The 536,490-nt window shown below is 37.9% G+C and overlaps 12 protein-coding genes, 1 long non-coding RNA gene, 2 other non-coding genes and 1 pseudogene across 33 annotated transcripts; 7 read left to right on the top strand and 9 right to left on the bottom strand.

Moving 5' to 3' along the window:
* Positions 1-3,689: 3,689 nt before the first annotated feature.
* On the top strand, positions 3,690-7,944 carry LOC114158868 (F-box only protein 30-like). The gene is made up of 3 exons (XM_028040764.1): positions 3,690-3,827; positions 5,736-6,986; positions 7,150-7,944. The coding sequence occupies exons 2-3, from the start codon at positions 5,775-5,777 to the stop codon at positions 7,354-7,356; spliced, it is 1,419 nt and encodes a 472-aa protein (XP_027896565.1). The 5' UTR covers positions 3,690-3,827; positions 5,736-5,774; the 3' UTR covers positions 7,357-7,944.
* A 383-nt stretch (positions 7,945-8,327) lies between these two features.
* On the top strand, positions 8,328-13,765 carry LOC114158867 (F-box only protein 30-like). The gene is made up of 3 exons (XM_028040763.1): positions 8,328-8,493; positions 10,858-12,919; positions 13,024-13,765. The coding sequence occupies exons 2-3, from the start codon at positions 10,901-10,903 to the stop codon at positions 13,216-13,218; spliced, it is 2,214 nt and encodes a 737-aa protein (XP_027896564.1). The 5' UTR covers positions 8,328-8,493; positions 10,858-10,900; the 3' UTR covers positions 13,219-13,765.
* Positions 13,766-15,602: 1,837 nt separating this feature from the next.
* LOC114158302 (hydroperoxide isomerase ALOXE3-like) lies at positions 15,603-19,776 on the bottom strand. Of its 2 annotated transcripts, none has more exons than XM_028039664.1 (15): positions 19,645-19,776; positions 19,270-19,430; positions 18,880-19,084; positions 18,694-18,775; positions 18,515-18,628; positions 18,318-18,418; positions 18,033-18,205; positions 17,634-17,777; positions 17,236-17,439; positions 17,057-17,143; positions 16,804-16,970; positions 16,620-16,741; positions 16,452-16,552; positions 15,908-16,078; positions 15,603-15,826 (listed from the first exon to the last, which is right to left on the bottom strand). In XM_028039664.1, exons 2-15 carry the CDS (start codon positions 19,414-19,416, stop codon positions 15,647-15,649), a joined length of 1,998 nt encoding a protein of 665 aa, XP_027895465.1. In that variant the 5' UTR covers positions 19,417-19,430; positions 19,645-19,776; the 3' UTR covers positions 15,603-15,646. The 2 variants fall into 2 exon arrangements, with proteins under 2 accessions (XP_027895465.1, XP_027895466.1); XM_028039665.1 differs by having other exon boundaries at positions 19,650-19,757.
* A 5,899-nt stretch (positions 19,777-25,675) lies between these two features.
* On the bottom strand, positions 25,676-32,240 carry LOC114158292 (hydroperoxide isomerase ALOXE3-like; annotated as a pseudogene).
* A 1,505-nt stretch (positions 32,241-33,745) lies between these two features.
* On the top strand, positions 33,746-41,659 carry epm2a (EPM2A glucan phosphatase, laforin). Its single transcript, XM_028039529.1, has 5 exons — positions 33,746-34,320; positions 34,985-35,159; positions 39,015-39,259; positions 40,031-40,276; positions 40,950-41,659. The coding sequence occupies exons 1-5, from the start codon at positions 34,074-34,076 to the stop codon at positions 41,168-41,170; spliced, it is 1,134 nt and encodes a 377-aa protein (XP_027895330.1). The 5' UTR covers positions 33,746-34,073; the 3' UTR covers positions 41,171-41,659.
* A 35,242-nt stretch (positions 41,660-76,901) lies between these two features.
* Positions 76,902-258,137, bottom strand: utrn (utrophin). 9 transcript variants are annotated; one of them, XM_028040704.1, is made up of 79 exons: positions 257,722-258,137; positions 255,816-255,980; positions 239,348-239,409; positions 238,479-238,571; positions 237,254-237,331; positions 235,813-235,905; positions 235,127-235,299; positions 234,407-234,522; positions 233,265-233,431; positions 228,655-228,885; positions 226,816-226,997; positions 226,360-226,510; positions 225,994-226,113; positions 225,704-225,805; positions 225,279-225,386; positions 224,269-224,448; positions 223,898-224,046; positions 223,684-223,807; positions 223,500-223,587; positions 222,483-222,727; positions 222,227-222,395; positions 220,420-220,547; positions 218,458-218,595; positions 218,256-218,369; positions 217,605-217,760; positions 216,964-217,134; positions 216,669-216,860; positions 216,078-216,212; positions 214,064-214,213; positions 212,337-212,498; positions 211,468-211,599; positions 211,120-211,293; positions 210,663-210,818; positions 210,202-210,372; positions 209,664-209,843; positions 208,990-209,118; positions 208,253-208,423; positions 208,097-208,153; positions 207,730-207,885; positions 207,094-207,231; positions 206,892-206,981; positions 206,140-206,310; positions 205,784-205,956; positions 204,339-204,489; positions 203,304-203,479; positions 202,893-203,028; positions 201,892-202,041; positions 201,646-201,798; positions 201,459-201,560; positions 201,171-201,291; positions 199,956-200,173; positions 198,838-198,955; positions 198,547-198,752; positions 197,276-197,424; positions 196,979-197,168; positions 151,128-151,300; positions 148,501-148,657; positions 141,370-141,499; positions 138,425-138,696; positions 136,332-136,478; positions 132,705-132,783; positions 130,599-130,659; positions 123,569-123,630; positions 122,085-122,159; positions 119,132-119,333; positions 116,918-117,003; positions 115,382-115,539; positions 112,780-112,946; positions 110,071-110,182; positions 104,999-105,135; positions 101,514-101,552; positions 100,941-101,006; positions 96,244-96,309; positions 87,400-87,561; positions 86,385-86,622; positions 82,959-83,034; positions 82,674-82,757; positions 80,653-80,678; positions 76,902-78,058 (listed from the first exon to the last, which is right to left on the bottom strand). In XM_028040704.1, the coding sequence occupies exons 2-79, from the start codon at positions 255,886-255,888 to the stop codon at positions 78,050-78,052; spliced, it is 10,602 nt and encodes a 3,533-aa protein (XP_027896505.1). In that variant the 5' UTR covers positions 255,889-255,980; positions 257,722-258,137; the 3' UTR covers positions 76,902-78,049. The 9 variants fall into 9 exon arrangements, with proteins under 9 accessions (XP_027896505.1, XP_027896503.1, XP_027896504.1 ...); XM_028040702.1 differs by lacking the exons at positions 255,816-255,980; positions 257,722-258,137 and adding an exon at positions 246,456-246,593; XM_028040703.1 differs by lacking the exons at positions 255,816-255,980; positions 257,722-258,137 and adding an exon at positions 246,456-246,588 and having other exon boundaries at positions 138,425-138,693.
* trnad-guc (transfer RNA aspartic acid (anticodon GUC)) lies at positions 221,623-221,694 on the bottom strand. The gene has a single exon. It is a non-coding gene; the product is annotated as a tRNA-Asp (tRNA).
* Positions 258,138-260,345: 2,208 nt separating the features above from the next.
* On the bottom strand, positions 260,346-260,428 carry trnal-uaa (transfer RNA leucine (anticodon UAA)). The gene has a single exon. It is a non-coding gene; the product is annotated as a tRNA-Leu (tRNA).
* Positions 260,429-264,546: 4,118 nt separating this feature from the next.
* LOC114159107 (syntaxin-11-like) lies at positions 264,547-267,341 on the bottom strand. The gene is made up of 2 exons (XM_028041204.1): positions 267,138-267,341; positions 264,547-266,224 (listed from the first exon to the last, which is right to left on the bottom strand). The coding sequence occupies exon 2, from the start codon at positions 266,126-266,128 to the stop codon at positions 265,232-265,234; it is 897 nt and encodes a 298-aa protein (XP_027897005.1). The 5' UTR covers positions 266,129-266,224; positions 267,138-267,341; the 3' UTR covers positions 264,547-265,231.
* A 4,821-nt stretch (positions 267,342-272,162) lies between these two features.
* Positions 272,163-300,783, top strand: mthfd1l (methylenetetrahydrofolate dehydrogenase (NADP+ dependent) 1 like). Its single transcript, XM_028040768.1, has 27 exons — positions 272,163-272,533; positions 273,864-273,948; positions 274,175-274,225; positions 274,319-274,372; positions 274,750-274,874; positions 275,508-275,608; positions 276,514-276,650; positions 276,864-276,975; positions 277,548-277,615; positions 277,720-277,817; positions 277,990-278,163; positions 278,307-278,443; positions 278,752-278,798; positions 279,240-279,347; positions 279,492-279,566; positions 279,981-280,083; positions 281,516-281,592; positions 283,413-283,553; positions 284,489-284,557; positions 287,283-287,394; positions 290,299-290,438; positions 290,598-290,639; positions 291,916-292,019; positions 292,163-292,340; positions 292,936-293,043; positions 293,142-293,294; positions 299,075-300,783. The coding sequence occupies exons 1-27, from the start codon at positions 272,298-272,300 to the stop codon at positions 299,162-299,164; spliced, it is 2,925 nt and encodes a 974-aa protein (XP_027896569.1). The 5' UTR covers positions 272,163-272,297; the 3' UTR covers positions 299,165-300,783.
* Positions 300,784-305,020: 4,237 nt separating this feature from the next.
* Positions 305,021-353,264, top strand: akap12b (A kinase (PRKA) anchor protein 12b). 2 transcript variants are annotated; one of them, XM_028040861.1, is made up of 4 exons: positions 305,021-305,321; positions 328,415-328,490; positions 345,512-349,558; positions 351,212-353,264. In XM_028040861.1, the coding sequence occupies exons 1-3, from the start codon at positions 305,193-305,195 to the stop codon at positions 349,552-349,554; spliced, it is 4,248 nt and encodes a 1,415-aa protein (XP_027896662.1). In that variant the 5' UTR covers positions 305,021-305,192; the 3' UTR covers positions 349,555-349,558; positions 351,212-353,264. The 2 variants fall into 2 exon arrangements, with proteins under 2 accessions (XP_027896662.1, XP_027896663.1); XM_028040862.1 differs by lacking the exons at positions 305,021-305,321; positions 328,415-328,490 and adding an exon at positions 342,133-342,398.
* Positions 353,265-353,366: 102 nt separating this feature from the next.
* Positions 353,367-362,635, bottom strand: zbtb2b (zinc finger and BTB domain containing 2b). The gene is made up of 3 exons (XM_028040863.1): positions 361,641-362,635; positions 357,898-358,078; positions 353,367-357,120 (listed from the first exon to the last, which is right to left on the bottom strand). Exons 2-3 carry the CDS (start codon positions 358,068-358,070, stop codon positions 355,716-355,718), a joined length of 1,578 nt encoding a protein of 525 aa, XP_027896664.1. The 5' UTR covers positions 358,071-358,078; positions 361,641-362,635; the 3' UTR covers positions 353,367-355,715.
* Positions 362,636-363,913: 1,278 nt separating this feature from the next.
* Positions 363,914-366,235, bottom strand: LOC114158917 (uncharacterized). The gene is made up of 3 exons (XR_003598499.1): positions 365,661-366,235; positions 365,312-365,412; positions 363,914-364,250 (listed from the first exon to the last, which is right to left on the bottom strand). It is a non-coding gene; the product is annotated as an uncharacterized LOC114158917 (long non-coding RNA).
* dcph1 (damage control phosphatase 1) lies at positions 365,303-370,656 on the top strand. Its single transcript, XM_028040840.1, has 5 exons — positions 365,303-365,383; positions 366,244-366,349; positions 366,425-366,666; positions 367,537-367,702; positions 368,202-370,656. Exons 1-5 carry the CDS (start codon positions 365,325-365,327, stop codon positions 368,979-368,981), a joined length of 1,353 nt encoding a protein of 450 aa, XP_027896641.1. The 5' UTR covers positions 365,303-365,324; the 3' UTR covers positions 368,982-370,656.
* A 3,837-nt stretch (positions 370,657-374,493) lies between these two features.
* Positions 374,494-390,062, top strand: esr1 (estrogen receptor 1). The gene is made up of 10 exons (XM_028040644.1): positions 374,494-374,819; positions 375,501-375,926; positions 376,691-376,941; positions 379,875-379,991; positions 380,359-380,537; positions 380,628-380,781; positions 384,736-384,874; positions 385,871-386,004; positions 386,882-387,065; positions 388,152-390,062. The coding sequence occupies exons 1-10, from the start codon at positions 374,809-374,811 to the stop codon at positions 388,438-388,440; spliced, it is 1,884 nt and encodes a 627-aa protein (XP_027896445.1). The 5' UTR covers positions 374,494-374,808; the 3' UTR covers positions 388,441-390,062.
* Positions 390,063-390,127: 65 nt separating this feature from the next.
* Positions 390,128-535,596, bottom strand: syne1a (spectrin repeat containing, nuclear envelope 1a). 9 transcript variants are annotated; one of them, XM_028040635.1, is made up of 148 exons: positions 535,321-535,596; positions 518,785-518,846; positions 513,038-513,133; positions 512,341-512,424; positions 509,775-509,795; positions 509,409-509,501; positions 507,723-507,901; positions 507,421-507,617; positions 506,734-506,846; positions 505,916-505,954; positions 504,781-504,888; positions 504,299-504,436; positions 503,190-503,354; positions 502,880-502,992; positions 502,548-502,716; positions 502,298-502,394; positions 499,940-500,145; positions 499,354-499,518; positions 498,292-498,444; positions 497,958-498,101; positions 497,597-497,767; positions 495,820-495,978; positions 495,398-495,562; positions 494,209-494,343; positions 493,794-493,955; positions 493,496-493,704; positions 493,305-493,413; positions 493,055-493,219; positions 492,804-492,971; positions 492,187-492,351; positions 490,991-491,131; positions 490,728-490,888; positions 490,305-490,461; positions 488,738-488,965; positions 488,560-488,655; positions 488,238-488,425; positions 487,266-487,389; positions 486,198-486,364; positions 485,930-486,083; positions 485,145-485,800; positions 484,628-484,807; positions 484,385-484,538; positions 483,233-483,391; positions 482,444-482,626; positions 482,251-482,352; positions 481,456-481,659; positions 480,178-480,385; positions 479,473-479,585; positions 478,573-478,778; positions 478,335-478,496; positions 477,965-478,244; positions 477,613-477,785; positions 475,949-476,258; positions 475,701-475,865; positions 473,898-474,257; positions 472,466-472,602; positions 467,282-467,459; positions 465,267-465,449; positions 463,648-463,791; positions 462,332-462,487; positions 460,272-460,436; positions 459,951-460,123; positions 459,704-459,857; positions 459,460-459,603; positions 459,104-459,268; positions 458,079-458,396; positions 456,930-457,085; positions 454,851-455,021; positions 450,964-451,290; positions 449,642-449,794; positions 449,366-449,533; positions 448,857-449,033; positions 446,922-447,068; positions 446,620-446,745; positions 446,354-446,530; positions 444,597-444,862; positions 444,285-444,441; positions 443,212-443,610; positions 441,517-443,118; positions 441,045-441,382; positions 440,777-440,921; positions 440,452-440,670; positions 438,840-439,120; positions 438,009-438,174; positions 437,712-437,867; positions 437,473-437,625; positions 436,890-437,072; positions 435,718-435,855; positions 435,261-435,446; positions 433,902-434,024; positions 433,625-433,807; positions 432,389-432,532; positions 430,282-430,512; positions 427,925-428,068; positions 426,290-426,403; positions 425,071-425,232; positions 424,567-424,761; positions 424,297-424,470; positions 422,335-422,526; positions 421,701-421,832; positions 421,497-421,597; positions 421,016-421,166; positions 420,257-420,385; positions 419,964-420,137; positions 419,635-419,850; positions 419,452-419,553; positions 419,252-419,371; positions 418,977-419,177; positions 418,722-418,895; positions 418,491-418,622; positions 417,609-417,805; positions 417,054-417,186; positions 416,769-416,951; positions 416,501-416,650; positions 416,232-416,408; positions 415,985-416,140; positions 415,748-415,903; positions 415,485-415,655; positions 415,273-415,406; positions 414,988-415,192; positions 413,521-413,703; positions 413,264-413,410; positions 413,001-413,155; positions 411,994-412,141; positions 411,665-411,759; positions 411,348-411,582; positions 410,944-411,138; positions 409,542-409,667; positions 408,420-408,575; positions 406,572-406,730; positions 405,688-405,854; positions 403,319-403,481; positions 402,245-402,432; positions 402,000-402,150; positions 400,782-400,964; positions 400,505-400,642; positions 400,198-400,389; positions 399,185-399,503; positions 398,278-398,346; positions 397,722-397,855; positions 396,793-396,919; positions 396,503-396,714; positions 396,054-396,260; positions 395,808-395,936; positions 395,071-395,322; positions 394,895-394,984; positions 394,303-394,361; positions 390,128-391,480 (listed from the first exon to the last, which is right to left on the bottom strand). In XM_028040635.1, exons 1-148 carry the CDS (start codon positions 535,385-535,387, stop codon positions 391,204-391,206), a joined length of 26,568 nt encoding a protein of 8,855 aa, XP_027896436.1. In that variant the 5' UTR covers positions 535,388-535,596; the 3' UTR covers positions 390,128-391,203. The 9 variants fall into 9 exon arrangements, with proteins under 9 accessions (XP_027896436.1, XP_027896437.1, XP_027896435.1 ...); XM_028040636.1 differs by lacking the exon at positions 535,321-535,596 and adding an exon at positions 522,295-522,742 and having other exon boundaries at positions 502,548-502,689; XM_028040634.1 differs by lacking the exon at positions 535,321-535,596 and adding an exon at positions 522,295-522,376.
* Positions 535,597-536,490: the final 894 nt, after the last annotated feature.

Genomic DNA, 536,490 nt, shown 5'->3' with positions numbered 1-536,490 from the left:
GCTACTTTAAGCAGTCTAAATCTGACTTTCACAGACGGGCTGCTTAATTACAATGCTGTACTATTCAATAAAGTGAATTCAGATTCTTGAAATCAAAAGACAACATGAAATGTTAGGAGTTGCTCCATCCATTTGGATCCCAAGCAACAACCAACAAATCAAAACTCTTTGCTTCATTTTTACTAAGTTTACATTTCATGGATGACCAAAAGTGCCAAAATTCCATAGATACTTACACAACAAATTAGTACTCAAGTTCATGAGTAACTGTTGAAAATGATATAAAAAAATATGAACAAAAATTGTGCAAACGTAAAGTGCCAGTTTATTTAAAAGCACAATTTGCAATAATTGTGCTTTTAACCAAGATTAAGACTATTTAATCTCAGTTAATTACTCTTAATCTTCAATTGATTATCCATCAAACTAAGTAAGTAGTGTTAACATTACTCCAGTCAATGTGGTCTAAAGTGGATTTGATGTTATTTACCCAGTCAGGAGTTAGTCTGTTTAATGAGCCAGTCTTTTTCACTGCCGCACAGACGTTGTAAATATCAATGTAGTTATTTTGATTTCTTATTTTTTTATTGGGGTTACCCTTAAATTAACAGATCAAGTAAGGGATAAAAGTACAGAATATATTTACAGAAATGTATGAAGTAACGTTTTTTGGTCATATCAACAGACATTTCCTATATGGAGAAAATAGCTACGTGCATCACTCTGGTGTGAATTGGCACATTCTCCCACACAACGTGTAGTAAAAATCTTTAATGTGTTGACACTCCAGCATTAAGCGCTCTGATAATCAGTTCTGTCTATAGATTTTCAACTCCAAATAAGTCCAGTGATTAATTACGCCATTTTAGCAGTTTTACTTCTTATTTCTCTCAAATCAATTAAGAGTGTCCTTGGCCATGCGTTTGGGACAATTGTCTTGCCAAGCTTGTTTCATCAGATTTTTATCAAGATTGTCATGGTATATTTTTTTGCTTTCCTTCATTCAAATGAACCTTGCCTGTACTTTAAGCCGCACCACACCCCACACCATGATGGTCCCACCTGCAAACTTTACTTTTGGCATGGAGATTCTGGGGTGATGTGTGGATCTCTTCTTCCTTCCAGGTGACATTTTAGTGTTCCCACTTTGACCTCATCTATATTCTCCCAACATTTCACTGGCTTGTCCAAATCTTCTAAGCAAACTTTAATCAAGCTAAAATATGGCTTTTCTATAGACTCTATAGCAATAGAGTCTTGAGCAGTGAGTATAGACACAACCAGTGAAATTCCTCAGTTCCTTCTCATGTGACATTTAGCATCTGCTTGAGAGTCATAGATGTTGATGAGAACTTCTCTGTTCATCTTAAATGTGAGTTGTATTTGATATAACAGATCATGTGAAGCAACCTTGGTTTGCAATGGCATTCTCCTATATCTATAAATCTTAGTAAGCTTTGCAAGAAACATTTTTTTACTGAAAAACATTCAAATATGAGATACTGTTAAAACAGTCGACTCCAAAGTAGCAAATGAGTTGGTAAATAGTTTAACTTTCCCCTCCTTGGGGACACAAACCCGATACATGAAGGGCTGTGTCGTGACTCACACCAGGCGGTATAAATCACAAATAAACTTAAGAAGTCTGTGTGACACTGTTGCCCAAGGCTTTTTGAGTGATCATCTGTTACAGAACCTGAATAAAAGTGACATGTATGAGAAGGAAAGACTGTTTGGATGCTGTAGACACTCTTCAGGCCAAAGGGCTATGGCTAAGCTTGGTCTATTCTCATAATGGAGTGTGCGTGGGTTGACTGCAAGGCAAATGACTTAAGCACTATAGGCCTATATAATCATCATCATGATGAATTATTGGTAGTGGACATACTTATTAGCCTTAAAGAAATTTTATGAACTAGATGTATTATTCAGTATGTTTGTTATTTATTTTGCAAGTTTACTTACGAATATAACAGAGAATTTGATTGTTTTAAAGACATTGTTTTTCTTCTTACAACTATTTCTATGACTTATGTCAAGAAACTCACTCAGAAACTGTATTTGTGTTTCTAAATAAACTGCAAGGTTTGAGACAGTGTAGCTGCATTAACAAAACCATAAAAGGTTTTAAGTGTCATGATTTATTGAGGTTGAAGTGGACCCACATGCACAAGCACAAGAAGATACTGGTTTAAACTGTTTTGCAGCTGTCAGTCTGCTCATTATATTGTTTGGAGCTGTGTATCTCTGCATCTTCACTTGTGCTTATGATATCCGAATTACCCTGAGAAGAAGTTTGCTGAATATTTAATGTCTGGTGAAAATACTGTCAAACTGGGTTTTTGACATAGACATTTTAAGTAAACAAAACGCAAATAAGTTAATGTGAAAATGAACACTGAACTGTGATCAATAAAATATGAATCACAAAGTTACAAGCTGCGAAAAACATAGCATTTGTGTAAATTAACCATGTTCTAGCCACAAGTTCAAAGCCTTGCAGACATGAAAACCAGTATGATAAACATTTTTTTACTTTCAAATTCAAATATTCCAAAACGTACTGAGCTGAGTATTTCCAAACCAGATGATATTTCTCTTCGGGCCTCACTACTTTTTATTTTATGATATATATTCATGTATTTTGCTGACTTGGCAAAAGTCATTTGAGATTCTGGCTGCATTGCTTTTGGCATATTAGATAATATATTTTAGTAGAATAATTATTCTAATGTTTATGTATAACACCTTTTAGATGTGACATAATGGCAATCATAGTGGTCCCACACGATGGTTTTGTTTCAATTCTTGATAACAAGTGTGGTCATCAGTGCCGTTGATGTGCCCATGAGTCAACTCCTCCTGCTCCTGGGGGTTTTATGTTGTGTAGGTGACCCCAGACTTGAAATGTGGCATCTCCCACTGTCAACATTAATGAGCAGGCGTCTGTTCAAACCTTTGTCCTCAAGAGAGAAAATAAATCACGTGCTACACTGCCATCTCCTGTTGCAACCAGGCTATTACATGTTAGATTCATAATCCGTGTTGGGCAGTTCAGAGGTTTTTTATTGACTTTTGCATTAACAAAAAAATTCCCTGTACCTTCATGCCATTTCTTACCATTTAACTAAAAATACTAACAAAGCTTCTATGAGTTAATTATACTTGTTTTTTCCCCCACATATGTAAATAACTTAAAAAATAAATGATAAAGAAAATTGTAGCTATTATGTAAGCCCATTTTCTCCACTCTGATAAAAACAACTAAACTTGTCTGTCTCATAATTATTCTTACAATTATGATCATTACGCATTGATTTGGAAGCAGACACCGAAAAACGTTCAGAGCAGGGTTACTTGACAAAGTAACCCTATATATATATATATATATATGTGTGTGTGTGTGTGTATGTATGTATGTATGTATGTATGTATGTATGTATAGATAGATAGATAGATAGATAGATAGATTACATTATATATTATATTATATTATATTATTAGTAAATTATATTATTATATATTACAGATTGAATGAAATAAATATATATAATGACAAAAATAAAAGAAAGTTAACATAAGATTCTGGAATAATAAATTCGATGCTACGTTATCCAAGTTTCTTTTCACCGTCGAGTAATATCTCAGGCATTGCAACAGTTACACTGTTCAATAAAGTTTCCGACAGGAAAAAAAAAAGTGGTGGCGATTGTGGCTAGGCTAGCTAAACATGTTTCCAGAGGCAACTATGCTAACACACGGGTTTACCCCATATATGTAGACACAAACAAGTCGTATCATGCATTTTCCAGTGAACATGACTTGAGGTAAGGAAAACCAGCAGTGCTTACATTTTTTTTTGCAAAAAAAACGGCCTTTGTTTTGGAATGCTTAACTTCCGCCCGAGCTAGTTGTTTTTAGCACACAATAGCATAGCTCAATTTCTTGAACAAAAAAAAAGAATTGTTGTTGCACAAATATCTATATCAAAAGTATTTTATTGCTGAAGAAGTTATTGAAGAGGTGATGTTGCAGTGTACTTTTTGTGTTGACATATGCAGCCGGGTAATCTTAAATTCTCCATTTACATGATTCTACACACTTGCAGAAATACAAATCCTTGTAGAAATATATTGTTTCAGACTGAAGTCAACCGAGTTCCTCAGCCTCCCATTAAAAAAATTATTTTAATTATTTGAATTGGACACTAGTTATGTACACTTAAACTTCAAAATTATTGATATATGCAAACTGAAAAATCTAAAACTCTCATATATCTCTTATCTAAATGAGTTCAATCAATGAGTTAAAAAAAACTGAAAAAACTAAAATTCATATATTACTAAGTGTTTTTGACTTCTGAAATATCACTGACTACTGGTCACAATTTTGTGATTTTAATTGTGATTTATCAGTTTTCTTTATATGCTAAACACTGTATGTTTTCATTGGTATCTTTGTTGATGTGCTCCAAGTTTGAGGTTGGATGGCTTCCTTGCCATCAGTCTATTCTTTGGCGCCCTCTAGGGTCTCTATCAGATTCAACTACTGGGCCACTCCAAATGGGGTAATACTACTATCAGTTTAAACAAACATGTTAGTAAGATATAAAAAGTTTGCCTTAAACCTAAATATACCTATGGTATAAGTAGTTAGAGCCCAACTGTATAAATTAAAACTCTGAAACTTAAGACATGTTGGTGCGCAGTGACAGATTCCACCATAGTCGGATGTACAAATCCAAAATCCAATATAGAAGCTATGTTTTAATTTTGACCATAACTAATTATGGTCAAAACATTAAAAAATGTTATGCTTACTACTGATTACCTTTGTGCTGACTAACATATGGTAGTTTGCTATGATGAACACTGTCAATATCGTCGAAGTCAGTTCATCTAGATAAGAGACGCACACTTTCTTACAAATTGCGACTGCCGATTGGTCAGTTGCTGACAAATACCCTGAAATGATTGGGGGAGGATTGCTCCACGTCTGCATGCGGGGGGAGCCGGCTTCATGTTAATCGTTTCCTGGAAGTGATAATACGCATAGTTCAAATCCTCTTGTGGGATTTTTTTTTTCTTTTTTTACTCAGTATATAATAATTTATTTTTATTTTGTGTCTTTTGATGAAAATGCTGCAACAACTACATATAAGTAATGTTAAATCAGATGAAAAATAAATTAAATTAATATTTTCTGGGGGTGCTATGACTTTTCCTGGGGGAGCTATAGCACCCTTACGCCGCTACTACGTAGGTTTCTTTCTGTTAAACACCCTAGATAAGGTGCCACCCATATAACATTTTGGTAATCTATTTTGTTAGACCAAATTTTCACTGAGAGTAGCTGATAGTTGGACCCTGTTTTGTTTTATGTATTTCTTTTATTTGGCACAACCTAACTGCCCCTTTCTCCTCCACAGTTTGTGCAAACCTTTTAAGTTTTTTGTTAAGAAAAAAACTCTATATTTCTACATTTACAGAGACTCTGTTTATTGTGGTTGTTGGGTTATTCTACCCTCAATAGTGGAGGGATGTAACACTGCGCAACAGAGATTTAAGCTGTGACACAGCAAACACCATTAGCCATGTAATATCTTGTGGTTGTGGTTAAAAAGTAACATTTTAATTGTTTTGCATTTGTTGCCTAAGAGTTGATTTATTTAACTATCTTCAATGCATTTCTATCTTTGTGTGTCTTCATATTAAACATTTTATTTATTTTCACAGAGGCACCCGACGAACCATTCCACCCCCTTAATTCTGAAGATGGAGAACCATATTCACTGTATCTCCTGTGTTAACCGGAGGTGCATGGCACAGTCTGAACCAGGAGTTTCTTGTGAGATTATCACATGCCCTTTAATGTGTGGGGCTATGTTTCATTCCTGCAAAGGTAATGAGCACCAACTTTTGTGCCCACTTATGAAGGTTCCATGTCTTAATAGCAACTATGGCTGCCCAGCTATTCTGATCCGTAACAAAATCCCTGCACACATGGATGTTTGTCCGGCTGGGGTTGTCTCCTGCCCAGAGAGATGGAACTTGCACCCAACAGAAATCTTGGATTTGAAACCTGGTAGGAAATTAGGAAGTATCTTGGATGAGATAAGGAGCCATAAAGACCTTGCACTTGCTCTGGAGGACCGTCAGGCACTCCTTGAGACCATAGAGGAGATGGGGATGGAAAGCTTAACTTACAAAGATTCTGTTATTGAAGAAGCGATTCTGTTAGCTTTAGGATTGTCTGCTTCTGAGGCATCAACTGTGTCTTCCTCACTTCAATTGCAGTCTGCTCCAAAAGGATCCACAACAGAGGAAGTTGTTAGTGGAATCAAAGATTTAAAAAAAAGAGATATAAAGGAGAACTGTTCTAGTCTGAGCTGTTTGAATGAAAGTGGTGCTCCTGAAAATATTGGTGTATTAAGTAAAAATTTAACCAATGGATCATTTATGGAAACAGAAGCCATTAATATTTCAAAAGAACCTGTGACCCTTCAAATAATATCACACACTTATCCCCCCATATGCGGTCAGTCATTTCGCCGCGACCAATATCCTTCCCATTATCTAAATATCCATTGTGACTTTCACCCCAACTTTCGTGACCGCATAGAGTCCCACTGTCCTCTGGCATTGTATGGATGTAGGTTTTCCCAGCAGAGGCTGTGGCCATCCACCCACATGGCCAAGGTGATTTATCATAAGCACCTTAAGTCGTTTATAATCCTGCCTTCTATCAATGCGGAACCTGCAAAGGACTCCCAGTCAGACCGGTTTAGTGGGCTCCCCATTGAGATACTGTGGCACATAGCTAGATTCCTGGACAGTTTTAGCCTCTGCCAGCTGTCCTTGGTGTCGAGGACTATGAGGCAAGTGTGTGCCAGTCTCCTCCCTTCAAGGGGGATAGTAGAGCTGCAGTGGGAGCGAGGACATTTTCCTGGTCATCCTCACACTATGAGATGGCAGGTCAAAAGTAAAGTGAGTAAAAAAAACAATAACTTGTGTATCTGTGTGTTTTAAACAATCACTGTTATATAACATGCACCATGGAATTAATTGTGGATGTACCTCTAACAGCTGCAAATTTGTTTTTTTTTTATTTTTGTGTATTAGTAAACTCACTTATCTTTTACTGTTGCAGGTGTGGAAATTCAGCCCTGCCTTCAGTCCTGTGTACTCGTGGCATTTTGTTGATGTTCCCAGCATGTCGGATCACATGAAGAAGTGTCCTTTTTTCAACAGAGCTGAGCTGAAGACTGAGCCAGTACCCCTTACCGCAATGTGCACCGAACAAGACAGACTCTCAATCCTGCATTGTTATCAAACCCTGCGTAGCCTCATTGCTTGATCAAGCAAAGCTGATCTTCATGAGATTCACTGTGGAATTATGGGAATGTTGCTAATAAAAATGTCCTTTCTTGCACTAAATCAAAATGGAACTTTTATTATTCAGAAACCCTTGCGCTAAAATGATGTACTAGTCAGGTTTGCAATTTTGAGTCAGAAGAGAGGAGTAGACATCATGGATTTGTGCTACAAATATAAGTTTTGCATGAATGGCAGCCTGGGGAAGCCCCTCCAACCCCACACTAATTTCTCATGGATTTTTCATGTAATGGCCATGGCCTTGATATGTAACTACACTTTTTAAGTGAGGTTTAGGTCTCGTCTATCAGATCTGAGTTTCTCTGTAGTCTGCTTTTTCTGGTGTTCTTCAGGGATCCATTTTGGGTGCGGTTTTTATCTACATCCCACCGTTATGGCATCAATTTCAAAATATATAAAAATTTTGATTTATAAACTAATAGTACTCAGACTGACGTTCAGCTGAAACTCTTCCATTCCTTTTCATGAAGCCCCACAGTTTGACTAAATGATTACTTACAGTATGAATGGACTTTTGTCAACTCATACATTAAAAGAATGTGGGATAGCATTTGATTCAAATTTGTTTAATTGTACAACACTTTTTTAAAATCTTGACCTTAAAGGCGTGATCTATGCTTTTACTACTTCATATCAACTGGTTTGTTGTGCAGCCTGCCTTTCACAAATGCAATTAGCCATATTCTGACACAAATAATGAACATTAATCTTATTTTTTTTTCCCTGTCTCCTATACTGTTTATTTCACTTAGAACATTTCCTCTTTGATTTTCTACTCATCTGATCTAGAACACTAGACTAAAGCAATTCATCTGTATAAACTACATTATTGTTTCTTTCAGCAGTATTGAAATGTGTTTTCCTTTTTCTCCCACTCGATTATATTGCAACGGCATAAACTTCACATTTTGTTAAATAAAGTTTTGAAGAGGGGTGAAAAAAAAAAAACGGTGGAGACGATGACTGACTGAGAGTGGCTAGCTATCTTTAGCAGTTTCTTCCCGGTGGCAACTACAGTTAACAGACAGGTTTAGACGCATTAATGTGGAAACAATCAAAGACGTCATAACACGCCTTTTCCTGTCAATACGACACACAGGTGAGAAACATCTGGAACCTCTAAAACATTATTTTACGAAAAGTTGTTTTTGTTGTGAACTGCTCAACTTCCGTCCGAGCTAGCTGTTTTTAGCCAACATTAGCAACACTCACTCCGAGCTTTAGCTAGCCTTCTATTGTTATCTTTAGAAGTTGATATTGTAGAAAAATGACAGACGACAACAGGAGAGTTTTTATTAGGTTGATGGATAAAAATATGTAGATTACCGAAACAAAATGTTGCTGTAAACTTTGCTACAGAGCTGTTAGTTGCAACTGAACTTTTCCTGTTGACATGAAGTAGCTCCAATCTGTTATTGTCTCAGTTGTTATAAGTAAATTCGCTTTAAAAATGCTTTATTTACTCGATAGCCATCCTAAGATAAGATAAGATACGATTTTTGATAACTGTTAGAATACTTAATTTATAAAAGCTTTATTTAAATGTATGGTAATACTTTGGAATGTCCTCAAGAAATAGACAAGCTTTTAATTTTCTCTAGATAGCTGAGCAGTTATTGCTTTAAATTTAACATTTTCCCGTCTTCTGCTTTTCATATGTTTTAATGAAAATTGATGCATTTATAACATCACTCTGTGATCACAAGTTGTTTTTCAAGCCCTTACTAACTTTGCTACTTAAAAGTTTTTAGTTGTTGCAATGTCAGATTTATAGAAAATTAATTTGCAGCTTTAAAGTAAAGCAATGTACAACAACAGATTTATGATCAAACTGCAGTTTTAGGACAACTTGCAGATTGAAAGGCTCCAATCCAATCTCAGTTATTTTGGCCAAAATAGAAATTGCAATGCTAAGAATCTTTGAGACAGGAATTTCCTTTATTGTGCTTATTTTTTGCTGTTTGTCTTTTGGTCAGTAGCATAGTTTTTTTGATTGGATTCTAAATTAAAATGCAATTTTGATTAACTGCACAGCACTGCCTTTAAATTTCAAAGGACTTCTTTAATTTAGATCTTTTTGAACCTTTGTCTACTTTTAGCTAAATTTATTTTTTGTTTTGCACATGCACTTGGTTGCTTGGCTTAGCTTGGGTTGAACAGGCATATTCTTGATAAAAATTTAATTTTATGTAAACTGACTGAAACTCTTGAAAAGGGATTTAAACCCCTTTTGTTGTACAGCCTGAGGTGCAGAGGCATTCTTCTTTCTTAATTTTTGTTGCTTGTTTATGTTTTCAGTCTTGCACATAAAATAAATGCTAATGTTCACATTTAAATGGCTCTTAACAAAATCACCTAAAAAATTCTCACCAAAAATCCCATTGCATAGACGAAGTTCCTGAAACCTAAACATTGATCTCTTGCTACAGTGATTTGAAACAATGAGGCATGGATGAGTAGAGTCAGTAGCAGTGACATCTGCTGGTTGCTATTGTAATAGCAGTCGTACAAGCCTGAAACAAATCACTAAAACGCAGTTTGTCTACTTAATACCAGTACATCTAAAACAATGTAAATATTATAGAAATGTCATGTTTTTGGTCCTTCATTTCAACAATTGAAACTCATATATTCATTACAGGCAGAATTACATATTTTAACCCTTTATTTCTAGCCATTTTTATGATTGACTTGTGAATGAAAATCCAAACTTTGGTTGCTCAGACATTTCTCAGAATATTACAGAAGAGCAATAAAAATAAACCAAATTGTCAGCCTTTTGAAAAGAGAGTTTATTTGAATACACTCAATACTTGATTGGGCTTCCTTTTGCATGAATTATTGCATCAAAGCAGCTTAATATGGAGGCAATCATCCTGTGGATTTGTTCAGCTGTAATGAAAGCCCTGTAGCTGGTGCGCCTTTTCTTACTACACTTTTTCCTTCTATTGCAATTTCTATGAATAGGCTTGGATGTAGCATTCTGTAAACAACCAACTTTGTTAGCAATGACCTATTGAGGACTACTCTCCTTGTGGAACATGTACATGACATCTACCAAGTCAAAATGGATTGAGTAAACCATTTTATACAGATATGCTTTTGTTGTAACTTGTAATACTATAACTTTCAGAGATGCTATATTTTGGGTTTTCATTAAGCTACTACATTAAGCTACTACATAATCATCAAAATTATACAGATTTATATATGATTAGTATAGGAGTGTGTAATGAATCTATACTTATGTAAATAATCGTTACACACTGTGTATGTATACTGATATTTATATACAGTAGATTCAGTACACTATTTTCTGATAGCAGCTGAATAGTGTTTGTCATTCCCTGTATTTTTGTAGCATTTTTGTCTTTGTGTATCTTTAAAACCCATTGACATAATGTAAATACATAATTTAAGTAATTTGTACCTGACTCTTATTTCTCATGATATTCTCCTACAGAGGGGCCCATATAAACCACTCCACCACCTCAGTGGCTCTTAAAATGGAGCACCACCATGTTCACTGTATCTCCTGTGTTAACCAAAGGTGCATGGTCAAACCTGAACCAGGAGTTTCTTGTGATCTAATCGCATGTCCATTGGTGTGTGGGGCTGTGTTTCACTCCTGCAAAGTTGATGAGCACCAACTTTTGTGCCCACTTACGAGGATTCCATGCCTTAATAGCGGCTACGGCTGCCCAGCCATGCTGATCCGTAACCAGATGTCTGCACACCTGGATGTTTGTCCAGCAGGAGCTGTCTCCTGCACAATGGAGTGGAACAGGTGGCCTGTTAGCTGCTTGAACTACACCTCTTACGAGAGCCTAATTAGTCTGTTGGAAGAGATGGAGCAGCTGGACATGGCGCTTGCACTTCAGGACCAACAAACACTCCTTGATTCAATGAAGATGATTGCCAAGACTCCATCTCCACAAGAAGATCCACTCACTAGAAAGGAGATTAAAGCGAAACATTTAGCTTTACAGTCGTCTGCTCCTGAAATCTCAACCTCGCAATTATCCTCCTCGCATCAATCCCAGTCAGCCCCCAAAGCTTCAGCAAAGGAGAAAATTCTCAGTGGGATTAATGGATTGAAAGAGGAACAGCTCAGTAAGCTGTATGAGGCCACAGTTGAGACTGCAAGAAGCTTAGCTGCTGCTCTAGACTTTGTTAGCAATGCCAGCTGTGGGGAAAGTAGCTCAGTAGGTGAAAATGTAGGAGATGTCTTGTTACAAAGCAGTTTGGACAATAATAGAAGCATTCAGAATGGACTGGAAGACATAACCCCTCAACATGCTGATGGTTTGCACAACAGTAACATAAATTGGAACAGTTCTAGTCTGAACCGCTTAGATGAAAATGGAGCTTTTGAAGGAATCGGTATGCAGAACAAAACCACAGCCAATGGACCATTGGTGGAGGCAACAAATGGTGATACTTCACAAGAACCTGCGACTCCACAAATGATATCCCCAGTGCATGTGAGCCAGGGTGTGGCACAGTGGGCTGACCATGTAGTTCTGGACAATAAAGGACTAGTTCTTTCAGGAAATCTTGGACCTGAGAGGATGCTGCCCCTGAACCTCTTCTATAAGGGCCAGGTTCAATATCCTCTAACTAATGGACAATTAGGTGCTAAACCAGACAAGTCACCATATAGGCTCCAGGTAGAAATGGAAGACAAAGGAGTTGATACTTCAGACTTGGAGCATGATGATGATCCTATGGGTCTTGGGGAGATTGATGCGATCCCACCAGCTCTACTCTTCTGTTTGGAAGAGTCCAGGGAGTGTAGAAGGATTTCTGATACAGTCTACATTGATGGTTACCGTGTTGACCTTGGCACGCAGACTTTCACATTTCCTACAGCAGTCTTGGTGACTAATACAAGAGTGGGTGACATGGCCTCTGTTTCAGCCTGTGACCATGCAGCACCACAGCTCGCCTACCCCAGCCCTCTTCGCACCCTTCGCCTTGGCCAGGTCCTCGAAGCTCTGGATTCGGAGGCGGTCCCATATAATCGTTACCTCCCACCTAACCCCCAACACCAGCACACCTTTCCTTTCTTATGTGGTCAGTCATTCAGGCGGGACCAGTTTTCGTCACATTTCAGAAACATCCACGGGGAGATTCACGCTTGGCTCAGTGGCTGGATAGAGCAACGGTGCCCTCTTGCATATTATGGCTGTACATTTTCCCAGCGGAGATTTTACCCATCTACCCGAGGAGCAAAGGTGGTTCACGATAGGCATCTTAAGGCATTTGGGGTTCAGCCCTGCACCAGACTGCAACTGCCAACAGACTCCCAGTCAGACCGGTTTAGTGGGCTCCCTATTGAGATACTGTGGCACATAGCTGGATTCCTGGATAGTTTTAGCCTGTGCCAGCTGTCCCTGGTGTCAAGGACAATGAGGGAAGTGTGTGCCAGTCTCCTCCAGACCAGGGGCATTGTAGAGCTACAGTGGGAGCGAACAGATTGTTCTAGTGGGCTCCATAATGTGTCATGGCAGGTCAAAAATAAGGTGAGTTCAGAACTTATATATCATTGTTCAATGAGTGTGAATACTTTTGCGAAACAAAAAACGAAATCTTCTTATGATCATTCAAATATATTTTACTGTTGCAGGTGTGGAGATTCAGCACTGCTTTCACTCCTGTATCCTCGTGGGGTTTTACTGAGGTTCCCAGCATGTCGGTTCACCTTAAGAAGTGTCCTTTCAATGTAGTAGAGCAGAAGACAGAACCGATACCTCTTCCTGCCATGTGTACCGCACGAGATGGACTGTCACTCCGCCGCGTCCTACGTCATGTCAACACTTGACCAAACCAGGCTGAGCTGCATGAGATTCACTGTAGCTTTATGTGAATGTGGCTAATGAAGTAAAATGGATTCCGATTAGTTTTGATTATAAATAAACCTTAATGGGAAAATATGATTTCAGATCTGTTAATGATTTGTATGTGGAATGAGAAAGTTAGCATTCACAATTGCTTTGCATGGATTTGTGCTGAAAGTGCACCTTTATTCTGCTAAGAAAACATTTTTTGACAAAGATAATTGTGCACAATAGATTTATATTCTCCTGAAGATTAAATATTATTCTGCCTTTTTACTTGTAGCTATGGAAAACAATATGATAAAACTCCATTATTTCTGAATATTATAAACCTTGCCGGCACTTTATATTTTAATTCCTTCCAAACTGAACAGTGTACCTTGTCTGAAGAGCTTCTGATCGCTACTAAGGGTCAAGTTCAGTGTGTATGTTATGTTTAGTTTTATTTGAAGTTTGGATCACAGTTTGACATCACAGAGTGACTAATGTACCTGATTGCTGCAGTTTAATAAAGTGTTTACTGACTTTTTATTTTTCTCTAAGGCGTCTTTTAATAGTTCATTTCCATATTTATGTAAGATGTTTGGATAGAAAGCAAGTCTTGCCAAATCCAGGAAACCTAATCCAAATTTAGACTGAAATTACCCTTACATAGCTGAGTAATATTACAATAACATATTGTAATATATACTTACTCAGTTTAACAGTTTCATTGTGCAACAACTGTTTCAAGGGCAGAATAAACTGTCAAACCCCATCAGTGGTGAGAGAATGGGAATGGGTTAAAAGTGACAACTGTTACAAATTTCACTTTATGTGATTTCTGCCCATACAAGCATTAAAACGTGAATAGGCGACTGGAATTCGGCCATTATGAAATCTGGCTTCACTATTACTGGATATAGCTCACAAGCAAAATAGCATTTTAAAAGTTTTTTCTGGGTTTTTGTGCTAACTTAGAATTGATTCATTTGAAGCTTGCATAAATACATGGGTCAAACATGGACTGAATTATTTATCAAGTTTGCTATTGAGTTTTTACATTTTCAAAGAAAAATAAAGGTTGCATTTATATCTATAAAGATTGCACCAAGGGTGCTGTTCATTCAAGAACTCCTACTATATTGTTTCTGCCTTTTAGACTTTTTAGTGTCCAAATTAAATTGTACATATGTAGACTAAAGTTTAGACTGAGTGCGGAAGAATTTACCAGCACTCATTAACAAGGATTACCTTCAAACTGATTTTGTATTTTTGGCCATTCCATTATTCCACTCCCACCTTTACATAGCTTTCTTAGAAACAAACATTTAATATAACTGGGAGCCAATGAAAGTATTGAAATATGTTTCACCTTCTAATTAGCAATGCCGGTGTATTTGAGCTTATAATGATCAGTCTGCCTATTTAAAGGGTGACAAGTAGTCACTGCAGTGTTGTGACATGGTGTGTACGGTACTTTACAGACATTGACAGGAAGCAAAGAAGAGAGTCATCCTTGCAGATTAGAAAGGCAATTACAGACAAGCATGTTGAAGGTAAAGGCTATTAGACCATCTTCCGCTTGTTGCTCATATTCAAAAGGTCCATGGCAATGTAGCCAACCTCCCTGGGATAATACTAATGGTAACCAAAAAACTCAGAACCTCCAAAGAAAGTAAAGGTGAACTCCAAGATCAAAGTACAAAGTCAGATCACATTAGTCACCGTTTCAGCCTAAGTGGACTTTATAGGAGACTACCAGAGGAAAGTAAAATAAAAAGACTGGAATTTGCCACAATGCATATTAAAACTACAAAGCTTCTGGGAGAATGTCCTTCAGACATGAGAAATCAGGAGCTTTTTGGCAAGTTGCATCAGCTTTGTGTTCAGACACAAAATGAAGCATACAAAAACAGTTAATACTGCAATACATGGAAGAGGGTCCGTTATGTTCTGGGGCTGTTGTGTTACATCTGGGACAGGGCACCTTGAATCTGTGCAAGGTATGGTGAAGTCTCAAGATTAAAGCATTCTGGAGAAAGTGTCAAGAAGCTTCACAGGTCAACAATTTGTGTGCACAAATCCTGAATGTACCTTCTAATTAATGCAATTTTTCCTAAATAAAATCCCAGTGTTTAACACTTGGCACATTTAGTTGTAATGTACAAACTATTAAATGACTCAAGTCATTCACCTCATCTATTCTGAATAGACCTAGATGCTTTTTGCCCTTGCTAGAAATTTAACAGCCAATTAAATTTTTGTTTGAACAGCTGTTTGACACCCTACAATGTCAATATACTGCACAGCAAAGATAATACTTTTCAATAAGCATTGTAGAGCCCTGTGTCCAGGGGAATTGTACATTCAAGACTGAACGCAAAGCTTTTCACACATGCCTTTATTTTTTTTAAACATAATGAACAATCTCTAAATGGTCACACTGTTTTCTACTACATCAGGGTTCAGATATGTGTAGGGTATTTCCAGTTGAGAATTTCTTGCTGCAATTTCTTCCCTCATGTAGTACAAGTCAACTTGCAAGGCCTTGATAATCTCCTTCGGGCGAGGCTCGTCAAAGTGCTCCTCTGGAAATTCACCCAGGAGAACCTGCATGTGCCAGACATTTGAGATTTGAAAACTGAACTTTTAAAAAAATAAATATAAATAAGTCTGTCTTGATTTTCTTACCACATCAGTGTACTTTTCTGAAAGAATCCTAGCAGCTGACATAATCTTCACCGAGTCTTCAACATCTGGGAGAGTCTCCAGAACAGTCTGCATGCTGGACTGCCCCTTTGTGGCTGGAGGAGGTTTGCACAGCAGGAGGGAGCCATTGGGTACCCAGGAGTTGTAGTCATACTAGAATAAAATGTACAAGAAAATCTAGGGTGTTGGAATCTTATTCAAATATTGCCCCAGACATTTGCCAAATTTAATTAGAGCTTACAGTTAACGCTTCAAAAATGTTAACATAAAACCAAATTAAATACATTTTAATAAAGATTTACTACTGAAGACTGTCCATGCTTTTGCATAGGATGCGGACACGATACTGGGTGGGGGGGGAGGGAAATCCTGCAATCATTGCTCCATTGTGTAAGGTGATCAGCCTGTGGCTCTCCTGAGGTATTCCACTGATTTGATTTACTTAATCACATTTAAGCAACATCAAGGCTATGAAAATTATGTTAAAATTTACAGTCAATTCAGAAAATGGCTAACATTTGCCCACCTGTCCATTGTTAACAGCAGCATGCTGTGCCGACACTCTGAAGATCACCATGGTGATGAACTTTGCCACTTCCTCAATGGTATTGAAGCATGATGGAAAACCTGTTGCAGAGTCACTGTCCATTATTCTGCAGCAGTAGCAGCATTTGAACTGAAAACTGATCTTTACCTGAATGTTTATTCTCCAAGAAGCCATGTGTGAATATCTCATTGATCCATTCCTGCAGCTCAATGTCTTTAATCACATCACTATCAGAAGAATAGTAGTACTCCACCATAGCCTTGGCAAAACTGGCAAGAAAAAAAAAATAAAGGACAATTGCATTCAACAATAAGCTGCCAAGTTTAATTACCCATTGAGGTAGTTCCACAGCTTCAACGCATCATCTCTGTAGTAAAAGTTTGGGATCAACTCCAGTCCTCTTTCAGTGATGTTTTCAGGCAGACAGAGGGAGCTGTAGGTCATTTGAGACAGATCTCGTCTCATAAGCTCCGTCAGCCCCTCCACTCCAAGTGAGCTCTGTTATAAAAATAAAATTCCATTGTTCTTAAATTAAAGCCAAAAGAGTTTCATGAAAGGCTTCACTAAAATTTTTCCAGTCATACCTCACTCAACGCTCCTCCAGGTGAAAGTAGCAGTTTGCGGACCAAGATGTTTACGTGTAGAGTGTAACGAAAGTGTGGGATCAGCAGCTGTATAGACAAGACAAACCAAAGATAAAATTGAAGGTCAAGTAGCCTAAAGAAAATATTGCTTGCACAAGCTTTACAATGTCAGCCAATACCTTATAAAGGGGATGAATGGTTGGGAGACAGCGGAATGTAGCAACAGTGAAGACTTCTGCTAGGTAGTGAGTGTGCATGAGATGATAGAGCGTCTGGTGTTGAATCAGGTCTGAACTCCTAAAAAACAGTTTGGCCAGAAGCCAATCTGTTTCAAGGTCACTTGGCAGAAAGATGGGGTTTTGCTCAGAGGGTTGTTGGTACAGCTGCATAGAATTGGGATAAAGAAAAAGTTCAAAAACATAAACTCAATTTGCCTAATATCCCCAATTAATGTCACTTTTGTACCGTTGGATCCCATTTTGTCTCAAATGAGCATTTTGTGTCATTTTCATATTCACATGCCAAGTGACTAATTAGGTTTATCAATGGGACATGAACATGTTTTTCAGTAAATTACCTGTATAGCAATAGGCAGCAGTTTTCCTTCAGGGTTCTTGTAAAACAAGCACAAACCAGCAGCAACATACAGAGGATTTCCATCTTTCTGTCTGGTTGGTATTCCATCCATTATCTTCTGGTCACATAGAAATATATTGCCTTCCTGTGTGGGGGAAACAAGTTGGATTCAGTACATTACAACCTCACCATTCTATTCTGAGAATATGAATAGAGAAAAAGTAGAACTGATATTTTAAATATTGTTCCTTAAAGACAAAACTGAAGTGCATCAGTATCATGTCCCCTTTAAAAGTCCAGATCTAAAGTAGTGGAAAAATACAAGTACATTTCTAGCTGAGCACCTAAAATATAAATAAAATCCTTCACCTCCATTAATCATCATTTCATATATGCTCACCTCCATTTCCTTTTCCAGAGTGGTTCCAGTTTCCAGAAAAGGCCTCACCATCTCATCAGTCACTGGAAAGTTTGGGGGAAGTTTGGAGCAGCATTTTATCACATTGGGGTTTGTTCCATTTAAAAACTGGAATCCAAAAAAGTCATCTTCCTTCCAGTGCTCTGAAACATACTCTGGAATAATAAAAGTTGGAAACCAAACAGCAAAATTCAGATTTTCTGAAACACTCCTGGGAAAAAAAAAAAGGCAACCAAATATTTAAACTAGTAAGAAGGCTTCAACCACCTGACATGTTTGTCTTTTTGTACTGGAAGATATTTTTTATGTCTTCAATTCGTTTCCATTTACCAGGTTCAGTCAGTCCCTCCATTTCCAGTCCAAGAGTTCTGAAGAATAGAGTACAAAGCAGAAGTCAGTGAACACATACCAACTTTAAGGTATTGGGAGCACGAATAAGGGGTAACCTGGAATAATTGACTCACATTATTTTGTGTGTGTGTTCCAATTCGGACATGGAGAAACGAACTTCTGCAAGAAGCTCAAATACATCTTTGAAGTGACTGACGTGCAGCAACCCATCATCAATGAATGCCCATCTAAAAATAAAAATTAAGTTTATTTGCTCAGATGCAATTCCAGAGAAACCTGACTGGAAACTTACTGGTAAGAGCTCTTTTTATACTCCAGTTCTTTTTTTCTGTGGTTAAGCAGCAGAGGATGTTGCTCTTCCATAAATGTTACTCCTTAGGCACACACACAAAAAAACTTACACTAGTGAAGATTAATATACCCAATAATCAGCCTGGTAAAACCTACAGGGTGTAATATTGTACTTTAACAGTCAGACCTTTTCCTCCTCTGAGCTCCACAAATTCCCCCCTGGAAATCCATCTATAACAAGGGAAAACAATTTCTTCATCCTCTGGAGTCGTCACTTCTATTTTGGAGCAGTACCACTCATCTTCTGGGAAGAGTAGAAAGGGATCCTTCTCAACCTTGACAAGCAGAAGTTTCCCCAGAGATGAACTAGTTTTGACTTTGTAAGCACGAGTCTGAAAGTTACCACACAAAATATGAACGTCAACATGCCGTCCTACATAGCCATATCAGAGTGATGAATGTTTAACAAGTGTATCCATGTTTGTTATGACAAAATTCTTGAGACTAAATACATTCAGTTTTACATTGTATGCCAACCTTATTGCTTTTTTTAATGTTTAAATATACAGCAGCTTGCCTTTCCAGCTATAAAGTCAATCCCCAAATTGTTCAACTCGGTGCGCGGACTCTGCCCTTCTGTCCCCAACAAGATGACGTAGATGTGATCCATTGTGCCTGCATGCTTCATGGCACCTGTCGTCACCTTGAGCTTGTATTCAGCCATAGTCTGAATACACACTGCAGCAGGAGAAAAATCAAGACATTTCAATTGGGGAAAACAAAAACAAGTCTCCTCTGTGAGAGAAAGAAATGGCCAAGCAGTCATTATTGCACACAAACGTTACAGCTGCAGATGTGATAGTTAACGGTCTTTAAGCTACAGCACACAAAAAGTTCATTTCAAATTCTCAACATAAGACTGATGTCAACAGTTAAATTGGCTTTCATTTACCTTACCAGTGACGGTATAACCAACTAACAAAGTTAGCAGACAGCTGGAACAAACTTCAAGGAATGAAAGAAGCCAGATCGCTGAACAGAAGCAGGTGGAGGTGATGCAGCTTAAAAAGAAGAAAATGGCAATCATGAAAGCTGAAACAGGTGTGCTGTTAATTAGTGGCAGTCAGTAGGTTACGGTAATTTAGAGCTTAAGGCAGAGTGAAGTGTGAAAGCAAAATAGGAAAGCATCGAACTTTAGAAAGATGGATATTTGGAAATGTTGATTGGGAAAAATATAAAATAATAAATGATGAAGAGATGCAAAAAGTTAATATAGATTTGGATGTTGATATGGTAAATTCTTCTATTTGTGAGGCCATTTTAGGGGCTGCTCGAGAAACAATCCAAAGGAAAAAAGGAATATATAAGAAGAAAATTGTTCCATGGTGGACGAAGGAATGTGATGGTGCAATTAAATATCGAAATAAAGCTTTTAGATTGTTAAAGAGAAATCAGAATTTTCAGAATTTTATTGAATATAAAAGGTCACAAGCTCTGGTTAAACGAACGGTGAAAAATGCAAAAAAGGTTTATTGGAGTAATTTTTGTGATTCTGTAGGTAGGGAAACAAAGATTTCAAAAGTCTGGGGAATGATAAAGAGAATGAATGGAATTAGAAGGGAATATGGATATCCAGTTTTGAAAGATGGAAATGATATTGCTGTGACTGAGGAGGAGAAAGCAAATATGTTAGTTAAAAAATTTGTTAAAGTTCATAGTTGTAATAATTTAAGCGCAGAAGAAAACCGCAGAAGAAATTGTACAATTAATGAAAATGTAAATTTATTAGAAGAAAATGTAAGAAATAATGATTTATTGAATAGTCCCTTTTCTTTATTTGAATTAAACAATGCCTTAGGAAAATCAAAAAATTCATCTCCAGGAAAAGATAATATTTCTTATATTATGGTTAATAAGCTTAGCAATTCATCTAAGAAGGTTTTATTGGAATTCTATAATAAGATATGGGAAGTGGGTATTTTACCTCTGGCATGGAAAGAAGCAATCATAGTTCCAATCTTAAAACCAGGTAAAGATCAGTCAAATCCAGCAAGTTACAGACCCATTGCTTTAACTTCTCATATTTGTAAAATAATGGAGAGAATGGTAAATGAAAGATTGAGCTATTTTGTTGAAAAGAGGGGATATTTATCAAAATGTCAAAGTGGATTTAGAAAAGGGAGAAGCACTATGGATCCTTTATTATGTTTAGAACATGAAATCAGAAAAGGGCAAGTTAACAAGGAGAGTGTAGTGGCTGTTTTCTTTGATATAGAGAAAGCTTATGATATGATGTGGAAAGATGGATTTTTAATTAAATTGAAAAAAATGGGAATTAATGGATCAATGTTTTATTGGATAAAAGATTTTTTACAAGATAGATCAATACAAGTAAGAATAGGACAACAATTGTCAGAAAAGGTTTTTGTTGAGAATGGTACACCTCAGGGAAGTATAGTGAGTCCCTTGTTTTTTCTATTATGATTAATGATATGTTTGACAATTTGGAAAGTGGAATGGGGTGTTCTTTATTTGCTGATGATGGAGCAATATGGAAGAGGGGGAAAAATTTAAAGTTTATTGTTAAAAAGATACAAGAAGCAATTAGTATTATAGAAGACTGGTCATTTAAATGGGGATTTAAAATTTCTATAGACAAAACAAAGACTTTATTTTTTACAAGGAAGAAAGCATCTGAAAATTTAAAACTGCAACTATATAATCATGAATTAGAAAGGGTAAGGAAATTTAAGTTTTTGGGTTTATGGTTGGATGAAAAACTTACTTGGAAAAATCATATTCAAAAAGTAGTGAATAAATGTAAGAGAGTTTTAAATGTAATGAGGTGTTTGGTGGGAAGTGAATGGGGTGCTGAGAGGAAGGCATTGAAATCAATATATACTGGGTTAATAAGGTCTGTATTTGATTATGGAAGTATTGTATTTGGGTCAGCATCAGAAACACTATTAAAAAAATTAGATAGTATTCAGTATCAAGCCTTGAGGTTATGTACAGGAGCAGTTAGAACAATTCCAACGTCAGCTTTGCTAATAGAAATGGGAGAGATGCCACTTAATCTCAGAAGATTACAGTTAAAGTCCAATTATTGGTGTAATTTAAAGGGCCATGATGGAAATCATCCATGTCAAGACATTTTAAAATCTAGTTGGGAAAAAGAAAAGAAGAAATTAAATTCTTTTGGATGGGAGATAGAAAATGTTATAAAAGATTTTGGTTTATCTGATATAAACATTAGTCAAACAGTTCCTCTTTCACCAGTTTATCCGTCTCTATTTCATAATAATGTTGTTGATTTAACTTTGTTGGAGAAAAGGAAAGGAGAAAACATTTCAGATCCATATTTGGTTCAATCATATTTAGACAGTAAGTACTATGGATATGTCCAAGTTTTTACAGATGCGTCTAAAAACTCAAATAGCAGTAATGGGGTATCTTTCATTGTTCCAGAATTCAAAGTTAAAAAATGTAAAAGAATTACTGATGGAGTATCAGTTTATACTGGAGAGATGATGGGAATTATTTTTGCTTTAGGATGGATTGAGGAAGTCCGTCCATTAAGAAGCATAGTATGCTCTGATTCAAGTTCTTCTTTATATTCATTAAAAAATAATCATGCTAATAGTAGACCGGATCTTTTATTAGAAATTCAGTTAATAACATATAGAATTCAAGCAATGGGGTTATTAGTTATATTTACATGGATACCATCACATATAGGAATAAGAGGGAATGAGTTGGCTGATAAATATGCGAAACTAGCTTCAAAATATAGTGATATTGATATATTAGTTCCATTTAGTAGAGAAGAAATCAAATCTATTATTAAACAAAAGGTTAAGGAAAGATGGCAGAGACAGTGGGAGGAAGATAGAACTGGTAGATGGATGTACAGTATTCAAAGAAAAGTTGGTGCAATGAGGAGAACGGGACGAAATAGAAAAGAGGAAACAGTTATATCTAGGTTGCGTTTTGGACATACAAGGTTAAACAGTAATTTATTTAAAATAGGAAAGCATCGAACTGGAAGTTGTGATTTTTGTGGTCAAGAAGAGACAGTAAAACATGTTTTGTTGTTCTGTACCAAATATTCTGTTGAGAGAAGGAAATTAGTTTGCCGGTTACAAGAAAATAAATTACAGTTAAATTTACAAGATATTTTGGGAAAAATTTCTAATTCTAAAGATATAAGTTATTTAATTAATTATCTTAAGAAAACAAAATTGATAGAAAAGATTTAAGTGTTGTTATTTTATTATTATTATTATTTTTTTTATTTTTTATTTTTTTATTTTATTGTTTTGTTTTGTTTTGAGGGGGGTGTATATAGTTAGCGTCCCGATCCACACTCCATTCCAGTAGATGGCGGTAATGCACATCTAAAAGTTGTTTGCCAACCGCCATAAAAAAGGAAAAGAAGAAGAAGAAGAAGAAGAAGAAGAAGAAGTGTGAAAGCACTTTGCTCAGAAAATGTAGATATGACATGAGACCTGCAAAAACTTACAGGTAAATGAAATAACCAAAATGTCTTTTAAACGTTTTTTTATACAGAAATTCAAATGACCATTAAACTGGAATTCACAAATACTTCACTTCCACAGGGGAATAATGTGCTCTAAGATTATCTGATTTTATTTGTAGGTAGGCCTGTCGCGATAAACGATAAATCGATTAATCGTACGATAAATTAAAACTATCGACGTCATTTCAATTATCGCCATTATCGTCTCTTCCGGCCTTTTCTCTTTCTGTTGATGACTGAATGAAAAAAGGCTCAACTCCGGTGCTCTCCACTGACCCTCCCTTCCTCATTTCCTTAGTGTAAAGCCCAGCAGCACAGGACACTATCTTACAGCTGTCGGCCGATTGTCGGCCCATTTTTAAAACCTGACAGACCAAACATTAGCCGACAGAAATCCTAGGTATAACTGTTCGATCGGGTTCGTTCCTGCCGTGTGGTGTCCAACAATGGGCACAAAATAATGGCTACTAGTAAAGTGAACTAATTTTAAAACCAGACATTAATCAATGCTTTACTACAATCTACCTGCAATGCATGTGGCTAGTGTCAGCGTAAAGTCCTGACTGAATGAAAATCATTATAACCTATTTACGTCACGTTAACGAAGAACAGCTGAAAAGTTACCGGGTTTATCAACTGCAGTAGCAATTTCGCTCCAACTCCTCTTGTCATTTCTATATTCTTTGCATGTTGAATAAACATTAATGTTGTTTCCACATATCATCTCCAATGTCCGCTGGACTTCGGGTTGCGCCGTGTCAGCTGTTTGGGATTCCCCTCCGTAATTTCCCCTCAGAAAACACAGAGGAGAATCCGCGCTTTCTGATTGGCTGCCTGTCACATTCAACAGGTGTAGTTAAAGCTCCCAGTCGGGAAAACCCCTGATTTAGATCGGAGCGGCAACGATGATCTACCATAACACACCACACAATCTTAGAAAGACCAACGTTTTAAGATTGTTATAAGGGGATAAATAGGAGCAAAAAATCATGTAGTGTGAACTATTGCATCAGGTAGTGGATGTGCCCATCTTCTCTATTTAAATCTAATTATTACTGAAGGGCAACATAATATACAGACTTCATAATCTGCCCTCTTTTGGTTGAATGCACGATTTATTTCCACTTTGGCTTTATGTTGTTTAGTTTTTATCAAGTACATTTTTTATTAATGGAGACTGAGAATCCATTTTGTTTTTGGTTGTTTTGTTTATTTTGTTTATCAGTTCCAGTGTTAAATATTCTCTTGAAAATAAAGTGTATCAATCTTTGGCAGGAAATCACATCATTATTACATCATTTCCATTAAATCAGTGTAAAAAGGTCTTCAGACAATATTATCGTTTATCGCAATAATTTTTTGAGACAATTAATCGCTCAGCAAAATTTGCTATCGTGACAGGCCTATTTGTAGGTCATATGAACAAAATAGATGGGTAAAAAAAGCCTCTCCATTGCAAACATGGTGATAGAGAAACCATTCTTTGCTAAATTGCCAGTTTAATATGTAACTTTTTATCTTGAAATGATGTATGCAGTTTAGCATGCATGTTTATTACTAGCTTGAATGTTTTACTCCAATATTGCTAGACAATTCTATAAATAAAAGATTAAAATCTGCATTTAGTCACCAGTTAGCCAAATATGAAGTGATAAAAATTCTGCATCACAAAGACCCAAATAATTTGAATATGCTGACTAGAAAAAAATGCACTGAAACAGTTTTTTTATCACTTTTTTTCAGATTGATTTATTATAATCAACCGTTTAGAAATAGGCTATTTAAATCATGATCCCCCAAAGAAAACACAAATTTCAGAATATCTTCTCCCTTAGCCACATTTTCTAGAATTCACCTTGATACATAAATGTAACAATTTATCCAGGAAGCTTGAAAGTAGAAGAAACAATTTGCAGAGAAATTAAAGCTACAACATTGATTTGTATTTTCAGTAAATTTGTTGTGCAGAAGCCTGGTTTCACTCAGTGCATGGGCACTTGAAGCGAACTTGATAGTCCTTGCAGGAGTCCAAAAGGAATTACTTTCTGTCATTCTGTAATTATAAACCTGGGTTAAAAAAATTTAATTGTGGGGGTCTCCCAATGGTTCCTTCTTGGGCCACTTTTAATTAACTCCAATATGTAATTCTGTATCATAGAAACATAAATGGCAAAGGGAATATTGCTCACAAATTTATTTTCATGAAATAAATTACATCATTTCATGTGTAATTTTTCACAGTAGGCTGCAGTGAACTAGATCTTTGAGAAAGCAGGTCCCTTAAATACCAGCTTCTTATTTGTGAACTTTATTTGGACTTACATAATCTGCTACGAACACCCATAATAAAACTAACATACTTAATGGGTTTTTTTCTGTTGTGACAAGAGATTGTAGAAGAGTGAAGTTGTCACCGATTTGAAAAAAAAAATCTAGAAGAGGGTTTAGATTTTCAACATTTTATTGAATTTTCTGTTGATTGAGTACAAAGACAAAGCTGTAGAGATCTCATAATCAGGAGTAAAAACAAAATCTTCACAGTTTTTTCAACCCAGTTATTCTGCCTTTGGCAGATAGAGCCAAAGCCGAGATTTGCTCCCAGGATTACAGAACTTCAAAGCAACACAGAGAATGTTTGCAGTTAAGAAATTAAAAACGAATGTAATTCAAAAATGCAATCACTAGAAAATTAAATAAGATACAATATATGCAATTATCTGAAAGAGTTGTAAAATTTTCAGGAGAAGCCAGCTGAAAAAAAGAAAAGAAGTATCTGCTGGCCTTGTTTCCTAAATGGTCACACTGTTGTCTATAACAGCAGGGTTCAGATATGGGTAGGGTATTTTAAGCTGAGAATTTCTTGCTGTAATTTCTTCACTCAAGTAAGACAACTCAGCTTGAAATTCTTTAATCATCTGCTTCAGGGCAGGTTCATCAAAATGTTCCTCAGGGTATGTACCCAAGGGAACCTGCAGTCAGAAAAAAGCCATTAAGTAAGGCAACTAGCTCATACACCAGTTCATTTGGAGAATAGTTTTAGAATTATAATGATTCTAGTCTGAACAGACATAAAACTCACCACATCAGTGTACTTATCTGAGAGAGTCCAAACAGCTGACACAATCTTTACTGTGTCTCCAACATTTGGGAGAACCTCCAGAAGCGTCTGCATGCTGGACTGCCCCTTGGTGGTGGGAGGAGGTTCACATAACAAGAGGGAGCCATTGGGAATCCAAGAGTTGTAGTCAAACTAGAAGAAAAAGTTTTACTTTTTCATTAGCTCTTCATTAGTTAAAAACACAAATAAAATGATAGAAGTTGCAAATGGTTGATCTTTGATTTAGTAAGGATATTTTATTATTATTTTACAATCAGAAGATCATTTTATTTCCTAAACATTTCAGTCGTGTAGATCGTGTTTGCCCACCTGTCCATCATTAAGAGCAGCATGTTGTGCTGACACTCTGAAGATCACCATGGTGATGAACTTGGTCACTTCAGCCACGGCGTTAAAGAACGATGGACGACCTATTACATAATTTGTACATAGTTTTAACTCCAACTAAATTAACAATGAAAACAACATGTTACAGACCGTATTTGGCAAAAGGAAGATTTTTATTGTACCTCATTATTTTGAAAAATGATGGAACTATAAAGAAATATTGATCAAGACCAATATTATAGGTTAGTCTGGCACTCACCTGACAGTTTGTTTTTCAGGAAGCCATGTGTGAATATCTCATTGATCCATTCTTGCAGCTCAGAGTCTTTGCACACATTGCCGTCAGAGTTATAGTAATATTCCACCACAGACTTCACAAAACTAGTAAAAAGTAGAAAAAAGTACAAATTCATCTTTTCTTTAGTGTGCATCTGACTGTCAAATTTAGCAGTATATTTTTGGCAATAAAACGCCCTGCAAAAGTATTCACATGCATAATTTTATCACATAACAACCACAAACTGCATTGTATTTTATTGGAATTTTATTTCAACCCAATTGTGAAAACAAAGTGCAAATAAATTCATAAAATATGGAAAGTATTGCCCTGCGACAGACTGGCGACCTGTCCAGGGTGTACCCCGCCTCTCGCCTGGAACGTAGCTGGAGATAGGCACCAGCAACCCTCCCGACCCCATTAGGGACAAAGGGTGAACAGAAAATGGATGGATGGATGGATGGAAAGTATTTATATTCAGGCCCTTCCACCCTTATTTTGACAACCCAAAATAAAGTACCAAGTATCGTTATAAGTCAGCTACTATATTTAGCAAATAAAAATGTCCACTCTTCAAGAATAAAATTTGAGCATAGATGCAGCGCTTTTGTGAAGAGGTTTATCAGGAAAAGTTAGCGAATAAATAGCATGAAATTGTCCCAGTTAGTTTGCCACAAAATATGCAGGGGACACCACAGAAAAAAAATGTGTACAGCATGGTCCTCATGTTAACATGTGGTCGTGGCAGCATTATCCTGTGGGACAGTTTTTACTAAGCAGGTACAGGAAAGCTTTTCAGAGTTAATCAGTTGACAGAGAAACTGTTGGTCGTACAACCTAGAAGTGAACCTGACGAAGAAGGGACATCTAGAGGAAGGCGCTCTGACTGGACGAGAACAAATCAGAGTACAGGAAACTAATAATTTATAATAAAGTTTGGCACTGCAACCTAATAAAATATGTACAATTTCAGGGTGTATGAACATGCTTGAAATGTTCTGTGTAATATCTCATTCTTATATTTCTCTAAACCAATCACTTTTGCATTGCAGACAAAATATGTTTTTGCTAAAAATGTACAATAGCTTAACAAATCATTACCTGCTGATATAATTCCAGACCTTCAAAGCATCATCTCTGTAGTAGAAGTTGGAATGGTCTCCAGTCCTCGAGCAGCAATATTCTCTGGCAGACAGAGGGAGCTGTAGGTCATCTGAGACAGCGCTCTTCTCATGAGCTCTGTCAGCCCCTCCTCTCCAAGAGAGCTCTATTAACCATAACGTCTGGCATAGTTAAATTATTCAAAATCACTTTAATCTTGTAAGTCTTCAACAACAAAACATGTCTTCTCATTGCCAAAATAGGAGTGTGGTGTTAGAAATGCATGTTAAATTGCAGTACCTCACTTAAAGCTCCACCAGGTCCAAGAAGAGTTTTACGGCCTACTATATTTATGTGTAGAGTGTGGCAGAAGTGTGGGATCAGTAGCTGTATAAATAAAGCCAAAATATATTTTAAAAAACTAAGTCAAACTAAAAACATTGCTCTGTCAGCTGTATTATGTCGGTTGATACCTTATAGAGGGGATGAATAGTTGGGAAGCAGCGGAGAGTAGCAACAGCAAAGACTTCTGCCAGATAGTGAACGCTCATGAGATGATGGACGGCCTGGTATTCAATCTGGTCTGAGCTCCTAAAAAACAGCTTGGCCAGAAGCCAATCTGTTTCCAGGTCACTTGGCAGAAAGATGGGGTTCTGCTCAGAGGGTTGTTGATGCAGCTGAAATGAAAGATTTTATGAAGGCTTTAAAAAGTAGATTATTGCCTGAAGTTGATGTCATTCAGGAACCTCTTGATTGACTAAACACATCTGAATTGATTGGTTGTGCTAAGATGAGTGACATGATGCTGGTCTCCCGTCACTATAACTTTTGTTCCTTCATGCGACAAAGTTTAGTTACCAAAAAATAAGATAATGGTCATAATGAGATATTCAAATCAGCTAACTGCATTCTGTTCACAATCTCATTACAGAGCTGGCTTTCCCATCAGGTCATTACCTGTATTGCAATTGGAATCAGTTTTCTCTCAGGGTTCATGTAGAACAAACACAAACCGGCTGTCGCGTACATAGGATTTCCATCCTTTATTCTGGCTGGAATTCCATCCATTATCTTCTGGTCACACAGGAATATATTGCCTTTCTATGTAGGACAAAGAACTATGCTAGAATAAGGCAAACCTTTGGAGAAATTGATTAAATGCTGTGGATAATTAAAGATAAATGTCAGTCCATGAATAGTCTTTCGAACCTCCATTGCCTTTTCCAGTGTGGTTCCAGTTTCCAGAAAAGGTCTCACCATCTCATCAGTCACTGGAAAGTTTAGGGGAAGTTTGGAGCAGCGCTTTATCACATTGGGGTTTGTTCCATTCAAAAACTGGAATCCAAAAAAGTCATCTTCCTTCCAGTGCTGTGAAACATACTCTGGAAAAAAATACCAGTACAAATAAATGACATTATTTTATCTTATAGCAAAATAATAAAAAAAGAAAAAGTCTTGGTAGCCCCTTGTTACATCATCTTTGAGTGATTTTCTAAATGTCCAAATTAGTACATGTACAAAAGAATGATTAGTCTTTTGATCTCTGTTAGCTGTGCTCTGCACATATGTATGTATGTAGATTTTCTATTCTTGGGCATATATATTGCATTAGTCATAGTGAATCTGATTCATCTTTATAAAAAAAGGTGGACTGGACATACAAAATAAAGTTTGTATGTCTCACTAGGATTTTCTTAGTAATTGCAAATTTACATTGTTTGCAAGCAAGCACTTCAGTGTAACGGATGAATTAATCTTCTTGTTTAAAGATATCAGACAGAAGAAATGTACAAACCATCAAAAACCATGTCATTTTTACTGAAATGTTGTGATCTACCTGATAGTGTTGTCTTTTTGGACCAGAAGATATTTTTCATGTCATCAATGTCTTTCCATTTTTTGTGGGATCCAGCCAGCCCTTTAAATTTCAGGTCAGAGCTGCTAAAACAAATGTGCGTAAAACAGTGCAGACATATCGGTTTAAAAACAGAAGAAGACTGTGATAATGATGATGTTGTAATATTTGACTCACATCATTCTTATTGTATATTGAACCTGTTCTGATTTGGACAAAGAGAAGCGAAGTTCTGCAGGGAGTTCAGATATGTCTTTAAAGTGACAGGAATGTGGCAACTTCTCATCAGTAATCTCCCACCTGAGACAGAAAAACAAGTTTTAAAGATTGTTCAGACTAGCTCCTGTGACACAATGTAATGGAAACTTACTTGTATAAACTCTTTTTAAGTTCTAGTTCTTTTTTTCGAAGATCAGTCAGCAGGGAATGTTCCTCCTCAAAAACTGTCATGGCTTCCAGATTTAAAAACAATTACATTCAAATTAATCATTACCCATGTATGAATAGATTAGCATCAGTTATTTAATATTTATTTGGTGGCACTACTGTACTTTCCCAGTACATAGATTATTTTTGGAACCTGTAGCTTTTGGAAGTTTAATGGAATTAACTTTTTACTTTCTTTGAACATGCCAGCTACTTTTAGAGTACATACTTGCTACTTACCTATAACTTCCTAGCACCTAGAAAAACTTTTATAAAACTTGCTGATTAATATCCCTGAACTAACCTGATACTTTCCCAGAATGAACCAGGTGCTCCTCTGAAGCTTTTCAGACTTTGTTTTCTAGAAACTTTTCCAAAACTCATTTTGTGGAACTTTCATAAAACTTTATCATTACTTTCCTGGAATTTATCTACCTCTTTTGCTGAACTTAGACAACACATCTCATCTATTTTTTTTAAATATAGAACATGCCTCAAAGAATCCTGCAAAAGTTTACAGAAAAATAACCAACACTTTGCATTATAGCTCCTAAAAATGCTTTTAAGTTCTGGAAAGTATCCTTTTCAGGTAAAGTACAAGTTCTATTATGTAGTGGTATCATTTAAAATGGGTTACATTTGAATCAGACCTTTTCCTCCTCTGAGCTCCACAAGTTCACCTCTGGAAATCCATCTATAGCAGGGGAAAACAATCGTGTCCCCTTCCGGAGCCGTCACTACGATTTTGGAGCAGTACCACTCGTTTTCTGGGAAGATGAAAAGAGGATCTTTTTCCACCTTTATGAACAGAAGTTTCCCCAGAGATGAGGCAGGTTTGACTGTGTATGTCCTTGTCTGAGAAAAAAAGAAAAAAATTCAATGTATTGACCCAATGCAGGTAAACTAAAGTATTACATTTATTGTGAGGAAAATAGTATTCGAGCCTCTGCTGTGAAGACATTTTTTTTTTATGTGTGAGGTAATTTGCTTTTGTTTTCGTGTACATGTGGATTACTTTTGTTCCCAACAGCTGGTGTAAATGTCTTGTTTGTAGAAACATTATTAGAACTATATTTCCTGAGAAAATCATTATTGTGATCAATACTTATTTTACTAACTATACTTATCTTTGTCACTAACATTTAAAGGATGTTCTAAGTATTATGTGCTGGATTTCTTTCTGGGTGTGTATGTGACATTCTATTCTATTATATATAAACTAAAACATGACTGTAAGTGAGGAAGATGAGAAAATCAGGGGATTAAATGCTTATTTTCTTCACTCTGTTCTGTAATAGTTCACACCCCTAAAAAGTATCAGTTTCCAATTATATTAACCTATTAAAGAAAGGTGTATAAAATGACAAATGTACAAAGAAAGGAAAACACAAGAGTCACAAGACCAGTCAATCATTGTTTGAAAACCTGATTAACCTGTTTAAAAATCATAAACCATGCTTAACAGAATGCAACTTGCCTTCCCAGCTTTAAAGTCGATCCCAGAATTGTCCAACTTTGTGCGCTCACTTTGCCCTTCTGACCCAAACAAGATGACATAGATGTTGTCTGTTGTCCCTGCATGTTTCATGTTCCCAGTTGTCACTTCCAGTTTGTATTCAGCCATTGTTTTTTTTGAGGCAGCTGTCCAGAAGAAAAAAGAAAACTGTGAACTCAAACGTCTAAATGAAAGTATACTGCTCAAAAAAATAAAGGGAACACTTTAAGTGTTATACACCTGTTTAAGTGTTCCCTTTATTTTTTTGAGCAGTGTATATTAAGTTTCTAAATCTGACTGATAATTCTCAAAAAACCCATGAAGTCTCAATAAACACATACCTGTCTCGCTTAAATCAGCCTCAAGACTAATTCAAAATGTGACTCTTCAACTTTACCTTAAATACATCATGGAGGAATGTGAAAGAGGCGTGTTCTACTAGCAAAGTAACATGTTTAGTAAAGTTTACCTGGTGGTAGCCAGACTGCTTCATATCCATTCATAGCTATAGGCTGTGTAGTTGGTCTCAAAGGGAAAATGAATCTTGCAGGTTTCTTGCCAAATTTTTGTCGAAAACCAGATTTATCACTTTAAAATGTTCAAAAGTCAATTCTGTGGTGATGAATGAAGGGCTGCTTGATTTATCATCACCACAGCAGAAATAAAGTTAGTGTTTCGACCCAAACTGGCTCTTTGTCAAGACCAAAGTTTGAGCAACACTGAACACGCCCCTACAAACAATTCAACCAAAAGACAAGTATTGGGCAGGTTGGATTTTTATTCCAGTTGAGATTAGAGACTTAAAGCCCATCATCACGAAAAGGAAAAAAAAAACAGCACATTTTTAACACAGAAATTTTATGTTTTGACCATATAATTGCCTGCACAATTTTTGTAAAGATTTGAGATGCCAACAGAAGTAATAGTCTGCATGCTGAGATCCAGTCACATGTTTTGATATATTGTGGGGGTGCACACAGCTGTACGGGCTGCATTAATGGTGAAATGAAGTGGCAGCTATTCTGAGGTGTAGAGTAATAGGTACCTTCCATGCATTGTTCTTTTAATGCTTAAACTTACACAAAAATGTAAAGAAAAACACTTTAGAGCCAAGGAAATAGTGTTCCTCAAAAGCTTCTTCTAACTATGAGTGCTTTATTTATTTAAAGTTGGCATTTATTAAAAATGTACTGTAGGCTTGCTTTCTGGAGAGCAAAGCTGGAACAGAGTCATGCTGATTAGGATCTACAGAGTCTGATGAATGGCAAAGCAGAAAAAGACAAGAAAGACATTTCAAACTCTCAAGATAAATATATGAGGTTTAAAAAAAACAAAAAACTTGACGTACAGACTGAGGAATACATAGTATGCAAGAGACTCATTTCTTTATAACCTAAATAGTAGAGATCAAAATTGTTAAATCTGAAATAAGTTATTTTCCATTCTTTAACACAGTCTCGCTGCAATACACATTAGTAGCTAACTTAAAATACATCTAATTATATAACTCGAAAAACACAGTCTTGCCTATTATTTTTTTGTTTTGTTTTGTTTAACCAGATATTTTAGATTAGTGTTTCCTAACCCTGGCCCTACTGCCCTGCATGTTTTTGATGGTTCCCTGCTTTTACACACCTGAGTGATTGCAGTTCAGTAAAAGGCTATTAATCAGGTATCAATTGAAGGAGGTTTTATAAGTAATAGATCCACAAGATCTGTCTTGAATTCCTGCTTATTTGAACACTTTCTTCTTAAAAGAGGACTGAAATTAATTCCTTCAATTTACTACTTGGATTAATAATATTTCAGTCCTGTTCTAAGTAATTGTGATTTCAGCTAAAATAATAGAAAGAAAAAAGCTTTAGAAGAGTGAAAAGTCTGGTCCTCGGGCCTTAAAGAACCTTTGGACGCCTCTGCGATGCTTGTTGAAGCCGTCGATGTGCAGAAGCTTTCTTTGTTTATTTCTGTTTTCTCTCCGAGCTCGACTTACAATGTGGCCCACGATTGGTTCCTCGGGATTCTGAGAGAGTGAACCGTCTGCATCTATACCATATCTTTGATGCCAAACGTACCATCACAGGGCCTGACTATTTTAGGATCGCGGTCCACAGTCAGCCTGAGTCCCTCACGGATTTACAGAACAGCTACTGTATACTGTATCACTCCTGTTAGTGCCACACTAAGCGCTTTCAAACTGAAGACATGGTTTAGAGACGTTTAGCTGCAGCTGTTGTTCATAAATATGTTGTTCAGATTCGGTGTCATTCTGACTCCGGAGTCCTCGGACGTGGAGGTTTTAGTTCTGGGTTCGCGTGAGGAAATGGGTCACTGGGACCCGAACAGGGCGGTTCGGATGAAGGCTTCGCAGAAGCTGCCGTCATCAGATGAACCGTGTCTGTGGACCGGAGAAGTGGAGCTGGCCGAGCCGTTCAAAGACTCTCTGTGGTTCAAGTTTATCAGAAAGGCCCGGGACACCATTATCTGGGAAGGTACGCAACGATTTACATAGATGCAGCAACACGACACACCGAAAGGACCGAAACCAATGTCATATTATCTTAGCATAGAGAGAAAATAAGTACTGTACGTCGCCATGTCTGCACAAGTGGTGCATGTGATGTAATACATACTTACAGCCACATGATGGCAGCAAAGTGTCTTGGATAATTTCAAAATGTATTATTTAACACACACGAATTAACTATTATCTTTTTTCCTATTAAAGCTAAAATAACGTTTCCAAGCACAGCTGAAAATATTAATATTCTTAGATAAAGGAATTAATTTATGTATTTCATTTATTCCGTGAACCTGTGTGTTTATTTATTGAGGAGTTGTTCAAAACGTCTTTCAATTTTTGGCTTCATGACTCAGTTGTCAGAAAAATAAGAAGTGTTTGTGGTTGGTTTCAAGACTTCCAATTGTTTTAGTCAAATAAATTTGTGTAAGCTTTGACTTTTTTACAAATAAAAACCTGCAGAAATGCATCAAAACTCATACTGCGTCCAATTATTGGACATTTGTGTTTCTTTTCAATGGAATAGGTCGACAGAGTGACTGGTGTTTGATTGGATGCACTATCAGAGAGTTGAAATATAAATGTCCTTTAATATAAAAATAAAAAAAAAAAACTGTGGTCTTGTTTGTCCATAGGTAGCGGACCAAGTCATGACAGGCATTGTTTATATGATGAGAAAAATGTGGTGAAGGGAGTGTACTGCCACCCGATTGGTCACTGGATAGAGGAAACAGGACACACTGATGAGATGAGGCACACCACCAATTTCTACTTTAAGGTTGCAGGTCAGAAGGCCATACATTTCTCCAGGTAACTGTATAATTTGAAAGACAGCACCTATGAAAAGTACTCACCCCCAGTGGTTGTTTTACCCTTTTTATTACTTCATAAATCATGAAGAACAACATTTTTAACAAAAAGGTACAAAAAATGTAAATGAAAACTGACTTTTGCAAAATAATGACAAAATATTTTACATAAAATAAGGGATTACAAATTGGTATTTAGTAGTTGTACCTTTGGCTGCAATCACAGAATGGAATCTGTGTAGCTATAGTTAGGCTTTCACATCTGGACAATGCAGTTTTACTAAATTCTTCTTTGGAAAACTGCTCAAATTCTTGTCAGATGGCCTGGTGATCGACTGTCCACAGCCCTTTTCATTTCACATCAGACTGAAGAATTTTCTTCCACTTGACCATTGAGTCATGCCTTTTTTTTTCAAACACTAGTCAAGCCTTGATATGAGTTTTCTTCAACAGTAGTTTTCTCATTGCCACTCTCCCATAAAGCGTTGACTGGTGAAGAACCCAGGCAACTGTTTACTTCAGCGCCTCTCCCATCTCTGACGCTGAAGCTTGTAACTCCTTCGGCACAGTCGTGAGTGACCTGGTGGCTTCTCTCACTAGTCTCCTTCTTGTATGGTCACTTGTGAAGATTTCGGCAAATATTTTGATCTAGGTAGATTGTGTCATATTCCTTCAATTTCTTGTCTGAATTTAACTGAACTCCAGTTCTTAGATGTTTTGTGTCTATTCCCCGACTTGTACTTTTCAACAATATTTTCTCTGATTGGCTTGGATTGTTTTGTCTTCATGATGTAACAATAGTCAGGAATACTGATTAACCAGTGAATATACCCTCTGAACACATGCTAGAACCACTTGAGACACACTCACTGCACTCATTGTGAGACTACTAGCACAATGGACCTGTGTTAAATTATGTCAGTCACTCTAAGAGGGGGGGTGAATATTTATGCAATCACTTATTTTTGTAAATTGTCTTTATTTAATGTCATTATTTAGTAGAAATTAGCTTTCACTTTGACATTGCAAGGTTTTTTTGTAAATTTATTTAGTCAAAAAAGCCAAAATTGGTTGATCATGATTGATTTGTAAGTGCAATAAAAAGAGTAAAACATCGAAGGAGCTGAGTACATTTTATAGACACCGAATGCTTAACATAATTCTTTGTATTTGACAACTTTAGTAAATGAATTTTAACAATTAGCTGCAGCATCCATATCTGACGTTTTGAAGAAAAAAATTAAAAGCAGATTTATTGTAAGGAAATATTACATCTTGGGATGTAAGTTAATTAACAATTCTTTGTAATATCTTCTTGTTGGATGATTTTTTTTTCTGTCATGTTTAGTTATTTGCATGTTCTTTTCATCATTCAACTTCCAAAATGCCAAGTTTTTGCCAAGTTCTGTTTTGTGCAGAAATCCAGCTTTTCTGCACAAAACTAAATCCGATTCTCTGGGGCTGGAGGTGCTTTATTTTCTTTTAGAGTATAAAAAATGAAGCATAGACAAACAGAAGGAAATGAGAGGAGGCAGAATATCCTGACTTGGAGCTGTCCTGATATGTAGATACTATTGTTGTGTGTGCCTTTAACATTTGGCCTCTAGAAATCTAAACAGTGACTGTTTCTTGAACAGCCTGGAGGATTGCATCAGGCCGATCTTTCTGCTTAAACACACTTTTTGACATTTGCTGTCTTTCTTTAAAAAAAGGTTTTGAATAAATATATATTCGGCCTCTAAGTTGAATTTCTTCTGTCAAAAAGTTCTTCCTTGGTACCTTACGACACCACAACTGTCTATATTCTTGATGGGAGAGGCAGAAAAAGAAATCTCTGTTCTATTTCCAGTCTTTCCTGCACACTGTAGACTCTCAACATGAATAGTTGCACTGAAGTTGAGCTCTGCTCAAGGTTTACTTGTAGGGAGAGCTTTACCATGGATGGATACTAAACAAAACCTGGCTTGTCTGAATGCAACAATATTCAACATTCATAATATTAACCATTTTTGTTTTCTTTTTTTATTTTACTTTTGTCTTTTAATAACATGCCTATAAAAAGTATTCATACACTACAAACTTTTTCAAATTTTGACATGCTACTGCCACTGACCTATGTGTTAACATGCAGTAATTTGATAAACATAAACATGTGCATAACTGTAAAGCTAAAGGACAGTTATCTGTAGTTTTGGATTTTTTTACTAATCAAATTCTGAAGTTCTCTGTATTTGCAAATAGCATCCTTTCTCAAATACCGCAAAGTAAAATCTAATCCAACCAATGCCTTTATCCGGCATACTAATATTATTTCTTCAGCACAGGATTCTTCTCTTTACCTTAGATTTGTAAAAGAAAATGTTCAAAAACAAACTGAGTTGGTTTAATCATTATTTTGCTCTTATGTACAAGGAAATAGTTCAAAGCAGTGGTTTCTTGTTTAGATTTTTGTTATTGTGGACATGTAAGATGCATTTGTACTTATTTGCTGATGCTGGCATCTATCTATTATGTTTCTTCAAAATCCACATATTAAAACATAATTATTACAGGACTGGCGTTAAGTCTAGGTGCAACTCTGCTTGCATTCAAAACTGTTGCTTTATTCAACAGACAAAAATATGTATTAGTGAAAACAGTCTCTGTAATAATTTCACATGAAATATATTATTTACTGTAGATTAGCAAATAGTGACTATCTGTACTGTGCTCCTTCACCACCATGTTTTTTTTCCACTGCTGTTCTGTCCTTTGATTCCCCTGCCATCCCTTGATCTATGAGAAGACATGAACTTTGGTTGACTGCTGCAGGATCAGTGGGAGTGACAGACAGTAAATGTCATGTTCTGAGCAACAAGTGAAGCTGGGGTTAGCTTTGATTAAAAAAAAAATAGAAAGAACTGCTTTGTATGATCATAAAAATCTTTATCTTAGACTATTGTGAACCAAATCACTCATACACGTCAAGTCTTTGTAGAGCACAGAGTCAGTGCCATGCTATTGCAGGCACAAGAAGATCCCTAAAGCTGTGAGTACTTTACTTGCATAAGAATGAGCTGGGCTTGCTTGTGCCATCGGGTTTTAATTTGTGCCTAAAAGACCTTACAAGTCTTATGTCAAGGGCCGGTGTTCAGGAGGAAGAACGGTGAATTTGTAACTCGCCTATTAATTGCTTTCTAATTTAGTCTCTCCAACTGTGCATCCATACAGCCCCAAGAATCATGCACACACTCTCTCTGTGGTAAGTCAGCAATATATTCAAAGAGCTTTTCTTATTTCATAACTAACTTGTTGTTCTCATAAGTAGAAAAAGAAGAGGCCTATTGATTATGTGGAATTTAGTTTCTTTTTACTTCTGGGAATAAAGCTAAATAAAAAAAAACGGTTGTTTTGTGAGATTATTTTTTGAAAGAATAACCCCCCAAAACACCAATTCACCTGATGAGAACATCCCGAGACCAAAGTGCTACAATGAGACACCACATATTAACAGTGTCTGTCCTGTCTTTCACGTGTCACCTCCTCTGCTTGTTGACTTTGTGCATACTAATGGTCACTCAAGAGAGTCTGTCCCAGACTATGCGGACCAGGGGGGAAAAAAATAGGGATGCGAGTCAAGAAATCATCAGAACTGTGACGGAGAACAAGAGAATGTTGAGAGACAGAAAATAAAGGCGAAGCCTGCAGCTCATTAGCAGTTTGAGTTTTCTAATTTGTTTTCATAATAGCTGTAAAAGTACAAGTCATAATTGCTAACAGAAGACTTGGCTTAGCTTAACAATATATTTCTGTTATTTTCTCACATTAAAATTGAATTGACAAGAATTATAAATCTGTCCTTGTCTGTTGATCCTAGAGTTCTGCCACGTGTCTGGCTGGGAAGCTGCCCTCGACAGGTGGAGCACGTGACCATAAAGATGAAGCACGAACTGGGCATCACTGCTGTGATGAACTTTCAGACGGAGTGGGACGTAGTGAACAACTCCAGTGGATGCAGACGTAACCACGAGGAAGCCATGAGCCCTGATGCCTTGATGCATTTGTACAAAGACTGTGGCATTGTGTATGTGTGGCTACCAACACCTGACATGAGCACAGAGGGTAAGAAGTGGGTTTACATATTGGTTATGTTTGTATTTTAGAAGGGAAAAGTGACCAGCCACAAAGAAGAGCCTGCTACAAAATGCAAAGAAGATTGAAATAATCTTTTTCAGCCACTCTTTACATACAGTTTTGTACAACCAGGGCAAAACAAAGCGTCTTACAAAACATAAAACAGGAGGCAATAGAAAACAAACAAAAAAAATCTAAATCAGTTTGGTAGCTTTTTTTGGAAAAAAGGTCAACTGGAATAAAAGTGAAAGAGTTCCCCCAAACGGTATGACATCCTCAACTCCCATTGAAGCTGCCCTGATAGTTTGGAGAAAAGAGGATTCAACTATTAGAGCACAGTATAGATTTGTATTTGTTTTTTAAGTGACTCAAAGATAAGATAAATAAAAAACATCTGAAGTCTCAGTTTAGGTAGTTATGATCAGACTCTGAGCCTTATATCTACATATTTTGATAACGTGCACCTATTTATTACAATACATAACTATTATAAATATATGTGGCTGTTCCTCTAATGAAACTGCATAAAGTTGTCTTTACCTTACTTATTTGTTTATAATATATACTTTTTTCTCAGGAGAGGATTGAAAGGAAAAGCATGTGAAAAAAGATTGCAACTACTGATGAATTATTGTGTTTCAAAAACATTCTTCAATGTTGAATATGTATATTTTATTCAACAAGAATTAGCAACATTAATCATATAAAAGTGGATCTGAGAGAATGACTAATTCATGATATCTGTGTTTTTCTTTGTAGGCCGGATCAGGATGCTTCCCCAGGCTGTATTCCTGCTCCATGGACTCCTGGAAAATGGCCACACCGTCTACGTTCACTGCAATGCCGGAGTCGGCAGGTCCACGGCGGCTGTATGCGGCCTTCTCATCTACATCCTTGGCTGGAGCCTCAGGAGGGTGCAGTACTTTGTCACCTCAAGGAGGCCAGCAGTCTACATAGACGAAGAAGCTTTAGTCCAGGCTCAGCAGGACTTCATCCAGAAGTTTGGTCAGCTGCGATCATCCATCTCTTACCCAGAAACATGACAGCATGTTAGCGTCCTTATCAGAATGGACAATAGACCAGGCATCATTCCTATAAAATGATCTAGAAGGTGAAAATAAGACATAGTAAATGTAGAAACTGCTCTACCAAAATCTAATGAATGCAAATGACCCACTTCAGTTGAGTGACTTTCAGGATGTGGTTGATTTCTGAGTCTTTAGAGAGAGTCGTGCAGGCTGCCAGAAGGGATGTTACAAGCAATTAATCTTACTGTGTTAGCTTTTACCTTTTGAAGGCTTGCCCCACACACAACTACAAAGTATGGATCCTGTTTGTAATTTTCAGCATATGCATCAGGGGGTGGCTTGGAAAGAACTTTACGTTAGGCCCTTTTGCTTGCAATCAATAAACAGTCGACATTTGGAAAAGGCGTTAAACTGAAATGAATAAAAGCAACATGTAGAAAGTCAAATTACAAAATATAGTAAAGAGTTGACCTTAATCCATGTAGGAAGCCAAAAAAACACACATTCTGTTCTCTCTTCCTTGCCAACATTTCCTCTAACATATTTTGTTCTTCTGTAGATAATTGTGTGCATTAATTGCTGTGTATTATTCTAGCTAATCTGCCTTTCAATTTCATAAGAAAGAAAAAGTTGCTTTCTTTGTTTTGCAGAAGAAGATTGTAGAGCCATATGGCGGTGCTACTCCTTGCTACTCCTTGCCAGAGACACATCTATCCTCAAATCCAATAAATCAAGAAGGACTTTACCCTTTTCCCAGAGGTATTTGCCTTCCAGACATCAAGGAGTACAGTTATCTCTCACAGTCCTTATTTGCAGCATTTCCTCCTTCATGCTTCTGTCAGAAGCCATCCTCAGAAAAACAACAACATAATTTTCAGGTCATGTTGATATAGTATAATCCATTAATACAGCAAGTTTTCCTCTTTGAACACCACAATCTCTCACTTGACTTTTTGAAGTCAAGCTTTTTTTTTATCCTTCTCTGATTAAAAAAATGTGTTACTTTGAATGCTAAGAAACTTTTTCCTGAAGCAAAAATCTTTACTGTTAACTTTTCAATGACTTACTGAGCTAGATGTCATTTGGGATGTGTGGGTGGACAGAGCTGTGTTCCTATGTTACCCAGGTGAATCAGTCAAGTTTTATTCTAATGTGTGACATAAAGAGAAACTCATATGAAATAAACAAAAATAATGATGAAGAATTGTGGATTTTTACCAGTCTGGTTCACCCTCTACTACAATTTCCACATTAGTTAAGGTGCCATGTTCATCAGTTTGAACAACATATGTTGTGCATGTAAGAGCACAAGGATGTCCAGTCATTTTAAAGAAAGTAATTAAACATTTCTTATATATCATCCATGTTTCTTAACAGCATTCCTAATAAGTAAAAATGCTATTCCTAATGGCTCGTTAGTGACACCAACAAGACCTTTGCAAACAATTTATTTGAAAAACAAACTCAATGTTAGGTAATTCATGTATTAATCCATCATCCATACCTTCGTATCATTGCTCAAGGCTAATTGAGTTTATAAAAAGGGGTGAAAGATATAGAAGTTGACATATGGACGTCTAAAAATGTATTTTTAAGATATACTAACTCCTGATATTTTCCCATGTGACAGAAAACATTGGGACAAGAATCAGTTCAGCTTAAATCAGTTGAAAACATCAGTTATATTTACTTCTTTAAAAAAATGTGTTATCCTACAGTAAGATTCGAGACCATTAATGAAAATGGTCTCAGATCTTTATATATATATCTATTATATAGATATATATATATTATTTTGTCATAGAAAATATAATTTTTTGTAAACCTAACTGACCTAAAACAAAAAGATTTGAACAGATGACGAGTGATAGTATTGATTGTACATGATTTAAGGAGATTTAGAATCCTGGTACACTTTATAGAGGTGCTGTATAAAACTCAAGGTGTATTTTAGATTCCTTATGACAGAGGTGGTCAACTCCAGTCTTCAAGAGCCTATGTCCTGCATATTAAGATGTGTCCCTGTTCCTGCACAGCTGAATTTCCCATTCAGAACATCATTGAGTTCTACACAGACATCTTATTCAATCATTCATTTGATAGCCACCCTTGCTTTATGACTATGCTAAGACTCAGGTGATGACTCAGCTTTGTGCAAAAATCTCTTCTATATAAAGCAAGAAAACCTTTAAATGACACTATCCAAGCCACTTTAAGGGAAAACTTTATAATGTCATGGATAGCTAGATCCCACTGTGAATCGTCTTCTACCCAGAATGAATTAAGTATGTTGTTTTATTTGGCGTGTACTTTTTGACACTTGGAAGTATTGTTGCCTCACAACAATGGGTCCTTGGTTCGAATCCAGCCTGGACCTCAGCATGTTATTCCAGCTTCCTCCTACCACATATTTAGTTAACCATAAGTCGCCTACTGATCTGCATATCTGTGTATGAATGTGTGCACATTTGGGAGCGCAAATGGACGTGCCTACAGTGTAAAGCAGTCTGAGCGGTCAGTATGACAGCAAAAAGTATACCATTTATATTTTATCTCAACCACACTATTTTCCACAGTTTACAGATACAGGGTAGATGTTTTTCATTTACTTGTTTTATTATTCTTGTGAGTTTAAAGATAATCCAAAAGAAAGATTTTTTTTTTTTTACTTTGCTTCCAGGCATAGCTCCAGACATCTTGGCAGGTGCTGACACTATTCGGATAATTGTGTCTGATCTTCTAGAACCAATAGTGACAAGACTTATAGGCATGAATGTCTCAAAAGATGCTAACAGCAGCATTTTCCCTCGAGGTTTGTTTGTCAGACAAAATTTTTTGAAGGAATAAAATACAAAGAATTATTGGAGGGTCAAACAAAGTCTGGTTGGCCTTGTAATGTGAGGAAGCTAACCTCTCACATTTGATTGACGTAAAAGGATTTGAAAGCTATGACTCAAATTACTGAGTCACAGTGGGGGCAAGTGGAGGGATTATCTAAACATCTGTACTTCTGATCTGCCAGCCAACTGAACTTTATGTTATTTGCAGTCTGGGTGATTTACAAAAACGGCAATAGATTGCACCCCACTGATAATCAATAAAATACTGCCTTTGTCCCTGGAGGACTAGGCTAATGAATGCAGCCTTCAACATTTCTCATACAATCAATGAACATATGCTGAATATTGTTTTATTGTAATGCATACACTATGCACCAAATTAATTTCCTGAACAGCGGGTGAAATTCTCCATTTGTTTGGTAAGAGGGGAAGAGGCTTAATTTCATTTGGGTGTGGTTCAATTGAAGTCAATATTTCTAGTGTTGCTACATTAACTTTTATAATTCAGTGAAGGTTATTTTTCTCTATTTAACAACAATATTAATTTAGTCAGCATAATCACTGCTCTCACAGTTCTGAACCCTTTATCAGAGAACAAAAATGGCAAGGCATAAACACTCAATATGGTTTTTCAAGGTTTTTCACTTCATTAACTAAAGTCAGGTATGCAACACCAGATTTCTACTAATGACACCTGGTGTCAGATTTATTCTCTTCAGATGAATGGGTGTATTTAAAATTCATGACTGGGTGGCTAGACTGCTGCCTAGTTAGAATTTAAAAAGCTTTGGCTGATAAATGTAGCCTTGCGTATGAGTTTCAACAAGACTAATTTTGTCGCACACAGATTGTTTATGTTCTCATTACATCCAGGTGTAAGTTATGGTACCAGATTGTTGTTCTCTGTTTGAGGGCTGCAAAGAAATTCTTTAATTTCAACACACAACTCCACACAGTACAAATGATTACATATGGTTGTTGTTATTGCATTCATTATTGCCATCATTTGTAAGAACTGCACCGAATCTCGGCACATCACTGTTCAAGGAAGATGAGAAATGGATGAAGTAAGTCATTTGCTTTGACAGGTTCACACAATGTCTAATCCCTGTGTGACTGTACTGACTGGCTGCCTGTAAAATCCATTCTTGCTGTCAGTGCCCCTGTTGTCTCTATCCTCTGCATATCCATTGCCATTGATCAGTGTCAGCAGGACAGACTGATGGGGATACAAAGCTGGTGTGTCATGCTGAATGAGAAAAATACTGGTGCATGATGGTCTAAGGAGTGTGAGTTTTTTAAATTATTTTTATAGAAACAATAAATTGCAAAGCAGTATGGATTTTAAAGTTGATAAATGAAGTAGTCATCAAAGAGTGAAACTTTTTATTTATTTCAAATTTCTTGATAATTTTAAATAAAGCTTTTGATAATTACAACATTTCACAAAAGAGTCCAATCTGGACTCTGAATTTTCACTTTTTACATATGTGTTTTTACAGAAAATAAGATGTTGAAGAATTTGGTTTGCAGGTGTAGCATGTTGCAGTAGCTTACAGTACATAGCTTATTGATAGCTATGCTAAGATCTGTAGACATTAAATAATTGACATTCTGTCAAAAAAGTGGGGGTATATTCAAAAATGTATTTACATGTGCTCCATATCCTAATATGCTAATTTACTATGTTGCCAAAACATGTTTGCTAGCAACAACTTGGTGCTTTGACATGTCAGTCAAGATGTGCTACATTTGCTAGCATAGTTTTTTTTTTATCATGTAACAGTTGCTTGGACTAACTTAGTTTTCCTCTCCCTTTGTTCACTAGCAAAAGCAAGTGAAGCCACAAAACGTGCAAAGGTAGCAAGCAAATCTATGATTACCTGAAACATTGCAGTTAATATGTACAGTAACTGCATATTTTACATGTTAAAACATGTAAATAAAGTGTACTGGAATTATAACAATTCCAGTACACTGTATTCCTAAATCATCATGTAGATCAAATTAAATGATCAATAAAAAAGTTTCATCATTTAATAGTATAAATTATTGTTCACAATAATAAAATAATATCTTTTTTTAGCTAAGCATAACTCATACTAATTTCACATATTGAGAGTTCATGTTTTGACTTTCTTTTATGAATGCATGACTTCTGCAGTGTTATGCTGTCTTTTAATCAAACTAAAAGGGTTTCTGCTAGAATATTAAATAGGAAGGCTGTAAATTACCTTTGGACTCAGTGATTTATGAACCATGCATTTCTTGTAAGAGGAGGAAACATGGAACTTCCCTATCCATATCCGCTTCACTGAGATTATGTCAAAATAAGACATTAATAATTTGAACTGTTGGTTCTATTTTGTCCTCCATTAATCAGTCTCTATATTGCTTGTCTCTGGTTTTCTCAAATGGAAAGGCATTTTGACAGTTTGATAAATCAATTGTTTTGTTGTTTTCATTCTTCAGATTAGGTCCAACAGGCTTTTTCAGTTCATTTTTATGACATGTTGCAGCACAAATGAGGGCTGTTTTGGGTTTTCTGATATAATAATAAACTGAAACAAGCCCTTAAAAGTATATGTTGCTCTGTGAAAGAGGCTTTTACCCACGTAATTAAGGTGGCCAGCCCTCCAAGAAAGAAAATAGATGTTGTGTGTTCATGCATGAATGGTGGGAACACCTACTGGTTTATTTCCCCGCAACCTAATTTGGGAATGCCAGATGCCAAAACTGACAGCTCAGTTAACACAGTAATAGTAAAATCAATGAGTGTTAAATGGTCCAAATGACATAAATCGACATTATTATAACATAGTAATTTGAAAAAAAAAAAAAGAAGTTGTACCCTGGATATAATAAACACAGAAACAGCATCTGAAAAGTAGATCAAAACTAACAAGAAATGAATACTGGTTTTCAAACACTTCTGTTTGTATTTTTGTTTTATTTTTATATAGTTATTATCACATTTTAAGAGTAGAAACAAGGTTCTAAATGCAATAAATTACCAAAACTTCCAGGACATAAAAAAAATTGTAAGTACTAAAATGTAAAATTTTGTTTCTTCAGCACAACATGAACAAACAAACAAAAATCTGAATGAAGAAAACTAAAAGATTTAGGGATTCCTGCATAATGCTGATCAGCAGTGTTTAGTTAAAGTGATGTTTTGGGTAGTTCATGTGCAGTGAAAGCTATAAAATATTAATGAGGGGGATTTAAATAAAGAAAAGAGAATGCTTATTATTAAAAACTAAGCAACATGTATTGTGCAAATGCAATGTGGTTGAAATGGAACAAAACGCGTTTTCTAATTCATTAAAAATGAGTATACAAGATGCAAGCATAAGCTGTCGATCAGCAGGTTAGTTGCGTTATGAGAGTTCTCAGTTTTGTCCTATTTTATATGGACTTCATGCCAACACACACAACTACAGAGTCCTTGTAGATTCAAAGACATCCAGGCTGCAATAAACAATAACAAATCATATCTATTAATTTTAACCCCTCTTTGAAGGACGTAGTTGGATAATTCACTCCCAAAAGCTGATGGTGTGAATCCTATCATTTACATGGTGTTAGTGATAATGGCTCACCCCACACAAAGGGAAGTAAATTTACCCATCAGCTAATGGATTGTTATTGGATGTAATGTCATTTTCTCCCTTTCAACCTTACCCCACATGAACTGATGGATAATCGGAACACTGTAATTTCTCTGTCTGTGTTTGGCAACAGCAGCCCTTTATTGGAAACAAAAATGCTTCTCTGAGCTTTTTCTTCCCAAATCAAAGTATGCAGTTATGCTTGTTAAGCAGAGTCAGGAAATGAAAAGAAGGAAAATATTTGCTGCTGTCAATACTATTAAAAGTTCATTCGCTGTGTCGATTGCGCCATTGGATGATGAATGTAAACATCATTAGTAGATCAGTCCTGAGTTTAGGAATGCAGAGACATATGGCTGCCACGGTGCAAGACCATAACTCTCATACATCACCAATGACAACAGGTAATAATCAGAGTATCAGATAAAACTGGTTTTCTCATCCTATGAGTTATCCAAAGTGATAATAGAACTTATCAAGTTAGATGTAAAATATTCGTTTGTTTTGCTTCTTGATTTTCTTGATGAAAGATGTGTGAATTTCATCTATGTAACATGTTTTGCCAAAGTAATGGATGGATAATTCTGTTTCTGGACAGAATTAAAGGTCTAAAAAAGACCTCTGGGAGGACTGAATACATGCACACCACCCCTTTTAGAATGAATTTGTAAAACAGCTTAATTTTTTTCTACTTCACAATTACACACTTCTTTGTGTCAATATTGCATCTGAACAAATACATTATAGTTTGTGTTTATAATGTGACAAAATGTGGAAAAGTCTCTTAAAGTCAATTTAAGGGACTTTAAATTGACTTGTTAATAATAATCTGCATTTTTTTAATGCTCAAGAAGGGTTTGCCTACAGAGACCTTACTTTACATTGTTGACGATTTCCTTGAATTACTATACCTTCCCTGTATTACTGTTTTTCTTCAGAACATCTGGGCCCCACAGCAGACAGATGGAAAGTAGATGAGCCCTGTCTTCAGTTTGAGGATTGAGCCAGGTGTTCTAGGCTTGATTCAGGAATGTAGTGGTACCACAAAATCCCAAAAGGAATTAGTAAAGGTGCTTAAGGAGCTTTAGCGGCTGCTTCCTGAGCTTCACTGTAATGCCAACCCCTAAGGCAATATTCAAAAAAAAGAATTTTGGTCCAGTTTATATCTAGCTAATCTAATAGGAAACTTGAAGAATTTATCCCAACATTTAAATTATGTGCACGCGATAAATTCTATATTATGATTCTGCAAATATAAGAATAAGAAGAAAAACATATGGCTTTCCAACATTTCTTTGTATCTGCAAAAGAGAGCACTTCATTTAATATAAATTTCTGAATCTGAGTATAAAAATTATCGCTGTCTCATTTCTTATGGTCTCACTTTCTGTCTCTCTCTGTCTTACTCTTTCACACACACGCCCACAAACACACAGACACAGGCCTATGCAATTTCACCTAAATCCCATCCTAAATTATACTGTAACTCCAGGGGAGCTGCGAAACTGCCAAGTTGTTCGGAGGGCAGGAGGGGATTGTGGGTAATTTCATGTCACATCTTCTGCAAAGTGATGTCTCCTTGGACAGATAATGGCCTAAGGAATACAGCGTCAGAAAAAAAGACACATCAAAACTTCTGCTTAAAAACACACCAACAGATGTGGTTGTATTCAGACAATTCGGAGAGGGAATTGTCATTTCGAAATGGAGTTTGAAAAGATATTTGAGAACTGCTCATTTCACAAAGCAACCGTAGCTCAAAGCTTTTGCTAATAGATGCATTTGTCCATGAATTAGTCTAATATTTTATCATGTTTTTCTGAACTCATTTTTTACCTTGAGAGGGGAACTAGTTTTATTCTGTTAGTGTTTTCTTTCATTTAATTTGATCAGACGTGGAGAAAATTATGCAGAAGGTTAAACCTGTCTATCTGAGGTTATTGGTAGTACTATAATTGTGCAGATATGACTAGGAGTATTAAAAAAATGGAAATGTATTCAAATATAGTTATAAAAGATTATTTGCATATTTTTATGAATACAAAATGTATTTTTTTTTGTAAAATGATTAATAAGATAAAAGAATTCCTGGATTCCAGCACCAACTTTTATTACAAAACTTGTTAGCGGCAGCCAAAAAGCTGCAAGGGGGTAGAGGTTTATCTTCAACAACACTAAGAATAGATTCAGAGCTATAATTAAATGGTTTAGAGAAAAATATAGTCCAATTAAAAATCTGCAGAAAGACTATTTAATCTGACTGAGATTGAACGGTTCCCCCAAAAAGATGTGGAAACCTAGAAGACACACAACTAAAGACTTGCAGTTTTAATTGCAACAGAAAGTCGTTGGACAAAGTAATTACATAAGGGGTGACCAATAAAGGACGACATACTTTTCAGATTTTTCTTTACTTAAAATAATTGAAAAGTCCTCTATCGTTTTTCTTCTTCATTAGAATTATGCATTACTTTGTCCAGGTATGTCACATAAAATCCCAATAAAATACGTCAAAGTTTAACGTAATAAAATATAAAAAGGTTCAAGAAATATAAAACCTTCGCAAGGCACCTTAAAGATGAGTACGTACAGCAATAAAAACATTAATCACTGTCAATGTTAAAGATTTTGTCGCGTTATTAATAAAATTCAAGGACAATGAAACAATCCAAAGTAGTTTTGTCATTACAAAAACGTCTGTCTGTCTGTCTGTCTGTCTGCCTATAGGCATTTTAAGGCCATTTTGAACCTGTGCAAATCTTTCACATTTGGCACCAGTACATTTATTCTCTCATCAGCTTTCACAGATAATCCACCCCAGCTTTCCTTCATGTGTTGCCAGAACATTTTGTCACTTTAATTGGCAGCTATCACTTGCGAACCAGAGCTCCACTGTTCCCTTGTGTATACCTTTGCCTGTGCTTGTGCAGTATCCCTGTCTGCATGTTCACCTACCTTCCTGTTATGCTCACCTTCAGCCCTTTTTGCTCCCAAATCATTTTCTATTCTGCTCATGCCCAGAGCGGTCCCTCAGAAAGCCTTGTCTACCTCTCACTCCTGGCTGGCTCAGACACTGGATCAGGTTCTTCCCACTTCTCCCTGAGAAAAACTTTTCACTCTGCCCTGCCCATCTTTAGCTTCCTCAGCTTAGTGCTCTGACAGTCATCATTCACTATATGAGAGTGAATTACTGCAATAAAGCCTTAAGTGTGTAAACTTTTTTGTTTTTTAAGTGCGTAAACTACTTGTTGGAGCTATACGGTTTTGGGCCTCTCTGGGAATCATCACCCCAAAATAAACGTGATGTATGCACCGCCATGAAACAGCAACAGTTCCATTACTGTGAGTCCAATAAATCACCTCTGTTGCTGTCTCCTGGCCAAAAAGCAGTTTGATTAAATATTTAGTGCATTGATCTCCAGGTATCAGGAATAAAATGGGAAAAAATATTGGGCTACAATATAAGACTTCATATATCTCAATTCAACAAAAAGGCAAAACATGTTTGTGATCCTTCCAGTAGGAAACAACATTTAGTCATTAAATTGTTAGTTTTCCACTTATCAGTTTGAATTCTGAGTTCTTGCCCCCACAACACTCCAACACACCTGTTGCTCAGTCAATGTGTACATGCCAGCCATACAAGTCTTTATTTCAGAGTTAAATTTTTGGAACATTATATAAACTCTGTAGTGCTGGAAACTTGCTTAGTTCTGGAAGTGGCTCTAGAAAAAAAATCCTATTGGCGATAAATTTGGAGAGTGAAAAATGCTCTCCACTGACTGAATAAGAAATCCAGGCATTAAAAAAAATCACCTGAATGTAAAAGAACAGAACATATCTCTGTATATTCTGCAAAAGATATATACTTCTGTTCTCTTACTTTCTGCTTCCGCTCCTTGAAATCAGGTCTGAGCTGACCTGAGCTTTCACTGTAATTAACAGCCACCTCGGAGACTCACTTTGTGCAGTGATTTTGCTACTTCAGCACTAACGTTGTCCTGATGCACTCATCTCATTAACCTGCTTGTCACCACCTGTCAGTGCCAAATATTTTGGTCTTCCCACTCCAATAACGGAGTTTCGTGACCTATTAGGAACCTTTCTAATGGAAATAGTCAACTGTGATCGACGTTAGGAAACAAACCATATTGAAACTCTCATGTCACAATCTTGAGTCATGTCAGTGGCAAGGGGAATTTTATATAATAAATTCCCCTTTATTATGTGTGAAAGCCTGAAATTCACAATGAATTGGGAGTAGACACCAGCTTCAAGGCCACACATTCCTGACTATAATGAACTCTTAGCCCAAGTTTCATCAGCCTTGTGAGTCATCACACAGTCCTGTACAAAAAAATATCCTGCAGGCAAGACAGAAAAGTGAATGAATTCAACAAATTAATGGAAGCTCTTCAATTCTTGAGGGAACACCGGAGCTGCTGGAGGTCGTGACAGTTTGCCCTAATCAGGCAGAAAGACAAAAAGAGTATGGAAAAGATTTTTTTTCTTTAAGGGCTCATTCAAATGTATTTGCACAATCTCTAATCATAGCTGCAGGGAATGAAAATATTTATGTACAATGTATTTGTAAGTACCTTAAGCTTAAATGAGGTTATTTTAAAGCTCTTTTGTGCAGATCACATGAAATATTTAGTTGAAAATGGCAACTTTGTTAAGTTCAAGGTGCCTGCAGCAGCTTTTCATATTTTTATTATTTTAATTTTAAAAAGTGTTGTGAATACAAACTGTGTAGTGTGCCACAGCTCATTTTATTAGAGGACAATATGTGTGACCTAATGTTGCTTTTAAGTTGCACTACTATTTTGCATATTTTTTGCATATGTCCAGTCTGAATACTTCAACTTGATGATTCTACAAGTCTAGAATATAATAACTTTATCTTTATAATTGTATCACTGGAGAAAAAGCGCATTACTTTCTTGCCTGCATGTCTCTGCTCCATCGTCTCTTAAGAGCTTCTCCTTAAAACAAATAACTTTACAATGGGTAAAGTGTGATGTGACAAGAATCCTAAAATGAATAATCAACATTCATGAAGTGCAGCTAAAGAGACGTATGAAATCATCTGTTTGAAAAGATAAAGGACACGCAAAGATAAACGAATCACAAGCAAAGCTGCATAAAATAGATTAGATCTAAGAAGAGCGACAATAGCAAAAGAATATTTCAAAAAACGGATTTAGGAAAAACAGAGAACTGGAATTGAGATTCAACATTGTTTCAACCTTAATGTGAGACTGACTTTATCTGTTTGTTCTATGGTTTAAATAGTAGAGCATCCATGAGGTCAACATTTTGTGGCTTGAATTCAGTGAAATAGGAAAAAAGTTGACTTTGAGAGGCAGGGAGAGTAAGGACAAATGAGTGATGGGGAGCAAATGAGGTAACAAAGAACGTGAGAAGAGAGGCAATTTGGTCAAATTGTGATTGCTTTTGAATGTTAAACAGCTTCATCACTCATTTTTGAGTGACTACTAATTCCATACAACAGAAAACAGTATTCACATAGTTTGCAGTATGTGTGTGTTGGATGTGTTTGTGTATCTGTTCCCTAAGTTGCAGGGAACCTCGCCACCTGAGGGCGAGGTCTGGACAGTCGCAATAGTATCCAATCATCTAATCCTCCTGTGATAATATAAGGAGTATCCCTGGAAAATATGAAGCGCATCACCTCCAACTGAAAACATTTAACATTTTTCTGTCTTGAATTTCCTCTGATTATGTTCCAGGGCTGAAATTTAAACATTTTTATTAGAAATGGAAACTGAGCCCACAACACACTGCATTTCAGTCTAAAATAAAATATCTCCTTCAGTTGAACTGCCTCCGCATTTCCATGTCCAGAAAATATTGCCTGGGTATCACTTATGTTTTTATAGTGGTGACAATCTCTGTTGCAATCTTTAAACACTGATTGCAAAAGTGCCCTTGCAATTCACTATGCACTTACTACCATTTCCTCTCTCATAACCCAAAGCTGATGGAATAAATTTTGATGTGATATTATATAACACGGGCGCCTAAGTTCAGTCCTCAAGAGCCACTATCCTTTCAGATTCATCCCTTCTCCAACACACATGAATCCACGGCTTGTTACCGGCTCTCTGCTCATGAGGAAATTCAGCCATTTGATTCTGGTGTGTTGGAGAAAGTAGGAACCTAAAAGTGACTCTCCAGGACTGGATGCAAGACTTTGTCACATCTGCTCTCAACCACCGGTAATTAGTTTCTGAAACTGTTCACAAGGCAAACTATTTTATAGTTAGGTTTAATCAAATATACAGAAAATCCAATGTACTGGGGAGGTTGTGGCTTGACCCATCTCTATTTGAGAATATGGCAGGTTTACTGGTTAGAGATTTGTTGCAGATGTATTTTTCTAAAATGCAGTTTACTCAGCAGTTTTTGACTGTAACTTGCAAGCTGGCAGAAATATCAAATCTTCCCACATCACTCAGTTTTTCCACAGATATTTATGTTTCTTTAAACTTTAATTTAGTTAATCTTTGAGGGGGGTTTTCTGTCTTGACACTTTTTTTTTGTCAGGAACCTGAAACCTTTTAAGTTTTTTCTAACATTTGACAGGAAGGAGGTTTTGAGACTTTATTAGCCATCTGACTGTACCAACCATGTTAACATATCAATATCGTTAATAATTAAGCAAGGTAGATGGAGAAAGAAATGTCTTCCACACTGCCAGCTTCTGAATACAGATATGTTTTGCAAGCAACAATGGCCTGGTTTATTGAATCTTTTTGACTGATGAGCATCAGTGTTCCGGTAAACCTGGTCAGTTATTGCACTTCCTGGATAATGTTCCTTTTCTCTCTTCTTTTATGATCCATTCCACCTGTCTCATTGTGTTACCAGGCGTCCCAGGGTGAGATGACCAAGCTCTCTTTGATTGCATCAGGTTTTATATCTGTGGGGTGCTTGTTTTCCTCAACAGAACACAATCGGTGGGAGACGTGGGACATTGAGAGTGTCGAGAAAATAACCATCTGTCCCATTAGTTACACACACAAGCAAACATTTCCCAGAATGACCACCTCATACTTGAGAAATAGAGAGAAATAGAGAATTTCTCAAATCCTTTTATTAAATTAGGTGTGTGCAGAATAAAAGGGAGGAAAAAAGACACAACAGGCACCGGGACCAAGGTGGTGTGAATTAAAAAAAGAATGGAGGTGATGTGTCTTAGTCTTTGTAGCAGAGCAGCTGGTGACTTATGGAGTGTCATCATTCTGATGATTTTTCACAGAAAAACCTATAAATGTCCCAGTGCTTGTATAGTGCTTCCTGTGCACACTGTGGATGTGTTATATGCTTAGTACTACATATGTAAATATAACTGTCCTATTTCCACACACTTCCAAGAGAAATTAGTTATGTCTGACTCATTTAATTACTCCCATGCATCAGACTATCTGTATTAGCACAATAAAGGCAGCACAACAAAGGTGTTGATTTGTAAGCACCAATTTATGCAAAGATTAGTTTTGCGATCTTGCATAAGCACTGAACATTTTCTCAAGATATTTTCCATGCACAAGAACACAAAGAAACGAGAATAAATCATACAAGTGATGATGTGATCTCATGGCATAAATTGTCTCCAAATTGGCTGGAGGAATTCAGCAGCATATGACCCTGACAGGAATAACATTTTACCTTTTAGTAAATTGATCTCATGCTTAAAACCCTTCAGCAGAAATTCAAAGATAAAAGTTCAGATTCTGGTATAATAAATCAAAGCACAGACTCGGACATAAAAAAAGTGAATAACTAAAGTAATGTCTATGAATGAATTAAAAGTATTATATTATGTAAAAGAGTATGTATTGATGTATTTATGAAAACACCCATAGATAAATTGGACCTTGTGAGGCAGATTTTAGTATAAACTAATATTAAAACATTTTAGCAGCACAAAGTGGATCTAATAATTCCACACAACAGTGAAAAATGAACGTGTCATTTCACTTCAGTTCCCATTGACATCAGATATCCTGTAAAAATCAACTATTCTTCTACATGGGAAGAATAAATAAAAAATAAAAAAACACCACAATAACCTCATCTGTTCTGAGAATCATTATTTTATCAAAGCACCTTTTTATTTAATTTCAGTATTCAGTCTTGTGGAGCTCTTCTAACTTGCAAAACATTTCCATAAATCAAATCAATCTAAGATAAAGTTCAGCTGTGCAATTCAGGTTATTTGTATGGAGCCACTTCACAGCTAAACGCATCTCAACGCCCTTTACCAAAACAAACAGATCCAATTTATGTACTAAAATACAATAAAACAAGTAAAAATATAAAAACTTATTTAAAAAAAAAAAATCTACAAAAACAAGCATTGCAAATATACCACAGCAGAATGCAGACAGTTGCCAATAAATTTGGTAAATGTTTAATTACAAAAACTGAACATTTTCCCAAAGTTTATAAAAAGACAAGACAGAAACTGGTTTGGGAGACTTCCATGACAGAAAGGGCTGCCTGTCTTCTTCTTATGTGTGGTTTAAGTAGTAAAGATGCAAAAATGTCTGATATGAAGGACAACATGCCCATAGTGAAACATGGTGGTGGACCGTGGAAGTATCATCAAATATATAAACAAGCAACAAAATTACCTTTATATTTCAGTTTCTGTTTATAAATTTTAACCAAAGATTGAAATTGAACATGTTCAGGAAGAACTAAGTCCTGATGTGTAAGGAATTTCAACATATTTTATTACATTGTAATACATGTTTATTTTACAATGTGCTCTTTAAGCATTTTTCGAAACCTACTTTGAAGAAAAATAAATTCTTTTATACTATATTTAATTTAAAGTAGGAATATTACTCATGTGCCAACGTTCTAGCTTATTAGCATTTTAAAATATGAACCAGCATTTACCTCATCATCTGTAAATCTCTTCTCTCAAAAACCTTTTGCACCGATGCCAGTTCGTATCATTATCACCCTTCCACCTTTTTTGATTTCGTTCCAGGGCCTTATTTTACTAAGGGTGTGTACTGTAACACTTTGTTCCCTTGGAAACGATCCACGGAGGGCAACGTTTTGCATCCAGAGGTTTTACAGTTTGAGCTTTCACAGCAGGTTCCTTTCTAATTGCTGCACCCGGTATGCAGCTGCTATCTGTTTTTCAGAGTTGGATCCTGCAAGACGTTAACCGTCTAAGCTGTGATTGCAGGAGTCAGCTGCAGCAGCCATGATTTGCGGCACATTCTGCATCTCCTGATAGCAGCTACAATTGTCCCCCAACACAATTGGATGTTTCGTCATCAACAGATATAGTCTGTCTGTATTACGTCTGTTGATTGTGTGCAAGTGCAGCTGAAAACTCTTAACTTCTACATCTGGCAGCACTGTTGTGCTCAGCTTAACAATAAATCTATTTGTGCCCACATTTGGTACAATGACAGAGAAGCCATTATGTTGGAGAAGACAACAGACAGTTTAGGTCCAACATAGTGCAGCAGACACTACTGCTTGCCATACATTCATTTACTGTTGGCACATAGATACAATAAAACTCCTCCAGGAACAAATTGATTTTCTATTTTCTGCAAAGGTTCCCCTGCTCTTATTTGTATACTCCCAGCTGCACTGCTAGTTGTTCTTTCCCCCAAATTCACAGAAGCAGCCTCTTCTTCGGTTTTGTTTTCTTTCAGTCTCCTCACATTATCCACACCTGCAGATCACTGTTGTCACCTCCACTTATAAACACATCGGCCGGATATCAGACGCTTTAGAAAGTTTGGATTAGATGGCTCTTAATGGAGTATTGAGATATTTCTCTTTTCAACTTTTAGAGTTTTTCAAAAACCATTTTTTAATAAGCAATACTAAAGCATATTTTTACTTGTTCCTTATTTTCAAATGTGCATTTTTGTTATTCCTGCATTCAGAAAAACATACTAAATAATAGTTCAAACATACATCATGTTCAACCATATAATAGTATATATTTGTTTTTATTTTTAATCTTGAGTCTTGCTTAGAAACACAGTCTTCTTTGTTCTCACGATTCTGTTCTAATTTCCAGAAAATGAGCAGAAACTGCTTTAAGAAAGGAAATTAGTTTTAAGTGTCTCCCTGGGAAGTGTTTTTGTTTTCATAATGGGATGAAACGGTGGATAGACAGACTAATTTTAGTTATTTTAATGGTCCAAGGAAAAAAAGGTACAAATTAAAAGGGATTGGACTTAAATGTATTGAAGAGCTTAGAATAAGCCTGCAGTTTGATCCCACACATGGCCAACAAAGCAGCTGTTCTCTTATCATGTTTACCAGAAAATATGAAAAATAGCATGTGATTTTTGTCAGCTACAATGATACCTATTCCTCAGAATTCATTTTAAAACGGTGCAAGGTGCAGCTGATTTTCTGCAGTTTTAGTGAATAGAAATTTAAGTACAGTGGATTATACAACTGTGGCCCCATAGCGGCCCTCTGTTCCAGGGCAGCAGCTCTGCTCCCAACCCGAGGCCCTGAGCAGGATCTCTTTATTCCGCTTGGATCCTCTTCTTTTCACCAGCTGCTGCCCTACTTGCTTTTCCTACTCTGCAAGTGAAATTCCCTCTAAGAGCTGAGAGAGCCTGTGCCACTTGCATGAGAGGGCCATTTGAGTCCATTCCACCTTGAATAATTGTGCAGGTCAAAGCTCAGAGTGGAGGCGCACAGTCTAAAAAATGGCCTTACATGTGGGTTTGAATTCAAATTCAAGCATCGGGGTAAATTGGTTCATTTGGAAATGCCGTGTGTGGCAGATAGAGTCTCGGTCTGGATATAAATGACATACATTGATTTTTCCTTCTTGCAAAGTATTGTTTTGCTCAGCCAGAGAATAAGCTGTCTGGTTAGTATTCAGTTCAAGCATCTTGTGCAGTAATTGAACCAGTTACACCAAAGTGTCCCATTTTACATTACTCATGCAGACAGGTAACTCATTACAGTCATAAGGGGAAAGATTGTTGAAAAAAGAGGAACATGAAGAGCTGGGATAAGTCTATGTTCTGCGACTTGCAGAAATATTTTTGTGAAATTGCAACCTGTAGTGTACTTTCAAGTGATTTCATGTAATAGGCCAACATGAAGTAGTTTATAATTGTCAAGTGAGAAGAATTTCTTAAAGTCCTGAAAAGTGTGACTTGGATTTATATTCATCAAAACTTACTAAACAGGGCAATAGCCTTTTGTTTCACTTATGGTTAGAAAATAGAAAATGTCACCCATTTTTTTCTTGCAAAATAGCTCAGACTCAGTCAGAAGAGCATTCCTGAACATCAATTTGCACTTTGACTTGGCCATAGTAACACATGAATATGTTTTGATTTATATTTGATTTATACCACTCAGATGAAGAAGGAATGTTTATTTTTGCCAGAAATTGTTCAAATTCAGCAAAAGGGTAGATCTGAAATATTTTTAAGCTGGTTGTCATTTAAGCAGCTCTTTTCCCATATAAATTAGCCAAAAAAAAGTTGAGTGACAAAATAAGGATTGAGCTCTGTGCTCATTTATTGACCTTCTGTGTCAATTTGTGAAGAATCCCCAGTCAGCTGAGCTCTTGTGGAGTAGAAAGTTCATTATTCTGGCCTTATCAACTTCATATATGCAATTATAGAGACAAAAAGCTGCTCCCTCTGGTACCAAACAGATACTGCACTTGTTTTCCCCAGGTCAGAGTTGATACCAGCTCTCTTCCCATCTCAGTCTATTTCTACTCATCAGAAGAAGACTAACTCTTTTCCTCTTGTTCCTCTGACATCTTACAGACTTTTAGAAGTGACTCCAGTGGACCTGATGGCACCTCCATATTTTTTAGCTTGCCAGCTTTGCACAGGCCCACGTGTGCATCTTGTGGAATTTGATGTGTAATGGAAGTAGAGCAAGAAAAGGGCACTGTTTGGTGAAATTCAATTTCTAGGATGGTAATAAATGACCTTTAGGAAAAATGTATTTTTTCAGTCTGGAGGGAGACAAGCTATTCATCAATTCAGTCACAATAATGCAACGTTAAATTCTGAGTTTATCTTTACTATCACAGAAAAATGAGTTTGCAATAAGTAGATATTTCTAAGTACACTGGACACTGCTCTCCTGCTATATACACAAAGCTACTTTGCTGTTTACAGCAAATAGATTATATGGATTATTTACACAGTTGGATTCTTTTAGTTATTTTTCTGTTAATCATGATGACTTCCAGATTGCAGCTAATAAAAACCCCGCAAAAGTAATCGAGCAGTGCTATAATGGAGATGGTCGCCAAACTCATAATTTGCTCAGGGCTTCTTACAACCTTGAGCTGTCTCTGCCTGTAAATTGTACATTCTGCAAAAGTCTATGGAAAACCAGGATCTCTAAAAACAGAGTGGGTGGGGAAAGTGAGCAACACTGGCACTTCTTTCATGAGTGGCCCTGGGCCAGTCCCGCCTTCTGCCGCCTACCAGCCAATCAAAATTCAGGAAATCATCTAAAGTCTGGGTTGAAATAAAGTGCATTATAGTCATACATACATATGTGCAGATAGCTCCCATTGACCTCACAGGGAAAAACAGCAATAGAAAACTAGATCAGAACAGATCTGACATGATCCACAGATTCTTTCCATCACGTTTCTTGGTTCTTTCCCTGTGTTCTGTTCTGTGCATTAGTTTAGTTTAGTTGCTGTTGTTGGTATTTGTCTTTAAACTTTTTTGGTTATTCATATCCATCGGGTTTTCATTTGTTCAGCCTTTCTTGAGTTTCCTGCTCAGATTCTCCCCCAGCTGTTCTGTTGATTATACTCTTCTGGTGTCCATGTTACTCAAAATTAAAGAAACCAGGCATGTCTGAAAACTTTTACACAGCACAATATCCGGTTAGTAAAGCAGCCTGTTGTGGATATGTTGTGTGTCTCTCCTTTTTACTTTATTTATTTATGTTTTGTTGACTAGAATACACCAGGAGCCACTAAAAATAGTCATTTATTGGTCTCTGGCTCAGCAGAAGTGAAATATTATTTGAGCATCTAATTTTTTTTATTTTATGAACTAAAATATATATCTCTGCACCAAGTCTCAAAAGTCACCACCCTGCACAGCCTAGCAGCAATAATTTGCCCCGAAAATTATCCACCAGTGGCAAACTGCTCTGAAGTTAACTTATAACTCATTAAAATGTTTCACCTCACTGCAGCTCTGTTTATCACTGCCTCTTTTGTCACTTTGGCAAACTTTATCAGGTGCTCTCTAGGAGGTTTGGTTCCTCCTGAATAATTACTGAGAAGATTGCTTCGGCACAGTATGGATCAGAGAGTGTGAAAGCATCCGTAACATGATTCACACAGTGAGTGGAAGTGACTTTTTATAGAGTTGGAGCGGGAAATAGGACAAAACAGTGGAATGAGAATACTTCAAAGCTCAGGTGAGTCCAGTTCCTGAATAAAAGGTTTGCTTCTGTTCATAATATCATTAACAGCAATTGTTTTTTTTTTGCATTATGCATTTCTCAGCAGAAATACAAAACAGATCAGAGGGGGTGACATAGTGATGATGGGAAAGATCTGGCCTTATCCTGCAAAATCTCATTAAATTTTCCAACAGGGCATCAGGAGTCTATTTGTGATTGTTAATTGTGTGGGTTGTGGCATTTGAATGCAGCACTCGGAGCTGCTGGGGCTTTTAGGAATGCTTTTACTGTTCACCATAATGCCTGAAATGATTACCCTGGCAGCTTTCATTCCCATTTCGACATTTCTGAAGCTACAATTAAAAAGAAAACCATCCTGTTATATTATTAGTAGTAATTGTCTGGAGACGGGAGGTGGATGACTCAGAGGTAATGAATGCACTTAAAAGTATGTTTGTTCCATTCCATTAGCGTCTCTGAGTGTTGTAAAAAAAAAATATATATATATATATATCAAAACTTCCTCATATCAACAAGTTCTTGTTACTTATGCATACCATTTAATAAAACCAATCTGGGTGAGGAGAACAACTTCTGGCAATTCTAAATAATTTCCTTCTGTGGTCCCACGTGAAATACATCTATAATGCTTTGCTTACTTTTTTCTGTAATAGTTAATTATATCAAAGTGCAGAAAACAGCTCTCTGATAGAAGCAGAGCTTGGAGCAATTCACATCAGTGTAAACAATACATGTTTTCTATTTGCACAAAATTACCCACAACCTGTCTCCCAAAGTGTTTTTCTTTTAAGAATTTTAAAAGAGTTTGTGTTTTCTGTTTGTGTTTTCTGTCATATTGGACATATTGCTTTTGTCTAAACTTTTTCCCATAACAAATTCTCATTATTTCATAACAAAATTAGGAGGGAAGTCTACAATAACAAATTCTGAATATGTTTAGGAGGAATGGCTAATCTTTATAAGTCGGTTCTTTAATAGGCTGTTTAATCCCTTCTCAAAGGTGACCTGAGACAGACATAAATATCTGTCATTGTTAAAAGTTGAACTGAATTGCAACAAATACTGTTTCTTTCTGGGCAGCCTGCTTCTGAGGGATTTGGACATTTAGTGGATATCAGTTTAAAAAGTAATATTCTGAGGTCTAACTCTAAATTAGGATGCATCATATGACATTTAAAATGAAAACTAACGGAAAAGCAAAGTGTTGCTCTAAATCCAGCATACATTGTTGGCTATAAAAAGATTTTAAAAGCACCAGGATACAGTTTAGAAGCCATATTGGTTTTTAGTGGAAGGCCATGACAGAAACTTAATGAAGACTGTATTTTAAATTTTGAGGTGAATATTCTGGAATCCTGTAAAAACAGTGTGTTTAGTGAAGGTCATCGTTCCATGAGAATCTCATGCTGCCCCGTACCTGAATATTTGTGCAAAGGCTAATTCTAAAAAGGTAACAAAAGACTTGACAAAACTATGACAAGAGAATGCAAAATTCAATGAGAGGTTAACTGATAAAAATCCACAGAAAAACACGATAATGTGCTTCCAAAAGTACACAAAAAAAACAACAAAAAAACCCCCAGAAACGTTTGCAAATGCAGTTGCATTCCTCACTTTATGTAACAGAAAACAGAAAAAAAAAATGCAACAGCACAATATCAGGAAATTATTTGGTGCAAACAGTCTCTCAGTGTTTGGCTTTGTTCTTTGCCTTCCTTTAATTTCTGATTCTCTAAAGTCTATTTAATCATTAGGATAATTGGATTTTAAGAGATGTTGGCCAGTTGAAATTCATGGCAAACCCGTAATACACTCCCTTCTGTTTTGGCAGGGAATCGGTTTCCTCTTTCCATCAACTTTCATGTGAGGACATTTTCCAAATAATCAGCTCAAACAGCATTTATTTGTGAAAGTTTCTTGATCTTCCGAAGGTTAGCTTTCCTCTGCTCAGTTCCTGTAGGCTGCCATCTGCCACTGTAATCACATAAACTGTGAAAATAGGTACCTGGAAAATGCGTATATCTCAGGGCATTCCCTTGCTTATCTTTGGTTTGGGAATGATGGGCATCTGCTTGGAGGCTTGAAATCATTTCAAACTACTGCACTAAGGTGTGAGATCACATGTATGAGAACTCAGTTCTTGTCAGGAAGCAGTAAGGCATGTTTCCTTCAGAGCAAGCCCATAAACTAGTTTAAAATGTGTTCAAGAATAACTGGCGTATAAATTTATTGGATTAATTTGCATGCAATGAGCAACACAGTTAGTGGATCTTCTGCGTTTTACTTCAGTTAATCAATGCTGCATCCAGATGGCTGACATGTAACATCAAGCCCTTCTCTTCCCCCAAGTAGTAACCATATTTGCCAGTGGAATCACAATTTTCAGACATTATCTCTAAGCGGCGCCGTGATTAAGACCCCCATTTCCCTGGCCTGAATCCTCTGAAGCTGAATGCCAATATGGAGCACAATACAGAAATAAGTAAATCGAGGATAACTGCAGTGATGCCAGCAAAGGAAGAATGCAGCTTAGATCGATTTCTCTATGAAAAAGCCGCTTGATATAAGGAGAGAGTGGGACCTCCACCTTGCAGAGAAATTGCTCATTGAGGGGAAGAGGATAGAGGATCCAACAGAGACGCATACAAAACAGCCAATCAGTGGCCATGATGCATTTTAGCCTCGTTGCATTGCAACAAATTGAACTGTTTAGGCAGGCTGGTGGTGTGGGGACTATTCTCAATTTCCAAAGAGTTTACTGCTTGGATAAAAACAGTATAGGCATCTCATTATGTTGCATCTTTGAGACAACAGTATGAAATCAAAGCAGGTTCCATATATGTCTCGTTTCTCCTTGAGTTATGTGTGTAGCCGAATTACCAAAGATGTTTTTCCTTCTGAAAAATGCTGCAAGGATTTCACATCATTCTTTAGTTTTACCATCACATTTATTCAAATCAGATATGCAATGAAAAGTGTGTCTGAAAAACTCCCATACTAAATCACGAGCTCTGTCCTGAGTAAAAAGTGCTCTGGGAGAGGAATGTTGGTATTCTGGTGCCATTGCATACCTTCCTTATTGACTGGATTTGTTTGTTTGTTTGTTTTGCACTCGGACATACTAAAGTTTGGTTTCAGGGCCAAACAGAAGTGCAACACCAGAATACAACCTACAGGTTGTTGTGCAGCATCACAGGCTGCCACTCCCTGCGGGGGATCTATCTGAGGTCTGTAATTTTATGAATCTTTTCATATTATCAAGTTGCAACCAAAAACATCTGGGAATGTCATCGACAATTTAAGAGATTGATCTTCAGAAAATTGTCAAATGGAAAGGCAGAGATACATGGTATTCAAGGTGTGGACGGGAAAACTTTCGCACAAATCTGGTCTTCATAGAAGGGTGTCAAGAGGATATAATTCTTCAAATCAACCAGATGAAATCCAGTTTGTAGTTTGCCACAAGGCATTTAAAATCATCGGTATCATGGTGTAGGGAAGCTTTTCTTCAGCAAGGGCAGAAAAGGTGATCAGAGTTGATAAGGAGATAGATGGAGCCAAAAGCAGGGCAAATCCGGTAAATAAATAAAAAACAAGAAAAACTCTGTAGGTTGAGGCTACAAACAGACTTGAGACTGAGGAAGATGAGTCACCTTCCAGCGGGAAAACAGCAGTGAACACAGACCTAGAGCTACAAAGTATATTCATATGTTAAAATAGTTCAGACAAGAATTTATTTTGAAATCAGCCTCAAGACTTGAAAAGTGCCGTTCACAGATGTTCTACATCAATGGGTGGGATCTTCTGGATTTTATATTAATGCTTAATGTAAGCTGAAACATTTTCAGTTTTTATTTTGATTTGATTATGTGCTACTTTGTCTCGATGTATCATAAAAAATAAAATACAACACACAGAAGTTCACGGCCAAAACATCTTCCAAAAGTTTGACGGGTGTGAATACTTTTGCGAGTTAGCCCTCTTAACTATGACTTCAGTGGATCCACCAAAAATGCAAATGCAGAAGCAAAACTGAGGCAATGGGTTCATCAGCCAACCAGGACGAGGCTGACAGCTAATCTTAGGAGAGCAAAGAAAAGGCCATTCAATATCTCTGTGTCTCGAGTCTTTCCTGTGTGTAAATATGAAGATCAGAAATGGATTTGGTTGCAGTGGTGTCCTGCAGACCCCACAGGTCTCGCTCAGCGTTGAGAACATCAAAACTCAAATAAGCCGGGAAAAATACAGATATTCTCACAACAATCTTCACATTTCTAAGTAAAAAGCAGCAGTCGCAGTAAGTAATAATTCCCTTTAATCTTACACGCAGAACATCATTCTTGGAGATTAGTTCATTTCAAATCCTTCTAAGGTCAACAACAATGTAAAAACTGTAGCTAGGTGGGGAGCAAGTCAAACTCGAGTTTTCAGAATACAAAAGAGATCATTCCTGCATGGCTCTATTGGATTGTTATTCATTTTAAAAATTAGTCTGGCTCTGCATCAGATAATTACATGGTGCACGTCCCAAGTTTAATATGAAAGTCTGCCAAGAAACAGGATCTCTTCTAAATTAGCACTGATTTCATTTTGTAGGCAGAGAACACTGTGTTAATTCAGCAGAGTCTCATCTTCTTTGTGATTAGACAAGCACAATGTAATATTATTGTGATGAACAGTCCTCAAATTGCTCTATATATCTCCCACACAAACAATAACTGTATTTCTGATTTTGAAAGGTGCAAATAATAAATAAGAACACACACACACAAACAGCCATCCGCGTTCCACACTGGGCAACTAATTAGCTTGCGGGTACATTCTGCTGAGAAACAATGAAACACGTGGAGAGCGAACACAGGAGTGTGTGGCAATAATTCATCCGATCCCGACGAATTGAACAGCAGGAGTCTGAGCCCGGCCACATTACCAGGAAACAGCTGCCGACATAAGCATCAAAATTACATGGTGGGTTCCCAGCATCCCGGCTCCTTTTCCTCCTCGCGTTGGTTGGTCTCATGCCACTCGACAGGCTAGTGGGAAATCAAAAATAGCACCCAAAGGAGTGTGTAGTTGTTCATACTGTGGTGCATATTAGGACAATCCACACGACAAACACAAGAAGCAAACATCACCTGAAAAGGTCCTACGCGTAAAGTCAGAGGGAACGAAAAGCTATTTGTCAATTTTGAAGTACTTTGGCAGCAGGGAGACTAGAGATGTAACATACGTACAGGAAATTCGTGCAGGAGTGAACATGCTTACACACACACATAAATACAAGTGTGTGTGTGTGTGTGTGTGTGCTAGATTGTTAAAGACATTTGTTGCTGTCCGCTAGCTGATGTTTCGCTGGAATATCAAGTTTTTTTTCCTCCTGCAACGCCAGGAAAGAAGTCAAGAGCATATTGAACAGAATACAAAACAGCCTGACATCGTTACACAGTAAACCCTTCGTCCCAACGAAGGCCGCCTCTTTTGTCCCAGCATATCAGCTGTCACCATGGCAGCCTGCTCTGATCAGTGGACGGATTAGTGTGGATCAGTGTTAGCAGCTGGTCTGATTGAATTCACCTGGGCGTTCTGATACAAGCTGTTGTCTTTGGTAAACAGTCTTATTTTTAGTGTTGGAGACAGATAATCCTGTACATGGGGAAGGGATTAGCCTGAGTCAATAGTGACCCCACACCCTGAGCATGTCATGGCGGCAATGAGCTTCCTGTGTGTAACTGATGAGTTTTAACCTCAAAGTAATACGGGAGATTCAGGACAGGATGATAAAACCGTGGAATACTGTGTAACAAATTAGTTGGTTACAGTGCTTAACCCATTTTCAACCTTTACATTTAAATTTTAACTTTTCTTTTTTTTCCACATATTTCTAGATTTGTGTCCCGTTAACTATTTATTCATCTCTTCTAACCCACAGCATAAGTAGGAAAATGTGTCTCCCATAACAGGCCTTCAAACTGATGAACATTAGGAGCACAGCTTTCACCTTAGTACCTTTAGGGATGAAGGCATCATCACATGAAATGTTTCAATGCACTCGGAGTGAGAGATCAAAAGCACAAAAAAGTTTAAAACTAAGGTTGCACTCAGACCAATTCTGCTTGTTGGTCCGCTTTAATCGAACTGTAGTTCGATTGTCTAGAAAGTTTCGTTTTTTTGGGAGGGTGTGACCGCGCAATCAAACTCTTAATATGGACCAAAAAAGCGAACTGTGGTCCACCTACAAACTGATGTCTTGATTCAGTTAAAGTGAACACTGGTGCAGTTTGAATGCATATTTGTGTCTTCTATGCAAGAAGACTGGAGACTGCTCCAAAAGCAGGAAGCGAAATATAATGCAGGGCATTTTGGGTACAGCATTGTAAAAATATTAAAACTCTGCTGTAATGTTTGTCTTCTGTTACCAACTTCTTAAGTTGCAGGAAAAGTTAAACCTTTATGTTTACCTGCACAGCTGAATAATCACATTGATTATTATAAATGATACTATATATATTATTATAAATCAATATTTTATCAGACATACTTTTCTATCTGCCTTGTTGAAAGTTTAACTTAAGTAAATTCTTTGGACTTTGTACTACTTTAGATTAAATTAGCATTGAGCTAAGATGGACTGGTGAAAGAGAAGCCCTAATCAGAGATCATAATAATTTAGAAAGCACGTCATCATGTTGTATTAGATTGCAAGAAAAGAAAAACGAAAAGCAATTGGATCATTGAATTTATTTTGGATTATTTGAAAAGCTTCCTGAATTCAAAATAAGATCTGACATTAAAAAAAAAAACAGCTTTTAATGCAGATGAAAGGTCAGATCTGAGGTGTATTTGTGCTCTACAATATTTGTAGTAACTATCAGTTCTTCAGCTATATCTGCCATCCCAGTTCAAACCCTGGAGGTGACCAGAGCTTCCCTGCAACTTTTGGTGAACTTTAGTTTCTCATTCAATTTCAAATGAATGTCATACGTGTGATTTGAAAGTCAGAAAAGAAAGCTATAAGCTTTGGGCTTTTCCACGCATGGATATTAAAGGTTTTAAATGGATGCATGACATTTAAAAGAAAACAGCTTTGCCTAAACATACGCACTTGCACATATAGAAAATATGATCCAGACTTTTCTCTTTCTAGCTCACTTTCTGCCTCTGACTCTCTGTCACATTGTCTCATGCTCATGAATAATTTTGTTCCCTTCCTGCTTTGCAATTAGTGTTTCTTCCACAGACCATAATAACTAACAATTGACCTTTAATCGACAATGCTTGTTGGAGCGTGCACTCTACATGTCCATTAGTTTCAAGTCAGAGCGCAAATGGATATTAGGAGTTTGAATCCACCAAATATTAGTCATGATCCAAAAATACACACAGTGTAACTTTCTGGATAGATGATTAACCTTTACGCTCATTTACCCTTTGATTTGTTTCTTTATTGCTTAATTAAATTTTAATTACAAAGCTCTAATCAAGTTTTTTTGTTGTTTTTTTTTTTTGCGTGCACTGAGAATATATGTTTAAACTTCCTCCTGAAGTGCAAATTTAATCCAGCTGCAGGTATTTTTTTCATCTCCAGGGATTTATCCTGAAATATTTTTCCACACCATTTGAAATTACTGCTGTCTGTCAAAACATATTAAAGTAGCAATTATATAAGGCTGTCTGCTTAATTTGAGAATATTGAACCACAGAGAGTTTAGCAATAACAGTGACACAAACACAGGAGAAATAAAGAGATAAATGGGTTTTTTTCCCCTAATCAACTAAATCTAGTAAAAGGCCCGGAGCTGCACCCTCGTGCTACATATGAATGGATAAATTGTTGTTTTGTCATGAAAACATTTGGTCAAAAAAGCTAGTTGAAAGCGTCTCTGCGTTTGATGCAGAATCAAGACAAATCAAAGAAAACTAATACTGAATTTTAAAAATGTAGTTGTTTAGCATGATCAAGAAGATTATCTTGGAGCAGATCGAGGAATGCCATAATCTGGGATGGCATTCCATAAGTTCCACGATATGATATCCCAGTTTGCTTTATTGGATGTTCACAAATTTCAGATTGATATTATATATTGTGCATTATTCTTTCAGGAGAAGTTATCAGAATACATGCTGTGGTAATAATTTGACAGTCATGATCAGCAACAATAATCAGGAAGGTTTTGGCATTTAAAACGAAGCGTGCCAAAAGAACATCCTCCACAAGGTCACACCACCAGCAACAGCCTGAGCAGTTCAGAGAAGACAGGATGGATCCATGCTTGAAAACACAAAGAAAGTTTTGATTGTTAGTTGAATTTTATGGATCAGGCAGTTTTTTTCCAATCTGTTACTGTCCAACTTTGGTGAGTCTATGTGAATTACAGACTCTTTTTTTATATAAGACCCCTAATCTTACCAAAACCTTATATGCTCTTCACTTTACTTTTTCTTGATAGAAATAGAGGTTATTAACAGATTCTAAAAGAGAGGTACAATGTAAGTTTTAATATGAAAGATTATATTTTGATTTACAAGCAAAAAAATAAAGTTTCTGGTGACTAGGAAGAGATTTCCATCTACACAAATGCAACTGAGCTACTTGTTCTTCACACCGCCTAAGGCAGATGTATTGTGCCTTAATTTAAATGCTCTTATTATATAATAAGAATATATTTGCATTTTTCAACTAAAGTAATAAAACTACTTCACTTGTAGATAAAAATATCTAAGGGTATGATCAATAAAAGCCTGAGAAAATGGTTCCCTCTATAAAGTGCTCTTCAGATGGATGAGTAATAGTGATTCTTCCCTTTTAGTCTGTATTCATTGAAACCCAAAATTATTTATAAAAGCATAAAAGGCTAAAAACCAAGTGCTTCAATAAGGAATAAACTACAATTCGCAATAAAATTATGGAAATTGTCATATCACAGTTTTAACTTTCCGACAGTTAGCCTACTTTTCACCAAGCGCTCATGTGTTAAATGGGTCTTCAAACGTCTACAGAGGCAAACAGGAAGTTTCACAGAGCAGGTGTTGTTTTTAAATATTAATAAAGACAGAACCAAAGTTGGAACTTGCAAATCTCCAGGAGCATAACTTATAAACTCTCACCTCGACCATTTTCACTCCCACATGTGCCAGCTCTCACATCAGTGTTCCTACCGGGGGGCCGTTTGTAAGATCATTAACGCAGAGCCTTGTTGGCGATTGTTGGACAGTAAAAATGCTTTTGCCATGTTTAGCTGTTCTTCTTTTACTCTGTACCTTATCAGCAGAAATATTTGCCAAGTTTGGCAACTGCTCTTCAGGTGAAACTGAGCTTCTGTTCACCTGCTGATTTGGGAACAACAAGGTGCCGTGCTGTGTCAGCCCAAACCTGCTTGCTTTATAGGATAACCTACTTTCTGGTGGGAGTCTGTTGCACAAAAAAGCCTGATTATGCTCCGGTTCTTATTCCAGCTGCAACAACTGAAATGGGTTAAAAGGAAGAAAAGAAAGGGCTTTAAGCAGGATTGGTTTCAGTTCAATGTAAATTGAGACAAGAGGCCAAAGACATAGTGGGACACCAACTCTGGCAAAACATAAATTCAATAATAAAAATATATAAAAAATATATGTGAGGAGGGAAGAAGGAGGTAGCTGAACATTTTATTTGGAACGCCACGAAAAATGTTTTAGTTCCACAGTAAAATGAAGTATTGACGCAGTTTTGCTTTAAACAAAATTATTTGTCCTAGTTCCTTTGAAGTGCAAATGTACCAAGAACTATTTCTAATCCATATCCGGTTGAGCTTACAGAACTGAACAACCTGCACTATTTTGGTCCTATAATATTTTTTGTGAAGTGGATTAAAGATTCTACACTTCCCTAAACACAGACACTGTTTCACAAAAAGCAGAATAAACTGTGGAGGATTTAGATTATTATTATTATTATTATTATTATTATTTTGCAGTTTAAGTCAAAAAGTTTCTGTTTGTTGTAAACAATTTATAGAGTATGTTAATAAAAAGCACTTTTACATGAATAGTAAAATTAATGTGAAAGTGAATTTACATGAATTCAAAATAAACAATATTTATATAGACAATATAAATTTTGTTTATATTCTTCATAAACAATTGCTTTTAAACAATTACAAACAACTTTTTATAATTGTTCATTATAAAGGACACCGAGCCTTAAATTGACATCCCTGTTTTATATGATTCCTTGGTTCAACACAGCTGAATCAAATGGATGAAGACATGCTAACAGCCTCTTGCACAACCCGAAGACATGATGAGGAAAGAATGTGGCCATTTGAGGTAATAATGCTGTTGGAGCAGGTGTGGTCACCTGTGCCTTTGTACGTTGGTATGTGAAATAAAAGTTGCCTTAGAAAAGGGAGAAAATAATTCACATGCAGGAACAAAGAGAAGAAAGTAAAGAAGTGGAGATCATTCAGAGAATCAAGAGAATCAGCACTTTAGAATCAAGACAGGCGAAAGCATTTTAAAAATAGATTACTGAGTTTACTCAAAGAGAGATGACTGAAATCCTTCTCTAAATTTCACTCCGCCTCATTTGCATAAAGTTCCTCACAGACTATTTGTAGACATCCTGAGTTAGAGAAGACTAGGAATTCACTTATAAACTAATTACACGTTCAGATTTAGACTGGCTGAATCAGAAGTGGCTCCAACCGGCTGTCATCTCGACAATTTGGCGTTCCCACGTTGTAGGATAATTGCTAGATTCCCTTGTTCTCTTCAGAGCATGTCAGCCCCTTTTACAAAATTATTCGCTGGCACCTTTTGGGGATCCTGGAGTTGTTATCGGCTCATCTGACACTTGGCAACTCCCTCTACTCACATCAGCCTGTCTGCAGAATCTGACACGCTTTTTAAAGGCCTGTCTGTGGGCTGAGTTTTGATCGTCATTTGTCAGAAGAAATATGCCCCCCCCCCCCCCCCAACTCAAAAACTGCAGCATGGGAGAAACAAAGACATTTCTTCAGTAAAGTAGTTTTATCTCTATTAGACTTTTAAAGATTAACATTTACATCAGTGATAAAACATGGACAGCCTTTTTTCTACTGTTTACTACTATGTCCTCTTCTTCGTGAACACTCTTGCTAATAATATTCCCACTAGCATCTCTGCTCATGAAAAAAGTTTCTGTCGTTGCCCAGCATGGCTCCCAGCTCTGGCAGCTCCTTACTTCCTATGCTGATAATACCAGCTATAATTTCTTTGTTGCTGGTTAATTGTGTTCTCATCAACATGTTGGTGATGTGACGATGGGCTCCGAGTGCCAAAATCACCAGCAGCAAGTTTTAAATATTTTAGTTTGTTTCTCTTTTACAATCCGAGTAACAGCTACGCAGTGGAAAAACATCAAACCCTTCCTGTCAGCCACAGAGGCATGATTAGCATAAGAGTGGACAGGAAAAAAAAAGCCATCAGGGAGAATTTGTCCCTGCTGTTCAACTCAAACACAGCGTGTGCATTGTCAGTTCTTTATAGAAAGCAAAACCCCTGCTCAAAAATGTCCTAAATCTGGTAGAAACCTTTTGCATGTCCAGAACAAACATCCATTCTGCTTCTGGTTTACTTTGTTTATTGCTGGTGTAATTGGTTTTCTACTGGTGTGGTTGCAGCTCAGCTCTTATGGCCATAAGCAAAAAGAAGTCAAAGACCAGCAGGGAGCTAATGGCTCATGCTGCAAGAAACAAAAAAACGATGCCGATACACTGACTAATCCCATCTACACCTCCCATTTTAGGCCAACCAGTTTTGATCAGTGTTGCCTCATTAGTCCCTGGCTTAGACAGCACTTCATGAATGAGTCGCCGCATAAAAGGAGCTGGGACATTAGGTAGTCATGGAAGGATTTCAGCATAAATTTGATTTATGAACAGAAAAAACATAAAATAGAAAAAAATCATACAAACTTTTGAGAACACAACCTGGAGTTGTTGTTATCGGTGCGCATATATAAATCGAGGTGCCATGCTGATGGAATAATTCAAAAGAAAAATGAGCAGAAACAAACTTCAGAGAGAGAAAACATTTTTCTCTTTTTAAAGAGATAAGTATACAGTGCTATGAAACATTTGTCCCCCACAGGCTTCTTCCATTTTTGCTTTCTTGACATCCTTAAAGGTGAGAGATCTTTATTATTTATTCATTTATTTCAGAAATGCAAAAAAAAAACAAACAAGAGAAGCAAACAAGCAATAAATACATAAACATAAAGTAAAACAGAATAAATAGCCAAACAAAAAAGTCATGTCAACATAAAATGTCCTAAAGGGAGAAGGAATATTATACTATATACAGTATAATAAAAATAGCAAAAAGTGAACAAATGATCTGTGAAAACACCTGGTGATGGCTACAGTCCTTCATTCTCTGTGGATATCGTTCACAAAGAAAATCAAAGATAACCTGAAATAAAAATTGCGGTTTTCCAATATTTCAACTTAAGAAAAAAAAAACGATTAAGAAGGAAAGATATACAAAACCAATTTTGACTTATCTGACAACAGAACAAAAAGAAAGAAGCCTGTTAGAAGGCAGACACTTTTTCACATCTCTTTACCTCTAGAAGTTTAAAATATTGATTTATTCTCTTTCCTTTTTCTAAAGTCTACAAAGGGAAACTGATGATTCAGTACATAAGCCCAAATATTCCAAAATGCGTCCAATGTGCATCCAGTTAGCTACTTAACGTTAATTGTCAAAGGGAGACCTAACGTGCAGCCAGTGCTAGCAGCCCATGTGCACTCAGCATATCTGAAGTGCACTGGGGACGATAAACTTCAGCAGATAAGCACAGCAAAGGAACTGTTAAAGCTGGGAGATTCATTAGAAGATGAGCTGAACTCGAGTTTGCAAAAGCTGGAGCATTTACATAAAGAACCTCAGTGTCAGCATAACAGATATTCAGCTGCTGACGTAAGATTATATTAATTATCTGCATCTGTGGCCATATATGCTGCCTGGATTTCTCCCCGGGGTCAGGCCTGTATAGTATCTACCACAGGTCCTGCAGAGCACTGTCCCGCCTTAACATCTGTTACGGATCCCTGCCTTGTGCCAGGGGCACACAGACATCCACACCGTCAGCACCAGGTCTGTCTCCGCCTGCCAAGCGTCTGATCAAAGAGGACAGCTGTCGAGCGGATCTGCATGCCAGCCAGTGCTGCTGTATGAATGAAAAACAGGGATACAGAGTGGAGAGGATAAAAATTGAAGCTTCCTCCACCATCAACAGCACTGTTCATTCCAGCAAAATGGCTCTGTTGATTGGTGGACGGCTGAAGCCGCCCGGCCAAGCTCCAGAGGTGTAATCAGTCTGGCTTCTTTTTTTTTTTTTCGATCAGTAAAGAGGATGTACAGACCAAGTTTAATAGAGGAGAGTTTTAAAACTTTTTCAGCATCTTTAATGGTCAAGTCAAAATCTCAAAGCACTCTTAAAGAGCAGTCCACAGTAATTGGACTTTGTAAAGATGTGTACAAAAGTCGTAAAAGAGGTTGTTACAGAGACGTGAACAATGAGCCGTAGTGATTAGTTTTTTTTCACCATTATCGTTTCACCTATGGAACCATAAATGTTGGAATGGGTGAAATATCTGCAGGTCCAGAGCAGCTTGGCTTGGGGGAAAAGATTGCCCCGCTCTCAAAAAAAGAGATTAAATCCACCCACTGTTCCCTGAAGAAATGTTTTGGAAAATATTGCTCTACAACACAGATGTGTGTAGAAGATACTGAAGTTAGTTTCTGAGTTTGCACTATTTGTGTTCTTCATGATCTGATGCAGATAAGTTCAACGTTAGATGAGCAGCTTCTTTCTTGTAGACATTTTTTTTAACTTATGAAGATTAACCACACATTCATTGCTGTTTTCTCTTGTCTTTTTTCATTTCAACGAGAGTCTAGGATTAGCTTTTAAAAGTATGTTTATATCCCAGTAAAAAAAAAAATCCTGGTGGTAAAAATGGATAAATGAAAACTCTGTGGCTGTGTATGAATGCATTGATCCTTGGTGTGGGCCTGTGAAGGACTGCTAACCTCTTCAGAATGTGACCCGCCTCCTGCCTGTGATTGATGGAAACGCCTCCTGCCTCCCTGGCGACCCTGAAAAGAACTGAACGGGTTTCAAGAATGGATGGATGGATGCAAATGTCGATTCAAGGACTCTTGAATATATGGACACACAGCGGGGTTTCCTACGAGGTAAGATTAGCCGTTCCCTTGTCATTGTAAAGTTTCCGTTATCAACTCTTGACTGTATCAACCAGAGTAAAGATGTAAGACATTCACTGGAACTTGAGTGCGAGTTCACAGAATTAGAGATGAGCTGGATTAAAGTATTGTGTTCACTTGTTAATGCAATCTGGTCCTAAGTGCTATGTGACCCTAACAAGCTGAGGCAGAGATTCTGCCTCAGCTGACTTCTGATTAACTTCTCATTAATATTAATACGAGTACAGCTCTAATTAATATGTCATCTGACAGGAAGATAAATACCTGCCCTCCCTTGCGTACTTTGCTTTGCAACTTTCAAACTTATTTTGCTCTGCATACAAGTAGATTTTTGCAGCGTACCACAGAGCTGGAAGACAAAGAGTAATTAAAGCACCTCAGGGAGACCTGAGGATATGAGCACTTTGTCTGTACGGAGTCAGGGTACATACAGTTCCCCCAGATCCAATTAGGGTGCATTACCACATGGCTACTTCTGAATTATTAAAACACGTTATCAAATTATTGGACCATAGTGGAAACTAGGACACTAAAGGAATATGAAATACTTTTATTTTTTCTCGAAAATGGATATGGGGGGAAAAGATGCGGTGGGAATTCACTGATAGAGCAGAAATCACAGTGTCTTCTGAGGGATAGATAAGATGGGGTTGTGTAACCTGAAAGACACAAAACGCTACACCAAGGAACAAGCAGTTAGACGAGGTCAAAACCTATCTGAATTTGACAGAGTGTAATAATTGCAGATTTTTACCTTGCAGAAAGTTTCCCATGGAGGTATAATTTGGTCTGACAGATTGCTTACTGGGGCTGATTTTACTGTGTAATACAGGAGGCAAGGTCAGATTTTGATTTACAGCTACAGGCAGGAGGCACCACACCTAAGCAGACTTGGGGCGAAAAGAAATCATGCAATAATTAAAAAAGGTGGAGTACAAGTCTGGATTTTAGAGAGGTTATTTCTATCCGGGGCTCTGTGGAGTCAACTGTAGTCAGCATCTTGCCTGCAGCAGAAAGCTCTCTTGATTTGTTTGAGGGAAAAATAATGTTCTGCTAAACTTCAGCTAATGTCTGGTCAGTGCCTTACAAGTAAAACTATTTTAAGACCTTAACATGCTCTAAACGTCTTAAGACATTTTGAGAAACACAATATATATACGTTTTCATAATATGCTTTGTTTCTAAGCATTCTTCATGTCAAAATGGTACTTTCCAGGCCTAAATTCCCTGACTGCTGTAAGTATCAGCAAACCTTTTAAAGCATAAATGCAAAAATTCTCTTAAGTGTGCAGAATATGTTTCTACAATAAGGCTTTAAATATTGAACTTGTAAAAGCTGCTGCCAACAAAGCCACTCTCTATAAGAACACTCAGAACATTAGTAAAATAAAAATAAATACATATGTAGGAATAGATATAGGAGCTAAAATGATAAATATTTTTTTTTTATCTCAATCTGACTAAAAACAATGCCCAGGAGACCTACTAGTAAAATCAGGGACAAAAATTAAGTCTCTTCAATTCTATGCTTTCTAAAAACAGAACTGAGATGCAGAAAGTACAAAGAAAATAGAGAACTAAATATCAAGCCCTGCAGGATCCCATATGACAATATGGGAATCTATTTCCAGAAGAATATTGATAGATGGAAGAATCATTCAGACACTGGGGCTGGGAACAAAGTCTGGAAAACCAGGATTTTTCTGAACTCTTCTTCATACTCACTGCTGGAAAATACCCACACATTTCCTAAAAAAAGTTGCAAAACATGTCAAAAAATATCACTCTGAACGATGGAAACCCGAGGTGAAGAAAGGATTTTTCATAAATTACATCTTCAAAACCAGAAAATTCAATCAAATCGATAAAAATCAACTTATTGGCCAGCCTTAAAGCAACATAATAAATGCAAGTGTGCCAAACGCATTTTTTTAAAAAAAATCATGAAATTGACTACATGGACTCTACAACAGCGTGTCTTAGGAAATCGTAGGAAATCCCACCGCCCAATCCAGCCCTGCTGCAGCTTGGAGGTACCAACTTGCTGACAAACACTGAAGAGTGTGTGGTGGATGGGGAAGGACAGCTGAAGTAATCTCTGAACCACAGCCAGACCGACTCAAATGGTACAAGGTGAAAAAGCTAATTATTCTTTCATCACTCATTCTGAATGATCCATTTTCTCAGGTGCAGCTCAGCAGGCTCTCTACAAACATGTAATAATGATGGACCCCTCTCCCGGCGTGGTCAATTCCCTTGATAAATACTAATGACTCCAGCTGGATGGCTTCTGCGAAGATGCCAGCAATGAGACAAATATCCCCAAAACCAAATTTATCAGCGAAGCTTATTTTGTTTCATGTTTACAATATTAATCAATGATCAGACAGCTAAATTAAAAGGCAAAAAATTGAGAAAAAGAACTGAAGAACTGAAGAAGAGGGGCATTTATTATAAAAATTTTATTTAGAATAAAACAATGTAGCCATATTACATGTAGTGTTGTCGATCTATTTTACATACCTCAGGAGAAGCGACACAGTTCTGCCATGATAAGATTCATCATGATTATAATCGTTAAAAATCATCACTAACACCAGTTGACAGCTGGAGGTGGTTATAGTAGTGTTGGTCAGTCTCACAAGTTTTACAGAACGGCATAGATCACAGCGACATGACGCAGTGAGGAAAACCCAACAAAAGATGAAGGGATGATGCTCATCATGGGGACGAGCTTCTGCAGGCCCCACACCCACAGATTTTTTAAATTTTTTTTTAAAACTTGGTTACTCCTCGTCGCGGTGTACACCAATACAGTAAGCTAAAGCTTAGAACGCTAAACCAGGTTGTCCATGTTTGAAAATGATCACAACTGCTTTCAACAACCACAAAAACAAAACTGTGTCTACGAGTCTGAGGTAGCAAGGCAGTCATGGCTTTACTCTGATTTATTAACATATATCTCCAAAACAAAGTCTATTCTACGTAATGGTGACGGGCCTCTTACAAACCAAGATTAAAATCTATATATTTTTTTCCATCTTTATGCACAATCCCAGAATAATTCAAGAGCAGCTCCACACTTGGAATGACAAACTCTTATAGGCACAGAAAGGGTAGAGTTGAGACAAAGTCTGCCGGCATTTTAACGCTTTTAAAGAGGAACTTGACATCAAACATGCTACAGGACAGATTTTAAAAGTGACTTTACAATTCCTAAATTATCCTGTCAGCCACCGAGTGTCTTCTTTAATCGTTCCCACCCCCTTAAATGCTACTTTCATGGACCAATACAAAGGAGCTAAATGTTACACAGCAGTGGAATGACACGAAATGTAACAGTTTGATTCCCAGTGAAGGCAAAATCCGATCACAAATTCCAAACCAATCTTTTGTAAGAAACCATATTTTGCTATACAGTACATCTGGAAATCTAAAGAAAAAATAAACTGACACAAGTTCAATCAAGTTCAGGTACAATCTACAGTTGCATAGTACAAGACGAGATGGTAAAACAAGTTCAGTTGTCTGCTCCTGTGTGTCTTTGGGATTTTGGGGCAGGGAATCGTATCTGATTGGGAATGATACTGGTCTTCACATGGCCTGAAAAACACAAACAGAAAACATTAATACATCATTTTGAAAAACAAAAAACAAAAAACATTTTAAAACCAACAGAGAAGCAAATCTTGTTGCAACACTGAACTTTGCTCGTCTTCAGAGTTCATCTGAAGATGAGTGAACCAACTAAAAGGTGTTTTTTGTTAATTTGAGAGCACTGCTACATTTCCCCACATCAGAACATTACAGTCGGAGAAAAAAAAAATCATAAGTTTGAAGATAGCAATCTAAGTTTGAGAGCTGGAAAATTGACTTAAGTGGCTAAATCCAGTTACTGTCCATTAGGAACGCAGTAAGGTGGAGGTGGTGGGCGTGTATGGAACCACAACTGCCAGCTTAGAAATTGGACTTTAACCTATAAATGACTGGGTTGTGCACAAGCCAACAGACTGCATGAGAAACTGTCCAAGGACAAAAAGAATAAGGCTTAGCGAAAGTGTGAACATGAAAAATTCATGATGAGTGGGTGTTATATCAGTAAGACTAACCAATGAAACTGAACTGTGATTAAAATAATACACCAGACCCCAGAAGGAATTATATAATTCTGATTTAATTTGGCTCATATGGATTAGTATTATTAGGTTATTGCTGGGATATTCAGTGGTGAGTCACCATGATACCACTAACCTGGTCTTAATGCAGTTAGATAAGGGGTGGTGTTGGATGGATAAGGCCATGTGGACTTTGTAGCTACAGTATCTTGTGTGAAGGGAGGTCAAATATCACAGATTTCCAACCAGTATATGGAAATATCCACACACATCGTCTAAGTTCTAGCTGTCCAACACAGATCAAATGAAAGATAGGGTTGGACTATATTAGAAAATAATGTGATTCTTTTATTCATTGCTTTGATTAATCCGCTCTTCTCTTTTTTTAATCGGCCATTTCAATGCTTTCAACTATCTAAAGGTGTGTCTTGTTAACACACTTGGAATAAGAGGCAGTAAATATTAGATTCAAACTATAGAATCTTACAATCATCTACATCTAGTACATGGATATTCAATCAAGCAAAAATAGTAGGACCATATTTGTGCTTTTCTAATATATTTTCAGGAATAGATATTTAATCTGTGTTGAAGTAGAAAAAATAATAATCATGATGCAATAATCAGATATTCATCAAATGGCTTTACCTTCTGTTGCTTCTGACACCAGTGGAAAACCACAGACGGTGCTGGTTTGTGAAGGTTTATTTTTATCCCTTTATAAATTGGGACTGCTGGGAGTTTATGAGTCATAAAGGTGAAATGTGCACTCACTTTTAATGCAAATGGAAGTAGCTCTCTGTTGCTGAGTGCATGGTGCATTCTGTCGAGCAGCAGAAAAAAAACGAAATCTGAATTATCTGGGCCTGATCAACAGGTCAAGCAAAAAATGAGCAATTTTGAAAACTGAATGAGTTATTGCTGCAATCCGAGCGACAGAATAAATTAGATCTGCTATTTGGTTGATTTAATAATGCTTTTGTGACAAACTTGTAACAGTGTAACATCGTATATGACTAATACATGATTATAATAATGTTTAGTTAACTTTGTGATGATCAACTTTCAGTGCTGGTATCTTCTTGGTTATTAAACTGTAAAGAAAAGCACAAAATATTTTGCTGGAGTTTTTTCCCTTTCTAATCATTTCCATGCTATGCGACTATTCTGTGAATCCTACACATTTTTTATGCCAATCCTTTAACATTTTCTAGACTTCAAACTCCAGAACTCTCAATACATATTTACCCAAACTGGAAAACACACACACACACACATGTGTTTACACACACACACATATAAATAAATGTTCAGCAGGCATTTATGGAGGCTATTCTAGAGTGGTCACACTATAAATATAGAACCTCCAAAAACAGCAGACTGGAAGGAAGGACAAAAGAGTGGATGGATAAAGGAGTAATAATTACAGTACATTACATTACAGTATTTTATTTTCCATAGTTATCCAGATCTAGAAAATATCAGTTCCACATTCTCCCGGACTGTTTATAAATACTAAAAACGAAAATATCTGCACAAAACTTCACAGACAGCATGACCAAACCACCTGAAATGTTCAATGAAGAAAAAGGAACAAAGACCAAATTAAACCAAATTAACACCATGTAAAATTGTGAACTTGTCAGTAGTACCTTTATTTGAAGTTAATAAGAAACTGTCAGAAAGTTGGGATGCTGCAGAGTTCAAGACAGGGGTGAATAATTACAGTGGGAAGAGGTCAGTGGCAAAAGCTTTTACTGTACTTCTGTCTTAAAACGCGCCCTGGCCTCAAACCGGAGAGGATGAGGGGGCCGACAAATGGAACTCCCCAGAGATCCATTAGTCAGCTCTTTCTCCCAAACCTTCTGATATGCAAGGAAGTGAAGGCTTTGAGGAGGGCAATGCTTTTGTGGCAGCAACTGTAATCACTTCTAAAATGTGCTTCACCCATCCAACTTCACCCATCTTTACTAATTACTGATACACGAACCAGACAATAGAACAAAAACCAAAGCGCAAGCTACTCATACTATGCAGATTAATTTACAGCTCTGGTGTCGGGATGGAGGAAAACTGTCTCACCTGTGGTCTTGAGGAGAGGCTTGAGGCTGTGGGAGAGAAAACAAAACAGCAGTTTAACGCTTTGAATTATCAGTTCATCTGTTTGCATTCGTCTAGCGGTAAATCATCAGCCCGCGGGTGCATTCCTCATTTTGTTGCACACATCCAACTCATTCCCCGCTGCCTCGGAGCTGAGCAGGAACTGAAGCCTAATATCACTGGAGCGCATGCGAGATTAGAATGGATTTTTAACTAATGCCCTCATCTTGGTTCCAACTCCGAAAATTGAATGCAATCTAAATGCGGCGAGCTTCGTTTAAATATTTGAGCATTTTTATAATCACTCTTAATTAACGTTCACAAAAGTGAATATTGTTTCAACTTGGGTAACAAGGGTTTTACTTTATTACAGCATACCAAATAGGGTATTTAAATGATGATAAAAGATGCACTTTAAATTAAAGGACGTAAGGTTTTATATCACTAGGATACAGAATAATAAATTAGAATATCATCAAAAAGATTATTTCTCAGTCTATTCATTCAAAAGGATCATTTCACAGACTACTTAAACATCAAATTTGACAACATGCATGTAGGCAGGTGATGGTGAGTTTATGATGCAATGAGTGAATAAAGACAAACAGTGAAGGATCATCACAGTGGAGAGGAATGGATAGAAAATGCTGACAAATCAGGAAGATTGTGTGAAAAAACATTTTTACAGGTCTCTTCTCTTCGTAGCAGAGCTTTCTTTAATTGTTTTGGCATGTTTGACCTGTTTTTTTAACTTTAAAATCAATATTATATGGAAAATAACCAACACATTTATCTAGATAAAACCAAACTGAGTGAGTGTTGCGAAAACATCTGTAAATCTGGTCAAATGTGTCACTCTGATCACTGATTGAGCAGTGAATCTTTCCCAGATTGAAAAGTGAAGCTCAACAGGTCAAAGGTCGAGTGCTGCAACAATACCACAGCTCTGGCCAACAGTGAACCAAAAAGCTGAGTGTGGTACTTTAAACTAAATCCTCCTTTCACTCAGAAAAGCCATAGAGGGTAAAGTTCAGTTGTGCATCAGCAATCGTACTCAAACCCTGAAGTATTTCTTTTCAAAATCTTAACTTCTCTCCTCTCAAATAGTTACATTTCAACTGTTTAATACACTTTCTAAAAGCAAAACTGGACACAAGTTTAATTTTAGGTCTCACTAGTGGTAAAACAGACTCCAGATTTTGCAGTTATCCGCTGAGGATATGTGACAAGATCCTACAGTCAAGTGAATAAGAAATTCACACCAAATCAGGGCTGTGGGAATTTAAACCGATGTCTGTTCAGTGGTCATTTAGATGTTGCTCCAATGTTACAGTAACAGTGGATAAAATCTGACAATAACATGTTAGGTCAGAAGATTATGTCTATTTGAAAAAAAAAAAAAAACAAGGAATAAATGCCTCAAAATCAAATGCTGTTGGATTTGTTTACAGGTAACTGACTCGTAGCAGAGCAAAGCCATGGACCTCTGATATAACTTTAACTTTTCTTAAAAGATAGAGTCCTGAGCACTGTTTGATGTTCAACGTTTGAACATGAACACTTGCTGAGAGCTGCAACAGCCTGACAGATTATCTGTGAAGAGCGCGAGCTGATATAACCGCAGTGTGTTTGGCCAGCAGCATTTCAAAGGTGGGAATTAACTAATCCATAAAATCCAGAAAATCCAATCATGTTGTAAAGAAGATTTGCTGTTCCCAATATTTATGGGACACATTTGATCATTTATGAAAACACTAGTAAACGTTTTACTAGTCAAACAACATACCAGTAATTGAGAGTTATAAAAAAAACAGATAAATCATGAAGCAACTAAGTATATGCTGATTTGTTTTTAGAGAATGGCTAATTGAGGTCAGTCACAATGTGCTTAGGAAAAGAATAAAAACCAAACAGAGGGAGCTCTCCAACTAAAAAAAAACGACGGTGACTTTTGACAAACATGCAGATGCTGGGGGGAGGTGGAGGAGGACTGGGAAACTTACGACTGCATGCAGGAAAGGAGTTGTTAATCTGCTCCATTACATCTGCCAGGTCAGAGCTGCTGTTTTGGGGGGGAAGCAGCTCTTCTGGACACACACAGGCACAGAGAGGTGTGTTTACAGTAAAAGGATACACTTCGCTATCCTACCGCAACAATCATTTTCCTAGTCTTTCAGAGCAACGAGTGATCGATTTTCAGAGGTAGATTCTCATATTTAAGACAGACACGCAGACGCGCATGTGTGTGTGTGTTTTAAGTGCAATACATCAAGGCTGAACTGTCTCACCTGAGTTTTCCATAAGTGGTCCTCTATCTTGCACAGTGGGGGATGATGCTCCGTTTACTCTCGAGTCTACCTCCGGCTGATAGAGGAGGAGAAAAAGGAAAAAAATTCAGATATCCAAACAAAACACCCTGCTTGGCAAACGCAAAAGCAGGGGTGCACATGTGGGGGGCACAATGAGGCTGTTAGGACTTTTGAATTATGTAAACATTTCTCAAAGTCCCCACTAAAAGTTTCCCACAGAATAAAAACTCCAGCGAGACTCATTCAAGGACCTCAAAGGATTTTTTTTTTCTCCGCGGGCGACAGACAAATTCCTAAAATCCAATATAAATGATTGAAATGAAAGTTATGAAACTCTGCCAAAAGATATAGCAAATGTTATTGCGCCCACATAGAAAGAAACAGTATAAAAGTTTAATGAGTCTCCATTAATGTTGTTACATTTTTGCTCCAAGCACACAAAGTAACTCAGACAGTAAACACAGATAACCTGTCACAATCAGACAGACTGTGCTGACTTTTAATTGCTTTTTTAACAGGGCAATTACAGTAGGAGACTCACAAAATCACCTTTAATAAAAGAATTTCACCATTAGCTATCTTAATTGCTATCACTGATAAGGATCAGTGGTGTTAAATCAATGAAAAAAAGTTATTTTTCCAAGATTGGAGCACAACATTACAACATTCATTATCAGAATCTCACATTTTCTTTGGAGTTTCTGCCTGAAACTAGAGAAACTTTTACTTCCTCCTCATCTCTAATAACCATCATCTTCTTTATTTGCTGTCGCCTAAGCATGATCGAAGCCAACAGCCCTGGAAACAGCCACAGAGTCCAACCGTTATCTTAAGGCTTGTCTTAAAATAACTGAGGTCAGAGGTTTGGTTGACCCTAAGGGGTGTAGATTTAAAGCGAGCAATCAGGCGGGCTGGCTTTTTCAAAATTCATCCTTGAGTTTGGCATTAAACTTCTGCAGCTCATAGAATGACTCACCGACACCTTGTTAGGTCTCCAGAGACTCAAATTTCAAATAATACCAGTTTATATGTAATGAAATGATGGACGCAATATGTTCACACTGGTACTTGTGTATGCTGCATTATGTTTGTATTTGTTTTTCAGAGACGGTGTCAGTGTCACTTCACTTCAGAATTTGCTGAAAAATTCAATCCTTAAGAAAAATTCTTTCAAAAAAGCCAGATTTTGTCTAGTGTTTGATCTACTTCACTTGAACTGTTTTGGTTTTTGTTGCTTGTACTTCAGTTTATTTACAACAGAGCAGTGACACACACACAAAACAATAGAGTAAAAAGCTGCCAATGCAAGCTAAACAACAGCGGAAGGGTGGCATGGTGTGCATAAGAAATGTGGTTGCCATGACAATGACAGTCAAGATGTTATTAATATAAATAAATCTTTGGCTTTTGTGACAAAACTTACAAATCAGTAGGAAAAAGAAATCATCTGGATGGTTAAAACTTGTATTTATTTTTTTTTTATTGAGGGCCTGGAGTAACAAATTATGTTCAACATTATCAGTGCTGAATTTTCACTCAGCTAATATTACTTAAAAAGGTTTAGGTGGAGTTTATTCTAGACTTTGATGCTTTAAAAGGCTCTATTTTGCTCCCTCGCTCAGCAAAAATGGTCTTAATTCATATTCATATTCCCAGAACATTTTAGAGTAAAAGTAATCGATTGATACAGGAACTGCTCAGAGATTTCAAGATGCTATTAAAGTGAAACTTCTTTTGATTCAGTTTTGTACCCAACAAAATTGATTCACCCACATTTCAGTCTTTTACATTTTATGGATTACTATTTCATTGTTGTAACTGGTCAAAGACTCAATGCAATCGTCTGGACTTCTCTAGTTAACCTTTCAATCAATTTGGCAATACATAATTCTGAAAACTGAATTTGACTGCAGCGAATTAAAATTAGGATTGAAGTGAACTCCATGTAATTGGACCTGAATATGATGGAGTGGTTGGATTATACTGGAATGAGCTGGTCTAATATAATTTTGAATTTATAGGAATCCATATAACAGAATATCAATTGGAAGTGCAATCGAAATAGGATTTGCTATGAATCATGCTTCATATTCACTGGACACTTTATTAGGTACAGCTTGCTAGTATGGGATCCACATAGACTTTTAGAACTGCCTTAATTCCTAAGAGACATTCAACAAGGTTTCGGAAACATTCCTCAGAGATTGTGGTCCTGATTGAGCAATCTGCACCTTAACATATATTGCCACCATGTTTCCGGCTTTGCACCAATCAGAAAGTCTGTTTGTCTGCTTGTTTTCTCAGTTGGGATTGTTTTTTTTTCTTTTTTCTTTAGCTGCAGCACTGCCCTTTAGTGTGCTTTGCACAAGCAATCTAACCTCCGTGAGCTATTAGGTCAGCAGACCCAAAACAAATCTGTAGGGTATTGATGGAAAGGTGGGGGAATCAATGGTGGAGGCAGGAAGGCAGCGATATGATTTAGATCTAATGTATCAGCTTATTGTTAGTTTTTATAAACAACAGGTCAAGAATAAAAAGATGTAGCAAGGAAGTGCAACATTAACTACAAGTTTGGATTATTAAATTATTACATGCTGCTGTTTTATTAAATGTTTTGCTTCCTCTAATAAATTAATGTGCTGTTCTGAGATGCTTCCATCAGCTGGTGTTTGTGTGATTCTAAACAGTGATTACTGTCCTGCTGCTCCTCCACAAAAAGCCTAATGAATTAATAGTAAATACAGCTAACAGGGGAAAATAACCTTTTAATTATAGTTTTGTAGGAGTGGAGTCAAAGGAGACTTCATAGGAGCAAAAATAATTTCTCTGGAGAAATCAGTTTTACTTTTGCCTATGCGGAGCTTCTTTATACTGGAAAAGACTGATATTCAACAAAATTTGCTTTGTCAGATGAAATAAGATTCTTTTAGAATAAATTTATCTTTACGTTTTTGTGGATTTCGTAGAAACCTCACATTTGAATTGATGCTTCACGGTAGCAGTTCTCACTTTTTCTTGTCCGGATAAATAATTTTCAAGACAGATAACTGATCAGAGGTGATATATTTGCTCAATTCTTCTGCAGTCCATTCTTGTTCTTGCAGCAAAATTTCACTCTGTTGATATTTTAATACTTTGGCCAGTAAGTGACTGATGTGTAGTGAAAAAAAATAAATGCAGTGCATAGTTCTCAAATAGTACCACCTTTTTGGGAGGAATATAAAAACATACGATACTTGTAAAGCTAAATAATACTCCATGTGTTTGTGAAAACGCAGATTCAAGCATTTTGAGCTGCAGAAAGAAGTCAGGAGAATACAAATGTCATACATAGCTTTTCTCCTGACATGTAACTTTTGAATTTTGGTGATAAATATTTCAAAGGAGTTGAAAGACTTCAGTAACCTGGTGCAGTAGCTGTCGCAGGCGGTGGAGCTGCGACTCCAGCTGTTTGTTGTGTTCCTCCAGGATGTGCATGCGCGCCTCCAGCCGGCCTTTGTGTTGCCGCAGCAGCTTGGCTTCGGCCAGAAGATCAGCCTCGTCAGGATGAGTGGACTGGCCCTCTGACTCCCAGGGCGTTCCAGCTGGGGCGCTTCGTTGGCCATGCTGTTCTTTTAGCAGTTCGTACTCCCTCTGCAGTGTCCTGAGATAGTTGGAAATGCTAGAATAAATCCATTACGAACACCTGGAAGACTGAATAACTCTCATCACCTCCTCAAGATTACCACCTGTCACTCTTGTTAGTCTTCATTAACTCATAAATATTACAAATTAAATAAAAAGCTCAGCAACCGTGGTTTGAACCTTCACAGTGGGATGCGGCACAAAAGTCCTTCATTAACGTTTTCCTCTGCTTTCTGCTACCTCAGTTAATTCCTACTGATGTGGGTAAACAAACGCAAAGGACCTGCCAGGCCAAATCTCTCACCTCCCTCCATCCTTTCTTTCTTTCCTTCTCAATGCAGAACCATAAGCTGCAGTGCTTTACTTAAGTTGGCATTTATGAGCCTGGCAGTAAAGCTCCCACAGATCTCCCACAGAGCCAGTGTATGTGTGTAATCAGTGTTAAATCACTCCAGCCGAGCTCCTGGCTCTGCAAAAAGCATTTCCACAACAATAGACTTTGCAGTCATTCTTCTTACCATTTACAAATCAAACTTTGTGTGCAAGAGCCAATAGAGTTACAGGAAGTGTACACTTGGAGTCTCCTTTGCTTTACGCAGCAACAGTGAACAGATTACAATAACAGTGTAAAGAAAATGAAGCCTCTTTACCTTTACTTTCATGTTGTAAAATATCAGCATCCGTAAAACTTGATTTTTGCAAAGTTTAACAGAATTATTTTTTCTCAATCTGAACAATCAGGCATGATAAACAATTTAAATTAGAATATCCTTTTTTTGATGTGCTTAAAAGTCACCTCTGTTCCTCCTCCAGGCGGGCGATGATCCGCTCCAACTCGCCTCTCTCCTCCCTCTCAACAGCCTGAAGTATCTGGGCGGGGCTCTGCGGCTGGCTGGACGGGGAGCCCTCTCCACCCAGCGTCTGGCAGTACTGGATGATCAGAGCATGTTCATCATCCCTGTGAGAAGGGCAGAGTGTTAGGCGAGCAACGACCCCAAACATCCCGTCTGTGTCAGTGATCATTAGTTTAGGTTGAGGAGCATAAAGTTTTATTTTTTATAAGCTCTTTAAAATTTTATGACATAAAAAATGTTATGCAGAATTAAAGAATTAAGGCAGGAACTTAAATGAAAACATAAATTACTCTATTATGAAAAGACTTTTAAAGGAAAACGACAATGGGAACATTTTTGAAATAATTAGAAATGCACAGAGGTCGGCTAATGACATCTTTTTTTAATTTTTATTTGACCACCCATGATTGGCAAACACCAGATGTTGATCTCTACAATTGGATCTTTTTGCCAATCAGTGAATGCTAACAATGCATGTAGTTGATTTTTTTTTTTTTGATTGGACACAATGTAAAATGTATCTTCATGTAAATACACTGCTCAAAAAAAATAAAGGGAACACTTAAACAGGTGTTTAACACTTAAAGTGTTCCCTTTATTTTTTTGAGCAGTATAGATTTAATCATTTGTTTTGTAAATTGCATTATAATTAATTTGTTGTGAATCAGCATCATATAAATAAAACTAAAAAATTTAATTCACACAGGTTCTACTGACATCCAAATTAAGTATGTTATGTAGTGTTTTTATCTGCATAGTATTGATATCCTTTTACTCATAATTTTTGGTTAACATGTTTGATTTCTTAACATGCAAAGACCTAAAGTTGTGGAATGGATCATATAGAAAGAGGAATGATTTCATTTTCTTAGCTATTTTACTTTACTCAGTATGCATTATCTCAGTGCCTTTATTCATTTTAGCAAAATAAAAAAATGAAAGAAAATCAAAATTGTTTATCCACAGCCCTTAGTGAATATTGGTGCTAAAAGAAAAGGGCTGTGAATCCATTATTTTTATTTTAATACAAAAACATTAAGTCAATTAACCCAAAGAAAAAGTGTTACTCTTTTTCAGAAGTTATTGACCTAAACTTTTGGAAAAACATTGTTTTCCTCTTTCTGGCACACTTTTCTTACTTTGGTGTGTAGAAACAACTGGTGGAACGGACTATGATATAGAACATGAAGGAAATTATTCAAGTGCAAACATCTTCGCATTTTTCATCAAACTTTGAGGGAGCTAGTATCCTGAATTTTAGAAGTGTATCATTAGAAACAAGGTTCCTGTCACCATTTCATTTAAAACATAACTATTTATGAATTTATAAGTGGATGGTGACCTGCATGGTGGTCAGCTACCTACAAGCAGGAAGGTCCTGGGTTCAGGTTTTGCCGACGAGTTCATGTTTTTCTATGGATACGTTAATCCACAACACAAAAACATGCATGTTTTTTTGGGATCCTAATTTGCTCTTAGGTGTGTGTGCTTCAGCAACTGTTCTTCTCATTTGTCTAGTTTGTTGACCTTATGATTTAACCAGCCCAAAATGAACCACAAATCGCACCTATTCCTACATATTTTTCAGTTTCCAGACTCAAATTAGCAATTTTCACACTGTGCTACCAAGACAATAGCAGCAACTGTTGCAAACACCCTCATAAAATGATGTGGTGTGATGTTAAAGATCTTCAGCTATAGCATATCTGGTACAATGAAAGCTCCATAATCCCTAGTGGGACAAGTGCCAGTCTGAGCTATCTGATTATTACAGAAATAAAAGGAGAAATCGGCGACGGAGAGAGAATGGCAGAAGCAGAGCTCAGCAGGCAGATTAAAAGATATGAGGAAAGAGGAGAAATGGCTGCTGTCTGGTATCTGTATAAGTATTTATCTGTCATCTCAATGATAATGAGAAGAGGTGGCAGGTCTTCCTAGAGCCCAGCCATCACCTTTATTCTGAGGTATATCAAACACTGACAACCACACTTCAGGAAAAAGGGAAGAACGCTGACTTTTTAAATGATTTATTCACTGCTAAACTGACTTATTTTGAGAGGCAGTTTGACAGCTTGAAAATAAAGAAGAAATAAAGTTTGGCAGAGAAAGTTCAGTTGTGCTGCAGCTGCACATAAAGCTTTTTCTGAAGTGTGCTTCAACTGTCATCTTGCCATCTTAATAACGAAGAAAGTATATTTTTGTCTCATACATACACACAGTCGTGAAAGAAATTAGGACACACCATTACATATTCAGATCTTGCAAAGAAAATGTTAAGATATACATGTTGCTGATCTTAGCAATGAGATACTGTGAAGAAACTAAGGTGGGTTGTCTGGTGGTGAGGCTGGCCAGGTCCTTCTGCAGCAAAGCATCCCCAAACCATGACACTTCCACCTCCATGCTAAGAAGTTGGTTTTCCCTGGAATGGCGTATTTAGTTAAATAATTAAAATAAAAAATATTGCTGCTCATCGGTTCAATAGACACTATTTAAATAAATTCTGGGCTTTGTTCATGTTTTTAATTGGTAAACCTTTACAAGACCGTTATGGTTTTTCTAAAGAGAAAATGTTACATTCTTGTCCACTTTGCATATGTTAAACTTGTGCAGTATCTTTCTGATTGTAATGTGTTTTTGTAATGTTGTAAATCTATGAAAATAAATCTAATCTGAACTGTACAGGCAGTAAAGTTTCTTCAGTTTTTATTATTTCTCTAAACATCGGAAAACTTTCCAAACATGCTTTTATTGAGGCGTCTCATCCATGATGCATTACAATTCTTATTGGTTTAAAATTAATATTTAAAAAATATATATATATATATATTTGAAAAACAAACTTCTTTTACAGTTTTAGTCACTGCTTGAGTTATTGTAATTACACTGTGGTCATTAAATCATTGGGAGAAATTAGAGAAGTACTAAATCATTAATTAGAGAAGTACTAAAATGTAGGACAGCCCAGACCTTGGTAATAATTTATCAATGCACAGTAAAACAAAACAAAGTAAGTTAATCTAGACAATACAATAAACTTTCTATTGACTTTTGCCTCATATCACAAATAAAGCAGATAAGATTTAATTTTCTGGCCTATAAGATGGCATACTTGTCCTCGTTAACACATCCTTGTGTTAGAATAATCACTTTTTCTATGATTCAAGGCAATAATTTTAGATCAACACATAATAATAAACAAGTGTTATATTACTCTGACATTTATGAACTAAAAATATGAACACCAGGCACGTATTCTGGTTCATTGGTAATGTGTAAATTAATAAAGGCTGCTCGGAAGAGGAAATTGTTCATTTGAAATGTTTTACCATTTGACATCTTTGAATTTCAGCCAAGAGTTTAAAGTACATATTCAGAATATAAGTACTGCAGTTTACCTAATAAAAGAGATTATAAATATTCTCCCTTATAAAAGGCAGTAATTGCAGTTTTCCATGACCCTAAATTGAACTCAGAGAATCATAAATAAAGCTAATGAGAGCTACTCAAAAAGATATTTTGCCTCTTCTCACATAAAAGGACACAAAGAAGATGTTCGTCTAAAGTGAAGGGAGTTTTTGATTACTCTGCAGTTTCATGCTTTTCAAAGAACCCAGAGTTATATTCCTAACATTAAGATCTACAGAGAGAAAACAGAGCACCTCTTTGTACTGCATTTTCAGATTGCGGTTGCACAAGAACTGGTCCTAAACTAAGTAAAACCTAACTAAAAAGACTGATATTACAATTAATACCACAAAATACAGCAGATATTTTTAGTCTACATTGCCCAAACCTTATCATACTCAGCTTTTCTTCATGAAACAGTAAAGCTTCGTATGTATTAACATTTAGTAAGCTGCTTTTTAACAGCTCCCACAGTGTCGATAAATACCAATCAATATTTTTATTTTAGAATTAAGATCTCAGTATCTGGAGTGTTGTTTTTCTTTTTTTGCTTGTTTGTTTTTTTGGGGTTTTTTTTTTTTACATTTTCTGTCTTTTTAGGATCTCTAACCTCCACAATGTTTCAGAAAATTCTTTCTGGCATTTTAAAGTTCCACAAAAATGACAAATAAATAAAACTGAGATTGCAAGTTGAATTCCGCACATCTCCTGCTGCAACAGACAGAAATACAAACACACATGCACATTTCCCTCTGGAATATTCCTATGCTGTGACAGGACACACTGGGATGATGAAAAAAGGCTCCAGTTGAGAAACCTAAAATATGGCAGTAATGCTATATTCTGGGGACGAGAGACGGGGGTCCTGCACATACTGAGAGGCTAATTATGCATGTTTCTAGGGCCCGGCAGGCGAATCTGGAGGCAAACAGGAGGGGAATCATTACCAGTGAAAATGGGAACTATGGGGGGTAGAACTCCCTGCTATGAGATCCTGGGAGGAAGAGGAGAGGCCAGGGGTAGAAGCAGAACAAAAATAAGGTGGTAGAGCAGAGGAATTAAATGTAAATAATAGCTGTGGTAGATTGTGAATTTGAGTGTTAGTCCTGTTGAGGTTGAGTGCCTGCAGAGACTTTTTACTCAACAATAGAATCACATATCACAAAGCAAGCAGCCCCTCTTGGGCTGAATACAGCTGATGTATGAGCTGCACAAGCTAAGCCCAAGAGAGAAAGAGTGAGATATAAAGACATGGAGGAATGGAAAAAAATAAGACATGTATTAAGATGATGAAAGAAACGTGGAGGGTGATGAGATATGCTAAAAAAAAATTTCTTCATGTTTGATTCTAAATGGAGAGCCATATGCAAAATACTTAAAAACCATATTCAGTCCGAGTACCCAAAGAGTAAACCTAATTAGAATGCAATCAACAATAATGAAGGTGCATTGAAGAGAAAGAAAGATGGCAGAGTGAGATTAAAGCTGGCCTCAAAACCAATGTTTGGAGAAATTAAACAGAGAAGAACAAGAACAAAGAGCAACACACAAGAGAAGAAAAAAGAATCAGGTTGACGATTGTAAGTAAGCATTAACCAAAGCAATAATGACTAAACAGAGCTTTATCTGGAGGTCACAGAAAATACTAATTTACTAATTATGAATTCTCTTTTAGATAAAAAGCAATGCAAAACAAAAACAACACACTCGCTGAACCCAAACACACTCACAAGCCAATTATTGATATCACTGTAAAACCGTCAGCGAGTCCAGGACAGTGTTTGCAGGATTTGAACAATCAGAAAATGAGCCAAAACTCAAACATCCATGTAATTGGCAAACGCAATCATCCCTGTGAAACCGTGCCGATTTCCATAAACAGAAATCCTGCTACCTTCAGCAGTCCTGTCAAGCGTGGGCAAAATTTCTGTGGCATGTGTGACCTCACCAACCGACAGAGTGATCATGCAAATACGCCATCAAACCTGAGTTGGATAAGCTTTAAAACCTAAATTGTACAAAAATACATAAAAACTAAGAAAGGGGAGCGAAAAAGGTAAAATTTTAACAACTTTTTCAGCCAACAGAAGACTAGGGATGATCTTTAACTTCATAAGAAACCCCTAACCCGCATGTAGTAAAAAAGTTATTTAAAGAAAATCTAAAATAAAATCTTCTGCAAAGATACATTTGCCACTTATTTGACAGACTTTTGACTGCACTTGTTAAATGAAAAGAGACTAAAGCTCTAAAACAGCTTACTCGATGCAAAATCTTTGCATTAAAAGCAGAGAGATACATGCCTTTCAAACAGATGTAGTATGAAATACTCCATATTTTACAGACAAGCGTTGCCTTTAGGAACCTGCTGATGCCTTGTGGAGCAGTGATTGTGACTAAATGTTTCTGCTACCCAATTATCAGAAAACTACATATGAACAGCAATGTTCTGACTCCAAAATGATACAGCTCTTGATGCAATAATTGGTATGCCTGGTAAAGAGGTTTTCAAAGGCCTTTCAGATTGTTGTTATGGAAACTTCAAGATGCCAATCTTTGCCTATGCTCTCTCCTCTGTTGAATGGCAAAATAAACTGGAGTCCTCCCTTATTAGTCATGAGCCAGTTTTACGTTTTCTTTTTACTTTTTAATTATTGTCCTGCCTGAAGATACTGACTCAGGTGAGTATCTGTTATCTTATAATTATTTCCTGACTTGTGAAGATTAGGAAATTTCCATAGGAAGATTTTATAATATAACTCCAGGGAAATAGAGGGTCACAGATTACTAATTAACAATTTTAAGATACTTTGATCACCTAAAATAAAACATTAATTGAAAAACATTTAATAAAAAAAACATGATAAATTTGTTAAAAATTCAGATATATAATGAATGTACTCAACATGTTACATTTTCAAACATAGTTCAGATTGAGATTATGCTACTGCAACAATGCATTTATTTAAAGTTTTCACACATTTCTACGAGGTAATATCTATGAAGGGAGCTTTCTCCTTCCTGATCTGACATGTACATCTTTGTAGTAGCTAACATTAATCCTTCACAAGAGACACCTTAAGTATCTTAAAGCACCTTTTTAAATTTGTAATGCAAGGCAATATTTTTATAAGCAACAACGGCAGCAACAATGCCTCACATATCCTAATAGTGACATTAGTGGCCTTGATAAAATAATTGTAAGAGGCGAACCAAGGGAAGAAGTCCAGTTGCCAGTGAACAACAATAAGGTGATAAACAATTATTGCTGGAATTTTTACTCATGCCACTTTGACTGTGAACTCTGACTTCTGAAGACAAATTTAATGTTTCAGATTATTCTAATGTTGAATCATCTTCATAACCTTACAGGGCTTGCCTCAAAAATATGTTAAAGCTAACATAATAAATAAGGGGAACAAAAGTGCTTTATCATTTTAATGTTCAAATCTAGGAATAATTGTGCTTTGTTTTTTGCACATCTCTAAGAGTCAATAGGAGAACAGCCACATCCATTAATGGTGTTTTAAATACACTTTCTTACTGCTATTACCCTTCATCAAACCTTCATCTTCCTCACCTCATTAATGCTCTACTGTGTTCTGTCGTTTGTCGCTTTTCCTTTTTATGAGAAGGGATTGTTAATGGCTTCGGCTTCTGAAAATGCCACACTACACAGCACAAAAGGGAGCAGTGGTAATGTGTCTGTGCCACATTACCAAACTTACAAAACAAGAATATAAATCCCTCTCAGTTTCCATTGACACCTGCACACCAAAAATGTTACTTGCTTTTCTCTCTCTGCCCATCGATCCACTGAAGAACAATGAGTGGACAGCTATTAGAAGTCTTCAGAGCACTTTCTATTGCAAAGAAACTATTCCCTCTAGGATGTGATCCACATGATGCATCAGCAAGGGATGCAATCTAGAAAACAATAAAGCCAAATGTTTCATTTTATCCTTACTGAGGATTCTCACAGGTCTCAAACATTTTCCCAAGTGCCTTTCTGCAAATATTTCCTCTTTTAAACAGTTTCCGTTGTAGAAATCCCAATTCTATTCACCGTCTTTTAACATATAATGATGTAAAACTTTCAGCTCTCCAGATGGACACTTTTGTGAGTTTGATGTAAGCTGTTAGCTACATAAAACTGCCTTTTCCATTCAAAAAAATCTTTAACCCAAAATAAAAAGAGCTCCACTATTAACGTAGGACAATCTACAAAAATGTCTGCCTGTGAGCCAATTTCCACAAACATGTTTACATCAATAATCAGGAACTTAGTGCTTCAACATTACTTGTATAAAAAAAAATGTGTATTTTGATATAACTACAAATGCATATTTGAGAAACTAGATTTCAAGAGATAAATACAATTTTAAATATATATGTTTACATATTTGAATTTGACTGCTAAAACTTTAATAAAACACAGATGTTTAATTATTAGTTTCATGGATTTGTAAAGCTTTTATTCCGTTTGATTTTTGCTCTTTTAAACCCATCTTTGTCTCTTTTGAAGAACACATTTAGTGTTGATGACTTGGGCTGCAGACTTAAAAGAAAATCATGTAGTAGTGACAATATTGGCAAATATTCGAATAATAATAAAAGATAAGAAAATTAGTACTTTGGGCTGTAGGACTAAAAACTTTGAAAAAACACAACAAATCTCTACATGTTACAACAACATAACATAATTATCATGCTTCCAAAACATGTCATATTAAAAATGTGTAATTTTTGAATGAATTTAAACAAGCTCACATTTGTGTTATTGTTTCTAAGATACATTTGCTTAAAAAGTCTGAACATTGACATGATGTATTGCAGTATTTAGCATACTTCTTACACTATCACATAGTGTTTACAATCTGAAAGCGTTATAACTAATTTCCTCGCTCATACACTCAGTGCTCAGCCCTGCATGCAGAGCTCACCGTGGAGACAACTCGACTTAATCTTGTTGTTTTTGTGGCTAAATCATGAGCTTTCAAGCTCTTCAAATATGCCCAAATGATTTCCCATTTTTAAGAAGTTAATTTAATGCCTCCACTGTAGAGGCTAACTGTCATTCAGGAATGTACATGGCAATTTTTCATAATAGAGAACATCATTTATGTTTAGCATTAGAGTAGAGGGTACCAAGTACAATTTTTAGCATTCATTTGAAATTAAAACAAAAATGGTCTTGCAGGCTAAATACAATTAATTTAAACTCAATGAGAACTCTGATTGAAATATTATGTATGAGATGCAATTTAGAAAAAAAAAAAAACTTTAACACCCCACTTTACAGTTAGTGGAAATTATATTTTGTAGTAACAAGTCCAACAGTGAAATTAGTTGAAAATGACTTATGCATGATGACTTACATGCTTCCTGTAGCTGAGCTGCTGTCTGTGGGCAGAGATCCATTGGAGCGCTCCATCTGAGCCAACCTGAGGAAAAAAAAAAAACCCCAAACCACAGTTAAAAACCAAAGCATTCAAAGGCTGTTAGGAGATCATTAAAATACAGAACATCACTGTCGACAAACGAGGACATCAAGACCTCAGTGGGACACCAGTTAAAATGTAAAACGTGCAGTCAAGTCAGTGGGAACACAAACTGACAGAGAAATATAAAAAGATTTTCTCAGCTTGTGCATGCACATTTTATGTGTATGGTTTCATAAATGGAGACACAAACAGTGAGCAGCATGTGTGGATGATTATGCATGGCAGAGATGTGGCTGTGGGGAGGGAAGATAGATTTGGTAAAAACATTTATGTTTTCATAATCATAAATCCACTCAAAAGCAGTTATGTTAATGAAGTCAATTCACAGAGCTTGCATGCAAAATAACTCTACAAAACACAGTGATCAGGGGTAAAGTAATTCATGTATAATCCTCAGTGATTAAAATAAACTATGAAAGAATATGCATAGGAGGGATAAATCTCAGATCTTACCAGTATGTTCAAGCTACCGTAGCAGTGTAACAGCAGTGACTATATGTCATCTGAATTTATCATTCCCAGGGCTCAAATGTGTCTTTGTTAATGGCAGTACAGCCAACGAAGGTTAATGGTGTGTAGCCAATTAAAGGTTTCAGACCAGATAAAGCACTGCTGCATCAGATGACTCTTCATGATTAAAGTTCTGCCTGTAAGTACACCCCGACTTTTATTTTAACACAAATAATCCTTGCCCGCTTCAGGGGTTAACAGATTTGGACAGATAAGAAACTCATCTAACTTATCTGAGGGGTCATGGTTTACCGATTTAACTTTTCAATATGTTGAACTTACAGATAACACAGTGTCCAGGAAGCTGAACATTAGTTTGGCTACGATTCTAATAGTGACGGGCGGGGGGGGTGTGGGCGTGTGTGTGTGTGCGTGTTGGTTACTGCAAGCTTCTTTGAAGCTGGCATCTGAAGGCTGCTCTGATCACAGCAGAAAAAACTGAATGCCATCAGTCAAAGACACGGATTAAGTTGGAGGTCGGCATACAACAGATTTTTTAAATTATTTGACATTTAAAAAGATGCAAACAAAGGAGAAGAAAGTAATGTTGATGTCTGTTTGGATAAATCATGAAGACACCAACAATACATTCCACCAAATTATTGGTACTAAAGAAGAATTTATATCTAGTTGCTTTCTTGTCATACTTGAATATTTCAGATAAAACAAATTTTAATATCAGACAAAGATAGTTCAAGTTTTTGTGGACTGATGAGACAAAGGTATTTTGTAAGGTATATCAGGTGAACTTAAGTTATACAGCAGGAAAATTACTTCAGGTACACAGGGAAGTCCACCTCTCACCTGCTCACAAAGACTAAGTCCTAGTTAAAGTCTAGACTTGCCAATGTGCCAATATTGTAAATAGTTGACTATTAGTTTTAGGGGGAAATTACTCTTCAAAGAGAGATGCATTAGTTTAGATAACTTTGTCTGTTTAAAAAATGAAAACATGGTATTTTAAATATTCTACATTACATAAAAGTTGTAAGTGAGGTAAAAGTCAAACCAGGAGGAATCTGTAAAGGAGCAAATACCTTTTTATGACAATGTTTATTAATGGACATGTTTAACTGTTTGGCTAATAAGCCTGCCACATGAAAAAGGACAAGTGCAAAACTGGAATAAGACCTGGCAGAATTACTTGTTGAATGAGTTACAGGAGCAGGGCCACTGGATTCAGTTACTTGTTTTAAAAAATGAGTGATTAAAACAAATACTTAAAGAAAAAACTGCTAATAGCAGAAGTCACAAAGGGCAAATTGTAGACCCCTTGGAGCCTATTAAAATACAACATTAATGTTATGTAACAACATTTAATAACAAATATTTGAAAAATACTGAAACCCACTGAAACTTCTCATAACTCAGCATGGTTTCCATCTCAATATGCACCAAAACTGTTTTCTGCATCTCAAAGATTCAATCCAGCAAAGATAAAAAAAAAGAGAGTCATCTAAAGGCTAAATTGGATATGAATTAGTTTGAAAACAACCAATAATGAATCCAGCAAATATATTATTCTAAAATAATAGCAATAAGTATGTTTTAGGGAACAATGGCTCCACGAAGTTAAGGTGTGATTAGCTGCTCAGCTGCTCTTTGATGGAAAACTGAAGTGTTTAAATCAGAATTCAAAGACAATTTTAGCACATAAATCAAAGTAAAAAGGTAATTTTTATCTCCAGATTAGAAGCAATTTGCTTGGCTTTGTTGTCTCTGCTCACTAAATTCTTGAGTTTCAAAACAAAAAACATCCATTTTTGATTTTTGTCACCAAGCTTTCCATCTTCCTTGTTGAGCCCTAAGATTGGTTTAGATAAAATCTTAAGACAAATAAAGAGCTAAATTGTATTCCAAAATCTTTCATTTGTATTCTACTGTTTACTGAAGCTAAAAAAAAAATATGAATATGTTTTTCAGCGCATGTTAAGAGATGTTTGTTGATGTTTCTTTTCTCCACTATGTCTTTTTTCTTGCCATTTTTCCATAATTACCAGATTTCTGGACTACACAACCTACCAACAGATACTTGGAATGTGAATCTCTACAGCTGCCTACAGATGTCAGGAGTCTTTTGGCTGAATTTTATTTATGCTTTCCTTGCCCAATCTGTGAGTTTAGGTGATAATTAGGTATGAATAGGCCTGTCACGATAGCAAATTTTGCTGAGCGATTAATTGTCTCAAAAAATTATTGCGATAAACGATAATATTGTCTGAAGACCTTTTTACACTGATTTAATGGAAATGATGTAATAATGATGTGATTTCCTGCCAAAGATTGATACACTTTATTTTCAAGAGAATATTTAACACTGGAACTGATAAACAAAATAAACAAAACAACCAAAAACAAAATGGATTCTCAGTCTCCATTAATAAAAAATGTACTTGATAAAAACTAAACAACATAAAGCCAAAGTGGAAATAAATCGTGCATTCAACCAAAAGAGGGCAGATTATGAAGTCTGTATATTATGTTGCCCTTCAGTAATAATTAGATTTAAATAGAGAAGATGGGCACATCCACTACCTGATGCAATAGTTCACACTACATGATTTTTTGCTCCTATTTATCCCCTTATAACAATCTTAAAACGTTGGTCTTTCTAAGATTGTGTGGTGTGTTATGGTAGATCATCGTTGCCGCTCCGATCCAAATCAGGGGTTTTCCCGACTGGGAGCTTTAACTATACCTGTTGAATGTGACAGGCAGCCAATCAGAAAGCACGGATTCTCCTCTGTGTTTTCTGAGGGGAAATTACGGAGGGGAATCCCAAACAGCTGACACGGCGCAACCCGAAGTCCAGCGGACATTGGAGATGATATGTGGAAACAACATTAATGTTTATTCAACATGCAAAGAATATAGAAATGACAAGAGGAGGAGTTGGAGCGAAATTGTTACTGCAGTTGATAAACCCGGTAACTTTTCAGCTGTTCTTCGTTAACGTGACGTAAATAGGTTATAATGATTTTCATTCAGTCAGGACTGACACTAGCCACATGCATTGCAGGTAGATTGTAGTAAAGCATTGATTAATGTCTGGTTTTAAAATTAGTTAACTGAACTTGTAACCATTATTTTGTGCCCATTGTTGGACACCACACGGCAGGAACGAACCCGATCGAACCGTTATACCTAGGATTTCTGTCGGCTAATGTTTGGTCTGTCAGGTTTTAAAAATGGGCCGACAATCGGCCGACAGCTGTAAGATCGTGTCCTGTGCTGCTGGGCTTTACACTAAGGAAATGAGGAAGGGAGGGTCAGTGGAGAGCACCGGAGTTGAGCCTTTTTTCATTCAGTCATCAACAGAAAGAGAAAAGGCCGGAAGAGACGATAATGGCGATAATTGAAATGACGTTGATAGTTTTAATTTATCGTACGATTAATCGATTTATCGTTTATCGCGACAGGCCTAGGTATGAATACTTTTTCATGTCTGCCCTTAGTCAATATCCATATCCTACTTTATAGCTTGTATTTAAACTACAGATTGAATGGCAGTGCAACCAAAATAGGAACAAGTATCTTTCAAAGATAACTGAGTAGAACACCACATTTCAACAGTTTCCAGTGCAACATTAATAGTTCTAAGAGCGGGTGGATGCAAAGATTTGGGTACCTTGTCAAAAATTACAGAAAAAAACAGACCTAATTTCCAAAAGGCAAAAAATTGAATATGAATGCCTTCAATATTTCAGTGAGCATAATTCATAAAGCTTAGGATTTCACATATTTTGCCTTTTCCTAACTATGACTGCCACTGCCCTAACAACTTATTTAAAGACCAAAGCCTTGTCTCTTGACACATCAAAATTCTTTTGATGTGTCAAGCAGTTTCTGTTTTCTTCTCTTGTGCCTTAAAGTTGTACAAAAACCTCTACGCTGTTCCTTCCTAATATATTCAAAATGTTTCATCTTTAAATTTGAGACATTTGGTGATTAGTTTATCATCTATTGGCATTTTCCACAGCCTTACAAATCGTGTGAGTATTTGCATGGCCCCCTGTGCCACTGGAATTGATGAGATGTTGACAGGAGATTGCAGAGCATACCTGCTGGCATACTGCTCTATCCTGGAGTGGGTGTCGTCGTGAGAGAGCTGAGGTGTCTGGGACAGCCTGGAAAATGAATGGAGTAATGGAGATGGATGAGATTCGGCGTGCTCACACGGCCTCGTTAAAACAGAAACTCACGAGCACATGCACACACACAAGCATTCACACACTCACAACCTAATGGCCCCACACAGCTTCACCTAGAAACAAATCAGATGATCGTACAGAGAGAGAAATATGAGAGTGGGATGATCTACGGAGCATTTGGATGCTTTTTGACAGGCTGGCGGGGATGAGACACTGTATTCTAGGTGGTTGCTTTAACGAGAAGAGGAAAGTGAGAAAACGGCGCAAGTTTTTTTCGTCCCCTGTTTTCAGTCAGATGTTCAACCAGTGGATCAGGCAGAAAAGCAGGCGGTCAAGCAACATGCAGTGAAAACTTAGGTGATTTGAGGATTTCGGTGGTGGGGGATGAGGTGCTGAGTGAGGAGTGAAAGGACCAAAGGGAGGTGTTGTTTAAAGGCATTCCAGTCTGGAGACGGGGTGTAGTTACTGGTGGCTCATACTCACTCATACTGCTCCGGACACATGCTGATGAGAGTGACGGGACTGTAAGAGAAACCGAGGGAATGAGGGAGAGGGAGTAAAGGCACCACAAAACAGTTTTAGGGTCAAAATCACTCAGTGGGTCTGAGAAAGAAAACACAGCAGATGGAGGAAGAAGAGAAGGAGGAAAAAAAAAACTCCTCTCGATATATGTGCATCTAGTTGCTGAGCAGCTGGGCTCAGCATATGGGGAAGAGATGTTATACAATCAAGAATATATGTACACACCACAAAAAACACTTCAAACTCTTTCATATGAGAAAAGACATCAATAAAAAAAAAACATTTGAGCTTTTGCACATTTACAATAATGTACAAAAATCCAGAATTGAAGAATGCTTGTGTAAAAATAGGAAAAAACCTGTCTTTAGACATTCACCTTTCCAGTCTCTCATAACTTCTTCTACTTTAATACAGGGATATAAACTCAGAAGATAAAAAAAAAATTCAATAAAACATGTTTTCCTCTCCCAGAGGAAGCCAACTGGTGGTTTATTTTATTTTATGTTTAGTGTTTTTCCCTCTGCAGTAGCACAAGCAATATTCAGTAAAAATGAGCAGTGATTTGTTTATTTGCAAGTTGAATTCAGGATATCAGAAGATAGAGCAGAAAGCAGAGAAATGGGAGTGAGGAAAATATTGAGATTGGAAGAAGGCAGCTTCTGAAGAAGGCAGCACAGAAACTCTGTGTGCTCATGTCTTAAGATCAGGACATCGAGTTGGCCTTTCGAAAGTATGAGTACTTTGACAGGAACAATTTGCTTTCACTTGAAGATGCTTGAAATGCGTTATGTGGCATCTTTCTTCACTTTTACATTGAAGGAAAGGTTCACAATGAAGGCAGGAGTTTTTGCTGTCATTATGGAGTCTGCTAAACATCTGAACAGAACAGGTTTGCAGTCAAACAGATGAATGAATATAATCAGAATGAGGGACACTAAGATTTTTATTCAAGATCAAAAATGTTTTGTTTAGTAAGAAACTTTAAGTCAAAAATTTAAAGCTTTCTAAGAGGAGTGTGTGGATAATAACTCCATCGCCTTGGCAGCACTTAGGAAGCTCTTTGGTTGTCGTTTTCCTCCAGCTACTTTTGAAAAAATATGAAAATGCTGACTTTGAAAAAGCAAAAAACTACTAAAAGAGCCCATGTCTTTTTTCATCACCTTATGCATTTGTCATATCTGCACAACATGTGCTTTCCTGTTTTGTCTCAGGGTTTTTTTTTCCTTCAAGGTGAATGCCCTGAACAGCTTCCAAAAGAATCAATTTGGTCCATCGTGATGTGGTAGTCATTTTGTCACTGTTGGCACTGTTTTTTTTTTCTGCGTTCTCTCTCCCTCGTTTTTTGTCAGCGGTAAAAAAACCATCTGTGCATGCTGACACCTCAACCTGTCGGATTGAGAGAGACAGCTAGAGGGCTGGAACGAAAATTCAGCAAATATATGAACCAGTCGCTTACTGACAGATACATCTTTAAATGAATTCCTCTTAAGAGGAACTAAAAGCAATGAAAGCAAATAACAGCAAATATAATGAGAAAATTTAAATGTAATATCCCTACTCTTTATTTTGCTAAGCCATGTTTGCTAGTGTTAACTTATTGAAAGCAACAAATGCTGAAAGTAAAAAAAGGAAATTAAATTAAAGTCATAACCTGGGAAGATGAACCACAAAATATCCACTTACCTGAATATCAAAAAGAGCGTCTGTTGTGAGATAGATTAATAATCTGCAAAATGTTTTCATAGGGTTTAAATGTTTATGAATTTTCAAGCAAATCTAAGAATTAAATTTACTGTTTAACTCAAGCTGTGTTATGTAAATTACAACTTAGGTTTTATCAAACAGATTTTAAAATTAAATATGAAATAAAATAACTACTTTCTGTGCAGCAGTAGTGCCGCTATTGAGAACATTAATACTTTCAACCAGCAATTTATAAATTAATCTTCAAACCCATCAACGCCTTTGCAAACGTCTGAATCATGTCATGAAGGGTGAATAGTAAAAAGGTTAAAAAAAAACCCCAAAAAAACAAACAAAAAAAACAGCTTGGTTCTTTCAAATTATCAAATATAGCTGTGACAAATCCAAAATCCCATCTGGTGTGACATGAAGCAAAAAACAGTAGAGAGGTGAGAGTAGGTGGTGTTTTGCTCTCTCTCGGGAAGAAAAACAGAGTGGGTGGAATAAAAAAAAACCCAGAGAAAGTAAAGAAGAGAGAGGCTAGGAGTTTTAGGGAGGGTAATTATTCAAAACCTAATCTTGTTTTCTCTTCTGACACTACATCAATACAAACATTTGAAAATTCTTGTAACTCTTGTCACAATACAAGGAATATACAAGTTTAGAGTAACTGAAAATATCAAGCCTATTTTTATTGAAACGATCTAGTGTAGCTTACAACAATAACAGTAAAGGACTATGATTTCAAAGGTAGGATTACGTACAGTGAGGTTATTTCCTTTTCAGACAGTCTAAATATAAGATTACTGTGTTCACAGTCTTGATAGTGTAGTGTTCACTTGAGACCAAATGTAGTGAAAGAAACTGTAAAATGATCAATAAATCCACTCTCCACTCCCTTCTGCTGCTTTTTAAAAAAAGATCCCTTTCAAAAATATGTTTTCCCCTTTAAGGACATTTATCAAGGAAAAAGCTCGGTAGGAGTCATTTCACTGTGCTGAGGGTTAGGAAGTGAACCAAGTAAGGTGGGAGGTGAGGAGGAGGACGAATAAGGATGGTAAGTGCAATCCATCTAAGTGGTAACTGTGGGCAACTTTAAGTTATGAGACCGCTTTTGTACATCTACATGTGAGTCATCCTGGGAGCCGAGATGCAGCTGAACATGTTGCAAAACTAACAAAGGAACAGTGAAAAATAAACAGGAGGAGGGAACACATAATGGCATTTCCCACAATGATACTGAGCGACTAAAGAGAAAAATCATTTGAGTTCTGTAGCAAAGATGGATAAAATGAGATGAGATGAGATGTGCAGTCCGGGCATTTGCCTAATATGGCTCAAGTTAAACAGTTTTCCAGAAGGATTTACAAAGCTTGGCAGAAAAGAAATAAAGCTACCAATATTGTGGTGGATGTAGCAGAAATATTATCTACTTCAGAACCATATATCCACAATACAACACTGTTTTTTTGTTCTGCAGACCTGCTACTTTTGGGGGATTTTGTCTTTTTAACATGGAGTGCATGTTATTCCATCTTGTCTAACACTGAATTTGCCATGTTTTGACATTATCAGCACATCACAAACATCTTATAGGGTGAAAGACTTTAGAGCTATTCTAAAGTCTTATAAGCCGATTGGATAAAAAGTCCAATCGGCTTATAATTATCAGTGATTGGGTAACAGGAGGAACCTCATCTCTATATTCACTTCATGTTTAGCAATTTATACTCAAGCTAAACTGAAACATCAGAGTCACTTACGTCTCCATGTTGTCTCCCTCTAAGACTGTCTGGACTGGCAGGTAACCCAGCCGCGGATGCTTGGCAAAGTACTTTTTCGATCGGAATTTGTTCTTCAGCACTTTGGTGAAATCTCTCATGTCCTCGCCTGATGTTGTCTGTAACAGGGAATAAAGAATGCAGAGTGTTTCTTGTATGGATAAAGCATTTCCACAGTCTCTTGTGAACATGTAATCAAGATCAGCATTTCTGTGGAAGTAAATTAGTCTGTTAATTAGACAGCAAGCAAAGGTGTTTCTCCTGCAGAAGCAATTTCAGCCACGCAAGCAAACAACAAATTAGCACAACAGCCTGACCAGAGGGAGAGTAAAATCCCTTTCCAAGGGATTTATACAAACACACAGACATTCACACACATCCAGGCCAAAAATAAAAAAACAGCTTCAACAGATGACGGATATGTGTAACAGGCTTGTTAAAGCTCACATGGCTTACAGGCTAATCCACACAACTTAAGACGGTAGCTTGAACAAATCACCAGCACGTACAGAGCAGCTGCACGAAAAAAGCCAGTGCTTCATTAAATCTCTCCTGTGACTTTGCCGACATGCCATCTTAGATATTGGAAGCCTAATAGGCCCATATTCTTATCAACTTATACACTGTCTAGCTAAAGTGTTGACATGCCTTGAACATTTTCACAATTTGTCACATAACCACAAACTTAAATTAAATTTTTATTTTATTTTATCTATGTAATTGTGAAGTAGAAGAAAAAAGATAAATGTTTTTTTTTATCAAAAAAATCTGAAAAGGATTGCACTCTTGTGTGTTCAACCTCTTTTGCTCTGATAACCCCAACTTAAATAAGTGTAACCAAGTGGAAAATAAAGTCCATTTGTTTGCTTGGTTGTAATTCAAATACAGAGGTTCTGTGAGGACAGAAGCAGGCCATAGGAACTCTGCAACTCGGGTTGAAGAAACTAGCATGCATACATGTCACAAATCTGGACTTTAAGACAGAATAGCAAGAAGAAAACCATAAATATCTCCATTACCAATTTGCCATAAGCCACATAAGAGGCGTGTAAGAAGATGCTCTCGTCATACAAGGCCAACATCAAATTTTTGGTCCATATGGAAAATGCCATGTGTGCAGGAAAACCAAGACTACCCATTACCTTGAATAAACTACATCAATTATAAAAGATTTACATATAATTGAAGAAAACATGTCAAAGACTGGACTAGTACTGAGCCTGGGGAGGAGGTTTACCTTCCAGAAGAGCAACACTCTAAACAAACAGCCAGAAGTACAAAAACAGGATATACGAAAAAATTCAGCCATCCAAAGCTGGCAGACACAACCCCAAAAAATGTGCAGCCCAAGATTGTTTAATAAAGAATCAATAAAAGAAAGCTGAAACCAAATGCATAAATGCAAAATGTATTTGCCTTCCTCCGAATGTATTGGCCTAAGTAATTTTTTGTCAAAAGATGATTGAGGCAAGAAAAAAATCACTTTTGGGAGAAAATGACTGATGCCACTATTTTAGGAATGTGATGATTTAAACCCATGCATCATCATTCTCTCCCCTTTAAACATTACCTAATACTTTGTCTTTGTCTGTCACAAAAATCCTAGTATATTACTGTTTGTGGTTTTCAATGTCACAAAAAAATGGAGAAATTTAAGGACTTTGAATAGTTCTGAAAAGAACTGTAAGTGAAAAATGCAGCACAAGAGCTGCAAAGAGAGCCCAGCGGAAATAAATCAACAAGTCAGAGTAATATAGTGGGTGTTATAATCCCTAATATGTTCCCCATGGGAATTTGTTTGCAACACTTCAACAAATATAAATCCTCCAAAATGACAGCAGACATATTAGCTGTAGAATTTGAACTACAACAACACAGCCCCTTAGGAAAGGTAAAAGCTTAAAGTGAGAGACAAAACAAATTAAAACTAGGACATTTTCTCCAGCACAAAATTTATAAACTAATGAAAGGCAATATTACAGCTATAAAATAAACAATAGGACAAATATGAGGATAAATGGTATTCAGCAGCTGCACAGAATCCAGCTAAAGTCAATTTAACAGTCCAAGTTTGTCAGACACGGTGTATGATTCAATGGAAACGTGAGAAGCTTGACATGAACAAATGTGATTATATATTATATTGACATTTTCAGGGTAAAATACAGTAAAAATATCACAACTGTTTAATAAAGTTGTGGTGAATTGTGACATTTGAAATGAAGAAGTGAGTTGATTCTGTTTTTGCGCGCTCTCATAGAAATTACATTTTTCAGTCCAACGTGTTTTTCCCCAGTCTCCATCACCTAAAGGATCAATAAATCTGGGTCAAGCTTGATGAGCGAGCTTCATGTTCAACTTTCACAGCTTCTAATCGAAAGTAAACACCTTTCAAGGTTCCTCTGCTTTTGTTCCTACAACCAACCCAACATCGATCTGTGTGTGTTAGGACGTTATTTCAGCTGCAAAACAATTTTGTGAAAACAGGCCTTTATATAAGATCCTTTTAGATGTTATATTTTCTTGGTTTCCAATCATACATATCGTTGTATTTTCTCTTTGCCTTCTTAAATACGTTTCACTCTTTAAGTGCAGACTTTGTAAACTACATAAACAAAACTTGCTTGCTAAAATATAGAGAGCACAAACCAGCTGCTTTTCACTATTTGAATACATTTGGTTCCATTCATTGTTTCATAATTAATTTTGAAAGTTGTTTATGCTGAAAAGCCTTCAGCCAGCCTCCTGCAGTCAAAACAGTTTCAGAAGGTGAAAAGTTGTGGCTGCTTACTAGCAAGCAAATAGAATAAAAATCAGCATTGTTGCTGTTAGGTTCAGATACCCCATTAGTCTGTGATCTTTCTGGATAATTTTTTTCTCAGGCATTGTCCAGCATGCTATCCCAGATATCGCTTTCCTCCCAAACGGACCACATCTGTGCCGCACAGATGGCACAATGTGCCATCATTTCATTCTTATCAGCAAAGTTCTGCCAAACAAAGTCAATCTTTTACAGCTGCGCTGGTTGTTCAGCGCCACGCTCAGAGTCGGTTTGAGATCTGTCCTTGCTCTGCTTCTAACAGTGTAGCTGGTCTCTGCAGATAGTCACAGGGCATTTGCAAAGACATGGCAGAAAATTTGAGAGAAGTCAAGAACACAATTTTCTTCCCCCAAGCAAAGAAACTCATCATATGCAACTGAAAGACAACAATTATTACAATACCCACTCAGAATTTAAGCTACATTGCTGACAAATGCAGAAAAGTGAAGGGTAAATCTTATTTGTATATTGCATTCATTTTTCCTTCAAACTGAGCTGATAGCTACTAAACTCATGAGCAATAAATTAATCACGTAACTACAAACAGATAATGTAAAAACAATTTCGATAATTTGACACTGTGTGCCTGCTAAATATGAATAATTTTCCTTTTTCTCCTGTCAGTATCCTTGCCATTAAAGCTGCTCCATCAAAGTCATCATTAATCAAATTTGGAGATTTAAAAGAAAATGTGGAATACTGATTGATGTATTATGAATGCAGACTTCAGTTACTGAAATAATCTGGGTGATTTTGAAAAGCAGTGACCTGTAAAAGTAATGTAAAATTTGAAAATGAGAATGTTTTATTTCTAGTTTCTCACACAAACCGTACTCACTTTGCTGCACTGAAGTAAAATTCTTGAATATTAAACAATATTCCTCTACTCTGAATGTTTGCTGTAGGGACAAGCTGAAACATGTCAGCATGTATTAATAACAAGAAGTGACTTATTTGCTGCTTACATGGCAGCAAATAAGTATGAAAACTAGAAAAAACTAGTGAGAGTTTTAACACACACTTTCCAAGTTTAAACATCGAAGGAAAGTTCAGCAGATACAGAAAAATAGCACATCCAAATGGCTCAAGAATAAAGAAAGAAAAAAATAAAATCACGAAATAAAGGTTTTGGCGTGGCTTAGTCAAAAAGTCCAAACTCACATCTGGTTGAGATGCAGTCAAACATTCATACTTGAAAACTCTCAAATGTGATTGAAATAAATCAAATCTGGAAAGAATAATAGGAAAAAAATTTGGACACAATGACAGAGACTCTTTCCCAGTTATCCCAAATATTTAATCAGTCAGTACCTCCAAGGGTGGCACAAGTTGTTAGTAGGTTTAGAGGAAGCGTGAAAAAACTGGCAAATATATTTGCTCCCAAGAATTTTGATTTTAAAAAGTGAGCAAAACAATTTTTCATAGGAAAATCCTACAAATTTCTATAGGTATGGATATCCAAATCAAACACTTTTTTATTGGTCTATTTAAAAATAATTAAAGATTATTTGTTTCAGGACGAACCACAGAATGATATTGGAAATAAATAATCTAAATTAGTGCAAGAGGAGAAACAAGCCAATTGGGCTTTGTTGAGAAAAGAATGCCTTTCTTTCCTACAAGACAATGTCCCAATGCAGAAGTGAGAAGTATAACAAGAAATTGGTTTCCCTGTCTGCACAAAACACTTCCAACACCTTTGGGATGAACCGGAACGCTGACTGTGAGCCAACAGCTTTTGTGTTTTCCCACTATGGCTGAGGCTGTTTTGTGGTTGGAGGAAAACACTTCCAGCCAAGTTCTAAAAACATTTTCACAGACTTCCCACTGGACTGAACATTGTTTCAGCCAAAGCAGAAAGCTTTGAGAGGAGTGGATACTTAATAAAAACTTAAACTTGTCAAAGAGGAAACTTAATCATGGCAAGGAAATGAGGTAACAGCAAGTGTTGAATATTACATGAATTACCATTGGATATGGCTAAAAATGTGGTGATAATTCAGGAGTCTCTTTATGTAATAAGAGGATTAATATTCATTGGTTGAAAGACTGCGTCTAATTTGACATTAAGATGGGCGAGTAGGTTATCAGACACTAAAAAGTGTGAATTTGACTGGATTCATTTAATGGTTAATTGGAGTGTGTGAGTGTGTGGGAAGGAGATATGACATAAGCTAGCGAGGAAAGCGTGCAGACACATATGAGTCAGGCTAAGTGTGTGTTGCTTTCTCACCGGCGTGCAGTATTCAACCATGGGGTAGTTGAGCTTGTGGCCCTTGGCAGTACGCCCAGAAAAGAAGCAGCTCTGACACACGTCGTAGTTGAAATGCTTCAAACTGCGATACCTACGTAGAAACGGAGAGAAGTGGGGGGAAAAGTGAGGAAAGTTGGGTTAGGATGTACTGTCATGAAATGTCACTTTAACATCCTCTGGGTCTGTTGTTCTGCGAGCGCACAAGTGAGCAGATACTCTTGCCCTACAACACGACTCGTCATCTGGAGAGCTGTCGATCCCCACTGTCACTCCGTCAACCACATGTTCGTAGACGCACAAAAACTATATGCAGACAGAATGACAGACTGCTGGATTTCCACACAAACAACAATCTGACAACAGCTTTGGGGTTGCTGTCGTCAGCAGCAGCTGTAGCAAGTGTGCCATTTAGCAGCTAAATTGAGACAGGAGCCATTCAGACATAATAGCTTAAGTCTTTTATCTTTCTCCCCTCTCCAGCTTCCCCAAGGTTAGCTGACTGATGAGCTACAAAAGAGAGCTATATATCAAAGGATGCAACAGTGCACACAACTGCGCCAAGTCAAATACACCATTACATCCTGACAGGAAGCATATTACTATGAGGAGAGGGCGTTAAGTCACCTTCATTCAGGAGGTGATGAGGTGGCCCTGAATTAATTAGTTTAGATACCCAACAATTCTGGCTAATTATGAAATCAACGTTCACTGCTCTTTTAAGAGGAAACCCACAAACATTTGAGAAGTACTTCAGAAAATTACATGTTGCATTACTTTAACACAAGTTTGAGGTGGGTAACAGTGGTGGTAACAGTAGATTCATTCCTACAGGACTACCATGGCACCTGCTTCACTCCAAGGTGAGATTAATTAAATGAAGAAAGCATCACCACAGATTAGGAGTAGTTTAAGCTACCATCTGAAGCAATCCAAACCAAACTAATGCCATTACTGGTGATTATAGTGACACACTGGAGGCCAAATGCTCCTTCGCTTGACTTTCAACCATCAGAGTTTCTATCTAACAATAACATAGAGGAAACACTGGAAAGTGAAAGTCAGTATTCATGTGTCCTTGATAAGAAGCATCATTTCAACAGGACCAATAAAGTACAATAATTTTGTACAAAAGTACCTGAAGAGATCTTTCTTTATGAACAAGAAAAAATATATATAAATTTTTGACTTTGACATTCTGCCTATAGGTGCTGTCTATATCAAAGTGGATGAAAATGTTATGATAATGAATGTAAGTATGAAAATTTAAATAATTGGACAACCTAGCTAATTACTGATTTCTATCAAACTTTTATCCTCACATTTCTTATTCATCAATTTATTTTTACAACTTAATCTCAAACGTGGTGATTATATTAGCTTGTTGCTTAATATTCAAATGTTTTTTATGGAGAATGTGAGAATGTATAAACTATTTTTAATTAACAAAGTGTAATTTATTTTTTTAAATTTAGTTTAATCAAAAACAACTGCAATTTTGTTTTTCAATAATGTAGTCTTTACCTCAAGAATATATATGTTTTCATTATTTTATAGTCAAATTTGTTTGGCATAAATTTATCATATTAGGCAATATTTGGAAAGAAAAAAGCAAATATAAGTAATATTAAAGACATGAGATGCATTTATCAAATACAGACATGATGGATGACGCACATTCTAATGCCCTAGGATAAGTTAGTTTCTGCAATTGACTAAGTCATTTTGAAGTATTCTTTAAAAGTCCTTTAATAAGTAATCATTGCCTTAAAGCAACCTGATAAAACAGAATTATAGATGTGCAATAAAACTTTTTGTCCTGCAAAGGAAATACAAACATTTAATATAAACTAATTTAGAGTTCACTCTTCCTAAATCCAGTTACAGAAAATATTTCATCCAATCTGAATAAGTTAATACACACATAATGACACATTTTACTTAATCTCATTAAAAAAGTTGCAGCCTTCAAAAAGAACCTAATTTTCTTGGTGTGATGTCTTCAGACCTCACAAAACGCCTGCTATGCATTTTCCTTCCTTTTTCATTTTTGCTATCTGCCTTTCCTGCCCACCAACGCTCGCGCTCATCGATCAATGACAGAACTTGGAAGATGTGTGCTTCATCAAATGTCTGGATGTGTTTCTCTTTCTGCTTGCAAAGCAATGGATCTCCAGAGGACAATTCAGCCACTCTGCGCGACTTCAGGCATGACGAAACTCTTTCCCTTTTGGCTAGATCGAGCAGACTTGGATTTCTTCCATCAGCTCACCAAAATGGTTGATCTTTATTTACCAGTGTGAGAGTAATTTATCAGACAAGCTGAAACCTTTGCAGCTATGGAAACATTCGGAGGCTTGTTAAGAGTTTTAAAGGCTCCATGTAAACTTTGAGGAAACAGAAATGTTTTATTTGTTTGTTGGTGGACGCTGTTTATTTTTTTAGGCATGTGTGCGTGCTTCATTACAAACCTACTGGTGGTATTTACTCAGTAGTATATCAGCTGCTGACATTTAGATAAATGTCTGCCCTCCGGAGCAGATCTGCCCTTTTTGTTCAAGAGTGAACAACCCACAAGAATGTCATATGATGGGTACGAGACCTCATTACAAGCTGCAGACTTAATCACCTGTCACACAATTTTGCTTTACAATTTTACACAAATGAACATGAGAATGTGAGTGTTTTTACCTGAAGCCCACAATAGGACACTCTTTGCAGATGTTACACTTGGCCTGATGTTTGGCCGTCTCTGCAGCAGCCACCCTGTGCAGGACGGGAAGCCAGACCATAGACTGAGGCTCCAGCCGCATCCAGTCCACAAACTGCCGAGGCTCCAGCTCCACCTTGTTGTTTACCTGTTCATAAAAACGACATGTGGCAAGGAATAAGGAGCTGGAAACCCATAAAGCAAAAGTTTATCAACCATATGAGGTTTATGGTTTCTATAAAATTTCGACAAAGCGAGGTGATGAACTGTAACGGCACTTTGCAGCATGATACAATCAAGTACATCTAGTAAATGCTGTAACCCTGTACTAACCTCCTAATAAACATGCAGACAAATTTAAGATGACCATATATATATTAGAATGAAAAATCACAGTCCCTGCTATGGCTGAGTCTTCAACAAGACTGAATAAGTTTTATGAGCTTCTAATTGTTCTTACAATAAACATTGATTGATGTTAACATCCCCATACTAATCCTGTAGCTGCGTTTTTAGTAATGATGGCCTGATCATTAAAAATCCCCAACCACCTGCTCTTAAACGCATTACCAACCTTGACCTGTTTAAAGAATCAGGATTTCTTTTTCTATTGTCTGTTTATAAATGCTTTAAACTGAAATTTAAATCATGTCTTTTGCCTACTGGCAAGCACTCCCTGTCACAGCAGTGTCAGCAAAATATTTTTAACAGGATGTAATAATGAGCCTATTAGACAATATAGCAGCTTTGACATGGTTGCCATTACCTCTACAAAAATCAAAGACAACCTTTCCATCATCCCTGACTCACATAAAGGGCAGCGAAGGAGGCAAAGGGCAGAATACACCGGTAATAAGAGGAGTGACTTATCAAAAAGCAACAGGATGTTCCTGTTCGCTTGATCCATCTAAAAAGCTCATTGTGTGACAGTCTACACAGCATCTTGGCTTTATTAGCGTATACGTCTACAAATACATTCATGCTATTACACAAAGCTAAAGAAGTCCTAAGATTAATATACTAAATAAATATTCAAACAGAGAATGGAGATAGTCAATTTAAAAATGCTTCATAACATAAACAACTATATAGTTGTTTATATAGTTGTACATACACCACTCTCTTTCCATTTCTCTATCCTTTATTATTAATGCTGCTACTAAAAATAACTTGTGTGAAATAAAATTTTCTATTAGTTATTGTAGATATAAACAAGACAATTTGACATTTAATAACATACATTTATGAAATCTTATATAAAATAGTCTGGGATGAAGATTCTAAGATGAATAGAGTTAATGTCCGTTAAGGATTGTTAGAAATTGCCTGGAAGAAAACATGTGCAACCTGTGGATGAATATTACGGTGTCATTGGTTCTGGTTACGTGAAGGAGACTTTTGCCCTCGGATTAAGAGAGAAGATTACCTCAGATATATTCTTCAGCTGGCTGACATCTCAGATTGTCATTAAACTCGTCACCCTTTCTCTGACCTTTGCCAGCACAATCTAACCATCTCTCCCATCACATACATTAGTCTCATCTTTGCTTTCTGTCTTTCCGCCCTGGCATCTAACTGCAGAATTATAGCACTTACAGATTAATTACTGCCTGGCTGAAAGGATGACCGGGCAGAAGGATGGATGGGAAAAATGAAGTAGCGCGACAAAAGGACGGAGACGGAGGCTAAATTTATGCCATGTGACTCCTTCATCACAGAGCTATTAAAGCAAATGGTCTTGGGGTTTCTGCAGAGTCGGTCACTGACCAGACAAACTGGAGCACAAAGCCAGCACTGTGTTTATGCAGGAGGTTTACTGGGAGATAGTATGTTATTTATCTGGTTTTGCCTGCCAAAACATTGTTGGACGTTTGAATGATTAATGAGGAGCTGAACTACAGCTGACACAGAGATTCATGACCAAACCTGGGAGCAATTTGTTTGTGTACATGTGCATGTTTGTGTACTGAAGCGTGCTCACCCCATCTATGTCCATGTGTTTGAAAGCATCAACAAGAAGATGTGGGAGAGGATTTCTTTGCAAGCTGAAATCTGCTTCACTGATATTTTTGGAGTTTCAGTGCAGGGAATCAGAAACATTTATGAGGCTCATTTAATGTCTGTCTCTTTTTTTATAATGGTCAGAGCACGGGCCAGGGAAGAAATAGTAATCACAATCAAACAGTAAATCCCTGAGGAAGAGCAACATCATTAAACCACAGTAAAGTCTAAAATTAAACCTGCGCTATATACTGACAGGCTATTGTAAAACTCAAAAGGACAGTCAGCAAATAGTTTGTGTCAATGCAGCATCTATTTTTGATTGTAGAGCAAATGACTTGAAAACAAAGTTGTTAAAAAAGATCAGCAACATGGTGCAACTAAAGAAAAAAAATATATTTTCATGTCCTTGTTTATTGTTTTGGACAAAACAAAAGTTGGATTTGTATTCACAATTATGTGCTACTTTGTGTCAAAAAATCTCAACAAGACATAAAAAATAAGTTCAAAGGAGAGAGCACTTTTGAAAGTCGCTTTATGCATTTGGAAGCCATGTATGTTTCTATCTGTGTGTTATCTTACATGCTGGAAGCAGCTACGGACGCTCGGTTCGATGTTGGACCCCCCAAATGCGGCCACCTCCCCCAGCTGCCTGGGGATCTGGATGGCTTCGTGGAGCAGCAGACCGAGCTGCCTCTGGTCACATGTGTCACCGGCTGACGCTACCTGGCTGAAGAGATCTGTGGAAGAGTGCAGCGGAGCAAGAACAAAAAGAATGGAAATAAAATTAGGATGAGGGAGTGAGGGAAAAGTCACAGAATGTGGGTGATTTTGAGAAGGAATACGCAGGTATAAATAGATACAAAGGGAGAAAGAGCGATGGTATAGATCCAAGTGGGAGGAAATGTGCTGTACAGTGTGTGTGCATGCAGGTAGGAGTTGGTGGGGAGGACACAGAAAGCACCAGAGGAACAGAATCACTTTTAATCTCTCCAACTCGGTTTTTCGGTACCAAGCTGTTCCCCCTGCTAATCTCTCCTTCCCTACTTCCAAATCTCCTGCTTCCATGGAGACTGACAGAGCTTCATTGGATGAGGATGGCTACCTGCTGACACTTGTCACATGTTGACATTTTTGTTTCTGATAATGTTATGAAACACCACAGTTATTACACAAAATGAGCAAACGGGGGTTATCCAGAGAAAAGGAGGACAGTGTTACAGCTCTTTCTGCTCCATTTGCAGCTGCCTTTGATCTCCATGTGCAGCTCGGCTCTGATGCCAGCTTCCACTAAGCATGTGCGCACATTTCCACACTTGCAATTATGTGCATTTATGACCTACTTGTCCCCTTTATTTTTATTAGCTCTTAAGACAACTGACCAATCAACGCCCACAGCTATAATAGAAGCTTTCTGATGCACAATTAGATATGACATTCAGAACTAGCACCAAGAGTGTCAAATGGCAGAACACCTGGTTAGGGATCTGTGCAAGGCTGTGCGAGTAAATGCATGGGATTGACAGTAAATGAAACTCCAAAGTAAGGGAGGAAGAACGCAATCAACCGTGCTTTATACCCTCCTCAAGCTAATAGGAACTGCCAGTGGAACGAATAGGCTCAGGGATGGAGTTCATGCCATGGCAAGAGAAAGGAAGAGGAAAAGGAAGAACAAGAGAGAAGCAAGGGTAAGAAAGATGGAACAATAAAGAAAGAGGAACTGTAAGACAGATGAACAATGGAGCAGGCTGTGACAGGGAAAGAAGACAGACGGAGAAAGATACGGCAGCAGAGACAAAGAGCAGGAAGCCAGACTGACAAGTCTTCTCCCAGTGCAGCAAGCCAATGCTCACGCCGTCTAATCCTCAAAAAGAAATCAGAAAGCAGAATTAAATCAAGAACAGGGGGAACGCAGGAGGTCTCTCATCCAATTAGACAAACCATTCTCCGACGCGTTTTCCCCCCTCGTCTCTGTGCTTGATTAATACTACTAGGATTACAGCTGTAGTGAAGCAGCGTGGGCGCAGACTGATATGCGTAGGGGAGCAGGGACAGCAGTGTGTGTTTTGGAGCATGTGTATTCCTGTAAATACGCGTCACCCACTCGTTTTCACTCACATTTATACTTCTCTTCCAAGTGCCCCTTGGAGAGAGACAGCAAGCCGATCTTCATGGAGAGAACGCGGATCTTCCCACTGCGACCGCTGCAGACAGAGAATTCAACACAAGACCATGAGGGCTTTGTTAGTTTTATTTTTAGAGCAAGCTTCTCTGTTTCAACAATGTTCAATGGATGGATTAGTAGTAGCAGGAAATCGTTAGGTGCTTGTTTGTGTGCATATTTGATTCTAATTCCTTTTTCTGTTTGCCCCCAAACGGCGTTTATGCCAGAAACGATGCTGGCTTACAGCATGTAGACACACCTGTTTATACAGTGATGGTTTGTTCATGCCAATTTGAATGTGAATGTCAGCTCTCAATAGATTTGTGAAACAGCTTACTCTGCTGCCAAACCGATGCTGTCAGTTGTTTATTCAAAATATTGACAATATCACAACATTCAGCACTGTGCACAATCTAAGTGTGCTCCCTGAATACAAACATCTACTTGAGAAAGTATTCATAATCCTAGAACTTTTTCCACATTTTGTCATGTTGCAACCTCAACATTAAATATATTTCAGGTTTTTTCTTTACAATTGTAAAGTGGATAGAAACCTATTAATGGTTTAATAAGAGTTTTGTGTCCTTTCATTGCATTTATAACTGCAAGTGTTATGATGTCCCTTCCATCTCTAAGACCATTTAGAGATTAAGTTTTCAGCTATTCTTTTATGTAAAATATCTTAAGCTCAGCCATATTAAATTGTAAGCATCTATGAATATTTCAACTCTAACCAGCTTTACTGTCCCTGGTGAAAAAACCCCATCCCCACAGCATAATGATGCCACCACCATGTTTTACTTAGGAGTCGTTTGAATCACACAAGCTCAGTATAAAAGAAGAAGCTTGACTGCAAGACTGATTACTTCAGCATAACCATGACAGAAATATCAGTCCTATCAATAAGTCGACAGCAAGTTGAAGGTCATATAAACACAGGTTTATATTTCATACTCTGTGCCAGATGCAACACTGATGATACCATCTCCAGACATCCTGTCACACACAGGCAGCCAGCTTTTTTATACGTTATGCCTGAAATGCCTTGACAGGTCACATAAAAAAATAATACAAATAAATAAAAAGCAGGTTACTAGCATCGATTTGTTTATTACTACAGCCGGATGATGAATTACAACAAGAAGAAATTAACAGAAATCAGACAGTGTTACTGACATTTGTGGCTGGGAAAAAATGAGAAAAATCTGATGTCTGCTGCAGCAAGAGTCACACAGCAAGGATTTCATAGAGAATTTTTGACAACAATTTTTATTTTTTATTTAATTTTTTTCAGGTTGTCTGTGGTCAAGTGTTGAATTGCCTGACAGTTTCTGTCACACTAAGCAACCTCAGAACACCAATTAAGGCTCACAACCAGAAGCTTTTGCTCCAAGACAAAACATTTTGTCCTCAGCGTCTAGTAATCTCACAGATTTAATTTAGCTTTAGTGATGCCTAGTGTTAGTTTCTATATTCTGGGAGTCTGGGTGTAGCTGCCCCACAGCCCAAAATTTACATTTGGGTCTAATCTGACCAAACCACCTTTTCCATCTTTAGTGTGTTAGCCACATAGCTTGTAGCAAACTCCAAATGGAGTTTTTACAGCTTTGTTTTAAGGCCATTTATCTTTTAGTCAATATTCTACAAAAGGGCAGATTTTTTGAGTGCTCAAGAAATGATTAAGCTGTCAACCTGTCAATGCAGTTGTGCCATCCTCTTCCTGTTTCCAGATAATAGCTATCGAGATGCTAAAAGCTTGAAATCACTTAATAACAAAACCCTGCTTTAAAATACTCTCTATTGAGTTCTTTCATCTTCATCATGTTGTTTGTTCTTCAAGATCCTCTAACAAACTTTTAATCCTTCCCAAATTAGCTGTATTTTCCCTGCAAATTAAGCAATTCAATTCATACTTGATTTTATTTGAGGGTATTTAAATAAAGGGGTGTGAAATAAATGTACACTTTTGAGATTGTTCTATGCAAAAAAGAAAAAAGTTTCAAAATCATGTATTCATCTCCTCGCACTTCTTAATTGCACTACTTTTTGTTAGTTTATTAAATAAAATCTTGATAAAATTATTGTAATTTGTGTTTGCAAGTGTAACAAACTAAATTTTAAGGTGTATAAATACTTTTACAAGACAAATCAACAGATTTAATACGTACGTGTCATAAACGTTGAGCAGCCAGTTGAGGCACATGTCAACGCAGAGAGGCACGTTGACCAGGTCTTTGTGCTCCTGCTCCAGGCCGTCGTAGATGGACGTCAGGCAGTTGATGACATCTGGGACGGAGAGCAGGTGGCTGTTGTTGGTGAGTTTGTGTTGCTCAAAGGTGTTCTGGGCAACACTGAGATCCAGCAGGTCCACTGCAGAAGAGAAAAGATCAGAGTGAAGAGAGGTGGGGGGAGCAAAATGGATAAAGAATGGGGATCAGGAGAAGTTAGTGAAAGTCAAGGGGATGGGAGAGGAAGAAGGTTAACAATGACAAAGAGAGGGGAGAAAGGAAGATTTGGAGAGGAAAACAGAACCATTAGTAACGTTTCTCTGACTAACTCACTGAGCTTTCAGCAGCAGCCCAGATTACAAGAATTACGACAAATCCAAACAGAAAAGAATAAGAAACTGGAAATGGCATTCACTATTTATAGACAAAAAAACTCAAAATTTCAAGGACATTTCAGCTGAAGTAGTCCAAAATGACAAGGAGCAGATAAATCAGAGCAATGATACCTATATTAATATGAAAGGAATCTAAAGCATAGACAAATGGGGCAGTTAATGTAGCAGTCAGACTTTTAATTTAATTTGTTGGCTCCTTCGTCACAGACAAAAATAAGACCGTTATTGTTAAATCAATCATAGTTCTGATATTCTCCTTCTCAATTTTGGGTTTTATAAGTAAGAAAGGGCAAATAGAATATCTAACAGGCAGAGCACTAAATCCAAAGCTGCATGATCTCACACCTGCACCAAAATTGTAACAAAATTAGAGTTGCCTGAAAAAATTTAATCAAAAATATCTGATAATTATCTGCACCACAACTAAACAACAACAAAACCATGTGAAAGTATTCACTGAAGGGCAAAGAATCAAACATGGCAATTTTCAAGATCAGCAAATTGTTTAAAAATGAAGTCAGAACAACAAAAGAGTTGTAAAGAAGAATTTAAAAGACATTGCTTTTAGAGATGAATGTTGTTCATTCAGGCTGCTTCTTTTAAGAAAGGATAGGGACCTTTAGAGCAAAGTTGCTCTGTTTTGTCCTTTCGTCATTCCAACCCTGAGCAACAACATAGATTAGAAAACATTAGCAATCTGTTGGAAGTTCTTGAGTGAAGATAGACAGAAGAACAGAAACTCTGCTATTAGTAGTGGGTCATTTCTGTTTCCAATAACTGAAGAAACTGCATTTAAGGGGGATAGATCAGGGGAACACCACTATTTTGGTCATTTTGTATTTCTTCCTTTTTTGCCAAGAAGTGAATGAGGTAATCAATACCACACTTTAAGTTTATCCATCTGGTCAGCATCAAACAAGCTCTGCCAGTCGGTCCGTTTCACACAAAGACTCAAATGAAAGAACAGCTGGGCTCTCTCTGCCCATTAGGTTTCAAGTTTGTTAATTAATATATTATATCTTATTTATCTTGGCGAGTCAGACAGCAAATTAGCAGAGTTACAAAGAACTTTAGGTTCAAGTTGAGGGCAAACCTGTCTACTCAGGTTTCTGAGCAATCCACTAAATTTATTTGTTTTTCAAGCTCAACTTAACAGATATCAATCTATTTCTAATGGAAAGATGGACATACTTTTCCAGATTATGTAAGAATATTGTCTACTAGATCATATAGTTAACAGAAAGCCTTATTTTTTGTCACGCATGGACTCTTTTATTGCTATAAAAAAAAGTCCATGCATTCTAAACTGTCTATTAACAGTTTAGTGTCTGCAAGAGTATGAATAAGAATCATGACCTACAGGGCTTATAATCTTCAGGGAAAACTCAAATTCTGATTTTGTTTTTATTGTTTGGCAACCAATAAAAAAATATTCACTGTTTTGCACAAATTTTTTGAAACATTTTTACCTGAGTGCCTCATTGTTATAAGTGTGTTATAAATGCGTTTCTCAATTTTTACCCAATTAACCATTTATTCGTATTTGTTTAAAATATAAATGTTTGCCATTTTCTTTACACCACTCTAGCTTACAAACACACAGTTAGTGATCCTTCTGCAGTAAAGGCTTTTTTCACTTCACTGCAAAGTGTTTTCTCTAATCTAATGAACACCACAGAACTGCAGAAGCCTGAATCAAAATGAGTCAAACTGATTTATTCTTACTGCAAAACTATTAGATTAGAGAAGCAAATCAAAGATGGCAAACAAAAACACCTGAATCATTAGAACTGATTAAAAAACAGCAACAAGCCCCAGAAACAGTAAACCATGGTGCATTTGTGACATTTTTAGATCTTTTCTGCGTTCATACTCACTCTCAAACATGCAACAAACAGCGGGATGTAAATGAGAAAGCCCCTCTAATAGTGTTCTATTGCCATAATAATGTCAACATCTGGATAATAGTCATCATTTGTCACCATTATTACACTGTGCTGATTTCAAGTAGCTGCTGCCATGCTGGGTGAAACCTCAGAGGAGAAAATCTGCATGCAACGGCAGAGGGGGTGTTGGCGTGTGTGTGTGTGTAGGTAGGTAGGTAGGTAGGCGTGAGAGCCACATGGGACTGTATGTAATAGCCGCCTTAATCAAAGCTTCCATTACAAAGCAGAAAATATGAGCTCTAACATTATGAAAAAAATAAAAAATCCACCTGTGCACACTAAATGAGGCTGTATTCAACAAGCTTAACACCAGGAACAGCTGTGGCTGTGTCGACAAGATCTCCCACCCACAGACACACGTAGAAATATATAAATATATTCATGCAGCAAAAGGTAATTTAGAGCAAGGTATGCCTGGCACCTATGCTGCACTGCCACAGCACCTGGCAAAGTTTCAAATCATTACCTTTTCCCAAAAGAGGAAAAAAAAATATCAGAAAGAGCAGACTCTGGCTGTGGACATTAAGGTGAGGATGTGTGCATCTTACTCACAGCAAAGAGCCTTTTGTAGTCTGCGAATCTTCATAGCTGTCCGGTACGCTGAGAATCTCACATTATTTAAGTCCGCTGCAGGCAGAGGGGAAAAGACAGGAAGATGAAAGGTGAATCGACAATGGGGAGAAATAAAACCAACGTGGGGAGATCAGAAAAACACAGAGCAACACAAAGCTGCCTGCAGGGCATCACAAGCAGGATCCATGTCTTCACTCAAATCTTACTTGTCTGCAGCAGAAACCAAGATGAAAATGTAAAATGTGTGTAATTAGGTCGGTCAGTTTCCATCCCCAAGGATGGACGCAGCTATTTGTCGAGCTGCTGCCCTACAGAAAATGTTCCCAAAGTTTCCGAGGTTATTACCAATCAGGCTGCTCATTAATGAACAGTTGTAATGGCCCTCCCTCAGGGACTCAGACATCCATTAGTATATTGACAGTGAGTGCAAAGGAGGCAAGCTATCAGCAACTGTCTAAAGTTAAACCCAGATGCTAAGTTAAACACAATGTTTACACACCTCAGGGGCAAATTCCTAATTTATGAAGCAAGTTAAAAGCAATTAAATCCCCCACAGTACTTGTTTTCCTTAAATCTTGAAGTATAATATTTTACCAAGTCCAAAAGCAGAGTTACTTTCCTGAAGGAGATATTCCCAGCATGTCATGAAATTTACAGTAAGCATGTAAAGCTCATCTGCATTTTATCAGCATCACTGGCTACAAAGTCCTTAAACATACTAGTTTGACACAAAAAACAAACGATTATTCTATCTATCCTACTTTTGTGACATAAAGTATTGTCTTTCACAAACAGCAATCATAAATTTAATAAGTTATTGCACCTGAAAGGTTGATAAGAAAAAAAAACATGTAGTTTTCACACATTTTAGAAATTAAATTTTTTAGAGATATCGAGGCAAGTCATCATAACGCGAACAAGGAACAAAATAAATCTATTATATTATTGATCTGTTATTTATTTTAAAAGAATATAAACTTAGGTCGATTTTGTGTCTCCAGACAAATTTAATTTAGGAGGTAAAATGGTTAAAGTGGCTTTATACATCATAAAGCCTGCAGATGCCGATCTAGACGAGTAAATCACAGCTAAATGCCACTTAGAAGTAAAACACATACATTGCACTTGAGATTAAGGGCTTTGCAATAAATCTACTTTATAGTTTAAGTCCATGTTTTCTGGTCCCAAATGATTTATTTAAAGAAAAAATGTAAATAAATTGTATTTAAGTAATTCAATTGCCCATATCCAACTATGAGAGTAAATGTTTATATGTTAAGTGCAAAAATACAACAATTATCAAACTGAACAGGTAATTATGTTAAACAATCATAATTTTAATCATGACAAAAAAAATAATTGCAATTTTTTTTTCATTCATTAGACGTTCCTTAACCTTGCAGGATTCTGATAAACGCATAACTTGAAGTCACATGAATCACTTTTGCAGGTGTGTTTTGTACCTAGAGATTGGTAGAGCTCCGTCATCTTTGGATGATCCCAGCAAGTCGTTTGTGTCTGGTGACTGAAAAATAAAACATCAAGAGAAAACATTTAGACTGAAGAACAAAAATGTCACAAACGCAAAGTAAAAAAATAAAACTGCAAAGATGACCAGAAATATTTCTGGGATGCCAGCTGATAAAAAAAATATGACAAAACTGAAAAGGAGCAACAATAAATTGCCTAGAACTAAGCAACATTTAGCTTGATTGACTCAAACTGGTCAACACAGTCTGCTGGCAGCCTTTTGGAAAATCCAAAATTAAGGTAGGGTTTATAGGTCAAGAAAAGATTAATTTGCAATATTACTGCTAAAATGGATTAATCCACATTTTCGTGACAGTTTTCCTTCTTTTAATATTCACAGTGTCCTTAACCTCAGTATTGTTTAGCATCTCTGTTACTGAAACATAAAGTGCAGCTGTGGGTATTAAGTAGTTTAAGTCCATGTACGTATACATGTATGTACTCTATACACATAGAAACTGCTATGCTAGCAATGCTAATTGGCAATCTAAGATGCTAAACTTTAACTATTTTGTCTTTGCTTTAAAATATTAGTCAATCTTGTTCTCAGTGTAAATATTTAATGTCCAATCAGGGTCAGGATGACTACAAAATAGTTCAAATGTTTAGATCTTCTAACACATTTTTAAAAGTAGATTGAATTAGGGTAAAATCAAAGTTGGCAAATCAAAGCTTCGATGAAAGAATCCTTACATAAACTAATGGGAACATGGCCTTTCAACACACACTGTGCATCATAATTTAGTTTTTCCCAACACTGGTGACAGTTTTATTGTAAACTTTCTTTCTATCGTCTCTAAATCGGGGCCAGGGACTAAAGAGCTGTTTCTGAATCCAATATAGAAAACATAAAGTACTGAACAACACAACAACACACAAACACTCCCAAATCACACAGAGTGAATCACTCTCATCACCACAGGGCGTCTTTTTAAACACCACAGGACATAGAAATAAGGAGAACAAGTCCCGAGTCCCTAGTCACTTCTCCACTTCAGTCCCAAACAAACAAAAAGAAAGGAAAAAAAGCACAAGAAGATCAACACTGCATAAATAAATAAAATAAGATGCATGTCAAAGTCGATCAAACTCAGCCGCCTTGACATGCACAGGACCACAAAAAAGAAAAAAAAAAAGAAAAACTCTGACTCAAGCTGCAAATGCAAGTGAAGTGCATCTATTTGAGGTGTGCAGGCTGTGGTGTAAACCTATTTTTTTTAAAAAAGCACTTGACTGTCAGGAGACGCACTCGGATCCAAGCAGAATGTTTGGAGAAGTTTTCCACAAGACAGTTTTTGAAATGCAGAAGATCCCCTGTGGATTCTGCAATGGCTCGCTCTGTGCTGACTGTCAGCAGGAAGTAAAGTCAAACCGCTGCAGTGGATGGCATAATCTCTCCAAGTACACAGATGTTCATCACTATTCAGCAGCTGCGCAGACTGATAACCTTTTTCACAAATGAGCAGCCATCGCTAATGCGCGACTCGCCCCTCGCTGTTGGGTAACAGAGTTTGCCTAAACTGTCAATAAGCCTAAATGAAAGCAGCGAAGGAGATTTGTTACCATTCGCTCCACACAAACACAAGAACTTTGGGAAAGATTACCCACTACTCACACAAAAACTGGTCCAAAATTATTTTTAGAAAATGTTTAACAGTTGCAAACAATTTCCTCAAGCAAAAACATCCAACACAGCTCACAGCTCACAAAAGCCATAATGAGAGCAAACAAATTGCTAACTGTTTTATTGAAACACCCGCCCTTTCTGCAGTGCCGACTGTCAAATTATGTTTGTAGTTTTGACTGGAACAAAAGCTATCTCACAAAGCTGCTTAATTTAGGATCACAGGACCACACACATTTAAAAGAGAAAACTTAAAGAGCAGTGAACAAAATCAGATATTATGGTCTGGAAGCCTTTTATACATCAAAATTTAAATGACATGTCATATTTAAATGGTATGGGTCATTTTTCCATGATTAGGAGTTGTGTTCATGTTGATCTTATTATCAGCAAACTACAGTTGAAGGCATCAAGGCTAATTTATTAGCCTTAATATATTAGAAATGCACCATGAAATCAGCCGCTGACAGAAATCCGATGATTTGTAACTTGACCTGCCATGACAGCTGATTGGCTGTTCAGAAACTCAAAAGGCAGATCCTACTGCACAGGTAAATGGTATTGAAGGTCAAAGTTGGCCATTTTCACTATCAAAGGCATCTGCCAACGCAGAGCAATTTATTAATGTTCCCAAATCATCAAAAGGGCAAACGGACCCAGAGCTTACTGACAAGAAGGTTTAAAAAGGTTGCTCTATTTTCACTTTCAACCTCTGTTTGCTACAAAACATCATAAATTTGAAGCCTTTGAAAATATTATCTATAGATTCTAAGAAAGCCATTAGCTCAAACTTTAGCATGACAGTAGATGACCAACGGATGATCTCTAAAGTCTTGTGTTGTAGATATTTTTAGCTGCAACACTTTTCTGTTGTTTATTTCTTAGTTTTTAAAGCACACTGTTCAATCTAAACTGAAACGTGAAAAAGCAACCAAACACCATGAAACTGCTTCAGAAAGCATGACAGCATGAAAGATCAGACCAATTTGAGATATCAGAAAAAAAAACAACCTTGAAAGTAAAGTTTAAGCAAGTTTTCTTCAAAAACTGTAGTTTAAAACTTACCGTAAATGTGGCTTTTTATGTAATAAGATCTAATAAACATCTTCAACTACTTATTAACAGGAGATATTAAAGCGTTCTCTGTCACCAACACTAATACCAAAAATTTAGTGAAACAGTTGGTCAGATTACCGTCACTTCTGAGGTACAAATGCAGAGACTTGAGGCATTAAGGTGGATCAAAGTTGATCTAGCTTCATTTGGTGACTCTGACAATTTAAAAAGCCTCTTCTTGACTGTTTTTACCCATATGCACCGTCAAATCATGAGATCTTTCTTCTTTTACGCAACAATTCATGCACACTCACACTAACTTTGAAGTGAACCTTTCTTCCCAGGCAGTTTGGCATCTTCCCTTTTTTGAGCCACACCAGAGAGAACACACAACATCATTTGGCCTGAAGTTAAAAAACATCAGCAATCCTTACAGCTTCACTGGATTGAAACATCTGTGATCACAGACTTTTGTTAACTCGAAAGTGATAAATCTGTCTTCTAAATTGCAATATATCCAAAGCTTTTACCTCTAATCCCTGTCTAGTGACTAGCTACAGACACAAATGCAGCACATGTCAGTCCTCCCCTTTTACCTTACTGAAGTCTATTTTCTTCATGACTGTGACTTCATTCTCTTTTTGAGAACATGTTACCTTAATTTCCTGCTGTTTCTGGTTTTATTGCTTTGGGAAGACAAGCTGGGGAGGATGACGTGTATGTATCCACCAGACTGCAGGGTGGGGAAGAAATAACCTTTAACTCGAAAATTTTATAAGATTTCTGTCTGGCTGAACGGGGAAAGCAGTTGAAGCAATTTGACAAAAGTGACCCTCTCAGACTAACAGATCGCCTGCTGTGACAATTCAGCTTATTAAGAATAATTGCTTTTTCCCTTTGACATTTTATGTGCGACTTTCCCATCCCTCGCTGCAGTTTCATTAAAGGTTAAAGTGATTTTCATTACTAATTTCATCCCTGCTGTTCCATAACTAACAATATACGTCCCGCTACTCCAGTTTTACACTCGTGTATTTCCTCTGGGAAACAGGGAATGTAAACGAAAGAAAGCCTTCTAGGAAAGCATCCACATTCTTTGTGCTTTCAGAGATCAAAGCACCAATCTGAACAGTGGCAGAACAGTAACATGGCTGGTGGGAGTTCGTCATTGTCACACGCTCAGAGAGGGACATGAATAATCATGAGTGGGCAGATGAATGACTCCACACGTGTCTGGAAATCCAAAGAAATGAAATTAGTGAAGGATTGGAGTGAGCCAGAGGAAGATTTCGGGACTATTCTTTTTCATTCACTGACAGCTCCTCCCAGTGCTTATCAGAAAGAGTCAGTGACAGGTGATAAGTGCCTTCATTCTCCACCTGATGTCTTGTGCCTTTTCTCTAGCCAACATCTCTTCACCCTGCTCTTTTCTGTACTTTTTTGCTCCTGTACCACAGCTTCATTTTGCCACCGAACTTGGAGCGCTGACAGAGTAGTTTTCCGATTAAAAGTTAAGCTAACCACACTAAGACGGCATTGCACTCAAGTTATTCAGAGTAACATCTGATTTCATCTCATCATTTGAACTCTACATCACAGGGAGGCAAAAAATAAGGGTAATTTTAATCAGGGGGGCCTTTGTAACAGAAGAAAAGGTGCACATCAGGAAAGGAGGAGGAATGTGGGGGAAATAAATGTGTCAAACAGTGATGTGAGTATCCTGAGAATGCCTCAGCACTGAATGCAGCCTGTGATTAGTCCTGGGGATGAATTCAGAGTTCATCGCAGGCAGCTAATTAAGTGGGTTTTCAAAACTGAGTGCTGGCTTTCATGTTCTGCGCATGAAGGAGAAGGAAATTACACCGAAAGCAATCTACATGTTTGTTGCAATAGGAGAAATTGGGTTTCCGAGTGCCTTTTGAACTCTTCCACATTTTGTCACAGTACAACTATAAACCTGAAAGTATTTTGTTGAGACTTTATCGGACAGGCTAACACAAAGCAGTGCATAATTAGGAAACAAAGAAGCACAAGGTTTTCAAGACACTTCATAACTAAAAATCTGTAAAGTCTCTTATGCTTTTGTATTCAGGCCTCCTATGTAGAACCACCCTTTGCTGCAGTTACAGAGGGACAAAAGCCCCCTGATACAGAAGTTACAAACCCTAAAATGCTGCAAGCATTTTAGGGTTTGTAACTTTGTCTCAGCCAGCTTTGAACATCCACAGACTGAAACTTCTGTCCAATCTTCTTTTCCAAAGAGTTCAAGTTCCCTCAGATCAGATTGAAATGACAATGCTTTGATCTCAGCTATTCTAGAGTGACTGGCTGTATGGATAAGGTCATTGTTCTACTGTAAAGTGAATCTCAACCACTGTCTGAAGTCATCTGCAGTCAAAAAAAAGACAACTGCCTTTCTAGAATGTTATTTATAAAAATATAGAAAAACATGTATCATTTCATGCATGGCTTTTGGGATCTGAATACTAATGGGGTGCACTGTAAGGTGCCATGCTCCTGTCTCACTGTGGGTGTCTGTTTACTGACTTGAAGCCTTACTGGAGTTCATCTGCATCTTCATGTTTATCTAACCAAGCATGAATGTTTGCATCACTGCTCTATGTGCATTTGTATGCAAGGTTTTGTTTTGCTTGAACTGAGTTGCCCACACGTGTCTTGTTTGTGCACACGTGTTCTGTCAGTGTGACAGATGTAGGTTCACTGGCTGGGCGCATCTGTTATCACAGGCAGTTTTTTTCTTTCTGTTTTGTTTTTTGTTCCAAACGTATAAACTGGTCCTGCGAGCCCTGTCGGGCTTTAATCTCTTATCGCCTCCAGCATCAAGCTGCTGCAGACACAAACACAAACAGGTGTCAGCCAATTTTTAGGACTCTATCCTATTTTGAAGTTTCTGAATGGGAAAAAAAAATCATCCATTCCTAAGGAAGAAAAACATTTTCTGATCTACAAAGAATCTAACAATGTGTTATTACAAAACTATTATATGCCTTAGAATTTAGCAAATAAAAGTATTGCGTCACTCCAGCACCTTCTGATTGCTGAAGCTTTTCTTAAAGGTAGCATGACATGTAAGTTGTGGTTTAAAGCAGGTGTCTAAAACTTTGATGTGAAGTTTTCTCTTCGAGTCAGCCAGCCAAAAATCAAGTAGAGTTCGGATTCAGTTGTAAAGTAGTTTGGTGGCACAAGTCCTATCCCCAGATAATGAAACTTCAACATCTTTAAGCCTGACATTTCCAGAGGAGCAGAAAGAACTGCAACTGTGAGAGAGTATCTGCACCCATTTGAGCAGGAATGTAAGATTTGTTCGGAATGGCAAAGATTGTGATGGGGAGCAAAATATTAAACTGAAAGCATTAGGGTTATTGTTACACTCAAAAAAGCTATAGTAAAATACAATTATTATGAAATTCTTAAACTGAATCAGCAATGTCAAGGTGAAACAACTGAACTTTAACATATCCAGGAGCATATTCCTAAATAAAAAGTCCCTAACAACAAGACAAATAAAATGTGTACACGTGTCATGCTAAGAACACGGTCATAGGTACCCTTGCCCCATCAAACTCCCTACTTTCTTTGTCTTTTCCAGGTAGGAAAAGGAGCCATTTTTCACATGACACTTTGTACCAATCATGCTTCGATGTGTGGCTGGATTGGGGGTTTTTTGGACCTATTTTGACACCTGACAACATCAGGGAATCTCTTATACTTTCCTCATTGACCATTCTGTGGAAGTGTGGATTTGAGCATTCAAGTCACGGTTTCATCAGGGCCCATAATTTATTGTAGCAAACTGGTTTGAAAGCCTATCAGAGCTGCGATCATCAGGGATGAAACGAGCACAATCAGAGTTCAAAATGGCATTTTTAAATTATTACTTATTAATGTGAGAACTTAGCGAATACTGTGATTATTGTGGTTAAAAAGCAAGCAAGTTTTACTCCTATAACAATCACCAAATAAATGTCCATCTTACGTATATAACAGTCAAAAATCTTCAAGACAATATAACACAGTTGTTAATGCTTATTGCCAACATAAGCTGCCAAACATATTTTAAAATGTCATGTCATAACTTTATCTCTACTTGTAAAAAGCACAGTGCGACATCGTCTCGTCTCTGAAATAAAACTGAATAGCAACAAATTTCTGCATCTCTAGAAAATGCCCAAGCTGATGAGTAATGACAGTTTCTACTTCATATTTTACTGGGACATGCATACATTTTAAACATGCACTGAATTAATTTTTTCCATACATACTTGATGTAGTAGGGAACCTTGTTCTGAGAGACTGCACGTTGCCAGGGGAGCTGTACAGATGCTGCAAAGAAAAATTAAAAAAAGACGAGGAGATTAAATTCAAGAAGCAACTCAAATTGAAAAACCATCCTAGTAAACACTGCATACTCTATAGTAATCATTTCAGTGTTGAAGCCTGACTTTAAATGAGCTCCACATTATCATAATGACGCAGAAACACATTTTAATATCTGTTGCGGTGCTAAATCCGGTTAAACAGCAGCGCTCAAGAAGTTCTGTGGAGCAATAAGCAGGAGAAATTTGGTGTGATTTATCGCCATACCACTTTCCCTCCTCCGCGACACAGCTTCACTCTCAGATAGAGAGATGAAAAGACAGTAAGAGAAAGAGATTAAGCAAGATTGGGAGATATACGAGATGAATAGAGCAAGATAAGAAAGCGGTACTTTATTGATCCCCGAGGGAATATTAAGCTACTAGTGTAATGAGAGCGAATGTGTGATGGAGGAGATAGTGTCATAGTGTCACGAAGATGAAAGACGACTGGTATTTTGTCTGGTCTACTTGCTGAGCTCTCAGCAGCACTTGCTCAGTAAATTTGTGTCTGGCGGTGACGCAGCAGGGTGACTGAACACCTGCTCTGGATCACACGCAGAGCATTTAGTCTCCGTGCCTGACAGCCAGTGAAGAGTATCAGGTGGAACTCAAAGAACTCTGATGGATGGAAGATCATGAAAAATGAAGGAAGAAGGAGAGAGGAGAGGAAAAGAAAGGCTGCTTTGTTTAATATTTCCACATCTGTCTTCCATTGTGGAGGTTTGTCTCCAACTTTCTGTACAGACCTAATGACCACTTGAAAGAAGGAGTACAAGGAGGGAGTCAGTAAAGATGTCATTAAGCATTGCATTATTAAAAAGTGAAGTGTTAGATCTGCAGACTGTGAGAGAGAGTATCAGAGACTATCTAGTAAATCTGGAAAAAGAAAAACAAATTTACCTTTTATTGCACACAACTTTGAGTTCAAGTATATTTATTTTAAGGGTAAAAAAAAAATCACTCAAGGATTTTATTTTATACGAGACTCACAATTACAAAATGTTCTGTTCAAACTGTAACTATTGCTATGTACCTGGCTCCCAAGTCCCTTGGTGAGAAAATGGCCCACAGCATCACAGGAGCAATGCCATACTAAACAGTAATCATAAGCTCCTTCTTCTACATGTTGATCTTTTGTTTAATAATTAAGACAATTGTAAATATTTTCACTGATAACTGATGTCTAATTTATTTGGTTACTTATTCCATTTGAAAATAATTTTTAAAAAACCCGAAAGATATATTTTTTTTCTTTAGCCACAATGACAACCACTAGACTGAATAGCTTAATGCATATAAATACTTTCTGTCAGAAACTGTTATACTGCGTAAATGTTTACATTCTTAAGTATTTTTCCCAGAAGACAAATCAGTGGAGTTAAAGTGCATCTGACCAAAGCACAAAGTCCTTTAAAGTCTCAGTGCAGCTCAGGAAAATCTACATCTTTACACTTGTAAAGAAATATTTCTGTCTTGTGCTTCCCTCATACCAAGCTGGCATAAAGATAGAAATAAATGGCTATCGGGGCATGCCGTGGTGGCGTAGGGGTTAGCGCGACCCATATTTGGAGGCCTTGAGTCCTCGACGCGGCCGTCGCGGGTTCGACGATATTTGCCGCATGTCTTCCCCCCTCTCCTTCCCTGTTTCCTGTCAGCCCACTATCATTTAAGGGACACTAGAGCCCACAAAAGACCCCCTGGAGGGGTGAAAAAAAAAAGAAAAAGAAAGAAATCGCTGTTATGGAGAAACCGCATGCGCCATACTGGTATGTTAACTAGTTTTTTTCCTTTCGATAGTTTATAAGGGAAACTTAATTTAAACTTCCTACACACACCGACCTAAACACTCAAGTTAATTCGGAAAAAATATTTCTTGTTTTTACAAGCGGTGACATTAATGGTTTTGTATAAAACATAAAATAAAAATAATTGCAGAAGGAAGTCTGTAAAGATAAGACAGCCCAAGGCACCCCATGTTTACTACTCCCTTTAAAGTGTAGTTTTACTCACTGGAGAGGAAATGCTGAGAGGAGGGGCCAAAGTCCCTGTGAGCTTCCTGAAGGAGTTTCAGTCTGTCCTCCACCGCTACCTTTAAAAGGATGAAACATAAACAGACAGTGAGCTGAAAATCATAAAAACACAACTTTACAGTTAACTGGACTTTATGCCATGGTTGGAGTGCAGTATATATAATTATAGAGCAATTAAAGCAGAAAGGGATTTTCTGTAAAAATCCCCAACTCAAAAAAAAATTTCTCTAATAGAAGTACAAAAAGTATTTATTGTACAATTTTTAAATAATTCAGGAATTTAAAAATACACCATCCACATTTTATAAAAAATCTATTCCAAATTGCTCACTAAGAAACAAGAATAAGCAACACACTGGTGATTCACAAGCTCTTGTCTCTTACCAAAAAAGAATCTTACTTTTTGTTCCAGCTCAGTCTGCAAGTGGGCAGAAACTACTGAGCAATCAGAAGACTATAAAATAAAGTTTTCTGCTGTCTTTCAGGGGAAAAAAACATATGTAGGTCTGTGTGAAGGCTGACCCAAGCAAAAAAAAAATGTTGTCAGGCATCAATCAGTCAAGACAGTGCATCTTCGCCAAACCTGCAATTCCTTTGGGGCTGCTTCAAATTGACAATGGCATGGCCAGCTACGTATGACGAGAGCTTGTCAAGATCAACAAACAAGCAGAGCTCTGCCACGGCCACAAACTACCCCGATCATTTTGTGAAGGCAGGAAAGGCACAGCATGAATGATCACACAAGAATCAGACCACAGTGCAAAACCTCCAGTCGTAACAAAAATGAAGTCTACTAAGAAATAAGTAATAAAAACAAATCATTATTTTATTGAGACATTTTTACATGTTTTCAAATATCTAAGAGGGTATTTCAAAGTTTTTTATTTATTCTGGGCATTTAATTATTTTAAGACTTTAAACTTCTTGGACTCAATTTGATGGATGAGTCAAACTAATGGATTGCTAAATAATGAACAGAGATTTTTATTTTTTTAAAAACAGTTTGAGATACATTAAATCTTTATTTTATTTGTGAAAACATAAAATCTATCATTTTTAGTGCTTTTTTTCCCCTGGCCAAATAAGATCGAGTCATAAAAACCACTTCAGATAGACTGGTCAAAAAGAGACTGAACACTTATTATAGACAAATGGCAATTTATTACCGTAATTGTTTTCTAAAACCATAAAAACCGTTCTGGTCTTATTCTAAGATTTTTCTTTTATCGCTTCTAACAAACCGCATATATTGTTTCTCACAAATTATATATATGGTTTTTTTTTGTTTTGTTTTTTTACCAAATATTGCTTTTGTGATATTAGCCTTTGAATGCAGTCCCAAACTAGCTTTATTGCATATTTTAGGTCCCTTACATCAGTTTGATTCTAGAAGAAGGAAAAATAAGTGATATCTCCTTTCTAAAATAAGGAAAACTATTACCGAGTTAGAACTAGGCAAGGCTGGAAGCGACTATATATGGATAAAAGCCAATTGTGCAGAGTTTATTAAACTGGGAAGGACATCATGATATTAGAGAACAATGAATATTTGTAGTTGGCCTTGTGAGCCCATTCAGTATTGGCAATCTTCAGAAACCTCCATCAAGCTACTGCAAACCATAAGGACCCTCCAGAACCATTCAATCAAATTAGAAATGCTACCTCAAAACAAAGGTTTTGGAAAGAAAAAGTTTTTAAAGGTTAAGCTTACCAAGAAACATTAAGCACAGACATTCAAGATCCCCGATACATTTTTACTCATCAAGCAACATAAATAATGTTGCAAAATCCCCCCAAACTGCCTCTGGACTTAACGCAGTCAAGTTTGTTGATTCATGTTGTATAAATACCAAATCTGTTTGTAGAAGTATATTACTGCCATTTAACTCTCAAAAAGGAAACATCATTAAGTTGTGATTTTGTTTTACAGTGTTGCATTGAAATTAGCATAATGTGATGATGGACAAGAAAGGGCCGTACAGAAATTCATGATGTAACTCATTTTGTGAGCCTTTTTAGAAACAACAGCATCAATAAAAAAAATTGCATACCTGAATTTGTTTTTTCTATCCTTAATGCCTTTAATTTACATCATACTAAATCGATATTTATTGTACGTGCTAAATTCAAATGATTTATTTCGACTTAAATTAACATCAGCTTCACATTTGATGCACAAATATTGTTTAACATCAATCCAGTGCAATAACACCTACAATTCTGGTGACCACACAACACAAAGATGTAAAAATCTGAATATGAAAATTATTATCAAGATACTAAATAAAAGTTTGTTAATGCTACAGTCAATCACAACTTCAAAACAAAATGTTTCTGTAAGAACAGTCAACCTTCATATCAAGGGAGTAAAATGTGAAGCTTCATGCTCAATCACATCCGTCAATCATAAAAAACTCCTTTAAGAGCCTTGTATTGACATCTCAGTCAGCGCACCTGAGGCCCACTGTACATGACTGTCTGTTTGTTTTGTCTCATTTCTGTGAGTGGCAGCACAGTGAGCCTTGCACAGACATGATGACAGCCAGCTCACAGATGTCCACACTGTGATCCTGATAATGGGCACAAAAAAGGCCGGAAGTTATGTCTCTTGTTTTTTTCAGCTGCTAATGACTTTTTGCTTACTGTACCACAGAGAAACAGATGGTGCGAGTCTGCATATGAAACCAAATCATCAGGCCGCGCAGTCGGACCGGGCTTATTAGTGAAGCTGCTGCCTTCCTGCAGGCTGAAACAAAACAAGACCAAAAAGAGCCAGTCTAATAAAAATGCTGTCATTGTCCGCCTCAGTGTGTGACTTATGATCACTTTAATGGCAAAAAAAGACCATTAATGGGAGCCTGTGCAGTGCATGGAAATATCACATTACTACTATTTAGTCCAGCTTGACAGTTTTCCCCCTGAGGCAGAGTCACACTTAAACAGAATAACTTGAACAGCTTTTTTTCCCCCAAGATGGCTTTTTCTCTGAGTTCTTGCTGCATCTTTGATACATTTATTCGGCCACGTCTTTGACTAATTTATCTAATCCGAGCCTGCTGTGGGGCAACACTGTCTTTGAAATCAGTTTCTGTAAAAATAGAGCCATAACTGGAAACCAAAGGAATCACCACAACATTTTAACCTGTGTTCTGAGGGATTATTCCCAATGTAAGCCCCATTTACTAAAATTTCTGCAAGAATGTCTTACATTGCTCATAAAAAACTACAGTATTTCAATCTCTAATTCCCAACAAACCCCCTTGCCTTCTCACATGATGACTAGTAGTGAAATGGATTTCCCTTCAGGGCTAGACACGTTCCAGTCTGAGAAAGCTCAGCAGGCACCACAGCGGATCAGACCAAGACAATCAAGCTTGCAGAGAACCAGAGATGTGACTGGTGTGCTGCGAGAACAACATGCACTGATGTGCAGAGACAAAAGTGCTGCACAAACGACACAAAGTCAAATTGTTGCAAAGCATGAAATGGAGAAAAAGATAACACAGGCAGACAGCAGGACACACTCAAATACATCGCAGAGAGAAAAACTGAAGACACAATTATGAAAGAAAAGCAAAAATAGAAACAAAATAAGTATTTAAAATACCTGCAGACTCTTCCATCTCATGTCGAGTTGGTCCAGTTGTCTGGAGGCAGTAGAAGACAGCTGGATGTCCAGCGGTGTGAGCTCAGCAGCAAGTTCATTGACTACCCGGACATCCTGACGGAGGGGGGCGATCTCCTCCCTGAAGGCCTGCAGGCAGAACCAGGTACCATAATTATTGTTTAATCTCACCACAGTGGTTGTCAATCTCACATTTATGTCTGTGAAACTGCACAGCATTCTGGAAAAGACTAAACACCCCCTTTGTCGTCATAAAAATGAGCATAATGAAAGAACAACAAAACTCTCAAACCTCTGAGGTGTACGATAGAACAGAGAAAATGTTTATCTGACTAAAATTGACTTTTTCCCTTGCCATGCTCACTGCTGTCATTTTTCTTCTTGTTAAGAAATTATTTTCAGTCTCTGAGAAGAGACATCATTGAATTGATGAATGGTGCAAACTAATGACTGAATCATTGAACGGAAGGCAAAAGCAAATAGAGGGGAACTTTGTTATTTAGACAGAAAAAGGAACACAGCCTGTAAAAATTCAGATAAAACTGTAGCACCCTTCACTCTGACTGACACCACTGATAAAAATATGTAAAAATCCAGAAAACAGATTTATTTCTATTGTGGTAGCAAGAGATATACATCTCTTGCATATATATGCAAGAGATATATATGCATATATATGTTTCTATAAAATCTGCTTTTACGTTTAACAGAATAATATTTGATGCTGGCTGTAGACAAAGCACTTAGGATTGAAGTGAATGACAGAGATGTTTTTTGTAAAAATTAGCTCTTTAAGCACAAGCAAACATTGTATATTATGATCTGTGAGCAACATAGTTCTTTCACTCCCTCATGTGTTGGCTGGTGGCAGAGAGCAGAGGGCAGCCTTGTTTAATGATCGGGTAATGAGATCCAACAGCGCTGGATAACGGGAGTTAAAGTATGTTGAATGCTCCCTTTGAGAATAAACTTCACAGATAATTATTACAAAAAAACTCCATCAAAAGACCCACAAGATTCAAAAGACAAAGCCACCTTGTTTCATTTAGTGAGGAAGCAAAAAAGCTGAACATGTACCAGTGTTACTACGACAACCTGCTTTTTATCTAGTTTTCTCTTTTTAGTTTAATGATTATAGGTTAGGGTTAGCATTTTTATGTAGAAGATTTTTTAAAATTTCCTCTAAAATTCAGTGATTGTAAAGAGGTAAACAGAGAAGGTTTTCTCTCCCAGCTGCTATTTCTGCTTAAGGTATTGTGAATAAAAGCACTGTCCCTAAACATTTCCCACAAAAGGTCCTTTATATCAAGTACTCTAAGACATTTCCCTGGGTAATTGGAAACGATACAAGCCTATGATGTTGTAGATCTTTCCCCATAGTTACCATTATAATATGGTTTTCTAAATGTTCTTCTCTTATTCTACTCCAGACCTTCCAGGATTGCCTGTTACTGTAAATCTTAATCTTAGTCTCAGCATGAGGTCAAAGCAGCTCCTTCCCAATTAACTGGCTGGGCATGTAGAAAGGGTCTAATGGTTCTTATCAAAACATAGAGACGTCAAAATGCCATTCTTTCCAGTAGGTTCTTCAACTGTGAGCCTTGGGGATTTTTTTCATCCCCGCCATCCCGCTCTCTGTGCATGCTACAAAATAAACCCAGATCTGTCTTTCAGCTTTGAAGAGTTGCTAGGAGGAACTGGCCTCTTTGTCAAGTGATATTTAAACTCCAGGTAAAAAGGAAGGCATGGATTATGAGTTAAAAACCTCCAGATGATTTGATTAACTCAAAAAAGAAAAGTATAAACAAGAACAAATTATTGTGGTACTTTGCTAGAGGTAGTCAAATTATTTCACTAATGTCTCTTAGTGTGAAATATCCTATTTTAAAGGAAATACATTTTTTAAACAAAGAGGTGGATTCTTGCAGTATTTCATACATTATTCAAAATCAAGCTGCTATTGAATGATTCATTGAAAAACATAACCATTCACATTTTTGCATGTCATCCTGTAAGTTTACCTGACAATGTCTTCCAAACCATAAATAAGAAACCGCAGAGGTCAACAAACTCACTGATGTCTGATCGATGTGGTCCTGAAGAGAGTCGATGAGCAGGTCGCCCACCGGCTGCCAGGTAGCTTTGGTCTCCTCTGCTCGTGTCAAATGCAGATCGAGTTGGTCCATGGAGCTCTGCAGGTCCTGGAGTCGCTCCAAAGCTTGCTCCACCTGAGCCTGCCAGCCTCCCACGTGCCCCTTCAGCCGCTCCCACCGCTCCCTCACCTCCCCAGTCTGCTTGCGGATGGCTCGGGCCAGTCCTCGGGCCTTCTCCTCTGGGGTGAGTTCTGCTGAAATGTCAGAAAAAAATATGCATTCAATGAAAAAAAAATACATATTTTCTAATGTTTTTAGCTTATTGAAACTTTCTACTTGGTAATGAGAGTGACATTTTTAACAACTACGCTTTTTAATTTTCAAAACACGTACAGCACTTTTAACTAATGTTATTTCAGTCTGATTTAAATGGAAAATAAATGCAGGAAGCCATGTTTTTCTAAATTTTGGACAATTCTGGAAAAGGGCTTTTGCTCAAAAGTGACAGTGTGCATTGATAAATATTTTAAATAACACAAAGTCACCCATTTGCCGCCTGAGGATGATTTTCCATTGCCCTCCTGCCAGGAGGTACAGGCTAAGCAACCTAAATATTTTAAATACATTTTAAAAAACATGAAGGTTATTTAAAAAAAAGGCACACATAACATTTCCAGGGATCTAGATAATCAAATTTCATATAGCCACATAATTTACAGCAATATCACAATTTAGATTCACTGCTTTAAGAGGTAAAGGGCAGAGATGTCTTCTGTCCAATCCTGGGTTATAAATGCTCTAAAAAAGCTTTTCTTGTCAAACTAAAATGAGCTTTTTTACCTGTGGTTTATATTACATGTCTTCTTTTTATAACCAGAGACGATGCATGTAAAAGCACAAAAATCTCTTCCTGCATTCAGTTTTTTCTACATTTTTTACTAAGTTGCAACACAAAAGTAACACTACAAAAAAAAAAAACTCTAGTTGTTAAAAATTAAATCCCAAAAAATGGGCTACAGTTTAAAAAGACAAAGTTTATCAGCTGCCTCTTGTTTGAACATTACTTTTTGCTGCAGGTTCAAACATAAAAATGACTAAATAGCCAACTCAAAACCTGAACTTAAACTGCAACAGCACCTGGCATAATAAGGCCGCAACCACCCTTGAATTTTAATAGTGGAGCGTGTAATGTGAAATTGGTGTGTCCTCTCTGGCAGGTTTGAGAAAATATCACCAGAAAGAATTTGAATGCTGAAAAATAAGTAGCAAAAAAAATCTGAAGAAACGGCAGAGAACGGGAGCAGAAGGCAGCCATAATGAAAGTAACCAGAAGAAAATAAAAAAGAGAGAAAGAAGGAAAGAGGGATAGAGCAAGCAGGAAAGGTGAGTGGATAGGGTAATTGCTAAAGATCAGATGATGCCACCACGGAGGAAAAAGCTGGCAGAAGTGATAACTGCTCCCTAACTACCGTTTTAACTGCTGAGAAAGATGAGCAGCTTTTATGATGTCTAAGGTCTCATCTCCTGTGTGGTGACTGAAAAATCATTCTTCACCTGTTGCAACTCAGTAATCTTTCACTTTTTTTTTCCTCAGCCAGATCCATACATGCACACAAGTTTGAAAAATAGAAGCCAAGTCCTCCAGATAGAGTGGAATAACAAAAAATCTAGCATTAAGCTTAGTGAGAAAAAAATAGTTTTAAGCAATTTGCTTAACTAATCAGAAATCACAGAAAGCAGACACATTGGATTGGCTTTAGTTTTTCTTTTTTTAAATAAATAAGTAACAGTTTCAGATGAAATGTGCTGATGAGTTGAAAGAGCTGATGTGTTTTTTATTTCTGACTTTCCAGACATTCATTGTCGATTTACTGAGAGTTGAAAAAAAGGTATCAAAAAGTAGACAAGTCTTAAAAAAGGAAAAAAGAAAGAAAAGAGCAACGGTTGCTTTGTGTAAAAATGTTCCACAAACTAAATGTAACACGCACCGTCATAAGATTTATGTCCAAAATAACTTCTTTCATTATTATTGACTGCAACATCTCAAAAATTTATGGGAAAGTCATTCCTAGGAGGGTTTGAAATGAAATACACAAAAGGATAATAAATCTATCCATCACCGTTTGTCATGGACAAACATGCATCTATCAGATCAATACAGTCATGCCAGTTTAAACAAACAAAAATCTTTCCAGATTCAATCATGAAGAGATAAAAAAAGATCTAATGTGATTGTATTTTCGTTACAGAATATATAATCCCTTATCTATCTTATGTCAGGGGAATGCGGCTCTCTCAAAGTCAAAATTATCTGATGTGAGATAAGGGTAGCACTTCCTATTACAGGTTGGTAATTAGATAGGGTGACTGCTCTGAAATAAAACTACAATATTTGGACAAGAAAGGAAGGAAGGACCAAATGAAGTAAAACTGGGATGACATAGTGGAGGAAGGACATAGAAGTGCACGAAGAGGATAGAAGGAACAAAGGACACATGGAACATAAGGAAGGAAAAAAGGAAACAAAGAATAAAGGACAGAAGGAAAAGGACAACATTTAACAATGCAGTAAGGAAATAACTTCTGGGAATAGAAATGTTTTTCCATAATCTTATTTTCATTGTCCATATTTATCCAGACATCATAGTTATAGCATTTAATATGAAATATGCCATTATTACAAACTCGTTACAACTCCATACTGCCAAGTAGTAATACTGTATTAATATTATTTCTATCAGTAGTGATTATTGCCCAGTTATTAACCTTTTCATTATCAAAGTATCATCACAGTGTAAGCATCTGATTACTGAACTGTTTTAGACTGTGGCATCATAATAAGCCATTTATATCTACCCAAACTGAGGAAGCCAAAAATGACAAAAACATTGAGAATCAGGTGTCTTTAAATAAAACAGGCAGCTAACCTGTCTTTGGCTGCAGATTTTTCCGCGGCTCTCCAGGTCCCTCAATGGGTTGGTCAGCGAGAAACATCCTGGCCTGGTCCAAAGTGCTGATTACCAAATGCTCGCGCTCCTTCAGTTCAGAGCAAAGAGTCTGCAGGAGAAACAAAGAGTCATGAAGAAAGAGACTTCAGTACCTAAAAAGAAATTGAGTTTATGCCAAAAAAAAAAACAACCCAGCAATCGTGGGAAATTATTTGCTAAAACAAACCAGACATTTCCAAAAATAATGGTGTATTTTCTCTGCAATTTGTAGCAATTTTGATTTATATTTTCTGATTGTGTTTGTGTCTGTAAACTCCAAATGAACCTGCTGAAGGAGCAGATTACTGCTTACACTTATCTTATGTTGACAGTTTTTTATCCTTTAACTAAAAAATAATTAATTAACTTTTTTTTTCAAATTACAGCTACAGTAATTTGAAAAAACGAGAGGAGGAATGCAGCTACGTCAGGATTGTAGCAGCTCTTGGGACAAGTACGCAGAGACCACCCAGATATTTTCCAGAGGTCTGTACAATTGGATAAGTGATGCACAGAAAAATAAAGCAGTGAACTTGAATGAATTATTACCACAAAATCCAGAGGTAATGTCACTTAGCTTGATCTCTGTCGCACAGATGTACTGAATCTCTGACAAGTTCCCCCAATGCAACGTTCTAGCCTATACCATTCTACAGAGTTTCCTAGGATACAATTGCTCTTAAATATCCATCTACTATAAATATTTACATATTTATATCTCCATGTCTATCACACTTACACTGTATGTGACATGGTGGGCCTTCATTGCTTACTGAAGTGTAAGATTGCTTTCTCAAGAGCCTGTGTAGTTGAAGACACTGAAGCAAGTTCTTTAAATTGGATGATTCACTTTGATAAAGTGGTACACTCATTAAAACAACAAAGGCTGCAAAAATTGGACGCCAAAAATCATTTGGCCAGTCAACACTGAGCAATGACCAGATTACAACACACTGAATTTACACTGATGACACAATCTATGTGAAGCTGTAAATGCAGGTTGTTGTTTTTTTTTTTAAACTTTTAAAACAACAAAAATCATCTTGTGGAGAAAATTTCTCCTAAATTTAAGCTCACACCACCCTAACATCAATTTCACACAGAATCCTGCGGTTCGTTATGCTGAAAGAGAGCATCACGCTCAACAAAAATTAGATCATCTCTGCTAATAAATGGTTTGCTCCATGCCAATGACTTCCCACAAATTTACATGCCAGATTTAATATGCAGGCTACTCAGAAAGTGAGCAAAAAAAAAGACAGAGAGCAAGGAGGAGAGAGAGGACGAGCAGAAGAGGTGTAGACAGATGAGCTGTGAAGTGGAAACACTCTACACTTTTTGAGTAAGTTGTTTTTATCTAATATTCACAACACAATTACAAATCCAATCTCAGTCTTTGTTGAAAACAATACTAAACAGTGTTATTTTCTTAATATAGCTTTACGGACGTAAACACTTCGTAATGAGTTGGAATAAAGAGGAAAATATATTTCCTCAAGTCAATTACCAAGTAGGAAAATGCTGATTATTTTCCCCGGTGTTATTTTTAGAGTGTTTCTCCACCATTAGTACAGTGGTTCCCAAAGTGTGGGGCACGCCCCCTAGGGGCGGCGCCGTTCCAATGCAGAGGGTGCAGGAAGCGGTATGGATGAAAGAAAAACTGTAAAGATGGTTTATAGTGCGAGTTGATGCAACCTGAAGTGTGAAATAAACTTCAGTGGAGTTTGAAAACAAAATATGTGTATAGGTTTATGTCTAGTTGAACGATGTGTGTGCCCAGTTGATTTTTTTTTCTTTTTCAGGGGGGATTTTATTGTAATCCACAGGGGGGGCCCAGAAAATCTTTGGGAACCACGGCATTAGTATCAGAATAGCAGCAGAAGTGAACTGTAGACGGGCTAAAACTAATGGCACCTCTGAGGCATATGAATTCACTCTGTATTGCATGAACAGAATTCATTGCATGAACATTGTTTTGATAAATCAGACCTTTTAATTTGATATGTATTGATATAAATATGACACAAGCAAATCTTAATTAAAAAATTAAGTAAAAGCAAAACTATTGTTCCATGCAAGCCCATATCATTTATGAATGAAGAGACCAAGGCTTTGACGTTAAATATACCTTTTTTTGTTCAAAAACACCACAATGTGGTGTAGACCTCTATGATCTGTAAAGAGCAGAGGAATAGATGACTCTTATAATGTGCTGTAATGCTATTGAGAGACATCTTGTCAGTAGAAGTCACGCTGACCTTGGTTGTGTCTGTGTGTATTCCTGCAGGTGAGATATTTTGCGTGTGCCAACGTTTGTGTACAGGTCATTGGAAGCATTCTTCCTGAATGTCGCTGCAAACGCTTATCTCCATGTGCTCTGTGCTGTGGCGCCAATGAGATAACATCACCACACAGCTCCTTTCAGAGCTCTGCCAAACATCCCTCTTCCTCCTCTCAAAATCCCACTATCTCAGCCCCCATGCTATACACCAAACAACTACACCTCTTTCCAGAAAAAAACAACTTTAAAATAACCGTATCTTAACTTCAGGGCAGGAAATTACATAAATTCAAGCAGGCTCTGCAACAGAGGTTCGCTCGCATCCAAATAAATTACAAGACGCCGATGACTTCCCATTTAGAGGAGGCAAATGTTTGAGCTTGTGTTGTCTGGGCCAAATTACCTTTTGAATCCATGTACAGTTTCAGAAGGAGGGAGCCTCAGAGTTATTCAGCCTGAAAATGTAATAGCTTCCTTCTCCTTGCATTTACTGCTACCTAGAAAAAGGTGGTTGTTGTTTTAAACAAGATATTTTTTTTCTTTCTTACATGTCGGATAGAACAACCACTTCCAGGCTTGGTTCTTGTAAACAGAAAACCTTTCCATTGCATAAATGGATAGAATATTAAAGGAGAACAAACTTCAAATTCCAGTAGTTAAAAATTTGACAAAAATTGATGTTCAAACAGAGACAACTATGAGTCTGATAAGGACTCTTCCTCTGATGATCCCAAAAACACATCAAATTGGCTATGGATGAGGCATAAAAGCAATAAATTGCTGGTATTCCCCAGCCTCAACCATGCTTAACCATTTAAAATGAGGTATTGATAAAAATCCTGCCTGCGTGTTGATGGGAACTGAAATGTATGATTTACAAAATCCAAAGAATTTTTTATCCAAATTAGCAGAAGCGTATGTAAAACTGTGACCCTATTCTCCTAATTTTGTGCATTTGATTAAAACTGCATTAAACTCTTGTTTTTAAAAATAAATTTTTTCAGTTCTCAAAAAAAAACAGCTTAAAATTTATTTTGCATCATGCTACTAATGAACACTTCTGACCTAAACCATGTATTTACAACTTTTTAGGAGCTGTCAAATTATGGTTTTAATAAATGCAACACAAAACACATTCAAGCTGAGGAAAACTAACAATAAAAAAACAAAACAATAAAAGCCCGATATGCTGTTTTATGGTTCCCATTATCCAAAAAGCTCCAGATTGTCACAAAGCAACAGCTTTTCTATAACAACTGAAAGTAAAAGTTAGAAATCTGTCTGATCAAATCAAAATAGCTACAAGGGCAGAACATCACTGAACAACACTAATTTGTGAAGCTTTAATGTTGGAGTCTTTTTATGCAGCTGTTCACAAAACCACATTATGGGGAACAACATGGATTTATTGTTGTTCATGCACCAGGCAGGTTTGACTGGCATATTAAATACCATAATATTGTCGCCCTGCAGAAGTAAAACAAATCTGAAAAAATGTATAAAGTGAAAACAATTAAAAGTTAACCAAAAACAGACAACTTTGAGTCTGATAAGGACTCTTCCTTTCCAAGAGAGAATAAATTCACTCTAATCCATTTCAAGCTCCTGTAATTCAGTCGGTTAAAGTGCAAATGGTCCAATCAGTCATAGAGACACAATGATTAAGATATGCTCTGCAGCTATGTTTTTTAGAACTTACTTGCTTAAAGCAGGGTCTTTTAAACTACAGAAGCATATACTAACGCAGTAATGAGAAGATTATAAACATTAACTCGGCTCACATTTTCATTTCTTTCCTTATTTACTCAGAAACATCCAGAGTTTTTTCTCAAACAATTAAAATGTAAGTTTTCTACCATCACAAACAAGCAGCCAACTGTTGCAGAAGGAGCAGTGATTTAAAAAAAGAAGAAGCAGTTTTCAGAAATTTAACAGGTTGGAGTGAGGAGTTTATTTAACTGTCTGAGTTTTTTTTAGATAACTGAATTTGCAATATTTTAATGGGATTTTAGCAAACAGACAATCCTTAGACAATTACTACAAAAGACCACAGAAATAATTCATGTAAGACAGGAAAACAATCACCGCTCCATCCCGCTCACATATTTGAAAGATAATATAATGCCAAAAACATGACAAACTTGATTGTAATAACAGTGTTTTGAGTCAGATTGGGCTGAATACAAATACAAAGGTGGAAAATGCATCTGCTCTTTACCTCACTTCCACATCATTTTCCATTTTCCTTTCATCTAACAGTGCTTCTGTCTGATGTTCCCGTTCTACTCTCGGTCTAAATCGGTGCTCCCTCAGATTTTTCCTTCCTCTGATTCCTTAATAACAGCAATATCCGTCTCTCTCTGCTGGACTAAGTGGCTTAGCCCTTCTCTTTTATCTCCCCCAACCTTCCAGAATAAAAAAAGAAGAGGAAATAGGTTTTTTTCCCCACTTAGCCCTTCTAAGCCATCCTTACCTTGCTGATACTGATTTCCATACATCAATGCAGACTAACCCGTTCATCTGACTGAGCAGTTGGAGTGAAAAACTGTGTTTGTGAGTACAGTTGCTTTGTGAGTCTGTGCCTGTCAGTGTAGGCAAGTAATAGAGCATGACTTGCTCAAAGCCTCGGCTCTTTGTTCTACTCATCCTTCTAAGGGTCAGCGAGACCTCAGGCCAGCCTATTAGGAAAACAGAGGAGAAAGCAAGGGGGAAATATAAACTCCAAAGTGTGAAAATGAAACTTTCCTCAACCTCCCTCCTCAGGTTATTCCAATTTGTGCATCCTCAAAGGTGAGAACTGGAGAAGAACGCGTAAATAGTAGAGGAATGTAACAAAAAGGAAAAGAGAAATGAGGAGGGCAAAGAAAAGGGGCAAAAAGAAAAAAAAAAACCTGGGGCAAAAAGGAGTGAATGAAATGAAACCCATAAAAATATGAGGGAAGAAAAGAGATCCATAAAGATTGTACTGTGTGGTCAGTAATTTTTAGTTTGGGTAAACTACCTTACTGAGTCACTGAAAAGTATAAGATGCTCATACCCAGCATCTGTTAGCTCATAACCAATCAATTATGCAAAAATGCATAAAAAGACCAGTATTTCTTTGGCCGACTGTCATGCAGCGTAGTCAAAAATACATCACTGAATTTAGAGATTATTTTATGAGTGGTCTGCTCTACTTTATATCAATGATTCCCAGTTAAATCATCAGTAGACTACACTTAGCAGGCGCTACAGCAGTCAAATAATTAATCATCTGCTGTTGCAAGAGCAAACTGTCTCAATAGGGTAACCTCTATCTATCTTGATAGTTTGCATTAAGAATAAGAAGGACATTAGGAAACTGATGTACTATCAATTTGGTTTTATCTTTTATTGTTTGAAATTAGCTTCAGAAATTGTAATATTCATGAAAAGTATTCATAAGGTGGCTTTTATTTTACTTTTTTTCTACTTTTATTTGTCTACAGATTCTTAAAAAAAAGAAATATGAATCAGCAGTAGCAGTAGAAGCAAAGAGATCCGGGATAAATTCAATCAATAAGAGTTGATCAATATATTTGATTTATATTTGATGTGTGACGTTTATTTATGTTTCATAACTGGTTGGCTTACACAACTTAAACTGTGTTAAAATGTGCTAGACAAACAAACTTGGATAAACAGTAGCTGGAGGGTAAAAAATGTTGTCAAAGCAATTATTTTGCAAGAACTTTTTTAAAACTTGGTGTTTAGAATAAATAATTCAGTGCAGAACATCAATAGTGGGTGGAGGACGTAGAAGGGTCAGAAAATTACATGCGCTGACAGTTTATAAACATAAATGATTTATAATGGTGCCAACAATAATTCTAGGAATTCAAAAGGTTAAATAAGTGGGTGAACTGTAATAATTTTGATTTTTTTTTTAGATGTAAATGTATGATTTTCAGTGTGATATTACTGTAACTGTAAGTGTTCCCAAAATGAGATTCTCCCCACTCACTTTTAAAGATCTTTAAAAAAACATTACATGAATTTATGCAATATAATCTCAGTGAAATATTGACTGCAGTTGTCCAGAAGTAAACTTTGGAGATTTTTTAAAGATCTTTTGGAGTCACCAATAAGAGAGATAGAAGGACAAACTTATATATTCCTCCAACATTGTCTGTTATATTCTAGGACGTTTAATGCGTTAAATTATTGTGGGTAACAAATAAGTGATTATTCATTGTGACACTGACAATTTCATAAAAATTATATCTTAATGTGACTTTATTTTCTACTAAACAAATATATTCATATTTAAGACTAAATGTTTGTTTGTTTTTTCAGATGCTTTTTACAGATGTCTACCAAGTGACCAAAGACTGTGTAGGGTGCTGCATACGCTAATAAAATAACCTATGCAGACCAATTTAGACAGCCAATGTCTTTATTTCCAGGCACAAAATGATCTGAGCATGTTATTGACAGCACACAAGCACCTCTAATTTCCCCTGGAGAATGGCAATGGTGGGTAATATTGCTTTTCTTTTACAGAAGCTAGTTAGGACTCACTCAATACTGGGTTTGCCCCCAGAGGACATGTGACCATTAAAAATTTAGAGCCCAATAGCTGGAAATAAGATGAGGGTTTAAACTGACAGAAATGCCCCTTCAGTGTGTAGAACATGAGCTTTACATTAAGAGTCCTTTTGGATCAATTAGTGTTGAGTGAATGTTAATAGATAAATGTGTATAGAAAACAAATATATACAGATAAAGAGAGATCCTGCACAGTGCAACGGGGACATATTGCGAGTACTTACCGTGCAGTGGTTCTGCTGCTGCAGCAAAGTGGGCACATCTCCTCCGACAGGCATCTGCTTGGCCAGCTCCTCATCCTTCGTGCAGATCCACCGCCAAAGCTCCTCAAGGAGACCCAGAAGACGTGACCAGCGCTCCGCACTTGCCTCCAGGTGGGCTCTGCCATCAAACACCACATGATTTAGTTGTGATACTGTTTTCTCTTTGATACTATTCTTGGTTTCTCATCCTGTCAATTGTTTTCTGTTGTTGATCTATTTTTGAATCATCTTTTCATATGATTCAACAGTAAAAAAAAAACAAAAAAAAAAACGTTTTTGGCCAGATTTAAATCTTAAATACAGTGGCTTAAAATAATTTTAATGAAATAAATAAGTAGCTTCACTTAGTGTAAAAAATGTAAGCTTCAACTCTGCACAGATTTATAGTATACATTTGTGTCTGTTTTTGTTGATGCCTGTTTAGATTTAACACCTAGATTTACATTTTGCAAACTTCAGTAGGTGATTTACACCTGTTTATTGAATAAAAGCTTCTGGGTGTACCAAGTAAACAGGAGCCCACTTTAGTTAGCAGCTATCTGTGTACAAAGGAGAATCCATGTAATACATGCTGGGAAGCAATTCTTCTTTTTCTCCTCCCCTTTGAGGGTAATGTGTCTGAACACTAAGCAGAGAACTCCTATTGCTACCCAACGAGCTACCTTTAATTACAAATGTACTGCAGTTAAGCCGTAATGGGCTGTATGTTATACACAAACAGGCACTGTATGCCCCTCTCCTATGCATGAAGGCGAGTGACTATAGCTTTATGCAACAGGTCCAATTAGTCTCATGTTTCTGAACTAAGCCCAGTCTAAATTCAGAATCACCTCCAGCAGGTTTTATTTTTCTCTTTAGTCATCCTAACATTTCCTCCCTGCAACTGTGGCTCTGCTGTGCTGCTTCTTTCGTTTCCCACTCCTCCATTTGGACTTTGAATGTCTCCATCTGGCTCCTGTCATCTCCACTTCTCCCTCACTTTCTTCAGCATCAACACTTGTGCACATTAATGAACTGTTTTATTTATGCCAAACTTGTGGCTGGCACAGAGTTATTTGCATTTATACAGCTTCCTAAAAGACTTTCTGGTCTTTTAGGAAGGTTTTTGTATTTTACATAGGTACATACTGCACAGATTTGTTTAGGTTTTTTAAAAGAAGAAAAAAAAGCTTTTTCTGTTTAAGTTTGACATTTAAAAACATGAAACGGACAAGGTTGGCTTAACTACACCTACAAGAACAAAGAGTGGCATATTTTATTCAGGGTTTTCCTTGGAAGGTAATAAAAGCCATACTTCTATCCATCCTTGAGCCACACTGGCGTGCGTAATCACAGCAGCTCATGCAAAGTGATTTATTTACACCTTGAAAAGTATTTATTCCTGCTGAACATTTTCAAGTTCTGTCATGCTGAAAAACCCAATTACAGTGAGTTTTATTTGGATTATATATGAAAGACCAAAACAAAGTATCACAGACAAAATTGTGCATTATTTTAAATATTTTTAGGCTCAAGGTAACTATAAAGTAGTCACTGGTCGTATCTGTTAACAAAACTATTATTTCGCTCAGAAATACTGCCTTTAGTAGTAGAAAAAATTTTTTTCTAAGAAGTCCAAAACCTCTTTAGCGGTTTGTTATATAAAAGACGGTGCTCTGATATTAGACCAAAGACCAACTTTTGCTGAGAGTACTGTGGAAACCCGATGTTCACAGATGCTCTCTACCCAGACTGAGCAACTTTAAAAGAAGAACAAACAAACATTCACTGGATATGCCAGGCTGGTAGAGACATACCACAACCACATAGCAATGGTAACTGCAGTGAAAAGCGTTTTTACAAAGTACTGATTTGGAGGACAAATGCTACATGCTAGTTATTTCCTGTTTTCATTTTTAAAATATTTTGAAAATCATGGATTTTTTTCTTTCCACTTCACAATTATGTGTTTCCTTCAAATACAAGTTCAAGTTCAAGAAAATACCTCTGCAAGGCACTGTAGGTGAAAAAATAGAAAACAAAGCTAAGTGCTCTAAACCTTATGGATCACGAGTCTCACAAAACATCTGAACCAATAACAGCTGGTTCAGAAGTCTGACAGTGAAAATTGTCAACAGAGGAAACGTTTACAGAAATTTGTGTTATTAATTATGTTTCTGTGATATTCTATAATAGTTTAAATGAAAATAGTATCATGAATATGCTTTCTGCAAAATAACTTTGGATGCTAAACAAGAAGCCAAGCAACAGGTTAACTAACCCTGTTTCCCAGTGTACTGTTTATTTAGAGGTTGCTAGGCACAATATCACACAAGGAGTCAAAGAAAAATTAATTCTCTGAAACTATTTGGCTATCAGTACACTGCAAGTGCTTGTTGCCTTGGTGTTTAGTTACAAAATTCTCATTTTAACTCATTTTGTCACTGGCATGATTTACTGGTCAGCTGACCAATGAATCAAAGTCAGATAGCTCTATGATTTTGCATCTTTTGGAGCTAGCTGTAGGAATTTGGCTACACAGTCCTTTCTGTGTGGACATTACATTTTCTTCTACTACCTTAATGAGTGTTGGACAGTTTTCTAATTACCGGATGTTGGCTGATTTGGCCTTGAGGTCACTCCAGCGTTGGTTCATGTCATCTAGCCTATGTTGGAGAAACACGGCTTCCTCTGAGTTGCCCAGAGCTTTGACCATCTTCGATTTGTTTCCATCCACACTCTTGTAGATGTCATTGTGGGCATCAATTTCTGCCTGGATGTCCTACAAAACAGAAAAAAAGATTTTCTCAATTAAAAAATTAATAATTAAGCAGAAAGGTTTCTTCGTTTTACCCCACATTGGATTCTGCAGCTACCTCTAGACTGTCAAAGCCAATAATATTGGATTTTCATGCACAGATTAGCCTCGAATGAGTTTATGGGACACTGCACACATTTTCAGAGGGAAGAAAAGTTTCACAAGGGACTCTGAGTTCAAGAAGTTTAACATTTACTCTTTTACTGCACTGGCAAGTCAACCCAGATCAGAAGCAAGTTTGTATAGAAGGTTTGGCTGCATGCTGATGTTTGATCAGGTTTTGTAACATAATGGTTACTATTCAGGTTGTGCATGTGCAACATACAATCACAATCAACAGCATGTGCTAAACAGAGCGGATCTGTTACACAACCAGAACTCAAAGAGCGTTTGTGTGAAAATGCTGAACAACAAGGGAGGCTGACGTAGGCAGAGGATTCTGTCAAACGTTTTATTTTTAGATGTGTAAAACTGCTCCATTTTCCTTTCTCTCTCTCAGTCCTCTCAGCTGGGACTCCCTTCAGCTCGTTCAACTCTGCTCAATCCAACTGAAGATAAAGACTCCAAAAACAGTGTGGATGACAGTAAAACTGCCTGGAGCACTGAAGCAGATTTGCAACTGGGACAAAATTAGTGTAGATAGAGGGAGTAGCAACGAGACATATGGTCTCATAACATTGGAGAACTATAATACTAATAATGGACAATAAGTGGGAAATTACCAATCATTAGCTGATACTTGTAAGTCATTTGCACTGAGCCGTTATTCGTGGATGTATTTAAAAAATACCATTTCTCAGGTTCAAAACAAGTAAACTACAATTTTCCAAATGCTAATATACTTGCCAAACAGTTTTCATTTTAAATGAATAAAACACCGTTAGATGAACAGATGTCTTCTTATGTTAATAATTAATCCCTTCTCACAGGACCAAAGCTATAAACTATTTTAAAAGTGAACCCCAATTCAATTCAATGTGCACGCCCAGATAAGGACAAAACAACTGGTAAAAGCATCCAAGGCGTTGACATGGCAACGATTGATTGCAGAACCTGATCCAAACAGACATCTGAGAGACTAAAACACCTGATCCTCGAGTCTCTATCACAGCACCAAAGAGATGCTGTGAAATACGAAGGCCTCAACATAAGTATGGGGTTTATAAAGTTGTGATTACCTGGGCTGCACTGTCACACATCACAGATATGCTGCTCTACAAGAACAAAATCATGGAAAAATAACTTCAAAAAGCTTAAATTGTTTTTTTTAAGTAAAAAGTCCAGAAATACCTCCAACAAAACTAACAACCTGGCATTGAATCGAACATGCAGTAATTTACTGATTATCAATAGACACTTAACCAAGGCTGAGCAAATCCTACTGCTGTGATCTACAAAGGCAATAACCTAGAAAAAGCACTGCTCTAAAAGGTCAAGGAAAGAGCAATGAGACACCAGGGGTGAAGATGCGTAGACAAAGACCTTAAGAATGAGTGATGGAAAGCTAGATGGACACAGTTAAAGTAAAAGACAGAAAAACACCCTCCAACTAAGCCAGCTGGCTACGTTTCAAGTCATTACCCAAGTGCTTCCCTTTCCTTTTTCTTTTGCACTTCAGTTTTCACATAAAAATAAAAAAAAATAAAAAGACGACTATACACACACACAACCACACAAATAAATTCAAGACTCAAGACAGAATGCAGACTGTGAGGGCATACAGAGGCAGACATATTAATTTACAAAGCAGCCTTTAAATTTCATTTCTCCCAGTGAATGACTACTAAGAGGCAGCAGTTTATGTATGTCAATGTGCTTCCTGAGGGGCTCGCAATGTAGTGACAGATCATTTTCTCTCCACACGCAGAGGCAAAAAAAAACATTTATGCGCCACGGGTCATCAAGTCAGCAACAACTGGCCTCTGTTTACTACTACAGTATATGAATGTTATCAGTGAGTTACTGACTAGCATATAGAGTTTTAAGTCCCCACAAATCAGATCAGTACAAGGAAAGCATTTTACTTGCATGTGAAAGTGTTACAGGCAAAAGGATGTAGTGGTAGCAATCTGGCAAGATATCAGAGCTTTTTGTAAAAAAATAAAATAAAACAAATCTTGACTTTAAACAAGTTCCACATGCAAAAACATGTACTTAAAAGAAAAACATAAAGCATTAAAACCAAAGCTATGAAACTAGATTTAACCCAAGGTTTAAGCATACAAATATAAAAGTGACACTCTAGAAACTAAACATTAAATGACATCAAAAGTTTGAGCATACCCCACCATAACATTGGCACTAAATAAGTGAATAAATTACAGGTCTAATTTTTATTAAAATTAGAAGTCCAATAAAGACAGTTAGAGCATCATAACAATGACAATGCCGCAAATATACAGAAGAAATATCTGTTTTGGTAATTCACGTGAATGCTACTTAAACACAAAACTCAAGTGAAATAAAAAATTGTTATTTATTGATGTGTACCTGTTCAAACTTTCCAAGCAGCTCATGCAAACTGAAGTTCAAGCCAATCATTCTTGAGAGTGTGCTGTGGCCCCTCCCACTCACTGAAGTCTCTACATCGTCTCAGTCAAAGTGGCCGCAGAATATTAAAGACCAAGAACAATCTGGCAAGTTCTCCAGTTGTTATTATCAAAGTACAATCCTCCAAGGTCAGGAATAAGATCATTAGTAATTCCAAGATCTGAACAAACTTGGATCCCGTGAGAAATAAAGTTTGTGTTTATAAAAAGCTTCAGCATAAGAGGGTCTAACCCAGGTCGCAGTCCAGAAACAGGCGACTTACACACTTGGCAGCACTCGTGTACATGTGCTTGCCCAATCCCAACCCATGGCAGTAGTAGCATCCTCCTCTGGCGGGCATACAGCTGAGTGGAGAGGGTTAGAGTTGCCCTGCAGTCATGCTGGGATTTGGACTTCAAGACGACTGGTGCCACTTGAGGTTTAATAAAGTCACAGCTGGAGGCTGACACTTGACTTCCTGTGGCCACGAATGAGGCGCTGAAACTGAAGGGGGAAATCCAAGAAATCTTGGGTGGAGGTCTGCAGGGAGGAGATAACAACTCGTCTCTTGAGGAACAAGTCGGCTTCTGTGAACCTGTGCGGTTTTTGGGACTGGCATTTCTCCTTCCACCCTGTTATGCCTCCCTGCCTCCACTTCCCTTCTGGGCATGAAGGAAGCTGTTTACACCATGTCCAGCAGTCCAATCCAGGGCAGGGCCGGGGCAGTTGTCCTCAATTACCAAGATAAAAAGCACTTCATCCCTGCCAGCTACACAACCGCAAGCACTTCAAGAAGAGAGTCATTGGTACAAAGAAGCACATGGTCTGCTTTTTTTCTTTCCCTCAATGTAGGTAGTGAAGTCTCAGGCAGCTACCTCAGCGTCTCTCTCACTAGCTGCCCGTCAGGTTTCAAACTCCAGTCTGGTCTCGCTCCATCACACCCTCCTAATCACTACCATGGCTGGGCCACTTAGTCAAAGAATGCCTTCTTCTTTTTGTTGGAGACACATGTTCACAGCGAGCTGCTTCAAGGCTCTGCGTCACAATCCGGTACAAGGACTCCAACTTTCTGGCTTCTGGAGGCTGAGATTTGCTGATTATCTCGATGACTGTAGAAAAAAAAGTTAAAATAGAAGTAGCTGAGCTGTTCTTTCATTCCCCTGCGATGAAGAAACTTCCTTAGAATCAACCTAATTCAGGGTCAAGCAAACTTCCAAGTTGGCATCCTGAAACCTCTTCCCTTCTCTGTTGCTCTTGATCTCACTGGTCACTAGCCCCAGTCTATCACACAGCTGTTTATTATTTTAATCAGTATCCTCCCTTCCCCCTCCTCTCTCTACCTCTCTCTCCCCTAAACCAATTCAACACACGGCGCACACCCACTTCCTGAGGCCTACACAGGCAGAGAGCATGGCAAAAGAGGGAGAATTTCAGAGAAAAAAAAAAACTAAGTCAAGGTACAATAAGCAGAAATCATTCAGTGTGAGAAAAAAGGTAGAAATGGCCAAAGAGTGAAGCAGAAGACTGCATGGTTGGAAAACCTGAGAGCGAAATGTAAAGGACATTAAAGAAACATGAGGGAATTTGCCATGAGAAATATTTTACCTTTTGAGCTGAGAAGTAGTGGCAACATGTAAGGGAGAAAAGGGAATAATGAAAATAAGGTATTTGCAGTTAGGTGTCAGCATGGGGCTGCTTCAAAAAAAAAAGGTAGCCCTGCACAAAACAGGAAAACTTCATGACAAATTTGAAATCTCCGGCTTATGCAGAGCTATGACCTTCCTACACGAATGAACTCCAAGAAAGCTGTTCAAGCTATTTTTCTGAGTGTTTGTCATTTCAATCATTTTTTTTGGAGCAGAGGTGACATTATTGCAACTCTGTAAAAAGGCAGTGGATATAAACAAGTTCTTATGTTTAAAATACTTAAAGGATTACCAAGTTAATATTTTTAATTTTGATCCCAGTCTCATATTCCAAGAAAGAAAAAGGTACCTATTTCAGGTTGAGATACATGTCTGTCGTTTACACTTTAATTTCAAAAACTTCTCTCTGATCCTGAAACAATCTAACTTTAATTATCCAATAAAGAGTCTTCTCAGCATAAAGTGCTAATTTTTCTAACCTGGTAACTTAATTTCTTGACTGATTCGTCACAAGTCAAGGTGAATGTAGTTGAAAATTGTCTAGCCAAAAGCTAAAATATTAGGGCCTTTCCCAAATTATCCTAAAATCATCTGTGTGTTTTTATAAATTACCAATATCTTTCATTAGCAGCTATTTCAATCTTAACACTTAAAACTTAAATACAAGAAATATTTCTGAACAGCACATTGGAAACCAAAAGTCATATCTTCAACAGCATGAAAATTAAAATATGTAAAAATTTAGAAATCACGTGTGCCCTAAATGGCTCTGCTAGAATGCATCATGTATTAAAACTGATTGAACTCAGTAGACCTGTATGCAGACGTGAACTTGAGTGTGAGCCTGTGCTGGCATTTTAAACAGTAGGAAACATGTGGTGTGCATCAAAGACATCCGACAGATGGCTGTCAACGGATGGAACAAAAACACCACAATATAACCTTGCATATTCATAAGCTGAACACTTTGAAGTGTGCTTAGCTAATTAAAAATATTTACACACTTGAGGCTCTTTAATAGCATTTTTTGATGCATGGTGACAAATTTGGTTTGAAAGATGTCTTTTTTCTGCAGGACATATAATCAAGCTGTCCTGAATTGACACATTTTACAAATATAACATTCAACAAGCAGAACAAGTTGCAATTAAAAGAAAAAAAATAACTGATGAGAATGCTTGACAATTTTATATCAAAAGATTTTTTTTTTAAAAAGCAGAAAAAGTATGCAAACCAGTTAATGTATGCAGCCTAGGGCAAGGTATGTGAGGGTTAATGGTGAGCAGTTTCACTGAGCTAAGAGGATTAGACCATTATAAGGGTACTGCTTCCAATTCCCAAAGCAAAAGAAGCAAGAGGTGAAGTAAAACTGACTTAATGACCAGTGAGAGAGAAAGTGAGAAGTGACATCCTACAAAGAGACTTAAAAAAGTGGGAACAACATCAAAAAAAAAATATAGAAGAAATGTAATAAACTAAATTGAAAGAGAAAGAAACAAGACCTTAAAAAAAAGGTGGAAGTAAAAGAACAGTTACTTTCTAATTTTTGTCTTTGCTTTACAACATACAAAATAAGGTGGGATTTTAGCAAAAATGCTCTCCGTAAGGAAAACAAGATTATATAAATGGTACAAGAATCAAAGACTGCCCCATGCATTTATTGCTGCGAAGTCTACCTTAATCACAGAGAGCTAAAATTTAAAGCCTGGTTAAGTCACATGCCAAATAAAACTAGTAATTGAAGAATTTAACAGCTTGTGAAAATGTAAAAAACATGCAACCCCCCAGCCCCCAGTAATTACTGTTCAGCACTGAGAATAGTTGAGTCCACATGTATGTGCTTTCAAACATGCAGAACATTTGAGCAATTTGGCGAATGGACCTTAAAGCAGCTCCAAATTTATTTATTTTTTTTACTTAAACAGTAGCATCAGATTCAGATTCATTTTATTCATATCCCAATTTGGGCAATTAATATTGCAGCAAATACAGAAGGCTAAAAGACAAAGTATCAAAGATAAAAAAAAATAAAGTAAATAAAGATAAATATACTATAAGCACATAAAATACAGATCAACACATAAAGGGAAGAATACAGCAGTGTATTTCATTATTGGCCAACAGTTGCTACACTATATCAGGTGCAAGTCCCCCTACCTAGTCCTGCATTAAAAAGAGATATTGCTGTAGGAACAAAGAGTGCTTGTACCTGTTACTTCTTATACAAGGAAGTCTGAGCCTGATGGCATAAGATGCTATGTGCATCTAAGCAATTTTATAATTAGAACAATTTAATACAGTTATAATTTACAAAACTATGGCACAAACTGTTCCTGGAACATGATGTTGCAGGAATAGTGTGTTGAAAGAATGTGTTTATTAAAATATAAATCCTTCAAACCACATAAAGGGCTGATAGTGTTCCAGTAGTGGCTCTTCATACAGGAAGGTCAATGCCTTTAAAACAGACTTTTTAGTCCCTTATGCACAAGAACCCAGAATGAACTTCACAACAATTCAATCTTGTCAACAAAGTATCAGTCACCTGGAAGAATGACAAATACACAAAAGGAGGAAGATAAATTCAGCAAACATAACAGATTGGCTAAAATGGTGGAGCTCTCATTCTCTCTATTTTCTAAGAAATGGCTCATGAGTCATTCAGTTAAAAGGGATGGAAATTGTTCCTGGCCTTCATGATGCCGAGCTGACATCGAACAAAGTATGTCCACATGACGTTGATGAAAGTCTCCGTTTTTGAGCATGTGACTAAATGTGGAGGTTAGATTTATCTAAACGATAAGGTCACGTAATTAAAGAAAGCGATATGAAGCATACAGATGTCAGAAAAAAAAAATTAAAGCACATCACAAAAGGTTAACCTACACTCAATTTACAGCTGATCTCCACTGATATGACAGAGCTGCTGTTACAAAGAACAGGAATTAAATGTCAAACAGACCCATAATAATTTATTCAACAGATTTCATAAATAAAAGACAATTCATGCACCTGCAATCAAAAGCAAGGAATACCAGGATTCATTTGCAAACTTCTAAAGAGGAAAGTGGAAATTGATTACAAGCCTTTGTGTGTGGTTGTTCTGTAAACAACGATTGATTTTGGGGAAGCTTTTTAGTGTCTGTACAAGGCTGCAGGAAGATGACCTTAAGATGGAGGCAGAGCGTACAAGATAAACAAAATGGCTTAAAGGTGGCGTCTGCTTGTAGTTCAGGTCAGGAATTGCAACATATCTATGTAACCTTACCAACAAGCACTTCTTATCTGGTTAGCACTGAACAATAAAAGTCCTAGTATGTCATGCAAAATTCCACATTTTGCATAGCCATGAATATATAATGCTGCCCTATGAATAAATAATCCCTTCATTTACACCAATATTAGACAAACTAACAGGAGAAAAAACACAATGCAGCCACTAGAGAGGGACAATATGTTGTCTTTGCAATATCAATGTGTGCAGCAACTATAACAATCCTATCTACTGTAAGTGACATTCATTTACACTCACATAGATGCTGCAAGTTAGCTCTGTTTTTAAATAAACAATAATTGTACCCAATACCAAAATAATATTTCAGAATTTGCAAAAGATAAAACTATATCTAACATTTGTTCATTGTCCTTTTTTTAACTTCGCTGCATAGATCTGTCTAAAATACATTATTCTACTTTTAGTTGGGTATCACAAGTCTCAGCTGGTAAATTATTTGGCCTAGCTGCTGAATTAGTCTTATTTTGTTAACTTGTTAGTTGTACTTTTTAAAACAGGAAAACTAAAAACTCCCTTTTAATTTTATTTGTGTATTTCACAACTGTAAGTATTTACAAACAGCCAAATTTGTCTTTCTTGTGGTAAGGTGAAAGTATTGCTGCGATCATTAAGACAGCTGAAGGGCAGTGTGCAGCGACAGGTGGGAGAATGGAGGAAAATGTTTTACCCTATGCTTCATACAGAAAAATAAAACCTAGGTTACTCTGGCACCTTGTCCAGCATAAATTACAACGTTAATCCAAGGGAACCATAATTGAAATTTGAATCAGGAATTTTTTAAAAACTTGCAATACCCTGAAACCAGTAACTGGATCGTGTTAAAGTGTGTGCTGCTTAAGATTATTTTTAATTACTGATAAAAATGGCTGACTATGTAAGAATAAAAAAGATTTTTTAAAAAGCATCTACTTCTTAAAAGTTCATATTTTTAATATTTATAGAATCACAAAATGATTTAAGCATTTGGCAGCAAAGCTTCTGAAGCAAAAAAATAAAAAATACTGTAATTGAATTTTAAAGACTATCGACTTGCTGAACTGCCTGAATTGTAAAGCAAGGCCCTGCTGAGACATCTCATCACTGTGCTCATCACTGTGCTCATCACTGTGCTCATCACTAATGCTCAAAGGCTCTTGCGCCCTTAGTTTTTCATTTTATTAAAATTTTCCTCCCAACTGGACATTTTCACCAATTCTTCTGAAATTTGCTCAGTATCTTAAGGCTCTTTGTCATTCAGCAGATAGCTGTGGTGGTGGTCTGTACTTGTAGTAGATCTCATTAAACCTAATGTGATTGTTAATAAAGCTGTTGTAAAGGTAACTAATTTAAAACAGACTGCAGACACCTGCTGAGTTCGGGAACAAGCTCTTTAGAGGTTAGGTGACTAAACCAATTACATTAATGTAATAACTTCTAATTAAATACATGTCCACTGTATTAAAAAAGGAAGAATAGAATTGTTCTGCAGAATTATGACATGTAGACAATTATTTTAATTTAAAGCTAATGAAAGGGGGTATTTGAATATGATAATTCACAAATAAGTAACAATGAGCTAAATATAATGACTGTTAAACCAGATTTATAAAATAAAATTTTAAAAACTATGGTATACAAAATGCAAAATGCAGAAGGAAAAAAATATACAATAGAAAACACAACGTGTATCCAGGGTAAAGAGTGTAAATCCTCACCAAACCAGAAAAAAACATTTTCAAGTTTTTGATAACAGCCCTAAGGGTCATACAGTGCTGCTCGTGAATCTATACATAATCTAAAAACATCATAAAAAACTATTTAAAGTATAACCCCTAGAACAATTTTGAAAAGTTGATGTACAAAAGATGGGAAGTTGGGTTTTTGTGCTTTATATCAAGTTAGAATGTTATTTCCTCATCAAAAACATACCTGAAATGTTGCTTTGATTCTTTCACGCATGATTGAGGAATCCTTGAATCCTTTCATAACAACTGAAGGTAATAATTACATGATTGTGCTATAAAATGACACAATGTGTCAAAAAAAATACATAATCCCACCCTTTATGTCCACCATTACTTCCACATCTAGATTAAACATTATTGTTTTCCTCAAAGAGTAAGCTACTGGAAACCTAAAGTAGCACTTAAGAGGAACAAAAGGTTGACCTTCAAATCCTCTGACACCATGAACTCCTATAAACTGGCTGTCTCTTCACATTTTGTTTACAGTTAGCTTTTACAGAAGTGTGAGACATGCTGTTAAGCTCTGCTGTGACATTCACTTCAGCTCTCTGACTGAAACAATTTATTCAGGGTTCACATCGTTCAGCGGAGGGAAAGACTTTCTGAACCGAGTGGCCCCGCTGCTAGCAGTCCGCTCTGAGAGCGCTCAGACAAAATAATCTTGACAGTTTCTGTGCGCCCCTAAATAACTTTTCCATTGATCCAACAGAGGATCCAACTGAGATCTCAAGATGATGCCTGGGAATTAGAGCTTCATTACAGTTACAAATCTATACGTAATAGGCTTCTTGTTGATTGAATACCATTAGAATTGATGACTGCATCCCTTATTCTGCTTCTCCCTGTGTCAGATTTCATCTTATGAGAATATGCTTCAAACTGCCAGTAAAACTAAATACGAGGAAAAAGGAGCACAGATGTCCTAATAGGTGACACACATTTCCATTTATCAAGAATTAAAGCCTACAGGGCTGCACACAACAGCCAGTTCCTTTCCAGGTCCCTGTGGACCTGCCACTGGGTGGGACAACAGCGCTTCAGTTCAGAGGAAAGATAAGACCCAACACACACAAACCCGCCCATGTTCTCCTACAAAACAACTCTGATTTTCCAAGAGAATAAAACACGTTCCAGATACTCTAATTTAATACTGAAAAAGCAGAAAAATCACACATTAGCCTAGATTAGTGAAAGGAAATCCTACGGCACAGTTCATCTAAAAGCCGTACCATGGGAGTTCCTCATCAATGAGATTTTAACGTGTGAACTCTTTACTGAAATTACATAAATTCAATCTTTAACTCAATCTGGAGGACACCAAGGCGTTCCCCAGCCAGAAGGGATAAAACATCCCTGCCACAGGTTTTAGATTTCCACCTTGTTGGTGGTATCCTGATCAGACACCTGAATCAAGGAAGATTGCTTTTTTCAATAAGAGGAAGCAGCATCTCAACTAAAACCTCTCTCTTCCCTGCTTAAGCCTGAAGCCATTCACTCCACACAGAAATCTCATACCAGTCACATGTAACCAGAATTTCTTTTTCAGTCGTGATCTATATTTCATAAACACAGGCAAGGATTGCAGTATATACAGACCAGTAAACTCAGAGCTTTGCCTGTTGGCTGAGCTGTGTTCGCCACAATAGACTGGAGCAGCACCCACATTCCTGCAGACAGGATCCCAATCTGTCAATCCACCAAGACATCTGAACCCCTCTGCTTTAGTCAGATGCTGATCCAGAGGGAACAGGTCGAGAATCATTGCTTCAGACTTGTAAGAGACAGTTCTCTTCCTCACACAATCATGAGTTTTTGAACAAACCAACTACAAGTTGGGGATTCACAGAAATAGTGGCTGGTGACTGGAATTATTGCTTTTTGCCCATTTAATGCTGTTTGCCCATCCCTACTTGGAGTTTCCAGATTGTTGGAAACTCTAAAATCTTTTCTGACTTTTATCCAAGTGCTACCAAGTAGTGCTAGCGGTTACAAAGGAAGGACAAAAATGTTTGTATCACTTTGAGGTGTTAGAACTACTTAATGCAGCAATTATAGTAATTAAATGCTAGATGGGAAATTAAAAATAATGCTATTTGGGGAATGTATCCACATACTTCAAGATACCAGTGTTTTTCCAAAGCAATGGACATATAAAAGGTTCACTAAATAAGACAAACAGCCTCTTTAATGGAGTTCTTAAATTTTGTGGCTCAGCATTAAACAGACCATTCACTTCCAATTCTTTGCTCTGGTAACTTTACTCTATATTTGTATAACATATTTAGCTCCAAAGAACCATGAATTATTCTTTGTAAAGCACTTCAATACCCATGCAAGGAGAAAATAAGCTCAGTGTACATGTTGGAACAGCTGTAATAATGGCAGGAGGCACCAAAGAGGAAGCAATGACACTGACAAAGTGGGCAACTAAGTGTTTGATGGGTTCTTTTTATTACAATGCAGCTTTCTACTTATGTGCTTCTGTGTTTCTTCAACACCTCAGATTCTCCGAGCTTAGAAATCATAAAAACCATTCTTCCATTTTCTTACTCATATTCATCTTCCGCCTCTGCTCCTGTTGGTAATATATTATTCTATTGCTTGATTTTCTTTTTTTTTTGCCTCCTCCACTTCCCAGTTGGTTTATAGCCCGGAGAAACTGAGTGAGATATCCAACCACCACAAGTCGTCCTTTCCCCTCAGCTCCTATTACCACAACAACTGCCTGATGGTTGGCTTATTACTTCCTTTAATGTTTACTGTAGGCAAGCCTCTCTATTCCCTTCTTGTTTTTTCTGTCTTGCTTTACTCAATTACTTTAGCCATCAGTCAAACATGACATTGACCGACTTCTCTGTCTTAATTTGTTTGTCTTCTTTACCTTAGTTGTCCTCCCCCTTATATATGCTCACTCTTTCTTTCTCTCTGCATTTATGCAACAGTCTTGACTTTTTAGCACATATAGCAATTTTATACCATAAGTTAGAAATGACTTGCTGCTGCTGCTCACCTCACCCTGCTCATTTAATGGTGTGTAATCTCCAGCGCCCAGACTTAGATTAGATTTGACTCAGTGTCATCACAGCAGGAGGATAAATTTCAGTGCATGTCTGGAGTTTATTTTTTCTCCCCCGCTGAGGTTCCATAAGTTTTTGTGAAAGTCATCAGTGTGCAGCACTTCTCACACTTGCCTACATTGATGGTTGCTCAGAGCATATATAAATATCCAACTCATTTCAGTTTCTTTTAAAATAGGGAAACACAAAACAGCTATTTTATGCTAAAATGAAAATAAAAGAATCAAAAGAATCAACATGTCCCGTGTTTTGTTTCCTCTCTTCTTAAATCGAAACAGTAATATTCTCAAATCATCATCATAAAAATGCTACAGTGAACCGAAAGACCTTTGGCCAATGCCTTTTTCCGTAGCTCCAATCTTCATTATTCCCTGCTGACTTCCACACAGGCAGAAAATTGTCAGGTTTCTCACCACGGAATCACATCCAACTCAGGAAAAATACACCTAAAGTTATTGTGGTAAAATCACCAAACTTGCCTGAAATGCTCCCCTCCACAGGAAGCATTATTTTTCTGTCTTTTTTTAGCATGTACACCTCTGCTGGAGTCTTAGAGCTGTAAACCAACTAACATTGACTGCCTCGGGGGTTTGCTGTCATTGCAGGTATTCAGGAGTTTTTTTATTTCTGTCAAAAAGCCTTTTTTTCCACACGGCCCATTCAAAATAGAAGTAGGAGCAAGAACTCCCAAAGTTTTTTACAAGCAGCCCAATTATTGAGATAAGTTCTGGTTAGTTGACAAAATAATAGTTTCCTGTTCCTGCTGACATGGAGGACAATCATCATAAATATTAAGCAGATAAATCTACAGAGCTGTGGCAAAGTACTTTTCCTTTATATATTTTTTTTCTTTTTTTGTTACGTTGACGCATTTAAATAATTCACAACAAGTTTTATCAGTTTTGGAGCATGAATAGCATCTCAATTCAATTTAAGGCCAGATTTTTACCAAGATAATTTGAAAGTCTTTTTTTAAGGCCCTTAGAGAAATGTTGGACCTTTATTTAACTGTGTAACCAAATAAGCATGAGCTCAGTGTCACAAACTAACGCCCAGTTTTTGTCCTTCAAAATTTACAGCTCAATTAATTCCAGTAAGTTATTCAGATACTGAAGCAGCAAAGCAGATTGTAAATTCTCTCATGGATGGCATTTTTGGCCCTTTACTTTTGAATCATCAACACTGACCTTTAGTGAGGCTAGAGGGGCCTGCAGCACCTCTTAGTTTCTTTTTGACCTCCTGAACGGGTTGTTGATGCACTACTCTAGTGGTTTTGGTAGACCAGCTACTACTTTTTTTCCATTTATGGAAAAACGTTCTCGCTTTGGTTCACTGGAATTACAAACACTTAGAAATGTCTTTCACCTTTTCCAGACAAACAGATGTCTGCTCTTTAAGTTCTATAGACAGGAGTGTTATAATATCTTGCTTTTGAAATCTTTTTCCCCGCTTTAGTCTTATATGCTTTATATATTTACTCTGGCTATGATTAAAATTATTTGCTTGATGATGTAATACGTAAAATAAACAACAACAAACAAACATGGAAGCAAACATTGCATTTACATTGGATAATCAACAAGATGAGAAGAATATTGACCAACGAAGGTGATCTTACTCATCTCCTACAATCTAGATCCTAAAAAAAAATGGGCTCAAAGCCATTCTTTTATTGTTAATTTTGGGTGGAATCAGCTTGAAGGATTATGAACTCATGATGTGAAAATAAAATTACTTATGAGATTCTTGCTGCACCTCAGGTTTTTATTAAGGCAGTTACTTGGATCAAATGGTTTCCCTCTTGGTGTGGTATTTTATGTCACACTGTTTCACAGGAGCACGAGTAAATTGAAAGTCATTTATCACTGCTACTCTTTGATCTCGTCTTATCAACTATTCCATCATTCTTTCCAATGACATTCCACACAGACACTCAGTCAGCACACAGTTTATCATTTAGCAATGGGACAGGAGACAATGCAATAAAATTTGATGCCCCTTGTTACTGTGGTTGCTGGCTCAGTCTAGGACAAACCGTGTCCCAGTCAACACAGGATGGGTCAGTATGCAGGCTCAAATCGCTTTAAGACTATATTCATTTAAATAATTCACCAGTAATGATATAAATGCATCTCTTATGCAATAATTCCTGTAGTTTGTTGAAAATGTTAGTCATTTACAGCAATTTAAGACATAAAACTGATTTTAATGAGCTAATATTTTTACATTTTTAGTCCTACTTCTCTAAGAAAGCCTTTCTGTTGGACCTGTTTTCTATGCAGCTGATGTCAGAGTGCGTAGTGAGATCACCGACTCCATTCTTCATCTCTTTTTCATTACAGAAGGTCTTTTAGGAAATTGTTATTTACATGCAAATTACCCTCACCTATGAAGAGAGCCTTTAGCTTTCACCCTGACAGCTAACAATACCACACACAGCAAACTGATTATACGAGATACATTATATACACACAATCAATTTATAATGTGTGATGGGTTATGGAGTATGGTATTTTGTTTCAAATATTTAAGATACGACCTATGAAAAAACTTAAAGAAAAAAAACACAGTGAATGGGCAAATTATCTGTAAATTATTTGGAGTTAAATTCCACAGAGAAATTCATTATGATATTAAACTACAAATACTGAACTACAAATAGGTGGGGCTCAATGGAAAACTTGGAAAAGAATATATTACATCGTGATATAAAAATTTGGAAAGGGTAGCATAAAAACATGGCATGACTGTGATAGATTAATATGTTGACTGTATGTGAAATAGTGCAGAAAATTCACAACAAAACTTGCACTATCAGCAGATACCATATTTGTTCAAGAGCAGAGTATAAAATGGGTCTTTAAATCTTGTTCAAGTACATATTATAACTCTGGGGGTTACATAATGTTTGACAGGACCAATTATAGAGAAATTGCTTCCTGTCTTTAGTTCAAAAAACACAACTGATGTTACATGAATCATATCCCCAAATTACAAAGTTGCCCCAAGAACTCACTCGACCATTTTCATCAGTCAACAGAAAAAAGTTTTTTGTTATATCTGCTGGCAAGAGAGGAAGACAACCTCACTGAGGAAACTAGGGCAACATGCATTCTGCTTTCAGTCACATGTATGACATGCAAAGGCAGAGGGGCCAGAGGTTGGTGGGGAGGGAGATCTAAAGATCAGAAAGACTGTGTGTGGCCTAAAAAGACTGACATCCTTTTTTTTTTGGTTTGATTCTCTCAGAGGGAAATCGGTTTGAGAATGTGCCAAGATACACACATCCTCCAGTGTGATCTGCCGGCTCGTTTTCTCTAACCCCAGACTTTTTGACTGATCAAATGGAGGCATGCTCTCAAAACCAGCATTGTGCAACATATCAAGATTCTTTAGCGTTCAGAAAAGTCAATTACTATAATTAGATGAGGAGACAAACAAAAAGCGTGATGATGAAACGTGTGTTCACAGGGGAATAGTTGTGAATACATAAGAGTATGCGTGGATAAATGTGTGAGATCTGGAATGATTGGCACAAGTGCTCCACTTTAGGGCTGTAGGATGTGCATGTGCCTTTTTGAAAAAGTTAATGAACAAACAACAGCTGCTTCCACTGCTGTGGATTAGAGACAGGAGTAGTGGGAGGAAAATGAAAAGATAAAGAGGGAAAAAGGAACACAGCTCATGTTGGTCTGGGCCTCTGTACGACACCGGTGGTTAAAGAACAGAGACTGAGACAGGCCAGCAAAGGCTACAACAGCACAAAAGGAGGCAAACATGTTATGTAAGTATGTGCCTTTGAAGCCTGAGAGCAAGGCAAATAAACATGTTAATCAAGTTCCCGTTCCACATAGAGATGTGCGACAATCTTTTACTTTGGGGACGTCTCAAAATTACTGAATGCCAGATGGTCTCATTCGGAGTTGAGACCCAAGGAACAATTTCACCTAAAATACAACTGTTCTCAGAAAATCCTGTTGCTCCAGAGCAATAAGGAAGAAAGGGAAATGTCAAATATAACAAATTTCTTTGCCTCTGCAACTAAAATGCTACAACTAAACTGCCTAAAACTCAGCTTAGTTAAAGACCTTACATGTACTGTATATGACGTCTCATATAACACAATGTCCAATCATTATATGTGCACAAAGTCACATTCTAATCATTAGTTAAACCAAGATAAATATCTCTCCAATAAACAGTAGAACAAGGTGGATGGGAAGTCCCAGGTTTCCCCGCAGAACATTGTCCAAAGCATCAAACAGCCTCTCCTGCTACTCTTACCAACAACTTCATCTAAGAGATCTTGCCGCCATCTTCCACCCCTTTTAGGTCCAGTTCAGATGTCAATATGCCCTTACAGGTGTCATCATCAGGGTTTTGATTTATCTGCAGATATGCAGGCATGTATGCAATAAAAGGCAATGCATATATCCTAATGTATTCACATGTCCTAGCCTTTAATTTCCCCCATTCTAATTCGACCATTGTCTGTTGCTTGGGCCTCTTAATATGTGACCACAGCAGAGTGGGAACACCTTGACATTGAGCAGTTTTGGAGATATGATCTAATTATGTGCACATCATACTTAAACCCTCATCTTACTCAACAAAATATGTGTTGCTTGCCTATTTTTTATTTTTATTTTAAAAGACAAAACCTTAATTTGCTCCTCAATATATCCAACCAAAGTCATGAAGAAATAATCTGTGCTATTCACATCATCTGTGCAGTCATGTCATTGTGCCTAATCAGCGTACATCCACACTTGGTACTATTAGTCATCACTTTCGTCAGTAACCTTGGTCTATCTCCGAAAAGAAGGGAACAAACATCTTATCAACACACAAGCTCAGAGTTGTGCAGATTATCCTCATTTCCAGGCCTTTTAAAAGCCAAAGTCTGTTCACTTAGGACATTTAGTGTGTTGGCTTGCAAAACATGACTCCTCTTTGTAAAGCCTGATTAATGAGGTGACCTTTATTAATAACTACAATCAGTGTAAAATTATTGAAACATGAAATGTCAGCAACTCTTTCAAGTGATTTTATGCTCTCCAGTCTATTTTAATCAAACACTTTTTGTACATTCAATGCAATACAGCAAGCATCAACATTATTAACGCTCCATCAATAAACACAATAACACGAGTTTCCGCTCACTTTCTCTCTCCGGAATGCTCATATGTATTTATTATCTCAGAAGACAAAAAGGCACAGAAGACAGTATAGAAGAAATCACTTAAGCTTCTGAATGAAACAGGCAATGGATGGGATTGAAAGAACTTAAAAGGTGATGAAATTAAAACACTTTGGCACAATTTTGTTTTGATTAAGAATGACTCAATGTGACAGTTGCTCATGGCAAAGATGCAACTGTGACTAAGCTTCGGATTCCGACTGTAACGTCATACTAAGGTGTATTTTCGTCTCCTGAAGGGAAGGCTATAACAAATCCTCAGAAATATTTATTGTCATAGAAACACAAGGGGCAGTTGCTAAACAGCCGGTTTCTGAATTTATCAGGCCTGTATAAGAAGTTTCAAGAATAGTTTATGCTACACTAAATAATCCTACAAGATGTATAAAGCCAAGGCAGCCTTAATATGAAGCATTTCTGTTAGTGGAAAATTGGTTTATGGCATCTCCTTTGAGCTGTGACTAACCTTTTTTTTAAGGGTTAAGGAGAAAGCTTCTGGAGGTAAGTGGAGAAAAGGTACTCTTTACCATTTTACAATCAGATGCTAGTTTTAAGACCTTCCTATTCTTAAACAGGACTAGTAAAGCTTCTAGTGGGATGTTTAGCTTCTCGTCAAGAGTAGGCCTGTCACGATAACAAATTTTGCTGGGCGATTAATTATCTAAACAATTATTACGATAAACAATAATATTGTTTGAAGACCTTTTTACACTGATTTAATGGAAATGACGCAACAATGCATGCGATTTCCTGCCAAAGATAGAAACACTTTATTTTCAAAAGAATGCTTAACTCTGGAACTGAAGAACAAAAGAAACAAAACAATCAAAAATAAAATGGATTCTCAGTCTCCATTAACAAAAAATTTACTAGAATAAAAACTAAACAACATAAAGCCAAAGTGGAAATAAATACTGCATTCAACCAAAAGAGTGCAGAAAATGAAGTCTGTATTTCATATTGCCCTTCAGTAATAATTAGATTTAAATAGAAACGATGGGCACATGCAATAGTTCACACTACACGATTTTCCCCTTATGACAATCTTAGAACCTTGGCCGTTCTAAGATTGTCGCTTGCGATTTCATAACCGATTGTCCTGTAGTGTGTTGTGTGTTACAGTAGATTATCGCTCCGATCTAACTGGGAGCGTTAACGCAGCCCATTGAATGTGACAGGTAGCAAATCAGAAAGCGTGGATTCCCCTCCGTGCTTTCAGAGGGGAAAGCATGGAGGGGAATCCCTAACAGCTGACACAGCGCAACCCAAAGTCCAGCGGTCATTGGAGATGATATGTGGAAACAACATTAATGTTTATTCAACATTTCGTTGAACATTTTCAAAGAATATAGAAATGACAAGGGGAGCGAAATTGCTACCGCAGTTGATAAACCCGGTAACTTTTCAGCTGTTCTTCATTAACGTGACATAAATAGGTTCTAATGATTTTCATTCAGGCAGGACTTTACGCTGACACTAGCCACATGCATTGCAGGTAGATTGTAGTAAAGCATTGATTAATGCCTGGTTTTAAAATTAGTTAACTGGACTTGTAGCCATTATTTTGTGCCCAGCAGGATCGAACCCGATCGAACAGTTATACCTAGGATTTCTGTCGGCTAATGTGTGGGCTCTCAGGTTTTGAAAATGGGCCGACAATCGGCTGACAACTCTAAGATCGTGTAGTGTGCGCTGGGCTTTACACTAAAAATGAGGAAGGGAGGAGTCAGTGGAGAGCACCGGAGTTGAGCCTTTTTTCATTCAGTGTCATTAACAGAAAGAAAAAAAGGCCAGGAGAAACAATAAAGCCGATAATTAAAATGAGGTCAATAGTTTTAATTTATTGTGCGATTAATTGTTTATCGCGACAGGCCTATTCAAGAGGATAGTTTATGACTTTTTATTTAAAAAGATGCAGATGAAGTGAGGAAGAAGTGAAGAAACAATAAATCTGCAGAAAAACTACCCCCCCCCTCCTCCTTCTGGTAGCTCTTATGCTAAGCTAAGTACAGCTTCACTAAACTGTACCTGGGCTAGTAGGTAACTACTTGGTGAAATACTGCCACCTTCTGGCAGTGTTGTTAGAAGCACATTCCTATCAGGAGTCCATGGAAAAACAGTCAGCTATTTATCAAATCCATAGCTGCATATAGTACTTAAATCTGCACACAATGGGCGTGCCGTGGTGGCGTAGCGGTTAGCGCGACCCGTATTTGGAGGCCTTGAGTCCTCGACGCGGCCGTCGCGGGTTCGACTCCCGGACCCGACGACATTTGCCACATGTCTTCCCCCCTCTCCTTCCCCGTTTCCTGTCAGCCTACTATCATATAAGGGACACTAGAGCCCACAAAAGACCCCTGGAGGGGTAAAAAAAAAAAAATCTGCACACAAGGTACTGTATGTGTAATAAACAGCAAAGATCACAATGTGATAAAAAGCATTGTAATGATGTAATGTGATGACATTAGGAAGCGAACATAATTCCTGTTCAAATTAATGCATCTTTAAGCACAATTCAAATTCATTTTAAACAGCAGCTTCTCCTAGTTGCATGTTAAGCTCAATGGCTCATAAGATGGAATGCCTCCTAACGATTCTCTGCTTTAATCCAGTGATGAGTCTAGATCTAGGTTGGCGCACAAAGTGGACCCGATGAGGGTTGAAGAAAGTTAGCCTTCAAACTTCAGTAAAAGAAAAGCGTTTTTAATTCAGGAGGACAGAGCATTAAAGCACAGTAGCCTTCAACATACGCTTCAATAGGAGAAAAGAATAAAGAATCTGAGGAGAGCATGGCAATAAGGAGACAAGGAAGAGACAGAAGCAGCTGTAATTGTGTTGTAAAGGCAAAAAATAGGACAGCATACACAAGGAGCATTATCAATGAGAGGAAAAGTGTCGATGGAAAAGTTTTCAAAAACTTCTATTCAAATGCCCTAGATAAATTTGAATTAAGAACCACAGAAGATACAGTACAATTTTACTATATTTTTACCAACTGAATTTTATCCTTAAATCAAAGTTCTCAGTTAATTTCGCTTAATTTGTTGAATTAAGTGTTTCATACCATTAGTTGTTTTGTAAAAACTATTAGAAACCATTTTTCTATCGTTATAAATACTGTTGTCAGTTTTTCTCTTAATAACTTAGTAGTCTATTTTTTGGCTTCATCATCCACACAATCTTTAGTACTCATATTCAATTACATAAATATTGAAAAATGAAAGCCTATTCCTAATTACAAACAAAGCAATGTTGAATCCAGAAGGTGTAAGAAAACAATCTGACATCTCTGTTGTTGGGAAAACATATAGACTCACTTTAAAATGAGAAATGTTATCCAATAGTCTAATTTAAAGTATATGTTTTCACAATCTGTATAAAAAAAGGCAGAGGCAGGGAGTAAAATTGGATTTTCTTATAACTAGTGATTGCAAGTTTCAGATTTGTTATAGCTTCAGCTGCTTTCTGAGATGATGATTCAGACGATCAGATAAAACCTGATAAACGTAGAAAAGAAAGAGCTGATATCAGCCAAGGCACAGTTTTAGTGATGACATGCATGGATGTAGCCACACATACACACATTTTTCTTCTTTTTAATCTGTAAAGTGGTGCCTTTGATCTGTTTGGATGAGAAAACATTGAAAAGCAGCAGGAGTGGGAGATGAAAGGCCTGTCCAATTACGGGGAACTAAAGCGATTCCTAAAATTAGCATTCGTTCATAAACACTTGTACACATTAGTTTGAATTATGGGAAAGGTTCATACACTCACAGTTCTCTGGACTTAAAAAAAAAACTAGAAATGTGCATGAACACAAAATCAGTTAATCATTCAAACAGAGAAAAAGTTTGATATCATTACAGCAAAGAGTTTAGATTAAAGACAACATTAATAGGCATATCTGCTAAGCCCTGAGGCAATATTTCTTCTTTGACTTAAGGATCCAGAAAAATTAACACTTTAGCTGTTAAATGTCTAATAATTTAACACCAATTTAAACTGATTGGTGCACCAAAAAACAAAACTACCTTCAAATACATCTGACCCCTTCATCGTTTATAAGTTATAATCCTCAAACTACAATATTCCAATTACGATCATATCTTCTGGGTTAGGCTTCATTCTAACAAGCAATCATTTACAAGAAGCTCTGACGAATTAAACACAAAGCTAAAGGGCAGCAGTAATTTCTACAAGAAAACATCATCCATTTGTTCTGAATGACATTTTACAGCATTGTATGTGCTCAACTTCCGGTTGTTGGAATGGAATAATTTTCATGCCCAATTTAAACAGATTGTTCTTTGTTTGAATGGCAATGGATTACTCGTTAGCTTGTCATCAATTTCACGCTTTCTGCTAAGAGCTTGTCTAATCAAGAGGCTTTTCCTATTATTATACTGTGCTGATGCTTTATATAGAGCCCAGAGCTGACTCTTAAGTGGCAACACAGTCACCACTGTCTTTGATCAACATGCTGTTAACATCAGTCCTGAGGTGAGCTTATAAATAGCCAAACCAGCCTGTTGGGTATGACCAATCATTGTAATAAAACACGCAACAAGACTTTATAGTGGAGTTTGCCTGTCTATGTGGCTCATTAATGATATCAGTTATTTGAACTTGTAAAGCTGTTGGTAATTACCCATGCAAATATAGTGATGAACCATGATCATCGTATTAGACTGGGGCAAATACTGATGTTCACTTCACCACTCACAGTTACACAGCTGACGGTCAGTTTAGCTTTCCCTGCAGATTGAAAACAAGTTTATGTAGAATCTACATAAAAATACATGTAACTCAACCTATTTAACTACATATGCTCAATAAAAAAATTAAAATTGACTTTTTCTGCTAATGGTAATGTTTTCAGACAAAAATCTATTGCTTTTACATCTAAAGAAATCATAACTGTAATACTATAAAACACCATAAATAATAAGAGCTTTATAAAAACTATTTTAGCAAAACATTAAATAAACATTACCATGATGATATAGCTGCATAAAATGCTGTAATTTGATACTTTTGAATTTAATGTAACAATAAACATGGTGGAAAACTGAAAGCAACCACTATCCCTGCAGTAAAATGTGGCGGAATCTTTGTTTGGGGATGCAGGTTTTTTGTTTTTTTCTGTTTTTGTGAGGATTTTTTTTTTTTTTTTTGCAAGGTTTTTTTTTTGTAAGGATGGAGCACCTGGTTGGAGTTGATGGACTGATGAATGGAGCTAAACAAAGGGAAATCCTGGAAGAAAATCTATTAGAAGCTGCAAAAGATTAGAGATTGAAGTGGAAGTTCACCTTCCTGCAAAACAGCAACCCCAAGAATCAAGCCACAGCTACAATAAAATGTTTATACATGTGTTAGAATGGCCAACATTACAGTCTAAACCCATATCCTTTTGACAATCTGTGGCCCGATTTAAAGTTGAATCCTCACAGGCATCTCCCAAACCATCTGACAGAGTTTGAGCTATTTTATGAAGGCTAATGAGCAAAAAAAAAATCCCCTCTCTAGATCGTGGCTCTGCAATAAGTAGAAGGGCTGAATACAAATGCATGCTGCATTTATAAGATAATTTGTAAAGTATGACAACCATAAATCCTTTTCCTTCAATTTCACAAATATGTGCTACTTTGCATTGGTCTATCACTCAAAATCCCACCAGAATCCGTAGCAGTTGTTGGTCGTAAATTGACAAAGTATGAAAAGTTTGTCACACTTTGTTATGCAAATATGTAATGTTATGCAAGTACATAACATTTGCATTTTATGTACTTACTGAATACAGTTTAGTATTAAATAAAAATAGCCTGCCTGACTTCTGAGTAAATGTCAAACTCAGGGCCTCAGAACAACTTCAGACCTCAAATTAATGCAGAAAAAAAGAATCCCTGAATTAAATAACCTTCCAGGTCAAAAATCCTTTGTATTACTGATGAGATGTTTAATGGAGAACATAGTAAGAGAAAAAAAAGGCCTTTTCAAGACACATCAGTTGTAAGTGGCAGTAATAGCCATCAGGGTCATGTAAAAGACAGAAAGCATTTTTTAATTCAAGCACAATTTGCATCTGGTTGGAGCTTGTGAATATGAGTGGTGTCAGCAGCTGCTCACCTTCTGATACTCAATTAAACCTTTCTCTAACCCCAAGTACTTTAGCAAATGCATTAGGCGAAAGGACATGCAGAGCCAGTCTCACAATTTTTATAAAATGTGTTTGATGTCTTCAGATTGCAAGTAAAAACTGTGAAATAATCGGTTAATGAAGCAGTAACAGTTTGAACAAAGCTTCAAAAGTTATTTTATATAACATATAAGCTGAAAGGTAAAGAGGAACGCATAAAGTGGAGGAGAACTGAGTCATGTGAAGTGATTACTCATCTGTGGGAGGTTACCACAATTTGCAACTGTTGAGCAAATACAAGTGTTAATCCACTTCACAGTGGAGAGATTTTATGGCATAATGCTACATGAATGTTTAGCATCTGAACAGGATTTTAATCCAGTTTACCCTTTCTGCACGCATTTCTCTCACACATCTGATTCTGACAGACTAGATTCAAAAAGAAATATAAAGCACTTCCCGTCTTTAATGAAGCCTGAACTGCTGACTTGTCCTTGCTGATGAAAGCAGACCCGGTAATTGAACCCAGTATGAGGCTCAAAATAATGAAATAATAACCTGCTTTGAAGAATCCAGGACATCCTGGTGATAGTTGCTTACCATCACAAATCTTTCCAAACGCTCACGCTGGAAATCTGCCGTGGCCTTGGCAAAGCCCGACTCAGCTGAATGCAGACAGGGCAAGGCGAGACGGCGCGTGGGCGAAAATTAAAAACTAATAACTGAGTTACTATCGATGTCACGGCCATCTTTGCTTTACAGCTGATCGAGAGGAAGGGGATTATGCCTGTGTAACTACATTTGAGAAGCAACTCTCTGCACTTATTTTTTCCATTATTCTCAACCAAACACCATGACTGTCATCAACACCACTTTGCGTCTAGCGGCAGGACGTGATTTACGCCCTGCGCTTTTCTCCGATAGTCCACTTAACCCTGACTGGGAGAGCTGTGATGAAGTAATTGGCTTGACTTAAAGCCCAATCTCTAAATCACGTTCTGAGTAAACTTTAGAGCCGCATTTCTAACTCGCTGGACATTCGTTTTCTCCGCTCGGCTTCTTTTCCCTGACAGAGCACTCTTTAGACACATTAAGATGCTCCGAGGCATTAAAATTGACGCAAACACCAACAGGAGCTCCTCGCAGAGAGCTCCTGATCTTTCACTTACACAAAACAAACAGCGAAGTGCGTCTCGCGATGAGCAAATATACTAAACGCAATGGCCCAGAGTAATAGTCAGTGCTACAGAGCGTCTGGGCTGGAAAAAACTGTATTGATTTGGAATCAAAAGGAGACGCACTAAAAGCTTCAGGACTGCTGCACAGATGCTCCTCGTTCTTCGCTTGTATTCCGTTCTTTATAAACTGCTTCCCTTAAAGAGCAAAGGTAGGTCAGATTAGAAAGATGCCTTTCAACCTGCAGATACGTTTTGGACCAGTTCTTTTTTATCACAGACTGAAGGGAGAAAAATGAAGTGTAAACAACAAATGAGGGTAAAGACAAAAAACTTTGCAAATAAACAGGTGAACAGTTTTTATTCTTCTTTGCCATATCTCTCTGACAAACTGTATTCTCAAACTCGGGTGTGAAATAATTTATGCACATAAATAACTCATTGTTTGTGCAATAACTACTGTCGGCTGGTTGTTGACAGTGTATTACAACAGGCAATATAAACTACTGGTTAAATACTGTATGAGTTCAAACAACAGAGTAAAAATCTTACCCTATAAGAGATATATTTAAAACTCTCACCGTAAAATGTGGTAAAATTATTTTTATGAAAATTTTATATAGCTTTACAATAATTTATTTATTTTTTTTACGTTTGGAGCTAGAACTTAAGTTTAACTTTGATAAATGTCAAAGACCCTTTTTGTAGAGGAATACACTTTTAAACTGTGAGCCAGAGTGAAACTAAATTACCTGAAACAAAAGAAAGGAACTTGGCAAATGCCCTCAAAAGCCACAGTGAATTTCTGAAATCATCCAAAATTCAAATTTAAATAATGCCAAAGTCTTTTTATTTTTAAATTGTGGATAATTTTACATAAATATATACACACACATTTTGAGACTCAAAAAATTATCCACTAGCCATATTTAAATTTGAATTTCAATTGACTTCTGTCACGTGTTTTGTATGCATTTGCAGCCATTTGCCACCTGTTTCAGTTGAAGTTGTTTGATTTTTAAAAAAGTGATACAATTAACTTTTATTATTTTTATTACTTTAGTTTATTTAGTTAATAATAATATAAAAACTTTTTTTATTAATATAATTTTTTTATAAATGTAATACATTTGTCAGAATAGCAGAGTGTAAATTTAGCAAATGCACATTAGCACTTAATTAATGACAAAGGCCTCAGTTAAACTTTTGTTTTTCAATTGTGTGATCAATTAAAAAAAAAAAAAAAAAAAGATTTACCAAAAACAAAATGAAGCAATAGCGTTGGACAAGTTCACTGTTATATTTTTTTTTCTTTAATTTAAATTATGGTAAATTAAGTGTAAAATTGCTAGACGTTTTCCAATTTCATGGCTAATTATTGCAGAAATGTGCCTGAATCAGAGAGCAGACATTTTGCAAGTGTTTGTGGAAGACCCATTGAATCTAAAAAATTTTTTTATTAATGCTAAGAGCCCTAATTGGACAAACACATTTTAAACTTTGTGAAACACAAATCTCCACTCTTGTGAATCTCCACTCGAACTGGGAAAAACTATTATTCAAATTAATTTATGAACATATTTTTAAAGGTTGTGTGATTCATTAATTTAATCATTTTTATCCAAATCAAAGAGAGGAAATTGAGCAAAGTTCATAAATTAGAGAGAAACCGTTCATTTAATCCAAGTTTAAAACCACTAAACCCAGCAGATTTTATAACCACAGAATAAACTATTGATAAAAGCAAACATGTAGGACATAAAAACTGAGAAAGCAACATGATTGTCACTTGACTTTTCCCCCAGCATTAATGAATATGTTCGATACTCAAGGCAAAAAGGAAACAAAATTGTTGCACAACAACTTCAAAGATACTCCTGAAGGTAAAAGCCAGTCAGACTTCAATGAAACAAATCCTTGTTCGACTGTAATGAAACAGCAAAGTTAGAAGAAAAAAATGAGTGTGAAGCTTGTTATTTGTAAGGTTTTCCAGGTTGGTGTATTGAGGGGAGATATATCCTCACTTTATTAGTTTTATAGGAACAACAAGTGAGTTTGCAGTTGGTAAAATGCAAAAGTGATACAAGCAAAATGATTGATCAGTTTGTTAGTAAAAACTAAAGTTTCTCAAGGCAAACTTTCTTGCAAGAACATATTGTCACCATTACAAATCAGTGTTCCTTAGAGATCAAAACAGCTTTCCTTAGGCTATGTTTTTTGTTTGTGCCGGCTGTGTTGTGGAGGGTTTTTCACTCTTTCCAAACTAACATCCATGAAATATAAAGCAAATGTGCAATTTCTGCCTGAATAAATTTAATTTTACCACAACAGTCCAAAGAATACTCTTCATCTGAGAGACAGCATCATGAATATGGCATTTCCTTTAAAAAGCAGATAATTTAATGTAACATGAGCTGCTAAAAGCAAATCTCTAAATACCACTGTAGTGGAAAGCCATTAAGCAGCGTGAAGTAATGAATATTTCAAATTTTTAAAAAGGAAACTGCTACTTTTGTCACTCAAGCACCAACAAGAAACTCGGTACACACAGGTTTCAAGTAGAGATAGAGAAAACAAACCATCAAGGCCATGTCTTAACTGTGCAACAAGCAACAGATTAGATCAGCACCTCAACACTTTAATACATTTATCCAGGGTTCCTGCACATCTTTATTTAAGAATTAAAAACTTACAAAGGCAACAGTCCAGGGATCTTATGTCTTTAAGTCAGTTTTGACAAAATTTATCACAAAATTAGAAACTAACAACTGAGTTACTATTGATGTCGCAGACGTCTTTGCTAAGAACAAGGAAGAAAAGAAAGATGGGACACAAAGAAAGGCATAAGAGTAACAAGGAGGGAAACAAAAACAAATAAGAAAGGAAGTAAAAGCACAAAAAGAAGGAAAGAAAGAGGGATATGATAAAAGTAGAGTTTAGGGAATGAAGGCAGGTGAGGAAGAAAAGGACATTATAGAAGGGAGTATACAACTTTGGATAGTGGGAAATTAGGAAGGGAAGGGAAGAGAATAATGGGGAAGAAAACAAAATGAGAAGGGTGGAAGGAAGGAAATCATTTCTGTTCAATCATTTTCCTAATTTTCAATCTAATCCGTCTTGTGACAGAGCAGCAATAAAAGCACAGCTGTAGTGTGTGCATACATAAACACCCTGCATGTGTGAGCATGTGGTTTGTTTTCTTTAATTGAGGTGAACTGAGCAATTAGGTGATGAGGGGCACATCTATGGAACGGTTAGAGCCTTAAATTGATTTTCTATCAGCTGTAGGCTCAGGCCCGTCAGCACAGATGTAGAAACAGAAGCAGAACATAACCAAGTCTTACAACACCAATAGTCGTCCCACCAAAGTAAATCACAGCATTCAAAAGAAATATTTAGAGAAAAATAAAGAAACAGTTTATCTACACAGATAAAATGGGCACCATCTTTTCTGATTGCTATGTATGGCGATTGGAGAAAAGCAGTAAGTGAAACTCGAATAAAAAACAGAGGAAAACAGATTTATACCACAGACACAGCCTGAAGCCATCTTCCATTACCCCAACTATTTGTCCCTTCGATTCTGTCCCTCTATACATGTGGCTTCCAGAAGCAATTTAGTCACACAGCACATAATTCCAATATCTTTTATACTACTGGGAAAAACACGATTCTGGTGGCTGGAAGACATCCAATCAAACTTACAGCTATTTCATATGATAAAAATGGCACTGAGGCAGCAATGAAGCCCAGGAGAGCTTTGGCTGGACGTTACTACTCAGAAAGAAATTATATCTTAATACCAAGCACATTACAACTACTTACAATTACTGCTGAGAACACTGTGTTCAATCATCTAAGGAGATAAGCAAAAAAACAATTCATCCTAATTTCAAATGGCTGCATGCTGTCTGGGCTCTAAAATTAAGACAATAAAACACGAATTAAAATAGGAAAAGAAGATTGTTTTATTAAAGCGAAGCCATTGCAGTGCTCCTTGCTGAGGCCTGGAATAATAAAGACAAAGCAGATCATTAATTTTTTGTATATTCTTACATATATTTCTTTAGTATAATGTATTTACATAGCCTTAAAAAAGTATCCATAAAATGTTTATGTTTTGCTACATTAAAACCACAATCTTTTATTGGTATTTTATGTGATAAGATTGTGACAACGTAGCACATAATAGTGAAGTATAAGATAAGTCATATTTCTCAAACTTTTTACAAATAAACATTTAAATTTTGGTTCAATTATTCTGAATCTTTACTTTCTAGAACAACCTCTTATTGAAGTGACAGCTACAGGTGTGTTGGTGCCTGCATGTTTCTGAAAGGTCAAAGTTCTTCTGGGAAGGTAAAACTTCATCTCAGCTTCGTTTGAAGCCACATGAATCCTCTTATTTCAATGAGAACAAAGATCGTAAAAGTTCAATGATGCATCCAAATGACAACTACAATGCCTTTGTGTCAAAAAGATTCAGCTGAGGTAAGGTTGGACTCTGCAGACAGACATACGTATTTTATAAATCATGTCACTGGCAGAAGACATGAGGCAGACAGAATGTTAAAGTTTTCCATTGTTTAGGAGCCATCTTACCAACACATACTGAAAATGACTTTGGAGAAAAATTGCTGAGCTAAAAAGTAATGTACTTGAGCATGAGGCAGAAGAACACACCATAAAAGAACAAATACGGAACAAGTGCCAATGAATGCAAGGCTCAAAATGGAACAAGAAAAAAAAAAAAAAACACATTTTAGCGAAGCGAACAGCCACTGAGACCAGCAGATATGACAAAATATATGGTATCAGCGAGATTCCTGAGGCGTGTGCGTTCAGATAGTTGACAAGCTAAAAATTGTCACCCTGTCAGAACGATGTTTATCCTCATCTTCAGACGGTAAACTCTCCATGCTGTCAAGACAGATTAAAAAAGCCAAAACCAGTATTTTCACTGTAAATACAACAGTGTGCAGTACCAAAGCCAAAGGGTTTGTGGTGAGTGCAACAAGTTTCACTTTTTGCTGAACAGAATATAAACAGAAACAGAAATATCACATTAATATAACATCCAAAACTAAATACTAAAAATACCTGTAAATAGATTTTTTTTTATCTTTATTTGTTTATGTTTCTGCTGCTTGCATTAAACTGTCTGTAATTATGCTTAATTGTGTGGAATCTATCAGTATTTGCAGTCAGGTACTGTGCTCTCCACAATTACAGGGACCATTGGCAAAGATGTGAACAAAAGCCTGAAAATAAATTGTTCTAATGGAGATTTGGACCAAAGACATTCCCTCCTGCACAAGTAAGTTCCTACAATCATCCTGCTCACTGTGTGTGGCAGCAAAAAATACAGACCAAGAACTGCAAAATATATGGCCAATATAGTCATTGTAATGTCAATGTATACAATATTCATAGTTTAAGTATTGGGATTGCAATATTTTTGTTGGCTAATACATTCCAAAAGTCACAAAATCACACTTTGCATATCACAAAATATATATTTTTATCCAGTTGAGATAAAACAGGTTTATCACAATTGATTTTTTTTTTTTTTTTGCAAAAACTTACAAAACATTTTTAAGAAAATATTGTTATGACTCCAGATATCAGTAACTTTAAGTGCCAACTTTCTTGTACCCATGTCTTGATTTATGAGGATCAACACACATCTGACCTACCTGAATGGCATGTTTGCTTACCTTTCCCATATTGAAGTATGACTATGAGAAATGTATCAAGTAATTATGTATACCAAAAGGTAACAAGAAATCATATTGAACTATAATTTAATGTATTATAAAGCGTTTCATAGGGCAATGAGGACTAACATGTATTTCTCCAAGGTGGGATTTGTTCCCCCCACTGAATTAATGTACTCAAATTAAAGGATGCGTTTTTCAAAAAAAAAAAATAATAATAATCACAGTGAAATGGTGGTAAAAGGATAAAGGGTTAATTTATTTTATGATGTTGTAAACATCTTTACTAAAACTACCAATATTTTTGTCAATTATAGAGGATGATAAACATTGTACATAAGGGTCATATCACCTTCTTCACATCTCCTTGCAGTGTAGTAATTTTGTGCTGGTATTGACAGAAACTTTGTTCATCCCAAACTAACCCTGAATCTGCAGTAGAAAGTTTCCCCTAGTTTTACATTTCAGCAAATATTTGCAACATTTTTAATGACACAACTAAAAACGTAACAGGAATATTAATTAATAAAACCAAGACATAGCATCTGCAAAAAAAAAACTGAGCAACATGTTTAAAGGTTTATAATAATTCATGTATTCAGGAGCAATTAAAGAAGCATGTGCGAGCATGTGTGCGTTTCCTCAGTGAGCTGATTATTCATCTTTACCAGATGTCCAACCTTTAGCATTGGAGGGCAAGGCCAGCCACAGGGTAGGCGTCATGCAAACAGGTAATTCTTCGAGAGGAGCGGCACCAACAGTAGTCATGTCAAAGGGAAGGTCAGACGGAGGAAGGGGAAAGAGAAAGAGCATCCAGCGCCCTCATCGATTGTCCTGTCAATCATTCAGTTGCCATAGCACCGTCTGGGGAGGCAAGGCCTAAAATGAGCTACAAATAGATAAAATGATGCACAATGGGAGGAGGACAGAGGGGAATTACAGTAATAATTCTCAGCTGGAGGGGAAAAGATGTTTGTGTGCATTTTTCAAAGCATGTATACCGGTAATTAATAGTCAGCGTATCAAAATGTATTTCTAATCAGATATAAAAAAATCTTTAAACACCAGGGCAAACAGATTGCACGAACATAACTTGAAGAAAATGTTGCCACAAACGAATGATTAACCTTAATCTGATTTTCTGTTCTAAAAGCTTCAACAGCTGAATCGTTAGCATATTGACCACCTGCAGCTAAAGCCAATTTCTCAAAACAATAAATGAAAGACCTTCAGCTCAAAGTGAATGAATGTAATACTTTGTACACATATTGCTCTCACTTCAATAGAACAAGTTTATTTAGAGCGACAAGGCGGTTCAAAGTGCTTTATGTCTAAAAATACTGTACATCCATCAGCTATGAAAAATGTAACATGCCCAGTCAAATATCATCATCAAAATTCCAAAGCAAATACAAATCAAATATGTTGATCAATGTTCCAGTTGCTACTAATCAAAGGCAACTCTAAACAGGTGTGCTTCTAGTTTTGATTTAAAGAGACTATGTGTTTCAGCTGTTTTGCAGTTTTCTGAAAATTTTGTTCCAGATCTGTGGTGAATAAAAGCTTAGTGCTGCTTCTCTATGTTCTGGTTCTGGGGATGCAAAGCATGCCAGAACCAGAACACCTGAGAGGTCTGGAAGGTTGATACAATGACAACAGATCTTGTATTTCAGTGATTTATAAACTAGCAAAAGTATTTTAAAGTCTGTTCTCTGCACTACAAGGAGTAAGTTTAAGGGCTTTAGTACAGGGGATGATGTGCTCTGTCTTCCAGGTTTTAGTGAGAACATGAGCAGCAGTGTTCTGGATCAGCTGCAGCTGTTTGAAGCAAACCTGTTACAATAATCGATGTAACTAAAGATAACCATATGGATGAGTTTCTCTAGATCTGGCTGTGATATTAATCCTCTAAGTCTGGAAAAGTATTTGCTGAGTGGCACCAATATGCCTGGAACATCATGAAAACTTGATTGGATCACCAATGTGTTTACAATAAAGCCCAGACCAGCAACATGGACTCCACTGAAACCCTGAAGGTGGTCTGTGGTATCTGGTAGCAAGATGTTAGCAACAAATCACTCAAGTCCTCTAAGGGAGTTTTCACACCTGATGACATAGACTCAGTTCGACTGGGGACCAAATAGAAACATTTGTTATATTTCAGTGGATTTTGTTTGCTTTCACACTCCACTATGTCAACCGATCCAAACCATTGATACATCCACCAAATTTTATAAATCCTGACCGCTACAGACCACAGGAGCTTCAGTTTTGAAAATGCCCTTAGACAAACTCACTAAAAACATCACCAAATGTCCACATGCTTAATATGTCAAACCATTTAGCAGCTGCCATGACAAAGAGATTAAACTGTGTTATTCATTTCCCCTGTATGGAGTCGCACTGTTTTGCCTGATCAGTGTACCTCTCTACTGTCTCATGAATACAGGGTTCTTTAAGGGCAGTCTCATAGTGATTATCTAATTACCATGATTAGCGACGTCTAATTGGAACTTTAAAATTAAAAAATTAGCTCTGGCACTAACTGTCCTAACCTACTTCGTTGTCTCAGGGAAGAGGAAATGAGGAGAGGGACTGAAAGGAAAAAAATGAAAGCGTGCTTGCAAGTCTTGCAAAGAAAATTCATTTGGTTTGGGGGTATATCATTTGGCCACTTACCTTCATAAACAAACACACACAGAGCATGAGACTGAGGGATAGCAGTAAGTCTGACCCTAATGCCCCTCTTCTACCCTTTCAGTCTGAACCCACTTCACTAATTAACAATTGCTTTAATCCCTCCGTAACTCTGCAGACAATTGCACAATTTACGTACGGGGTTTGACTGCGAATGTGTGTCGCATCCTGAGGAATTCAACACCTTTCTCCAGATTAGAAGAGTTACCCTCCGCCAAGCGTCGCCCACAGCGACCAAAGGTAATTGCTTTTTAATTAAGCCTCCGGCACTAATCCCGACGATATTTAGCAGGCACGAACTGGCACGAACACCCATACATTTACACACAAACACAGAGGAAGGAGACGGAGACAAAAGGGGAAGTCGTTCATCAAGGGTGGATGTTTGTGGGTTTTGTTGATTTTGCTCTTCTGTTCTCAATGGGAGGTGAGGAAGAAGGCAGGGAAAATGAAGCTACACATGTGCTGAAGCAGTAAATGAATTTCTTACCCCATAGCCTACCTGAAAAAAAACCTTGGATGGAAAATGCATATAAGGCAGTGTGAGTATATATATGTCTCCATGGAGTAAAATGGAAAAAAGCAGTCATCCATCTTTCTTTCCATTTTCCCAGTGCCCAATCCCTGCTCCCTCTCATCATTTTCAACTCTTTCATGTTTCATATTATGTTTACATCTGTCTGTCATCACTTCAACTTTCCCCTAAAAACTCGGTAGTTGCTTCCTGCACTGTCATAAATTATTTTTTGGTATATTTTTTTTCTTCTCCGTGAAGCTTAAACCATTTCCAGTGGGATGAGGAGTTGAGAAGCCTCTTTTGTTAAAGACACTTGCATGATAACTATGAAACACACTAAACCAATAAACACCCACATGTGAGCACTGTTGGAAATCTAATTCGATTCTGTGTCGCCTCTTCTAACTGCGAGTTTGCTTTAAAGTTTGTGGTCCAATGTGCGACGGTGCAACCAAGAAGACGTCAAGGCTTACGTTGAACTGTCATTCACAGCTCACATGGAAACCTTCCTGTCATTCCTGATCCTTCTCTAAACTTTCTCGAACGTCTTATGGAGCTGATGACAGATTTTTAAGCCATGTTACGTAAAAAGAACATTTTTAATTTAATGCTTGCTTTTAGATCCACAGAGAAGGTTGCACAGGGACAAACCAAGAAGATTTTAGTCTGAACATTGTACTTCTGTGACATAATCTCTGCCTGCAAGATGAAAAAATAAATGAAACAGAAGATGTTTGCATTACAGTAAATTGCTAAATGTCTTGAAAATCTGATGAAATGAATTATGTCTTTGGATCAATAGTGATTTCACATGAAAGTATTGAGAAACAACATACTGTGTGTATAATATCAATCATTAAAGACTGCTTGATCGCAAAATTTGGTTCATCACATCTATATTTAGGTAGTTGGATGGACTCTCGCTGACCTAAACATCTACACCTAAGCTAGATATTGAAAGTGTGGTGGAGATGCTGCAGATGATGAAAAGAGCAGACTGAGAAAAATCCAGGATCTCATTACTGCAACATTCAACAATAAGATCAAAATCAAATGCTATCCTGATATTGTCCAAGATCTATTTTCACATTAGGTTGTGCAGAGATTTGTGGTCTCAAATTAGTCATCCTTCCTTGTGTTGGAGGTACAGTAGAGAAAGGACTTGTTTTTAAACCATCTGATTACTTGTCATAATATTGAGACACTAATTGTTTTTGCCGACAAATCCTTTTTCACGGCTCTTTGTTCAAGTTGCCTAGAGGATGAAAGTTATGAATATTCGTTGGTTTTGTTGAGAAATTTTGTCAAATTCAAGTATCAAATTGCAGGTAGGAGTTAATTATGTTGTGATTATCAAACCTCCAGGAGAAAAATGAAAGTAACATTTTTTGGCAGCAGCAAAAAATATCTGAAAAACTAGAACAACATGTCTTGCCTGTAGTCAGATTTACTAAATACCCCATGCCTACAATCCTAATTGTAGTTTTGACTTATGGTACTTTGTCTTTCTGAACTATAACTTATGTGCACATTTTCACAAACAAACCAAAAAAAAACCATGTAGCATCATGTTGCAAAGTAGTTCTGCTGACAACCTTTCATGTTCTTTCCTCGTTTTTCCTCAGTTGTATTTCTATATCAGCATTTGACTCTGGCATGTTTTTCCTCCCCTGGAGATTACAGTCTATATATAGCACGATTTATGTTTAATCTCCCTGTGATATAACAGCAAAAGCCATTTCCAGTTGCTTTGTTTTTGTCGAACCAAAAGATTTACCTCTGAGGAGCATACCAGGCTGTGTTGCTGTTGATGCCATTCCTCCTGTGTACCTTCTCAAGCTCTTGTTTTTCCAGACCTCTCATCATTTTTTCAGTCCTCTTCTCTGTTTGTTGTGTACACAGAGGGGTCCTGCTATCTCAGACCTCCCGTTGTCTTAATTTAGACCAATGTTGGACAAGAGAGAGAGCTGTTCTTTGTAGAAAAATCTGGAAGTCAATGGAATTTAGTTCAGAAATTCCTTCCCCCGATTATACTGGTAAATGCAACAGTATTTCAGGAAGTGTAGAAGATGCACACACACTCAAATCTGCACAAAGACAAATTATATACGTATGGGGTTTAGTAGATCTTAATGTTATTCAATAAAATCGTCTTTCCAAGGTTTAAGACGAGATGTTGTATGTGATAAATAATTCAACAGCACAGATTGACCCGTTTCTTTGGAGTGGCATCAAGGCTAAATGACTAAACAGCAGCATATGTTGTCATCCAGGGAATAAAGACAAAAGTGGGTAGAAGTTTTTGTTAGAGGGAAGAACAGAGAGCAGAACATTAACAATTAAAGAGATGATGACAGCAGCATAAACAGAAAGAAGATCATGGGAGAGTAAGAAGGTGCTACAAAAGGAGATGTTGTGGAAATTGATAGTGCTGAGAGGAAAGATGACAGGGGAGGAAGAAAGGATAAAAAGGAAAGTTTCTTCAACCTTATCAACTGAAAAAGGTTTGCAGAGGCAATCAACGTTTCAAAAAGACTGAAATGGGAAAACATTCATAAAGAGAACCTATACTGAAACAGACATTTGCTCATTTGCAGAGAAGAGATTTTGAGGAGTAATAAATCATTAAAAATGTGCCCCTGTTTCTTCCACAAAAACAGATGAAGAACAAAATTATTTGGGTTGGGTTTACCACAGAAATAAGACACCAAATTTGCTGGGATGTAGGAAGAACAGCAATTATCTTCCAGCAAGTGTTCCACTTCTATTCAAAGAATTAATTATCCTTGACAGGAGTAGGGAAAATGTCCAGCGGTGGAAGAGAACCACAAAGGAGAAAGAATCAGTGTTGACGCTTATAAGGTAAACAGGCAGAAAATAAGGGGGAAGAGAGCGAGAGAAGATAGAGGTAATGGGACACATTGAGAGGAGGATTAATCAATGCAATTTCTTAGTAAAGTCTTTTGAATACCAATTTGGATAAATCTCTTCTGGCCTGAGTTTTTCAATCGAGTGAACCAGAGTTTGTGTGTCTGTGTTTGTATAGGGATTACATGCCGTAATCTCCTCTCCAGTAGGAGAATGTGATGTTTGTCAGCGCCACAAATGTGCAGATACACTCAGTGAAAGGAAACAGAAAAATGAACTGTGAGCCAGCTCTGTGGCAGAGTACTCGCCATAGATATTGGCAAAAGAGAGGGACATTAGATTCAGAGCTAAGACCTTGTCCCTGCAGATTGATTGTCAATCTAAGAACTGAAGGAGCAAGGAAAAATATTGAGCACAACATTTTATCTCTGCCCACTTAAGTCACTCGCTGGATTGCCCCTAACTGTTTTGGGTGAAGAGGGAATGAGAGTGCAGGTTGAATTCAAGGAAAATTTAAGAACAGACCCTTCCAGTAAGCCCTTCACTGTCTTGAGTTCAGCGAGTCTCTCTCGTTTTATTCTGCATGACCGAAACTAAGAAAAACACACAGATGGGGCTGATGTAATGATCAAGTGTTATTTAGACTTTATTTAGTCTGAGAGACATTCACATGCCCATCCTGCATCACTTTAAAGTCATGCTGCTGAGGAAGTGCGGGCCACAACATAGATCACAATGTCCTATTATATTCAACTTTTAGTACCGACAAAAAAGAAGGGAATGAACCTCAGACACTAAAATGGAAACAAATCTCCAATGATCATCTCAGTACCCAAGAAAAAGGCAATCAGTTGTATTTGCAAAACTCTGTTAGCAGTTTTATTTTCATATATTGAAAATTGTCTGTTTTTAATGCACAAATACACATTTTGTACATTTTTAGAAATATTATCAAGCTCAGTCAAACATTCCTATGGATTGGAGTGTGTTGTTTTTGACAACAGCACACTATATTATGTTGTAATTTTGCCCTTATTGTACAGTTTATTATCCTTAATTTTGTTTTAAGATAAGAGTTCTAATACTCTTATCTTGTTCCCACTGTTGGACAATCAAGGGTATCTATTCTATGTTTGTATGTCATAAGAACAGGTCACCAGAGGAAATTATATAAATTACAACTAACATAGTCCTCACCTATCTGCCTACAACACATATGCCTGGTTATTTTATTTTGTTCATCACGAGGGGGAGTTGCAGACATTTCCACTTGCTATTATGAGCACATGATGATAAACTACACAGACATTATAAGGTTAGGCTGTCTAAAAGCCACTAATGGAAGAATGTGCACAAAATCCACTGCTGAAGACAATGCACACAACCTCTGGCTCAATAAATGGGTTTACTAGACATGGGAGAACCTAATATGATATAGACACAGACAAGAGATTGGCAGGAAACTTATATCGGGTGCTGATACAAGATAAGATTTTGTGTTGTATTCCCGTCATTTCGTCACAATATTCCACTCAGTATTAGCAGTAAAAGCTATTTTGTGTGATTTAAGTACCATTTCACGTCACAGCTTCTGCCGATAAGAAGTCAGTCAGTTGTGAATAGCATAAAAATGTTGATTGGAATTGAAACCTTATTCTCATTTTCTTTTACTGTCTTTCTAGATTCTAAATGCCATCTAAACGAGTTTAAATGACCTCAGTTTCCACGTTATTCCACTGCCTGTGACTCAATTGGTAAGTGTGCATGATTATGTGCTCCAAACGTTTGCATTGAGTGTGCGTGTGCCTGCAGACTAAAGAATTTAAGGAAGCATGAAGGAAAATATTCCTGATTTGAGTGTGAGCCAAGATACCAGAGGGGAAAGTAGAGGTTATCAGCCTGCACCCGAGGCTCTAACTGCTAATGCTAACACTTGCTAATAACCCCAAGGATCCTCACAGAGCTGAAGGACAGAAGGGTCAGAAAGCTGGGCTTTATGCCCGTGCCTGAGTCATATATCAGGGGGCAGCAGTGAGCCAAGAGCAAAGGTGCACAGACTGTGGAGCCCAAAGGCCAGAGCTTGTGTCACAGAAACAGCAGGAACCAGCAAGGATGAATGCATAGTACCTCTAATTTAGGGCTGCTTTTAAAGTGGGCTTTGTTTAAAGACACACATGCACACACAGTTGGAAGCAACACAACAGTAATGAGAGTAGGAGGACACCCCTCTGGAGAGAAGCAGGCCTTTCAGCCAATTCTCAGCCATTGATTCAACACAGAGAGACAGAACTGAGCCACCAGGACTCACTATAAACGAAACCGGCATGCCACTCAGCAGCTTTATTCACCAATAGAGTAGATCTGCTGCAGGCTTGCAAGTGGTCCAAAGGAGAGGAGCCGGGAAAACAAGAAGTCCAGGGGTAAACTTGTAGAATGATTTTATAAGGATTTAATAAAGGAAAATCACAAATCAGAGATTACATAAGTATGTGGTTTAAAAAAATGGACAAACTCAATCCACAAGGGCGGGAAATAATCATGTGTGCGGTTTAAGCATCAGCACTATCCCAAAACAGAATAAATGGCCAGACCCAGGGGGTGCACCCTGTGAGCCCCATGCAAATCCATCATCAGGAAGTTCTTTTCTTGGCTGGCAGCCAGTAAGGGCACCCCAGGGAGGTGTGACCAGCCTGGCATTACACCAGCCCCCCTCCCGAGGGGAAGGCCAAACAATGCTGAAGTGACGGATGCAACTCAGAGGAGGGTAATTGGGTGCAAAGTGAGTAATGCCTTCTACCAGCACGAATACAACCCAGGTAGGTCTGACTCTAAAGGGTGCTGAACGGAGGCCAGATGAGCAAGTCCAGAGTTTAATTAGTACTTATTGTGCTTTCACACCTAGCAAAGTGTGCAAACAAGCTCTCACTCACATATTGGCATAAACAAACAAAGAGGAAATGTTTTTAAAAAGCAGTCGACAAATCAGTAATGCTGAAAGATGGCAAGTAATCCTCAGCTCTGCTGTTTTCCTTCTTTGCACAGCAATGCCAAATCTCAACATCTGGATGTCCTTAATCCGAGAGCAAGTTGTTGATGTGCAGAGAGAGCAAGGACAACCAACGACCAGTGATGATCAACAGCGACACAAAACAAGATCAAGCACTGCACACATCACTGGTCATTTTCTCTACGGTAAAATCAATACAGCTGACAAAGGGCAGAGACGGAGTCAACTGATTCACGCTCCGCTGGGTTTTCACAATAAATCTGTGTTGCTTAGATGCGTGTCACCTCAGAAGTGACTTAAAATTAAAAAGAAAAACAAACATCAGTCATTCCACTGCTGCCATTAGCTTCTTCAAATAATACGATGCGTGGGACAAAAACAGTACCAATTTTTTTGTTTTTGTTTTTTCTTACAAATCATTGCATTCACAGGAGGAACGGACAGACATACATTTAACCGCATGCATATATTTTAAATTCAAGAAAAAATGTTAATTAATAAATTAATAAGATGACATAAAACAAAAACAATTTTTAATGTCAGGCAGCGCAAAAAAAATTTAAGAGGAACCGAAGAAGGTAAACTTTACCATCAGCTTATAATTTGTGAGTCCAAATTAAACGCATGTATAAAACAATATGGTGTATTGTCTCAAAAATGCAAGGATTTAAAAAAGAAAAAAAAAAACAGAATCAAAACCAAATTTAAGAGTCTTAAATCAAACTCAATAAAACCTGCATAAACTTTGGAAATATTCACCAAGAAAGTAAAAAACGATATCCATGAAACTCAAAGCTAAACTTAAATTTCATCTGAAGTTATAAAAGCAGAGATTTTGTTCTCCAGCTGGGTCTCTCTACGTACCTTGCAGAGTTTCTGGTAGCGCGGTGAGGAGATGGCCATCCTCTGAAGCCTGTGTAAGAAGACCACCACTTTCTGGAGGGAGGTCCGGACCATGGCCATCATCTTAAGACTGCTACAAGTCTGCAGCAGCCTGCTCCTGGTCCGCATGCTAGCACTGCCCAACCCCACTCATATTGTTCTCCCTCTCCCTCTCCCCAGCCAAGCGACCAGACCCCAGCCAAGCTGACGTGATGCGTGCACGCACACAAAAACGCATGTACTCAGAGAGAGAAAGAAACAGTCACAAATGTGAACTCAGCTCAGAGAGATACCACGCTTCATCACGCACATACACACTCACAAAAAGACAGTAAGAGATTCCTTTCTTGCCTTTCTTTCTCTCTCTTTATAAACACTAACACATCGCTCAGCACACGCACGATGGAGGCAAACCGGACAAGACGAGACACTCACTTTCTCCTCCACGCGGACATTCACACGCGCACCCCGACCGCGGAACCAGAAGAGAGAATTATACAAATCACTTGTGACGGCACCCTGCCGAGTCAGACGAGAATGACGGCAAGGAGGAGTGAAATGAAGACGGAGAGAAGAGGCAGAGGAGCAGAAAGTCCCGGCACGCCAGGATAGGATGGGAGGAGAGGAGAGAGATGAGGAAAAGGCACGAGTTGCACCGGACAACGAGAGCGAGCGCTCACATGAGGCTCACTTTTTAACTGCCTCTGATTTGGAGAGAGGAAGAGAGTGAGAGGAACACACAGAGAGAGAGAGAAACAGAGACATGAAACGCAGCAGCATAAAGGAAGGCGAACAATGACTCTGCCATGAAGAGAGGATGACATTACGAAAGGCAATGAACAGATCAATAACCAAGAGACAAGAAGATTAAAGTGAAAGAGGAGAGATGGAGCGAGAATAAATGACATGCAAACACACAATAGAGTTCCAAAGCAGGAGGGGGCTGCTTCAGACATCCAGCTTTCCTGGAAGTATTGGTTCCTTTCATTTCCTTTGTTGGCAGTCATACGACACACACGTTCACGAAAACTCCAGTTGGAGTCATGAGTACAGAGCTGAAGATCTGAAAATGTGTATGCCAAATGAACAACTCAAAAAACAAGATAATTCAGAATACATTCTGATAACTCCACCTGTTCTAATCAGCAAACAGCAGTTCAAAAACTGAGTGACTGACTTTTGATCCTAAAAATGTACAAAAACTAATGTTTTCCACTTTTTTTTTTAAATCAAACATCAAGCAACATAGTATTAGTTTTTTCAGTTAAACAGATTAAAGTTTTTGAGATAATTATGGATTTTCTTCATTTTTTGTTGGATTATAAACCACCATCAATAAGACCCTGCAGCACATTTCATGAACTTGTTCTATGACTTCACAATTTCAGTTTTTCTTTTTAGAAATTCGGATTGTTTTCCTTATCAAACAAAATTGAAAACCTGATCTCCGTGTCTCTACTTTACAGTTTGAATGTCATGCTTTGTGTTGCCAAGACAGTAATAAATAAAAAAAACAAATAATAATAATCCTCACAAGGCTTTTAATTCACTGGCTAAGGATACAAGCTGCTCTTTTTCAACATTGAAAAACCTAAAAACTTTAATCCAATCTGAACTGGAAAACAAATATAAAAATTTAAATAGAACTAGTAAAGACCAACATTATTGTTGTGAACGGCTATTTATAGTCTGTGAGCTTTGGTTTATGATGCCTCGAATGAGCGATTGCAGAAATACAGTTTTGAGTCAAAACACAGCAAATGAACGTACACAGCCACAATATCAATACATTCTGAGACTGTTTGTCCACATAATTGAAAATAAAGAGCGTATTGAAGCAGGAAAATAGTTGTCAAGTAACTTGTCTTGAACGTTTACATACTGTTGTGTGCTTAGACAAAGTTTAGTCGGGAATATACATGGCAATAAATTAATTAGTTGGAGAAAATCAGAAGTGACGGGATAAAAGATGGGTGAATTAACAGCGAGGAAAGACTTTAAATTATAATTTATTCAGCTGGAAGTCTCCAAGTAGTGGAGAGATGATATGAAAAAACACAAAGACAAAAATAGCAAAGCTGAAGCATACATACAGTACATGTGAAAATAACTTAATTAAGCAGACAAAGAGTCCTCATTTGCACAATAATAAGGAAGCATGACTTTGCAATATTATTGTTATGAATGTGGGGATAATAATATCAATTCCCATTAACCCACATTTCCGTCTTCTGTTTTTCCATCATCACAACATCCTCTCCAATCTATACCAACTTTGATTATTATTGGAGATTTAGATCTACATCAGGTCAGAGTATATATAGCATCTAAAATATTACAGCACACTGAATATTGCATCAAACCAGTCTTTTGCAATATTGCACGTATTAATACTGCAATGCAGCAAATTGTTCAGTTCCAGTTTCTATGAGCCTAATTGATTTTTGTTTTGAAGAATAAGTGGGGGAAAAAAACTCTCCTTCTCTCTTTCAACAAGAGAACAAGAACAACTTATTTGAAGTGAGGATGAGCAGACCTGACAGACTCTTCAACATAATTACAACTCCTGCATTATAAAACAAGCACAAACTGACTGTCACAGACAATTGCTGGATTATGTTATGTAAAGCACTTTATTCCCTGGAAGGTCTGTATTCAAATAATAGAAATAAAGACTTGTGCACTCGCACACTGAAAGGCTAGACGATAAGCTCGCAGATGAGCTCTGTTTAACAAGGTTAACCCACAAAAGCATCTGTTTTAGTCATTCCAAACATCACTGACTTGGCTGCTTCACAAGAAATTACAAGAGAGGACCAAATATATTCCAAGTTCTGTCGAAATAATACTGGCCCAACCAGGTTATAGATAGACATTTCAAGAAGACTATGGTTCATCTGGTCGATGAACAAACAGTTCAGTCACCCATAACAACACCCCCAGCCAAACACATAGATGTCAAACTTGATAAAAGTCATCTCTTCAAGCTGTGTACCCGTTTGCACTTTTCTGCCCGAGGCTATGATTGCAATACCTTCAACGACGCCTGTATACGAGCACCATGATGGAGTTTACAGCACATGCCAGCTCTGGATAATGAAAAATCACATGAGCTAGGGTTTATGATACCATTTATTTTCAGATAATTACTTAATGTGCCAACATGTGATGGATAGTTGCAAGAAATTGTTGTTTTTCCTGATAAGACTCAAATTACAGAGTTAGATGTATTTTGTCCCCAACAATCCAAGTTTTACACTTTACATTAAATATGTACAAGAGACTGCTCCAACCTCCAATCTGTTTGAGCAATGTGACATCTACTGTTCACAGATCATGTAGCTTAAATATCCCCAGCTATCCTCGGAGAGATGAGCAGAAAGCAGCTAAAACACTAGTCATAAAATCTTATGATGCTCAAGGTAAAATTCTGGGTTTATAAAGAAGGAAAACATCGGTTTTGTAAATTCTGACTCCAAATTAGCTCAAATCCCTCTATAAGTTACATGTATTAACACAAAGCATATATATATATATATATATATATATATATATATATATATATATATACGATAAGACTTTCTCTAAACTAATCCATTGTCAAAGGATATTTTAACTTTCTTGAACTACCGTAGCTAACCATTTGATGCAAACCAAGGTTGACCTGTACAAACTTAAGCCAGAGTAAAATATCAATAGTTATTTAAAAAATGAGGACTGCAGCATTTACAAAGGCATTCATAAGTGATTTAATATCACAATCCAACTGTAAATACTGTGAAACTGGTAAAATGCAATCTATTAGTTTAGGGCTATTGTGACAAGTCAACATAATCAATAGATTGTGGAATAATAAAAATAAAAAACAGATGAAAATAAATTTTACAGTTTTTAAAGAGTTCTTTATTTCAATATGGCGTCAAGTCAATTATACCTCAATTCAAGCTTTCTATTTCAAAAAAGTCTGGACTCAATAGTCCACAATGAAACCAAGAAAAGAGATTTGCAATAAATCCAGAAAACAAATGCTACTGCATTCAGTGCTTTTCTGTGCATGTTTAAATTGAAAACAGTCGTCACAATGCAAGTGAAAGTCAAGAATTAGAGTTAAATAAACATTAAATCATAGCAGAGCCTTTAACTCAGAGTTGGCGCACCGAGACTGAAGTTTAACATCCGTCTACATTTCATTAACCCAGCTTCAATGGGTGAGAACCATCCATCAAAGTTGACAGCGTCTGCTAATGAAACAAAAAGAGCCTGTGGGTTTTAATCAACTCTATAATACCCACTAACTGCTGTGTGCCAAGGTTTTCCTTAAGTTTAACCTTCAATTCAGTTGCTTTATTGAGAAGCTTTGCACAAATACTGACCCTTGAACATAACTGTAGCAAATCAGTTGGAAATTATTCCAATTTTTGAAATAATAATCTACTAGAATCGAGTCAGCACAGATATCAGTGTAATGGGGTATGATTGGTAACTTTTGTGTCATGCTATTGATGCGTGCAAAATAGAACCTGGGCTTAATACAAAGGAAAATCAGATCAGTGAGGTGATTTGTCATTCAGTGCTTCAAAAGAGCGACAATATTTTGACACAATTGAACAATTTTGCATTATTTTTAGTTCTAAAAAGGAGTGTGATACTAAGTTTATCCACAGTGCCAAATAAAATGCAATATAAAGCCCCAAGGAGTTGAGAAAAAAAAGAATCCTCTTTTCCAGAGCAATATATCAAATATAGAAGGATGTAGAAAGGTTTGTAGCTATTATAAATGCGGAGGCAGGTAACAGGGACTCTGAGGTTATACTGATACATAAAGCATAAGATGATGGGTGTCAAATGATCCCAAAGGGAAGGTCTGGGTAAATGACAAAGCAAATGAAAGAAGGAGAAAATACACACAATCTGAATACCTAAGCGGCACAGAACAAGAGGATCAATGAGCCACATTCAATGCATACAAGCGTTCACACGCCCTCTGCATGCCCTCTCATTCACACACTTTTAACCAGCAGCAAACACACAGGTGTGCTCATCCACACACACTACAGCATCAGTTCAGCTAGTGAGGGGTACGTTAATGAAGGGTGACACTGAGATAATAGGCTAGCACCTGTGCATGAATTAGACACACACACTGGTTTCCTTTTCCATTTCCAGCCCTACCTCCAGTTGTCGCCTCAGCTCCTTCACATTGGCAGAATCCTGGGACACGTCTTCCCTGTGGGAGGCGTCGGACAGGACGGTGACTGTTGTCTCAGACTCCTGCAGCCACCTGAGGAAGGACTCCAGCTCCTTTAGAGACACCTGGACTTCCTTCAGCTCGCTGTCCAACTGAGCACGATGGTCATTTGCCCTGCAAACCAACACAAACTAGTCAAATATGCAACAATGTGAGACAGAAGCCCAAATTAACAATAAAACCTGCATATAAACATACAGAGAAGCAAATGGGTGATTTACCTCTTGCTCAGGCTGTTCCAGGCCACATTCTGTTTCTCTGTGACCTCTTTGATTCTCCTGGTGTCATCGGAAGAATACTCTCGTAAAAGATGATTGGAAAGCTCATTGAAGGCTGCGACTTGGTCACGGCCCAGGGCTTGGGAAAACTCCTGAAAAACATAATGCAAAATACACTGTATGAGATTCACTAATTATTGAAAAGCCATCTGAAAGGACTTTCAGATGACTGCTCTCAGTTGGCTTAATTGTTTGCAATCTTTTAGAAAGTTTCTGCACATATTTAGATTTCTAGTGTTCTCAGTTGAACTGACTGAAAATTTACAGACTGGTGCACAAAAACATGGGCTGAGATACTGGTGGGTAGATCGAACGGCCAACAGACTAACAATAAATAAATGATGAGACGACAAACGAATGGCTCCATGGATTGAAAGATGCATTAATAAATACACTGCATCTTTTATCCAAAAGGCAGCAACACATTGATTGGAGCAATATACTTTAGAAAGTCAGATATTTATGTTGACATTAAGACAAGGAATGAAGACTGGGAATATTCTCCATGCTTTCCTCATACATGTTTATCCATGATATATTATTAATAGTAATATAATAATATATACTAATATATTATAAAAAAATTTAATAACATTTTCCAGAAAATGAAAAAAACATTTTTGTATTTTTATGTAACTTTCTTCCTTTCCTGAACTGCTTTGGCTAAATCTCAAAGCCAAATAAAACTTTAACTTACCGTAGTTGTTCTGTTCCTCAGTTTTCTGACTGCTTGTTCAACCAGTCAGATTATATAAGACCTTAATTTAGAATTAGGAAATAAGTCATGTCTATATGACCAAAGGGCTTCTGTTCTTTCGACTTTAAATAGACAATTACTCATCCTGGCCACATTAGCCAGGAGGGGTAAGCTTTCAAAAAGCAAGCTGTATTATCTTAAACTTAGACGCCCCCTAGTGTTTAGTTCTCAAAACGTCTGAGTCAGGACTCATTTAAAGAAACTCAGTTAAGATTATGTAGGTGTATGAATGTTATTAAGGATCAAAGTGAAACTTCAGAGGAGGGATTTATTCCTTCCCAGCTTACACTGCTGTTCAAAAGCCATCTAATAAGAGTCAAGTTTTGCTCCTGTCCATTGGGAAAAATACCCTGGAGTAGATGTCTAGTCTACCGTACTGACAAGGACGAGGCTTCAAAGTAAATGACCTCAGGAATTACAGACATAATGGGTTAGAGAAGCGGAAATCTGCCCTAACCTTGGAGTCCTCGAGTTGTTTAGTCAAGGGATCTTTGGCCCGCTGCAGAAGGTTGTGGAAGAGTCCTTCGTTATGAGCAAAAAGGGTTTTCACCTCCTTCCTTTTTTCCTCCCACTGATTGCTGTGGACAGTCATGTCTTCCAGCTGCTGTAGTCGGGCTTCAATGCCATGTTGAGTGCTGTCCCACTGGCTGCGCACTTTTTCCACTACAGTCAGGCAAACAAAAAAAGTGATGCTGACAAACTGATCTACAAGCCTAATGTGTTAAATGCATTTTGAAACCACACGTACATTTTTCAGAAATGGAGGTGCGGACATCAACGTTCGAGGTTTTGTTTTTAATGTTCTGTGCCAAGGTGAAGATATCTTCCAGCTCAGAGTGACGCTGCTCCAGGTCACTTTTTGTCACCTGGAAGAGGACAAAACAAAGACATGAGAGTTTTGACTCATTCAGTTAAGGTATCTGACATGAATAGATAAAATATAAGGATTTACTGTGCTTTGTTTTCCACATTTTGTCACAATACAACCACAAACTCTCACAAATACAAGCTCTTGTATTTTATTGCTAAAAAAGTTCATAATTTAAGGAATTTATACATAGCCTTAAGGTTTTCTACATGATGTAAATAGCATTGTGCCATGCATTTGTATTTACCTTCCTTCACTCTGATAACCTTTAATCAAACCTGTACATTCAGCAATTATTTAAACAATCAAGTTAGGCAAGGAGACCAATAATTCTGCTATATGTTTTATTGATCTATCATTTGAAGAATGTATGTAACTAAATAAGGGGTATAAATATTTTTTGCAATGCAGTGTACTTTTTAATTTAACTCAACACTCAATGTCCCCCTTAAATAAATACTGAGATGATGCACTGACTTTTAAAAACATTATATATACAGTTTTTTCAATACAAACATCATCATCTGTAAATTTGGAAAACCATCTTTTTTTTGCAGTTCAAATTATAAAACCTAATTTCTAAGATATTATTTAGTTATTTCAGCAGATTTCCTTATCTTAAACCAAAAAACTTGGAGAGTTTGTCACCAGATTTAATTATTCCCACAACATTGTCTAGTTCAAGGCCCCATTAACAAAGCAACACAGAGTGTGAAGATGTCATGCTACATCTACTGCAAATGGTAGAATATGAATACAATTAGAGGCAACACAATCTGTTTAATGAGCATTAGCGAAGACGAGAGCATAGCCACTGAATGAGAAAAACATGAGCTGACTTTTTATTGTCTTCTCAACTCAATGAGTTCTCTTTTAAATCAAGTCATAATTTTTAATGACCACATGTGTTTCAAAGATTTAATGGTAAATGATAATAAATTTAAAAAAAACAGCCAACATTATCTGCATATTAACTGCATCATCCTCTGTTCACTCACCTGAAGGCGTCCTATAGTCATCCTGATCTCTTTTGTGTCTCCTACAGTGACAATGTTAGATTTAAGCATCTGAGTGATGAGAAGAAGCCAGTCAGCCATTTCTGTGGCACGTTTGTTCAAATCAGTGGGGGCCACAGTATCTGCCGAGTACGGGGCCCGAAGATGGGAGTCCTCAGTCGCCAAGCTGGCCATGTGAACAGCCGGGGGCACCGAAGACACTGAACAAGTGCAAAGAAGGGTCAAAGAGAAAAATGCTGTGCAATACTAAAAGGGCTGGTTGCAAAATAAGAAATGAAAAGAATATTTTCAATATTCTATTGATGTTTTAAAATAGCTTCAAGAAAAGTTTAATAATGAATCAGGATGAATGAGACTTCAAACATGGTTTTCATAATGTTGCTTGCATATGATTATCCCCATAGCAATGTTCTTGATAAAACAAGTCTACAAGAAAATGCTAATTTAATCCTAAAACTGCTGGTTTAGGGACACATTTATTACTATTAATGACTACCAAAAATTTCATTAATTTTCTTTGTCTAATTAAAGGCATATCGAACTTTGCTGAGGTCATTTTCCAACAGCAACAAATCAGTCCCAGACTTCAAAGTACCAGCACCATGTTTGAGTGGCAGTATGAAGTTCTTTTCTGAAATGCTGAATAAGTTTGAAGCCAATGAAACAAGCTTTCCATAAAAGCTTCATTCTTTTCTTTTTTACATTAGTCCACAGATTATTTTCCCAAAAGTCAAAGGGATCATTAAGACGTAATAGCATAGTCACTTTTGTTATTATTACTCAGTCGACATGCTGATGCCTTTTTGCAATAATTTTGGAGGCTACAGGAAGTTTTACCACTAGTGCAAGTTTTATTCATTTGAAGATAATGAATCTTATTTCTAAAGCTCAAACACCTTGCTTTTTTTTAAGCCATTCTAGATCAATAAATGCCAGTGATGTTTTTTATCTTTCTGTAAATTAATTTCTATGTGAAAATTATGTGTTCAGACAGGCAGATTCAATGTCAGCGATTTTTTGATTTTGCAGGTCTGTACCTAAAGAGTCTGGCATGAGATCATTAAAGCTAACCTTAAAAAAATGGTTAATCAGAAAAATTGGTTAATCTAAATCAATTGTGAGTTTTTATATAACAATTTCCTCTTATCTGATATGTTTCATTAGAAACAGAAAAACTCATTCCCTGTTGTTTCTTACCAAGCTGTTGGTGCTGGACAACATGTTGCTGATGTGTCCATGGAGAGACAGGAACCTGAAGAGATTGCCTTAAATGGCCATCCAGGGCTTTCCAGTCAGCAGCCAGCTGCTCTACTTTACCCTGAGAACACAAACGGCGAAAAGGCTACAAACGTTAAAATTAATGTTTCAGCACAGAAATTAGAATAAATGACCTCTTGGTAGAATTGTGACACTTTAATAGAGCAATATGGTGTAATTAAATACAATATGTCCTTTATCAAAGCATCTTATTATAGAATCAGGGACCTTTTCCTGAGGCAACAGCTGCTGATGTTTCTGCAGCTCGATAGAATGAGCCAATAAGTCCTCCAGGTCCTTCTTCCTGTCTTTCATTGAGACCTCGAGAGCCTGCAAATGAATAAAAACTAAAACTAAAACTGCTGTCTGAATATTCATGCATGCTGCCTCTTGTGATACGATCTTGAAAAACTACCTGAGCCTGGACAGGATTTAGTCCTCTAGTCACAATTGTCTGGTTTGTGATAATGACCCAGTCCGTCAGCTTGGCCATCCTGTCCTGAAACAGAGTGTGACTCTGCAGGTTTGTCTCCACCTCCCCCACCTTATCCAGCAAGTCATGGGTCACCTGTCAAGAAAAAAATATTATAGGCAAGATCAGATGAAAGAAAAAAAAAAGTCTGAAGAGTGAATCCAAGTTCACTTGTAACTTTAATTTCACCTTGCTCCATTTGAGATTGATGGCTCTGAGTTTTCCAACATGATGGTCTCTGCTTTGAGTGCTCACACTGGGACTGGCCAAGATCTGGGGAGCGTGTTTGTTTAGCCAACCAAGGCGTTCATTCTGAGCATCCATTTCCACAGCAAGAGCCTGCAAAAAACAGGAGAACTCATCCTTCATTTCAACAAAAACTATAGGTTAGGTAGAAGAAGGAAAAAAACAAGAAGTCTGGGAAATCCAAATGCAATGATGTGCAAGGTAGTTTCAATCACTGTAGCTTTCAGTGTCTCCTGAAAAAAAAATGTTTGGCTTGAAAATGTTTGCTCTCCAGAGAGAAGAAAAATAAATGAAAACGGTGTCGCTAGTTCTTTCAAAACTGTTTTGCTGAAGAAGAGAAATAGGATCTATATCGGTTTGTTTTGAGTTAGAGGAAAAATATTACATGGAAAATGCTAAATAATCTAGGTAAACATAGTCACTGTCTTGCAGCGGATATATATCCTTTGAACCTCTAAACATTTTATCAACTTTTGACCAAAAACTTTAGTGCATTTTATTGGGGTTTAATAGACTAAAATAAAGCAGCACAAAATTGTGAAGTGGATGTAAGGAATACTGAGCTTTAAAACTGATTTGACGATTTCCAGAACTAAATTTAGCTTCAAATCACCTGCAAAGTTTTGGGGATTTTCTTTTCCATCTTTACACATGCATAGACATACCTCAAATCTAGTCAACTTTCCAAACACAGTAATTAAATCTTACATGTATGTATCATTCTTGAACATGCATTTCCAAGTTTTGTCCCAGATTTTCAATTGAATTTAGATTTATGATCAACGTTTGGAAACTCTGCCACATTCGCCAGTTTCTCTTTATTTAGCTCCATCCACCTTCACATCCGCTCATCATTATTTCAAAATAGTTTTGGGTTGCAAAGCCACAAAATTTTAAAAAGTCTCCAAGGTGTGTGGATGCTTTCTGGATGTAAATAATGGTACCTTAAGCTCTTTCAGGTTTTCGTCAGTGGCTGAGACTGGCAGGGAGCTAGCAGCGTTTTCCGCCTGGTCCAGCCACACAGCTAGATGCTCATATCTTCTCACCAGCTCTAACAGGGCTGGATCCTCTCCAGTCAGCCTACACATACACACACACAAGCAAGCATGCAGTACATTACTATTCACCCATAATAGGATCTACAATTCCTCCAGGTTGCATGATTTATCAAAAAAAACAAAAAACAATGCCAACAGTGATAGCGTTGACCTGGAAAAGACTGAAACAGTTACCTCATAATGAACCCTGAGCATGAAGCTGGATTTTGTTGCACATTAAAGTCTCGATGTTGAGTGATTTGTAAAAGTCACTACATCCTGTTTATATTGCACTTCACCCTTCTTTTCTGTACATACCTGCGCTGTCTGTCTAAGACCTGACGTTTGACGGCTCTCCAGCGCTGCACCAGAGTTTCTAGCTTCTCTTCCAGTAGAGGGCCATCTGGAGATGAAAGCTGCCCAGTTATTTGCTCCCCAGTGCGAGTCAGTCCAGTAAGGATTGGCTGATGACTGGAAAGTCCTTCTTCCAGCTCCTTAGAAAAGAAACAGATGAAGAGAATGGAGTTTCATTGAAACAGAGTAATTGTATGAAGCTCATACTAAATCCTGAGTTCAAGTACATCTTTCAAAGTAAATCTGTTATCGACATGTTGGCATGATTTGAAGCAAGTTCAGATTTGAGCTGCCAAATCCCCACCTTCCACCTGGACAGATTTAAAGATCCAAGATAGACCCATAAAGTAAGGTGAGTGATTGTACAGTGAGTCAGCTGTTAAGATATTTCACTTCCTTTCCTCCTGATCCTCCTTCTCATCATCAGTAACTTAAAATATATAAAGAATCCAGAAGGATTGAGCACAGCTCAAGTGCTGCAAATCTCACTGATAAAGGCAGTAGAGGTGGAGGTGCCGCCAGCGATAACGCTGCAGCTTTAGACGATTTAATTTCTAACAGAAATGAAAATAGCACTTAAGTGATCAAACAAAGCCAAATTAAAGGTCCTTTCTCATCTTATTCTTGGCTTTTCTCATTTCTGCTCTGCATAATAAACAGACAAAGTGATTTTATGAAGTTCAGGGTGGAATTTGGTTTTTCCCTTAGGGAAAGAAATGCAATTATCCTCTGTTTAATATAAAATATCAAGTTGGCTTTCTCTCAAACATATTATATCGCCATTCTGGGAATTTAATTGTCCTGCTTTGAACTTATAAAGTTGCTCATAGTGTATACTGCACTTCTCGTGTAAACGTTTAGATATTATCAAAGCATTCTTTATTAAAAATAATAAATATACAAAGACAATTAAAAAGTCTGTTTCCTGGATGGAAGAAATTCTCCACATTTGAAAAATATATAGAACAAGTCATAAACCTCACAGGGCCCCTCACTGACCTCCTGGTGTTGCCGTGCATATCCAAGGTCAAGCTGTCCATCAGGGCCGACGCTTTTGGACAGCAGGATCTCAGTTTCAGTCAGCCATTGACTCAGATCCTTCAAGTCACAGTGAAACCGGCCCCACTCCTCAATGGCACGGTCAAAACTCCTATACGCCAAAACAAGAGACAGACATAGTCATGCCTTGTTATCCTCAGTATTAGGAGTAGCACAGCATTAGCAAGATGGACTCCCGTGGAATTAAAGTAAAAATTACAACAGTTTTGTGCAAATTTAAGCCCAAAAGAACAAGAATGAAAATTCAACAAAATTATTCTGGTAATACTCCCGGTTTGTACAATCCATGTTTTCCCCCCAGCTTACTACAATTAATCTCCAGAAGGCGTCTTTGCGTTGATTCTGTTCAGAAAGTTTCTTTAAGCGACTCATTTATTAGTGTCTCTTAAAACAATGGAACAGAAGCACATAAGTATGTTAATAACATGGTGGTTTCAGCACATATAATTATATTATATAGAAGTAGACAGTCCCTCACTAAAAAACAAAACAAAAAAATTAAAAATAAAAAACACTTGTCTACACAAAAGGTTAAATTTAAGACTTTAGCTGGTGGGAAAAAGTGAGAATTATTTCATTTTCTGATTAATATTTTATGCTTTTCAATTATCACCCCTACACTTTGTTAGCTTTTCAGGTTTTACAGCTTCCCATGAGTCTGTAAAATTATTATGCCCTCCAAGAATTAAATCCTGTTCACCCATCGGAAAACAGATTATTTGATTTCTATTAAAAAAATTTATTACACTCAAGAAGCCCTGAAACCAACAAAAAGCTCACTGCAGTGTTGCTAAATGTTGAAATATAGACCAGAAGGACAATTACTGAAAAAACAGAAAACCCTGAGGTTTATCACACTGCTCATCTTGCAGCATCTCTTTGAACAGAGCAGAAGAGATGAGAGAGAGAAGTTGAGGAAATTAGTTTTTGATGAGCCGTTTTTCAAAATAAGCTCCATTCTTCTGATTAACAGCAATGCCCAGAGGTTTTGTGCACGCTTCAGTGTTTGCATGCAATCTGAACATTTTCTCCCTAGCTTACTTGTGTCTTTGCACCCACTACACTCTGCAAACAAAGACTGCTTATGTTCAAAAAATTATGTCAGTGGTTAATGTCATCCACTGTCTGCCTGTTTACTTGTGGGAATGAAAACATGAATAGGCATGATGACATTGCTTATTCCCAAGCAACTGGTGCGTTATGAATGAAGGTCAGTGAGTGTGTGGTGGATCGTATTCCGCTATATTTATCTGTGGACAGCTGGTCTTCCAGGTCCCTGCAGATTTCAACAGAAGCCCTGAGGCAGCGATTCACACACATCTGGAAAATCAACTCCCTTTGTTTTTCTTCAATATATTTTTGTCAATATGTGAAGTTTAACATACCCTTTGCGCTGATTGTGCATGCGATTGAGGCGGTCCCATTCTGCGTTGAGCTGTGTTAGGTTGTCTCCTATTTGAACCACTTCATCCGGGGAAGCATCTCGCATCGCTTCAGGCTGTCGCTCATGGATTCCATGTATCTGCTCGCCCAGGTGCTCCAAATTATCTTTAATAGTCTGGAGCAAAAATATACAAGAATACATGAGGAAACAATGAAAACATTTAGCAAATACAGTAGATTATCACTCAACACCAGTCAAGTCCAGTTTAAAGTCTTCCATGCAGGTGATTTGGATTTTATGAAACAGACCAACACAAATTTGCTGATGTAGGTGGATGTATTTAGGAATAAAGCCTACCTTTAGTGTGTCTTCCTGACTTGAAAAGTCTTCATAAAGCCCCCCATTAAGCTCTGAGGAGTTCAGGAGCAGCTCATTGTCAGCCATGGCGAGAAGAACTTTGTTGATCTCCAACAGGTAGTCAGAAGGAGTGAGTGTCTGAGCTCTGCTGTGACCTGTTGCAGACATCTCCTGGATTGGAGAGGAGTAGAAGTAATCAGCATGTCATTGTAATTAGGAGTAAAACAACATCCAGAGGCAACTTTTAATATGGGCGGTTTCCCAGGATGGCATAGAAAAAGGCACTCAGATGAATCTGAATTTTCTCAGTGGAGAGTTTGCGCCCTCATTTCGTTATAATCCAAAGGATAATACTTGTAAAAGAGATGAATCGCTTGATTAGTAAAGCCAAGTTAAAGCTAACTCAATCCGAAAATGCTCTACCGTGCAACCTGGAGATAAAAAGCATGGTGTGAGATAATGTTCAGCACTTGGTGCTGAACATTATCTCACACTAGTATGTGAGTGTGAGATTTTCCACACTAGTATGGAAAATGTGGATCATTTTCCATACTAGAGATGAACAGGGAAAATGTTATTCCATTGTTGGGATCAGCAGCCACTTTTGCAGATGACTGCTGGCGAAAATACAGCACAACTCCAACAACCTAGTTTCCACATTTTGCTGCAAAAGCAGCAACATTTTGTACCTTGACAAGTGATTAGCTCAGGCCTGTTGTAAACATCTATAGGATTGTATCCATGCCACTTACCTCAGCAGTAAACTCTGATGTCTGATCTCCAAAGATGAGGGAAGATGATGACACCTCAGAGATTGTAATCTGCCTATTTTTAAGAAAGTCCTAAAACGGGAAGAAACAAGCAAGATAAACTGTGCGCAGACATTTTTAATTAAATGGCAAAATAAATTTTACATGACTAGAATTAAAGACATGAAGTGTTTATTTGCCTCACCCTTTGAGCAGAATACTGGCTCTGCAACCTAAGCAGCATTACTCTCAACTCTTCCTTCTGAGGCTCATCTGAAGTTTGCTGCAGCAGCTCTTCTCCTCTTCTCAGCAAGTCCTCAACGCTGGCCTTCTCCTCGTCCATCTGGTGTAGGGAAAACAAAGATAGAGCTCAAATGATTTAATTTAGTTTTTGTTTTTCTTGGGTTGCTGTGTATGTATCCACTTAGACAGGCAGTACAGGGTGTAGACTGGAAAACAAACAACTTCCTGAATAGGACAATGACCTCGTGTCAGATTGGTCTGATTTTATTTTCCCAGCCGGTGTGTTTACGGTCATAAAACTTGATAGCACAGATTGATTCCAAACTTGTTAAACCTTGAAGTTCCCAATCAAAGCTGTCCTTATCAGCTTTACTGCATATAGCCTGAAGTGCAGGTTATTTTTTATTGCACATCTCACAAAAATAATAGAGAGAATGACTGAGGTCAACATTCCTTTCTGCTCAAGATCCACAAGAAAACTAGAGGAGCTAAAGAACCAGACAGAGGGAAATACTGTGTCACTATTATGGTAAAGGTTATTAAACCCCTTTGCTTACAAAGATTTAAAAATGAAATCATTCCTATTAACCTTGAGTACCTTATCATCATCAAGGATGTTTACTTGGTCCTGCTCCTCATGCAGAGTCCTCAATTTGTCCTGCAGCTCTGCCTGAAGGTCCTTTATCTCAGTTGGGAACACAGTCTGAGCAAGAGGAGTCTGACTTTCTTCTTGGCTCTCCTGACTGTGAGTAACCTGATTAAAAGAAACAAAAACAAACCCGAGGGCAAGTCAGTCTGAGCTTCAAACATAGGCACAATTATCTGACCGCATCCTCAAAAAGAGAAGCCGTGTCGCGTTAAACGCTTCTGCTAATTTTTAGTATGCATGGAATAAATTATAAGAAATTAGCCAATGATTCAGATTCAAAACATTAAAGCCAAGCTGTAATTAAAGACGTATGTACCTCCTGAGGTATCTGTTGATTTTTTTCAAAATTTCCTGACTCCAGGCTGGTCATCATCTGCTCATCAAAGGAAAATTTAAAATAAAAAATGGTTGAACAAGACAGCTTTTCATTTTAAGTTAAATCTTTTAGGAAACGTATTTCATGCTCTTATACCTGGGTAGATTTTATGTGTTGGGAAACTTTATCAAAGTTACAGTTCAACTCTGCCAGCTTGGGCTCAACAACATCTCGACAGGCGGGCCCCCTGCTAGTCATCAGGATGACTGCTTGGTCCCTCACGTTGTCCACACGCAGACTGATCTCGTCCAGCTGCTCCAGCATGCTCTGGAAACCAATCAAGAGGCAGCTTGTTATCTTTTTATGATACAATTTAAAAGTAAAACATGAAACTGCTTTTTTTTCCCCAATCTTTCAAATATTATTTTTAATTAATTAAAATTAAGTACATTTTCCTTGCATCACAGCACCACTGTAAATACTTTGATAGGTATTATTTTGGGGACTTAAAGAAAAATCTGAATCTGCTAAAATCTCTAGTTGTCAGAGCTTGATAAAACTGGCAGATTGGGAAATTAGCAAAACTTCTGTAGTAACTTATGACTGATTTTAATAAAGCGCATAAAGCCCACAGGGCCAATAAGTTTAAGTAAACAATTTTAAATCTTATGCTTTTAAGCTTTTAAAGGAATAAATCTGGAATAAATGTTAAATGGCTCTATGACTTTAAATTAAAAGAATCAGAATTTTAGTGAAAAATAAAAAAGAGGTGAAATTAAATTTTTCAAGTGTGTTTGACATGTTATGCACCATTTCTACATGTCAGGATCATTGCACACCACATGTACTGGTGTGTCATAATTAAATTGCAATTATTATCTTTTGCTTTTTACCTTCAGCACTTTTTCTCTTTCAGCTGGAGGAATCCGCTCGGCCTCATCCAGGTGGATCTGGGTCTGGTAGAGCCAGGTGCTGATATGAGCCAAGTTCTCATCGAAGATCTCCACCTCATTCTCGTGACTCTGCACACACACACACCAAGACACAAAACAATTCACTTGGATATTGTTTACAAATTGAAACCTTGATTACACAAAAAAGATGTTTAGTAATGAAGTGACAATTAGCATGTAATGGTTTTATTAATTTGTAATCCATTTGAATTCATTTTCATTTCTTTTCCTAGTTTCTGTGATTTTCTAAACAACATACTGAAGAATGTTTTCATTCTGGTTGCAAAATTTTCATGAATAATAATGTAGTGCATCTTGACATTAAAAAACAGTATTAATGTCAATGTTAAAATCAATCTAAACTTTGATATTAGATACATTACGTTACACAAGTTATAAAATCACAAACTTTATGCTAAAAGTTCTCTTGGATATCTTTCCATTTAAAAGTAGCTTTTTTCTGTTCTGCTTAACTTATGGTGAGAAAAGCTGAAGCATGTTTTTATACAACATTAATCAAGTCAAATATTCTGCTTACTCTGACAACCTTAAGTAAATAAAAATATGCTGTGTGTTATTTATTTATTCCCATTGTATGCAACGTTTGCTCTAACCAGAACAGCACTCAGCCAGTCTTCGGTCCAGGTGCGAACTTGGCCCCATGCTTCGTTCAGACCGCAGAGTTTGCCCTCCAGCTGAGCCTCGCTACCCTCCACCAACGTCTGCAGACCTGCACTGATCTCCGTGAGGCTGGAAAGCTCCTCCTTCCGATGCTCCGACTCCTTCAGCAGGCCCTGATTGAACGGCACATTTAAGGTGCTTATATATCAGACAACTCGGATGAAAACAGTAACAGTTAAACAACCTGACTTTCACATCCCCAAATAAACCAGAAAATAAGAATCGGTAGAAAAATGTGCAGATAAACTGCATAACTTAAAAAAAAACTGGGAAATTAGAAGGAGAAATGATGCATGACTCCGGTTTAAACAGTTTTTGTGCACCATCTTCTGGTGAGACAGATATCTACTTGTGTGGTTTGTTTTTTGCTTTACACATACATAGAAAATACTTCACAGCTTGAAATAAATGTGATCACAGAGCTTATAAAAAGTCTAGGGTAATGTAAGCTTTTAATAAACGCCTACTAACATTAGCCCATCTAATCTCGGCCTCGATGTCAGCTGGCATGTCTCCACAGCTGTTCTTCTGCTGGAGCTGAGCTTCAGTAGTGCTCAGCCATTCCTGCAGGGCAGAGCTCTCTTGATCAAACTTCTGAGACAGAGACAGGGCTTTTTCCAGGTCCTGTTTGCCCTCTGTTACCTGTGAAGACAAAGAGAGGACGATATGAACCATCTCCAGGGTTACAACATGTTTTTCATTAAGCTCCAGACATTTTCAGACTAAACATTTCAGGGTTCTCAGTCCTTCATGTAGCTCCCAAATATAAAGTATATAAAAAGTCCACAGAGGGAAATGTGTGGGTTGAAACTAGGTGGAAAGAAGGCTCAAAAATCTAATTTCACACTTTTCAAGATTATACAGAAACCATGAGTGTCACCAAATCTTAATTTCATTGCTTTTTGCTCCAAAACAATATGTCCTTAAATTACCTGAGCCCCCAGGTCATTGTAGAGCAGCTTTAGAGCAGTAAGCTGTTCATCCATGGCTTTGGGATTTTCTGTCTGCTGTTTCTGCACAATCTGACGACCTGTTTTTATCACCGTCTCCACCTCCAGCTTCACCTCGCTCAGCAACTTATACAATTTCTACAAAGCAGAAAAAGCACACAACACATTTTCATTAAGAATGAAGTGCCTACAGGTAAGGTCACACACTCATGAAGCACCAGAAAGTCATATTCATTTTGTACTTGCAATAATTTAATATTTAACATGGATTTTCTGTGATACACATCAGGTCAAAATTCTACATACATGCTCAAATATGTATAACTGCAATTACTTTAACATTTGCTATATGTTCAAAAAGAGTACAAAACACTACTTTCTTGGAAAAAAACTAAATAGCTGAACTACAGTGCTCACAGGGAAAGCTCAAATTCCTCACCATGCAACCACTGAGGTGGGACTGAATTATTTCAGGTTCCACATCTTTAACATCCAGAATAGGTAGCTCAGCCTTCGCACCATCCAGAACTTGCTTACAGTCCAACATGCGCTGCTCAAAATTGGCTGGCTTCTGGAACAGCTGGTACTTCGTGGAGATCTCTCTCAGTTTCCTCTGCAGTCATCAAACCAAATGTCAAAGTCACACATTTCTATTGCCTTTTATCACTCTAAACATGAAAAGCTTATATAAAGAAATATCTTTTGACTTATTAACTTTGGACCCTGAAATAACAGAAAATAACATGAGGAATAGTTACCAACATCATCCAGTAGGAGTCAGTGTTACCTGTAGCTGGTCCAACATGGTCGCACCACGGGCCGGTTTTCCTTCAGCGGTGGGAGAAGGCAAGTTGGTCACATTCCTTCGCTTCATCTCTTCTACCGTGAGTTCATGAGCGGCAATCTCTGCACCAATGGTCTGCAGGAAGAGCAACAACTAAGCAGGTGTGTAACATATGCAAGTTTCTAGTAACTGCACATGCCCTAATTAAATTTATTAATTTTCCAAGTCTTAGTGGTAAACTCTTAGAAAGGACAAAAATTTATCTGATGGATTATTAGACAAAGAAGGGAGGAATGTCAGAGACATGGGGAAAAAAATAAAAAAACAGGAATGACATAAGGAAGAAAAAGAACAGACAAGGATGACAAAAGGAACTAGGAGGGGAGGAAAGCAGGAAAAGAACGGACAAAAGAAAAGAAATGTAAAAAGAAGAAAGGAAGAAGGAACACCACAAATAAGGAAAGAAGTAAGGGGACAAACAGGAAACAATCGGGGACATGAGGACTGAAGGAACAGTTTGAGAAAGAAGGAAGGAAGAAGAATAGGAGGAAAGAAAGAGTGAAACACGTAAAGAAACGACAAGGGGGAAAGTAGGTAAGGGATGACAGTAGGAAGTATACTAGGAAGGAAAGGACAAAAGGAAAGAGGTAAGGAAGAACAGCATATAGATAATGAAATGAAGAATAAAGTCTGAAAATGCTCTTTTTATTTGATTCTCTTCTTTTGTTTTCAACAATTATCCTGGTCTGGAAAACACTCTTCATCAAATTTTGTACTCTGTGGGAACATGGATCTTAACTTCTTGAGCCTATAAACAGAGGTGAGCTCTCAAAGCAAACTCATTTCCAGGAGTTTATAAGGTGTAGTTATACCTGTGCCTCCAGGGGGAGCTGGAACGCGTCTACACGATCAGTGAGGTAGGACGTTAGTGTGTGGTCCAGCTGGTTCAGGGACTCCTGCAGTGTTTGGAGCGCCTGTTCGTTCTCCTTTAGTGTCTGCAGCTGCTGCTCGAGGCCAACCTGCCGGTTCACTGCCTAGATAACGACACAAACAGCAGGTCAGGGCTTTAAAATATGTCTATCAGGACCTTTAATTTAATTTACTCAATTCCATTCTAAGCATGTGCAAATTACCTCCAAAAACGTTCAATTAACAGGTGATGTAGCAGTTGGTATCATTAATGATTATACTCAGCTACTTGCAAAATACGTAAAAAACATGCATATCCAATTAAAAATGTGAATAATTAAAGCTTCAATTATACTGAAACAGCGATAAAAGTGAGTTAAATACGAATTTAAAAAATGCACAACATTCAAAAGTGAGGGGCTAAGTCTTGGGACAAACCTGAAACACTTAACATTTAATGATTTTTTGGTTGTAAATAATTGAAACAATGCAGACTGGAAGGTTCATATACATTTTATGAAAACATGGATGCATGAGAGATGATAGCAATGTTTTAATAACAGCAGCTCCTGCCACTGATTACTCAGAGTTTTGAGACTGTGCATAATTAACACAGCACAGTTACAATCTTCCACCAGGAAGGCAGGAACATCGTCACTCCATCGTGTGGCGCTCCAGAGCCGCAGCGATAAGTTAGTGTTCGTTAGTTGTTCTGGTTAAAAGATTCTGGAGAGTTTAATGTTTTTACACATCTATCGCTATAGATAGGCTGGTGAGAGGAATGTTTATTGTTATGGTAAATAATAGAGAGCAATTCTGCTCTAAAAAGCACAACATTTTTAATATTTGAAAGCAGTCTTGACCAGTAGTTTTTTCCAGACTTTAAAAGATGTTTCCAATATTTATATAATTAATAGCCCCACTAGACAAACAGCATCTTAAAGTCATGTATTTAGAACCAAAGGGATTCATTATCCTTCAGTAAATGGATAGATTATGGATGCCAGGTTTCCAGCAACCAAATCTTTGAAGCTAGAATCTGACATATTTGTCAAAATATTATCTATTTAACTCTGTATGACTGGATTCAACTGAGTATATGCTTAAGCATATAAATTTGGGGGTTTGTAATGTTTTGAGGCAACATTTGTTGTAAATTGGAACTATATAAACAATTTGAATTCAACTGTTTATCTTCTGTGTACTTTTTAAATTTAGTTTTAACTGTTAGGCTTAATAAACAAACTAAAAATAAAAAAAATAAATTCACAAATGGTCAGATAACGGAGGGAAGAATAATAAAAAACCAACTGGCTATGTGTACTGAAAACAGGATACTACTATGAAGGCATATAAGCTATTAAAGAAGCCTGAGTTATGTCAGTATTAAAACATTTTTTTTTAAATTGGTCTTAATATTCTAATTTTCTGAAAAAATTGAATCTTTAAATTATTATCCAAATTAACAAAAATTAAATGTCTAAGATATCGCTCTGTACAATGGACCTACATAATCTGAGTTTCCATTTTTGAATTGAATTACTGAAATAAATTAAGTTTTGCTTAACATTTCCTGATATCCAATTACATATTGCGCAAATAAAACTTCTATGCATGAGTGGACATGTTTCTGGAAAAGACCTGAAAATAAAACATCAACACTGATGCACAAAGAGAGAAAAGTCCCAACCTGATGGTTGAGCTGATCGTAGCGGGAGTTGAAGGCCTCAAGCTTTTCACTGATTAGTTCATCAAGTATGCCCCCGTCTATCAGTGTCTGACCCAGCTCTCTGATCTGCGTCCGGTTGTCTCCGGGGTGGCGCAGCACGCCCTCCAAAGACTGTTGGGTAGTTGGAGAGGCAGAAGAAAATCCGCACATACACATTTAATCATGAAGACAAACTGCAGAAGTTCCTTTATGGTTCCAAAAACTTGCCAAAAAAACCAAAATGTCACGTAAAAACAGACCTAAGCTTGTCGCTGATCATTTAGGAACACCAAAAAGACAGATGAAATCCAGGGACAGATGGAAAAAGAACAATAAAAGCATAAGAGAAACAGATGAAGATGCAAAAGGTGCTGGGTAGGGTGTGTCAGATAGAAGCAACAAAAAAACAACCTTGAAATAATAGATGGAAAAAAGAGACACGAGCAACAAAAGGAGCTTCTTGAATGACAACACATGTTTGGATCCAACATTGTTTATGTAGGTTCATTAAATGTACTTTTCCTTCCCGGAGGTAACGGACATAGAGTGACAGCCTCCTCCCACTGGATGGAGATGGTCTAATTAAAAAATTCAGAGTTCAACAGGCACAGAGAGAAACAGCAGGAAAGACAAACAGACTTGTAGGGAGGAGAGAAAGAGAGTAAGGACAAAAATTAGCCTTAAACATTTGATGAGAAGGGCATGGACAAGAAGAGGAAACATTGACTTCAAGGGTCTTCAATTTATTTCATCACAATGTGATGCTACAGAGGCAGTGCAGTGATGAAAGTGATTTTGACAGACAGGCTGCAGGCAATTTACAGATATAGCAGCAGAGCAAGTCAGAGCAGAAGAAATTTGGAAGGCAAATCAAAGACAAACGAGGTTATTAATGTTTAATTTTGCCTATTATGAAATTATTTGTCCCTGAAAGGCAACTTTTTATACAATATGAATATTAGGTTTAAAATAATTTAGTTTAGCAATTTTTTACTGAGGCTAAATTCTAATATACAATTTCATTAGTTTAGTTTCAATTATTATTAATGATCATTAATAAAAAATTAAGATTCCAACATTTTATTTACAGAAGAATTATAGATTTTTAGTGAAAAAAAAAGTTTAATTATTTTGTGAATTAGCATAAAAGCTAATTTAAATTAGAATTGTTGCTAAATAAATTTTGGTGGTAATTTTGTGTTTTTAACCAAAGAAGATGAGCTGAACTGCTCACTCTCTCAGATCTCAGGCAGCTTTCATCTACTTCCAGAGACTCTCAAAGAAGTTGCACTTCTTTTGTGCTGAGATTTATCTGCAACTGAAATTGGCAGAGCTCATAGGCTGCACCAAACAATCCATTCGTCAAATAGTCTGAAGTTAAAAGATTAAAGACGGCTGCCAATCTTCTCAAGCATTAATGTTATATTTTATAGCCCACAAGTTAGTGGTTGGATCAAAACATACTAAAAAGTTCTTCACCACATATATAAATTCCCATAATCCTCACTGAAATGAGGTATTTACATAAAGAATAGCAGAGCTACATTTGTTGACCTTATATTTAAAAGCCAATAAGGCCATATAGAAAATAATGAATTCAAGTTAGTGAGTTTAATTTAACAAACTAATGAATTATTATGTAAAAGTCAAGTTTTTAACACACCACTTCTGCATTCAGGAAAATGAAAATCATATGCAAAAACATTCAAGTCTAATTAAATTATCATGAATTCCATATTTATGAAGTAGCTGTTTTTACGCAATTAGTGAGGATGTCCATTATATCCATTTGTTAGAATTTATTTTCTCATAGTAAAGCCCACAGCCATGCAGTATTAATTTTTTTTTATGAATTTGCCATGTTAGTTTGATATTCTGCAATTACATAAATGATTTACGTGAAATGAAAAAAGGTGCCTATCCTGGTTATTTTTTGCACACGAGCACCTTTTAATCTAATTGAGTAAATTCAATGAGATGACATATAACTGAGTACCTCCAGAGCTTCAGTGACCGTCTCGGTGTTCTCTGGTACGTTCTCAGTAGCTTGAAGTTTCTCCTCTACAGTGTTGAGCCAGCCCTGCTCCATGTCCAGGTACTGAAGCAGCTCCATCCAACAAGACCAAACTTCCTACAAAGTGCATGCATGATCAAATTTATAACGGGAAGAATACATAAAAGCAAAATTAAATGACTCACAATTCAATTATACATGAATTTCAACGCAGACGATCAAAAACGCTGCGATAAACTCAGAGGTTCTCGCTAAAATCCTCCATCGTCACCCTCATCTTCAAGCTTTTCTTGTCCCTTGCATGTAAATTAAGGAAAAAAAGCCAAAGCAATGACTAATCGCATAAAACTGTGTGTCATTCCAATACTGAGCTAACCAACATTAAATTAGCTCACTGTTGCATAAATAATTGAGATTTAGCCGTTTTAAAAATGAAAACAAGTTTTGGACTGGAGCAAAGCTTTTCGTCATAAATCTATAAATAATGATGCTGTTGTGGTCTCATACATCTAACATGCAACTTTTGGTTTACTTTATAGACTCAGAAGGTCGTTCCAATCATTCAAAAATTACCTCCAGTGTGTGACATTTGCTCTTGAGGCGGTCACAGAGTTTGTGGTAATTGGCTAGCACTCCGTCTAACTCGGAGGTCAGCTCCTGTCCGGAGCCTCCAGCAGGGTGCGATGTTCGGGACACCAGCAGGTTGATGCTGTCCTTCAGGATTTTCACTTTCACTTCTTTCTGTAGCACATCCTCTTTAGCACGCTTTAATTAAAGATTTCATGTAAATACATAGATCCAAAAGCTGAAACAGTTTCACAATAAATACAAATTTAATGATTTCCTGACTTTTTTTTTTCACCCATACCTTCATCTCCTCCAGTGACACCTCCAAGTCCTCAGGACTTTTATACTCAAAGTCTCTCATTAGAAACTCTTCGTCAACCTGGGCCATCCACTCCTGCATCTCTGTCAGGTCTTTCTTCAGGTTCAGTTGCTTCTCCTGGTTCTCAGCCACATGCTCCTGATGACTCAAGAGCTGCATGGGAACATATTCGACAGATTTTCAAAATAAATAACAGAAATCTTTGCTGAGCACATTTAAACTATGCATTTGAATCGCCCCCAAAATTTTACTCAGGTTCCAATTCTAATCCTCTCAAGGCTGTGGTTAGCTATTTGCACTTTTTTTTCCACTCACATTTTTCCTTACACTTAAATTATTTGCTTGCGTACAGCACTCTGTAAAAAAGTACCTGATGTGGTTTCCCCTTCATGTGGGGGGTGTCACCGATTACCTGCTTAACAACCTCCAAGTCTCAACTGAGACTTAAAGATCTATAAGTTTTATGTCATTTTCTAAAATGACATAAAACTTAATTTAAAAATTACAGGAATTTTGATAACCTGTAAGCCTTAATAATCAAAATCTAAATTTGTATTTGAGGTGCATTTTTAGCTAAAATTTTTTAATTACTACTTTAATCTGAAATTCACTGCTTTCATCACCTGTTTACTGAGTGTGGCCCATCTTTCTTGACAATGGTCCAACTTATCCTGCCCCCACTGGACCAGTCCTGGGACTGCAGTCGCCTGAACAGCCATTACATTTTCTTCCATCTGCATTAATGAACGTTCCATCAGCTCCATCTCAGTAACATACTCCTAAAAAAAAAAAAAGTTTCAATTTAAAAATTTAAATAAATGCAGTCATCAACAGGTTCAACAGATTATAAAAAACTTAAGCATTATCAAATTTCAGCATTTTGAAATGCTATTCCACTCAGATATCCTGGGAAAAGCCATTCCTACTCATGTTGCTACAAAAGAGCACTGCTTAGCAAAAAAATATAACAAAGCTGCTCTCTGAGTTTTCAGTCATGGAAAAATCCTTTAGGATGCCCCTAGGACTTGCAATCTCCGTAGAATATATAGGTAATGCCAGTCACACTCAATACAATAAATGCCCATATAAAATGTTAAGTACACTTTAAAATTTCATCTCTGTAATCACTTAACCTAGCATAAGTAATTAATGACCATTTAGCAGTCTGGTTAGAAAAAAGGAAATGTAAAGAAAGAAACAAATTGGATTTTATTTTGATCGACTCATGCTGAGTTTAAAAAAATGTTTAGTGTCTGCATTTCTTTTTTAGATACCTTGCACTGATTAAGTTCTGCCTGTAGATTCTCAGCATCGCCTATCCCTGTGGCGTCCCTTGATAGTAGCTCCTGAACTGCCTCCAGCCAGCGCTCCACTTGTTCCAAACGCACCTAAAACCAACAAGTAGAGAAACATTGAGCAATTAAGAAACATTGAGCAATATGATGAAAATTATTGGGGTAATTAGAGTTAACCTACCTGATTGTCTTTCATGCTGCCCATAACGCACTGCAGCATGCCATGCTCCTCACGGGCTTTTGAAGAGAGCTGGCTCCATTTTTGTAGTTCAGCTGGATCAGTGGCTTGTTGTTTTTGTTCAATCTCCAAACACAGGCTCTGTGGTCAGCAAAAGGTCGGGCTCAACAAAGTCTCAGAGCTGTGTGAACTACACTACACTCCATCTTGGAAACTTCTGAATCATTTCTAAAACCAGACATTTGTAGCTTTGGCAGAGTTTTTACAGTTTTTTACATAACATTTCCAGACTCAACTTTCAAGCGTCTCTATTTCTTAATACTCACTTTAAAATATAACATGAAAGTTCATCACTATTGTTGTTGGTTGATTGAAGAATAAAAGGATGGAAGAAAAGAAGCAAGGAAAGGACAAATGAATGAAGGAACGAACGAACGAACGAACGAAGGAATTAAGGAAGGAACGAACAAAGTAATGAATGAACTTATGGACAAACTAAAAAGCCAACAAAAAAATAAAGGAAAAAAGAAAAAACAAAACAACAACAGAACAAAGGAAAAAAGGAAGGAAAGAACTGAGAAAGGAAGGGTTAAAGAAGGAAGTACACGAAGGACGACATAAGGCCCAGAATGGAAGAACGAAAGATTCAAAATGGGAAAGAAGTAAGAACCGAAGAGGAAATAAGAACAAAGGGAAAGGTCAGATGGGAGTGTATGAACATGGTAAGCAACAGGAATGACTGAATGACTGAACGAAGGAAATAACATTTACACAATGGGAAATGGAATAAATTCTGAAACAGAACTACTTTTCAGTACTTGTTTGTTTTTTCCATGCTTATCCAAACCTGGAAAAGTCTCAAAAATCTATTTCCCCACATTTCTAGACCGTGAAACCTTGCTCTGAGTCATTTTCCAAGTTAAAGGAGTTTGCAACGTTTTCCTAATTTGATTTGTGTGAATGCCAAGGGGGTAAAAGAGAATGTATTATGACATATGCTAACGGAGTTCATAAACTCTATGAACTCTGTTAAAGATAAGCAGGACAATAAAAGGACCAACATGCAACAAATACAGCTCAGACTACTTTGTGAAATGTCTTTTCCAAAATGTCAAATCAGGCAAAACAAATGCGCTCGTTCTTCACCAACTATGACAAAGCCATTTGTATCAATGGCTTACAATTTATATGCACACAATTAGGTTCATTTTATTAGCAAAGGCATAATAAAGAAGCAATGTGTGTAAATGACATTGTGAACTCATAAAAACAAAAAGCTATAACAATCAGTGTCATCTCCTCTCATTAGACTAATGTCTGACTGATCTCTGGGATGCTGTCACAGGATTGTATGTTGAGGCTGGCAGGCTCCACATGGAGCTACGTGGTTCATGCACAGGCACGCAGCCCAGAATGTGTCACCTCCCCGCCCCTCTCCCTTGCACAGCGTCCTATCTACCGCGATAACAAGAGCGCAGACTGAGCCACATTCCACGGACAGATGGAGGAGGAGGCAAATGTTCAGTATGCAACAACATGCTCATTATAAAACAACCATTTCTGTGCAAAAACACAAAAGAGGCATGTTCACACACATACCCTTTACCTCTTGCACAATTTAATGCAGTGATAAGGCAATTGACTGCTTGGTAAAAAAAAAAAAAAAAAAAAGGCTTATTGAGTTGTAGAAACCACAGGGGAGACAGGATGACACTACACTGATAAACTAGTTACTCAATCACAAAGAAAAAATAAATAAATAAAAAGCTTAACAAGATCTAGAGATTCCTGCCATGTCAAAACATCAATAATTATCGCACATGCCAATATAAAACATGCAAATAGAAAGGTGCAACTTACTGATATCTACTTTTCTGGACTTTTCTTTTAATCTGTCACTTTGATATGATAACTGCATGCAAAATGCTCTGCAGGAAAGTCTGATTGTTTATTATCACCACCCACCTGTGCCCGCTCCACCGCCCTTTCTGCTGTGTGAACGTCTACGACGCCGTCTTTCAAAGCCGCCAAACTGGCCTCCAGGCTGTCCACCGCATCCTGAACCACCTGGGTGGCTTCTACGCTGGCCAGGGCTGGGCCAAAAAAAAAAAAAAGAAAGTAAATGTAAGTGTCAAAAAGATTACATCACACATTATAACACTGGGATATAATATTAAAACTTGTGTAAGAAGGTGTCCAGTTTGTGTGTTTTCTACTGTGAGGGAAGATGATAAATGTTCCTAATCACTGTGTTTCAGCGCTTCCTGCTTTGCTATATAACCGTCTCTCCTGCCTCCTGTTTTGTTGCCTGTTAATTGCCAGGTGATTTAATGCTTCCATAGTCGGAAGGTGTTTACACAGAGTAAGAGACGAGAGGAAGTGAAAGTTCAAGATGCCCCCATCACAAGAGGCAAAGTACCCTCAAGCAGAAACAACTGATTTCCTTCCAAAAGAAAGCTGTCTTAAAAAGCTCCCAGTCACTCAAAGACACTTATGTTCAAGAGTTTATTCAGGTTACGAGGTAATATTTGGCTGAGATCTGCACACATTAATTCAGGAATTAAAACAAAGACTGATTTTCAGGACTGTTTTATATCCAACTCACGTCCTCAGGTAGAAACAAACTGACAGACATTTGACTTGGCACAAAATCGCTTGTGTATGCTGCTGTAAATTTGTGCGCTTTCGGAGGCCATATAAGGGCAAGATCTATTATTACTTGAGACTAGCCAAGGTTCAATAAAAAATACTGATGTCAAATTTACATAGCTCATGAGCAGCTGTACTCATGTTACCCATTATTATTTTGCTTTCCTTATAAATGTAAAACCTTCAGTGAAAAAGAGAAAGAGATTTTTATTATTAAACAGGAGATCAGATATAGCATAAAGCCGAAAATTTTCTTTCAAAAACATAGGATAAAGCCTGTACAGTGTTTAAAAGCTAATTTATCCTCCAGATGAAATATAATGTTTTTTGTCAAGTTTTAAAGACACTGGACTCTGGATAATGGGGATAAGGAAATGTCCCTTATTATTCTTTGCATATTATTTTTTGCATAACAGCTCAAGCTTTGTCATATATATATATATGTATTCCTTTATTTAATCAGGTAAACCCCGTTGAGATCTAGATCTCATTTTCAAGAGGGACCTGAAACAAACTTCACTCCCCGTCGGGGAATCGAACCCCGGTCTCCCGCGTGACAGGCGGGGATACTCACCACTATACTAACGAGGAGTTAAAACATGTTAGATGGTGAACACCATCACTGATTCTCAATATGATTCAGGTTTGGACTTTTACTGAGTCATTCTAATACATAAATCTGCTTTGATCCAAATTATCTAATTTTAACTCTGGCTGTATTTTTAGTGTCGTCTTATTGGAAGGTGAACATCACTCCATTTTTGCCTCATCTGACAAAAAAAATCCACAATGGTACATTTTCATTTATATATTTTCCATTTTCAGAAAATAAGTTGAACAGAATGCTGGAATGTTTAAAGTCACTAGTCACTAGTGTATTTTTTTGGTTTTCATGATTATGTTTGTTCAATAATGTTTTCTAACAAACCTCTGAGGTTTTCATGAACCCAAATTTAATTAAGGTGCATCACAGTAAAAAGGGTCAAATACAAATGAAGGCCACAATTTCTAAAGTTTAAAAATACTTGAATACCATGTATAATCTTTTACTGGTCTAATAATTGAAAAAGCTAAAGAATGAGAATATTTTTGGAAATAATTGTACATAACCAAGCATGTTTACCTTGATTCACTTCTTGTTCTCTGTTCTGCAGCTGCTGTAGTGTGGAGGAGTGATGTGCAGAAACCACAACCATGTTGTCTTTTAGAGATGGCACCATTCCAAATGTTCCTGCCTCCGAAGACAGTTGTTCAAGTCGCAGACCTAAGGCAGTGACCTGAGCAAGGCGGGACTGGGAACACAATAGGAGATGTTAAACTGAGGATAAAAACTTAATTTAGGAAAACAGATTAAGTAGGGTTAATGTGGTAAACCTCACCTTACATTCTCCTCTCAGGTTTCTCAGCTCAACCTCGTTGTTGCTTTTTACGAGTGAAGTTGTAGCCAGCCACTGGTCCTGTTTCTCCAACATTTGGTCAAGGTCAGCTATCTCCGAGGAAACTTGTCTAATCCGGGTCCGAGTGTGAACCCGGTCGCGGGCGGCCTGGAGCTCCCTTGCACAGACATCCCACTCTGTCTGAATCAGGTCTATGTTTTCCCTCACCGAGTCCACACCTGCTCCCTCTGCAGAAAGACACAAATCAACAATGTCTCACATAAAAACTCCAATAATTAAACATACTGTGTACAGAAGTTTTTATAATTTCATTTAAAAGTATCATAGTTAGGTTGTGAATGTTAAAAACAGTCTGTAGGAAACTGAAAAAAATAAGAAAGGTGCTGGAATAAAATCGTTTCTTGGAAGAAACTCAGTCACAGGATTCCTGCTGCTTCATTGCTGCCAGAACTAAGCGGTCATATAAAGTCTAGAGTTTCATTGAATAGTTATATTAAATCAGCCTACAGCATGCCTGTAGGCTTAGATATTTTGTTACCACAAAATGCACAAATATGTTCACACTGTTGACATTTACCACTAAATAAAACAACAACATCACAGAAAACATAACACATCGACATAAAAGTCATTAAAAAAATTAACAGACATACACAATTAAAGGGGAAAGGAAATATCTTTGATTAAGTTGGGATTGCTGAACAAAAAAATTATGCAAAAGTTTACATACAGCTTGATCTTTTTTTAGCAATTTACCATCATACAAGTACAAACTTTAACATATTTTATTGGGATTTTATTTCATAACGGGCATATGTATTCGGTCTTTTCATCTATTAATTGAAAATTGTTTTAATGGTAGAAAATGTAAAAAGATACAAACGGTATGGATATTTTTGCAAGTCAATGTACAAGCTGAGATCTTTGCACACATTTAAATGGATTGTATTAGAGAATTTATTGTCCGTCAGGAAATACGAAAAGAAATACTTTTCTTACCTCTCTCTAATTGCTCCATCAGGTTGCGTCCTTCTTTCGTTACTTCCCTAACTGTGCTTTCCTTTGCCTTCAGTTGCAATTCCAGCTCCTAAAGTCATAGTTAAACATAATTGATATATTGTCATTAAGGTGCCAATTTAAAATAAAATTACCATAGTTCCTTCATTCAAGTTAAAACTTTTACATTTAGTTTTTCCTGCAGGTCTGGGGCATCAGCTGTGGTTTCAGGAGGCATGGCGCACAGCAGCTGAGCTGACATCTTCCACGTTTGAATCCAGCTTGTTAAGTCAGAGAGCTTATTTTCAAACCTGCATAAAATAAAATGCCTTTATGCTTGCAGGTCTGTTTGTAATTTAGTTTTCATCAATGAAGAGGCAGACTGTGTTTCAAGTTCTTACATTCGTCTGATTTCTGCATCTGTCTCCACCAGTCGTTTTTTAGCAGGAGCAGGTTGGGCCAGCTCCTGATCAAAAGTAGGAGAAGCTGCTGCCTCCATCACTTTTTCCTCCATCTGACTCATTCCAGAATCTGTTACAGCCTCCATTACCTTTAAGTACCAAACAGAAAGAGACACAGAAAATCATCTCTGCATGTTAGTTACTAAAAAACCAAAAACAAACACCAAAGGAAGTATGCAAAGTTTAATGGTACCCCCACTCTTTTGTTTTTATTACTGAAGCTCCTTCAAACTTATAATGAACATCCAGATTTGAGTAGTAGCTTTTTATGTCCATGTTTTCATCATGACAAAATATTTCCAAGTGCACACCTGGAAGGAGCAGTCCTCCAGTTTCTGAACAAGGTTGTCCCATCTGTGAGTCAGCTCCTCTGTGTCGGCCTCAATCTTGGCTCCTGCTTCGGCACTCTGAAGCAGCTGCATCACATCCTGACCTGCATCTGACAGCTTGTCCAGAGTCCTCCTCTTTTTCTCCATGTCCTCTTTTAAAATCTAAAACAATAAAAGTAAAGCTTAATTTTTACTCAAGGATTTCTTGAGAATGTAAAAAGTTCAATCTATTATTTACAGGTGTGAATAAATTAGGACAGCACATGAGTCCTAATATGGATTTTATATCAGTTTAGACAATACTAAAAGAAAAATCTTAAACTTGTGTAAAATGTTGTAAATATAAAAAAGTTTCTGGTAAAGAAAATAAATTAGGACAACCCAAATGTGTTCTCACTTAAAATAGCTGAAATTGCACACGGGTGCATCACATCAGGATGACGTGATGGAAACATCATTACTTGGCATTTTAAAGCCATTTGCAGCTTACACATATAGTTAGGTGGGCTATTTAGGTAAAAATGGACACCATGGTGAGATTAAATAAAATCCGAGCCCTTTCAAAGAGAAAGTATGAGATGAATAAGAGATTTAAAGAGGTCTCAAAACAATATAAAAATCTGTCTAAGTGGGGGATGTTCAAGGGAGGTCTGGCCATTCCAAGAAATTCACCCTGAGAGCTGACAGCAGGAGGAAACAAAAAAAAAACTTGCATCTTGGCTTCAAGATGCTTCTCACTAGTGATCCATCCAAAGGCAGAAAGCCTAAATACTGTATATTTTTCTTGTACTTTAATTGCAATTAAATCACTTTCTTTACTCCTTTAAAAACAAGATGGACATCAATATGTGATTTTCTTTAACAGGCAACAGAAAATTTGGGTTGTCCTAATTTTTTACATGATGATAGGGATTTTGGAAATGCAGTACATTAAATTACATTTGAGAGGAAAGTGCCAGATGCATAAAAAATAATTAGTTTTCTCTACGTACTGTTAGTTGTCGCACATTAGCGTTCATTTCACTGGGATCTCTGAAGTTGGAGGTTTGGACTTGATTTAAAGCGTCTTCTTTTTCTGCCAACCATTCTCTAATCAAACTCTGTGAAAAAGAAAAGGAAATCATTTCATTTTCATTTACAAAGCTAGCATTAGAAAATTATTATTACAGTTTTTTTTAAGCAACCAAAATGTAAATATTCAGTTTGCCAAAATATTGGAAAACAATAAACTTTCAAAGAGCAAATTCATCAACTTAAATTTATCGTTATTGTCTTAAAGTCAAACTGATTTTTAAAATACAAGCAGAAAGACTTATTGTGTAGCTCATTATGATGTGAATCAGTTTTTTTTCCTTCTCCAATAAGTTGAAAATAAAAGGAAAGATGACTGAGCGGTATAAAGCAAAATATTGCATACCTGATCTGATAAAAGCTGTTGCCAAACTAAGAAAACTTCTTGCAGCTTATGCCACCTTTCTTCTGTCCAGCGGCAGACAGCTGCCCAGCGCTCACCCAAAGACTAAAAACAAAGAACAAGAATAAATATATTCTGCTTAAATAAAGTCCAAATCAGCTTCAAGCTACTTCTAATATTTGCAGAAATTAAGCAAAATACAAAAACACACGCCTTATCATCTTTGTGCATAAAGATAAGTACATAATATTATTCTGCAGATTATCTCACAAATGTAAAGCATGGTATCTCACTTGTAATTGTTCCTCCAGGACAGCAGTGGCACTCTCACCGCAGTTCTCATCCACCACGACCACCATATGTGTAAGAGAGTTGACCTTTACCTGCTCTGCCTCCAAGTCATTCTGAAGTTCCTGATCAAGAAATTCAAAACTGAGTTAGTGAAGCGATTAACTGTAAATGAAGATAACAGAAAAGTCACCCAGCTTCATAGCTAAAAGTAGGTTGACTAGTCAAAGTTTAGCATCTGATGTTTGCTAAGTGATTGTAGGAGAGGTGTATTTAGAGATAAAGCATCACAAAGATGTTCAGTAAGACTGGAACAACAAGCAAAAGGTAGATATTTTAATTAACATACGGTAAGTTTAATATTTATGTACTTTATGTTTTTCTATGTTTTCCTTGTAAATATCCACATCCTTGGCTGCTGGTTCTGTCTCCATCTTTTTGATTCGCTCCTCTGTTAGTGTCAGCCAATCAGAGAGCTGCTGTAGCTGCTGCTGCTGCAGCTCCATCAGAACCTCGTGGAGTCTGGAAACGAGAACGGAAAAAATTCAGGACAGAAAGGCTAGACATGATACTTTATACATTAAGCTTAAACTTCTACCGAGTATAAACTTCTACTGAGTATTAGTCCAAACTGTATTAAGTGTACACAAGGATGTTTTCTATCTTTAGAAACACTGAAAGCTTCAACTCAAAAGCGACAATGAGAGAAAAATATCTTCCAACAGTCAAATTCGGATTCAGTCATGTGAAACAATTGCAAATGACTGAGACAACAACTGTTTGTTTTGCAACCATGTTTTGCAGCTTTAGTATGTGGATGTTCCCACCTGGCCTGGCGGTCCATGCTGGCCACTCGGAGACTCTCCCAGCGAGAGTTGAGGAGAGTCATCTGCTCTCGAATTTCCTCTTCTTCCTCATCTGTTAAGTTGCCCTGAACAATCAGTTGATTTCCCGCTTGCAGCACATTACCCACGCTGCTCTGATGAGCGGTCAGCTCCATCATAAACCCCTGCATGTAAAGATGGGGAACATTGTTGTAGTACGTTACTAGACAGAGGTTTGTATACGCTCATGAAGGGCACAAATTATTTGTCATTTGGAGGTTCCAATTATTTATTTGAATAGTTCTTTTTCCATGAGGGAAAAATTTGACAATGACTTGCATGATTGAAACAAGTGAATTTACTTTGAAATTTCTACAAGATACATGTTATCAAAATTAGACATACAGACTCAGATGCACTCACATTCACACTCAAACCCCAATATTTTTGCTAAATGTCCCCTTTCTAACTTTCACCCAAATCACATGCTTTTAGTAGCTTTTACCAACCTTCTAGCGTAATTATACCAATCTATTGGTATAATTTGAAATGATCTATTCATTTCAAAACAAGCTTCAACCATTTGACTCAATCTGTCGTCTTCAAATTAACCGAAATTCGTTTGACCACGAACACCACCTGACAACAAACCATTATTGCTGTCCATTAAGCAAGATTTCAATCTCCATGAACGAAGAGGATACTGATCAACAAGGAAACATCTGTAGCAAATTCAGCAATTTAAAGCTTGAGTGAATTTTTCAGCTGCCCATACAGTCAAGCCAAATGACTGGGGAAATGTTTGGACAAGGGCAGCAAAGATTAACTTTTAAGACTGATGTTTGACAGAGTGAAGGTTAAGTTTTCAACTTAATACTGTAAACTGTCAAGCATGGTGGTAGCAGAATCATGGTGTTTTGCTGCCAGTTGTAATTTTGCATTGAAGAAAGTAGAAAGAAAATAAAGTAAAAAGACAACTTCCCAATTCTCAAATTCAAATCAATTCAGCACTGAGATGGGTGAAACCTGAACATAAGATGTTCCATCATCCCAGACATGCTAAACTGAAATCTAATCTTAAACTACATCAAAGCTTGGAGAAAGCAGGCTCAACTAATGACTTTACTTCATATCCATTTCTGTAAGATTTCTTCTTGAATGATACCTTCTGAGAACTTTAATTATTGTTTAGTGTCTGCTAGTGGATAGTGTGTAAAAACAAAACTGAAACAAGCAGAATTCATTTTAAGCCACTTGATAAGCCTGGCTGTTAAAGAGGCTTTAGATCTCATTGCTCTGTGTCTCCTAACCAGCTTTCTGCTTTGACCTGGATTCCAGGCATTCAGCTTCACAAACAGTCGCATTTCAGCCAAGGGAATCCATTCAAAGCCCCTTCACACACATGCTCAGACACAAACTTTGCAAATACGCCCCCATGTCAAGCAAGCAAGCAAGTCAGCCAGCCAGTCAGCTCTGGGCCGGGAGCCTATGGAGAGTTGTGCTCCATGGCACTCAGTAAAATTCCTGGCATTCCCAACAAGTACAGAGCATGTACTGCTGGTTAGGAGGCATCAGTCTGGCAGATAATGTTGGAAGTGAAGAGTGACAGATATCAACAAAACAGCCAGTGGGTACGTCAAGCATGATATTCACTGCATCTTATATACACAAATCTATATCACAAATCTTTAAACTTCTGTAATTCCGCAGAGCACCTTATTCTAAAGTGTAACCTCAAAGACCATGCTTTATTTTTCTACAGTTTGAAGAGATGTTTGCTTCTGCTTGACAAAGAGACAAGAAGCTAAATTACAGTGTTTGAGTCCATCCGAGTTGTCTTACCTCATGTGTGTGGAACTGGTCTTTAACTTCTTCCACATCGTCCGACACCTCATCCTGAATATGCAGTGCATCCTCAGCTGACAGCAGCCAAGTCAAAACCTCCTCCAGAGTTGTCTGGTAGCTGTCGAGGTCCACTTCCAGCAGGCTGCCATCCATCTCCCCCTCGGTCTCTGTCAGGGTGCTGGTGGTCTCGGGTCGCGGGCTGCTGCCTGCCTCTTCCATCTGCACAGTCTGAAATATAGACGTCCAGTTAGGTCCTCATCCAGTTTGTAACATTATAACCTCATAAAAGTTTTCACAACCCTAAAACTTATTCACATTGTGACAGTGCAACCACAGGAAACATATGTGCTATTTTGTGAAGAATCTACAAAAGTTTCGGCCTCTAAATGTGTTAAGCTGTAAACACCAAGTCAAGTTTATCTGTACAGCACATTTAGGCTAAAATGCAGTTCAACGTGCTTTACATAATAAAAACATAAAATAATAACCACTTATGAAACAAGCAACAAACTTAATATTGTGTCAAATCAAATCATCAAGAATAATCATCATCAAATATCAATGCTCCAGTTATTACAAATCAAAGGAAACTTTAAACTGGTGAGTTTTTAGTCTTGATTTAAGGCTAAATCAAGGCAAATACCATTTAATCACCGTACTTGATTTAAAGTAATTTAGTGTTTTAGTTGTTTTGAGTTTTTTGCATGTTTGTTCCAGATTAGTGATGCATAAACCTGAATGCTGCTTCTCCATGTTTGGTTCTGGTTCTGAGGATGAACAGCAGACCAGAACCAAAAGACTTGAGTAGTCTGGTAGATTGACATAACAACAACATGTATTTTGGTTCTAAACCATTCTAAACTAACAATAGTATTTTACAACGTGTCTCTGAGCTCCCGAGAGCCAGTTTAAGGACTTTAGAACTGGGGTGATGTGATCCATCTTCCTGTTTTTAATGAGAACGCCAGCAGCAGCATTCTGAATCAGCTGCAGCTGTCTGACTTTTTAGGCAGACCTGTGAAAACACTGTTGCAGTAATGAATGCGACATGCTTTAATTCTAAAAATGATCACCAGACATTTTTTCTTCCATGCCACATTTGACTTCTTTGTGTTGATTCATCACATAAAATCTGGATAAAATACATTTAGGTTTGTAGCTGTAACACAATGAAATGTGAAAAGATTCCTGGGGTACAAATACTTTTGGAAAGAACCAAAATAAACCAATACATCTCAAATATAATGTCTATAAAACACAGTGCACACCCTCCATTCATTATTTCTAACTTTAGTTGCATCTGTGCACATCAGCTGAAGAGATTTAAAATAGAAATAGACATGTAGGAAAAGGTGGTGTAGCCTTGGAGAGCACAAAGTGACCTCTCTGTTGGGTCAAAAAACTGCATGCTTATAGGATGCTGTGAGGTCTCCCTAGTACACTGCAAAGGGTTGGTCTACATTTCTGGACTGAATGTGTGCTTCAAAACAATAAAGTATCTAGCAGGAACTAAGATGAGGGTGAATATACAGTCAAGTCAAAGACATGGATGAAAAGGCCGTCTGGCGCGAAACAAGGAGAAAATCCGAAAGAAGGGTTTAAAAATGTGTTGTGTGACGCATACACACAAAATTAAGAAAAGCTTTAGTTCAAATTGCACTTCTAACGGGCAAAATAAAAAATTATCTAATTATAAATTTAAGAGTAGTTATGTCTTTTCCTAGCCATTCAGAGAAAGCATTACTGGTTTACAATTTATTTTTCCTGAAGGGAAGGTCAAAGGAACTCTGCTAATCTGTCTGTAGCTGAACAGGATAAACCCTCAGCAGCAGCAGCAGCAGCAGCAGTCAGCATGCCAAGTCAAACATTACAGAAATCCTTATGGGTGTGTAGAGACTAATACAGCGAAAAGTTAAATGGACCTTTGTTTTGGGGGCTGGAGTTACACAGTGGGCGAAGCTGAGCAGTAAGCTCAGAAAAAGGTCAGGATCTGGAAATATTCAGTGGCCTTTTGGACATTTTGGAATAAAAAACAACAGCATACTGTGCTGATGCTGCTTTAAGAAACAGAAATACAACAAAGGAAGGGACTGAAGAAGGAATCTTAACCATTGCTTTATTTAAAGATGTGCACGGTTGTAAAAGAGCGCTTTATTATCACCAGACGATTTCCTTAACTCTGTCGCTGCCCTCATAAATTCTACAGTTATGATTATGGGTCATATAATGCAATACTACACATCCTTGTCATGTTTTCATTCAACCATATCAAAATATAAAGTGCTTAAGGAATAAATAACAACAAATCCCTTTCCAAAAATCATTGCTGGGGCCTCTAAACATGTCTGCAAATAAAACAAATGGGTCTTTCTTGTTCCTCCAGTCAGTTGCGCTGCCAGTTGCATCACTTCATATGGGTGGAAAAATGTCCCAGGAAAGTAAATCTCATTTTGAACAAATCAGAGTATTATTCAAGAAGACTTTTCCAGAGTCCATTCCAGGGTGTGTTAAGTATTTGCCCACAGGTAATAAAAACCTAAGAGGTGGTTTGGGGATTTTCTGACCAGAAGCTGTGCCGTGGATAAAGTCAAAACAGCTGGCTCAAAAGGGCAAAAAAGTTAACCAATGCAGTCCCTGTTGTCCAGAGATATTTTGGGAGATTTTTAGGAATCTTGTAATCTGTTGTGCACAGATTACAAGTTTAAGAATCAGCAGGAGAGTACATTCAGTGACAAACTAAAGCTCAGCAGCAAGTCAATTTCTACTCTCGCCAATTCATCCCCCTATTTCCTTCCATCCCATTTACAGCTCTATGTTTCCAGTGTACATCATGGTCTGCTGTGTAACGTCAGAGAAGTGAGTCATGGTTCTGCTCCCAATTTGCCCATGCCTGCTGTGCTTTTCAAAAGCATGGCTGGAGAGAACGGAGGCAGCTGCTTTTTGTTCTTAAAGGTGGGGGTGACTCATTCTATCCAGAAGCACACAAAATACAATAATCCTAATAGCCCTCAAACTACATGTAAACTAAACATTGGAGCTGAAGTAAAAAAATGTTAGTTTGGTTCCACCATACACTAGAGTTTTGGTTTGCTTTGTGAGAATCATTCAGACAGTGAAATGTGAAAATGATTCTGCAACAAGTGTAATGCAACAACCAAAACAGGTTTGACACTTAAAACAACCAGCTTGAGGTGAAAAGGGGTAAAGATTTATAAGATTGTACCCTCTATTTAATTCTTGGATTGAACCATGAATAGATTTTGCTCTTATTTAGCAGCTTAGACTGTGTTGTGACAATAATATGTACACAAGAGAGAAATTAAAACACATGGGGCTGAACAGGAGGAAACTGAGTCTGACCTGATCAACATGAGGGGCTGTTGAAGCTCCTTGGAAACTAAACTACATCATTTATGCAAGAAAAAATGTTAAATTATTCAAATTTAATATGATAAATATGTATATTGTAATAACTTATTACATCTTGTTATTGTAATAGCATGACAGTATTTTACACAAACATGTAAGGTTTATTGTAAAAACAACAACATTGCCATGTGATAAAGCTCTGTTCTTGGGGGGTTTTTTTGCAAGAGTGGCTTGGACCAAATCTGCTTCTATTTGCAAAGTTGTGTTTCAGCTGTGGGTCTTTTTCCGTCCATCACAAGTTTCATCCAAAAAAGAACACCTTGAGTTTTTGTGGAAAACAGATGTACTCGTGGTCTCTTTGTGAGAAGTTCAGAAGGGCTCCGTCGAGGCACTCTGATTCTATTTTTGCTCTCTACCTTATTTTCCTCAAAGTCGACCAAGTGTGACCGTCAGTGTATCATCTTTTCGGAGTGTAACAGACCCTATCACCTCTTTTCTTTGAATGAGAAACTCCATGCAGACTGATTAATAAGCTTATAACTGACGTTTGCAATATGTTGGCGTAACTTTCACTACATTTTTTTATGTTACTAATAACAAGCAAACAAAAAATGTGCTTGTTTGACCTGCAATGCAGATCTTTATAACAAGTTAAGGAATGGATTGGGTTATCTGATCTAGTAAAGCTTGCAGTCAGCTCACAGCTTGTCAACTGTAGTTTTAATAAGTGTTACCTTAACAAACGTGGTGGTGGCAATCCTTTACTTTCCTTGCTATTAATATTTATGTTTTTCTCAACCAGAAATAGTCTGAGACATACAAAACTTGCTTTTATTAAATAAAGAAGAAAAATATAAGTGCCAACTTTCAGCCAGCTGGCTGTGACTCTATCGCTCATATAGCAAAATACAACATCACAATAAAAGGATTTCACTGTAAACTACAGGAAACATTATAACAAAAAACCAGACAACTTCTTACAACCTCAGTGAACCTTGATGCTTGTAGCAGCCACAATTCTATTCAAAAATCATTTTCTTGCAAATAAATGCATAGACTGAATATTAAAGTCATGTCTTTGTCTGGAATTAGTCTCTGAGGTGTGACTGATGCTGACAACATAGGGAGACAAAATACAGCTGGTTTCCTAACAGGAGTTTGATGCATTAGAGCCCAGAATTAACCACAGGGTAAGAAAAGCTCTTACCCTCCTGTATAATAAAACATTTATATTGTACCTGCTTGCTGAGTCCTGGATTTGAGTCTTCAGCCTCCACTTTGTATTTGCGAGGCAGTGTCTCCACTTCTCTGATAGCCTCCATGCTCACATCTTTGGGAAGCACGGCAAACAGCGACGTAACATACATGATGATGGATTTTTTATCTGGTAACTGCACCGCCACATCTGAGGCAGAGAAATGAGCAGGCCAGAGAAAAAGAAACAGATGGGGAGGCAGAAAAATCAAGATGCCAAGTGAATATTGGAAACAGGAGTTTGGAAAGAGGAGATAAAGAGGTGAAAATTGCATGAGGAAGAAAAAAAGCGTGGGCAGACAGGAATAGTAGTTAAAGGTAACAGGAGGAGATTACATGCAAAGGGACAAAAGCAGGTTGAAACATGTTAAACCACTTAAAAAGGCATTGATATGTGTGTAGAGAGTCATGATATAAAGTCATTTATACCTGAAATCAGGCAATTCAGATTGTAACAACTTCAAGGCATTAAACTGAGTTTTTTTTAGAAGCTGGCAGGAGTTTAAAGCAGTGTTCATCATAACAGAATATGGATCAGGGACTACAAAATAGTTCAGTCTGGGTCTTTTACAAAGAGTTGAAAAAGTATCCATACATTTTGTATAGCCACAAGATTTAACATTTTGTTGGAATGTAAACACAAACTGTGAAAACTGTTTTTCAGCCTTTAATGCATTTCCTTCAATGATTGAGACTGCCTTTATATTCATCAGTCTTCCCATCAAAATGAGCTTTTCTCCATATGTAGTATTCTGCATCTAGACTATCTTTTTCCACATGTTGGCTGGCCTCCCTGCATGACTTATGGCAAACTCTGGATTTCTTAATGCTTTATTTAATTAACAGATTTTTTTTGTGCCAATCTTGTGACTTTCCAGACGTCAACATGACAGCTTTACATGAAGAAATTACAAAAATCCCACAGACTCATTTCACAAATTTGCAATAAATATTTCCATTAATTGTTTTGCCTCCACTATATAATTATACACTAATTTGTTTTGGTGTATATCATAAAATCCTAATAAAAGACATATGTGGTTGGAATGGAACATAATCTGAAAAACATTAACCGATGTGAATACTTTTGCCAGGAAACATGTGGCACAACAAATAAAAACGGTACCTTCGGGATCCAGGAGCTTCTCTATAGCTAGCTGGTTTTTGGCGAAGGTGAAAGCGTGGTCGAGTCTCTCCACAGGGCTCATTTTGACCACCTGATCCCAGCTAAACGCTTCTGGTCTGAAGATAGGCAGAAAACCAGTAATACAGTCAGAGAAAAGGGGGGAAAAAAGCATAAACAGTGACAATGAAAATGGGAACAGTCATTAATAATTTCACATTTTATCAACAGTTTATGTTGTGTACAAAAAAGGCTGATTTCTGGGCAGTGCAGGCAGTGGCAGGGGGAGGGGGGGAGATGAGTGGCTGATGCGGGTGAGGAATGTGTGTTCAGTGATCCAACTAAAGTCTAGGCCCAGGTCTAAACCAACACTGGTCGTTCTCACAGCGCCCAGGCCAGTGTGTGTCACCATTACTAAGGACAAGGGATTACATAAGGGGGAAAACATCCCTGACCCCCTTTAACCCTTTTTTTCTTTCACATGCAACAGCCCACAGAGAGTAAGCAAACAGTGACACAGCAAGCCTAAACAAAACAAGTCGAGCAGCATACATACACACACACACACACACACACACCCTATAGATGCTGACCTGTCACCATGACCTTCTGCAGCTTTTGCAGTACCTTACACCAAAGCTTTACATTTCTGGCATTTTAATAAAGCTTATATATATCCTTTGAAAATATTGTCTATATAACAGGAGTGTTTAGAGTCCGCACCTGAAATGGTGGAGGATTGCGTTCAGGGCCAGTCCGTCACACCAGCTTGTGGTGAAATTCAGCACGTTGACTTCAGAGTATGAGCGCGTGCATTGTCGTACCCAACTTAGCAAAATCTTCTCACTGTTGGTCTGCTGCAGGTTGGACATGACATCCTTCATGATGTCTTTCACCTGCAAATGGAAACAAAGGTCAACTCAAATATTATGAACTCAACAAAAACAAAAGAACTCTAAACATTTTCACATACAATTGATACCCTATGTATGCATTACATACACCATTTGAAAAGAGATTAAATCACACTAAACTTCTTCTGTTATAGGTCAAAACGATATATCCTAAGTAATGTGACTATCATCAATATTGTAAAAATAAATTCACAAGAATAAGTTGCTCAATAGCAAAACTGTCTTCTGTGGTATTAAAACAAACAGAAGAACAATAAAAAAAGCAAGAGAAACCACCTCAGAGAAAAAGCAGCTGTTTATATTTTCAGCAAGTCGAACTGACAAAGCACTGAATGATTAGCATGTTTACTTGGATGAACGCATGTGTGCACTTTGATACAAAATTTCCATCATCGTTTTTTCTGGTCCCTCTGGAACATTGGTGGACGGCGAGTTATTAAAGCAAACACTAATGAGACTGTGTATGCTTGCAGTATGAGTGTGGAAAGTTCTCACCTGCCAGTGAAGAATAATGCTCCAGATGAGGCCTAATGTCAGTTTGTGGTTTCCATCGACAATATCGGTCCCCCCGATGTTTACCAAATCAACCTGCAAAAAGAAAGAAGAGATAATGAGTGTCTTTTGCACAGTAACACTGAAAGTAACATCAAATTATGTATCATGTTTTTTGAGTTGGCAATGCAAATGCATCTACATAAATAATGTTTTCTAGAACTGTATGGTCAGTTATAGTCAAGTATATCTAACCAGTGTATTTTAATTTCATTTCATTATATTACACCAGCACAACTTCCAAAGTGGGCCTCATCCTATGGGGTGAGGCAAAGAGTATTAAGTTTACATGTAAATATGTCTGAGTTTAGAGTCATCAAGTGGGACAGAAGTTCAAATGTGTCTGGTTGAATTATGAAGTGATTTCTTTACATGTAGAGCAGACATTTGACCCAAATCCTGACTTAATTAGACTAAACTGGATTTTGTCCACACAGAAAGAATTTCGTATTCACAGTACTGAACACATTTATTGGCACCTAGTTCCTCCACTGGAAGAATACAGCATTTTTTCCATATATTAACCCCCAAAAGTTCAATAATCTACATCAGATGTGTTTTCTCTTGTTTTTGTTTTGTTGTTGATGTCCTGTGTTAAGGTTTAAAATTTAATAATAGTATCTAGTTAAAAAAAAAACAAATAAATACAAAAATCCTAATCATCTTTGAGGTGTAAATTTAAGAAATGCTTTAATTGCATTTTTTGAAATGATTGTTAGAGGTATGAACAACTGTGCCAGAAGGCAGATATATTTTAAGACCTTTTATAGGTTTCATCAGGATAGAAAATAAAGTCTGGCACAGTTAATGATTTAAAACATAAAAACAACATAAATCCACTTTAGATTTTGGATATTATTGCACAACAACATTTCCTCAGGGAAACTTGTGACCAGCTAACAGTTTCTTTGGCAGCTGCAGGAGAAAACCCAGAAGGGGGCTAAACCTCCAGACTCAACTGCTTCCTATGAGATTGCCCTTCCACTTGGCTCCCACTGTTTAGGTCAAGATATTATGCAGAGAACTATATATAAAAACAAGGAGAGACATTAAAGGAATGATTGATGGGGTGCAGAGGCTTTACTGGCTAACAAAGAAAAACGTCACCCAGCAAAGTTTAAAACAATTTAAATCATTGTCAAGAGAAGGAGTTATTGGATGAAAATTTTAAAAACACATGTAAAAATATATCTGGATTAATTAAAGATCTAATATTTTCTAAAAGATAAAATTCATCACAATTTCCTCTTTCTACATATAATTTCCTTCTAAGAAACTTTGCCAAATTTTTGACATTTTTTTCACATGATTAAAAAAAAACATATCTAAAGGTTTCAGTTTTTGATGATAAATGGTGTCAAGAACAGAAAAACCAAGAACTCACATTATTTTGATGCAGAACCTGCAGCACTTTGTTGACATTGTTGAGGGAGTGCACCCTGGTGGAACCGCGCTCTTTGGTCTGAGAAAGAGGAAATGCAGCTGAAATGAGCCAAAAGCTTATTCACCATTCACCACCCATAATGAAGGAACAGGAATCAAACGAATACAGACAACAAACATTTCCTACTCTTGTTTATTTTTGTAGTACATTAAATTTTTCATGCTGGTTTCAGGAGGGGGAAACATTCACTAACATTCATCCACCTTAAATAAACAAGTCCTTTCAGGAACAGAATAAATAACAGGAAGTGAAATGCTACATGGAGGAAAACTATGTCATCACTCAGCGTAGCGTGTTACACCGCACATTCATCACACCCATTATCCTATCAGCATTGTCCATGGGCCAACTTATGGAAAGAATGGCTGGATGAACAGCAGCCAACTGCAAATCCCTTTTAAGTCTTCACATTCCTCTACCACTCATTAGCACCCAATTATAGCATTAGGATTCCAGTATCAGAGAGACAGAGTGGATATCGATGTGCCATCACATATGGCAAAGAGACAGCTGGCACTAAACATGACTGCAGGTGCAAGAAACATGATACTCTGCTGAAGAAATCAAAGATGGACGGAGGAGGGATAGAATAAAAATAATCATATTTTTTAGTTTCACAAGGATAATGAATGCATTATCTGTTCCTTAAATCACTAATATCTATTTTATATCAATTTTAATTAGCTGCTGAATAACACAATGTGACATACAATAAATAAAAAAATAACCAAGAAATAAATGTATAAGTTGAGTAACATTAATGCCCAAAGAGTGCTTTCTCGGGGCAAGAAGACACTATTTCTAGAAAAATTTGCCGTAGACTGAAATTGTGAACGTTGTGAATCAAATTGATGTAATTCTTAAATTAGCAATGTAACCACAAAAACACTGCATAAAGCATAACAGTATATAAAGGACCCACTGTTTTTCATATGTTTCCCTGCCCACCTGGATCAATGGAATGCATTACTTCCTCATCGAGTACTGCAGAAGACTGGAAATTACTCATTTAAATCAAGTGTGTGGAGGCAGGCTAATACCTATACAATGGATGGGATGAAAACTACTGACCTAAACAACAAAGATTCTTTTAATAGAAAACAGTGGATGTTAGGAAATATTTTACGGTTTCTTAACATATTTAAGAAACAGTGGACAAACCTACCAGGACAGTTTCTGTGAGACCCTCCAACAGGTCCAGTAGCTTTTTTCCATCTCTCAGGTCTGAAAACAAATCTTTGATGGGGGTCTTTCCTGTCTGAGAAAACAAAGAAAAAGGAACAAGTTAATTAGTTTTGGGCTGAATATGAAATAAAATGAAAGCAAAAAGGAGGCTAGCAAAAACTATGATCTATATGTGATCTCAGGACAGAAAAAACATTTTCCAGCAGGAAATTACTCCTAGTTTGTCAAGACTCGCATCTATCCTGTTTCATAATAGACAAGTGTTTAAACCTACAGCAAATACTGATAAGATCTTACATGAGATGTAATAATTTCTATGCTTATTTATTTGCATAATTAAGCAAAAATACCAAAGTATCAAGCAAAACCAACTGAAACACTACCATTCAGTAAATGGCTTGTTACCTGGAACAAATAGAGCAATTTGACCCAGAGCTTCAAGTGTCAGTGATGAAACTCTAGCAAGTCAGAGTGGATCCATTCTACTGTACTTATAACTGTGCTAAAATCTAAGCTGGACAGCAAATATATATAAAAAAAAAGAAAATGGTTGGTAGGCACACTAGTGAGCTGAGAAATCCACCAGGCAAAAATTGTGTTTATTCCTCATCACCTGTAACAAAGTTGTTGTGAACATTTAACTATTTAGTCTACTCGTCTGTGAATGGCAGAGCTGCACTGCAGAGATTACAGAGGACAAATGTTCGGATTTAAAAACTAAAATAGCCAGAGGATAGTCACAGCACTGAGGCTGATAGAATTTTTCTGTGTTTGGAGAAAGCAGGTTCGTTATCTATTGTGTTTTAAGAGGAGCAACAAAATCTTTATTGTACCCAGTGCTTCACGTACCTTGGAGAACTGCGCATTTATCCATTTGGTGAATGTTTTCTTCTGTACAGAGTCATGCTCATCTGTAGGGAAAGTTTTTTGGATAGTTAGTTTCCTCAGTCTTGTGAGAGGCAGTTATTTTTTAACTCTACACATTTATTTTTAGGGCCAACTTCACTTCAGGTCAACCCCACCCTCTTCCACTGACACACTGGTGAGTGATGATTGCAACTGGAGGCAATTATGGCTTAGAAGCATCCAGATCAATGTGCCACAAACGTCAGAAAATTACAGGAAACAAATTAAGCTAGAAAAAGAACATTTTGACTATGTGCCCTAAAATGTCAAAGCGTGCACAACCTCAGACGTAAGCCTGACACATCAAACCTACTTGGTTGTGTGCACACACCCGTACCCATTTATACTGTTCCAATAGTCAGACTGTACACATATTTTACATTCTCTTCCCACTCGACTCCCTCCTTCACTGCTCCTCCTTTATTCTGAGACGTGGCTCTCCAATAAGGCCTCATTGTGTTTCGGGCTCAGGGTCAGCTGCTTTGATGAGACCGAGCGATGGCTGGCGTGTGTAATAGATCAGAGCAGCTTGGATACACCACAGAAAAGTCAATTAAGTGACAAAGATACCAAGTTTATTTTCTTTCTCATGCATTTCAATAGTGCACCTAAAGAGTATGAAAAATAAAATCAGCACTGTCAATTAATGTGCCCTTGTCATTACTCAAACACCCCAGGTAGAGATTTATACAATACACAAAAATAATAATCTTAATAATGGCATAATAATTCAAGTTTACCCTCTCAAAGTCCAATAAACTTTAACTTTGTAAAGAACACCCCCCCTCTGGAACTGGAAGATATTCTAAACATCCAAAATAAAACACAAAAACCAGAAATAATACATAAAACGAAAATAAAAACCACACACAACTGAAACCATAAATAAAATAGATTATGATGTCTGTAAAAAAAAAATGCCTTTCAAAAAAATATCAATGGAAATTGTCAAGCTCATTTTAATTTGTCATGCAATTAATCAAATAACTGCTTATCGTGACAGTCTCAACTCTGAGTGAGGAGTAATCTGCTTCTGGCAGATGCCACAAGCTGCTGCAAACAATAGAAAGGAATCTAACTTTTAGCTGGATGTTTGCAAATATTCAAGATGGTTTGTTTGTTTTATTGCTTGTTTGTTTTCAGATTTCATGAGTTAACGTGACATTTAGGTAAAATTAGTGACTTTAGAAAAAATTTATTTTGCTGCAGGCTTCATTCTTATTGAATTGCTTTAACCCTTTAATAAAACGTGTTTTGCACATGCCTAGCTCCAACCTTGGGTAATGTTACACAACTGTTGGCCACATAAGTTTTACAAAGTATCAGCTGTAGGAGAAGCAATCAGTGCGATACTGGTGAACAATTCTTTAACACGGCATCCCCACATGATGGCAGGTTATGTTTTCTGAGGCTTTCTAGAAAAATTCACCAGGATGTAAATTTAGGAAAACACTTTCCCTAGCAGTTTGTAGATCAGGATGAACTGGAAAAAAGGTTTAAAGGTCAAACTCATCCGGCCTCACAGTGACCACCTCCTTTATTTGAAGTGTTTAAAGTGTGTTTGCAGTCGCTGGCTGGGTGAAACGGATATAAAAACAAGAATGCAACGGATGGAGAGGCCAGAGAAGGATGGGTGACAAAGTGAGAAAACGGAAAGAGATTTATTCTGTCAGGTTCCAGATGGCTTCCGACTTTTCCAATGGAGACAGCTTTACCTCCATGATACTGAGAGAGTTGTATCACCACAAATCGACATCCATATCTCAGGAGATGTCAGGAACAATAAGCAGAACAATCAGATAGGTGGGGGGGGGGGAGAAAAGAAAAACAGGAAGTACTAAATGTCTGCGGGTTGTCTAGTTTTGCAATCCGTCTTTTAAAGTAGTTCCGAAAGATAAACAATAAAACCCAAAAATTATGCATTTGCAAAACAAAAAGTATCGATGTTACAGCTAGATTATAGCTTTGGTGATATTGTTTGGGTTGCTGTGACTGATGCAAGCAAAACTATGGCAGAAAAAAAGGATAGAAAACAAGAATAAAGGGAGAACTTGTCAGCATACGCTTAAAATGCACTAAAAATTGGATGGTGAACAGAATAGGACACTTTTCAGCTTGATAAGCTGAAGAACAAATCTTATCAGATAAGATAATTTTGAAAAATGCTTACTTATAATTTATAGCCAAAACATTCACTCAAACCAGTCTGGATATTTACAATACTTTTTCCAACAGAGCAAACATGATGCCCATGGGAATTTAAAGACAATTAACATTCACAAGAAAAATGTATTCAGCTTACGAATCTATGATTTACCATGAGGTTTTATCCATGCAATACACTCTCCAAGTTATCCTGACTGGTGACCAGAAGTCAGCTACAACAACAAAAATAAAAAAAACTTTTTTCCACTCTGTGAATGTTCCATAGCTAGATACTACCAAAAGACACCAACAAAACATTTTCTGTTAGAAAGTACGAACTGAGGGAGGAAGACTCAAAGTTAGCCATTTCTACATGTCTAAAAATGTAGCCAGAAAAAGCACATAAATGCAAAACGGTCTTAAGAAAGAAGCTTTTTAAGACATGTTAGCAGTTCATTCACGCTCAGAGAGAGAAATGCACTAAGCTGAAAACAAGGTGGCCCAATGGAGTACACCAAGTACAACAAGTGTGTTAATCTTTCAAAAGGATCATTTCCAATTATATGAAACATGGAAATGCTGGCAGGATCTTTATTCACCACAAAACAATGCTAACCAGACTAATTTTGCCAGTTGTTTATCCAAGATGTAAAACACAATTGAAAATGTGAACTCCATAACCATAATTTATCTTTGCTTTTAAGTAACAGTACAACTGTTTTACAGTGAAAACTTATTTTGAATGCTCTATTCTATTTGAATGTTCTTGTAACTTTACAAAACCTAGAAATGGTTCACAACAACTTCATTAATTTGTCTCTTCTTAAAATAGTGAGGGGGAAAAAACTACACATACAAAGTAAAAGTGTGACAGGTTTTCTTCAGGTATGTTGCCAAGACAATATCAATTCTCCTTTTCTGGAAGCTCCATATAGGGCCTCCCGTCCTTAAAGCTTTATCAGCACCACAATCAAGCCTCTGAGGTTCCTGCAGAGTGGGTCCCTGCAGACTCAGATCTCCTTGGCTCTGTACCTTCCTATCTTGGCAAGACAATAAACATGATTCATGAACAGCGCCCCCTCAATCTGTCTACTTCACCTTCTCACCAGGGCACAGGAATGTCCAACTGCAGATCAAAGTAGTGGCAAGGTTGTGTGTGTGTGTTTGGATGAACAAGAAAGAAAATAGTCATGTAATTTAACCCCTTCACAAACTGGAGTTTGGAGTCAGTTGCAATACTCATAGAACAATATTAGCACACTAATAAGCAAGGACAAGGTGCATCTCTGCACATAATTGGAGGGAACATGTGAAGCTGAATCAGCTATAAAAGTTTCAACTGTAGAAGCTTAAATAACAAAATTACAGAACATATTCTTAGGAAAATCCCAAGCAAGTTAAGGACAGAAGACATACCTCAAGGCTATATTTAATGGGTCTTATTATCTAAAACACAAAAACTGCAATGGAGAGCACTGGCATAGTCGCAACAGCATAAGACTGAGGTAATGTACATTTAAGTTTTATCATTATAGATGATTCAAGCCTTCTTAAAAGACAGAAGAGCACTTATAATCTATTGCCAAAACATTCACTCCGAAAGGTCTGCATATTTACTATGCTTTTTCCAACAGAGCACACATGATATTCATGGCAGTTTAAAGACGCATAAAATTTTATTCAGTTGAATAAAAGTAAATAAATTAAAAATCCTTAAATCAACATTGCAATTCATGAAGATTGACTTTTGTGTTCTTATGATTTACCTTAAGGTGCTATACATGCAATAAACTAAATCATTACATTTAAATCTCCTGATGGTTTACATTAATGTGTGCTACATGCAAACAGAAGTAGTGGCTGGAACAAAATGCAAACTCTTTTGCAGATAAGTCCTTCCTTTTCATGCATGTTCATTTTTACAGAGGAAATCAGTCAAGCTGTGTCCCTTTCTATTCAGATGATCCATTTAAAGATTTGCACATTGTCCCTTTAAATTCAGTCTTTTTTGCTGTTGAGTTCTGGGCTACCACCAAAACTTTCACAGAGCTGTCCAACTTTCCCTGGGAAAAAAAACACAACCTTTATAGGTCACTTGGTCATATGGTAGGGATATAATATCTGTCCAGTGAGGAGAAATAAACAGATTGCACAAGCACAGTGAGGCAAGAGCCGCAAATCAAATATTCAACCGCTGCGTCCCATCAGCATGTTTCAGATAACTGACTTATGCAAACACATCAAGTTTTGGTGATCAGGACTTTGCACATTTAACACGGCAATAAGAGGCAAAACCCATTATGGATTAAGAATGGATTATATTATGAAGGGGATTCAGAGTTCAAGTTTGTTCTCAATGTACTGTACAAATGTACAAAAAGTAAAAGACAATCTAAAGCAGATACTCTGAATGTCAGACTTTAACATATTCTAACAAATAAGCTCTGCACATATAAGCACTAAGTGCATAAGTACAATTAGTAAATTTTTTAACAGCTCCAACATATTTGAAGAGTGTTGTCTGAGATATGGATTATTCTTATTCTAGTAGGTTTATAGGAATGCACAGAATTCCTATAATTTCCCATGCATGCCTTCCTCCTCCCCTCAGTGGTCACTTGTCTAAGCATGCCCCAGTCAGCGCAGCCTTGTTGACACTCTTCCCTCACGGTGATCCAGGAATTTGTAGGGAAAACACACTGAACGTCCGGAGAGATTAACACGTGTCCCTGTGGTCCATGTAGGTGCATGAAATGCTGTTATTAGCTGTGAGTGAAAATAGAAAGCCTCAAATTCAGCGCTGCCTAGAACACAATGAAAAGTTGTGTCCCTAGAGACTAACTAACTAGAAAGTACTGATGGAGTAGATGAAGGAGAGGATAAAAAACCGTTGGTGTGTACAAGTTTAATTTCAACATATTAATTCAGAGCAATTAAAAACCTCAGGTGTTAATTATGTTTTATGTCTTTAAAGAAGCAAATGAAACAAACTGTCATTGAAGTATTAACTTAAATGGCGTATTAAAGATTTTTCTTTTTAAAGCAGTTTTAATCTAAAAATATCCAGAAAGTTGTTTTTTTAAATATCCTGCAAATGCAAACATTTTTAAATGTTTGAAACAACTGCAATTAACCACTTCATTCTGCTACTCAAAAGCTTGCAAGCGCTTTTATCACTCACAAGCACCACAGTTGTGAATTTTGTCATCAATATCTGCAGTTTACATCTATTACGCATGTAGAAAACTGGTTGTCACAGAAACTGTCAAAAGTTCCTACCTCTGAGTCTGAGCTCATGCTCTGCCATCTTTGCCCATAAGTAACGGCTGTGCTGAACAAGAGGAAGCGGTGAAAACCAAAAAAAGCACAAACCCAAATAGTCCAAGAATATTTATGTAAATTACACCCAGATAGTCCTGTCACCTTTTTGGCCACTCTCCTTTGCATCGGTCACTCCTTGACCATTGAGAGAAGTAAAGATCAGAAGAATGCAGCAGCAGCAAAGAGAGAACAAGAAGGGAGGGAAAGAGGGACACTGTCCATGAAAGGGAAAAGGGAATCAGGGCTGAGCAGGACAGGACAGAGCAAGCCAAGTGTGGGGAGTCGTATACTACAGATTGAGAAAGGATGTTAACAGATAAAGCGCTCTGGCAGAATCACAGTGTTTGCTGCTGTCACGAGCTAAAGACAAAAGACAAAGGAGGGTCTATCCGGCAGAGATGGGTAAGCGATCCCAAACTCAAGATATAACGATAGTGGTGGTATTAACTTTTTGATTTGTTTGATAAAAACCAACTCACCTGATTGGCTGAAACAAAACATGTCCAACTTTACCATAACAGATAGGCCTGTAAATTACATTAATGTTTGTGTAAAACCACAATATGACACTCAGAGTGGGTAAAATAAGAAAGCTCAGTGTAATAAAAACAAATATTGATACTCTCATCAATCTGAAGCGGTGTTTTGCATCTGGACTGAAAATTAACATGAATTTCAAAGAGATGACCAACAGGGGAACTTCAAAAATTAGACTTACAAAGACATTTTGAGAGTTACTAGAATGGTATTTTTCAGCTTAATCAGTGATGATTGGAAACTAAAACATCTCATCGTTTACCGACTACCCATGAACATGCTAACGTGAGATTACATTCAGAGGAAGCACAGAGATGCAAAAAGTTACTCAGAACTATTTATACAACATGGTGAGCCAGTTTAATTCTGGGTGTGAAAGTCAGAATGGAGAAAAATCTGAGCAGATAACTGGAAGGCTAAAATGAATACAGCAAAGCTGTCTGAGAAAAAGTTAAGATACATTTTCTCTTTGAAATGCAAACACAACCCTTAGATGATGCTAATATGAGATGCTACAGACATTTTAACATGTCAGCATCAGAATTTTTGCTTTGATTTACATAGTTTTAAGACAGTAAAATCCAGTTCTACAGCAACTCCAGTAACACATGCATGGTATGACATTTCCTCTGCTCCCTAAATAGTGACCAATCATGGCAAGAAGGCTAAAAAAATTGTAATCAGCAAGTCAGAGCTTTACAAAATTAGATAATTCTGAAACCATCAAAGCTTTTTAATAAAAAACTGTAACAAATTTATTTATTTAATGCTTAATTACATTTCTTTCTATGCAAGGACTGTTAATTTAAATCCAAATCAGAATGGCAGCCTAGTATTTATATGTTTCATGTAAAGCAAATGCTCTCACTACATAACCCTAAACTTATCAAAAAATATTTGTTGCATTGTGTTTGACTACCTATAAACAGAAAGTACACAGAAACACTTAAGAGTCAGGAAAGGATGACCAAAGAAGCCCGAGAAGATTTTCACCGCTGACGTTATGAAAAAGAGGCGCAATCTACCAACAGAGTGAAAATCACCTTACCTAGGTCGAGGCTATATTCGTTCTTCCCCTTCTTTCTGAAAAAGTTACGCTTTCTCCATGACATCCACCGACTTAGATTCATAATGAAAAGTGATTACATTAAAAGAATGGAGAGCATAAAGAGCACGAGAAAGAAATGACAACAACTAATCCGGAAGAGGAAGACAAGGTGGTGGTAGTAACAGAGTCAGAGAGGAAAATAAAAAAACAAAAAACAAAGAGGAAGTAGAGGTGAGAGAGAAGTGCATCAAGTACACTGGGTGGGTTAAACTGGTGCTGGGCGGACCGGCCTGTATTTACACATTTATTCTCCAAATACTTACTTAAATGACAGAAGTATTTAATAAGAAACAGGGGGGAAAACACAAGAAAAAGCTAGAAACCTGTCTATTTAATCCATAAAAATGAAATAAAAACTAAACAAGCTCTCACAGTCCCTTGTTGCAGCAAACAAAAGCAGATAAATACAATTAGAGTGGCTAACATGGCAGCAACAACCTTTCCAAATAACATTTACATGAAAGTGAAACTTGCAACATGGCAAAAAAAAACAGCAATTACAAAAGTACCACATCAAATAGCGTCACAGCCATGACCTCACTTCTGACACTCAGTCGGCTGGTGAGCTGCTGTAGCAGAGCAGGGAACCATTTGCCCATTGATGTTTTCAGTCAATGAGGAGCAACAGGACAAACAGTTCTACTCCCACGCAAAGAGGGTGAAAATGGAGAGGGGGGGTTGAGTGAAACAGGACAGAGATGGAGAGAGAATGTTTGTTTTCTTGTTTGTTTTATTTAATAGAGAGCGCAGAGGGAGGGAGCACAAATCCTCTCAAGAGTCTGACTGAATTAAAAGTTCTTCCCATGCCTGAGATTCAAAGCATCTGGTCTGGTAACTCCTCAGAAAGCTGAGATGGCTTGGGTGAGGTTAGAATTGACAAGTCAGTGAAGGAATCAGGAACTCAAAGGAACCTTTAAATGCTGCATTGTTCTCTGCAAAACCCCTACACCACTATTAATCAAAAATGTTCAAGAATAAATCCATAAAGAAAATAGTCGGAGTAAAAAAAGATGATTTATCTATTACAGAGGCCAAACTCCTTTGGTGTCAATGTCAGAATCTTAACAGTCTTCTATTGCTCTTTTATTCAAAGTATTTTCTTGTTTTCTCTTAGTTGCTGGCTGAACAAGCTTACCATCAGAGTCAACAACACTCGTAACTGCATAATGCCAAACAGAGGGTTGTGTCCTTACTGTGGCAAAGTCGGCATTAAGGTTGAATGCATCATTAATCAAAAAGAAATAAAGTTTTATTTTCTCGTTCTTTTTTCTGATGCCTCCAGGTTGACGGTACTTTATGCCCCTGACAAAAACAACGCATTATTCATTTCTTCTTTTTATTTTTTTAAATTACATGCTAGTTTTAAATACTCTGCAGCAGATCTTTTATTGTACTTACTTCTGTTTGTATTACTTTTTTAACTGATAAAAACCATAAAAACATAAACAACAACATACATCATGTGTCAGAAATTACTTCTTAAATTAAAGTCTCATTACTTTAAAAAATAGTACAAGTTTAAGTAATTAATTTTGACTTAAAAAAGAGCTGATTTTATACTTAATTTTAATGTTGGCCCATAAAGATACAGAACTAATTCACCAGAACCATGCTTACAAATTTAAGTAAATACAATCGTGAATGAAATTTACCAAAATAACCTTAACTCTTGACTGAAAAGAATTTGACTGTGACCTAAATGAATGGCAGAAAATCATAAGACTTTTTTCAAAACAAGCCCAAGAAACCATAGTTAGCTACTCATTTGGCTCTACGCCCAAAACTGATAAGTGATAAAAGAGGAAAGCTCCTCCACCCAAACCCTCATTTGTCTAGAATCACAGAGGAAACTTTAAAACAACCTTATATACATAAAAGGTTCAAAGTAGAAACTCTTAAAAGCAATGGGTATCATTAATATTGGCAACAGTTTCTGAACACTTCTTAACCCGCTGTTCACATGCTGACATTTAGTGCATTTTTATTTCCTTGTTTTGCAAAGGTTTATGCAAACAGCTACACTTTGTATAAATAACAGTTAATACATTTAATTTGCACTAACCTTTTAGTGCCTAAAGCAACTTTGCAAAGTATTCCAACTCTTTTTGTTAAGCAATATGCAATTTAATCTCCCATTGAGTTATTGGATGGGTGGGTTTTCTCTTGAGGATAACACTATGAAGTAGGGATTGGCTAGTTACTCATATCAACGTATCAAGGTTTTAAAAACAGCTTTAATGCCCCATTGTGATGTTCCTACTATTGTTTAAAGGACTTCTAACAAGATGCCAGTGAATTATATGAGCTTGATTAGTCATCTTTCCAAATAGTCAATTCAACCAGAAACAATGTTAAAAAAAAACCTTTGAAAAAATGTAAGTTTTAGAATTTAACTATGACTAGGATTAGATTTACTTATTCAATCCATGAAAATACTTATGAAAAATAAACTTATTTGTCCTAGATCAAGTAGTAATCATAACTTGCTCCCTTTAGAAACTCCTATCTTGAGAAGATAATTCAGTCGTTTGAATGAGGCATTTTTTTTATAGGGGGGACACAAATGATTTAGACAAATTGCACAAAATACGTGTCCAAACGTCACATAAAAAGGAGGGAACGCTTGTCAGTATGTGCCTGAAGCCAATTTAAGACGGATCATCTGTGCCGTTTCCGCCCTTCTTCTCAAGACTCTAAATGTCATGTGTGCAGGGTGGAGTACAGTCAGAACGGAGCTAGCACATGGACCAGAGAGTCCCACACACTACCACACCCTGGGGAGATGTTTTGGCCTCAGCCTCCATTCCCAAATTTCCAGCCATGATTTTTGCAGCACTAGCTCGAGTCACTCCCCCTTCCCAGGCGGCCAAATCCAGCAACAACCCTGGAGACCAAAGCAAACACAGAGGCCTCTGTACTTATATGTATATATGTATATATAGAAACATCCAGCTGTGTGGTTACTTATTTCCCAAAGTGGAAAACTCTCATTGAACCGTAAAAGAAAGTGAAGGTAAGCCAGAGAGTAAGAAAAAAACCCAGATTGCTTAGATTATTTAGTTTGACTTTTCATTGGATGACAGTGCCCTTTAAGAATTTTTTTTTCCCCCATGGCATAACAATGACAACATTAATCTTTAATCCTAATAGCTTAACTACATCAAATGATTATTACTTCTCAGCAAGAATTTTAACCTTCTTTCACACCAACTCACACAGCTGATGAAGATACATCAGCTGTGGCACGCCCTGTGGCAACAGACCAGGTCTAGCATTAGGGAACAGTGACAAGCAACAGAGCTCGTAGGGTGACATATCACACCCTCAGTTTGGTTAACGCTCACATTCTTGCTCTCAGAGAGACAATAATAGTTCTGACACAACAGAATAGTCCACACCCAAAGATAATATAGAACCAAATACTCCTGTCTGGTGCTCAGCCGGGGAAGATGACAATAAAACAGCACATGTCAAACAGGTGCAAACAATTTAATGAGAGCTAGAGAAGAAAAGGATGGTAATTTTAACTACAGAACAATAACAAAAAAAACTTTCCTCGTGTGTCTCCCAAGTTTGATTTTCTGGTACAGAGATGTTTCAGATCAAACAAGTTTTTGTCACACGAAACACTGACTATATACAAAAATTACTTTTTAAATTATGATTTCTTTCATTAGGGGTTAAATTATCCAAATCAACAAGACTGTCTTTTAAATCTAATACCAGGACGCTAGACTTTTGCCAGGCAGACGGTTTTTAAAGGTTTCAGATATCTGGCAAAGAGTATTTTGCATCTCTATCCATTCTTCTTTAAAGATTAATTTTAAACTCATCTAAGTGGATTGTAAGACCAAGCAGCCTGTTTAAGATTTTGTCAGAGTCAACTGGGAAGCCTGGGACCAGTACCATCACCATATTTGAATGTCAATATGATATTGTGTTCTCAAAAACATTTTTTTCCCCACAAAAAATGTAACAGAACACACACATCATCCAAAAACTTTGACTTTTTTCTCACCGTTCTATAGAAATATATCATCAAATGTCTTTACGGATTACCAATGTGTATTTTGGTCGGTTTAATGATGAACATTGAAGTTAACTGAGGAAGGTTAAACCTGCAGAGGTTTAGATGTCGTGAGTTCCTTTCTGGCCTCCTGGATAAATCATCAATGTGTTCTTGTAGTGATTTTTGTGGGTCACCGTTGTTTCCAAGCTTATGAATATGGATTTGGATTTTCCCAAAACATTGATAAGTCCTCGGTATGCCAAACTAAATTAATTCACTTCATGATAAGGAAGTGGGGTAATGACATTGTCACACAGGGTAAGTTTGAATAGCTTCCCTTAATAAATAAAACAATTTGAAGACTGTTTTTATATTTATGCAGATTTTCTGAAACATTTAAGTGCAGTAAAAAAATGATATCAGAAGAAACCTTTAAGGGAGAAAATACTTTTCATAACTCTGGATGTGTTTATTTTAAGTTATCAAGCCTCCCAGTTTCATATCCTTCAGTCAAAAGACCTTGTGGGACATGCAATATGATCCTCATAACATAAATTGAAAACAACCTATTAGAGTGCATGATGAGAAAATTGAGAAAAGCTACAACATAAGACAAGGATGCTAGCTGCCGTTTTACATTTTTCTGCACTGTGGAATGAGAAGTTAGAAAGTACAAGAACAGAATAAACAGAATAACCGACCTTCAAGGGGTTACAAGATAATCCAAGCAGAACTTTGTGAAATAGTGCGTGTAAGCATCCTTAGCGCTCTGACTTGTGGCAAACCGCTGTCTACAAGGTTAACCAAGATATTTCTGCACATAAAGTGAAACAAGGGTGGTCTAGGGTCCAGGAACCAAACAAATAAACAACAGTCATAAAGTTTGTGATTACTTAGATTCAAGTAAGATTTGGGGATCACAGCCAGTTGGCTTTTCTGGGTTCAGACAAGCTTAAACAAATAACTGCAAGTCATCATAGATGTATAGTTTATTCTGTTACCAATCTTTGACAAAATTCAACTGAAGGTACCAAAACAATCTGCAACACCATTTGATGCTTTGCTTTTAAAATGAAATGTAATTAAATCAACCAAGTTGGCAACACGGAGGAGAGATTGAAAGAAAATCTGCAGCTTGAAGTGCAGTCCTTCCAAGAAGCTAGTGGCCTGTAGATTTCAGAGATGAAGCTACATGTAGGTCAGCTGCTGACTGGCTGAAAGTAAGGTTGAACTAGATAGGATCCAACTACATTTATCACAAGGAACACCAAGCGTGACAAACACTGAAGGACAAAGACCCCACAGACTGCACAAGACAATCTAGGTTTCAGTCTATCACAAAGCGAATGTTTGTTTCTCGATATGGTCGTTACTTTATGTGGGGGGAGCAGAAATAATAAGAGAATAACATTTACATTAAACAAATGATAACGGTAGCAGGTATGTTTTCTCAAACAGACATGCTGAAAGACATAAACCATTGAAAAAAACTCATTGAGGCACAAGTTCTCTCTTTTTTAAATAGTTGGTGATAACCTCTGAAACTTATTTTTGAAAGCCTTTTCGTTAGATCCTAGTGGTAGCACTGAGTCCTCATGAACTAATGGCTGTTGTCCCAGCTGTGAAGATATCCCTCCACCTGCCCACCGGGCATCACCCACTCACTTCTTACAGCTCAGGTTTCAGCTCCACACAGCCTACACATCTTCTCCAACAAAGGAGCTCCTTATCTGCATTTATGACTTTACAGCAGCCACTGTATCTTCGTTTAGATACAGAATACATTTTTAGAACCAACCTTTACAGACTCTAAGAGGTGTGAAAAAAGTAAGATCTAAAATCATGATGTGTGTGAGAATGTATGGTCATTTTTCATCATGCTCAGGGTCAAGTAAGCTCTGAATGATAAAACAGAATTGTCATGCAAAAGTATCACAAAACTGAGGTGAGAAAAAAATTCCGCATTGATTTGTGGGGGTTTTTTGCAGATAAAGATCATAATAACTGTGACTTAATATATTAAGTGACTCTAAATGGAGAGCATCTGCTTGCTCTCCATCGAGAACACATTTCTGTCCCAGCATCAAGACTTTTGAAACCTCCAGCACATATTCCTACACCATTACCATGTATTTAGCTCCAGCTGTCATCTTCAAACGTATGTACTAGTTTTATTCCAATAAGAAATAAAACTGAAGATTGGAGCTGTAAAGTGAGAAAATGTTTAAAACATCAATGGTTATTAATGCTTTTGCGAGGCACTATACCTGTAGCCATACCAACTGCATGTAATTTTTTTTAAAACCACAAGGATCAAGATTGTTACGTTTCTTCAATATAAACGTATAACTCTGAAGATACCAAACTGTTTTAGAGTGCCACGGCAATGGTCTGTACTAAATGTGTAACTGTACTTTTTTTGTTGCTATGGTGACCTGAAACTTGGTAAAACAAAAAAAAAAGCCTTGTGGTCTGAAGACTAGAGCTGTAAATTACAAACTCTTGTGGGAGTACCAGCTCAGTGGAATTCCTGGCACGGATCTGAAAGCGCAACAAGGCTGGGCGAGTGAGGAAAGCTGGCACATGGACTTTTTTCTTCTTCTCCTCCAGTGTGTTTGATGGTTGAGAGAAACAGCAAAGTGCAACTAGCAGGGGGGATTGATTCCAGGACACTGCAACAAGTATAAGCTGTAATTTTGCTTTAAACCAGAATAAATAATTCTGGGAGAAAAGATCACATCAAATTGAACTAATGAAGATATGGCACATTCAATTCATGCACTTCTAGGGGCTAGTTGTACATTATATAGATAAAAATTTTGCTAAATAGCTCTAATCTACAAAAGACAGTATATTTTCACATAACTGCAGGTTTTCTTACACCTGCTGATTTGTGTTTTCTCCACTCTGGTGGTCGTTCAGTAGAGTACAAAATCGGCCTGTCATAACTATTACGTAACCCTGACAGTTTGAGTTGTCTGTAATGATTTACTGGCATCAACACATCAATCTATCCACTTAACTATCCATCCATCTTCTGTCACTCATCCAGAATCAGGTTGTAGGGACAACAGCCTCAGCAGAGGTTCCCAGACCTCCCTGTTTGGCAGCCAACTATTTTAGCTCATTCAGGAGAGTCTGACTAATTCCCAAGCCAGTTATGGGAGAGAATCTCTTAGGAAAGTATCAAGTCTTAACCCAGGCCTCTTCCCAGTGGGTCATGTCCAAAACACATCCCACTTGTCAATGCAACTTTACTTGTGTTTGTATTAATCATTATATGGAGCTAAAAGATGCGTCATAAATATATTTAATTATTTTCAGCTGTTTGACTAGAACATCATCTTTTTGACAAACAAGAGTGAGAATCGTGGCGCCTGTGAAAAATTTGTTTTCCCCGCCAAATCTGATTGTAACCATTGATTTTAGCAAGTCTGTTCTACATTTGGGTTGTTCTTCAAACTTTTCAAAGTCTCCTCTGGGGTTGCTTACATCTAAGCATGCGTTGGTATGATATTCTCTTACAATATTACAGCTTTTTCTAAATATGTTCCTTATAAAGTAACAGTAGAGAACAAGCTGATATTAGCTGGTTAGCCAGTCTGGCTATCTGCTGGACAGGGACTACAGTGACAGACATGTTGCTCATCGCTTCGCATCAGCAATGGGAGGTGCTCCTTTAGTTTCTATCATGACCATCCCTGTTTTTAACCTCCAGACATACTTCTAAACAACTGGATTTATGGGGCAGAGACATACTGCTCTATTATGTGCTCCATACAGACAGATAAAACACTCATTCTCTGACATATAAAACATACTTTCAACCAGAGGAAGAGTGTAACAAATCATTTCTGCAATTTTTAAACCTTAACCTTTTAAAATGTTGGCAAACATTGAGCCCCATAACTTAGCCTACCTACCAAAAATTAAAAAAATACATACAAATACTTTAAACTAATTAAAAGTGACAACAATTGCCATTACTTCCTTAGTAATCCATGCAGATTAACAAATGATGTCTGGAATGTGGACAGACAACTCCTCTCTTGCAAAAATCCCAACATGGGCACCCAGCCTACTATGATTTAAGAACTAATCCCATGTTTCATCCAGTTTAAGCCTTCCAGAATCACTGGACAGGGGATCAATGGGTGAGAGGCTGAGTGTACACTGGACCCATCACTAGTCCATCATCACAGACAAAGAACCACCAATTTAGACTTGAAGCAGACAAGCAACCTAACATGAATGTTTTGGTCCTGTGGGAAGAAGCCAGAGTACCAAGAGAAAACCCACATATGAATATGGAGAACATACAAACTCAAACTCAATTCAGGCCCATGTCCTTTTGCCACAAGGCAACAGTAAAAAATATAAATGGAGCTCAATAGCAAAGTTCAATCTCTAAACTTTATGTGAACTGGCTCAAATCAACTTGGGAAAAACAAGTGCATCAAGAATTTCAACTTTCTGCATCTACCTTGAACAATTATTTGTTTTAAATCCAATGTTTTATGTGGTATGTGAGCATTATCTATATTCGATGAAACAAAATACCTCCAAATCCCTCGCAAATACCCGTGTCTTGTATATATGTTTTAAATTGATGCGTTTTTGTGAATGCTAGACAAGTGCTGCACAGAAAGATAAGCGCTTCTCAGTCACTTATCTTTCACTGTCCCTTTTGTTATTATCTGAAACACAAGATATTTCATCTTTGAAGGACACATAATTCATCACCTGGGAATTCCTCCAAGTTATCTTAAATTACCTCACCTTTTCAGCTTAAGCACTCCTCCCACCTGAACAACAACTTGTTTCTTTGAGGGAGGCGTCTACAAAAGATTAACCTATGGAATGAAAACATTGACGGAGAAAGATCATTGGGTGTGGCTCTCTAAAACCATCCCTGCATTCTTTTCTACACTGTTCTCTGCTGCCATTGGTCAATTTTTTTCTGCTGCTTTCTCTTTTTCTCTCAGTGAACTTCGTATAGTCAACTGTCTTCAGTTCACTTCACACGTTTTGCTGCTCGTTTTGCCTCCGTCCCTTTTCCCCTGGCTCCATGGGAACTGAGGCTAACCATGCACAACAGGATTTCTGGCTCTGTCAGGGTTTCCTTTCGGTCGCTACCCTCAAGCACATATAACAGAGCGTAACCTTATTCTGTGAGGTGATGTGTACCTAAAGAGGCCTGGAGGCTCCGTCAGAATTTACACTTGGACATGTGCTCATTGGCTAACCATGCTGGGTGCACTAGAAGAGAAGTCACTTTTTAGAAAACATACCTGATCGCCACTTGATTATTTCATTAAACTCTTCATTGACTCCTCCTTCTGCAGTGTCTCCTTGTAATGCCATTGTAGATTAATAATCCAACGTTTGCACAGATCAAACTATGTGGTACACCTCAAGGCCACTTTGGAAACAGTGGAACAGCTCTTCTTCTGCCCCTGAGAGAACAAAAAAATTGTCTCAGACAAACGTATTCAGATATGACTGATATATTTAACTTTTGCTTCTATTTAAAATAACTTTTGCAATGATGTTACATCTGTGATTTTGAGTGTATTTCAGTGGATTCTATGTAAAAGACCAACAGAAAAAATTAAACAAATATGAAAAAGGAAGGATACATGTATATTTTTTTCAAATAAAACTCTGAAATGTGTGATGCACATTTGTATTTCATCCCTTTAAGTCGATACTTTGTAGAATCACAGCTATGGACATCTAAAGACTAAAATTTTTAGACATTCCTTTTGCAAAAAAGCTTGAATCTGTCAGGTTGAAAGGGAGAGGTCTGTAATTACAGATTTTAAAATTCTTAACTTCTCCTTTTTCCCCCCCAGGTCTCAATCATGACTGGGCAATTTTGACACATGAATATGCTTCAATGGTAGCCATTCCATGGTGTTATGCTTAGGATCAGTCCTGTTGGGAAGTGAACTTCTGCAACAGGCTCAGTTTTACAACCAATGATGAGATTTCTCCCAGGATTACCCCGTGTTTGGCTTCATCCATCAACTCAATCAACCCTAACCTGCTATTCTGATATGTTAAAGAAAAGCCTCCCCACTGTACAATCCTATCACCACCATATTTCCACATATAGATGATGTCTAGCATTACAAAGTGTTTGTTTTATTCCACACATGGTATTTTTGCATGAACGCCAGACGGTTACATTTTGATTCCATCTGATGAGTGAATGTTTGTTAATAAATATATTTAAAAAAAATCTCCTTTGACCTATAAATAAGAATGCACAAAGTTGAATCTTGTTTTGTTTGGTTAATTACCATCATGGTTCAAATTCTGCTTTGTGTGACCACTTTGTTTTGATGTGCCATCAATAAACTCCATTCAGTTTTGTCTAATCTAATAGTTCTACTGAGTTGATTTTGGACCCTGGCAAGGAGCTGATGGACACAATACTGAGACATTATTATGCAATTTGTTGTCATGTGCTAACATGCAACTAAGCATGTGATTCTTTGTGGATGTTTTAAATTTACAAACAGGATATGAAATAAAAGCCTTCATTCGCTCATTTATAACTCTTAAAAAGGCCAATTATGTTTTGTGGTTCGTTCTTTAAAAGGGTTTCAATCCACTCCCAAAACATTTGAGGGACGCTTCTGTGCAGATTTACAAATCTGTCGCAGGGTGAGTCAAAGTTCTTACAGCATGATGTAAAACCCCAAAAATAGTTGTATAAGCAAGGAAAAGGCGCACTATCTATCTTTGCATGCGTGTTAAAATTTCAGTTCCTCTCCGAGTTAGACGGGTAGTTGTGGCGACCAAAGCAAAACAGAGACACAATCTGTCAGATAAGCTGAACTCCTTGAAAATGTTACTGTATAATGATTTAGAAGTGCATGTGAGAATTTGAAGTGGGCTACGATTGGGCCAAGTACATTTATTTAGGTCTTTTTTTTTTATTACTCTGACAAATTGTCCAACACAAACACGAGTCGAAGTGGCCTAGTTGGAGTTAATGTTTCATCTCTAAGGCATGACTGTAGCGAATACTGAGCCAATTCAATTAAACTGCAACGTGCAAACCGACACCTGCGTCAAGACCCCAGGTGAAACCACTTCAGTGTTTTGTTTTATGAAGCTAATCTAACCTACCCCGCCTGCCCCGTGTTCTTTAAGGTGTTTTGCTATGTTTAAAAGAAACAAACTCACCTCCACCGTCTGTGACAGGGGTCAGGAAACGCGTTCCCTCTAAACAACTTCAAAATGTGTATACAAACAAGGCCTAATGTGCCAAAGGTGTTTCCGAGAACAAAAGTCCAAACAGTCTAAGGCATTTTCTACGAGGCACAGAGCACCTTCCTTATCATAGCTTAAGTCCAAGCTCAGATAAAGTAAGGAGAACCTTCTTGAAGAGCATCCAGTCTCCACGATATGCTCCCTTAAAAAGATTCAGGAGACGCCTCCTTCCTGTTTAATGCTGAGGAAAACCCCGTTGCTGTCTTAGTAGTTCACAGCTTGCTGTGTCCCGAAAACTGAAAGTCGGTTACAGCATTTCACAGCTGAACACGGCGGTGCAGGTCCTACAACTTTGTTCCTGTTGCTTTCTTGACTCTTTCTCCCCATTGCTCACTGGTGTAAAATTAATCACACTTACCTGCGTGAAGCGGAAATGCAAGAATCCGTCTATCAGAATAAAACAATTAGTTGTTTGACTTGCACAAACTGTTACGGACCATTTGTTGTGTTTGTTCGGGGTTTTATTCTTCTGGAAAGACAACCAGATAATTAGTACTGATCTGCATCGCATCGAAGATAAACTCCCATTTGGAGAAGAAAATAGAAATAAACCTTTATTGCTGAAGAACTTAACCGGAAGTATTTATGTAACGTGCCTCTTTTAACAACCGCCTCTGGCTGTTCCCTTGCCTGTAAAAGTTTTCCTGACTGGGAGATGGAAACATGGCGCGGTGACCGTCACGTGACGTAACACCACCCAAACCGGCGACTCCCACCAGAAATCCCCCTTTATTAGAAAAAAACACTATTTAAACTAAAAGTCATATGTGAATACGGAACCGGTTCATTCAACAAATGCATAACTAAATAATAAATAATTGTATACAATTATGTTTTGTTTTTTTTAGAAAAATTTAAAACAAAAACAATTTTAATTTTGTACACTGAATAAATACATATTTTAGTTATTTGCAAAATACAAAATTAATGATATGATATATATATATACGTCCAGAAAACAAATCAACTGAGAACAATTTCTCCTAAATTATTGTATTATTTTTAATGTAGAGTGTGACTTTTTAAAGCTGAGTACATAAAGTTTTCCTTGACACAGAAACCTAAAAAAGTAGAAATACGGTGCAAAAAAAAGTCCTTCAAAATTGCGGCTCCTGAAAAGATTATCAGCATTCCACCAGTTTGCTTATTTCTTTGTTTGGGCCTACAGCTCATAACAAGTCCTGGAAATGCTGGATGTCCATGTGTTATCCAATCATAAGGTAGATAATAGACGAATAATTACACATAAAAGGTTTAACACATTTTTTCACCAAATAACTTATTGTAATTATTGATCATTTTAAAAGAATGTTTTGAATGCATTCATAACACTTACTACAAATACTATTAAAATGTAATTCACCAGCTTTATTCAACATTATATTTAATTTAAATTTAGGAGTCAAACAAAACATCTGGACAGCAAACAATAAACTAGGAAATAAGAACATTTTCCTAGACATTTATACAATTGCAAAACATAATGTTTTAAAGACATAACCTCATTACTAGTCCATTGGAAAACCTGTGGACCAAATAATAAAGTGTGGAAGAAATTTATGAGCAGTGATGTTGATTCTTCTCCCTCCGTCTTTAGTTGTCATGGCTCCTTTGTGGTTGCTCCATCACTCAGCTCAAAGCAGAAGCTCATTCACAAATAAGCACACTTGTGAACCTCCAAAACCTGTCAAGTGACAACATATTTTCTCAGCAAGGAACGCAAAGACACACAAGTGTGAATGCCCACTGATGAGTTTAAAGACATATTTCCAAATAATCTAATAATATTTAGATGTGATGTTTGTGGTCACTATGTGATATTAGTCCATAAACCCCTCTTTGTATGAATGACTCATGAGCGTTGATGAGAGTTGTGCAGCAGCTATTTGTAAGTAAAACCTTCCTGTTGTTCATCCATCACTATTTTCCAAATTTGCCCCGCCACTGCCAGACTAATTACAGGGGTATGCCTCTGAGTGTAGGCTTCCAGCAGGTCCAGCCCTCAACCACAACAAGGTCTTAGAGCGCCCTCTTCTGTCTAAATGGCGCACCACCTAAAACATATGGATTCCAAAGAATAAGTAGGTTAATACTTTGAAAACACAAAAGGCACAAAAACGAGGTGAAAGGACGTCCATGCATATTATATTGGAGGTATAATTTAAAATACTAAAGACGTTAGTTTACTATCATGTTGCATTCCATCAAACTCACAAATGTTGTAATATAATAATAAAAATCATAAAAAAGTATATGATTTCCGTTTTCTGTTGATTTAGACCATTACCTAGTAAATGGTAATGGTCTAAACAATAAAACAATTACTTTTAAATTTCCTTACGGGTATTTGCTTAATAAGACAAAAGAAAGACTTATAATTCTGTTTTTTTAAAAAGAGGCGCCTTTTCCCTTTCTCCTTCTGCTGTGCCCTGCGTTCAAAGTTATCCATGTTGCCGTTGAAATATGCGTGAGAAATGCGTTTGCTTCTAAAGAAAGTCAAACGGGAATTTTTATTGAATCGTCAACAAAATGCATGCTACCAGGAGTGGGGTTCGAACCCACGCGGACATATGTCCATTGGATCTTAAGTCCAACGCCTTAACCACTCGGCCATCCTGGTACGTTCACATTGATCCCGAAACGATGCTTTCATAAAAGAAAAACTGTCAGTGTTTTCAACTCATTTTTCTTTTTGATTGTTTACTTTGTGGCTTGTGTTTTTATATTATCAACGTACACATAATGCATCACGAGAATGCATCTATTTCGCCGGGTACTAGCAGCTAGCAGAAAGCTAATCTGAGTGTTATGCAGCCAGTACCTACAACGAAAACACCTACATCGGTAGGCTATCTCGTTCATTACAATAGTGGGATACAATGAAATGCTTCAAAATTCAAAATAATTTCGTCATGTCCGAATAATACACGCATTGCTGGTAATTGTTGACATTCGACGAAAAGACGCTGCTAATGACGTTAGCATGGGGTTAACTGAAAGCGAAAGTTTCAACCCGGTACTTTGACGAGCGAACACCAGTCATAACTTTGCTTCGTTTAATATAAACAGTGTCCTATTTTAATTATAAACCACGTAAAATCGCAACGCAAACAAGACGGAGGCGCAAAATTGAGTTAGAGATTCACCAAAGTTAGAAATTAATATTCTCAGTCTCGAAGATTCTAGACCTGGTTTGCCTATTCCAGCCTTCTGTGCTCGCATTCTAGAAGTCCATGCTCCTCTATTAAAAATGACGCTCCACATCAAGTTTTGAAGTGTGAAAAACCCCCAACTTTGACCACTCCTACCCACACGTTGTCGGTCATTTCGTCCACTCTGTTCCGTAAAGAAAATAGCTCGTACTCTTCACCCCTGTATATCTAAATGATTTTTTTTATGAATCATTAAAAAAGAAGCTAAGCTACAATTAGAAACTAGAAAATTCCTGAAGAAATTTAACCGGGCCAAAGTGTGCCTTTCGCAAGTCAATCACTGCTCTCCTTATGCATTGCTATGGGCAGGCCCCAATCATCTAATTTGGACATTCTAAACCAGTGGTTCTTAACCTTTTTTGAGGTACCGAACCCATCAGTTTCATATGCGCATTCACCGAACCCTTCTTTAGTGATAAATATATATATATATATATCTTTTCAAAATTCAAGTAACAGCAAGTTACAGTGTTACTTTATTCTGGCCCCCAAAAATATTTTGGCCCCATAAAAGAATTTCAGCCCCTCAAATTTTTTTTTTTTTACTATTTTACTAATTTAAAAATAAATTTGGATTTTTTCAAAGAATGACAAATTTTTTAATAACTTCATTTTTTTATTTTAAATTTAGTTTGTTTTTTGTCATTTTGAATCCACAAAATACTTTTTGGGGGCCAGAATAAAGTATTGCACAAATTACATACCTGTAAATCAGTGAGACTTCTGATGTTTTTGGGAGACCAGTTCAGAGAGGCATGGCTTCACCTTGGCAAGTGCATCTTCAGAGCCAAATCTGTTCATTTTCTTCTTTTTTTTGCTCGACATATTTAGTATGGATTAAAATATTAAGAAAGAAACCACGCGACGTACAACCACGACAGCCGCTGATACTTCGCGCACTAAATTCCCCGCAGCACTGATTGGCCGAGCAATGTAACACGATCCTCTGCAGCCAGTGATGGCCAAGCGGGAGCTGCGTGTCATCATGACTTTACACAAGTGTGTCTTTACCTCCGCGGCAGAGGCTCCGCCGAACCCCTGAGACCGACTCATCGAACACCTGGGGTTCGATCGAACCCAGATTAAGAACCACTGTTCTAAAGAGTAATACTACAGATCAGGCACATAGAGTGACCTGTACAGGGATCAGATTTCAATGCATAGGCCTAATGAAAAAAGTGAATAAAGTAGTAAAACAGATTCATTTTTAAACAGAACGCAAATAATTAAACCAATTATAATTCCTAAATACTCTTGACATAGCCATAGACCATGTAAAATTTGATGAAGAGTCACCTGGGAGGCATAGAAGTTCCTTCAATAAAGCCTGAACAAAAGAAAATTTACATATGAGAAGCTACTGCCTATAATTAGCAAGGCAAAGTTTCTAGAAGACGATTCTAAACGTACCTTTTATATTGTCTTCATCGCTTGTATGCTACTTTCAGATCAGCCACTACTTTTACAAATGACATCACACAAGGAGTTATACAAGCCTTCAATTCTAGAAAAGCTTAGCCGGCCTCTGCTTCTAAAGACATCACACACGTGTATTACATATGCCTCCGGTTCTTGAAAACCTGAGGGACGCACCTGCTGTCCTGACATCAACTTCCTGGCGAATGTAGTTAGTGAATCACTCTTGGAGAATGTCATGTTAGTTGCTTGTGTAAAGCAACTAAACAAGCCACTGACCAAACATGTTTACAGCTGAACATTGTGACACTGCTTAATATAATTTCAAGAAATTTAAATTAGGTTTTTGTAATTGATCACAAGGGAGCATAACTGTTTAAGGACGATCAATGAAAAATACAATTAGTACTTTGTTGTTCCTCTACTTTTTAAAAAAATATATTGTTTTTTTTTTTTTAGGACAGCTTCCGTTCTGTGAGGCATTGATTACATTAAGAAAAACATTATCACTGGCTGATGATCAGCTTTGCAGGGAGGATAATTTCTTTTTCAATTACTGCTATAACTGTACGGTTGGTTTGAAATGCGGACTACTTCCTCGCTATGTTATTGGGTTAATCTTACTTTCCCAAAGAAACAATCTAATGCTTTTTGCTTCAGTACCAAGACTGATTATTATCTTCAAAAAATGCTTCATCATCAAAACTGATTGGGTTGATAGAATGTGGAAGCACCTAAAAGTGCTGGTGCACTTATTGCAAGGCAATGAGTGATTTCTATCCCAGCCCGTGGCCTGATATGCAGCTCCATGCCATTAGTGATTGTGAAAATGTGCTTGTTTTATTCATGGAGTCTTTAACTGCTATTCTGAAGGTATTAGACAAATGTAACTGCATTATCTCATTGACAAATGCAGACTTCATTGCTTAAAACTACTTTTACTCAATCATCTAAAGTTCCTAACTGCTCCCGTTTAGCTCTTTTCAGCTATAACAGCATGTATCTATCGCTTCAGGATTCTTATGTATGATTTTTGTGGTCCAACATAAACACTGAAAGTTTCCTTTAAAGAAAAGAAAATCAATGGGTTCAATTTGACAAGATGCTTTATTTTAGTTTAGATTTAAAGTATATAGAAAGACATCATTAACATGAGTTTATTCATCCTGTTTCATTTCTTGCCAACTTGTTAATTTATTAAGTGTTTTAAGCCCTATTCTTTTGCTTAGATTCAAAATTAGTGGATGTAATAGACTTATATATATATATATATATAACTTGAAAAACAAAGTATCCCCTAAGCTCATATTATAAAAACCCTAACCATGTCCATCTTAGAATTGCACATGGACACTGGGAAGTCTGAAATTCCCTTTCCTGTCCGTATCCCTCATATTGCCTTGTGTTAAATAGTTATTGTTTCCTTTGATTTTATTTGCATTCTGCTCTGCTCCCTATGGATTTTTTGTATGCTTTTTGTTGCTCATGTTTTTCATTAAATACCTTTTTATCATTTGCTCCACCTCTCCACTGTTCTGCATTTGGATCCATAATCAACCAACAACACATGACAGAATTATCTCCTCCGCATTGCATCAAGTGAAGAAAATATTTCAAATGTAAAGGACTGACTTACTTTGGATATCTCTGGCCTATATCTAAAGTGAACCAGTCTCCTGAACCTTCAGCTCTGAACTTCCCCTTACACAGCTCAGTGGACAGGGATTCTCTGCTTAACATCTCCTTGACCCAGCCCAAAAGAAGTCCCTTCAGGGAGACACAGGATGTTTTCTTGAGGTATCATTTGGCACATTTTGATATCCACCTAAATATTTATCACATTATAAAGAACATCAGGATAGCAATCTCAGACATGATGGGATAAAAAAAATATTTTAGCTAAAAGTAATGTCATGATAAAATCCTTCTGCAAGGTCTTTGTTAGATAGTGTTATGCATGAATAATATTCAGATTTCTAGGGATTTCTAAAGCTACATGAACTGGTTAGGTACAGTAGCTTTGCTACATTAATACTCCATACAAGAAACCACATTATGAAAAAAAGGGAGGAAAGATACAAAAAAGTAATAAAAAAATTTTGTTAAACAATGTGATTGCACCATAAACATTTATTTTCTGTTGCAGCCATAAAACGTCAAATCTGACCAATTACACATTAAAAGTTGCTTGTTGTTTATAAAGAATAATGACTTAAAATTAACAATGCATAAAACATCTCAAATGAATCAAGGACAGCTGAATTGCACAAACTTGAGAGGCAGTCTTGTTTACACTTCTGTCAACATATTTTAAACATATTTTGCTTGTAAACAAGTAGGTTTACAAAGGCACTTCATTCTACCTAAGTTTTCCCAGTAAAGTTTGGGACCAGTAAAGTCTCAATGGCAATAACTACATCAACAATAATTTAAAACAATTTTCATCACACCCCATTCATAAAATAATGAATTGAGAACCATACAGACACTTTCTACATAAACATATATATATATATATACAATCACTCTCAGGGTCATGGCAGCAATTGGGCATCCTAAGCAATTCACCAGTCCATTTCAGGAATTGAGATACTTGTTAATTTAATTTAGAAACAAGTTTTACATGAGTATATGTATTATATGTCAGTCTAAATGACTGTGCTAATTGCTCTACCTTCAGACCTACATTTAACTCCTTAAAGTTCTTGTCCTTCAACAACAGTGATATGTATTGCTTTGCAATAATAATTGGAATGTATTGAACAAAGATATTGCATTGTATGTGATTCTGGTCATTACTTGTAGCATGGGAAGCAACTGCAAAACATTTTCTTAAACGGGTTATTGTTGTCATGCTTTTTAGCTAGTTTAAGCTTGACAATGGCGTCTTGTAGGCCTGCATCGGTTTTTTGAACATTCGTTTGGACATAGTCCATCATTGGGCCCTGCTCCTCCACCAGCAGGGCAATGTCCAGGAATATCTCATGGATTCCCTTGATTCGGTTCTCCAGATCTACGAGCTCTTGATGGCGCTTCTCAATCTGGAAGAGAGCCGATCGGGCCGTTTTGCCTTCGCTCACGACATTGTCAGTAAAGATGTTCCACTGGCCCTTCTCAATCATCTCCTCCACATCTTCGCCTGATACATCGCGCCCCACTATCTCCATCTGCCTCATGATCTGGGCTTTGCAGTTCTCTCTATGGGTCATCTCGGCCTCGTTATAGTCAAACATTGCGTCTCGAAAGCCATTGCTGAGGCAAGCATACTGGGTTCTGGCGATCCGTGTGATTGCAGAATTTTCACCATGCTCTTCCTCTAACTTGTGAGCTGTTCCATCCATTTTGTGCAGGCAATCTAGAATACCCTCAGCCCTCTTCTTTATGTCTGCTCCTATAGCATTGGAGTCTTTTTTAATTGTGCTCATGGTAGTGTTGCCCTGGAGCATGCGAGAGTTCTGCTCACGGAGCCTTTTAACCTCAAGTCGGATAAGCTGTATCTCTCTATGTATATCCTGGGATTGAGAAAAGACATTATTGAGAGCAGGGCTGTTGTCAAACACAACCGCCTGATGAGGTAGCTCGTCTTCCAGGTCGACGTTACTGAAGGAGTCAGAAAAGGTGGATTCTTGATAGTCCACCGACTCATCACTGCCGGTGGGCATTTCCTGCAGTTGGCTTAGTCTGTCCCTCATGTTTGCACTGGATTTCAGGGGAAGCCTTGATATTTCAGGAGGATTGTCCTTCTCTGGTTGTTTTCTCTCCTATGCACATTAATAGAGATGACTCACCTGGCATATGACAGAAACACAAACTTTAGATTTACAATTTAGCAAAGCCTTCTGTAATTCCAGAAACTGTAGAGGAAGACTCAGGTTTAACAGTAATGTAAAATCCAGTAATTTTACAATAATGTTTATTTTTTAACTGGGTGTCTGAAAGTACTTTTTGTCTTTCTTCTTCCTTCAGAGTTAACCCCCCCCCCCAACGCCCATTACTGGCTTAACAGGTTCTCCAAAGAACAGGAAAAGGCGTAACTAGTGACTAAACTAGTTCTCACAACTTGTGACGTATGACGTCTTTGTTTAAGTATTAGTTTTTATCTTGAAAACAAGTGTGGCATCAAATTATCTTTTAAATCAGATAAAATTCTTCTACATCACATCTAGTAGTGTCTAGCAATTTTTTCATTCAGAACAATCTTAGCAAAAAAATAAATAAATAAAAATAAAATCCAGCAGAATACCAAATCTGGCCAATGAAGATGTTCAATTCATTTATGTGTAAAATAGATATCAAAATAATTAATAATTGTGTTCATTTTATTTTAACAAAATTTGTTTAGGGGATTATCATGTTTTCTCTCTCAAGAAGGAGAATCTTCTTAACATAAATTTTAGCAGACCATCAGGCAATATATTTCCTGAAACTCCATGGTACAGAATTAATCAAAATCTGCATATTTTGTTAAAATAATTTGGGAATTCTAAATATTTTGTCCAAAACATTAATCTAAGATACGTTTTATGTCCAAAATACATTTGTATGAATATGGCTATATTGATTAAGATCGAGAATGGACCGCAACGCACAATGACAACTTGTAATCTTTTCATCTCCATTCACAATTTCCTGAAAAAGGAGGTGAAAAAAGGCCCTCCTAATCTTATGCAGAGGTGACTTGATTAAAAGCAGGAGCCTTACCTGTTGCCTTAACTGTTGTGCGTGGAAATCAAATCTTGCCCTATGGTGTTGGCTGAGTGGAGCGCCTTAGCAGCATCTCCAGGTCTGGGGCCGGGCGCTCAGAGTGAGCAGGAAAAACAAAGCGCTAAACATGCGTAATGGAGCTCTTTGGATCCCTACAGCTGGAATTGTTCCGTCGTTTCTTTAGGGCGATGGACTGCGCCACGTCACGTACCAGAAAATATGTGACTTGAAGAATGAGGTCCGGTCGGTTTAGTCTGAAGTGATTGTGTTCACACAAGGTGTGAATGAGCTGTGAGAGCCATTACGCCTCTGCCATAAGTATAAACGTAAGTGAAACTTTTAAAAATGTGCTCCTTCAACGTTTCAGATTTATGTGCAGTTTGTTACTTTCAATTTGTAGCATCCAGGAATAGAAATAGATGAGAACCTGGACTGAAATAAGCGTCCGAAAAAGATTTTTCCAGCCACGCCCAAATTATTTTTAAAAGTGCTTTGTGTGTGGGCTTAGGTCTGACAGTGAGACGAATTAAAACCAACAGACAGGTAGAACCAGCTTCTTTTACGTGCATGCTCAAAAAACAAATAGAAACACATTGACTAAAAAAAAAAAAGTGAATTCGACTGTATGTGGATTTGTTCACACATCAAGTAGACTTTTAAAATCATAAACGAACATTCTGCAGTGTAATTAAATCAGCTGCGAAAACAATGTCTCAAAAATACATTTCTTTAAATACGTTTTTTGCATTTAAATTGGGGACACAAAACATACTATTACGTATTTCTGGAGTTATTTGTTGGGATCAAGGGCATGCACTGGAATGGTTCATTCCTATCTGTCAAATAGGAACTTTAATAATCTATATTGGTATTGTTGATTAATTGAATGTAGCCTCTTAGTTATGGTGTGACTCACTGCTCTGTCTTTAGTCTCCATTCTGTTTTCATTGTATTTTGGAATCAAAATAACTTTGCTGATGATTTACATATTTATTTGTCTTTTCAATTAAAAAACTGAAAAGTCAAACTTCAATAAAATTTGTACAGGATTGTCTCAGAGATAAATTTGGTTTGAAGATCTAGTTTCTCTATATAAAAAAAATGAAGTAGAAATTGTTGTGTGTTTGAGTTCCAGCACTCTTGGACAGGCATGACAGAACCACTGGTCATAAGTCATTTTTGGTGTCCAGCAGTCAGAAACATTGATTTTATTTCTAGCATCGGTTTCAAATGTTATGCTCAAATTTTATTGTTAAGGTTACTTTATAAGGTGAAAGCCTACTTTTCACAGTAGGGCATCAAGAAAACATTTTTTCTATCTCCTGGTTTTCCATAGAGACACTGAATGCAGGTGAGTTAATTGGGGGATTAGGAACAGCTGTGGAAAAAAGTAAACAGGCAGATTGAGGGAAGATGAACTAGACAAAAAGAAACTTCAAACCAAGAAAAAAAATACTAATATTGACAGAAGATAAATCCAAATGAAATCCAAAATAAATCCAAATGATCAAGAACAGAACACAAGATAAAAGAATGAACAATAGCATTTCTTCTCTTATGACTTTCTGAAGAGCAAACACTTGTCTTCAAATTTAAGTTTTCTGTCTGGTTCTTTTACTTGACCATAGCAACACATTTATTGACTTGTACCTGAGACCCATTATGATTAAGAGCAGAAAAGTCTTCAGAAAGAAAATATTTTGACATCTTAAGAGATGCAACATTATCTAATCTAGCCATGGATAGTATAGCAAGTTTTCCACTTGTAGTTGTTTAACAATATTTTATTCATACTAAAATATTATGCCAGTTTAACTATTCTCTATGCTTTTAAAAATATATTTTTAAACTAAAGAGTCATATCTATGTGGCAGATTGATAGTTAAATACTAAACAATACTTGTCCAACTCTTAACGTCTGGAGTGTTTTTCATACCTGGATAATGGTTTGGAGTTAAGTGACATGAGAAACAAAATCAGTTCCTTCCAAAATGGTTAGGAACTAGACAACAAATGAATGAAAAATACACAAAGGTTTGAAGATAAAAATAAATTAAATTGCTCTATATGCAGGAGAATAACTTACCCTAATAAGTTTCCAAGTTTAGTATGATTACAATTTAAACAAAAATGTTGCCATTTATAATCTTGTTGGACTTTTATTTATCGTCTTTGTTGGCCAGAGGATTATTTTTGAAATATTTCAAATATTGCATTATGTTTGAAAAATCAAGCCTAATCATTATTTTCCTTAGACTGGAGAGTAATCAATACCATGTGAAGCATTTAAACATCAATAACAGTGCAAAAGGTTATTGAGGTCTGAGATACACACCACTCAGTCATATGATCGTATCAGATGTTCTCCTGCAACAGTGGGGGATAAAGACTTTGACAATAAAGAAGGTTATAAAAGAAAAATTTCTGCATGAATGCCTTTCGTGCACATCATTTTATTTGTTCATGTATTCATTTGTAAGACACATTTCCAAACTACCTCAGCTGCATGGGATTGTTGTAAACACACAACACTATAAAGAGATTATAAAAGTCAGTGTATACCAATGACAAAGACAGAACCCAAATAATAATTTAAAGTCACAATTTTATACTCAGCAGAGCATAAAGTCTGTGTAAAGAATTGCATTTAAGAAGCTTCTTAACTTAATCCTGGGAAGACCATACTGTGCCATGGCTTTGGGGCTGCATCAACCAAAATAGTAGTGATGGTGAGATGAAGCCTCATGAGGCATTGAACCACTTGAGCCAACTGGTTCGAGAAAGGGTTCATTTCTTGAGGCTTCATGTGCACACGAAACCACCTACTGGCCAGGTGTATAATCACAGCCAGCTGTATCTTAACACGTGTGATGCATTGAATTTTTGTCTATTATGGCTCTTGGGAATGACTTCACAAAAGGTGTAGGACGAAATCATTTGTCTACATAAATTATGTATACACATATGTGTATAATAAAATATTGTTTGAATGTATCCTCTGTGTGTAATTATTCCCAAAATAGTAGTGTCATGTGATATGGCATGTTGTGTAATAAAGTGTTTCTGTGACTAGAAAAATGGCATGGGCTTAATCAGGCAGAGGACAGTGAAAGTGCTTTTGGAACTAGGGAGGGGGTAGTGAATAGGCTAATGCTTGTGTAACTTGGATGATTTCATGCATTTTTATTAAGAAACAACAATTTCTCCACAGTTTTTGGTTTCAAACGATTTCTCTTTTTTGACACTACATGGATGAGGTGTTATTATTGTACCCCAACTCCTTGGAGCACAATAAACACCTCACCTTTACAGAAAATAAGAAACAGTGAAAAATACAGTTCCTCATAAGCAAACCTAATGCATCTGCAAATGTTCAGCTCACCTTACCTTGTTAGGGCTTATCAAATCAAAATGTTCCCATATAGGGGAAATCCTCCTCTTTCTCGCCGGCTCCATCCTACTCCTATCCTGTCCTCGGGCTCCTAAATCTCCTGTCTATCTCTCTCCTAAACTCTCCAAACACCAAACTAACTGTCTCAAACTAAATAACCACTATCCAAACTCTGCTATCCAAACTACCAAAACTCTATCCACTCTCTCAACTGACCGCAACTCGCCTACAACAACCCACATTTTGAATGGAGCCTGTGGGGTTTCTAAAGCTGTCAAACCCCGCGCCAAACTCTGAGCCACTTCCCGAAGCAGTCACGTGGTACAGCCAGGCAGCGAGGCTTCGGACGTCATCGTTTTCGGCTCCTCCCCTAAATGAAGCAAGCTTTACCATAGTGAAGCTCCTCCCCTCGATACGCGCTTTACGGAAACGCCCCCTCCATTACTTGACACACGCCTCGAAGCCTCGGCACATCACGTAACATCACTACAAAATAGTATCTGCCCCTCTTAGTTTTATCTGTCAAACCTTGTGATGTCAGTCTCTGAAGACCCTGACAGTTTAAATTGCATTATAAAATAGACTAAATCTATGTATGGATGAATGGAAACTCCAATTGCCATCCAACTCCAAATGTTTTCAATAGGACTTAGATTAGGTAAAATTTATGACAATTTAAGAAAAAGCTGCTCTGATGGGCTGAACAACAAAGTTATCAGCGCACGGACAAGGACCCTTAGTTAAGAACAAAACCTGCTGCAAAATGTGCTCACATCAAGACAGGGCTTGACGTGCCTGCACAACCTGAAGCCCCATTACTCTGTTAAAATAAAAACTGAATTTTCAAGACGTCAGTTTCTTCTACTCAGCACAGGTAATTTTTTATGGTCCACTACTTGATTTGTTTGTTCCACAAGCCTCACTGTCAATAAGTTGAAAATATCTGTCTTACTTGTGTCTTACACGTCCGCTTCATTCAGGGGATGTGACATATAAATGAAATAAAAATGTAAACTTTTAATTAGCTGATTAATCCCTGTTTAATTTCAAATGCAGTTTTCAGTCATTTGTCTTCTATATTTTATTTAATATACATTTTGTTTCATGCTACTGTTTCTTTATTTTACATTTTGAAGTTCTTCTTGGAGCCTGGTTATAATTCACCAGCACAAAATACATGCAATTTCTTACCAGATCTTAAGATTTTAATCACGAGTGTATGTGCTTCTAGCTCCCTGACCTGCACTGGAGTGTTTGCTGATTTTGTGATGCGTACATTATACCCTCGGATTTTCTAAATAACCCGAAAATGGTCTGTAAAATTCCATGTTAATATAGAAAGCGACTGTTCCGAGCTTGCCTGGAAACTCGGGGGTTTGTTTTAACATAATAAACATTTGAAAGCAGTGACTTTGAAGTCATAAAAAGAGAAAAATTCAATTGTATGCAATTCGGAGAGAAACTATCACATTTCCAGTGAGTTGCGGTTGAGAGACTGCACGCTAATTACTTGGCATGCTATGCACTTTTTGTATTGTTATAAACCACCATTTAGTCTATTGGAGATTTGTTATATTTTGAGTTTTTAGAACGCACAGGGCTGTGGACATTTATATTTCCGAGTGCCCCTGAAGTTACCACATCTCCATCAGCACCCGGAGACTACCTCAACTTCTTTTCTTCCTCTAGGAAAGACTCCTTCGTGTGCTACTCTAACGGAGAGTGAAGGACCTTCTTGAGACCCAGAAACAAAGTAAGAAGTCACCATGAAGCTGGCTACAATTCGCAGTGTCTGCTGTAGCGTCCGAGTGCGTGCTTCCCGTTCAGGAAGCAGATTCAGCGGCATGTCGCGTGGATGTCTCCCGGTTGGGACGACAAACAGCCGGTTAACCCTTCGGACTGCTAGCACCGTTACTAGCAGCGGGACGAGCCCCACTTTAACGGCAAACTTCGGGAAACAGCTCAAAGAGGATGACTGGTCTGAATGCAACAGATTAGTGGGGTAAGAAACTTTGTGTATTAAACGTTTATATTTCAATTCAGTATATTTTGACTTAATTTATTTTAGAAAGTGTAACTATTATGTTGTACTTCGCTCGAGAGAAAAACGGCTCTGGTTTGGCTAACTGCCAGTTCCCCACGTGCACCCAGATGATTAGAGAGGCTATGGCCAGATGATGCAATCTCACTCTGTTGTTACTAAACATGCAATTTATACAGCAAACACGGTCAAAATTAATGGAAGAAATTAATGAATAGATGGATGATTGAGGGAAGTTAATTTATTACCAGTTAAGATGATATGCTGTAAACTCAGGGTAGTTTGTTTACAAAGTTCTGTTTTAAATATGGGATTTCAACTGACGTAATGTTGGTTTCTACTTTTACTTTTTGTGACTTTTTTAAAAGAGAGAATATTGCACCAACAGTTTAAGATAGAGCTGATAAAGTTTATGTTTACATTTCTGCGCAAAATGTAGGTCAGTGTTACTGTAGAGACCCCTCCCACTCAGTTACCAGAGATAATCGATCTTTTAGTCCCAATACAGACATTTAATTTGGCACAGAAGCTAACAAAATCTGTTCAATTTCAAATTGAATGTGGTAATCCAGTTGGTGTGTATGTGTATATATACCGGTATACATAGCGGTATATATATATATATATATATATATATATATATACACATATATATATACACACACACAGTACAGACCAAAAGTTTGGACACACCTTTTAATTCAATGAGTTTCCTTTATTTTCATGTGGAAATATGCACTAAACAACTGAAAATACCCCTTATATTCTAGTTTTTCAAAGTAGCAACCTTTTGCTGTGATTACTGCTTTGCACACACTCTGCATTTTCTTGATGAGCTTCAAGAGGTAGTCACCTGAAATGGTTTTCACTTCATAGGTGTGCCCTGTCAGGTTAATAAGTGGGATTTCGTACCTTACAAATAGTCATGAAAATAAAGAAAACCCATTGAATTAGAAGGTGTGTCCAAACTTTTGGTATGTACTATTTATATACTGTATATATATTGATTGATTGATCTATATTCATTTAGAAAATGTAAAGGAGGAAAAAAGAAGACACTGAAACAATTCAAGCAAAATTTTGCTCAGTAGCAAAACAAAACAAACAATGATCAAATATTTCTGGTGGAACAGTACAATAAATTGAATCGTAATCTTCATCACAATTCTTGGACAGTACTTCATTACCCAGTTCACAGTATATTTCAGTTCTACGGGTGTCTGTTTGGGGCTTTTAAAATCTGCTTGGTTTTCACTATGGTAAAGCTGTGTGCCTTAATGCTTATTTACAGGGAAGTAGTTCAGAATACCAAGGAGGCAATTGCAACACTGCAAAGAAGAAATCCTGACATCCAGCCCCTGTTAGTCATTTTACAGGTAATGTATGGCAGGATATATGTCTCGCCGTTCCGATGATCATATAGACAAAATATAAACTCCAACAATAGCCTTCTAACTTTAATTGACCAAACCTTTTTGACATGACTTGATTTTTCTTAATGTGCCTTTGACCTCAGGAGTATCTTTTTATTGACACTGTTGGATTGCTGTACAATCTGATTGATCTCTGTGTTTTAATCATAATTTTATTTTCATCTTGAAGGCTGGTGAAAATGGCAACATGTTGGAAATCAATAAGAAAATAGCTGGCAAGGTGGTCTTCCCTTTCTTCTTCTTTTTTTTTTACTCCATTGTGTGAATATGTATTTACTCAGTGGCTGAAATATCTGTGTCTGTCTCTTCACAGATTGGCTTGAATGTCACTCAGATTTGTTTGGCAAAGAAGTGCAGTGAAGATGAAGTAAGTAAAACTGACTCAAGGGTTGGATTCTTTGTAAGCAAGTTTGTACATGATTTGGCAGTCTTCTGTTGGGTGTGATCATGGTTACTTACATTTCAGTGATTTAGTCAGTACTTTAAATTTTATGCTTTTAATGTAATTATTTATTCATTCATGATGTAATTGTTAGCCTAGCTGCTTGATATATTGTTGGTGAAGCTGCTCAAAAGCTACTTTGGCTCAGCTGGGTCTTTCCTCCTTATTCATTCAGAAGCAACGGATATTTCTGGGAATTGCTCAGTTGTTTATTTAATAGTAGGTGATTTATAGGTCCTGGTGCTCCGTTTCTCTACTTTCACACATCTTTGCCATTTTTGTCTCTGTTTGTTTGCATGTAGATAATAGAAGAGTTGCTGAAGCTTAACGATGACCCCAAGGTGCATGGAGTCTTTCTCCACCTCCCCACATCTTCCCTCACTAGTCGAGTGCTCAACGCACTTAAACCAGAGAAAGATGTTGATTGGTAAGATCTTGTGAGAGTATTTTGTCTGACAGACGAATATTATTTCATAAGTGGTAAATGGTGTTGAACTGTAGCAACATGTAATAAGTTGCCTTAAAAGGGCCTGTGATGTGTACCCACAAGTCAAAAGTAAGCCACTGGTCATGGTTTGTTCTGTCTAAAATATTGTGCGTGTCACATTTGATCCAAATCAAGAAGGCCTGCAAAATATTAAGACAAATTGTACATACAGCACGTGTCTTCCTAAAATAAGGGAATGGGAACATTAGCAAGGTACGCTATATAATAACCACAAATTGAACGGGACTGGTTCAAAATCATGAAAGTTTATATCCTTTTACTTAAAAGGCCTTAAAAGTTATGCTCATTGCTTTTATTCTATCGGTATAATGAGTAAAGTTAACTTCTTTTCTTTGAAAGCAGAGCATTTGAACTTTTAGTAGACTGTATTTGATATTTTACCAAAGCTTCAGAAATATTCCTTTTTTGTCTATCAAATGCTGTCCAACCATAGAAAGTGTTGTCATAATTTTATTTAGTGAAATATGATGAACTTCAAAGTAGTTGCATAAAAAACAATAAATTTTTCTAAACTTTTTTTGTTTTGTTCTTTTTTTTCTTCTTGCAACATAGCATTTCCAATTTGAATATAGGCCGCCTGGTGAGAGGAGACATGAGCAAAGGTTTTGTACCACCGATAGCAAGTGCTGTTTTGGATCTGCTGGGAAAACATGGTGAGTTTCTGCTAAGACGAGCTCTGTGTCATTTATTGCAAGAACACTAGAGCATCCCTGTAAACGCAAAAGGGCTGTGATGATGTATATATTTTTTCTTTCAATGTTTGTCTTAATATACCTTTTCTTTGTTTGGCAGATAAAAGTTACCTCACTGTGACATAAAAATAACCTTTTGTATTTCCATCCAAACAGGACTTAGCATGTTTATAGTTTTTATGACAAAAAATGTCAAGTGAAATTTTAACCAAAGTTCTGTTGCTTCATCTTCTGTCCATTATTTTAGTAAATACACAAATACAGTAGTTGTACCATCAGATCAATTAGCAATGGAGGATGATGTCTTATACACTGTGTTTTGGTTAGTAATTTTTGAATACAACAAAAAAAGTGAAAGAACATTGTTGTTGTTTAAGATATATATGTATATATTTTTTTATTGAAATATGTTTCTCACCAAAGGTTTCCCCATGCACCAACACAGTTGTTGCTGATGAAATAGGATGTAGTCCTCTGTGTTTGACATGGACTGATCATCAGTGTTGCATGTTAATAATTTGCTTGTTCATGATGTTATTGCCTGCATGTGTGTTTATGCTTTTTGCTGTATTTGAAATAAAATATTCCAGAACAAACATTTTGCTTATTTAAACATGATGTCTGAGTAAACACTTTGTTACTCATTTTGACTAATTTAGAGTTGTGTAGAAGCAGAAGCATTAGAAAATGTGTATTATTATTGTTTTACACAATATTATCATTTAATTGAATGCTTTTCAGTGTTATATTTTTTATAATGGATGGATTTATAATTTTTTCTGAAATATTAGGAGAATTGTAAAGAAGGCTGGTTAGTTTATTGAACAGGGGATTCACATTCCAACATGTTGTAAATGTTTTTGCAGATGCTTCTTTGAAAGGAAAATCAGTGTTGCTGGTAGGAGAACAAGGACCACTCAGGTTGGCTCTACAGTGCCTGATTGAAAGAAGTGGGATGACAGTTCAAACAAATCATTGGAACTCAAAGACCTTGAAGACACAGGTTTGTTGAGTCGCATTTTACCTGTTTTTTTGATACCATTCTGCTATTCTAGTAAGTGACCACAAGGAGGCACTATTGGCTTCATAAAGTGTGATCCTAACTAAACTGATTTTTCCCAACTTATATTGATGTGTGTTTTTGTTCACCTGTAATTTATGTCTGATTTGCAAAACAAAGTTCTTAGTTATGTGTTTTCCCTTCTTTCTTCATCAGGTAATGCAGGCTGATGCTGTGTTTCTTTTAAATGTGGGAAACATGGACATACCGCCATCCTGGGCTCGACCAGAGACGGTCATCATTCACTGCGAGTCGGCCTCGGAGCCAGGTATGACTGATTACGTTCTACATGCTTCCATCTGAGCAGCAAGTTAACTAGACAAAGCATTTCTTTCCTCTTTTAAAAGATTAGTTTATTTACAAAGCACAATCAAGATATATGATGTCCAAAATAATATTTGAAATACAGGATGGAAACAAATCAGAAAGACTTAATCTATTCTCTGGCAAATTGGAAGCCAGCAAAGAGAAACGAATTCTGTTATTTGCTCTAATTTGCATGTGTGACAAATGGCTGCTTGTTAGGTATGATAGTAAGTGCATTGCAGTAATCAAAGTGAATAGAAATAAATGCATGAATAATTTACTTAAATACTCACTCTGACAACGCTTGTGTTAACTGAGCAATCTACTTTAACTGGGAAAACCTTTTTGCTGAATATATTATTTTTATTTTTTGTGGAAACTGTGTCCATAAGGAAGTTTCATCGTAGATGCGTCAGAGAGCTTTCTGGGGCACATAGACCTCCATAGATTTAATCATATCAATACTTTTTTTCCTTTTTATATGTATATTAGTACAAGTAAATTTCTGCTTGTTTTGCATAATATGAAATCCAGATGACAACCTCATTGACTTGCCCTCAACATCTGGATTAGCATATCTCACAGCTGCCTACAGAGCACAGGTCTGTTCTGTTCTTTTTACCTCTCTTTTACTATTATGTGCCTCAGACAATGATCTAATACTTTTAAAAACCTTAATTTCCATGTATTGATTTTTCCCTATTAGAACGTGACACATGGCTGCTGTCGGTGGCTCCAGGAGCAGCAGTACAGACCCTGGGATCTGTACAGCCATAAACTTCAACCATTAAACCCTGTTCCAACGTATGGACTTCCAAATATTAACACATTAAATTAGGACTTCCCATACATAACTGTTTTCTGTGACTTTTTTATCGTACATGTGCACAACAGACATTCTTAGACTGTGCTTTTAAAATGAATCTGTCATGTTGTCATGGTATTCAAACAAAAAATTCCTCATCTGCTGTTTTAGTGACATTGAGATCTCAAGGGCTCAGACACCAAAACCTGTTGCTCAGCTGGCCGAGGAAATTGGTTTGCTGCCAGAGGAGCTTGAAGCTTATGGGAGGAACAAAGCTAAGGTCCAACTCTCCCTCTTGGACCGCCTCCACTCACAGCCTGATGGCAAATATGTTCTGGTTGCTGGGTGAGTGTCATCGCATAAATGAATATTGAATTTCCTATGAAGAGCATTTTGGAGTTCAGACACAACTTGAGAAGCATCAACCACAATCTGAAGTCAAAGATAAAAACAAACATTATAAAATCTCCTTTTGTTTGTCTATTTAGTATAACACCAACTCCATTTGGTGAAGGTAAAACCACAGTGACTGTAGGTCTGGTTCAGGCTTTGTTTGCCCATCTCAAGCTCAACTCCTTTGCCTGCCTTCGACAGCCTTCTCAAGGACCAACCTTTGGAATTAAAGGTTAGGATTAATAGGTGTTGGATGCATCCTCTCTGGATTTTTTTAAAACTAAATTAAGAAGGTAAACATTGGTTGTTCCAAAAACAAATTTTGTATTTGAAATGATAATGCTTGTGATAAGGGTTGCGGTTGTTTTTACTAAATGCATTAAAGCATGGAAAGCCAGAGATCTGGAGATGATCTTAAACATCGGGATTAATGAAACTTCGGTTTATGCATTTTTAGGTGAAGTAGTTCATTTATAGTTCAACACTCACCAGTTGTCCCGTCGTCTTTCTTTAACTGTTCTACCTCTGCTTTATGCATAGGGGGAGCTGCAGGAGGAGGTTATGCCCAGGTCATCCCTATGGAGGAGGTAAGACGTATTGACGGGCAGAACTAGAGAAGGCTTTAAAGATCTGAGATATGCAGAGACAAGGCATTAAAAAAAAGTTATCCACACATTTCTGTAAAGCTGTGATTATATGCTTTACACAAAGAGGGATAAGCGTAGTAGAGGGGAGTATAAGGGGTGATGAGGAGTAGAGTTGAAAAGCTCCAGACTTTTCTTTCTACAACAAGCCAGCTTTCTTTTTTCAGTCTCTAATTTCACTTCCATAAGAAATAACTTATTAGACCTGAAGAATCAGTTTTCATGTTGACTTTGAATGACTGGAGATCAGCTTATCAGAAACTTAAAATTCTGTTCTTTTTCTAACCATTACCATTATTGTCATTACTAACAAGCTTTGCAATCCAGTCCTTCACAAAATGTCTTTTTTTTCCACCCATAAAACACCTTGAACTCCCCCATCAGTTCAACCTCCATTTGACTGGTGACATCCATGCCATCACAGCAGCTAACAACCTGCTGGCGGCAGCCATCGATGCCAGGATGCTCCATGAGGCAACACAGTCTAACAAGGTGACTGTAAATTAAGGACAAATGCGTAATTTTCTTAGTATTTGGTTTATTAAGAAAATAAGTAAATCTAACATTTTCAGCTTCAAATTTGTTCAAAATGTATTTGTATTTAAAAAAAACAAACCATTTTTTTTTCTCATGTAGTCCCTGTTCAATAGATTGGTTCCTTCTGTATATGGAGTTAGAAAATTCTCTCCCATCCAGATCTCCAGGCTTCGGGTAAGTCTAAATACTGCAATATGCAAAGTTCTTGAGCGCATAATACAATTGATGGATGATTGCTTTCTCCACTATGGGTGCTCAGTTTACCTTTTAAAATACACTCTATTCATATATTTAAGTTATTTTTGTTAAGTTTTATATATATATATATATATATATATATATATATATATTAGAATAATCATTCTTACTGCACATTTTGTAATCTGGCAGTAAAATCCTCAGATTTTTATAATCCTGTTTGCATTTTTTATATTTCCAAAACATCAGAGATAATCGGATGGCTGTATTTGCTTGAGTCCAGTGACAAACCTAAATGTTGCATTTACCCAATACTTTTTTTCCCCAAAATACATAGAGAGGAATCCAAAATCTGTATTTATTTATTTTTTGTTCTCCTCTCCATTTCAGCGTCTTGGTATCAATAAAACTGATCCTGCCTCTCTTACACCAGAAGAAATCAGTAGCTTTGTGCGCCTTGATCTTGACCCTTCACAAATTACCTGGCAAAGAGGTATTTCTACAACTACAAGTTCCCTTGCTCACCGTAGTTGGTTGTAGCAAACTCTAAGACATACTGTAGAGTTGTGTTTCTTAAATCTGAAAAATACTTGAGCTTAACCTTTTAGTTGCTTCTAGCTATTATTTCAAACATTTGAAATTTTATGTACAACATTCTGCAGCAAAATGTTCAAATTATGCATTCATTCAGCAGATTTGATCATTTATAAGCCAACATTTATTATTGTTTACTCTGTTCATACTAGCTGCAGAAAACTCTGCTCACTCAGTTGTAACTAAAAAAAAGAAATAAAAAAAAACATACATGGGCAAATCTAAATGATTTGTAAATGTTCTCCAGTAATGCATTTATTTGGATAAAGAGACATGGGCTGCATTAAAAAAAAAAAACTTGCCAGACTAAACTCAAAATGGTACTGGCTGGTCCCAGGCCACAGGTGGGGATCGCTTGGCATTGCTTCAGAGGGACAAACTGCAGAGTTAAAACAGCATGACTTGGACTGGGACTTATTCTGAAGCATTATAAAGTCCGTACAAATACGTTACCATTAGGGAGAAACATCCGAGCATTGATCCATCCCTGGTTAACGCACCTTAAAATCCTAAATGGTCCTCGTTGTGTTGCATCCTGAAGTTATTTCATGTTAAATGAATGCTACACGTGTAATCAATCATATTTCTATACCAGAGTGAGGTGAGGATTGCTTTTGGGGCGCTACGTTACCTACAGCAATGTTGGTTTAAATTTGTCAATGACACAAAGCAGCTGGGCACTGCTATGACTGATGTGGTATTTATCCCTGTGGCTGCACAGGCCATTTTTAAGAAAAAGTCCTTGAGATTAAAAAAACAGTTAAGTTTAAGGGTGAGAGAGAAATGTGTCTTTTTTCCCCCTCTATTTTCTATTGCACTAAATGACCCAGTGAATACTGCTTAGCTCACAGGGATCCCAGCTGCTGGGAACCACAAAAAAGCCACAAAGAAAACTTTCTTACCCACAGATTTGAAGACTTGTTTTATGTGCTGAAGTAGGAAACTTTGACTGATTACACTGCTTATCTTATGAAGGACTTTAACAGTTCAAATAGAGAATAAATTTGCTGCAGATTCAGTGATAGAGGTATCAGTTTTAAATAGATGGAGGAATTAAAAGATTATGCAAATTTTTGCATTCGACATGTCTGTAAAATCCCAAAGTACTTAAAAAGAAATGCTGTTGGTTTTGATGCATTTATTGAATAAGTCAAAATATTTACCATCTTTTTGTCTTTATGATCTTGATCACTAAAAGATTAAATGGCCAAGTACGATCTTTGGGAAATCAGTGGGTTCATTTCTAATCCAAATCTGCAAATGTGCATTTATAATGTATATTACTTGTCACTTTCATTATTGTGAGATAATATGTAATTTTGCTTTTTCAGTTGTTGATACAAATGACCGTTTGTTGAGGAAAATCACAGTGGGACAGGCAAGCACTGAAAAAGGACAGATCAGAGAGGTATGGTGGTTTAATGTCATGAATCGTCTGACACTGTTATTTCCTAATTGTTAAAAATCCAATGAAAATTTTAAACATGAGAATTTGTTTAAAAGTGAAGAACTAATAGTTTTTAGCTTAATGCATTAATCTGACCTCATGGTCTTCTAGTCTTTAATCATAATATGCGAACTCCTTGTTGATTTTCAAATGTCTTTTACTTGCCTACCATTTAATGCTTCAAAACAATGTGTGAAGAAAAAAAAATGCATAGTAACATTTTCATGTTATTGTGGTATTAAAGTATTTTTAAAAATGTATGATTTATTTGCTTTTATTTACAAGAGAAACTTTTTTATTTGGGCTAGTGCTAAATTAATATCACATAAATTGTTGGTTATGAAACTACTTGTTAATGTAACATTTTTATTTTAATTGTCATTGATTTTGAAGCTGGAACCAAGATCTAGCTAACCCCCATTAAATTTAGTAATGATTTTCAAGTGCTTGTTGTCATTTACCTTTTTGCTGTTCTCTTCTTTGTAGAGTAACACAAGTGTAACAGACTGACTTTTGCTGGCTTATTAGTCAGGTGATTTATTTTGTTAGCATTAGCTCTCACCTGCATTTTAAAACCGCATAAATAAGACTAGTATGAGTAAATGGTGGTGTTTCTTTAGTGTCTATGCAATAACTGTTTGACATAATTCTAAATTCTGAAATGTAAGTTAAAGAAATGCTTGGGAGTCTTCTTTCAGCCAGCTCACTGGACGTGCACAGCAACAGGTGGAGGAAGAGCAAGGCTGCATTTATCTGTAGAAAACTTTGGTTATGCAATGATTTTCTCTGGCATCTCATTGAAATGGCATTAAAGCATATTCACAGTTTAATGAATTATTATTATTATAATTTTTTTTTTCTAAGCTAACATTTTAAATCCTCCTTGTACCTCGATGATGTTAACAGGCCCACACCTATGCTCCACCGCACTTTCTGTGATGCTGCCCAGCTGTACTTTAGCCACATATCAGCAGTAATGACAGCTAAATGAAATTCAGCGAATAAACAGTTCAGGTCCATGGGAAGCAAGCAGCCTTAAGTGAAAGCAAATGTTTACACAAGAAGGAAAATGACCCACCCATATACACACAGCTACACTCTTCCACAACCACCTGAAATAACCCCCTAAGCTGTCTCAGCATATGCTTATATTTACTGCCATCCATTCTGTTTCATTCCTTTGGCCTCCACCTTCCTCCACTAGTGGATACCCTATAAGCCCCTCAGGGTATCCTGGGAGTGGGAGGGGAGATCCTGAGGTCCTTGTTGGATTAATATGGTTCAAGACATGTTTCTCTCTCTGTTAATGTGTGTGTGTGAGAGTCATGGAATGAAGACGTCCACTGTTATCTGTTTCCCTTTTTAAATGATCACTTATTCACTCATGTTCTTCAAGTCTTTTTAGTTTCACATAAATTACAGAAGAATCTCGCATTGAAATGAGTTGAACGTGTTTCTGGTTACATTTTCTCCATCAAATCATCTCTCCAAACTGGGCTGCATTCATAAGCCATATTTTGGTACCCAGGCAAAAAAAAACCAGGTGACTAAAGGAATTTTTTTTTTTTTTACCTTGGCACCACAGTGTTATTTCTGTTGTCTTGAGAAATACTCTATTGATATAAAGTCATTAGTGTTTAGACTCTCAAATCTGTCTTTATGTAACAGGGTGCTTTTTACAGCACAGTTTTAAAAAGGTAAGGGTGGAAATTATTGTGCATGGTTGTTTTGAATGTGCCATACTTGCAAAAATGTAACTTATATTTTCTCTCGACTTTTAGACTGGTTTTGACATTGCAGTAGCCAGTGAGATCATGGCTATTCTGGCCCTCGCGGATAGCCTAAAGGACATGAAGAGCAGATTGGCCCGCATGGTGGTGGGATCCAGTCGCTCTGGAGAACCTGTCACAGCGGAGGACTTGGTGGGTTTTAGGAAGAAATTATTTCATCCCAAAGAATGTTCTAACTCAACTTTCCAGTGTTTGCTTCATATCTGTAAGCACTTTGATTGAAAGATTGCTTAAAAAAATGTTGGGACTTAATGGAAAATTTATATTTGGCTCTTGTTTGAACAAAAATCTAAAAATGAAAGTGTCTGGCAAAACCAGATAAAGAGTCTTTCCATAAATATGGATTCTTAATTCCAATTTGCATGATTTTATGGTCAATGGAAACAGTCAGTGAATTAAAAGATGGACTGAGATAAACAATGATGTTATTGTTTAACATCGTGTTGGATCTTGCTGTCCTCCTTATGGCTTGTAATAAGACTTTCTGTTGATTGTACCTTTATCTTTTTCCATTGGCCTGTTTTCTGTTTCAAAACTGATAACTGTTAATTTGAGTGTATAATTTTTAACGTTTTACAAAATGTCTGTAATTTAATTGTGTACCATAATTCTTCCTCCCTGCAAATTTCCACCAGTCAGTTAAAAAAAAAAAGTATGCTTTCTGGGTCAGACGAACTAATGCTTAACTCTCTCCACCCATGTTAGTTCAAAGCAACATGTGCAGTTTGCTTGTATCTCATGAATAGGATGTTAAGCAGAGTCTTCCTGCTTCTTGCATTGTCGGCCTTCACTTTCTCACACATGACTGCAATGTTTGAGAGCAATAGACAAACAAATTGACCATAGTTCACAGGGGTACAGTTTTTATTTTATATTTTTGCTCATATTTGAAGATTTAGCATATAACTATAAACTATAGTGTAGAAATGGAAGTATGGAAATTACTTAGTAATCAACAATTACAACTCCTTGGCTTATTTTGGATGCTTTTAAATTTATGGCCTGTTGTTCATAAAGTCTTTGTTTCCAACAGCTGTCCTCATTTTTCTTTCTTTCTTGTCTGACAGGGTGTAAGTGGTGCCCTTGCAGTGCTAATGAAAGATGCTATCAAGCCCACACTGATGCAGACCCTTGAGGTGAGAAAAACACATAATCTCATTTATCAGTTGAATTTCTTCATGTGCATGTGTAGTTAAGCACAAAATGTTAACTATTCGTACTCCTACTCTTTTAATGTGACAAACCTGTTTTTTCAAAACTGAAGAAATATTCAAGTTTTTGCATGGCCCAGGCAGAGTCCTGACTTAGAACACAGGAATAGAGCTAAAGATGAGGGTGATGGCAAAGAGACCTTCCAATTTGAAAGACTTTTAAGGTGGAATAAATGTAGTGGGTATCCCAACTGTTTATTCATGACTGCATGTATCTGTAGGCATATTATACAATGAAAGTTTCTAACCCTACAGGAGTGAAGACTATTTTTCACTTAAGCTGTGATATCTGATGCGATAACTAGAACAGATAACACACTTGGATGTAAACTTTGTTTTAGGCTGAAAAATGCTGCACAATGTTTCTTTGTTTGTTTTCTTGGACTGATATAAAACTGAAATTTTCAATGTTAACAGTCATGCATCATCTTGCTTTTTGTTTCTTTAAAAAAATTTTTTTTTTACTTAAACTGACATTTTTTGTTTATTTGTTCCTTGTTGAACAAGAAGTTTGATCACATCTTCCAAGTGGGGAAAAATAAACACAGCTTGTGACACGTACTGTGTATTCTGAGCATGAGGAGGGGAAGGGGGGAGTTTTGTATGGAGCAAAGATTTTGTTACGCTTTGGGTTTTTGTTTTTGGAGGAAGCTCTACGGCCCTGCTGTGTGAAACCATTTCCTGTGTGGGCTTCCTGTGATTCTGGTCAGGGAGCTGGTATCGGGACCAACCGGACCTCAGAGCTGCATGAGAACTTTCCACCGAACTTGACCAATTATTCCCCTTTTTGCCCTCTTGACTTCTCCTGGTGGTGAACAGAGATTCACTCATGAAACTAGAGCTCACATATGAAAACGTGTATTTTGTTGTAATGGACTTGTCTTTATATCAGATGGGATGGAGTCTAAAAGAGACTGAGCATGAGAAGAGCTTTTTTTTTTTACCTCTCCCTGTGTACGTGTCTGTTTAGTAAACCTCAGCCATTCTTTGAGGTTTTCCAAACATCCTCTCTCCACGGGGTTTCAGAAAACAACTCCAGGCATCTTTCCTGAGGGGGAGACTGGAGAGCGTAGCATAAACTGAGCCTCTCGAGTCCTGATGCTGCCTCATGTCAAAGGTTACAGAAGTTATGCATGATTTTGCAGCTGGTATGATGCACAAGTTGCTCAAAATGAGGAAATATTGACATGATCTCGATGTTCCTGTTATGTTGATCTTCCTTTCCTGCCTTCATTATCCCATTCAACAGTTGGGGATTTGACACTCTGGGCTTTCATCACTCTGCTGTCGCTGATGCATCTCCTGAAAGAGGTGGAAAGGGTGAAAGTTCAGGGGTTGCAAACGAGCATTATTCCGGTTGTTTGACGTTTACATTTATGTTGAAAACATGAATGACAAGCATGGAATAAAATCATTTTCCAACTGTGCACTTAGTTTCCTCCTACAGTAAATGCGGATCTGATTCATGCAACTTTCTCAACCGCTCAAAAAAAACAATTGGCAGCTTTTCCCAGAACCTAGTTTCACCCAGATTTGCTCCTCTGAGGGAAGACTGTTTATGCAGGCAGCATAGAGGTATGCAAACAAAGCCTTAGAAAATCATATTAGGCTGTCCCATCCTTCCTTTTTCCTCTCTTAAGGAATCTACATTCAGTGTAACAATAGGTCAGCTGGCTTTCATGGTTTTTTTTAGTCACAAAGTTGTCGCCTTTTTAGAGTCCAACATGATTGTGTTGGTATTTTGCTCTTGAAGAATAGCAATTGTCTTCAGTCATGCATGCATTTGTGAAAGCCAGCTATAAACTCGAGGATCTGTGAGAGTTATTCAGAGCTTTCTACTTATAACATCCTTGTAGCTAAAGAGTTTGTGTTTTCTTTGGGGGTTTTTTATTGCATTTTTTTTTTTTGTATTTTGCAGACCCATAGTATACGACAAATTTATTTTATTTCAGTCATATGTTATCATATTTTGTAACGGAAGTGATCAAATCATAAAAATGTTAACAAAACAATCTGTTTTTTAGCATAAGATAAATCAATATAATTTTCAGACTATATTAACTATCTGTCAAGAATAAAAAGCACTGAGCAGGTAAAAATTTTCATTTGCAGCATTTTATTTCCAAAGAGTCTAGACAAAAATATGTACATTAGACCATAGAGTTGGTGTGATTTTAAAAATGGTTTCTGTTTAATAACTTTTTAAAGCCTTGTTCTTTGTTGGTAGCATGCTTGTAGGCCAACTGAGCAGTAGTCATGTTTCAGTTCTGTTTCAGGATTTTGTTTGTTGCTGTAAAGAAAGTTACATCAATTTAAGTAGCAGCAGGAGAAACCGGCTTTTAAGGCGCTCCTTCAGCTTGTGTTTGTTTTCAATCTTTAGAGAGTAATCTACATCAACACTTGGAAGTAAGGACCCAGACTTGGGTTGACATGCCAGTCAAGCACCTCTTAACTTGTCTCTGCTGGTCAGACAAACACTTAGCCAGCCAACGTGCATTCAAACCCCACTATTTACCCTGAAGTGTAACTGAAAGTTGTTCTTTTTAGTAAAGAAAGAAGCTGTTGGTATTTCGGCCAGGCTTGGGAAGTTGCTAGGGTTACACTGTTTTCTAAACGGTTGTATGTTTGTGTGCCCCTCTAATTGTCGCAGGGTACACCAGTGTTTGTCCATGCTGGGCCCTTTGCCAACATCGCCCATGGCAGCTCCTCAGTGCTGGCAGACAAGCTGGCTTTGAAGTTGGTTGGACGGGATGGCTATGTAGGTAAGTTCCTTACAGAAAGATCACACACGCAAACGCACAGCCACAAGCCCTCAGGAAGGAAAACAGTACTAGATGAGCTTTGCTTTTAAAACCACAGCTGGTGGGATGAAATAATGACTTAGGATTTAGATTGACCACAGTGATGAACTTCAGCTGTTTCAACATTTGGCTTTTATCCATCTTCATTTTTGGTTGTGGCTCTGTTCCACCTGGCTCTGATGGACCGCTGTAGTATCCTCCTCTGGTCTTCTACTCCTTTCTAAGAAACTGACCAAGAGATTGTGCAAAAAACAGCAGAGAGGAAGGAAGCAAGTTGATAATCTTAAGAGGCCCAGGAATGCTTTAGAGTAAACCACACTAATCCCTTCAATGTCGAAGCACACTTGAGTATTTAACATTTTATCTGTTCATATCTAGCCTGCTGCTCGTTTTGTCTTCATTTCCTGTGACACATACTACGTTTGGAATGACTGAGTTTTCCAGGTGTATTCAGTATATGTGCAGTTATTACTCAAGGGTTGATTTCTAAGAGTTTCACCATTGTTTTCTGTATAAAAGGATATATGCTGCATTTATTCTGTCACTTGTGTAAGCAGAGAATTGAATTTCCAACAAGTGGCTGAGGATTCTCGTGTGCTTTAGGCCTCAGCTTCTTTCCACCCCAATTGTTTTCCATCTGTCTATCTTAATCCCCCTCCTCTGTCCTTGTGTTTGTTACCTGACTCTCAGATATGCCAAGAACTCGACCTCCCTTGTTTTTCCTCCCCAGGCAGCTCTTTTTTTTTAAAACTCCACCTATTTCAGCTAATAAAGCACAAGTATATTTTTTGTTTTGTTTTTGTTTTCTTTTGCATGGCCATTGAAGATATACAACCTAAGATTTCTCACTTTTTCTTTTAGATGACTGTTTTGACATTCATTTGTATAAAATGTTCTTAATAATGCTAAAGAGTTTGGGCTTTTCTCAAGTATGTAAAGAAAATTCAAGCCTTTTGTTCTTCTCTCCATGTTATAGTATGGATTATAAAACAAGTAAGACCTTAATGATTTGATACTAAGCATAGATGGCAGCCGTAACAACGGGAATCTGAGTCTTGCTTTTTTTCATTTGAGGAATGGCTTGTTTTGATGAGGATGGCAGCCAGTCGCTTTGTGACTCAAAATTGAAAGCACTGCTGCATACAAAGCATCAAGCATGTTATGTAGGAGATGTCAAAACTAAAAGAAGACATGTTTTTTTTTTTTATTGTATGCAAATTGTCTTAACTTCTTATGCTGCCATAACGTAATTTTAAGAACTGAGGTTGGGAAATCTGCCAAGATCCCAGAGTCAAATCTGTGTAATCCTGAGCTTTTTTTCAGAAAATGACTTCAGTTTTTTTTTGTTGTTGTTTTACTTTTTTTATGATTAACTAATAAATGGTAGGTATTTTTATTAGTTTGAGTCTTCCACTCTTCTTTTTATTTATTTATTTTTTTATTGTCTTTGTTTTGTCGGTGGTGGACTTTCCGTCCACTTTAATTCCCCCTGAAGGAAGTACTTGAACCTTTTCTGACCTCAGATGTTTGATGGGATCATAGTGATATTACTTATGGTCATGCTATATCATGCTTCTTGTTATTGTGGTGCGCTTTGGAATCTTGGATTAACGTGAAGAATTGCTGCTCTCTGTGGGGAGGAGGGTGGAAATCTGGGAATCCCACACACCAGATGTGTGTGATTCCTATATCATTAGCTGTCTGGATTACAAACTACAAAAAAGCCCTGGCTCCCACTTTCAGGACAATTTCCCACGTTAAAAAAATCTGCCTAAAGGACTGTATTAAACTGTTTTTACATGTTTAGACAGGTTGATTTATCTTTAAATATGAAGGTTTTAATTAGATAGTGACTGGAAAAATGTTTATTTAAGGTGCTATTGCAAGAAAGACTGGATCAGATTTTCCTGTTCATTTCAAACAACTTTAATGTTTTACTCTGGAAAATATGTATAGACAGTTAATGGTGGTATCAATGTTGCTTAATCTGTAGCAGTGCTGTTAGTAACGAGCCTCTGTTTTAATTCCAACTCTATGGTCAAATCTGAAACTTTGCTTTCATTCTCATGCTTTTTATGACATCAAGTGACAGCCTAACTTTACAGCTAGTAAAGCTGTAAATTTACTGTAAAGGATAAAAATCTGCTCATGTGATTCTGCTATGTTTAAAAATATTTTCTGTCTGGGAGCAGGACTCTTTTAAAGAGCTACATATTTTGGAGCTTGTTTCCAGAAACTTATTGGGTAGTTTTTTTTTCCTTGTAGGGATAAATTGACAGCTTTCCATCAAAACTTAACAGGCAACTCAAAGCTGTCTTCACATCACTAGACGAAGTAATGTTAATCGCTTAATATATACACACTCAAATGACTCGGAAGAGGAAACTACGTCTGAGCAAAGCCTGTAGACTTCTTGTTTTCTAGCTTTCTGGTTCCTGGTTCAGTGCTGTCCATATCAGAGTCCCTCTGTCTTTTAGAAAGCACTTAGCTTGTCTCCATTACTCATTATTACTACTCAGACAAAGCTGTCTCTCCAAATGTTCTGCACTCTTGGTGAAGACTTGATCAGCTCATCTGTTTGTTGTTTTTTTTTTTTTATTGAGGTCAACTTTGATTTATATACAATATTGTACATAAATCAGCTGCAGTATTATCAATAAACGGATAAGGTGGAACATTAAGCAATATTGACCAGTGACAGTCACACAATCAACTTTTTTTCCAGAATCCACCTTAAATGTTTTTCTCAGTTCAGCAGCTGTGATTCAGTGCAAACCATTATTCTTTAAACACAGTTTGCTCAATTTTCAGTTTGTTCATATTGCTGAAAAAGTGCTACTATCATACGTGCGTGTCTTCCTCCAGTGACTGAAGCTGGATTTGGAGCAGACATCGGGATGGAGAAATTCTTTAATATCAAATGTCGGGCGTCAGGTTTGAGGCCCAACGTGATGGTGCTGGTTGCAACTGTTCGAGCACTGAAGATGCATGGAGGTGGCCCAAATGTAAGCTTATGCATTATGACCAGCACATTTATAGTAATAGACTTACAATTTTATAGTATCAGCTTCCTTCCTTTTCATTAATTACATTGAATGTCTAGCACAACGGCAGTTATTACAATTATTTTTCTGTTTCCAATTATCTGCTTTGCTGTGTTTTAGGTGTCACCTGGTGCTCCTCTTCCCAAAGAGTACATTGATGAGGTACAAGCTTAAAATATCAGTGTGCATAGAAACATAAAGCATGGAGAAAATGAGATGACCATGAAAGTGTCTATGAGCTTGTTTGGTTGTTTTGAACATAGCTTCCAATCAAATGAAAATAAATGACCTGGCATATTTTTAATTTCATTTAGTTTTTAATTTCATTTAGTCAAAGGTTCATGATGTAACCATCACAATTAAATTCACTTAAAAAAGACTGTACATGGAACAGGCATGAGATGACATTATATGAAAATAGAGTGCCGCCATAAGGTTTATAGTTGTGCTGAGCTAATATGCTTTGTTGCTGCAGCTTTATTTTCAGCCGCAGTCAGAGCTCCACCTGTAAGAGTAGATAAGCAAGAACATGGTTATTTGATTATCAGCTCAAACAGAACATTAGTTTGTGGTTTCCTGGTATGTGAGGCACAGCTGAAGGGAGGTGCGATTCTGTTTGTGTGTGCAGTGTGTGTGTTTATTGATATCTGGCCAGAATCCCTGGACTCCGAGGCCGATTCAGCTGTGTAAATAATCACACAGTGTAAGTTAATTATGACGCTTGTAATAAAAACCAGAAGTACATAGAAAAATAGAACCAGGGACGTGCATTAATTGGACTTGTATGGACATGGTTACCAAAGTCTGAAGGGACTCAGAGAAACACACACATGCACACACAAAGTCCAAAACTAGATTTCTATATGCAGTCAATTCATTCTCCTTTGGAGTAGCTGCCATTTTGGTGTAGAGGACAATGACAGGATAACAGATGGTACAGAGTGGAATATTTTATCAGAGTTCATTACCAGAGTAAGTATGACAGGATAAATCTTAATATCCCTAAAAAATGTAAAAGTGACCATTTAAGCCTCAAAACAGTTATAAAGGAAAGTAAATTTGTTTTGGCTCCTCAGCTAAATTGTTGAACAGGAAATAACAGCATTTAAGCTTGACTTCCTCTGAAATTGCAAATTTCCTGTGTGAGAGACCAACTTATCTCTCTCCAATTTAAGTTGCCAGTTACAACTCAACTTGATGATCACTATTACAGGAACCATGGTACTAGAGCTTGTATGTATTTTTATTTGGAGAAAAAAAAATTTCCTTTCTTTTCAGTTGTATACTACTTTTTACCATATACAGTCCCAATATAACTAGTTGTCTCAAAGTTACAAAAAGAAAACGGCTTTAATACTAATGACAAGTATTTTAAATAAAAATACCATGACATATCTATTTTTTTAACCTCTGAGTTGTTTGTTTTTTGTTCTTCTAGAATCTGAGCCTTGTTGCAGGTGGTTGCCATAGCAATCTTAAGAAACAAATCCAGAATTCTCACCTCTTTGGGGTTCCTGTAGTGGTGGCACTAAATGTTTTCAAGTAAGACAAACTTTTAGAAATCCAGAACTACCAATGTTTGTTATTTATTGCATTATTTAGTACAAAAAACATTATTTCTGCTTTATTCATTGTACGTCCTCGCATCATTCACGTCTCACAAAGTCACCACTGTGATCTCTCAGGACAGACACTCAGGCGGAGATTGACCTGGTGTGTCAGCTCGCCAAGGAGTGTGGTGCTTTTGACGCCGTGCCGTGTCGGCACTGGTCGCAGGGTGGGCGGGGCGCTCTAGAGCTGGCCATGGCGGTGAAAGAGGCAGCTGGCAGGCCCACAAATTTCCAGTTCCTGTATAATTCAGAGGTGAACACAGCTGTAATTTAACATTTTGTTGTATTACAATGCAATACTTTCATGTTTTATTTGCCTGTTTTTGGATACTGTTTGTACCTAATGTTAATTTATTTGTTTCCTCCAAACACTGTGGATGTACAAAAAGAATCGGCTGTTTTGAGTTAGTCAGATTGAGTAATTGTGACTTAAATTAACTCGACTTTCCCATTTACAGTAAGCTTATCTCCCTTTGCAAGAATACAACAGTGAACATTGAGTTCAAACTCTTAGATAAGCCAAAAGATTAGTTTGCATTATTCAGTCCTAAACTTGTATCCCTCAGTTCATCACTGATGGATTCTGAAAACATTTTATTTTAGAAGTAGTCTTTTTCATGGCGTTGCCTTTGAACCTCGTGGCTTAGTTGAGTTCTTTTTTATTGCACTGAATATGTATTTTGCTACAAAAGCATGGACTTTATTCCCTACGTTAACTCCGTTAACTCCATACAGATGTGTACTCTATTTACTTGATCTAATTTCCCCTCCTTCCTTGGACTTTTCTGTGTGTGTGTGTGTGTGTGTGTGTGTATCCACCTTTTGCTGATGTGCTCCCTTTCCCACAGATGCCGATCCTGGAGAAGATCAGAACAATAGCCCAGAAGGTGTATGGAGCTGAGGACATTGATCTGTCTCCAGAGGCCAGCAGCAAAATAGATTACTACAATCAACAAGTGAGATCACTGCTGCTGTAATAACTGACTGACACAGTGACAGGAATCATGTAGCAACCCTCACTCGTACTGTTTAACCTTTTCTTTCTTGTATTTAGGGTTATGAATCTTTACCCATCTGCATGGCCAAGACTCATCTCTCCCTGTCCCACATGCCTGACAAGAAGGGCGCACCGACTGGATTTGTTTTGCCTATCAGAGATGTCCGTGCAAGCATCGGCGCAGGCTTCATTTTCCCACTGGTGGGAACGGTAAGTGGGCTGTTGGAAGGATTTAGATGATAAAACTAGTCAGACATACCTTTGACAACTAAATATTATCCCTGGCAAATGGTTGATATAATTTGGTTTAAAATTATGTCCTTAAGGGTTTTACAGAAATAAGGTCATCCATCCACCCGTCCATCATTTCTGTCTGCCTCTCCAGCCATCCCTCCCTGTCTCTTTCTACTCATCTGTTATTTATTCATGTGTCCATCTATGCATTTATTGCTCCACCTGGCTATCCATCAGTCCACCTATTCATCCATATCTATCCTTCTCTCCACCTAATCACCAATCTAGTCTGTGGCGTTTGCAGCTTCCATATTTAAAGCCTGACCGCTGTACAAATAACTTTCATAAATCAAAACTTTAAAAGCAAGTTTGAAATGGTTATGTTTGAAGTATACCTGCTTCTTGCTCAGGACACTGAGACGATCTTTTTTTATTATTTGCAGCAATCCAACTTTGACATTTGACCTAGTGGCTACATGTGGCTGCTTTAAGTTAGTTCAGTAAGAAATTCTAGATTAGGATCTTATATAGTCTCACATTCTGGATTTTTTTCCCCCTTCTTCCCATCATTTCTAAATTCATCACCAAGCAGTTTTTGTTTTTCTAATCATTTCTACTTTTTCTGCTTGTTGTATTATTGTTTTGAGGAGCCATTTGCTGGGTGGAGCCCCTTGGCCATCGATGGGCCGGGCAGGAAGGAAGCCGCTTCCTGTGGTTTTCGCCTCCTGCTGTTTCACCAGCGTGCCCTTAGGGTCCGGTTTGGATAGTTGGGGGCGTAGATGTCAACCGCTGGCCATGCTGAGCAACAATGTTGCTGGCATCCGTCCCCTCTCCCTAACCGCTCTTTGATCTGCCACTCACACAGTGACGACACTTAAACTTTGACTTCTTACTCAGAAAGGGAGTCTCTGATCTGTTCTCTGAACTTTTCAGCTGACTGGCATCAGATTGTTGTCGAAGGCTTCTGTCTTGAAGAATAATGTTCTTTTTAAAATGACCAAATTAACTTTTTTTCATGTTTTTATATTTCTATTTGGATATCATCTGCTTCTCAAAACAGCCCAAGCGCTTTAAAAAAACACCCTTGCATTTTTGGTTAATATTTAAGTTAATATTTCCTGGGATTTGGAAAATTTGTCTTTTCAAAAACCTCCCGATTGTTACCTAGCAGCCCAAACTGAGCTCTAGCACGTTTGGTTAGCTGGTTTTACTGCTGGAGCCACTGTACAATGGCTGCTGGAAAAGATAAGTGTTTTGTTGTTGACTTACCATCCAGAAACCACTTGTTTTTTTAAAGACGTACAGTTGTATAATTGCTCATCTGTTTGTAGCCATTTTCACGTTCGAGTGTAAACGTTGAGTTGATGGGCGTGGTCAGCAGCCACTTATTTAAAGTGACAGAGGCCCTAAAACAACAGAAAGGAGCTCAAAATAGGCAGAGCTGACAATGATTTTGTGCAAAGAATGTAATGAACATGTTTTCTATAGCCCAGAGAAGCATAATAGGTCACCTTTGAATCTGTTTCTAGAAGATGCAACATTCAAAGTTTTAGAAATGAGCAGGAATGAAATATTTTCTGTATTTGGCACCAAGTAAAAAAAAAACTCAAAACTTTTGAAGGGAGCTGACTGGAACAGGTGGAATAGAGTGTGTGGGAGTACTGAGTAGTCTCTATTACAAAGGAAGGATGGGGGGTCTTGACTTGGGTGAAGAATCATCCTGATGTCATTCTTCAGATATGTCAGGGAGGAGTAGCAAACAGAACAATGAATCTCTGTGGTGTTGGGAAATTAACAGAACTGTTTAATGCTGGATTCTCTAAATGCTCCAAACTGATTTAACAGATTTAAAAACCTGAACAAACACATAAAAGACAGCAGATATAAAACAATAGCTTCAATTGTAATTGGCTGGGATGTTTAGTCAATATAAATTAGTGCAGGGACTAGGAAAAGTTGGAGCTCATCATTGTACAGTGGATCAATTTCAGTTCATGATCCTTTAACCTCTTCAGAAACTATTTTGCTGTTGACTGACTCTTCTTCAAGATTGCTGTGGGGTACAATCCAGCTACACTGTGTCCTGCAGGGTTTTTTTCAACAAAGGCACATTGTGTCTGCGGATAATGAAGCGACTTATTTAGCCGAGTGGGGTTTCCAACTTTAGCCACGGCGTGTTATGTGTTTCTGCAAGTGCCAACTTGTTCTCAGGCTTGAGAAGGGGGGCTGGCAGAACAGCTCATCTTTTGTTGCTTTGAAGGTTGAAAAAACCTTCGGCTTCGCATGTCTGAGTCTTTTGATATTTAAATTTGCTGACTGATTTTATTCTGACAGGACAAGAAGGTTGAACTTAAGTGTTTAGCTCTGACATGAAGGTCTGTCATCCACATCTCTTTTATTTAGGTAAATGAATGGAACATCAGTGGAGGACATTCTCTGGGGTTTTTATTTGGTAATGCCATGAATTATGCTAATTAATTACCATATATTAGAATAATAAACTATATTAGTTTTGAAAGTAGATGGTAGTAGAAGGCTGTGTTAAATACAGATAGAGATGGAAGCCAAGAACAACCAAAAATGTGCCAAAAACTATTTATTTTCTTGTGATATGAAGACCTTTGTTTTGAGAGAAAATTATTAGTCCTTTTCAGCTCACTGAATAAATGTGGTGCAAAAATAAGTGGCATTGCCAAGTTTCAATCAGGTGGAAACTCTGTAGAAGTTTCCAACTAAAACACATGACGGGCATTGATGATGCAGTCAAGAACCTCTCGTAAAATACACAATCCAATAAATCAACTTTTTGAGATTTATTTTGTCATTTTGGATAACAACTTATCCTTGTGGTAATTTGTCAAATCAAAATCATTTACCTCACTTTGATCTTTATGCCTGATCATTAAGCCACATAGAGAAACAATAATGGTTCAATGATCAGGATCCCAGCATATCAGTGTTTTTACAGTAGTTATTTAATAAAGTACAGGAAGTTACTGGGATTTTATGACAAATGCTGGTGTGTTGATTTAGGTTGAGTATGTTATGTCAAAACTGATCAAATTTTTGTTCAAAACAACCTTATAGATTAAAGATATTTGATAAGATAGCAAAGCAGACAAGTAGTTTCAAGCTTTATTTGATCATAAGAAAATATTTACAGTTGAGTTTTGCAGTTATGGCGTGAATACTGATATTGTCTAAAAAGAAAAAAAAAAGACAAATATTTCTATAATTACTTTAGTAGATTTACTCTGGGTTGTTACCCAATGACGGTCTCACACAGACCTGTAACTGTTGGGAGAGACACACTTTCATTTATTATTCCTCCTTTCCTCATTACTGTAAATCATTTAATCACCTTTGGATGATGACAAGGTTCCTTTAGCGGAATCTCGTTACTCATCAATTGAGTCATCTACTACATCTACTTTCTGGAGTTTTAGGATGTCACACAGCTGAAACACAACCGGAATGCCGAGCAGGCGTCGGCAGTCTTCATCCGCTGTGTTACATTGTGTATACGTGTCCACCCTGCTTTGTCCCTTTTGGTTTACTCTTCGTCCTGCGCTTCCTCAGACAGGAAACTCTCTGCTCACTTCCTCCTGTCTCATTTCCACTAATGGGCCCATAAAACTACCCTTGGGTCAGTAGAAAGGAGGCATGCAAAGAATGTCCCTGCCTGCCTAATGAGCAAGATGATTTGCTGTTGTTTGTGGACTAGATTATCTGACTTTTCAGACAGAAAAAGTGTATAAGATGCACTTGAGAACAAATCATGACTCAATTTGTGTTCAGTTTACTTAATTTAGTTACAGTACATGAAACTGGCATCTTGTGAGTCTCCATTCACATGACTGGGTTCCCAGTGATGTCACTAATTTGATTAGTTTCCTCGGCATCTCATTATTTGTTTCTTTTTTTGCACTGTCCCTAAATTGTCATGCATTTCTTATTCTCAATTTTCCATTGTTAAAGTATTAAATAGTCCCAGTTTATAAACATTTTGTTGTATATGCCTTATTTTCATCGGCTGTTGTAGTTCCGAGGACTTTGCGTGTTACTACTTTGTAACAAAGCTGCAAGGCCAGAGATTTTATTCTCTTCTGAAAACACTTACAGCTTGTTTAAAGAATTAAAATCAAAATGTTCATGTTACATGACCCACGAACAGCTTCTCTGTCATGAGAAAGCATATTTTCAACAAGGTCTGGCTTGAAAATAGGGAATTCAACAGTTGGCTAAGAGATGTTATCAATAACGGTTAGGGGTAAAAACGACACCATCAGGAACATCTGGATGCCAGCTGCTGCTCCACACCTTCCCTGGACAACTCGGCTTTCAAGCATTGAGTATTCTGGGAGACAAAAATAAAAAATACCCCTGGCTGAAGACCAGGGAAAATTGACCTGCTAGCTAAATGTGTGCTTACTTTGAAAGAGTGTTGAAGTTACTCAACCTAGATGCAAGAGCAATGAAGTCTGATCCCAAAAATGTGTGAGGAAAAAAGAATTAACGGTTAGCTAAAACTTTATCAACTTAAGTTATTCAATAAGTTACACTTTAGACATCAAGTAAATAAAGTTTCATTGTCAAAGGTAATTTTTGTGATTCTCACAGGCCTTAAATTTAAATGTTAAGGTTCTTAAAATGTCTCAAAGTTAAAGTTGACTCATATAAACCAGCAGAAATCTTGCTTTGTAGTTTCACTGAGGTCAGCTTGAGAAAACTGTTTTGATGATTATTGAGAAAAGGCATTCTGGTCTAGATGAACGGCTGTTCTCACTATTGTTTCAGTGGAAATAAAAAAGTGTTTAGAATTACTAAGATTTACTCATTTTTGAGCTTGAAGTTGGATGTTTTTTTTTTATTTTGATGTAAACCCGCCATGTTTCAGATATGATTAGGCTTTATCCATTCAATGCAGACATTTAATCACATTTTCAGTAATATTGGTCTAAGTTTTACTATTGTCTCCAGTTTTCTTTGTCCATTATGTAACTTCATTACGTCACAAATGGAGTGGTAGTGTTAAATATTTTTAATGTTTTTCTGCTGTTCTTGTCATACAGCCGCTTATTGTATTTCCAGTCACTTCCCGAGACCATTTTGTTGTTTTTTGAAGCGTTCTTCTGTAATTTAAACTGACTTATGTTTTTGATTAATGCTGTACAAATGCATAAGTCTTAGATGTTGTTTTATTCTTAAAGTTTTCAGATTATGTTTTAAAATATGTGCAGTTTGCTAAGCAGTAAACTTGTATCTCTTATCTTAGCTGATGTTTTTTTTATGTTCTATTTTAACTCTGCTTCCTACCTTAAAGGCAGCCCTCTTACCCTCTTTAAGAACAAGGCCACCATTTTCTACACTGTTGACATTCAGTTAAATGAGTCCAGATTGTTGTTATTGGACTTGTGGGGGTTGATCCCACTCTAATTATCAGGTTTTGATGTTGAATATTGTAGGTTATCTTTTGGTTTCTAACAGCTGTGTTGTGGTGAATAGTCTAATTTATGGCTTTGGTTATTATGTATATTGTAACCTTCTTTAATTTTAACCTCACTGACATATTCATGAATTTTTCCAGAAAATGAAGTCTGAAGGATTTTGTCAACTCAAACTATCAAGAGTTTCCTTCCTGGATTAGGCTTATAGTATTATAACACCTCTAAAGTGACTCAAAATAAATGTGTTCAGTTTGGAGCAGTAAACAATAATGGTGAAAAAATTGATGTTGCTTTTTTTTTTTTTTTCAGATGAGCACAATGCCCGGCCTGCCCACCCGCCCCTGTTTCTATGACATCGACCTTGATCCTGAAACGGAGGAGATCACCGGCCTTTTCTGAGCAACATAGATATTCCTGTAGGTTTCATCTCATTCAATTTAAGCTAATTAAATCCGCAGCTGCCAGGTCATAAGCAGTTGCACTTTTTACATTTTATTTATTACTTTGTCTTATAAAGTTTTAATAACCTTTGGACATTTTTATTGGCTTGTCACGTTAAATTCAGACAGTATTGTGCTAAATTGGGCTGCTAAGTGATTAATCAACACAAAGTAAGGCAGAGATTAACTCATACAATTTTTTTTTTACTAATGAAAGTCTGAAAGAGTGTGCCATGTATTATTTACATGTATTTATTAAGGGCTATCAGAAGAAAGTGAGGAAAATGAATCATATGGCAGATAACGTATTATTGTTCTTTGAATTAGCTAAAACTGTTTATAAACCTAAAACTTTGCCTTACCTGATGGCCTGCAACACTTTTCAGATTTATTATTGTAAGTCACTTTGAAAGTTCATTTAATTTCCTTAAATTCACTCTGTTCTGTTATTCTCTTGCTAAAAGTCCCAGTTTAAAATCAAGATTATTGTTGTAACTTGACAAAATGTGAAAAGCTTTTTGGGATTTTATTACTTTTATCAAGGTTTGCAGTTTATAAAATGTTTCACTGCCTCAACGGGTATGGTTTTCTTCCTACATTTTTTTTTTCTTTGTGTTTCTAGTTTTTTTTTTTCTCAGGATCCATCACACTCTACTATGCCCTATATGTTTGACTCACTGTGATGACTTGCATTTCCTCAAAAGGCCAACACTCCCACAGCTTTTAAAGTAGCGGCACATTAACAGCCTTGTGCTCAAATGGGCCAAATTTTTTGATATTAGAGCACATATTAACCAAAATACCTCGGGACTCAAGCTATTACACAGACAGCCAGTGTGAGCAGATAAAAGCTTAATGTGGTAACAATCCTGCAGACTCATTTCACCTAACTAGCTTCAAATTAGATTGACACTGTGGCTTCAGGAGTAGCAAATCAAACAGGAGCTCTTGGGATCATTTGTTATTCTAGTTAACAATAAAGCAACATATTGTGAAGAGTCAAATGTATTTTGAACTCTTGGTTTATGCTCTATTTGCACATTTATTTGATTAGCCAAAAATCTACAGCCGTGCCACATACTCAGCATGACTACATAAGCACTGATGTCATTGCTCTGTCGATGGTTTCAAAGTATTATGATTTGGTTGCCATCTACTTGATTTTGTTTTTTTCATTGTCCTTCTAATGGTGCTAAAACTGTTACATTTTCACTACAATGCTGGTGGATGAACTAAAACTTGACAATTGTGTTCATGACTTGTATGTGTGATTGCCATTATTCACATCTTTAGTTTTTGTCTTTTTTACATATTAAGTGTCTTCGTTATTTAGTTTTGCTTATTAATGTCTTCTTATGGTCTGAAATTAAGCAGAAGTGGGAACTTGGACTCTTATTTATAGCCTGTTAGCCGACTGAATTCAACTCAGTCGGCTGTTCAGGTTTATTGGACTTAAACATGGCTTTCAAAAGCAGGAATGGTGTTAAATATATTTTACTCCAACAAATGTATGTTTAACATTTTCAGTGATCACAAGTGCCTTTCTAATAAATCTTTTATTGCCTCAGAGATCCTGTACTCTTGTCTTCAGCTTGTTCTGTTTATTTCTTCATGTCTTATTGCCTCATAGTGTTGCTGGAACCGCTTCAGTGCTAAAATAAAAACTCTTTCCTGCTCTTTTTTTTATTTATTTTTTTTTTAAAGCTTTTAGACTCCAAGCATTTCTTCTGTACCCAAACACCAGCTTGTCTGCTAAGGTGTTGGAAGCACGCCTGAAAGTTGGCTGCCGGGGCCCCTCAGCAGCACCGCAGGGCGCAGCATCTGTCATTATGAAGTGTTTGCGACATGGAGTCGTTTTACATGCGTGCATAGCTGGCATTCCACACCTCCTCACGCTGTTGTTCTCTATGTTCAAACCGTCAGGATGTGGCAGTTAAAGCTGTAGCCTCGGCTCCAGGAATCCTGTCTTTTTTTTTTTTTTTCAGTGTTGCATAAATGCGTGCTGAGTAAGTCAAGGGGTTTAGTCTGTCTGTTTTGAGCCGATGACAGATTTGAGGTCGTTTTTCATGGAAACTTGTTTCCTCATTGCTGGAAATTCCCTGTTTGCTCAAGGTAGAGTACGTGTCTGATCGTTTCTGATAATTTGTTGGTAATGTTTCACTAAAGAGACTAATTTCAGTACCAAGGACAGGTCCCAGTGGATGTGTCAGACCAAAACTGGTTTAGATTATTTCAAACTGGGGGAACTGGGCAGCTTTATCTGGACTAGAAATCACAATTTTAACCGTCTCTTTCAATTTACGTATTTGACAACTCATCGCCAAAATGATGATGCCTGAGTTTATAATATCGAATATCCGAGATGTTATCCTTTTAGAAGAGAACGGCCTCTTGCTGTCGGCCAACATCTGTCTCCCATCATGACACTTCCAGCCCTCATGCAAATGCAGCCGTCTCGTTTTGTGTCGGACCCTGCTGTTCCTGGACCAGACATCTCCTGGTGCCCTCATCATACATGAAACCGTGGGGCCGCATTCTTCAACTCAATGAAATGAAATGCTCGGGCATTTTGTTCTTTTCCAATAAAAGATCTGCTTTGCTGCCTGGCAGAATCCTATTTACCTAAGAAGAGAAAAGCGTCAGGTTTCTGTGAATGCGTCAGTGTTGGGAGTCAGGCAAGCTTTGAGCCTTTCAAGAGGCCCTTGCATTGTCACTTTATTGAGCGTAAAACCTGATGCATCCGGAAAGGCTTTCACTTTAATCAGACCCTCCTTCACTTTTCTCCCTTCCTTAAATGACATTAGGATTACTGCTGAACATCTCAGATACTTTTATCTTTCAACTCGGCTGTTAAATTTTATTAAATCTTCCCCCAAATGCAGGACCTCTGACCTTGGCTGGCAGCCAGGGCCAGCCCCGGTCTTTTTGGGGCCCTAAACAGATGTTCATTTGGGGCCCCACATATCAACATGTCAACACTGGACGGTTTGTCATTCCATTGCATACCTGCTATCATTAGCATAATTTGTAATTATGTCATACCAGTGTTACTGTGGCTGTTGATTTTTACCTTACAGGAGTAACGAACTAAGAAAATGTAGATTTGAAAATGCAGAGTGGTATTTAAGTGTTTTTTAAAACTTTTTGTAAGTAACAATTCTTGATAAACACTAAATTTACAGTTAACAAATTTGATCTTTATTTCCCCAACAGTGGCAGCAGCCAACAGCAGTATATTAGCCAATAATTAGTGTAACAGCTATGGTTTTTCCATGTGTAATAGGATTTAGTTTGCATTATTTAATTCTATTTTAAATATATAAAACTTAGTGTTCCCCCTTGGAACACTAGTGGTGTGGAGGCCCTAAGCAGCCACTTACCTTGGTCTCTGTTTGCATCCCTGGTAATGACATTAAAAACCTCAATTATTTTGCTACAGTAGCATGACATCTGAAATTCATTCTTTAAGGTGCATTACCATCCAACCATCCGCTTTGTTTCCTTTAAGCGTTGATGGTGTCTAAAGAAAACAACAAAAATCCTGTAACAAGCTTCCAGGGTTTTCAGAAGAGACACTGTCCCACAGCATCACTGATACTTCACTATTCTTAATACTGGACATGAGGTGCTCATCCATTGTTTTCCACCAAATACCACTGGAGGGTTTTTACTGGGAAACTATCATCTCATCCAACCCAGATCAAAGTAACACTGAGCAGACTCCATGTTTGAGTTTATGATCCATCCATCCTCTGTCTTCTACTTATCCGGGGTGGGGTTGCAGGGCAGCAGCTTGAGCAGGGAGACTCAGATTTTCCTCTTCTCCAGGGAATCCCAAGGCTTTCTGTGCTGAAATTATTTCACTTCATTTACCCGCCTAGGGAAATAGTTTAAAAGACAATCACAAGATGAAGAAATGTCAACCTCTCACCAAAATGAGTGGGGAAAAAAACAACAGAATGACTGATAAATTATTTGTAATACAAAATTCTTAACTAACTTTTTTTATTCTCTAACCTAATACTTTAAAGTCCAAGTTGCTTTTTATATTGTGTGGCGTTGTTTACAGATTATTACAGCACATGGGCGGCTAATGAGTAACATGTCGTTATGCATCACATCGGTTGAATTTTATTTCCGGCTTTCTCTTCCCTGTGGACCAAACAAGTTAACTCTTTAAACTCCAGTAACCATCTTTCTTTATGTAGGTCTTAATCTGATCTCTGCTAGAAGATCATAGTGTATAGAGGTTCAATTTGTTAAACAACATTGCATTAAATTTAATTAAGTTCTTGTGAGTGGGAGATGCTAACCCTGTTAACACTGCAGATGCATGTTCTGTATATTAGTGTGTAAATGAAGTTTGTAACATTATGCATATTTAAATTCACACTGGTCTAATTGTTCACATTAATTTCAGTTAGATTTTTATTCTAAAATTGGGTCGCCTGTGAACACTTTGATGCTTAAAAGTTTTCAAGATGTCCTATACCTTCATCGTGTTTCCTTCAGTCTCTGCTGGTTCAGAATGTTTTGGTTTTGATTTTCTCAGACTAATGCTATGCGAACTTTGTTTTTTGAAGGAGCTCAGACTGTTATTTGTCTTCCATTAAAGTTCCAAAGAAGCCTGCACGAAGTTTTGACTTGTAATTAACACCGAAACCTGAACACCAGGAAGCCAGAGATACTCCACGCACCCGCACTTATACAGTCACCTGTAAATCAACAAGTGTAACCTACTGCTACAAGCCAAATTAGAGGAACAGTAAATGTTGCTTCAGCATCGCGAGTTGTGGAGAAATATGAAAATATGATACAAATAGAGCCACAATGAAAATGGGTCTTTAGGAAGCACCAGAGAGAATAAGCATATCTTTATTACTTTTACGATGTATTAGTTTTTTCTAAGATAATCCTCTCTTTCTTGTTTTACAGAGACAGTTTTTGTAGTTTTATTTTATCCATGAATGATCTTTCTGAGCAGTAGAACTTGAGTGGATTTTATTGGGATTTTAGTCAAATGCAACCTGGTACTTCATAGCCAAATGTAAGAAAAATATTACACTGGTAAAATAAAAAGTTGTGGTGTGCTTTTTCTATTTAGTCCTGCTATGCTAGCAAGTTTATGGGTATTTCTCCACATGGTCTACATATCAAGAGACTGAATGATGAATATGTCTTAGTAAATTTAAACGTTTTCCATGTTCAGATGATGGAATAAACACTGATTTAATTAATGTTTTGTAAGCTAACTTTGTTTGAAATGTCTGATATGTTCCTTGGTCTTCATGATGCTTTCTCTTGACTTATCTTCTCTAATAAACCTCTTTGAGAACATTTATTCTGGTTATTTGTACACAGAAGGAAGGAGGTAAGTAAAGGGGGCGGAATACCAAGGAACTCTGTAGATTTCATGTCGTAAAATGTGTAATTTTTCTATGTAACGTTGAGTGTTGGCATTTAGGTTTAAAAAGCTCCTCTTTTACTTCCACCCTGTCCTAAAAAAAAAAAAAGCTTCAAGTTTTATCTGTTTTGCAGTGATCTAATTTTCAGGATGCCCTCCGAGGTGCTTGGTGTTTGCATGGACTTGCAGGATCATCTCTCAGATGGGCTCTAATTTTATTTTTAGCATCTAATTTCAACCGAAGAATCCCAAAGCGCTGAATTATTTATTTTATTCACTCTCCTCTGTTTGTTCCTCCATCAGCATCTTTTCTGAAGCTGAACGGGACACAGGCGGTAGTGAGTTGCAGGAGGTGGGAATGTCCTAAAGAAAAGAAAGGAAGAAAAGAAACAAGAGTTTGGTGGTCCTCACACTTCATCACTCCGGATCCAGGCCGAGCCGGGGCGGAGCTACACCTTGCCGCTCTCATTCGGACGCTTTGGATACTCGCAGTGGTGCAATAGTTTTTTTTCTTTTCTTCCTCTTGTGGCTTAGTTGGTCTGATCAAAGGCGAGCGGAGTGCACATTGTGTCGACAGATCGCCATGGGAGCACAGGGCTCATCGCAGCGGGACGGGAAGATCCAGGAGGATGAGTCAGCTTCAGCCTCCGGCGGGGAGCTGAGCGCAGAGGTGAAGGTGCTTCAGGAGGGAAGCAGCGTCCTGGACGGAAAGGTAACGCTCATTTTAACCCCTGCGGCCTCTAAGACAGCCCTTTGCACCAGGCAGAGAGATAAACGTTCCCGATTTCATGTCTGCAAACATACTTATTGTCCCAACAACCTCCCGCAATGTTCCGCAGCGCTCCATGTGCGCCTGTTTTTGCTGAGTAATGGGTCGACTTGTCTGCAGTCCCGCAGTAATAAAACGCCAGCATGCAGCCAAGACTGCTTCAAATTTACAGCCAGGCAGATTACAGAGCCTCGGATACCCAGCAGCCTTCCGTATAAAAGTGTTTTTAGCTGTTTGAAAACGTAAAGAAGCAGATTCTTCCAAAGAGATAAAAGGGACTCGGAGGTGACTTTGCACTGCTTTTTGCTTCTAAATGTAAAGCGGACTCCCCCAGTCTTTTTAGTCTGCAATATTAAAAAAGAAATGGCTAATAAAAAATATTTTAGTGCAGCCAAAAACACATGATGTGGACAATTGAAATCAATTATCCTTTGAGAAAAATAAGCATGGGAAATGAAATTACTACAAAAAAGATTTGATAGCAGGATAATAATAAAAATAATAGATTCGATTTCACCCAACATCCAAAACTTTCTAAATAAAGGAATACATAATATTTACCAACATTATAAATATGGTAAGATGGAAAAATAGGAAAATATTTAAATAAATAAAAAAATTTAATAAGTAAACAATGGTGCAGATCACCACCTATATTCAGTATCTGACTGGTGTTAGTTTGCATCAACAACTTTAAACAAACATGAAGTGTTTGTGTTCATTTTACAATGGTATTTTAACCATATCTTCTACACTCTGTGCAACTTCTCTTTCGGTTTTCTATGTTTTTGATAGTTGGAATCATGTGGAAACTTTATTTTATGATCTATTTGTCAGAACTAGTTAAATATCAGAATCAAAGACACCAGAAATTGCAAAGGCTTCCGTGGAAATAGAAAATGGATGGATGCACAAAAAGAAGCACCAAATGTTGACCCTGCTGAGGAAGACATAAGTTTTTACTTAATGCAGAACCTAAAGAGAAAATCAATTTGAAAATAGCTGCTGACTAAAATGCTAGACCACTTATCGAGCAATTGTTTCAACTCCTCCTCTAAATTAAATCAAGTATTTCCCCTGGAGATGACTTCCTCGCTAAAAGAGGAAACCATGATTTAAACTCTCTGGGCAGGTCATGTTTGACAGATAAGACAGGGAGACTTACCAAATCTACCAAATAATTAAACTTCAACTATAAATCTTAAATGATCAAAACTATTCTTTATTGTGTTTTTGCTGCCCCTTTACGTTAATATACAGAAAACACCTTCTGAAGTGTGTGTGTGTGTGTGTTTCACCACCTCTCTCATAAATGCTCTGTATAATCTGCTGGATTTACTGACATTTTTATGTGCGAAAGGTCAGCAGGTCACATTTTGTTGCTTCTCCTGAAAGACCTCCAGGACGGTAAAACCAACAAAGCTGGAAGCTTAACGTCCCTGCAGATTTTTATCACAGCTTCATCTGTTCACACTTGTTTCCTTTCCAGGGAGACTCTGGTTTTGCCAACATTTCCTCATATCATAACGTCTTGGAAGTTGTTTCCATGTAATCTGTGTGGTATAGTTTGTGCTTCCTATCACTGGCATCACCGTCTTCACATCATTTTTCGCAGGAATTTTGGCACAACGTAACGTATTGTGACATCACCGGGGCTCTAAATCTACTTGTCTTTCTGATTCCAGCTAAAGCAGGTGATGCAAACCGAAGGAAACATGTAGCGGCTCGTTTATCTCAAAGACAACACTTGTGTTGTTTGATCTAAGCGCAGAAATTGTGTGATTGCTAACGAAAGCATGGCGATTTTAGAAAATTATCGGTTCGTGTTACTTTGTTTAAACTCGTGAAACATCTGCGTAGCTTTACAACCTAGTAGAGTAATGACTTTAACATGATCCAGTTCCAGAGTTACATAACCTCAGAAAAAGCACGCTTGTACCCTTGCAAGGGCTGGAACAGGTGCATTTATGGCTCCTGCTGCTGCGCAGTTCCATAATTACCATTTCTAATTAATGTTTCAGTCCCTTTGGGCCTTTGTCTAGACACTTTATAATTCACTGCTGTCTTTTTTTTTTGACTGTGCAAACCTGGAAAGTTGTTGCTTGGGCAGAAGGGAACCATGACCTTGGCTGTTGCATCAAGTCTTTTATTTTTTCACCATCTCAAAGAGGAGGGAGGGAGCAGAGCTGTGCAGCATTACACTAAGCCAGGTCTCCACTTTGAAATGCATCTGTCAGACATTTTAAAGCTTAAACATTTACCTGCTCAAACAACATGATGCATTCAAGTACAGCTGCATGTTGTGGTGTGTTTTGGGACCAGAGAGAGGGCAAGTACGCTGTGCTTGCAAGGTGATAACGTGTGCTTGGTTGATGCGGTCGAAGCTTGCATGCTTGATACGCAGACGATAAATATCCTCCTCACTCCGCAGAGGAATTTTAGAAATGTGTGTGTGTATGTGTGTGTCTCTCCACCACCGGGACACGCCTTCCTCATGCTTTACCATCTCCTCAACCTCACAAATCCTGTCAAAATAAATCACATTAGGCGTTGGAGCTCCAATGGGTTTTAATAAAATCTGCTCTTTTACCCCTCATCACTGGATAATTCTGATCTTTATGACATATAAATGGAAATAAAAGTCTGCATAGTGCCTTCCAAAAGTATTCATATTCATTTTTGAAATATTTTATAGGGTTGAACCACAAACTTTAATGTATTTTAGCAACATCTTTGGGAATGCAAAGTAATACATAGAATTGAGTGGAAAGAAAATTTGACTTTTTTTTTCACAATCCCCCTTTTCTCTGACACTCCTAAATAAAAACCAGTATAACCGATCTCCTTCAGACGTCACTTAATTATAATTCAATGTGTCCACCTCTGTGTGTGTGTGCGTGTGGGGGGGGGGTCGTGTGTGTGTGGGCGTGTGTGTGTGTGTAAATCCATCTGTTCTTCACTCAACCCAGAGCAGGAATTACAACAAACTTAGTACTTTTTTCCCTTCTTTTTCCTTCTTTTGCTCTTTCCTTTGGTTTGTTGTATTTCATTCTAATTCATGTAAAGCACTTTGAGCTGCCTTGTTGCGGAAAATGTGTAATAAAATGACCTTACCTTTTGTGAAGTTTCTATATATTTGGTGGAGAACATTTTATGGAGCAACCAAGCATCATGAAGATCATAAAGCGCAGCAAACAGGTCAAGGAGGAAATAGTAACTCAAAACAGGGTCAGTGTATAAAACATAATCCCTGAAGTCCTCTGATCGAGATTATTAGACTCTGTGGTCGCTAAGACAAACCTCTACTTGCAATAAGATGACATATTCTTATCACAATCATTTGATTTTTTCCCCCCCAGTTAACGATAAACGATACAATGATCTAATCTTAGAGTCTGTGTGCAGGTTATGATTGTTAATGATCATTTTTGTGGAAGCTGTGTCCCAGTGTCCTCACTGTCAGAGGGTCAAACAGCTCTTAGATGTTCAGAAGATGCGTTAAAAACTCATCAGCTCCTCTATTGGGAACGCCTGTTCATTTTCTCGTTCACAGCTAGTCATGTCAACACATTTAGGCCTTCAGAAGACGATTTACTGTTTAAACTGAGCACCAGAATGAGGAAGAAAGTGGTTGTAAACTAATCAGTTCAGGACTAATTCCTCAGGGGTTAGTTATTTTATTTCATGTTAACTACATGATCATTTTAGATAAAAGCAAACTCCCTCAGTCAATTTTAGCTTAACTCAGAGTAAGCTCAGATAAACATATTTGCTGAGACATTTTAGGTTTGGGTTTATAGAATTTGCATTATTTTGTATCACTTAATTTGCACTCGGTCATCACAACGGCAAAGACAGGTGACTCCAATGATCCAACACCCTGTTATGTAAAGTAAAGTGTGCTGATTAAAGCTTTTACGTTCCTGTGTAATGAGCTGCAGCTGATCAGATGCTGCCCTGGCTCTGATTATCCTGTTTAGCAGAGAGAGAAAGAGGGGGGAGGCAGGAGGGGAGCGAGACAGAAGATTCATTGATGACGGGCCTGGATGGGGAGCAGCGTTTTGGGTGGGCGAAGGGAGAGGGGGGCGAGTACATCCAAGCGAGATTGAGAGAAAAAAAAAGTTGGAGAAAGAGAGAGAGAGAAAGTTAGGGGGGTGAGGCGTCAGCATGACACAAAGCCAGATGAATCAGCCAATTGTTCCCTCTGTTCTCCCTCCTGCCTGATTTTAAAAGGACTCCGATGACAGAGGTTGAGTCAAAATGGGCTCAGGTAGAGAAAGAAGGAGCGGACCCGGTGCCGTGGAGAACGTGGGTGTTGACAGGGAAGGAATGGGTCCTACTTTCACATGGCCCACAAACGAAACTCATCAGTGATCTCTGAAGCAAAAAGGATTTAAAAGACCTGCAGACTTCCTTCAGTCACAAGCGGTGGTCTTTTATTCTTTTAAAACGCAGCACAATCATTGCTTTAAAATCCACAAAGTTCATCCTACACAGCACATCCTGCTCTTTTGGTAATTTCAGTATACAAATTTCACAACATCACCAGTGCCACAAGTGTTGGTACCTTTAATAATTCCTATAATGCATTTTTAAAATGTTTACCAGCTAGTCAAAATGGTAAAGCCAGGAGAAGATGCCATAATATTGATTCAGATGTTTATTGGCTGGACTAAAATAACTATAGTCAGAGCAATAATTAAAAACGACTAGAACTGTATTTATGTTTCCATCAACGTTTTTTTTGTTTTTGCGTATTTTGAAGCGTCGTATTAGAAACGGTTCCAAGAAAGCAAAATTTGTAAAATCGTTCTCAGTTTTGCTAAAATTCTGTCTATTCACTCGCTTGAGGCGGTTTTTGGCTTTTTCGAAAAAGAGTCTGTGCACTAACATAGAGATGAAAATACATTTGCCAAATATGTTCTTATGCACCAAACTTTCCCATCCACTGAAGGTCTGTGTGCCTTACCAGAGGCTGCAGGGGTTCAGTCCCATCATCAGGTTCTCAGGGGAGGATTCTCTATTTTGTGGTCTATGCTAGTTTGAAACATTTGGATTGTGTTTATTACAATATCTGACAGCATTTTGCTCTGTGTTGTGGTTAATTTGCTCCAAACTAGTAGATGGAAACCCACTTGTATTTTTCTCTTTTTCCTTTTTTGTAACATTTCAAAAATTTCCTTAAAATTCACATGACAATTAGATGAAATATAGGACCCACGTTTGTTTCGGTACCATGTTTATTGATGGTAAAAAATGGTAAAAAAAAAAAAAAAAATATATATATATATATATATATATATATATATATAAAAAATTTATAGCTAGAGAACTATGTCAAAACATTACTATAAAATCCATTTGACACCAAATTAGTACCAGGAATGTATCCCTCTACCACAATCATAAACAGCAGGACAATGATCTAATAAAACTAGAAACTCTAAAAAGAAGACTTTTATTTCTTCAGGGTCAACAGTAAGTGTGGAGTAAGAAATATGAAATTGCCTTGAAGATAATTTGAAACTTTAGCACAAAAACGCAAGTTTTCACATCTGTCAGCCTCCAAACTGAAACTGAAAACCTGAAACTCATCCTGAAAGCTGAAAGATGGTTCACTTCTCCAGCTGATTAAACCAGTGCCCCTTCGTGGGTTGGGAGAGTTTAACCAATTTTACCTAACCAAATTAGTCAAATTAAAGTAAAAAGCCTGATGACAGAGATTACTACTTCAGTGACGTGGAACATATAGAAGAGGGGCAGCCTAGCAGATAAGCAATTAATTCATTTAAAATGCAGAATCCTGAAAAACAAATTAAAATCAGGCTATTTTGATTCTAGCATTGGGATTAACAAACTGAAAGTCCTCAGCAGCAACAAAACTTCCTAAAGTTGAAAAACAGCATAATAACATAATGTTAATTGAATTTAACAAAAGTAACAGTCAGTCCGTCCTAAAGCTGGAGTACAACAAGATGACTTTGTTTTTGCCCAAAAAGCTAATCTCGCTAATCAAGACAGTTTTTTTTCTAGCTGTGCTTTAAGAGAAACAGGAAGTGGCTAATCAGTCTGTATTAAGGAGAGCTTTCTTTTCTTAGTGCTTTCAGATTCACTCCCAGCTCAATAACTGTAAAAACTGGCGTCTTTCTGAGGATATGAAAAAAAGCCAAAGCTCTTTTGTTCCCGTCTTCTGCCCTGTCCCCGACACTCAGCTCTGATAATGAATCCACAGGTCAACACTAAATACTACAATGACTTGGAAGTTATTACATAACAGTGCTTCTTTGCTGCTTCATTTTGCCATGAAGTGAATGTGTGTTCCCAGGATGTTAGCCAAGCCAAGCATCAAAATTTACAGCGAAACAAAGTTTAAGTCAATTTTCTCAATAATGGACTCAAATTATTGTGTAAAATCATTAAAATCAACTGTAGTAGTGTTTTTTGAGAATTTATCACTGTGAATTGTTTATTATGATACATTTCTGTATGTGTGTTTTATAGATCATTGAAAAAAGTGAATGTATGCTGGTTTATTCACAGTTTTCACTCCTTATTGTTGTTTTATTTTATTTTATTTGTAAGCACTTATGAGACACAGAGGTGAACCATATAGCTGCTGTGGCAGTTACTCAACAGGTTGTTGCTAGGTAACCAAAGTTATTGGAACTTGAAACTGCTGGCCACCCAGCAGGTTGTTGCTAGGTAACCAAAGAGTGAGTGAGTGAGTTAGTTGATTCCACCAACCTAGCTTAACTTGCCGTGAGAAGTTGAGCAGCTAAAGCCTTTCCTCTGCCTACATCTCCCAGAATGCTGTGTGGTTCTGGATCAGAATTCACTGAATATATTAAATAATGAAGAAAAAAAAAAAAAATTTTTTTTAAACTTTATTTCAAACAAGTAACATTAACATACATAGAGGATTTTTAGCACAATGACAAATATCACATTCTAAAAATACTGTACGTTAGAAAAGAATAACTACAAACATTAACAATGTTGATGTTAAAATCTTGCAATCTTCAAAGTAGAATAAATAAAGTAAAAAAAACAACAACTGAATATTCCATCGTATGTATTATCTATTGATATTGATCACATGCCTATTGCCGTACATATTGTTATTGATTTATTGTCCAGCCCTGATATATGCCTTGGATTTTATATAGTGAACCAACACATAACAGTGGATATTTGTCAAATGAAAAGCATTATGGAAAGAAAATCTTAAAAGCTAGATGGTGGAAAACGTAAACTGCACATCACCCTGCGACATGGTGGTGGCAGCATCATGCTGTGAAGATGCTTTTCTTCAGCAGGATCAGGAAAACTGGTCAGAGTTGACAGGAAGCTGGATGGAGCTGAATACAGAGCAATTCAGGCTACAAATAAAACGGCACAACAACAGTCCTGAAATTCATGTAAAATACAATGAGTTAAATTGTTGTAATATGAAAAAATTGTAGAGAAGTTTATGATGTTTAAATACCTTTGCAATGGACTGTAGTCTAAGCTAAAATGTAAAATTTATGACACAAATTCACTTAACATAAAGCATGTAAATGCATTAGAACGAGCCTGTACTGTATGTGTTCTGCTCATCCTGTGTTTTTCAGCATAAAAAAGTATGAACATTTTAATAAGATTAAAAATGTAACCTCACCCGAGATGATCTTTACATGGTAAACACTTTATGTGTCCTGCTTTAACTTGTCTTTAATTTGAATTGCACGACCGCAGTTTACGATAATGTCTTGTATTCAATTTAAAAGCTTAAACTTTTTTATATTCTCACAGCTAACAAAAAAGCAGTGTCTCCCAATGAAAGATGGTTCACTTCTCCAGGTTTTTCTTCAGAAGACAGTTGTTTTCGTCAATGTCCGCAGAGTGACTCCAGGAAAAACACTAAAATGCTTCAAAAAGGGACTGGATGTATCTCACACATTGGCTTGTCAGGTGTATCATCTAATTAAACAAATATTTACATTGATCCGCTCCAAACATAGGCAATTTTAGGCTATTACAATGTCTGTCTGCATGAAACAGAGTTTTTGAAAAATATGATTTCAGGGAAAAATCTAAAAACTAGTAATGGGCTGAGTATCGACCCTTCTTAGAAAACAAGCTTTCAGTGATGAGTACTCTAACTTTTACTGAGAAATTCCTATCTTGTAAAGGATAAAACCTGAAGGGCCACTATCTTTCAGAAATTTTAATGAACTGCTCTATTCTTTTAGATACCAAAAAGAGATGCTAAAATGTCTATTTATAAATACTATTCATTGGTACAGTTTAACAAATACAATGTGTTCGCTTTACATTTGAAAGTTAATACTGGTTTATGCACCTGATGTCTATTAAATTGTTGTTAAAAAAACAGCTTTGACCCATTTCACACATAAAGTTAAATCAAGGTACAGCGGTTGAATGGAAAAGAGGCAAAATAAATACATGTCTTCAACTTTTACCTAACATATTACAGTCTGATTTATTGCAAATGAAAACATTTTTCCTCCTCCTCTTTCTTTGCTGCCTCTCACTTTTTTTTTCCTGCAACTTTATGTCCAATGGTCAGGACTTCATGTGCACTTACCATATTTTATTCTTAACAAAATTTCAACCATGACCTTGAATACACAAAATCTATGTTTTGAAGAACATTTTGTTTGTTTTACCTACCCAGAATCTGATACAGTGTTGGTATGTAATTTATAATCAGCAAGACTTCAGTGGGTTTATGATAGAAGTAATAGAGATATATAACAACTAAATATTTTAATGAAACCTAGTCTTTTCCATACATTCGAACAAATAATCATTACTTTTTTGTTGCAAAGCCTTCGATGCCTTCTAAAAAGAGGATTATCCTGAATTGATGGAGAGTTTTCATGGGGAAAGATTGAGTCCCCTCTTCATCTTTTTGTTGCACTCCTTCAGGTCTCTTGCAGCCTTCCTCTCAGCTGCTCATTTTTGTTCATCCATTTTTCATCAGCTTTGGTCCTGATGCTTCATGTCGAGAACACACTGAGAGATGAAGTCATGAGTCACTGTGTGTGTGTGGGTGTGTGTTTTTGGTAACTGTGTGTCTTTATGCGAGTCGGAGCATTTCAAGGACAAACATGGAGTCGTGTTTTTTATAGCGCAGCTGGTGCACTGGGGTTCAGCTCTGAATGTATTTACGTCATGGCTGTTGTTACAACATGGCTGCCGGCTTTTATTATGTTCATTTGGAGTGAGAGAGAAAGTGTGATCTTTTCTTAAATTGAGCTTTAAAATCCGGAACACCTCATTTGGCATGTACATTTTTTATGTGCATTTCCCAGAGTTTTGTAGAAACATTACTGACATCCTTAGAAATGAGGTTTTCATCCTCATTATTAAACAGATAATGCTAAATGTTTTATTGAGACTTGATGAAGACATAAAATTTTTGGTCAGATAAAATGAAACATTTTTTTTTCTAACTCGAGTTTTGACTGGTTTGAAGAGCAACTTGTTTTGGTGCCGTCTCTTTAAAAGCGAATGAGGCATTTCACGCTCTGCGAAGGTCACAGAAAGCTCCGTTCTTGCAAGTTCGGCCATTTTTGTATCATAATGAATGATGAGGGTTAATGCACTCAACAACCAAACAACCATTTTGACTTATCCACTTGTAGCTTCAGTGTCCCTGAACTTGGACTACAGAATAAAAATGGTGGATCCACCTAACAAATACTGTGATGTAATAGACACAAAAATATAATAGGAAATAGAGACAACTGAACGACTTTAAAAATATGACCCAAACAGAATAGAAAGATATCTGCGCAGCACCCCGAGAGACTAGATTAAACTTTTCTGTATTCCAAGAGACTCAAAGTGCACATCAAAATGTAAATGAGAGCTAAAAAAAAAATTACTTTGCTTTTGTAATCATGAACATTGTGTTGTCATATGTGGTAAGAGATTGTTTTGAAAAATTAATTCTGGTGTGCCCCATAGCTCAGTTGTTAGTCCTCTTTTATATATGTACTGCATACTAACATAGTTTGTTGTATTGATGGTTTCCATTAGCATACATCCAAATATAGAGATGATTGTTTCTGTTGCAGCATGGTTTGATAAATCATGGCTCACAGTCCGTGTGAGATTTTTGGTGCAAAACTATGTTTGGAGATTAATAGTGGGAGCAACAGCAACATCTGTAAATAATCACCAGGATATGAACGCAAAATAATGTTCCCAAAAACATCACAAATTTCACAGTGTTCCACCTCGAGCAGCAAGAGGTGAACGTTTTTATGTGATGTTCCACGTGGGCTTCAAATAATTAAGCTGTTCTCCGCAGACTTCCGCAGGGGAGTTGATGTGGCATGAGTCAGGAATTTCACTCCTTTCGCTCTCATCTCCAGGAAAAAATTACAAATATTCCTAACATTTTCTACAAATTATGTAGAGGCTGACATAAAACAATCTTCTAGCTCTGTGTTTTCTACTTAGAACAGTATCTTGAACCACCATTAGTGAAAGACACTTGACTTAGGAATCTAATTATTTTGCTTTTTTATTATATGCATACTGGACTTAGAATCTCAAGTTGGGATTTCAACTCTAGCCTGAGCTCTATTATGATGATGCAACTCCAAGAATAAGAAATGTTTTTTGGTTTAAACAAAATATAATTGACACTTGAAACTTTTTAAATTTAAAACAGCCACTTAATAGTGCAGCTTAACTTAAAGACAGAGGGACAGCAGCAAGGGGCTGATTGCAATACAGAAAAAATAAAATGCTAGTTTCTCATATTGTTTTTAACCTACTGTTTTAAAAAGAATTGGCATATGGATCAAGGCGTGGCTGTGATTTTATTTGGAGTTTTTCAGTCAGGTAACAGATAAAAATGTGGTCAGCATGAAGCGGCATGTTCTGCAAAAGAATGTTGCTAGGAAAATAATGATAACCTTTTGAAGCCGGAGAAGTCCAACACAGAAATATTACAGACTGTAAAGTACCAGAGATAAAGCTGTTCCGATCTAAAGTCCTTCAGATGTACAGCTGCTAGTTATCATAGACGTTTTGTTGTAGTTACAGCTGCACAAGACGATCACATTACAATACTTTAAAAGTCTTCCAAGCCCATTAAACCTTTTTTTTTCAATTAAATACAAATTTCAGTCTAGTTTAAGAAGATTTATGTGACAGAATAACAAAATAAGTATTAAAAGGAAAGTTATTTTCTTTTTTTCTGCCCTGTTTACTCTTATAAACCTGACTAAAGTGCAAATCAACCAGTTGCCCTAATGATGCAACTGAAATTTTGACTACTATATGAGTAAAAAAATATTTTTAATAGGCAGTACAGTATATTCCCTCAATACTTGGTCAGGACAGGCACTGTGCCAATCTGTGCTTCTTTTTCTGCTATACGTTTTCCTGCACATTCAATGCAGCTAAACCCTAACAGTAGGGTGGTGGAAGAAGTATCATCCTAATCTTGACGATTCTACAGACTGCAAAAAATTTGGGGAAGAGGTTAGCACAATGACCCTAAACATGCAGCATATTTATGTTTTATAACTTTTAATTTGAGAATTGCTCTCACAACTTGAAACTTCACAGACACTCCTCAGCCAAACTGGCCAATTTGACGAAGTTTGGGCTATTTTACAACGAAGAATTGCCAGAAATGTCAATGTTTAGATGTTTGTGATTTTGCACTACTTTGTATTGATTTATCATGTAAAATATCAATAATACAGTATATACAAAAAACATTCTGGTTGTAACATGACATATTGCAGAACAGTACAAGAGATATGGATACTTTTGCTGTAAATACTAAAGATGTCTACTGCAAGATTTGCATTAAAATATTTTAGGCATTTTTATGCTCATCCTTTTAAATATTGGTGCAATTTACTACTCAAGACTTATGTGCTGCCTCTCTGAAAAAACACTTTATCCTGAAAAATGTGACATTGGAAACCCATCCTTCCAGGTTCAGTCAAAAACCAAGAGGTCCCGAGATCAGATATTTGACCCTGAATGTTGTTTTTTTCCCCCCAAAACTTGGATAAAGCACTCGCATATTAATAGACCAATAATTTAGGAGTAATTTAAAGCCAAAAGCCATAAAACAACAAAGACTGATTTAAGTGCCTCACTAATTAAAACCATGTTTATGGTGTCTGTGTCCTTTCTAGAAACACTCGGCACTGCCGTTGTCCTCTCCCGTATGTGGCTGTCGAGTATAGATGCTTATCAGAGCTTTGAAATATTTAGAGATTCTTGACAGGAGGGTCAGAAGAGAGCCGAGGTTTGCTTTTTCAACCCAGTTAGAGAGGCTGGCCCCTGGGGGTCAAAGCCTGGCCAGAGTGGCCTGATTGCGATCTTGTCCTGGGGGGTCTTTGCTGCGCCACAGCTGTTTGTTTGTTGCTGTTGTTTGGCTCCGTTTGCTGTTCAAGTGTAGCAGCCGCACAGATGAAGGCTGTGCAGGCCGAGGAAAAACAGACAGATTGTGGGAGGTAAAGGAACAAGGGGTTAAAGGTTTAGTGATGCACTGATGTAGGTCGAACGGTTCGTCCTAAAATGGCAACAGGTGTGAGAGCTGACAGCTTTATTGTCACTCACCGTTTTGGTGTGTGTTCAGTTTGGTCTTTCTGCCTCACTGAAGCAACCAGAGCAACACCGATTTAGCTCTGTGACTTAATTTTGTCCCACTCATTTTTTATTTTGTCAATTAGATTCTCTTCTCACAACATCTTCAGTATGCGAACCGGAAATTAAATACAGCTGACAGTCACACAGAGAGACTTGTTTAGCTTGCATTTCTGAGACATAGTAGATCACAGAGCTGTAAGTGTGTTAAATTTATTGCATTTTATGCTCACTCTTTTCTAACCAATTCTTACAGTTTAAATGGTATTTAATATTTAATTTACGCAGCATCACTTATTTTAATCACAAACTTTTGTGATTGTTGGGGGGCTTGTTTTGGATAAACATGGAATGTTTTCTTCTCTCATACAATGCGGAGTGTTGAAACCCTGAAAGGCTGCCAAATATTTCAAAATCAAGTGTGTTTGATAAGAGATTAAAAGCTAATAGAGACCAAACTTCCTTGCTGTTATCCACTGAAAGTCTTTACTCTCAGGGTTTTTCCTCTGACTTTGTGTTTCAACACCTCACTGATATTAAAAATTGTCCACAGGAAACGTGTTTTTACAGCTGACTGCTTTTTCTTTGCTATGGTGCGTTCACTGGTTGAAAAAAATAAAACATTTTCAAGTTTCTGACAAAAAAAAAGTAAAAATTGTTTTGATTCCAGTTACCACTTATAGTATCTCAGTGAATCTATAGAAATAAATTAATTCAATATTTGTGTGCCACTCATTTGCTCCAAAGTTTGTGCCTGCAGCTTTACTGGTATTTAATTTGCTGTTTAAGGTAAATAAGTGATGAAGCATTAATGTACATTAATTAATGAATAGATGAGATTGTTTCCAGATTGCACACTTTTACCTCTCTCTTATTGAGCATCCAGACTCCTCTTACTTCAGTGCATCTACTTGATCTGTTGTCATCAATATAACTCAAATGCCCATTAGTCAGTCTACTAAAAATATAATAAAACTGTTCCAACGACAACTTGGACACAGCCAATCATGAGATTTATTTCCATGTGTAAAAATTTTAAAGCTGCTTTTAATTTATGAATACTTCCAGTACTGTTGATCCCTGGAGGATTATCTCCCCTTACGAATAGCTGTAGCAGAAACACACACAGTCAATACATGGAGGTACAACTGTGAGGTTTTCTGATTTTCTCATGAAAAAAAAAAAAATCATAAACCACTTTAAAAATCCAGTTGTGTCCTCAAAGTAATTTTTCATACTAAATATGATTTAACCTCATGTTCGATATAACTAGACCTCATGTCACAACATCCAAATAGTGTGTTTTATCCATTTTTCCACCATGGTAAAAGTAACTATTTATCATAACATGGATTTTGTATCATAATGTAAGCTTATTTTTATATATATATATATATATATACAGTTAAGTCCAGAATTATTCATACCTCGCGTAGAGTTAAATTTCTTTAAAGTTTCTTTTTGATAGGAAATTATAGATATTTCTTGAAAGTAGTAGTAATTTTATCCATATATCTACAAAATTTTAAAACATTCATGGTGAAAATGATTAATACCATTCTCAATAAATGGAAAAATATTTATTGGCATTATAGCAATTAAATCCTCTGTTACTAGGAGTCTGACTGGGCTTCTTCATATTAATCAGAATCAAGTATGACAACTATTACTTTAACCCTAAATCTTACAGAGGAATTGATCATTTTGGCTTTGTTTATACAAATAGCTTTTAATGTTTATTTTATAACCAACATTTCATCCCTTTTGGGTGAAAACCTTGTACCGCCATTTTAAATCAATTGTTGTTTTTTGTTATATCCCCAAATCTGCCTGGGCTTTACTGACTCATCTGCTATGCTATGCAGGAGCATGTTGATTTGTTCAAACTGTCATCTTATCTATAGATATGTGAAAAGTCTGTCTGACAGCAGCAACATGAACAACGCCACATTGTAAATGGCTTTAAAATGTTTTGAAGACGATTGTAGACTCCTTCAGATTTCCTGATTCTGTGCAGAGACACGTAAACGTGCCAGACGTTGTGCACACTCGTTCATCTGTGCAGGTACTCTGCACCTGAGCAGAGTTAATGGGTTGTGGAAACAGTGAGAGTGTTCTTCGGGGGTCTTGTCAGGCTTTGATCTTTGGTATGTAGTGAATGTTGGGGTCAGGGATAATGGACTTGGGGTAACCAGAGGTGAAGAGCCATGAAGAGAGAGAGAAGGAGAGGACGACCGGATAGACGAGATGTAGATGGTGTTGGTTTGCCAAGAAAGCCCCAAGACATAACTGTAGGTTTTAAGAGGCAGGAGCACACATGCAGCTGCTTACCAAGCCATATGTGCATCATTACCCACTGAAAAAGTAGTGGGTAATGATGGGATCCATGATATTAAACAGACAGTGGCTTTACTAGAACTAGAGAGGAACAAAAGGAAAAAAAAAATCCCAATCATAAACAAAGACAGTCTTTAGCCACATGAAGAGTAGAAGCTGAAAAATGCAGGCACAGTCCGACTCGGAACACAGTTGTTTAACTTTATATTGAATTGTTTGACATTCTCCAGAAGTGAAGTCATACAAACTTCCTCTACAGGTGATGCAAACTCAGCTGGGTGGAGAATACTGCATTCCAGACAACAAGCACTGCTACGTAAAATGATCTGCCAGTGGAGCAAGATATTTTTCCCGTATTACAAGCCAAAATGTCTTGTTCCACTGGCAGATTTTTTCACTTATAGCTGGTACTTTTTCATCAATATTAAAGAGTTATTGACTTCAAACAATCTCCTATATCATGCTGAAAAGTTTCTTGTAAGCTAGTTGTGTCTTTTTTTAAGTGTACTTAGATATTAAGTGCACTAGAAATTAGACCAGAAATACACAGAAAGCCAAAGTTGATTCTCATTACTAACTAGTTACTAAACGGTTTTTGTCGATGAAAGATAGCAAAAGATCTTAGTGAGAAGAGAGTAAAAATTTTACGGAAGAGTAACACATTTGTAGTACTTTGCAGCAGTTCAGTTGATCAGCCATGTTTGGTTCCCATCTTCAGATCAAATCTAGATGCATCAATTTTCAAATGTTTGCATTGGTGAAATTCACTCTGTTCTGATGACATTTGTGAATGAACTCTTCCTTCGCTGACTCCCCTACAGTGTAGAAGTATTATCCCATCAGTGGCATCTTCTACTGTTTTTCGAATAAACTCCAGTGAGAGAGATGGAAATAAACAAGAGTTTCTAGATCAGTTCTCTGCAGTTGTGGTACCATTTTTGATCTTTGTGATTGAAAATGGAATGTGGGAAAAGTGCACAGATGCCGGTTTTTCAGCATAGAGCAAAACAAAAATGCCAACCAAAAGAGTAAAAAGTTTTGTAATTTGTTTCCTCTTAGGTTCTTCTTTTTCTTTTCTTCCATCTGTTCTCTCCTCCCTTCAATCATCCTCTACTTTCCTGTTATCTCCCCTCTCTCCCAGTTTTCCTGGACACTCCCTCCAGCACTCTCATCCTCCTTTTGTCTGCTCTCAAACTCCAAGAACGCCTTGGAGGTCAGAGGTTGGGAGGTTAACTGTCACAAAATAAGTATTGCGCTGCTGAAAGTCTTCAAGCTTGTTATCTCCTGCTGCAAGATTGCCTGGATGTGCACATGTCCCTGTTTGGATAGCTGGAACATGATAGCTAATGTTTCTGATCTACAATCCATTTTTTCCCCACTTAGACAGCTGAAGAATCTCTGTGCAACTTAAAACGTCAGAGCATTAAATAGCATTTTTCCTGCTCAGCAGCGCTTATACTGCCTGATAATAAAATGACCATGTCTGCCAGATGAAGTGAATCCATACCAGCTGTTTCCACTTCATTACTGATGGACATTTAGAGCAGATTTATTGGTCAGATTGAAAACATTACTATGTGGTACAGGATATAAAATTTACGCAGACCCATCATGATGTTAAATCACTGCATAAATCTCTGTTGAACTACAAAAATAAGTGAAACCACATTTAAACCAAACAGTTTCATGCTGTTTCTGTCTGTATTTGAATCAATTGCACATATCGCTGAAAGGTTTTGGAATTATTCTGTAGAATTTACGTCATGGACACTATTAAATTTGGTTTTTGTTTAAGTAGATATTAAAAATAAATGCTTTGCTGCTGTAAAAAGAATCAAAAGTTTAAGACGTAACTTTCCGCCTGTGTCAACCTCCTTATAACTAGCTCCCTCCACAGGGCGTTTGGTTTAAAGGACATAAATATCCGCTGCTGACCTTTACCAAGTGAATTAGAAAGCAGGTTTTCTACGTTCTTGGAAATAAAAGAGGCAGATGAGACAAAACAGGAATCAAAGATAAAAACAAGGGTGTAAAGTTAACCAGAGAAGCCTACGGAAAAACAGCAAAGGAGGAAATTAAATCTCTTTACAGCTGACCTTTAACATTGAGGTTTTACTCAAAGTCCACAACCAGATAGGCAGGCTTTAACTTGGCCTAATGCTTTTAGCTTTGGCCACAGTTACTTTGATAATGACAGGGTGCACACACTTTCTTAAATATGACCTAAGTAATTATAAAATAGAGAAATTCAGTCATTTCACCTTGCAGAGGTTAAAATGAAATAATGCAAAAGGTTGAAATGAAATAATTTCTTTCTGGTTAATCGCCGCCGAGTTGTGACAGAAGGTAACTCCAGAAGAAAGATGAAGACCTAAAATAGTGACAAACAGCTTTAATCTACTAATTCTCCACTTTTCTGCTTTATACTCTTATTTCAAGCACTGCGATTTCATCCAAACCTACTTGTGAAATATGCAGGATTAGGACTCGAAATCAAGCCAAAACCAGTAAGTGAGTAAACGTATCGCCTCATTTTTTACTTTAGATAAAAGAATGAAATTAAATCATCACTTTTCAGAGCTGGTATTAAATGTTTGAGTACAAAATTAAGCATGGTGGTAGAAATGCATCCCACAGGTTTCATTTCCTTTTACATCCTCAAAAGACCAAATTGTAAAGAATTAAACTGCAAATATAAGGTGGCAAATGACCCACATGCCCTAATCAGATCATCTCAATGGATTATTAAGATAAATATTCACCATATTTGTTTTTCAGGTTGCCATGAAATGCATAATTACTTTGTTGTTATTTTTGTTTGAGCATTAAGAAAAATAATAAGAGATGGTAAATTTGACTACTTTTGTTATCACCTGCAAACACTGAATGCAAACATGCACATTCATGTAGGCCAGATATAATTTTGATCAAAATATCAACAACCTAACATCACTGTTTTTGGTAGAAAACCATATTTTTAATGGAAAATGACTTTGTAGTTAATGTAGTGGAACAAAAGCAAACCAACACAGACATGAAGCAGTTCCCACAATCAACTAAATATTGCTGAGTGACACAGGAGAGGAAAATATTCAATCTGCAGTAGATTTCTATTTTTTTTTTTTGAGTTTCTAAAAGTGTGTTTGTTTGTTTTTTTGATTGTTTTATGGACTAACATAACTTTTACCTCCCTTTTTGTATTCTAACAGCAAAATTTGAAACAACCTTCTTCATGTTTTAAATAAACTGTTCAGTGTTCCCAACGCATTTGCATGTGCAAATGAAGAGATTTCAACTTTAATTTAAAGTATGTCTCGCATTTAATATTTTCATCTTTTTGTTTGACTTAATTTGTGTTATATTTGTTGAAAAAAAATGTGCTGATGTAATATATAAAGAACACCCAGACTTTAAAGTGTTATTGTTAGCCTCAGCCTGCCTGTTCCCAATACACACAGCAGAACCAGTAAAAAACTATTCCCAGACCAAAAAACCAGCCGTCTAAATTAACTCTGATCACATTACACCGACAATTAGAGAGGAGGAAAACAAGCCGTTTGTTTTTTTGTTCATGCTGTTGTTTTCTCAGTCAGATGTTTTGTTATGTGACCAGTCGTCTCTGCTGTTTCTTCACGACGGAGTCTGTGATTAGGTCTTTGTGGCAGACCATGGTGACCAGGCAGACATCAAAAAATGCACAACTGGCAGTGAAAGTTTATGATTTCAGTCAAGGAATTTAGTGTAAGCTGACTTTGTTAGTTTTACAACCAATTCAGCCTGGTGTTATGATATAGAAAACCTCCGCCAATGGTGTAAAACTAAAGATCTCAACCAATTAATTTTTTTGATAACTTTTATTTGGAAAGCGATGGACTCAAAGACAGGATTGTGATGCACCGACGTCACATGAGGAACACTTGTGGTGGCATTTGCCTCCAATGGTCAGAACTCATCAAAATGTTGCCTACATGACTTAGTGACAGGCTAACTAAGGGGGCAGAGGTGAACATTTGGTGGAGTCAGGTGTTGGAGGGTCTTTGGAATTTCAGCAAGGAGGACAGGGAATGCCGGGAATGCCAACCATGAGTGAGAAGATGAGGGTGGGGTTGCCGCAGGTCTGGAGGTCAGCTTAGATGTCTCCCAGACACCAAATCTCCTCCAAGCTCCAAAACGTTTTTTTTATTATTCAATACAGATATTGAAGGTGACCTATTATATTTTTCTGAAGAGGTTAGGATAGGTCTAAAGGCCATGCAAAACATGTTCGTTACATTGCACAAAATTCTTGGCATATAATGAGATTTTTATCTAGTCAGTTCTGCCTGCTTTAGGGACTCCTGTCACTTTAAATCCAAATAAGCTGATCACAGCCACGCTCCCCAACTTAACGTTTACACTCACACCTGAAAATGGCTGCTAACGGATGCATAATTATACAACTATACTTCTTTGAAAAGCAGAAGTGGAGCCTCCGGTACAACCAACAAGAATGCAGCAAGTAGTTTCTGGATGGCAAGTCAACAACAAAACACTTGTATTTTCCAGCAGCCATTGTACAGTGTAGACAGGGCTAAAACCAGTTGACCAAACTGGACCTCAGCTTGGAGTTGCTAGGTGGTTGGGAGAGTGCTGCTGGGGGTTGCTAGGTAACACGGTGGACTTCACTGGGGTTGCTAGGTGATGGACAGTGCTAATTTGTGACGCTACATTTCGGGTGTTTTTGAAAAGCTTAACACCAAAAAACAATAACTTATTGCCAAAAAACAGCTGGGTGGATTGTTTTCAAGTGCTTGGGAAACCCAAATGGAAGAACAAAAACATGCAAAATGTGAATTTTGTATGATAGATCTGTTGTAGGTTCTATCTTTTCCTCTGTCTCTTTTAGCCTTGTAACATTTGATCATTTTTTGGCATTAAAGCCTGATTTTATACATAACCAAATCTCAGTCTTTCTCAAGGTAATTTACACTTGGGGTTCTGGTCGGGTCCGGAAACTGGTAAACGGACCTGGTGGAGCACAGAGACAAAAATGAATGAACTCCAACAAATCCAACAAATAGAAGTTTGATCTGGTCCAGTCATGAACATTTTTTGTGTTTAGTCTTTTCCCATTAAAACAAACTATTTCTCAGTAAAGAGAAATAGTAAGTCTCAGTAAGTCCTTTTGGAATCCTTGTGCAGGAGTTGCAAATGATGCAATGAGGAATCTGTAGCCTGCATGTTGCTAATTTGATGGAGCAGACTTTGCTAGTGTAATGAATGTTATGCAATTTGTCAGGTTAGTCCAAGTTTTCCAGTCCTTTCTTCTTTCTTCAGCTGAAGTCAGACAAATGTTGCACTCACATATCAGATGAGATGACATGTTTCTAGATGGATCAAACCTTTTAGCTAAGTGACAGCACGAGCGATGAAGTAGTTGCATTGTGCGAAAGCCTCGCAGTGAAGCTTTCCATTTTGGTAAAGCTAGCTGGGTGAGAACAACCAGCCAGCAACAAAATTAGATGCAGTGATCTGATTTCACGTCCAATCAATCATAGTCCGTAGGAGTCAGAGTAGCTTAGCTAATCACAGCACAATGTAAACCAATCCGGATTTATCTGAAATGTTGTAAAAGTGAGCCAAATTAAAAGGGTGGATTGCTTCAGTTTTTGCAAAACCACATTTTTGTCAGCATTCTCCTTTTCCATTTTTGTTTTTCACTCTTTAGTTCCTGTATGTTCAGATTGTGGGCGTCTTTTTTTTCCTAGCCTGTCCCAGGCTGCTGGGAACAGAGCCTAACTTGTCCATTAGTTATATTAGCACCTCGGTGTGGGGGCCCTGGCTTACTCAACCCCCTGGCTGTGACACACAAAAGGCTTAGAGCTGCCTGCTTTTGTCCTGCTGTAAGCTGAAGATGCACCAGAAAAACTCAGCCAGGTCCTGGATATAAGACCAGATAAAAGGTCTTATGATCCAGGGTGTGTTGTTTACCTATTAACACACTTGCTCATTATACTTACAATATTTCCTTTATTTAAGTGTGAACTTGACAACCTTTCATGATTTATTAACAGCTACAGGATCATCACGAGTGTTTATAGCAAGAATAAAACAAACATGTAGATATGAAGGAGCAATAACATCCTAATCTGAAACATACGAAACCTCGGAATGCTTCATTATTATAATATTTACAATCAAACATATTAAGAAAAGCCTGGTAAATAAACACACTGGATAATGTTTATTTCATCTGAATTCAAGTACATGTAAACTCATCAGTTTATGTCGTTATGGTTTATTAAACCAAATGTTCTGGGTGGTCAGATACAATGGAAATTGTGTAATAAAATTGTTTAAACATGTATTTCCTGTTACAGAATGAAACTTGTTAGAGATACAGCTTTGTCTTCTGGAGGAGTTTGTTTGTCAGAGTATAAAGAGATTACTATTTTTAACCAGGGGAATATAAAACTAACTTAGTGGGATGGTCACAGTACTGGAATGTAAAATAACTTCTTTAAGTCGGAGGATAATGTTTGCCGAATTTATTTCGCTTTTAAAGATGCCATATGCTTCCTTGTTTATTATGTAAAAACATTTGAGAAATGTTATTTGACCTTTGGGTTGACTTTTAAATTTTTTGTCTTTCTAAATGAAGAATTTTAAGAGAAAAAAAATCTTTGGTGTGTTCATGGTTTCCTGGCATTCTTGTTTTAGGACATGCTACAAATTACTTCTAATACTGTTGTCAAAATAGTAAAATGTTCCTGATTCTGAAGCCAAGTCCTGAATTGGAAAGGTTAAATATAAGGTAAACTACGGTAAAGAAAATCAAAAGAAGCATTCACTACTAATGACTCACGTGCCTTTCTGTGAGTATTAATGTGGACATTTTGCAAATAAATGACCCTGACTTGGTATTTCTGCGTTTTGGGATTTTTATCAAAGTTGAAATGGTTTTTTTTTTACATGGAAAAAATTTATTTGAAAAACATGTGGCCTCACTCTCTGCCTTACAGAATTTTGGCATTGTGGTTTCTCAGTGGAGTGGGTTGACACTTTGAATCTCATATTATGTGGACAAAACTAAAGATTTGATTTACTCTTAATTGTGCTGTTATAAGATAAGTGGAAAAGAAAATTTTGATTTTGGCAGTTCAAACAAATTCTGTCAAATTGTTATGTCTTGACAGAAAAGGAGGGAAAAGAAAGGTTTTTGACCAGCATGGTGGTGTATAGGGATTCACAATACATTGCATGTTTATCTTTGTTGTAATGTGTTGGCTGATTATTTTAGTAGCTTGTTTATAGGCCTGTAATATATTTGCTGACACTTGTTTAATGTAGCCAAAAGGTTTCAGAAAGGAAGGATTCATTAAGAAACCTGAACTCTGTTGCTTCACTGCAAAACAGCAGACATCAGCCAGACGTGAGAAGCAAGTCCAATAAAACTTTGTTGTTGCAATAGAAATTCAACTACAATATGTTTTTTTCAATAGCTGGATAAATGATTTATCTGTGCTGCTAACCACTAGCAGTAATACAAGATGGTAACATATTTCTCTTCCGTTCATAACAGTTTAACACTGAGGAAATGTGCTCTAGTGAGATATTAACCATCAGAAAGGCAAATAAATAGTTTATTATTGCAAAGTTTATGACATCTTATATATGAGGGGGGCATGTTTGTTGCTGAACTTTGGGTTGCATAGGGTTGCCAATTTAATGGCTTTTTCATAAAGAATGGCTAGCGACTCTTTCAAAAAAGAAAGTTGTTTTTTTTTTAACATATTTTACTAGTGGGCTTGGAGATTCTGCAATGAAAGCAAATTAATTTGTGGTTCTTAATAGGAGTGCATTTTCTTTGTAACAGATAGATGTTTTTATATGAGAAGTTAGAGCGGTGTGTGGATCGGTTGTCTTTGAGCTAACACTGGCTGTATGCTTAAGCCTGATGGATTTTTTTTTATTTTTTATGTTGCTTAATATCAAAGTTTAACTTTAAGCTTTTTAAAATGTGCATATTTATTGTTTATTATTGATTTTTATATCATTTTTCTGTTCTTCTTTTGTTTTTCTTTCAGCCTTTGGAGAAAAATGGACAAATCTCCAGTTTGACGAGTCTGAATGGACACTCGGAGGACAACACACTAGCAGAAGGTGTGTGTGATTGTGTGTTTGCTTTCGGTTGCCGCTCCTGCGGCCGGTGCGTTGAAAAAGTGATAGTGGTTGTGTGTGTCTGCGTCTGGGATCTTGTAGTGTGTGTCTTTAGCGGCGGCTGGAGGTAAGCGTGTTTGTGTGGGGTCGGCTTGCAGCCTGTGTGAGAATTCCTTGTCTGCAGATGTCTTCGTGGCTCTGCGTGATCCGGCGCTGATCCTAAACTAATCCATTTGTCAACACTTTGGAGGACACCTACATGGACACACACAGACCCACATGTGTAGGGTCATTGCTTTCCAAGATTTAGTGAAGGAAAAGCATATGTTTTGCATAATCTATCATACTAAACTAGGAAATGTGTTGTAAAGGTGTGTTGTTGCGCAACACCCCCCCCCTCCTTTCTGTCTCTACTCTCTCACTCTCGTACTTCCTCTTCTGAGAGGGGAGATGTGCTACCAGCTCTCCGTCTAACGGGTCCGTTGAGTTTCCTAAATCTGCTGGGATTTACCCTGTCCAGAACTGAAGTAAACTCTGTTTAAGCTGGTTTCGAGAAACGATTCGCCTGGTTATCTGACGGCCTACATCCAGGTGTCCCACCCTTCTTCCCCCTGTGAATTAGCCAGACTGAGCAGCCTACAGCCAACTAGTTTCACAGAGCACACCTGTTAACGGTCGCTCGTTCTCTATTTTGCAACTTGCATTTGTTATTGAACCAGGTAGGTTTTAGTGACTCGGTCGAGTCCCAAGGATGAGGTTTTAAATATGGGCTACCAGCAACCTAAAAACATTTTCCACCTCTTCCTCTCCAGAATCAAACATCACAGCTATTTTACAACCATCAAAGAACTTTAAGGTGACTCATTAACTGAATGTCCACAACATCTTTTAGATTTTCTTTATGCTAAATATTTTATTAGTAAGGCATTTTTGCAAGGGTCAGTACAGCTTAATTCAGTAGCAGAAATAATCAAATAAGTAAAATCAATCATCTAGTCTATCTTTCCCTACTGCTGACACTGAGAACTAAAAAAGGGAACCTTTGAGAGAGACGGACGGAGTTTGGCGTTTCGAACCCCAGACCTGGCTTGATGATGAAGAAGGTGTGGCAGCAGGAGGAAGATGTTGATCGGCGAAGGCCAGGATCTCCGCAGGTCCGATGAGCTTCTTCTCCGCATGGATGCTGAGGTCACACAGGACTTGGTGCTGGCAGGAAAAAAGGCACTAGTTCTTCTTCCTTGTCTTTGTCTTCATCTTTGTCTTTGGGGTCAGAACCCAGCCGATGAGAGAAGTGCGATTCGAAGCCACAGGTTGTGGGCCAGACGGGTTGGTCTCCATGTGCAGGACAGTCTCCGGCTCCGTGGCCCCGGCTCTTCTTCAGCTGCAGAGTTCTTTGTCCATCTCGATCTTGGCTCGAAGCTGCCCGGAGGATCCAACAAAAGGTTCCTCTTTTGCACTCACCTTATATAGGGTTCATCCACCCCCCTGGTGCGCCTGCTGTCTGCTTAGACAGATGATCTCATATCCATCACTGTCTTACAGACATTTCCTGATGTCTGTGCCAATGTCTCAGGGTTGCTCAACCTCCTGTGTCCCTTGCCTGCACAACCTTTCACCTACTCTCTACCTCCAACATATCAGTGATGTTTAATTGCAGTTACACCTTTTTACACCATTTCAAGTTTAATGTCAAAATCACATTTATATCACATTTATTTTCTTTAGCTTCTCTGATTTAGCATTCATTTATAATTTTATAACCATAACTTATATCACATTTATTTTCTTCAGCTTCTCTGATCTATCATTCATTTATAATTTTATAACCATAACTTATTAATTATTCTTATTATAATCTTAATGTGAGTTATTACAGATGTTTTTCTGAAAAGAAACCAAGAATAATACATGATTCTAATTATTTACTACTAAAGTTACAGTTACTTGTTTTTCTTGTAGTTCCCACAAATATAAGTGTATTATTACAAGTAAACCAATATTCATATAAGTATTTTACTTTGAATCTTATCCAATTACTAATAATGTTTAGATTTAATTTTTTAAAACTTTCATGCTTTAAAATAGTCTCAGCTATTTTTATAAATCTGCAGGCTGGAAACTTCCTCTTTTTCCAGGAAACCTGCTTTTCCTGTTTAATGACTCTCTCTGACTGACTATGATTTCTTATGATTAGATAGAAAAAAGTAGAATTAAAGCAAAGTTTGCATGAGACAAAAACAACACACACAACCAGATTTATTTTATTGACACTTAAGTCTACTGTTGGGCCTTGATATCACTTGAGTGATTCATTTTAAAGATAACTTTATTATTACTGTTAAACTAAAATCTCTAGCATGGGGAAGTGGGATGAGCTCGGATTTTCTTGACAGGTGATAACTTGATGGCGCTAAAGGAATGAAATGTGGACAAAAATATGTTGGAATGACAGAAAACAAAATAAACAAATGAAGCTTTAGAGATAGCCGTGCACGGCAGGGGATGGCTTGAGCGGCTTGGTGCACACGTGAATTTAAGCAGATATACAATCGTTTCTGTCCTGTCTCCCCTGGTCTGGGAGGGCTGCAGGGGTGTGTACGGCTTCCCTAAATATTTAGCAGGCCTTGACCCAGGCCCCGGACAAAGCAACCTGTGCACTTCATAATCTGCTCTGACCCAGGAGAAGGAGTAACCCTATCCAACTTAAAACACAGACATATGTCACACACTGCGCTGTCAAATAACCTGTTTATTAAGCTTTTTAATGAAGTGATTTTGTCTGTTCACGGAGTAACCCAACAGAAGGAGGAGCGGGGAGTAATTCAGTGACTCCTCTGGTTTTGTATCGTTGCTAAATCGGTGAAATTGAAGTTATAGAAAACAGAAGAAAGCGAGGAAGGACATGCAGAAACAAACACAATTTATTTGAAAGAGCTTGCTTTGAGTTTTTCCTAAATGCAGAATGGACTAAAGATGCAACACAAATTTTAAAATTGAGAGCTCTTATCATTTTTGAGAAACACAGTTTTTAAAATTATGGAGAAAAAAAAAGGTCTTGAAAGAACAGGCAGCTCAGTACTGGTGCTGCTCACTCTAATCTGTCGCCTTTTTGTGCTTTCTGTCCTTTTGACTGAATCTTTCAGGTATAAAGAAGAGACAAAACATTTCATACCCACCTTGAAAACTTTACCCGCTTTGATAACCCATTTATTATATTACTAGTTGTTTACTGTAAGGATATTGACTTACAGAAAGGTAATAAATAACATAACACCAGGATTTCATACATTTTATATAAGGCCATGTTTTAAAACCCAGCAAATGCTATCTGATCCAAATTGTAACTTTTCTAGCAATTTTCTTTATAATTCCTGAAAATATTTAACTAGGAAAAGAAACCCCCCCAGATAAGTAAAGGGAAAGGTACATGAGTCTGAAATTATTTCTTTATGGTTACAAAAGGGAAGCAATTTGGGATAAAATTGTTGTGGCTGGTCACAAAATGATGGTACAAGTTAGCAAAGGAATGAACCGATCATAGCTATCAGCAACAATAATACAATAATCAGAACGTTTCGTGAGGCTTTCAGGAAAAAAAGAAAAGATGGATTATCATCTAAAGACAGTGTGGGTGGCAAGTATTTCAGATTTCATCCATCCTGATGCCCTAACATGAGTTTTTCTTCTATTTAAAAAAAAATTGTGTGTTTGAAGTGAGTCACATGGCCTCATGGAAAGATTGAAATTTAAAAAATGTTGTGAAATGTCTTCGGAATTTTCCTTGTAATCTTTCTCTTCTCTTCCAATAAACCAAGGATAACATGTGAGGAGACAAAAACATAAGACGCATGAAGTTGTGAAAAGCCTTCAAGGCCTTGGAGGAATGCAGGGGAGTGAGAGGAAAGGAGACACACAATGAGGGAAGATAGAGACCGAAATATATGAAGGGCTTTGACATCCCACCACCGCTCTCTTGTCCTGCCTGATAAAGACAGCAGCTCATAGTGGGAGACAGGAAGCGGAGAGGAATCTGTCTGATAACGGCAAAAAAACACACAACAACCAAAGGCAGGATTCACATCAAAAGGCTGACATGTATGCAAACACACAGCTGTAATCTGCGCTCTCTCAGGTACACCAGGGTGTTTACAGTTTGGGGGACCAGCCCTGATGTGAAACTGCACTCACCAAAAGCAACAGCCTGACAAACAGGTTTGAGGCAGTATCGATAAGGACAGTTTGTTTTTGGACTCTCCTAAAGGCGCATATGTGCATTTTAAGTTTCAGTTTCTAGCAAATGGGCTCAAACACTTAAAAAGACATTCTCTATGTCACATCCACAAACCTCAAAGTATTTTACATAACATGATTTTCTTATATTTTAACAAAACGTAGTCTGCAAATTGCAGCTTTAAAAACCGCCTTTAACTTTTTGAACACCAATTTTGAAATCTTGACACCCTTTCTGGTAACTCTTCATTTGAAGGGCTGTCCATAAGACTGACATAATACCGTCATGAACATGACACAACACCAGTTATGAATAAGAAGAAGTCTTCATGAAAGGTTATGACTGTTGTCATGAAGTTTAACTTGGTACATAATGACACTTTTAATGCAAAGTTCACACTTTTAATGGACTTTTAATACAAGTTTTAGTACAACTTTACATTAAACGTGTCATTATTTACCAATGGTTATGACAACAGTCATAATGATTCATGACAGTGTATTGTCAGTCTTACGCACACCCCTTCAAATAAAGTGTTACCCACATTCTTAATTAGATTTTTTTTTCTTGATCTGAACCACTTCATTGTAACTCAACGTGGGTGCTCCTAGTCAACTATCAACGACTAGTTTACCTGTTTTTAATACAGAAAAGCAAACCCCCATCACCTTGTTGCCAATATCACTTTGTTTTACCATGCTGTCGGTGTGTTCAGGGTGATGTTTTGCACATGGGTCAAAAAAGCTGCATCAAGTTGTCACTCACTGTCAGAGCCAAAGCTGAAAATCAGTTCAAACTCATTCTGAAGAAAAAAAGAGTTTCGAGTGCTTGGTTTAAAGTAAGATTGACAAAATGGAAGTGCATAAATATTAGATTCAGGACCAGGCACTGTGAGGAGGTAGATGCATGTAAGAAGCAAATGGCAAAAATCAGGAGAGGTAAAAATAGATTGAGAAATGGGGGGAAAAAACATATAAATGATGCAGTCACATATTACATCACCGCAAAAGCACCGGTCCTGCAGACTAAATCAAAAGGAGATGTATAATACATGACCATCTGCCAAAATAACACAATTTTTTCTCATTTTTTCCTTTTTGTCTTTTCCAATCTAATTTGACTGGTAACAATTAGAGCTCAGTGTTGATGTTGACTTTGAGCCTTTGTGTTAACAACATTTCCCTTTAGGTTGCTGGTTTTTAGCAGGGTGTGGGCGTACGCAGCTGCAGCTGCAGATGCAGTGGGGACTCAAAGAATGACATCAGAGATGATGTCACTTGCTGGCAAGAGTGCTGACGCAGGCTCCAGGTTGGGTCACAGATTTAAAAAAGCAACACACATTTCTGGACAGCTTCACTGGGAGATAACGAGTCTGATGGTGTTTTCACCGGCAGTAAGACTAGACATGGAAATAAATGGGTGTGGCTCATGCATTTGATTATCTTTAATCATCCAGATACTTTATGTATACAATAAAATTATCAAACAAGCTTGTAACATAATGGACTGAAAATGTATTCAAAACATGTTTTCTATCTCATAATTTGAAATAATTCTGCCTATGTTTATATTTGCATCTTATAATACATAAGTTAGGGAAATATTTAGTCGTTCGGTTGTTTTCTGGTATAAAATCCTAAATGATACGACAAAAATGCATCGCTATGGATACAGAAGCAGTTCAAGTCAAGTTGGGTTTTTTTTTTAGCACACACAATTTAAACAGTTAGAAACAATGTTTCAATCATCAGTAAGGCAATTATCCATTTTCAACAATAATAAAATAAAACAATTAAATGTAACCTTATAAATAAATTAAACACGTATCTCAGGAAAATGGTTAAAATAGAGCCATAAGCAAATAAATAAAGGTAGGTTTTTAAAAAGGATTTAAAAGTCTGTGCAGCTCTTGACACGCTGCATTTTTTCACCTAGTACATGCTCATGAAAAAATTTTAGTTTATTATTAATACAACATGTGGATCTGTCTTATGGGTGGATATGATTTAATTTCAAGTCTGACTGATTTCAGTGCTCCTCTGGGGCCTCTACAGTTATGTTGCCAAGATGTTCATCATGCCTGTGGAAGGGACCTCTCCCTTCACTTAAGCTCCGTCTGATCTCAGTGTATGAGGCTTCGGGTTTATAACACAATCCAGCCACTGGATCGCTCCTCTTGAATTTCTGCCCACATTGCTGTTGCATTCCAGCCTGCGACATTCTCTTGCTGTTTACCCCACGAGAGGGAATAGTTTGTCTGTGACTTGTGATGTAGGTGTTCTCGGATGATGATCCGTTCAATAGACGTGAAATTACTTTTCTCTTCAGGAAAAGGAAGAGACGCAACAGGGCAGCATCAGAATCCCTGAAAGCCTCTTAGTCTCTTAAGATATTTGCTCTCCAGGCAGAGGTTCAGTTTAAGTGAGTGCTTTTAAAGACACACCCACAGTAAGTTAGTACATACGTAAGTAACAATTAGAAACGTTCAACTTCTAAGTGGACTGGACAGGAAGATTTATCTAAACACAGCTTGAGTAGTCTGTTTTATAATTTTATAAAGGAAGCCTGTTCAACATCTTAGACACTTTCGCTCTGACACTGAACAGGGATTTTCTTTTCAACACATTTTCTGCTTTATAAAACCTTTTCGCATTCAATTTGTGCATTCTTGATGTTTGACTTTATTGAAAATAGTGTAATAAAAGAATAAACAAAGTTGAATACAATAAAATAATTTATAATGAAAGGAAAATAAGAACAACAGTAAAGTATATTTTCAAGTTCAAAGAAGGAGGTCGAATTATAAACTTATTTTTACACCCACCGCTTTTACGTTAGTAGCATCTTCCAATAAATAACTGTTACTAAACGTTGAGCTCATGTTTAACTGGGGGATGAGTGAAAGAGCTTACATAGATGGGACACATCTAGAAGAAATTATTTTTATATCATTTGTTTCAAAAAACACAGCTTTCATTTGTGAAATCTAAAAAAAAACAAAAAACAACAAATGGATTCTTAGCTTTTCTCTTGAAAATTGCTAAATTAAGTTATGTTAACCAAATATTTGCAAATCTGAGCTCCATTTCATGAGCCACATTAAGGCCTTTTTTAGTACCAGAAACAAGAAGTAACTTAAATAGAACTTTTTGTCGAAACAGACTAAAAAAACATAATGCTGCACTCAAAAGAAAATCAAGAACAGATTAAAAAAAACTCTCTGTCTGGAAAGACTTGCAAACCCTTTTCTAAGTTTTTCTGCTCCAGCAAACCACAGTGAGAGACATGATCAAATGGAAAAAACACCAAACAGAGGTAAACCTTTGTATGGATACGAATATTACTCTAAAAGGGCATCTACAACTCATCCAGTAGGTCACCAAAGAAAACATCCAAAGCACTGCAGGGCTCACTTTCCTTAGCTAAGGTCAGAGTTCATGATTCCACAATAAGGACGAAACTGAGTAAAGTACCAACTATGGGAGGTGAAAACTAATGACTATAAAAGTTTTCTAAGCTGTACTGCCATAAAATGAACACTACCCTGGCAGCCAACCATGGTGGTGATAGTGTAACAAACTGTATTGATTCCACATTTAGTTGGAAAGTTTAGCTGGATGTGAGAAAATAAAAGCTGTGAACATGTGTATCCTGTTCAGTCACATTACCAATCTCAAAGTTTTCATGTCAAATAAAATAAATTAAAACTCCTCCCACCAAGACTGTCCAACTTTCCCCTCGCCCCGCCCTGCCCGTCTTCAGGACCCATTCGTCTCCTCAGGCGCTCCTCTCTCATCTGTCCCGGCATCAGGGAACCTAATCTCTATCCTTAACTCCTAACCTCCCCCAGGCATATGGAGGATTTTAGAGAATGGACCAAGAATGTGGCGGACCCTTCCTTCTCCCCCTTCATTACCAGAGCAGCAGCCACTGCGACACTCCAAGTTAGATATGATTTTTACCTCACGGACAAAACTGAGGTGGTTGCTACAAGGTTGTGTCTGGAAACTAGCCAATTTTACCACTCTCTTTATTCAAGTATTATTAGATCAAATTTAAAGATTAGTTTTATTCAACTGCAACCTGTAATTTTAACCTAAAAGTTGGGAATCATCTCGTTAATTTATACTCACTCATTTGTATAAGCTAACGTCCTTCAGGGACCCTCAAAGTGCACATCTCCGGTTTACCATTTGTACGTGCCAGCATGCTAAAGGACAGGATGATGCCTAACAACAACTGGAAGGCCAAATTACTGATGCAGATATCTCAAGAATGCAAAAGAAAGCGAGGATGTGTGTAACAGATGGCAAATTCTTGCAGAACATGGTTCGGTGAAAGAGCTGCTGGACGAAATTTTAAGCTTTATGTTTTTGGTTTCTGTGAGAAAGCAGAACCACTTTGTGTTTTCAGAGAATTGCGTGCAAGCTGGTGGAAGCATTAGCTTCTCTTTCAACAATAGGAGCTGTAAACAATATTTTCTGTCGCTTTACTTAGACGTCACAGCTGTACTGTACTTCTTATCGCGCTACATCGGGTAATTCATGTCCCCTGAATGAAACTGTGCACAGTGCATGACCGTAACAGTAGGAAATGAACAGCAGGAAGAGGAAGTGATGATGTCAAGAGCTGACTGCATTTCCTGTCTGACATTCTTCATCCATCACTTCAGCCCAGTGCAACAGAAGAACTGGGGCATTGAAGTGCAGGAATGACTGAAAAGAAAGTGGGATTAAATAGGAGGAATAAATGACAGAGTGAAAGGAGCAAAAGAGCAAAAGATATAGAAGAAAGGAGAATTACACAGCAAAACAGATCTCTCTGGTCTCAGCCGGCCTCTCTTACCTTCTCCCATTTCCTCCACTTATTTTAACATCATATTTTCCCGTTCTTGGAAGTGTGAGAGGCGGCGTCTCCGAAGCTGTCTGGTGATGTCATTCATTTCTAAATAAGCCACAAAAAAGCCACCTCCACCCATCACCCCGATCCCCCACTTCCCTCTCCCTCCTGCATGAACACAAGACCCCACCTCAAACATTCCTCAGTTCAGGGACGTTTTCTGATCCAGCAAGATATGTGGGGCGTCAGCCACCAACAAATCAGCTCCGCGTTGTTGAAGTTTGGTTACAAAATGTGCTGCTTGGATGAAGGATTGTTTTAATCAGAGCAGCATTTTTCTGCTGAAAGACAAAGAAGAAAAGTGTCTCTCGACTTGTTTTCATCTTGTGAAAGTTTTTTCTTTGTCAATATATTACTTTTCTGAGCTGTCAAGACATTTTAAGATGCCGCCACAACATTTTCTGTTCTGTTGATTTTTATGAGAGAAATGAAGAAAAGCCACCCCAAAAGCCAACTTAATTTTACTTTCTGCTAAGTCAAATTTTGTCAAACAAGCAGAAAGGCCCATAAAGACTCCTAGAGGGACTGAGAAATATTTCTCAACTAAACCTAACTTTAAAATCTAGCTAGGAGAGGCTGCAGGGATGTGTACTTTTCTTATTTTTATCAATGACCAAGTCTGTTGAAACTTTTTCACTAAAATAGTTCAAGTGCTTGATCAGGACTGATGCTAGATCCAGTTCTTGACCGGTTCTATAAAAAATAAATAGTTCATGGTTCATTCTGACCAGATACCCGAGCCACCTCAACTGGCTCCTCTCGATGTGGAGGAGCAGCAGCTCTACTCTGAGTCCCTGCCAGATGACCGAGCTTCTCACCCTATCTCTAAGAGAGAGCCCAGACACCCTGTGTGTGTGTGAAATTAAATATAATAAATGTTATTAATCCCAGAGCTGTGTTGGTACCAAATCTTGTGGTCAAGCGCCAGAACCTGGAGCTGTGGAACTACGAATAACCAGTGCTAAGCTGGTTCTAACACCAGTTGAGCACTGCAACTGGTTTGATAAAATGGTTGCTTTTCATGTAAATCTTTCATACACAATTCTTAATATTGATCATGCTCCTTTAGTATTTGAATGCATGTAATGTAAGATCAGCACTGTTGGGTTTCTGCAGATAGAAACTTTTTAAAATATTAATTGAGCTTACTGTACTGCTTGATAACTAGCATCAATTTGAACGCATGTATGATTGAATTGAAAGGATTTTGTTGTGATTTGGCTCTACATAAATAAAACTGGATCGAATTAAATATTTAAAAACATAAATGTTATTTTTATTTTTTACCCATTTTTGGCTCATTTTATATCTTGAAAGGCGCTTTATAAATAATTACCGTACATAGTTCTAAAAAGTTACATTGCTATTAGCTTGTGTTGCTAATAATAGTTAGCTTGTTACTGAGGACAGTGCTGTTATTTCCCAACTTGCAACTGGGAAATGTTCAGGTCCAGAGATAAATGCATCACAGGATAACCAGCCACCGGCTCTTGTTTACATCCATCTGCTTTAGCTTGTAATCGAGAGTTCTGCTCGTCCTATTTGGGTTTAAGAGTTTTACAATTTAAGATCTTTATCTTTTTGTCTCTTTGGACTCAGCTGGTCATTGCAGTGAGTGTGCGATGTCATGGCGCTAATGATCAAATGGAAAACAAAGACACAAAGAAACTGTTCTAGCCTTTCTTGGACTCCAAACTTTAGAATAAATAAATTGTGGATAGTTGCCTTGTCATGACTGGGCCACAAGAAGTTCAAGATGTTTAACAGCTTAATTTGATTATTGAGATCAACAAAGAGAAGCGGACAACTATTTTGGTGTTAGATTGAGTTAAGAAGACATTTCCGGTTTGGATTTTAGCTTTACGTTGACTTGATCATTCATCCATTATGAAGAAAGTTTGAGAAACGTTAATATTCAGCATTCATTCAGGCTTATGCGTCTTATGTGGTACACTTCAAGAGAGACTGATAAGCAAAAAGAAAATTGTTCCTCTATAGTTCATTTTGTATTGTTTGCAGTTTCCCTCTGCTGTCTAAATAAAAATGTGTCAGTATGTATGGAAGTCCAGGAATGTGACTGATGTGGGTGAGTCACATGAAGGAAGTTCAGAGGGAAAAAGGAAATGCGGGTCGGTTTTACTCCATAAATTCCCATCAGCCTGACTCACCATCCACTCAGCATTACGCGCCGCTGTGGTGGCCGTTATGTAGCAGAGTACAAATAGTTACATACCCATCAGATGAGTCACTGGGATGAAAGAAAGCATCATCCTTGCAACACGTTTAAAGTGCATGACTAAGATTAAAATAGTCTTTTAGGTACTGACAGTTTTTTAATTCAGAGCTGGAATAAAATGATATTCCTATGACTGAGTACATGTAACTTTGTTACCAGTTGGAGAAAGGACTGCTCACACAGCAACATTTCAAGGGTCTCCTCCTGCATAATGTTATAAAAAATAATGTTGTTATCCACTGAAATTTTCTTTCCAAAATGATCTCTTATTAGATTTTCAACTTCTTCCGCTTAATTTAACGCACACAAACATCCAAACAACTCCCATTTTTAATCGCACCCCTGCTTGCTCTGACTGGATGATTTGCAAGCGACGTTTGCAGGACACACAAACAGATTTAATGACTCACACATGATGAAGCGCCAAATTTACAGATGCAGACTTGTAAACCTGGAATCTCAGATGCTCCATGAGGAGGGGGGGGCGCTGATGTCAGACTTTCAAGCTACTCGATCTCTGCTGTTATCACTCGGTTGGGAGCTCTCTGTTTGGAATTCACACATTCTTGTGGGACAATGCAGAAGTGTGACAGATCTAATTATGCCAGTATTTACCTGAGGAATTATCTGCATTCCTTCTGATCTCTCTTCCAGCGCAGACAAAAGCTGAGGTAAAGGTGTCTGCATTGGAGCAATTGAGAGGGGCCCCTATTAACATTCAAACATCAGGAGCCATGTGGAGACTTGGCGGCACTCCTGGTTCATGATTTAAGTTGAGGATCTGGATATGAACAATCATGTTCAAGGACAAGTTTTGTACTTTTCTATTAGGTTTTAGAAGCTCAATGAAAGCCAGCTGGGAGATTAGTGTTCATATAAAGTGCTGAAGTTCCCTCTGGGTTACCTCAATCAGCATTCCTACAGGACTTTTGACATGAGCCATGATGTACAAGGCTGGATGCCTCCTTTTATAGGAAAGACAGAAAGAACGTGTATTTAGGACTGCTTCTAAGAAAAGCAAAAAAACCCCAAATAGGATAAAAACCAGCCTCCTCTGGAAAAACAGCTGATTAAAAGATGCCGTAAGTTTTTCCAAAACTGAAAATGTATAAAGATGTGAGAGTTAAAGGGATACATTTTATTCAATTTCAAGATGATTTAACATTTTTTCATCTGTGGTAATACATTGTGGTGGCAGAATCATGCTGTGGGGTTCCAGTTAAATCCTGTCTTGAGAAGCTGGAATCAGAATAAGCTTTATTTGCCATGTTTGTGCGCAGAAACAACAGGTTTCTTCCCAATGTACAAACATTTTTAACATAAACACTGTCATTCTATAAATTAGCAAATTCACTCCAACAAAGCTTATTTGCCTAATTAACAGTGCATTTTGAACTTTCCAACAGAAATTAAACAATTTTTACAAAACCCACATCTTTATGTTAATTTTGTTTATTGGCCTAATGTATTATTATAATCTTAAATGTTATCTTTTCTTGAGCTATACTGAAAATTATCATAATTTACTGAAATAAAGGCTTTTAAACATAAGTCTGTATGTAATTCATCTATAATGTGTTTCATCTTGTGAACTGAGTTACTGAAGTACATGGACCTTTCAATAATTTTCCAATTTATTGAATAGGTCTGGAATGTTAATATATATATACAGTGTTTATTTTAAAGTAAAAAGCTGTTCTAAATCCTGGTTAAGACTTGAGGTTCATTTTCCAGCAGAACTATAATCATATACATACAGCCAGAGACATGGTGACTATTTTAGATAAAACTATATTCATGTGTTGAAATGGCCCAGTCAAAGTCCAGACCCAAAATCAACTGAGAATCTAAAGACTTAATGAGATCTTCATAGAGACTCTAAATTCAACCTTAATAGTCAGTTTCTAGATGTTTCAAAGCTGGTGCAAGCATCATACAGCAAAAGATTTGCAGCAGTAAATGTAGCAAAATCCATGCCACACTTTTCAGATTTTTATACTTTTGACACATTATTGATACTTTTAGGTTGTCAGTAGTAAAGGCTAAATTGGAGTATCACATGACGCGCTGCAGACGTTGCTGGACGATGAGTTCTGAGGCAGTGGATAGGAGAGGAGAAAGAGGAGGATGGAGGGCTGAGTGGGGACAGGGAGGAGGCGCAGGGCAGGGGGGGGGTTCATTCAGAACAGCTGAAGAAAGGCAAGGGGAGGTGGGAAGAAAAGAAAGGGGGAGGCAGGGGTGGTCCTAACCGTGACATGTGTGTCAGTCTGTTGAAATGTGTGTGGAGACCTCTGTTCACTTCATTCTGCTGACTGACTGAGGAGTGCTGGAAGTGAGAAGAAACAACTCAAGCCCTCAGAGGGACTCAGAGGAGGGAAGACTTACTTTTACAAAGTGTGAAGAGAAGGGAAGGAAAATAGTAGACTGCTAGAGCTTACTCGTGATTTTTTTTTCTTCAGTTTTCAAAATCTTAATTTGGTGCATCATTTTTTGGGCTTGCTTTTCTTCTGGCTTCTCCCAATGCTTGGAACAATTACTTTAACAGGTAGGAACCGCTTTTTATGTCTGAAACACTGTTACCTTTTGTGTCTGTCGAAGTCAGAATTAAGTCAAACTATTTATGTTGTAAATCTGTATCCATTCATTTGATTTGAATATAACGGGACTCATTCAAGTGTGTTTTCCTTGTGTAAGTGAGTATTGCCAAAAGCATTGTTGTACTAAGGGTGTGGTTAGTTTGCGTTGTGGTTTCTGGATGTTTTGGCATGGATGAGTGATCTCAGTTGGAGAAAGCTTTGCCTAGATTACCGCAGAACATCACAATGTAAGAAAATCTGCATTACTTAACTTTGCAAACACATTTCGTAGCAATAATCTCTGGATTTATTATCCTGAATCAGTGAGAACATCTTAAACATGTTTCAAACTTTGCAGTGGAAAAATGTCCATCAAATGTTCATCTTTGATTTTCTTTTTTTATTGTACAGACCAACATCTGAGTCAACACACTGCATCCCATGATATGAGGTGTTTTATTAGATTAGTGCGACTCTAACTCCCAGTGGGGATATTTACTCACGGAGGATGTGTAGGGAGAGAGAGAAATAGAGAGAAAGGGGAGTCTGGAATTGATTGCATGCCAAAACATATCCTCTTTCCCAGTTTCCGTCATCTTAACTCAACAGGATGGTTTAAGTAGAGCAGGATTGCATCACGATAAATTAGAAACTCACTGGTTTAGTACAATGTTGTTTTATTTGAGTGGATTATAACTCTTGATGTCCTCCCCCCTCTGTACAAACAGAGATGCTCTGACCACACCTTTAAAGATGTTAGTGTGTGTATGGGGGGTGTTAAGTATCGTCTCCGTTGGGGGAGGGTGACGATGTCTCCTTGTCCTGTTTTTAACGGACTGCTATTGTTTTAAAATTCCAGACCCAGACTAAAGTATTTGCATGTATTTGTATACAGTCTCTTGCCCCCGCCCTTGCAGATAAAGGCGACCCCAAACGAGACATGCAACAGCCCCAACAGAAACACAACCTGACTTCAGCACAGGTTGGAGTAGATTTACAATCAGTTATTGGCTGCAGCTCTGATATTTAATATCACCCTCACACACGAGGATATGTCTCCAGCTGAGATAAGCACCTCAAATATGATGGCGAGTGTCAGGAATATGCTACACCCTCATTCCTGCATCCATCCAGCTTAACTTTAGATTCTTCCCGGCCTTTGCTCGTCCTCCTCCGCCAAATATTTACAGTCCCAGGACTTTGACGGTTGGTTGAGCAAGAAGACAGAGATCAAAAAGATGGAGAAGATGCCAGTGGTCTGTTAAATCAGCATGGTTCCTGTTTTATTGACAGTGTAGGTACACAAAGAAGTGGCTTACTTGTAGTGTGACTCCTCCCACACTCTTCTTTAATAACCTTTTCTGTTCTGGGGACTAATTGAAAACAGCTCAGATGAACTGGTGTGAATGTATGAATTTAGATTAGATTAGTGGTAATAAAAAAAAAGTACCATACATGTAATACAAAACCTTTATTGTCATTTGAATCCTTTTCCTATTTACCACTGCAGTCAAACTCAACAATTTAAACTTCCTGTTAGCTGTAGCCATTTTTGATAACAAAAAGGTCGACCACCCCCCTTCCTTTATTTTCCAGGGGCCAGTGAGGGCTTGGAGGCTATTGTGTTTTTGTATGCTTGTGTCTGGTTTGGGAAGGGGGGGTGGGACCCCTTCCATCCTGCTGTGGTGGAATTTGGGTCAAGGGGATTGGGACTTATTTTAAGGAGAGATATTGAAAGGGGGGTGGGAGGGTGTTGCATTGTTTAATTTGAATAGTACATGGGCAAAGGCAAGACACAGTTTAACTAAAAAAAAGGAAACAAACATTCTTGAAGTCCCTTGCTATTTAAACTCACACTACATTGAGCTCATCTAAAAAAATGTTAGGGTTGGGCATAATTTGCATTCCTCTTAAGACAGAAAAGGCAGGAATGTCCTTCATCACACTTTTAGTAGATAAATTAAGAGTGTTTCAGAAAAAAACATTCATCTTTGGTTGCCCAGGCAAATATTTTCTGTATTTGAAAGTTAAAATATTCTTGGTACGCCGTCTATGTCTATAATTCAGAAACAAGGGACGTAGGCCGATGTGCAGTTTAACATTTTTGTGTGGAACGACAACATCTAAATTATAGAGAGTTACTAACCAGATGAGTTCAGTTGGAAATGACCAAGAACTGAGTTCAAGCACTACAAAAAAAGAATTCTATTTCAGTTTATTGAATAGAATATTAAATTTAAATTTTTTGGTTAAAAAAAAAAGAAATTTATTATGCAACCACTAATTTACTCAAGTTGGCTTCATTAACTGGCAGATTATTTCCCACGATGAGCTTGGTTTAAACAGCAGCTTAGTTGCTCTGTGTGTAATCCTGTAACCTGAATCCTTTAGCATAAATCATTCTAGGATTTTTTTTTAGAGACCCCAGGGATTTTAGACGTGAAATTTCCCAGACTGTAGTAAGATCTGAGGAGCCTCCGGCAGCCCCACTGCTCCCCTCGGCAAAACGCCTACATTTGTCAAAACACTGACAGACCGACATGTTGAACTTGTGGTTTATGTCTGCTATCTCAGCTATTATTGCAACATTTGCCCAACATGTGTTCAGCTGCAGAGGAATGCCTACAGTGAGATAAGTGTCTCTGTCTGGACCTTAAAAGCGCCACAATGAAGCCCCAACACATTTTAGAGTAGCTTAGTAATCTAAAACTGCATTAGCATACAGTAGTGTGCCATTACAATTGTGTGTTATTTATCTGTATTGATGCCCAAATGCTTTTTCCCATTTGCACATAGCAAAGTTATACCAACAAATAGTTACCAGAAGGTTAGGATCTTTACAAATATCTTTTTTACTTAAAACGTTACATGAAATATAGAGTCAATTATTCTGACTCTGCAAGTGATTTGATTTCCTCATCATTAAATGAAGCTTACAGATGATGGCTTTATATGAACATCATGGGGATTTCATTAGGAATCTTTCTAAGGCACAAAAGTGCACACAGAGTCAAGTAATAAACTAAATTGAGAAATTTGATCAAAGTCTTACAGAAAGTTCTTTCTTTTCTTGTCGTTTCAGTTGGCCAGCCAGATGGTGTGCCGCTGGGTCAGAAGGAAGAGGCTCCAGAGAGTACAGAAACTGCCCCGACTGATGGGACTCCTCATGTAAACGGCGAGAAAATGGAAAAAGAGTCGCCAAGCGCAAATGATATTTCCGCTGTAGAAGAGAAGGTAGCAGAGGAGAAGACGGATGATGCAGGTGAGGTCGGCTTCAAGAAGATTTTCACCATCGTGGGCTTGAAATTCACCCTTAAGAAGGACAAAAGTGACGAGACGGACCCTGTGACTCTTCTAACGGTCAAAGATAAAGAAGAGGAGATCAGCTCAGCTGAAGAACCTGCAAAGGACAAGGAGGATACTGCAGATGAAGAGAAAACCCCATCTGATGAAAATAAGGCCCAGATAGAAGCATCTACCCCTGAGGGAGAGACCGCTATAAAAACAGACAAAGATGAATCCACTGACGCTCAACCTGAAGGCGCTGCTGCTGAGGCCGCTAATGAAGAAGTCAAGGAGGAAAAAGCAGAGAAAGAAGCAGAGAGCACACCTCCATCCAAGGAGACTGGTATGTCCCCCTTCAGAAAGCTCTTCTTCGTGGGACTCTTCTCAAACTTGAGAAAAAAATCCAGCATCAAAACGACGAAGGAAGAGGAGGAAAAGGAGGCTACTGAAAAAGAGGAGACAGCTAAATCAGATGAATCCACTGCTGAGGAGAAGGGGGAGAAAGATGTGGCAGAGCAGTCAATGAAGGAGGAGAATGTTGTGTCAGAGGAGGAAACCAAAGAGGAGGCTGTTGTAACAGAGGAGGAAACTAAAGAGCAGACAGCAGAAACTCCTGTGGAGGCGAAATCTGAACCTGAGTCCAAGCACGAAGCACCGAGCACCCAGGAGGAGGCGAAATCAGATGCTACCCAAGAGGTTACAACTCCAACTGAAAGTACTACTGATCAGAGCAAGCATGAAGACCAAAAGGCTGAAGCAAGTGCCGATGAGAAGGTTCCAGCTGAAGTGAGTGCAGAGGCTGAGCTGCAGTCATCACAGGAAAAGTCCAAGTCTCACGGAAGCCCCTTGAAGAAACTCTTCACTGGAGCTGGCCTGAAGAAACTCTCAACTAAGAGACAAAAAAACAAGAAAGAGTCAGAGTCAAAACTCACAGAGTCTGGGGAGCAAGGGACAGAACATCCCCAGTCTTCTGCTGAGTCCGAAGAGGCTGCTAAAGTTGACAGTGGGCCTTCATCTCCAGAGGCCTCAGGAGAGCATCCTGTCGCCGCAGAGGCAAGCCAACTTGAGTCCAGCCAAGAGACTGAAGGGGAAGTTGCATCTGATGGTGAGAAGAAAAAAGATAGTGTCATTGCCTCCTTTAGAAAACTGGTATCCCCCAAGAAGCATGCAAAAAGGTCTTCTGATAGTGAAGATGAAGGCACAAGTGACAAACCAGCTAAGTCTGCCACTCTGTCCTCATCCGAGAGTGCTCCACTGGCAGAAAAAAGTGTTGAGGAGGAAGAGGGGAAAGAAGACAAGGGTCCAGAGGAAGAGCCAAAAACTGAAAACACAGAGAAACTGACCAGTAGCACTGAGGAGACCAAGAAGAAAATGGACACCTCTGTATCCTGGGAGGCTCTGATGTGTATGGGTGGACCTAAAAAGAGGACAAGGAAGACCTCTGACTCTGATGAGGAGGAGACCAAAGCTGAAGAGGAGATAACAGGAGCAACAGTAGCAGAAGAAGATGTGAAAGAAGAGGGGAAAAACGAGGATGCCACCGATGCTTCCCAAAATCCTGAAAACGAAGAAGTAGCTTCTGCACCTGAGCCAGTAAGTGCACCTCCTGTGAGAGAGTCACCCTGGAGCACACTGAAACGGTTGGTTATGTCAAAAAATAAGCCCAAAAGTGAGGAGAAGCCAGATGGGGCTGCTGACCAAGCCCAGCAAGACACAGAAACACAAAAAGAAGAGTCCTCTTTCTCTTTGAGGAAGCTCTTCCCTGGACGTAAGAAGAAGGTGGTAGAAAAGCAGCCATCTGCAGACCAGGGCTCAGGTGAGGAGGACTCTGACACGCCAGCTGTGGTTCCTCTCTCAGAGTATGACGACCAAGTTGAAGTAGCACAGGAAGCACCAAAAGAAGCAGCTACAGTCCAGACTAAAGTGTCTGCTGAGGATAGAGCACCATCATGGATTCCAGCCAGCATTGAAGGTGCAGAAGACCAACATGATCAGCTGAGTGATATTCCAGAGGAGGCGGAAAATGCTGCTACACCTAAATCTGTCGACACTGACATTGCAGAGGACGAAACTGACGACCTGGTTGCTCCTCCTACAGGTCTAGGTCGCACAGGACGTAGACTGTCCACCGCCGAGGTGAAGCCTATTACTCCAGCTCCAGCTGCGGCAACCTCCCCTGTTCCACAGGGTCCCAGGCAGAACAATGCAGAAGAAATCATTGGTGCTATTGAGGCTCAAATCACTGAAATCCCCACCCAGACATCTGTGACTCTGGAAGATGTTCCTCTCGAAAAAGCTTCTGAAAAAAACGAGAATGACCCAGAAACAGAAAACGCCAAGCCTGTAACCATTGCCCTCCTGGAGAAACATGCACAAGGTGAGGCCTCGGCTCTTTGTATCGGTCTTGTGACAAAGGAGATTGCTGAAGTTGCTGTGGAGCAGCCTGTGGAACCTACATTAGAAGACATGGTACCTGTTGGTCATGCTACTGATGTTGAAATGGTGGTTGAGGAGAAGCCGTTAGAACCAGAAGAAGCTGCTGTTTCAGAAGATCCTGTGCTCCAGGCTCATGTTAACAAAGTCCAAACTCTGGAGCTTGAGCCTCTTGCAGTCAAATTGAGTGAAGTTGCAGAAATTGAAGTGGCCATTGAGAGCTACGAGTCTGAGATTGAGAAGCTTGGAGCTGTCAGCACAGAGAACTCTGAGGTCATTCAGCCCACAAGACGGACGGAGAACTCCCCTAAAACTGTGGTCAGTGCTATAGAGTCTATTCCAGAAACAGCTGTCTGCATCCAGAGTGTAGAAGTCTCTGAGGTAACTATGGAGTCCAAAGAGGGTGCCATGGATGTAGAAGAGGTGGCCGGAGAAAATCAAAACATAGAGGGGGCTGAAATTGCTCTTCCTGCTGTTGTGCCAAGTGAGGAAAGTGCTGTAATCACTGAGACAGTGTTGCTTGTTGCTCCAAATGAGGCCAAGAAGAACACAGAGATTGAGACTCAGAGTGCGGTCATTGCAAAAACTGTCATCAAGGAGGCTGTAGATAAAGTTTTAGAAGATGCACCACAACCCAAAAAGCCAATAGCAACCATCCCAACACCAGTCCAGGCAACAGCTACCATAGAGGGTGAGACCGGCATCACAGCTGACCAAGTTGTCATCACTGACACCCCTGTTCCTGACGTCTATGAGAAACCAGATCAAAAATCCCCTCAGCCCTTATGTGTTGCTGTGGAGGTCATAGAGACTGTCCCAATAGAGATCACAGAAAACATTAAAGAGGACAACAATGAGGAGGAGGAACCCAAAAAGGACTTGAAGAAAGCTGTGGAAGTACAAGTAAGTGAAGATGCTGTCATTGAGGAAGAAATAACAGAGATCAAAGGCGAAGACGTTGAAGAAAGTGAAAAAGATCAGGAGGTAGAAGTGAAAGAAACCTCTGAGAATGGAAACCAGTCGGAGGCCCTTTCAGAGGAGAAAAAGGAGAAGGCGGTTGAGACCCACATGCCAACACAGGTGGTCCTGCAATCGGCCGAGGAGGTTGAAGAGCAGCCCGTGAAAGTAGAAACCGTGAAGATGCTAGATGGTGAGAGTTCAAACACCAGCGCGACAGCTGAGAATCCTTCAAGACAAAACAAACTCTCAGACCTGACAGAAGAACCTCAGGAGTCCAGCTCTGCTGAAGCTGCTGCTGCCAGTCAACGCTTGGACGCAGACGAAAGCCAACAGGAGCAAAAACCATCAGCAAAGTGTGCAGAGGTGATGGCGCAAGTGATCGAGGTGATTGAGGAGGCAGTGAAGGAGATCGAGCCTGTGTCTACAGAGATCACAGCAGCGTCATGAGCAGGTAAGACTACATTACACCATAAAGCATATTTTTTTATTTAAAGCAAATCCTTTTACTAAATAATGTTGGAAAAAAGCAGGGATTCTTTTGCTGGCTTATCAAATGGTGTTTTTCTTTTTTACATCAATGGGTCCTACTTTTATTAGAGAGTAGGGAGGGGATTTGCACACCAACTAGATGAAAAAGCTTTTGTTCAGGCTTTGAGTAACCAGGGTACCTTTGATATCAAAGCAGGAATGCCGCCATTGACCCCCGTCTTTGTAGGCTCGGGTCTTAAAGGGAAGCGGTGTGTGTGAGGGGCAGATGAACTTGTGCTGAAAGGCTGATTATGATTCCTCTGCTCTCTCCTCCTGTTTTTCTTCTATCACCGGCTCTGTATGGAGTCCAGAAACCATGTCGAAGTCAGCATTTGTAAGGTTTGATTACAAAGCTTCAAAGAACAGAAGTTGTTTATCTTTCCCCAGTTTTGACTTAATCTACAAGTCTTATATATCTAGGTTAGCAGATGCAGACTTTAAGCTGATGTTAGCTGACATGACCAATGAATAGTTTGCTTCATATTTATTATTCTGTCATGCTGGTTTACTTCTAACGCCTATACTAAGAGGAAAAAGGAAAACAGGAAAAATGTGGGCTCCAGTGAAGCATTTAAAAAGCACACATATTTTTTGCCTAAAAGAAAACACTGTAAACGAGAGTAGGAGTTTATAGTACCACAAGACAACATTGTTGTGGACTTCTACTATTAAAAATGAACTGGATCAAAAACTTAATTAAAAAAATTGTAAGGGGAGTAGTGACTCTTTTGCAGTGTATACAAATATAAAGTATTTGTTGTCATTTTTCAGTTTTAATATTGTGTGTTATTTTATGTCATATCCTGAATTCATTTTATCTGCAGTGAACGTTTCATTTAGTATAAATCCAGATTAGCTGAAGCTACTTGAAGAGGACTGCAGACCAAGACAGCTTCAGAGATCTTAAAACAACTCCAAACTCTAAAACATTATAGTGGTTTATGGGAAACCAGATCAATGTACTTTTATCATGTCTGCAGGTCATTATTTACATGAAAAAGTAGCAAGGACGCAGTTCAGCACAAATGATCTTCCTGTTTGAAACACATACTGAGAGCAGAACATGAAAAACATTTGTGCTAAGCATAACTACCTAGTAGAAATATAGTGTCAAAATGTATAAAATGACTTAAAAACATAGTTTTTGTACATAATTTTCCCTTTTTCCAACAGTAACTCTGACCAAAACTGCTTTACATTTAATTTTCAGTATGTTTCACACAGGAAGATCATTGCTTGCACACTAACTCCTGTTTCAAATAAATGTGTCTTGTTCGATTTCCTGTGTAAAAAGGAAAAACAAAGAACATTAGTTCTTGGTGTACAGAGCTGCCTACTGGAAATGAAAGAAAATTATGCTTTAGAGGTCCATTAATTGTTGTCTGCACAAATTGCTTTAATGTTTTTGGAAGCAGAGTTGGTTATAAATGGTAGAAGTCTGCTTTGGACTTTGGACTTAAAAGAATGTCACCACAAAATGTACAACCTGTCACTTAAATTTGCACTTATGGGTTACTGTATGGTAACCCATAGGTGGTCTCTTGTTCTAAAATCATATTTTTTGCCTTGTCCACAGGTGAGGATGCAGCACCGTTGCCTGGGAGGCGCACTTGTCAGGACCAGGAAGCGAGAGAGAGAAAGATCAAATGAGAGAGGATGTTCTGTGGTGTCACCTATGACTGAACCCATCCTGCACAGAGAGACTGAGAAACAGCTCCTCCTCTCTCCTCCCACCTGTCCTCTGACTCTCCCTTGCAGCTCTGTCACAGCACCATGACGGCTCACTGCACCCTCACTCACCTTAACACTCATGCATGTCCAGTCCCTCAGAAACATCCTGTTTGGCTTGTTATCACACCTGTGTACCTTCAGTGACTTCTCATTGCCCCCGCTGCAACCTGGTGGACAAGAGTGGAAGTGTTTCGTATGCAAGAGTGTGAATTTTTATGTGCATAGTAGCAGCGGTGTGAGAAGGTGAAAAGATGGGTGATTATTATCATGTATATTGTATTTATATCTTGATTATTCATTCATTCATTCACAACATATGTGTTTTATTTTTACTTTTCATTTTGTCTCGTTTTGTTTATCGTAAGGACTTCACGTTATGCTGTCGTGCAACAGGTATTTTTTTTGTTTTAAACTTGATGCGGACACGTCTTAAACTTTCTTATAAATTGCATCCGGCTGAATAATGATATACATAAAAAAAAAGTTGCATACAAGAAAATTATTTCAAGGCTTTGTAGGTAAATATAACTCAGTCATGGTACAAGTGTTATTCCACAGGCAGAGGAGCAGAGATTAAAATAATAACTACTAAAAATGCACCACGTGCTTGAATTTATCACATCGTGTGCTTCACTCTGCATTCCCACTTAATATTTCATGAGATTCATGTACATAAGACAAATTCACTGCCTGATATACTGTGAAAAGACATTGTCACACATTGTTTAATGTGATAATAAAATACTATGAGCTTATAATGTGGCAGAAGTATTTGCTGTGTTACAAAGAATACACATGCCAGTTTTTAACACTGGTTCGACATGAATTTATGACAAAACTCAAATCATTTCATGTGTACGGTGTTTAATGTTTCCTGATTAATTACTTCTTCACTTTCTGTGCAGAAACACAGAAAGTTCATATGTTTTTCACCATTTTCTTATGGGAAAAAAACCCTTTACACCCTTTAATCCCTGGTTTCTTGGGGTCACGTTGAGGGTGAGCTAGTTCTGCACAACGTTGTGTTCTTCACCAAGCGCTATAGCTCAGGTTCATTAATACTGGCACCAGGGAGGACACAAACAGAGCGAGGGATGATTTAGAAAGGCACAAATTTCATGGTACCAGAAATAAATACAGAAGCTAATTTTTTTCTGTTAATCTAAAAGCCAAATTCAGTTAGGATTAATCAGGGAGCCATGGTCTCTCCATCGATCATAGGACTAGGACACCAGTTGCATCCAATTACCTTCCCAAAGTATCCACCCAGCTACTTTGTGTCAGGCATTGTACCTCTGTTGTAAAAGGATGCTTCAAGAATAGTCCAGCAACTAGACTTTACCACCAAAGCGGCATATTTCTGATTAACTTTTGAAGAATAGCACCAGGTCAGTCATGTAGAGCTGCTTTTCTAATCAGTGAAATTTAATTTAGTGGCTTATAGAAGCTAGCAGTGCTAAAAGCTGGCATCTCTTTCAGCTTTAAGTTAAAAAATGTGGACATTTGTGCCACAGTTTAGGCGCCAATCTTGTGTGTAAAACATCCATATTTGCTTTATGTAATAATAAGAAAAAAATAATTAGAGAAAGCTAGAAAACTAAAGACTTGCATTTGTTGCAAAGGATTAGCATCTAGAGCCTACCCTACCCATCTTAAGTCCTCCGTTCTGTTTGTATCCCACAATAACTGTGAACCTGATAACATTTGTACAAATTGTATACCTCCTGTATGTACCTAAATAATATTGTTGTAATATTAATATTAACAAATAACCTGCAGCCATTTAGCAAAAGTTTCATGTAGCATGGTCATAGTTGTCTTTTATATTTTCCAAGCTGTTAATAGTGGGGATTCAGAAACTTGTCTATATTTCATTCAATAAAGTTAGAGAAAATGTGTCTGGATTCTCTATTGCTTCTTGAATTAGACGAACATTTTTAAAACAATTACTTATTTGCAGCTCAACTGGCAAGTTGGTAATCACGACACAAAATCCCTTATTATGTAAAGACGTGTTTTTATTCTTTCTTCATGGCCAAAAAAAGTTTAAAACAGATAAAATTACATTCCTGAGAACACAGAATCGTCACAGTAGATGTCAAATGGGCACCAGGAAGAGGTTTACATTGCATACTCTTTACAATAGTCCCAAACTATTTATTTAATGACCAACAGCTCGACAGTGAAGTCAAACTTCTCAACTTCCTGAGATGTTTGGCTGTTTAGAAAAAGATTGAGCACAGACATTAATTTTTGAAATTAAACATTGAGAATTTCCAATGATGTATGCATATTTCAGTGGATCATTTGTTTGGAAAATCAAGGGACAGTAGCATTGAAATTTTATCAGTTTAAAAATGAGAAAAATCACTGACAGCTCGCAAGTGAAGGAAAAAGTACTCGGATTCATGGTAACATAGAAGCAGTGAACAATCACTGTTCAGATTTGACAGTTTCCTTCTCTTTCAACCTGAGCGGGTAGTAAAAGAAAACAGCGCCATCTAGCTACAGACTGCGTGAACAGGATCAAATTTCAATTCTGCAACTTTAGATTTCTAGCATTAGAATAGGGGATAAAGAAATTGTAAAAGCTATTACAACAAGAATGACCACATTAAGTATTATAATTAAACATTATTCAAGCAGGACATTTAAAATCATTTCCTGTTAATCAAACATGTCTTTGTGTGCTTTAGCTTACACATACATTTCACCAGTATCACTATGAGAGTTGCTGAACCAAAGAGAAGAAAAATAGCTTTTTTTTAAAAAAAAAAGAAATTTCAATATCTATAGAGAGAGAATTAATTATTTTAATATGAAACATTATAAAATGAATGAATGGGAAGCTCAAAGTCAGTCTAGCTACTGGAGTAAAGATCAAATTTTGCAGAAATTTATAATATAAAGGGGAAAAAAAGTACAATATTTCAAGTGAGAGGGAACAATAAATTCTTTGGCAGCTTTAGATTATCTGCATACATATGGAATAATGTTAAAGATTATACACAATATATTAATGTGAGCTTCTCATTTATTCAATATGTATAAAAACCTCTAATTCTAGTCATCAGTAGCACAAGAACTGATATGGAAGATCAATAAAACACATTTTATACTCCAACAAAACATGTGTAAACCATCTTGTGTTTTGAGATATGACTTCCAGTCCAGAGAGCTGAAATAATCAGGCCTCTACAATGTTTTTCTAAACGTTGCAACCTTCTATCACTTCTTTATTCTCGTATGGGCAGAAACTAAAAACATACAAATACAACAAAACAATGTTAAAATATAGAAGAAACTATTTCCCTTTTAACACAACAAATATCCTTTAGCACACATTTGGCAAGACTTTGAAAAACCTTCTTAACAATTCAACACAAGTCTATTCATATCCTTCACATGTTAAGATTTTGGAAGCGATCAGACCACTAATAATCTTACATCTTTGAAATATATTGTCATTTTATGAATATAGCGCTGTGTATAAAATTTGAAAAACATCAAATAAACTTTAAAAGGGATCCAGAAATAGATTCAAATGAATTATATGAAAACACACATGATTTACAATATTCTACAGCCTCAGATTGAGGGTCTGGATGGAACATGTTGCTACAGTGTTAGTAACCAAAGAGTTATACAATACATAACAGGGCTGGCAAATGTGAGGAAAACAAAGAAAGTGACATAAGTTTAGACAATGCGAGCCTGTTTCTCTGTCTGGTGTGACAAGGAATAAAAAGACGGTAATCCTACTAAGACACCACTAAGCACAGAGGCACACACATAGCCAGGTGCTGGAGAAGATGCGGTGAATGGTCGTTACGTTACATAAACATATTTATTCTGTTCAGCCAACATCAGAGGATGGAAGACGGACACAGAGTCGGTTCAAATAAAGTCAGCACAGACTGTCTGTGCTTGCAGCTGCCAGTTTATGTCTAGTTTTCTGCCCATGTGGAAATTCCCTGCAGTTGCAGAGGAATTATCAGCGTTTTGCAACTCTTGATGTCTAACAACTCTAGACGGCCTCAGCTTTCTCTTCCTATGTTAAAAAGCGCAAACAGCTGCACGCAAAGAGTTTATTACAGCATAACAAATCAGTGTTTTATTGTTGGTTAACCCAAAGCCTTCAGTGAAATGTGTGTGTAATTTTTATGATTGTATAGAGAGAAATCTTTATAATTAGCACTCTTAGGGTCTACACATTTAAAGCACTTTATCATGAAATAAAGGTTAAGAATATCTAGCAAACATACCCTGACAAATTTTTCTTTAGCTTACCTATTTTAACCATAATTTAGATGGCAAACATGTTAGAACAGACAAAAACTGTTTGGTTGCTATTCTACGAGAATCTCCTCAGTCTTTATCGGTTCTGGTGGGGTGCCAGAGTTGGACAAATCAGAGCCTTCATCTTTGGAGACATCTTCTTGCTGCAGCAGCATGCCTGCACCTATGCTTCCCGACAGTCCTGCCAATCCCCCTTGGGAGAAGCACAGGTGTTTGATCACCTCAGCAGGGCTGGAAAAGGTCGTCGCGCAAATGTTGCATTTGTAAGGCTTCGAGGAGCCCAAGAACATGGCCTCCATCTGGTTGCTGTCTTCCCCTGCAGCGCAGAGCTCCATGCTCTGCCGGTCCACCATGGTGTAGGTGTCAGCCCCCTGGTTCAGGCAGACGTGACGGGCAGCTTGGTTGGCACGGCAAAAGCTTTTCCCACACGCGCTGCATTTGAAAGGCTTCCCCGTGTGGATGTACATGTGCTCGCGCCAGTGGCTCTTCTGAATGAACTTGCGTCCGCACGTGGAGCACTCGTACTTCCTACGCTTCACTTCGCGGTCCAGTTCAGCATTCTCCAGGTTGTCGATGTCCGCGATGTCCGATGGAGGCGGGGTGTCTGCCTGAGAACTTAACCCTCCCACCCCCCACGTGGAGGTGGACACCTCTGCTTGGGGAGAGTCAGAGTTGGTGCCTGAAACAGGAGTTTGTTCGCTGTCGCTGATGATCTCCACAGCTGTGGCTGAGGCGCTCGAGCCGGCCTTGTTTCCTTTAGAAAGCCCCTCTGCCAACAGGCTGTTCTCTCTGATCACAGCAGGCGACGGCGGCGCCTTGTTGGGCTCCACCGCTGCCTGCTGAAGAGCCTGTGTATGCTGCAGGAGATGTTCTCTCAGCAGACTTCTCTGGGTGAATCTGCTCTTGCAGAGGTGGCACGAGTAATACTTCCTGAAGGAGGAACTTCTCTTCATTATGCTCGGCTTTACATGGAGGATCGCAGTGGCGGAGGAACCATCTGCGCTCAGTACGTCCATTGCCCCCTCCTCACCAGATGCCTTCATGCTGCTGGTTGAGGCCTCCATATCAGGGGGCGATGCAGCTTGCTTGGACAATAGGGCGTTTGTGAACAACGCTGTGGCGGCTGAGGACACTTTCCCCTCTGAGTTCAGCTGCTCCAAGTCAAAAGGTGAGGAGAGCTGTCGACGAGCTGGTACGCTGGCTGACAGCGCCACCTGCTGGTCGGATATTTGGATGCCGTAGAGCGAGGTGGAGAGGTTGATGCTCTGATCGGGGTGGGAATACACCGACTGGCTGGCCTCCTGCAGGAGCGGATACGCGTGGAGGAATCTGACTCCCTGCTCGAGACGCGCCGGGTCTATCAACTGGGGGGCGAGCTTGCCTGTGTACATCAGGTTGAGGAGATAGCTGAAGATATCTGGCTGGATGTCAGAGGCCTTCAGACGCACGCAGTCACTGGAACCAAACACATTACAGTGAATAGTGGGAAAAGATTAAAGGCTTTTAATTTAGGGTTGCGCAGGCTTAAAAATCTGGGCCGATATCTTTTATTACTATTGTCGTTGTTGCCAGTAACCATTATTATACATACTTCATGTCCCTTTGTTATTTCCTTTCATCTAACCTTTATTTCACCTGGAAAATCCCATGGAGATTAAAAATGTCTTTTGCAAGAGAATCCTGACCAAGACTGGTAGCGGCACACAGACGCCTTTTGACTCCAGCACTGCTCCTCTGCTTCGATTAATTAATCCTGCTCTGCATCACTATCTCATGACTAATATGCTCCCTTCTCCCTCCAGAAGCAATTGGCAACAAGATGGAAATAAATATTGATTATTAATATTGGCCCAATTTTATTGATTAGACTGAAAAATTACTAATATCGACGATGTTAGTGCCAATATATCGTGCATCCCTATTTTAAATTAAATCTTGCCGTTTTCCATATATTGTCCTAACTCAACCAAAACATTTAAGTCATTTTAGCAGAATTTTGGGATAAAAAAGTGTGGTGTGTATTCAGGTCCTTTTAGCCTGGCATCCCTAAAAAAATAAATGCAACCAATTGCTTCACAAGTCAAATTATAAGTCACTGAAAGCATATGTTAAAAAAACACTCCAGCTGTAATTGCAGAACAGGTGGTTTTACAAACAGCTGACTCAGGCCAGGGTGCATCAACTTCTGTTTTCTATCTTTATATACACAGAGAAGGACCCATTTATTCCTACCTGTCCTGGTGAATAAAGAGCATTCTGAAGTAGTTGGAGAAGGCAGCGAGGACCGCTTTGTGGGCTTTGAAGAAGACGTCTCCAATAGCCACAGTGCAGTCGCACAGGAAGCCAAATTCCCTCTGAGCGTTAAGCTGTTGCAGCAGGATAAGACCATGGTTGGCCAACTCCATTCTTCAACCTGCACAAAGACACACAAACACACACAAGAAGCCATAAGTTTCCCGTCAAGCAGCAGACGAGAGGTTGTTGTGACCACAAAGAATCAAGCTGTCAGTGATGATCTAACAACCTCACAAAGGCTAACGCAGAACAGCTGTAAAGAATCACTTAGAGATAATGGAGGCTATATATCTACTCTGTATCAAACAGAAGTAAACAGTGAGGAACAAAAGGAGTTTAGTCAAACAAAACACCTCTGTTTGAATTAGTTCATTTAATTGTGAATTCCAGATATCTTTAACCAACAACCTGACTGTTTTATAGTACCATAAATGTTATGTACACAAGTTCTTAACTGACTTCTATTGATAATCGTGAGAATAAAATTGTCATATAAACCAAACAAATAGTTGAGATCAAGCATGGGTCAGTCAAAGATTGTCACAGTATGATGAACTTCAGTAAAATACCAAAATATCACCATATTTACATACAAAATGGAAAATTACAAAGTATAAAATTATCTAATCGTTTAGAGAACATTTGCTTTATTTAAAAGCAAAATGAATCAGTTACTTCTACCTATAACATATCACATACATTATTAAAGATAAAATGACAATGTTAAATAGATGTATTATTTGATGCATAACAACACTGAAAACCTATGCTAAACTGATTTGTAGTTTACATTGCTTAATGTGTTTATAGGCTGGCTGTCTTTCGGCCAGCTGATATGTAGTGCACAGCAACAAGTAGGAAAAGGAGTGCATTCTTTGGACTCTCGCTAAGATGATTAACAAAATTTTTTAAAACCTTGATGCTTGATGCTAGTAATCAACCTACAATTAAGATTAATAAGTTCCTTCTGGTGAAAGAGAGATTATCATTAGCTTTGACACAAAACATTTACCAAGAAGTTTAATTAAAAGAAAAATGTATGATTAAAAATGTAATCTATACAGCTTTGACCATAAACAAGCTTTAGAAATTCAACTGAATTTACTTTGATGAAGCACCAATCACTCAAAGTCAGCCTTAAGAGGCATTTCAGAGGTGCCTGCATTCTGCTGACCAATGAGATGAGTTTTGCTGACCCTAAAGGTCACCAAAGGACCCAGAGGGCTCCAGGCCATCACATGATCAGGGTTATGGGTGTCGACACACATTCCAAGGCAGAGCTGGTTCTACCCCCTTCAAGAGAAGTATGAAAACAGCCTATGGGAAGGGTCACTCTCCTTCCACTGACACTTTCTCCCCAACAGCACAAATAAAAAAGTCTGGAGACAGATAGCACCAGATAACTCATCGGTGTTGAGTCTTCAAAATGATCAGAAATCTGCTGCAAACTTTCAATCCAGAAAACCATAAGGTACCATCCATCTGAAAACTTGTGAATTTCCACAGCAACACACACTAAGAAGCTAAAACCTACTGCTCTACTTTTACTTATTATGAATGTTCCCTCAGGTATATTTAAACTTGATTAAACAAAAGCATTTAAAGCTTTAAAAATAAAAACTGAAGAAAATACAGAATCTTGATACCATTTGACGCTGTGGTTTATGTTTTCAGATTATATCATATTATATCAGATTTTTGCTTTTAATTTGTTAAACTTAAGTACAAAGAAAAAATACCAAAGGTCAAAAATAATAAAAGAGTGGGCTAGTCTTGAAATAACACATACCATAAACTGTGTATTAGGGATGCTACTAATCGGTATCAACAACGGTATCGGCCAACTTGAGTTGTTTTTTTCGGTATCGGTCCGACAAGTTAAAATGTACAGATATTAATAGCCAGGCACTTAGTTAAAATGTTGTCCACAGATCTACAGCAGGTCTAGGAGCTAAATGATAAAATTACAGAAAAATATTGTGTTTTTCTCATTTGTTATTGCAGAAAGTTATTGGTCATCTTCAAATTTCTAACTGCGGTATTGAAACAAAAACCACAATCAAAAATAAAATTATGGCTCAACCATTTGAACAATACCTTGCAAAAAATATGTCTATCTTTATAACTTCTTCATATTTGGTTGCGATAAAACCACAAAAGACAGTCTATAATTTTGTAATGTCAGGAAACTGATACGTGGTTTTCAAATTTTTTAGCAAAAAATAAAAATTATTGTGAATATTGAAGAAGAATATTACAAATATTTCCGTGATGTCTATACTTGCAAATAACTAGTTGAATTATCTTCAGATTTCTGGAAATTGTACCCATTTGTATCTGATCTTTAGTGGACTGATTGGTGCATATTTACATATTACCACATTAGCAGGAAATTGTTTGCTTTACCTCTACCTATAAGCGCTGAATACAGTCTAACATTTACAGAAAAATTAAACAAGTCCATGGCAGACTGAAGGTTAAATGAAAAAATTAACAATAATACTTATACAGCATCCTTCCATTCCATATTCCTGCACCAGCAGTCTTTGTGTCAGAAACTGGTACACCCTGGATTGGTTTGCCAATGTATCATGACGCACATCAAAGGCAAACACGACAAACATCTCTTCACAAACAACCCTAAGGGCAACCTATGAAGCTGGGCTGCCCACAGAGAAACCACGCTTTAATAAAATGAATGTACAAACTACATGCAGAAAGGCCCTGTTGGGAATCGCACCCAGAGAACTTTGTTGTTCAGAGCAACAGTGTTAACAAGACAAATTATAACAAAACATATAAAGTAATACATGAACAAATAAACAACAAGCATAAGTTTAAATTTATTCCACTTAAAAGGGAAAAATGTTAGTCATTACTGACTTAACATAGTTTCATTTTATTAAGGTAAAACATTATTTCAGCAATGCATGAGAAACCCTGAGTGAGGCCTAAAAGTCTTTGTGGCTGATTTTATTAAAAGTTATATTGTTATTACTGGATTATCAATATATATACAGTACAAAAGGTTTCTGAAGTCGTGACATATTCATTTTGGGCATATCTGAAACAATTTGTCTAGAAAATAACCGTAAGTATCTATATGCGCCTGATCACATAATTTATTAGCACTACTACAGAGTTGCTTTAAATTACACTAGTTTAAATCACATGGTGTAATAAGCTGCCACAATGCCATGTCTTTGCCAACTTGTTTGTAAAGCTCTAGCACCGCCCCTGCTGTGATGTAGACACGTGGAACTGTCGCTTCCGTAGTGAGACGTTCGGTTACTCTGAAAATATATAGTGAACCGCCTGAGAGGAAAGCGTATGAGAAAGGTAAACATGACGCAGGAACAAAACAGTTCTATACGGTACACAAAATATGTCAGCAAAATCACACGAAGAATAATCGTGGAGAAGCACATTAAAACAAGAGGACTCCGTCGGTCTCCCGTGGTTGCTAGCGCGAGAAAACGGACACACACGCACGAACGCGCACGCGCGCGCTCGTAGGAACAGACAGCGCGAGACGCAAGGGGGATGGGGCTGGTCACGAACGCGTTTCTTTTAACTTCCCCGTGACAATTACAGTTGGCCAGAAACAAACCGAACCGCAAAAATAACGAACCAGTGTTAGCTAAACGAACATATGTGAATGTACTGCTAGGAAAACGTACTTGCGCTCTGCTGAAATCACCGGAGTTCCTCCGTATCGCCCTTGTTTGTTTGCTACCGGAGACCTAGCCGTCCGTCCTCTCTGCGCTCGCTGCAGCTTCAACTGTGTTCCTTCTAAACGCAGCATTCGTTGGCGGCGGAGGGTCGTCCGTCGGTGTTTTCCGGTTAGGGGTTTTACGTTACAATCACATGACTTGCGAGTGGAGAGAAAGAAGAAAACAGTCAAGAGAGAGAGAGAGAGAGTATGGAGAGATGAGGGGGAAAAAAAGCAGCCGTTGTAAAAATCCGTTGAAGGGGCGGTTGAGTTAACGTTAATTTCCCGCACTGTGTAACCGTCGTGGCACCAAGCCCTGCTAACCATTTTTTCTGTTTCTTTCTCTGACAGCCGGCGAGACCCAACCGCTACAGTCACAGGGTATAGTGGTAACAACGCCTCAATATAACAATAGAGTGGTGGTAGAATTAATATGTCCCAACTATATCAGATCATTTAAAAAATTTACATTACAAACTCACTTTTGTCTATATAGTATTTATCTATGCATCTATTAAACAAAAATATTAACAGTTATGAAGTTAGGTAAACCAGATAACAGCTTTGATATTTTTGTATTTTCTTCTAAACTCAATTTAAATAGCTGATTTTAAATAGCAAAATTTAAATGTCTCAGATTTAAATTTTACTACAGGTATAAAAATATTACCTGATATTTAAGATTGCAGAGCATAAATACTTATTTTAGGTTTTAATAGATGGTTAAAATCGCCTTAATAATAAAAAGTTGTAAGACTATTACGAGACACCTGTCCAGCTTTTCCTGTCTAAAACTAATTTCCGTTTTTCTTTGGGATCTAACTTGCTTGTTCTAAATGTGACCAATTCTGATGTTATTTAATAATGAATAAACCGCTAATGCTGAATACCTACAAGTTGTTGATTCTGTTTGACCTTCTTACTACAATCCCATCAGGGCAAATATATTTTGGCATGCATTTTTGTTGTGATTTCTAAACTGTCATTGCACAGTCATAAATACAGTAAAATTAAGACGCATCTAAAAGAGGGTATGATGACGTAACAAATGAGTACAATGCTTTCACATCTATGTACTTTATTCTAAATTCTAATTTATTTTTATTAGTTTTTTTACTTTCAAATGATTCTACACTGTATTTCCATTGTGAAGTTTGTAAAACATATAAAACATTACTGCATATCAATCAAAATCACAGAAGTAATGTGAATATTGATTTGAGTGTTGTTGGTAGTTTTAGTAAATGTGATTTAAAAAGCTTAATTAATACAGACATGATGATTTTTACAAGAGGTTCATGTTTCAACATAATCCGAAAATAACACACTACTGTGAAACTAGGCAGTGAATATTGAGCAATAAAAATATTGACTGCTATAAACAGTGAAATGACTAACTGTTGAAAATTCACCTTTTCACCGCAAGAGGTTTCAGTAGAGGAAAGGAGTGTCAAAGAACAGAACTTCAGCTAAACCACACATGTTGCCTATTCTGAGGCACAGGAAGTGTAGGAGGACCTTCTCACAACTGCACTTTGGATTTGTGTCAATATTTTGTCATCAGATGTTGTCATCAGTAAGTTGGTTGAGGTTGTCACAACGTAAACAGCCTTTTTCCCCCAGACCTTTAAAGCATTTCTACTTAGTAGGAAAAGAACCAGACTAAGCAAGTTCTAGCTTAGTAAAAATGCATGCACTGCAGGAGGAGGTTGGGCGGAGACTCTATGTAAATGGACATGGGTGATACAGGAGGGGGGAGAAAACCTGTGAAGCAGAACTCATAAGGATCTTTCCAGCTTCTACCCTGCTAATATAAAAAGAGGCATACAATATCATGCATATAGCCCTAAAATAAAGTAATATGCACCTGTTATAAACAAAACATTGACAGAGGCCACTAGTGAAGCAGTAGTAGGGGGAAAAGACAGATGAACAAAAGCATGTTTCGTTTGCTGAAAGACCCACAGCAGGGGTTCATTGAAAAAAGCAGATAAACTGTTATCTATGTTATCGCTGGGTCACCTTACTGTTTTGTCACAAAGATCAATACATTGTAATCACTAGTTTTAGTTTTGCACGTCTTTGCTCATACGGCATCTCTTCAGTAATTCTTCCTGTTTCTTTCTCAGAACAGCTTTTTCTGAAAAGATGCTGACTGGACCTCCACATGACTTCCCCATCTCTGATCTCCGTTAAACTGATTTGCCTTGCAGTAATCAATTTTTAAATCAACAACATACCCTGCACTAAACATTTTAATGCCACATTTGTGCCAGTGCACAGTTTTCCAGACAGCAAAACCAGCAGGTCTGGTGCATCTGTGCTGAGCTGAAAGTGGCCCGCTTAAACAGGGCTTTTTAACGTGTGGTGCTGCCCTCCCCCTCGTCCTTGGCCTGTTTTAAAACCGGAGTGGTGAGTCACTCCTCTCTCGGTTTAGAAAAACAGATCCGGCCAGGCAGGGCCCCGGCGGGGGGATGGGAGGCCCGTGGTGGATGAACACCGGAGGTGGACGCAGCTGGACTCCTGCTTTCAGGGACCCCAGCATCCTGACGACAGGCCTGCTTGTTCCTATAGTGATCTGAGAGAGGGGGAAAAACATGGCCAGGATTAATGGATGGATCTTTGCAGCCTGTAAAATGTGACTGTGGCCAATCACTTGGGGATGTCCTTCAAACTTGGAGGAAGTCCTATCCTGTATCCAAACCTTCAATCCCTCATATGACCTCTTGGCTTAAATCTAATGCTCTTCCAAGTCTCTATTTCACAGGTTAGCTGTTAACTGTTTTATATCACAACAGGCAATACAGCACATTTACATGTGTGTAAATGTGCACAAATGTAAAGTGTTTAACTGAGTTCCACCAACTCAGTTAAACACAGAATTACAAGCTAAGGTAACTGAATTCACATGTGAAGTTAACTATATTCTGTTCCTCTTACACACTCATATATTATGCTATTAATATTTAATTGGACTGCTTAACTGAAACTCACTTAAGAATAATTTATTTCCCAGTAGATAGCCTCTTAAACCCTCCTATTTTCCCGCCAAAGAGCCCCGGGGAGTTGGGGGTTGTGCTTTGGGGTAGCGTGGGGGGCCCTCTCCCCTTGTTCTTTTTAGAGTTTAACGGCAGTTGGCATCCATTAATTTGACCCCAGGGGGGTTCGAATTCTGGCCTGTTCTGAAAGGGCGAATCAATATCTCCATGACAACTGTCGCTCCAGGCAACCCAGGATGCTCTGGCTGCGTTCAGAAACAACAAACTTGACATGCGCAGTGCGGTAACAATTCCAAAAAGAGACATCCCGAAAGCGAACATATTTTAAAACAATAACTAAAAACCTGTTATGAATGTGAGGGCAACGTCGTCTTTGAATAAGTGTTGAAGTTGCAGTCCATTTTTTTAGCCGCTAGATGGCAGCATCACAACTAAATCAAAACAAACGCAACACTACGACTCTACAGCAATATAAACATATCAAATTCTTCTTTTTTTAAAATCTGAAAAGAATGATGCTTAGGGTTGTTACTGGTTATTTCTAAAAGACAAGCAAAAAACTTGTTCACAAGTTTCAGCTGGTTACTTTGGCGATGTCCGTGTAATTGTTGTCAATAAAGTTTACATTTGAATTGCTTACCTCTGCAACAACAATGGCGGCGGGTCAAATTGGCCACGGTGTTCCTCCTTCACTGTCTGCCAAAGTGACGGGGTATGTTGATGGCTAATTTAATGATTTCCCTGTGTGTTTTATAATGCGGGAAAATACAATGATATATTTAACCAATAATCATATAATAGCAGAGTCCCAGTCAGTACCGGTGGCTCAATGCTAACACATTTCTTTTTTGAGCTACTCTCTGTCTGCATTTATAGACAAGCATCACATTTAATTAATTCAACTTCAGTGTTAGAGGTTTGACTTATTCTAGCATGTATATGTATTAATATGCTACCAAATAATTAGCCAATTTAATTGTTACTTTCACCTGATGTCATGGGTAGTTTCAAGACTGCTGGACACCATGTAAGGCAGTCTCGCCCCACAAATGCGATCACTGCCATTTTTCACAAATTTCACAATTTGAAGGGAGGTTTCACAATTAAAAACAGTTTCATAATATTTCAACAGTTTTGGACTATTCTGTCCATGTTTAGCATTTATAGCTAGTAAGCTCTCAAGCTGCATCCCTTGTAAGCTATTAATTGCATTTCTTTTTCAGTTATCACAAATTACAAAACGATTCAATGAATTGAAAACTGTGTTTTATAGAATCTCTGTATAAAATAATTCTGTCAAGGTTTTACTTGTCTGTGTATTGTGATCTTCAAGCTTTACTGCATGTAAGGTGATTAAGAAGCCCAGAAATATTGTTAAAATCTTTTGGGGCTTTTACAATTAAATATAGGTTTCAAGAACTGAAGTTGATTTATAGTCTTACATTAACCTAGATTAGAAAAAATGTGTCCAATTTAATTAAGTGTTGTGGATTAGAAGAGAGTAAATGTAGATGAATGGCTCTTTATTCAGTGTCTAATTCTGTGAGTAACTTGTGTCTTTTTTTTCTTTAGGTCGTTTGCTTATTTGACTATAAGAGACAGAATGCCAACCATTTTGACTAAAGCTATAGACACAATACATCGTAACAAAAACAAGTTTTTTGAGGAATATGGAGAGGTAAGATGTTTTTATTCAGTTAATTTTCAATGTTTAATAGGAGTTGTTTTAGAAGTTTTATTCTCTTTTGAAAAGGAGGGGATCAATGCGGAGAAACAAGCAATATCTCTACTGTCTAAGCTGAGGAATGAGGTACAAACCGATAAGCCACTACTGGAATTGATGGACGGCTTGTCAGACACAGAGTCCTGGAACCAGTACATGCAGAGACAGCAGAGCCAGCTGGGTGACCAGGAGCTTGTTAGCTGGTTCAAGTCACCCTGGTTGTATGTGGAGTGCTACATGTACAGGAGGATACAAGAGGCAATCTGGCTTAAGTGAGTAGAATGTACCTTTTTTTTTTACATAAATCTTCTGATGTTATAATTGTTTCTGCAGTGTTTTTAGCGATAAGGAAACATAAGTATTATCATCGGAATCTATTTTATTACAAATGATATCCAGAGTTATTATTTAGCTTAACTGTATTTCTGTAGAAATGTGGTCAATGTTGATTGTTGGCTGAAAATACTTTTAAAAGCCAGGCCATATATAGTGTGATAGTATAGTATCACTTGTATGCAGTGTGTTGGTGATCTAGTCAATTATATTACAGTGAATTATTAGTGGGAATTGATTAATGCAATACAAGTTCAAGGTTGCGTGAGATCAAAATTAGCTAGGGTGATATATTAATGGATATTTTATTGTTCATGGACACACCAAAATCCTGCTGACAAGAAGAATTTCTGCCGAGTCATTAAATAGGACTCAACACATTTTCACCATACTAAAATCAAAATAGAAATATTTAGTATATTTTACAGGTTTTCTGTAGTTCCAGGATATGTCTTGAATTTAATCATTTCTATTCCAACCCTTAAAAAGTCTAAAAAATATGAGGTTTTAAACTGCCGTTAGTTATTTCTTGAACTTGTAAATTTTTTGTTCATTGCCTCTTCTATTCAATAAGCTTATTATCATTTCTTTATGGGGATAAATCCAAAACGTTGACGTTAGATATGTTCGACCATCTTCTTTGTTATAAAAGAAGTGTATATTTAACAAGGTTTTATTTAAAATGGGTGTTTTTCCTTGCGTCTTTCCTTTCCTTCCTTTCCTACCATGTATACACCTTTATGTTGTGTATTTAGCTATATTTTATTTTGAAGTAAATGTCCTTTTGACTGTTTTCATGTTTTTTTCAGTCCTCCAATAAACAACTTTGACGTCTTTAACGAGGGAAAGACCCAAAGTTTTTTTGAGTCTCAGCAGGCTGTGATGGCTTTGTGTACTTACCTGGGAGACATTCAGAAGAGCATGGAGAAGCTGTCAGAGAACCAGATGTCTGAATATTTCAACAAACTGCTCCAGGTCAGTATATTTAACAGTTAGTATTGAGTGCTCTGCAGAGTAAGGGGGAACATACAGGCTTGATTTAACAGGAGAATGAATCCCATTAGAATATGTAAATATATGATCATTAAATATTCCAGAAAACAAATGACCAAAAAGTAAATGTAATGGTCACCTAGATTTGAATTAAAACTGCATCTTAACTCAACAAAATATTCTAAATGTCAAGCACATCACTTTTTTTTTGACACTATTTTATAAGTCATTTTAAAATCAAGAAATCTTTTATAACGTTAACATGGTTGTGTTGTTGGAATAGATAAATATAATCCATCTGTACGGTATTTAGGATACACTGGTAACCTAAATACCGTATACAGAAGAGGGTTTTTTTCCCTACAGAACCCCAATTTGTTTCCCTCTGGTAAAATAATGTAACATTTACAAAGAATAACAGCATTGATTGAGAAGAAAAAGGATCACATGGTTTTTCGGTTTTCTGTTTGACTTCCTCTAGGTTTCTCTTTGGGGGAACAAATGTGATCTTTCCATCTCTGCTGGTCAAGAGAACTCCCAGAAGGCTAGTCCAATAGATTCCCTCAACAGCTTACAGTCTTTCATCTTGGTGAATGATTCCAACATGGTGTGGTTGACTCTTAATTCGTCAAGAAGGCTGCAGGGGTCAAGGAAAAAAACTGCAGACAGAGTTGACATTGTGCTTGACAATGCTGGCTTTGAGCTGGTCACTGACTTAGTCTTAGCAGATTTTCTGGTGTCTTCAGGCCTCGCGCGTCACATTCATTTTCACGGCAAATGCTTCCCGTGGTTTGTCTCTGATGTCACGGCTAACGACTTTCAGTGGACCATCCGCCAGACTATGGCAGCCAATCATAAGTGGATGAGTAAGAGTGGCTACCAGTGGCAGAGCTATCTCAGTGAGGGTATTTGGAGCTATCACGACCATCCTTTCTGGACTCAGCCCCACGAGTTCTGCGACATGGCAGCTGATGCACCCGACCTGTACGCAACCCTGCAGGAAGCAGACCTGGTGCTGTTTAAAGGCGATCTCAACTACAGGAAGCTGACTGGGGACAGGGACTGGGGCCACACGGTGGATTTCTGTACTGCACTGAGAGGTTTTGAGCCTGCACCACTATGCAGTTTGAGAACCCTCAAAGCCAATGTGCAGGTCGGTCTGCAGCCGGGACAAGGGGAGAAGCTGAGCACCCAAGACCCATCATGGATGACCAATGGGAAGTACGCTGTTATTCAATTCCATGGCCCCAAGTTGGAGTAGTAAGCCTGACCTCAGGATTAGCCTGGGAGGACTGGACTTTATCAGATTTTACTGTAAGAGAGCATCAAAATTAGGTGCTGCCATTAAGCCATAACAAAACAAAGTTATCAAAGTTTCTTTTTAAGAACTTCAAACTTATTCACAGAATGCACAAAAACAGACTGAATATATATCAATGCCATCTAATATTTAAAATGTCATAATTTTTAAGCAAATTACTTATAAGTTGAACTACATCTGCCAATGGTTGTACATTTGTCTACATTGCTAATATCTCACGTTTGGTTTACATTGCAGATAACTTGTGTATCAAACACTTCGAATTAAGTCAGAATGTTTACAGTTTATGCAGAATAGAATAGAAAAGCTAAAATTATATTTTGGGTTTGTTAAATCTAACCTAAAGCTGCAACATTGGTGGTATTAAAATGGTTATTTGTGATTTTTCTTTTTAATTCATCACAAATTGCAAAACAAGAAAATCATTTAACTGATCTAGCACTGTGGAAGGTCAGTTTCTTCAGTTGAATAAATGTTGATGGTAATAAAAGTGGGTAAATATGGTGATGTAGGAGTGATATGACTTTAATGTGCTGCTTCTGTTTTGGAGGAAAAAACGAAACCTCTTTACTAATTAAATGGGTTCCTGGAACAAAGTGATTATTTTCAGGTCTTATTTAATAAATTAATGCAACAGATATTTTCTCTGTGTTCCTTTACTGAGAACATAAATGAAACGTTGAGATCATTAAAACTTTTTTCCCCAGATGTTAAAATGTTGACTGGAATAATGGTGAATAAAACCAGCAAAATTTAATTAGAATCCTAATAAGTCTATGATTTTTCACTAACTTCTTTCTTTTTATGTCATTCAAATGTATTGGGCCATCAAATATAACCCGAGTAATTACAAATGGCATTTTTGAAATTACTTTATTTATTAAAGAAAAAATAAACTCAACAGTCTGGCCCCTTGTGAAAAAGTAATTACCACCTTAACCTTATAAATATTTGCAATAACTGGTCATGAAACTCTTACAAGAGGAATTTTGGTCCAATGTTGGTATTTTTTTCCCAGCATAATTGGCATGTTACACGCTACAGCATCTCAATTGAATTGAGATTCAGACTTTTACTAGACCACTCCAAATCCTTGGAGTCATTGTCATGCTGGATAACTGAAGTGAGCTTAAGCTTACAAATGGATAAGACATTCCCAATCAAGGCTTTCTGGTAGAGAGCAGAATTAATCTATGAATTACGACAGCCTTTCCAACTTCTGAACAACAAGTCAACTGCAGGCCATCAAACTTGTACTGCAGTGTTTGAACAGCATGTTCTCTTTGGAAATGCTGATAATTTTAACCCTGATACAACAGAACACTTGAAGAAAGTTCGGCTTTTCCTTCCAGTTTACAGAATATTTTTGCCAAATGTCTTTGAGGTCATGAAGATGGGTTTTTTTTTTTTAGCTAATGTGCTGATGTTGATATAGCTTATTTTGTGACCTCCTGAATGATTTGTCAATGTACTCCTGGAGTAATTTTAGTAAGTCCTGAAACATTTTAAGTCATCACCTGTTCTACTGGTCTGACATTTGGGTGTGAACAAAATGAGCTTAATTTTTTCCCCAATATGTTGTGATCCTTATTGCAATAAAGATATGTGATCAGGATTTAAAAAGTCATTGTATTATTTTATTGGCAATTACTGATGAGCTTCATCACAGCATATAAGATATTAAAACACTATTATCCAATATGTGCCTGTAGTTCACCATGTTGACTAGTGAAGATTTAGTGTTAAATATAAAGTGCACATTAATTGCATTTTTTCATATTTTCAAATAGTTATTTACTGATGCTCTGATTGAACTAACAGATAAAAATATAACCGCAAACCTGACCATAATGTTTGCTATTATGGTGTGTTCTTATAATAATGAAAAATTTCCCGATAATGATTCAGTTATGGCAATAGCGGTTGAGCTATTTGTAGTAATCTGAGCTGGATGTAGCTAAGAAATTTGAATTCAGTTTTCTAAAAAATGTGGTTAATCACGACTTTAAAAGGGGTGCTATTAATTTTCCACATAGGGCCAGGTTAGTTTGGATAGTCATCTTTTAAAAATATTTTTTCTATTCACTTTGGTGATAGAATAAAATGTGTTTAATAATCTGAAACATATCTGCTGCATTTTTGCAACAATTACTTGATCGGGCAATACTTTCTGACACCACTGTTTGAATCGATGCACATAGAACGTTCACATTCAATATTATTATAATATTATTATATAATATTATAATCAATTATTATTGTGATGTCACATCAGTTTGTTGCTCACCTGTTGACCTTTTATATGGCTGAGTTCAGGTTGGAGACCATTTGACAAAACTGCTGGAAGTTGCTACTAAAATGTGCATTACAATTGATGTTCTTTAAAAGATAAATTGTCTGCTTTGTCAGTGAGACCTTAGATGAAAATAGGTGCAATTACTGCAAGAAGTCATTATCTTTGCCTTTTAGGTCATTTACTGTGGCTGTTTTATTTCCCACCCTTAATGTTTCCTGGTGTCTTAATTTTATTCCAGGGCAATTGCACAGAAATATGTATAATCAGAACTGTTAGTTTTCCACTTGACCTGTCATAAAAATCGGAAGGGTAAGTCAAGAAATATGCTCCTTAAAAATTGAGATGAGGGCTCTGTGTCAAACTTTGTCAACGTGGTGTTCATCGTTTCCGTATGAATTTAAAAAGAGTGAACCTCTCATTTCTGTTCTTGAACAATATAAATTTGATTGACAATATCTTATATTCTTGCAGATTAAAAACCTGTTGTAGAGAGAAATTACATTTCTCAAAGTTGTCTAGACCAGGGGTGTCCAAACTTTTTGCAAAGAGGGCCAGATTTGATAAAGTGAAGATGCCCGGGGGCCAATAGTTTGTTCGGACATTTTTTAACTACAAAAGTTTCATGCAAATACACACCGTTATAAAACAATTTTCATTGTCACAATTATCTTTATTTTTCAAATGACAAAATAACCAAATATAAGCCACTCAGGCAGATGAGAACAACTCTAAAAACCCAAATTCTGCCTTTCATTCATATCTGGAGAGTCAGATAACATTGAACAAACTGTATGAAATACCTTAAATTTACATGAGTTTAAAAATATCTTTGCCTCAAGAACATTTTAAACAGGAGTTATAAGTAATGCAAAGTTGTCTGTTATTATTAAATCTTAAAACAAGTGAATTTTGCTCTTGTCATTTACAATATCTTTCAGAAAGTAATAGTTTGTCACATCTACAGGTTCATAACATCAACAGTAATAACCAAATCTTACTCAAGAGTTTAATAAAATTAAGTGCCATAAATGTTCTTTTGGCTTTTCACTGCTGATAGTGACAGACGTTGCCGTTCAAAACACTCAGTTTCATGTCCTCAACTCTCAGTGCCACACTGTTACGTGCCAGGCAAACATTCGCAAATTCTTGCTTCTTCTCAGGGCAAAATGTTCTCCACCATTTTCATAACACAGTCTTTGATAAATGTACCTTCAGTAGAAGGTTTGCCATGTTTAACAATAACATCGTAGCTTGCTTTGGTGGTATTTTCTTTTGACTCACAGGCCCGCGTGAAGAATCGCTGTTGTGATGCCAGTGCAGCTTGGAGCTGCTTTAGTTTTTCAGCACGGTCACTTCCTGTTAGCTTGTTGTATGTGTTAGCATGTTTAGTCTGGTAGTGTCTCTTTACGTTGAAATCCTTAAACAAGGCAACCGTCTCACAAATTAGACAAGCACAATTGCCTTGATTTTCAGTGAAGAAGTGTTATAATTCCCATCTCTCTTGAAAGCGGCGGCCCTCACTGTAAACTTTTCTGTGCAGTGGCCATGGCAGAAATGAACGGAGAGCGGTTCGCTGCACGGAGGCAGAGACTGATAGTATTAAAGTGGTGCTGCCACCATTTGGTGAAAGGAGGGATTACAGTTTCAAGTTTTATGATTTATTTATTCTGTTTCACAGTGCAGGCAGGCCATAAATAATACATTATAAGACCGAAGCTGCGGGCCGTATGAAATCTGACCGCGGGCCGTGATTGGCCCTCGGGCCGGACTTTGGACATGCCTGGTCTAGACTCATCTTTTTTTATGTATTTGCACTCAGGTGCGATACTTACCTTGACATCTGATTCCTGAACATTTAAGGAGCAAACCCTACGATTTCTCTTTTGAACATAAAATGCAGTTGAAAACGGATCATTTACAGTGAAAAAGAAAAACACACATCACCATTGCTTTTTTGTTTTTAAATGAAATTTTTAGTTTGCCAAACACTAGAATGAAAGACATTTCATTTTAAACTTTTTAATCAATTAATTCAAATTCAGAAGCTTTTTGCACTAAGATTACTTTGCGCAATTTGGGAAGGCTCTCTTTGTGATGTTATAGCTTTATAAGTTTGTGTAAGGTTAATTCACAATATATGAGTTAAACACCGGTAGACATGCAGATGCACTGCTACATGACATTACTGGAAAATGAAAAATCAGCCAAAATATCAGATGGAGGATTACAAGCCTCCACAAGTTTGGATCATTCTTGGGAACGGTTTCCAAATGCCTGAAGTTTTCACTTTTATTCAAACAAGTTTACACAACTTTAAACAGCATGGTAAAATTCCCACTATCATATATTTCAGAATGCAGGTTGGTTCTGTGTCCTAAACATTAATGTGTTTGGGTGATGAATTTATCAACCTGAGCACAAAATCAAAATACATGTGAAGATATAGGTCAAAGCTGATAAGTTTCATTATTTACAGTGAAATTAATCCTGTGTTAGTAGGGGCCGAAAGGCCACTCAACAAGAGGAATTCTTGGAAAAAAAAAATTCTGATAGCAAATTTGCTCAGGTACTAAGATCATAGATTTCGGAAACATGTCCTTTGATCTGATGAAACAAAAGTGTTTGATGATAATATCAGCTGTTGCGTAATCAGGAAAACAGGGAAGCTTGCAAACCTGTGAACGCCATCCAAACTGAAGAATAAGGACGGTACGTGACAGCATCAGTGTCACAGTTTTGCTCCTGAGGAGTTGATGCACTTCTCAAAATGGATGGCACTATGAGGAACAAACATTAAGATGAAATATTGAAGCAACATTTCAGGACATCAGCCAGGAAATGAAAACCTAGACACAAAGGAGTCTTCCCAGTGAGTCATTACCACATGTTCACCACCCAATCAATTACAAATTAACTTTATGATAAAAAAAGGAAATGTACATAAGCTCTTGAAGATGTCTAATTTTTGTGGCTTGTAGCAAATATGAATAATTTAGATGATCCTAACTGACTTAAAACAGGGTCTAATTTCAGGCAAACAGGAAACAAAGTTGTCTATTTTTTTAATATTGTTTATAAACTTCTGGTTTCACATGTACATAAATAAATCCAATTAACATAAATACTTGGAGAACATTTTTATTTTATACTTTATTTTTTATAACCTTTTTATTTATTTATTTATTTTTTACATCTAAATCATGAAAAATACCCTTAAATGGGATTGATTGTGTAATTATTGGATGTCAGAATGAGATTTGACCTCCAGTTTTGTTTGCTGTGTTATGGTGACCTGGCTCTTAAACACACAGCACTTATTGATTTGGCTGCATCTTTAATTTGTTTATCCTTTTTTAAACCTTTCCACTGTTTCCACTGAGTACGGTGAGCCCACCTAAATGCCTGTGAGGCAGGCAGAGAGGAAGAGAAGAGGAATTAGTCGCTGTTGCGCAGCATATCCGAGGATGATTCATGTATAAGAGGTGAGTTATATCTTGTGATAGTTTTGGCTTTTTCTGTGGTTTAAATGTTTAGTCTACATGCTCTGTGATTTAGTCAGCGACTGTGTGTTTGTTGGATAATAATTTGGCAGGAAATAGACTGGTGATACTCGCAGAGTGCTCGATATCAGCTAAATGAGGGGTGAATATTCAGACACACACACACACACCGCTACTTTGGAGTTACATTCAATCTGGAATCCAGCTGTAAGAAATAAAGAGCTTTTCAGTCTAAGACAAAGGTAAATTAGAAATAGCTGTAGGGAGGAGAAAAATACAAGCAAGTTGTTTAGGAATCACTATTTTTATTTTTGTCATTCCTTTTTTCCTTTCTCCCACTTGCTTTCCCTCACTCCCACACTTTGGTAGAGATCTATTAGAGTAAAAAAATACAGTGAAAAAATAAAGTGAGATTGGGAGGAGTCTTTCTAGCTGTATTTTTTTTTTTTTTTTGCTGTTGTTCCTTTGGAGCTTGAGAGCAGAAGCTTCAAGCACACAGAGGAGAAGCAGTTATTGGTCCATCCAAGTTGTTTGACAGGACTTATTGGAAAAGACGAGACCCAGAGAGAGGGAGAGCAGCACTACGCTCTCCCACACAGCAAATGGGAGAGCAAGTCTAAATCATGTTGCTTATCACTGCTGCTGTGCTGTGATGTTGCTCAGGCAGAACCCGGTGCAGAGCAAGCAGGAGTTCGGACCAGCACTCAGACCCAGGATAAGCCCAGCCTCCTCAGAGCTGGAGACCCTCTCCTCGACACGTCTCCCACCCTCACCCCGTGCCCCCCTCAGTGACATGTACCCTGAAGAGAGCCGGGGCTCCGGAGGGGTAGCTGCTGTTGACTTCCTGGAAGGGACGTACGACTATGCTACCCCCACCCCTGCCCCAACACCTCTTTACAGTCACTCTACCACTGGCTACTTCTCTGCTCCTCTGGACGCCCAGGGACCACCGTCTGATGGCAGCCTTCACTCTCTGGGGAGTGGGCCGACCAGTCCTCTTGTGTTTGTGCCCACCAGTCCGAGGCTCAGCCCCTTTATGCATGCTCCAAGCCACCACTATCTGGAAACTGCTTCAACACCAGCTTATAGGTATGGGAATTAAAATGCTTCTGTGTGTCTTTAAAACAGTAAAATTGATGTATTTAAGTAAATATGCTTTTTTTTTTGTGACTTTCACAGTGCTTTGATTTCTTAGATTATGCACAAGTTTGGAGAAAGCGCAGCTAATTTTCACATTTAAAAAATAGTCTGGTTGGTTTATTTTCAGTTTTTATACACTTTGGTCCCGTTTTGCTACATATCTGCAATCACTGCTCATTGAAGTAAAAAAGAAAAAAGAAATGGAACAAAGGATTTGCAACTTATGAGTAATGACATTGGCATTTTTAGTTGCGTCTTCTCCAAAATGCCATTTAAACAAACATAATTAGTTAACCACACAGCTTCTTAATCTGCTGCTTTCAGCCAAACACCACCGCTATCTCTATAGAAAGTATCAAGCGTTGTCCGGGGTTTCTAATTCCAGAGATTAGGGACGTTGTGAAGGACCTTGAGAGGGGAACAATATGTAAGAGCAACAGAAGTACACAAACACGTTTCCTGATTTAGGAGGAAAACAGAAGCCTGGTCTTAGCCTGTGTCAGTATTTAAGCCAGAGTTCAATTCAATCTTTTATTGATTTTTAGGGTTTAAATACAGAAAATAATTTTATCTTGCATTCTTTATATATTTAATATATTTTACTCTTTGGCTAAGTGCTGATAAAATCTGTTATCTGTATAGTTTTATTAACGTCACAAATTGTCTTGATGAGAACACCAAATCACCAAATTGAAATTCACGGCCTGTTGCAGATCCAGTCACCAGCCGGCCTCCAGAGAGGACCAGTGTGACACCCGTGACGAGGCATGCAGTGTGGGAGAGCTGGGAGCTGGAGTCGGAGTTGGAGTTGGAGTCGGAGTCGGAGCCGGCGCCACAGCCGGGGGGTTTGAGATGCCTAAAGAGACGCGTTTCTGTGCTGTGTGCAGCGACTATGCCTCCGGGTACCACTATGGGGTGTGGTCCTGTGAGGGCTGCAAGGCCTTCTTCAAGAGGAGCATTCAGGGTAGGGAGACAGACCGCCATGACATTATGAAGCTTAAATCATGTGTTTTATTACATCTGTCATTGAGAAAAGCAACATGAAAGAACACATCAGACCACAATTATGAATGTACTCTGATGTGCCTCTCTCGTCAGCCAGAGAAATGAAGTCATTTACATAAATGAAAAATATTTCTCACAGAGATAAACGATGAGGACTGAAATTTAGACTAAAACCCATTTCCTGGTTTTTCTCTTCACCTTTCTTCCACCTGTTGGGCCTTAAAGTCCTTTGAAAAAGTATTTACACCCCCAAAGATTGTTTTTCTTTTTTTGACCAGAGTAAATACCAAGCAATCTTAGTTCTATGTCACAATATGACTCCATTCTTGAATTAAACCATAAATTACCTTTACAACCACATTTTTTGGTTTATTTCCTTCACCACAGACAAGCCTGATTACTGCCAGTCCATAAATAAATCCCTGAAATATAATCTTTGTGACAACACAAACCAGACGAAAAGCAGCACACAATGATCTTGAGCTTAAGAAAAACAAATCAGCGACATTTGTCTGGAAAGAGTTACAAAGGCATTTAAAAGGATTTTGAACTCCAATTAGCCACTGTGAGAACTATTATCTACACACACACAACATGGAAGAGTGGTAAACTTTACCTCCAGTGGAAGACCTATCAAAATTACTCTAAGAGTAATTTTGATAGGTCTATGGCAAGTCTATGGCTTTTGACAAGTCTATGGCTGCAATACCGCAGCCATAGACTTGTAGATACTGATAGATCCATGAATCCTAACGTCCGGCCTTCAGCTTCTGACCTTAAGCTCATTCATACTTAAGGTATTCAGATGTCTGCAACAAAGACTGAACCAAAGTTGCTACACACCAAAGATTAGCTGTCTGTTATTTAAAGGGTTTCATGGCAATGGTTGCTGCCAAGAGTGGGGATAAATTAAGCTTAGGGGGCAATTACTCTTCACTATGTGGCAGGTTTGCTTGGATAGTAAACCTGCTAGCCTTTTTTCTCTTTCAGTGTATTAAGGAAAATAAATTATTACACATCAAATTATGCACAATGGCTATTGTAATGGTAAAATAGTTTCTCTAAAATAGGTGTCCAAAGTTTGGTCTGGGGGCCATTTTCAGCCCTTCAGCTAGTTTTGATCCAGTACAGGCGGTTGATAACCTGGTCAAATCCAGCCCCTTGTTCTACACTTTGCTTCATACAAGGGCTCTGAATCCTCACCTGTTGAGAAATGATTGGTGGCTGGAGAACTGGACTCTGTTGAAGTTAGAAAGATTGGATCTGATTTACTGGAAGTTGTGCTTCTCTAACATTTAGCCCGCCCACCTCTTTCATGGGGCCAAGTGAAATATGATACTTTTGCCAAACTCTATGGGGAGTAGACCAATGGCAGCAATAAAATGTATCAAACATTTGTCTTGCTCCAACTTTATTTGCTCAGTACTTGGAAGCGGACTGAATGGCTTTGGTCACTTCCTCCGCTGCTGTTGTTAAAACTGCAGGCGGACCGCTGCTATAAAGCAGCGCACAAAATTGATATCAACATTCACAACTCCTCCTTCTGTGCAATGATTGGATGATAAATCCAGCTCAATGGGAGAAATCCCGGATGCAGCAATGAAGGGAGATGAGAATCGAGTGGAATTGCGTAGGAAGGCAATTTAAAGTTTAGGCTGTTGTTGCAGATGGAGACTTCTTTTTTAGTCAGAGCAAAATCTTTACTGCCAAATTGAAATCTTATTAAAATGGAGAATGTCAGGAACACAAAGTATTTGTATTTTAATAATTATGTTTTTATCTTATGTACAGCTAGATTTCTTAAAGGAAGAGTGGCCCACATCCCACTCTTTTCTATGTGAGCAAGCAGTTTTGATTTGATAATTTGTGCCCCCGTGGTCCCTTAATCTCTCCCTCTACTTTATAGAAACAGCTGCAATATTCATTAAAAATAAAGTGATAAAGGTTAAATTCTTAAATGAGTTCCAGCTTTATAGTATAACTAACTTTGAGGGATTCATTATACCAAGTAAATTACCTGCAAACAAAGAGGCAACTAAAGTTTGATTAATGTCCCTGCACAGATAAAGATAAAGTTACATAAGATGAAGACATCTTACATACAGTACAGACCAAAAGTTTGGACACACCTTTCTAATTCAATGGGTTTTCTTTATTTTCATGACTATTTATAAGGCAAGAAATCCCACTTATTAACCTGACAGGGCACACCTATGAAGTGAAAACCATTTCAGGTGACTACCTCTTGAAGCTCATCAAGAAAATGCAGAGTGTGTGCAAAGCAATAATCACAGCAAAAGGTTGCTACTTTGAAGAAACTAGAATATAAGGGGTATTTTCAGTTGTTTTACACTTTTTTGTTTAGTGTATATTTTCACATGTGTTATTCATAGTTTTGATGCCTTCAGTGTGAATCTACAATGTCAATAGTCATGAAAATAAAGAAAACTCATTGAATTAAAAGGTGTGTCCAAACTTTTGGTCTGTACTGTATATTGAGCAGATTTTTTATTTCATTTTTTACCACTGCTGGAAAAGTGGTGAACTGCTTGGAAATATAAAAGAAGCATTTTTTAATGAGCTATTGACCACATTTTTCCAGCCTCACACTATCAATATCTCTATGTGCACAGACGAACTTCATCTGTTTGGTGGCTTAGTTAATGAGTTGAATCTGAAGCATATTGATGGAAAATCTTACAAAGAATGACAAGTCATACAGAAACCAATAGTCTCCATGGCAATGGCAAATCCAAGATGCCTTGTTTTAATTTTCTTCATCTTAGATTAATTTGGGAAAGGGAATGGAGTGTTCCTGGCTGTTAAATAGCTCAATTTTGGATGGAAAATTAGACTTATAGTCTAAGAGTAATAGATTTTCTCCCATTTCAGGTCACAATGACTATATGTGCCCAGCGACCAATCAGTGTACTATCGACAGGAATAGGAGGAAGAGCTGCCAGGCTTGCCGACTCAGGAAGTGTTACGAAGTGGGTATGATGAAAGGAGGTGAGAAGATTCCTGTTCTTTTGTTCATTTTTCTTTAGTCATACAATTTTTATAGAGACTTATTTTTTGACAACTTAGATGTTAGCTATACATGTTCTTCCTCAGAAATTGAACATCAAATTTGATGGATCAATCCTTTGCTAATTAGAAGAGAGTGTTGTTAGACATAGATAAGCATGAACTTTAACAAGACCTTGAGATTTCTCTCAAACGAGTACAACTGCTCATTAACGCACTCCAGCTTCTTATGTTTTTACATCAATCATTTAATCTAGACATTAGACGTGGTAACACCAGGATATCTGATGGTTGATGTCCAGAAGTCATCAGGAAGCATTTTATGCATCACGCATGTTCTGTCATTAAGGTGTGCGAAAAGACCGTGGTCGCGTTCTGCAGCGCGACAAACGACAGACGGGCGTCAGTGACAGAGAAAAAACTGGAAAAGGTCTGGAGCACAAAGCTGCACCCCATCATGATAAAAGGAGACGCAGCAGTGCCCTGGGAGGAGCGAGATCCTCAGTGACCAGCCTGCCATCTGACCAGGTGCTCATTGTTTTACTACAACTAATCTTTAAAAAAATTTTTTTAAATTTTTACCTGATATTCATCAATGCTCACCTCTTGTGTTTCCAGGTTCTGCTTCTCCTTCAGGGCGCTGAGCCCCCGATTCTGTGCTCCCGTCAGAAGATGAGCCGACCCTATACTGAGGTCACCATGATGACCCTGCTGACCAGTATGGCCGACAAGGAGCTAGTCCACATGATCGCTTGGGCAAAGAAGCTCCCAGGTTGGAAAGAAATTTCTAAATTTGTGCTCCTATATTATTTGTCTTGTATGTATTTGCTTCTGTTGGTCTAGGTTCTGTTAAATATTTCCTGGTAATGCTTACAAATATCAGCTATCGGACAAGAATTTCAGATTTACAGGAGAAACTCTCCCAGATAAAAGGCATTTTTAAGGGTTCTTTTTAGATCGCAGAGCCTAAATGTGAATAAATAATTTAGTATTGCATCCCTAAAATGGATCGGGTCAATAGCTAATGTTACTTGTGACAATGGATGCACTTATTTTTGAATGTAACAGGGGGTGTCTTTTTAATTCTGCAAAAACAAATATTAAATAATTAATTTAGTGTTACATCCCTAAAATGGCCCAGGTGAACTTATGAGACATTTTTGTTCAAGCTGCGTCTTTAAAATTATGTTCAAAATAGCAGGCGTACAAAATAAAATTCACATAAAAATACAAAACAAAGAATTAATTTATGCATTTAAAAGAAATTATGTGAAATAATAATAAAAAAAACCCCATTATAAACATCCTTCAAGGCATTAAGGGATGGTCAGTTTGGTGCTAACACAAAGGCAACATTCAGGCTTCGGTGGATGAATTACTTTAGGTGAGACTGGAAGGCAGAGTCATTGATCTCAATATTGCTGATTATGTTTTTTAGTCTTTTACACCTTTTAACATCATTTCACTTTTAATATCTTGTAAAGTCTTATGTTTTTCTGCAGTAATGGTTATTTTCAGTAATATGCATATTTAGCCTACTGCGAAAACAAAGCATGTGGCACATATAGCTCCAAAAATTCAAATTCAAGTCTTGAATTTGTGTCATTTGATATCAAACAAATTCCAAAACCATTGTTATTTTACCTTTTGATATACAGTCTAGTTGTAAATAGTTTAAATTGTTTGGGCTCTTTATTTCTTTATTATGCTCTCGGTTAATAGGCTTGTCAAATTTTAGTGTTCACCATGTGGTAGTTTGGGCTGAAAATATCTCTTATTTTGTTGCTTGGAAGCTTAGAGTGAGGGAGCCATTACTGTTAACACCTCTTGGTATTTAAGTGCTGGGTGCTTTTGTTCAAACAATACATAGAATAAAATTAGGTTTGACAATCCTTTTGGTTGCCAAAAAGGATTTTCACATAATTACTAAAGATTATGAGAACACCTTTCCAAACTAATGCCTCTAATCAAAGTTTAGATGCTTTAAAAATGTTTGGCAAGACGTTGAAGCTTGGCTTATAAAACTGCAGTGAGGCTTATATTTTAGTAAAACCTGGGTGCACAAATTTAGATGCAATGTAGATTTTACCTAATCCTTAAAACCACACTTACATTTGGATTTACATCTCGCAGCAAATTGCTTGTGACCTTTTTAGCCATCAAAGCCCTTCTGGCATCCTTTTGGGTGGATATTTGCGTGTTTGTTTGAGTTAATTTCACTTGGTTGATTTCCAGCCATGGACTTCACTTCAAAGCAAAATCAGCACATTTTTATGAAATGTTAAAGTAGAAAACTGTTCCAGATACTTAATGCTAGCTAGCTCTATGCATTTGAAAACAATGTTTGATGTTCACATGATTGTTGTCCTGGTAGACCACCCAACTGTGTGCTTTGGTGTGAAGTCCTCTTTCATTATTCCAAGCACCATTGGCTGTGAAACAACCACACGGCATGATACTACCACTAGTATGCTGCACAGTACTTCTTGTCGTAGTGGTCAAATTAGCTCAAGCTTTTTTGTTTGGTCATAAAACTTTTCCCCGTTATCTGTGATGGAAGTTGTTTATTTCAATGGTACTGTATGTACATTAATAATTACTTTGCAAAGCTACAGGTAAGCTCACATCTAGTGCATCATGACCTTACTTATGTGTCTAAAATATATTTTACAAAATTTCTGCGTCTCGTAAACATTCATCACGATGCACTACTTGACAAACCTTGTGGTTCTGGGTTCTTACACGACGACAAACACACACAAATGCAGAGCCATTAAGGTGATGGTAATTACAGTAATCACCTTTGAGAGCATTGTTTGGTCAATCTGCCGGCACCCCATCGAGCCCATTTGCAGCTACGGTGTGTAGCTGCAAAACGCACGCTAACTCACATTCATCTGACAGGAAGAGTAAATTCTTATTTTGAGGCATTACGACCTCCTGCGTCACTAAAAGCCCAAAGACACACAGCTTTAATTGAAAGGAGTCCCAAACAGGGTGCAGAGGGAGGCAATTAGAAAAGACTGGCTGTAATTACGTGTTAATTTAGACAGCTGAGAGCCAGCGATAAGCTTTCCCTTGAGTGGATTCATTTAAATTAGCATCCATTGCTCAAAAACAAGATCATGTTTGATTTTTATAGTTGGTAAGACGACAAGGGACAGAAAACATTATTATTACACAACAGGACACTCAAGTGCATCCCTTCCAATTATGTATAATGATTTCACTAATTCAATTAGTCATAAATTACTTGAAATTTGAATCAGAAATGTACATGTATTTTTAATAAAACATTCTGTCTTACTGTCTGACATTGAATAAACTAAACTTCTCCTTTTTCCATCTGTTTTACCAAAAATATTTCTGTTTTGTAAATGTCAGAATAATAAAAGCATTCAAATGATGATGTAAGCTTCTGACAGGTTACTTCACAACATTTGGTTTTTTGCGAGGAGTACACCTGAGGATTTTCCACATTCATAGATTTATCTCTATGTTTCATTAAATTACATTTTAAGCTATATGACTTGGACTGAACGTCAAACTTCAACAAGCTTTTCACAATAGTTCACATGAATTTTCAACCCCTTTAAGCCCAAACCTTTAGTTTCTGGCTGATACCTTTAAATATTGCTCGAACATTTACACATACTGATAATAATCTTTCTTCGTGATGCCATATATTTAACGTAATCCAAACAGAAAATGATGCTCCCACTGCTTTTACCTCACAATTAGGACAGTGTTTTCTGGTTTGCAGAGTTCCTTCTTTTGCCTATCAATGTAATTGTGATCATTGTGACCAAAAACCTCTGCTTTAACCAACCACAGAACATGTCTACAAAGATGACTTATAGAGGCCCACTATTCTTTTGTTGATAATATATTTTTCCGCAATGCCACATGTTTGAGTTGTTAACTTAGAATATGTGTCTCAATTTAACTAAAATGTTGTGAATTAACTATGGCTAGGACTTTAACAAGTTAATTTTGATTAATTAATTACATAGATTTTAATTGCATTTTACTTTTTTAAACTGAAAAGTCCCACGCCCGAACCTTTGTGCTGTGTTTCTGATATGCCCGTAAATATGACGGACAGCAGTTTGTCTTGGCCCAGCACAATGCGGATTAATTTTTGCTTCAAAAATGATCTGATGAGACTGGAAAAGACAATTATTGTGTACAAGTTGGGCTTAAAGTAGTTAGCCTATCACCGAATCTGTTGAAACAAACACAGATGTCCCCAATGCTGATATCAGCATCCCTTTTAAAGAAAGTGATCAGAGGCTCCAGAAAAACTTGAAAACCGAATGTGTATAAAAGCACTTTGTATAAATCTGATGGTTGAATGACCTAAATAACAGATTAGCATATTGTTGGTGAGCTCACATGTATAGTTATTCAATAATTCAGCAGCAAAAATAAGTTTTGAGTTATTGGAGTTGCTTATTTTGTCAACATATGGGTTTTGATGAAAATGTGGCCCTGCCATAAAGATTAAACATTTTAATCATCCATCACCACGATTAACCAATCAGGAGTTTACAAAGTTCTGACATCATCATCTTAGCTTTCCCAATGTGCTAAAAGGAATAATCTTAGTGTTAGTGTTTTATAATGACAGTGTAATTCATTGAGATGCACATTTAGGTGAAGGTAATGATATTTTAGTCTTCCTTTAAAAACAAAATGGCCGACGTGGTGCATTTCCTGTTTTCAGGTTTCCTGCAGCTCTCCCTCCACGATCAGGTTCTACTGCTGGAAAGTTCATGGCTGGAGGTGCTGATGATCGGACTCATTTGGAGGTCAATCCACTGCCCTGGAAAACTCATCTTTGCACAAGACCTAATACTGGACAGGTAGAGAAGATTATTACTAACTTTAGATTAACAGGTGTGCCAACGGATTGGCTGTTTATCTTTTTTTAGCCCTGCCCCTCTTCCACATTTCTTTCCATTTTCATCTCGGACACATTTGAAGAGTGATACATCAGCATTGTAGATTTTCCATTTCACACCTTGCCAGCTTTTGTGCCATCCCAACACATCTGTCACAGAGTGGAAGACTAATCACCTGCTCCCTGTGGAGAGGAGAGCAGCCTCTCCCTAACCTAAAATAACCCTCCTAATCATCATGGGGCTGAGCTGGAAACCACGACTCCGGTTTTAATCAAAGTCTTCAATGCAAAGAATGATGGAAACTGAATAGTGGAGAGAAGGAAGAGAAGAGAAGAAAAGAAGCAAAGCAGGGAGATCTCAACGAGGGACAGAGATGAGTAGAAAATAGAGATGCAGGGAGACATAAGGGTGTTTTCTGCTTTGCAGGCACAGCTTGTTCTCTCCATTTCCCCACATGTTCAGAGTAAACAGGCTGGTCAGACCACAGTATCTACCTTTGGGAGGAGGAGAGAAAGTGCAGAGTGAGACGAGCAGCAGAGAGAGCTTTTACCCTCTGATGGCTCCATCTGATTCAAAAGCGTATTATGGAGTATTATCTCTAAAACCCGGTCCCTGAATGAGTGCCCTCGCCAATTGGACATGATGACTAAAATGCTGTGGGGTCAGGACTGACACATTCCCCTGCCCTTGTGCCATCCAAGTTTATCTCGCACTGAAGCAACTGGATATTATCCATCTTTCCCCTCACTTTTCTGCCATACTGGTAAATGGAGCAGTGCAGTGATTCAGTACATTAGTTCTTAATCTTTGGATAGTTTCATACCAGTAAAGTGCCTCAGATTTTCTTTTTCTCTCTTTTGACGGAGCTCCACAGACCAGAACTTAGGCTCTGTTTCTGTTATGTCGTCAGCGGCTTTTATGTTTTACCAAACTGTATTTGTAAATTCTGCTCCCCAGGAATGAAGGAGACTGTGTTGAAGGCATGGCGGAGATCTTCGACATGCTGCTGGCCACCTCTTCCCGCTTCCGCATGCTCAAACTCAAACCGGAGGAATTTGTTTGCCTCAAAGCGATCATCCTGCTCAACTCTGGTAAGACAAAGTGTTTAACGTGAAGGTGGACATGAGAACATGAGGACATGAGGACTGGGTTTATACTCAGTCTTGGAAAGTTTGGAAGACAATTTGAATCCGCAATTTAATCTTTCGTCCTCTATCTAAAGGTGACGTCCGTCTGTCTGTTCTTTCATCCGTCCGTCCGTCCATCCATCCATCATCAGATTGTCTATTTTTACTTCAGAAACTAAAGGATGTGACCTTTATTCATCTAAAAGTGGAGAAATGTTGAACGTTGACATGTAAACATTTAGAAATCCACAGCATTTACACACACTTTGAAGGTGACGAAATTGCGTCAACATTTCTGGGAGTGTATATCAGAAACAGGTTTCACAGTTTTGTTTGCATGCACATCGTGTCACAAGTTCTCATTTCTGCTGCAGAGAGCAAACATTAAGCAGTGTCAAACTACACCCACAGAGGTGTAGCTCTGAGAGCAACAAATTAGGCGAACAGAGTGTTCTGAAAAGGCCAGTATCGTCAATGTGCGTGATAGCTGTTGCCTTGACTACATGAAGCACCACAGGGGTGGGGTATTTGTTGAGATATTCTGTATAAGAAGCAGAGAAGTCGGAAATACCTGGGGCATGAGACGGAGAGCTCAGCTGCTGGTTCATGATGAACTTTTGTATGGTTTTTGATTAAAATGCTTCAGTCTAAATCAGTCTTTCCATTTATATCTGTGACTCACCTTTATTACCTCCTAGTCAAAGCAAACTGCAGTTGGGATTTTTGCTTTAAACTGAGTCTGAATGAAGTTAAATTAGTCTTGCAGATTGTTAATTTGAAATGTCTCTCCGTTTGTCTGAAATATTAGCCGAGCTGCAGTAATCAGATTCTCTTCCATCAGGTGCGTTTTCTTTCTGCACTGGAACAATGGAGCCCCTCCACGACAGCGCGGCCGTCCAGAATGTCCTGGACACCATCACGGATGCACTCATACATCACATCAGCCAATCAGGATACTCGGCTCAGCAGCAGGCGAGACGGCAGGCCCAGCTGCTCCTGCTGCTCTCCCACATCAGACACATGAGGTACAACCGAGCGAGAAGGGACTCGGGAGCGCTGCTGGATTCACATTAGTTTGATTAAGGCTTTATTCTTCTTCACATTTGACATTATTTAATTTTACAGAGAACAGCTTCAAAAGAGTGAAAATCGTCACCTTCCTAAAATAATGGCCCAAGTCATTTTTTGCCAAAATTATTTTGTTTTCTTTCTTTCTTTTTTTCCCAGAATCACTTTTCGCTAAAAATAACATAGGCAAGAAAGAAGAAACGTGACGATGTGCTGAAGTTAGGGGTAAATTTTCAATTCCCATGGTTTTGGTGTTATAACTTTTGATACATCTGAATGTTACAATACTTAATGCTGTAACTTCTTAGAAAGTTTCCGATACAAAAGCAAACAATCTTCTACTTCCCAACCTTAGATTCCAGTTTTGTTTGAAAGTCAGATTTATCTCTTGCCTCTTTTGCACTTTTGTTTTACACAAACCATAAAAACACCAGTTTATGTAAAGATGAGCCGTATAATTTGCATTAATTACAAAGTCGATCTGCTGTAATGAGCTGAGGTGTTCTTAAGCATTTGAAGCAGCGTTTTGTTTCATGCTGAGTGCTAACCTTTCCTCACCATTTACAGAATTGAGCTGCTGAAAGCTTGAACCTCCAGTCACAACAAATCACAAATATGCTAAAACAATACTGATATTTGGTAAAAATTAGTATTTTATAATATCTGTAAATGAAAAATTATGCATTTGAGAAAAAATGTGAAAACTCTGTTTATAAGAAATTTCTAAATGGTGCATTTCAGTATCAATACCATCTACCATGAATAACCTCGCATCTTTACTATTTGACAAATTAAACGACAAGACAAAAAACATACTGTTCCAATTTGTAGCTGTGGGTTTTTAGAGTGAAATAAAATGCTTTTAATATTTATTTGCAATATGAGCATCAAAGACTATAAACGAATGCAAATTAGGGGGCATTTTATAACAGAAACTAATGTTTTTGGACTCAACAGGATGCATTATTATCTAAAGCGTCACCTTATTTACTGATTAAAGTCACTTTAACCATCACTTCTCCTTTTTGTTTACGCCTGTGCAGCAACAAAGGCATGGAGCACCTCTACAGCATGAAATGCAAGAACAAAGTGCCTCTGTACGATCTGCTGCTGGAGATGCTCGATGCCCACCGCCACCACCCGGTCAAACCGTCTCAGCCTTCATCTCCAGATGACAAAGCTCCTCCCTCCACCAGTGGTGTGTGTTTGGGCGGCTCCTCTCCAGCCGGTTCCGGACCTCGAGATGGCAGCGAGACCCTAATCAGAACCCCCTCGGCTCCCAGCGTCCTGCAGTACGGAGGCTCCCGCTCCGACTGCACCCAGGTCCTGTGAGTTGGGGGGCGATAGTCAATTTTGTGAATGACACATGCAGTTTTGGAAATGACAGCTGAAGGTTACATTGCCATTGATTTGATCAGAAAGTAATTTATAAATAAGAATGTAATTTTATAGCCAAATGGGGAGAAGTTTCACCTTCTCGGCACAATCTGAGCCTCAGTTCCTTTTATTTGCTGAGTTTCATCTTTTTTGCTTTGCTTTTAATTTCCAACAGCAGATACGTCGTCATACTTTGACACGCAGTGATTTGAAAGGATGAGCAGCTAATTTTTTGTGTATTCTTTATCTTGACCAAAGTGCACTTCTTCTGACTGAAGGACTAATGGGCATTATTTTTACTTTTGCATATAGGAGGTAATTACCCAGCAATTACTGGTGAAACTGAAACGCCACATATTGCATCCGTGCACAAAATTTTAATCAATTTAGTTTTGAAATGAGCTTGTAGGTCAAATGCCTAAAAGGAATCAGATCAGTTCAGCCCACACTGATTACAGATTAAAAGAAAGATTACTTATGTGCTAAGTAACTGTTATCCACTGCTGTCTGTGTACAGGAGGGGTTTTCTATGCTTACCTGCAGCAATTTTCTCTGAATTTATGCTAAATGTTGATGTGAGCTTGTGTCCTGGCACGTGTTTTCAACATTGAGACTTTAACAGAGGGATAGGCGGGGCAGAGTGATCTTCAGTTCAATGTTTCATCCACAATCTGATGCTTACGTAATTCATTGCAGGCACTTTGGCTGGATTTACTCATCTACTAATCTAAGTATAATAACTAAATTTTAAATGGTAAATTTCTGACTTCTGAATTTTAAATTTTGTTGATTTTTTTCAGTACTTTAAAGAAAGTTTGCAAATGATCTTTTCCTGTCAGACTAGGCAAATATTTTAGCGGGTCTGGTTACCTTGGAGCGTCAGATGCAGGTTTATGCTCCAAAAGTTGGAAAATGAGATATTCCTTCTGTTGGACAATTATATAAATCATAATGAAAACAAAAGTAATTTGCAGTAGTCTTTTCTCTCCTATTGCTTCAAAGCTTCAAAACAAAGACCAGATATTATTATTACACTATAAAAGCTTTAGTCTCCCGTTTCTGTTTGGAGATTTAATTGTGCTAAGCTAACAGAACACTGTTGATCTTAATCCAGCGTTAGCCTGGAGATCAAGTTGTTTAGATGGACTAATTCCTGACTTTAGATCAGATTTAGCAGTTTGTAAAGGGATCCTTAAGTTTCCTAAAAAGCAGAGTAATGTCCTGGAAGTTGCAACCTTTTTTTTTTTTTAAAACAAGACATTTTGTATCCCTGAAGGACACATGGAGTGTTATCCACAGCAGCCGCCATCAAGACCTTAAGAGTTCAGACACACAAGCTGCTCCTATTTTTATGATTTTCTATATTTCGTATTATGAAGAAAAACTTTCTGACATTTATGAATTTCAGGAAAGCAATTGACAGGCAGCTCAGCATAAATGTGTGGGAAATGTTCGAAAAGGGTTAGAAGAAGAGCGTATTTGGCCACTTGAGCTGAATTAAAGGGTAAATCCAGCCAAACCGGATGTCATTTATCATGTGTTTACTGTGCATGTAAATAAAGGCTGATGTTGGGAAACTTTTGCTCACTTTTTTTTTTTTTTTAAATATATGCAACAAATCAGGTCCAGGAAACCACAAAAGTAAATACTTCATGTTTTATTTGCAAAAAAGAGTAATCTTCCTGAATTAGCAAACTGTACATACATAAATAACCATTTTCTTATTTTATTTTTTTTTCTTTACAGAATTAGTTTAAACAACGCAGTGTTTCTCGGATAATTAGACGGTTATTACAAAGCACGCTTTTATCATACCACAGCCATCTACTAAAACACTACCAGTGATTGTTTGGCTTTCTTGAACACAGGAAACCTTCAAGTGCATGCTCAAACAAAAGCATTTTGAAAAACTGCCTTTGTTTAAAGGCATTTCAAACAATTTACAAAGTAAGTGATTCATTTTTTTTAAATTAAGAAAGCAAATCTGTAATTTTATATCAGCTTTCATAATTAAGAAAACGGATGCGAGCCTTAGCTTTACTGGAGGGCTTCAGTGCAGTACAATTTTTACAGTGCTTTAAAAAAGTCTTTACTTTTTTATGTTAAACCTTCATTTTCAGAGTCAGGCAGGTTATTTTTAAAGAAAAATACTACGCTACACCCCAGTCTTCAGAGGGGTTTCTGTGCTGTTTCAGTCAGTTTTGTAATTTTTTTCCTTTCATGTCTGAAGATTTTCGAACACAACATTTTGGAATGAAACTTTTCACACCAAGAGACTGAATGATTGCTACCGGAAGGCTACTCTACAATTTACAGGTACTGATGTCCCACACTCGAGGCTTTAGCTTAATCAGCTACTGGCTGATTGGACACTAAATAAATACTAGCAGCACTGGGTATCATGGACAAAAAGCACGGCTGACTTTGGCTCCCAACATAGATTATATAAATAGTGCTTTGTTTGTTTAAATGATTTCACACGTTTCTTTAAAAAAGATATACACATTTAAGTAAAAACAAAGAAATATTTGGACTAAAGAAGAGCATTGTCCAGATGAAGGTCCGCTTCTTTAAAGGGGTGAGGGAGTGTGCAACGTCAATGAGAGAAATACTTCATAATGCAGGTTGAAGAGTTTGCTGCTTGAGGGCACAAAGTGAAGAGGAAAACATTCAGAGGAGTCCTTGGCAAAGAAGTAGGTAGATGCAATGTGCTGCTCCTCATATGGGTGGAGGCCCGTTGGTGTAGCGCAGCATCGGATGGAAGGAGCGGGCGAAGTTGTTGGCATGGTGGCAGCTGTAGTCCTCCTCCGTCATGGGAACGAGACAGGCCAGGCCGATGAGGAGCAGCAGGAGCAGCTGGACGGGGAGCGCAGCCCTGAAGACCCGCAGCAGGAAGGACTGGTAGTTTGAGGAGGAGGAGGACTGAGAAGGGACGCCGTCTGTAAGGTCAGAACGGGAGGAAACGCAGCCAGCGGCGCCTGGCGATCTGCTCCGGCTGCAGGAAGACCCAAACAAAAGTGAGACGTGGTTTTCTCCTAAAGTTAAATAATTTTAGCTCAAAATCTTCACTCTGAAAATGGATGGGAGAATCAAAAATAGCCACAAACATTTCCTAAATACATACACATCCACAGTCACTTCCAAAACTATTCATACCACCCGACATTTTTGTGTTAGTGTGGTTTATTGGAACTGAATGAACAAATGGTGTAGATTTTCCCCAGATCATGTTGGAGAGACAGGAAACGCGTGGAAGAAGAATGTTTTCTGATCAGATGATACCAAAATCAAAACTTAACAGCTTATGTTAAAAAAAACTAGGTGGTGGTGGCACCATCATGATGTGATAATGCTTTTCTTCAACGGGAAAAAGTTAATTTATCCATGTTAGGATGACAAGATTAAATTACACATTAGTAAAGAGATTTTTTTTTTTTAATTGGTGGCATGGGACTTTATTAGGAATGTCAAAGTAAAGCGGAGAATAGAGAACTCAAATATTCTCCAAAAACTTACAATTTTATTTAGAAAAGATTTTATATGCACTTCTTTTTGTTTATCACATCAAATCCCAATAAAATCCCATAAGTTTGTGATCAAAAGTAGGTAAAATGTGAAACATTCAAGTGGTATTAATAATTTTCTTGAAGCCACTTCATACAACAGACACCACCACAACAGAGAGAGCGCTTAGAGATAGTGGGCTCTTCGTCTCTGGGGGGGTGTGGGAGGGGACGGGTAATCTTTGGCTTTAGAGCCGACTATGTGAGAGTTCAATGCCACATATCATTCCAAACTGAAAAAAAGGAGTAATGCCAAAAACCTCTCTGGAGATTTCCACAGTTGGAGCCAAGTTTCAAGGGGAGGAACATTATGTTCTCCCAGGCACTCATCCTCACAGAGCCTGAATGAGGGTCAAACACTCACATCCCTCCAGCCGCCTCCCGTGCAGCCAATTTCATTTCGGCTTCCTCCTTACAACACTGCAGCTGTAAGGAGGCATGTGCGCATTTATATTTTCAGGCCACACATCCTGTTCCAAATAATTAGAGGCTGCGAAACATTTGTGTGTAACATATACATGAATAGGTGGGAATAGTAGAAAACATTACAGCATTTATGGTAAGACCAGCTTAAGGCTGAGTCAGTGCCTTGCAAAGTTATTCATACTCAAACTTTTTTCCATGTTTTGTCATGCTTTACTACCACAAACGTCACTGTTTTTTATTGAGTTTTGATGAGATAGATCAACACAGAATTATGCATAATTCTGACAATCTCAAAAATGAGTCCTAAACATCTTTCTGTGCAGCTGCGAGTCTTGTCTCCACCAGATTTGCACAGCTTGAGACTGGATTCTTTGCTTATTCGTCTTTGTAAAATACTTCAGTCTCAGTCAGACTATCTGCTCTATTTTGGGTTTTAGTCTGGATGTTGTAACACAATGAATCATTTGATCCAAATGATCAAGTGATTTGATTTGACTGATAAAATATTGAAGCACACAACTGCTATCTTGAAGTTCCATTTCTCTGGAGTCTAAAAGGCCACAGAAATGGCTATAGCGGACCAGATTTGGCCTGCGAGCCTCGAGTTTGACACAATTGATCAAAACTATTCTTCTAGTGGCCTTGTTCCAGGTTTGCCCTGAATTTAGTTTGATAATTTTCCCCAACTACTCTGTGTAGCTAAGCAAAACATCCCCACTGCATGATGCTGCCACCACCATATTGCTCTGTGCAGATGCACTGTTCAGGGTGATGTTGAGCGTTATTTTTCTGGCACACAAAGTCGGTCTGGATGCTTTTGACGTCTGCGCATTTGTTGGGTTTCATGTAAAGTTTTTTGCCAAACTGCAAAGAAAATGTCATTCACTTTTAGTAAATAGTGGCTTTCTTCTTATCACCCTTCCATAAAAACCAGATTTAATGTTTTCCCAACAGATTATGTCACTTCACTTATTAAAAGGAGATGTTCAGATTCATCATCTAACCCAACTTTAAACTTCTTGCCAATCTTACTCTTGCTCTGTTCATTGGTCTTCATGATGCTGTTTATTCACTAATAAAACTCCGAGGTATTTATTTAGATTTATCAAACTACAGGGAGTTGATTCCAAATGCATGACCCACTTTTTGGATTTTCATGTGTTTGGAAGACTTTGTCCCAATACAAAACATTGAAGTTTGTGGTTGTAATGCAACAAACAGTGGTGAAAGTTCAAGGGAATGTTTTTGCAAGGCAGCACAGGTCAGAAATGTCGAGAGTCAGAGGTTTGGTGAGCTCTGAAGAGGAAACGGAGGAGAGAGTGGGAGTAAACGCCGCAGGAAACCCGGCAGGAGTTAAAGCTCCACATCCTGCTGGAACGCTCTGAAGACACTGAACCGGGAAGGAAACAGGGGAGAGAAAAACAATGCTGGAGATGAAGAGGAACACTGAGGCTGAGGTAGTGCCATCTAGTGGGGGAGGAGGATACTACAAGGAATGACAGGGTATTATTTCATGATGCTAATTCAAAAGCAGCAAAGCAGTGAAACAAAAGATTTAAAGGAGAAAGGAAGTCGCCTGATGTAGGCAAGTCCCTACTCATTTAAGAGCTGACAAACTGGTCTCTAGATGTGAGGAGGATCATGGAACACTGAAAGCATTAAATAAAAGAAACTACTAATTAAAATTATTTGTAAAATAAACCATTAATATTTTTTATTTAATTTGTCTTAAAATATTTAGTTTTTAATTATTTTTTGTTTTAAAAAAGTGGGTGTAAGCTTCGGTCCCATCATCGTCCCAAGTTTCTAGAGTCCAGGAGAGAGGTACCTGTGGCGCGGGCCGCTCTCAGCGTGTCCTGGGTGGGCCTGACTACTTTTGCTTCGAGGCTGTACCACGCAATGAGCAGGGAGGGTGTAAAAGAAAGAAAAGAATGTTTCAGTCAAGGGCAAAAAAAGTCAAAGCCTCAGATGAGAGGAAAACACAACATAAAAAGAGCCATAACATCGCTAAGGGAAAGAATCATCAGTAACCAAAGAGCAGCAATGTTTTCAATGACGGTGATTGGATTTCTGAACCAAGAAATCTGGCTTCTCATGAGAGTAAAATCACTTTAAATAAACTAGTTACAATTACTGACATCAAGAACATACTTTCTAAAATTAATCACTGAAATTGAAAAGCCAGTTTTTCTTGTAATTTTTGACTGAACAATATGATGCTGGGCAGCAAAAACGTCTCATAAAAAAAGCAGGTGGGCGGGATGCATTACGATGGATGTTTTAGCGGAGCATTTGCAAAGTAGAGAAACCTCTGGTATTCATAAACATACAAGAGGGTAGGATCGATAAAAGTATCTATTTTGGGAGCAAAATGAGATGTGCAGCATTCAGAAGGGGATGAGGAAAGCGAGGAAAGTTACCGATTGTTTTCGCCTCTGAACGACCTTGTCCGCTCTGGGACTAGCAGATCCTCGGATTTGGGATTTTCTAGAAGGTCCTGACAGGTAATCCTGAAAATAAACAACAAGGCACTTTAAAGACCAGATGAAAACCACAAATCAAAGCAAAAACACCACAGCATCGAGCATCCGCTGACCTGCTGAACCTCTGTGACCTCCAGTCTCTTCTCCAGCAGCTCCAGGTCGGAGCTGACCTCCCTCTGCAGGAGTCTCAGCCGGTTCCAGATGACATGGACCTTTTCCCGGGCCTCCAGACACTCGCTGCTCTGGGGCTGGTTCTGATCCGGCTTCTGCAGCGTCGGCGGCCTGGTGTTGACCAGCAGCTGAGCGGACAGCTCCTGGAGGAAAGAAGCTTTCTGCTGCGAGTCCAGCAGCTCACATTTGATTTGCTGCGGAAAAATAAAACAGAAGTCAACAAGTTACATTTTACACTGCAAAAACAAAATCTTACCAAGTATTTTTAGTCTAGTTTCTATTGCAAATATCTCCGTACACTTGAAATAAGACAGACTACCTTGGAAGTAATTATTTCACTTATAACAAGACATTTTCCTCATGTTATAAGTTAATTTTTCTGCCAGTGGAACAAGTACTTTTTCATTAATTTTAAGGAATTATTTATTTAAAACAAGCTCCTATGGCATGCTAAAAAGCTACTTGTAAGTTAGTACACTTGAAATAAGAGAAAAGATATTTGCACTAGGAACTAGACCAAAAGTACTTGGTAAGATTTTGTTTTTGTAGTGTATGAGGTATATACTTTTTCAGGCAAATGTTATCTGATTATGTCTTGATTTATTTGATTACATTTGATTACATGAAAACAAAATATATCCTCTCAGCTTTTATGATCGTATCTTCATGAAATGCATACCATCAGTGTTTTGTGATGACGTCGTAATGTTTCATAATCAGCGTTCTGAGAGACGGGCACCACCTCGTTCCTCCTGCGGTCGATGTTCTCCAACCACAGCAGCAGACCGTGGCTCGTCTCGTGGAACTCCTAAAGATGGCATTTGTTTTGAATGAAATCATATTTCTTTTATTTATCTCCAGCAGATAAAAAAATGCATTTTTTAATAGACTTGTAGGAATCTCTTCAACTCCATCTCGTCTTTACCTGGCACTGCATCAGCGCCCTCTGCAGCTCCTCTCTCCAGTCTTCGAGCGAGGCGCTGAGCCGATCCCAGCGTGAGTTCATCTCCTTCAGCCGGTCCCTCAGTTCCCAGGCCTCCTCCGAGTCGGGCTCTGACTGGAGGAAGTCTGCACTGCTCAGGTTTATGGAGAGAACCTCTGACTTGTGAGCATCCATGCCTTTCTGCAGGTCCTGGTTGGAAGAGAGAGCAGATTGTAAAAGCATGTAGAGCATCGTATTATTTATAGAGGGGTTTGACCATAAAAAATTCTGCAACAGTATTAGTTGCTAAGAAATGAGGATCAGGGTTTTAATTACAAAGTTCAATAATCTTCTTCAGCTTCCAGTTAACCAACTCACAGATGAAATGTGTCTATTTTTAGATCATAGAAGATTCTACTTTGCTCTTTTGAGTCTATCAATCAGACACACACCTTGAGCTTCTTGATCCTCTGCTGGATGGTGTGGATGTTGGTGCTGACGTCCAGCCCACGCAGTCGGTTTAGCTCTGCCTCTGACTGACCCAGCCAGGCCCGCATGGTCTGCAGATCTGAGATCAGCTGCTGCCACTGCTGCAGGTTCTGTTTCTGTCTGTGCTTCTCGCTCAGCGACTGAGCCTGGATCAGCTCCCAGCGTTCAATCACGCCTAGAGGGGCAAGAGAGACGTTTAGGGAGGAGCATAAGAGCCCAACGTGAAACGTTCAGAGAGGAAGAAGAGACGGACCTGTGCTCTGCGTCTCTGTGCTGGTCGGGTTGGTGAGTCCTGGCATGTCATCCTCGTCCTCAGTCAGCTCTCCTTCGGCTCTTTTCACGGCGTCGATGCTGCCGCGACACTCCCCCATCAGACGCATCTGTGAAAATCATCATTCAATTCAGGGTTTGTAAGCTTTTCCAACAAAAAAATTAAAGCACTTTTCAAGCATTTTTAATGTAAGTTTTCAAACTGTTCCAGCGCCACAAAATTCACAAAACAATACAAATGAACTAAAGAAGACAGCTTCAATTCACGATTATACAATGTTATTCGTTACTGTTATTAATGTCTTGTTATGGTATCCTACAGCATTGACAATATAAACTAACATAAAATTTTATGTTTTGAAATGTCTCTCTCAAACACACCTTATACAACAAAATAAAACACTAATTTAACAAATAAAAAAATCTGCCAATTTCAATAACTTATAAAATAACTTATTTTAATTATACAGGTCATTGAGAAATCAGGAATAATGAATATTCGTAATTATTGAAACAATACAAACCAATTATGTTAAAATCCTTCCTGCTCAAATAAAAATGCTTATACACAATATACGCAGAACGTAAAAAAAAATATACTAAAAATTGTTCTTGCTAAATTTTCTGGCATTTAGCAAATTATTTTGATAATTCTAACTGACCAAAGACAAGAAAAGTTTAGTCCGATTGAACTTTAGACAATGAAACAAAAAGTGTGTGTATCATTTATTAATAAAAATATTTAGGCTTTAAATCAAACGTTAAATTGCACTTTATTGCAGTTTCCAAATCGAACTGAAATTGAAGCCTTTTCAAGGATTTCAAGCACCTCTATGAACATTGCAATTTATCAATTTTAGGACCAGAGTCATGTCTACAGGCAGTTCTGTCCAGGGGACACATTGGACTTACGTAGCCCATGTATGTGGAGTCCATGTCTGGGCTGGAGCGACTGGCGGACGCCTCTCTCTGCTGCAGGTGGTATCGCCCTGCATCCAGAGCCTGGTCCAGCTGTCGCAGACTGGCCTCCAGCTGTCCAGGCTCACCTGCACCAGGAAACACAGGCAGGTGTTAAGATAGCTAGGAAGATATTTCTGACAGCTTTTGTTTGCATGCTGCTGATGCAATAAAATGGCATGCAGTTAGTACGGCATGGGGCGAATTGGTAAGTTATCACTGAAATGACGTTCCTCTTTAATTAAACTGTGTGATGTGAGAAAGCAACAGTTTGTGATGCGTGCAGTTAAAGATGATTCAAGATGGAGGAAGGGTGGTAGTAAGCATCAGTTACTATGCTTAGTGATGCGTGCACTGTTGTGTGCATGCATCACAACAGTTTGCAATGTTTGCAGTTAAAGATGATTCAAGATGATGGAGGAAGGGTGGTAGTAAGCATCAGTTAGATAACATATTTTACAGTTTTAGCTGTAAATGACAGCATGCTGGCCAAGCTCATGCCGTTTCATACCGGAGGAGGATTTCAAAGTGTTCTCTGTCAGTTTTATATAGGCCTCTGGGCTCTCTGGGATAACTACATCTGGGAATAGAGACACAACAAACTCTGCTTATGATGGAAATCTCTGAATGCAACAAAATGCTACAAGCTGCCACACTTTTTTTTTTGGATGTTCTCTCTGATTTTATCATTTTTAAAAAACTGATTCACAACACAGTAACTTTATGGTTGGGTGATATGGCTTAAAAATAAAATCTTCAAATTTTTTTAACCAGATTTTATTTAAATAGATGTCTTTTCTTGAGTTATTTTCTAAAAGAATTACGACAGAAAAAAGTGGCTGTTCTTTCAATCATTCATTCTGTAAGTAGTATGACGGCATATTAGGCCCAGGCTGTTTCTTCGGAATAGTAATTTCCTCAATCGTTATCAGTCCTGATACAGATAATATTTTGATATTAAGTGTTTAAATATGAAGTATTTCCTTATCCATTAAATACAAGATGCTCAACATTCCTCGTTTTAATTTTTTGCTACTTTCTTGTGCTGAAGTTCTCATAAAATGTATTACTTTATACTCCTGATATTACAAATTTATTCTTTTAATATCATGACTGCATTCTTGTAATATTATGACTTTATTCTCATTATTAAGATAAATAAATCTTGGCCCAAATATTCCATCATAAAAATGACCTGAATTCAAAGTAAAAAATAAATAGAAGTTGGAAAACAAGACAGCCGCCTCGGCTCTGAACTCTGAATTATGGAAACACAAGGAGTGCATTGATATAAGAAAATCCAAATTTTCCAAAAACTAAACCTTCAAAAAACAAAAATTTGATTAATCAATAGAACTGATTTATTGCCCAGCCCCAAGTGAAATAAAAACATCAATTCAGTCGTTAGTTGGACCAACCTGACAGCACCGTGCTGCTTGTCCTCAGATATTCATCCTCCTCCGGGCGGCCTCGGCTCCGCTCCACATTTCCCCGCCCTCCGGGGCTCTCCAGGTCTCTGCTGAGGTCGTAGTCGTGGTCCCACTCTAGCGGGATGGAGTCCACGCTGGCCGGCGTGTCTCGGCCGGATCGGTCCGCCCGGATCGGCGCCGCCGTGCCCGAGGCTGGTCGGCTCGACGGGCGTGGGACGGGCGACTCGCCCCACTGCAGATCAGAGAGGTCTCCGCTTTCCTCCACGTCCAGCTCTCTGTCTGAGCCGTCGAGCTCATCATCCGCCAGCTAGGAGTCAGTGAAAAAGCAGAACCCATCCAGTTTTAAATGGATTTTATGCATAAAAACAGAGGTTCTAAAAAAAAAATTTATAAATGTATATAAATTATTATTTTTTCAAAGTATTTGTATTAGAGCCAATCAAACAGATAATACAATAACTAATTTTTGTTGAACATATGCACCTATTGGCACACTTAATATAACACTAACAAAATAGTGCATCAAAAAATGAAATGTACTAGTTTTCAGGGTTTTATACAAACAGAAAAAAAATACTAAAACCAACCGTCTTTCACATCTCATTAAGTCAACATAAAAAAACTCATCATATATATATAAATAACTAAAGCAAAAAATAATAGTGACAGGAACACTCAGTTGGGCAAAACTTTCTTTTCTTACTTTGAAAAATAGGAAAGAAAACATTGCCATTGCCAACGTTTGTGTACATCCAAGGAAATTGAATAAAATTTTCTTGAGCTTTAAATAAAAAAGCATAATTTCTTTAACCCACAGGAATTTTGAGAGACATTTATCAAACTTCCAGTTTAACAATAAAGAGCATAAAATAAATTCCTAACGAAATACATTGATGTTTTCGTAACAAGACAAAACATGGAAGGCTTCTAGAGGTAAGGATACATTTGCAAGGCGCTGTAAAATAAGCTGCTGCTCTAAATGATTTTCTCTATTCACTTACAGGAAGTCTCGTAAGCTTCTTGTAATATCGGTCCACTCGTCCAAACACTTCCTGGCAGTATCTCTGCAGCTCCTCCAGCTCCTCCTCAATGACGGCGGCGTCCAGAGGTTCGCTCTTCTCGATGAGCGCTTCGCCCTGCCGAAACACCAGCTCGATCTTCGCCGTGTTCAGATAGATCTCTTGCTGGAATGCCTGCACACGCACACATAATCATCTGTTAATAATAATCATGCGAATAGATATGAGTATATAGTTAAACATAAGGATGGAGGAATTCGATGAGCACTGAATGATGCTTCATTCTTACTCTGAGCTGTTTGATTTTGGCTTGAACGTCACACTCAGAGAAATGCTCGATGTTGGTCAACTGGAGGTCCATCTCAGTGAGCCACACCAGGATGCTGTCCCGCGCCGTCTCAAACTCCTCCCGCTGGCTGATGAAATGCTGCACAAACAAATTCAGTGACAAATCACTTTATCTTTATCATATTTATACTTTAACTTCAAACATTTTTCTGAATTATTTTTGTAATTTTTTGGTTCTAAATGAGAAAGAAATTAGCCAGCAGGCAGGAGGCTACTACCTTAAGTCTGCGAAGGATGGCAGCCACTCTTTTCTGCAAGTTATCCCATCGTCTGTTCCCATCATGCACCATTTCTCTGAGACGGTGGGAGGAGTCTGTGCGGTTCTCCCGAGCCAGGCGACGGTACTGCTTGTTGATGAGCTCCAGCTGGGTCAGACATTCCTGCACCTGGCGCTGGAACGCCTGTATGAAAAAAACCCACACACATCAATGACAAACAATTCAACTTGATTTCCATTTGCACATATAACGAATGTCAAAAGTACTAAACATAGAAAAACATTGTAACAAAACTAATTAAAACAGAGAGGTTAGGATTTAAAGTTCATATAATGCAAGAAGGCTTTGCTAAAGGAGAAAAAGATACAAAATAAAACAGTTAAAGCTAAATAAAGCAAAATGTGCATAGCAAAAATGTATAACAAATGAATGAAATACTAAAATATTCTATAGAAATTATTGATTTATTTGCTTTAATAACTCTTCTCTGTTCTGAAAATAAGTTTTATTGTGGGCAATGAGTAAGTCTGCAGCAGGACTGAGCACAGCAGTGAAAAAGATTTCGTGTTTAACTTTGGACCACTGGGGAAATATTGTGATGTTTTTCTACAGCACGTTAAGTCAAATTTTATTACAAATTTGACTTAATTTGTAATAAAATCACATAAAAATGTGATTAGCACTATTTATAGTGCTAATCACATTTATGTGAGATTGTTTTTAGCTGCTTATACAAAGAAACCACCTTATTTTGATTAAAAGATTTGAAGAAAATCCCAGCGTATTTCTCTAAACTGTTACAATAAAACTTGCTGTGCTTTTTGTCAGTATTATTTCAGTTTTTTATTTTCTTTTTTAAATTGTGCTGCATGTCCCAATTGTGCAGTATTGCTACTGTCCCTGTTAACATTGTAATGATGCTTATGTGTCACAAAGCTTTTCATGATGCAAAACAAATTTAAGATGTTACTCCAAACCATTAACCTTCAACAGTTAATTTTACTTTTAAATAAAAAAAGAATGAACTGCACCCTAAAGAACATGAAGAAATAATGCACAGTTATGTTCTGAAGCAGCTGAGACCAGCAGTCAAATCAAATCAGTTGCAGTAACATGACACTCTTATATTTTTATGAACTGGCGCATTGATTGTATTTGTAAGATCTTTTACTAAAGAATGAGACAAATCAATGGGATAAATATTAAAAGCACACAGACCTCAAACTTCTTCAGCTCCTCCTTAGCAACAGTGTAAAGAACACCAGAAGAGTTGGGCAGCGCTGCCGTTTTCTCTGACGTCTTTAACCAATCCTCAAACCTGGAGTAATCATCCAGAAACTTCTGCCACAGCCTCCACGTCTCCTCAATCCTGCAAAGCAAAAAGCAGAGCTGTGAGTGAGGGAAGCAAACACTTCGACAACATGTTGGATATGTTGAAAAGTAAACATAGGAGGTTATTTTACTTGAGTCTCCTCTCCATGGACATGGCGCAGATGTTCCTCCAGCGTCTGTCGAGGCCTCTGGTCGCCTGCTGGATGGAGTCACACTCCGTTTCTGTGGAGCAGGCGTCGCAGTCGTGCAGCAGGACTTCACACAGGTTCAACACTGACGCCACGCCTGTGCTGTGTTTCTCTATGTCCCGCTGCAGGTCCTACAAAAAGAAAAAAGTGACTGCAATATGATGTAACTTTTTTTTTTTGCTTTGCTGCACATTCATTTTTTAGTAGAAAAACTAAAAATCAGGTCTTTATAGAGTAAAGAAGAACAATCTGCGTGTTGACCTGACAGTTCAGTAGTCTTGGACCAAAATTGCAACATTTGTTCCATTTTCAGCTGATGTGGTTCACTTTCACACTGCACAAATTAAAAAAAAACTGTTCCCCTTTTCACCTGTGGTGGCGCTGCACCAAGAACCACTTAAGGAAACAACACAACAACCTCTGAAGAAGACCAGCGCAACTTCCTTCTTCACAAAATGTAAACAAAAATGTGTTGTGTCAAATTTTAGCGGTTGTAGGATTTCTCTTTTGTGTTTGGTAAAAGACTACAGGCCATTTCTCCAGCTGGCATTTGTTTTGGTTCTATTTACCCAGAATGCCATGCGCTGTAGTCCACTTCCTGCTTTTGGAGCAGTTTCTGGTTTGCTTACATCCACACCTCAGCAAATGAACTGGACTTTCAAGACAAACAAACTTTGATAGACTTTGTTTGATTAAGTTTGGACAAAACAGGGCTGGTGTGAACGCATTGCACCCAAAGAGGAAGGAGGTTAGTGGGTTCTGACAGACAAGTCCAGATTTAGAGCAGAATCTTGGCAGCAGAACATGAGTCATGTGCCGTACTGTCTCTCAACTTAATCCACTGCATTTGACTCACGTGCTCCTGGTGTAATTTATTCTTAATGAAAATACAAATTATTTGACTATATTTCTGTCCATTTGTGTACACACAAGTGCTGCAAATTCCCACATACTGATCAAGTTTTCCATAAATGCTTCAAACAAAAAGACGGAATAAGAAAATTAAAATCTGCCTGCCTGCTGTTGGTTGAGTTTCCTCTGGATCTCCAGCTTGTCGCAGGTTTCGTAGACAATCGGCCTGGAGAGATCGGTCTCGATGTGGGAGAGCCAGGATCTGAGGCTGCTCATGTTTTTGTCGAGCTGCTGCACCGCCACCAGGGTCTCTCGCAGCTTTTTCACCCTGATCCAGGAACAGATTCAGCAATTAAGTCAGAGTCAAACATGGACGACTCCAAAAGCAAATGAAACGGGAATATTTCCAGTAAATCAGGACAAATTGATGTTGTCCATAGGATTACTACTACAACTTAAAAACAGACAAAATTAAGCCACAAAGAGAGCTTTTCTGCATTAATATAGCAGTTAATACATGTCTGGGGAAGTTTTTTCACTGTAAATAAAGCCCTCAATATTATAGTGATTATGTTGGATCTGCTAATGCCAGGTTAGTTTGTTCAGCAAACATCAACCCTGCCAAGTCTGCATAGCAACTTTTACCAGATATAATCTGCATCTTTCCACTACATGTCCAAAACTTAATCAGATTCTAAGAATTGGTGCATGCAGCTGGTGGTAACACAGGACTGAATGAAATATTTTTTACTATTTGCATTTGTTTACTATTTGCATTTGCATCAGCTGCACACAACCTCTCGAAATATCTAAACCTGCTTGGCATGTGGCAGTGACAGTAGCACCATTGAAAGGTATTTAAAATAACTTTTCACGCATTCTCAAACACTCTTTGAATAAGTCAAATTTTAAAAACATTTCCCTTCATTTGCATGTTGCAGATGGTTGGGAAACCTCATTACAAACAGCAGATCAGATCAGATAGAAGTCAGACAAAGATGCCATTTCCTCATAAACATGAAAAGCAAACATTTCCCACTATGCGCTGAGTTATCGGTTTAACAAAGTCAAGGACATTATTTCTAATTATTACAATAACAAGTAGCTTTGTTTCCTTCATAAATCTTAAAATCCTCCTGCCTGTTGACATCGCAGTCGCACTCTGGCAGATCCTCCTCGCTGGGACATCCTGCCATATTATCTGCCCCAAAATCCAAAACCATGGGGGGGAGCAAAGTTCCCAAAGACAATAGTGAAGTTAGGAAGTAAATATCCAAACGCTCCTCTGTTTATCTGCAAGCTCCACATGGGAGTTTGTCTAAACTGGGGCAGCAGGTAGAGGCGGGGAGACAAAAGTGTGACTTATCAACTGTTGCTCTCCAAGGTTAAAAAAAAGAAAACCCCAAACAGGCCAATGTGTGGGTGTGTGGGTGTGAGTGTGTAAGTGCCTGAGAGTGACAAGTGTGGCTGTTTCTAAAAACAGCCGTACGGTCAGAAGCATGTGCTGCAAGCTGAACTGTGTGGAAATATAAAACACAAGCTACACACCGACTGAATGTGAACGTAAGTAGAGGCTCTGTGAGAGTGGACACTGAGCTAAAATATAAAATATCTGCTAAAAAACAAATCATGCTTGCAAGAAAATGACAATTTTCTTGTATCTTCTAAATTCTAGATTTTCTTTCTGAAATTTAAAAAAAGAAAGAAATATGGATTTCTGCAAACATAAAGCAGGAATGCAATTGTTTTCTCCAAATGGAGGATATTAAAGACAAAGGGAGTGCAGCTGCTTGTGTGAGGTCACCTACGGTCCTCTGCTTTCTTTCTTCCTCCAGCGTCGCCCCAGAGGGCGACAGCTGAGGAAAGCAGCTGGGAGAGCTGCAGTCAAAGTTTGGGTCGGGTCATTTTACAACACAGGAGGAGGAGTCTGTCTGTCGCATGCCTTACAGATTTAAACTCATAAAATCCACAAATTCTCTAATCTTTTAAGGGCTTCTGAGTTATTATTACACATTTTCTGCATTTGGTTACATTGCAATCTGAAATCTGTTTCTGAAGAAATTTGGTTGTGTAGAATTTTGTTTAGGGTATCAGCAGATGGATCGTCCCCAAAACTTCATATCATGCATATTTTTTAAAATCTGAAACTACTTTATCTCAATTTTAAAATTACATCCAATCCCACTAAAACACATCCATAAAGTATGAAAAAGTTCAAGTTGAGTGAATATTTATGCAACACAATTTTCCAAACTTCAGTCCCAAGAAAACTTGCCAAGTGACAAAAAGGTCACAAAAGAGAAACCTTTGAGAAATCATGTTACATTGTTCTCTCCCAAGAGAGTGGATGTCCCAGTGACCCCAGTAAGGAAGTGGAAGGAAATGCCTCAGCAGGATTGTGGGAAATAAAATCCCACAATCACTGAGTGAAAAGCATCCCCTTCCCCAACTAAAAGAGCTAATAAAAAGTTATTATTATTAGATTTTCATTGACCAACACAAGAAAAGTGCATGAGCGTGTCTTGTAAACCCACCTGGCTGCAATAAGGTCCAGCAGGTGCTGCCAGCGCTCACTGACTTTGCTGAGTTTGTGCTGGATCTCAGCTGCCTTGCTGTCCTGGCTGGCTCTGGCCAGGCGCTCGCCCATCATCTGTAGCTGCTGCTTGTTTTCCTGAGCGACACTGATCTCCTCTTGGTAGTCCTGACGAACAAACACCAAGTAACTTTTAATGCTCTGAAAAGCATTGTTATGTACAGTTCTGTTTCTTTTCTTGTTTTGGTTTTCGGCACATTTTCCTGTCAGTTCTGTAAAACCAGAGAGAACCTGTCCGACAACATGAAGTGGGGTGAAAAAGGATAAAAAACCCCCCCTTGTGACCAAAAACTCTGATTCATGGGAGAGTTCAGAGATTGCAAAATGACAGCTTGTGACCTTGAGACAACAACCCAATACACAAAACAAATCAACATCTAAAAGACAAAAAAAAAAAAAAATAAATAAAATTAAGATTTCAAAGCAGTTGTGGGATGACCACAGAAGGATAATTTATGCTCAAAACCCTTCAATGGGGCTAAATTAAAGCAATTTTGCAAAGAAGAGTGGACCAAATCTCCTCCACAGTGATGTTAAAGGCCAGATATCTCCAAGGCTTGAAAGCATTTGTGTGACGGCACAACCAGTTCACCGGTTTAAAAGAAGACAATTACTAATTTAACACAGAACCGGGTTGATTAAAGTAGATTTATCCCTTAACAAATGTTTTTTATGTCTGATATTAAAATGTGTTTAATGATCTAAAACGCTTAAGTGCAACAAAAAAGGAAAACTTAAGCGGTCTTTAAGAGGACAAATACATTTCAGGGCTCTTTATAAATTATATTTCAAAAGTAAAGGGTAGCGGGTATTTTTAGAAATTACCTTGCGCAGCTTTTCAATCATCTCTTCAATACTGATGTCTCCATTCTGAGAAACTTTGCTCTCCATCTTTGTGAGCCACTCACACAGCTCCTTGTTCTTCTCATTGAAAATGGCCCACTCATTCAACTTCTCGCTCACCTGCTGCCTGCGCAGGGAAAGCTGAGGAAATAAAGGCAGAGAAAGTACCAATTAATAATTTGACAGAAAAAATATAAATGAAAGAATTGGCTTTCTTAGAGAGTAACGTGATGCTTAGATTAAAGAAACAGGAGCAATAATTTATTTAAATTTTAATTCTTGAAACATTGTTCAGTGTAATCCAAACAGCCCATCCCCGTGAAGCTACTGGATCTTGTGACGCCTGCAGTGTTGGAAATAAATGTGATTAAGTCAGGACAGCTGAGCTCAGTGTCTGCAAACAGCTGTTCTCACTTTCTATTTCCAATAAGGAGTGGTTTAAGTGGAACCAACCCAAACATATTTAAACATACTTTTCAATTATATGCCAATGATATTATTTCACACATTAATGTTGGATCTCTTTGGGTGAGAATACTTCTCTGATATTGTGATGCTTTAATAACAAACATTATGCAAATGTGTTGATTGTTATCAGAGAAAAAGCCTGGACTGCTAACAGTGTTTCATTCAGTTTATGAGCAAGGCTCTCCGTTTTAGATAAGAGAAATTGAAACATTGAGGCTCCTTAGATTGTCAGCAACGCTATTTGAAGAACTGTTAGAAAAAAATTTAATGTATTTTTTTTACAATTTTTCCATTGGATATAATTTTGTTTTTTGCAATATTTAGAGGACTAGATGAAAAGTCCAATTTAATGTAACCAAATGCGAAAATTTGGATTCCCTGCAGAGATAATTTAGATGTAAATCAGCAGCTAACAGTGAGCACAACTGAGGAAGTAAAAGACATTTGTCTTATAGATCGCCTTTGCTATTTAAACAACTCAGACTTATATATATTTAACCTTTACACCATGCAGGCAGACAGGAACAGCAGACGGTGAGACAACTCATAACGTTAAATGGTTTAATCCTTGAAACATTTCTCCTCTTGAACAGTTAATTGTGGAGTTCCTCAAGGGTCAATTTTAGAACCTTTTCTTTTCACTTTTATATGCTTCCCTATGACCATACCAATCTTAAAGCCATTTTATTTCACCTTAATGAGGATGAAAAGGAGATCTATAAGCCCTTGAATCACGACAAGAGTTTGAGATGGTGATTTTGGTGCACAAAACATGTCTCTAAATTGTAGCTGGCTTCATATGGTGGTTATTATTTAATTATCAGGTGTCATCTTCGGCCAAAAATGGATTATAACAAAGAAGCATTTATAAGATATAATGTATTTTTTCTAAAAACGACTTCATTTTATAACATCATACTGTGTTGACCCATCTGATGCTCATACCAAATTCAGCAGACCTCTTTACAAATTCACTCCTGTGTTGCCTTTGCAACAATGCCTTTAGATAACTGAAATTAAAATTTGTCTGTTTTTTCCAGATTTGAATTATTTTGTACAATCAGTTAAATATAGTCACATTATCTCAATTCTCTTAGCTTTTCTGAACAACTTCTTTTGATTTTAGATACTTTAAGTGATTCAACTTTTGCAGTAAAAGCTCCTAAGCTTTCAGACAACTATTGCGCCCCTCTCACTTGATTCATTCAAAATCCATCTCAAAACACATTCATTTATTTAAGGTTTTAGTTCTACTTTGCTTAATAAGTCGCTTCAATTAAGAACATTGCAAAGTTGAAATTAATTAAAGCTACTAAAAGCTTATTAACTGGGCAGATTAAATGTTTGTTGTGCGCATCCTACCTGATGGCAAACTTCCTCCCACTGACGCCACAGCAGCTGCAGGCGTTCCTGTAAGACTGTGACATCATCAGAACTGACCAGACCCTCCAAGGAATCCCTCAGCCTGAACAAGGAAGTAAGGTCATCAGTCCATCCCTCCACGTTGCTCTCCAGCTCCTGAATCCATGGCAGAAAAACAGAGAAGCAAAGCTGTTGCTGGAGACCTTCCTGTGTTTTGGGGATTTATCCATCCATCATCAGCAGCCAGAATCCAACCAAAGCAAAGAGTCTCAGCAGTAGCGAAAGCAGAAGCAACGTCAAACCAGCGAAACAGCAAACAGACGAGTTATTTAGATTTTTGTACAGCAGCGTCTAACCTTGAGTTGAAATGAAATCCCTACATTCAATTGTGAAAGCAGGACACAGCAACAGAGCCTTCAAACCTTGTACGTCCTCCTCCTCCTCCCTCGTCACTGTGACGGTTCTGCTGCGCTGTAATCATTTGTGGACCTGGAGAATGTCTCCATTACGCAACATGCACAAAAGGAAGCGCACATTCACCCCCACAGAACCAGGGATGCTCTCTCTTTCTTTCTCTCTCCTGCTCACGTAATCACTCCCTTTCTTCCTCCCCGCCCCCCCTCTCTCTCTTTCTCTCCTCAGCTGATGCTATGTGCTGCTGCATACACACTCTTCCTCCTCCTCCTCTTCCCCTGAGGAGCTGAGGACGTGCCATGCATCAAACATGACTGCAGATACTGACCACCGGCTGAACAAGAGCCGAACATCATTGATTTTTACAGAAAGAAATTTGCAAGAGCAGATAAAAAATACATATATTTTATATACAAAAATGTCTTTTAAATGTGTTACGGATCAGAAATGCAAGGTCATTAATCAAAAATAAAAGCAATCTGATTAAATACATGCAAGGTCACACGATTGCAAACAGATGGATAAAGTTTTTTTCTGCCTGTCTGTTTATCTGTTTGTCCAGGTGGCACGTCGGATTACAGAGGTAACAAGAGGTCAAGTCTGAGTCTGAAGGTTTGTGTGTAAACACGTGATTACTGAAGGAAAAAGAGAGACGAAAAAAGAAAATGCAACTATTAATTGATAGAAAAGGAGAAAATAAGTCCTCACCTTGCACCTGATTTGCTCGGAGTGCAGTTCCTCATGATGCTCAGGGAGCGCCACCGACAGCTTTCTCTTAAAGGCCCGCAGCTTCTCCAGCGACACGTCGATGCCCTTCTCGCATAGCTCCCAGTTCTACACAAACAAACACTGCAAGAATTAGAGCAGAAAACCGACATCTACACAAGCTGCAGGATGCTCAGAGAAGTTATGAATTATTCCTGCTACTTTATCAGCAGCATCAACAAACTACAGTGCAAGCAAATGTGTCCTTGAAAAGAGTGACACGGGACTATTGTAGCAAACAAAGTGGGGAATTAAGAGAGTTAAATAACAAAAGAAGGTAATTCTGCTCCAAATAGATTAGTCTGTGGCTATTTTTAAAGTAGTCCAAATGAGGAATTAAACAAACATGGTTAGAGATTCAGCTCAAAAAACCTGAATCAACAATCCCAGTTAAAAACAATTAATTAGTTAGTTATACGTCTCCAGTGAGAAGATTAAATACACTCATTACTGGCATAAATATTGATCCCCTTCACTTGGAAAGCTGCAGAAAAACTACACAGTTTTGTAGTCATAAACAAGTTTCTTCCATAATTTCTGCTGGATAGCTTGCTTTATCTATTTAGTAGGATCATTGAGTCAGATGGTTGACACTTGGACACAATTTGTTGTTCTCACTGGACAAACATTTACTATTAGAAGACAGGAAGTTAAATTCCCAAGCTGGAAGATGCTGGACACCAGTATCATTGTCCACAGTGATGTGAGTTTATCACAATGGACAGAGAGCCAACCACAAATGAAACCCATGCTTAAAAATCAGCAGCTCAGCCACATGGTTGAACCAAATGGAGAGCAAAGCTCAAGTAAAAAGTAAGAAAAAAGAGGCAGGCTCGTTGATCTCAGAGGTGTAACTGCACCTCCAAACTAAAACAAATGTGCATTTCGGTGAATGGAGTAAACCTATTGAGCAGTTTAGATGAGGAGCTGAAAGAGTTATCAATTCAATATACTTCATGAGAAAAAAAAATCTCATACACTTCTGAGAATGATATAATGTTTGTATCTTAATTATTAATTTAATGTATTCGGCCATAAAAAATTATGTTGTAATTATTGAGAAGGGGGCAGGTTTATACAAGATTTTTTTCTTGTTCCTGGTCCGTTTTCACTTATGGTTTAGTTTAGTTTATGGTATAGTTTGTGAAATAATGATGAAAATTGTTAAATCGGTTGAATAAACTGATTCACTGAAGCTTGTTGGATACACCGATCAGCTCGCAACATCTGCGACTGCGTATCCTGTACAACTGGTATTTTGTATCACAGCATATCTTTTCAAATATTTTATAAACATATTATCAAGCAAAATGAAGCGTCATTGTTTTAATTTGCGAATCCAGACCTTAAGCAAGGCATGCAGCTCCTTCTTCTGCTCATTTAGGCGGTCGTGAGAATGCTTCCACCTGTCGTGGATCTCCATGAGCTCCGTCTGCAGAGTGGACTCCGCCCTGACGTCAGCCGACAGCAGCAGGCTCCTGCCGGCCTCCACCGTCAGGATGTAGACGCCTTGTTGCCTCTGAAGCACTCGCTCCCTGAGCTGGAGGAGCGGGGACAGAGACAGAGGGCAGAGCAGGTTCAGGTTTACTAAGGGACTCTAAGGTTGGAGACAAGATGAACACTTAGGGTTTAGATCTGATCTGCATTTCTATGTGGAGTTCATTTACGGCACTTTTCTGTTGTATTTCAAAGATGCAAACTGCTGTAGACGTTTGAAACAATATAGTACAACTTCAGTCAGTGACGTACTTGTATCTGACCCAGGAGGCTTCGGGCCTCCTGCAGGGCCACCGGTTCTCCTGACTGATGTATGTCTGGATCGCGAGTCACTTCCTGCAGCCACCGCCGCAGCTTCTCTGACATCTCCTGGTAGTTCTGCCACTGTCGCACCAGACTGTCGATGATGCCTCTCCGCTGCTGAGCCCGCCGCACCACACACTGCCACTGGTTGCTCAGCAGAGCCAGTTTCACGCTAAAGTCGTCACTGTTTCAGGACGAAGAGTGACACCTGTAATGTGAGATTTTATTCAATGAGTGGAAAATTACTGAGTGTTTGTGGCATCGACCTGTCATCCACTTGACCCAAGTCCAGCAGCCGATGGCCGTCGCTGATGATGGAGTAAAGGATCTGCTGTCTGCTGAACATCTCTGCCTGGAACAACTGCAAGTTCATGACTATTGTTAAAGTACTGCACACAATACATACACACATACAGCAGCTTCTAAAATTATTTATACACCTTGAATGTTTTAAAAATATATTGGGAGGAGAAATAATGCACACAGTTTTCAACTTTGACTTTTAAATTGTATATTGATTTTTATCATGCTGTTAGTGATAAGTGCCAAACATAGAAAAACATTGAAGAAAACAGATTCAGGAGAAATGTCTAACTTCGTGGTCTCTCTGCTGCTCCAACAGACTCTGGTAGTTTCCTGAAATCTCTGCTGCCAGTTTCTGCTCAGTCTGAGAGAGGAAATCCATCCAGGCTTCACATTTCTGGAGGAAACTCTGCTGCTGTAGCAACACCGACTGGAGTTTACTGCAGACAACAAAAAGAACAAACATACTAAATTAAAATTAACAGTTTATTTTACCAGTTTGTGAATATGTTGGGAATTATAGTACCGAGTGTTAAACCATCTCTCATTTATCTCTACTTAGTTTCCAGTCAACTTTTGTAAACCGTAAACATTTATCGTGGTCTACATCAATGGTTCGTTGGATGATTATTGAAATCTTAAAAAATTTGGCTTTAATGCCTAGTTTTAAAAAAAAACTGATTTTATGTTCACACCTGGCATCTAACATTGAGAGCATATTATGCAGTGTCTGTTTTAAACAGGTAAGAAAATCTTTATTTTGAGACAAAAAAGTGTCCATACCATATAAAAAAATAAAACAAAACTAATCAGCAAGTAAAAGAACACAGCCATCACAAAGAGCAAAATAGGGAAAGTGGAGGACAAGAGAAGAAATACAAAGCATAAAAATGTCATCTGTAGCCTACAACTTATTCTAATTTGTACCTTTCTGTGAATCTGAATGCTTCTATTTGCTTTTCACTTTGCTGCTGTTACACATTAATTTCCTATCTGAGGGACAATAAAGGATATTTCTCTCATAGCCCTAATATAAAGCAAATACCTGAAACATGACCCGAGTTATTGGCCGTCTGGTCTGTTTTGCATGTCTTAATGACTGCCAAGTCAAAATTAGGTAAGTAAATAAATAAAAAATAAAAAACATGTCTGGTAATGGACAAAAAAAGCAGTAAAAGTGCAACAGAAAAGTCACAAAGCTCAAAGAAGCATGAAAACCTGATGTTTGGCTGAAGTATAAAAAATTTTAATGTTTCTAAATCTAAAGAAAACTAACGTGACATCAAATGTTTTGGTTACCTGAACCTCTCTGTGAGGTGAGCAGAGTGAGCGGTCCAGGTTCTATTGAGATTCTGAACCCGTTTAACATCTCTGTCACTGACTGGTAGTCGGTACACCAACTCATTGAGACGCTCCAGGTCTGGAGACAGGCTGCTCAGCTTCAGGAGCTGTGCCTATGAAAAGCATTGTTCATTTAAAAAAAACAAAAAACTGAATAAATAATAACATAACAATATAGACAAATACTGAATAAATTCTAGCTATGACAGGAATGTTTGTACCTTGAGCCTTTCTATGCATGTCTGCACCACAGTGAGGTCCGGTGAACCGACTGGGTCAGACTCCTTCAGCACCTCCTCCGCCTCTTTCGCCTTACATATCAATGCGTCCAGCTGCTCCCTGAAGCCCTCGCAGGCTTGGGAGTCGCACTATGAACAGACCGACACATGGTGAATAAAAACAATAAGATAGCAGATTTTTAACCCACCCCCACATATAAGGGGTCAATAAACTCCCCAGACAATCCAAGCTAACCGACCTGCAGTACTTCTTGCTGCCTGTTGAGGGCGTGCTCTAGCGCTGCCAGGCGATGAGCGAGCTGCAGATGGTCAGATTTGAGCGATGCAGAGGAGGAGGCGTCGACTTGGCTCTTCAGCTGCTCCTCTAATGCCTGCAGCTGCTGGAGGGACTGCTGCACCGAGTCTTGGTCTTTGAGGCAATCCTGCCATAAAATAATTAGAAAATAAAAGACTGACAGTGTTTTAATGTGTAAGTTTCCAAGAATTTGGTGAAAAAAGCATGTCACAACTCAAATATATATATATTTTTAAGTTAAGTATGACAAAAAAGCACATACAATGATATATTCTGTCGAATTTTGGTAAACAGCAAAGAGACAGTTTTAAAAAGCCGCTGCAACAGCATTAAATTCTTTTCCACTTTGTCTAGCAACGGTCTGCATCAGTGATCCTCTCTCAGACAGTCTGCTCAAACAATTAAGACTGTGACATTACACCACGACACACCCAGCATGACGCTCAGGGTCCCTGTAGTGTAAATCACAGGCTTGTCTTTCTCTTTGAGGCTTCACTCTGAAAGGGCTTTTGTGCCGACTGGGCAGAGAGTTTATATTCAAGCGGTGCAAAAGAACAGGCCGCAATTTGGTTTTCATTTGCAGGAGTAGAATCTTTGTGCAGAGCAGCAGGGAGCCAACAAGACTTCGACGAGCGCAATGCCGATTCCTTACAGAGGAGCGAGTGAGCAAGAGAAAAATGTCTTAGTCTCACACTTTGATTTCTTTGCAAAACTCTTTTTATACACCTGAAACTTTTTCACATTTTGCTACATTACAAGCATGCATTCAGTGTTTTATATGACAAATTTATGTTACAGACCAACAAAAGTGCATTGTTGAGAAGTGGGAGGGAACTGATGCATGGTTTCTGTTGTTTATACAAACAAAAATTTGTTTGTATAAACAAATTTTTTACTAACTAATTCATGTGGCATGAATTAGTTTTCAAGCCTCCTGATTTAATATATGGTAGAACTTCCTTTTGCTGTCAGACTTTTGGGAAATATCTCTGGTTGTATATTTAGAAAAGCTCGAATGGAAACATCCACCACAGTCTTGTATTCCCACAGCATGATGGTACCACCACTGTGTTTCATGCTGGGTGGGGTGTGTTTACAGTTGTGCAGTGTTACTTTTCCAGTAGTTCAATTTTTTCTTTTATTTCAACAAACCAGAACCCTTTCAACGACATGTTAACTTTCCCCATCACCCACTAATTTCCTCTAACAAAGCCTGGAGGCCTGCGTGGAACAGCTGGATTAATACTTAGGTTAAATTAAACACATGTGTAAGATACTTGAGTTTATTTAGGAGCATCAGCGTAAAGAGAGCTGAAAACAAATGCACACCAATCAATAAATTTTTGAAACCAAGCGTTCTTCTGTTTGTCCAGCTGTAACTTGGATTGTGTATTGTTGTTGCCTGACTTACGTTGCAGTCCTTTATCCAGGCGCTGCTCTCCTCCTCTGTGATTTCTCTGTCGGTGGCGCTCCTCAGCAGCCGATCTGCACGTTCTTCCTGTTTCTGGACCGCCTTGACACACTGACTGTACGCTGACCTGTAGCGCTGCCACAGACCCAGCAAGGACTTGCTGCTCCTCAGCTGCTTGGAGATCTGCTCAAGTAGATGATTCCACCTTAAACAGAGAATAAAAGTTGTTGATGTCAACTATGGTTTAGCCTTAAAATGATCCACGTAGATATTTCTAATTACTACCTGGAATTAACATCCTGAAGGGCTCTGTTGAGCGTTTCAGCCACAGATGGGTGACTCTCGGTCAGCAGCTGGTGCGTTATGGAGCCAAACTTTCTCAAACTGCTCTCCTGTTTATCCATCTCCTCTTGCAAATTCTGTGATGCAGACACAGAAAAAGATTATTTTAAACAGAGGTGACTCAAAAAGAGCAGTGAAATTTCTGCCATCCTCACCTCTAGACTTTCCACCTGCTGCTGCACTGCCTCTAAAGACCCATTAAGGAGGTGCAGCCTGGACACAGAGTATCTTCCCTCCATCAGATAACCATTAATCTCTTCTGAAGCTCGCCGGTACAGAATCCACTGCTCCAGAACTGACCGCAAATTCACCTTTATCTCACTAATCTGGTATGAAAAAAATTGACAAAATTTATATATGTGTGTGGTAAAATTAAGGAAATTACCACATGAGACAAAATAATATAAAAGAAGCTCACCATGTGGTCCAAATGAGCCCAGGTCTGGTTCAGTCCTTTAAGGGTTTCCTTCACAACGGAACAGGTGTCTCCTTTCTTATCATGGATCAGAGCGTTTCCTCTTTCCTCTGCTTTCTCTACATCCTTCTCTTTTTCTTTCACTAATTGCTCCCACTCCTGTTTACAATGATCAGTTTCTAAAATGAATCCTTTTAAAAGTACATTAGATTTGCTATAATAGAAGCATAGTGCACCAACCTGACAGTCTTTGAGTGCGTTCTGCACTGATGCTACATCCTCTATCCGCGGTTTCTTCTTTAACTTCTCCTCCTGAAGTGTGAGCCAGGTTTTCAAAGCCTGAACTCCATTCTCATGCTCTAACCAACTTTCCAAAAGTCCTTCCAATATCTGAATCTAAAACACAATCCAAAAGCATTTCACAACTTAGAGATGACATATGAGGTCCAGATCAGAATAATCTTCTCATTCAAAAACGTCGCTCTACCTTTTCAGCGATGAGCCCCTGCAGTATCTGCCATCGTCTGTTCATAGCTCCCAACTTCTCAGCAAAGTCTGTCTTGTCACTGCGCTTCCCTTCCACATCCTGACTGCTGATCTGCAACACCGACTGGTTTACAAAGTCGACAGTCAGCTGCTTACAGGTCAGATCTATTCCAAAACCCTGCAAGATAAAGATGAGACATCATGAGATTGTGATAAAAGAACTAAATCAGTTGAAGCACTGAAGGCAGGAATACAGGTTGCTCTTTGTACCTTGTACTTCTGTAAGAAGTTCTGGACCATCTCTGAACCGACAGCTCCCATTATCTTGTCCTGATCTTCCTCTATGATGGTCTCCATCAGGGTGATCCAGCTCATCAGTTCTGTGATAGCGTGTCTTGATGCAAGCTTTTCCATTTGCAACTAAAAGACAAAAGGTGAAAGTTGATAGGAGTGCAAAAAAATAAAAAATAAATAAATAAAAGAACGTGTAATTAACTTGGAATATGTATTGAAATCAACCCACAAACTATTCTCAGACCTGATGCAGTTTCTCTTGCACTACCGGGATATGAGTGAGCAGCTCAGCCCACTGGGTGTCCACCTGGCCCATGGCCGTCCTCAGGCCAGCAGTATCGACCCTTTTCAGCCGCAGAAGCTGGTTTCCTGTGCTCAGCACGGACGACCGTAATGACGACTTGGCATCCACCTCTTTTGAAAACTCCTGCAAGAGTTGAGAAATATCCAAAACGGAGCTCAAACAGATTAATTAAACGAACCAGAACGAGCTCTGTATTTTTGGTGTTGATGTGAGAACCTAACTGACCAGGAAGGCAGAGAGGTGGTCTCTGACCGTCTCCAGCTCCTGAGGGACCGTCACCGACTGGGTTGTCCAGAACTCCAGCCTGTCGAGGGCAGACTGCAGCCAGTGCCTCAGCTCTGCTGATTCACTCTGGTACCTTTAATGTAAAAATAAAAACAGGACGTAAGGGAACATTCATCACGTTTATTTGGATACCTTGAACTTTGCATGTTACAGCTCCAAATATTTGGGTTGGTACTAGATAAACGATTACATACTGGTGCCCAAATGTGGATGGAAAAAAGCTTTCAGCTGTAAATCCAGCTAAAAGTGGTTCTACACAAAAATGACTCAGGGAAGTTGGACACAAATGCATGCCACACATCAGGTTTCTTATCTTCTTGAAAACTCTTGGGTGCTTAATGTTTAATACCACAATTCTGCATTACTTTGTGTTTGTGTCACATAAAATCCAGTAAAATACAATGAAGTTTGTGTGGTAAAGTGACAAAACTTGAAACATTTAAATGGCTTACTATAAAACCAAAGGAATAAAAATCTGTGACAACAGATCCAGACCTGCTCCAATGCTTGAGCGTTGAGTCGAGTCGATGCAGTTCTTTGTTGACTTTTGTGGTGGAGGAGAGCCAGTGTTCGCCCAGCTGTGTGAGCTGGTTCTCCAGGTCTGAGCAGCTGACGGACAGGAGAAGCCTCTTTCCCTCCTCCAGCACCTGGTACAGTTGGGGCTGATGCTCTGTGAGGCTCGCCTTCAGACGCTACGAACCAGTAAACAAGTCAATTAAATAACTATTAGGTTATCATTTTTGATCCAAAGACTGATAGATGTTCATCTATACTATACAATGTTGGTATTGGTCGAAAATCTATTTTTAAAAGCAGAAAGTTTCCAACCTACACTACAAAAACAGAAAATCTTACCTGGTATTTTTTGTCTAGTTTTTCTAGTAAGAATATCTTCGAACACTTGACTAAACTAACGTACAAGTAACTTTTCGGCAAGTTATTGTTTTTTTTTTAATCAATATTATGAAATTATTAGCAAGCAAGCTACTACATTTCTGAAAAATTACTTGTAAGTTAGTTTGTCTTTAAATTGTACTTAAATATTAGCACTAGATCAAAAATTCTTCGTAAGATTTTGCGTTTTGCAGTGTAATGACAAGAAAAATAGATCCAAAGAATATTACTGTACCTTTTAGTGTCATTCATGTTTTGGAATGCAATCATTCCATTAAAAATGAGAAAACTGCTACAACTAACATATGTTATAATATCTATATTTTCACATATTAGCATTCTCTTTATCACTTTAGCTACAGTTATTATTAAGAGATACTTTGGAAGGTCTGAAGAGCCACAGGTTGCAAACCTCTCTCTAAAGAATCATATTTAGTTTTAACATTGCGAATGTTTGTGTTATTGTGTATAAAACGAGCTTACCTGATAGAGACTGATTCTCTCAAGAAGCCTCTCCTCCGTCTCCTCAACAAGACCCACAGTGGGGATGCTACACTCTACCGCCTCCAACTGTCTGCACAAAGCTTTATAATCTTCCATGAGTCTGCTCCAGGACTACAATATGGACATAGGAGAAAAGCCAGAAAGATATTTTATGACATCTTTACAGTTATGCATCCTAAAAGCGTAGCTGCTTCTAAAAATCCCTCTCACCTCCAAAATGCCCTCTAGCTCAACTCCCCTCCTGTGTGCTTGTTTCAGCACATTGTGAGCTAAAGTCATGGTGTCCTCCAGGGCTTGGCTTTCCCTCTGTGCAACCAGACCGGAGACTTTTCCATAAAGTGTCTGGGTGAGGATCATGTGGCACTCCAGTCCCTGAAAAAACTCCTGCATCCAAGAAGAAAATGTTTTAAAATCTGCTCAAAAAACAAAAAAAACCAATCAGTTTGAAACATGTTTTCTCCTTACTTTGTGTTTGTCGAGCAACATCTGGACCTTGCTGACAGAAGCGACGGTCATCTTCTGGTCGGCAGCCATCTTGTCCTGAGCGGTGTCGATCAGGTCGGTGAGATCACGGAGCGCAGCTTCATACTGAGCCTTCAGAGACAGGCTGTGGTTCAGGCTGCTGCGCCTGGAGCCCACCATGAGCACCAGCTCCTCATAGGCATCCTTAAAAAACACACCAGGTTGTTAAAGCGTAAAAAACGGTGCAGGTGGAATAAAAAACATAGACTAAGGTTTACTTGTAGTTTTAGCAGCTCCTGGTTGGAGGTTTGCTCTGATCTGAGTCCTTCTGCTTTGCTCCTCAGCTCTGTCACTTTCTGCTCAAGCTCTCTGAGGCTGTCCTCCACCTCAGACAACGTCTGCAAGATACATAAGACATTAAAATCATACTGTCCTCTTTTTTTGTCCTTTTTTATTAGTAGATCAGAAAGTACAGTACCTCTAACTGTTTGGATGCAGGTCTGTCTGTTGTTCCAACCATCTTTTGTAGTAAGTGATGTTTACTTTCAGTAAGAGCTGTGAACATAATTCTTATCTCATTCTGAAAAACACAAAATACAAAAAAAAAGTAAGATTAGCAATAAACATAAAAGATGCATTCCAGTTTTACGTTGCTACAGACCTGGAAAGTAGAGTGCTCCTGCAGCGTGTCTCTCATGCCTTCACAATGCTGTTCAAGAGCGGAGTCCAGCAGGCCCATCCGCTCCTGGAGGCCCTCCAATGTGTCCTCCATCAGGGCCCGCTCTTCTCCTCCACACAGCCGGCCGACTCCTCCTCCCAGCAGATCTCTGCTCTGGTTCACCTGTCTTGTTATCTCTTTTAGCTGCTTGCTGAGAGTCTGAACAGAAATTTTAAAAAATCCCTCAATTTAGAGAGTATGCTTTTATTGCAGTCTCCTGTGCAAACTAAAATATACTATAGGATATAAAGTGTTTTTTTTTTTCTATTTACCTCCAGGTTTGTAAGTTGAGTCTCTGTATCCTCAGAAAGCAGAACGGGACCAGAAAGCAGTTGATTCTCTGCTGAATCCAACCAGGTGGAGGCTGCAGATACTGCAGCATACAGATCCTGCTGGACTCTTTCTGATCCATATGATGCTGCGAGCTTACCGTCACCACCTGCTGCCTGTGTCGAAGAATAAATAAGACTATGTGAAAGCTTTTATTTTCTCATTAGAGACAGAAATTATCTGAAGAAATTTGACGTGAAATAGAGTTTAAAAAACTGAAATATTAGAGGATTACCTCTTCTTTAATTCTTTCTAAAGTTTGGCAGCAGGTTTCAAACAACGCTCTGGGAGACCCAGGGTCCTGGGTGGGAGCCTCACTCCTCAAAACTACATTTGGACTGGACAGACAGGACCGGTGAAGAACCTGGACATAGAGACACAGTTTTAATTAAAAAACAGGTCACTTTTTACAACTGAGTATTAGGGCCAGGTTAAAAAAATAATAATAATTATGAGAATAAAATCATAATATTGCAAGAAAAAAAGTAATATAACAATGAAGTTAAAATATTACCAGAATAAAACAAGAATAAAGTCATAATATTACTAGAATAAAGTCTTAATATTAGGAGAATGAAGTAATAAATTCATAACTCCTACAAGAAAACATATTAAAAATTTAAATAAGGAATGTTGAGCAAGTTATAATTTGGTATCGATTTACAAACAGGACATCCTTCATAATTTGATGTTGATGAGTTAAAAGAATATCAGCAGAAAAACTATTTTGTAAATGAGGGAGTCAATTTCAAAGAAAGCTGGTCACATCAGACTTTGATAACTATAAGAAAGCCTTGTTCTCATGAAAACAACTTTCTTTCTAGTAATTTTACGTCTTTCTCCTGTTAATATTGTACATTTATTCCACTAATTACATCACATTATTCTTGTAATTTCAGAAAAAAGTTATTTTTCTGCCTGGCCCTAATACGCCATCATCCGTTTTTTCAAAATACCACAGAAAACAGGAACCCTCAGTGCTTGATGTGCGTACCGGACTGAGCTGATCTTTTTCCAGGGTGTTGAGGGAGAGCTGCAGCTTTGTGCTCTGATCTTTATTCAGGTTTTCCCATCTTTGTCTCAGTTGGTCCAGATGAGAAAAGCTTTCAGACTCCAGCAGGACTCCACCAGGGACAGCCTCCTCACTGTGGGAAGAAGGTTTCTATATAATACTAACATGTCTCCTCTGCATCATGACAAGGCAGATTACACTGTTGTATAATGTAACATCTTATAATTACTTTTTAAAAATGTGGCTGGTGTCAACTAAAAACAATGTACATGTTAATGCTTTATGGCTTTTTACACATCTTTACCAGGATTTACACATTGAATCAATGTTATATGTCGCTAAACACACATATAACTACAACTAGCAATAGTTACAGCTTAACAATGTTAAGCTAGCTATTGCTAAGCTAACAGCTAACTGCAGTGTTTAAGAACAGCAAAGATACAGATATAAATCGCAGCACCTGTCCCCATTAGTTGTCTCATGCTGACTGAGTAACTCTTCCCCGACGCTGGCTACACACTGCAGCAGCTTCCTCTGCTCCTCCACTTGCTCCTGCAGCTCCTGAAACATATCAGTATTAATTTTACTTCTATTATTAAATCAAGATGTTTCAAAAATATGAGGCTTGATCAGTGTGAAATAAAATCCAGAGAGATTGCTTTACCTTCTGTCTCAGCAGATTGTCGTGGTGCTGCTGGCAGCGTGTTGAGCGGGCCTGAGACAACCAATCCTGGACATTTGGACTCTGCGACAGAGAGGAGTCTGGCTCACTGTCCTCCTGCTCCTGTAATGATCCCTAAAAAAAAAAGATAGTAGATATAAATACGTTTCACAAAAACAGTCTCAAATTGTAAACGCTGTCATTTTCGTGGTAGGAGAAATGCCACTGGCACAGTTAAATAAAAAGCAAACAAAAAAGATTGCTTTGTTATTATTGGGTTGTAAATTACTGGTTAGGGAATAAGAAGGGTGCCTTATTCTCATGTAGGAATGATTTTTAGAAGAAATCTTGTTTTTCCTCAAACAAAGGAGAGAAACAGACCTGATGCTTTGCATTTAGTGTTTGCATGTGATGAGCTAGCATCTTTTTGTTTGAGTGACACTGAAACACAAGCTGCTGTTGTTCTACAGAGGGAAACAGTGGCCTTGTCTGAGAATGAATGACCTTTAGAGCTTTTTCAACAATACGACCATTTACTCTGTGACCCAGCTCAGTGTACAGCTGCAAAGCATAAGAAATAAGCCATAAGTGAGAGGAGGAAAGGAGGCCAAGCAGAATATATGATTTCTGATCTCACCTGTATGTCAACCTGTTTGTCCTGCAGCATCTGCTGCAGCTCCAGCAGGCTGTCTTTGAGGGTGTGCAGTTTGAGGGTCAGCTGCTCCGCCTCTTCCTTGGTTTCGGCGCGACCCTCCAGCAGCAAGCTTTCGCTGTGGACGGACAGCTCTGAGAGGTAGGAAACTTTCTGCTCGATCTCAAAGAGCATGTTCTGGAATGACAAGAGCTGCAGTTGAGACAATGACAACACTCTGTGTAGGCATTGTTTGTTTTTGAAAAGGCTCCGATTTAATCACCAAGCGGAGAAAATGTGACAATAGTCCATCATTTATTAGTCCTAAAACTAAAATTACTAGAACAGTGTAAAAACGATTTTAATAGGACATTTGACTATGAAATATATATTTGCTTATAAATTTATATGTCTTATGTAATGTCCTGAAGCATGATGAAAACCACTGAAGCAAAAAACAGAGAACTCAAAGGTTCAAAATGAATAAATTATTTCACTATTAAACCATGACAAGATCATTGAAATAATTTAACAGACTGTTGTTCATATATGAATGATCCTTATGAATGATTCTTAGGCAATAATATTGCTATATACTGTAACTACATAAATATATTGTTTAGCTGTGTCCCTCCAACATATTTCTTTACACTTTTACCTTGTAATATTCAGTGTCAAACCATCAAAGTAGATTTATTCTGAAGCTACTAATCCGGACGTTTTTGGACCTTTGGAACTGAGCACCGCAGGAGATATTTGTAAGCTATAATCAGCTTAATCTTTCTCAGCTGCAACAAACACACTTCAAAATGCTTATTTCTTTTGCCTCAGCTGCAGAACAAAAAACTCACAATAGTCTCATGCATTATACATGTACAATATGCAAAACCGTAACATTTGTGGATTAAGCACTGTCGAGAAAAGAAAGAAGGTCCATCTTCAGAAAAATAACTGAATTTCTCTGAATATTTTGCACAAGAACCCATCATCAGTCTTCATAAGATATGCAACGATTCACAAGACAGTTTTAGAGGAAAGTTTGAAAACTCAAAAAGTAGGGAAAATCAGGAAATCAGAATTATTATTTTAAGTGTAGAAAATAGGTAGAAAAGCAATATTAACACTTTTCTGCCACACATGGAAAAACTTTTGGATTTTTTGGATTGGATTTTTTACTTGGCTTATTTTGACAATGAACACATAAAAAATAAAATCTGATGCAACTTTAGCATTTCTCTATCTAAAAAACTTTGTGCTCACAAACGGCAGCTAAGGTCATGTCTGTGGTGTGGCTGCTGAGCCTTTCTGTCAGAACTGTCTGCAGAGATACTGTTGTGGTGTGTGAGGAGAAAACCTTCCTCCTGCACTTTTGCAAGGTCTCTAAAAATTAAAAAGGCACTATAACCTGAGATTGTTCAAATGGTACAGCAGATTGGCAATTAGAAAGAGAAATTTGTTTTCTTGACATAAACAGACCTTGCAAAAGTGCAGGAGGAAGGTTTTCAGATTTAAACCAAATGCAAGGAAGACTAAACTATAGAAAGAAAAATACTATTAAATCAGACCATTAAAGACTATTGACTATTATTTGTAGGTGTTACAAAAGAAACATGGATAAGAAGAGGACCAATGTTCAGCAGAGCTCATACATTGCCCTAATTTGGAGAAAGTTGTTCTAATTTAGCAGTTTCGGCTGGACTAAAATAGCACAGTAGCATCATACCAGGTGAATGAAACAATGGAAAGATGTTATTTCTGGAACAGTGAAGTCCAATAGTTTAACTTGTTACAGTTCACTCTCTAATGAACATAGGAAAGCATATCCTAATATATCTGAATTATTTTTTTCCCTTTGGGAAGGAAAGAGCAAGAAAAGCAGTAAATTAGAAACCTGAACAAATCAAGTACAGACTGTTTAATGCTGACCAAAATGTACAGATTTGAAGACGGCAGAAATGTGAGTCTGACCTGACAGTCGATGAGCTGCTCCTCCATGTCCATGTCTTCATTTTGGGGCTGAAGAGCCGAGCTGAGAGTTGCCCGAGTGCTGAGCAGCCAGTGGTCCAGCTCTTCCGCCTCGCTGTGGTACCGCTGCAGCGCCTGCTCCTGTCGCTGCTCCTCGAGCTGTTCGCTCAGTTTCTCCTACAGAGGTCAACCATGTTGGATTCCCAGGTGAGGATTAGAGCATATTACAAAGAAAAAATTCAAACACAGACAAGAATATTTTCTGGTTTCTACCTCCAAGAGCTGCCGTTTTCCAGATGCCTTCATGCGAATAGTGGCCATTCTTTCTCCCAGTACGGTTAGAGTGGAGCGCAGCGCCATTTGGTCCCCAGCCTTCCCATCGCCGTCGTTGTCTGCCAGTTCTTCAGAGAAACAAGCCTGCAGCTCACCAATCTCATCCTGCAGCATCAGGATCTCATCCATAAGAGCCTGCGCAGATGGCGACAGAGAAATGTGAGAATCTGATGGGATTGAATTGAAGGGAATGAAGACAGTGAGAAAGCAGGGAGAGAACTGCCCAATAGCAGCTCAAACAGAAACTGTCTGCTGTAGCTGTGATGTTGGCATAGCAATGAAGAATGGTGCCATGCAGTCTGTGCAACCAAGTGCAATATCAGTCCCTTTAATCTGATTTCACACATCTGACTTGTTTTGTTTTTTCACAACATCTACAATAATTTCTGCACTGTATTTTGCTTTTCAGGATTTCAGCTAGTGAGCCAAATATTTCTTTCTAACCTGGTGGGCTGCCATTTGGCTCTCAGGGGTCTTGCTGGGTTCCAGGCCCTCGTTCAGGGCCCCTTCGATGGACTCCATCTTGGTGGAAATGGACTGGAGGGATTCCTGATAGTGTTGCTGCCTCTCCAGGGCTTCATACAGGCTTTTCTGCTTCTCACTTATCTGTGGTAAGAGATAAATAAGGTAAAAAATGAGGATTAAGAAAAGAACTAATCTTAAAGAATTGGAGACTGTGGACTGAGTTGGAGGGAAGTTGTTTTTGTGTCACCACTTCTGTGTTGATTTGATGTTGTTTGTTGTTATTATCCAGATCAAACACCTCGTGACAACCCACTTTCAGTTTTTGAAAAACTCAATCTTTTTCTCATTACATGGTTCCATTTAATGTCACAGTAGATTTTAGCAAAATTTACTTCTCCCAAAGTCTTCCCAATCAGTCAACAGGCTGGCAGAAAATGCTATCGGTAATTTTTTGTAGATTTGGTGACTTCAAATAACTCACTGTTATTTTTTAACTACTTTGTCATCCTGTTCACTCGCAAAAATAAAAAATAATGCTCTTTGTCTCACCTATTTTGTTCAAGTTCCAGTTTTTAAACTTTTTAATATTGCTATTACTGTAGATATAGTAAAGTTTACATTTTCCTTGTAGCCATTTCCTAACTTGTAAATCTCAATAGATATCTGACTCTAATCTTTCCCAATTTGAAGAGTCTAAAGAAACCGGCTTTTGTGATATATGTCATATTTATACCCCAAAGAAACACAGAATCATGCATTAATTAAAAAGTAAAAGTTACCAAACACTGATCACAAATGCTCAAGTTACATTTATTCTATAGTCCCAATATTATTAGAAATTATGGCTTAATAAATTTTTTTTTACTACTTAATAAAAGTATCTAATAGTTTAGGTTTCTAAATTTGAATCCATTGAATTTCATTTAAGAACTAAGAGGTTTTATTTTAATAAATTGTACACGGGACCTATTACTACTAACTTATTAGTAATAATAAGTTTGAATTAGAATGGTGACAGTAATATCTACAGGTATTAGGTATAAAGTTGTGCTTTTCAATGTAGAAACACTTGTTAAATCATCACCTAGCTCCACCTTTATATTTGTTGAAATGTATTCCAGGTTTGCGGTGTAAAAGACAATTAGTCGCTTCCATATTTGATTTTATCCAGCTAGATGAAGCTGAAGATATCCCATACCACATTCTTGAGAGTTTCCCAGGATCTCTGCAGGTCGTCCAAGTTAGCAGCACTCGTCTCCATTGACGGGTCGTACAGCTCCTGGAGCGGCGCTCTGCTTAAAGCAGTCCGACCCTACGGCACAACAACACAACAAGCACAAATATTAAATGTGGTACTACAAGGCATATGGTATTCCAGTGTGTCCTCATATTCCTAGACATACACCCAACAACAGATTGTAACGAACATTTTGTGCCCAAAATAGCTTTGAAAAGATGACCTGTGCATTTCCCTGGGAAATGCACAGGTTTGTGAGAATTTAAGACTGCAGGGACTACCATGCTATGAGATAAATCTGTTGGTGTCTTTCCTGTTATCTAAGCAGCTTCCTGCCACGGGCTCATTAAATAAGGTTACAGTCATGACACTTTCCTGCTGTCACTTTCCAAATGGCCCACTGTCTTATTATTGACCTTATCAGCTCTTCTGCTCTCAGTTCAGTAAACTGAATATCATATTTAATGACGGAATAATACAACTGCAGTCTTAATGTCATGTTGGGTTTGATTCTAAGCCTTGTTACAGCAAAACAAAGATAGCGAAAAAGAATTATTAGGCCAAAGAGATATACAATGCTGATGCAATAATGAAAGAAAGACACAGCAGATCATCTACAGGTGAATCAAACACCAGCTGTGTTGGTGATGGATGTCAGGTTGTAGAGGAAAGTAAAAAAAATGAATGCAGAAAAAAACATGCTCCTCCTTTCCAATCAAATATTAAGCGTTCTTATATTCTTCATTTTTAAAACCCAGCACCAAAGTTGGTTTAAAAACAAACTAATTGCTACAACATTCTTCATTATTTAGTATTAAGTAAAAAAATGAGAGGGGAGCCAAGACAGAGCAGACGTCTAGACTTTTAACAACTGTAATCCCAAAGGTATCGTGAACATTATCAACACCTTCCTCCCGTTAGAAGGGAGGATGTGTTGCATCCAGGCCAAAACATCCAGTCTCAGAAACAGTTTCTAACCAGATAAAATCAGACTGCAAAAAGCTCTACAGCTAAAACACTGCAACACAGAACAGAAGCTAACAGAAACAGCAGTGCAAGAAACAAAAATATCCTATCGTATGAGGTAGTTTCTCCCACTGAAAATACTTTTTTTGTTATATTCTCTGTACACATTTCACACAGGAAAATAACTGGTGACACACGGCTTAAAACATCAGATATAAATAATCACAAGCTTCTCTGTAAATAACCATTAATTTCAATGTTTAAATCCTCATAAAATAATATTTTCATCACCTGCTATGATGATTTTTAAAACTGTAATTTTTTAAAGACGGTAGAGGTCCGATTTGGTTTTGATTCCTTTAGCAAAGCAGTTAGCTTTAGCTTCCAGATCCAAGCTAATCTGGATTTATGGTAAGTTATTTACTCCAGGTAAGATAATAAGTACTTTTTGAACTCCACTTCCTGTTTATATATAAACCCCGATGGATGAACCATTAAATTTGACAATTACACAGTGTTTATTCTATGGGGATTTCAAATGTTTCTGCAGTTGCATCTTAAACAGATGGTGGTTGGTGAGTAATGGAAGCTGGGCAGGATGAGGATTACTGGGGTGGGATTTGCGAGTACCTGGTTAAGAGGAATGTCAGCAGCGTTAGCCCCCGGAGAGGGGGAGCGGCAGGCAGGGGGAGAGGAGACCTCGCTGTTGGTGCCCTCCTCCCCTGACTCCTCTGTCACGGGGGAGAGGAGTGTGTGGCAGCGCCCGGCTGTCATCTGACCACAGATATGCAACCGCACACCAAAAACAAAAACACATGAAACAAAAGCATGCAGGGGGAGAACAGGGGAGACGGGAAACAACAGAAAAGAGCCACATCAAAACAGGGGAGAGAGGTAAAAATAAGGAGGGAGATAAAGAGAAAGCATAAAAAATTAACAGGGTAGGGCTTTGCAAGGATTAATAAGGTAGTAAATAATTAAATATCACACACTGATATGATCAGATTACTGGTACTGAAATAAAACACTGCACACACCAGATCTCAGTGAAAATGACTGAAATTACAGAACAGGGTAAAGGAATGGCCTCCACCCGGAAGCTGACACATGCTGCAGGTTTACACTCAGTGATTGTTCACACCACACACCCACATACTGTAGAGTAACAGTTACAGAACCACAGAAACCTCATTTTCTGTAGAAACACGTGTCCTTCACATATGGTATTTGATGCAGAAGTACAATCAACAATAAGTTAGTGTTATCTTTGATGAAAAATGTCTAAAGCTTAGCTTACAGTAGCTAACAAGGAGGGTAAAAGCAGTGGCAGTTGTCCTAGAACCAGCGTGCCTGCATGCTTCAGCTGAAATGTGAGTCAAGCATATAAAACTCAGCCTACTGACTCAGGACATCAGCACAATCAAAGGATGTTTTTTTTTTTTGTCTTGCCCTGGCTTTATGATGCAATGAAAAGCACCAAACTGCATCGGAACGAAAGCTTTTCAATCGTTTCATACAATGACTCTAAATTACACATGACAGAGAGAGAAAAAAAGAAAGCTTATGGTAAAACTGCACTTCCAGTCACCAGCAGTACCAGACTTGAAAGCTGTTCATGAACTGCTTTCACAAATACTCAGATTCAGTCATATCCTGTTTCCTGGCCCGTGGAGGCTAAATACATCAAAACAACGGTGGCAAGTCAAGGAAGCAAAAAAATATGAACGCCTGAGAAACATGCAGGAAAAAACAACAGAGGAGAATAATTATGAAGGAAAAAATATTCTTCTGCATAGGCACTCAGCTTCAGGCTAATATGGCATTAAAGGAAGAAAGAAAATAATATATTTGTACAAGAAAAATTTGATTTCTGTTTCTTTTTGTGCAAAAGTTCAGGTACTTAAGAAGGTAGAGACAAGGCTTGGTGATATTAAGGCTGAATCTTCCCCTGCTACAGGCAGCTACAGGCAGCTACAGTCTAATCCATTGTAACACTTCTAAATAGATATTGTTAACTTTGAGAAAATATTTATATTTGTGAGTGACTTTCCAAGTGCACCTTCTAACCCTTTCATGCATAGTGGTCACTACAGTGGACAGCTATCTAAAAGCCATTTTCTTGTGCTTCCTGTGGATTTTTATGTTATAAATGCACACAGATCACTGAAGTGGACACTAATGCATCATAAAATATACCATCAACTACTGGCCATCAGCTGAAAATGCAAGAAATTATTTTTGTTAAATACAATATGGCCGACAGCAAAAAAGCATGAGAACCGACCCGGTCCCTCCTTCTACTGTAGACGACTCTTGCAAGTAAAAAAAATATTGTGACATCAGATAACCCCTGAGGAACAATACTACTGATGTATTTTTCAAATAACAACTTTGTATTTGGACAAAATTACAATTGATCACATAAAAAAAAAAATTTTTTTTTAAATTATTTTTACAAAAAAATGTTCCTGCCTTTTTTATGCCTTAAGAAAAGAATTTTAAAAAATGGAAAAAAAATTCTGACACAAAGGATCATAATTCATGCATCAGAGGGCTAAAAGAAAAGCTCTATGTTTATGATCAGAAGCCTGTAGACCTTTGCCCTCTCTCTGTCACTATCACTTGGAAATGTAAGCGTGATACAATAAAATATTTTTATTTGGGGTGCATTTCCACCAAGGTGGAAATGTTCTGCAACAGATATTTGCAGAACTCTGATCAGTGAGTCTGAGATTGCCTGAAGAAACTAAAATAATGCATCCTCAATCCATGGAAGAGTTGAAAGAGGGAATTTGAAGCAAATTACTAGCCAAGTATCTTTCCAAACTGTAATTTAGGATAGTCACTAGAAGTTTAGGAGCATTCTGTGTAGTCATCTTGGACAAAAAAAACAACAACAACAAAAAACACTTTTCAAAGAACAGTGGGGAATTTCTTCACAGATTCATCACTTTGAGTGTATCACGTCAAGAAGCTTTCTCACTCACCATAACGACAGAGGGGTGGGCTGGAAGCTGCTTGCTGGCAGCTGAGCCGGCGTTTCCCACGACGCCGGCCAGCTCCTCGTCGCTCAGCTCCTCCACGCCGTCCGACAGGCCCTCCACCTCGGTGACGGTCAGGAGCATGGTGGCATGCTTGGCCTTCACCGTCAGCATCTTGCACTTGGAGTGGAGCGAGGCGATCTGCTCCTGGTAGCCACGGATCTTTTGGGTAAGCTCCTGTCAAAACATCCCCCCGAAGAGAACGGATCATCACCAACCCCCCTCTCCAAGGATCAGGAGAGTGAGGTTCAGCCCACAGCAGATGATCAAGAGCTCCTGGTTACAGCAGAGTCCTGATGAAAGGAAGAGTTGCTTTGGCCGGACTCATTCTCTCCTCTCCTTCGACTCTTTCGGCTTCACAGTGTGGATAAGTGTACAAAGGGAACAGAACTGCCTCTCTCAGTTTTCCCCCCTCTCTGCGTCTCTGAGCCAATCAGAGCAGCACACAGGCTCCTGACTCAGATCGGTTAGTGAAGCTGAACCGACAGGATGTTCGGTTGAGGCAGAGACCCTCGCAGAAATACTTCAAAATCCCTCAGACACTCCCTCTTGTACACATATGCACAAATGGCAAGGGAGAGAAAACAGGAAGTGATCTCACTCCTAAACTCCCCGCCCCCTTTCCTTTGCCTTCCGCTTCCCATCTCCGCCTGGTCGGCAGAGCGCATTCCTGTTAACAAAAGGGAGCTGCAAGGAGAGAGGGGCTGCTCAGGGGACGAGAATGACAGAGCAGGCCTCAAATTACAGCTCCTCCTCCAACTCTCCTCCTCCTCCTTCTGCTCTCTCTGCACCACAGATGGTCAATGCACTGATAAACAGGTCACGTGACTGAAAAGGCCAGCAGAGTTGCAGCTCAGCTTAAAGATCAAACTTGGACATAATCATACTGTCAAACCGAGGTAAAAAGCGGAACTTCCTTATCAACCATAGAGAGAATATATAAATCTATCAAATGCAAGAAAGCTATGTTAAAATGTAATAAAAATGTCTTCCAGTGTGAGGAGATTTGATCTATTTTCTGATTCGACCTTTGCTCTCCGTGAAACATCAAACATGCTTGACAAGGCTAAGAGAAAATGCAGCAAAAAGCAGGATGTTTGAAAAGCTCAGATTCATCTACCGTGGCAGATATGGGTGCTAGAACCATCAGATAAGAAAGGAATGTCATCGTTCACAATCCCCTTACAGGATAGAACTGCTTTGACAGAACATTGAATTAAGTTTTCCATGTCACATAATAAGTGCTACAATTATAACTTAACATTACTAAAATTAGAACATCTGGATGACTGAATCCAGTCTGACTCAGTTTTATTTAAGATGCAGTAATGCAACTTCTCTTTTTTAGAGTTAGTGTAGCAAAAGTAAAGGAAATAAATAAAATGATTCAAGTTCCCGTTTGCTCCGAGTTCTTTAATGTTCTTCATTTGTAACCATTCGACTTTTTGTCCTGTTACAACCACTAATTTCAAAGTATTTAATTTGGATTTTATGTGATAGGTCAACACAACGTAGTGTGAAAAATGATTTTGGCAGCATCATGATGTGGGCAAGTTTTTCTTCATTGTGAATAGAGAAGCTAGTCAAGAGTCAATCGCAAGCCAATCCTGGAAGAAAACCTTTAAGAGGTTGCCAAGGACTAGAGATTAGCACGGAGATTTACATTCCAGCTGGGAAAAGACTGTAAACATGTAGCCAAGTCTGTTATCACAGAATATTTATCTGTTAGAATAACTCTGCAATATAAACCAAAATAAGAATCTGTGGAAGTCTTGAAAAATATTGCTTGCAGCTATTGTAATCTGACAGAATTTGAGCTATTTTGCAAAGAGGAATGGAAAAAAAAATCTATTTGTAGACAAACAACAGACTTGCTAACTAGAAGATTGTTTGCTAAAGTGGAAACTTCTGGAGGGAGTTGGTTGCACTAAATTTTATTTAGAGGGTATCAGTGGAAATGGAGGTGAATGCCACACTTTTCAGGCTATTATTTGTTAAAAATGTGGAAAAACTGTCTCCAAGCACTTAAATGGGCACAAAAATGAAGAAATACCTCATGGTGGTGAATCTGAGCCTGAAGCTCCTGGATGTTGTTGGTGGAAACGGGTCTGTCCTGAATGATGCGATGAGCATCCTCGATTAATCTCTGGAGGTTCCTGACTTCCAGTTCATATTGCTCATACTGAACCACCGCCTCCTGTTAAAGGGCAAAAAATATGACGCTTTAGTTTGAAAAATCATAAAGACATGCAGTTTAAATAAATATTTCTGTTTCATCTGTAAAAACCTGAAATATCAAATATTCAGTGTGCTTACTTTCAGAATCTTGAGAAGAACAGGTTTACAACAGGAAATAAACACACACCACACTATTGAGATTTTTATTTGTAAAAAACAACATATACTTTTCCTTTTTCTCCCCAATTATCTACTACTTTTTATTGATCCTGTAAAATATTCCAATAAAAACTACAGAAGTATGAGGTGTAGTGTGATAAAATGCATAAAATACTTTTTCAAGGCTTGGTAAAAGTATATATCCTTATATATTTCCAAGATTTGATAACACAAATCTTAGCTACTCTGCTATTTTTAATATTTACAATTTAATTTCCAATTTTGGTAAGGTTGGTGTTTCTATCTCAATGGTCATGTATAAAAACAATAAGAAACCACTTTGTAAATTTATGGTTTCACCTCTTGTTGAAAATTATGCATTTAGTATGAAATGGCCCAGGCACTTGAATTATCTTCTAAATAGCCACTACTATTCGCTTGACAAAAAAAAACACTGTCCACAACCAAAAGGGTAAACATGACCCTGAAGGGGGCCAAAAGAAAACAAACATTCCTGAAAAAGCCTGTTGAGACACTAGCAGGAATTTAGAGCAATGAGCAGATAAAGATACAAAAAAATCACAAGGCTTGGGCTGCATTGTTTACATGATGTTTTTAATAATACATCCACTTATCTAATATATATGAAATGTAACTTTAAATCAACAGACAGCATGAAATTAAATTACTTTCTGAGCCTAAAGTAAGACGTTTTCTGCTCCATCTTCTTGGGGCCAGTTGCAGAAATACGTGAACCTAAAGGTGCTGTTGTCACTAAATATAACTAAGGCTGTTCTTATTGATTTAGAGACGGATTCGTCTGTCTGTAAATGTTTTAACAGAGGAATCTTTTAACTAATTGATTTATTTATTAGCCTTAACTTTTTATCTTTTGCCGTGACTGTTTTGTGTGAAATAAAGGTCAAAAAACCCTAAAGAAAACGCCCTCTACCTGTAGGATGTTGCACTGCTGGATGGTTGTGTGCTGCAGTTGGCTGGCCTCTTGCTGCAGAGACTGAGCTGTGCGGCAGATGGGCAGACTGGCCACCACCTCCTCAGGTAGCCGGAGGGCGCTCTGACACTGCTGTACTGAAGCCACCTGCTGCTTAAAGCTCTCCATATCCACCAGGAGAAGCTTAGAAGAGAGTGAGAGAGTAGGAAGCATTTATATGTGTGCAATAAAGAAAGACATGTAACATGAATAAAATCAGTGAATTCAGTGTAGGAACCTGTCGCTGTGTGAGCTGCTCCCTGAGGCTGAGCTTGTTGAGATCAGGAGAAGCGAGTGCGACCTGGATCTGATCAACAGCGGCATGCAGGCTCTTCACCTCTGCCTCGAGAGGCAGTATGTCCTGAAGAGAGACACAGAAGCGACGCATCAAGCTGAGCCATACACAATTCCTCCCATGAATCTGCAAACCCTCCTCATTGGGTTCATCATTAGGATGAATGCATTTCAGCTGCGCTTTGGAGTGGGTGGAATACAAGAAAACTCTTTATAGTGGGTTTTCTTTCATCCACACCACGCTGAAATTATTCACACATGCCTAAATACATGCATACAATCCCAGAAATATTTCGATTTATATCTACTTGATCCTGATATTTGATCACTCTTCTAACCAGAAATCATTGAGTTTATATAAATTGCAACTTTTCAGGCATTCTTGTTAGATTTCATTTGCATGTTTGAAAACCAAACAGTGTCCATTTTTCAGCTGGGTAGTTCTTGATCAAGTGAAGGAATATGGAGGTCGTTCTCCATCTTTGTCATTCCTATTATTTTGACTAATGCACCTATAATGCTGGCTCTTTTTAAGTTTAGAGGTCCCAACTTAACTCCTCAAAATATATTTATTGGGCTTGTCACAGAAACATTTTCTCCAGAAGGCATAAGAAATTTTATCCAAATGTTACTAGGGATGCAAGTATGCATTTAATTAGCAGTAATTAGAAGTAACAGTGTCCTTTTTTGATCCAGGTTGTTTCAAAAAAGAAATAAAGGTGAAATATAGAATGTCTCAAATGCACATTGTTATTAGTATGACTAAACAAAAGACTATAATCTGGATTTCAGTTGTACATTGACCAGATTAGAGTCGTGGATTTGTTCTTCTTAATTATGATGGTGCTATATTCTGAAAAGCCTGAAGGGGGCAATGTTGTCACAGAGATATGAGAAGGTGGGAAAAACCTTTTACTAAACTTACTAAACTTAACTCAGTTGGCCACATTTTATTGCACATTTTGTTAAACAGATTTTAATCACATAACTAAGAAGGAAGAGTCTGACTCTTGCAATTTCATTAGAATAAGGAAAACCACATTAACAAATCTTTCTAATTTAATTGTTTGCAATTCTTGAGGAAATATTATTAAATGTTTGCACAAAAATTTCCCAAGATGGTTTATATTCGCAGAAATTTAATACACTTGGAGAATAATTGTTTTGAAGATATTTTCACATAAGCTTGCTTTCTGTTAGTGCAGGAGTGGATTTTGATGCTGTGAAATTTCCCCCAGACTGTCAGAGCTTGGAAAATAGATTGTGACATTTTTAAGAGTGAATATGTGCAAAAGTTTTTTACTTTAGCTGCATCCTGTAGACTCTGGAAGCGGGTTTTGGCCAACTGTTGCAGCTCCTCTGTGCGTCTGGTGAGGTGTTTCACCTGCTGGCTCCATCCCTCCATGTGCAACACGTCCACCAGCTGCCCCTCCCTCTCCCCCATTGCCTCCAAGTCACCATGGAGACCGCGACACTCCCTCAGCAACGCCTGTCACCACAAGACCAATAAATTAGACGTCAAAGAAGGGAGGTTATTGTGTTGGGCAATTATACTAATTAAGGTCAGCCAATGTAGCGTTTACTGAGATACTTCCTAGGAAATCATAAAGTGAGTCTAATTAGCTGCTACTTTGAGTATTTTCAGATTAATAAGGCCGATGCAGAAAAGAAATGTGGTGTTTTTAAGGAAAAGCATCATAAATCTGATACAAGTAGCTTTACGTTATTTATGGTCCAGCCGGTGGGACTCAGAGACTCACCTGGTGGGAACGAATTTGCTCCTGCAGTTGGGTCGCAGAGCTCCAGATGATGTTACCAGAGACCAGATCTTCTGCTTTTTCTATCCAGGCCAAGATGAAAGCCTTCATGCTGTGATATTCCTCCACAAGTTTCTCTGCCTGCACAAACAGAAGGAAAGCTATTTGATACTACTAACATAAAATATCAAGACTGTGTTCTATACTACCATATAAGAAGCAAAATGTTTCTCTTTCGGGAGGGTTTATCATCTGAAGAACATTGCCAGAGTTTGACTACTTCTCAATCCAAAGCAGAGAATAATACATACCTTCATAATAAGTAAAACTGACTAATGTACGTAGTTCTCTGCTTTATAGTTATGCTCTAGAAGAGTATAACTATAAAGCAGAGAACCTAATCAAAATATATTTCTTCCTGGATATTCAGGAAGCCATATATGTTTCGTAGTGTTTTTGCTGATATAAGTCAAACTTAAACGATGCACTAACTTATGCACTAACCTAAAAAATACACCTACATACCTTATGCATCGTAACTGATAAACACATTATACTTTTAACATTTTATTGTCTGTAACTTTTCCAAGTAAGGACTTGCCAATATAGTATTTTATTAATGTCATTTTGGGCATTAAGTAAAACAAACACCTGCTACATGTCATGCTTATATCCTTCACTAGAGGGCAGAAGAGAAGCATAGGATTTGATGCATCAGGTTTTTAGAAAAACAGGAGAGAGAGGAAATATCAGGAATATGCCTGTGAAAAATATACATCCAACATTTTAGGATTAAATTATACTTTCTAAAATCCAGTACATGTATTTTATTTTAATATATTTCACATATTTCTTATTTGATTATTATGCCTTTTGTAGTTTTTACTATTTTTGATTTTTTTTCATAGATAAGTGTAATTTTAACATATATCTTTATTTCACTTCTTCTTAAAGTAAAGCCTCTGATATTTTCTCATAGTAAAAGAACTGCAGTTTGTTTTCAAAATTATATAAATATGTATATGTTGTAGTTCTCTTTATTTTTACTTTATTCCAAATGTCCTGTTGTTGGCATGCTTGTTTCTTTGTTTTTAACCTTGGTAAAGCAGTGTCATACTAATCTCTATAAAATCTGTTCCTATAAATAAATCGGATTGACTGAGGAAATCTCTCACCTTCTTGAGTCTGTTGACTTTGTCCTGAGCCTGCTGTGCAGTTTGACGCTGCCGCTCTGTTAGTTTCACCACAGCATCGCCGAGCTGCTTACTCAGCAGCGGGTTCTGCTCTCCAAACTCCTGTACAGCAACGCCTAACTCTGCCAGAGAGCCACCACAGGATTCACACTCTTCACAAAGAGCCTAGAGAGAACAAAAGGAATAAAATAAGGAACCAAAAACCTTTCAGAGAAACATATAGAGGTCAAGGTCAGTCACAAAACCAAATAAGACAAAGATGTGAAGCTTATGGACCAGAATAAAAGCTAAACAAATCTGCCAAACAGAAAACTACAGATTTAGTAGTTGTGCTTTTACTGGAATATTTCCACTAATACAAAACAAGAGTAATAGACAAGATGAAGAACAGAATGGATGGGTTTAAAATCCCATTTGGTGTTGTGCTTTCTGAAGTGGGTCGGCTGAATCCAGTTCAAACCATTCCAACTCTCACACACACATTAACCCCAACACCTGCAGAATGAATAGCCAGCTGAACTGAGGTTAATTGCTTGCTAATTAGTCAATCTGTCTGTTTGATTACTTTGGTCTCTTCCTTGGCCTCATCCAGGTCGACGCTCTTTTCTACTAGTTTTATTGTGATGGTCTTCAGCTTTGTCTCAATGTCCTGAAGTCTGTAGCTGAAGTCCTCTTTCACATCCCTGGTCTGCTGCACCTCCCTCTCTCTTGCCTGAACCTACAGTGAGGCACAGTGGTAAATGTAAGAGCAATCCTAAACAACATTTAACCTAACATTTAAAGGCGGCTAAATGAAGCGGTTACCTGATCTTCAGCAGAACCCAAAGCAAGAGCAACCTCAGCTAGCTGCATGCTGAGCTCAGAGGGCAGACCAGCTTGCAGGTCCTGATATTTGGACTGCTGCAGCTCCGTCATGCGCTCCACACTTTGACGCCTGCTGATGACCTCACCGTGTGCAGTCTGCAATACAAACAGGATCACATGCAGCGTAACAAATCCCATTTAGTAATGTCTGCTCACATTTGCTGTGTTAATGTTAAAGCAAATCAGAGATTTGTGGCCTGTTTTAGGTGAACGTATTGTGCACGTTCAGTGGCGTACCTCCAGCTCATGCAGAAGTGAGTCTAGGTCTGCAGTGGGACTCAGCAATAAGCCCCGGGTGTCTTGGATCCAGCCTTTGACTAGGCCAAGCTCCTTCTCTACCTCTTCTCTCTCCCTCAGTTCCTGGTGTACCTGAGTTCTGCTGGATCGCACCTGCAACAACAGGCTAAACAACACACCAAAGATGTGTATTTTATGACAAAAGACTAACACTAAGACATGAACAATAATGAAGCAGAGGAAACAAGATACATGGTTTTCAATAATTGTTTGCTAATAAAAACTTTTAACATTTGCAGAAAGTCTTCTAAATAAAATTTCTTAATAATCCACCTGTTCTGCGAAGGTTTTTAGATAACATCAGTGAACAAAATCATGACGAACAAAAAACACAGCAAAAAGTAACAACTTAAATTTTGAAGAAGCTTAAACTAAGATTAGGCATAAAACAATATCACAAGCTTGAATAAATGGCCACTTTGGTTAAACTGAGGGATCAATAATGAAAGAACCAGCAAACAGGTGCATGATAACTCTGGAGGAGCTGCGCAAATCCATAACTTAGGTGGGAGAATTTGTTGTGTGTGCCCTTTTATGAATCTGCCTTTTATTGATGAGAAGGATGGCACTGTTGAAAGAAAGCCATAAAAAGTCCTGTTTGTAGTTCAAGTCTTGCAGAAAATGACCAAAATTAAATTACTTGACCAACAACACCAGCATGGCACAAAAATATTATTGCACATCACCCTGAACGCACCATCCCCACAGTGATACATGGTGGTGACACATGTTATCATGTTAATATGATAACATAAACATGTTATCACTGACCTATCATATTGTTCCTGCATGCGTCTGATCTTCTGTAGACACGGCGTGTCTTCGCGTCCGTTCTCCATCTTCTTCTCCACCTCCTTCTCGGCCTCTCCTCTAAGACAATGGATTTGTTGCACCAACAGGGCCAGGGTAGACTGCTCCCTCTCCACCTCGTGGCTGAAGGAGTCGTGGTATTCCAGCAGGCTCTGCAGCGCCGCCCTGGTGGCAGCCTTTTCAACGGTGCTGTCTGGCACGCGACTGTGGAGGTCTTTGGATACGGAGCTCACCTTCTCCATCTAAAATACAGGGAGGGTTAAATCAATTGAATCAATTAAATAAGATTATTATCTGTTTATAACTGTACAAAATAAAATCTCATGTATGCACACAAAAAGTGCTTAGAATATTCTGACATCTCTACTTAAGATGTGGTATTTAAGTAAAACATTAAAGGTATTACTTTGTTTTATATTTTGTTTAATATATAATTTCTACATTTAAGCAAACCCTAAAATGTTTTTAACCATTTAAGAAACATAAAGACTGCAGCAAATGACATCATGCTGAGACAAACAAAGGAGCCACAGGAGAAAAAAACCCTGTGGACAACAGGAATGTGCCACATATGAGGAAGTGATCATTCCCTTCAGTCTGACTCCCTTTCCCTTTCAGAAACACTGCTTTATGGGAATCTGTGGGAGCTGACCGAGTCTGAGCTCAAATTAGGTCAAAAGGCGGGAAAACACTTTGTGACACACTGTTTTGGCAGGAAGACGCCGCTGGCCGGTCGCCTGAAGTTACATCACAGCCCACCAACTGGTTTCAGCCGTTACTGCATTTGACCCAAAATCTGCAGCAACAGTTAGATGAGCGGTAGGCAACTTGATTGTTGTGTTGAGCTTCCAACAATAAAATTCATTTTTATCCATTGCCCAAATCTATTCTGAGTCCAATTATTCATGCTGGTGTTTCATGACAACAGCACAATGGACATTAAGCAGGTTACTGTGTAGAACCGATTTAAAGTTTGCCAAATATCTGCTTGTGTGAGTAGATTTGGACAAACACAGAAAATGTTCCTGGTTTGAAAAAGTACCAAAAGCAAAAAAAAAAGCTAAATGTAATTTTGGGACAGTAATGAGCTTTTATCCAGTAAGTTCATGGTCGCTGACTGATCAGGTAAAACGGACTACAGAAATGCTATCAGAGCAATTTCCATTGCAGCAAATAATTTTCTTGTAAGCAGTACAACTTAGTTATTCAGACAAAAATGTAGAAGTGAACAATAGATACTTTTCTAGAAAAAAAAGTTCTGAATCAATTGCAGATATTTTCGAATATTCTACAATTAAACAATAAAAACAAATTCTAGTTCTTCTTAACATGGGAAAAGTGCTATTGCTATAGGTCTGCATATGAAAACTTGATTGCAAAAGTACTGTTGAATATTACAATGACAAATTCATCAGTAATTAAGTTGTACTTCAAATGAGTATAATGTTTGACAACACTTCATGCCATTCAGCTTTAGTTTACCGGCTTCTGCTCATCAGCGCAATTTGATCTCTATGCCACAAAGGAAGAAAACAGAAATAGTGAGAATATTAAATTTGAGTTTTTCTCCGACCTTTTCGATGAAGTTCCTCCATTCCCTGGCAGCGTCCTCCAGCGCCCTCTCCTGGGCTCGGGCCACGCTACGGAGCCGTGTCCACCGTTGCCATAGAGACGACACAGTGTGACGAGTGAGAACTTTGCTGGATTCAGACATGATTTGATCCAGCTCTCCAGCACTCTCCTTCAAAGCACTCAAAGGCAGCTCCAGCACGTCAACTTGAGTCACAAGAGACTGCAGGAAAAAATAAAACAAACAACTCTCAGACAGAGCTAAAATTTCATAAAAATATATTGGTAGGATTTTTAATCAAGATAAACATTAAGATATCATTGCCCACCTCCTGTCTTCGACACTTATCCTCTGCTTCATGGACACTGAGAGCTTTGGCTGTTGTGAATTGAGATGTTTTGCTTTCTAAATCATCCATCTGTTCAACCAGCATCTCTTTTGAGTGCTGAAACGAGCTCCATAATGCATCACACCTGGGAAAATATGCACAAAACAATTACGGCACATGGCTTTATTAGCATTAAATCAAATATTTAATATTGGAAACAAAATTCAATCCAATTTAAAAATGCTGTATTTTTTCCAAAGGGAAATACCTCTGCAACACTTCTCTGTAAGCCTCCACTTGCTGTGTGACTTCTTCCTTCATCTGCTGCATCGACTGAATCTTTGTCCTGATCTGTTTCAACTCTTCTGCCTCCACAAAATCGACCAGCAGAGGATCCAGGGTCCTTATCTCCTCTGCAGAAGTTGTAAAGTTTTTCTCCTGGGCTAAAATTTCTTCCACATTTTGCATGCGGTCTTTGCGGTTTTCGATCTCCACCCCAGATCTGGTCTCATGGAGCAAAGTGGAAACATTGTCCAGCCATTCCCGCATGGACTGCAGACATAAGCGGTGCCTCTGGACCAGACTGAGAGCTTGATCCAGTGCCAGCTAGAAATGTAGAAGGTTGCTTAATTAAATTGAAGTCCTGGCTTGAAGCTCTGATTTATGTGATACATTGAATGCTGCAAATTACTGCCATAAAAATAAGTTAGAAGTAGGTTTAACAAGAATAAAATAGTTACCTGTTTAGCACAGACTCCTTGTTGAACCTTTTCTCCCAATTTCTCGAGCTCCTGTACTATTTCTTCTATCTTCACAGAAACTGCTTCTCTCTTACTTTCACACTTTTCCCTTTCTCTTACACCCAAGACATCGACCAACTTCAGTCTGCTCCTCACTTCCTCCTCGGTGATTTTAAGTTTCTGCTTCTCTTCGTTTATCCTCTCAGCTTTGACCTCGGAAATGATCAAAGGCTCCTTCAGCCTTTTCTCTACGGCCTTCAGCCAGTCCGACATCCTCTCAGCCTCTTTTGAGAAATTCTCTTTCTTTGTGACTCTGGTTTCACTTTCTTTAATTAAAGACTTAATATCACTCTGCAATGACTGCAACAACTTGAGCTGCAGTTTGGTTTCCTGGAAAGAAGCAGTGTCAAACTTTGGATCAAGGTTTTTTGTGTGTGTATAACTTTCTTCTACCTGAGATCTCACTCCTTCTAAACTTCCCAGCAGCAGATAAAGATTTGCAATTTTATCTAAAGAACTCAATTCTTTATTTGACTTTACTCTGAGCAACCCCTCTTTAACAGAGTGAATCTCTGAGTTTAGTTTGGACACCACCCTGTTGTGTTCATCTACTTTTTCCAAGCAGTCGCTTAAGTGTTTCATTTTCTGGTAATTCCTTCTTTTCAGTTTGCTATGGAGAACGACCAGCTGCTGCATCTCCTCAGTTTTACTTTGGAAACACCTGATTAAAAAGCCTTGGCTTTTCCCATGAAGTTCTCCGACAGCAGTACCGAGATGAACCAAACTTTCATCAATAGTTTTATATTCATTTATCAAACGGACACCGTTTTCTGTTATGTTGATAGTCTGCTTCTCAAGATTGTCAAATTGCTCTTGGAGTTCCTCCAGTGCATTGCGAGTGATTTCAAACAAAGTGCTGAACTCTTTTCTCTCTTGGATAATCTGCTGGACCCTGTCTTTCTTCTCTTTGGCAAGAGCTAGGATGGCGTTGTACTGCTGAGGCAGAGCATTGAGCCGCTCATCCAGGTAGCAATGGTCGACCTCGTTCAGAGTAGGGAGGATCTCCTGACCGATTCTTTGGACAATGAGAAGGAGGTTCTCATACTCTGAAGCCTGCTCTAAGACACTTTGATAGTTAGACATGTGATTTAGCAAATCTGAGCTCTCTTCCACACTGTTGAAGTTGATTTCAGGGAATGTTATGACTTCTGCTCGTCTCAGCCAGTGGCAGGTTTTGTCCAGGTCAATCTGGAAGTACTTCCTTGAAGTCAAGGCTTTTTCCAAGCCTGCGAGATGCTGGGTAGTCCTCTGGAGTGCCGTTTCAAAGGCTGACTGTAGCTCCTCAAGTCTTGCCAGTGTTTCCGCTCTTTCTTTGTCGCTTGCGTCTCTCTCCAACTCTCGCCCTTGAACCCAGAGCGAAGCCAACTCTCTCTGGTAAGCCCGTAAGCTGCTCTGGACACTCCGACATGCAGCCACCTGTTTGGTCAAATCCTCCGGAAGAAGAGAAATGTGGTCTTCTAATAAAGCTTTCCTTTCCTGCTGCTTAACCCACGACAAAGCTCTCCCCACTCCTTGAAGGAACTGCGTTCTCTCTGTGAAAGCCTTGAGAAAAAGTGTTATCAGTAAGAGGTCAGATGTCCTTAGGGGTGCAATTAAAGTTTCATTTGCATTTAATTTAAAATGCCAGCTGCTTACCTTACTGAGGTACTTCCTCCTTTGTGCGACCCGAGTGCCGAGAACTTCCACCTCCATCTGGGCTTGCTCAACAAGCTCCTGTAAGCATTTCTTCTCACTCAGCCCGAGCCTGGAGGCCACAGCCTGTGCTTCGTTCACCGCCTGACCGAGCAGCTGCTGACGGGCCTCCAGCTCTACACAAACGCTCAGGTGGTCAAACAGGAAACTCTGGGCCAGGTCTGGAGGTGGGCTGGCTCTCAGCGCAGAGGTGAGAGCAGGTCGCTGTTCTTCCACCCACTCTCTGGCATCTCTCAGCTGGGTTTCGACCCGGGAGAGATCCTCCAGAGTCTGAGCAGAGTCCTGAATCTTCTGCAGAATCAGGCTTTCCAGCTGGGCCCAGCGATGCTCCAGATGACCCACCTGGTTAAATGTAAACAGCTACTGAAACAAATACCTTATCATATGGTTTAATTTTCTGAAATAGGGATGCAAGTTATTGATTAATGAGTTAATCTAAAGTTGGTTGACCTGATAAATTGACTAATGATTTATTGTTATGCGGCAATTTTATTATAAACCTGAGTAATGAAGTGCATTGACACACGACAGTCATTGGCATCGTGTTAATTTTTTTGTTTTTTAAGCCGTCATCAAATCTTCGCCTTCATAGCACATCAATAATATTTGGTGGAGAAGCTAAAACTGCTCCACCATTCAGTTTGGCTGATTGATCGCTATTAAGGTGGAACTTAATGAGCTTGTTGTGTGCTTACATTTCAAACAGAACCCCATAAAGTGCATTTTCCATCCCAAACTGGATTTTGCTTGGTCCGTTTCTCTTTCTTGTTTTGGTATGGCCCCGTTATCTTCATTTCTGTATCAACTGACTCTGCATAAGTATGACCACTGGCGCCCTCTTCTGAACGGAGGCCAATTTACAACACTAAAATGAGGTCCAAGTGGAAGTTCTAAGTTAATTGATTGGACACATCAAATAAACCACTAATCGACAATTAAGCATAGTTTAATTAATTGTTTGCCTTCCAGTTCTGAATATCTTGGCATTTATTTGAAGACGATGGTAATACCCTCACCTGCTGTTTGACCAGCTCCTTGTCTAGCAGACTTAGTCGAGGCAGGATGGCTTGTCTCTGGTCCCTGAGGTCTTCTAGGGTTTCTTTCTGTTCATCTAGGTCACTGGCCAGTTTCCTCAGAGCCTCTAGATGCTCACCAGTGCTCTCAGTGTCAGCCCTACATAGATAAATGGTGATTATAAGGAACAAGGATGCTATAAAAGTGACAGCAATGTACAAGCTTCAAAGAATTTATAATGGACCCAATTGTATGTACCAATAATTTATATGTATAGTTAATATTAACAACTGAAAAATGAATTAAATAGATACCTGGCGAGATAGTCCCATTCTCTGGATACTTGATGGAAAAGTTCTTCCACAGCAGCAACACTTTCCTGGTACTCTCCACTTCGCTGCATGTCCTCCCCTCGCTGCGCCTCCAGCTCTTCAGCCTGCTGGCCCAGCTCTATCCAGCCTCTTTTCACCCTCCTTATCTCCTCCAACACAGGAGAGACTTGTCCCCCCGTCAACCTGCCAATGGCTTCACTCAAACGAGCTGCCTCAGACTGTTTCTCTCTAATCTGCTGTAGAAACTCCTGCAGGAAAGAAAGCAGATTATTCAACATTGAGGTATCATAAAATTGGCATTCAGGTGTTTCTATTTGTCAGTCTGACAACACAGAGTATGGTCTGTGTTGCTTTGTTGTAAAAGAGAGAGATGAGGAAAAACTGCTGATTGACATCATGGTGAAATATAACTATCAACTATCAGAAGTTTCTACTCTCTACTTGGTGATTCTGTGTTTAGCTGTTCTCCAACTTGAACTGAGCCACTGACTGAGCTAATGCTGCCAATGCCCGATTCTTTTCTTTGCATTTTTCTGTTTGTGCATAGAAAGTAATCCTGGCTCAGTTCTTCAGTTGAGTCTCTGGACAGATTCATAAAAGTTAACTTTGTCAATTTTGTTTGTGTTTTTATTAGTGGTGGGACTTGGTTAGCATTTTTAATTGAGCTAATGGCAGGGTCTGTAATTAAGTAATTGCAATTGACATTGGGGACATCTGTGCTTGCTGCAATATGTATTGCATTGAGATGGTATTTTAGGCTTAAATAGCTCCTTAAATAGGCCAATTCCTTTTTTGTACAACTTGCACACAATAATAGTCTTTTCAAGCATCCCATCAGATCATTTTTGGAGCAAAAAGTAACTCCCAGTCTCTACTGCTGCTCTTTGCAGATGCCACTTGTGCATCAGATTTTCCAGGGTACACAAATTGACAAAGATTCTGGTCTGGGACTTTTGTAAGTTTAATCAGTGTAACTAATTAAGCAAAATTAATGTGTTAAAGTCCCGGCCCTAGTTTTTTTAAGCTCAAGTAGTTCAGAGGTTCTTTGTTTAGCCGCGACTCTTTCCTGTCTGTAGCTCTGGCTGCCAATAACGCCTCGTTTTTCATTACCACAGAAAGTGTCCCTCACACAGTGTTTTTTCTGTGGTTCTTTCCTGTTTTGGCCCAAATGCATAGCCAGTTATAAAAATAAAAAAAAGCCTGAGGGTAATTCTGCTGGAGGATTTTTCTCTCTAAAGGCATCGCTGTAAATTCAGTGAATTGGATGGGGTTCCTTTCTACTAAATATTTTTTTGACAAAAGGCATTTTATGATTAATTTTATAGTAAACTGAATTTGATAGAATGGACCATAATCTGAATAGACTATAATCTAAATAGACTGAATTCAAAAGTATGATTGGATTTGAATCTACCTATTTGATTGCATTGTGCTGCAAACAATCAAAGTTACTGTATTTAAATTTAGGTTGCACAGGATTTACCAGACGAATCCAGGTTGATTCAGTTTTTGGAGACATTGCAGAGTTACACAAACAGACTGGCTGATATAATCAGATCTGAAAAAACAGATGGTTTGCCACTAAACTAATTAGAAAGGATCCTCCTATTCCAACCATTTATTTGGAAAATACTGAAGGATTGAGCAGGCTCGTGAGTCAAATTTTGACTCAAGAAACAGTCTTTCCCTGTTTTCTTTTTCCCTTGTTGCAAACTTATTAAAACTGAAGGCAGACAGACCTGTGCCTTGTCCAGTTGGTTTTGTGCAATCTTTGGCTCCAACTCTGCAGGTCTCCTGATCAGGCTCTGAAGCTGCTGCTCTGTCTCTCTGAGCTGGGTCTCTAAATCCATTTTCTGCTCCTCAATCTCCCTCCAGTTGTCGGCCATTTCTTCACAAAGAAGCATTCGCTCCTCGATCTAACAGGAAGCATACAAAACAGTTACTCCAGTAAAAACAAAGCGAAACATCTGCGTTTAACGCAAAAGCTTCCTGTAAGTGAACTGACCTGCAGTTTGATCTGCTGGATGGCTGCAGCAGCCTCCCTGACCCTCGGTTCAGACAGGTCACACGCTGAACACACAAGCTGGAGGTACGTGCTGGCCTGCTCCTGAAGCGCTCGCTCCTGCTTCACCTGTTTTTAACATTTCTGTTCATTTCCTTCTCTCTCAATTGTGCAAAATAGCAACATTTCTCTCTATTTTTGACTATCCAAAAACATCTAATCATGCAAACTAAAAAATATTAATTATTCTAAGACTTTAAAAAACACATAATTTTTATTTAGTAAAAATAAATGTCGTTCTTTACCTGCTGGAGAGCTTCCTCGAGGCTGAGAGATGGTTGTGGGTGAGGGTCTAGTTTTTCTGAAACAGAGGTTAGCCAGGTCTGGCACTGCTGCAGCGTGTCCTGCAGACTGACATGTCTCTGCAGCTCATGGTCCAGGCTCTGGTATACCTGCAGAAAAAGGGAAAATAGGCGTATTATACTATGTTTCACAACATCAGTAATTTAGATTCTTTTGTAAGATACAGTAACTTGCTAGAGTTTTCTCATTCCTTGGATATATCTAGATTTTGCCATGAAACAACCACAAACTGTAATGTATTTTTTGTGATTTGAGGTGATAGTAAGGCATAATTATGTTGTGAAAGGAAAATGACAACATTATCTAGTATTTACTTTGATACCCCTAAAATGAATTCAGTGGAGCAATAGTTTTCAAAAGTCGCCTAATTACTATAAATTACTATAAATAAAGCTGTTTGCTTAAACCTTTATTAAACCCTATAAAAAACTCATTGAGATTTCTTTTACAAGGTGACCTGGCCAATAAGGGCAGCGCACGTCATAATAGACCAGACAAGTCGACAGAAATAAAAAAAAGATCATTAGAAATTCACAAAATGTGAGCAGTTTCACAATTAAGTTCAGTAGTTGCAATAATAATTTAAAAAACTGTGGCAATCTAAGATTTGAAACACAGTCACAGTTGACAGGATATCTTTTGTGTTTTTTGGGACAGGGGTAGGGGGGTTAACAAAAGGCCTAAAAAGATAGTTGCAAAAAATCTGTGTGGCAGAAAACTAATTCTGAAAATGCAATGCCAGCAGTGATACAAGGTGGTGGCAGCACTATGCTGTGGGAATAACTTTTTCAGGAGGGAGAGGGAAGCTGGTCAGAGGTCTTTTTATGATGGATGAAGCTAAACTTAGGGCAATGTGGGAAGAAAAGCTTCAATATAAATGGTTTAAATCAAACCATATGCATGTGTCAGAAGGGCCCAGTCAAAGTCTGGACAAAAATCTATTTGAAAATCTGCATAAAGATTTATAAATATCCATTTAGGCCTCTCTGGTACCTTCGAAGACATAATAAATCACAGAGCCCCCCTCCTACCCAAAAAACCAGGCAGTTATGCAGCTTTGTATTTAACAGGTGTTGAATGTAGAGGCGTCCAAGCCCTCCAGGGGAGAGCGAAACATCACGGTCTGATTGACAGTGTTAATTTGAGAGTCTGAAAGGAGGAGCAAAGGGAGGGCCAAAGTGTTGGCAAACTGCCCCGCGACTTTGGCAAGGGCTTGAAGTTTGTCGTGGTGGCAAGTGGCAGGCAGGATATTAGAGCTGTGTGGCGCTGGGACACAGTTGGCAGCCATTACAACGCTGGAGGCGCGCTTGTTGGGAGGCCAGCAGTGTAGTGGTAAAAAGTGGCTGGATCACACAATGCCAGATTGGGTGTGTGTGCGGTGGCGGAGGTGGTATCTTGGGACACGGGCTACGATGATGGAGGAGATGGTGCCAAAATGACAGAGTGGGGTTGGATTATGGGACTAGCCAGATCTACTGGATGGCTGTATGTGATCATTTCTGGCTCAGGCATGAAAAAGTGGGGTTGACAAGGGATCTGTGGAGATTAATATGGAGAGATTGAGTTAGTGATGTTGGATGGTGAGGTCTGAGTGCGGCTGCTGCTGAGCTCTTCTTTGGCGGATTTAATTGGCTGTGCCCTCTAAAGCGGCACTGAAGGGCTGTCTTAACAGAGACGGGTTTAAGTGTCGAAACGGGTTGGGATTAAGTGGATACCTAGGCTGCTGGAATGCTATCAACCTCCTGTCTGTGCATGTGGTTGTTTTTACACATGTGGGCAACTAAACACTACATGCCATGGATAATAAATGTTTTATAGAACCATACTCTTCTCTCATTTTCCTTTGCTCCCTCCTTTTCTTTTGCAGTCTTACTCACCCTCTGCGCTGTGCTGCAGATGGCGGAGTAGCTGTCTCTGATGCCTTGTTGGTGAGTCTGGACCTGCTGTCTCAGTCGGCTCTGCGCGCGATCGCTGCAGCCTTGCACTAGGCCCTCTCCTTGCTTTTTCAGAGCTGTCAAACGTTCTTCAAAACCTGCAATCTCCTCCATGGTGGCCTGAAGAAGGTCAAGTAAGAGACTAATTCAACCCTGCTTGATGAGACAGACTTTCTCTAAACATAAAGGACTTAATAAGAAAACACTTGAAAGATAATTATGCAGTCAGCAGTCAGGGAAACAGCTCTGACTGCTAGTCTAGCTTTCCAAATTAAACATCTGTTACAGATTTTTTATAAAATAGCCACACAGAAAATGAAGTAAGTGAACAAAGACATCAACATTGTGATAATAAATAGCTCAGTAGCAATTATCAAATTAGGGCTCAAGCTGCATGATTTTGTCACCAACATGGCAAACGGCAGCAAAAGTGAAATAATGTGATTTGTCACCTTGTGCCTAGCCAGCTGTTGAGTCGCTGCTTCCAGGCTGACGCTCACGCTTGGATCTGGAGTAACCATCCTGCTGGACATCTGCAGCAGCCAGCGCTCCACTTCCTGCAGCTCATTGTGGTAAGCTTCCTGTTCCTTCACCTGGCCTTCCAGATTCTCCACGTGAGCCTGGACGTCACAGACAGCACAGAAGGAAAATGTAAAACAAGCAGCTCGCCATGCACTGGAAAAAATTGTTTTGTTTCTTATTGCCATTGCATCAGAACTTGTCCCAACCATTGCAGCCTTGCAGAGAGCAGTGTAGTCCTTTTGAATTCTGTGCATTTTGTCTCTGATGGAGGGATAATGGACAGAAGCCAGGAGAGCATCTCCCTTCTCCATCACAGACCTGATGGATCCATCATGGGACTGAACCATCTGTAAGAGAGCCTGAGGACACACACACACAGACACCCCCACACACAGACACAGATTTCTTTGATAATTAATATGTCAAAATGTAGGAAGCAAAACCCTGCTTTAAAAAGACATTATTTATAAAAGTTTGCTTTTTCACCATTCTTTCCTATCTTTGTTTGATGCGCTTGTTTTACCTTTTCTAATTTTATTTCAGGTATTTAATACTTCTACCTGTACTGTACTTTTACAGAGTTACTTGAGTTATGTTCAAACAGCAGCTGAATGTGGCCCAAATCTGCTCTTTTGGCCATATGCTACCCATATCTGACTTTTTGACCAATCTTTTCATACCCAGAAAAATCTGATTTGTGTCCTTTCCATATGTGATGCTAATTCGGATATGTATTGGATTGTTTTCCATGTGTCTGTAGTCTAAACGGCCATGTCGCATTTTATCTGACTTTGATGTCATAATTCTACACCAGAAAAAGCTTGGTGGGGTAAATCAGGACATAACATCTCAAAATCATGATTATAAACTTATGAAAGAAGTCTGTGTCAATAAAACACAGCACATCACATCACAATCCCAATACCTCTGGCTCTGATTACACATCCAGACAAACTTCCCCACATAAACTGCACTCAATGCTCCACAAAAGGCCATTTCTATTAGTTGTGCTTTCATTTTATTGGCTTCCTTTGTGTTGTTATGACCTTGGGACAATACTGTCAGCCCCATTGCTGAATAAACTTTAAAATCATTCCTAAAATAGTTTCATCCATTATTACTTCTGTAAACTGTGTGCTGCTGTCTGGTTTCAACTTTCTTCTTCTGCACAACCAGGTCGTAAACCGTCCACACCGTCCTGTAGCACTGTGATTGGATTTAGTTAGTAGTACGAATGACCAGAAAAAAAAAAATTTAAATTGGATTTCAGCCAGAAAAAATAAAAAATGAATTTAGTATGAAGGCCTGCTGTGTGAACAGCCGTATGTGTGGACTATTTGTAGATTAGATTAAAACTCTTAACTAGATCAGCAGTTATCTTAAGTGTATTCACTTTTGAATTTTTCCAAGGTCACTCATGGCCAATTAAGATAATAATATTCAGCTCCATCTCACCTTTTAAATCACCAAAGTGTAAAATTTCCTGACTGTTGAATTAATGGTCTGAATTAATTTTTTCCTGCTTTACCTTATACTTCGCCAGCTGAGCTCTGCGCTGGTAGAGTTCAGCCTTGGGCTCCACTGGCGTGCCGAGCAGAGCCCTGGTCTCCACGAGCCACTGGACCTGAGCCTTGTACCGGTCCTGGAACTCCTTTGCAAGCAGCAACGCTCTCTCCAGGAAGCTGCGCTCTTGCCTCAGTCCCCCGGCGAGCTCTTCCAGCTGGGCAAGACGCGCTTCGACTTCTGCTCCTAAACTTTCAGCTCCAGCCTCGTCCAGGAAGCCTGCTGCCTGCTCCGCGCGCTCCCTCAGGGATTTCAGGAGATTGTGGCCGTGCTGAAGATCAGACTGAAGGTTCTGGTTGAAAGCGAGCAAAAATATGCAGATGTGTGCAAGTCTTTTGAATGTTTTTTTTACATTGTAATGACAAATTTCAATGCAACTCATTCAGATGTTATTTTATAAACTAAAACAAAGAACTACATAATAGTGAAGGCAAGAAAGATGATGCATGCCTTTCGAAAACGTTCACAAATAAAAATGAAACAAAAAATTGCAGTGTGCATTTGTATCTAGTTTCCTTTACTCTGAAGGTTCATGTTCCAGCATGATACCTACCCTTAACCTACAGCCAGAGCTCCAATGAAACGGTTTAAATCAAGCTGTTGGGATGGACTAGTCACAGTTTACATTTAATCCAATTGAGAATCTGTTTCAAATTGCCATTCATTGATCATCTCAATGCAATGTGAATAAGTTAAGATATCCCCCCCCCCCAAAAAGAAAAAAATGTGAAGCTCACCCAAAACAGCTGGACCAGCAGCAGTTCTAGAGTACAGACCTTGTTGGGATGGATAAAAATCCACGCCACAATTTTCAGTTTATCATTAATGTGTTATTTTCCTTCCCCTTCAAAATCATGCAGCGCTTTGCCTTGGTTTATATAAAATCCCAGTGTAAAACGTCCTATGAGTATGAAGTGTTTTGCAAGGCTAGCTTAGCATTGGGGCCATCAAGAATGAATACAAAATTATACGTTCTCTTTATTTTAAGGAACATTTATCTCATAGCTTCAATTACAGTACATTCAGTGCGCTATTTCTTGTTTTTTTTTTTGGCCTTCACCTCCCATGCTGCCCTGTGCCACAAACTGCCCTGGCAGGGCTTTTGAAAAGCTTTGAACCCATCAGGTATGCTGACACCTCCATCCTGAAATGTGAAGAAGAATTGGGAGTTCATGGCGAGGAAGAACCACAGTGAATAATATGAAAGGAGGACCCAATTATAAAGACCCTTAACAGGCAACAGTAGCTACGGGGGTTTCCAGGGCAACACTACACACCGCTGCACACACATGAACTGACCTCCCCTCGATGGGATGCCATACAGCTTTCATCATCGGCCTATTATTGGATGAGCAGAGACGGTAACCTCACACTCAAACAAGCTCGGCTCTCAATCCAGCTCTGTGGGGAACATAACGAGACCTGCGTGTGTTTGCACACGTCTCTGTGTCCTGCTTAATGCGACGCTCCAGGTTTGATCACTATCTCCGATGTTCCTGCCTTGTCACTTTAACAAGCAACATGCCTCATATTTAAATTTCATGCAACTCTGCATCAAAAGAAGTATTCAGCAATTACTATTTGTTGTAGAGTTGCATATTGTTCCTTATAATTATCTCCTCTTTCTGTCTAAATTTAAACTATCTCTTGTCTTACAGTGAGATTTCTCAGTGTACGCTTGCAGTTTTTGCTGAAACCGATTAGGAATAAACTTCACTAAAATCTATTTCATTTTGAAAGTTCTTTTTTTTAATCTATTTTTACAGCAGATATTTAGCTTAATTCTGTCTACATTGAGGCCTTGAGTTATTAGTTAGCACATTTCAAAGAACATTATCTGAAGTCCTACACACAAAGTGCCCTTTATGATTCAACTGTCTAGTACCTGCAATTATCCAAGTCAAGTTCTTTGTGTGCTACATGTAATCATGAGCTTGAGAGCTTCTGGGCTTTATTCTGTGTGAGATCTTGGGTTCTTTAATTAACTCTAATGTTTCTCCTTCAGTTCTGAAAATCAAGTTGATGATCAACTAAAAATCTACAATTTTGCAAGACTATTATCATTGTAAACCTGTATGCAAATTAATTTTAAATCTAGGTTTTACTGTGCAAATCTCTTGCAACAGTAAAATGTTGCAATGTTTTTGTGTTATTTTGTGTTTATCTGCAGGTCAGTTGATTTCCATTTAATCAATTGAATTGATTAAAAATACTAAAGGTTTTACAATTTATTGACAAAAAAATTAATCTTTAAACTAACAAGGTTCATAAAATGTCATTTATCCATCAATATATTGAAGCCTATTGAAGAGCTTCAATAGGCAATGACTTGCAGAAAGAATAAAAACCTTTTATGAAGACCACTTTACAAAAGTTACTCCAATGTCTGTATTCTTATAAGCAAAGTATAATGTAATCAGGGGCCATTTAAAACAGCTAATTTTGTACGTTGAAACATCTGGCTCTAAAGCGATTTTACTTGACATGTTTGGACTTGAGCAGACTTTATGCAATATTTCAATGGCAGAGATATTAATTACACTTACAAATTAACATGAATCAACTTAATACCTTAATTAAGGCCACCACAACACATTAAAAGAAATCACCCTGAACCATCAATTGCCAGCTTGAAAGAAGTTCTGCGTGCAAAGATCAATCTCTTTTTATTCATATTTAATTTTATGTTAAGGAAAATAACCAATTTCAGGAAATTATCTTTCACAGAATTAAGGGAAAAAATAAAGTTTAAACCATAAAAATGCAACAACTTTCAAATAAAGAAAACATCCTTGTCTGTTGCCAAATAGTAATTTCCTCCAAACCAACAGATTTGTAGCCAAAAATAAAGTTCAAAACCAGCTAATGGGCCTTAACACAGCTATTGACTTCTGGTCTGTGTGTCAGTGCGTAATCGTCCCGGCTCACTGAACATCCCAGCTTCCCTCACAACAGGAGATGAGTAAGTGATGAAGCACGCTCATGTGTTATCTTCAGCACTAGGGGGACACATGTGGTGGCCGCACATCTTCGGTCGCAATGCGGAGACAGAGCATCGATCCCTGAAAGGGGATTACGGCGAAGACCACACCAGATGATGTATCGCAAGTGTTATGTGGGTGTATGGGTGTGTGGTGCGACTGGTTTACAGGGGGGAAGATGAGGAGAGGCGAGATACTAAAGAACTGAAGTGGAAAAAATGTGTGAAACCACATAGGACTCTCAGGTTTTTGGAGTTAGATCTGTTCAGGTTTGCGCTTCGTTTTTAGAGATGAAAAGAGAAAAAACTGCGAGTGTATGTGTGTGTGTGTGTGATGTGGAGCGGTAAGGGCACTGCATCAATTACAGCGTCTGTGCCAGCAGGTTCCTGACACCGACTCTTCTTCATCCTCTTACACACAGTGGGAGGTCTCTCTCTGATACCGCGTTTCCTCTAAACCAGCACCAGCTTTGTCTTCATAAAGAGCCGATCGATACACACATACCCATCAAACCCTCTGTGCGCTCGATGTGAACTACGCCACACAAACAATAGTGTGGATTTTTTTCTTTTTACTGTAGCGGGTATGTGTCTGAGAAGCGTTAAGACAAAAGAAAAAGGTGTTGCTTTATACTTCTGTAATGTTCTTTAACTTGTCCACTTCCCACAAACATTTCATTGGCCAAACATTTCAGGATTGTTAATAATATTAGGAGGAAAACATTTATTTCACTCAAGTTAAATTCTTGCCATTTTCTCAACCTGTGCAGTTTGGTGAATCAAACACAGAGTAACAGTTCATACTAACCACATGCCGTGGCATCTAACTTCAGAAATAAATGCAGCCCAAACTTTGACTAACAGATCAATACCTCTAATTTCTTCGTCTTTCTCTCCATGGCTTGCCGGTCGAGCGGTTCAGAGCGGTCTGTCAACGTTGTGAAGCTTTTCTGAGTTGAGCCAAGCCACTCGCTGAATGACATGCAGAGGCTTTCTGCCTCTTCCATGCTCTTCAGCTCCTCCTGCAGCTGCTTGATCATATCCTGAAATCAAACAGGAGCAAAGGTTAGAAGATAGCTTTCCCAAAAATAAGATCACAGCATTTAACACAAAGAAACGTCAATGTATTTTATTGATATTTAATGTGAGAAACAATGAAAGAAACAGAGAGAAAGTTAATGAGAACCAACGTGGTTGTTGGTCACAAGCCTTATTTTTATCTGTGGAGGAAAACTAACACTACAATGGGCTGGCTTAGATCAAAGCATATTTATATTAAATTACCCCAAAATTGAGACTTCATTTGGTTAAAAGAATTTAACATTTTTGTTCAGTCTTCTGTCAAAAATGGGTCGCTAGACGCTTTTTACAATTTAAAACTGCTATATGCCATGAATCATCTCGCTTTGACTTCACAATTATCCACTGCTTTCTGGTACATTACAATAAATCATTAATAAATAAATTGAAGTTCATGGTTATAATTCTGAGCCAAGAGAGGAGACAAAGTTAAAGGATTCTTAGGGTTTTTTTGTTCTTCAGGACACTGGAAATATGACAGACTTTGTTCAAAACAAGTGACTAAAAAAAAAAAAAGTTATTTGTATTAGTAGATTTTTCAGCATTTGACTTTGGGGAAAATTCGAGATGCATCCCATGTTTCTTTTCCTTTCAAGGTATGAGTTTTTTCCCAACAGTCTAACATCGGTCACTGAGGACCACAAACTCTCTGATCCGGCGTCAAAACAGAAAATACCTGCTTTCTCCCTTTCACTTTCATCTGTTCAATGTCAATAGCTTCACTTCAAAGCAGCGTGGGTTTTCTTTTATATTTTGAAGCATTATCCACTTGACTGAGGTTTCGAGTCAATAACAGAACAGGGATAGAGAAAGCTTCTTGCAGGTTTGACACATTATTCACTCAACTTCCAAATCCTGCAGTGAGGAAGCTCCAATTAGCCGAAAGTGCTGAGTGCACACCTTTTTTTTTTGAGTCGAAAGAGGTAACAGCTTCCCACCTCAGGCCCATATGGCCCCTACTTCCTGCTGGATAATTACAGGGATCCACAGGATGAGGGAGTGTTACCTGTGTGGCTGAAAGTAAATGCATGCCTAAGTCAAGTTAAGCATTAAGAGAGAATAGGTGTAGCATTGGTTGGGAGTAAAGGCAAACCAACCAGCACATGCACTACATTCAGAAGAGTAACTAGAGATGTTAGTAATAATAATAGCACAAAAAATATTTTTTACTCCCAATTCAAGGTGTGAGATTGCATTTAATTACAGCTTTAGTCCCCGACCAGGAGAGCCCCATTGATTTTCCTTTAACCCTCACCCCACAGGGGGAGACAAATAGAGAGGCCAGACCTGAGAATACAGACAAAACAAGCTGGGCTCACAGAGGTAAGTCCCAGCGCTCCTTCAGCGGGGCGCTACAGAAACACAAGCCCAAACTGGAGTGGATTTCATGGTGAGAAGAAGCACAATCATGTGTGAAAAGGCCCACTGTGGGTAGCGACATGCAGCAGTTCACATCTGTTTTCAACAATACCAAATGTCTGTGAAGCGAGCAGAATTGCACAGGAAGACAATTGGCCAGGCTACATTTGTGTGTCAATTAATATTTTGTACGTACTGTATTCACCAGGAAATAAGCAAGCCATATAGAATCTGTATGAATATTTACACATCAAAGTTTTCAATACAACAAGTGAATGGTAGCCAGCAAATAATGCAATAATGTGCCTGGAAACCAAAAAAGCAAGTAATGTGTGAGCAGGTTGAAAAAATAATAAGCAACAAAAACTAAAAATCTGAAAGTAAAGTTCAAAACCAATGAAAAAAATCTTCAAAAACCATTCTTTGAAAACATGGAAGGAAGTGAAAAACTCAACAGAATGTAGATATGATTCATTGAAATAATACGTATCAAACATCTGAGAGGGTCAGACCTGGATGCTGAGCAGAAGGGAGTGGTAGCGAGCTGTCAGCTGGGTGGCGGTCACACTGATGCGACTACTAATGTAGGTTTCCTCCAGAACCTGCTGGGCCAGAGATGAGAGGCCATCGACTTCTCCCTGACGCGCCAGAACCGCCTCAAGATACCCCTGAAAACAAGGATAGAGATAAACAAACCATATTCATTAAATTGATTGAAATCCCTTGAGAAACTTTTATTTAATTGCCTGTTAAAATTTGGAAATAAAGGACTAACAAAGATGGAAAAAAAAATCTAATTAAAACACTGGTAGATCTGTTTAGGTTTAGTTTTAAAACAGATTCAGAAAATATTGAATCTGTCAGATATTTTGATTCAGACAAAATTTTCCAGGAGAAGAGACCAAGCAGAGAAATGCTGTAGTTTCATTTGGGATGTAAATAAGTTATGTGTAGCAGTGCAAAGTGGCAGATGCTTCATTGCTTTCTCTCTGACAGGGGGAAAAAACTTTGGCGTTTATACTCTAGTGAATGCACCGTGAGTGAGTAAATTGGGAGTCAAGTTTGTGTGGCTGTCAGTCAAAAGGCAAATCTGAATCAAACTCACAACGCCAAAAATTGCTTAGGGGTTCATTTAAAGTTATTCCTATTTATATATAGGTCTTACTGATGATCTTTTTCATTCAGGGTCTAAACCACAAGTGTCAGACTCCAGTCCTCAAGGGTCGGTGTCCTGCAGTTTTTAGATGTGCCACAAGTACAAAACACTGGAATGAAGTGGCTTAATTTCCTCCTCCTTGTGTAGATAAGTTCTCCAGAGCCTTAATGACCTAATTATTCTATTCAGGTGTGGTGCAGCAGAGGCACATCTAAAGGTTGCAGGACTGGAATTTGACACCCCTGGTCTAAACTATTCATACTTGGAATATTTTATTAGAATTTATTGTGTTATAAACCAACACAAAGTAGTGAAAAATTATGAAGTGGAGGGGAAAATGATACATGGTGACATATTTCTTTCCTCAAATAGGTTTAAAAAGAGGGATTAGTATTTCATTAATACTCACCCTTTAATTTAATGATTAAAATATGACCTTATCTTCTTAAATTTTTCACAAACTGGAGTTTTAAATAAATTGTCAGAAGATATCTCTTTCTCTCACCTGGAGTTTCTTGAGCTGACTCTGCTTGGTGTTTCTGTCTGACCTCCGGTTGTTTCTGATGCTTGCCAACTTCTCCGTGTCCTCCAGCCACTGAGCCAGGTTCAGGAATCTGTGACCCATTTGCCTCAGTCTCGTCAGCGCAGAGTGCAGCTGGGCCCGTGTCTCCTCCAAGCGGCTCTGGTAGGATGCCCATTCTCGCTTTGCGGTGTCCAGAGCTCGGTCTTCAATCTGCGGGACGCCCCAGGGGATCACTCTCTCTCTGCTGGTCAGCACCGAAGCCAGCAAAGACTGACCCTTTGAGCAGCTTTCCTGCAAGCTCTAGAAAGCAAACATGTATGAATAAACTTTAAGGGAAGGTGTGTTTTAAAAGTGACCTATTCTTCCTTGAACAGGTTAAGATGGAAAATGCACAAAATAATCCCTAGATAATGAGATTTTAGTTTGGTCAGTTTTACCTATTTTGAGATCCTTTCATATTGAGCAGTTTTAGGGCCGCCTGTCACTTTAAATACAAATAAGTTATATATTTAAATTCACATGTGAAATGGGCTGTAAACACATTGGACAGTCATACAACTGTACATTTTTGAAAAGCAGAAGTAGAGCCTCCTGCACAACCAGCAAAAATGCAGTAAGTGGTTTCTGGATGATAAGTCAACAACAAAACACTTGTCATTTCCAGCAGCCATTGTACAGCGCTTACAGTGGTAAAACCAACAAACCAAATGTGCTGAAGCTCAGCTTGGGTTGCTAGGTAATGGGGCTGGGCTTGACTGGTGTTGCTAGGTAACAGTGCCCATCAAATGTGAACCAACAATCAGTAGGCTCATTGTTCAGACACCAAAATCATTAACTTATTGCCAAAAAACATCTGGGTGTTTTTTTAAAACTACTTGCGCTGTTTATAGAAGCAGTAGAGACCCAAATGGAAGCATAAAAATGAGCAAAATGTGAATTTTGCATAACAAGTCCCTTTTAATGTTCAACTTGCACACACAATACACTACTTTTAGACAATTACTGACCTGAAGCTGCTGCAGTGTTTTTTCAAGTGTATCCACGTTTCCTTCTGGATGAGACAGCAAAGCCAGAGATGCCTGTTCCTGCTCCAGCCAGTCTTCAAACACATGAAGTCCTCGCTGATATTCCTGATGGACCATAACCAGCTCCTTGGCCTTACTAACAGCATTCTGTAAGGTCACAGATGTTAGACACATCAATGTAAGAACAGGTTTTTCCAACTCCAATGCTCTGCACAACGTGTTTTAAATCTCTAATGTCAAACATATGTGGGAAAAGAATTACAAAATAGGCAAAAATTTGACTCAAATATTCAAATATTTTTAGAGGAGAAATCTAATCTGATGTTGGCGGTAGGTACCTTAGCATTTTCTTTTAGAGTGTTGTATCTACTCTGCAGCTGTTGAACCTCCTGCTGAGTTGTGCAATGTTCTGTCATGTTGGAGCCTTTTGTGGCGATGGTCTCCAGAGGACTGCTATGACTCAAAACCTCCTCGTAGAGAAGCTAAAATATAAATACACACAGGTGAAGCAATCATTCAAAAGATTTGAGTATATATTTAAATGCATAAAATCTTTGGGAGGCTAGTCTTTGCATGAAATACCTTTGTTTTTCCCAGGTTGGCGGTTTTATCTCTCATCTCTGAGTACTGTCTGTCTGAGCCGCTCAGAGTTTCTTCCACTCGATCCATCCACTGCACAAACTGCTCCACATCTTCCTGATAGCTGGTCCACTGTGACAGAGAGCCTTCCAGCTGACTGTAAGAGTTAAACACAGCAATGCAGACACATATCAAACTAATAAGTATGAATAAGAACATACAGGAATGCAATGAACTGGATTTTGCTCACCTTTTACACTGAATTGAGGCAGAAAGCAAAGAGTCCCACGAGTCCTTCAGGTCTTGGATCTGTTTGCGAATCACTGGGACTCCCTCAGCTGAAGTGTTCCTCTGGACCGCCTCTCCCCGGGTTAAGAGCATTTTCAGCTGGATTTCCCGCTCCTGGCGGGCAGCAAGTAAGGCCTAGAGATGGAGAACAGACACAGGCAAAATAACTTGCCAAAGTGTACAATATTTCAACATAACATATGAAATATACAATGTTATTTCTGTCTTCAGAAAGTTTCGGTTACAGTACTGGGAGAAACGCATCCATCATGTCTCATCTTACTTCAAGCTGCAACATGCGGTCCTCCAGTATGCCCTTGACCGTAGTTGTGGATTTGCAGGTACTTATGACCCTTTGTGCTTCACACACCCAGTCCTGAAGCTCTTTAAGCCCCTGAGAGAAGAGATGATGCTCCCCAACGATGCGTTCAATCCTGGAGGCTTTATCCTGCAGATATGAGAGTACGACAATGTAAACACGCTCTTCAAACCCTTTATTGGTTCTGCGAGATCAGAGAATTACAGTCTGTGCACAATCAAAAGTCTCCATCTTGTTCTGTTTGTTTGAAATGAGCCTTGTTTTCTCTAAGAGATGTCTCCAGAGACTCACTCATCCCCCCTCATCATGCAGCAAACACTGAAGTTTACAGTGATACGCTGCATGTTTTGAACATCCAAGAAACTGAAGAATAGGCAAATTGAAAGCTATAATTATTTTCCTGAATTCCTTCTTCCAATGTCTGACAGAGAAGAAGGTATAAAAATAGTAGCTACTCTAGCGAAGCTCAAAGTAAATAAACTCATTCATCATTGCAGGGGTTTTCTCATGGTTGTTGAGTAAGTGGTTTTTGGTCACTGTTATGTTTGCAGCACAATAACTCAAATAAATCACAAGAGTCTGGCCGACGTAATGAAAGCCTCAAAAAGGTCAGGTTCAAAGCAGAAGTGCATTTCACCCCTAGCATTTTAACAGTGAACCAGTGAACTACAAAGCGATGGCCTTTTTATGTCAATGAGGCTTCAGCCTCAAGGGCCTTTAAGAGGTGAGACACATTCATGTCCTCAGGTAAATTTCTTTAGAGACCATTTTTCATAGAAATGCATCAAGAACTTTAATGTGGACTGAAAATGGTTGATTTTGAGCCCTAAGTGATGACTGGTTGGCTGGAAACTCAAAAGTCCAATATTGTTTCAATCAGTAAACACATCATATTACCAAGTCATTCTCAGTGGTGCTAGACTGGATGGGATTCCACTCAAATTGGCTACTTTTGAACACAACGGGTTGGGAAAACAAAAGGTTTGGGCAGCTTTTCACAACATTTAGTGGGTTTTTATAAAATGCTAGTAGGAAAATTCTATCAAAAATAATTATCATTGTGTGGCAGAAAAGCACAAAACTTGTACATTTATTAAAATGTTATGTGCTTGCATTCACTTTAATGAAATGTCTGGAATCTGTTGAAGATGACATCAGTGATTAATAAAGTTAATCAAGTGTCACTATCTAGTAGAATTGTAAAAGAGAAATCGCAGCACAACTTCATGATTAAAAAAGGACATGGCATCACAATAAAACCTAAAGTCTCCTCGTGTTCCAAGAGACTTCATGGTTAGAAAAAAATAATGGATATTTGTTTTAAAATAAAGTCAGCAGAAGCACAGAGATGTTAGACAGGACAATGTGTTGAGAAATGTGATCTCATCAGACAGTGAGAAAATGAGAGCAAGACTTTCAGCAGATAACAGAAAGGCTAAACAGCATAAAGCAAACTTTATGTGTTTTTATCTTTTTGAGCATTTTGGAAATGTGAAAATAAAATAAGGGACAACAAACTAAAACAGCCATATTATCTGTACTAACCTGTTATATAAGATAGAGTCCAATAATTTCCCCTTTGAAAGATATAGTAAAACCCTATTTTTTCTGCTTTACACATAGTGTGACATCGCCCTACCTCCTAAAAAATATTCAATGGTCACCCAAGGCAGTAAGACAAGGAAAAAAACATTAATATTGTTCTTCAATCTTCTTATATTTCAGGTTCTAAAGAGAAATCAGAATCAACCAGAACTGGTATTAGCAGGCTAAAGGTTTACAGAAAGTGTAGCTAGGAACTTAACCAACAAATGTTTGATTGGTGTGTCTAATGTTTTCTCATGCGTCGAGAAAAATCACACATTTCTCCTGCATAGCTGAAGAATAATCCACGATTCAACAGTAAACACACAGAAAAGCATGACTTGACCGACAGCTGTATAGTTGCTACTAGCAGAGCATGAATGATGCAGGGCATGCTGGTGGGTTTGAGTCAGAAAGCTGCAGAGTAGAAGCAGTGTTACCTTGGTTAGGTTGCTGAGGGAAAGGTACTGCGCTGACAGCTGAGATACTCTGTGGACGAAGCCCTTGCCAGCTGCTTGTCCCTCCCAGAGATGATGAGCTTTATCCCTCAACTTGCTGAGCTCTACCTCTCTACTGGCCATCTCCTCCAGCACAGACTTTACAGAGCAAGTGGAGGGTGGGGTAAAAGAGAGATGGAGCAACGTGATGTTAGGAGTGCAAGTTTAAATGTGACAGACAAGAAAGGATAGTCAGTTGTAAGCAATATTAACACAGAAAATGACAGATGTTTTTTATGACAGAAACATGAGAGCAGGGATGCAGGGTTGAGGGAAAAGAATAAACAAGACCTCGCAGAACGTCAAAATTCAAAAATCAGCATATTTTCCTCCAGATGTTCACTTTTAAACTGAAACACTGTTATTCACTTGGACACCGCAGTGCAGAGCAGGGAAATAATATGAAGGTGGGAGGTATAGTAGCGACAGGGTAAAGAGGATTTTGCCAACACAGGTACAAACACCGAAGCCTTCTAGTATTGTATTGTATTGTACTTCAGGTGCTGCGAGGGGGGCAGAAATGTAATTACTGGCGGGGACACACAAAAGGCAACGATGGGAAGTGCTACAGCGGCAGCAGAACAAATACAAAAATAGCCACAATGATAAGCACAGAGCTTTGAGATGGGCTTGATACATTTTTTCCTATGTTGTCAGGTTTATCTCTTTGATGCTCCATGCCTCTTTTCTGCTCCTGTGTCTGCCAGACACTGTTATCACTCCTAGAAAAAAGGTCTTTTAGCCACGCAGCACTTCAGCTCTGACAGAAAGGGGAATTAATTAGATTTCTGGACTTCTCCTCTGACTATTGTGTCAAGATGCGGCTCTATTTTGATCCGCTGGCGCTCAACAAATGTAATTAGGTCCTTCTCTGCTCCCCAAGGATTTCAAATTGGTACTTTAGGGATTCATATCTAATGGAGAGGTAACCATTTATTATCCTACTTAATATTCACTTTGTGTTGTAATGACAGGGTTTGCTTAAATGAAAACAGGAAATGAGAAAATACCAGTGATAGCAGCATGAAAGAGAAATATAAATAGCTCCCTCTCTGTGTAATGCAGTTGAATTAAAAATGCCCTAAAGATATACAAAATTAATTGTTCCAGGAGTGACCATGAAATGATGCAAAACTAAAATATGGCTTCATGAATATCCAAGAACAATTATAACGTTAATGCAATTTTCTGAAAGCGGTAACACCTGAACGAGCATTATTCAAGGGAGCATGTCAAAATGACTTTTGGCTACAAAATACCTGCAGTTTGCTGAGCTCGTGTTTCTTGGTTGGAAGGTCGTGGAGTCGGGCGCTGCTCTCCTGGACTCTGGACTCTGTGCTGTTGAGCCAGTCCTGCAGAGGCTCAGCACTGGCTTCAAACTCCGTCATCTGGGACTGAAGGTTCTGGAAATGTAACACAAACACAGGCATGACTCGCAACACTAAATATATTAATTATTCTGCATTTTGTTGCAGAATAATTTTGTTGCACCACTGTGCACCACTGTGCTAATCTAGCACAGTGGTGCATGATTGTGAAGTAGCAGAAATGGGATACATATTTTCAGAATCTTCAGCAAGTATAACTAAAAAGTGTGGCGTGCATTTGCATTCAGCTGCTTTCAGTGTAACACCTTTCCATTAGAAGTCCCCAAATTTGAATATTGTGGTTTGTTAGAAAACATTTGTAAACAAACAGCATCAGGAAGACCAAGAAACACAGCAGGCAGGTCAAGGATAATGGTGTGGAGAAGTGTAAACTGAGGTCAAGTCATACAACAAAACCCAAAATTTGAGCATTTATCAGAGCACTGTTAAATCTGAAAATGAAAAAGGTTTTTGCACAATTTCAAAAGTACCTGATCAGCTAAACTGACAGTGAAGAAAAAGACAACATTTATTTCAAAAGGTAGCCAAGAGAACCAGTGCAATTCTGGAGGAACTGAAGAGATCAACCCTTCCAAATTGAGTGTATCAGCGTCAATCCAGCCAATTTTGCAGCACCATATTTCCGCCACACTTTGCGCTATCTGAAAAATTCCAATGGTTTCTGAAAGAAACACTTTGCTGTCCAGCCAAAATTGGGTTATTACAGTAATTTTACTCCCGCCATCGCAGGAAGTGAAATTATTGTAAGGGGCACTCTTTTAATAGACGGTAAATTACAAAAATAACTTGCTAGATAGTGAAAGTTCCCAGTTGTTATGGATAAATGGGCAAATATATTTACTGACAGGACATTTAAAGAACTGCGCACAATTAAAATAAGCAAAAAATATCCAGGCAGAGATTTGAAACTTAGGTCAGAAAGGGTTAAAGTATATTCATGAGCTGGAATGAATATACTTTATTCATTCCAGTATATTCACAGCTAAGTCTAATTGAGAGTCTGTGGGACAACTTGAAAATTGTTGTTCAAGACTCTCTCTGTCTAATCTGGCTGAGTCTGAGTTAGCTTGGTGAGAAGAAAAGTAAAAAAATGGGTCTTCAAATGTGCAAAGCTGTAGAGAAAAACCTCAACACACAAGTAGCTATATTTGCAGTAAAAGGTTGATATACAAAGCATTGACCAAGGGGGTTGAATACTAATGCAAACAACAATTATCACATTTTTATTGTAAATAATCTTGAAAACTCTTATGCGCTACTTTGTGTTGTTCTATCACATAAAATCCTCTAAAAAAACACAAATAAAAGGTGGGTCAAGTATTTTAGCTTTAGTACAATAAAAAAATTTGTTATTTCACAAAACTTTGAGTTAGTACATCTTGTGAATCTTAGTAAATGGGCACTGATGATCTGGACTCACTTCAATGGAGCAACGCATTTTCTTTTATTGAAGTCTTTAGCTAAGCAAACGGCATCCAAATGAAACCAACCTTGAGAGCATCTTCCCTCATTTGCAGGTTGTTCATCAGACTCTTCCAGTCTTCCCGGGCGTTAACCACCTTGGCCTTGATCCCCTCCACTCTATCTTTGGACACGACGGCCATCAGGAGCTCCCCGCTGGCTCCTACTGTACTCAGTCTGGCCTGGCCGTTGTCCCTGTCACTCAAGTACTCCTGAAGGGACGCACAAACAAAGACAAAGGAGCTGTCACTGTTTACACAAAAGGATGAGGGCGTGTAAGTGAACAAAAGGGACAATGATAACTTATTGTATGTATATATTTCCTGATATTTAAGACATTACTAATTCTCCTTGCATCAGCCCAGGGATGCTATCAGAGACAAGGAAAGTCAGTGAACCTGAAACATGTTGGTTTCTTACATAGCTACCCACTGACAATGTACACGCATACAAAGGCACACACGCAGCCTCCGCACACACCCCTCCCTCGTAGCCGAGCTGATGACAGTAGCGCAGCAGGGACCACTCCACCATCTGTGCAGTCAGCACATCGCTTACAGAGACTACGGCTCCAGCCTCTTCAAACACGGGCTCGGAAAGTCTTTATCTCTTTATCGCTCCCTTTCTTTGTTTTGTCTGCCTGCTCAACATTCATTTACTGTCTTCCACACTTACCGCCATTCTCTGCCAGCTAGTGTAACTGTACAACACCAATTAAGCATGACACAGTGGATGCCCTCGCCCCTCCCACGCCGACCCTCCTGGAGGTCAGCCATGTGGAAACATTGTTCCACATTCCTCACCAAGTCAATAATAAATAAAACATGATTGATTCAGTATTCCTCTATCCACCATATTCTTCCTTAAAGCTGCACGAAAACCTTCTAAAGTACTTCTTTAGATATTCAGGAGGCCGAAAATAATCTTTTAAAGGTGCCCCTTTGCTGTGTTGATAGTCTGAGACAATGTGCCTGCTAATTAAATAACTCCTGCATCACAACCAGTCGCTGAACAAAAACAAAACATCTCAAAGGGGTAATATCGAGTCCTTACTGTCTTCAAACAAGAGCTCAGCAGAAATAGAAACCTCACTTCTTTGATGCTTTTGTGTTTAACGGACTGAGCGGTAATTCACTGTCAGGTTGCAGAGATGTGGAGGTGACCACCTTATCTGATAAGCACCTGAGTCTGAGCCAGAACCATGGAGGCTTCCAAAATCTCACACAAAGACAAAAATATAATTACAATGGCAAAGAGATCTGCTGTAGCTTTTCTTCATCTCTTTTTAGACCATTTCTAACTATTTGCAGCTAATGCAGGTCCCACAAGTTCAATAAACCCACAAGAGGCCAGTTTAAAGTTAAGATATTCAAACAGTCATCTCGTGAGGAAACTCCTATTGAAAGTGGATTGATTACACATTTATTACATCATTATTCTTCTCTTTGTAGATGTTAAAGCAGCCACTCTGTGAGAAAGAGAATAAAACACAGCGCTAGTTCATGCCTGGCAGCGATGCATTTACTGGGTTGTCAAAGTTTCTGATCTTCTCTAAAGACTGGAGAAAAACACTAGCAGCTTTTTAATTTAATGCAGCCAGATACCACAATGTTTGGTTAACTTTTATATCAATAGATATTAAGTGAAAGCATCATTGCTTCACTCAAGCTGATTGCTAGTTCATTGCAATAATACCAAATGGTAATGTTCTCTTTTAGCTTTAAGATGTAATGCTAGTAATTTCTGTCCTGCAGTCTGCCAGCATTAAACAGGTTGTTGAATATTTAAATAATCAAATATGCATAATTCATTTCAAATAAGTAGCAACAGTCTCTTTCTGTTCTGACTGTGATCAACTGCTTTTATTGCTTTTTTGAGGTCCTCCGTGTTAAACTTATCACTTTCACAAAATGCAGACAAGAAAAAAACAAATAAGTAAATAATTTGAACAAAGTGATACATTTATATTTTGTACGCACGAGTTAGTGGCAATAGAGTACACATATTCTCAAGAAAATACTGCAGTATTTCCTGATTTGCTTACTTGGATTCTCTGCAGAGCAGTGGAGACCTCTGTGACAGTCTGTGGCACATCAAAGCATTTGGCAGTACTGATTTTGGCATTGACCAGCCACTGTTGGAAATCTCTCAGCGCTGCACGGAACCTCTGCTCCAACAGGCGCTCCTTATTTTGACACTCCCTGGATGCACGGAGGCTGAGACTGAGAGGAAAAGAAAAAGATCCTTAATCTGTTGCTCGTAGGCTGCAATCTCCATGGGAAACGAACAAAAAAAAAATAAGAAACTCAGAGAACTTGCCGTTTACCTCCTACATGTCTCTCAAAATAAAGACTGTGTGCGTACCTTTCATATTATTCTAACTATATATAAGACAAGCATTTGATTGGTTGTGAGAAACATCCAGGTGGAGAAAATGGCAAAGTGGGTGAAGTGGAATGAATGAGCGCTGGGGCAAAGAGGGGAATACTGTATGGGGGATGGTGGAAAAGGGGCACCACATGGGAGGGGGGGGTGAGAGGCAACATATGACAGGGGCAAGAGTTCACAGGGGTGACACGATGGGGAGAATGAAGCATGACAGCCTGCTTCTGTAAGGAAACGTGTGAGATGGAGGAGGATACGCTGAGAGGTGAGAAAAAAGAACTTATAACAGCTTGAGGGTTTTTTTTAGTCTATTGTTCATTTCTTACCGCACCAATACTGATAAAAAAAAACACAAACAAAAAACAACAAAACAGTAATCACACTTTAAATGTCATGCATAGGATGCCTTTTTGTAAATAAATAAGTCATTTTAAAACTTGTGTTGAATAAAAGGGCTTCAAGAAAGAGAAAGATAATTTTAATATGAACAGTGAACCATTCTGCTTTTAAGTCCAACAAGTTCATTATGTTGCCTTAACGCCTGTAATACCTTGGAAGTATCTGAGTCGTCAGGATGTGTTAAATTTAAACATTTTGAGAATTTACGCAAGACAGTTTTTTGTTTCAAGCAATAAAATCTAATTGAGACACAGGGAATAAATTGTTTAGAATAAAGAACAATACCAGTACCTTCAAATAGACTAAGCTTTATTTTCAAAACAAATGACAAAAATGTTTTGCAAGTGAAACAAATGTTGTTTCACTCGCTTTAATATCTGACAGTCTTTCTATTCTAGCTATACCTTCTAAGCTAATGAGTTTTTAAAATAAAGGTGCTATCACAATGTTTTCCATGTTCTAATGTTACATTGTCGAAATATCAAACTCTATCAGATCTATAAAGTATGAGTGTCCATTTTGAGGCACTCTACCTTTTGTGTATTGGGTGGAAAATCTTCAATGTTCGACTGCTTAAGGACAGAATAGTTTATTTTTGCCTTGACATCATCAAGGATGCACTTAGGGCTCCCAAGTAGTCAGAGAATCGGTGCAAAGTAGGTGAGAGATTCTCAGTAATAATTGCAGACAGAACACCTGCACATCTGCACAGTGTCGCATGTGCAGATATTGGGGAGTTTGCTGCAATATTTTTGGTAGAATATTGCAGCAATATTGCATTGAGTCCCTAATAATCAGAGTAGTTATAATCATTTCACAGTTTTCTCCATAATGTCCCAAAAAATTCAGTGAGCGACTGACTTACCTGATTACAAACTCTGATCAAATGTGTTAGGATGGAGTGCTGGAGCGTTACATCCTTCACATAGCATATGCTTCTACACTAATTAAATGCAACACGGATGTTCAATAGTTAAAGGGTTGTTTCAGTTCAGTGGATTCCTGGTTGTACAAGTACACAAATACTCAGTGGAAGCAGAAACATGTCTAAAGATCCTTTTTTAAAAAACATTTTCAGAGCATAAGAAACACGCAAATGAAACACCTAACATCAAGTGGATCAAACATGCAAATAAAAGGACGGAACCAATGAAACGGTGTAAAATTTTGTTTTTATCCACAACTTGGTTAAAAACAAGGTCATTTTATCTCCACTACATTATTTGATCAGTCTCATTTTGCTTTGTAATGTATCAGTAATTTTTACTATTTATTTCTTATTTTCCCATCAACTGTTTTCAAAGTAAAACATAAAAGCAAGGTTCATATATCGTACATATAAAGCTGCAAACTTAATCCTGAGTCCCTTTGTCAGAATTAATTATTCTTGTGGAGAAAACTTTTCGACATAAACAAGGAAATTTACAAACTAAAAGAAGATACTAAGAAACTGTTACCTTTATTTAGTAAGTTGCATTTGGGGACTATCTTAAAATCAACTTTAATTCTTAGATAGAAAGACTCTGGCTAAAAAAAAGTAAATAAGCAAGTTTTGATTGTGAATTGTCTTTATTTAAAAAGACCTTTCTTGGTTTTGAACCTATAAAATCTAATAAATTGGCTAAAAAACTGATAAGGTCACTGTTTATTGTCCGAGTGATTCATTTTAGACTAACTTGCTGTAATACGAGCTAAAAAAACTAAACAAAAAAATCAAAAAAATCCAAGTAAACTTTTTGTACAAGTCTGTACCACTGTTAAACAGAGAGCCATAAATAACATGATAAAACAGTATTGCCTTTTTTAACCTAATTCATTGATAGGAATGGTGAGTTGTGCTGTTTAATTCAGGTTGCAAACAATGATGTGCAGGACAACAAAACAAGAAAAAAGAAGAAATCACTGAATTTCTGCAGATTGAAGTGGCTTAAAAGGGAGGGGACGAACTGAAGAGGTGGGCAGCTGTTTAACCAGACAGAAGTGTCCAAAGGGAGACATAAAAAAAACAAAAGCCAAACACCTAAATGGTCACAGAAACAACCTTGAGTTTTAATAGTGTGATGGAGACTTGAAAGGCTCAGACAGTGGGGATGGTTTGTGTAAAAGAGGCATTTTATTTATGCTGTGACAGACTAAATCTAGCATGTTCTATGAAATGGAGGGTAGATTACTCTTCCCCCTTCCCAAAGGACTCGTCTCTTTCTCTGTTCACTCTTCTTTTCAGAGCTTAATTTAGGACAGGTGCAAAAAGTGCACAGGCCAAGTCAGTGTCAGGTTGACAAGCAAGGTAATTAGGAAAAGCTGCTTCTTTGCCAATCAGCACTCAAAATCACATAGCTCAAAGCATGTTGACCTCACTCTATTTTTTGTTATAAATGACAAAACATATACACATTTCTGTGGATTTTTTTTCTCGTCATCAATAATATTAGTGTGTTTTTATGAAGAACTGTGCGCATGCGTCCTCCTTTGCATGAACAGTTGTATTTTGACAAGGCATTGAATGGTGTGTTCACACAGAAGGCCTCTGCAAACAGGCTCACTTGTGGCTTCAAAGCAGGCAATTACAGAATGGTAGCTAAACTAAAACATGCCTGTTCTATTCTCCCCCAAAAATACCCAAACAAAATTGACACAATTGAACAAAGGTAACCAAGATGATAATATGTCACTTAGCGAAATGAGCCTCTGCTGATTCTTTTATCTTGCATAAGTGATCACACGTCTTTGTGATGACCATGTGAACAAATTAATATCATGAGCAAAAGGGGGACGATTTTTGGAAAACTATTACTGACGACGTTCATCTGCTACGCTAGAACCACCATGCATTCAGTTAATTCTTTAACATGGGACATGTGGATCCAGTAACAAAGAAATCATATGTTTTTATATATAAAATCGGTTGCAAATGACAGTGCTGCTACCTGTGGGTTAACAAAGAGACCAGAAAATAGTGTCACTGCTAAAACTAATCTGTACTTGATGTTTAAATGCAAGCTATCATTAGCAATGTAGCACAGCTAGCCTAGTCAGAAAGCTAGAACAGTAGTCTCAATAAAGATTAAGACAATCTTCAATGACATATGATGGCCCGTTTGCTAATTGAGGATCCACAGGATGCTGTGTGCTTAGAGATGGAGGTTGGGCAGGAGAACCACTAGAGTTTATGTGCTGCTTGCATGAAACAACATGCAACTAGCCCCAAAACCCCTTTTTGCCCTTGTTTTACCCTGAGATACCATGATGGATTATTTACAGTTTTAAATACAGCCTGAATATCCACCATTAAGAAATTGCTGTGCTTTTGTTTTTGACTGATTCCATAAAAATTCTGTACAAATCTGGCCATATGAGCGAGCTAATAGCTACCATCCTTCTGTCCTGAACACCAGTTAGTGGTCCTGCTGTGGGACATTTATCCTGATGCTATGATGTCAAAGTAATGGAGACTACCAAAACCCGCCCACCTGTTACAACAGTTGGTTACCATGGAGACCAAGCACAGGACGGCAAACAGAGATTGCTAAACAAGAAGTAGGCAAGTAACCATGCTGTTTCAGAGTCGGGTACATAAAACATGTAATGCTTCCACCCTAGTTTCTAAAACTCATCCTCCAAACAACAAAAACAAAAAATACTGGAGATTTATAGCCACATAATTAGCGTATTTTCAGAATTTAATTAAAAGCAACGGTAGCCACATACATAAAAAACCTATTATGCTACTTGTAAAGTTGGTTAATTTGTCAAAACAAAGAAGCTAATTTTAATGAAACTTGATGGAAAGCAGAAAGCCAATACACTTTAAATAGGATAGGGATCATTCTTCTCAAAAATAAAAGTAGAATATTATTACCAAAGCATCCCAAATAAGTAAATGTGTTTGTACAATATATTCAAAAAGCATTTGGTTTTTTTCACTTAATTCCCAACTATCATCCTGTTGAGACTCACTTCTAATTTTCAGTATTTTCCATGAAGTCATTATCAGGAAAATAAATAAAGAACAAAACAAAGCTGGTAAAAGGAAATGTAATGTTGAGATCACTGGAATTATGATGGTATGACATTAGAAAAACAAACTCACGGTGATCAATACACAACAAATATAATTGTCAAATACAGCAATATTGTTGTTTTCTATTTCTTTTCTATTTTGTTTCCACCACAACTCCTTCTTGAGCTTCAGAATCTTGCTCACTAAGATCTATACCAGATGTGTTCATAAAAGTCAGCCAAAGTCGATACAACTGGCCAAATACAGTATGTGATGGGCAAAAAAAGTTTAAATGCATCAGACCTGATATCCCAGTATCTTTGCAACTGGGATATCACAAACATTTAAATTGTGATGCTAACTTTATCATCAGTTCTCTATTGCATATTACTGATAAATTTTTCTGATGCTTTTACGGCACAGCATGGGAAACCCTCTTCTCACCTGTTGTGCTGTTTGATGACTGCCGTGACTCGGTCCGACTGTGAGCCCAGGTCCCTGGAGTATCGCACCAGGTCGTTCAGCTGGCTTTTCAACTTCTCTGCCATCGGCTCAGCGCTCTGCAAGCCCTCCAGAATATCCTGAACGACACAAAACAGAAAGTAGCAAGCCTAGTTAAGGAGAGACAGATCTAACTGACACCCTTCAGTCAGTGCATTCCTATTCACACCCTGGCTCAGCTCTTTTCACTCCTCTAGCGTTCACACACTCAGACGCTCCAACACATACTCACAGTGTTGCTTCTTCAATGGCATTTCTGTTCTTCGAGGAGTGTGACAGGAAGGAGCTGTGGATAACGTTCTCCCACTCTCCTCAGCGTCCCTCGCATTCTGCTCTAACAGAGTCATGAAACCCTCTCCCATGAAATATGTACAAGCTCTGACTCTCAGTCATTTCTCTCCCTCTCTGACGTATTAAACAACCCTCCCTCCCTTCTCCTGTGGACTCGTTGCTCTCTTTTCCTCCTCTCCCTCCTCCTATATGCTTCCACTACTTTCTCTCTCCTCCTCTCGCCCTCCTCCTACTCATTCGACTTCTTCCCTCTCACACATTTTTTTTCTCCCGCTCGCTTTCTCCCGGTGGAATTCAGCTGTCAGCTCTAACAGACGCAGAGTCGGTTCAAACGCACGCAAACAAGCGCGCAACGAAAACACGGCCGGACACAGGAAACAAGCTGCTGGAAGGAGGAGAAAGGAGCGGAGGAGGGGGACAAAAACTCCTCCTCTGTTCTTTGACAGCCCCACAAATTGAGGAAAACTGGAGTAAGGCACGGCCGACGAAGCCTGGGGAGGAGTTGGGAGGTTGAGCGTGCTGGCATGGCCCTGACAATGAGGAGCAATTGTCAAAATGTAAACATCCCGTTGAGGTTGGCGACAGAGCAGCAGGGGAGATGAGGAGCAGGAGGATCAAGGCGTAATCTCAGCAACCGAAAACGGAAAAGAAAACTGCTCCTTTTATTTCAAGCAAGATGAGTTCAGATTGAGGGGAGACAAAATAACAATAAGAGAGTGTTTGGAGAGGAGAGATAGTGGAAAATAATGGCAGCAAAAACAAAAACATTTAGAGATGGAGGGGACGGAAGCAGAGACCTGGGGAAACTGACGGGATTGTAGCTGTCATTATGCCCTCCGAGTAAAGCTGATTTACAAACTAATCTGTTTTCAGGATTCAGTAATAGAATGGATAATTACTTGTGAGTGAATGCAGAGGATTTCTGCAGATTGTGTGTACATGTGCTTTCTATTAGAGAATGCTAATTACTTTCTCTGACTGCATGCAAACATTTACACAATCCAGTGAGTTTTTCTTCTAAATAAACTATTGTTTAGAGACAAATGATTTATGTTACAGTGAAGACTATTTAAATTTATATTACCTTAGCCAGCTTCCATCCCTCCACCGCCTCCTCGCCGCTACTCCGTCCCTCAGCTTTAACCAGCTCCTGGCTCCACCCCCTCAGGCAGCCATCAAACTCCTTCAGCCGCTCCTCCAGGCAGGCGGTCAGATGGTCGTACTCTTCTTCCGAAGCTTCGGCGGCGGCCAGGGCCCCCTCCAGGCCGTCTCTGGCCCTCAGGGCGGCCCCCTCCCACTGCTCCAGGGCGTGTGACAGCGCCCCCAGCTGCCGGTCCATGGCCTCGCAGCCGCCCGCCGCCGTGTGCTCCGCCGTGGTCGCTGCGCTGCGTCGGACCCGGCTGAGGCGCTCCCGGCCCTCCAAGAGTCGACACTTTACACGCTCCTGGAGAGAGGGAAAGGAAAGTTGCTACGGAAACTGTGGCTAAGGAAACTGTACTCTCAGGATGCGTGGTCTGTGTTTAAAGCTGTAGTGCTTCGCTCTTATGTCTATTTTTATCTTCATGTCTGACTCTTTGATTCCTCCCGCTTATCATCGGTGCTGATGTTGGGTCTTTTGTCATCTCTGGGATCTTAACCACTTTTTCCTCTAACCCCGTTTGCTTCCGTTTGAAAAGTAAACACTGAAGGGTGATAAGGCAGTAAAATATGGTTAAAAAAAGAGCGTCTGATCAGTGTGAGAACAGACAGTTATCAGTAATAAATTTGTATGTACAAGAAATCCAGTCTCCTCCAAATTGCTTTAGTCAGTAGCTCAACAAACACTTTCATAACGTGATAATTAGGACGCATGTGTAAAATTTAAATGCAAATCAACATCTCCCTACATATTTTCTCACCACAATAGCTGAGAATTATTCAACAGACAAGAAGATAAGCACTGCGTTTAATTCTTACACAATAATTATCAGTAATTTGCACCAGATATGCAACCCCCACACACAAAAAAACAACCAAAAAACCTGGATATATTTGGCACTGATGTGAATAATAAGCAGAAATTCACTCTCTATTTTGTCCCTGGATTCTTCTGGTTCAGAGTGAGACTGAAATCAGCTTCCGTCATTATGACCTTTAACATTTTTTTGTTTCCTGAAATTTACATCACAATAATTTTGACGGGTTTATGCTCATCTCAAAACTTAGTCAGGTTGTGTTTGTTTTTTGTAGCACGTTTTATGGGTTGCTGTAGCTACAATCAGCATGTGAAAGAGGAGGATCAACTATTCATTTTTCATTTTTCACTCAGATTTCAGCTATTTTCCCAAATGACTTGAAGTTTAACACCTTGAAATGGGTGCAAATTACAGAAAATGACTCCCACTGGGCATCTACTGTACTTACCTTTTTAGATGAAGAATCAACTATTTAAATAATTTTTTCCTCCTTGATTTTTTTCCTATTAAGGATCCTGTAGCACTTCTTTATTTTAAGATCAATGTTCCTTGAATTCATCTTTTGAATTCAAGCTCACAAATAAATCTAATCTCTTTGTGTTATGGTTCTTAAAACAGTAATTAAAATCAACAAGTAAGACCTGACACAAAACTCAAACACCAGTAACACCAGTAAAAGCCTCTCTACCAAGATAAACAACCAACTTGACGATACAACTGAACCTTTCATTTGTCCACACTTCGGCATAACATTAACAGACATGCTGGATGAAAAAACTTTATTTCCCACTGACTTGTTGGTTGATACTGTAGAAAATTTGTGATTGATTCTTCTGAAAGACAACCGTTTTATTCATTTTTTTTTCTAGTAATTTGACAAAAAATAAAATAGCAGTAGCTGTAGAGATGCTGAAATAATTTTTGATCATTACCTTTACTTCTGATAGTTTTTTCCCGATAGAGGCGGAGTCTCCTGATGTATCAGACCAATGCTGCAGCTCTTTCCCTGCAGACATCAGCCAATCAGTGAGCTCCCGAACAGCTTCCAGGTAGTCCTGATGCTCCAACACCACCGCCTGAGCCAGACGAACTCTCTCCTACAGAAAGAACACAAAGATTAAAGTTTTTCGAAATACTTTTACTCAAAACAATGAGTGCAATTAAATGTGGTGGCATTTACCTCAACCAAAGCTGTGAGATGATCAAACTGCACCTGTAGATGAGTGCGAGCACCGTGGTTAAAGCTGGCATCACCCGTCTTTTTGAACAGTTCTCTGGCTTTTTCCTCCAGGCTGGAGAGCGCCATCTGGTGGTCTTCCAGGTCAGCCATTAGGGTTCTGAGTCTCTCCAACTGGGAGGCCTTCTCTCTGGGTCCGGGCTGTGGTGGGAGTGGGGCGCACACCTCCCTCTTCACAGCTTCCATCCATTTTTGCAGCTGAGCAGCACTTTCAAGGTATCCCCCCCACTGAGACACAGTCCACTCTAATCGACTACAATGAAAAAGAGTATATCCCCATATTTATCTCTGACATGTCCGACTTGAAAGCAAAGAAAAACCACTCAAAATCACAATTTACATTTAACAATCTGTTTCATGACCAAAAAGTATTATCTGAAGAGTTTAAGATGCAGTCAAGATCATGGATAATCTCCTTAAATCTTAAGTCTATATTTCTAAATTGTCTGTACCGCTGGCCAAGTGTCTTGATCCTCTTTTATTGGAGGGGTTCAAACACACACAGACAAAGATACACACCCATAATATTCCTTGCCATCTGTCACCCCCACGTGCACAAATACCCAATGTCCACACAGAGACACCTCTCGTTCACCTGCTACCCCTCGCCTCCTGTTCCCGCTTTCCTCTTAAAACACAAACACTCCCCCCCGTGTGACCCGCTGTTTGCCATCCCCCATTTAGCCGCTAATGAGATCAATTTTTTTCCTAACAGGAACTATAATTGCTCAATTAAACACACACACACAAAGCAGGTCATGTGCATTGCTTAGGCGCGTGCACACATGAAGAGGGCAAACTAAGACATATCAATCAGATTTAGAAAACAAGACGAATATTTCTCATTATGTATTTACCCTAATGGTAATTAATAGGAATGACACACACTCTATCATGATGAAAACAACAAGCTCCCCACTGTGAGGACTTTCTGGCACACAGATGAATTGTCTCTAAAATGGCCATAAGGCAAATCTTTTAATGGCAAATGATAAAAAGCAAAGTTGAAAAGGGAAGAAATGGATAAAGCAACAATACAAGTGACAAAGTGATAAAAATGAAGATCTCCTTAGTTAAAATGTTGCCATTTTCTTCATAGATCTTTCTAAATCTGAATTGACACTGACTTGCAAAGGTATTTAGATTTTGCTAAGTTATTGTATGAAACTATTTTGTAGTTCTGTTTTCTTGGTACTCTATAATAACACAAAGCAGAGAACAATTGTGAAGTTAAAGAGAAATGACAACCATTTTTAAGGTTCCTGTGTCAGTCTCTACTGAAGAAAGGCATTCCCACAGCATGATGCTGTCAACACCATGTTTCACCGTCGGGCAATTTTACATGATATGTCAGCCACATGGTTCAAATTTGGTCTCATCTGACCAGAGTACATTATTTAACATGTTTGCTCAACATGTAAACTTATTAATTGAATGAAATGTGGAGGTAGTAAAAGGGGGAAATTCCTCCACTTCACTATTTTGCATTACTCTTTGTAAGTCTATCCTATAAAATCCATTGACGTTTGTAGTTGAAATATGACAAAATGTTAAAAGGTTAAATGGTTTAGCCAGGCAGTGTAGGTTCATGCAGTGAGTTGCATTACCTGTGGCAACTCATTGCAGTAACCAGCAGCGTCGCCCATGCATCCTCAACTTCCTGCAGCTGAGAGCGGACCACTTCCTGTCCACCAGCTCCGTAGCTACGCAGGGCGAGCTCAGCCTTACCCATCACCATATTCAGCTTCACCTCCCCTTCTCCCTTCAAAAGCAGGATGTCCTGTGCAAACAGAGGAGAGTCTCTGAAAACTGGAAATAGACAAAAGAACTGGACCTGGAAAGGCTTTTCTAAAACAAATAGCCCCCTCTTGTGTCTGATTTAAAGAAATCTGGATCCTTAGTAGCAAAGTTTATTGTAACATTTATTAAGTGTAGAGTTCTTGACACCCTGTGTCTCACCTGCACGGTCTCCAGTCTCTGCTCCAGCTGCTCTTTCGTTCCAATCGTGCTGTCCACGGTTCCCAGTCTCTCTTGGATCTCCTCCAGCCAGGCCCAAACTCCCTGGAGGGTGTCTAAAAAAGCCTGGCTCTCCTGGCAGCCTTGCAGTCTCTCCCTGGCTGCCTTCAGGAGGGCTTGGTACTCCATCTGGAGCTGGCCCGCCACTCTGACCTCTCCTCCCGAACCGCGGCCGGATTCAGAGAGAGTCTGGGCCTCCTGACAGACACGCTCAATGGACTCCCTAGATAAAAAGAAAGAAAAAAAAATATTACTCTGACAGCTGATCTTCCAGCATGTACAACATATGGCCCCGGGCATCCCCTCTTCAAACCTTTGTGCTATCAGATCCTGATTTAAGTTCTCTATTCTCTGCAGCTCATCTGTGGGATCTGAAGCTCCTCTCTGGCTCTCTGTCACAACAACAGGCTCGCTCTTGAGGCCGAGATCAATCTTCTTCAGCCACTCTCGTGTATTCGCCACACCATCATCAAAACTAATACAGGGGAAGGAAAAAAATGCATTAAAAAAAGATTTTCTATTAATGTTTCATCAGAGCTTTTGCAGCTTACTTTTTCAAAACGTCAATACTCTCTTGCAGGTCTTGCTGGCTCTGACAGCAGCTGTCCTGGAAATTCTTCCACTCTTTCTGACAGGAGGAAAGACTTTCTTTGACCTGTGCCGCTCCGACTTTGCTCAGGTGGAGCTGAAGTTTCTCGGCTTCTTTACGAACCTGAGAGAGGCACTCTTCACCCTTTGACATCTGCTCAACTGAGATCTGTGGTAGGAGAGAGAAACATGTTACGTTGGCACTGACAAATTGCTGAAACAGTCCCTCAATTTTTTTTTGTCACCACAAACTTTGGCTTGTTTTATATGATGACAAGACAAAGTAGTGCTTTATTGTGAACTGGCAGGAAAGAGATACATTTAATTTTCTAACAAGTAAAAATCTGAAGTCGTGTTTATGATTTTGTGGCACTCAGATCCCTGAAACCACTAAGTAAAGAAAATGCAAACTTTCTTATATATATATATATATAGATATATATCTATCTATATATAGAGAGATTTATATCTCTATATATAGAGATATATATATATCTATATATATATAGATATATATATATATATAGATATATATCTATCTATATATAGAGAGATTTATATCTCTATATATAGAGATATATATCTCTATCTAGCTATATAGATAGAGATATATATATCTATATATATAGAGATATATATATCTATATCTATATATAGATATATATATCTCTATATATATAGATATCTATATCTATATATAGATATATATATCTCTATATATATAGATATCCATCATTTCCTATTTCACCTGCTGGTGAAATTTCACCTGCTGGTGAAATAGGAAATGATGGAAAACTGAAAGATTTGACAAATTTATTGTACTACTGCAATGTACACAGAGAGAAATAAAGAATCCAAAGTACCTTCAGTCTTTGTAACTTGGCTGTAAGGAGGACGACATCTCCTGATTGATTAAAACAATCTTTCAGCTCCAACTTCAGTTCTGTGAGCCACGACTTAAAGTCTTGGACAAGCTCTGTTTTGAGGAGAAGAAAAAAAACAGACTAGCTGCAGCCCATGAACAATTTGTGGAGAAGTTACAGAAGTGGGCACAACAAATAAAGGCCAGAGAAGATTTAAAAGTCAAAGGAGGAGAAGAGGAGAGGTAATGTGCTGAGGCAGATGGGAAGTGTGGGTGTGTCCATGGCATGCAGACTTGCTGCCTTGGCAACAAGCCTGAAATGGCTCCCTCGAGATCGGATGTGACGAAGTCAACATTGCTCTCCGAGGCACAGGTGTGTGTCGAAGCGAAAAGAGTGCATCAGTGTACCTGATAATGTGCATGGACGCTGTGTGGGTTGGTGTGGGAGGATTGAGTGTCCTCTAGGGAAAAATGAAGGATAATCAACCGCAAATCTGTTGCACAGCTAACGCGAACGAATTACACTGCTTTGAGTAATTGTGCTGTGTTCAATCGGCAGATTATGAGATTTTAAACACTCTTATGAGTCTAATTTCTCTTCTTCTGGGAATATGTTTAGCTTACTACTCCTTTTTGACAAATCACCATGTTTATATGACTAAAGAAATTACACCTTTCTAACCTAAACCCACCCATCATGTCTTACCATTGAAGTGGAGCTGTAATCCATCCTGCAGGCTGCCTCTGGTTTTGGCACAGCGTTGGGCAACAACCTCTGTTCGCTTGGCGATGGAGGTGAGATCAGAGGAGAGGACTGAAAGCTCATGAGACGGATGCGTTCTGCTCAGGGAAGTCAGGGCATCTCTAGCCGAGTCCATGTCTGCCCTCTGTCGCTGCACAACACTCTGCAGGTCCTTTAGGGGAAAACAGTGAGAAATCAAGAGTTACGACTGTTGCATCATCTACATCTCAATTTGATTTACTGTTTCTATGCCGCACAAGGGTAGCGCTTTGCTCAGAAAGTGATGCTTTATTTCTGGAAATAGCATCTTCAGGACAAAAGGAAGCACAATTTGAGTGATGTAAGGATTTTGAAAGCAAAAGGTATCACAACAGGAATGATAGACGAGGCAGCTTTTTTTTTTGTTAGATTACTCACCAAATAGCTAAAGTATTATCAGTGCTTAAACTAAAGTTAATAACAGTATTGATATCTACTAGGGCAACAGTGGAAAAGTAAGTGGGCAAGTCACCTAAACCCAGTGTGAATGTAGGCAAGAACAGCTTGATAAATGAGACTAAATTGCTTTGAGTTGTCAGTATGACTCAAGAAAAAACATTATATAAGTCTGTTTAGCATATTATAACAACAAGAGAGCTGTGTCCTGCTATTCTTATGGATGCCAGTTTGAAAAATATCCTAAAACATCCTAATGCCCTATGCAGGTTGTTTCTGCTACAGCTTGCTTGACAACAGGAAGTCATGAAAAACTTCCTGTTAAAGAGACTCAGCGAACATGTGGGAGTGGGTGCTCTGAGTAGATAAAAGCAAATTGTAACTTTTTGGGGAGTATGTAAAATTAACTCTGAATAAACCACCCCTAAAATAGGGGTGGCACAGTGGTGGCAGCATCATGCTGGGGGCAATGCTTTTCTCCAGTGGGGACAGAGAGGCTGGTCAGAGTTAACGCCTGACCAGCCTGAAGCTAAATAGAGGAAAATCCTAGAAGAAAACCTGTCAGAGGCAGAAGAAAACACCTGAGGCTGTAGCAGATGTTAACCCTTAACCACAGCATTGATCCTAAAATTAACACCAAATTCCTTCCAGATATGTTAGTAAACATTTCATTTGTTAATGTCAAAGTTGTTTTATTTGCTAAAGTACTAGCATTATTTACTCAATATTGGATCATACTGTTATGGAAGATCAGTTTAAAGCTTAAACATGCCCCAAACTGAACAGAATAAAATGATAAAGCTGTACCTTCACCGTACAAATGTCTTCAAGGGAACCAGCTTCAGTGAGGTCCGACAAGGATCCCTCCACAGCCTCCAGCCGCTCGGTCATCTGGGACATCAGGTCATCAAGTCGCTGCTTCTGGAAGTCGAAGTATGTCAGGGTGTGTTTGGCCTGGTTGTACGCCTCCTGCGCATGGAGCATTTTCTTCCTCAGATCCGACTCCAGAACCTGGTTAGGTGTCGTGGAAAAAAAACTATTTCCGAGCACTGTTCAGGTAAAATCATTCAATCAGGTTTATTTATGATTTGCGCACAACTCAGAGAGCTCACAGGACAGTCAATAATGAAGCAAGTCTGAAACGGAAAGCTCTGCCAGGCAGAGCCAACACATGACTTTTTTACAAAGGGATAAGGGATCCAAAGCATGGGAAACAGACTGGTTCCCATGCAGCTGGGAAAAAACAACGTCCAACCTTGTGCATGTAACCCAAACAGCTTTAACTTGGTGGGAATATACAGAACTTAGAATAAACATATAGCAATACAACTAGCAAGTGTGACCTAATTGTAATTTTTCCACATCATTAGGTAAAATCAGTTTATTAAATATAAAGTTTAGACTACTTAAACCAGTTCATAATGCTGGGTAAAGAGTAAAAGATGCTTAATAGCAACTCCGTGGTGTAGAATGTTGATTTTATGTATACAGTCAAAAGTTAACGGAAATAAATAGAACATCAACATAGTTTGATCTATTTAAGCTTTGTAGCTTTTTTGCTTAATACAGATTAAACTGAATACAGGTTCCCATAATATTTACCTGCATTTGTATTGGCGTCTCCTGCAGTTTGGCTCGTTCCTTCAGCTCTGCCACTCTCTCCTGCAGGATATCCAACATCTGCTCCCTCTTTTCCACCTCAACCTTTAGTTCAACGTGTGAGAAATTGAAATTAAGCCCACTATCACCTCCCTGAACACCTCCTCTCTGTCATCACCATCCAGCAAGCACTAACCTGAAACATGGTAAGACAGGCCTCGGCCGAATCCTTGTCACTGAGTCTGGCAACACTGTCAGTGAGATCGGCGATGGACCCGGTCATCCACTGGTTGATGTCGTTCTCCATGGCCTTCAAGTCATCCCAAAGTTTTACGCAGTAGCTGAGCCTTTCTGTATTTGTCTGGATTTTCTCTGAGACCTGAAAGAATAAAAATGCAAAGACGAGCAGTTTGAGTGCAGAGCAGAATGCGTCTCAATCAAAAGCAGAGGAAGGGTCTCCCTCTTTTGTTTTTTAGCCGCCTCCATCTCTCCTTAACAAGGGATGGTGGGCTTTTCGGGGAGGTGGAGGAAAAATGAGGCATAATTAGTTTGACAGATGTGGGAGTGAGACATGAGGGAGCGACATAAAAGGAAGATAACCTGTCTAGACATGTTTGTTGTTCTGTCTCATTTGTGACAGTTGAGGAGATAAATAAGTCCTAACAAAGGAGAAAATGTATAAATAAAAAATAAATCCTGGAGGTAAATACCAAAATGACCCTGGTTCTTGGCTGAACTGGATTGTAGATAACATAATTAACTTTTTTGAAAATCAATTCATACCCTTTTGCTCGTCATAGTATTTCTAATCAAGACTGTGATCTGATTGTTCTTGGAAAACTTATAGGTTTTAATTAGCTGATTCTAAAACATCTGTGATTATAAATACATATACAGTATAAGCCATTAGTTTCTGATTTTATGATGCAGTTATTTTCTTAAAGAAGAGACACAGTACAGCCTGTGTTTTTAAGACACAACTCACCAGCAGCCATTGATCCCTTAGAGCTTCCATTTCACTCAGGACAGAAAACATATCCGAGTTGGGAACCCGCTCCAATTCTCTCTGCAGGTCCTCAACAGTGGAGATGAGCTGGTCCATGTCGTCTTGTTTTTCTCTCAGTTCAGCTTGGACAGTTTCATGCTGCATGGACAGACACCAGAGAACAGATATTGATAGCAGGCTGCCACTAGAGGGAGAGATATGATTCAAATTGGGTAGTTAGAGCCATTTGGATCCACTGCATTTCATGAAGTCAGTCAGCAACCAGACCAATTCTCTTATGAAAGAAGTTTTGACATATAAAAATAAAAGATTCATAATTTTAGGCAATATCATCACAACTGAGAATTGATGAAACGCCAAAGGACAATTGCAAAACCTAAAATATATATTTTTGAACAAATAAAATCAACAACTCTTGTGAAATTTTCTGTCGTATTTATAACTATGCAGCAGTCATATTTTAAAGTTCTGGATCCATGTGAGTTCATCTGGTTGCAAAGAACCAAATAAAAGTATTTTTTCCAGCACAATATTGTACAGAAAAGGAAAGGGGAAAACTAACAGAAGATATAGGAGAGTTCCTCCAGTAAAATGCCACAATGGCCCAAGCTCAGCTGGGTGCATCCCAGATCTCCCACTGAAATATTCCAGTGTCCAAACATGGCAGAATGGAAAGTCTTTCCTGATTTATGGCTACGGAGTGCCAGGTTTGCCTCCTTTAAATGCAATTCTGAATTTCTGGCATACATCCATTACAAAATGCTTCAGGAGATGACATTGACTTAGTGCTCACTGATCACTATTCATACAAACATCTGTTGGATCCAGAAAGCACTGGCCTCCTCTGCTCAATTATGAATTTTATGTTCTGCATAAGCAGTCAGCAATTAATCACAAACATAATCCAGATTCATACATTACCATTGCTTTAAGCACAACAGGCAACCTTGAGAAAAACTGAGCTTGGTCGCTACGATCTAAAACTATATTAGGAAGCTAATAGTTACCCTCAGTGCGTTCTTGAAAAAATTAATTATCTGAATTAATAGCTACAAATATAGTTAGGTATTTAAAAAAATCAATAATAATGATTTACCAACATTGTTTTCTCTAAAAATAAACTTAACTAACTTGTGTGAAAACACTTTTGGCGTCCTGAGCGTTATGGTTGTGGTCAGGCAGATTGTGGGCAACAGCCTGAGCATTTTCCACAACAGTGGTGATGTTCGACTTCAGATGGAGGAACAAGCGGAGAAGGTCGACCACAATGCCACTCTGCTCCTGACTGCAAGAGAACAGAGAGCACAAATTTAAATATCACTGATTGGCAAAAGTAAAATGAAGAAGTCATCCATCATTCTTTCTCAGGTTTACCTATTTGTTATTGTTGTATTCAGATTTTCCCAGGCTGCCTTCACCAGTGCCACCTCTCTGAGAGCATCAGCTGCCAACTCGCTGTCTCGCTGGACAAGCTGGTTCCCCTTCTCCTCTAACCATCGCTGGGAGTGCTGCAGAGACTGCAACTCATCCTCCAGCTGGACGAAGAAACGCAGCCTGGGAGAAACCAATCCAGAACAAAAACAATGGGGATTATCTGATTCCAGCATTATACATCTCATTGTTTTAAGACAACATTGAAATGACTTTGTCCATCTGGCTGGAGTCTGGCTGCTACTGAAGATGGCAGATAGAGTCTGCCACCATTTAGATCTCTTCATTAAAGACTTATAGGATGGATTTTACAATGTGAAATCATGCAAAAGTCATCCTTCTTTTTCTATTTATATTTTTTCAAATAACGAATCAGGTATTTTGATGATGGTTAGATCTAACCTGATGGTCTTTCAATTGTTTCATTTGGAGTTTTTTGGCTCCAACAAAATAGCTGTACCTGTTTTGAAATGCCTGTACAGAGCACTCTCTTGCCTCCTCTCGCCTTGCGTCGTCTTCTAGATTCTTCAAACTCTTCATCACTTCTTCTTTCCTCTCTCTAAAAGAGCACCACAGCGCCCCTAAAGCATCCACTTCACTTTGCCTCCATCCAACAGCCCTCTGCACCTCCTCCATAGCCATCATGAGACCCACCGCCAGTCCTCTGCAGGATGTTCTGCTCTGAGAATCGCTGGTGTTTTTGGATCCGGTCGATTCTGTACCTAACAGGTGCAGGTGTGCCTTGCTCAGCATCCCGTCCAACCCAACAGCCTCTGCCTCAAGTCGGGCCACATCTTTAGAGACTTCCACAATACCGCGATGCAGAGCTTCAGCTTTAGAGTGGTCCCAGCTTCCCCTGCCCTCCACTGCCTCGTTAAGGTGGAGCAAAGCCTTAGATGCTGCCTCACGCTTTGCGAGGAAAGTCTTTAATTTAGTCAGGCACTCCTTACGGACGAGCAAAAGACGCTGGGACTCATTGAAGGGTTGCAGACAATCCTCAGTCCAGGCCTGCAGCTGCTGTTCAGCCTCTGGAGTGGAGCGATGGAGCAGAGACGATTCTTTCTGATTCAGGGTTTGAGTAAACAACGTGTTTTCCTGCAGCTGTGTCTCATGCTCCTGTAGCATTACAAGAAAAATAGACATACTTATGTAAAATCAAAATTAGTTTTTAAAAACTAGTTTACAGTAGCTACATGTAGATCACATGTACATGTGATTTGAAAATGGAAATTGTTGGTTTATTACCTTTACTTCAGTGATTGCAGCCTCAAGATCTGAGATGTGAACATAGGGAGAGTTTCTTAGGACAGACAGGAAGTTTTCACTCCTTTGTGCCACAGTAAGCAGAGCCTGATCAAACTGGTCCAGCTGATCCAGGTGCAGCTCTAGCAGCTTACTCCTAAAAAAGAATTAGATGGCAGATGAATGCTTATATCTATACTGTTATTATTTTTGACAAAAGAAAACCATGAAAGATTCAAATTTTGAGATCCTTAAATTAATTAAGTATTACCTGTGTGATATACTCATATTCACAGAAGCGTATCTCTCCTGAAGCTGAGTAAGGTCATAGTTGAGCTCCTGGAGTCGAGCTTCATCCGCTGTGGTGTAGAGACACAGCTGGAGATTTTCAAGACCCTGGAGGAGTGCTTCATAAGACGGTGTCTCCTGCTGCATTTCCTGAGAAGTGGGAGTTCAACAATAAGCTTGACAGAGGCTCTGAACTGAGTCACAAAAGGCAACAAAAGTCATAAAAGTGAACACACATTCAGTATGCATTCCTGTAAGATTTTTTTTTCACATTTTGGTCTATCATAAACACAAACTTTAAAAACATATTGGGATTTTATATAATAGACCAAAACAATGTTCATCTGAAAAGTATCTCTTTTTTTTTATTATTTCTCAGAGTGGATGGAAGCATCCGTGGACGGCCAGATTTACACCTTGACATAGAGTCATATTATGATTTAAATCATGAATATCTTATTCACAGTAACTTTAGTCGTCAATTTTATATTAGCGTCCACTGGCCTGATGGAAGTGAAAAACTCTACCACAGTCTTTTGTCTTTTACAGCTTTAACAGCTTCCGTTCATCTTTGTCAGTTGAACTCTGACAAAGAAGCTTGTCAGAGTTCATGGGAAGATAGATCTTCCCATGAACTCTGACAAGCTTCTTTTTTGAAAACAATAAAAAAAAATGTCCCACACAGCTTTCCACCCCAACATGGGTCTAGTTTTCTGCCATTAATTTTCCATCATGTGTATTCAGATATGGTTTTATCAGATGAGAGGATTAGAAACTTTGTCCACAAGTTTCCTGTGTTCACTACATGTGATTGTGGCAAATTGAAAAAGGGGGCAACTTGTGGCTTTCTCTAAACAACAGTTTTACAACTTCTGTAGGCAATTGGTCATGTCACAGCCAGGAATTTAACATTTCAGATACTTATTTGTTAAAAAAGAAAAGAAAAACTTACATTATTTTCTTTATTTTTTACATTTCCAAGCTACTCTACAAAATACAGAAAGACTAAGGTGTAACAATATTTGCAACAAAATCAAGAAGTCTATTTTACCTGCAAATTTTGGAGTTCATTCCTCAGTTTTACTTTATCTGCAGAGAGTAATTCGGTTTCCGGGCAGCACATGGATTCACTTCTGATCAGCCAGCTCTTGATGGATGCACTCTCTTTTTCATATCTGCTCATTCAAATTCAGATTACACAATTGTAAGAGAATAAAGCTTTCTTTAACAGCAGATTACCAAATAACCTTTCAAATCAACATGTGCACACACTCTGTAACACTATATACTGTTTGTTCTTTTGAACATGAATCTGCATCAGTGGAATGGTAAAAATATATGTATGCAAATCTACAGAGGAGAGAGTAAGTAAGAACAGAGTAACACACACAGGCATACATGCATTAAAGAAAAGGTTTGCGGCAAGAATATTATTTATTTTTAGAGTGATTTACTGACATGTCACACTAAACTGTAGCCACTAGGCTGGCTCTTTACTTTCTCTTCACAAAAACAATCACTCTGGTGCAAATCTATTCAGTGTCAAACAAGTGACAAGAAAAAGAATATAATTAGAAGGGAAAAGCAAATGTTGACAGGGAAGCAGACAGTAAGACTCAGGCAAGCTCTCGCTCTACTACTTCACACTAAAATGAGAGTCTTTCAGAGAATAGCAGAGGAAATTGACAAGAGATGAGGATTCAGCAGAAAGGACATATGCACAATAACAAGGGGAAATTGCAATATTTATACAAACAGTATAAGAGATGTGTGTGTGAGCAGGAACTAAAAGATGACAGGGAAAGGCTCAGGAAATTAAAGATGAAAACAAAAGCAGCTGCTTTTGCTTTAAAAGGTTTGGAGCATTGTTTCTGGAATTGACAGAAACCAATTAGTAATCTGAATAAAAGCCACTCAACATGACTAAAGAGAGACATTTTCCTACAGTACAAAAGTAAACAGTTATAATGACTAACGCCTATCAAATTATTTAATGCATTTTTTTGGTGAAATGTATCCATACCTTTGCCACAGAGCTAGAAGACTCTCCAGTGTGGATTGCTTTCCTGCAGCCTCTCCAATTAACTCTCTCTGTTGCTTCTGGAGGTCAGCCACCTCCTCTTCCAGCTGGCTGCCCTCTCCAAGCCTCTTTGAGGCTGAACACAGTGCCATCAGCCTGGGTTTCAGCTGCTCAACACCCTGGCAGACCTCCTGAAGTAAATAAAAATATACTGGTGATGAACCCCGGAGCAGATAAGAAGTTAAACCTTAAACACACAAAAGGTTACTAAATACTGGGATAGAAAACATAAAGGTGCTTTAATTCTGGATGTATCTGTTCTCACCATGTGATCCTGGAGGATCTTGTAGGTCTCGGATGATGATGTACAAGTGATTGGATAGTCCAGTTTTTCTTTCAGATCTCCCATTGTTTTCTTTACCTGATAGTGGACAAATATGTCCGATTATATTTGAGCTGAGCTATAAAATAAACAACTTTTCGTATTTTGTAAGTTTGTCCACCTGTTCGAGGTTATCATTGCATCTCTGCCTGTAGGAGGCGCTCTGGTTGAGCTGTAAGCCGACCTGCTCTGTCCTCCCCATCAGCTCGTCACAGCATCGCCTCGTCTGTAGGAGTTGGACACGGATATGTCTGGCTTCTCCAGGGGTCACGAATCTGGACAGGGTCTCAACGTCAGCCTCCATCTGGACAAGAGTTGTCCTTCTTTCCTCCAAACCTTCACCTATCATCTAGAGAGACAAGAAGCAGCAAAAATAATGATTATGAGAATCACATATTTGATTAATCTGTTATTCCCACAGAGAATTTCACTAAATACAAACATTCCTAATTTTGTTCTGAAAATCTGAAATTGACAGAACTGAGATTATATTAATGATAGACATCATGATGAATTAATTTTCTAAATCTCTACATGTGCTGACCCAATTTGTTTTTAAGTTATGCATAACATCTGTTAGAATAATTATGTTTTATTATCACTCTTATATAAGTAGTTACCAGTTTGCTTTTCATTCATAGGTTTAGTATTCACACCCCGGAGAGGAGGAATTCGTTAAACCGTGTGAAAGACGAAACTTGCTTTTTCCCTAAACCTTGAAGGTGCAGCTGCTTCTTATCTTGGGATACTCCTTGAACTGCTTGTGTGTAGAATGTAGTTCTTCCTTGTTTCAGAATAGCCATTCTTTGATTTATCACTCTCCCACATTTCACTCTTGACTCCCTTCTTTCTCCTGCTTAATAAAAAGACAGGCTCTGCTGCAGGGAGTCAGAACGCATGGTAAACACCTTGGAGAAGTGGTTTGCTATGTTTTCTCCTTCTGCAGAAGCTTGGTTGAAAACTCATAAACATTGTCTGTGGTTCTTTCTTTGTATTTAGGTAAACAAAATACCTATCAACATCCATGCAGTTACAATTTGCTATCATTTCCACATGCATATTGCACACCAGAGAAACAGCGCTTGAGCTGAAGGGATCCTTTCACCTTTTGCAATAAATTTAGAAGCCTTTTAATTTTGCATTTACTAAAAAATTATAAATAAAATTTACTGCAGCCCACAGCTAAAGTAGAGCAGTAAATTCTTCAACGGCACTTATAATTTTGGTCAGAACTTCACATACACTCATTATCAATTATTTACTTGTTTTGTTTTGTTTTTAGGGTGGATTATACAATGAGAAAGGTCAGTGACTACCAAAAGTTAAAACTGGATGTTCAAGTTAAAAGTTATTGTTCATTTTCTCTAATAAACACAAGTTCAACATTTTACTACAAGGCCCAAATATATGCATACAGTCAATCCAATATTTGAAGCTTGTTGCGCTATAAAATTGACATGTGGGACATTTACCCAAATATTAGTGGGAGTTTGAATATATTTGAGTCTGTATTATAATCTCAATCTTGTGTTAAATAGAGAAAATCAACAAAAAATCCTATTTGTTGTATCTGAATTTCACCCTAACCGCAAATCTAATATGATATTCAAGCTGATAATGAGCGTATTTAAACTTATTTTATTTTATTTATCCTCTATCGTATTTAAAACGATAGAGGAAACCCATACCTCCACAGTGTTAATGTGAGCATCTAGAGGATCAGAGGAGGATGTGGAGCTGACTGCATCCAGCTCCTTCTCTTTCTCGTTGATCCACTGAGAGAGGGCCTCTGATTCTCTGCTGCAGCTCTCCCATTGCACACACATCTTCTCAAGAAGGACAAAACTGTGAAACAAAACATCCGGGTCATTAAAAGAACCTCTAAGCACACAAAAGTTTGCATGGCAGGACAGCAGACTCAAATCAAACAACTGTACTCACTTATCTAAGAGTACAATTGATGATTCATGAGACTTATGTTCCACAGTTACTGGATCTCTGTTATCCCTGTTTCTTTGAACACATCATTCAGCTGAACACAAATTACACCATATAGAGTCACTGAAAAGAGGCAGACAGGCTTAAAAGGAGAGGTAACAATCGGTACAAACTTCTCTTTGAGTTGTTTCTGAAGTTGTGCGATCATTTCTCTGGAGGACTCAGCCTGCTGCAGTAGAAGACTCTGATTTTTTGGCCCAAGCTCAATATCTTCTGCCTTCTCCAAAAGGATATCTGCTCGTACAGAATACTCCTCGAAATCTATGGAAAGCTCCTGGAAACAAAAACAATGGAAATGATAATGCTCACAAAGTGCTTTAAAATCAGCATTTGCTAATACTCAATCAAGAGATTGTTTTAAGTACATAAAATATACCTTGAGGTGCTCCAGTTCACTCCTCAGGCTCTCCAAGCTATTGAAAATTAGTTCCTTGTTTAGTTCACTTTCAGTGTTCGTAATAAACCTCCAAATTTCCTCTCTTTCTATCTCAAAATTTTGCCAGCAGCTCAGGGTTGTCTTCACATGATGAAGAAACAAAGGAGAAATATAAGTAGATAGAATTTTAAACTAGAAAGTTTAATTTACTGTTGTACAAATATTATCCAAATGGTCCAAAACATTCAGTTCATCTTATTTCCATGTGGGAATCCATGTCAATAACCATGAAATGTTCATGCAGAAAGATTTTAATTAGCAGGGAATAAAAATATATAATACAGCACACAAACAACACTGAAATCATATGCACAAGCATAGCAATCGATGTGTGGTTAAGATTCAGCAGAGGCAAATCAATGACTGTGGCATAAATTTCACTGGGTCTGCTCCTTTCTAGTTCGCTGGTGGATGACCTGACTAGAGGTGATGGCAAGTGGTGAGGGATGAATTTATCACTTAAATAAATCTCTTTAAAACAGTGACAGAATACCAACAATCACAGCAAACAGAGTCATTAAATCTAAACAAAACATATATATTTTAAATGCTGCAAAAACATATATATAAATATATATATATATTTAAAAAAGACCAGAAATGAACCAATTGTACTGGTCAGCTTAGAATTAATCAAATTCAGCAGATTCCCTGGTTTTTCCAAGGGATCTTACACCATTTAAGTCAAAATTGGATAACATTTTTTTCTAGATGATTAATTATCCCAGTAATTATTGCAATAGACAATAAAATTGGTGTTTAGTGGACATTTTCAAGCAATATATTGATAAAGGTAAGTTCACCCTCTCAAATATCAGTAATTATTATGTTAAAAAACACTTTGCACTCAAGATATATAATATCCGAAATGAAATACAAGAACCAAAAACACTCACAACTGAAACCACAAATAAAATGGATGATAAAGTCTCTAAACAGAATTTTTCTTCAAATTTTATGTAATCATCAAAATGGAATTGATCGAGTTCATTTTAATTGATCATGTGATTAATTGATTGTTTGATTAATTGCTTATTGCAACAGGCTTATTTCATGCCCAAATAGAAATAAAACAGGAAAGCATGCAACATGCCACCTATCCACCCAGCCAAACAGACATTCATTTAGCTCTCTACCTGCAGGTTCTGCTCTGTTGTTCCAGATTTGAGGTCAGCCTCGCTGAAAGCTCCCTCCAGTTCACGCAGAGGCTGGCTCAGTACCTCACCTGTCTGCAGCTGGCGGCAGTGAGTCACCAGCTGCTCCGCCTTCTTCCTGTTAGCATGCAGCCTTCTTAGGTGTTGCTACAAGAAACACATTAAATGTGAAATTTAACAACAAAATGAAATGCATTCAGCTACCATAAATCCACAATGGCAGTAACTTTTTTAAAGTCCTAAACTGAACGCCGGCGATCCAGCCAAATTTGCAGTACCGTAATTCCGCCACATTTTGCGCTATCTGAAAAATTCCAACGGTTTCTGAAAGGGGAGACGTTGCGCTTTCCAGCCAATTTTAGGTTACTACGGTAATTTCACCCCTCTCCGTAGCAGTGAAATTAATCTGAGGGGCACTCTTTTAATAGACAATAACTTGCTCAGTTTTGAAAGTTCCTGTTGTTTTGGATGAATGGGCAAATATATTTACATTGAAAGACAATTAAAACAAGCAAAATTATCCAGGCGGAGACTTTAGATTTAGGACATAAATTAATACAAGGTTTTGAAATTGTGAAAAATAAAAAAGTAAAGCCCACCTGGTGAATGATGTAAAGTTGTTTGGCCTCCTCCAGGTTCTCGGCATTCAGAATCCTGCTGGTCTGCTCCTCGGCCTCCTTTCTTGCCCTCAGAACTTCCTCCAAAGCACCGTGAACTTCATCCCTCAGCTCCTCACACTGGAACATAGCAGAGCCTTCTTCTCCCAACTGTGGCAAAGCAGGAAAACATCAGGTAATGAATTAAAATGCTAATAAATAATGTGTTTAATCCTTGCAATAACAGACTCTACCTGACAGAGTGATGATAAGAGGGACCGTAGGTCAGTTGAAAGTTTAACCAGAGCTGTTCTCTGTCTCTGGACTTCCAGCTCTGAGCTAACCTCTGACAGCCTGGCGAGGCGAGTTTTTAGCCACAATAGGCTCTCCTCTCGGCCCATCAAGGCTTCCTGCAGAGTCTGAAATTGGTACAAGCACAAGAATGCAAATGGTTAGAAATCTAATCTCTGAGCTTTTAACAGCAAACGGGTTCCACCTTCTCACCCGAACAGCAGCATCAACTTGATCCTGGTGATGGGAAGTCACTGCTGTCTCTCTTAGTAGCCTCACCTGCCCTCTCTGGGATGACAGCCAATCAGAAAGCTCGCAGAACCTGCAATATTAAAAATAAAACTAATTTCCAGCCATCTGATAACCAGTGGGTAACTCAGGTATGCCTCATTGATCTTGAGCACCTGTCATTCCACTCTTTCCACTTGTCAGGGTGTTGCTCCAGTTTCAGGTGGGTGATTGTTATTTGCTCAGTAACCTCTTCTACCGCCCTTTTAGTGGAATCAAGCATCCGATAGATCGGGTCATTGTCAGGTAACTTGTGACACAGATCCTCCATGTTTCTGATTCTTTTCTCACACAAAGTCAGAGGTTTGCGTTCCCTAAAGAAAGTCTGGAGATGAAACAAGAGAAAGTTGATTGTTTGAGCTCTTTCTATTAGATTAATGTGTGCTTTAAGTTTCCACAAAATCCAGGGCTTACCCTGTGCTCTTTGATCACTCGCTCACTGGTGCAGGTGCCTGACAGAGCCTGTATCTCTCTTTCCAGCTCTCCTCTGCAGTCCTGCAGAATCAAAGCCACTCGACTTCTCTCCACATCCACTTTTAGCCGGAGGAGGTGAGAGGGAACCTCCGTCTGGAGGTCCTAAAAGAAACACAAATCATATCCAGGTTAAGAAATATAATATTTTCTGGAATACATTTCAACTTTCAGTTTCAAACAAACAGCCCCCAGAGTAATTAAGCATCAACATAATGATGATTTCATTTCAGTCTAATTGGTGAGGGAACTTTTTAAAAACCACAGGCCTCCATTGTTAAGTTAATGAAGTATTGGTTATGCACCTCAGGAGATATAACGTGATTAGTTACGGTGTTAATGCACGTTGACCTCTGACCTTCCAGTGCTTGTGCAGCTTACGGACAGTTTCCTGCAGACCCTGCTGCTCCTCTTGAGGTAGGATGTCTGTCAGCTCATCACAGGCTTTCAGGAACACGCTGAGCACCCGCTGGTCCAGCTGACCAAAGAAATCCTGCAACCGAAGAAGAGAGAACATATTAAAAGTGAGGAGAAGCTAAAAAACATCTGAAGAAATGCTATAGAGTCTGGCATCCTGTGTGCTTTGTCCAGCTCCATGGAAAGCTTTTTTTGTCTGATTTAAGGTCTACATACAAAAAACCCATTAGCATTCTTAGCTCAGCCTTTGAAATAAACAAACTTTAAGTACAATTAAAATTTTATTTTGTTAAGCTTTCCTGAATTACTTATTAGTTTATTTATACAAGTGACATGGAACCTACTTTTGCAATCTATGATATAAAATAGCAGAAAAATTTAATTTGAAAATCTTCATTTTTATTTATTTCTGTTTAGGTCCATTTGGAAGTTGAATCTTTTTGTTTTGTTGTTGTTCTAATCTTTCCTTTACATGAGTAAGACTCTTGTAAGCTTTGTTTTAAAAGCCCTGTTTTAAACCTTTAGGGACAAACTTAGTACATGCAAAAACCTTGGTCGTCATGGCTATTCCCACGTTTTCTGCAAAGGGAAGCGTGCAGCACCTCACTATTTCTCTTCAGAATAAGAGAAATCAGACTGTTCAAAACCATAGATAGTGGCAGAACATTTTTTTGAACTTTAAAGGATTTGAAATGTAGATTTAAGTTAATGGTTGCAGTAATAAAATTAGGAAAACCAAAGGAAGTGTTAAAAATTGATCTCTAATACTGAATTGACAACATTGGGAATACTGAACTGTATCTCTAGGTTAAAGGATGATCAAACATTTAGTCTTTAAAGTTAAAAAGTTTTAAAGTTGTATTCTTAATTTTCACATTCATCCTTATATAGGATTTTTTGAGGTGTTGTAAATTACAATGCCATAGTACTTCAAAATACATCCTCTATGCTCTAATTAACATACTCCCTTACCACTGTTCTCCATTCATTTCTACAGCAGTAGCTAAATGTAGCAACCTGAAAAACATATATTAAAGTAATAAATGTGTTTTTGCAGATTAACTGCCAGCCTTGTATGCGTTATCCCTAACTAGTGTTATTTATAGCTGGAGGTGCCGATATGTTCTTACGGTGTGTTTCCTCAGTAATTCCTCTGCGTCTCCAGCCTCCTTCAAGCAGCTCTGAGCTTTCTTCAGCACTCTCTCCAGCTCATGCCGTGATTCCTCAAACCTCCTCCTCAGGCAGTTATTGGCTTCTTCCCACCTCCTCCATTCCCCGACCTCCTTAAGCAAAGCCTGAGAAGATGTTAATGGTGATCTTAATGGGTCCCAGTAGTAAAATGAGGTAATTACTTTGTTTGATTTATAAAAAGCTAATAAATAATGAGAGACGTGATGGAAATTCAAACTACAGAGACACTTGGTGGTTGTTTGTTTTGATGTTTATTTTTACTTTTTTATATATATATATATATATATATATTATTTACAATGCAACACGTCTACTGAATGTGAGGCATTCTCTTAACAGATACAGTAAGGTTAGGACTGACCTGTGATGATCCTTGAATTTCGGAAACTCTCTTTTGCAGTGAGGACATGTCGAAGTTTCGGAGCACTTTACTGTTGCCAAGCGATTTCTCCAGCGTCTGGTGATTTCTCTCAATCACAGAAAGACATCGCTTACAGCTTTGCTGCTGGTTCAGCAAATCCTGAGGCAATCGGAAAAACAAAGTTTACATAAATGGTGGAAAACTATTTTTGCTTTTTGTTTTTTATTTATGCTGTAATAACTTTACAAATCACATTTTATCTGCATTTTTTTTAAAAGAGCCAAGTTGAAATAAAACATGGATTCTGTAAAAATTAGCAGTATGGAAAAATGTGATTTTTTCATATTTTTCTCTAAACTATCATTGTCTAGTTACTTAGTTTGTAGTAAGGTATAATTTTTGCTGATTTGTGTGTAGAGGGGTAGAAGAGACAACCTGCAGCAAACTCACTTTTAAATGTTTTTTTCTAACCCTGCTCCTCAGGACCCGCTACGCTACATGGTTTAAATGGTTTCCTGCTCCAACAAACTAGATTCAATTACCAGGCATCTGCAGACTTTGATGAGAGCAAACCCATTAATTTACCTCTGCCGTGTTGCAGCAAGGTATCATCTTAAGAATGCAGAGCAGAAGCTCCCAAGACTCTCCTTAGGAAAAAAATGCTGCTCAACTGCAGTGCTATCAAGTAACTCTTACTCTCTACATCTCAACAAATCAATACAAGACACAAAAATCCAAAGTAATTACTGCAACAAAATAATATAAATTTTTGTTTATGAAAATGTGAAAAACAACACAATAACAAAAATACTGGACGAAAATAAAAAAAAACAGATGCCTAAAGCAGGAATACATCTCGGGGTAAAATTTAACTTAAAGTACAAAACTAACTAAATTAAGTGATGCAGGATAAACCTTTTAAAAATGAAAATAAAATATTCTATCTCAGATATTGTGACTAATTATGTATGATTTTGTGTTTCAATTTTTAACTTTGACTTAAACATCCAACTCCCATAATAAAACCTTTTTCTTCAACTTATTGTTGCTTTCATTTTGGCTAACTGGTTTTCCTATATATTTCAAATTGTTTTGCTTCTTGACTTTTTGGTAACACTTTATTTGACGGGTTATGAATAAGACAGTCATGACACCGTCATAAACATGACATAACACCTGTCATGAGCATGAGTAAGTCTTCATGAATATTTATGACTGTTGTCGTAAAGTGTCTTTTGGTAAATCATAACACTTTTAATACAAAGTTGACATTATTCAAAATGTCTTCGTTATGACAACTTGACATTAAGTAAGAAAACATGAAATGTTTAAACTTTAACAATTATGTAACTTTATGTTATTAAAGCTAAAGTTTAATCAGTAAGACTTTTATAACAAATTTATGTCAGATCATGTTTTCTTACTTAATGTCAAGTTGTCATAACAAAGACATTTTGAACAATGTCAACTTTGTATTAAAAGTGTCATGATTTACCAAATGACACTTTACGACAACAGTCATAAATATTCATTAAGACTTACTCATGTTCATGACAGGTGTTATGTCATGTTTATGACAGTGTCATGACAGTCTTATTCACAACCCGTCAAATAAAGTGTTACCGACTTTTTTTCCCCAACTCTTAAGACTGATTGATTCAGGCCATTTTGTCTCTCAGATAAATTTTGTGAATCACATTTTTTTCTTTAGCAACCCTAATGTATCCATGTAAGCCATAACTTTATCATGTGAAGTCTTGTGATCAGATTATCTTGCCTGTAACTTGTGTTTCTGTTGGCCAGGTACCTCCGAGTCTCTCACACCAGCAGTGATCCGACTTGCCCGCTCCAGGGCCTGATAGAAACCGCTGATGTGTTTCTCCATTTCCTCCAGCAGTGGCAGCAGGAAGTGACATTCTCTCACCAAGGAGGGGCACCGCTCTCTCACCTAAACACAAAAATACAAATATATATACATATATGGAATGTAGCTGGAGATAGGCACCAGCAACCCTCCCGACCCCATTAGGGACAAGGATGAACAGAAAATGGATGGATGGATGGATATATATATCACAAAAAAGTATTAAAGAAAAAAAACTAAATGAAACTCATGGTTTGGCGTTTACAAGTCACACCTTGTTCAGCTGAGTTTTAGCCTTTGCCATGGTTGCCATGACCCTGGCAGCTTCATCCTGTGTTGCATCCTTGGCGAGGAGCTGAGCACTGCGGGCAGCCAACTTGTATTGGGTCTCCATGGAAACGACCTTTTGCTTGGTGCTCTGAGATGAGCATGTAAAGGGTCAATTCACCCATAATTACTCACAATAAATGAGCCTATGTCCAGCAAGAATGCACAGCTAGTGCATCAACGTCGTCTACATTTAAATATTTTACAGAACGCATGCAAATACTGGGCTGCACTTGTGCCTTTATGGCCTTTATGTAAGGTAGACGATTTTATAAACCAACCTCTACATCCTGCAGGAAGGCTTTGACTCCAAGGAAGGACACCTGAACAGGAGCATTCAGCTTGGCCTCTGCTGCTTCCAGCAGCTCTTTTAGGGTCCACACAGCCTTTAGGTGGTCTTTTCTCCACTTTTCCAACTCATCTGAATGAGCATACTGAAGCAAAGAAAGAAATAAAAGATCCTTTATTTGGAAAGGTAGCACTTCCAAATTTCAATCGAAAACAAGAATTTGGGTGCACAAGCTTGAATTCATTATAGATATTCTCTCTACACAAAATCAAAATTATACATACAGGCTGAAGAAGATACATTTTTGTAACTAAATTTTAAAAACAGCGAGGAATGAATCGCAAAACCTCCCATCAGAAAAATGGCGTTTTGATGTTTCTCTTCCACAACACCGAATGTAAGGCCTTAGTAATTCTCATCTTCTAATGTAACATTTTTCAATTGAATTTAAAAAAGATGTGTCATACTTTGGCCATTCTGACATGTGAATTAGATAAGCTGAAAATCCTTTTTTTCTATCAGTACATAACCATAACTTTGTGCTATGCCAGGCGCAGGCAGTGAAAGAGTCTCGCAGCATAATGATGTCCTTGCCATGTTTGATAGTTGGTCTGGTATTGTTTGCTTCTTTTGGCAGAGATATAAACTCCAACACAAATCACAGCAGGCTTTGGAATGGATATTATATTTTTTTCTAACTCCTCTAATGGTATTTCAGAAAGCATGAAGTCAACCTTAAATGTGTTGACAATGCTGAAAATCAGGGTACATGACAGGAAACCAATTAATTTGAATGAACTCAACTAAGTCTGCCAAGAGAAGTTGTCAGATATTCAGCCAAAAATATTCCAGGAACTTGTTGGTGGCTGCAAAAAGCATGTGGTTTCTCAGTGACTGAGTAAGAGACAATAATCCAAATATTAAGGATTGCATGTTCATATTCGATTTATTAAAGATCAACTATTGTTTGTAAAAAAAATGTTTAGGTCTTTCTTGTGCGGTCAGAACACAACTGACACAAATAAAGTATAAAGTTTATTGTTGTCCTGGTTACTTGTTTGACTTTGAGGAAGAGGTCTCTCCATCGTCCGTTTAGCAGAAGCAGCTGCTGCTTGAGGTCAAGCGACACGGTCTCATCAGACGTTTCAATGAGAAAATTCCCAGCGTCGTTCATGGCTGCATGCTGATCCATCCAATGGCTGAGATTCCTAAAAAACTCCTGGAAGAAAGACAGACACATTAGAGAGGGGAAAAAAGACATGCAGGCACAAAGGAGCTTCAGAAAAACAAAGAATAAGTGTCAGTGAATGAATTGGAGAGAGCTAATAAAAAAGAAACAAAGACAGGGATTCAAGTAAGGAAACAAAGGAGGGACAATAAAACTGGGGTAATTAGCTGTCTAATCCTTGGTGAGGATGTGAATCTGTGGTTGCTATGGTAATGTGACAACAGAGCCATCTTCCATGGCTTGTTGTAAGTCAAAGCGATTGTATGATACTCGAGAGGAAACTTCTAATGGGATTCCACTTTAAAGACAATGACTGAGCTGATGTATATTTGATTGCCAACTGCCAAGACTGAGTCACCGTCTTTCAGGGCATCCTTCACCTCATCACACATATACAAAAAAAAAGACATACCTGTTTGACCCTCTCTGGCTGGTTCAGGGCTTCTTCTGCATCCTCCAGCCAGGCCTGCAGGGAGGCGACAGTGGAGCCGTACCTCTCCCAGTTGGACAGGACCTCCTCCAGCATACTTCTCACACTGCGCACTTCCATAGACAGGCTCCTCCACTGAGTCACCACTTCTCGCATAAATCTGCGAACTCCCATTTCGCCTTCATCCACTGGAAGCCAAAAGAAATGTCAATAGCAGAATTGTAATTCAATAAACTTCTGAGGGTAGCTAGAATGAGATGGTCTTCCACACAGGGTTCCTGCATATTTCTGTGACTTACATTTTATGACCTTTTACAACCTAATCAGTACAATTATGATTTAATTCCAAGACCTACATGAATTGTAGAAAATTACTTCCTTTAAAACAGGGCTGTTTCAACCATAAAAATTTAGGAATTAAATACAGATCACTTACAACCCAGTATTAATTTCTTTTGCATTCTAAGGTCTAATATTAGGAAACTTAAAATTAAAATACTGTGCAACTTTACTTGGACTTTTGCTTTGGTTAAAAAGAAAACATTTTATTTCCATTTAAGTCTACTGTAAGATCTACAGGCTAAATCTGTTTTTTGCTATTATTAACTTGTGTTACATTTACAGTAAGTTGTAGCGGTCTCTGAAGCCCCGCTAGGTTTTATGGCAGATGGTACAACGTCACTGAAACACCAGATGAGGTTCACATTTAGATTGATGAAGCTGCATGCCTCTGCAGACGAATCTCTGACCCAAAAAATCTCACTATAGGGAAACGTATTGCTTGTGTGCTGCATTGCTTTGGTTCACTTTCTTCAGCACAGCAGAAGCAGACTTTAGTCAAGGAAGTAAGTAAATAATAAAACCAGTTTTAAATAGATGTTCATTAGAAGTCCGAATAACATCATCATCAGCACCTTGCTCTTCAGTATCTTCTTCACTCCAAGACCACTGACTTCATCAACACCAGGTGTATTTCATTCACCCGGCCGACCAATCAAACCTCAGATGTCCTGATTTCTTGCCACAGCTCACTTCTCCTCTCTGCATACCCTAAAGCATAACAGCCCCAAAAAACCTAATGAAACCAACAAACTAGCTCACACAGTCTGTGCCCAGAGACCCGCAGAAGTGGAGCAGCCCCTTAAACAGGCAAATGGGGTCGTATTCCCCACTGAGAGCTGGGAACGAAGGAACCTCATTTAGTTGTAGCCTGCAGACTCTCCTCTTCCAGCTAATTGTAAAATCAGTCAGTGCTTGCTTCGATGAGCTGCTGAACAAAAACACCTCATTGGTTACTGGGTTGCTGAAGAGGGAAGATAAAGTTGAGATATAACGTGCATTTGTTTTAATCTGATGTCAAACTGAATGAATGTGGGGGCATGTAATTATTTTAGGAAAGACCTAACCAAATGAGGAAATGCAACTGGCTTGATGATATTAAACATTTTATCCATCAGAGGAATAAACAGTGATTGTGTTACACTACTGTGAGTCATGCTTCTTATGAGTTAATGTGACAGTTTTATTTCAGTCCTGCATTATTTAAACAGTTTTCAGCTTGGATCCTCAATTTAACTTATATAGAAACTGCTTAACATTAACACCTATTTGCTAACGTTTAATTTATTCTTAATTTCTTTATATTTCGCTTCAGCCATTGTGTCTTTATTAAGGGGATCTTCACCAAGACTTTTTGATGGTTTTTAATGTCCTTCTGGAAGGGTGATTTGGACTTTGTCTGGTTTTCCACTCATTATCAGTTCTATACTTGATAACGTTCAAAGGAGAAAGTCTGACATAAATCAGTGAGGCATAGAAAGGCTCCTAAAGCAAATGTGTTGGCACATAGCAGAAAAATTATTAAAATAACACATTTAAAAATAGACAATCGCTTAATAAAGGTTTAATTTCAGCTCCAAAGGAGTAAACTCAAAACTCTCACAATAATCCATCTATGATGTCATTATAATAGTTTGAATCATATCTTAAATGGTGTGAACAGCATATTGCAAAATACAATTTTAATTGACTCAGGTATTCCACATGGAGCCATTTTGGATACCATCATTTTTAGTTTGTATATTAGTCATTTTTCAGATGTGTGCTTGATATTAGTGTTTACATGTAGGCTGGATATACAGTCATGTATGTTGCTGGTAAACATATGATGCTTTTGAGGAAAACTTCAGCTCAAGTATACAGAAAGTGTCAGTGCAGCTAGACGTTCTGCAACTATTCAAAAGTATCAAGAAAATGGAGTGTATTTGTTTTTCTATTAAAATAAACATCTCCTAATTTTACTCCAGGTAACTTAGTGGCTTAAATATTATAATTTCTCACCTGAGCTGTCAATACTGACGTAGGTCTCTGCAGATTGTTTTAGGGACTGGAACAATGCCTCATAATTTTCAAAGAAATGCTGCTTCTCCACAAATGACTAATGAGAAGAGATGAACATTGACAATTATAACCACATATGACCACGATAGGATTTACAAGATAAAATTTAAAAACAAACCAAGAATTTTTCTTTTTAGACATAGCAATCAAGATATTTAGAAAGCTACAATCCTAATAACAAAATTCTCACAATATAGTTGCTGAGCATCAGTTCCACAGATTCCTGGTGGCCATATTTAATGATCCAGGATTTCAGCCTGGATTCGGCCAGTGTGAGGAAGGCCTGCATGTGGTGTTTGTTCTCAAGAAACGCCATTCTGGCCAGATGGAGGCTAGAGGATGTAGAAACAAAGTTCATCCTATGCAGGAAGAGAAGGTTTATACATAAAGACATCAGATGGGCAGCTTTTTACTCATATTTGGCTGTTTTCCTGTAAACCAGATTGTGCAAGCATGCCAGTTTAGTGATTTAGGTATTCCTGCCAGCAAACATTACTACTCTGCTGTATTTTTCAGACTCACCGCTCAGCCATGTCTTGGAGCTGATCCTGTGGAACAGGAACACCGTCAACACTTCTGTCTTTATGGATTCGCTGAAAAATCTGCTGGTGACTCTCCAAGCTCCTCAACACATCCTGTAAAATGCACAATGCAGAAAAACAAAAAGACAAGCAAAGTAATACATTTCCAGACCAAAATTTTAGGAATATTCTAAAAATGTTCTAGTAATTTTGCCAAGCGTTAGGTCTTCTTCCAGCTTTCTTTTTTTCATTAACTGCCTTTTTCTGGCAACATATTGCCTTCCTCCTTCTGTACATTGCTGAAAACTAACCTTGTGCTGCTCCAGAGCTCTGTGTACAGTACTAGCTGTGTTATCATGAGCCTGCTGGACAGTAATCTCTTGTCGCAGGGCTCCTTCAGCCTCATGTAGCCATTCCCCTACGGTTCCCAGAGGAGCTGGCAGGGATCGGTCCAGGTGAAGGTGCCAATCCAAGAGCTGATTTACAAAAAGCAATTAGTGTGTTAAACCAAAGAAAAAATAGATGTATGCATTGGTCTTGAGAAAGTTTACAATTTAAATCAGATTTAACTGCTTCAGTGTAAATGAGTAAAAACAAGGTGAAATTGAAGGTTATAATGATGGTTGCTGAAATGTTTTTCAGTGCCAATGCTAGTAAATCATTATAAGTAGGTAATACAAGCTTTTCCACATTTTGACACATTATAACCACAAATTTCAAACCAACATAAGTGATGTATAACTGGAGAAGTGGAAGGAAAGGGAAACAGAGATATAGTATTATTTTACAGTGTAATATTCTGAAATGTGTGGCATGCATTTATATTCAGTCCCCCTGAGACAAAACATTAAAAAACCATTTTATCTGATGTTAGTCTGATATGTAAAGCTTGTAAAGTGCCTTTACAAGCTTTACACATCTACCCAGTGAATTCTTTACCTGTTTTTATTTGATTGATAGCACATCTCACATCTTCTGTAGCTTCTATCAGGCTTTTTCAGAACTGCCGTGTATTTAACAACATTTATATCACAGTTAACTCTAAATGCATTCCCCACATCATGACAAATAGAAAATGCATTCCATACTTTTCAGATTACTAGTTATAGAAAATGATGAGACTGCTTCTATTTAACCTCTATATGCCACTTTGAGTTAAAACACAAATACACTGATGATTTGTAGCCTTAATGTAAAAACATGTAAGGCACAATAGCATGTGACTTCCATGATTTTGGAAACATTTGAAAACACATGTTCTCTCAGTGTTTCTAATCTCCTTGTAATCTTAAAGAGAAGCTATCACAGCTTTTGGGTTTGTTTATTTTCTGAATAAGACCAAAAGAAAGACTCAAACTTTGTGAAATGCCATAACACTGACTGAATCTGGTTCTTTATAGAAGAAGACAGTTTCTCTCACCCTGTTGGAGACTCTTTCCCAGGCCTGTTTGACCAGAGCCTGATCCACAGTCAGCATCCCGTCTCTCTGCGTGGACTGCAAAGCGCCCTCCACCTGCTTCCGCTTCATCTCCAGCTGGACTTGAAGGCTTTTGAAAAGCTAAAATAAATATAGAAATAAACTAATTTGGATGTTTTTGCCCTAGGTGTCGCACCACACTGAGAGACTAACAGATCTTCGACAGGTTACACCCTCTTCCCACAGGCATCTCATCTGCTTTTTCCTAATATGAGACTTACTGCCTTCACATTCTGAAACCAGTGAAAAGAAAATGAGGATATCCCACATGCTGTGGTATCCTGAGGCTTTGAGAAATAAGCCAGACAGAAAATATGACGGCTAATGCTTGATTCCTACAGTGAAATGCCTCAGATTAAGCTATTAATAGGACCGTCTGTGCAGAGTGTCCCTATGTTAAACTCTACACACACACCCACACTAACCTGGTACTGTTGAGCAAGACTGCCCTGGGTCTCCTGTGCGTGTACCGCCTCTTTCTCCAGCTGGTCGAGCCACATTTTGAGTTCCCTCTGGCTCTTTCGTTGTTCTCTCTGGAAGGCCGGGATGGGGAACGCAAAAGGGGTGAAAGACGGGTGAAGAAAGATGGACAAGGAGGAGGAAGTGGGGAAGCAGATAAGGAAGAGAAAAGGGGATAAAGAAGATGGAATTTGAAAAAAAAGGAAAATGAAGAAAAGAAATAGGTGAAGAGGCAGACAATGAACCGTTAAAATGTGTTCTCCTACTAATCTCGTCTCCTGTTGGGAAAAATCAAAAGCTCACAGCTGCCAAAAACACTCAGCTTAAGCAGGACACTTTGTCTAAACTCCCCCCTACCGTTTCATTGGATTTAAGGAAACTACAACGATAATAATGCAGTGCCTAAAAGCTTTTGTTATAGATTATTCAAAGTAGTTCAGTTGCCAATCTCTTCAGATTTACCCAAACTTTATTTCATGAAACACCTCAAGTCATAAAGCTTTGGCTGTCTTACATTTTTTTAAGAATCTTCAGTCTTTCATATAAGGAGACATCTGTTGCTTTTAGAGTCTACAGGATAAATATATTGTTACCATGAGAGCAAGGACCTTTAACAACCAAAATAAACAAAACCTTACCAGTATTCAAAGACAAAATTCAAAGTGACAGAAAAAGCAAGCAACTCAAGATACTTTTCACCTTAAAATCAACCTCTTCTATTCACCAGCTTTCCATAAAAAAGCCTGCATCAACGCAAAGAGCCGACGCCAGAGGCTTTCATTGTCATGCTAATGGGACCAGCAGTCACAGTGCGACCTGGCAGCGTGCATAAATGGCAATATCACATCTTATTAGAATAGACACCCTGGGGCGGAAATGTCAAGTCAGGTGAGCCGACATTAGCAAACAGGATCTGTTTTGACATGAAAAAAATGATGTTTAATCTCGCTTTCGTGTACAGTTTAGAGTAATACTATGGATGATTAATTCAAGAGCAGGGAAAATAAACCTAAGGCAAACACTGCGTGTGGAGTAAAAGTGAAAGTATCCATTCTATTTGCATTAATCTGGGGAAAATGAGACGTTAAAGACATGACATACCTCAAACATTTCCTCTATGTCCCGAGGAGCAAGATCATCCTGTAGGTAGAGGCGAGCAACGTGACGGGAAAGCAGACACCACAGAGGAGCAGAGGAAGATGAAAACCAATCAAATATTATATACAATGCCTTGCAAAAGTATTAATACCTACTATAACTGTTTTTCTCACAATTTTGTCACATTGCAACCACAGACTTGAATCTATTTTGAGGATTTTAGATAGACCTGCATAACTGTGACATATTCATCGCTGCATTTACCGCCAAAAGTGTTTTAAGTCTCATTCTCTGCTGTGCTCCTTGGACTTCATGATACTGTTTGCTTAATACTGTTTATACATCTAATATACATCTGCGGCCATCAAAAAACAGCTGCATTAACGTAATTACTCGCAAGTGAGGTTATTTTAAACTAGGTGATTTCTGAAGGCCTCTACAGGATTATATTTAGGGGTATCAGAGTAAAGGGAGCTGAATACAAGCATAGGCAACATTTTTCAGATTTTTAATGTGAATGTCTATTTTCACTTTCCTTATAATTATGTACTATTTGTGTTGGTGGTTGCAACATGACAAAATGTAAAAATGTTCAAAGACTTTTACAAGGCATTGTAGTCAGTGTGCACTGTATAAGTGAGTTGTCTTTTTAAAAAAATTTTGAATTAAAAAAATATTAAAGAAAATGTCCTGTAAGGATACTGTAATCCATTTGATACATCTGCCTGAAGTTAGATGAACTTATAGAGACTTATTCAAGGAAAAACTGATAATACACAATAAGATAAATGTCAGAAATATCTAGATGGAAAAGCTGTTACCGCTTCTTCAAGCTTTTCATCCAAGTCGCTCTGCTTTCTGTCGGGATGATGCTTCAAGAACTGGGCGACGTACGTCATGACAGATTTTTCATCTGGCTTGTCTACATCCATGTCTGATAGAGAAACCAATGAATGTAATGAAAAGTCACATTGACTTTCAAGTGTTTCAACAGTTAGAAAAAAAAAATCGCCACAGCTGAGAATAGGTCTGTCTCAGATGGACAAGTGTCATATTGTATGAAAACAATCCTTGGCATTTCAGATTAGCGTCTAATCTCGGTATGGAAACTCTGCCATGCCGAATCTCACGGCCTAATGGACCTTAATTATAGTGGTGTCAGGCTCAATTTGTCAAAGATCATTCTGTGTTGCAGGCGTGAAGGGGCACAGATGGTGTTTGGCAATGACACCAAGTTGCACATCTGATGTGGTATTGTATGCATTGCCTTATTTCTGTTTTGTGAACTTATATCACATCAGATGTTACTTATTTCACTATGAATGTAATAAGACTATGCTGCTTTTCATTTATGATAAACCAACAGAATGCACAAATGACACGCTGAAGTAAACAGCCATAAATGTCATCTCGATTGAGGTATTTTAAATGCAAACAGCTGCGCAGTTCAGGTTCAATATAACTTGCGTGCAAACAATCTTAGAAATTCTATAGAAAATGTTATTTACCCTCTGGATCAAGAAGCTGTGGGATGCCTAACTCAGTCTCAGCCAATAAGAACGCTTCCTGTAAATTTTCCCGATTGGGCCTTCTCCATACCCGCTCCATGTCTACCAGATTAGGCCGGAGGGCATTGATAAGAGCAAAGAAGGCTAAACCGGTGCGCCAGCTGGGTCCAAAGTCCTTCACGTCAAGCCCTAGACATCTGCAAACAGCACAAATTTGTGAGGTCAAACAGACCAAATAGACCACTTTTTTTGTTCAAGAAGCATTCATTTCTTTTATTTATGTGATAAATAAAGCTTTGTACTTGGTGGCTGTCTGCTGAACCCATCTGAGTAAAGCCTTTCTGGCTCCCCCTTGCAGAGCCAGAGGTCTCCGTTTGACAGGCGGGCTGGTGGTGTCGGTGCTGCTGGTGGAGCTATCCAGGGAGGAGTTACTGCTGGAAAAGGCTTGGAGCTCTGGTAGGCTGCTGGTTAGCTCTTCAATCTGTAGGGAGAGAAAAACAACAAATTTCAGGTTATTAATGTATTCTGCGGTAAGCTTTCTGGCATAATGAATGGATTTTGTTTATACAAAACTTCTGTGGATATGAAAATGATTTATAAAATGTGGTTTTCAAAAGAAATGTTTGACTGTCATTATTGTTTTTGAATACTTCTGGTAAATTAACTGAAAAGTTTGAAAAAATGAAGAATAAATAGGTGGTGTTTTAATAAAAAAAATACAACATAGCACTAATAATTTCTTCATACATCAGTGGTTTATAATATTTGTTAAATAAACTGAATAAATAATTCCAGTAAAAGTTACTGTAATGTTGAATTTATCAAATATTTTTTCAGGCAATCCAAAAGAGTTTGGATTTAGCACCTTGGACCAAAATATGTGTTGATCTACATTTGTGAAAACACACCCAGGGCAATACATTTACATCAGTACATGAATATATTCTGGTAAGATTGTTGTGAACAACATTTCCCTTCAAGTTGGTAACTGAATTATACTTATAGATATAAGTGTGATGATATAAGATATAAGTGTGCAAATAAATTGCTGCTAACACGATTATGCCTGAAAAACCATCAATGAGATATTCAACAGCAGTAGAGTGTAAAAACTAGTAAACGCTCTAGAGAATTGTGTTTTCCTCAGAGTTGAGCTTGCACACAGAAACCACATCCATATCCAAAAAATATGGTCAATGTTCAAAAAAACTGTTCAAAAAGAAGAGTCTATTAATATAACAAAGGGTTGCGATCAGTGAGAATTTAGCATAGAAAGTGATATCCAGCATGCCACAATGTAATGTCTGCCAAAAAAGCCTGTTTTCATTAATTATCCATTTAAAGTAAATCTCAAAAATACTATGATTTTTTAACTAACTGTTGAGTTGTGCATGACAAGAATAGTCTGTTCAACCAGTTTGGCTAACTTTTGTTCTAACCATGGAACAAAGAAAAGATGAATAAGTGCACAGCAGGACATCAATCCCCAGCATAAAGTCCAAGTTTGCTCATCAGTTGTTCAAGATTCATTGCTATGCAAAGATAATCCTCACCAAGTGTTTGTAAATTGTTTAATGCATTTTGTGACATACGGAAAGATTTGCTTTGTGTGGATTCTTTATATTACACAGTTAATTCCTGTTAATCTCATGTTTCTTGATGTTGCTGTTGCTCAGTGTGACAGAAATGGCTGATAGATTGGGGTTTTGTTTACTGTGGATGCCATGAAAGATTGATATTTGCTGATTTTAAACAATCTGTAGACAAAGATGGGTTTTTCTGTGACTTTCTAGATAGTTGTTTTGCTAAAAATTACTCCATCATCTGCATAGAATCAGAGGTGCGATTGCAAAACAAAGCTTTTCTTAAAGTTTTGAATGTTGCTTTTACCAGAATATTAAATAGAATTTAATTTGTTGTATTCATGATGATTAATTTTAATAACTAGCAGAGATGATTTGATCCAGTTGTGGAAATAATGAGATTACCTGGAAATACAGGATGATTGTCCACACCAACCCCAGTACAATCGATGGCCGTCCATCCACAATGTCTGTAGAGTTTATGTTTACTAACCTGATCTGTTACCAAAAGAAAAAATTCAACAATCAGCTCATATTTCATTTTAGAGCTACTTCAAAGCTCTAGAACAACTTCAAACAGCAACTTAATCCTTGTTCTTATAGAGGTAAACACAATTTTCATCTAATCTAGTAAATCAGAGCCATGCTGCACATGTTTTTACAAAACGAACAATACAGGAGATATGTAATCTCAGTTCTGCTGGAGACAGATAAATTTGAGCCTATTCTGTGTCCAGGCAAGAGCAATACAGAAACGGTGTGAATACTGACCGGAGATCCTCTATAGGCAGACTTGGGGCAGATAAGAAAAAAAGACAAATGAGTGTAGGAGTTATGAAGGTGGAGGAGGGAGACAGAGAGTACCTGAAGTCACTCTAGGTACATTTGATTGAAAGCAAACAGCTCATTGACTGTGTGAAGGCCGACACTTCACACAGCAAGATAACACGAGTGGTTGGCATTGAGTCGAGATGTATCTCCACTACACAGGCAACAAGGATTACATCCAGCAGAGACGAACGAAAAGAAAAGGCAGAGAGGGGTAGAGAAGAGGCGGAGGATGGGGCGGAAGGCGAGGGCTGTATCTTGTGATATGATGAAATATTCTATATTATCAAACCGAGGGTCAGATCACTGAGATGCTGCAGCACAACAGGTCATCATGTGGCAATAGCAGCCACTCAGTATTTGCGAACAAGCATGAAAGAGGAGATTGGGAGAAGGCGAGAGAAGTGTGGAAAAATGCAGAATGGTTGCTGATAAGGAAAATATGCAATACGTGATTTTATATTAGAAAACACAGCAGGTCATCCCGATAAATCAAACCAGCACTGAGCAGAGGAAATAGAAAAATAGAACTGTTGGTTTACTATACTCACAAATACAGGGACACATCTCAAAGAAAACAATGTTGTTGTTTTTTAAAAAAATAGTAAATATGATTTTATGAAAATGCTTAAATTGACAAAATAACAGCTCTACTATTGGAATGATTTTGGACTTTCAGTTTTTGTAGATAATTTTTTTTAACATGTTAAATAAAACAGGACATTGCCGTTCTGAAAAGGTGTCCTCTAAATATTTGCAATATCTTTGTCATCCAGAGAATGACAAAACAAAACAAAACTATCTGGAGCCTTCACCTTGAGCTCTGAGAAACTATGATGGAAATCATTTCAAGTTGGAGAACTAGGTGACGTTAAATCTGAAAATTTGTTTGGTAACATTCCACAAGTAAAAAAAAGTCAAATTATGGCATGTTAAACATCTGCAAACACATTCCTAGACATATATGTGCATAATTCACTGATGTCTCATCTCCAGACAGCAGATTAGTGCCAACGGATTTAGAGTTTTAACCCTGACGCAGTCAAAGAAGACAAATCAATGTCCCTGCAGACATCATCTCATACTCATGGCTTTATTTATGCATATCCAAGGATGAGCCACGTAAAGCTTTGACATTAATCTCTGAATCTAACGAAGGGGCAGGAGATGAAATTAGATAATGGTATGCACAACAGGTTAGAGCATACTTATTTATTTTACATTATGTGATAGAACAGCATCAAAGTAGAGGATAGTTGTGACTAAACCCCCCCCAAAATATTGCATTTGCTTATATTCGGTACTTTTACTCTGATGTCCTGCTAATCAGTTAATCGAGTATTGGCCTACATTTCCCAGTTGGGAGATGAGTGGATCTAAACAGAAAGCATTTCAGGAAGAAAACCTGCTGAGGCTGTAAAACACTTTAAATATAAAGCCAAAGTGACATCAGAATAGTTAGGATCATATTTTATGCTGGTGTTAGAATTGTCCAAATCAAAGTCCACATGATCAAAGTCCACATATAAATCCAATTGAGAATCTGTGAGATTTAAAAATAGATGTTCACAGAAACTCTGCGTTTAATCTGTAATCTGTAATCTTGTAAAGGTCTAAAGTCAAGAAAGCTCTGCAGACCACACACATCCTGAACACAAACTGATTAGATTTCTAATTGCAGGTCGGTGCTGCAGAGTGATATTTCCAAAAATGAGCTGCCACAGAGACAGTTTTTCCCCAGGCTGTCTCTTTGATAACCAATTAACAGTCAGAGTGCCCAGATCAATACCAGGCATATTGGCACTAATTCAACCTTGCCTTCCTCTTTTGTTAAAACACTGTGTATGTATATTTTCAGGGAAAACTTTCCTTGTTTTTGTGCATAGACTTAACAAATAGAGATTATTTGATTTGTCGTCTTTCACTTATGGCAATTTTGTATTGGTCTATCACTTCAAATCTTATTAAAATACATTTAACGTTTTGGTTTTAACATGACATAATGTGAACAACAATTGATGGGTACTTATAAAGCGGCAAAGTAAATCTAAAGATGAACAGGGTAAAAGTGGGCAATTTTTCCAATGGATTGTGGAAATGGAACAAAGACTGCTCCGAAACAAATAAAATGAAGCACAATCAATGTTAGGAACCAATAAGCAAGGGAGGATCAGTTAAGGAACTAGAATTAGTCCAATAATTAGATTTTAAATGACTTTTCTGTTGCTTAAATGCAGCCAGTCAAACAACAAATTCAAAGAGTGATTTAATGCAACATGCAGAAGAGCTATTCAACCCAATTTTTGCAGACATACAACAAAAAATAATGAGATGTTTGTGGATTAAATGAGGTATGTGAAAAGCAGAGAAGACAGAAAGGTGTGGAAGGAGGAGGAATCAGGTCACTGAAGGTCATGATTCAATATTTACACCCATGAGGCTGCAGCTGCGCAAAAAAAATCAGGGGAAAAAAAAGAAAACACATTCAAAGGAGACCTTGAACTCTTACTTTTCTGCCCTCGAGGAACTTAAGAGCTGTACCAATGTTGGCGACCCAGTGGATCCTCTTTAGCTTCTTGCCCTGCTCACATGGCTGGAAGGAAGAGAAGGAACAATGGACATGCACAAAACAAAGAGAGACAGGGGAGAAATGTGTGACATGAATGCAGCAGTGAAATTTTATGCAGAATATGGGTGAAAAAAAACAGATTTACAAGTAAAAGACTAAGAACAAAAGCAGGAATCATTTTCTCAGGAATAGAGATGCTGAAATAATGTGAGAAAGACACAGGCACCAGTCAGAGATGTGTTTGACTATAAACACACGGATCAATAGGACGTACAGGCTTAGACCTTAGGCAATAGCGGCCAAGTAAAACCCTCAAGATGTCTTTGTGTGTTGTGTGTGAACTCTGATCTGTCTTTGTTAATCTCGGCTTTCCTACACTATTCAAACATCCTAATACAAGCAAATCAATAAGTCTTTCCATGTAGTCGGGGCTCGTTTCACATTCCTCTTATTAGTTATACAGGCAGTTTAAACAAAGAATTGAAAATTACTCTATTACTCGGTCATCAGACCAGGTTTTGCGGCGAGGTTTGGCAACTCAACACATGCCGATGTAGAAAGTTGTAATCCAGCAAGTTCAGAGGATATAAGTTGTTTGAAGTCTGCCGCTAAGTTACATGCATGATGAAAAGCTCACCAGTTTTTGTCCAGATAGGATTTCCAGGAGGGCCAGCAGCATCACACCATCCTTGATGTCATCAAACAGGTCTTTCACCTCAAGAGGAGGGACATGCTATGCAGAGAACAAATAAAATGTTAAAACAAATTCTTAAGGCCTTAAATATTATTCATGTTTCTAGGACAAGCTTCGACCTATGGCATTGGAATTTTATGTAGTAGCACATAGCATTAAGGTGGAAAAGAAGAGACACATGTTTTAAAAACTTCCTTTGCAATAAAACAAATCTAAATATAGCTCTAGCATATTTTATTGTAATATATTTTTTATTTAATTATAGAAATGGGAAATATATATTTCCCACTATTTCACATTATTTGCACAACTTTACTAAATAAGTGTGTACAGTGACATACCGTATGTCACTATATAGAAAAAACATTTACTGATAAAAGATAAACACTAAAGTTGCATCTAAGATTTTACATTTTATCTAAATGTAACTTTGCAGACTTTGCATCACAGTTATTTAAGGTCAATATATTTCAATTATTTGTGTTGGTTGACCAAATTTGTCTTATTTTTTAATTGTGGTCTTGGGCATGGTTAGGGTTAATCCTTCAATGTGGCTCTAATACTTTGGACACTTCTGGTTATGATCAAAACCTATTTATCTGCTTAAATGGGCTAGTAAAAGTATAAACCAAAAATCTAATGGAGAATCTGTGGTAAATCTTGAAAGCTGCTGCTCAGATGCACTTTCTGTTTTTGCTGTTTTGCAAAGAAGAACTAGTAAAAATTACAGTCTTTGTTTTTGTCTGTCATATAAAATCCCAACAAATTACATGAAGTCCAAGAAAGTAAGTCAACAAAATGTAGTAAAGGTAAAGGATATTTACTTTTGTTAATTCTGAAACAAGATTCTCCTTTTAAAACAAAACTGATATTTTTACATAAGTATTTGTTTTTATAAATGCTGTAAGGTCTGACCATAGCTTCCTTAGTTTTCCAAATCAATAAGCCTTTCCGTGAAGGAGTGCAAAGGCTGATCATTTCAGATGTACAGTAATAGCTCTTGCAATGTCCAGCAAATGATGAATGAAGAAGTGGTTTATTTTGCACGCTATCCCACTTTCAGCAGCACAGCCCCAACATAAACTACAATGCAATACATATATTACACTAGTAGACACTAATTTAAACTTGTGCAACATGGATAAAGAAAATCCTCACAGAAAAGGTACTCAGAGTCTAGTTGGAGTTTGGCAGTCCCAGCGCCTTTACTGACAGCTGGATTCACCCCATAAGTAGACTTTAAATGGGGTTCCTCCAAATCCTAAAATATGCTGATGATTTCAAACTATCTCCTTCCCACTGACTTCCTCCCTGACCTGACACTGACTTTCAGACTCGGGGAAATCCACATATCTCTGTTCCTCGCCAGCGCCACATCAAGGATTTCTCTTAAAGCACAGTCACATGCTGGGGGGCTGAGAGGTTTAAGGGAGTGAGAGGGGGGAGAAAAGCATTCAGATGAGTGAACCATTCACAGGGAGATTAACTGCAAAGAGAGTGAAGGCTGAAGTAGTGTGAACGAGTGTTGCATGTGGACCATGTGAGCATGAGACAAATTAATACAAACCAAAACATCGTAAATGTGTGAGAGGGATTTAGACTAGCAACGAGACGGATCCTAAAAGAGAGAGGGGGGAGACACTACCCAACGTCTTTCAAAAATTAATTAGAAAATATGGAAGCTCTTCTCACTAATTCCTCTTCTAATGTCGATTCAAGGCTTTGGAGATGAGAATACTCAGACAGGGTTTCCCTCCCGTATCATAAGATGACAGGGAAGGCGCTTATAAAAGGTCCAATTCAAAGCGATAAATTGCACCAAAAGCTAATTGGAGTTAAATTCACCTATTTGTTCATTACAATCCCAAAGCTAATGAGGAAAATTTCAGACTAATTACAAAATAAGAAAATAATATTAATTTCATCTGCGGTGCAACACACACTAAAAAAAATAAATCAAGAACTTAATGAGCTAATTACATGTGAGTGTCTGGGTCATAATTGATTGAGAACAGAAGAGTTTCAAGATGTGTGTGTGAGTGTGCTCTCGTGTTATTCCCTTGGTACACTTGACACCGCAGATTCAAAAAGATCGACAGCGTGAAAGACAAAGGGAAGAGTGGAAACAAAGAGGACTGAAGGGTTTCACGCTGAATGGCAGTGTGTTAAATTTAAGGAAACATGTCTCTGGATGTCTGTCATGAAAATCTAGAGAAACTTCAATAGTTATGCTAATGTTTGAACACAAGAACAAGTAACTTTGTAAAACACAAGTTGCTCTTGCAGAGGGTGCGTACTGCACTGTGCACCTCTCGAAACATTCAGCATGGCTCCCAACAATTGAACAGTAAAGCCTGCCAGTGTCAACAAGTATTCTTGTGGCATGCAAGAGATTAACTTAACTCAAGATTTCACAATTAGAAATGCATCAGTCAGGCTTTAACTGTGCTGCTTATTTCCTTTTTGTCTTTGACATCTGAGCTGCCAATTACAGTCTTGATCAGTTCATTTGGTTTTATTCTAAGGACTTTAACACTAACAATAAGAGAAGAACTAAGAGGCTTTAAGCAGAGTTGGCTGGTTGAATATTGAAATAAATGGGGAAAAAAACTTGAATGCAACTGTGTGGCTTGTTGGGGGAATCTAAAGAAAAATAATAATAACAAAAAGTGAGTGGGCAGGGGGAGCAAGGAAGCAAACACCCTCGGGGAGCTTCACTTACTGCTGCTGTAATCTCTAAAAACACTTGGTCCACTGATTATGGCTCTAAAGCCGTTTTCCTGGAAAATGCTTCAGCAACGATGAAACCTCTGCGGTTCACACTGGCCACTCTATAATTAAGCTTTAACCCTCTCAGAAAGGATTTGTCAAATGGAAACTTGGGGTCCGCTCACTGAAGCCCTATCACCGCCCTTCATAGTTGTCACTCCTCTGCAGAGTTGCAATGAGTGCAACTTGACGAGCGACTACACTTGAAAATTAAAAACTTGTCCTGCTGTGTGGCCTACATGACAACAGCCTATATCTAAACACACAGCCTGCAGAAACACAGACCCTGCTGCTCTCTTACAATTTATATCTTCACTGAGTTAATCTGGTGAACTGCTTAAAGTAATGATACCCATTAATCTTCTGTATAAATTACTAGCTCCAATACATCTCCTCTAGCAAAGAGACAGTTTTTAAAGCTTATAGGACTTCTTTTGTTATACCTGTGGAGTGGAAGAGTAAGGGGGAGGGGAGTGTTAGTGAAAGGAAGCCCTGATGATAAGTCTCAACTCACCTAACGATTAATCACGCACCTTTAGGCACTGAAATAAAGACCTGAGATAACTGGAGTAGCCTAATCATCTGCATAGCCAGGAGGAGGCTCCATTCCTCACAGATAAAAGCTGCACCAACTTCTGTCCTTCTCATTCCTGCTATCATTCCTGTGACTGTGGAGCTGTGTTCACTCAACTCAATCCTTTATTGTCCCCTTACACAGTATAACGCCCTTTAATGTCTTAGAATCCATACATTCTTCAATGTTGGAATAATGCACATTTTATCCTTTTAAACAGCTGTAAACTAAGCAACTTTTTGTTTCCTGATTAAGATAAAGCTAAACACAAAGAGATTTTTGGAGACAAATTTAGACCAATCAGTGTCACTATGGCAACATCAGGCATCAGGTGAGCAGGTTCTCGATGGGCAACGACAGTGATTGCGAGTATGTAATTTGAGCAACAAGAGAGAGACAATCTATTGAGATGAAATATGCTCTTGCCTTTGAACTGAATTTGATCATAGGAGACAAATTCTCTTTATTGCACTTTTTTATTGTTTAAGAAATATATTTTGAGAAATAATAGATTTTTTGTGTAAAGTTAAGCAAAAAGGCTGATATAAAATTTGCTAGGTTGGTATAAAAATTTCAAAAATAAAGAACAATAACCAACCTCTTTCATTAACTTTTTTAATATATCTTATCACCTGATTATGCCTTGGTTTCTTGGGATGGAGCCAAACTAGCTTATTTCCCTGAGTCCCAGCTTTTATAGCAAGCAAAGCTTTTGGATCTACATGTTTGCTCAAGCAGATGTGGGACTAATAATCTCACTCTTCGTGGAGACAAAAGTAAATGTTTACATTTTCATTCAAGCTCTTTAATTAACACCGGTGGAGAACTCTTCAGACTAAATATTTCATGGCCAATAAATACTAAATTAATAAAATTATTAAATTAAGAAGAAACCAAACTTAATGTAAAGGATGGTGACAATACTCGACATATGCAGCATCCTCTACATTTATTGTCACCCTTGATGAAAATGTGTGAAAAACAATTTGCATTTGCTTGAAGCAACTTGGTCTTATTTATTATTCATTGTGACAATTATTCATTTACTTTTTCTATGTATTTTGTTGTGTAGTTTTCTGTTGTTATAAAATAGTGTTATCAGTTTCCCAGACTGACAAAAGGAAATGTTCATCTTTGTTTCCAGGCCATTCACTACTCTTCAAGTCAATAAACTCATTATTTTTTTCAAACTCAAAGAATAATTATTTCAAATAATTGGGATTTTAAAATTTACCAAAAATAATTATGATTTATTGTTTTTAAGCAATCAAGCTGCTCTTGTTTTTTCTTACCAAAGCACATAGTTTCAGCACAGTAGTTAAGCAAGTTGATTGATTATGCCCAAATCTGCCTTAATTTAATTGTGTGCTGCTTTGTTTTTCCCATTTTAAATTAAGGGGAAGAGAAACAGAAAATCACAGATTATTAATCAAAAATGCCTTTACGTTTTAATCAACCCCAAAAAAGAAAAGTACACATTTAAAGAAATCTTCATTTACTTCATAGGCATTGTTAGGAATGCCTCCAAATATGCTGAACAAATGTATTATACAGTAGGTTGGATTTCCTTAAATTTCTCAAAGTGAAAAAGACACATTTAATTTTAGGCAGTTTTGGTGTGCAGGGTGCTTTGAATATTTTCCTGGCATGCTCTGTGCTTAATATTTCATACAACAGAAGGGTTTATCCCCATCCTTTCATATGAATTTTCTGCTCCACCTCCACCAGTTTGGACTTTCCACAGCTGTCGTAGTCAAATAGAAAACCTTGAAAAGAGCGTCACTCATTGAAATAACACTTAATTGTGTTGCCCTGTGCCATATTTGACTTGTCCAGCCAGCACAGATACGGGATTTAAAGCAGTAATGAGTGGAACCAAGGAGTACAATGCAGCATGACACAACAATTACAGACGTGTGAACATCATCTCATTCAAAAAATAAGCTTCAACTAAAACCTCTTATCCTAAGCTGTCTAAATTACCCTTATTTGAGATAGTACAATATAAATTACCAACTTCAGCTTGCAGGGAAAGCAATGAATGCACTGTTCTGTAATGTCATTTGGAGAATTAAGCCAAATATCTTTGATATCAGCTACTTGAGGCTGAAGGAATAAGGAAAAACACACTGAAGGCATGTGATGACTGTGTGTGGGTTTTATCTGGATAAGTGGGCTTTGGTTTTTTCTTTTTTGAAAATGGAGAAAATGTTCCAGTGGGCACAAAGGATGGGGTAGAAAAGAATAGAGTTGTTGAAGTTTTCTATCCATACAAACACAAGCACCTGTGTTTGTGTAAATTGGACAACAAAATACTGGCAGCAGGGAAGGAAGCAAAACCTCTTACCTTTGCCAAGTGGGAATTGATCCATTTTGTGAACGTCCTTTTCTGCACCGCCTCCTGCTCATCTGTAAATCAGAGCCCAGAGCATTCCCATTAGTCCTGAGCGATAATAAACAAATAAGGGATTAAAACGCAATCTTCTAATTGTCTATCATTGTGAGAGCCGATTGGGCTTTCCAGAAAGGGCATGGTGGATTCTAATTAACTTTGATTCATCGCTTTATGCCTGATGTGTCAGTAGACAGTCACACCAAATTTTTTACTCACTGCTAACATACTATGAAACGTCACTTGACATTTATCGATGACATTTTCTCAAGCTGAACTCCTCTTTTTGCGGACAGGAAATTCTGTTCTTGAAAGTGACCTTTCAGATGTTAAAAGGGCAGCACATGAAGGCAAGAGTACTGCACATGTACTGATTTACCTATCCATGTGGTTGTTAGTTGTGGCCACTGTGATAAAGGCCAATTAGCAAAAGGCACAATCAATAGGATAGATGTCTGTTAAAGATGTCCCCTAAAAGCCACTCAGCTCAAATGAAAGCACAAAAGGGTCACAAGCTTGATTCATATGTTAATTACTCAATGTTTGTTTTACTTGTATTTATTTAAAATGCAACATTTTTAACATGAGCACTTTAGTCCATTATTTAAATGTGCCAAATTTAGCCATAGAGGCAAAAAAACACACTGATTTGCTTAATTATTTTTGTAAAAATACAAGAAAGTCACCTATTGTATTTCTACTCAGGGTCATTATACCCTGAGAGTGACACACTGGTCTATGTCTACTCAATGCATAAATTGATTATTTTGTGCCAAAAATGAACCAAAAACTAGAATATATGATTTTTGTCCCTCTTTAAATATGTTCAGAAAGTTGTGAATTCACTGTCACAAACAAATACTTAAACTATTGTTATTATAACACTATAAACATCCAGATCTAGATGTCTATCTACAGACCTTCACCAGCTTTTAGAAGCAAGTCTGATTTACCCAGTCAGTCAGATTTTAAACTTTACAACTGATGGTTCCTCTGATTTATCATGTTTTTTAATTGCATGTGAATATACAACATGATCTGTATTCATCAAATAAGTAGAATAAGACAACTGTTTTTGACTAAAATTAAGAAAATTATTAACAATTTTGACCATCCTCTTCATGAGAATGTCACACATAATCTCAACTAAATCTCAACTAAAAACCCACCTGTTTAGAATTGTATTTGAAATGTAATCAATTACAAATTTATTGATGGAACTTGACTTAATGCTTTGTTTTTGATTCTATGTTGCATTGTGTTTCTGTGTTTGTAATGATGTAAAGCACTTTGAAATGCCTTGCTGCTGAAATGTGCTATACAAATAAAATTTGATTGATTGATTGATTGATAACAGCATAATGTCTTCAGTCAGAGCCGCTGAAATACAGACCACTACAGGAGATTCTTTCTGCCCACAGCATCTACAATAACTCTTGAAGGAACATTGAATATCATGACTTACAACAATATTTAATTTCCCTTTGGGAACAATAAAGTATTTTTGAACTGAATTGAATAGAATTATTACAAGAACCCTTGCAACTGCATGATGGACAGTTCTGCGTATTCAAAACCAAAGGTTTTCAAATCCTTGGTTCATCTTAGTAATCATCCAGTCTCTAATGACAAATAAGACAAAACTTAAGGAAAATCCTTAATATACATGATGAATAGCAGGGGGGCTAATGTTGAACCCTGAGGTACATCAAGATTACTAGGGGTGCATGATATTCCGAAGAATATTTGACTGTGATTTCATTGCTGAAAGTACAGCTATGGCGATTACAATTAACCAGAATGTTTCTGGAAAACTTTTCCTTTTTCAACAATTTGATAATATCCAACAGTCTCCATGGGCTCCATACAAAAGAAATACATCAGGACAGTAAGACTTCCCACAGCTGATCATATTTATTACTATTATATTGATATATTTTTAATATAAAGAGGCCTGAGACTTGAAATGTCATACTGAAAATTACATCCAAACAGTGCTTTGTGATTGTGATACTGTATACAAAGATGACAATTTCAGTTCTACGTATTGTGATCAACCATTTCATAAAGAGATTTGCCAGCTATGCAAACACACCGTTTTCTTCACTTTACATGGGTTTATCCATTTCACTGCATAGTTAATAGTATTAGAGGTTTTCTTTAAATCAGGCAACATATCCACTGCTACACCATCATTATACAATTTTCATTTTTTAATTTTCAAATTCAGCATATAACAACAGTTTCAAAGCTTTCTGAGACGTACATTCACTGTCACTGTGCCATTTCTGTCCCATCTGGACCACTGAGCAGTCTCCTTGAGATAAGCACATTAGCAAGGAGAGAGGACGATGTCTGACACAGTGCCTTCCATTCTACCTTAATGAAATCTGCTGACGGACTGATTACACTCAAGTTGGTTAGTGTGTCAGTGGGTACAGTGGGCAGATGTGAACAGATAGGGAGAGCGTGTCAAAGGGGAGGAGATTGAGAAGGGGTGGCGTTGGTGTAATAGTGGTGGCGGGGAAGAGGTGCTGCTGTTCATACATAATGCAGATACATCCCTGCGTAGTCATACGTGCCACTGAGCAGACCCTGTACTATGAATTAATCTTTTGATTGGGTCCGGGAATTATCAAATATTGATGGGCTGAAATATTGGATGAAAATGGGAGAAATTTTGAACCTAAAGCAGGAACACGCATGGCGGAGAACGCGTCTGCCTGTGCCAGCTTCTCGGGCTCAGGGACGAGGTGACTTTGAACTCACACACTCTCCAATTTACTGTAAGCACGCACACACACTCAAGTTCTCTCATTATGACAAAGAGGGGGGAAAAAAACCCATTCAGCAACCGAGCATGACAACACATCTCTTGCATCACTTGTCTCTGACCCCTGCATTGAGTACAATCTCATTTATTTCAAAATTTGTATCTTCTTTTAATTTAACCGTATTAAAGCAGCAGTCTAAGCATAACGCACACAAATTGTAAAAATGTTTTAGATGAATCTTCTTGATAAGCAGAGTGCTGACTCTTTAGTCATATCCAAATACAGACAAGAAGAGAGTTAGACAAGACAGAGAAGCCAAACATTTAACAGTCACACCCCTGCAATGTGATCCATGCAGAGGGGGAGTTGCTTGTCTGCTGGGTTTGCTTGTTCCACTCTCTGCAAGCTTCAAAATCAACAGCCTCCAAACTCAAAAGCAAACACAAACATACACAGTCTGCCAAGAAACGTGCATTTCAAATCGGTGTCTCTTTTTTCTGACATACTCTCAACAACCAGGATGAAAAGAAAAAAAAACACCCTGCACAGTTGAAGGCATGTACAGACTCAGCACTGCAATGCAACACTACAAACACACATACTACGATGCATGCAGAATATACATACAGGAACTTTCTCTGCTGATTTCTCAGTAGAGCACGCTGCTGTGCAGACACGCTGCCCCACTTACCTCGGAGGTAATGGTAGAACCCTGCCACCAGGTTGAGAGATGTCTTTTTCGGAGAGCCTTCACCCCCTACTCGCCATGCCATCTTTTAGCCCAGACCTCATGCAGGTTTCTGCCTGTTTTTATGAGGACATTGGGAGGACGTCCACGACAACCTCCGGGAGAGAGGCAACACTTGTCCTTGCTTCTGCCCTTGCTGCCTTTCCTACCTCTGTTTTTTGGAAAAGGGATGTGTTTGTAAAGACCTCTCTGGAGGTCTGGACCTCCTGAGATGACAGCAGTTTAACTGTTGCTCTGAGGTAAAACACAGATGAATGAATTGCCCTGTTGGGTCTCCACTCGTTCTTCACGTCCTCTCTGTCCTGTCCTGCAGTAATGGGCTGCAGACTCAGTCAGAGTCAGTGCTTTTCCTGCCTGTTAAGCAGCTTGGGAGTGTGATGAGAGTACGCGTGATACTCGGAGTGTTGGGGTGAATGTGTGTGAGTGCTGCGCAGTGCCGGCTTGCCTCAGCATCAATCTTTCCTGCTCAAACCTCCCCTCCCCTTACACTCTCTACCTTTGGTCCTCCCACGTTTTCACTCTGCTGCAGGAAAAATCCACTTCCCTCCAATGGCCAGCCAATCAAATTGTGTGGGAATGGGTGATGTCACAGCAGTGCTGTCCTGATCCAGAAGGGGAGGACCATGGTGGGTGGGTTTGAAGGGGACTGTTTAGCAGGTTAGTGGGAGCTCCACTCTGACAGTACCACACGCCCGTGCTCTCACACAGCCTCGTTGCGACAGACGTGGAGGAATTTCCCATGTGATTCTGGCGCTCTTACTGCTCCCTCTTATCCACATGGATGTCATGCGGTGCTGTGAGACATGCAGCTTTCTGCTCTGTTCTGCCTACAGGGGAACACACAATCACTGACAGTCATCCCGTCTGAGCTAGCTGCGACTGTACTCCCTTCATAAAGGATCTGCCTTCATCTAAACCACAAACGGTACATATGTGCATTTTGGAGCCTCTAGGAACACAGAAAACAATAAAACACAACATTATCCTAGTCGAGGTTCAAATGCCTGCACTTAAATCATGGGTGGGAACATCTAATATACATGGTTATTGTCACTTTTAAATGGTAATAAGCTCTTTAAACGCTCTCAGAAAACAAGAAAATGCTCATGAATTTCAAGTTAATGGGACTTTAGACAATAAAATCTGTTCTTTCAGAAAAAGTAAGATTAAGACATCCATCCATCCATCCATCCATTTTCTGTTCACCCTTGTCCCTAATGGGGTCGGGAGGGTTGCTGGTGCCCATCTCCAGCTACGTTCCGGGCGAGAGGCGGGGTACACCCTGGACAGGTCGCCAGTCTGTCGCAGGGCAACACAGAGACATACAGGACAAACAACCATGCACACACACACACACACACCTAGGGAGAATTTAGAGAAACCAATTGACCTGACAGTCATGTTTTTGGACTGTGGGAGGAAGCCGGAGTACCCGGAGAGAACCCACGCATGCACAGGGAGAACATGCAAACTCCATGCAGAAAGACCCCGGCCGGGAATCGAACCCAGGACCTTCTTGCTGCAAGGCAACAGTGCTACCAACTGCGCCACTGTGCACTGTGTGTGATTAAGACAGTCCACTTTAAAATGTAAAATTGACTTTCTTTTAGCTTTATACTATGTTATAATGTTATTCCCTTAACAAAAATATACCTGGATTGTTACTTTGATTCTTTCACGCATGCTTGAGGAATCCTGAAATCTCCCATGGCAATTATTCGGAGAGCCTAAACGCTTGCTCTCACAAAGCTGCATCCCGGAGCTGCAGCCTCCAGGCAAGCTTCTGCCTCACGGAGCACCACTGCAAACTGAGAGTCTCCTGAGCTTTTCATACAAAGTAATACTCAGTCTGACACTCCTACGAATGTCTTAAAATGACATACCGGGAAGATTTGTGGTGATGACGGTGTAAAGGCTGAGTGTCGAAAAGAGTAACAGCTTCTTAAAAAGACAGATGCCAATTTCAAGGCGTCAAAATTCAAAGTCAGATTTATATACATTAGATTTGATATATGCAGCGCATATATCAAATGTAAATAATTTCCAAAAGAATAGAAATCAGCCTGTTAGGAGTTTCTCTAAAAATAAGATTCATAAAATCCCCTCAGAAAATAAGAAAATGCTTTTGAACCTCAAGCAACTGGAACAAAAATGTGGTCTCTCCTGTAAATCTAAAGCATTAAAAAACTGAAAAAAGTAAACAACAAATTATGGAGGGCAGAGTGTTACTGAGACTAGGGCTGGGCAATATATCGAATTAATTCAATACATAGAGAGCTCCACCTATGTATCGTCCTTGGCTACACCTTGGATGACTGGATGGCAATATCCCAGATATACATGATGTACGCAATCTTTACCCTTCTGCATCTAATTTGCGGGGAGCTTAGTATCTCCTAATGGTCCTAAATACATCCCTCACTCTTCCCCACCCATTCAGAAAACTTGAGTACACTGAATTTTTTATCAGGTTAGAGGAAACATAACAGTGACAGGGAAACAAATTAAAAGAATTACTGAAGGTCCAGATTCGGAGAGGTTAGATCCATAGATAAACTTGTTTGTAAAGCAAAACTGCTCTGAATTAGAGTGGTGATAAAGAATTCATGGTAAAAAGGGATTGTTTGTCGGCAGAATTACTCTTGTTTTGTGAAAAGCAGCAGTGTGGCAAATAATTTCCCTGAAGGATATAGAAATGTAGGTCATTTCACACAGTCCCAATTGATACCTGTTAGTTATAAACGTAGTTACCATCTGTTTGTGTTTCCTTTCACCATGATTAATTGCTTTTTCTATACTGATGTAACTTTACTGTTATTCCATGTAAAAACAAAAATAAAAGTCAGCTGCAGCCTTGTTTATTCAGCTACTTTATGCACTCACACCCCTCAGGCTCAAGTAACCACAGGAATGCTTCTCCTTGGACGGATATTAGCCGAAGATGCTGTTGCAAACCGTTTCGATTGCCTCCAGAACATTGCAAGTGCTGCATTTGTAATGCTGAAAGGGGAAAATCCAGCAGAGAATAGGACCAGCATACTGCAGCATTTTCTTCCTTTTAAATGTCTGATTTGTATCAATTCCTCCTGTCTGATGTCACTCAGTGATTTCATGTACACAAGTGAAAAACCAAACATGTGGACATTCAGAGCTGTGGGAATATTAAAAGCTAGCAGATCCTCTTTGAAGCCAAATTCAGAGACTTTCCTGGAAAGCAATATCCACACAGAGGAGCCTGCTGGTTCCTATATCAGCTTTAGCGATGAAAGGACCATTCATCATTTTCTGTGATTTTTTCCCCTCTCCTTTTGTTCTTCTGCTTCTTCCCATAAGAGATTTTAATTATGAAAGTCATCAATAACCAATGGCAGCTGTCATCTGCTATCTGCCCGCTGATAATCACACTGCTGACACTCGTCTCTGAAACCAGCCATCACAGTTTTATCAAATGCATTTACCACATACTTGTTTCTGAAACAAGTAACAAGGGTGCTTTACATTTCTGTATAGAAATATTTATCCAAGTCTGTATTTACATTTACATTGCCTTTTACTTTTTCACCTCAGCTCATAAATCCATTATTTTTCTGCCAATGGAAAGCAGCATTCAGAGGGGCTTTAGCTTTTTTCCAATTCATGGTCAATAACAGAATTGCTATAAAATCCTTGGCCTGTAAAGTATTACAGCTTGGAAAAATCTATTGTTTTCACATACCACTCTTCTTGCAGGACAAGACAGCTCAAAGAATATCAATGTTATAAATAATAAAAGCGTATTTTGGGTTTATTTAAGCATTAATGTCAAGTTAAATATGTCTCAGCAGCCAATGATGTGCTGTTGAGGAGCTACACATAAATTTTGAAGTGTGAAGGAGCTTTCCAGGGTGCTGAAAATTGTCAATGAGAAACATTTAATTTGACAGGTATCCTGATTTAATCCTGCTTTACTACAGCTGCAAACAAACATGCACAGGCTGCATTCCTGCTTATTTAGTATGTGTTCAAGAATTTCTCCAACAAGTGCCTCTAGGGCAAAAACAAGTAAGCTGAACTTCTCATGTGAGTTACGCTGCTTTACAAAAAACAACCCCAGGACAAAATCAAAACCAGAGGATAAGGATTCAAGGGACTTATTAAGCTTCACCATGGGGGATGAGTGAAACACAAGGCGAGCAGGTGCAGCCAGACACGAAAACACACACTCAAACAGAGACAGAGACGTTTTCTCTTCTACTGCATCCACAAAATGTATAAGAACAGACTCCTCTAGGCAGCAAATCTCAGGAGTGTTTCAGGCTTTCCAGTAAAGGAAAAAAAAAAAAACAGGGTAAGGGTTAAAAAAAGACTGAACCTCAGCTGTTCAGGATCTCTACTGGAACCCCTGGCAACCTAACAAAAAAAAAAGAAAAGGAAAACACAAGATCTGTCACAGAGGTCGTGGAGGTCTGAATGTTAGTCATAGCCCAGTGTTTACACAGGTATGACTGCAGGCTGTGTCGCTTCTCAAAGAGGGGAGGAACAACATCTTTTCAACCATTAAAGGAAAAACAAACGCCTCCTCCTGAAGGGTGGGGTAGCACTGCTTCTGCTCACATTGTAATCTATTCACCCTAAGGATGTTTGGATTTCCTATCTGAGCAACCAAGAGTGCTTATTAAGTCCTCATTGAAGTGCATAGTGACACAACGCCACCAAGTGGAAATGCAAGGTAATAATTGCAACAAATCTTTGCTTCATCTTAGAAGAAATCAGTGAGATCCAATGAAAAATGAGGAAAACATCAGATCATCTATTAAAACACAGCCTGGTGAGTCAGACAAGTACAGGCTTTGATGCATTAATTGTACAATACCACATACTCTTCTATTGATTAATAATTTTGTAATTTTGTAGTTATTCAACTATAGTGGTTTGCAAGCATATTTAGGCTATTTTAACTGTTTCACTTATTACTTTACAACCACAGGTTCAGAGTAATTAACTCTGTCACTTGGATTTCAAGTGACTGATTCATGTGATAGCTGTTTATTCAGGCTGATGTCTTTATAGAGTTTTACTTCATGTAATTATGAAGGAAAAACAAAATCCATGGTTTGTATTTTTCCCCCCAAACTGAAGTCCTATGAACATTTATATTCAGCTCGTTTTAATCTAGTGAATAGATTCCAACTGTGTGCAAACTAATATCAGAATCTGATTTCTGTAAATCTAATTAAGGATTAGTGGCAAGACTTGAAAATTCACGTTCACAGATCTCCATTCAACTTGAATGTAAATGTGCGCCAGTTTTCTGAATTATATTTGTGAAATGTTGTAAAACCATCCATCATATTCTATTGCGTCGATCCGACATGTAAAATCCCAATACATGGATGTCTGTGACGAAATGAGAGTAAGTTCAAGTGTTGAGACAACACTGCTGAGCAGAAATGCTGTAATGTATCTTCATCTGCTGTGCAGCATTAATGGAGCAGCCTGTTAAAGCTATCATGTTCTAAAAGGGTGGCATTGTTGTGCTCTGCAGAGGCATCCCATAATTACTTCACACACATGCAGCTGATTTGTCAAGCACACATTCGACACAGATGAGAGTGATTTCCCAGAAAATGGAGCCTTTTCAGACCCTTTTCTATCCTACTGTAGCCTATTTATCTATTTCCTGATTCCAGCTCTTTCACCCAAACAATTCCTAATTTTAAAAAATGCTCCTCATACTTACTCTACACTACTTTAGCCCTAGATCTCAATAGCAGCCCCCATCACACTCTCACAGCCTCCACTCAGTCCTCATGTGTCCATTCAGCCTCTCCATTTGTGATCCCACTTCATTTGTGGCACATTTCTGCCAGTCCCGACGTAAGTGCTGAGACGGAAGTCCAAATGTCAGCCCATTAGCATAGCTAATTACATTTCAGTAATAATGACACCACATTAAAGAGAGCAAGAAAAGGGGGAACAAGTCAAAGTGATTATCAAAACACCCCCGTCTTCCTCTCTCATGCACCATCACATCCTATTCAGTAGCAGATGTGCAGAGAAGGCACTTTGCCGTTCACAAAAACATGTCCAAATATCAGTGTTCATTAAATTCAAGCCACTGATACGGTAATTTTAGCAATTTCTGCACCTGCACCAGAGAGACACATTTTCACACGAATGTATAGAGAAAATGAACACAAATGTGAGCATGAAAAGCGAAGACATTTGAAACGAAGTTACAACAAATTGAAAAGATTTAAAGCTAAAAGAAACAAAAGCAGCTTAAGAAAACTAACATTCATTCTGTGACAAATTAGTGTTACATTGTGGTGCATAAGCTAATTTCCTTAGAGCGATAGTATTATGCGTTTTCCAGCCACGTAGAAACAAAATTTTACAGCACAATTAAGTAACTATGTTACCTTCAGTTAATATAAAAATTCTGATTAAATTAAATGTGACTAAAAGGAAATTTGACCTCTTAATTAATGCCTTTAAATAGGGCCTCTGTCTCTTTAAGAAAGTCCTACTATTTCCAACATTCCGGCTTCAGGACGTCATCACAAAATAGCTTCTCTATTAACCCTTTAACAAAATTTTTACCAGCTTTGCACTGAGAAGTAAATCGTATAATGAGCTCAGCGAATGTGCAGTTCCACCAGTTGTTTGCTAATTGCTGCTGGCTAGTCTAAAGGAGTTGAGTGGGGGAGGGATGCTCTGTGGGCAGAAGCTTGGAAACTGCAGCTTCGTGCTCAAAGATGGTGGTAGGTCAAACCAGGCATTTTGCACAGCTGAATAGCTGCCAGGGGAGATTAAAGGATTTCTCAAATATGCATGAAAGAATCAAAGCAACACTCTAGGTATGTTTTTGATGAAGGAATATTATAACATGATGTAAGGCTCAAAAACGTCTGCTTTACATAATGCTGCCCCTTTAATCTAATAAAATGCATTTAGCAGAACAAAACCCCATTTGGAAATGTACACAAACAGTCTGAACATGCAGCTCATGCTCTTCAGACTGTAATAGGCACATGTGTCAAATTAAAACACCATTTAGGGGACTAAAAGTATTAGAGAAACTAAATCTGGTTCTGAAAAATATATTCAGCTCAAAGTTTCTCTGCTGTACTCCATGACGACTGCAGTGGGTACGTCTGTGGGATGCTTTATGCGTGTGAGAGTGCAGGAGTGGGTCAGACAGTCTAAGCTCTTTATCCAGGTTCAGTGGCCCGCCACACATTACAGGGACGAATAAAGCGAAAGGACTGGCGTCAGCACACTACATAAATCAGTGGCCTGAGCAGTAAATTCACTTAAAATCTTGTCTTTGCTGTGAGGTAAAAAAATAAAATAAAATATTGCCTGGAACAGCGCCAGAATAATCTACAAAATCCTGCTTCATACAATGGATTTGAGTGCATTTATGCTTATACAGCGGCCACACTTTCTGTCTGATTGAAAGAAGAACTGTCATTCTTTGACAATTTATTTTTGAATTATTAAAAGCAGGACTCACATGTTTATTACACCAGGTGAAAGGTTGAGTTTGTGTCTGAAGGCAAACACAGCAAGGAGACACATCCCATCCTGGTTACAACAGCAAATAGCGTGTCTTAGACATATTTTAAATTCTCTGATGTTTGCATTGGAGGTAAATGAGAAGCGATGGTGGATATCATGCAGCATAATTGAATTGAGAAGTAAACATTGACACTATGTGAATAAACACAGGAGTAACGAATCTTATTTTCCATAGATGAGTTCACCTCCAGAAAGAGATGATAATGAAATGATCAAAGATTTAGAAATATTACGCTGTTATTTGAATGTCAGTACTGCATAGTAAATACAAGTTTGATTAAATAAACTGCTGGGCTGATAAAACCAAACATATGGCACTTTGAGCAGATTAACATAAAACTTTCAATCCCTGTTTTGGCTGTTGTGTTACTTATCACTTTATCTGATCAGCTGACCTCCCTGAGGTCAGGGCTTCACAGTGACCTGCTAATTTACTGCTAAAGGCAAACTTTCCCACCACCCCATCCCATTGTGACAGGTGGAAAAAGGAACTAAGGTGTCTGTGGATGAAAGATAAGAGCATACACGGTATTGTAGGCAGGAGGTGAATGTAGCTTGGGGTTAAAAGCAAAGGTGGGTGGATTTTATCTCCTTGGACATTGTTTAGTATGCCAATCAAATCTGTCTGATAGAAAAGACTGACATAAAGCGTTATATGCGCTGTAGAAGTACTAAAAATAGTGTAACTGGGCAGAGATACCAGCTGTGGCAGCCTTAAGCAGACACTGAGCTCCATAATAAATGCATTAGGAGGTCAATAATATATTGCAAGGAACACTTTTTTATCCATTAACTCATATCTATGCTCAGCTTTAAAACAAGAACTGCGTCTAAGTAGTGGATCACATTTGTATTGTGTAATGCTACTGCCACACTGCTTCTTACAGTATATACAGTATCTACAAATGCTACATTTTATTTATTTTTTTCATATACATCTATACATCACTGTAATAGGAGCATTGAGATCATATGAGCTTATGACTGGGATACATTAAAAATTTCATAGAAGCGGCAAGAACAATATATGAGGTATTGGCAATATTTCTGCATTGCTACAGATTTTTTCAAGCCGTCAAAAAAACACGTTTGCAGAATGGGACTGCTGGATACCCCCACCAACTGTGCTGAAGCATTAAATAAATATAGAGGTGATGGTGTGACATTTTCACTCAGAGAGATATCTACCTAGAAACAGAAGGCAAATACTCAGAGTAAAAGGTTAAATGTTTGTTTAATAGTTTTTGTGAAAAGTTACTGGGGCAGTGATGAGTAAAAAATTTATTTCCCACAAAGGATTACTAAATATATGATACTAATTGCATACAGAAACACCATATCACTTTGTATTGTTTCAGTTTGCATCATATTTTAGTGGACTCTAGTACATTGTAAATCCTTTACCATTGCATCAGTAGAGGAAGAAACTGACCAAAATTAACACTCAAGACCTTTTCTTTTTATTAAAAAAAACATATAATTTGATAACATATAAAAGGGTTGGTTTTTAATTCAGAAAACACAAATGAATATGCCAACATTATCCCCTATTCCATCTGACCTTTGTGAAAGTGTGACATTTAAAAGAAGGTTAAAGCGTCAAAAAGCATCCTACCAGCTCATTTTGTATGGTTGGACCCCTTTTAGTGACCTAATCTTGTGATGTGTCAGTCAGACCTTCACCGTCTGTCACGTAAAAAGAGATTATAATCTGCTTTGCAATAGAATCAGTCACATTAAGCATCCAGGATCTAAACACAAATACCTGCTAGGGTTCTCTCTCACACGGAGAGAGATGTCATTTGATCAAACACAATGTTCTGTCTGAACCAAAGACAGCCAAAAAGCCCATAGGGTAGGGGGAAAAAAGATCTTATGTTGGCTGTCATGCGACGACAGCCATGGCAATGATTCATAAACACAATCTGGGAAGACAAGGAGAAGAAGCAGCAGGGTACACAGCCAATCACACTGTAGCTCTGTTTCACTCTTTCCTGGTCTGATAGTCCAAAAAAATCGCTCTGGGTCCTAACCACAGGGTTTAGCCATTCAGTTAAATTGTTAAATCCCAGCAGTGGGACGGGTGAGAAAAATATGCATAGTAGCTATTTTTAAGACTCAGTGGTGTTTTCTGTGTATGTGTGTAACTCTGGGCACATGAGCATGTGTGACGCTGCGGTATACAGACCCACGGACGATGAATGTTAGTGTCACAACTAAACGGGAGGCTGCTGTGGCTCAAGGTGACCGTCTGCTCGGGTCTCACTCACCATGGCCAAATCATAATGCCGCCCCTGGCACCAGGATGTCAACCTGGCTGCGTGCCAACCTCAGGATCTGTGCCAGACCCGCAAGCAATCAGAAGAACTGGTGGGACATGTCTCTCTTTCTCCCTTTCCTCTCCTTGCTCAGTCTTATTTTAATGGTCTTCCTGCTGTCTTTCTCGTTCCTGTTCAATCCATCCAACAGTCTCAGTATGGGTCCTACTGCAAGTCCTTCAGACATGCTGACCTCTGCTGGTTTTACCCAACCATCCAGCTCTGGATCCTTCTTTACTAAACTTGTATTGCCCAGATGCTGAGGCATACATAACGCAACATTAGCAGGAATAATTCAAGCAGGTGTTTTCTCAAACATGAATGTGCTGGATAGACCAGTAGATGGTAAAACTTAGAGGGGTAGTAAGGAATGAACGCCTCTGCCACCCACAAAACCGAGAAAACAGGTAAGATGCAGAAACACTTAAAAAAGAAACACACTGCATTACTTTTCTCATTAATGAGAGGCAACAAATACACAAATTCCACAGCATATGGAGGAGTTCAGCCTGGGAGGTGTTCAAAGCAGCCTCTGTTTTACGGCCATATGGTGTCGCTAATTGGTGTTCTTTCACAGAGAGGTGCACCAAAAGAGACAGTTAAACAGAGGAAAAACACAGTCTCTAAAACTGGGGCAATAACTTTTGATTGTTTTAATGTTGCACTCAGCAGTTACTAGCAACTTCCAAATTAATGCTGAAGTGGGAATGCCATCATATCTAGCTGTGATTTGAGGAATGTGGATTATTGGGAAACAGTTCTATAAAACAGATAATATAAAAAAACAAAACAAAATTCAGCATGGGGATCATAAATAGTCATATAAATGGTTGGAAAAAATTAAACAACCATTTCACAGATTACCCAAGATTATAGCAACCCATAAAATGCCATAATACCCAAATCTGAGAATAAATACCAGTCTTATTAATGTAATCAATTTCTAATTATTTAATACCAGCCAAACAAAGAACAGGTTTATGTTTAGTTGATAAAAGAAACATTAGAACTTTAAGGTTTATGATTTGATGATAAAATCAAACATTCGGAACCTACACTCTAAGAGATGGATAGAAATCAGTCAACCAAATAGGCTAATATTAATATTATTAATAATAATAATAATAATAATAATAATAATAATAATAATAATAATAATAATAATAATAATAATAATAATAATAAGTTTATTTGCAGTGAAACTGTTTCTCTCATCAAATTATATAAGTAGTGTGATTCAAATTTTTAAGTTGTTTCAAATAAAAGTCAAAATGTATATTCAAATCATCTAGTGAAATAGGTATTGGTCCCACCACCAACAGACTGTGCCCATATGAAACTAAAATCAATCATCCAATCAATAACAGATATTCTTGACCTTAACTTGCAATCAGGTAAATACACCTGTGCACAAAATCAATTTGTTCTTCAACAACTTCTACATCATCAACAGCAAGGGCAAAACCAGAAAACTGGTGAAGGTAAACAGGGATAAGATAGATTAGCAAGAATATCATCTGCAACAAGGTTTTTGAGAAGTTAAAATATTCATTAGTCCCTCACTGTCTGAAGCTCAAAATAATATATTGACTTTTTGGCTGAGGGTGGTCATCAGAAAGTGAAGGAAGAGAAAGTATCTTGAGTTTGCAGTAAACATATAAATGATTCAGAGAAGGCTGGAGAGAATGTGCTGTGGTGGTTTAGGGGAGGAGAAATGCTGAGAATGACTGGAAGAGCAAAACCTCTACAGTCATGCATGAAGTTGAAGATGTTACGCTTTGGGGATGTTTTTCTGCCAAGGGTGTAGAAAAACAGAAGATTGCCAAAAAGAATCTTAAAAAAAGCAATGCTCAGATTATATCTTTCACTACCAAAATATTGCCAAATTAAACCATTGCATAAATAAGAAATGGGAAAACTTCCTTTTCTCTTCAATTACACTGTTAGTTTGTAAAAAATCACTGGTAACAATAAACTTTAGTTTGAATGAAACACACTTCAACTTCTGCAAACAGTATTTTTCAGGTTTTTATAAGGTGAACTGTATATACAAGCGTATATCACCAAATTGTGTGTGTGCAATGTGCAGTGAGGGGAGGGCTTAAAGTGAGACTTCTAAATTTAGCTCGGTAGGTGCACGATTGGGATTCAAAGCGTGCATCCACACCTGCACACAGTGATGCAGAGGAGCCACGTGGCTGCTGATGCTGCTGCTTCTCTCTGCTTTCACAGAAACTGCCACCTCAGAAGCCGCACTGGGAGCAGCCATATTGCATCTCAGCTCTACTGTCACCTGACTTTCCTGCTAGATTGCGAACGTCATCAATCTCACTCTGTCAGCAGGAGATACGTGATCTTGACCTGTTGGAGATGCACTGTTTCACTCAAAATCTGTGATACATTATAGTGAAAAGCTGGATACATGTAAGGTTTACCCTATGTATAAATAAGAGGAAAGTGAGTTAAGTACAACATCAAGATGGGTTTGTAATATTTTTTAAAAAATGTGTTAGGGAAGGTCCTGTCACTGCTCTCGAATTAAGTGAGAGGAATAAACTTCATCCCATCAGCTCCTCTAGGGATTAGCTGTCCTATTGTCTGCTGTCTAGTCTCTCCACACATAGAAACATTAACAACCACAAGCATGCTGTTATGTGTGTGCAAATAAGCACAAATACGCAGCAGCAATGCACAGGCATAAACAGTTAATAAAAGCCATGCAACGTTAATATCAGCGTTTCTAATATGCTTCTTTTGCAAAACAATATATAACATCACTTACATCCCCACTGAAAATCTCAATCCGGACCCCTCAGAATGTTTCCAAAAAATAACTTATGAAAACTAACATTTTTGGGGGGGAAATGTAGCTTTCCAATGATACTTTTCATCATTGGATATGAAAAGTCCAAGCTGTATTACTAAGCAATCATAAATAAGAGCATTATTCAGAGACGTTATTCACGGTCACAAGCAACAAGAATAAGGTGTTAAAAATATATTTTTAGCATGTCCACCATGAGGTCACCTCTAAAAATGCTGCAAACCAACCTGGGAGCCTGTGAATGAGTAAGCATTTTGCCCTTACCTTGCAGCCTCTGCATCACATTGGCAATATCTCGAGCAGAGTGACCGTAGTGCCTGGGTGATGCCATGCTGCTGTCCTGAGGTCAGCAAAGTCTCGTCCCAACTGCTGAGTGTCGTCTTTGCAGGACTCTCATGCTCTGACCAAGCAGCAGATTGTGTTGCAATACTTCAGTGTCTTAACACTAAATGCTGAGTATCAGAACTGAATCATGTCCGGATTTGACTGTGTTCCCCCAGCACAAGTCATCCCTGTTACAGTAGGAGTCTGCAATCCTCACACTCAGCAAAGCTCCTCCCCTGACAGCGATGATGTAAGTTCATGCTGCATGTTTTTGCGAGCATGTATGTGTGTGTAGTACACATCTTAAAGCCTCCCTCCCTTGCCTGAGTCTGATACTTCTGCAGACAAGACGTGCTCCTTGGTTTGAAGGCACACTGCCACCTGGTGTCCACATAACGCACTTGCTGCATTCTGTCAATAGAACAGATAATTACAACAGAAAAAATATATATTAGCTGAAAATGGAAAACAAAATCAATTTTAGTCTATATTTTTGTTAAAGTCAGGTTAAAAGCTTACAATTTTCTAAAATTATGGCACAATTAGTTTGAAATTAAATCTTTGTTGGAACCAAAGGAGCATCCTACAAAAAACATCTTCAGGAAAATATAGAAATATATGAGAAACCACTCAGAAATGCTTCTCAATACAGTTCTGAAGACAGTGGTGCAAACATCAGAGGGCTGCCTCTAGACTGAAAATATTCACAGTCAAATCAGTGAGCAGGACCGTTTTGATTGCATGATTTCATCAGTGCTTATTTACCACTGTTCAAAAAGCAGAGAAACGAGCCCCGACTCAGACCAGTAGTTCTCAACCATGTTCAAAAGGATCAATTAACAGGCTTCTACAGCACTTATGACAGGATGTGGAGGCAATATAATCACCTGTATTGAGGCAGAATGACATGAAGGACAGTGGGCCTCAGAGGACCAGGATTTTTTTTTAAATCACTGATTTAAATATGAAAAGCAAAATTTATAGCAGATTTAATTTGGAACAACAACAAAATTTATTTAAGATATAACAAAGGAAGCAGGTGGAAAGTGAATCTGTCATATTGCCTACCTTCATTTTATTAAAAACAACATAAGGTCAGGATTTTCTTTG

Source organism: Xiphophorus couchianus, chromosome 15 (genome assembly GCF_001444195.1).
Source record: "Xiphophorus couchianus chromosome 15, X_couchianus-1.0, whole genome shotgun sequence".
In the NCBI taxonomy this organism is placed as follows: Eukaryota; Metazoa; Chordata; class Actinopteri; order Cyprinodontiformes; family Poeciliidae; genus Xiphophorus; species Xiphophorus couchianus.
Note: the sequence above shows the minus strand (reverse complement) of the source record. Positions and strands in the feature narration are given on the sequence as shown.

Excerpts from the sequence above, each read along its gene's own strand:
- LOC114158868 (XM_028040764.1), top strand. The coding sequence starts at position 5,775 with ATGGAGAACCATATTCACTGTATCTCCTGTGTTAACCGGAGGTGCATG. Across the intron at positions 6,987-7,149 it reads GATGGCAGGTCAAAAGTAAA|GTGTGGAAATTCAGCCCTGC; the intron begins GTGAGTAAAAAA and ends TTACTGTTGCAG.
- LOC114158867 (XM_028040763.1), top strand. The coding sequence starts at position 10,901 with ATGGAGCACCACCATGTTCACTGTATCTCCTGTGTTAACCAAAGGTGC. Across the intron at positions 12,920-13,023 it reads CATGGCAGGTCAAAAATAAG|GTGTGGAGATTCAGCACTGC; the intron begins GTGAGTTCAGAA and ends TTACTGTTGCAG.
- LOC114158302 (XM_028039664.1), bottom strand. The coding sequence starts at position 19,416 with ATGGCTGAATACAAGCTCAAGGTGACGACAGGTGCCATGAAGCATGCA. Across the intron at positions 19,085-19,269 it reads TTGACTTTATAGCTGGAAAG|ACTCGTGCTTACAAAGTCAA; the intron begins GCAAGCTGCTGT and ends GGTAACTTTCAG. Across the intron at positions 18,776-18,879 it reads GGAGCTCAGAGGAGGAAAAG|GAGTAACATTTATGGAAGAG; the intron begins GTCTGACTGTTA and ends TGTGTGCCTAAG.
- epm2a (XM_028039529.1), top strand. The coding sequence starts at position 34,074 with ATGTTGTTCAGATTCGGTGTCATTCTGACTCCGGAGTCCTCGGACGTG. Across the intron at positions 34,321-34,984 it reads GGACACCATTATCTGGGAAG|GTAGCGGACCAAGTCATGAC; the intron begins GTACGCAACGAT and ends GTTTGTCCATAG. Across the intron at positions 35,160-39,014 it reads AAGGCCATACATTTCTCCAG|AGTTCTGCCACGTGTCTGGC; the intron begins GTAACTGTATAA and ends TGTTGATCCTAG.
- utrn (XM_028040702.1), bottom strand. The coding sequence starts at position 246,537 with ATGAATCTAAGTCGGTGGATGTCATGGAGAAAGCGTAACTTTTTCAGA. Across the intron at positions 216,861-216,963 it reads TGTCACTGGAGGAGATGAAG|CGTGCTAAAGAGGATGTGCT; the intron begins GTATGGGTGAAA and ends CTTTAATTAAAG. Across the intron at positions 80,679-82,673 it reads CTCCTTTCCTGCATGCAGTC|CCTCAAGCCTCTCCTCAAGA; the intron begins GTAAGTTTCCCA and ends TCTCTCCCACAG.
- LOC114159107 (XM_028041204.1), bottom strand. The coding sequence starts at position 266,128 with ATGAGGGACAGACTAAGCCAACTGCAGGAAATGCCCACCGGCAGTGAT.
- mthfd1l (XM_028040768.1), top strand. The coding sequence starts at position 272,298 with ATGAAGCTGGCTACAATTCGCAGTGTCTGCTGTAGCGTCCGAGTGCGT. Across the intron at positions 273,949-274,174 it reads CCCTGTTAGTCATTTTACAG|GCTGGTGAAAATGGCAACAT; the intron begins GTAATGTATGGC and ends TTCATCTTGAAG. Across the intron at positions 290,640-291,915 it reads CCAAAGAGTACATTGATGAG|AATCTGAGCCTTGTTGCAGG; the intron begins GTACAAGCTTAA and ends TTGTTCTTCTAG.
- akap12b (XM_028040861.1), top strand. The coding sequence starts at position 305,193 with ATGGGAGCACAGGGCTCATCGCAGCGGGACGGGAAGATCCAGGAGGAT. Across the intron at positions 305,322-328,414 it reads GCAGCGTCCTGGACGGAAAG|CCTTTGGAGAAAAATGGACA; the intron begins GTAACGCTCATT and ends TTTTTCTTTCAG. Across the intron at positions 328,491-345,511 it reads GGACAACACACTAGCAGAAG|TTGGCCAGCCAGATGGTGTG; the intron begins GTGTGTGTGATT and ends TTGTCGTTTCAG.
- zbtb2b (XM_028040863.1), bottom strand. The coding sequence starts at position 358,070 with ATGGAGTTGGCCAACCATGGTCTTATCCTGCTGCAACAGCTTAACGCT. Across the intron at positions 357,121-357,897 it reads CTCTTTATTCACCAGGACAG|TGACTGCGTGCGTCTGAAGG; the intron begins GTAGGAATAAAT and ends GTTTGGTTCCAG.
- dcph1 (XM_028040840.1), top strand. The coding sequence starts at position 365,325 with ATGGCGGCGGGTCAAATTGGCCACGGTGTTCCTCCTTCACTGTCTGCC. Across the intron at positions 365,384-366,243 it reads CTGTCTGCCAAAGTGACGGG|GTCGTTTGCTTATTTGACTA; the intron begins GTATGTTGATGG and ends TTTTTTCTTTAG. Across the intron at positions 367,703-368,201 it reads ATTTCAACAAACTGCTCCAG|GTTTCTCTTTGGGGGAACAA; the intron begins GTCAGTATATTT and ends GACTTCCTCTAG.
- esr1 (XM_028040644.1), top strand. Across the intron at positions 379,992-380,358 it reads AGTGGGTATGATGAAAGGAG|GTGTGCGAAAAGACCGTGGT; the intron begins GTGAGAAGATTC and ends TCTGTCATTAAG. Across the intron at positions 386,005-386,881 it reads GATCATCCTGCTCAACTCTG|GTGCGTTTTCTTTCTGCACT; the intron begins GTAAGACAAAGT and ends CTCTTCCATCAG.
- syne1a (XM_028040634.1), bottom strand. The coding sequence starts at position 522,376 with ATGGCATGGCGAGTAGGGGGTGAAGGCTCTCCGAAAAAGACATCTCTC. Across the intron at positions 503,355-504,298 it reads GGGAAAGAGTCTCCAACAGG|CTCTTGGATTGGCACCTTCA; the intron begins GTGAGAGAAACT and ends TTTGTAAATCAG. Across the intron at positions 402,151-402,244 it reads TCCATGGAGAGGAGACTCAA|GATTGAGGAGACGTGGAGGC; the intron begins GTAAAATAACCT and ends TTTGCTTTGCAG.